The sequence below is a fragment of the Triturus cristatus genome, chromosome 11 (assembly GCF_964204655.1).
Source record: "Triturus cristatus chromosome 11, aTriCri1.1, whole genome shotgun sequence".
Lineage (NCBI taxonomy): Eukaryota > Metazoa > Chordata > Amphibia > Caudata > Salamandridae > Triturus > Triturus cristatus.
In genome coordinates this window covers 112,587,950-113,164,665 of record NC_140594.1, presented here as the reverse complement: position 1 = coordinate 113,164,665, position 576,716 = coordinate 112,587,950, and the positions used below count along the sequence as shown (strand labels likewise).

At 46.9% G+C, this 576,716-nt stretch overlaps 1 protein-coding gene across 8 annotated transcripts; it reads left to right on the top strand.

Moving 5' to 3' along the window:
- The first annotated feature begins 97,883 nt into the window (after positions 1-97,883).
- SMPD4 (sphingomyelin phosphodiesterase 4) lies at positions 97,884-529,746 on the top strand. 8 transcript variants are annotated; one of them, XM_085636344.1, is made up of 20 exons: positions 97,884-98,016; positions 107,771-107,852; positions 117,788-117,874; positions 135,320-135,462; positions 151,695-151,770; positions 151,871-151,979; positions 156,991-157,043; positions 161,758-161,909; positions 232,813-232,966; positions 236,824-236,895; positions 288,444-288,533; positions 292,588-292,733; positions 340,368-340,458; positions 342,422-342,522; positions 376,815-376,978; positions 396,527-396,732; positions 443,582-443,815; positions 444,752-444,883; positions 448,522-448,650; positions 526,824-529,746. In XM_085636344.1, exons 2-20 carry the CDS (start codon positions 107,814-107,816, stop codon positions 527,136-527,138), a joined length of 2,493 nt encoding a protein of 830 aa, XP_085492470.1. In that variant the 5' UTR covers positions 97,884-98,016; positions 107,771-107,813; the 3' UTR covers positions 527,139-529,746. The 8 variants fall into 8 exon arrangements, with proteins under 8 accessions (XP_085492470.1, XP_085492469.1, XP_085492471.1 ...); XM_085636343.1 differs by having other exon boundaries at positions 444,749-444,883; XM_085636347.1 differs by having other exon boundaries at positions 97,966-98,016; positions 135,317-135,462.
- The last annotated feature ends 46,970 nt before the right edge of the window (positions 529,747-576,716 follow it).

The following is a 576,716-nucleotide window of genomic DNA, read 5'->3' as shown; positions in this document are numbered from 1 at the left end:
GCCCACTTGGCACCAGAGATTGCTTTTTCCGAAGTTAGTGATGGAGGTGCCCAGAATGGGCATGTCAATGCTCCCACCCACCCCCAAAAAAGCCACAGTCTTTCGGCCCCCCGCCCCCCCAGGAGGCAGATGGGGGCACTAGCCCCTGATCTGCCCCTGAGGGGTCAAAACGCCCACTAGGCACCAGGGATTATTTAAGTTTTTGTTACGTAGGGGTGGGGGCTGCTCAGAATGGACATGTCTATGCCCCCACGCCCAAAAAATTGCCACAGGGCAGAACTAGGGGTAAAAATTCACAGCTAGGCACTTTGAAAAAATAGGGTCAGTTTTCACTATAAAAATGTGGTGTGTCCATATTGCGTTTTGTCACGGGCACTACACATACCCACACAAGTGAGGTACCGTTTTATCGAAAGACTCTGGCGAATACGCGGGGTGAAATATTGTAGATCCATGCAGATTTCAGAACTTTCCATCACAGAAATGTGAGGACAATGGGGTTATTTTTGTACAAAGTTCGAGGTTTGCAAGAGATTCTGGGTAACAGAACCTGGTGAGAGCCACTCAAGACACCCCTTCCTGGATTCCTCCAGGTGTCTAGTTGTCAAAAATGTATAGGTTTGCTAGGTTTTCCTAGGTACCGGCAGAGCTAGGGTTCAATATCCACAGATAGGCACTTTGAAAAAAAAGGTCTGTTTTCACTGTAAAAATGTGGTGGGTTTGAGTTTGAGTTTGAGTTTAAAAATTCTTATATAGCGCTCTTACACCAGCGGTTTCATGGCGCTGTAAACTGGCAGATCTCCTCTAGACAAGGAAGGGAGGTCGGGTAACAGGGATTAAATGAAGATTTTGCTAAAGAAGTAGGCTTTAAGTTTCTTTCGAAACTGGGAGTATAGGGTTAGGGATCTGAGATCCAGGGGCAATGAGTTCCAAAGGATTGGGGCAAGAGTCGAAAATTTTGAGACCCCCCACTTTTTCCGGCGAAACCGGGGAACTGTCAGGAGGGATTGGGAAGAGGATCGGAGCTCCCTAGTTGGCAAGTAGGGGATAATCTCCGAGGAAATGAATGCAGGGGCCGTACCCAATCGAGCCTGGTAAGTGATAGATGCAAGCTTGAATTGGATGCGTTCCCGAACTGGAAGCCAATGTAAAAGTTTCAGCAGGGGAGTGACATGTGAGGATTTAGGAAGGTTAAAGACCAGCCGAGCCGCCTGGTTTTGGATCATCTGCAACCGCCTGAGACTATATGCAGGTATACCTGCATAAAGGGCGTTGCCATAATCCAGGCGGGAGATGAACATCGCAAGGACGATCAACTTCAAGGCCTCAAAGGTGAAAAATCGAGAGACCCTGCGGATGGTACGAAGAGACAGAAAGGAGGAAGAAACCACAGAACTAACCTGGGAGTGAAGGGTAAGGTGAGAGTTGAGTTTAATACCAAGGGTTTTGACCGAAGTAGAGGGGGCCGGGGAGGGACCAAGGGAAGGGGGCCAAAAAAGTGAAGACCAGGGACTGGAACAACCACCCGTCAACACCAGCTCGGTCTTATCAGGGTTGAGTTTCAGGTGGTTGAAATCCATCCAGTCCCTGATGAAAATCATAGTAGACTGGAAATTAGAGATAGAATCAGAAGAAGAGGACAGATTGAAGACAAGTTGGAGGTCATCCGCATAATTATATACGGAGACCTCCATTTGTTGTAAAGAAAAAATGAGGGGAGAAATGTAAAGATTAAACAGAAGAGGTGAAAGGGAGGAGCCTTGGGGGACCCCGCACAGAACTTTCCGAGAGTCCGCAGTAAAGTCACCCAGGCGAACTGCCTGGGTGCGGTCCCTCAGGAAGGAGGACAACCAAATCAGGGCCGTACCCCCAATCCCCGCCGCCGCGACACGGGAGAGTAAGATGGTATGGTCCACCGTGTCGAAGGCGGCAGAGAGATCGAGGAGGACCAATGCCTGGAATTGATTGGTGTCCCTCCCCTCCCTGAGGTTGTCAAGGACCGAAAGAACTACGGACTCCGTAGAGTGTGCGGGGCGAAAACCAGCCTGGCGGGCAGCCAATACCCCATTTTCTTCCACAAAGGTGCTCAGAGACCTGGTGACATGGCGCTCGAGCACCTTAGCCAAAAATGGTAGGAGAGAAATGGGGCGAAAGTTGGCTGGGATCGAGGGGTCTGCGCCAGGTTTTTTTAAGATGGGTAAGATGATAGCCGATTTCAAGGGGTTGGGAACAACCCCCTGAGAAAGTGAACTGTTCAGTAAGTGAAGGGGAGGATCGGGGCAAGAGATGTAAATGTGACGTAGTATATGAGCGGGACAGATGTCAAGGGGAGAGCCAGATTTTACAAGGGGAATTAAGGATGTGAAGGATTCCTTAGTCAGAAGAGGGAGAGAGTTTAGTTGTCCTTGGGAATGAGGACACTGGGGATCAACAAAAGACGGGGAAGGTGCAGGGATATTAGCTTTAATGGCAGCAATTTTGTCAATGAAAAAGCTATTCAGAGAGTGACAGAGGGCAAGGGAAGGAGAGGGCTTAAGCGTGGTACGATCTGAAAAGGCTAGGTTCTGAACAATCGAGAAAATTTCCCTAGATTGGTTCTCGGCTGTGAGGATCTTGGAGGAGAAATAGGCCGTTTTAGCGGCCAAGATGGCATTCTTATATTGAGCTAAAAGGGTGGTAAAATCGGCTCTTAAGATGGGACAATAGTTTCTCCTCCAAGCCCTCTCAGCACGGCGTACCGATAACTTGATAGTTTTCAAGTCATCGGTAAACCATAGGTTGGCATCTTTCTCTCGCTTGGACGTCAGACGTTTCAAGGGGGCAATGGACTCGCTGGCTGAGGAAAGCCATTGTTCAATATTATTAACCTGAGCCGAAGTGGAAAGCCCGTGTAAGACGGGATAGGACGCACTTAAAAGAGCTGATAAGTTAGCCGGGTCAACTCTACTCCACGAGCGGACCCAGACATTATTAGGAAGGGGGGCCCTGACTGGAGAACTGATAGGAAGAACAAAAGAAATCAGGTGATGATCAGACCAAGTGCAAGGAGAAATAAGAAGGGAGTCGACAGGGCAGTTCAAGGACCAAATCTGGTCCAAGATATGCCCCTTGACGTGAGTTGGGGAAGATACGTGAGAAACAAAATTAAGGGATGACAGTGTGTCTGAAAACTCTCTAGAAGAAGAACACTCTGCTGGGTCGGAGGGCCAAAAATTAAAATTACCCAGTAATAACACTGAAGAGTTATTAACAGAGAGGGTGGCTAACACCTCCTGGAAATCCGAGAGAAATCGTAGGGGCAACTGGGGAGGACGATAAATGAGAATACAGGGGAGGGGGGGGGATGTAGACGTGGTTCGAATAGCGAGATACTCTGTGGTGGCAATATCGGGGAGAGAAAGTAGTTGAAATGGAAGATCGGAGCGGGCAATGACCGCAACGCCACCCCCCGTTCTGCCGGAAGAACGATCGGCACGAAGTGCATAGTAGGGGGCGGGCAATGTAGCTAGCAAGGTGGGTAGGGAGTCATCACAGAACCATGTCTCGGTTAAAAGGAGAAGATCTGGTGCATGGTGATCAAGCAACACTGAAAGTTCGTGTGAATGAGCCACCGCCGATCTGGTATTCAAATAATACGCCTTAAGGGTCTTAACTGGGGCAGTATTGACGGCTTCTGTGGAAAGGGGGACCGGGATAGGAGAAGTGAATGAACAGGAACAGTGAGAAGGAGGGGATAAATCTAGCTGGGATATCCGTGAGTGTGTGGAGGCAGATAGAACCCACGGACCCTGTAGCCTGTGAAGCTGGGAAGGAGTGTAAGAAATGATTTGAGCAGGGTATTGTGCCCCTGGCCCCGGTCGGCCGCGGACGGGCGCAGACGGGCTTAACTTAGGCGCAACTTCGGCGCGCCTTCGTCGCGCCCGCTGCGCCCGCCCGCTGCGCCGTCGGTGAGGGGAAGTGATGATATAGGGACACATGTGGGGGGAGTTTTGAGTGGGGCGTGGCAGGGGGTGGAGGAGCCAGAGTAGTGCACGCCCAGCCCAGACCCGCCCAAGGTGTACTGGCCGGCCGTCCCACTCCCCACGCGAGGCAAGGAGGGGGCGATCAGCGGAGGCGGTCTGGCTGTCGTGGAAGCAGGCGAAGGGGCAGGCAGGAAGTTGCTGGCGCTGTTTCCTGAGCGCTGGGCGCACAGGTCAGTTAAAAAAATAAAAGAAACACCGTTGCTCCCGGCGAAGCCTCGGGAGATCTGCAATCACTGCAGGTAGTCCACTGTCCGCCTTTTATGCCGATAGCCAGAGGGGGAGGAGCCAGAGTAGTGCACGCCCAGCCCAGACCCGCCCAAGGTGTACTGGCCGGCCGTCCCACTCCCCACGCGAGGCAAGGAGGGGGCGATCAGCGGAGGCGGTCTGGCTGTCGTGGAAGCAGGCGAAGGGGCAGGCAGGAAGTTGCTGGCGCTGTTTCCTGAGCGCTGGGCGCACAGGTCAGTTAAAAAAATAAAAGAAACACCGTTGCTCCCGGCGAAGCCTCGGGAGATCTGCAATCACTGCAGGTAGTCCACTGTCCGCCTTTTATGCCGATAGCCGGGGGGGAGGAGCCAGAGTAGTGCACGCCCAGCCCAGACCCGCCCAAGGTGTACTGGCCGGCCGTCCCACTCCCCACGCGAGACAAGGAGGGGGCGATCAGCGGAGGCGGTCTGACTGTCGTGGAAGCAGGCGAAGGGGCAGGCAGGCAGGAAGTTGCTGGCGCTGTTTCCTGAGCGCTGGGCGCACAGGTCAGTTAAAAAAATAAAAGAAACACCGTTGCTCCCGGCGAAGCCTCGGGAGACTTGCAATGTTTAACCTACTTTTAGCACGTTTCATTTCATGCAGATCCACCTAGGTGGGACGAGAGGAAGGGTTAATTTGCTTATAACATTGGCACTGTGCGATGTACTTGCACAAAATCTGGGAGAAGCTTGGCAGGTTTAGTTTTTGATTGGTCTGTTAAGTTTTGTGGCAACCTTTAACATGAGAGGAGATTTAATTGCATGTAACTAACACTGTTCCTTGAATCTGTATCAAATGGGGCACGCAGTCAGCAAGTAGCACCCAGTGCAGGTATTTCAGGTTTTGTGCAAATTCAATTGGGGGGTGAGGGGAAATCAGGGGAGGAGTTAGAGAGGGGGGCAAGTATTTTTGTTTTACTATTAACGTTGCTAAATTTCGTTTAGATCCATTTGACTGACCCAAAGTTATTAATAAATGTAGGAAGCTGGCTCTTTATAGGATATCCCAAAAAGGAGATATATTGTGCAAAGTCCAGCTATTTCCTTACAAGTGGACAGGGGCTTGCTTTCGCACTCCCAAGGTGCTCTTATAGAGCGTAGTGTGGTCAAGCAGCCTTAGGCTTATCAGAGGGGAGTGTTAAACATTCACAAATACACACAATAGTCAATAAATGACACACACAACTCAATAAGGAGATCCACACCAATTTATAAAAATAACTCGCATCTTTATATATATATTTAGGCACCAGAATCAATACTGTCAGGTAAGTCCTTCTGCAAGGATGGCTAGGGAGTCAGGCTAGTAAGGATTTTTAGGCCTCAGGCATGGGTTGCATGTGGGGGTAGAGATGAGCTTTAGGATTTTAGAATGAGTAGTATATAAGGATAGTGAGGGTTGTTTAGGGTTCAGGGATGGGTTGTAAATAAGAGCAGTAATGTGCCTTTTCGGCTTAAGTGATAGGCAGAGAGTATTAATAGTAAGGATTTTTTCGGGTTCAGGGCAAGGTTGTGTTTGGGGCTTGTAAAAGGTTTTCGGCCTCAGGCATGGGTAGTGAGAGGGGTAAATTAAGGAACATTTTGGATTCAGGGATGTAGGGTTGTTCACACTTTAACATGTAAGGGTTGTGTGGGAATTAATATGTGTTGGTATTATAAAATGTAGTTTCAAATAGTAAAATTCAATATTTTAAAATGCAATTATATGTAAAACAACATTTGGCATCTAATAACATTAAGTTAAATTAAAATTGTTAGCGAGCAGTTTCATATGCATGCGTGCATAAATATACAAGGGTTTAAATATATAAGCGTAAATAAAGATATTTTATATATATATGTTCAAAATTTATATTGTGAATAAATTAAATCGGGGTTAAAAATAATACTTGCCTATGAAGTAAAGGACTGCAGATGTAAAGTAATGCGATGTAAAGGTAGCCCCTGATGTACTGACATGCAATGTTAAGCCACTCCTAGTGTAAAAGCTGCAATGTAACGACTCCTGATGTAATCAACTGAGTAGTTAAAAAGGAAATTCAATCTTTGACATCATCCGCTGAAGGAAAATCAGAACATGAATGAGATAAACACGAGAGATTTATGCCGGATTTAGTGTTTGGCGGATGCGATATCCTAATGCACTTATAATAAGGCAGCCAGCGTATGCTTTACGTTTGTGACTCCTTAGTTCACAAACTTCCGTTTTTTTTGGTCCTTGCCTTTAGAAATTTTATTGAAGCCATATTTATTGAAACTAAATTGATGTCCTGAGATTTCAGAAGAATGGACAAATGGTAATAGAGGGAGTGAAACTTTGTTAGACCAATGTCACCATCTGCCAATCCTCTCCCTTGAAGTCACCAAGAGAGCTACTTTTTCACAGATGACAATTCAACAAGGACTCACAAACATATATAAAAGCAAGCCTCAGAGTATCCCACAACCAGCTGATGAAATGATTCACAGTTCAAAGTGCAAACAGTGCCACATATAAATGTACCGAAAAGAAAGATTCACTGCGTGTGTGCACCACGCCAGCGCAGCATTCCTCGAGTATGCAATACTCCATCGCACTCAGATAATTTAAACCTCCGACACAGACAGTATGATGTTATTCTAATCTGGTATTGAAAAGACCAGTGTATTCTTCATATGGGAGAGACCGCAAGGTTGGGAGGGATAAGTCCTTAAGAGATCTATAGACAGCACAGAGGGCGGAGCATTCATTAGATCTTTCTCTAATCAACAAAGAGTAAAAGGATTTAGCATCATGCGATCAATATGTGACAAGTCAATTAAAAGTCATATGGCATAGTGCAGTGCCCCTATACACAAGTGTACAAGGCTGCATAAATCCCTGAATTCACATTTTAAAATGGCTGCTTCAGACTAAAGTTGGGAAGCACTTCTGAAGCAGGACATATCTGGGATTCACATTAACATTTATGAATCCAATTAAATCCAGAGGTAAACTGTTCCAGTGGCCTCTGCTCCTCAGTCACCCCCTGCATGTGTCGAAGGTTGCTCCATTATGTTTCCGCAATGTTTCATAACTGCTCCATTCATTGTCTTGAGACCTTTTCTGCACATCTGAATGGTTACATATAGTGGCAGCATCGAACTATAAGCAGAAGAGATGGCACCAACAGAGATGCAAAGACTGCAGCAAGGATACCCCACCTCCTGAAAGACTGTGGCAGCCCGCCGTCAATCGGGAAATTGTAGACAGCGTGCTGCCAGCCCCTCTCACCACACATCACGCTGCACTGGACATTCCCGACGGCTTCTGCACTGGGAATCTGCAAGCTGTGGTTACCAGACAGCAATTTGGAGGATGGCACATTGTTCCCATTGTGGGACCAAACTACAGCGACAGCTTTTCCAGTGAAGTGGCAGTGCAGGAATACATAATTTTCAGACTGTGTAGCTACAACCGAAACGTTGCAGACAGGATCGAGAACGCGGATATAGTAGTAGGACTGGTGCTGAAGGTCCCGCGTCTGACAGTACCAGCCTCCATCTTGGTGACTGACGTTCATTAATAGGAACGTTCCATTGCAGGGATTCCATGTTGCATTTTGGCCTGTTTCCTGTCGCCGGCACTAGGCCTACCCACACAAGTGAGGTACCATTTTCATCAGAAGACTTTGGGGAATGCAGTATGGGTAGAATTTTGTGGATCCACACAGATTCTAGAACTTTCCATCACAGAAATGTGAGGAAAATGTATTATTTGTGACAAGGTTTGAGGTTTGCAAGGGATTCTGGGTAACAGAACCTGGTGAGAGCCACACATGTCACCACCTCCTGGATTCCCCTGGGTGTCAAGTCTTCAAAAATGTATAGGTTTGCTAGGTTTCCCTAGGTGCCAGCGGAGCTTGGGTTCAAAGTCCACAGCTAGGCACTTTGAAAAAATAGGGTCAGTTTTCACTGTAAAAATGTGGTGTGTCCATGTTGTGGTGTTTCCTGTCACGGGCACTAGGCCTACCCACACAAGTGAGGTACCATTTTTATTAACAGGAGACTTAGGGTAACACATAATTGTAGAGCAACTGTTATTACCTATTGACTTTCTATTGATTTCTGCCTTCTAGACAATGTGTAAAAAAGAAAATCACTTTGAAAAATGTCCTGTAATTCACATGCTAGTATGGGTACCCACAATTTCGGAGATGTGCAAATAGTTACTGCTTCTAAACTCTATATTGTGTTCCCATTTCAGAAATACATAGGTGTCCTTGATGCCTATTTTTCAGTCTTTATATTTTACCAAATGAATTGCTATATACCCGGTACCGAATGAAAAAACCATTTCAAGATGCAGCTCAGTTATTGGCTCTGGGTTCCTCTACAAGTCCTATATATCCCCACAACCAGAAGGGTCCAGCGGATGAAACGGTATATTGCTTTCAAACTTAGAAGAAGTTACAGGTGAAAACGTGGCACAAATTGTGTTTTTTTCAAATCATTTTCAATTTTTCTAATTTTCAACTGTTAGTTTCTATAAAAAAAGCCCTGAAGGATCTACACAAATTACCCCTTGCTGAATTCAGAATGTTATCTACTTCTTTGAAATGTATAGCTTTCCAGGATCCATTATTGCTTCCTTGCCCATTTCTACCACTAACTGGAAGGAGGTTGAAAGCACAAAAAATATCAAAAATAGGCTATGTCCCAGTAAAATGCCAAAATTGTGTAAACAATTTTGGTTTTCTGACAAAAGTCTGTCTATCCCTTGAAAGCTAGGAAGATTGTGATTTCAGCACCACAAACCCTTTGTTGATACCATTTGCAGGGAGAAACCAAATACTTTCTTCTTCTTCGGCACTTTTTCCCATTTAAAAAAAATAATATGAAAAGATGTAGCTGTATTTTGGCTAATTTCTGGGTCCCCTCCAGGAGAATCAGCAAACCCTGGGTACCTTTAAAATCCCCATCCATGATGTTGGGAAAAAAAAGGATGCAAATTTGGTGTGAATACCTTATGTGGACAAAATGTCACAGGGGCCTAAGGGCGAACTACCCTCAAATAGCTCAAAAAAGGTTTAGCACGGGGGGAAGGCCTAGCAGCGAAGGGGTTAAAATGCTTCGGGTGCTATGCCCCGGCAGGGTTTGAGTCACTGCAGTGCCTCCCGATCCCTAATACTAGTGCTGATGTACTGGTGCTGATGCTAGGGCTAAGGCGAGGGTCAGGGCAGCTGTGATTCATTGAGGGCAGTAGATAATTGTCAGAGAGTGATTGGTAGTGGTGTGGTGAGGGTAGTACAGGCAGTGGGGAGCATACGCTACAGATACATTTAGCTTTGCTCACCATGCTCTGGTTGTATTATTCTGGCTGCAATCTGGTCGTAATGGGCTCCACCTGTTTCCTGACTCCCCCTTGTCCTCCTTGTCCCTTGCTCTGAGGTCCGCCTCCGAGCATGCCAAAATCTTCTGTCGCTAGACTCCACCGGTCTCCACCATGCACCAACAGCCCGGTCCATGAAGGGCAAGCTGCAAGGGGCTGTGTGAGGACTGCACAAGGACTCTAAGGGCCAGAAGTACGACCAAGGAATTTGCGACTCGCAAATTGCGTCGCTATAGCGACTCGCAAATTGGTATGTACAACAGTGTCTAAGACACTGATTGCGATTCCTAATGGGGTTGCAAATTGCATCAAATCACAAGGGACACTGTTCCGAGATAGGGGTGCAAAGTGTCACCTACTCATCAAAAGAAAAGACTGAGAGTAGAATAGATAGTGAGAGGGAGAGGAAATAGAGAGAGGCAGAGGTACATCCCCAGTATCAAGGATCCGATCCTGAAGGGGAGGGCCAAGTCTTGCCTCATAATAGCCCTCACACACCCCAAGGCATGTCATGCTTCATCATCGGGCCTGTGCTCCTCGTCGGGCCGGCGCTGCAATGCCCCACGGGTCTCACGAAAGGTCACTTCTGCGGAGATCTTTTTAGAGAAAAGCCGTCAGATGAGTGCGGTGTGTGGGGTGGATCCGTGCGTGGAAGTGGTGAAGTGCGTGCAGTGAAAGATACTCAAAATTAAAACTGCCTAGGAGTATCCACAGGAAAAAAAATTAATAACGTGGTACCCATGGTAGACTAAAAAAAAAACAAAGGTTAGTGAGTTACTATAAGGCTTAATGTGCCTGAGTAACTATTAAAAGGTCGACATGTGGGGTGTGGCTATCCGCTGACGGAAATGGCTGCTCTGTAGTTTTACTCCGGAGCGCCACTCCCAAACTATCCTGGATAACTTCGCCCCGGCTGGCCCGATTCCTGCCCTGGTAGCGCCGGAATACATTAATAGTGCCCGCCTACTGCCTGTGTAATTTTGGACCGGATCGGAGACGTTGCCCTGCGAGAGCTCCGGAGACCGCGACCTCGCGGGTGACCCTGCCCGCGGGAGTGCGGTGCTGTGCCGATCGGGCGCCATGCGAGGCCGCTGCTGAGGCCTAAAATGACGGGGCCTCCGGCGGTGCACTGGTGGAGCTCCTGGTCGGAGCCAGCGTTGCCGGATCCCTGCGATGACTGAGGAGACCATCCTTAGCGGCCCGGTGAGTGACAGGGGGACAGGTGGATGGTGCGGTGCCCCCCGTCGTGAATACAAGAGCGGGACTTTGATGACACGGGCGTGTAGACCTGAGGCGGCCTTGATGACTGCGCGATCGTGTGGAGTGACCTGAAGACGGATACTAATGTCTTGAAGGTACGCGCTCAGGGCCCCCTGATCCGTTTGAACACAGCGTGCAGTGAAGCCCAGAGGGAGATGTAATTTACAGTAGGTCATCATTAAAGACACTGAGACTTGCCTGAAAGCCGCATGGGAGATAGTGGTGGCCCCCCGCGGTACCGGTGGAAGTGGACAATACCGAGCCAGAGTGAAAGGGCTGGAAGTGGCCCTTGGACTGCACTGCAATTTTCTGTGGTTCTGCCGCTGGGGGCCTAACAGAAACATTTTATTCAAGGTTCTACTGGAGGCACTTCCGACACTTGCCCATCTAGCGACCCCATAGACATAACATCTGGTCTCATTGGCAAGCTGGAGAGATCTGGTGTGGTTGCTGGAGGGAGGTTGGTTACCGCCAATCCGCTGATGCCTGGTGGGTACTGCTACGGGGCCCTGGAGTGTTGGGAACCCTTTTGCCTATCCGGGAGTGACATCTTGGCCCTGGAGCGGTGAACATGGTGGGGGCGTTGCTGCTCTGGTGCGCCTGATGTACCTGATGTAGATACTCTTGCCCCAGGGGACCCTGGGCATGCAGTCTCCCCGCGCAACCTACGTGCCACATGGTATAGGTGAAACGAACTGTGACTAAGAGGTGATTCCCACGACCGGGAGAATTAGGCCTGATCCTTGACCGGCCGTCCACGGCCTGGAACCTGGTGTGTGTTGACCTTCCGTCTACGGAAACTGAACAACGGCCTCAATTAGATACCCCTCTGTGTGGGGTGCTTCTTGCGAAAGCCGACAGGCCAGGTGAAGGACTTCACTGCAGGCGGCGGGGAGTAGCGGCAGTGCCTTGACCAGTTGTGGTGTCTCCGTGACAATAAACAATGGCGACCGGCCGTAATAGTCGGACGATGGCCCAGACCAAGCTAGAGAAGTTCGCCTGGCAGAAACAGCAGTCTGAAGGTCCTGCGGATGCAGTGATGCCGGGGGCACGCCGCGGAGCCATCGAAAAAGGATCTACTTGACACAATAACAGCGATAAGGACCTCCCTTGAGGTGCAGATCGACACAGTGGCCACGGATGTGGCACTGATTCGAGAGAAAATTGAGAAAATCACAGAAAGGGTCGGAAAAGTAGAGAACACTGCCAAGGAACTGGTTACTGACAACACCCTACTCAAGAAACAAATTACTGACCTCCGCGCTTCCCACGAGGCGATGGCCTTGCAACTGGACGACTCCGAAGGTCGAATGCGACGGAACAATGTCCGCATTATTGGCATGCCGGAGCGCGCGGAGGGGCAGGCGGTAGACCTTTTTGTGGAGGAACTGGTCCTTAAGCATCTTCAACCCAGAGGGCTCTCCAAATCCTTCACGATTGAAAGAGCTCACCGAGTGCCTGGAGGCCGCCCGAAACCTGGAGCGCCCCCTCGCCCACTGCTGGCGCAGGTGTTTAACTTTCGAGACCGCGATGTTATTCTACAGATGGCAAGGGCAGCCCCGCCACTGATCCTGGAGAACAGTAAGATCATGTTCTTTCCAGATTTTACATTGCGAGTACAGAGACAGCGCCGCAGTTTCCTGGAGGTGAAGCGGGCCCTCCGTGACCAGGAAGTCAAGTATGCAATGATGTTCCCGCCAAGCTTCGGGTGGAAGCAAATGGAAAATCGTGGTTCTTCACTCGACCTGAAGAGGCATGGGACTGGCTTGAGGGATGGCGCAAGGTCGAAAAGAAAGGGAAAAAGACGTTCTCAGCGACGACGACAACGCTGACTGGCGACAGCAGAGAAGATCTTCTCCGCATTCTGACTCTGACTCCCAGGGACTCATGGGAGAACACTGATTCAATGGTCGGTAAGGCTGTCTGGGATTGTAATGTCCTCCTGATGCCCTCACTAACTTTATGGAGCAGGGTCTTGGTGTCATGGCCACCCAAACTTGAGATTGCAGCAGTCTAGTGCTGAGAAGGGGATAATCGAGCAGAATTCTGATACGTGTGTTATGAGGATTGTCCACAATCTGGAGATTGCCCTAGTACTTGATTGAGTCGACTGTGCTGCTGTTTGAGGTGCTCGTTCATCATGGTGAGCTGTTATGGGAAGGACTGGTTTTCTTATGAAACTTGTTACTATACTACTATTGATAATGAGGGGGCCACAGGACATTTAACAAGGATTGTACTGCTCCTCTGAATCGTGTGCTATTTTTTTGAGAAATGTTTGTATGGAGTTATGCAAATTGGGAGTGGGGTTACTCGCGTTCTCTGAAATTGTTAATGGGTGGGCGACAGGCACTCTGCCTGTTGGGGGTAGTGGGCGGTTTTGGTCCCGTTAAGCAGGGAGGCAGGGAGGGGGGTACGTTTCTTGGGATGAGAATAATCTGGTGTTTACTTTGTTGGGGGGGTGTTATTGGGGGGTGTTATGCAGCAAGACAATGTGATTGCTTATGTATGCACGGCTTGGTTGGTTTCTATGTACGGTTAGCAACAGGAGATCTCCAACACTATAAGATGGTCACTGAAAGTCCGGGAGTCGCTCATTTGACGGTGGGGGAGAGCATGGGAGGCTACATGTCTTCCGTGGATTCCGTTCTTCCAATATTGGTGACGATATGGCTAAAGGTCAGGGACTTAAGCTTATAACCTGGAATGTCAACGGGTTAGGAGACAAAATTAAGAGAGGTATTGTGCTGCAGTATGTCCACCGCCATGCGCTTGACCTGGTGTTACTACAGGAAACTCACTTAATTGGTAACTCTTGCATAGCCCTCGACAGAAAGGGGTATCGAATGGTAGTCCACTCAGGTTTCACCACGGGGTCCAGGGGGGCGGGGGTTCTCCTTCAAAAAGGCTGTCCTTACAGAATACCTGGACGGATCCACAGGGCAGGTGTGCAGCTTGCACAGGTATGTGTGAGGGCAGAGTCCTAAATGTTGTTTCTGTGTATGCTCCGCCAGGCCTACAGCGACTGACATTGACAGATGTTGGGACACTTTTACTTCACCTGCCTGTGGGCGCAATGATAATGGGAGGTGACTTCAACCTGACGATTGATGGTCAACTAGATAAATCACCACCCAGAAGTGACTCAGTACGCTGCTCCCCATAATGGGACTTTATTGAAGCCTTAGGGAAGGGATAGTAGATATTTGGAGGTGGTCGCACCCCCATGACACACACTTTACGTTTCAGTTCGAGGTACACAGAAGTCAATCACGAATTGACTACTTATTCACACATGCACAATACATACTTGACTTCTCCAACTCTGGGTGTTTGGCGAGGGGGGTGTCGGATCATTCCCCAGTGCTGACTGTCTTTGGAGTGCAATGCCTGCCTCAACCTGGCCCGATACGGATTCAACCTTGGGCACTCAAGATCCTGCATATTAGAGACACCTTGCGGAAAGATACAGATTACTATTTTGAGGAAAATATAGGGTCGGTCCAATCAGCAATTACGCTTTGGGGAGCTTATGGCGCAGTGATCCAAGGTAGAGCACTATCGGCGATGGCCGGTCACAGGGCTGAACGCTGTCGTAGGGTGTTGGAGCTGGAAGCTGAGATCCTAAGTCTTGAAGTTGAAATATCTCGGGCTCCGGTCCCTGACACTCAACATCTGCTTAATGTAAAAAGGCAAGATTATAAGCAACCGCTTAAAGAAGACGCCAACAGACGTGCGCTGGCCACCCGGCATCGTATATATGAACAAGGGGAAAGCACTGGCAAATTGCTGGCGTGGCTCAAACGTAAAGAACAATCAGCGAGATGGGTGCGCGCGATCAAGGGATCTGAAGATGTTCTGATAACAGACCCACAGGGCATCGCTGAATCTTTTGCAAACCACTATAAGACTGTATATGGTATCCCGCAAGACTCGCATGCTTCGAGAGCAACCAAACTCCTTGCTACTATCGGAGTGACGTGCCTCTCAGAACAGGATAGAGAGGCGCTGGAAGTTGACTTGTCGGTTGAAGAGATTCATAAGGCAATTCAGGACATTCATGCGGGAAAAGCGATGGGCCCGAACGGGCTCTCGATCGAATTGTTCAAGCCTATGGCTTTCAAACTAGCAACTCATTTACTAAATCTATACAATGAAAGTTACGAGAACGCCCTCCTCCCGACTGATATTCGTGATGCCACTATTGTACTCATTCATAAACCCGGTGAGCCGGTAGACGAGTGCGCCTCGTATAGACCTATTTCTCTGATCACGGTGGAGGCTAAGATTCTCGCAAAACTCTTGGCGACTCGTCTGCTCCCCTATCTCACCGACTTGATTCATCCAGATCAGTCGGGATTCATGCCGGGTCGGAACACTGCGCGCAACCTGCATCGTCTGCATGGAGTATTGGGCCGTGTAGGCACTCTAGAAGAAGAAGCAACTCTGCTGGCACTTGACGCCAAAATGGCGTTCGACACCATAGCTTGGGATTACTTGTTCACAGTTCTTGGCCGCTTCGGGATCGGACCCAAATTTATGGGTTTGGTCAAACTATTATATGCACAACCCAAAGCTCATGTTTCAGTGAACAATCATCACTCTACTTCTTTTCCCCTGTGCCGAGGCACAAGACAAAGATGCCTGTTGTCACCGCTCCTTTTCGCCATGGTTTTGGAGCCACTGGCGGTGTGGATAAGGGGAGATCCGGACATTAGAGGCCTTAGATGGACGACTGAGCACGAAAACCGCATATCGTTATATGCGGACAATATCTTGCTTTATCTTGCCTCACCGACGCGCTCATTGCACCTTGTACTCCATATTTTTCATATTTTCGGGGCACACTCTGGGTATCAAATAAATTGGTTGAAATCCCAGATGTATCCCCTTTGGGGACAGCCACCGCGGAGTCCTCGGGGATATAATTTTCCGGTGGCCTCCCAAGACTTTCGGTACTTAGGGATTTTTATCACTATCGATACCACACTGTTTTTTGACCGTAACATGTTAGGACCGTTACAGAGGTTTCGCTCAGACGTCACGCATTGGAAAACACTCCCCCTTACCTTGTTGGGACGCGCATCCTTATTTAAAATGCTCGCTCTGCCACGCTTTTTATACACGTTACAACACACTCCCATTCCGGTGCCCGAATCTTACTTCTTGCAGATCAATGCTGCAATACGAGATTTATTATGGGACAACAGACCGCCTCGCATTGCCATGGCCAAGCTTACTAAGGGATGGTATGTTGGGGGTATGGGTCTACCGGATCTACATCTCTACTATCAGGCTTCGCAATTAACAGCCATCAATCAATGGGTGTTCGGGCGGCATGACGATCCCAGCTTTCGCACTGACCGTTGGTTGCTAGGGAAAGGAGGTTACAATAGAGCTCTGTACACGAACCACAAGAAATTAGGCTTGACCCTACAGCGCGTACGGTGGAAGTGTGGCACGGAGCGCAAAGGCGGATGGGCTGGCAGGGGCGCCTCACGAAAGCTACCCCTCTATGGGAACCTGATATCGTGGGACGGCTTAGCGCCTGTGCAGGATTTGATAAATGGGATATGATAGGGATCTCAACAGTAAGCGATTTGTGGGTCAAGGGCAAGAAGGCGTCGTTCGCAGACCTCCAAACTAAATACCAGCTAGCACCGACGGAGAAATTTCGCTACCTCCAAATCAGTCATGCCATTGACTCTGCCCTCCCTGGGGATACACCCCTTCCGGACTCTTCTACCCTGGAGGACCGGCTCTTGCTGGATCCTATGACCCGAAACGCCGTCTCTCTTACATATAGGAAATTGATCAATAATTGAGTCGATCCAATGTTGAAGCTGAGGGCGTCTTGGGAGCGTGACTTTGGAGAACTAGCTAATGAAGACTGGATAGCACCGTTATCCTCACCTCGAGAGGTCGCCATCCCGATGCGACTGAGCCTAGTGCAGCTTAAAATTCTCCATCGAGTATACTTTGATGCCACCCTACTACACCGATTGGGTAGGCGACCCGGTGCTTTCTGCTCCCGACACTGTAACCAAACGGGAACATTCCTGCATATCCTATGGGGCTGCCCTCACATACAGCAATACTGGACGGACCTGACCAGAGAGCTGACTAGGACATGTGACAAGTCAATCCTTCCATCTCCCACACTTTGTCTTCTCAATATCTGGGAGGCAACAGACCTTAGGCAAGCAGAGCAATCATGGGTCACGATGGGGTGGAGCATAGCGAAACGAAATATAGCTCAGAAGTGGGGTGTAGACACCTTACCGCTGCTGAGAGATAGTGCATAAGATATGAACCATGCCATGGTCGCCGAAAAAACTGTTTATAAAGGCAGGGGATGTCCACGTAAATAGGATCACAAGTAGGGACGCTGGAATAAGTATAGGGGGGGAGATTTGTGTCTCTCCGACAGTTGAACTGAGGAGGGAAAGACTACTGGTGTTGGAGGAGGATGTGGATGAGACCACGGCGCATGCTGTGGACAATCAGCACTAGTTATGCTTTGGTTTCCTGACCCGATAAGTGACCCAATTTGGATGGTCTTGTCATTGTTGAATTATGCTACCGTGGGCTTCTGCCGGATTAATGCTAAGTAAGATAATGCCGTGCTCTCTTGAAAATCTTCTTCTAAGCTGTCAATGTACTGTCTTTATTGCTGCTTTTGTTTCTAATAAAACCTGTTTTAAAAAAAAAAAAGGGCGACATGTTTCACGCCTAGTATTTCTTAGTGATCAGTGGCGTTTCTTCAGGACCTAACAGTTGAGATTGTAGATATAGTGCACATAAAATGGGGTTCCGAAGTGAGGATGGTAACCCGCATGAGTGAGAAGTATATCTGGGCAATCCACAAAACTGTGTTCCCTACAGTGTGGTAAGTATCTAGACTATAGATATGCCCAAAACAAAGGAGTACCCTCACATCTAGGGGGAGATTCTCCCAAGGCTAGCATGCGCTGGATGCCCGCACCTTATTGGGGTGGCGTCGGGTGCCAGCTCGTTAGCACCTACCCTCTACCAGCGACTGCCTGTAAATTGCATACCTCATGCATAATAATGAGGCACTCGCAATTTGCGACCCCATTGGGAATGGCTGGCCCTCTCAGGTATTGTGGCCTGCTGGGCTCAGCAGACCTCTATGTCTGGGACTGCTTTGAAATAAAGCATTTTTTTTAAATGCAGCCTGCTTTCCTTAAAGGAAAACGGGATGCTTTTTTTAAAAAAAATTAAATGTTTTTGTCTCATTTTTTAAGGGCTGGTAGTCGTCCCTGGGACCACAGCCTGCCCCTAAAAAATATATTCCCCTGCATTTGCAAAGGGGAAGGGGTCACCTGGGGACCCCTTCCCATTTGTGACTGCATTACCACCCTCTTGAAGAGGGCAGTAAATTGCGAGTGTTTCGCGACCACAATTGTGGCCGCAAAACATTCTTACATGGAGTAGTGAGTCACAATTAGGAAAGAACGCCCTTGGAACGCCCCTTCCTAATTACGAGTCACAAATCCTATTTAGCGAGTCGCAAATAAATTGCGACTCGCTAAATAGGGTTTGTACATGGCCCTAACAGTTTTTGCATGCGCAAGCGGGCCGCTAACCCGTTTGCGCATGCAAAAATGGGTCGTACATCTGGCCCCAAGACTCCAGGAGCAAACCAGCTGGCTCGCAGCAGACGTTGCTGTCGTCCTCGCAGTCACTTCTCTAGTGTTTCTCCTTTGGTTCAGGCAGCTCCGCCTGACTTGGATGCTCCAGAATGTGGCGCCGTGCTGGCAGCAGTGCAACCACACCACACCCTCCTGCCTTCGATCTGGGCTGTCGTTTGCAGGGATGCCACGATTCCAGTAGACCGCGGGACACATAGCACCAGGGCTTGCCGCAGACTCTTCCGCTTCAGGTACCCCGGCTCCCCGCTTTGTGGCGGTGCCTATGCTGATACCGCGGGTCATGAGCCAGGTGCAGTTAGCTCGCCACACCACAGAGTTCCGTAGGGTTCCGTAGAGTTTCCGCTTCCGGACCTGAGTGAGATGACGGGACAGAGTACCTGGTAGTGGATTAAAGAGGCATGCCTTGGTATTCGGTGCACTGATATTTGAAAGCACCAGCCGCAGGTTTCTGAGCTGAGCTTTTGGCACCAGCAATCATTCTTTTACAAATTAAGCACTGGGTTTAGGGGCAAGTGGAGGGAAGATGAAAGGTGGAAAAAAGTAATATACCGAAAAAGAAAGAAGAAAGGAGCATGAGCTACACAAGGAAGGGTGTACACATGCAGGGAGACTAGTAAGAGAAGAACAAGAGCTTAGAGATAAAGGAGAAGAGAAGAGAGAAAGGTTAAAGGTAACTAGATGTGGATGTAAGTAGAGATGCAGGGGAGAATGTAGTAAAGAAATGGGAAGTACAAATAACTTGAGTGCCGCAGGATAAAAAAGGAAAACGAGGGTTACATGTAGTGTAGAATTGGAACAACAGTGGAGAACACAGTGAGGGTAAGTGGAGGGTTATAGGTTGGAGTTTGGGGAAAGTAGAAGGTGAGATGTGGCCAGATGGATAAGAAGCAAGAGGAGGGGAACGTGGAGATAGAAATGGAAAAATGTAGACATATCAGAAGAATGAAGAATGGTGGAAAAATAGGCAATGTGAAAGACAAGAGAGGAGAAATGGGGGAGAAGGCTGGGGAGTCTGGGACTGGAGTCTGTGTACTCTAGATGAAGCCTCGCGTGGAACGGCGCTGCGCATGCCCACAGTGACGCAGGCACTCCTGCACAAGCGTCAGAGCACCTGTATGGCAATACTTCCAATACATTCTTTTATTTACGCATTGGATCCTGGAAAACAATTACTGACCACATTAGGAGTGATGTGTGTGAAAAACATAACATTAAAATTAACTGGTATCGCTAATTATTGTTTGACTTTGAAGTGCTGATGATAGACGACAAATTTACCCCAAAAAGCATATTTGTTTACCTCCCATCACTGATACTTTACAGATAATGTGTTTGTTTTAATTCAGACATATAATTAATATCTCCTGTTCCAGTCTGCCACAGGGTTGGATGCACAGGATATTAAAGTGTGTACTGGCGCTGGAGGTCACAATCTACAACCGCACTTCACACAGTACCTGGAGTGGCAGATTTTGAAACCCCTCCCTAAAACAAGGCTGTTAATCTGTAAAGCGAATTAAGCCCAATGCCGATCAGCAGTAGCCCAAGCCCAGAGGTGCAGCTCTCAAATAACACAAGCACAGCCTGTATTTTCCATACTAAGAATCAAATTGTAGAATCTGGAAAAATGTCACTTCTTCAAGGCGGTGCAAGCTGGAGAAATATGTTCTTCTATACATAGAATTGGCAAGCAGCGCTGCAAAACTACTTTAGTTTTAACACAATTCTGCCTGCTTGCTTTAATAATGATTAAGGGTTAGTTAAGACAGCTCTACGAAATTTTGAAACAATTGCTTATATTTCAACCGGGAAAAACATGCATAGAATGGATAGGTCCCAAGCCTTTCTTGTTCTTTACACATACAACACTATTCTATTTAGAAATATACTCTGGCAGTTGTCAGTGTGGAATATTCTTTTGAAACTTTTTAGAATGCAGTGGGGTGTGCATGCATACCAACATTTTGGAACAGATAAAAGGGAGAGACAGAAAAGGGTACCAGGCAGAGCTTAGCTCGCCGAACCACCACTGTCTCATCAGTGACCCCAAAACAGATCTTCACTAAAGCCTGTGCTAACTGGTGCACACGCCCTTGAGCGTAGTCCTCAGGTCAGTCACATCTGCTTGCTGCAAGGGTGGCGCCAGTACTTAATTTGAGGCAGTGGTTTCCGGTGATCGGCACCAGCACTTATGACAGTCTGCCAGATGATGGCGCTGTTGGTCAAATTTAGAGATGAGCACAACAACACTTGTTTAATACTCAATATACATTAAAAATAACTATAACCTGCCGCCCAAGCTATTGTTATAGCGTTGGGTGACCTGAAATATTCCGAATTGTCACACTTGTGGGAGTGTGATGGCTAGTAGTTTTGTTGGTATAGTCATTGGCATCACTGACAGTGGCAATGGGTGGTGCAAGCTTCAGTGGACTCCTGACGCGGGCCCTGGATCTTATGTTTTTTTTTAACAAATTAAGCACTGGGTGGCGCCCCCGGCTATGTCTGCGACTAACTCTTCAAAATGAATCCAGCAAGCATTGCATTCGCTTCTGTAAAGGAACACACACTAGAGAGGATCTCAAGGGTAATCATGTCTCAGGCTAGTGCTGCCGAAGGATAAAGACAACCGCTGCACACAACAAGACCTTTCGAAAACTGCACTGTAAAATTATTTCAATACAACCTTAGACACTGAAATTGTAAAGGAGGGTGACAATATTAATGATATCGCTAGCAATGTCAGCTGCTTCAAACATTGAAAATCAAAGTCTCACTAAGCAAACTTAACTGTGAAGGCTAAATCCAGATGATCAAAGCAAAACCAAAGGGGATGATGGACGGAGTGTTGAACATTGCAAGTACTCACCCCCAGTCAACTGATCTGGGTTTAATCCATCATCATTCTTTAGCTCTTTTATGGCGCGACTCACCGCAGAATACGATTTCAGAGCACTTAATATCACACACACAGCACAATTAGTCATACAAGTGTGTAAATCAATATACAGGAAATGTTACATAAGACAATGAGGGTTATATGGTGTAAGTATCACAAGCCATCCATTCTTGGACACCGTATATGTTAAGAATTGGAAACAGACTAACATAGCCACAGCTCAAACTACTTCATATTTCACTATACTAATTCACCACTAATCCTTTTTTGGGTTCCGTAGTAGTGTGCTACTCGCTGAAAAAGCGCTTCAACACCTCATCAGGGGTAGCAAACGCTATATAAATGCAAACCTTTTCCCTCTTCTATCCCTCCACTATCCTTCTCAATCCAAATAACTGACTAACATATCCACCGCTCAAGTTACTTCATATTTCACTATACTAATTCACCACTATTTCTTTATGGGTTCCCTTGTAGTGTGCTACTCTCTGAAAAGCGCTTTGATGCCTCGTCAGGGGTAGTAAATGCTATATAAATGCGATTACAATACAATACATGTAGGAGAGTAGGGTCTGCTATCCTATGGTCACCCCAAATTTTTGCTTTTTGCTTCACTGGTTTTTGACATATTGAGGCTGTGGGCCTGCCAATCAGACCCCCAGCCTGCTGTTCTCTCTACTAAATAAAAACTATGCACCCTAGGTGCATAACCAATTGGAAGTGGATCACCCTGTCAGCCCCTGTACCAGTGTACACTAGGTACCCAGGGCATTGGTGTACCCAAGGCCTGCCAGGGGCTGAAGCAGGTATTATGCCACCCCAGGCTTGGCCTAACAATTTGACACAACTGGCCGATCACTCAGCTGGGGTAAGTTGGTGTAACCACCTCTTACTTAGGTGTAGCATACCTATACCTAACCTTAAATGGGACACCTGGTAACCTATAAGTCACTCCTATGGCAGGCCTTAACAATCCTGAAGGCAGAGTGCTTGGTTCCATGTGAGATGGTGCTCTGGCATGAGCTGAGCCTGTCTGCAGTGGTCGGAACAACTTCCTTCTACTGTTTCCAGATATCGTCATACCATATACTCTTAAGTGCATTATGAACCTCGCGGTTAAATGCTAACTTTGGTTTGGCTTTATCAAAACATGTCGAGTAAGGTGTCATACGAATTGGAATACTAACCCCTCGCCAATTCTGGCGACGGGGTTAGTATTCCACCCTTCTAGAGGGACACGACATGTACAGTACCTGAAACCCGGGTAAAATCAGACATAGCCTCAGCTCCACAAAATGGATGCTGCCACCACAGACACAAGTCTGCCCTCCTGCTGCTGGGAGTCCTTCCAGCTTGGGAGGTGTGGACCAAGGGTTTCCTGCCAGGGGAGGTGCATGCACCACCCCAGACAGGATTTTGTGTATTGGTCAGGTAGGGCTTGAAAGAAACCAGACATGCCTGTGGCTCACAAGGAGCCTCGGTGCATATGCCAGTTCAAACCGGTCCTGGGGCACACCAGTCCCGGGCCTGGGGCGAGCTGGACAAAGGATTGGGGGTGTAACCACCCCCCTTCCTGGTCCCACCCATAGGGAGGGACCTAGCAGGTAGTCCGGCCCCTAGAATCCGCTTAAAGGTAGGAGCTGTGTCCTAAGACTTCAGACATCCTGGAATCAACTTGAAACTAAGAAGAAGACGGGAACTTCGACATTCTGCTGCACAGAAGACTGAAGGAAATCTCCCCTGTGGTCAGGGAGTGACCACCTTGCTAACGCAAGCACCATCCAGCGAATCAACGTCTGCTTTGCCGCCGCCTCCCGCCGGAGCCCGAGCCCAGAGACTGACAAGACCTAGACCTCCAGACCTCTCACCGCCCGATCCACAGTCCCGGAAAAGAAGAGACCCGTGGAGGCACCGAGACACGTGGAGCCAGCCATCTTGAAACGACCATGACAAGCTGACAAGTGCAACAACCGAGGCTCCCTCCAAGTTGTGCTTTGGGATCTGAGAAGCCCAACCCTCGAGCAGCACCTGCACCAAAGGTGAGCCCCCCAGCATCTCCACGATCTGCGTGGGGCCCTTCTGCATTTTGCCACTCGACGCGCCTTCCCGGTTGCTGGCCCGCTGGCTAGTAGCCATCTTGGCGATGAACTTCATGAAATACACTGCTGGTCTGGTTGCTCCAGACTGGCCCTTGCTCCCCTCCAAAGGAGCAGTCCTTCTGACCTTGCTGGTCAGAACCATCAGCTTATTTCATCTCCTACAACAATTGCTTTTGCCAAGGCTTGTTTTCTTCGATCAAGTCGCCGACACCGCCGACAGCGAGAGCCTGCGTGGGACAGCTCGTGAACCGACTCCTGGACGTCGTCGACCTCCAGGGACCACGTGGCTGCAGAGACAAGCTACACCTTTCTTCCTGTTTGCACCCGACATTGCCTGGTACCCACCTGGTGCCACGCTGGTCACTGGCTAGTGACTGTGAACACTGTCCCCTCTGCTTACAGGTCCTCAACATCTCCGATCCACTCTTGGATCCACTGCATCTCTCCCGGACCGACCGCCTGCAGCATCTTTGTCTTCAAGCTCCACGGAACAGATAGAAGAAACCTGACGCACTTCGAGGCCTATGCACCCGCTGCCTGTGGGTGAGGTAAAGCTGGCACACCTGTGCCCAAGTGTAGTATTACATCTCTAGTGCCTGTGTTCCAAATCTTGAGTTCCTAGTCCATCCGGAAGATCCTCTTTGCAGTAACTTTGTACTTTTTACGCACCCATTGAAACCTATGGGAGCACGCGTGTGACTATTTGCTCTGCACACGCGACCCGTGGACCTCCTGGTCACTAACTGAAGTTAGCTCCTTGTAGGCCCAGCGATTCTAGAGGCCCTAGGCCTTTTCCCTTTTCTGTTCGTGGTACTAATACCACTATTTTAGTATATGGTTTGAGCGGCCACCAGGGCCTATCCATATAAAGTGCAACTTCTGTGTATTCTACTGTAATCTTGTTTGACGATTTGTGCTCCTGTGCTCATAAAGAGACTAGGGGTAACTTTGAGAAATAAATACATATATATTTTGAATATATATCTGTGTGGTGTCCTTTCATTGGTATAAAAGGGGGTTGCATTTGGTAAAACAGCTGGCTTAACACGCTTCACGAGTTTAGCCTCAAAGACTGCTTAGCCTACGCTACCACTAGGGCAGCTAGTCCGAAAAGGTTGACTTACAACCACACCATAAGGGTTGCTTGGCATGGTACAAGGTGATCACTTTAACTAGTGAGCATCATATACCAGGCCAACTTCTCACAATACACAATACTTATAAAGAGCAAACGATGTCTCCTATTTTAATGACTCCAATACAGGTAGTGACGTGCAAGGGTAACTTTATGATATACTTCACACCAGAATGTGGAGATTCATCAGGAAGAAAGGGAGTCTCCTCACAGGCTACCCAAGATTCATCACCACATCAAATATAGTTTATACAAGGGAGAACCCAATTCACCATAGCACTGGGCTCTGATTGTCGCCAAAGATAGTGCGGTTAAAATGATAAAGACATTTCAAATAAGAAATTAATAAAAGCCTAAAATAACGTAAAAAAGGAAAAGAAAATGTTATTGCACTTGTTAGATCTCGCCTAGCGAACGCAGTGAATGCGCTGCATCGCCTTGGCGAGCCTCTATTGTCGTCGCTTTTGTTCGCGAAGGGAGACAAACCATGTGCGCGCTCGCCGCCGGACAGGCGATGTGGATGCGCACGGCGTCTCCCACCGCGCGCTTAATTTATTACGGCTCGGCCTCTCACTGCCTCCTTACGCGCACGTTGTTTGCCTCGCGGTTAACTTGTTTTTAACCCTGCTGCAGATACGTATTTTAGGTTTGGTCTATATCTTGAAAGGGAAAACAAGCAGCTTGACATAACTCATGCAGTATTGCTTGTTGAACGGAGCATTCGTTCACCCCCCCTGCTCTGGAGCCAGCACTTCCGCGTTCATTCTTTCTCTGCCTCAACATACATATTTTTTGCACGTGGACTGTGCCTTCTGTCGGTAATTAGTATGTGAACCTGCTTGTTTCGGCTGGCACGCCTCTAGAATGCAGTCATGCACTCTGCCTGCTTTCTATAGCCCTAAATCCGATTTTAAAAGGTGTGGATTGCATTGGAAGTTCGGGAACACCCCCAGGTGAACGTTTGTCAGTGTCCTGTAATCTTCACCCTCTCATGTTAGCTGGAGCAGTGGTAGGGTGTGGGGGGGGGTCTTTCTTCACGGGAAATTGTTTTTGTCCCTATATATGGAAAAATGCCCTTGCACACGGAGCCCTATTCCCACTGTGCTTAGTTTTCCACTATGGAGAACTCTTGTATGGTGGGAATTGGAGCTGCTTAGGGAGCCCCATTACCTTAACATGAATACACCTGGAAATCTGCACCTGGCACTGCCTTCCAGGAGTGCTCCTGTGGAATATTTTGTGCCTAGAAAAAAGGCGGGAACAATATGCTGAGATGGAGACATCTATCTGTGCCTTAACTTTTCCTACTTTTTCGTGAATCAGTCCGTTTGTTTGAGGTGGTTTTGTTTGCCCCTCTGTTTCTTAGGACATTGTTCACCCTCTTTCAGTGTTTTCCTGATATCTATTTTGGGGTGTTTCATTGTGGTGTTGTTTACTCAGCTGTGTTTGTGTTGTATTGTTTTGTTCTCAGAGTGTTTCAGTTTGTATTGTTTGTTGCCCGTGTTTCAGTATGGTATGCATTACTCCCTCTGCTTGTTCTTTTTAAGTCAGCACAGGGGTAACAGATCAAAGACTTGTCAGGAGTACTTAAGACATTTGTTATTAGATCAATAGATTACATCTCCGAATCCGAGACTAATATTCTCCACGGGGTCCCCACAAAGAGAGATTATTGAAAACATTTAGCACAAAGTCATCATTATCAAATTAATGTCTTAAAAGGTTCATTTTCGTTCATGCAGCACAAAAGTCCACATATTTCATGAAATACTTTCATGAAGCAACTGATGTCTATTACATGGATGGGTGTCTGGTGGGAATTGTCTGCGCCACATGTGTGCCCAGACATCCATAGATCAAAGAGAGAGCAATGTTTGAGGTCATTCGGATTTGTCGAAGGCTGTCCTAAGTGCTCATATGATGGATGCGCTACACAATTTTTTAATTCAGGGACTCCTCTTGAGAACTAGTCCATCCCCACAAAGGGCTGGTATTATGCATCGAGTAAATCAGGTGGATTATATGCGCTTAGCAGAAGTCGAACTTCTTAACTATGCAGATGTGACTAGACGGTAGTAAGCAGTTTCTTACCAACCTGCACTTTCTCTTTTTAGGATTAAACCGTGGATAACTCCAAGGGACCCAATATGTGTACAGGAAGGCTGCGTCCTTACCGCATTTTCAGGATAAATACTGACTATGTCGATAACTCCCTTTCAGACTAATTGTATGCACATTTTCCCATTTGGATTGCCAGTAAACCTGGCGCGCATTCTACCCTCTTATGCCAACTTTGTTCACCCCTGTGTTCGAGCATTCACCTACTCATGATCAGTTTGGGAGTAAAGAAATAAAAAGAAATAACTATAAGAAAACACATTGAACAAAAGGAAAAATGTTAAAAAATATCTGTTTATTTAGTAAATCATTTTAGTCTGTACACCCTTTTATAGTTGCAAGTCTTGGAGTCATTTTTATCAGTAGCTCAGAATGTGCATCTTGACAGGTAATATCAGTCCATATGATGCTTGTTCTTTCTGCCTCTACTTTCGCTTTGTTCCCTCACTGTCCCTCCTCACTGCCTCCTGTTCTCTTTTTAGGTCTCGGCTAGCGATGGCTGCACTTGCGCAGTCTCGCTCGCGAGAGATAATGACTTGGGAGAAGAGGGGCTTGAACCCGCCCCTCTTCTCCCCTGTTCTCCATTGGCTGGCCTAGTAAATGCTGGCCAGCCATTGGAGAAGAGGTCCCGTCACCCCAACCATGCCCCGTCCTTTTCGGATCGGGGGGCGTGTTTTTTGCGAAAAGTCTCAGGGAGGAGACAACAGCAAAACACGCCCCCGAATCCGAAAAGGACGCTCCCTTTCTCCGAGGCATTTCTGCTGTGCCTCGGAGAAAGGCGGTGGTGTCTTCCGGTGCCCTGTTCCTGTTTACTTGTTTGTATTTAATTGCGTGTGTTTGAATATGTGCAAAAAACGTTAATAAAGTACTGCCTCTGAAAGACATGTTTACTATTAAATATCACAGTTACACAATTGTTTTACGGTATGATCAGTTTATAAGGGCACTAGGTTAGGTTCCTTCCATTTAGATGCTCTGCAACAGTTTCAAGATCTTACTGTTTCTCGTTAGGTCAAATGGGTGTAATTTTTGAAATGTACGTTTTTCTCGCCTTCGCTTGATTTTGCTCTCGAGAAAGTGCCACTGATAGTAATTGAATGACACTCATAATTACACTGAAATTATGAGAATGTCACACATAAGCGATCTGAAACTTTGGCAATGTTTGCTGTTCCTCTACTCACGCTACCCAGAAAAGCTTCTTTACTGGCCACTTCAAGATGGCTGTTACGACCAGACAAAAGTTACGTAATTCGTCCCTTTTCCCTTTCTATCTTGGAACTGATCATGTGAAGCTCGGTCTCAATTCTATGTCTATTTCGGATTATTATCCTGTTAAATTTAAGAGCTTTTCTTCGTCAGTAGACTTCTAATGAGTAGGAATGACATAACTCGACGTCGGACAGCTCTTGCGGTAGCAACGTTTGATGTTGGTACCACCGTAGAAAAGGCACGACTACTTACTCAAATCACTCCTTAATTTCAATCGCACGGAGATTCGCACCGCCCATGCATGGCACGTGATGCGAGGAAGTAGGGTAGGAGGTGGGGGGGTAGATTGGTCTTGAAGCCTCGCGTAGCTTCCGGAGCTGTCAGCCCGCCTGGCTTTGAAAGGACGCACCGGCGTTGAGTTTTCACGTGTGTTGATGCGGTATGCGTTTGGTGCCTGAACCTTCCCTGTGCAAGACATAAGAGCCATGGCATTTCAACATCAGGGATACTCCGAGGCCGAGCTCCGAACATTGGAGGAGGCGGTTATATGTCGCGAGGCACAGGTGTCCTCCTTGCTCAGCATCTTCGAGGAGGTATTTAACCTCATCTTAAATCAAACTCAGCCGCTGTCACCCTTTTACTTTTCAGACCCTGTTCCTGAGCTCCCTACCGTGGTCCATGACATGGCCACTTTGGCCGTTTTTGCTCTGCACGGTGCAGACCTTTCCCCTTTACCTCCTCGCTCCCCAATGTCACAGTGCATGCAAAACACCAAGCGATTTTTGAACAATGAATGTGAAAAAATTTAAAGTAATCAGTGACAGCGATTTAATTCTAGTTTTCTTCACGTTTTTTACTTAATCTTAAATTTGCATTCTCTCCGCATGTTTGCTATTTCAAGTTTTGATGTTTCTATTTTTTGGGTGTAGGATATTGCTCTTGTATAACGCAAACTTTTATTGAGTCGCCTGTATGTGTTTTTCAGTGGTTCAGAAAGGTAGTCGGAATAGATGGTCTTCCAGACCTTGGCGCTTCTGTAGAGCGCACAGCGCAGTGATTATGTTTTCTAATTGCACTTTTGATTATGTGCAAGTGTATGTGAAGGAGGCATACTGTTGTCAAAATACTGATAAAGGAAAGTAAAAGAAAATGCGGCGCTAATAGGTGAGTGGGTACGCTGTTTGTTTGGGGACGGGGGGTGAAGTCAAGGAGAAGCGTGCATCTGCTTTCAGGAGAGAGGAGAAACAAGCATTTACAATGCAACGGTCTCGGCATTGGTAAAGTTAGAGCTATTGGCATTGCTCATGACAATGCCGTTTCTTTAAATGTTTTAAAAACAAACATAAACAAAAATAATGTCATGAGCAATGCCAATAGCTCTAACTTTACCAATGCCGAGACCATTGCATTGTAAATGCTTGTTTTCTTCTGCCATCGCTCTCTTTCTTTCGCTCGTCTCCATGAGCCACTGGTGCTCTCTTCTCCTCCTCTCCCTTTATCGCCCGTCTCTTTCCTTTTGTTTTTCCTTCTGTATTTCTTGCTCTCGTTTTCTCGCTCCCTCCTGCAAACTAAAGTATCAGCCCCTTGCACCAAATTCTTCCTTTCCCCCCCTCCCTCTGCGCCTCACCAGGTCATTATTTTACCACATTGCAAAATACCTTTTCATCGCATTTTCGAAACTTTGACCTATTGGTGTTGTAAATGACAAAGCCTTTTATTATTGCGGGTTTTTTTGAACATATAAATGAAAGGCATTGTCATTCACAATGCCAGTAGCTCAAAATCTCGCAAATGCGAGACCTATTCCATTGCAAATGCTTGTTTTTTACGAGTTACTGCACTTGTGGTTCATTAACCGACCCTGACTGTGAGTCCGGCTGAATTACATTAGTAACACAGCTAAGGCTCCAATCCATTATCAACAGCAAGTCAGAGCCTCGCAGCGCTGCTGGGCTCACCTTGCACACCTAACGCTGCTCACTGCTAGTGCAGAGACCCTACACCCTCAGCCGGGTCAGACCTGAACAGGTTCTCACTCTCCTGACCAGAGCTGGCCTTTGCTCGGAGAGCGCCCTGGGCGAAACCAAATGTGGCGCCCTCTCCCCTTCCTCCCAATCACCCGATGTATTAATTGTCTTTGTATTGAACATGTGGGAGGAGTGGGAGGAAGGTGAGGGGAGCAAGAATAAGGAGCGCCATAAAAAGATAAACAAACACAAAGCAGACAAGGACGCCAGCAGCCTTCAGAAAAAGTGCTTAAACGCACTTTTCTTTGTATTTAAGTCGTAGGGAGACGGTTGCAGGCAGTTCCTGCGCCCTCTGGAGGCCAGCGCCCTGGGCATGGGCCCATCTCACACATGTTAAAGGTGGTCCCAAAAAGAATGTGCCCATGTCACAGGCCTCAAAAAGCACAGGTCAGGGATGGCCAAAATATCCGACTCACGTCGACCAGAGCATTGGCTAAGGCGCACTTGAGGCAGACATGTAGTGTGAGGTAGAGCCCTGATAGGTAGCATGTTAATGCACTAGCATTGATTGATGGCACTGGGGACAGGGGGTCCCACACTCGACAGATTGCGGCTGCCACAGTGGGCCGTCAACGCCGCACCTGAAAATAATAGGTTGCCAGTTCATATGAAGGCCAACCTACCAGCAGAATTGTTTTCTCGCACAAATGGGAAAAATATCAATCGCCCACGGCCCAATCTGGCTACACTACACAATATATCCGTCCACTGGTCTCAAATGTGAGTGCTCCACCAATCAGTGTCAGAGGTGAGTCCGTCCACTAGTCTCAAATGCGAGTGCTTCACCAATCAGTGTCAGAGGTGAGTCCGTCTACTAGTCTCAAATGCGAGTGCTCCACCAATCAGTGTCAGAGGTGAGTCCGTCAACTAGTCTCAAATGTGAGTGCTCCACCAATCAGTGTCAGAGGTGAGTCCGTCCACTAGTCTCAAATGTGAGTGCTTCACCAATCAGTGTCAGAGGTGAGTCCGTCCACTAGTCTCAAATGTGAGTGCTCCACCAATCAGTGTCAGAGGTGAGTCCGTCCACTAGTCTCAAATGCGAGTGCTCCACCAATCAGTGTCAGAGGTGAGTCCGTCAACTAGTCTCAAATGCGAGTACTTCACCAATCAGTGTCAGAGGTGAGTCCGTCTACTAGTCTCAAATGCGAGTGCTCCACCAATCAGTGTCAGAGGTGAGTCCGTCCACTAGTCTCAAATGCGAGTGCTCCACCAATCAGTGTCAGAGGTGAGTCCGTCAACTAGTCTCAAATGTGAGTGCTCCACCAATCAGTGTCAGAGGTGAGTCCGTCCACTAGTCTCAAATGTGAGTGCTTCATCAATCAGTGTCAGAGGTGAGTCCGTCAACTAGTCTCAAATGTGAGTGCTCCACCAATCAGTGTCAGAGGTGAGTCCGTCCACTAGTCTCAAATGTGAGTGCTTCACCAATCAGTGTCAGAGGTGAATCCGTCAACTAGTCTCAAATGTGAGTGCTCCACCAATCAGTGTCAGAGGTGAGTCCGTCCACTGGTCTCAAATGTGAGTGCTCCACCAATCAGTGTCAGAGGTGAGTCCGTCAACTAGTCTCAAATGTGAGTGCTCCACCAATAAGTGTCAGAGGTGAGTCCGTCCACTAGTCTCAAATGTGAGTGCTTCACCAATCAGTGTCAGAGGTGAGTCCGTCCACTAGTCTCAAATGTGAGTGCTCCACCAATCAGTGTCAGAGGTGAGTCCGTCAACTAGTCTCAAATGTGAGTGCTCCACCAATCAGTGTCAGAGGTGAGTCCGTCCACTAGTCTCAAATGTGAGTGCTTCACCAATCATTGTCAGAGGTGAGTCCGTCAACTAGTCTCAAATGTGAGTGCTCCACCAATCAGTGTCAGAGGTGAGTCCGTCAACTAGTCTCAAATGTGAGTGCTCCACCAATCAGTGTCAGAGGTGAGTCCGTCCAATAGTCTCAAATGTGAGTGCTTCACCAATCAGTGTCAGAGGTGAGTCCGTCAACTAGTCTCAAATGTGAGTGCTCCACCAATCAGTGTCAGAGGTGAGTCCGTCAACTAGTCTCAAATGTGAGTGCTCCACCAATCAGTGTCAGAGGTGAGTCTGTCAACTAGTCTCAAATGTGAGTGCTCCACCAATCAGAGTCAGAGGTGAGTCCGTCCACTAGTCTCAAATGTGAGTGCTTCACCAATCAGTGTCAGAGGTGAGTCCGTCAACTAGTCTCAAATGTGAGTGCTCCACCAATCAGTGTCAGAGGTGAGTCCGTCCACTGGTCTCAAATGTGAGTGCTCCACCAATCAGTGTCAGAGGTGAGTCCGTCAACTAGTCTCAAATGTGAGTGCTCCACCAATCAGTGTCAGAGGTGAGTCCGTCCACTAGTCTCAAATGTCAGTGCTTCACCAATCAGTGTCAGAGGTGAGTCCGTCCACTAGTCTCAAATGTGAGTGCTCCACCAATCAGAGTCAGAGGTGAGTCCGTCCACTAGTCTCAAATGTGAGTGCTCCACCAATCAGTGTCAGAGGTGAGTCCGTCAACTAGTCTCAAATGTGAGTGCTCCACCAATCGGTGTCAGAGGTGAGTCCGTCCACTAGTCCCAAATGTGAGTGCTCCACCAATCGGTGTCAGAGGTGAGTCCGTCCACTAGTCTCAAATGTGAGTGCTCCACCAATCGGTGTCAGAGGTGAGTCCGTCCACTAGTCCCAAATGTGAGTGCTCCACCAATCGGTGTCAGAGGTGAGTCCGTCCACTAGTCCCAAATGTGAGTGCTCCACCAATCAGTGTTAGAGGTGAGTCCGTCAACTAGTCTCAAATGCGAGTGCTTCACCAATCGGTGTCAGAGGTGAGTCAATCCACTAGTCCCAAATGTGAGTGCTCCACCAATCAGAGTCAGAGGTGAGTCCGTACACTAGTCTCAAATGTGAGTGCTCCACCAATCAGAGTCAGAGGTGAGTCTGTTCACTAGTCTCAAATGTGAGTGCTCCACCAATCGGTGTCAGAGGTGAGTCCGTCCACTAGTCCCAAATGTGAGTGCTACACCAATCGGTGTCAGAGGTGAGTCCATCCACTAGTCTCAAATGTGAGTGCTCCACCAATCGGTGTCAGAGGTGAGTCCGTCCACTAGTCCCAAATGTGAGTGCTCCACCAATCGGTGTCAGAGGTGAGTCCATCCACTAGTCCCAAATGTGAGTGCTCCACCAATCAGTGTCAGAGGTGAGTCCGTCAACTAGTCTCAAATGCGAGTGCTTCACCAATCGGTGTCAGAGGTGAGTCCGTCCACTAGTCCCAAATGTGAGTGCTTCACCAATCAGTGTCAGAGGTGAGTCTGTCAACTAGTCTCAAATGTGAGTGCTCCACCAATCAGAGTCAGAGGTGAGTCCGTCCACTAGTCTCAAATGTGAGTGCTTCACCAATCAGTGTCAGAGGTGAGTCCGTCAACTAGTCTCAATTGTGAGTGCTCCACCAATCAGTGTCAGAGGTGAGTCCGTCCACTGGTCTCAAATGTGAGTGCTCCACCAATCAGTGTCAGAGGTGAGTCCGTCAACTAGTCTCAAATGTGAGTGCTCCACCAATCAGTGTCAGAGGTGAGTCCGTCAACTAGTCTCAAATGTGAGTGCTCCACCAATCAGTGTCAGAGGTGAGTCCGTCCACTAGTCTCAAATGTGAGTGCTTCACCAATCATTGTCAGAGGTGAGTCCGTCAACTAGTCTCAAATGTGAGTGCTCCACCAATCAGTGTCAGAGGTGAGTCCGTCCAATAGTCTCAAATGTGAGTCAATCAATCAATCAATCAGTGACATTTATAGAGCGCACTACATACCCGTAGGGTCTCAAGGCGCTGGGGGTGGGGGGGTGCCGCTACTGCTCGAACAGCCATGTCTTCAGCTTCTTCCTGAAGGAGAGGTGGTCTTGGGTCAGGCGCAGGTCGGTCGGGAGGGAGTTCCAGGTCTTGGCGGCCAGGTAGGAGAAGGACCTTCCTCCTGTGGTCGCTCTTCGGATGCGGGGGACGGCGGTGAGGGCGAGGTTGGCTGATCGGAGGTGGCGTTTGGGAGCGTAGAAGTTGACTCGGCTGTTGAGGTAGCTCGGGCCTTGGTCATGTAGCGCTTTGTGTGCGTGGGTGAGGAGGCGGAAGGTGATTCTTTTGTTGACGGGGAGCCAGTGAAGGTCTCTCAGATGTCCGGAGATGTGGCTGGTTCGTGGGATGTCGAGGATGAGTCTGGCTGAGGCGTTCTGGATCCGCTGGAGTCTCCTCTGGAGCTTGGCGGTGGTACCGGCGTAGAGGGCGTTGCCGTAGTCCAGTCGGCTGGTGACGAGGGCCTGGGTGACGGTCCTCCTGGTCTCGGTGGGGATCCACCAGAAGATCTTCCGTAGCATGCGTAGGATGTTGAAGCACGCCGAGGAGACGGCGTTGACTTGCCTGGTCATGGAGAGGGAGGAGTCCAGGATGAAGCCCAGGTTGCGTGCATGGTCTGTCGGTTTGAGTGCGGTGCCCAGGGCGGGAGGCCACCAGGAGTCGTCCCAGGCGGAGGGTGAGGAGCCCAGGATGAGGACCTCCGTCTTGTCCGAGTTCAGCTTCAGGCGGCTGGTCGTCATCCACTCGGCTACGTCCTTCATCCCTTCGTGTAGGTTGGCTCTGGCGGCGGCGGGGTCGTTGGTCAGGGAGAGGATCAGCTGGGTGTCGTCGGCGTAGGAGATTATGTTGAGGTGGTATTGCCGTGCGATGGCCGCGAGGGGGCTCATGTAGACGTTGAAGAGGGTGGGGCTCAGCGAGGATCCTTGAGGGACGCCGCAGATGACATCGGTGGCCTCTGACTTGTACGGTGGTAGACGGACTTTCTGTGTTCTTCCGTCGAGGAAGGAGATGATCCATTCCAGCGCCTTGTCCTGGATTCCGACGTTGCTGAGGCGCTGTACTAGGGTGCGGTGGCAGACAGTGTCGAATGCTGCGGAGAGGTCTAGGAGGATGAGGGCCGCTGTTTCTCCGTTGTCCATCAGGGCTCGAATGTCATCGGTGGCGGCGATGAGGGCGGTCTCGGTGCTGTGATTGGCTCGGAAGCCGGACTGTGAGGGGTCGAGGGATCCATTCGTTTCGAGGAAGGCGGCCATCTGCTTGTTGACGGTCTTCTCGATGACTTTGGCTGGAAACGGGAGGAGCGAGATGGGGCGGTAGTTCTTGAGTTCGGTGGGGTCCGCTGTGGGTTTCTTGAGTAGCGCGCTGAGTTCGGCGTGCTTCCAGCTCTCAGGGAAGGTGGCGGTGTCGAAGGATGTGTTGATGATGTCTCGCAGGTGGGGTGCGATGACAGCGTCAGCCTTGTTGAAGACGTGATGAGGGCAGGGGTCGGTCGGTGATCCGGAGTGGATGGAGTTCATCGTGCGGATGGTGTCTTCGGTGCTGATCGGAGTCCAGGCTTGGAGGGTGGTGGTGAGGGGTGGTTGTTCGGTCTTGGTGTGCGTTGGTTGGTTACTGAAGCTGTTGTGTATGTCCGCGATCTTGTTGTGGAAGTATGAGGCGAGGGAGTTGCAGAGGTCTTGCGATGGGGTGATGTCGTTGTTTTCTGCGCTGGGGTTGGAGAGCTCTTTCACGATGTTGAAGAGTTCCTTGCAGTTGTGTGCGTTGTTGTCCAGCCGGTCCTTGAAAGCAGTTTTCTTGGCGGCGCGGATCAGCTGGTGGTGTTTCCGGGTGGCCAGCTTGAAGGTGGTCCTGTTGTCTGGTGTGGGATCCCTTCTCCAGACTTTCTCGAGGGCTCGGCAGTTCTTCTTGGAGCTCTTGAGTTCGTCGGTGAACCACGGGGCTTTCTTGCTGCCGGGTCTACTGGGCGGGGTCCTCAGCGGGGCGAGTTCGTCCGCGCAGTTGCTGATCCACTGTGTGAGGTTGTTGGCGGCCTGGCTGGGGTTCGCTGAGCTGGCAGGGGGGTGCTGGCTCAGGGAGGTGGCGAGCTGGTCTGCTGTGATCTTGTTCCAGCTTCTGCGGGCGGCCTGTTGCTGGTGGTGGTGGGTCGTCGTTCTCTTGAAGGTGAAGTGGACGCAGCTGTGGTCCGTCCATTGGAGCTCTGTGGCGTGGCTGAAGACGATGTCTTTGCAGGATGAGAAGACGGCGTCGAGTGTGTGTCCGGCGAGGTGGGTGGGGGTGGATACCAGCTGCTTGAGTCCAAGATTGGCGAGGTTGTCGAGCAGGGTGCTGGTGTTGCAGTCGTTGTTGTTCTCCAGGTGGAAGTTAAGGTCCCCCAGGAGGATGTAGTCGGCGGAGGGGAGGGCATGCGGGCTGACGAAGTCGGCGATGTCCTCGCTGAATTGTGTGCGTGGTCCCGGGGGTCGGTAGATCAGGGTGCCTCTGAGGGTGGTGTTTGGGTCGGTGTGGATCTGGAAGTGCAGGTGTTCGGCGGTGGTCAGGGAGTTGTCGGTGCTGGTCGTGAGACGGATGGTGTTCCTGTGGATGATGGCGACGCCTCCTCCCATCTGGTTGGCGTTGCGGTCCCTCCGGACTATCTTGTAGCCCTCCGGGATGGCGATGGCGATGTCGGGAGCTGAAGAGGCGTTCATCCAGGTCTCCGTGAGGAAGGCAACGTCAGGGGCTGTGGCGTCTAGGAGGTTCCAGAGTTCCACGGCGTGTCTGTGGACGGAGCGGGTGTTGAGCAGGATGCACTTGAGGTGGGTGCTGCTGGTGTTTGGCTTGGCGGCTGCTGGTGCGGGGCAGGTCCGGATGCAGGAGAACTTGCAGGCGTGGCAGCTGAAAGGTCCGTGGGTGAGTCGTGGTGTGGCTTGGTGGCAGTCTGGGAGTGAGTGCTTCACCAATCAGTGTCAGAGGTGAGTCCGTCAACTAGTCTCAAATGTGAGTGCTCCACCAATCAGTGTCAGAGGTGAGTCCGTCAACTAGTCTCAAATGTGAGTGCTCCACCAATCAGTGTCAGAGGTGAGTCTGTCAACTAGTCTCAAATGTGAGTGCTCCACCAATCAGAGTCAGAGGTGAGTCCGTCCACTAGTCTCAAATGTGAGTGCTTTACCAATCAGTGTCAGAGGTGAGTCCGTCAACTAGTCTCAAATGTGAGTGCTCCACCAATCAGTGTCAGAGGTGAGTCCGTCCACTGGTCTCAAATGTGAGTGCTCCACCAATCAGTGTCAGAGGTGAGTCCGTCAACTAGTCTCAAATGTGAGTGCTCCACCAATCAGTGTCAGAGGTGAGTCCGTCCACTAGTCTCAAATGTGAGTGCTTCACCAATCAGTGTCAGAGGTGAGTCCGTCCACTAGTCTCAAATGTGAGTGCTCCACCAATCAGAGTCAGAGGTGAGTCCGTCCACTAGTCTCAAATGTGAGTGCTCCACCAATCAGTGTCAGAGGTGAGTCCGTCAACTAGTCTCAAATGTGAGTGCTCCACCAATCGGTGTCAGAGGTGAGTCCGTCCACTAGTCCCAAATGTGAGTGCTCCACCAATCGGTGTCAGAGGTGAGTCCGTCCACTAGTCTCAAATGTGAGTGCTCCACCAATCGGTGTCAGAGGTGAGTCCGTACACTAGTCTCAAATGTGAGTGCTCCACCAATCAGAGTCAGAGGTGAGTCTGTTCACTAGTCTCAAATGTGAGTGCTCCACCAATCGGTGTCAGAGGTGAGTCCGTCCACTAGTCCCAAATGTGAGTGCTCCACCAATCGGTGTCAGAGGTGAGTCCATCCACTAGTCTCAAATGTGAGTGCTCCACCAATCGGTGTCAGAGGTGAGTCCGTCCACTAGTCCCAAATGTGAGTGCTCCACCAATCGGTGTCAGAGGTGAGTCCATCCACTAGTCCCAAATGTGAGTGCTCCACCAATCAGTGTCAGAGGTGAGTCCGTCAACTAGTCTCAAATGCGAGTGCTTCACCAATCGGTGTCAGAGGTGAGTCCGTCCACTAGTCCCAAATGTGAGTGCTCCACCAATCAGAGTCAGAGGTGAGTCCGTCCACTAGTCTCAAATGTGAGTGCTTCACCAATCAGTGTCAGAGGTGAGTCTGTCAACTAGTCTCAAATGTGAGTGCTCCACCAATCAGAGTCAGAGGTGAGTCCGTCCACTAGTCTCAAATGTGAGTGCTTCACCAATCAGTGTCAGAGGTGAGTCCGTCAACTAGTCTCAAATGTGAGTGCTCCACCAATCAGTGTCAGAGGTGAGTCCGTCCACTGGTCTCAAATGTGAGTGCTCCACCAATCAGTGTCAGAGGTGAGTCCGTCAACTAGTCTCAAATGTGAGTGCTCCACCAATCAGTGTCAGAGGTGAGTCCGTCCACTAGTCTCAAATGTGAGTGCTTCACCAATCAGTGTCAGAGGTGAGTCCGTCCACTAGTCTCAAATGTGAGTGCTCCACCAATCAGAGTCAGAGGTGAGTCCATCCACTAGTCTTAAATGTGAGTGCTCCACCAATCGGTGTCAGAGGTGAGTCCGTCCACTAGTCCCAAATGTGAGTGCTCCACCAATCAGTGTCAGAGGTGAGTCCGTCAACTAGTCTCAAATGCGAGTGCTTCACCAATCGGTGTCAGAGGTGAGTCAATCCACTAGTCCCAAATGTGAGTGCTCCACCAATCAGAGTCAGAGGTGAGTCCGTACACTAGTCTCAAATGTGAGTGCTCCACCAATCAGAGTCAGAGGTGAGTCTGTTCACTAGTCTCAAATGTGAGTGCTCCACCAATCGGTGTCAGAGGTGAGTCCGTCCACTAGTCCCAAATGTGAGTGCTCCACCAATCGGTGTCAGAGGTGAGTCCATCCACTAGTCTCAAATGTGAGTGCTCCACCAATCGGTGTCAGAGGTGAGTCCGTCCACTAGTCCCAAATGTGAGTGCTCCACCAATCGGTGTCAGAGGTGAGTCCATCCACTAGTCCCAAATGTGAGTGCTCCACCAATCAGTGTCAGAGGTGAGTCCGTCAACTAGTCTCAAATGCGAGTGCTTCACCAATCGGTGTCAGAGGTGAGTCCGTCCACTAGTCCCAAATGTGAGTGCTCCACCAATCAGAGTCAGAGGTGAGTCCGTCCACTAGTCTCAAATGTGAGTGCTTCACCAATCAGTGTCAGAGGTGAGTCTGTCAACTAGTCTCAAATGTGAGTGCTCCACCAATCAGAGTCAGAGGTGAGTCCGTCCACTAGTCTCAAATGTGAGTGCTTCACCAATCAGTGTCAGAGGTGAGTCCGTCAACTAGTCTCAAATGTGAGTGCTCCACCAATCAGTGTCAGAGGTGAGTCCGTCCACTGGTCTCAAATGTGAGTGCTCCACCAATCAGTGTCAGAGGTGAGTCCGTCAACTAGTCTCAAATGTGAGTGCTCCACCAATCAGTGTCAGAGGTGAGTCCGTCCACTAGTCTCAAATGTGAGTGCTTCACCAATCAGTGTCAGAGGTGAGTCCGTCCACTAGTCTCAAATGTGAGTGCTCCACCAATCAGAGTCAGAGGTGAGTCCATCCACTAGTCTTAAATGTGAGTGCTCCACCAATCGGTGTCAGAGGTGAGTCCGTCCACTAGTCCCAAATGTGAGTGCTCCACCAATCAGTGTCAGAGGTGAGTCCGTCAACTAGTCTCAAATGCGAGTGCTTCACCAATCGGTGTCAGAGGTGAGTCAATCCACTAGTCCCAAATGTGAGTGCTCCACCAATCAGAGTCAGAGGTGAGTCCGTACACTAGTCTCAAATGTGAGTGCTCCACCAATCAGAGTCAGAGGTGAGTCTGTCCACTAGTCTCAAATGTGAGTGCTCCACCAATCGGTGTCAGAGGTGAGTCCGTCCACTAGTCCCAAATGTGAGTGCTCCACCAATCGGTGTCAGAGGTGAGTCCGTCCACTAGTCTCAAATGTGAGTGCTCCACCAATCGGTGTCAGAGGTGAGTCCGTCCACTAGTCCCAAATGTGAGTGCTCCACCAATCGGTGTCAGAGGTGAGTCCGTCCACTAGTCCCAAATGTGAGTGCTCCACCAATCAGTGTCAGAGGTGAGTCCGTCAACTAGTCTCAAATGCGAGTGCTTCACCAATCAGTGTCAGAGGTGAGTCTGTCAACTAGTCCCAAATGTGAGTGCTCCACCAATCAGAGTCAGAGGTGAGTCCGTCCACTAGTCTCAAATGTGAGTGCTTCACCAATCAGTGTCAGAGGTGAGTCTGTCAACTAGTCTCAAATGTGAGTGCTCCACCAATCAGAGTCAGAGGTGAGTCCGTCCACTAGTCTCAAATGTGAGTGCTTCACCAATCAGTGTCAGAGGTGAGTCCGTCCACTAGTCTCAAATGTGAGTGCTCCACCAATCAGTGTAAGAGGTGAGTCCGTCCACTAGTCTCAAATGTGAGTGCTTCACCAATCAGTGTCAGAGGTGAGGAGGAAATGCAGCTCTGCTGCTCGACCAGCACTACCAGGGGGCCTTGGCCATGGAGGCTTATCTGAGTCCTCCAAGATTATTGGCGAGAAGCGAATGAATGCGCATGCAATGCAAGGCCACGTGTTCGTTTTCACAACTGGTTATCTGCATGAGCAATCCCTGGCACTGCTGTCATGCCAGGAACTGTGCCACGTGGTGTTAGACTATTGGCAGGGCTGCCAGAACTCTCTGAAGTGGTCAATGTTAATAAGCAACACTTCTACCTACAATGAAGTATTTCAAACTCTCTTTGGAGTGGCGGCGATTAATTCAGTCCTATTATCTCTGAAAGTGTTGTAATGCTCTCGAATGAACCTATAACTAAACACAGTGGGAGTGAAGAATGTTCTTGAGAAGGGTTCAGTGATGTGCCCAAGCCAAGAGAGGTGGTAGCCGTGCTGGTTCCCTCACACACACAATAACGATAAGGGCACAGAACAGGTACACCTTGGGCAGTCACGAGCCCAGTAGTAAAGGGAGGGAGTACTCTGGGTTCCTATTTGTAGGAAGGTGGATATCTGACTATGGTTACCCCCAACTTTTTGCCTAGTGTCTAGCTGGTTTTTCAACTTAGTTGGCCTGAGATCCTGCCATTCAGGGTCTCAGGCTGTCTGCTCTCTCTTTAAAATGGACTCCATGTACCCTAGGTACATAACCAATTGGTAAGGATCACCTTATTGGACCCTGTACAGTGTACCCTAGGTACCCAGGGCATAGGTGTACCCTAGGCCTCCCAGGGGCTGCAGCATGTATTATGCCACCCCTGGTCTGGCCTTCCAATCAGACACAACTGGCTGATCACTCAGCTGGGGCAAGGTCGTGTAATCACCCCTTGCTTAGATATAGTATATCTATATCTACCTTATATATAGACACATGTGTACCTATCAGCCACTCCTATGGCAGGCCTTAACAATCCTGGAGGCAGAGTGCTTGGTAACATGTGAGATGGTGCTCTAGCATGAGCTGAGCCTGTCTGCAGCTTTTGGAACCATGTCCTTATAGCTGTTCTATGATATAGCCTACCATATACTCTTAAAGTGCCTTATAATCTTAAACGGTTATGGTAACTATGGTTTGGCTTTATCAAAACATGTTGTGTAAGGTGTCTAACACTTTGGAATAATACCCCCATACCATTTCTGGTGATGAGGATATTATTCCTCCCTTCTAGAGGGAGAGACATGTTAAAATCCTACTTTGCTGTTTAACTCTAACCAAAGCCTCAGCATCACAAAATGGATGCTGCTGCCACAGACACAAGTCTGACCTCCTGCTGCTGGGAGTGATCCCGGCAAGGGAGGCTTGGACAATAGGTTTCCTGCTTGGGGAGGTGCTAGCACCTCCCCAGACAGACTTTAGTGTATTGGGGCAGGGAGGGCTGAAAGGAATGAGACATGCCTGGGGAACACAAGGTGTCCCATGCATAGTCCAGTTCAAACCGGTGCTGGGGCACTCCAGCCCCAGTCCTGGCGCGAAACTGGACAAAGGGAAGGGGGTGTAACCACCCCCCTCCCAGGTCCCACCCATAAGGCATGACCTAGCAGGTATACCAGCCCCCCAGATTAGTATAAGAGTGGGAGTTGGGCCTCAAGACTTTGGATTATCCTGAACCTGCAACTTGAACAGAAACTCTGGACCTTCGACATTCGACGAAAGAAGAAGACTGAAGAATCTCCCTTGTGGCCAAGGAGTGGCTACCCTGTGCAAATAGGCACCATCAAGAGACTACCCTTTGCTTTGCTCCAGTTCTACGAGGGACCGACTGCAGAGCCCGACCAGAGCCTTGACTTCCAGACTTCTCCGACCCTGATCCACATCCACAGCCGTGCTGAGATCCATGGAGGCGACGAGAGACGTGGGACCGGCTACCTGGGAAAAGTGGCTAGTATCTTCAAGCGCAGCTTCTGAGGCACCCTCGAAGTTGTGCACCGGGGATTGAGAAGCCCCAACCCCAAGCACCATCTGCACCGAAGACCAGCCCCCCACACTCCACGAGTCCTGCGTGGGGCCCTTCTGCATTTTCCTGCTTGCCGCATCTGTCCGGTTGCTTGCCCGCCGGCTAGTGGCCTTTGAGACGACGCACCCTGAAATCTTCAGCACTGGTTTGGCTCCTCCAGACTGGCTCCCGCTTCTCTGCAAAGAAGAAGCACCCCAAACCTTCCTGGTCTGCACCAGAAGCAAGTCCTCCGTCCTTCGTGGGTTCCGCTTGCCAAGGCTTGGTGAGTCCTAGTCCAACTTCGACGCCGCCGACAGCAAGAGCCTTCGTGGGACAGCTCGCCTCCTGGTCCTGGTCGTCCTCGACGCTTCCTGGTCCTCGTGGCTGCAGCGACAAGCTTCACCTTCACCTGCAATCTTCACGACATCGCCTGGTTCCTTCCTGGTTCCACGTGGTCACTGGCTAGTGACCTTGACTCTGTCTCTTCTGCTTGCAGGTCTCCCCTCTTCTTGATCCCAGCCTTGGGATCCACCGGACACTCTTCACTGACCGCCTGTCAGCATCTTTCTTCAGGCATCCATAGGAGTCGACGACGAAACCCGACGCAACTTCACCCCTATGCACCCACAGCCTGTGGGCTAGGTAACTTGGGTACTCCGGTGCTCATCAGGATAGTGACTATCCTAGTGTCTAGTTTTCCAGTCTCGACTTCCTAGCTACTCCGGAAGTGTCCTAAATCTATCTATTTCTAAACTGTACTATTGCTAGTGACTTTTACGCATTACGCGTGAGTGTTTCCACTCTGCACCTGAATCCCGTGGGCCTCCCACTTCCTAACCTTTGGTAGTATAGTGTAGCCCTAGCGATTCCCTAGGCCTAGGCCTATCCTATTTCCATGACAGTGGTCCTTATACCACTTACTTAGTATATGGTTTGCGTGGCCCCTAGGGCCTAACTGTATTACTTACCTGTGTGACTTAATGTATGCATAAATAAGACTGTGTTGTACTTACCTCTAATCTCATAAAGAGTGCTGAGGGTTTGACTAGAATAAATACACTTTATTTTATATATATATCTGTTGTGGTGTCCTTTCATTTGGTATTCAAGGGATTATATATGGTATCACAGCTGGCTTCACATGCCATTCAGAGTTTAGCCTAAGACTACTCTTGTCCATGCTACCACTAGGATAGCTGGTCTATAAGGTTGACTTTACAACCAATCACCATAAGGGTATTTGGACTGATATAAGGTGTACACTAGAACTAGTGACATCATACATCAGGCCAACTTCTCACATTGGTGAGCAGCGGTTGGGATCTGAGCTTGCTGTTGTAATACCATTGTAATCTTGAGATACTAAATTGAAAGATCACACAGATATTGTCTAGGTACATATAACATAGATTATAATACTTAAGTCCTACTGGACTTAGTAGTTGTAGGTTGAAGGGAGTAACACACCCTGACTACAACTACCAGAGAGGTTTAGTAGAAACAACTAGTGTAGGCAGGTGCACACACCACACCCTCACTAGATCATGTCTCTGGGAGGAGATCAAGTAGATGCTCTCTCAGGAGGGTCAGGTCTGCAGAAGACCCCCTCTAGATATGATACCCTAACATTCCAGGAGATGAGACAATTGTGTACCTCCAGAGGAATAAAACAGGGTGCAAACCCTACCCTCCTTCAGTTAAGACAGCTCCTAGAGGAGTATGATGCTCTTAAAGCCTCACAGGCAGGTACCCTAGGTACAAAGGAGGGTCTACCCACCACAGATGAGTCAGATGGGACTTCAGATGAAGAGGTAGACAGCCAGGGCCAAGCAGGAAGACTTAGCCAGGCTAACCTAAGCTTACATGGGAGCTTGCATGGGGTCCCCCCATTCAGACCCCCAAGTGGGCTTACACAGAGAAGCAGGAGGGACAGACCCCCTCAAGGGATTTCATCCACTCCCATGTCTCTAGCATCTCTAATGCTTCCTCTCACAGGGGAATGACTTCCCCTGAGAGAAAGGAGCATGAAGCCAGAATGAGGGAAGCTAATCTGAGGATTCAGAGGGAAGAACTTGCCCTTGCCAAAGAGAAGCTTGCTCTGGCCAGAGAGCAAAAATTGTGTGGGTCAGAACCCACTGGTGGCAGCAACATTCCTAGAGATAGGGATAGGTCTTATGACCATAGAAACCTAAGCAAGATAGTCCCCCCATATCAGAATGGGGATGACATCCACAAGTGGATGACTGCTTTGGAGAGGGCCTGCAAAGTACAGCAGGTACCCCAGAGTCAGTGGGCAGCTATCTTGTGGCTCTCCTTTTCTGACAAAGGTAGAGACAAGCTCCTCACAGTCAGTGATGAGGACGCTAACAATTACAAAGTCCTGAAGAGTGCTCTGATAGATGGGTTTGGCTTAACCACTGAGCAATATAGGTTGTTGTTCAGAGACACCCAGAAGACACAGACACAGGACTGGTCTGATTTTGTGGATTGTGCCACTAAGGCTTTGGAAGGTTGGTTAACTGGCAGCAAGGTGCAGGACTATACAGGATTGTACAACTTGATTATGAGGGAGCAGATCCTTAGTAATTGTCAGAACCAGCTTCTCCATCAACACCTGGTAGACTCAGATTTGACCTCTCCCCAAGAATTGGGAAAGAGGGCAGATAAATGGGTCAGGACCAGGATTAGGCCTAAAAATCAGGGTGGTGACCAAAAGAAAGATACCACCAAGCCTCAAGAGAAGGGTGGGGATAAAACAAAAGAGAAAACTTCCTCAGGGCCCCAAAACTCCACACAGGGTGGTGGGTCCCAAGCTCCCTCTTCTACCACAGTTAAAAAGCCTTATTGCCATGAGTGTAAAACTCCTGGGCATTGGAAAACTGACAGCAGTTGCCCAAAGGCTAAAAACAAAACTGTTCCTCCAACTACTCCTGTCACACCACCTATTACTGTCAGCAGTAATCCCCCAGGTGGTGGGAGTGCCCCCAAAAATTTGGTTGGGTTTTCTTGGGGAACACAGGGGGACTCTGGCTTAGCCAATTCCCCTACAGCAGCTACTCTTGTCTGTGATGGTGGCATGGGGGTTGCCAACTTCACTGCCTGTCCCAACACTTTGGGTAGGTACAGACAGGAGCCCTACATCAATGGTAGAAAAGCTGAGGCCTACAGAGACACTGGAGCTAGCATCACTATGGTGGCCCATAGGCTAGTTCCCTCTGAGCAGCTTTTGCCTGGTTTCTCATACCAGGTAACTAACATTGATGGCAAACAGAACAGTCATCCCATGGCAGAGGTATGTCTCAGCTGGGGAGGTGTCACTGGCCCTAAAAGGGTGGCAGTGTCTCCAACCTTGCCTGTGGACTGCTTACTGGGGAATGACTTAGAACTCTCAGCTTGGGCTGGAGTTGAACAAGACACCCATTCTAAAATGGTAGGCCTTTCAAAAAAGGGTAGTGGGGTTGTGCCAGTCACAACCCCTGTCCAAGTAGATTTCCTCCCTGAAAAGTTTGGAAGGGCAGTGGTAGCCACAGCCCAGGCAAAGACAGACTTCCCTGTAGAGATTAGCAGAGCTGTGACAGTCACAGCTCAAACCCAAACTGAGTGCCTCCCTGAAAAGGTTGGCAAGGCTGTAATGGTCTCAGCCCATACTCAGACTGACATAGGTGTAGTAAAGCCTGAAACTATGGATCACTCCACACAAACAGAGAGTATTGGGGAGGAAGAAAAGTCTCCCTCTCCCCAGACATTAGGAAAAGGTCAGCCTCCTCAGGGATCTGACCTCACCCCTTGTGAAGGAACTGCCCCAGAGGTAGCCAGGCCTGGCCTGGCAGAGCCTCTGATGTCAGTGGCCCCTTCCAAGGTGGGACCCAGTCTGGTGCAGGTAGCCTGCCTCTCTCTACCCTGCCTCAGTCTTACCAGGGCTGCAGAGGTCAGGGAGGCCAGTGGACCCCAAGAGGGCCCCTGTCCACAAGAACCCCCCCATCAAAAGAATGAGGATTGCCTGGTTAGTTGCCCTAGCCAGGTGATGGGTAAAAACATTCCTGAGGGATCCCCTTTACAGGTAGTTAGGGACCTCCCCCAGAGGGATTCTGTTGGGCACAGGCAAACATGGGACCTTAGGGCCCCAAACCTGACCTGTCCCTCCAGTAAGCCCACAAAAGGGACCCAGCCTCCAGCTTTAGGTAGCCAGAGGCTGACCTTGAGAGCACAGTGCAACTCAGTTAAAGAAAGAAAGGCATCCATGGTGGAGGATGATTGGAGGAAGCTGAGGCCTCACTTTGAGGACACTCACTTCAGTACTCCATCTCAACACCAGCCTTTTACTTTGCAAAGACACACCCAAGGTAGAGATTCCCTGTGGTGGAGACCCTATGATACCTTTAGGATGAGGGATTGCTTAGTGGACCATGAGACAGGGGGTAACCATGCCAGTGCTGGTTCTTCCTTATATGGCCACTTAGGCGATAGAGGCTTACCTTGTCAAGGCCAGCCTTATCTCCTTTCGTTTGGGGGGGGGGGGGGGGTTGTGTAGGAAGGTGGATATCTGACTATGGTTACCCCCAACTTTTTGCCTAGTGGCTAGCTGGTTTTTCGACTTAGTTGGCCTGAGATCCTGCCATTCAGGGTCTCAGGCTGTCTGCTCTCTCTTTAAAATGGACTCCATGTACCCTAGGTACATAACCAATTGGTAAGGATCACCTTATTGGACCCTGTACAGTGTACCCTAGGTACCCAGGGCATAGGTGTACCCTAGGCCTCCCAGGGGCTGCAGCATGTATTATGCCACCCCTGGTCTGGCCTTCCAATCAGACACAACTGGCTGATCACTCAGCTAGGGCAAGGTCGTGTAATCACCCCTTGCTTAGATATAGTATACCTATATCTACCTTATATATAGACACATGTGTACCTATCAGCCACTCCTATGGCAGGCCTTAACAATCCTGGAGGCAGAGTGCTTGGTAACATGTGAGATGGTGCTCTAGCATGAGCTGAGCCTGTCTGCAGCTTTTGGAACCATGTCCTTATAGCTGTTCTATGATATAGCCTACCATATACTCTTAAAGTGCCTTATAATCTTAAACGGTTATGGTAACTATGGTTTGGCTTTATCAAAACATGTTGTGTAAGGTGTCTAACACTTTGGAATAATACCCCCATACCATTTCTGGTGATGAGGATATTATTCCTCCCTTCTAGAGGGAGAGACATGTTAAAATCCTACTTTGCTGTTTAACTCTAACCAAAGCCTCAGCATCACAAAATGGATGCTGCTGCCACAGACACAAGTCTGACCTCCTGCTGCTGGGAGTGATCCCGGCAAGGGAGGCTTGGACAATAGGTTTCCTGCTTGGGGAGGTGCTAGCACCTCCCCAGACAGACTTTAGTGTATTGGGGCAGGGAGGGCTGAAAGGAATGAGACATGCCTGGGGAACACAAGGTGTCCCATGCATAGTCCAGTTCAAACCGGTGCTGGGGCACTCCAGCCCCAGTCCTGGCGCGAAACTGGACAAAGGGAAGGGGGTGTAACCACCCCCCTCCCAGGTCCCACCCATAAGGCATGACCTAGTAGGTATCCCAGCCCCCCAGATTAGTATAAGAGTGGGAGTTGGGCCTCAAGACTTTGGATTATCCTGAACCTGCAACTTGAACAGAAACTCTGGACCTTCGACATTCGACGATAGAAGAAGACAGAAGAATCTCCCTTGTGGCCAAGGAGTGGCTACCCTGTGCAAACAGGCACCATCAAGAGACTACCCTTTGCTTTGCTCCAGTTCTACGAGGGACCGACTGCAGAGCCCGACCAGAGCCTTGACTTCCAGACTTCTCCGACCCTGATCCACATCCACAGCCGTGCTGAGATCCGTGGAGGCGACGAGAGACGTGGGACCGGCTACCTGGGAAAAGTGGCTAGTATCTTCAAGCGCAGCTTCTGAGGCACCCTCGAAGTTGTGCACCGGGAATTGAGAAGCCCCAACCCCAAGCACCATCTGCACCAAAGACCAGCCCCCCACACTCCACGAGTCCTGCGTGGGGCCCTTCTGCATTTTCCTGCTTGCCGCGTCTGTCCGGTTGCTTGCCCGCTGGCTAGTGGCCTTTGAGACGACGCACGCTGAAATCTTCAGCGCTGGTTTGGCTCCTCCAGACTGGCTCCCGCTTCTCTGCAAAGAAGAAGCACCCCAGACTTTCCTGGTCTGCACCAGAAGCAAGTCCTCCGTCCTTCGTGGGTTCCGCTTGCCAAGGCTTGGTGAGTCCTAGTCCAACTTCGACGCCGCCGACAGCAAGAGCCTTCGTGGGACAGCTCGCCTCCTGGTCCTGGTCGTCCTCGACGCTTCCTGGTCCTCGTGGCTGCAGCGACAAGCTTCACCTTCACCTGCAATCTTCACGACATCGCCTGGTTCCTTCCTGGTTCCACGTGGTCACTGGCTAGTGACCTTGACTCTGTCCCTTCTGCTTGCAGGTCTCCCCTCTTCTTGATCCCAGCCTTGGGATCCACCGGACACTCTTCACTGACCGCCTGTCAGCATCTTTCTTCAGGCATCCATAGGAGTCGACGACGAAACCCGACGCAACTTCACCCCTATGCACCCACAGCCTGTGGGCTAGGTAACTTGGGTACTCCGGTGCTCATCAGGATAGTGACTATCCTAGTGTCTAGTTTTCCAGTCTCGACTTCCTAGCTACTCCGGAAGTGTCCTAAATCTATCTATTTCTAAACTGTACTATTGCTAGTGACTTTTACGCATTACGCGTGAGTGTTTCCACTCTGCACCTGAATCCCGTGGGTCTCCCACTTCCTAACCTTTGGTAGTATAGTGTAGCCCCAGCGATTCCCTAGGCCTAGGCCTATCCTATTTCCGTGACAGTGGTCCTTATACCACTTACTTAGTATATGGTTTGCGTGGCCCCTAGGGCCTAACTGTATTACTTACCTGTGTGACTTAATGTATGCATAAATAAGACTGTGTTGTACTTACCTCTAATCTCATAAAGAGTGCTGAGGGTTTGACTAGAATAAATACACTTTATTTTATATATATATCTGTTGTGGTGTCCTTTCATTTGGTATTCAAGGGATTATATATGGTATCACAGCTGGCTTCACATGCCATTCAGAGTTTAGCCTAAGACTGCTCTTGTCCATGCTACCACTAGGATAGCTGGTCTATAAGGTTGACTTTACAACCAATCACCATAAGGGTATTTGGACTGATATAAGGTGTACACTAGAACTAGTGACATCATACATCAGGCCAACTTCTCACACTATTGACCTCAGAAGTGTAAGCTGGCCTGGGGGGTTAGAGACGTGCAATTCAGCCTCTTGGTCCCCGACTGTGTAAAGGCGGTGAGAGTAAGGTTCTACTCTGGGCCCCCTGCCCCCACCTTCCCTCCTGCACAATTGGCTGACCACCTGCCATCGAGGCCAATTCGGGGCATGGACTGTAAAAATTTATGACAAACGGTCACTTTTATGGACACATCTATGTAAGTCAAGCAATAATATAGTAGTACATAAATAGACTGCTGGCACCAGTACAATCAAAGTCGATTTATGGTCTTTTTCTTGTATTATACAGAGCAAACATTCATATGTCATGGATTTATATCTAGATTAAAAACTAGCAAATATTTGCAAAATTTGACAGCGGACGTAATTATTAGTTACAGGATCAATTTCTACCCCCACCAACTCAGCCTCGGGTTATGTAATAGATTAAATTGCATTACAGCATGATAGAACACAAACAAGCATTGGCAATAGGTTTGTCGCTCGCAATTGAGTGCTGACAAAAGCAATAGAAAAATTCCAGCTGCAGTGCAAAGCAATTAAAATAGGATTGATGTGTGCACACAATGCATGGATGACATTTAGAATTAAATGTGTACTGACAGTGTGCTACTTTCCCAAAGTAACATACTTCATTGTGCATTCCAAAGGAAGCAATATGTTTCAAACAGCCAATGAAAAGAAGGTGAGGCCAAAATACTTATGTGGACAGTTCAAATATGTGACTGATAATAACTCAAGCAAATGGCTGAAGGTTCTAAAGCCAAAGAAACCAATGGCTGAAGGAGGCTGCACCTAAGACTCTTTGGGTAAGCACAGAATACAATATGTTCGCCAAGAATGATGTAAGAACAATTATGCCTTCAAACTTAAAAACATGATTCAGAGACAGAAAAAGAGCAAAGACAACAACATGAAAAATCCCACACGTACATTTTCAATCATCATACCAGGGATTTGCCAAACTGTGCTCTGCATAGTGCACCATTAACCACTGCATAGTGCACCATTAACCACTGCATAGTGTACCTCCGCCAAAGCCGTAGTTCACCACCATGAAAAGGAAAGGGCACAATGATTCACAGTACAATCACCCTGACCCATAACACATTCAATAACAACCTGAAGTTCAGTGCAACACCACTTCCTGCGGCAAGGTCCACCAATACCCGCTGCGGCAAAGTTCACCATCCTCCACGGCATAATGTAGCCCTGCAAATGGCATAGTCCATAGTGCGCCGACACACAGTGCCAGTGCACTACTCACGAAACAGTGGACATTAGGCTTAGTTTACAGATAGTCCGCGTAATTAGCAGACAGTTGGTCACAATACCTCAGGAATACATTCTAGTGCGGTAAGAAGTGAACATTCTAGCAAGGTGATAGTCTGTTGAAGTCTTTCACTTCCTCTTTGATGATTTGAGATTAAAAAAAACAATTTCTGGCCTTAAAATGCCTATGGGGTCTTAATTAAATACCACCTGCTTATCCGTTGCAGCTGAGAAAACTGCTGAGCTGAGTTCAGGAGCCCTTTAAATGGAAGGAAAGTGGTCTATATTGCTTGTGTACAATACTGGAATTGGAAAAAATTTACTCCGGTGACCCACACATTGTGGGTCAAGGTGTGGCAGCAGAAACGGGGTGAAGTCACAAGAGGCTGAGTCTGACTGTGAACTTATAAAAAAAAAATTAACTCTGTGTGAGAAGTTGGCCTGATGTATGATGTCACTAGTTCTAGTGTACACCTTATATCAGTCCAAATACCCTTATGGTGATTAGTTGTAAAGTCAACCTTATAGACCAGCTATCCTAGTGGTAGCATGGACAAGAGCAGTCTTAGGCTAAACTCTGAATGGCATGTGAAGCCAGCTGTGATACCATATATAATCCCTTGAATACCAAATGAAAGGACACCACAACAGATATATATATAAAATAAAGTGTATTTATTCTAGTCAAACCCTCAGCACTCTTTATGAGATTAGAGGTAAGTACAACACAGTCTTATTTAAGCATACATTAAGTCACACAGGTAAGTAATACAGTTAGGCCCTAGGGGCCACGCAAACCATATACTAAGTAAGTGGTATAAGGACCACTGCCACGGAAATAGGGTAGGCCTAGGCCTAGGGAATCGCTGGGGCTACACTACACTAGCAACAGTTAGGAAGTGGTAGGCCCACGGGATTCAGGTGCAGAGTGGAAACACTCACGCGTAATGCGTAAAAGTCGATAGAAATAGTAGTTGTTAGCAATTAACAGTTTAAGGACACTTCTAAAGCAGCTAGAGAGTCGAGACTCGGAAACTAGACCCTAGGATAGTCACTACCCTTGTGAGCACCGAAGTACCCAAGTTACCTAGCCCACAGGCTGCGGGTGCATAGGTGTGAACTTGCGTCGGGTTTCGTCGTGGACTTCTATGGATGCCTGAAGGAAAGTTGCTGACAGGCAGTCAGTGAAGAGTGTCCGGTGGATCCCAAGGCTGGGATCAAGAAGAGAGGAGACCTGCAAGCAGAAGGGACAGAGTCAAGGTCACTAGCCAGTGACCACGTGGAACCAGGAAGGAACCAGGCGATGTCGTGAAGATTGCAGGTGAAGGTGAAGCTTGTCGCTGCAGCCACGAGGACCAGGGAACGTCGAGGACGACCAGGACCATGAGGCGAGCTGTCCCACGAAGGCTCTTGCTGTCGGCGGCGTCGAAGTTGGACTAGGACTCACCAAGCCTTGGCAAGCGGAACCCACGAAGAACGGAGGACTTGCTTCTGGTGCAGACCAGGAAGGTCTGGGGTGCTTCTCTTTTGCAAGGAAGCGGGAGCCAGTCTGGAGGAGCCAAACCAGCGGTGAAGATTTCTGGATGCGTCGTCACAAAGACCACTAGCCAACGGGCAAGCAACCGGACAGACGCGGCAAGCAGGAAAATGCAGAAGGGCCCCACGCAGGACTCGTGGAGTGTGGGGGGGCTGATCTTCGGTGCAGATGCTGCTTGGGGCTGGGGCTTCTCAATCCCCGATGCACAACTTCGAAGTTGCCTCAGAAGCAGCGCTTGAAGATACTAGCCACTTTTCCCAGGTAGCCGGTCCCATGTCTCTCGTCGCCTCCACGGATCTCAGCTCGGCTGTGGATGTGGATCAGGGTCGAAGAAGTCTGGAAGTCAAGGCTCTGGTCGGGCTCTGCAGTCGGTCCCTCGTAGAACTTTAGCAAAGCAAAGGGTAGTCTCTTGATGGTGCCTGTTTGCACAGGGTAGCCACTCCTTGGCCACAAGGGAGATTCTTCAGTCTTCTTCTTTCGTCGAATGTCGAAGGTCCAGAGTTTCTGTTCAAGTTGCAGGTTCAGGATAATCTAATCTCCTGGGGCCCAGCTACCACTCTTATACAAATCTGGGGGGCTGGGTTACCTGCTAGGTCACGCCTTATGGGTGGGACCTGGGAGGGGGGTGGTTACACCCCCTTCCCTTTGTCCAGTTTCGCGCCAGGACTGGGGCTGGAGTGCCCCTGCACCGGTTTGAACTGGACTATGCACGGGACACCTTGTGTGCCCCAGGCATGTCTCATTCTTTTCATCCCTCCCTGCCCCAATACACTAAGGCCTGTCTGGGGTGGTGCTCGCACCTCCCAAGGCAGGAAACCTATTGTCCAAGCCTCCCTTGCCGGGATCACTCCCAGCAGCAGGAGGTCAGACTCGTGTCTGTGGCAGCAGCATCCATTTTGTGATGCTGAGGCTTTGGTTAGAGTTAAACAGCAAAGTAGGATTTTAACATGTCTCTCCCTCTAGAAGGGAGGAATAATATCCTCATCACCAGAAATGGTATGGGGGTATTATTCCAAAGTGTTAGACACCTTACATGACATGTTTTGATACAGCCAAACCATAGTTACCATAACCGTTTAAGGTTATAAGGCACTTTAAGAGTATATGGTAGGCTATATCATAGAACAGCTATAAGGACATGGTTCCGAAAGCTGCAGACAGGCTCAGCTCATGCTAGAGCACCATCTCACATGTTACCAAGCACTCTCTCTCCAGGATTGTTAAGGCCTGCCATAGGAGTGGCTGATAGGTACACATGTGTCTATATATAAGGGTAGATATAGGCATACTATATCTAAGCAAGGGGTGATTACACGACCTTGCCCCAGCTGAGTGATCAGCCAGTTGTGTCTGATTGGAAGGCCAGACCAGGGGTGGCATAATACATGCTGCAGCCCCTGGGAGGCCTAGGGTACACCTATGCCCTGGGTACCTAGGGTACACTGCACAGGGTCCAATAAGGTGATCCTTACCAATTGGGAATGTACCTAGGGTACATGGACTCCATTTTAAAGAGAGAGCAGACAGCCTGAGACCCTGAATGGCAGGATGTCAGGCCAACTAAGTCGAAAAACCAGCTAGACACTAGGCAAAAAGTTGGGGGTAACCATAGTCAGATATCCACCTTCCTACACAACCCCCCCCCAAACGAAAGGAGATAAGGCTGGCCTTGACAAGGTAAGCCTCTATTGCCTAAGTGGCCATATAAGGAAGAACCAGCACTGGCATGGTTACCCCCTGTCTCATGGTCCACCAAGCAATTCCTCATCCTAAAGGTATCATGGGGTCTCCACCATAGGGAATCTCTACCTTTGGTGTGTCTTTGCAAAGTAAAAGGCTGGTGTTGAGATGGAGTACTGAAGTGAGTGTCCTCAAAGTGAGGCCTCAGCTTCCTCCAATCATCCTCCACCATGGATGCCTTTCTTTCTTTCACTGAGGTGCACTGTGCTCTCAGGGTCAGCCTCTGGCTACCTAAAGCTGGAGGCTGGGTCCCTTTTGTGGGCTTACTGGAGGGACAGGTCAGGTTTGGGGCCCTAAGGTCCCATGTTTGCCTGTGCCCAACAGAATCCCTCTTGGGGAGGTCCCTAACTACCTGTAAGGGGGATCCCTCAGGAATGTTTTTACCCATCACCTGGCTAGGGCTACTAGCCAGGCAATCCTCATTCTTTTGATGGGGGGGTTCTTGTGGACAGGGGCCCACTTGGGGTCCACTGGCCTCCCTGACCTCTGCAGCCCTGGGCTGACTGAGGCAGGGTAGAGAGAGGCAGGCTACCTGCACCAGACTGGGTCCCACCTTGGAAGGGGCCACTGACATCAGAGGCTCTGCCAGGCCAGGCCTGGCTACCTCTGGGGCAGTTCCTTCACAAGGGGTGAGGTCAGATCCCTGAGGAGGCTGACCTTTTCCTAATGTCTGGGGAGAGGGAGACTTTTCTTCCTCCCCACTACTCTCTGTTTGTGTGGAGTGATCCTTAGTTTCAGGCTTCACTACACCTATGTCAGTCTGAGTATGGGCTGAGACCATTACAGCCTTGCCAACCTTTTCAGGGAGGCAGTCTGTTTGGGTTTGAGCTGTGACTGTCACAGCTCTGCTAATCTCTACAGGGAAGTCTGTCTTTGCCTGGGCTGTGGCTACCACTGCCCTTCCAACCTTTTCAGGGAGGAAATCTACTTGTACAGGGGTTGTGACTGGCACAACCCCACTACCCTTTTGTGAAAGGCCTATCATTTTGGAATGGGTGTCTTGTTCAACTCCAGCCCAAGCTGAGAGTTCTAAGTCATTCCCCAGTAAGCAGTCCACAGGCAAGGTTGGAGACACTGCCACCCTTTTAGGGCCAGTGACACCTCCCCAGCTGAGGCATACCTCTGCCATGGGATGACTGTTCTGTTTGCCATCAATGTTAGTTACCTGGTATGAGAAACCAGGCAAAAGCTGCTCAGAGGGAACTAGCCTATGGGCCACCATAGTGATGCTAGCTCCAGTGTCTCTGTAGGCCTCAGCTTTTCTACCATTGGTGTAGGGCTCCTGTCTGTACCTACCCAAAGTGTTGGGACAGGCAGTGAAGTTGGCAAACCCCATGCCACCATCACAGACCAGAGTAGCTGCTGTAGGGGAATTGGCTAAGCCAGGGTCCCCCTGTGTTCCCCAAGAAAACCTAACCAAATTTTTGGGGGCACTCCCACCACCTGGGGGATTACTGCTGACAGTAATAGGTGGTGTGACAGGAGTAGTTGGAGGAACAATTTTGCTTTTAGCCTTTGGGCAACTGCTGTCAGTTTTCCAATGCCCAGGAGTTTTACACTCATGGCAGTAAGGCTTTTTAACTGTGGTAGAGGAGGGAGCTTGGGACCCACCACCCTGTGTGGAGTTTTGGGGCCCTGAGGAAGATTTCTCTTTTGTTTTGTCCCCACCCTTCTCTTGAGGCTTGGTGGTATCTTTCTTTTGGTTACCACCCTGATTTTTAGGCCTAATCCTGGTCCTGACCCATTTATCTGCCCTCTTTCCCAATTCTTGGGGAGAGGTCAAATCTGAGTCTACCAGGTGTTGATGGAGAAGCTGGTTCTGACAATTACTAAGGATCTGCTCCCTCATAATCAAGTTGTACAATCCTGTATAGTCCTGCACCTTGCTGCCAGTTAACCAACCTTCCAAAGCCTTAGTGGCACAATCCACAAAATCAGACCAGTCCTTTGTCTGTGTCTTCTGGGTGTCTCTGAACAACAACCTATATTGCTCAGTGGTTAAGCCAACCCCATCTATCAGAGCACTCTTCAGGACTTTGTAATTGTTATCATCCTCATCACTGACTGTGAGGAGCTTGTCTCTACCTTTGTCAGAAAAGGAGAGCCACAAGATAGCTGCCCACTACTCTGGGGTACCTGCTGTACTTTGCAGGCCCTCTCCAAAGCAGTCATCCACTTGTGGATGTCATCCCCATTCTGATATGGGGGGACTATCTTGCTTAGGTTTCTATGGTCATAAGACCTATCCCTATCTCTAGGAATGTTGCTGCCACCAGTGGGTTCTGACCCACACAATTGTTGTTCTCTAGTCAGAGCAAGCTTCTCCTTGGCAAGGGCAAGTTCTTCCCTCTGAATCCTTAGATTAGCTTCCCTCATTCTGGCTTCATGCTCCTTTCTCTCAGGGGAAGTCATTCCCCTGTGAGAGGAAGCACTAGAGATGCTAGAGATATGGGAGTGGATGGATTCCCTTGAAGGGGATCTGTCCCTCCTGCCTCTCTGTGTAAGCCCACTTGGGGGTCTGTATGGGGGGCCCCCATGCAAACTCCCATGTAAGCTTAGGTTAGCCTGGCTAAGTCTTCCTACTTGGCCCTGGCTGTCTACCTCTTCCTCTGAAGCCCCATCTGACTCCTCTGTGGTGGGTAGACCCTTATCTACAGCTATGGCACCATACTTGGCAGCTCTTTCAGCATCATAGGCCTCCAGAAGCTCCACTAGCTGTCTAAGGGTAGGGTTGGAACCCTGTTTTAATCTCCTGAAGGTACACAGTTGTCTCATCTCCTGGAAAGTGAATGCATCATATCTAGAGGGAATCTGTCTAGGATTCTCCTCTCCTGAGGGAGTATCAGTGTGATCTCCATTCAGGGACATGATTCTAGTGAGGGTGTGGTGTGTGCACCTACCTACACTAGTTGTATCTACTAAACCTCTCTAGTAGTTGTAGTCAGGGTGTGTTACTCCCTTCAACCTACAACCACTAAGTCCAGTAGGACTTAAGTATTATAATCTATGTTATATGTACCTAAACAATATCTGTGTGATCTTTCAATTTAGTATCTCAAGATTACAATGGTATTACAACAGCAAGCTCAGATCCCATCGCTGCCACCAATGTGAGAAGTTGGCCTGATGTATGATGTCACTAGTTCTAGTGTACACCTTATATCAGTCCAAATACCCTTATGGTGATTGGTTGTAAAGTCAACCTTATAGACCAGCTATCCTAGTGGTAGCATGGACAAGAGCAGTCTTAGGCTAAACTCTGAATGGCATGTGAAGCCAGCTGTGATACCATATATAATCCCTTGAATACCAAATGAAAGGACACCACAACAGATATATATATAAAATAAAGTGTATTTATTCTAGTCAAACCCTCAGCACTCTTTATGAGATTAGAGGTAAGTACAACACAGTCTTATTTAAGCATACATTCAGTCACACAGGTAAGTAATACAGTTAGGCCCTAGGGGCCACGCAAACCATATACTAAGTAAGTGGTATAAGGACCACTGCCACGGAAATAGGGTAGGCCTAGGCCTAGGGAATAGCTGGGGCTACACTACACTAGCAACAGTTAGGAAGTGGTAGGCCCACGGGATTCAGGTGCAGAGTGGAAACACTCACGCGTAATGCGTAAAAGTCGATAGAAATAGTAGTTGTTAGCAATTAACAGTTTAAGGACACTTCTAAAGCAGCTAGAGAGTCGAGAGTCGGAAACTAGACCCTAGGATAGTCACTACCCTTGTGAGCACCGAAGTCCCCAAGTTACCTAGCCCACAGGCTGCGGGTGCATAGGTGTGAACTTGCGTCGGGTTTCGTCGTGGACTTCTATGGATGCCTGAAGGAAAGTTGCTGACAGGCAGTCAGTGAAGAGTGTCCGGTGGATCCCAAGGCTGGGATCAAGAAGAGAGGAGACCTGCAAGCAGAAGGGACAGAGTCAAGGTCACTAGCCAGTGACCACGTGGAACCAGGAAGGAACCAGGCGATGTCGTGAAGATTGCAGGTGAAGGTGAAGCTTGTCGCTGCAGCCACGAGGACCAGGGAACGTCGAGGACAACCAGGACCAGGAGGCGAGCTGTCCCACGAAGGCTCTTGCTGTCGGCGGCGTCGAAGTTGGAATAGGACTCACCAAGCCTTGGCAAGCGGAACCCACGAAGAACGGAGGACTTGCTTCTGGTGCAGACCAGGAAGGTCTGGAGTGCTTCTCTTTTGCAAGGAAGCGGGAGCCAGTCTGGAGGAGCCAAACCAGCGGTGAAGATTTCTGGATGCGTCGTCACAAAGGCCACTAGCCAACGGGCAAGCAACCGGACAGACGCGGCAAGCAGGAAAATGCAGAAGGGCCCCACGCAGGACTCGTGGAGTGTGGGGGGGCTGATCTTCGGTGCAGATGGTGCTTGGGGTTGGGGCTTCTCAATCCCCGATGCACAACTTCGAGGGTGCCTCAGAAGCTGCGCTTGAAGATACTAGCCACTTTTCCCAGGTAGCCGGTCCCACGTCTCTCGTCGCCTCCATGGATCTCAGCTCGGCTGTGGATGTGGATCAGGGTCGGAGAAGTCTGGAAGTCAAGGCTCTGGTCGGGCTCTGCAGTCGGTCCCTAGTAGAACTTTAGCAAAGCAAAGGGTAGTCTCTTGATGGTGCCTGTTTGCACAGGGTAGCCACTCCTTGGCCACAAGGGAGATTCTTCAGTCTTCTTCTTTCGTCGAATGTCGAAGGTCCAGAGTTTCTGTTCAAGTTGCAGGTTCAGGATAATCTAATCTCCTGGGGCCCAGCTACCACTCTTATACTAATCTGGGGGGCTGGGTTACCTGCTAGGTCACGCCTTATGGGTGGGACCTGGGAGGGGGGTGGTTACACCCCCTTCCCTTTGTCCAGTTTCGCGCCAGGACTGGGGCTGGAGTGCCCCAGCACCGGTTTGAACTGGACTATGCACGGGACACCTTGTGTGCCCCAGGCATGTCTCATTCTTTTCATCCCTCCCTGCCCCAATACACTAAGGCCTGTCTGGGGTGGTGCTCGCACCTCCCAAGGCAGGAAACCAATTGTCCAAGCCTCCCTTGCCGGGATCACTCCCAGCAGCAGGAGGTCAGACTCGTGTCTGTGGCAGCAGCATCCATTTTGTGATGCTGAGGCTTTGGTTAGAGTTAAACAGCAAAGTAGGATTTTAACATGTCTCTCCCTCTAGAAGGGAGGAATAATATCCTCATCACCAGAAATGGTATGGGGGTATTATTCCAAAGTGTTAGACACCTTACACGACATGTTTTGATACAGCCAAACCATAGTTACCATAACCGTTTAAGGTTATAAGACACTTTAAGAGTATATGGTAGGCTATATCATAGAACAGCTATAAGGATATGGTTCCGAAAGCTGCAGACAGGCTCAGCTCATGCTAGAGCACCATCTCACATGTTACCAAGCACTCTGCCTCCAGGATTGTTAAGGCCTGCCATAGGAGTGGCTGATAGGTACACATGTGTCTATATATAAGGGTAGATATAGGCATACTATATCTAAGCAAGGGGTGATTACACGACCTTGCCCCAGCTGAGTGATCAGCCAGTTGTGTCTGATTGGAAGGCCAGACCAGGGGTGGCATAATACATGCTGCAGCCCCTGGGAGGCCTAGGGTACACCTATGCCCTGGGTGCCTAGGGTACACTGTACAGGGTCCAATAAGGTGATCCTTACCAATTGGGAATGTACCTAGGGTACATGGACTCCATTTTAAAGAGAGAGCAGACAGCCTGAGACCCTGAATGGCAGGATCTCAGGCCAACTAAGTCGAAAAACCAGCTAGACACTAGGCAAAAAGTTGGGGGTAACCATAGTCAGATATCCACCTTCCTACACTCTGCAGTAATGAAATGATCAACAAGGACAAACGTGACAGGAAATCTGGTTTGGCTTACTCAATTGGCCACAAAGAGGCTGCCTTTTAAAATATCTTATGGCGTTAAGGCACATACTGCAGAGATCTCTGTGTGCCCATCAATACTGGTAAAATAACTCTAGTGGTTAGTGCTCTTACTGGGTACATCTGTGTTTTGTCTAGTCACAGTTTTGACTCAATAGGTAGCATGGAGGATTAATGTGTGCGCTGCAAAACACATTGTGTAACATGCAGGTCACAGATTTGTATTTCAGGTAGATCGGTAAGTGGGTCGCTGCTTTTGATACAGAGATCTCTTTATTGCTTGCAGTTCATAAGTTGCAGTACTTATAACTAGGGCTCCCGGTTTTATGGTATTTTTTTTTTTTGACATTTCCGTCTGTATTTATCCATATTTATTTTTTGCTAATTTTATCTGTATTTATCCATATTTCTTTTGGGTTTTGTGGAAAAATGAAGCTGAAATTAGTATATTTCCACATTTATTTAACCAGTAAATATGCACTCATGCTTTAATGCCTCCTAGGTTTCAATGCTGTAAACACCCGCAGAAGATAAATGAATGCACTTTTAAGAAAATATGCAAATTTGTGCATATCTACTGCTGTTAAAGCCTCTTTACTAAAATTCCTTTCTTTTTTAGCCCCCTTATCTATCAATCCACACAGCTATTAGCCCGGTAGTCATGGCAGACAGTATTTAAAATTACTCAAAGAGTAACCCAATTTCTGTTTTTATCCACATTTAAAAATAAATACAGACAAGAAAATAAATGTTTTCTGTCTGTATTTATCTGTAAAAATCAGTAAAAACGGAAAACAGGGAGCCTTAGTTATAACATAGCACGGTGAGCTATGAACCAACATCAAGGAGATGCAAACTGCAAGGCATGGGTTTAGATCCTTATTTTTTTTATTCTCAATCTGTCTTTATTCTAAGGTTACAAAACAGGGTACCTTTGGGTAGTAATACAGTCTTACTAGTACCGACAAACCCAATCACTGCATAACATTTTAGTTCACGACTTTGTGCTTCTCCTGACCATGCACTCTTAAGATATAGTGTCTACCAATAAGAACGGTATATTACTCCTACACCTTGCAAAAACATATTTGTCTCAGGTAACAATTCCTCTACATTGATTTACACATGTGTATGGTTTATTGTCTCTGTATGATGTAGGCGTGTGATGTAAAGCACTCTGACACCATACATTGAGATGATTTGCACTGTAAAATAACTAAATAGAAAAAATTACTGAGTGCTATTTAAATTGATATTTGTGTAATCATTCAAACAAGTACATCTGACATTCTTACAGTGTATGCATATCTCTCATATATCGGACTTGAAAAAAGTCAGAAATATCACTCCAAATCATATCATTGCTTAGGTACCTAGGGAGTGATAACAAACTGTGTGCATTTTCCCTGCATTGCATCTGCATCTACGTGTTAGGGTCCAGATTGCTTCCAACTAGTATGATGCTGAAAAAAAGGAGAGGTGTTGGCCCTTTAAATCATGCCATTGTTTTGGGTTCAGCTTGAAGTGAAAATGAGAAAGCCCCTTCACCGCCTACAGGTTGCTGCTCTGAATGGAAAGCAGACTACGTATAGGCACTTTTTAATGTGTCCAGGTGTCAGCAGATTAAACATGGACGAACCCACCCTTGGACCCCAATGGCCGGGCTCCAGGAAGGCAGTAGGCACACCGGAAAGGCAGTACCCTGACCCCGGGACAGTACCTTCCAGGGCAGGGGGGCTGCGGAGCAAATCCCCTGGTACCTCACCTCCCCCGTCCGGGTGTGGGCCTAGAGAGCATATTGCACTAGGTTCAGCCTGGATCCTGCTTAATAATAGCGAGTTCATTTTCTGTACTGTAGGTGTAGCACTAGGCAAATTAACACCTATAAGAATGTAGTATCATGCTATTACCTCACCACTGACAGGATCCAAGGTTTTTCAGATGCTCAATTGAATTATATATATAAAAGCTGAGGAGAGGATGTAGCCTTTCGGCTAGAGATGCTGACTTTGGAGCTGGGGAACCAGGTTCGAGCCTTGGCTCAGCATCCTGTGATTCTGGGCAAATCACTTAATCTCCCGCACATACCAAAAAACGAATGTGTCCTTGTGTAACGTAACTGGTGCTCATGTAAAAGCGCTCCAATACCTTCGGGTCAAGTTCACGCTATATAAATCTGTAGTGACTTAGTCCAGACGTGTAGAGGATCTTTAGATGTTTATTAGTAGTAAGTTACAGGTAATCCAGTTCAATCCAATCATAGACCAGTCATAGACCGTGTAATGTTGGGCCTCAGGCCCCCATCATGGCAAGGAAGGACACAGACACCAGGATCGGTACTGTAGCAACTGGCCCCGAGCACGTGCACTCGAGCTCTTTTATTGACGGGGCCACGTCACTCGTGACGCCCGTGATGGATGGGTGTGGGGTGCAGTGTGACCAGCCCTCAAGGGAGTGGCTGGAAGTGCAACTTCCTGCACGACACTAGAACGTGTCTCGCAGGACACTACATACTTTATTGAAGGACAAACAAAGTGTCAGTCCAACCTGTGGGGAAGAAAACAAACGGTTACCTAAATACCACAGGGTCCATCAGCTTCTCGAGTCAGGTGGCAGGACGACCTCAGACATGGGCTGGTGAACTTGGCTAGCAGCAGGACCTTCTTTAGCAGACACCCGTACTTTAACCTGAAGGACTCAGGACACGACTGCTGACTTGGGGTCATCCGCTGCCTACCGTCCGTTCGCTGACAGTGACATGTCTGGCATGGCTTCCTCTTGGCTGACGTCGGTGACGGTCTGTGATGAGATCTGATAGTTCTTTTCGGGGCTTGCGTCGCGCCTGTGGATGGAGTCACACGTGAGAGTTCACGGAGGAGTTGCTGGACCGACTGTCCCTTTTGAACTAATTGGCTGTGACCGTACCCTGTCGGTTGGGCAATGTCTCTCCTCGCTCTTCCGCCTGGGGAGGCCCGTCGTCTGGGTTGCTGCGGGACTGTAGGAAGGCTGTGCTGGAGCCGCTGCTTGTGTGCCGTCTGGGGGGAGCTGCAGGACCGCCGAGGAGCCATTGCTTGGTCGCACGCACAACCCTCACGGGTGGATGAGTCGTGGTCAAGACTTGCACTCGCTGCCGCGGTTCCGATGTAGGCCAGGTTCACAGGTGGCTTCTGATTTCGTTTAGTCGGCTTGTGTGGCAACGGTTTCAGACTCCAGTCCATGGGTACTCAGGGAGTGGTGTTTGACGCTTGTGCTGATGGCTGGCGTGGTGATGGTTGCCAGCCATGTGGCGAGTCGGAATGACAGGTGGTGGTGACTTGCTGGTGTAGTTCGGATGTCAGGATGGATCTGGGCAGCCATGTGCCTCCGCCTTGCTGATGTTGAGTGTCCATGGCGGTTTAACACATAGAGTGTGTTGATCCACTCTTGCCTGGCTTGGGGCCACTGCCGACTCCATCTTGAGGCGGTGTGAGGACGGACACTCAGAGCAGACCTTCACCCGTGGCATCTGCGGACAGGAGCAGGGATGACACTTGACTTGGATTGCCGACACTTGGGGAGTGGCCGTTCACCCGGGGAAGCGTTGTGGAGAGACGCGGTTCGCGACTGCTGCGGCTTACATTCGGTTCTCCCGTGAGGCTATGTCCAGGGACGGTGGTCCGCCTTGGTGGCTGTCGGATGTGTCAGGGTGAGCTCTTGGCTTGCTGTGAGTCCCTGGTCTTCTCCTTTTGCTGGTCTGTTCAGCCCACCTATGTCTTCCGATTTTTCAGGGTGACAGACTGTCACTCTTCTTTCTTCGAGGGCGTTGCGCTTGGACCTCGAGGTGGTGCTGTCATGGCGCCGGCTTTTACCTTCGCTCCGGCGCGCTCCTTGCTTGCTGGGCGACGTGACGTCCCGTCGCGTGTCGCTGGTGTTGGAGCGCCTGTTGCTGTGGCGGCCCCCACGTGGAGTGTGCGACTCCTTCCTTGCCTGTCGTGGGTCACCGCCGACTCCATCTTGAGGCTGTGTTGAGGAGGACACTGTGTCACGGACACTCTGACGCTTTCGGGCCGCTGCGGGTGCGACTCCTTTCTTGCCTGTCGTGGGCCACCACCGACTCCATCTTGAGGCAGTGTTGAGGAGGACCCTGTGTTGCTTTCAGCCCACTGCGGGGCTTCGCTGGTGCAGTGGGGACGTGGTCGCTCTCTGTGCTGCGTTCAGTGGTGTTTCTTTGAGGAGATGTCTTGTTCTTGGACGCTGTCTTCTGGCACTTGGGGTGCCTGTGGTGTGGTTGGCAGTTGTGCCTGTTCCCATGTAGGGGTGGGTGACGCAACCTCTTCCCTGGCAGTGGCGTTGGGCAGCCACGTGTGGTGCGTGCCCTGTGCTAGTCGTCCTTGCGCTATTGCTGGGGCAGCTTCCCTTGAGATGTCGCTGTCTTGGCTGGCCGCCCACTCTTGTTGGTGGTTGTGTGTAGCTCCAAGCTACTTGCCTCTCTTGGCAGGGTTTGTCAATTTCTCTCTATACGTTGCGGAGGTTGCGGCAGTGTTCTTGCATATGTGATGCTGGTTTGTGCTGGTGCAGCTTGGGGCACCTTGGGGTTCTTGAATGCGGCAGAGGCCTAGGGGCTTTGCTGTCTTCACGGGCATCTTGGCTGTCCTTACTTGCAGGGTGCAGTGGTCCACTCCTCGAGCATTTTCCTCCGAGGGCGCATCTTGCTGTGCCTGGAACGGTCCATGTCAGCCACTGGGTGTGAGCAGGCCATCCTCCTGGGGGTGGCGGTGCGCACTCTTGGATCTGTTGGCTACTGTTGTTGGCTGGTTCGCTGGACGCCATGCTATGATACTGCTGACGTCTGTAGCGGTGAGCAGCCAGTGTGTTGGACCGCTCTTTGGACGCGCTGGTGTGGATCCCCATGCTGGGATCAGTTAGCAGACTCCTGTCGCTGATCTAGCCACCTCCCGCAGGGTAGTAGAGTGTCCGGGCCTCGCCTCCGGCGCAATTTGGGCTGACGGTCATGGAGCACGGCTGGTTGTCCGCTCTGCCCCGGCAACATGTCTGTCTTTCTGCACGTTGCACCTGGGGAGCCACCAGGTGGCGCTGCGGTCTTCTTGGTGGCTTGCTCTGGGTGCTGCCGATTTTGGGCTTCCTGGGAGCCTGTGGTGATGTGCAGCCCTTTTGGGGTGGCGCGCAATGCACTCCGTCTCTATGTGCTTCTTTTGGGGCTTGCCGTTCTGCTGGGTTTTGCTGTTCTTTGTTTTATTTTTTTGGCACTTTCTTGTGCTGAGGCCGCTGTGTTGAGGCAGTCCTGGGACCTTGGTATGCTCTTGCGAGGTGCGGGTTTGGAATCTCCCCTCCTCCAACTGTTGGCAGCAACACTTGGCCATGGATTTTGAAAACCCCTCCTGAGCCGTCGTCAGATGGCGTTGCAGCCACCTGTGCTATGGTTCCTTTGCTGCCTATGCGGTATCTCTCAGTGGCCCTTGGCAGCTTGAACTGAGGCTCTGGATTGGGCTGTCGCAGTATTAGGTACGTGCCACCTGGGCTTGACTTGTGTATGTGTCTGCTTCTTTTTTTGTGTGAAGACCTGGGCTGGGAGCTCCTGTCTGGGCCTGCTCAGCGTAGCTGCAGGGGAGTGTGTTTCCCTTACCTTCACCGGGTGGCAGCACCATGTCCCAGGCTCAGCCCTTCTCAACTGACATCTCTGGCTCCCAGCATTCTGTACTACATCATAGGATGAACATTCCACTGGCAAAGAAAGAGATGCAATGCATAACAACAAAGCCAGGATATTACATATCCCCTTTTCTTCCATATAAAACAATGAAGAAAGAAAAGAGAACAAAAAGATCGAAGAAGGGGCGTGGCTTCGACGCCGAAGCGAAATGGCGGACCTGGCGTAGGCTCCGCTGCGACGCGGGACTTCTGCCCTTCAAAGAACCTCTTACGGACGTTGTTCCTGTCCTCGGAGAGCGGACATGGTGGGATGACGATGCGGTGAGTCCCGATACCGCGTTTGAGTCGTCATTTTGCCGCATTCGAGCACCTGGGCTATAGCGGTGCTTTCACCTCAGTGACTCGCGGGCGCCCGCCATTTTGTATCGCGGCGCCCGCATTCTCCTTTCATCGACCGCTGAATCTAACCGGCTATAGCCCAACCTCTTCTACCGGCTCCAAAACGCCACAATGGTTATACCACACGGCCTAAGTGCTCACTCCAACGTCTTTTTGAGGTATTATTTGGATTAATATGCTTATACCACGCTTCGCATGTGACCTGATGGAGGCAAAGATTATTTCAGTGCGTTTTTCATGCATAAATTGATGGCATGGCAGTTGATATTGGAAAATATCTTACAGACACTTTTTCTTAGCTATTAAGTCTCAACGCGTCCCACATTTTTTGTCATGATAAAGTCATTTTTCAGTCAATACATCGCTTTATGTCCGGATTTTTATATTATATTTTCTTCATCTGGAATGTAATTTTTTCTTCAGTGCGTTTCTCTCTCCTCAGAGATGCGAGCGGCCGCCATTTGGATACATTTCCTCACGGCGCTCGCATCCCCCTCACGAATTGTTATCAACTTAGGCTGTCTTCTGCTATGTAACTATTCTTTGCCCCTAATATGAGCTACTCCAAATACGGGGCATGATTACTGGCATGTCAGCGTTCTCTGCTACAACAATGCATTGCCTTGTCATATGTTGCGGATTATGTGCTTCTCCTCTCCTGCGCTGGACAGCTTGACCTACTATCCCTAATTTCCTCTACTTCTGTGAGGTGATTTCTACATACCGCTGCTGGGCTACTTTCAAATTTGATATGGCTCTATTGGTTCCTATGACTGTGTCCATCCTGGGATAGATTTTACCTTGCTGGAATTGCGGACTACATCCATATTCAACTAGCTCTTCTTGATTTGGCGAAATATCCCGGTTGGTGTGGTGTATCCTCGTTGCTCCAGTTCTGTGCCGTCAAGCTCTCTCATCTCCTTGGTGATTTTTATACCCTTTGGTGTCCGCCTTTCTGTTTCTAAAAGATGGCTAGTGATCCCCATGTGTCCAGGCCATCGGTCTCTGGTACGAAACCGAAAAGGCACAAAAATGATCCACCTTCACCAATCCTTTCATCACAGAACCCTGTTCTGGACTCCATTCTGGATGAGGTCCGTGGCCTTCAGCCTTTCATGTCCGCTACCAACGACAGGCTCAAACAAATTGAGGAACGATGGATGGTTATGGAAAGTAAAGTATTAGACCTTGAGCAACGGGTTAGTAACATTCAAGATGTCTCTGTAAAGATTCCTTCCCTCGAGCAAGAAATTCTCAAACTAAAGCTCCACACAGAGGATCTTGAAAATCGAAATCGTAGAAATAACCTACGCCTTTTTGGCCTGCCGGAAAATGTTGAAGGGGCTGACCTTGTCTCATTCCTACAAAAATTTCTGCCTGAGCTTCTTGATCTTCAGTCCACATCCAATCCCCTCAACATTCAAAGAGCGCACCGGTTGGGTCGCCTTCAACCATCATCCAACAAACCTCGAGGGATCATAATGCTGTTCCTGGAATTCACAGAGGTTATGCAGGTTTTGAAGGCTGTGAGAATCAAGCGTCGTCTTATTTGGTCTGGCCATAACATTTATATATCTCAAGATGTCTCTACTGCTACTAACGCCAGACGCAAGGAATTCCTCGCTCTTCGACCTCAGCTTCGTCAGCTTAATATTCAATATGGAATTCTTCATCCCTGCCTTTGCAAGATAACTCATGAGGGTCGCACACGTTCCTTTGAGGATCCGGAGAAGCTCAAACTTTTTCTTCATAATTTCTCCTCACATGGCATGGCTACTGGTTCTTAAACATTGGTCATAATGTTGGAATTGTTTCTTCTTTTTTTTTTTTTTAACTGTTCTGGTTGACTTATTTGTTTCACCCCATTGAGTTTCTGTCTCTCTGTTTGCCTATTGGGCCCATCGCCCATTTATTATTCTCTGCGTCTGTTTTTCTATGTATCCGCGTCCTTCGGTGTCACTTCGTTCTCCGCTCTCAGGTTTTCCTTCCCTTTACAGGTCTGGATGTCTTTCCTTGATCTGTTTACTTTTCTCTATTTCTCCCTTTTACTTTTCTCTCCTCCTTCTCTCCTTCTCTCTTTCCTTTCTTTTCCTTCCCTCTATTTCCTCTCAGTCTCACCCTTGTTTTCATGTATAGACTTGTCTCTTAAGATTTGGTCATTTTTCTTACTCATTGTAAAATGTCCTTCCTATTTTTATCTTGTCCATTCTGCAGTTTTGTGGCCCTATTACTGTTCGTTCCCCTGCATCCAGAAGTATGGTTAATGTCGTCTCGTGGAATGTTCGTGGTCTGGGTCACCCCGTCAAGCGTCAGAAGGTACTGTCTCACCTTGCTAAACTTAACGCCCAAGTTGCTTTTTTACAGGAAACCCACTGCAATGATAAAGAATCGCTTAAGCTTAAACGCCAATGGGTAAATCAGATTGTCTTCTCTCCTGCTATTGATCGTCATGGTGGTGTCGCTATTTTATTTCACAGGTCTATTAATGCACAGATTATATCATCTGAGTGTGACCCAAATGGTCGGTGGGTACTTGTTGAGGTTCTCATTAATAAAAGACAAGTGACTTTCTTCAATATTTACGGGCCTGTCAAGCCAGACACTGAATTTTGGCAATCTATAAAATTGAAACTACTGTCAATTTCCACTTCTGACATTGTGGTTGGGGGTGATTTTAACAATTGGTTGGACCCGTTCACGGATAGGCAATCCAAGTGCAAATTCAAACCTGACAAAACCCACAAATCATTTCAAACAGCCATCTCTTCTCGCCCACTTTTTGATACCTGGAAAACATGTAACCCTGATTCCTCCGAATTTACTTTCTTCTCACCTGTACATCATACCAGGTCCCGTATTGATTATATTCTTGTATCCAAACCACTGTTACCATGTCTACAATCCTCTGACATTGGGTCTATCTTTATATCAGATCATGCCCCTGTCTCCACTCATATTGACTTATCTCTTACTACTTGCAAACAGGGCAGATGGCGGTTCAATAATTTCCTTTTATCAGACCCTGCTTTTATTTCAGAAGCGACCTCTTTTATTAAAGATTTTTTTTCTTTCAATCATTCTTCAGATACCTCCCTACATAACAACTGGGATGCTTTTAAAGCATCTTTCAGAGCCTTTACCATTGCCTACTCCTCCAAGAAGAAGAAGCTGCTACACATTAAATATAAAGACACTTTAGCCCACATAAAATCATTAGAACACACGTATTATTCCTCCAAATCTCCCTCATCACTTCAAGACTTAATCAATGCTAAATCCACCCTGAATAAAATAGTAACAAACGATGCTTGCAATGTTCTCCTCAAGATTAAGTCAAAATATCACGGGGGCCAAAATAAAGCTGGGAAATTGCTAGCAAATTATCTAAAAATCAAATCGGAACGTAAAGCCATTGGCCCCATTCACTCAGAAATGGATGATTCTCTCCTCTCGTCCGACGCTGACATTGCTGCCACATTTCAATCATATTACAATCTCTTATACACGGACACTACCAAGCCCTCTGAAGAGGATTTCGCCTCTTTTTTCCGAGATATACCTAAACCCAATCTTTCCCAAGATAATTTCCAATCCCTTGAAGAAGATATTTCCCTAGCAGAATTAATTGATGCTCTTAAAGCTCTGAAGAAAGCAAAAGCACCTGGCCCTGATGGCTTTTCAATTGAACTGTTTTCTGCTTTCTCTTCAATCTTTGCGCCTAAATTATTAGAACTTTTCAACTCTTTTATATCTAGCTCCCATGCTGAAGGTTCCTTTTTGGAAGCCCTTATCATTGTGATTCCCAAACCTGACAAAGATCCCTCCTATTGTAAAAATTTCCGTCCCATTTCACTCATTAATTACGATTGTAAAATTTTTGCAAAAATATTGGCCTCTCGCTTAGAAAAAATTGTCCCTTTGCTCATAAATCCAGACCAAGTTGGTTTTGTTAAAGGCCGCCTGGCCTCGGATAATGCCAGAATGTTTTCCAATGTCCTTGCTCTTAGCAAAAACTATCCTTCCCCTCTAGCTGCTGTATCCCTGGACGCTGAAAAGGCCTTTGACCGTGTTAATTGGGAATTTTTAATTCATACTTTGAGATGGTTTGGTTTTGGGCCGAAGTTTATTTCATATGTTAAATTGTTATACACCAACCCTAAAGCATGTATTTTTGTCAATGGTCTTTTTTCCCCTTATTTCTCCCTTCAAAGAGGTACTCGTCAGGGCTGCCCTCTCTCACCATTACTTTTCTTGTTTTGTTTGGAACCATTTCTGGAACGTATCAGAAATAACCCTCTCATTAATGGTTTTCATCTTAAATCTCACCAAATTAAGTTGTCTGCATATGCTGATGATGTTCTTATTTATATGTCTAACCCAGTTTCTTCCCTACCCCCCTTTCTGCAGGAAATCGCTTCATATGCTAAGGTTTCAGGCTACAAATTAAACTTCTCTAAAACGGAGATTTTACCCTTAAATCCCTCATGTTATCAATATATGTTTGAATCATCTAATTTCACATGGTGTCCTCAAAAAATTAAGTATCTCGGCATTTGGTTTTCCTCTAATATTCGTGATACATTATCTCATAATTTCTCTGCCTTAAAACTTAAAATCAGTAATTTGTTAAATCTCTGGTCCCCCTTGTTCCTTTCTTGGTGGGGTAGACTTGATACAATTAAAATGATGATTGTCCCTCAGATACTGTTTATTCTATCTATGTTACCTTTTAAAATTCCTAAATATTATTTCTCTCAGATTAATTCGTTGTGCTCCAAATTTATATGGAATAACAAACATGCACGTATCTCTTTGTCTAAATTGATTCGACCTAAGAATGAAGGGGGGGTACGATTTCCTGATTTTATTTTATACCATAATGCATTTTTGATTCGTCAATTTTTTGCCTTATCCAAAGACTATGGGGTCCTTCCTCAACCTCCGTGGGTTAAAGTTGAATGCTCATTGTTAAATGACTTTTCAATACGAGATGTTATTCACATGTCTAACTGTACTTTTATTTCCAAATATCCTATTTTGAAAAATTCTCAAGTTTTGTTAAACTCATTGTTTTGTAAGGAATTGAATCCCTATCAATCCTTTCTAGCGTCATCAATTTGGTTTAACAAGTTCATCAAATTTCGCCACAAATCTTTCTACTACAAACAATGGAAAGAAAAGGGCATTATTTATGTACATCAACTGATTGTTAATAATGTGCTTCTCTCTTTCCCTCAATTGCAAGAATCTTTTCACCTCCCTGACTCCTGTATCCAGCAATATGATACTTTAGCTCCAATACTTCAGGGGTGCCTCCAGAAATTCCTCCCGCTTCCACTGCCTTCTTCCCCTCCTCCTGTCCCCTCACTATTTCAAATTTCTCCTGATGTTACTCCTAGTGCTTCCTTTATCTACAAATCTTTATCTACTCCTATCTGTACACGGATTAAATCTAAGGTGGAACTGGAGTGGGAGCATGACCTCTCTGTGTCTCTATCGGTATCTCAATGGGATAAGTTTTGGCAGAACTTATTTAAGACCTCCAAAGCTGCTCATATCACACAGTCCTTATTTTTCATTTATAATAGAGTCGTTATCACTCCCCTTGTGTTACATAAATTTAACCACTCTGTTACATCAACTTGTTGGTCCTGTTCTAATGCTGAAGATTCTTTAGTACATTTACTATTCTACTGTCCTAAGGTTTTTACTTTTTGGAATAATATATGGTCAAAATGTTCTTTGATTTTTTCTTACAATGTACACCTTAATATTCAGAATGTATTTTTAGGTACTGTGGCACCGGACTTTGATCTAATGCCTCCTGTTTCACCATTACTGAATTTGTTTCTTGCTGCTGCTTTTAAAGTTATACTCTCTTGTTGGAAGGACAACTCAAAATTGTCCTTTTTTCATTGGTGGAATTACATATGTGATGAACACAGAATCGCCTCTATTCCTCAATCCTCTATTCATTTACAAATTAAATCTGACCTTCTTTGGCTACCTTTTACTTCTTTTCTGTCATCAACACCGTAATGTCTATCTTCTCCTAATATTTCTTTATTTTTCTTTACTTCTATGTCTTCTCCCCTTTCCTTTCCTTTCATCTCTCTCTTTTTCCTTCCTCTTCTTGTCTCTTTTTCCTCTTCCCTTTTATATGAAAATTATTTACCTACTTTAAATATACTTTCTTTCTTTTTTCTGCTTTCTCTATTTTCCTTATTCACCTAGATTATATTCATTGCGTTAATGTATATCACCCTTGTTTTTATCTCCTGTTTTATTGATTTTTGTAAAATTCTTTATTCCTTGCATTATTGTTATTACTTGGCTCAGTTCATTTTTCTGTAATTCTGTGCATTGCTATCTTCAATAAAAATTATTTAACAAAAAAAAAAAAAAAAAAAAAAAGATAGAAGAAACACAGAGTAAATCAGAAACATTGCAAACCATTGAGAAATAGAACAACCAAAAGGAGAAGCGAAAACATAAGTGAAGAAAACAGAGAAGAAAGACAAAAAGTGAGAATGCCATAAGAATGACAAAAAGAGACAATACCATCCCCTTTTCCTCACAACAACAACAAAAAGAGACAATACCAAACGACTACCTCCAGATATACCTACTGGCCAGGCAAGTATAAAAAGAGACGAGTCATACAAGACACTAACAAAGTGTGGGAGAAGAAAACCTCCAACGAACAAAAAATAACACCACAGTGAGAGAAAAACAAAGAAAAATAGAATCCAGAATTCACAGATGAAATCAATAAAAGATAACAAGAGGAAAACTGAGCTGTAAAGGGAAATGATGAGTCAAATTAAGATAAATCACACAAAATTCCCATTACATGAAAATTTCAATAAAATATCAAATACAACTTGTGTAGTGTAACCAAATGAGACGAGAGGTGTCTGTGTATGGACAACTAGTGTGGAGCTTCCACACCGTGCACTAAAAAAATTATCTTATCAGGTAGGAACCCGAGTACATGGGTAGGCACCCATGACAGTGTGCACTGAAAAGAAAGAAAAACCCTGGAGGTAAATTCTTGTGCACTGAGCAGATGGGAATGTGACCCATATGAGACACCTCATGAAGAGGCAAACATGATGTGCACTGTAAAAATGGGAATGTAACCCATATGAGACACCTCATGTAGAGGTCATAGTTGTGCACCAGTAGAAGAGCAAGAACCCTTACGTAACACCATGTGTGAAAGTAAGGAAAATGTGCACGATAATGTGGAAATATGGATTTTTATGGTCGGTTATGTCCCCTATCTTGGACCCCAACGGTTTCATGTATAAGTCACAAGTACATGTATGTTCCCTCCTGCTCCAGTTTTGAAGACGCAAATATATGTGCGTCCACCGTCAACATGTCCTCTTTCAGATCCACCATGAATGGGTCAGATATTCCTTTTCTAAGTATGAAAGGCCACCGGCTTTATATGGTTCATTTATCCCATTTTACAGTCCAGGCGAGTAGGCCCTGATTCTGTCATCAAGCCTTTTCCTGCCTTCTGCATCTGAAAGCTCCAGTCTGAGCCTGCATCTGTGACCATGAACTTTGTCTTACTCCCTGCGCGGCTAACGGTGCCTGATCCAGCCCGTAGCCTGCCAGAAAACTGTATTTCACCTTCAAGATTATCTCCTCCGCCCCTCATCCGATGCATTCCTGTCTAGCAGTTTAGGTAAACATTCCTCCAGCTACCGTGCAAAGGGGCCAGGCCTCGCTGTCCTCATGCAAGTAATTCATAAACCCTGTTACCATGGAATATTCCTACCCCCTCGCATCTAGTGTAGACACTTAGACGCTTGTACACGCACTAACAGTCAGTATAGTCAGTATAGAATAAGATTCTATCCTAAGAGACCTCTCTTTTTGGATAACACAGTTCTTTAAACATAGGATATTAGATATGATTTGGGATTAGGTTGACATAACCCCAGACTTCTGTCTCCACATGTAGAGCTAAATGTCAAGTCCCATTCTCCCCCTAGTTGCACGTCAAATCACACGTCATGCTGCTGCGCGCGCATCTCTGCCAAGTATTTTTGCTGACATTGCGAAATTCTTTCATGGAACCACCCATTTGTGACATCATACCTAATGACGTTCTTTAGTTACGCCTAGTTACACCCATTTTAGTTACGCATGTATGTCTTTATCTCTGTTATCAACTGTTACGCCTCCTGCATCTGTTTCACTGTAATGCCTCTTCTATAAAAATGATTACCTGTCAATAATGTATTGTCCTTCACTTCCTGAACCTCCGTGGTGATGGAATATGAAGCCCACAATTCGAATTGTTATTGGAATAAAGCCCGTTCCGAATCTCTAATACCACGGATTCTGCCTCTTATTTTACTGAGCTATTCTTATTAATTTTCCGCATCAAATTAAGTACCGGTAATTAAATTATTTACCACATATATGGCGCCCGAACAGGGACACTTTCTCATCTCACGCGCCGGAGGTGCGTTGCAGGCCCAGTCTCCTGCCACAGCTGGACGGACAACAACGCGTACCCACAGGATTTCCTGTATCTTCCTCCTGCCGAGCGGGGGTAACTGAGGCTGCGATCAACACCCAGACGAGGCGGTGAGAAGTGCGAAGTATCCCGACCAGAGCCTAGCTGAGAGAGCAAGATCCGAGGTATACAGAGGCCCACCAGGTTCCGAAGTTCCGAAGTTTCGAGTCGAGTCCAGTCCGGTCCAAGTCCAGTTCAGTTCAGTTCCGAGGCCTTCCGTTCCGAGCTACCCGGTGAGTACCATTGCCGGGGAGGCGTTCTGACGTGCACATAGGTTGTGCCGGTCAAGACGGGTTTGGGTACACAAATCCGGTCTGCACTGTTTCAGCAGTGTATCTGTACTGTTTAGCAGTATATCTAGTATGTCTAGTATATAATTCAGAATTACCTAGTTAGTGACGAGTATTTATGCTTAGTGACTAGTTCCCTAAATGGCCATCATCGTTGTTCATTAAATGTTAAATGTTAAATGTTTTAAATACGTTCTGCATATTGTGGTGTGAATGACTGTTCATTATTGTGTTTTGTTGTATTAAACGTGTTCAAAATTAGGTATCAGATCAGTTCTCAATATGCCGCTCTTTTCGAAATTAAGACAGATCAAAACTAGAAAAGGGGTACTCGAAGAAGCTGTTCCCATTCCTCCTAGGGACACTCCAGGGTACTTCATGTACCATAAACATGGCCTAGACGCCATATTATTTCTTGATTTATGGGTAGACTACACCAAGGAATTACCAGAAAGTCAGAGGTGGCCCGCAGCTGGGACCTGGGATGCAGATTGCATCATGAAAGTAGAGGAAGAATTATGGAAAAAGAAAGCTAGACAATCACAGAAAGATGCCATTGAATTATGGCGTAAAGAATCATATAGACGTACAGAAAAAGCACTCAGACAGGAAGAGAAAAGTAAGGAGAATTCAAATAAAGTCCGAGAAAATGTATTAATTGAAGAAGGTACCCGAGCGAAATCAGAACAAGTAGACAGACAAAGAAATGCCCTTATGAATGGTATGTATCCTCTTCTGGCCGAAGGGTTACCTAAGGCTACTCCGGAGATACCAAAAGACTTGCCACCTCCATTGTTTCCGATAAAAGCACATCCCAAAGGGCATCCCAGAACCGCAGAAGATGTTTTCCTTTCCTCTTATTTAGACGACGCAGCTCCCGAGTATGCTAATACTGCACCACATAGACCGCCTGCCGAGGGGGTTCAACGCCAAGACCCTCCGTCTGTACCTCCGCAACAACAAACTCCGACACAAGTTCCGGCAAGCACATCTGTTTCTACAGCTGTACCCACACCTATGGTTGCTATATCACGTTCAACGAATCCTTTCACATCCAGCACCCCAGGCGGTGCTACAGGAGGTACAACAACCATTTTTTCCACGCCACCCAGAGTAAATAAACTTTCCTTTCAAGAATTAGCCCACCAACGTACGCCCAAACTAGTAACTCCCGACATGCTTAAGGAACTTCTAGTAGATTGTAGATATGACCCTGTGCCCGGCAAAGAGGACGAAATGCTGCTGGCATCATTACGTATCCGACGAGCTGCAATATATTTAGGGAGGCTACCAGGAATGACTACACATTTAGAAAATATATATCACTTTGTCCAGTCAGGGCGAGATTCTGAGAGTATTAATAGAGCCATGGAGTACCAGAAAGTGGAGATACAGGGGGAACTGTTACGTTTCCTCATAAATTGTGTGATCAGAAATCAGGATCGACCAGGGGTAAATCCGGAAGAAATGCGAATTCTTACCACATGGAGTCGGAATATATCAGAGGGGAGACATGATAAACTATTAAGTATAGTAGCTATGTGTCGAAAGATCCGCAAAGAAGTAGAACGAATACACGAAGAAAGATTAGCGGTAGACCAGCCTGAACAAAACGAGGAGGAGGAAGAATTAGGACTGCCCACAGGACAGTTAGAAACCATGGCCTATGTAGGTAGAGGAAGATCTTGTAATAATACTAGATGCTTTACTGATCCGATACGTCCGATACGTCCAGATAATAACAGAAATTTCCAAACCCCTATAATAAATATAAGGTCCCCCGAACATTCGTTCCAAGCCGCTGACAAATTACTCCGAGAACGAAGGGGTTATCATATACTCGATTCTATGGACGAACAAGAATTAGCCAGGTCAGCCGTTCACTGGGTTGACAGTCCCGGAAAATATAGTGATGATACACTAGCGCACACGTTTTTGAACCTCACCTTAGATGAACAGCGTTTAGCTGGTATCTACATGATTCAACAACTCCTTATATTATATAAAAGCCAACACTCCGATCCTGGTCCCTTACCTGATATATTGACAGAATTACTCACGAATAAATGGAGAGGTTCAGGTACTGAGTTAATTAGAGAAATACTAGAATCCAGAAAGCAGTACATTCTTTTTGTATGCCCCGAACATGTCTCACTGCCCATCAAGGAAAGAACGACGTATTATATGGATAGACAGAATCCCTTACGCGAAGTGCACCCGATAAAAGGTGATGACAATCAGTTCAAACGTGTGTTTGTATACACACCCATATCTAAAATGGAACTATTAGAAATGAAGAAAGTGGTACCCAGTCATGACAAAGACCCAGCGGGTTTCCACCGTGAAATTAAAGACATGTTGCTCATGGGAGAGTATACCTATCCCGACATTATGAAAATATTAAAGGTATTAATGCCTGTGGGCATTTACGAAAAACTCAAAGAAAAGGATTGGGAGGTGGGAGACCAAAAGATAGATTGGACAGCATTAGAAAACAAAGAAACAGCTCGAGGTCCATGTTTAGGGCTTGGGGAAAAGACCAAAATACTACCTGGTTTATTAGTACAGGTACTGCCACGTTTATTAACTACGAAAAAGGAAGACTGGGGTGCAATCTCAGCCTGTAAACAAAAGCAAGATGAAGACACTAGTGATTTTTATGCCCGATTCGAAAAATGTTTTGGTATAAATAGTGGAATAAAAGCAAGTAGCGAATCGTATCCACATCTGTTTGTGACAAAATTAGTTGAAAATGCCTTGCCCCAAGTTAAGAATAGAGTATTGAAATTCGAGAGTACCTGGCAAGGTAACACTCCGTCACAAATGTTACAAATGCTACAGTACCATCACAATAGAATTAGAGAGGAACAAGTACATGAACAAAGACGCATGAAAGACACGAAAATGAAAATGCTAGTTTCCCAGACAGTTCCAGCTGACGGTCATAAAAAGGGTATGACACAGTCCAGTGTTTCAGCAGGTTCTGTAAAAGGGACATGCAACTATTGTAAACAGCCAGGTCATTATGTACACGATTGTCCAGTTTTAAAACATAATATCGCCATAGGTAATACAAAAGAAAGACCACGGCCACTTAGACAGGATCAGAACCAACAAGGAGCCCCGCAGCATGCACAGTCCATGCCAGCTCTGCAACAGTCTATGCCCGCTCCACCACCGCAGCCTATTGCTGCCACACAAACAACGACACAACAGATGTACCAGACCGCACAGTATGACTATCCTGATTATCAACGATACTCATGAAACAGCCTAGAGAGGGAAGTTGGCTTACCCCTTATCGAGGTCCCTGTAGATCAAGAAGGACCTTATGTACACAGTGAACTATTAGGCCAAGATAGAAAATTTTTACTTGATACAGGGGCAAGCCGAACAACCATAAAACGTAGTGAAGTTCCAGGGGCACCCCTCTCAGGCTCACAGAATATTTCCCTTGGTTTTTCAGGAAAACCTATCATTAACGAAGTATCACAGCCTCTTCCACTTACGATTGGTCCCTTGACACGAACTACAGATTTATTGCTTACTAAATCATGTCCAGAAAACCTGTTAGGTATAAAAACATTGAAAGCTCTAGGAGCTATAATATGTTGTTCTCCGGAAGGAGTAAGATTGTTTTTACGTGATTTCAAAGGGCACTATGTGTCCCGAGACATGGATCACCGACTGCAGACTTTACCCACACATTTATGGGCACAAGGCCCTACAGATGTTGGTTGCATGAACATTACACCATATCAAGTCACACTAAAGACAGGAGTGGTACTACCACGAATGCGACAATACAAGTTACCCCCAGATGCTGTAGTGGCTTTACTGCAAATCATTGACGAGCTTATTACCCAAGGAGTGGTTGTGGAAACCGACTCCAATGTATGTAATTCCCCGATAATTCCGATTCTTAAACGAACTGATCCAAAAGCCCCGCCAGTATATCGATTGGTTATTGATCTGCGCGAATTAAATAAATGTATTGTACCACAATACCCCGTAGTCCCAGACATTTCTTCATTACTGACAGCCATTGATTCCGAAGCAACATTCTTTACTGTAATTGATCTCAAGAATGCCTTTTTCAGCGTCCCAATAGATCCGGAAAGCCAATACTTGTTCGGATTTAGTTTAAATGGACGAAGCTTTAAATTCACACGCGCACCTCAAGGATTCACAGAAAGCCCCAGCATCTATAGCCAAGCACTGAAACGAGAACTTGACAGTATCCACATGCCAGTCAACACTGCCCTGCTTCAATATGTCGATGATCTGCTGATCACCGCTAGAAGCGAACCTGAATGTGAAAAAGCCTCACTGACGGTTTTACAATTTTTGGCCGAAAAGGGGCACAAGGTGTCCCCTTCTAAGCTGCAATTCTGTGTCCAGCGAGTTGTTTACCTTGGGCACTCGCTGACCAAGGAGGGAAGGCAGCTTACGTCAGATCGCATCCAGTTAATTGCTAACATGCCAATACCCAAGACACAAAAGGAGGTACGGGCTTTTATAGGCCTCACTTCATATTGTAGGCAGTGGATCCCTCAGTATGCATTTCTAGCAAAACCACTCATTCAGTTGACAACACAGGAGGCAGCCACATCGACTGTCCTCCCTTGGACTCAGGAACATACACAAGCTTTTGAAAGCCTAAAGAAAGCTTTATGTCAAGCACCTGTTTTAGCAACACCATGTTACAATAAACATTGTACGCTCTTTGTTACAGAACGCGAAGGTACTGCCTTGTCAGTACTCACACAGGAACAAGCAGGATCACACAAACCATGTGCTTATTTTTCTAGTACATTAGATCCCGTAGCTCAGGCTCTGCCTGCGTGCCTGAAATCAGTGGCAGCGACAGCTTTAGCAATCAGACAAAGCGATGCCATAGTGTTAGGACATCCATTGACAGTACAAGTACCACACGCAGTAGAGGTTCTTGTGAACCGAACGCAAACACAACACTTGACTATAGCAAGACTTACCGGTTACGAATTAACATTGTTCCAGCCACACATAGAAATCAGACGTTGTAATGTGTTAAATCCTGCCACACTGTTACCAGTAGACGGAACAGACCCACTAGCACATGATTGTATTGAAGTTATTACTATCACGACGAAACCCAGACAAGACTTGACAGACGTCCCATTGTCAGATCCAGACCTGACGTTGTATGTAGATGGTTCATGTATGAGAACAAGTACAGGAGAGCTAGTGGCCGCGTATGCAGTCACAACAGACACTGAAGTTATTGAAACAAATTGTATTAACACTTTGTCAGCTCAAGCAGCAGAGCTCATCGCTCTGACACAAGCCTGTATTCAAGCCACAAATAAGAAAGTCAACATATACACTGATTCACGTTATGCATTCGGAGTTGTACATGACTTCGGCGTGCTGTGGCGAGAGAGAGGTTATTTAACTTCTCACGGTGCCCACATTCAGCACGGACCCCTCATTCATGCCTTATTAGATGCAATACATCTACCCACTGCAATATCAATTATGAAATGTAAAGCTCATACGAAAGTTACTGATATCATTTCCCAAGGCAATGATCTAGCTGACAGAACAGCTAAACAGACTGCTCAAACTCACACATCTGACATGACAAAGACAATAGTTCTGACACCAACACATTGCATGACGGTTAAGGATCCCGCTCTTGACGTAATTGACATACAGACACATGCTACACCAGATGAAATAAAGAAATGGACTGAATTAGGAGGGATCCAAACGGATCAAGGATGGATGACGAAGGAAAAATCTGTATGGTTCCTTCCTGACTCTATGGTTCAAGTTATCATTAACACTATACATAGTCCAGCGCACCTAGGAGAAAAAGCTATGCTAGACAGCATTCAACACATTTGGTTCAACAAACATTTACGAGCAGCAGCTAAACAAAAAGTTCGTACCTGTATGATCTGTTGTCAGTTTAACCCAGGTAAAAGCATTCCCGTAGAACAGGGTGGATTTCAGCCTCCTGATCACCCTTTTGAAGTCCTCCAGATGGATTATATCCAGATGGAACGATGTCGAGGATTCAAATATGTTCTTGTAGTTGTCTGTGCTCTTTCCCGTTGGACAGAGGCATACCCGGTCTCAGATTACACTGCCCCGACTACTGCCAAACAGTTGGTTCGAGAATTCTTCCCACGGTACGGTTTGCCACGTGTTGTCTACTCAGATAACGGCCAGCCGTTCTCATCCGAACTAATGAAACACGTTTCACTTTTGTTAGGCTATCAATGGAAATTTCACTGTGTCCGACACCCCGAGGCAGCAGGTCTCGTGGAACGACATAATCAAACTCTGAAAATTAGATTGTCCAAAATATGTAGGGAGAAAGGTGTCGATTGGGTAGTAGCCTTACCAGTTGCACTCTTTTACATGAGAATGGTAGCGCACTCTCGAACAGGGCTATCCCCTTATGAGGTGATCTTTGGCAGACCACCAAATATGTGGGGGACGCCTATTCCACGCAAAATAACTGATGTTGACTGTAATATGCTGACAGATTACCTGGCTTCCTTGATGTCTGCACTACAATCTTGTCGTTCACAGGTAGCTGCAGCCTTTCCCGACAACACAGAGGTGAAACCCCATGACGTAGTTCCCGGGGACCTGGTGTTAGTGCGGAATTTTGACCGGAAGACTCAGCTGGATCCTAGGTGGAAATCGCCTCAACTTGTACTACTCACCACGAGGACAGCCGTGAAGATCGAAGGTCGCAAAGGATGGTTACATTCAAGTCATATCAAGAAATTTCATGGACTACCGTCTGATGTAAACGTTACACCTCGCGTGTCTTCACCGATTGACTCAAAGCTTCCTTTGGTTGAACAAAGCGATAAGGAACTATACAAACTAAAATTACGGTCTAATAAGTCAGACAATTTGATTGTTTAAGTCCTCTCCAAGGTGAATCGGTCGAATTTGTCTCTGACATGTATCCCCTAGACCTGAATAGAGAAAGAAACCAAAAGATGCAGTTGAAAAAGCATGCGTACTGTAAATCACTGCGTAGTCATTGCACAGTGACGTTATTAATTTTGTTTTTCTTAAGTCTTTTAATAATCGCTGCAAGTATATTGTTGCACATATATTATCCTATTTCTAAACATGTTTACAATGTTACTGCTGAACATTCTTTTAGTGAATTACCCCCGCATGAGTTGTCCTATAGATTTGCGCTGCGCAATAACACTTTTATTAGTATGTTACATCATTCCCATCAGACTAGCAATGCTACAAATTGTTGGATATGTGGCCGACTCCCTCCCTATCAGAACTATAAGGGAATTCTGCCTCTCTTTCCATATCCATTCACACACAATGGCTCCTGTGGAGCATGGTTTAGTTTAATTAATTCCTTAGATTCAAACTCAGTAGCTTATCAAGACAATTGGGTATGGGGAAACCTGAACCTAGTTTTACTCAAAGTCTGCTACCCTGACAAGGAGGGACTTCCCAAAAGAACAGGAACTGATCTAGAAAATGAAGTATATGGATTAGGGAATTTCACGCTTAATCTCATGATCCTGAATGTTGAATCCGAAGCTGCACCAATTTTGCCCGCTATGTCAGTATTTCCAGTTAAAGGTGAATTGTGTGTAAGAAAGAATGGTTCCATACATATGGGCCATAGTAGATGCACCACTGTAATAGAATTCAGTGATCAAGGCAAGTCTACATTTAGAGCTTCTCGCCATTCCTACTTCGTATGTGGTCAGACTGCATATATACGTTTGCCTCTAGATTGGGATGGTACCTGTTACATCGGATTCCTCCTACCACCTGTTTTCCTAGCTCCTCCTGATTATCATAGAAATACTCATTTAGTACACAATAGACAGCAGAGAGATCTCCCAATCGTCGATTACACTGAAACAGCATGGGAAAAATACACAGATTTCAATAAAGGTTTCTTCCCCTATATAGGTACAGTCACTAATAGTAAGTTGATACGTAGATTAACCAGAACCCTTGAAGCAGTAGTGAACGAAACTATTTCCGCCTTAGGCAATTTAACAGAAGAGCAGTCTGCTATGCGGATTGTTGTGCTTCAAAATCGTCTTGTCCTTGACGTCATCCTGGCCGATAGGGCGGAGCTTGTAGGGTCATCGGATCAAGTTGTTGCATTTTCATACCAGAAAATTCGCCGTCAGTATATAAAGCCATAACTCGCCTTCATAAGATTGTAAGCCAGATACACCAGAGTCCAGGCACCTGGACTTGGTCCGGTTGTTTCTGGGGCGTGTTGTCAGCCTGGGGATGGAGAATGCTCTCCTTCCTAGGTATTGGCTTTCTCATACTATTCAGTTGCTGCTTATGTCTACAATGTGGACCAGCGATTTGTGGTCTGTGTGCCACATCGTGTATTCCACCACCAAGATTTCATTCATCCCGGAAGAAGAAAGAAGAACAAATGATGCTATATGAACAGATCGACGGATTGATGAAGATTGATATCTCTTAAGGGCCAGTAGGGGACAAGGAGGGAATGTGGAAATATGGATTTTTATGGTCGGTTATGTCCCCTATCTTGGACCCCAACGGTTTCATGTATAAGTCACAAGTACATGTATGTTCCCTCCTGCTCCAGTTTTGAAGACGCAAATATATGTGCGTCCACCGTCAACATGTCCTCTTTCAGATCCACCATGAATGGGTCAGATATTCCTTTTCTAAGTATGAAAGGCCACCGGCTTTATATGGTTCATTTATCCCATTTTACAGTCCAGGCGAGTAGGCCCTGATTCTGTCATCAAGCCTTTTCCTGCCTTCTGCATCTGAAAGCTCCAGTCTGAGCCTGCATCTGTGACCATGAACTTTGTCTTACTCCCTGCGCGGCTAACGGTGCCTGATCCAGCCCGTAGCCTGCCAGAAAACTGTATTTCACCTTCAAGATTATCTCCTCCGCCCCTCATCCGATGCATTCCTGTCTAGCAGTTTAGGTAAACATTCCTCCAGCTACCGTGCAAAGGGGCCAGGCCTCGCTGTCCTCATGCAAGTAATTCATAAACCCTGTTACCATGGAATATTCCTACCCCCTCGCATCTAGTGTAGACACTTAGACGCTTGTACACGCACTAACAGTCAGTATAGTCAGTATAGAATAAGATTCTATCCTAAGAGACCTCTCTTTTTGGATAACACAGTTCTTTAAACATAGGATATTAGATATGATTTGGGATTAGGTTGACATAACCCCAGACTTCTGTCTCCACATGTAGAGCTAAATGTCAAGTCCCATTCTCCCCCTAGTTGCACGTCAAATCACACGTCATGCTGCTGCGCGCGCATCTCTGCCAAGTATTTTTGCTGACATTGCGAAATTCTTTCATGGAACCACCCATTTGTGACATCATACCTAATGACGTTCTTTAGTTACGCCTAGTTACACCCATTTTAGTTACGCATGTATGTCTTTATCTCTGTTATCAACTGTTACGCCGCCTGCATCTGTTTCACTGTAATGCCTCTTCTATAAAAATGATTACCTGTCAATAATGTATTGTCCTTCACTTCCTGAACCTCCGTGGTGATGGAATATGAAGCCCACAATTCGAATTGTTATTGGAATAAAGCCCGTTCCGAATCTCTAATACCACGGATCCTGCCTCTTATTTTACTGAGCTATTCTTATTAATTTTCCGCATCAAATTAAGTACCGGTAATTAAATTATTTACCACAATAATGACGGGACTCAGAACCCTTGTATGACACCCCTTGTGGAGGTAACAATGTGCACAGTAATGACGGGACTAAAAACCCCTGTGCACTGTAATAATGGGACTCAAAACCCCTGCGAGATACCTCGTGATGAGGAACAGATTGTGCACTGCGTGAATAAAAAAACCTTAGACACCCTGTGTAGGGTAAAATGCGCACTGTAACACATAGGACGAAACCACTAAATCTATAGTTGTGCACCGTAGAGAATGAGGATAACCCATGACACACCACGCATAGAGGCAAAGATCTTGTGAAAAATCAAATGATGTGCATTATCATAAACTAAGCAGAGAATAGCAATATGTTTAAACAAAACTATTATGAAAATGTCCCAAAAACAATAAATTAAAATAAAGAAGGTAGTCACCGTTGACAGTAAACCGCTGAAATCCAGAACATGTGACCCACAAACCAGGAAAAACGGAACCCTCGTTTCTTAAGGACACCGTAAACAGCATTGCACCAGAGTCTCACCAAGAGAGTAATGTTCTCGTTTGGAGTGAGGAAAAGAGAAATAGAAGGGTCTCACCAGAATTTGCTGCTACTCTTATCGAGTTCCCCACATGGAAGTAGAGACAACAAGGAGTATCCATAGAATCATGACGTGAAGACCGAAGAACTGGAACTTCAAATGCGCAACCGAGTATAATCCCGCAAAGAAGACGTGGTTGGCAGAGACTGTGTTGCAAAAGGGAACAAGCGTGCCAATCGCAAGATGGCGGCACGTTTTAAGACGTCCGGACGGGTGGCTCACGGCACATCTGTGTAGTCGGGTATCCAGGCGCAGCATTGAATTACGAAGGGTCGGTGCGTCATGGAGGTCGCGGAAAGAAGGCAGAACAAGGTATGTGCGCGCACTGAGGAGACACGCGCCGAATTTTCAAACTGTTAGGAGCGGTTTGAAATGCTCCGAAATGTGGCGCACTGACAACGCCAAAACTAAACTATGAAAATAAATAGTCACTCCACAAAAAAAATATACCATGCAGTGCACAACAAATAGCAGGAACGATCTTGAGTTGGCAGGCAGGAGGACAGCAAAACACTCCTAAAGAAGGCAATAAACAAGTAGTGAGCAAGCAAGCCGGACGGTTCACACTTCTTGGAAACTGTATATTGAAACGGAAAAACCCAAAAATAGTAGGAGAGGCACTCTTCCTCAGACAGGCAGGCAGCAGGACAGGAAAACACTTGCCTAAATGTAGCAATGCAGTAGTTACTGGGTACTTGACAACGGGCAGGCAGATCAAGACTAAAAGCAGGAGGCAAGTAAAGTGTTTGGCAATTAAAGTCTTTGGCAGTATTTAAAGTGGTGGAACTTTCCAAATGTAATTTGACAGAAACACAGGACGGTGCGCAGGCATCCAAATGAGGGCGCGTTGAAACAGTCATTAAGATCAATGGCTGGTGCACAGGTACAAAGGTACACATCTTCTCCACTCTCGCAGCAGAAGGAGTAGGAACTGGTACATACCTGAGCACGCACACTTCTTCACCAGACAGTGTGTAGACGTAGGCTTACCCTCACCGAAGGCTCAGCACCACTAGAAGAAGGCTTAGTCTGAAACTTAGAGATGTACTCAGGAAAGTAGACAGCCTTTAGAAGAAGAGCAGTTCTTTAAGTTGAACAGACTGTGCTGCGTAGACAAGAACTGGCACATTGCGTTGAGGGCGACCGATGGGAGGTCACTGCTGGGGTCAAGGATGCCAGTTGAGACAGGTGCCAGCTTGAGATACTGTTAAGTCTGTGGTTGTAGTTGATTGATGTTTGAAAAGGTGGAAGTAGCAGGTTCTTTAAAAGATCGACGCCAAAATTCTGTAGTGACTTAGTCCAGACGTGTAGAGGATCTTTAGATGTTTATTAGTAGTAAGTTACAGGTAATCCAGTTCAATCCAATACAAGACCAATCATAGACCAGTCATAGACCCCACCAGGAGCAGCCAGTGTAGTGCTCAGCCCTTCTCAACTGACATCTCTGGCTCCCAGCATTCTGTACTACATCATAGGATGAACATTCCACTGGCAAAGCAAGAGATGCAATGCATAACAACAAAGCCAGGATATTACAAAATCTGAAAAGCTCAGAGAGCACAGTGCTTATCTAAAAGGCTACAGGGCTTTCTTACTACTCCTATTGCTTCTCACAGACCTTCCTTTTATCTATGTGAGTAGCCCCAGCTTCTTTATATCAAAGTGCAAGCCAGAACACCTTTTGCTCTGCCAAATACAGCAAGCTGTGGTTCATGTAATGATGAGTCTCAGCAGCGAGGTTAACACTACATTGTTCAGAATTAGGACATTACGCATCAAGAGATTGTTCATATCTACCCATCTGAATGCCCAACTGCTGATTCATCCATACACCCACCAAGTACCATTCATTCATCAATGCACCTATCTTCCCACCCATGTGCTTATCAAGAGGAATCCATCTAACCATACAACCCAATCCATCCACTCATCGATCCAGCCACCCAGACACATCACTCACCCATCCAGCCATCTACAGCCATCCACACCCTCTTCATCCATTCATCTGCCCATCTACACATTTGTTTCTTCATCCCCACACTCTCCGCCCATTCACACCGTCTTCATTAATCCCAACACTGTGTAATCATCCACCATCTACACATTCATTGACTCTCACAATCTCCATCCACACATCTACACCCTCTTAATTTATCCCAAATGACATCCCTTCATCCTTGATGTACACCCTATTCGTTCATTCCCACACTCATCATCCATACATACCATCTTCCTTCATTTGCATACTCTCCAGCCATCCATCCACACCCTCTTCACTTATATCCACATTTTCCATCATGCATCCACCCATCTTCCCAAATAATTCAGCCATCCATTCATCCTTCTACATAGCTTTTGTCCACACTAAAATGTTTAGGGAACTGTTCTTGTTCACAGACCCTTTGTGGTATGACGGGTATCAAGCACTGTGAAATATTTCCCAGCTTTGCAATAAACAATGTGGTATCTCAATGCTAAAATAAGATAGTTTATTTTTGCTGAGTTACAAACCAAAGCATAGAGGAGCGTTGCTTTTTAAAAAAATGTATCACATAATACACCACAAAATCAGACATCAAAAGCCTAACCAAAATCAATTCAAAATAGGAGCCCTTATATAAAATGATAAGTAACTTCCAGGTGTTAGAGCACTGAAATAAAACGGGATGAAAAGAAAATAGTTTGCTTCTCTGTAAAAGTAAAGCTCTGTGAGATGTGGTGGATAAGCTTACGTCAATCAATCTAAATAACTTTATTCTGAATCTTTTTATGGATCCATAAAAGTGCATAAAAAGCATCATAGAATAAAATATTAGACATAATTCCATACATTATAATTTAGAAACTCATTCAATGAATTAATTGACAAAAATCCATCAGTAAAAAGCCTCTTACTATCTCAGAGTTAAAAAATCTTATCATCCTAAAACCATATTTCAATCTTTTTCATAAACCAGGTTATCCAAATATACATAGGATTTCCATCTTTTTACAGCCCGAGTAATATAACCTGCAACAGCACGACACTCGATTTCATTATCAAAAGTACATATAAAATTCATGGCATCCTTATAAAAGAAAAGTTTCTTAGTTATAAAAATTAGCTGCAGGAAAGTCCGCCTGATATCTTGATAAAACCTACAAAAGAGCACAGAGTGCATCGTAGACTGGATAGTTTTCCCATAGCATGGACATTTGAGAATTATTTTCTTCTATTTTTCATGTCTTTGGAATGACACCAGTTCATTGATTGTTCCTAACCATAGCCTGGACAAATAGAACCTATCTTGCATATTTGTAACTTTGACTAGGTATCCAGGTAGCCCAGATAAGGTTATACTAGTCATATCTCCTCTGCTAGCTCTTTCTTGACATTGTTTCTCCAGATAAATCATTTTAATTTCATTTTTGCCATATTGCAATATTCCTACAGGTTTTATCACTGATAGATCTTTATCAACATCTTTAAGTAGCTTATCCATATACGCTAACCATGAATTTTATTATAATATTCCAAGGCTAGACAATCCTCGATTAAATCCGTAGTAAAATGTGTTCCCTCCTTGCACCAGATGTTATACCAGGAACATAAAGCTCTAATTTGTATTAAATCAGCAATATACGGTGCTTCTAGTTCCTTATGTACGATGTACACAGAAGTAGACCTTGGTACAGCCAGCAAGCGGTTTGTAATGTAAGTGCTTTGACACTGCCCCCACACTATAGCACCATACGTTGCTAATGAAATGCATTTACTACTATATAATTTGAGCATGTCACATATGGGTCTGCTATCTATCTTGTTAGAAAATCTAAAGATAGCCTCCGCAGCTCGTATTAGTTTAAGTCTTGTCTGGTCTATATACGGGTCCCAATTACTGTTATGGGAGAACAGAATAACTAGATAGGAGAATCCTTGGACTTCAAACAACTTACATCCCCTCACACGATGATTCTATTTCTTGGCCCTCCCCCATCCACAGACCATCACAAACATCTTGGTAAAATTTAATTTTAGGTCTCTTTGCTCCATGTATGAGACAACAGCTTCAATCAGCTGTTGTAAACCATTTGCAGTTCTGGAAATTAAGACTGCTTCATCTGCATACAGGAGCAAAGGGGTTGGGCGAGGGCCTACTTTCGGGGAATCCGTGTTCAATTCTTGGAGGGTTTTATCTATCCCATTGATATAGAATGAGAAAAGAAAGGGTTGAAGGACACAGCCTTGTCTAATGCCCCTAGACCCCTTAAATCTTGGGTTGCACTCACCTTCCCTCCCATACCGTACTCTAGTTGTGACTGATACAATATCGTCTGGGGAGCTCATATCGGTCATTGTTTCCCATAGTTTGGCATGATTTACACAATCAAAAGCAGAACTTAGGTCTGCAGAACATAGATGGATATGTTCTTCCTTGGCCAAGTGTACTTGCCAATAAGTATATTCAAATTAATACATTGTTTTACCGTCCCGTTCTCCCCCCTGAAACCACATTGGGAGTCTGTCAAGATGAGAAGCTTATGTCATTTTGGAAACGTGAAACTCGCCCAGGACATCTTCTATAACCTCATAACCCAAACTGTAAGCGACTCACTTGCAATAGTGACACAGATAGGGGTAGTAAGCACTATATAAAGTTTGCAATGCAATACAATACAAAACATAGCGTTTGCAGAAAGGTGATAAAGAATACACACAGAAGCTCTACCTCAGACTGTCCAAGTGACCATACAAGAGGGGCCTGGACTGGAAACCTCAGGCCACATATGCCTTGCCAGATTGTGAGTTTATGCTCCGTAAGGATGCTGGATAAACTGAACCCATGTCCCTTAAGAAGTTCAGGTTAACAATTGGGCTGTCATGTGCAAAAGCACAGTAGCACTGCTGCTGGGGCAAGCTTGGGGTTTTGCAATGGCTGGTTCTTTTGCAGTATGGTATGTCTGTGATTGCTATATCCCTGTCCCCATCCAATGCACAACAGGTATGTCAAATGCTGGGCAACATTCCAAATCAGGATCACTCTCAGTGCCTGAAATGGTGATATAGAAGTGAAGGTAACCACTATCTCAGAGTACCTTTTGGCTACCGACATGTGCTGGTACTCTCCCATTAAAAGTACAGCTCCAATAGTAGAAAGGGGTACTGCTCCTTTCAAATTGAAGACGTGCAGGTCTCTGACAGTGTGTGTCCTTCGAATTCACAGAGGCTTCCAGGCTGAATGTAACATTTTCTAGCTATCGAGAAGGAAGGTTTCAGTTCTATTAAGGACACAGAGGAGAGGATTATGCATGTTTTTCATCACTTTATTATGATTAGAAGTTGTTACCAGGTGTATTCCTTTAACTTGTACAAACTACATTTCCCGGACACAGGGAAAAAACAACTAACAAAATACTAAGAGGGAGGAGAAGAAGAATGGCCCTCTGTGGTGCAAGTTCTGCCTGGGGAGATGCATAGCTCTATTTACTTGGTGGTTTCAGAGGCCCTTAGTCCAATAAATGACCAATTACAGAGATTGGCAATGAGACTAACCCTAATAGTGCAAATTCTGATAAAGGAATGGATTTGAATGATCAGTGGCGATGCGGAAGTGTGACGCAGGACACCTGGAATCTTTGATAGACTACTCAACGTCTTCCATAACAGTGTGCACACGCTCGAGAACTTACCCCTCTTGATAGGCAGTATTCCCGGAAAAGACAGTGACCTTGTCACCCCTGACAACAAATCCAGAACTGGTGCCCCTACATTAGGGGAGGGCAGTATTGATGAGGGTGACTACTCCTCATGCAAATAACCTGAGTCTAGCAGACCCAGCTGACCCAGTTCCACTCCCAGTGGGCATTGGAGGAGGAGGTGTCCCAATCAGATGTGTTCGAAAATATAGATAGTCGGAACGGGTTCCTGAGAAGAAAGTGGCGGACTAGGTCAAGAAGAAAATTAGACAGCATGTAAAAAGGAGGTTAGAGCGAGACTGAGGGTGGAATGTGACCATGTTTTGAGGGAAAAGTGACCATCCAGTGCAAAAATGTGTACTGTTTTCGACAAATATGTAAAGGATTCTAAAAAATTAAGACTGTCTATGGAGAGCGTGTCAGAGCAAGTTGCTTTATGTTTTTGCCCGTCTCATGAAGATCTTGAAGTTGGTAGAAGCAAAAACCTAGCGCAAACCCTTATTGGTGGAAGTGGTGTCAGGATGGGCACAAAGGGTGGTCTGCATGCTTGGAAACTGCCACTGCGCCTTATCAGCAAAAAGATGCAGATACCTCTTGATTAAGACTGACCACAAATTAGGGGATCTCCCTACTTCAGGAGCAGATGCCATTGCTCAGGGCAATTTATTTGGGGACCGCTTTATAAAAAAACGATGGAAATTTATCACCTCCTTCTCGGCCCTAGATAAGGCCCAAAAATCTATTAGGCAGATGTTTTCTAGGAAGGTGTGCCCTGATGCCAGAAGAGGCAGGGACCGCTCGTCTGGCATTACACTCCAACAAGGCTCCTTAGGAGGACAAGAAAGAAGGAAAAAAGGCAGTTATGATGGCTGCTAGTCAGGGACAGTCTTTGCTTCAACGGGATTCAATAGACGTAGAGGCCACACGGGGTGGAGCTAATACCCACGGAGAATTTTCCGGTAAGGTTTATCAGTTTTTCCCTTGTAGAACTAAGGGGATTATTGAGAGGGCTTGTGAACAAATGGAAGAAGACCATTTCCGGCTCATGGGTACTGGAAATGACTCAAAGGTTTCAAATATAATGTTATGGTTCTCCAATGCAAACCTTTCGACTCAGGCCTCTGAGGTTTTCTGTTCAGGAAATGCATCTTATAGACCAAGAACTGATAGAACTGGTGGCAAAAGGAGTGATTTACAGGTCAATGCTCCAACCAAGAATTTTCTTGAACAACCTTTTTCTGGTGAAGAAAAAGGACATAGGCTTCAGACCAGTAATAAAGCTGAAGGATTTCAACGAGAGGCTCATCTATTGCCATTTCAGATAGAGGGGATTAATCTCCTAAGAAATGCCCTGCTCTCAAACAATTGGATGATCAGGATCGACCTGAAAGATAATTAACAGTTATCAATCAATCAATCAAAACAAGCTTTAAAAACCATAAAAGCACAGTACAGCGGCAAAGACAATAAAAATGTGCAATGCATAGACAATTAACCATAAAATACATGTGTATAAAAAAAAATCATAGCTCATAAAAAGAATTCCATAATCAAACAGTAAAAAATCAATCACAGGTTTTCCTCAATCTCATGGCAGCTTTAAAAAAAATATACCACATTAAAAATAACTTCTTCAGGTAACGATTGCAAATACAGAAGCGCAGGATGAATCAGACGGAAATTCTATCTTTTAGCAGAGTTATGATAAACACCTTCCTTGGAACCTCATAAAATTTACAAAACATTAAAAAAGTCAAATTGTCTTGCGTAGACATACTGCCAGAGCCGCAGGACTCCAAAGGGTGATCCCAATTCCTCACCCAGGGATATGCCAGCAAGAAATGTAAAACACCAAACCTAAATCTAGTCAACAAGTATCGCTCTTATGTGCTTTTAACAATGACCAGATATAGCACATTAGACGGGGTGGACTTCAGTAAAAGATGGGCGCGTGCATACACAAGGTTTCAAAAGAGCACCCTCTTCTCTAACGGAGGACCTAGGCGACAAAAGTTTTCTTCAGCCCATTTACGATCAGACCTCATTATTCCCTCTGGTGAGCTATACAGCTCACTCCTGCCTAGCTCTGCAAAAGATCCTTAATGTATTTAAGCTAAAGAATTTGGGATGACCTATCCAAAGACATAGTCTTTTAAAATCTCCTTGTTTAATTTTGCCGTGGGTCTTGACGAAATATCTAACCACAGCGACAAAAGTAAGAAATACAGTTAAATCTGTTGTCTAGCCCACTCCCAGTTCTTCATGCACAGAAAGTGTCAGTGCAATGTGCGGGACACATAGGAGGCGTCTTAAAAATTAATTTTCCTTAGTCTTCAATTCAGCCTGATCAACAAACCCTCAGACCTCATTTCCATTAACTACTTTGGAGATATTCTTGCCCAATAAACTTGTGATAGGACCTGAATTGGTACTCTGCAACAGTTATCATTTACACCCCTCACAGAAAACTCCTACAATTTATCTGGAGGTAAGAGGTGTACAAATGTCTGATACTACTGCTCGGTCTGTCATTGGCCTTGTGGTGCTTTACTAAGCTGATATGACCAATGGTGGATAGGGTTGCCACCTTTTCCAGAGAACAATAGCCATTTGTTCATGTTTTAAGTTTCTGCAAAGGACCAGCCATTATATTTCAACAGAACTTCATATAGAATTGTCTATGGTCTTTTTAGGTCGAGCATAGCTGCAGCGCTTATGCGCTGCTAACTCTGCGAGGCATACTGTATTGGAGTATGCACTGGAAGCCCCGCGCAGTATCCGCCCACATTTGTCATTGGCTTGTGTCATTGTCCTTCGTAAATGCTGGCTTCTGATTCGTAAATAGGCTTGTTAGTCCCTCCTTGGTACCGCCTTGTCTGCATTTGTTACCTCCCATAATGACTGGACCTTTACTTGGCTTGTTACACGATCTGCGTTATAAGTGGGTGAGAACTATTTTGTTTATAAACACTGATGGAGACAAAGGCAGCTGCATTTTGTATTTGCAGCGCGCCCACATAGGACAATGGTGGCTGCATTTCTTATAGAGCGCTATACCACTCTAACTTGCATGCTGAGCGTGCTGCCCGCTTTAGGGACACGGCACTCGGTTTCATTTTTTTTGTTTTTATAATAGCACAGAGACAGCAGACCTCGCCCTTACATCTCGTGTGGTCTCCAGTGGCTTCTAGCTGTGTGCCACTCTGAAGAACACATTGTTGCTTTTTTGAGAGCGACTGGCAGGTGAGTCGCGCTTTAACACAGCCCCCGGCGCACAGATATGACAGACGGAAAGGTCTTCACTAATGAACTTGTGCGTGGCAAACTCTGTGCTACCAGCTGCTTCCTGTTATTGGAACACTCACACGAGTCCATGTGTGGCGTTGTACCTCTGTTTTGAAAATTAGACAGGCAGCCCAATGCACATTTCACCTTCATGCTGAAAATCAATTCCTTGCACAAGTGAAATATGTCATGTTATTTATATTATATAATGTTTCTTCATGTTATTGTATGGTAGCTTTTGTACAGAGCTTTATAGCACTAGTGTGGCGTTCTTTATGTTATGCTATGTCATGGTGTTGTGTTTTGGCATTTGAACTGCACTTCTTACTACTGGCATTGTCCACAAAGTACTATATTATGTTATCTGGCAGTTGGATAGCAGACAACTGCCACTGCTGTGAAACTTCTTTTCGCATGTGCTCATCCTGAGTTCTGAAGCTGCGGACTCCCGATTTGGGCACCACCGGGAATTGGCACGCGACACTAGATTCTGAATATTACAGGAAAAGAAGAAAATCTGAGATGTTCTTCCTATCGAGTTTCGCCAGGAAAAAAACACTTGTGAAATGTGAATGGAGAAAACTGGAAAGAAGTAAAACATGCAATAATTGATGTGCAGTGCTCCGGATGCTACACCGTGCCCCGGACAGGAAAAATGCCTGTGGTTTTAATAATGATGGGTGTGGTATTGCCCCATCGATTTACACTTGAACTGGAAATGAGCGCCACAGTCTGAGCCACTATAATTATGAAATCCTGCAGCTGTGCCGTTTTTAGCACACAGTTATGGGTTTGCCATATTTGCCACACAATCCACCATCTGCTGCACAATCTCCATATTTTAACAAAAGATTGTGTTTAGATCAAACGGATCACAAGTTACTCTAACACAGCAACGTGTTGCCATGTCGTGGAAGACCTTGGCAAAGTTGACCGGTCAACATTTCATTACTTAGAGCTGTAGAGGGGTCTTAAACTGTTACTAACTAAGTGAAGCATTTCCCCAGACAGTGTTAATATGTGTAAAAAATAAGACAAAACAATCAAGTTACACTTTTACAAAATGTGCCACATTACGCCATATAAATGTCTTGTTCTGGCCGCATAATTTATTCAAGACTGGCACGTAATTTTGTCTTCCCCTCCTGCATAATTCCAGTGGCCGCCCCCATGTTGTAGTTTTTAGTTCGAACCTAGCGGCAGCTCGCATGCGCTGTTGTTATTGTACGGCAGCTTTTGTACAGAGCTTTATAGCACTAGTGTGGCGTTCTTTATGTTATGCTATGTCATGGTGTTGTGTTTTGGCATTTGAACTGCACTTCTTACTACTGGCATTGTCCACAAAGTACTATATTATGTTATCTGGCAGTTGGATAGCACACAACTGCCACTGCTGTGAAACTTCTTTTCGCATGTGCTCATCCTGAGTTCTGAAGTTGCAGACTCCCGATTTGGGCACCAGGATTCCGAATTTTACAGGAAAAGAAGAAAATATGAGATGTTACCCTTATTGAGTTTCGCCAGGAAAAAAACACTTCTGAAATGTGAATAGAGTAAACTGGAAAGAAGTAAAACATGCAATAATTGATGTGCAGTGCTCCGGATGCTACACCTTGCCCTGGACAGGAAAAAGCCTCAATATTGATCGTGGGTATTACCGCACCTTGTGGTGTTAATAATGATGGGCGTGGTATTGCCCCATCGATTTACACTTAAACTAGAAAGGAGCCCCACAGTTTGAGCCACTATAATTATTAAATCCTGCAGCTGCGCCGTTATGAGCTTGCCATATTTGCCACACAATCCACCATCTGCTGCACAATCTGCATATTTTAACAAAAAATTGTGTTTAGATAAAACGGATCACAAGTTACTCTAACACAGCAATGTGTTGCCATGTAGTGGAAGATCCTTGGCAAAGTTGACTGGTCAACATTTCATTGCTTAGAGCTGTATCTGGGTCTTTAATTGTTACTAATGAAGTGAAACATTTGCCCACATAGTGTTAATATGTGTAAAGAATAAGACAAAACAATCAAGTTACACTTTTAAAAAATGTGCCACATTCCGCAAAATAACTTTCCTTTTCTGGCCGCATAATTTAGTCAATCCTGGTGCATAATTTTGTCTTCCTCTGCTGCATAATTCCAGTGGCGGCCCCCATAGTGTAGTTTTTAGGTCGAGCCTAGAGCCAGCACGCATCCGCTGCTCTGCGTGACTTGTTGTGGTGGACTAGCGAATAGAAGCCCCACCCACTCTCCTCCCATATTTGTCATTGGCTTGTGTCATTGTCCTTCGTAAATGATGGCTTCTAATTCGTAAATAGGCTTGTTGGTCCCTCCTGAGTACCGCCTTGTCTGCATTTGTTACCTCCAATATTGACTGGACCTTTTACTTGGCTTGCTACACGGGCTGTACCATAAGTCGGTGAGCACTATTTTGTTTATTGACACTGATGGGGATAATGGCGGCTGCTGTTTGTATTTGGATCGTGCCCAGACAGGACAATGGCGGCCGCTTTTCTTATAGAGCGCTATGCCGCTCTAACTTGCATTCAGAGCGCTGCGCCCGCTTTAGGGACACCGTGCTTAGTTTCAACTACTTTGTTTTTTAACTTGCATGCTGAGCGCGGTACCCGCTTTAGGAACACCGCGCTCAGTTTAAAATTTTTTTTTAGACTTTGATGTTGAGCGTAGCGCCCGCTTCAGGGACACCGCGCTCTTTTTTTCAAACGTTAATACTGAGCGCGACGCCCGCTTCAGTGACACCACACTCGGTTTGATTTTTTATTTCTAAATGTAATAGTGAGCTCGACACCTGCTTCAGGGACACCGCGCTGTGTTTTTTTTTTTTTTACTTTAATAGCCCGCTTCACGGACACCGCCCTCTGCAATACAAGAGGTATCGCTTTTGCAAAAGTTTGAACTATTGGTATTGTAAATGACAATGCCTTTTAACATTATAAAGGCATTGCCATTTACAAAAATCTCACAATTGCGAGACCTATTGCATTGTACATGCTTGTTTAAGATAGCCTTTCTGTCTTTGTTTATTTTGTCGGTCAGGGATCATTGAGACAGCACTTTTTTAAGTGCTTTCTTTTTCTATTTACTGTAAAGTATGCCCTGATAGGTGAAAATATTCCAGCTTAGGTGATTGTCCTATTTTTTGTACCTGCTGGGATATTAAAATACTGGTCACGCCGGGGACAAACAGGCCAAGTGGCTCCCCTAGCTGGTGGAACACCTAAGAACGATGGGAATCACTGGGCTTGAAACGGTAAAATAGAAATGCAGGTATCCACGAGCCCCGAGAAGCTATTGGTTACCGAGAAGTGCTAGTCCTCTCCCATTAACAGTATTGCACTTATGGTAAAAAGCGGAACTGCACTCTTTCAAATTAAAGAAGTGCTGGTCTCTAACTAAGCGTGGTGTTTTAAGGCACAGTCTTACAGGTTGAGCAACTGAAATCCTCAGCTTTAAAGTTCAGTTGGACAGAGCCTGTTTGAGTCAGAAAGACAACGCTGCAGTTCTAGAAACCATTTAGTTAATCCTTGCTGTTCCGTTGTACACAGGGTCCGAGCGGTTTAGTATTTATAGGTGAATCTTGAGCAGTCGTTCGGATTGAAAGAGAAAGCGCCCAATCTGAAATAGATGCCATCTTCAGACAAGTGCCGCAGTCTTTTTTTGGTTTCCATGACAGCTGTGACAGCGGGCGCTCGCGGCATGACGTCATTGGTGTGCGTCCCTGTGTTGAGCTATCGCTTTGGTTCTCACAGTCGCCGGGTGTTTGCGTCAGCGCGGCGGATTGAAAATCATAACCGGCGCTTGACGGGTAAGTGGGTAGTGGGAGAGCAGGTCCACATTGTGTAGTGCTATCACTTTTATCAGTGTGCTAGATGTGCCCGACTATTTCTGGCGTTCTACTTTCCTGCATCGCAAGGCGGGGGTAGCCTGTTGGTGTCATACATTTAAGACAGTGCTCTCTGTTTTTTTTATATATATATGATCAAAGGGTAATGATAATAGTGATAATCGTTTTCGTATGATATTTCATGCAGCACTTATGCCGCTTCTACCCGATATAAATAACAGTTGTTGCAATTAGTGCATTTCAGAGTTCTCAAGTTTCCCAGGTCCATGGGTCATCTAGTCCAGGCTTTTGTATTGCTTTGTTGGACTTGTGATGATCTTATGAGTGGCTACCAGGACTACAAGCCCCACAATGTGAAGCAAAAACTTGAACTGTATGAGCTACTAACACGTGCACCTGAGCAACTTGAGGGTCTGAAATGTAATGCCTTCTAGTCTCAGTAGGATGGAAGGTGGGAGTTGCCTTGCCGGGAGTTGCACTCTTGACCGTGAGGTGTTTGCGACAACCGTTAAACACAGACACACCTTACAGGGATACTCAAAGGATAATGTTGGAGCAATGCAAGAACCATGGGGATGCCTTAGCAGTTGTGGTTCACAGAAGCTGAAGGACACCAGGGGCCATCGCTGCCAAGATACACAGAACATTGACGATGGACATTTCGCGGGGAAGATTTCCACCGGACAAGGGTTAGAGGAGCTACTTCGGTGTCAGAATGTGATGATGGACATCTAGGTCAGCGAGTGTTTGAGTAGACAAACAAAAGGAAGGACACTTTTGAGAACCTAATGAGAGAAAGCAAGGGCCAGGAACAGAGGATGCCTAACTGGCCGCAGAGGCCCTCGGGGGCAACACATGCTTGAAAACACCCCTGCCCCCAAGGCTGAGGTTAACTATGTCAGGTTAAAAAGGGTGTGAAGTCCGTTCTGGGGCAGGTAAAGGACGTTTGAAAAAGTTTGCTCGAGGATTATGGTTGAAAGTGATACCTGAATTTTGTTTATGAATGAATATTACCTCCACACACAAAAATTGCATCAAGGCCACTTTCCTTACATTATAAGAATATAGCAAGTCACTGAGGAGTTACACGACCCTAGAGGAACGAGTCCGAAGGCAGAGTTCCTTTATAATGTCATAGAAGTATGAGATGACTTGTATTATCATAATGTATGTCAGGAGGGTATTTTATTCCTTAAACTGTATGATCATACCATCACTCGTCACACAAACTGCTTTAATTCTTGGTATCTTGAGCTTTCATGGTCATCGCAGACAAGAAGATTAAAAGCAGAATCTGTACTGTGAAATTAAACTCACAAAAAAGTGGTACTTTTTGCAAAAAGGATATTAGATTCACTTTAATGTGAGTCAAGTTGAAAATGCTGAAGCTAAGGTTAGAGTGAAACCTGTAGAGATTCTGCCTTTCCAGTAATGAACTATAGCATGGAAAAAATAAACATCCTGCCAATTTATGCTTCCTGCTGCTCAGTGTTCATTAACAAACAAAAAGCCAATTCCAGATTTTCTTGTTTAAATTGCAGCTGTAATGATGGTCCTTCGCCTGCATTTTACCCTGACTGCTGGCAGCAGGCATTGTCACTTCAGAAATTAATTGTAATTACTTATTACAGTTGCACATCTAGGTCATTTCTTTATTGTAGACGTCTAGAGATGTCACTAGTTATGTGTAATAAGAACGTTGGAGGTAGGCCTTTTTAAAGAGATTGCAGGCTCCCCCTTTTTATATATGGATATGTAATATATAGGCATAGAAAACAATTTGGTGAAGAATAGGGCATTACAATGGCGTCTCGTTACATGCACTCACAATTTTTTATGCAGGATTACATACAGTTTGCAGTAGGCAAGAGATGGAAAGGAGTGTGCGTCTTGCCAGGGTCAAGGCTTCAATGAGGGATTAGAAAGGACCTTCCAAATAGTATGAGCAAGGTGAGAGATATAAGGGAAGGAGGTACAAAAGGGCTCTAGAGCATGGTGCTCACATATATCAATGAGGGGTAGAGGGCTCAGCAGATATGGAAGTAGGGGATGCACATGGACATTGGAGCAATGGGCATATATTAGCTGATTGTGGTAGACAGTCCCAGCCTGACAGTTCCTTTGGGATGGCACCTGTAGTATACTCTGGTGGATCAACAGGCGCCTGAAGTGTATCAGACATAGGCTGCTGCAGAGTATGTAGAAGTAGAAGGATGCTAAAGGATATTGGTGCTTGGTCTGAGGACACATAATGCATACAGACTCCAGGCAGTGGTCAAGAGAGACCTAGAGTGCAGATTATATTGAAGATACAGGTAGTCCAAGGCACAAGGCAAAAGGTGCCACCTTCAGAAGGTAGACCATAGGCAAGAGTATTGGAAATACAGGGGACCTTAAGTTAAGAGATACACCAGAGAGATTTAGCAAGTTTTGAAGTTTACCATAATATATAGGGGTAAGAAAACCTCCTCTCACGTTTACAAATGAGGCGTTGAGGAGCATTTCCATGGAGGTTTTTTTTTTTAAGGCTCTATGTTTTTCTCCTGTGACCATACTAGCTTAGTTTAATTGGGATCAAGCCATTAGTCTACTAATAAACATGAATTGCTTAAATGTGGTATGTGCAGTAGGGAGATTCTTAATCGCAATAGGGGAGTCCCTAAAAGGGCTTCCAACCGAAATGCAAGACTTTAGTGGGGTAGTATGAGCTTTTATCTATTGATTCTGGAAAATGGCATGTATAATGATTGGGTATTTCTAATTATTTTTATGGGTAGATGCTTTAGGATATAGTTCTGTATGTACCTATGTTGACTGTTTATAGACCAAGGTCTAAATAACCAACATTTTAAATCTGAATCTGACCATAATAGCTTAGGATTTTTCATAAAAAATGAATTCACTCGCTGTCTTAACAGAAAATAGCAATGTTCTATGTTGGATACAACAAGCATGAACAACTGTGAACGTTATATAAATTCCTGGTGCGTTACTTTTTCAGTGTTTTTTATTAAGTATCAACATTTGCAACATATGTAGAAAAATAGTTATTATGCAGATCATTCACACCGGGAAAGAATGTAATAACAGAGCTCAATATTATGTCATCTCCTGGTGATCATAGCTGTAAAATGTCACTGTAAGTTTGATAGCTGATATTTAACCTAAGTGTGGCAAGCCGATCAAACAATGACATATTTCATTTTCATGCCTCTACTTCCATCTCATAACTTTATTGTAGTGTGAAATTTACCATGGGTGTTGAGTAGTTATCACTGTGCTGAAAAGTTGCTCTAAAGATATGGTGCTGCTTAGCAAAGCTAGTTTTTTCTATTCTACAGTACCATTTGGCATTTTCTGCATAAAAAATTCAGGCTCAGCTTTACCCTTTGTAAACATTCCAGATGAAATGCATGCATTGAAATCAACCTTACTTTGGTAACCTTATTGACCCAGCCTGTTCTGCCTGAAATAGAGTCAGACATCAGTTTGTGTCTCAATGATTTGAAATATATTTTAACTGCACTCTTCAACTTGAATGACACGTACAGCACACTCGGTTTGTTTAGCTGTTGCAGCCGTCTTTATGCATCGTAACAGTCACAGGATTGAACGTAAAAGGGTTAGCTCAATCTTTCATCCTATAGAAAGAAGCAAGTGTCCGGCACTGGTTGTGTGTGATGGTTATTGCATTTTGAAGCGTGTTACATTGGCCCTCCTGGCTTCATTGACTTAGTTACTTGCTGCTGCTGGCACTGGAACTCGAGAAACTCTTGCTTCCCAGCACAAATGCTGACAGTATACAACCAGAGCAACAACTGTAGTTTGTTTGATATGTGGCATTCCCGGGACTGCATCAAAAAGCGTGTGTTAAACAATGTCTATTGGTGGCAGGCTCCACTTCAATCCTGTGTAGTTTGATTAGTGGAGATTAATTGCCCCATGATCCGTCTCCCTCAATTTCAGTCCCCCTAGTACCGCAGTTGGAGAATAGAAGATCAAAAAAGCCTCAGACAGATATGATTGGAATCTCCAAGGTTGCTGACCTCCTGGAAGGGGGGGGGGACCTCATGTTTTACACATTACTTCAGAGAGAGTATCAGCTTCATCCAAATCAATATCTACAGAACTGACAAGTGAGGCATGCCTGGCAGGCAGAGATGCTGGGTTTTGTTGAGACCCCTGACTACGCACCTGTGGAGTTGAGGTTACTTATGGAGGAGCTTGGGAGCAGGGCCATTTCTCTGACTTATAAAACACTTAACAACATGCCGGGCACTCTCACTAGGCTCTGTAGGAGATGGATGAGAGATGTGGGTGAGATGGATGACACTGACTGAGAGGTGGCCCTAATGCACCTGCAGGCGGTAGCTATTAAATCCAAGGTGAGGCTGATACAGCTTAAAATATTTCACATGATTTACTATGACAGGGTGAGACTTCATGGGATGAGAAGAGGAGCATCCCATGAATGTCTGAGGTGTAGTAGGGAAAGGGGGACATTTTTGCACGTGGACATACCCAGCAATTCAGGTATATTGGGACAAAATAACACGCAAACCACATAATACTTGGGGTGGACATTCCACTAGAACCATAATACATTGTGCTGGGTCTACCAACTGATGTGGATGTCCCCTGGGCTAAGCTCCTTTTTTAGGTCTCGCCTAGCTATTGCTTTTACGCAATCGCTATGCGAGACTCTGGTAAGGGGCATTTCAAAGTGCTCCCAAAAGTGGATTGCATGGCGAGCACGCGCACAATCACGTGCATCGTGCCGCCATACAATCCGTTTGGGGAAGCGCTTCAGCCCACTGGCGTCCTCGGCATCATACTTCAAAGGGTCCGCTCCCCCGCCTGGAATGCGCTCCCCCGCCCCGCCAAGCGCGCGCCACGCTCCACGGCGCGAAAGTGAAAGTGTTTGCGAAATATCTTTTTCGCTCTTAAATTCCCTTCTATTCGTCACTTTCTCTCTTTAATTATTTGATTCGCTACTCCTCTTCCTCCTTCTTCGCGTTCTCCTCTCCTTCTTTTGTCTCCTGTATTTTTGTTTTTTTCTTCTCTTTAAACTGCCTGTCCTCAATCTGCGTCCTCTTGCTTATTTCTTGACCTGTTTTCCATCTTTTCTTCGTCCTTGGGTTTTCTTTCTTTGATGTCTAGGGTGTATTCATAGTCCCGCGTCCCAGTATTTTTTTCCAGACATCATTTCGCTTCTTCTCTTCTTCTTGCCCCTTTCCTGACTTTGATTCAGTTTCTCACAATGTAGATCAAAGCTCACCGTTTACCACACCCTGTGTGTTCGCATCTTTTTCTCAAGCCGCATTTTTTTCAATACATATTTACTAAAGAGATGCAAACATTTGATCACAGGGTTGTCTTGCATTACAATTTTGCATGATTTTAAACACATTTGGTAGCTCTCGGTAGGAGCACTGTGCAAGGTGCGCAAAATGTACTAATTACTCGTTCTATAGTTCGGTTTTGAAAGCTGGTCTTTTGAACGAACAAGTACAAAACCAATCTATATATCACATTCTTTCGAAAATATTGTGCAGTGTTTTAATGTCAACGGTAAACACATCACTATATTGTCTGAAAGTTCAAAAATAAAGAAATATGTTTACAGAAAGGACATGAGAAACAGACAGACACATAGATCGATAGAGGGAAGAACAGTTTGTGAAGGAAGGATAAGCGTGTTTCTAGTCCCCCAATTTTTGGCGCTTCCGTCATTTGAAATTTCTTGATAGGCATGTGTTTTGCCTCGATATTGAAACGTACTCATATCTTTTAAATAGGCGCGATTTCATGAAATGATTGACAGATAATGAAAGAGAGAAAATAAAACAAGCATTTGCAATGCAATAGGTCTCGCAATTACGCGAGTTTGAGCTATTGACATTGCAAATGACTGCCTTTTATTTAAGTTTTAAAAACAGATAAATGCATTGTCATTTGCAATGTCAATAGCTCAAACTCGCGTAAATGCGAGATCTATTGCATTGCAAATGCTTGTTGTAGTCTGGGGTTAGTGATGGCGAAGAGGGATATAGCTAGGCGATGGAGTAGTGGAGGTTCCCACCTTGAGAGAATGGAAAAGAGGGATGGATATGTACATGGCTGCAGAGGAAGTACATATATGAGAAAAGGGTGTCCTCGAAACTTCTACAGAGTTTGGGGGTCCTTGTAGACACTACTACAGACTGTACCTTGTTGCCGGGTGGAATGGTACCTGACTGATCCCAACTAGTTGTGATTGTTAGCATGTCAATGGCTGTAGTTATGATGATGTCAGAAAAAATTGTATCTAATATACAGACAGAGCTGCTGCACTGCTTCCCATCGCCCAATGTTTGTGATTGTGCAGAGTGTGTTTTGGCATCCTGCCGTGTTGTATGTGCACAAAAAAAACAAAAGTATTAAGGTAACTGGCTCAGTTAGGTGCTTCTATCACTCTGCGCTGAATGCAGTGGACAACAGGCGTGTGTAGAGACATTCTTGATATGTTAACCCCTTCGGTGCCACGCCCTTTCCCCCTCCTGTGCCGGGCGTTTCACACGCGGGTGGGGTTCATGACGAGATAGTCTCGTCATGGGCACAGCGCTACCGTGCTCCATGACGAGACTATCTCGTCATGGGCACAGAAGAGGTTAAAGAATGTCCCTCCATTCTAGTGGCATCATTGGTTCTTCCGTAAGTTAGAAGCATCTCCTAACGTGCTGCATGCCCTACTGAGGGGGCTACAGAACTTGGGGACCAAAGTGTAGACTCCAGTGTTTGCAGGAACACTTATGTATTTACATTTCCTCTCACTATCTTATTGTGCACTGTGAATCTCAAAGTAGGATGTAATGTCTTTCCTTGGTGTGTCACAATGCCATTACAGTCACCAACCCTCTACATTCTATAACGTTGTGGGAGAGGGGGGCTCATAGTTCAAGGAAATAGTTTTTTAATAAACAGTTTGGCTAGGTTTCTTGTACTAGACATGTTTATGAGTTAAATTACATATGACAGAGGATCTTGTCAAATATCATTAATGGTGTTTTAGTAGAAATATGTGGGGGGGGGCCGCTGTTTGGCAAACTTGGCCACTTGCTTTTTAGGTCGTACCTAGGCAGCGCTTACTCTGGCTCTTCAAGACTTGTTGTATATACCTTGTGGGCTTACAGCCCGCCCATTGCTATTCGCTTGTTTCTTCCAATGTTTTTAAAATCTCTGCTTCCAAGTGGTTAATCTTTCTTATTTGACCCTCGTTTTCATCAGTTGTTCACTTCCATGGAGCAGTTCCCCATTACTTGTAGCCTTACACCTGTCCCTTTTTTAGCAGCTGTAAAAGGCACTACTTTTTCCTTTGTCTAAGAGCACCTCACGAGCGCTCGTTGTTTTCAGTTGCTCAGAGCTTCGATGTCAGGAAGCTGCTTTTTTCTTGTTTTCGTTTGGAATTCATGTGTGCGGTCAATTTTCAGCTTCTCAAAATGAATACGTTCTGCGGTGGATGGGTTTAAATGTTTTTTTTGCATTTATGTAAGCGTTGTGTACTAAACACAATTGCATTCAGGCTGCCTCGCTGTATCGACGAGGGCAGTGGAAGACACAGAAAAGTGACAAGTGCTTGCACCCGGGTCCATAGTGCTGAAAACGTGGTGGTCATCTTAAAAATAAACTACCACCACCACTGTGAAAAGATCAATTTAAGGATTCTGCCAACCCCAAGCATATTTATCCTATCTGAATTTAGCCGCCTCCATAAAAAATACTCCATAAAAAAACACCATTGGGCTGCAGTAGCATTTTTTAACAGCTGGGAACTCTCCCTAAGTGCAGTACCATACGCCGTTACTAGAGGTCCCTCCAAAGTCAAACACCGACACAGGATGTACCAAAAACTATTACAGCATGTCCTATCAAGCAAAAGGCTTTATGGCCACTACTAAACATACAGGTATTGTCACAGCTTGGTAGTACACAGTAATCCTTCATGAGACAACTGTATAACTCGGTAGTGTAGCGATCTACGGTTCCGTCACTGCTGGTACTTCTTGCTTATATCTGGACTTTGGAGTATTGACGTGGGCTACCAGGTATTCTTCCTTGCACCACTAAACCTTTACTATTAGTACTATCGGGATTTGGCAGCCTTTTCTACCTTTTTAGTTTTCATCCGGCAGGATCACTTAGTTTTAATGAAGATTTTTAACGAAGTCAATAAACAAACTCTTTAGTATTTATTTATATTGTTGGAACAGAAAGTGACTTTCATTTTCAGTAGTAACTGTGTGGCACTGTTTAAGGAGCCAGTCCAGCTCTTGCTTACAATCCTTTTTTTTTGGTCAGCATTTGTCCGTATGCAACTGATAGTCATTTAGCCCTTTGATCACTAGCGTGTTTCGTGTTTTACTTCTGAAATCGTGTCGAAGGTTGTACACCCTATTAAATGATCTGCAACATCTCATCTTGTGCAGCACAATTTGATTTTCAGTTTGTGCTATACATGGTTATTTGGTTACTCTGTGGCAGGTTTTGTACCAAGGCCTGGAGAGCGAAGCACTAGCACTTCATGTATCTCAATGCAATACCGCAAGCTGCTACAAGAGGTCCCTAATGATCCATGCACCCGCACTGAATGGGCGCAGTAACGCAGGCTGATACCGGATGCCCCTACTGAGCAGGGCCACAGCCTAGCTTGTATCACGGAGCCGTACCTCAGGTTGTTGTTACCAGACTTCTTAAGAAGTGACAATGGAGCAAGGCTCTAATGCTAGTTAAAGCTATATGTGCTATTTACTGGGCACTATATTTGCAAGCCCGGCCTTCATTCCATAGCATACCATACCTTACCAGCAAAACAGAACCTTTTTAAGTTGAGCCTAGGCAGCGCTTGCGCAGTCTCTTCGAGGCATATTGTATATATGCACAGTCCATTATCGACCCGAAAAGATGAATGGCTGATGTGGCATTACCTACTCTGGAACTCATGACCTAGACAAAAGTTAAAGTATATTTCAGGATTAAGGGCTCAGCTCACTCAGCTGTCCTTCCAGGGTCACATTTCTCTCAAATAACTGCACTTCTGGACTTAAACTCCCAATCTTTCATTTATATCCACAATGAATGAAAAACAGCTAGTTTTCAGTTCTCTGGCAGAGCTCCACAGCTGCTTATTTCCCACCCAAATTTGCACAAAAAACATGTACTTTAAGAATGTAATTTGGCAGTGCAACATAGCTCTTCAATTCCTGGTGGCACAGCAATCAGGATAATGTGCTGCATGGCTACACACTTATAAGGTCCAAAAGGTGAGACCTATTGGCAAAACCAATGCTTGTTCTTGCAAGTCGCTGCTCTGGAAACGGCATAACTGTCAGTTGTTGCGGCAGGATTTAAAAGTCCCTAAAGTAACTTTTGGTCTCTAGTGTTGAACGTTTAAAGCTAGCACACTGCATCATGAGTTGGTCTATCTTCAGTGCTCCAAAGCACATAACGAAGCAGTTTTGAAGCAATCACTTTATTGTTATATTAGTTGGCAAGAATCTATTGCTAATATTTGAATTAAGGTTCTGTTTTTAACTTGTTGATTTTTGACTGTAGTTTCTTTGTGTTCAATTCATTTTGACTAACTTTAGATTTAAAAACAAAAAAAAAACAAATGTTTACACATGTGTAGTTTTAAGCTAAGATTTCTGTATGTTGTGTGTTTCCCTTTCGTTCACAGTAGTGTGCCGAAACTTGCGGCTCTGCCTGAGGGAGAACCCAATATGGCTGTTCCCTCTTTACATCAACCAAGCTTCCTGCTGGTAAGTGGGAGCATCACTTCTATATGTATTTGCGTATCTGTGTATTTGTAGAGTTGAGGAGAGTGAACTGAGAGCAGTGGAGTGTCGAATGTGAACAATAGCTATGAGTTGTCTTTTAGGATCTTATACACATTTATATAGCTTTCAGAGGTGGTGCATTCTCGTTTCTGAAGATGTAAGTCTTCAGATAATAATACATTGCATGAAGGTTGTTGCTGTCCATTCACTCCACAGCTGTTTTAAAAATGTTTTTTTAATATATTATTAGAAGCTGAATATAGCTTAGCAAAACCTACGTTTTGTCCATGTTTGTTGTGTAATGTCATATTACTATGCCAACTGTCAGCACACACAGCAAGTGCAATGCTTTATCTTTGTAAAGGTTGTGTACCAGATATTTTCAACCATTCTGTTGTTTATGTACTGGATCACATTAATTAATTTGTTAAATTAGTGTTGTATGATAGATACATGCTCCAAGGCCTAGCCATTGTACTTCTGAAAACAGGGTAGAGTTGGATAATTTAAATTCAGTTACTCATTTGGAAAGCACATTCATTTTTGTTCACCCACCTTTATATGTAAACTGTTATTCGAATCGCTGTCACTCGTAGCATTTAAAGGAATGAATATGGCATATTCTTTCATGTTTCTGCCATATTAATATTGCTCTCTGTTTTTATAATATTGGGCTGAATACTGTAAGCAAAAATCCTAGAGGGACACGTATGTGAATGAAGAATTTGTGCTATAACCTGAAGGAAATGGCCCAATTAGGGTCACTCGGGTCACTCATGACCACCTCTCAGCCTTCCATGCTAAATGAAGAGTCGGTCAGGCAGTAGAGAATACGAACCGATAACTGTTTATTCAGATACACTCAGAGTGGAGCCCAGTCTCTAGGAGGGCTGCAGAGGGACTGAAATCGACATGCATAAAGATGCATTATGTACATATCACAGCTGAGCTAAACACGGCCATTGTGCAATTTTCCCAGCAGGTGCAACTGAACAAAGAAATACAGGGAGTAAGTTTCGATTCTGAGGCTGGGCACACACTATCTACTATCCAAGGTCACTCTGGCCGTTCCTGCCACTAGGCAAGTTGGAGAAGGCCTCTATCTAGTGGGAAAGGTATGTGCTAATAAGAACAGTGCATTCATCAGTGTAGCAAAACTCAGCTTTGGAGAAACATAACCAAGAGGAGGCTATTTCTCGGAAATAGCATAGGATTAGTTTCAATCATGATACAAAATGGTGCCGCAAATGCTAACTTGCATAGAGCAATGCACAAACAAAATCATTTCTATTCTAACAGACCCTCCTTTTAGCATGAGCTAAACATTTTGTAGCAAAAGGAAAGAAAAAAAAATATATATATATTCTCATGGTTTAGACACATTCCATATTCTCAACATCAGGAAGGAAGGCTGTAAGGAGAGATGAAGTCTCAAAAGTATCATAATTGCAGCATTTGTGTCATGAATCGATATGCTCCTCTTTGGAGTGAGAAGGGTGGTGCAGTAGGAACAACAGAAGGGAAGGCATTGAACCTGAACACAACAAGAAATCAGAATCACGATGAAATAAATCACCTTTTCAAGAATCCAACCCCAGCCGCCAAAGAGAGACCAACTCCCGTTCCCACTTTGCATTCCCTTAACATTTTCCAGAATGTCCAAAATATGTTGGGTAATATTCTTTTCCATATTAGTGATCCCAACTACACACTGCTTGCCTACTACCGCGCATACAGCACCGCTCTTAGCTAAGATGAAGTCAACTGCATATCTTGTCTGCTCAGAATATATTCACATACTTTCCAATTGGGTGTTGATGTCACACAAAGCTGCTACTGTAGAGTTAGACAATATTTGCAGCTTACATCCAAAATATTCTCTAGCCTTTTCACCCCTGGCCATAGCAGTACCACCAAAAGTAATGATGGAAGAAAGAATATACCCGAAAGTAATACCGTTACTGTAATTATTGACTCTGAGATCTGTCACTCCCTCACAAAACTCTTTCGTTAATGTCCTTTTTAACCCATTTGACCTTAGGCTTTGGCCTCTTTGCAGGACACACCCAAAGGTAGCACCATCCCAAGTGCCACATCATTTGTACCATTATGCATATTAGAATAAGTCCCGTTAGAAAGGAAGAAAAAACCTGGGTGTGCATAAATTGGTCTATCATAATCCACAGCGCAATATAGAGTATTCATTCAGACAGTGCTTGGATCATCTGCTCTTACCAAAGGGATCGTCTCTTTATACATCGCTAATCCAGAACAATTTATGTACAATGACGTATCGGTACTATTGATAAAAGGACAGCAAGCAGGATAATAACCAGCTTTCCGGGGGATTGTCAATTATTTGTAATGCCAACCCATCAACATTATGTTCTGTTCTTCCATATAGAAATTATCGCAGTAGGTGTTATCACAACCAGGATAGCCCTCCCCGTGGCTTTCGATGATACATACATGGTCCTGAATAACCGGATCCAAACACTCCTTTTCTCTCCACAAAGTCAGGAGGTTCAGAATAACTGTAATTCACTAAAGATAATGGATATGCAGTCCATAAACTAGTGACAGAATCAGTGGGGTAACAAGCGGTACCTTTGACGAAAAATCTCTTGTGCGTATCTAGAAATATATTGCTTGGTGTCATTCTTTTCTCTCGGACTTGGTAAATAGTACGTGATTGTTCATTCTGATCACATTCCAAAACCCAGGACACACCACCCAATATCAACAAAATCACAGAGACAGCACATATGACTTTTTTCCTTGTGGACCAAGATACCGGTGTGTGAGCAGGAAAAATCATAGACTCCACTTCCTCAGCAACCATTCTGCCAAAGGGATGCATAGCAGTTGATGAAATGGGGGATGCAAAATGCAAGATATGTATATATATATATATATATATATATATATCATCAAAAACATTGGTGCTCAAGAGCACTGGTGGTGGAGCTTGCTCTCTGTCCTAAGCTTGGGTTTCCCATGTCGACCAGGATAATATAGCCCCTAGGGGATACTTTCTGTCTATCCTGTCCAATGTTCAAACTGTACAGAAATTTCTCAGCACCCTAAACTAACTCAGTTGGTACTATAGCAAAGTACACCCTGATTTACACAGTCCATCCCTGTCTAATCTTTCTTCTCCTTTGGTACACCGTCCCCCAGCCAAGGGCACAAATTGTACCTAGTAGCTCCAGGCGCAGAAGGATCAACGAAAAGATGTTCCTGGATAGCTCGTATTTCCGGTAGAACAGCTGCATCCAGCTCATTGTTATTCTCTTCATCCGTTTACGTCCAGGTCAGCTTAGCGTCTTTGAAGGGGACAAACTGAGGCACTTTTTCACAACCGGAGTCCCCTATTCCATCTTTCACCCATTGATTATAGGGCAGAGGCAGCGGGATTCTGCGACAGTGGGTCGCATCAATCCAGTTCTTGCAGCCAGCGACCTTCACTGCAGTGCGAGTATCAAGCAAGACCTGCTCCGGTCCCCTCCAATGCGGCTCCAAATCTTCTTCTGCTGAAAATCCCCAGGCTGAATGTCGTGTCCGGGACCCTCTGGTGTAGCTGGTAGGGCTTCCCGGACCTGTTGTTGAATAGAACGTAAACTTTCAGTTAACTGACAAAGATAGTCCATCAACAATGGATACTCAATATCTGAAAACCGCAGTGGGTGTGGGACACCCCAGACATTTGCCAGGCATCCAAACAGACAAAAGAGCTAACTGTAAAGCATCTGGCCCCTGTAACCCTGTCGTCTCCTGTATCTTCGCAAGTTTGAGTTTGAGAGTACCATTGTACTTTTCAACCAAACCCGCTGACTGTGGATGGTTAGCAGCATGAAACTTTTGCTTAATGCGTAAACCATCACAAATCAATTGAATCACTTTAGCATTAAAAATGACTTCCGCTATCACTCCAGATCAAACGAGGCAAGCCGAAATGAGGAAAGAACTTTGCAGCCTTAATGGCTGTACTGTCTTTAGTGGGATAAGCCTCAAACCATGTACTGAATTGAATACACGGCAACCACCAAAACATACTTCAAATTATTGCATCTGTCTAATTCTATATAATCCATTTGGAGGACCTCAAAGGGAAAAATGGGTGGTTCAAAATTTCCAGGTGGCGTGGGGGTACCCTTTCCAGGATTGTGCATCATGCACACCATACAGTATTTCACTTAATGTGAATCTGTCTTTGAAAATCTTGTCATTCTGCTATACAACTTGCAAATACTCTTAGCACTAATATGAGCTGAGCCATGGGCACTACAGGAAAAACTTATGCATCAGGCAACATCCATCTCTGCTTCCCTGACTTATCAATCCAACATCCCTCATCATTCGAATGTGCTGTACTTTCCTGCCACACTGCTAACTCTTCTATTGTGGCTTCGCTTTGTATCTCTTTTACATTTTCAAGTGTGTCTTTAAACATAGCAACTTCAGGCACCCACCTAGCCGGACCTGCTACAAAAATTCTTTTCATTTTAGTCCAAGCCGTTTCCTTAGCTGTCTGATCTGCAAAAGCATTTCCTCTTCCCACATCATTGGTAACTTTCCGATAGGCACTACATTTTACTATCGACAATTTCTTAGGGAGTGTCAAAGCAGACAAAAGCCTCAATATAAGGTGCCCATGCTGAATTTTGGTGCCATGTAAGGTAAGAAACCTTCTCTCAGCCCAGAGTCGCCCAAAATTATGCGCAACCCCAAAGACATACTGGCTGCCAGTATCAATATTGACAACCAGTCCCTCACTTAATTCGCAAGCTCATATAAGGGCAGCAAGTTCAGCGCGCACATCTTTCTGAGCCTGTGGGATGGGCATTTTAACAATGGTACTGATGCGCTCCGGGGTCAATCTCCTACCCTCCTTCGACAGTAGGTGGCCTAAATAGGTGACCTCCTTTGTACAATACTGAAATTTAGAAAGAGAAACTTTATGCCCATGGCAAGCCAAATGCAATACCAATTTAACAGTGCTATCCTTACAACCCTGCTCAGTATCAGAAGCGATAAGGAGGTCGTCCACATACTGCACCAATATATTACCTGGAGGGAGTGAAAGGGAATCCAACTGACTCTTTGAAGCCTGACTGTAAATACTTGGACTCTCAGTATAGCCCAGAGGAGCCCGACAGAACCTAAAGCTCCTGCCAGCTAGGGTAAACCCAAACAAATACCTACTGTCTGGATGTTTAGGAATAGTAAAGAATGCATTTTTCAAATCACTAACAGAAAAAAATTTAGCAGTGGAAAGAATCGTCATTAAAAGTGTAGTAATTTCTGGGACCACTGGGAACTGAGGAACCACTATCGTGTTAATCCTGCGCAAATCAATCACAAAATGATAAACATCTTCATGATCATCAGGGAAATCTGAGGGTTTCCTAATAAGAATGGGGCTGTTACAAATATTGAAAGACGTCTCCTCAACCACTCCCTTCTTAATCAACTCCTGAATAATTTGTAATAGAGCTCGTTCTCCTGCCTGCGGTATTTTATACTGAGGAATACGAGGCAGAATAGTATTGTCTTTGAGCTGTATCGAAACCGGTGGAATGTGCAACAGGCCTACATCTGCATCACCCATCGCCCACAAGATAGATGGCACATCAGCAAATTCAACCGGAAGGGGCGCATACCTGGACAAACACTTCTTAGCACTGACTACATCTGGACCCAATGTGAAATAAACACCAGCCGGGGAACAATAAATTGTTGCATGCAGTTTCTTCAATAAATCCAAACCTATTAAGTTCTCACCACAATTAGACGTCAGGAAAAAAGGCAAATCTACAGTGAAAGGGCCAATAGTCAATGCAAGGGGTCTTGAAATGGGGCTCACAACCGGTACACCAGAAAAACCTACCGAAACATTATTATGGCCAGACAGAGCCGCCCCAGGGACCATATTTCGAGAAACACAACTTTGTCGCACCTGTATCCACCAAGAATTCCTTAGTCGAACCTTGCAATTCCGCCGTTAGCTAAGGACCACGCTGAGCTACAGGTATCGAAACTGGTCCCTCACTCTGTCCCTGGCTGTCCTAGCCGTGAGACATTCCTGTCACGTCGTCCATATCATAATCCTCATGATAGCACTGTCCCTCACGAGGGTCGTCAAAATAATTACTATCGGAACGACCCTGTGAGGCGGCGCTCCGAGTCCTATCGCCCCACCAGCTCCACAACCCCGTCCACGAGAACCTCGCCCTCTAGGAGCTGCAACCTTCTGCAAAAGCACAGGACACTCCCACGCCAATGGCCCTCCTCCTTACAATATGCACACTGATTTAGCCCCCAACGGTTTCCTATTTTGATGTCTACTAGTGCGCTGAAGCTGTCTCGCAGAACCCCCCACGTCCTCTACTATTACCCCCATACTCTTGTTGCAACAACACCTTCGTCTTTAAATCCTTATTCTTTTTTATCTGTCTTGTCTTTCTCTTCCTGATCACGATGTTCATGGTATTGAGCCACATTTAAAATAACAGAGGGTGAAGAAGTAGTCCAAGTACTTTTAGATGCCTTTAAGCAAGTCGCTATTTTAGAGAGTAGGTTTGAAATAAATCTGTCAACAAGCAGCTGAACTCCTCCCTCAATAGACAAATCCTGTCCACTATAATTCAAAAATTTATCTTTAAACCGAGTAAAAAAAATCAGACACACTTTCATCTTTCTTTTGTTTACAAGGCGGCAACTTATCCCAACTTACAATATTTGCTGGAATAAGAGGATGCATATATATAATGATGCAACCGGACTAGGCAAGTATCTCAGCTCGATGCTTATCACCTGGCTTCCTTTCCTGGTCCCATCCTTTAATTACATCCCATGTACGCCCTAACTCCGCCATATGATCCTGTGTGTGCACCTGTCTCCATATATCAACCCGAACTAGAAGACCAAAAAACAATTCAATATCCGCAAGAGTCATTACAGTGGAGGAGGCAGCGTCAGTCAGTTCTTTATAATAAGCAGTAGGATTCCTCCTAGGGTCAGGCAAATGAGTCTTAAGAGACAAAACCTCATTTCTTTTCCACGGAGTATAGACCCATTGTTCTTGAGATCTGGCCGCTACTCCCGGTCTCGTAACAACACCAGACTGATTTGTTAACTACGGTATCTCAGGGTGATATAAGGGCTGAACCTTTCGCATAGGAAACTGAGATACCGTAGTAGGACTCTTCTTGTGCAACCGGCCCCTATAAGCGACCAGTGTAGCCACACCTGCGAAAACTTGGCGAGGCTCCATACCACTAACTTACACCCGATCTTTAATATCAAATAAAATCTGTGGCGCATCATCCCCCAATTGCTGTTGCCAAAGGCAAATCAACGTAGAAGACATATGTTTAAGAGCATGTTGCTGTACAAAAGGCTCATAATCTCTCATTACTTTCCAAATATCCTCCACATCATAAATAGGATTACGAGCCCACTGCACAGCCTGATTAGCCACTACGGTCTTTTCCCTGTCACCCACTCCAGATCAAATAAGCGGGCCTATACGCCCCCAAACATTGTCAAAGACTATCCTCAACTCCACGAACAGGTGTTTCACTACTCACAGATGTCGGGGTTGTAAAACCAATGTGGGAGAAGTGACAGAAGTGACAGGCACAATAGTCGCTGGGGGTTTTGCTGCAGGAGTAAGAGCAGGAGTAAGAGCAGGAGACAAGGATGCTGAAACAATAGGTGGGGCGGGAGTACTCAGTCACCGTTGCCACAGACGGCGAAGATACTGAGAGGAGGGGGAGCTGTCAAAATAACAACAGCAGATACAGGGATAGTAGAAACAGCCGTAACAGGTGGCTGCGATGGCCCTGGAATAGTAGGATGTATCCTCTGCGGGGGTGTACGGGGGCGGGGTTCGAAACTCTAATAATTCTTCCACAAAAGTATAATTTTCTTCTTGGGCCATATAAGACCGATCAATTTGCAACCGAAACCCTATATCTGCACATTCGATTACTGCCTCCTGTTTTTCCCTCTCATATGCTACAGCTTTCTGAGTTAATGTCTGCATCCTCCCTTTCCGTGCATCCTTTTCTGCCTTCAGTCGTCTTTGCCTAGCTACTTTCTGCCACGTTCTGAGGGAATCAAACATAGACTGTCTACTTCTTCTCTTAAACAATTGTTCCTGTAAAAACTCAATCTTTTTTTCATCAAAAGTGCCCGTCAACGGCCACTGCAACTCAGCATTGTCCCTCGTAAATTTGTGCCATAATGTACTAAACAGAATAGGGCCAATACCATGCTTCACATACATATCAAAATTTGGGGTGCCTTCTGCAGGCGCCGGCTGAGCTTCTTCCAATCGAGCATCTGCAGAACAACAGCGACAGCACAAGAAAAAACAATTTACTGAATCCAGACATTTTCAAAAGAAAACAAGTTCACTATTTATGCCTGGCAAAGCAATTTCAAATGCTTTTATCCCAAAAACGATCCTCCGACCCGTGCCAAATACAAACCAAAAGTGTACCATGTCCACAAAGAACCAAAACAAACTCACCTGATGGGTCACTCACACAAAGGAGTCCCTTTTCCTGCACCATCTGAAGGAAATGGCCCAATTAAGGTCACTCATGACCACCTCTCAGCCTTCCATACTAAATGAAGAGTCAGTCAGACAGTAGAGAATACAAACCAATAACTTTATTCAGATACACTCAGAGTGGATTCCGGTCTGCCCAGTCTCTGGAGTGCTGCAGGTGGACTGAAATAGACATGCATAAAGATACTTTATGTACATCTCACAACTGAGCTAAACACGCCCATTGTGGAATTTTCCAAGCAGGTGCAACTGAACAAAGAAATACAGGGAGTAAGTTTTGATTCTGAAGCCGGGCACACACTAACTATTATTCAAGGTCACTCTGGCCGTTCCTGCCACTAGACAAGAGGGAGAAGGCCTCTATCTAGTGAGAAAGGTATGTGCTAATAAGAAAAGTGCATTCATTAGTGTAGAAAAACTCCGTTATAGAGAAAAATAACCAAGAGGAGGCTATTTCTCAGAAATAGCAAAGGATTCGTTTTGATCATGATACAAAATGGTGCCGCGAATGCTAACTTGTATAGAGCCATGCACGAACAAAATAATTTCTATTCTAACAAACCGAAGGCGACTTGTTATCTAGTGTAATTAAGGTGTTAGGATTCATGGTTGCCGTCAAGGGGTGTGAATAATTGAATGGAATGGGGCCGATTATTGACGCGTTTTGTGATAATTGGAAAAGAGGCGCACATTATTTATGTTCTTATCTGTTGTTTCATATGAGGAATAAGATGTTTTTGTGTTGTGCATAATGTGACTGAAACCTAGTCAGTGGCAAAACAGAGCAGAGATCTGTTTGCCACCAGTCTAACAACGAAATGCTTCTTGGTGATAGTAGAACATGCATGAGGTTTCGGTGAAGCAATACTTCAGGAAGAGACTGTTCTGTGACAATTAAATATTCCACACAGGGTAAAAATCTGATGACACATAATTTAAACTAAAAATAATTTCATTAAAACTGCCTGACACTAACTGTTTTAAGCTCCTTGCCTTAGAAATTTGTAGTGATGGAGTCCATCTAACTCATCATCAATTTGTTTTCTGTTTCAACATTTTCTTAAATGGAATCTTACTTCAGAATAAAACCGGTGCTTTTGATAACTGCTGGTTTCATGCTGTCTTCTGTTGTCTCGTTCTTTAAAAATTTGGCCATCTGTGCTCTTCATAAACGTCTGTTAAACAAATAAACCACTTCAAGATACCATGTCTTTCTAACCGCTCAAACTCAATCCGCACCATCATAACTTTGGTATATGTTTCACCTTTGATGTTTAGTTATGTCCTGACTGAGGGGTTTGTCAGTGTTATAACACACTTTTCTCTCTTGTTGCAGGCAAGTCTTAAAGCAGACTGTGTGACCAAACCCTTTGTCCAAAGGTGTCAGGATTTGGTTAAAATCATTGATGAATTTCCTGCCAAGGTAGTGTTTTGTTTCGATAATGATTCAGTTAAGCCGATGAGAATTTCTCTAGCCTGGCTATGCAACCACTCTACATTATTTGTGTGGGGCCTTTCTTTTGACTGTGTCTGTGCATAATCCTTTCACATCTGTTTTGTCCTTCTTAGTGCTACATTGTATTGTGTAAAACCTATCCTAGCCTGTCTGGTTATTTATTAAATGTGATGACTGCCTTCTTCCTCTTACTGACCTGCTCTATTCCTGCTCCTCCTAATGGTGTATTATGCTGCTTTGTCATTTGCATATCACCACCATACTCCATACACCTGTAAGTACTGATCGGTTTCTCCTTAGGGTCGTGGTGGGTGTCCTCACTTAGTCATAAATCCACCTCTCATCTTCCAAGTGCTATAGCATTAACTCTAATCTGACCTTCGGACGTTTTCTGCGATCCATCCTCTTTTCACAAAGAACCCATTACATCTCCACTTTTCCCCTAGGCTACAGTTTACTGAAACTGTGCCCTTTATGGATTTACACACACTACAACCTGTTGCCTCGTCAAAAATCAAAATAATTTTTACAAATTTGATTGAGTCTGAGGTATACAAATACATAATTTAAAAATGTATTTATACTTTCGAACTTTCTTCAAAAACACGTAAACATGGTAATTTAAATTTACAGAGTACAAATACATAATCTGTGGTTATTAAAATTGTAACTTTTTTTTATAACTTTAAAAAAGTTTTAAAGAACTTGTACATTTAGAGGAGACTTACACAATGATTTGTTTAAATCATTTGTATGAACCTTTTCTGTTTGCGTTGCACATTATCAATAAAGCATACAGTCAGAACAGTGCTCATGTCATCGGTGGAAAAGAAGGAAAATTGATTGCCAGTAGCACAGTACACACCAACTATTAGCAACAGGAAAGCGGAGATACAGGGTATGGTGAGTACATCAAATCGTGTGGCAATTTCTCGAAAAGAACAGAGCAGTGCTGACAAATCACGGCACCAGGTAGCATGCGAATAATGCAGGTACAGTGCAGTTCAAACTCAACCGGGGTCATAGAGCACAACCAAATGAAGACAACTAAATTGAAGGAAGGTTAGGGGAGAGTCGCTCAAGACCTGCTGCCGCAGCCAATGTAACTGGGGGGTCAAAAACCGCCAAGACTTAGTGACAGTGGGGCTCTGAGACAGAGGGGTTGAAGCAGTGCGGATGTCGGCGTTAGACCGCATACACAATGATATTAAATCTTGAGATAAAATAGCATTATATCTGAGGCGAATAGGTTTTATGAAACGTTGCCGGGCTTCTACCAGGGTCGAATTTTGGCAAATTAAAAGTACATGGCAAAGGTCTTGCACTCCACCGTTACACAAGTCACAGATACCTGATGAAAATTCAGAGGAATTCCACCTGGAAAAGTATACTTTTAATGGAAGAATTCCTAATCGCAGGAGAAGGATACAACGCATATCTCTATGTTCAAGTTGAAACTTTAAGTAATGCTCAGGAGTTTTATATAATATTGTGTCAGCATATTTTTTGTAAAGTTTAATTGAGTACAATACTCCTTGTCTGCGTGAAAACTGATTCTCTGCATCATATGTTTTTAAAAGAGCTTCAAATGTGCTGGGGACCAATCCTGCAAAAGTACTATAGTGCATTGGGATGCCTCTAGGGCTGCTTTAAGATTGCTATTGAAAGTATGCGGTGACAAATCTACTCTGAAAGCCTCTAATTTTAAGATATGTGTTAGAGAGCCGGGATCCGCATGTAAAAGATTGAAAGCCCACCCTATGATATTCGAGATTGCTTGTGCATATGTACTTATTAAAGAGAGTTCAAGGCGTAGGGCTTGTGCAGGAACAGGTTGAGAGACTTCCAGCAGTTTCCTTAGGATAATCCCTTCTTTCACTTTTTTTTGTTTGCCTGGTTTTAATCTGTATATATTCCGGAGCATAAGATGGAATAGGTGGGATTTTCATGCTAAAAACCTCTAGCAGGGATTTAAAGTGTCTCTTCCCAGCCGAGGAATACAATATTTTTAAGGCCCCAACATGGGAGTCGGCCTTTCGCCTCGGTTGATGAAAGTGAGAAGCATTTTGGAGATTATATGAGAATATTCGGCCCAAGTAAACGTACTCTTTCACTGCCTCAATTGGTTTACCTCCCAAAAACCAATTAAATGGCTAAAATGTCCTTCTTCCTCTAGAAGGTAAAATTTTAGTTTTGGAGATATTAGGGACCAAGAAGTTTTCTTTTGTGTATCTATTTAATTCAGTTAGGTTTCTTTGTAATCCAATTGGGGTGCGATCAAATATAATGATATTGTCTGCGTACATTAGGCTATAGATGTCACTTTTTGCTAGTTTTGGGGGGAAATGATTAATTTGGAAAAAGTATCCCGGTAGGTCGCTTATATAAATGGAGAATAACAAGGGGGGTGAGCAAGCAGCCTTGTTCCAAACCATTCATCATGTGGATTGGTCTGGTTAAGCTCCTATCTCCCCCGATTTTCACTCTACACCATGTCGCTGTATGCAAAGATATAATTATTGTGAGTAAATCATGGGGGACCCCTAAACTCTCGAGCTTTTCCCATAGCCTTGGACTGTCCACGCTGTCAGTTGAAAAATCAATTAAGGCAGAGTAAGCTGTTTGTGATTTTTGCACTAAATACTTATCGAGAACAGTCTGTAGAATAGCAATGTTGTCCCTAATTGAATGTTTTGAACGAAAACCAGCATGTGTCATGGGGATCACATTGTTTGAAAATGCCCAGTCTTTTAGATGGTACAATACGCATGCTGCGAAGATCTTGCCAGTGGCGTCTAAAAGGGCAATTTGTCTGTAATTGATAGGATTAGGGAGATGGTGACCAGTATCCGACTTCCCTACGCCGCTGCTGCCTCTGCTACCGCCCCTGGACGACTCTGAGAAGCACCCCCCCACTCCATAGGTCGCTGGCAAAGCTGCTACAGCTAGAACCAGTTAGGTTGGGGGTGGAGCAAAAGCAGGGGGTGGGGGTGAGGCAGAGGGACAATATTTAAATGTTAAAAACTATTAAGTGTTGAGAGGTGTATTAAAAAGGATAGCAGGATCCTACCAGTCTAAGCGTAGAACGAAGAGCTGCTTCGAACACAGGTTTCAATGCCAGTCAAGTGCCTCTGAAAGCCTCCATGAGCTGAATTGCAGGACTACTGGAGCTCTCCTCATGTTAAGTTGAGAAATCCCCTGCCCCCCCTGATCGAGTGAGGGAGAGGGGGAGGACTCCAGGCGCTGAGGGGAGGATGGTCACGCTGCTGCTTGTAAACCTGGGCAGCGCCTGCATCGCCTCGCAGGCTGCACCAGACTAAATCGTGCTGCCTCTGTGAGTTTGGGCGGGTACGGGACACACACGGGTGCCTGCCCCAGCTGGCTGGCAGGTTTCTGCGTGGTGGAGGGGTGTGAGATATGAGACCTCGCTGGGCCGATATGAGCCCCCCGGGAGGTGAGGAAAAGGGCTTTCCGCCCGCTTTGCCTCGCTGTCTCACTCTTCTTGGTCGGCTTGCAGCTCGCAACTACGTCCTCAATCGTCAGGTGCAGTGGCTTCTGCGTTGGAGTGCTGCGTCTCGCTCAGCAAATCGAGGGTGTCTGCTCCGCTAAGTCCCCGATCCGAACCGAAAGCACGTCATGTTGTCTGAGGAGTGTGATCTGCCGGTGCACCTCAGTCGTGACGCACACCAGACATTCTGTTGCCGTTTCCACAGGGCTCAGTTACTGCTGATGCTGCAGCTGCGAAAGTATCCAATCACTTAAAAAAAAAAAAAAGAAATTGCCATATGTGCACCGTCCCTCCCGGTAGCAGCTTCAGTTCTCGATGCGCACTGCGTGAAGAAAGACAATCGCGGAGGCACCACGAAGGTCAACAAAAGCCCTGCATATTCAAGACACGGTTAGTGTTGCAGCCAGGTGGTTGAACCCAGGACAGGCTATTGCCCTGTTTTATGTTTCTTCTTTATTTAATCAAGATGCAATAATTCTAGGATTCACTAACATTTAGACTTTTATAGTTGGGTCATTACAAGTCAAGAAAGTCAGATGTCAGCAAATCAAAGATTTCTTGAAACCTTTTCAGTCAGTAATAGCATGGGGAATATACAGTACCATTTCTTGTTTCTAATGATAAATACACATGGGAAAACTGCAGCTTCACCCTTTATTCTAGTTAAAATAAGTGAGAAACTTAAACCAAAAATGAAATCTGTGTACAACACAAAATATGTCTGAGGCTAATACATGACCCCCACTCTAAAGGTAAGAAAAGCACATGCCACAATTTGCGTGCCCTGGCTCAGGTCAATGCATAACATAAACCCAAGTTACAAGTGATGGAAACAATAGATCTTGTGTGTTTGGAAATGTTTTTGCTATTTCATAGGATTGTACCTAAGAGATGTTATTAATTAACTCTGGTAATCAATGTATCATTCCTGTGGTGATAAAAAATCTGATTTGGCTATGCTGGATTTAGCTATCCGTCACTTAAGTCTCAGTTACAAGTGCCCTGTTAAATTACAACACCTGTGCAAACACCTATTTGCATGGATAATGGAGTTAGGAGGTAGTAAGATTTTTTTCCCTCAGACAGATTTTGGCCGGTCAAACCTGCCTACATGTATTGGGTGAAAAAGGCCTGGTTAATACGAACAGATGCATATTTTGGGGCAGTAAGCGCAAAATTCTGCTGCTTGTGGCTCATTGCTACGTAGTTGTCCAGGTTATCTGTAGGAAAGTAGGATCTGCTTCTTATGGTTACCCCCACTTTTTACTTCATGTGATACTGTTTTTGACTAGTCTGACTGGGATCCTGCTAATCAGGACCCCAGTCTATCTGCTTTCTCCCTAAACTGTTCTGTCATGTACTTGGGTACACTCCAGATTGCATACTGGGGTATCCCTTATAGGTTTACTATATCTAAGGGTCACTGCATTTAAAACCTATAAGTCACCCCTCTAGCAGGCCTTTAGGGCAGGGTGCTTGGTTCTAAGTGAGAGGGTGCCACTGCATGAGCAGAACATCCCTGCAGCCTACGGAGTCCATTCTCCCTGGTTATCAGTCTTTCAGCCATGTACAACATATAGCGTGGCATTACACAACTGCGTGAGGAACAACTCTAAAACGGCTGAAAGTAACCCTATCGTGTTTGGTATCAAACATTGTGGAATCATACCATGATTCCAGCCCTCAGAAGCGAGCTTCGTTGAGTCCCTGGTGTTCCCGGTACCAGCCTTCTGGTCTCGGGCAGTACAAAATCGTTGCTGGCGACTAGAGACACATTTCTGCCCTACTGCTGCTGAGCCAAGCTCGAGCAGAGGAAGGTGCAGCAATAGGCATCCTGCCACAGGGAGGTGTGACCTCCCAGACAGGATTTAGTGTATTAGGGCTGGGTGGGTGCGCTTGCCAGTGACAGAAAGTCTGCATGAGGGGCCCATTTGGTGTCTCTGTGCATAGTCCAGTTCAAACCAGTCCTGGGAGCAGTTGACTCCTGCTCTGGCGTGAAACTGGAAAAAAGGGCATGGGAGTAACCTCCCCACTGTCCTGACCCTCCCCTGGGAGGGTCCCCTGAATCTGTCCAACCCTCTCCCTTGGGTACTTAGAGTTACATGGCTGTAGGACCCTAGATTCAACCTGGACAAGACTCTGAAACAAGAAACCACTGAACTTCGACCACCTGGACATTTGGACTTAGCTGGACTTACTTTGGGCCTGACTTTATCTCTCCCACAGTCTGAAGCATCGTCTGTGCCCGTGCACCATACAGGCTCCATGTAGGACCTATGGAGCATCAAGGACAACGGAAGACATCTCCCACCACATCCCGAAGTACCGGTCTGCTGCTCCTGAGCTCCTACGGACTCCGAAGATCCCAGCAACACAAGAGGTGGGTCCCTCGAGGCCCGAGATTCCCTCTCACTGAGTTTGAGGTCAGAATCCCTCGTGGGGGCTGCGATATCCGAAACCCTGTGCACCGAGTACTTTTGCAAGTGCATATGCTTGTTGGCCGTTGCCAGACAAGTGCAATGGGCTTTTGATAGCCCCAACCTCTGGGCACATTTCGTACGAAGATCTTCGTCCTCCTTGCAGTAACTGCTACGTGGGCTGTCGTCTTGTGAATCCGCCCGAGTTTCTCTTGCGACTCCTGTGCCTTCGACCTGTGAGTCCCCTTGAGGGTAAACTTTGCTTTCCTTGGGCTTCCCTGGTTGCTCCAGGCTTGCCCCGACTCTCCTTGCTTTGATGAATCTCCTGGACCTTGCTGGTCCGAACCTTAACCCTTCTTGACCTTCTGCGTGGGTTGCCATTGCCAAGGTTTGTTGGTGTTCCCGCCGGACATTGACCCCTCAGCACTCGACATCCCTCGTGGGACAGCTCGCATCCGGCTCCTGGTCGTCCTCAATGTCTCCTGGTCCCTGTGGCTGCAGAGTCAAGAACCCCCTCAACGCACCTGAAGCACCCGACATCAGTAGGCATTCGACTACCGAGCCCCTGGTCACTCCTGAGTGACCCAGACTCTGTTCCCTCTGCATTCAGGTACTCTCCAACAATAATCCACCTTTGGATTCCATCGGACATTCTTCTTCCTTCCAGCAGTGACATTTCCTTGAAGTCCTCCATTCAGTTCAACAGCAGTTTCCGACACCACTTCAGTCCTATGCACCCGGGCCTTCCTCGGATAGGTAACTCTGGTACTACAGTATCCACGGGTGGGGTGGTTCTTCAACCTCCTATGATCCAAAGGGCTTCCTCGTAATCCACTGGGAAGGGTCCTTTAAAACTTCAAACGCAACGTCCCCATAGAATTGTACAGAGCATGCGTTCGGGTTCCCCCCACTGCACCCGTCCTCCATGGGGTCCCTACTTACTCACCATGGGTGGTTCCTTGAGGTCCCAAGGATTCTACGTGCTCTAGACTTTGTCTTGACTTGAGTCGTGGTTCTTATACCACTATTTTAGTATATGGTCTGGTCTTCCCCTGGAGCCCGCTGTGTATTAGTGCTACTTACGATTGGTTCTGTGCTACAGTGTTGTGTGCTTTATGTTTATCTGCGTGTAGCAGATACTGTGAGGTATTTAGAGTGTGTTGTAATAATAAATACATATTTTTATGACTACTTTGTGGTTCTCCTTTCATTTAACCAATACTATAAGGTTGCATTCTGGTAAAACAAGCTGCTTAACATTCCTTCAAGACTAAGCCTGAAGGCTGCTCTCCACAGCTACCACTTGGATAGCTTTCTAAGTTTATCTTTGACCTCTTAAATCACCATTAGGGTTGTTTGGACTGGTACAAGGTGCCCACTTTAATTAGTGGACAGCATATACCAGGCCAACTTCTCACATTGGTATGCAGCGGTTGGGATTCAAGCCTGCATTGTTTTACCATATAAATCTTTGTATTGATTAACTGAAAACCACTAAGTACTAGGTACATATAATACTAGCTTATAATAAGTAAGTTCTACTGAACTTAGGGTTGGGTAAGTCCGGGGTCTAGCACACCCTCTCTCCAACCTCAGAGAGTTTAGTTCCCACTAGGTTAGGTAGGTGCAACAACTCGCCACATTTAGTATGCCAACTAAAGGAGATGCCAGTGGCTCTCTGCCCTCTAGATACAGTGAGCTTTCATTCCAAGAATTGAAAGCCCTGTGTGCCTCTAGTTAGCTGAAGACTGGGAGAAGTGCCAACACTGAACGTCTAATTGAGATGTTACTGTTAGATGACCATAGGAAGACCCCTGGGTCAGGTGAACAGGATAGAGTGGGTGGAACAGGAAATGAAGACAGGTCAGGAGGTGACAGCTTTTATGACCTAGACTCTAACCCTGACCAAGGGGACCAAGATGGGTCCCACTTGGATAGCTCAGATCTTCCAAGAGTCAGTGGAGAAGGCCAGGATGGCCCCCTCTTCACCCCTCCTGGAAGAGTGCAGAGTTTATCAAGGAGATGTAGATCTCCCTCTGCAGAGTCAAATTACTCGGGACAGTCTGTAGGGACCTCTGTATCTAGCAAGAGGGGCCACCCTTATGATAGGGAGCACCAATTGCTTGAACTTGAGAAAGCTAGGCTTCGGCTCAGGCAAGACCAATTGGCCCTGGACAAAGAGTCCCTAGACATCCAGAGAGGGAGAAAAAAGTTGGGACTAGAGTCCCATGGTGGCAGCAACAGTGTCCCTAGAATTAAGCAACATTCCTTTGATAATAGGAAACTGAGCAAGATTGTCCCTCCTTACCATGTTGGGAATGACATCCATAAACTGATAACTGCTTTGGAGAGGGCCTGTAACGTTCAGAGGGTCCCTCAAGAGCAGTGGTCAGCTATCCTGTGGCTCTCCATTACTGACAAAGGTAGAGATAAGCTCCTCACTGTTGGATGCTGACAACTATTCAATCCTGAAGTGTGCTCCTATTGATGGGTTTGGCGTAACCACTGAACAGTACAGGATTAAGTTCAGAGATACCCAGAAGACACAGAATCAAGATTGGGTAGACTTTGTGGATAGTGCCATTAAGGCTCTGGAAGGCTGGTTGCTTGGCAGCAAAGTGAATGATTTCAAGGGATTGTACAATTTAGTTATGAGGGAGCAGATCCTTAATAATTGCCGAAATCAGTAATTGTATCAGTACCTCGTTGTCTCTGATCTGACTTCTCCCCAAGAATTGGGAAAGAAGGCAGATAAGTGGGTCAGAACCAGGGTGAAGCAGAAAAACCAGAACACTGGTGGTGACCAAAAGAAGCAAGATGCTAAAACTCCAGATAAGGGTGGGGAGGAGTGTAAAGATCAAAAGTCTTCCTCAGGGCTCCAAAATCCTGCATCTGGGGAGGATTCAGAATCCAACAAAGGTAAAGGCAAAAAGGAACCTTGGTGTTATCTCTTTAAACAGAAGACACATTGGACAAGAGATGCTGACTGTCCAAAAGCCAAGGAAAATCCTCCTACCACCACTGCGCCCCCTAGCACAAGTACAGGTGGTGGTACAGGGAACAAGGGATTAGTAGGGTTAACCTTGGGCTCTGAGATGGGTTCTGGCCTCGTCAGAACTCCAGCTCAGGCTGTGCTAGTCTGTGATGGTACTACGCTATCCACAGGTGGGGTGACTCTTCAACCTCTTATGATCCAAAGGGCTTCCTCGTAATCCACTGGGAAGGGTCCTTAAACTTTAAAACTTCAACTGCGATTTCTACGTAGAATTGTACGGAGCAAGTGGTCGTGTTCCCACACTGCACCCGTACTAAGTGGGGTCCCTACTTGCTCACCTTGGGTGGTTCCTTGGGGTCCCAGCGATTCTACATGCTCTAGACCTTATCTTGACTTGAGTCAAGTCGTGGTTCTTATACCTCTATTTTAGTATATGGTCTGGACATTATGTGCTTTATGTTTATCTGCGTGTAGCAGATACTGTGAGGTATTTAGAGTGTGTTATATTAATAAATACATATTTTTATAACTACTGTGTGGTTCTCCTTTCATTTAACCAATACTATAAGGTTTCCTTCTGGTAAAACCAGCTGCTTAACATTCCTTCAAGACTAAGCCAGAAGGCTGCTCTTCACAGCTACCACTTGGATAGCTTTCTAAGGTTATCTTAATTTTTTTTTTTAATAGAATTTTATTGAAACAACAAACAATCTGCATATACAGTTTTACATTCACGGTGCCATGCACATACAGTCAGTCAGTATACATTTTCCACAGGTACAGCAACACTTTTATATGACCGCGGTAATGTTATGTCATCTTCTGTGTCATGATCCAACACTGGAGGTGTACAGATTTTCCCCCTATATACGTTCCATTTGCCCCACACCCTTCCCCATTTCTTTGGGCATTTCCTGTGAATGAATGTGGCCTTCTCCGCTACCATGGCTATATCCATATCTCTACACCAGTCCAGTAAAGTCGGTATACTTCCTGCTTCCTATTTTTGTGCTATATTACGTTTGGCTATCATCATGCCTGTCGTTGCCCACTGACGTTCAGCGCGGTTGTCTGTTGGTCCCCAGATGTTAAGGAGGCAGCATTTAGGCTCAGGCGGGACTTGCTTCTCGTTGACCTCCGTGATGGTTTCCATGACTGCCGCCCAGTATGGTGTAAGCCTTGTACATTCCCACACGGTATGATAAAAGGTACCTATGGCGCCACAGAGGCGTAAACAGTATGGATCAGGAATTCTTCCCATCTTATGCAGTATTACCCGCGTGTAATAGGCCCGGAGTATTATTTTAAACTGTACCAACCGCATTCTAGAGGAGATTGCAATCGCGTCTCGCCAGTCTGGGTCGTCCATGTCTCCAACCGCCGTCTGCCAGAGCGCCCTGAGTCGGTCAAGTGGGTCTGTCCGGTTATTGATCATTTTTTTATAGTTGAGTGAGATAGTCAGTGAGCAGTCAGTCCTCTAAAGGGGATGATTCAGGAAGTATTTCTGCTGTTGGGAGGGCTGCATCTATCGCGTGTTTAATTTGCATATATCAAAATTGTTCTCTCGGGGCCATCATGTTTTGTTCTTGTGGGTAGGCAAAACTGACGACCTCTCCATTTTTCCAGATGCCCCCCATCCGGGAGATTCCTATTGGATCCCATTTTTGAAATCCTTTACTTTTTCCCAATGTTCCTAGTTTGCCTGTGTCCCACAGTGGAGTGTGTTGCGTTAGTCTGTCTGACCAGCCCAGATGCTTGGTTACTGTGTGCCATATACAAATTGTGTGTGCCATTGGGTCCATGAGGTCTCGGGTTTTCCGTTTGTTATAGAGCACCCTATTGACTCCACCTTTCCCCAGGGTCATTCTGTCTAGGCGGGGTCTGTGTCAGGTACATGAAGCCATTGATTGATGACTATGAGTTGTGAAGCCCAATAGTACGCCTTGATATCAGGTAGGGCAATCCCGCCATCATACCAACTTCTGACTAGTTTATTCGCTGCCATTCTTGCTGGTTTGCTATACCATAGGAGAACAGCGACCTCCGAGTTCACTGCTCTAAAATATGATTCAGGGACTGGATAGAGCGTGTTGTATAGGGCATATAATATAAAAATCTGGGCAGGGCCATCATTTTGAAAAGAGCCGCTCTACCCAGTAGGGTGAGTGGCAGTACTCTCCAGTGCTTGATGTCGCGCTTCAGTCTTTGCAGCGATGCTTCAAGTTAAGTGTTATGAATGTGTCCGGACGTGACGTGAATGCCAAGGTATTTGAAACTATCCTTCACTATCTGGACCGTGCATCCCTTTGGGAGACGTGGAGGTCGTTCATGTATTATGTAGAGTACGGACTTCTCCCAATTAATGGCATATTCGGACTCTAATCAAAAAACCGCGCTGATGTTGAGTAGTGCGTGGAGGGATCGCGTGGGTGAGGCTATATATAGTAAAACATCATCAGCGTAGAAGGAGATACGATCTTCCCATCCCTCCCTCCATTTTAGACCTCGGACCATGGGATCCCACCTAATCCAGGCCGCCAGCGGTTCCAGGACCAATGCGAACAATAAGGATAATAATGAGCAGCCCTGTCGGGTTCCTCTTCCCAGAGTGATCTCCTGTGATATGTGCCCATTGGCGACTACATGTGCCACAGGGTTTGTGTAGAGTAGGTGTACCCAGGAGCAGAACCTCGGCCCGAACCCTAAATGTTGAAGGACCGCAAACAGGAAAGCCCATTCCACCGAGTCAAAGGCCATTTTTGCGTCCAGCGAGAGGACCGCAGAGTCTTCCTGTACTGTGTGTTTGTGACCCAGTACGCCATGCAGGCGCCTGAGATTCACGGCTGTGTTTCTTCCAGGCATAAAATCCGATTGGTCCGGGTGGACCAGTTTGATGAGGTGGGATGTCAGCCTGAGTTCCAACGCTTTGGCTAGAATTTTTGCTTCTGCATTGATTAATGAGATCGGTCGATATGATGTGCATTCTGCTGCCGGCTTACCAGACTTGCGAATGGCCACAATGGTTGCCAGATGCTGATCTCTGGGGAGTGTTCCTGTGGCACGACTTGTTTCAAACATTTTCAGCATATACGGGGCTATCTTGTCCGCCGTGTGTTTATATAGTTCTATGGGGATGCCATTAGGACCGGTGGCTTTACCTGATTGTATCTTTGAGATGGCTGTCTTGAGTTCATCCATCGTAATGTCTGCTTCTAGACCCTCAGTTTATTGAGGCGCGAGCTTCGGCATGTGGATGTCTTTAAGGAATACGAGTGCTTCCTGGACACTGATGGTATTCGTGGATGTGTAAACTTGTTCGTAGTATTGCGCTAGTGCAGTCACTATTTCTTGTGGGTCTGATGTGACCTCCCCAGTATCCACTCTAATCTGCACTATCAATCTATTCGCCCGTTCCCTTTTGTCTAACCAGGCAAGAAGTTTGCCTGCTTTGTCCCCAGATTCATAGATCCAGTGTTGAACTGCTTGTAGATGGGATGTAGCATCTGCCCAAAGGTATTCTTTGTATTCCTGTCTGTTAACACGCAGTGTATGCGCAGTAGCGTCAGTGGGATCTACGGCATGTTGAGATTCTAATTGCTGTACCTCCTGCTCCAAGGTCTCTTTTGCATTTTTCTTTTCTTTTTTATGTCCCTCGATGAGGGAGATGGCCTGTCCACGAATCACTGGTTTGTATGCCTCCCAAAGCGTTAACGGGGAGGTGATTGATGGCTCATTTTCTTGAAAGTATTGTGTGGTTGCAGTGACTAAACTTTTCCAGATTTTTTGAGTTTAGGAGGTATTCTGGATATATGGGGTACATACGACCTTGAATAGCGCTGCGCGCCCGAATCACCGCCTTTACCGGGGAGTGATCAGAGATCCCTCTGTGTAAGTGTGATGTCGTCCCCATCCTCCCCATGTTATCTAGCGCCGCGAGTATGTAGTCTATGCGGGAGAGGCTAATATGAGCTCCTGAATGAAAGGTGTATTGGTTCTGAAGTGGGTTGGAATTGCCATATGTCCAATAGACCGTGAGCTTCTAAAAATTCGGCCAGCGGTGAGCTTAAACGATGATGGGGGCGGGCAGGCGTACGGTCCAGTGCATCGTTTATGGTCATGTTGAAGTCTCCCCCTAGTATTAAATCCCCTTCCGGTAATGTTAGGAGGAATTTGCCCAGATCTTGGAAGGCGGGGGAATGTCGGGTGGGCGGGAAGTAGACAGTCACTAAGTTAAGCAGACGTCCCTCCCATTGAATCGAGATTGCCGCAAATCGGCCCTGGTCATCTTTAAAAGTGCTGTGGACAATGAGAGGGAATCTCTTTCGAACCAAGATTCCCACCCCCCGGGATCCTGTGGTGATCTCTGAATGCACTACCAATTGGAACCCCCACCGGTCAAGGGCTTTACACATGGATCCCACCAGGTGCGTCTCCTGAATCAGTATAACTGCTGGGGCCGTGCGTTTCAGATATTGTTGCACCAGTCCACGTTTTATCTTGTCTCTCAGCCCATTGACATTCCAGGAAAGGAAGGATAACGTTGGCGTTGTGGTGCGTTGTGTCATTGGATCAAATGAGGCCATAAAAGGTATGTGTGTTCGTGACATGTTGGATAGCGAAGGTCAGTGTGAGCCTATTCCCGTAATGACTGTGTGTCAGTGTTTGCAGATCGGTAACTATCAAAACATTAACATCTTCGTATTGCAGATATACATTACTTACATCTGAATTCTTCACTCCTCCGCCCCTACTCAGTTGGAGTAATGACAGAGTCATAGGATCACATTTCCCATTCCTAAGGGGGCTAAGTGAGAGTTCCATCATTATGCCAATACATAATAATATTACCCTCCCTACTCTACCCATGAAGTCCCCCCTCCCTGCATCCCTGCCTAGTAGGTCCAAAACTACCCCCCACCCCAATAGCAGAGTGCCTATGATCCCAAGAATAAAGAACATTAAACGTAGGGTCGTGCGGTGTTAGCGCCCAATAGTCTCTCCCTCTCGGGCCCGCAACAATGCCCCAACATTTTCGAGGGTCAATATTACTTTAAAAAAAGTTCCATTGTTCATTCGGAGTTATGCCAGTCCAATATTGAGTTGGCAGAGAGGAACATATCGTGCCCAGAGGACTGGAGACTCCCCCACCCCCACAATATAAAGGGACAAAAAAGATAAATAACTACAGACCAGTAAAGTTCGTGCAGTCTTTCATTTTCCAGCACGTGCCATATCACTGCCAGGGCTGCCAGAGCGGGAACTTCTGGATCTTGATGGCGAGCGCATTTTGTCTCCACGCCAGTGTAGAGTCTTGAGGACGTTGGCCAGTGATCCCACGGTCTTTCTCCTCTCTCCGGCGATGCGTCTGGGAAGGGCCTTCGTCGAGCCAGCGTTGTGCCTCCTCCGGCATCAGGAAGAACTAGGATTTGTCACCGTCAACTACTTTCAACTTGGCTGGAAAGAACATCATGTACTTGAGTCCCTTGTCCCTAAGAGCCCGTTTGATCCCTTCGAAGGAGCGCCTTCCTCGCTGCACTTTCAGAGTGAAGTCCGGGAAGAAAAGGACCGTCGCATTATCGTAGGAGAGGTCGCCATTGACTCTAGCTGCTTGTAGGATTGCATCCCGGTCGCGAAAATTCAGAATGCGCGCGATGATAGTTCGAGGCGGCGCACCAGGTTTTGGCTTCGGGATCGGGGCTCTATGTGCCCTTTCTACAGAGAACAGTGGAGACAGTCTTTTGGGCTTGAGGTGATGCAGGATGAGGTCTTCAAGGAAGAGATCCATACTGGGGCCCTCAGGCACCCCCACCACCCGTATGTTGTTGCGGCGGGTTCGCCCTTCCTGATCATCCAGGTGTAGCGCCATTTCTTTATGTCGGTGGACTAATTTTTTGACCTTTTCCTCCAGTTTACGTGTCGCAGCCTGCAGCTCCCCTATATTTTCTTCCGTGGCAGTGACCCTTTCAGACTTTTTTTGCATATCAGCCCGCATAAGGTTCATCTCGATCGTGACCTGGTCGATTTTCGTTTCTAGATTAGTTCCAACTGTTTGTATCGCCGCCATTATTGAGCTGAGGGATGGTTCTTCAGCAGCTAGGGCATCGTCTCGCGCCCCTTTTTCCGCAGCGAGCTGTCGTGGTACCGCGTATTTGACCATCCTGTTGACCTGGACGGATGCCGTACCTCCCTTTGGCTTCGTCATGGTGTGGTGCGACACCGAGGCCAGGTGTCGTATAATGGACAGAGATTGTCGCCTCACCCCCAGCCAGTATTTGTTGCCATCCAAGGAGTCCGGTAACAAGAAGGATTCCGGCCTGCCTTAAGGCGGGGGCACAGTGACCTTCAAAGAACGTGGATCTGACAGTGCAATTGTCCACCCACTGGCAAGCATGGAGGGGGGGAGCCCCCCTAAGATCACCCATACGCTCTCTTCTTTTGGGTCCAGCAGGTTGCCACGTGCGTCACTCCTTCCCCATCTGTACCTTCCCTAGCCAACGTATTGTGTTTGTACTGCGCAATCCGATTATTGTACCAGGGCCAGTGGTCTGAGGCTGCCGTTCGTAGGTGGTGCTCTCTGGCTGCAGGCCAAGTTCTCGCCAGCGTTTGTTCTTTTTTAGAACGTTCTCATGGGTACACCCCGTTCAAGCACCGGTGATCCTACGATGCAGTGTTACCGCGTGAAGCGGGATCGGGTGTTTCTAGCGTGCCGGTGGGAGGGGGGGTGGAGGCTGAAGGTCTCACCTCATTTGGTGCGATGGGCAAATCAAGCACTCGGGAGGCCGCCACTCGCAGTAATAAGCGCTCCAGTGGTCCGAGGCTGCCACTCGTAGGCGGTAATATCTGGCTGCAGGCCAAGTTCTCACCAGCGTTTGTTCTTCGTGCCCATAGGTATCCTGTGTTCAGTCTCCGGTGCACCCACGGTGCAGCGCGAAGCGGGATCAGGCGTTAATCGTGCCGGGAAGGGGGGGGGGGGGGGGGTCAGAGTCCCACCGGATCCCACCTCATGAGATGCAATGGCCGAATAAAGCTCTCGGGAGGCCTCCACTCGCAGTGATGAGCGCTTCAGTCCCAGGCCACAAGCCATGGGTCTCGCGCAGTTCAAATCCCCAGCCTCACGATCGTGAGGTAGGCCGGCACTTTACGCAACTCCGCCTCCTTCTCGCTGGGGTCGCTGCGTCGCTGTCTGGTTGAGCGCCGGCTCAATGTAGCGGCTATTTTGCACCACCAAGGTTCAGAAGACGGTCTCTCCGCCGCAGCTCGATCTCGGGAACTTTGTGCTGTATTTCCCCCCCCCCCCCTCAGGTTGACGGAGTCATATCAGATTTTGCGGGCTGTGTCGCAGGCCCTGACGGAGCTCAAGAGCTACGCCGCCATCGCGGTCAGCGCCAAGCCACGCCCTTCTAGGGTTATCTTTTGACCTCTTAAATCACCATAAAGGTTGTTTGGACTGGTACAAGGTGCCCACTTTAATTAGTGGACAGCATATATCAGGCCAACTTCTCACAGTTTCTTTTTATTGGGTGTCATAAATAATGCAGCACTACTAATTGAGGCCTAAAAGACACTTTTGATCGGGCAGCTCTTAACTCGTTAAGCCATTTTCTTAAGGGTTTTCTAAATTAATAACTGCACATTTTAATTTGGCCACCAGGCTATAAGTACATGCAAGAAATGTTTTTGGAGTATATTGTGGTCTTGCAGCCAGAGCTGTCGTCTTTGGAACCTGGAAAGGTTTGAATCTTAGCCTCAGCTCTTGACTCAACATCATGTGATTCTAGGCAAATCGCTTAATCTCCATGTGCCTGAAAATGTGAAACTTATTTTTGTAATCCCCACTTGATGTCCACGATTGTTTATATGGTCTCCTAATCCCCCACATAATAGTGCTCCATTGCTTCAAAACTAGGTTTGCACTATAAAAATACCAATCGATACAATACATACATTTTGTCCACTACCTTGTGATTTGTAAGTCTAGACAGTGTCTGACAACTTGGTATTTTCCACCTTTTAAAAACATTTGCCAATCTTTACGTTTTAAGTCCATATGGATAATCTTTCTCACAGGCTGTGTTTAATCAAATAAAATCAATAAAAGTTCATCTATATTCATGAAGTTAGCAGCTGTATGTTGTACTTACTCATTTAATTGTTCACGTGTGGTCCGTCTACTGACTCTGAACACAGATTCTTGTTGTTGCATGTTTTCACTTTATCTGAGTGTTTTCTCTCCTAATTTGACTCTAAATCCTGCTTCTTTCTGTGCAGGTAACATGCCTATACGTCTCAGCAAATGAGCAAAATTCTTTCCTACTGCAGGCATTGTTCTTTCCCTATATGCAAGGCTGGTGTGGGGCATGCATATTTTAGATGTTTGTTTCATGGATGCTTCTTCCATTGCTGCATTTTCAGTTGACACAGAGTCGGCATGCTTGGCACCTACCGCATGCCCTACAACCTTCTTCCCTCATGGTGTATCTGTTTACCAGTAGGAACTACATCCTGTATTCCCATGGCTTGTGGAGATGGTTTTTGGTAGTCTGGATGGAAGCATCATCGGATGGAATCTTCGCTGCTTGCAGGGACGAGTGAATGCCACTGAATTCAATACTGCTGTAGAGTTTCTGCTTCCCAGGTAAGGCTTCCCAATGCAGTTGAGAAGAAGTACAATTCATGGTGCCACTATTACCTGTGGAGTTATGCATTGTTTAACAATTTGGTTGGTGCTGGAAAGTTTTCGATTTCGAATGTGGGATTTGCTGCTAAAGTTTGCTTCATAGTAAGAGATACTCTAGATCTGCTTTGCAAATTGGCTGTAGCTAGTTATTTCCAAGTTCCAGCTTGAACATTTGAACAGGCATTTGATGTTAGTAGGGAATAAACAGATGAGATGGTAAATGTAGAGAAATTGTCCGAAGATTCACTGTGCTGCTTTTTCCATGATCAAGTAGGAAAGATGCTGCAAATGTAGCAGCCATCCCAGAGTGAGTTCTTGCCTAAAAGGAGGGTTTTTAGCAGAGCTGTGATTTACAAAAATGTTAAACTTCATCCCCACCACTGACTGCTGTGGTAGCAGTGGCTGGTTGACCTTACTCGGTAGATGTCAATCCTGGGGCTCATGGGAGGGCTTCCGGACATTCATAACAATGGACTTTCTTCTGCCAAAAGACCTATGGAGAGACTGGTTATATGGTATAGACAATGCTTCCATTTTGAAGATGTGATTTGGAAGTCCGGAGGATGTCCCAAGAAGCATAATGAAATAAGGAGCCTTGGTGAGATACATTCCAAGGCATTAGATCTTGATTAGTTATTACTTGCGCTTTTAACCATCAATCAATGGGGAATTGTAAGCACGCTACTCACCTGTCAGGGTCTCAAGGCTCTAGGGGATTAGGGGGGGTATGCAGCTCCGTTCAGTCGAAGAGCCAGGTCTTGAGTGACTTTCTGAAGTTGTTCAGGGAGGGGGTGTGTTTGATGTCAATCGGGAGCTTGTTCCAGGTCTTGGCCGCGATGTAGGAGAAGGCTCTTCTATCTGTTCTGGCTCTGCGGAAGTGCGGGGTTTCGGCGAAGTCGGAGAATCAAAAGTTTCTCTTGGGTCGGTGGAAGGAGATTCTTTTTTTTAGGTATTGGGATCCAGTGTTGTGGAGGCATTTGTAGGCGTGAGTATCTTGAAAGTGACTCTCTTCTCAACGGGGAGCCAGTGGAGGTTCTGCAGGTGTTGGGTGATGTGCTCGTGTCGAGGAATGCCGAGGACGAGTCTGGCTGCGGTGTTCTGTATGGTCTGGAGCTTGCGGAGCAGCAATTTGTTGATCCCGGCATAGAGGGCGTTTCCATAGTCCAGTCTGCTGGTTATGAGTGCATGGGTAACTGTCTTTCTTGATTCGGGGGGATCCATTTGAAAGTCTTTCGGAGGATGTGAAGGGTGTTGAAGCAGCTGGAGGCGATGGCGTTGATCTGTCCGGTCATGGAGAGGGAGGAGTCTAGTACGATGCAGAGGTTCTGGGCGTGGTCCGTGGGTGTGGGAGGGCTGCCGAGGGCGGGGGGCCACCAGGTGTTGTCCCATGCCTAAGCGGAGGGTCCGAGGACGAGGACCTCTGTCTTCTCCGAACTGAGCTTCAGGCAGCTGCTGTTCATCCAGGATGCAACGTCCTTCATTCCTTCCTGGAAGTTGAGTCTGGTGGTGATGGGGTCCTTGGTGAGGGAGAGGATGAGCTGGGCGTCGTCGGCGTAGTATACCATGCTGAGTCCGTGCTGTCTGATGATGGCTGCGAGGGGGACCATGTAGCTGTTGAAGAGTGTGAGGCAGAGTGATGATCCTTGGGGTACTCTGCAGTTGATTTCCGTGGGTTTGGAGAGGAAGGGTGGTAGTCTGATTCTTTGGGTTCTGCCGGTGAGAAATGAGCGTATCCAGTCCATGAATACCTTTTAAGTTGAAAACCAAATGAAATGTGTACTATAAAAGCATCTCCATGTGTAGCAGATTAAGTTTGCAATTTCCATTTAGTCATCATTGTCATGGCACTCTCTTGTTCTTGCTGTCCTTTGTTATCATTCTGTTATGTTTGCAAACATCCGCTACACTGGTTTGTTGATAAAAGTGGGTGGTGTAGTGATTTTGGTTTTGGGGACTTTGGTTTAAAAAGGGAATGTTACCTAGATGGACCTGCAAAGAAAAAATGGTAGCCTAGTGACTTCAATCTAGGTCGAAGTGCAGAGAATTATCTATCTTGCTAGGATTTCTAGACCCACAAATACAGCATGACAATGAAAAAGACCTCCTTGACTTAATGCTCACCTTAGCATGCAAAATAATATTGGGCAACTGGAAGGACTTTAAACAAGTCAACTTTAAGATGTGGCAGGAATGCCTAATTTTCCTGAGAGGTGCAGATAACACTGTTCTACAGCTCTCCACACAGCGTTCAAGCCACAGAAAAATGTGGAATGCCATGAGTGCCTCCTCCTTCATCTATAGGCCTCCTTGATACCCCTCAAGAATCAACCTCCTCAAGGACACACACCGCCTATTACTACAAACTCAGCTTGAATATATACTACAGATGTGTCTCTCAACGCACCCATGAAGCCATTGGTTTTTATTTTACATTAATTAATCATTTTGTTATTGGTGTATAGCAGATCCGTCAATACGTAGAGGGGTCTGAGATACTCCCATCCTAAGGGTGAACCACTATGTTGAAATTCATGCTATTCAATATATCTTTATCATTGTCTTTATTGTACCCGGAATGCTTAACACACATTTTGATACCCTGTTACTACAGAACGACTAAGGACTTCGAGAATACCCGTATGCCTCTCTTACAAACTACTTTAATTACTTTCTGTTTAGCTTTTGTGTTACTTATGTACTTTGTGTTACTTATGTATTTTGTTTTCACTTTTTGTGTCACTGATCCAAAATGTATAATAAAAACTATTTGAAATGAAAAAAAGGAAATGTTAGCTAACCGAAACTCTAATTTTAGTCTATGAAAAATTGACCGTTCTAGTACTTCCTGCATGGATGCTATCTTGTTTTTAATTGTTTTTTGGCACATAGTTTAGAAGTTAATATAAAACAATGTCTTCTTACTACTTTTTATTAGGCTGTTTTACAGGGTATGGTCTGGGTTGCCAAGAGATACATTATGGGTCCGTAGACTGTACTACATCGAGTTGGATGTAGGTTGCTGAATTATAATGACCAATAACATAATATCCAAGTGCTATGAAACCTCACTCATGCACGGGGACTTGGAATACGGTTGTGGGTCATGTAGGACAGGAGTCCTTTCCTAAAAGTAAAATGCAAATGGAGGTCCATTGATATCTTCAGGTCTATTGAAGATTTGTGAAAATGTTTACCTGTGGTCATGTAGAGTTATAAATCTGTGCTTGTGTGTGAACACTTGTGCTAGGTGGTAGTTGCCAGATTTTTGTTAGGCTGTGCTAGGTGCAAGTTCCATTTCTGTACTGCTAACCTATGTGTTCCAATAGCAGTTTAGGTGTTTTGACATATGTGATGACATGGGTATGGCTTGGCAGTTCGGGCTGGACTGATCCCATGGGGCACAGGGTCAAGACTGATTTGCATATGGCTGGGTTCAAACTGGAATGGCATGGTGAGCAAAAAAACGATGGATTTAGGCCCAGATCACTGTACTGGGGTGAATGTATGACATTGTTCTGCATTCTGTCCATCAATTGTTGTTTTTGCATTTGTCACCCCGAGTGGGAAGGGTATGCTCAGACGTGAGTCCCTTGCTCTCCATGCCACTGGAATCAAGCTATCCTGGCTGACGAGGGCTGAAAGCCCGAAACCGGTCCTATTATGCTTGTTTCCAGTCCAGGGAGGACCTGGCTTGGCAGTTCGGGCTGGACTGTTCCCATGGGGCACAGGGTCAAGACTGATTTGCATATGGCTGGATTCAAACTGGAATGGCATGGTGAGCAAAAAAACGATGGATTTAGGCCCAGATCTCTGTACTGGGGTGAATGTATGACATTGTTCTGCATTCTGTCCATCAATTGTTGTTTTTGCATGGGTATTTTAGCAGCGTAAGTGTTTTGATCAATTAAATGAAATGGTATTTTTGTGGACTTCCTGCTGTGAGCCAAGCAGTGGAAATGAGGAGGAATGGTTTCATACCTGTAATCCCAGTTCTCTCTCAGGGGAATCTCCATTAAAGTCTTAAGCACTAAATAGTCCCGCCCTCTTTCTGCGATCCCAGAGCACTTTTCCATAGTGTATCTTCTTAAGTGTAGATGTTCACCTTTCTTCAGGAAGGCCAGTAGTAACTCTTAAGATAAGACCATTATGCGGCCTATAAGGAAGGCTGAAATGGCCAAATTCTTCAGATTATACTTCCAAAAGAGCAAAGAAACCCATATATATGTATATTCAAAGCCAAATGCTTTTATAGACAGCTTAGAAATCTCGTTCGCAAACCCTTTTTGTAAAAGGAGAGAGATGAAGGATAGTGTAGCCCTATAGGCTGCCTTTATGTGAGTGTAAAAACAGTGTATGTGTCTTTAAGGACCTATAGACCACCAGTATCCCGTCAAGCCAAGCAGGTGGTAGTTGCCTCAGTTCTTTTTGACAAGATGTGGCAATGATGATAGGACCAATTATCGCCTCTGTCCTGTCCTCCTGGGAGGGTTGCTTATGACTTCAGTGGAGATTCCCCTGAGAGAGAACTGGGATTACAGATAAGAAACTATTCCTTTTCTCTCAGGAAATCTTCATCGATAGTCATAAGCACTGAATAGAGTAGCAAACCCATCCCCACCAGCATCGGTGGAAAAGACAGAGGAATGATCAAATGACCTGCTTAAGCAAACAAATTCTCAGAGAGGCCTGTCTTGCTTGAGCGTCTATTCTCTCATCTGAGTCCAAACAATACTGTTTGGTAAACGTGTGAACAGACATTTCTCATCAAAGCAGCATTAGCCACTTTCCCCCTAGTAGAATGAACTTTAGGTCTAGAAGATAAATTCTCATTTGCTTTTTGGTAGCTTAATAGGATGCAAGCTACTATCCATTGGGAGATGGCTTCTTTGGAAGTGGCTAGACCTGTACGGACCGGTACCTAGTTAACAAACAATTGGTTTAATCTACGTAAGTCTTGTGTTTTGCCCAAATAAAACTTTAAGACTCCCCGTTTAGGGAATGGAGTGTTCTTTCAGGGGGTGTGGAAGGATGCTGACGGAGAGTTGGTAAGGAAAACATATGATAAACGTGAAAATCCGAAAGGACTTTAGTAAGTCCTCATCACTAACTTGTTGGAGTGAAAAATGGTGTATTGTTTGTGAAAACACAATGCCTGGATTTCACTAACCCTACGTGCTTATGTGATTGTTACAAGGAAGGCAGTTTTTCTTGAGAGATGTGTAGAGATTAACTTCAAGCAGGTTGTAGTATTTCAGGAGTATTTATTATAGTAGTTACAAGTACTGATGTCCAGGACTAGCCCCAGCAGGAGCAGCCAGCATGCTGCTCAGCCCTTCTCCAACTGTAGTCTCTGACCCCCAACATTCCACATTACATCATCCTTGGAGGAACTCACTGGCAGAGAATGAACACATTGAAACCAGGATACAATAAGATTCTGATTTGTGAATGGGTTCAAAAGGGTCCTGCATGAGGCGTGAGGCAACAATGTTGAGCTCCCAGGGAGGGAAAGGACATCTAATGGGAGGGAAGAACTTATTCAACCCTTCCTAAAATAAATCATTAATGATGGAAATTTTGAGAAAAGAGGTTTTTGAAGGACAGTTTCTGTAGGCAGTAGGGGCCGCCAAATGAACTGTTATAGAAGTGAATTGTAAGCCAGATTTTGCCAAATAAAGTAAGTATAAAAAAATTACAATTTCTTGGCAGGTTGTTGGGTCCACGTTCTTGTTAGAACACCCTATGCAAAATCTCTTCCATATGAATGAATAGGCTGAACGAGTGATGGTTGTTTAGCCTCCTTGAAAATGTTCGTGCATTCTTGCGGGAGGTTCAGGTGTTCATACTGAACCAGCTCAGAAGCAATGTTGCCAAATTAAAGTAAGAGAGAGATTGGGGTGAACCATCTGGCCCCTGAATTTCGTGAGAAGATCCGGTCTGCATGGCAGCTTGAGATGTGGACGCTCTGACTGGTGAAGAAGGTCTGTGAACCACCATTGATGTGGCCGCTCCAGAGCAATCAAAATCATTCTGGCTCTCAAGTAAGACCGTTTGATAAGGACTGACAGGATCAGGGGGATTCGGAGGAAAGGCGTAGAGAAATTTGCCGGACCAGTCAATCCTTAGGGCATTTTCCAGTGTCCCTGGTTGGAAGAACCTCGAAGCGAAGCCGGGGCATTTTCTGTTTTCTGCAGTGGCAAACAAGTCAATGTGCGGAGCGCTCCACAGGCTGAAGATGTTTTGCGCGATGTCGTTGTGAAGGACCCATTCATGATTTTTCTGCAGTACACTGCTTTGCCCCTTGGTTACCGAAGGGATGGGGATATGGCTGAAGCTTGGGCCTTAGTGGAGGCCACTCCCAGGAAGCAGAACCTGGACGGAGCAGGGGTAATGAGAGGGAGAGAGTTAGGCCAGGAAGTTACTGGGCAGTGGAGTGGACACTGGGCTGGTTTAGCCCAGTCGTAAATTTACTGATAGGAATTTGGCCTTGGGGTAGAAGGAATTTAACTGCAGGTGCCTGGCAAGGGGTCCTCTTTCTCCTGGGAATTTAGTTAGGTCGGAAGCGAATGGTCACCCAGCGGGCCGGAAGCAGATGCTTGCCTGGAAAGAAAAGGTTGGTTACGCTGGAAGTGAGAAGTCACCCGGCTGGGTTGGAAGCAGATGCTTACCCGGAAGGAAAGTGATTGCACCAGAAATGAATGGTCACCAGTTGAGATGGAAGTGGACGCTTGCCTGAACGGAAAGAGAGGGTTACTCCGGAAGGGTGAAGGTTCTCCGGCTGGGCTTGAAGCAAACGCTTGCTCACAACAGGAAGAAAGGGTTACACCCAAGGGGATAGGTCACTTGGGTTGACTGGTCAGCACTGAATGTAGGGCACAGTGCTGGTGGCTATGGAGAAAGAAGGCAGTGGTAGTTAAAGGATCGCTTGTAAATTAATAACTGCCTCATAAACTGCAGCCTTAATTCTTGCATAAATGTGAAACTGTGTGGTCGGTGTTTGTGGGATCTGGGTGGGCGACCAGGTGGAGGTGCAGCCACTAAGGGAGTCTGAACATTTTGAATACCTGGGAGATGGGTTTCAGTGATCCGCGGGTCTCTGGCTATCAACCACTTCTAACTTGTCTGGGCCTCATGGGATAATGGTCTGGACCTCGTTCCCCCTGCTTGTTGGGATAGTACATGTTTCTCGTGATGTCTGTCTGAACAATCAGCGAGTGAGTCTTGAAGAACGGGAGGAGATTTTTCAACGCCAAGTGAACTGCGCGTAGCTCGAGAAGATTGATGTGGTAGGTCATTTTCCTCAGAGACCATGTTCCCTGGATTTGGAGGGTATCCATTTGTGCTCCCCATCCTAGAGACATCTGTTACTTTTGTCTGGGAAGGGACATCTTGATAAAATTACATCCCTTGAAACTGATTCGTTTGAGAACACCAGCATTTCAGAGACTGTGTTGCATGGGGAAAGTATGAGGCTGTCCTCCTGATTGCCCACGAGCTGTTCCCACTGATCCTCAAGACATTCCTAGAGAGGACATATGTGGTGATGGGCTTTCAAAGTTAGAAAGGTACATGAAGCCATCAAGCTGAGGAGAGATGACACTGTCCTCACTGTGGAGTGAGAGGCTTTCATGAGAGTTTGACACTTCAGACAGCTTGATAACAGTCCCTCCTCCGAAGGGGACACACTTGCTTGACTGGTGTAGGTAGTGGCCCCCAAATAATACAATGTTTGAACAGTAGTAGATCTTGACTTGCTGTGATTAATATGCAGCCCTAATCGTTGGAGGAGATCGCTTGTCCACTGGTAATTTAGTTGGACTTCCTGAGGAGCCTTAATGAGCCAATCCTCTATGTAGGGGTAGATAAAAACTCTGTTCTTCTGAGGTGCAGAAACAAACTAACGGAAGGTCTTAAGTCCAAACATAACAGACAAAGAGTCACTAGATGCTGTAAACAAGGTGAGAGCCTCTTCAAATAGTCAGTGTATCACTACGCCAGAAGTTGAGAGTCCATCAGCCCACCCTTATTGGCGGAGCTTCGTCATCTGAGACTCTGAGGGATAGAGGTCTGGGCCCATAATATCGAGCCAGCCGGCCCTGTTGGGTGCCTGACCTAGTGATCCCAAGATAGAACAGTCTCCTGGCACAGTGTATAAATCAACTATTGAGGACTCAGAAAAATGTGAAGTGCTCTAACGTAAAAAGTGCATTAAAAATGACCACGTGGGCAAAACATATGTTTATTAGGGATTGCCCAGGTGTCATATCTAAAACCAAAATAGTCTTAAACAAAGATGACTATTTCCTGACTTGGTCTCGTGAGGTCGACATGTTTCAGCCGTAATGGTTGACTACCCCGGCTTTCTTCAGGACCTAAATTGATTGAAAACAAGGCTACTGCAGGATTAATCTATTCAGTGAGAGTAATGTGAAAAACAAAAAATCCTCTAAGATAATACGATGTTATTATCAAATAAACAGCCACCCTACCAGACTAGCAATCTTTTTGCTTGGGTACAAGAGCTTTATCTTCTTTCCTAAAAAGATTTAGGAGAAATCAAACCATAAGAAAGGTCTCTCACACACACGTACGCAGCATCAATGACGCCTATCATACAGTGCCCTTTATGCACTGTCATTGTTATCAAAAACCAAAACATTGTTACGAATCAATGAAGTTTTTAGAACATAAATTTGACTCACCCAGCTTTCTGTGGGAGGAAAGCCTCACCTCACCCGGCTGACTGCTCGGTGAAGGAAGCCCGCTCTGTTAAAATGTAAGGACAAGAGAGAACAAGTTGCATACAGATACTAGTCCCTCAATACTCCTTACAATATATTCAACACCTAGAGACCACTAAATCCCTGACTCTGAAAAGCATGCCCCTCATGTGTGACATGCCAGGTATGCCGAAAAAGATGCTCAGTTCATAAACCTACTCTACCTGTGAATCTTCATACTACTGCATAGGCATGAACCTTTACTAGCCAACTTGGTATATTAAAAACAGAGGGGCCTGTCTCCCTTCATAAGGTTGAAGAAGTATCACCCTCTTTCTATGGGCTGATGGCTTCGGGTCCCTAAGGAAAGGCAGTGCTACCCGCTGTATTGATTCGCATTGGGAAGGTCCTATTGCATGATATTCTCCCCAAAACAGCCAAACCAATTAGTCTACTAATAGCGGAACCAAGGATTTCCCTCTCCTTACCTGTCCGTCGGTACTTCGAGCCAGACTGCGAGCAGTCTGGGAGGTGACGGCAGGAAGGAGGGGAATCCTTAAATACCCGCTCTGATTGGATCATTAAGACATTACGACAAACAGGTGCTGAGGTTAATCTTCTGTCCAAACCCGAATATTCGGATGCGTGGGAGTGGCGACACTTGACTTCATGCGCAGTCTGGAAAATTTCAGAAAGGATAGTGTCTCTCACCTGCTTGTGCGCGCGCTGAATTACTAACACACATGGGCTGCCGGTGTCAGAATGTATCAGTTAAACACCAGGATTGCCCGCGACCAAACCGCCGGGCGTTAGGCGTTTCTTGATACTAGAGTGTGGGGCCAACGGCTACCATCCCTCTACGTTGTGTAGTGTGACACTCTTCGTAAAAGCGTCCGCGCAGAGACACTAGTCTCTGCGAGTGCGCCCTACTCGGATTAGTCGCAACACTGGCAGTAACCACGCATATTCTGTAGAAGGCGCCTGCATCACATGGAGCCCCAGAGGTGCGCTGCACCTAAATTGTCATGCACCGGAAGGCCAGGCATATAGATAGTGATTGTAATTTTTAACACCATTTTAGATTAATGGGCACTCATACTAATCTGACTACAGACAACCCCCATATGACGGATGCTATAACAGCTCAAGTGCTAAGTTGCTTACTCTCGTTACTCGGGCCTAGTAATATAGGGCATGCCTCGATGGGTGAGTTAAAGTCAAGGAACCCAAAGAAGTTTATTGATAAAAGTCAGATATGATGTCTATTTAGATAAACTGGCTCAATTCTTAGGATCCACTCCCATCATTGGGGTATTGGTATCTCTGAGTTGTGATTCAAAGATGTTAAATAGTGACCAACCTAGACGTTCTTCGTCACATGTGTCTTGCGTGAAAGGTATTAATAGAATTTATGGGCATGGGCAATATGTAGAGGAGATGACAGTCCTTATCGACTTTCTGCCTGGGATACCTATAATCTTAAGATCCCTCACCAGTAAGACCAGGGTATATGGTACTGTCCGTCATCCTTCTAGTTCTAAAGTGAAGTATGTTAACTTCACCTAGATCTATCGGGGGTTCCTCTGGTTGGGTCTTCATCACTGAGGTTCCCTAGATGTTAATACTGATCAAGGTCATAGCTATCATGATACAAAATTACTCATTTGTGATGGAATCCTTGATGGAATACAGAGATGATGGTGAGCTGCACAGATCATCATACAGTTCAGATCGAAGTCCATGGAATGTAGTCATTCAGACCATGTGTATCCGTTTTCATTTTGAAAATCCACCTTTGCTCTCTTGAAAACAGAAACCTTGAAGTGTCCGTTACATGTTGGGGAATCAAAGGTCGTTCAAGCACGATCCACCTCAGATCGTCGGCTTTATGTCGTTTAGCCAAAAAATGATCTGTGAGGCAAGTGGACTGTTTCTTACATCGAATCGTGCGCTTATGCTCACTGATGCGGAGCTTGATTTTACGTGTAGTGTGCCCAATGTACTTCAGAGAGCAAGGGCATGTGATCATGTATATCACGCAATCAGAGTTACAGTTAGTATGACTGTTTAATATCCAAGGGTGACTTGTGACTACATCAACTGATATAGTCTTGGTCGTCTGAGGACAAACGCTACAAGAGCCACAGGGGTAGTGGCCTCGTACTGGTGGTAATGACCATAGAGTGTTAATGGTACGTACGGACTGCGTTAGTGGCCGTGTGTGCACCAGGCTGTTACGTAAACTGGGACCCTTTTTGAATGCAAATAAGGGAGATGGAATATTATCTGAGGCCACATTCAAAATGTGCCAGTGTTTCCGTATCGTTTTCTGTAATCTGTTGGAGAGGGTGCAGAAGGTAGTTACAAAAGTCCTAGGAGTGCTGTTGTCCAGTAACGCATCCCTGTTGTTGTTGGATGCTCTCTTCCAAGCCTGACGCACTAATAGTTTGGGATACCGACGTGACCGAAGTTGAAGTGCCAGTTCACTGGCATGTTTGTTAAAGAGATCCTTAGTTGAACAGTTCCTCCTGACACGTAGGAACTGGCCCACAGGGAGATTTTCTCTAAGGGCCCTCGGGTGGTGACTGTCAAACGGTAGGAGAGAGTTTCTTGACATCGGTTTCTTGAAAAGTTCACAGTGTAGTGTGTCCCCAACGGGAAAGATGGAGATGTCGAGAAAAGACAACAGTTGTTGATTATACTCGACGGTGAACTTCAAAAAAGCATTTTGCTGGTTGAGCCAAGTGTGAAAAGCCTGGATCTCTGGGCTCGTGCCTCGCCAAACCACTAGTATATCATCTATGTACCTCTTCCACAGCACCAGATGTTTACGAAAAGGGTTGCTGTGGTTCAGTACATGATGTTGTTCGAATAGATGAACATAGAGGTTGGCGAGGCTTGGCGCAAAAACACTCCCCATAGAGGTGCCAGAGATTTGTAAGAAGATCTGATCTTCGAATCTAAAGAAATTTTCCGTCATTGCTATCCTGGCACACTCCATAATGAAGTGAATGGGAGTCATGCTGTTCAAATCACGTGCTTCCAAGAGTCTTTTAATGGAATCCAGAGTCTCTAGTTGCGGGATACACGTGTAAAGTGACTCTACATCAAAGCTGGGCAGAATATCGGTACTGGTGTTAAACTCGATATCTGGCAACATCCGTAAGACATCAGAGGTGTCTTTGAGATAGGTGAGCATCTCTGACACCATTGGTCGTAAAAAGACATCCACGAACTTGGATAGAGGCTCTAACAGTGAACCGATCCCAGAAATGATGGGACGTCCCGGGGGTGGTTGTTTGTTTTTATGAATCTTGGGGAGGCAGTAGAAATAAGGCATCACTGGATTTGAGGTCCCCAGGAATTGAGCCTCTTGTGGTGTAATCCATCCTTCTGCCTCCTCTTCCTCAACCAGATGTTTTATCTCCAGGGTGAGCCTTGGTGTCGGATCTATTTCTAAGATCCGATAGGATTTATTGTCCATAAGTTGCCGAAGGCATTCCGTTCGGTAAGTGACAGTATCTTGCAGGACAGTGGCACCCCCCTTGTCCGCTGGCTTGATAGTAATGGACGTATCTGTAGTTTAATTCTGGAGGGCCAATCTGTCTTTTCTGGAAAAGTTACAGAAATTCGTGAGTCGTGTGTCACATAGCGCCATCACATCAATGGTCACTGCCTTTTCGAAAGTGTGCACCTGAGAAGGAACCTGATGTGCCATGGGTGTAAAGTTACTTTTAGGGCGTAATCCAGTGTTAACAATGTTGGTATCTTCACTGGAAGAGATGTTATCATATAGCTCTCTGTTCTTGAAGAAAAAATGGAGTCGGATTTTCCTGAAGAAATTTTCCAACTCACATCTCATAGTAAAGGGGTCCCCCGAATAGGTGGGCACAAAACCCAGCCCTCTATTGAGAACACTAAGTTCACTATCTGTAAGAAACCTAGAGCTCAAGATGACTACGAGATCGTTCATTCGTTGGTCGAGCTGGGGGTTTGTTGAAGATTGCCCCTCCTGCTCCGAGTATTCGGGAATGTCGGGTCTGGTTGCCAATGGACGGTTGCAGTGCCTCTCCGTTTGCCCCTTGTTCGCCCTTGGCCCTGGTCTAAAAAAGACTGATTAGGATAGAATTGTTGTGATGGTGGAAATGGTGGTAAATGTGGTGGAAAAGGTGGTGGTTGGTAGCCCCAGGGGCCTGGTGGCCACCATTGGCCTTGACGTGGGTAAAAACCTTGTGTTCCACGCCTCTTGTTGTATCTCCGAGATTGTCCTCTCCCTCGCCCTTGCGGAAACCCACTGACATGCACTTAGAGAAAGTTCTGGTGGCTGATTCGAGGCCAAACAGAACCACTTTGTACAGGTAATGAGATTGACCCACGACGAACTTCAAGAATTTGCAATGTTTCTTGGCTATTGGTATATGGAGGTACGCATCTTGGAGTTGTATCGAGCAGAGCCAGTCTCCCTGGTATAACTGAGGATAGATCTGATGGAGTGCCACCATTTGAAACTTTTCTTGTCGAATCCACTTTTTGGCCAGTTTCAAGTTGAGAATAGGTCTTAACTAGTTTCTGGGACCTTTCTGTTTTTTACCAGAAGATATCAGGAATACATGCCAGTCATTGTTAGTTGGGAGGGACAGTTTCCACTGTCTGCGTCTGAAGAAGGATATTGAATTCCTAGTGCAGCATCTGTAGATGGTTATTGAATGATTTTGGTGGTATATTTATGGGAGAACTGGTGGACCTAAGGCAATACCCATTCCTAACCATATTTATTAACCAGGTGTCTTTTGTGATGGATTGCCACACTGCCAGAAAATGTGAAATACTTCCCCCCCCCCCCCTACCGGAATGGTTAACGGAAGAGGGGGAAGAAAAGATTCATGGCTTGGAGCCTGCTGTATGCTGTCCCCCCTGAGCATGCTGTTGAGTGGCTCTACCTCTAGGCTGTCGCCGCTGATGTTGCTGGCAAGGCCTCTGCTGTTGGGATTGCTGGTGACCTTGGTACCAGTGAGGGGTTTGAACCCTCTGAGGAAAAAAACCCACAGTTGGTAAGGCTTGTAGGGCTTTCGTCTTTCTTTTTGTTTTTCGAGTCCAACTGCCTTGAGGGTCTCCATTTCTGACTTCATCCAGGCCATCTTGCCGTCCATGTGACTCCCAAAGAGTGATGACCCTGAGAATGGCAGATTAAGGATCCTTTACTGTGATTCATGTTTGAGGGCTGTGAGGTGGAACTTTGAATGTCTGTGTAAGGCTTCCCTGTGACAGTACTTGTGTGCTGCTAGCAAGGATGAATCTGCTGCAGCACTGATCATCTGACTGGAGACCATCATCCCTACGTTGAGAACCTCAAGGAAGTCCTTTCTTTTGACTCTGTGGAGGTCGTTGGCAAATTTTATAAGGAGTCCCCTAAGACCCTGTCGTAGCTACCCAGAATAGCAGAAGCACTCACTGCCTTCATGGTGGTTGCAGCCGTACCACATACTTACCGTTCCACTGAATTCAGCTTCTTACTCTCCTTGTCTGGAGTTATAGAATGGTGTTTCTTGCTCACTAGGATGACCACCAAATCAGGGGTGGGTCGGAGCAGAGAAAGAGCGGATCCTGCTCCGGAGGTCTGTATTTCTTCTGTAGCCTCGACAGAGCAGATTTAGCTGGAGTGAGGAAAAAATCCATTGCAGGTTCGAACAGACCTGGACCCACTGAAAGGAGTGGCCTTGACGCTGATCGGTGATTTAACTTCAAAGCCCCTCTCACCAGTACCTCCTGGAAGGTAGTGACATCAACCACTGGTGAAACCCATGGTTGAGGAGAGTCCGACAGCATTGAAGAATATCTTCCTGCGCTGGAAGAGGAGTTGGAGTGGGAAGAATGTTGTCTAGACCTTGCGCCTGATCTTGATTTAGCCTTAGACGCATGATGAGGGTTAGAGCATCTGGAAGATGGTCAAGACTAACAAGGCCTGAACCTGTGGCGATGTCTGGAGTGGTGTGAATGATGGCAAGATCTTGAACGTGATCGTGGCAGAGAAGCTCTAGGCCTTATAAGAGGGGCTTCCACAGGTGGAGGAGGATGAATTGGCACCGGTTGAAGGGGTGCCGGAGGAGGAGGCGGTGGAGGCAGAGGAGGTGGTGGTGGTGGTGAAGTCAGAGAAGCAGGATAGTCTGGCAGCACTATTGGAGAAGCAGGAAAATACACTCTGGAGTAATCAGTCAGGAGATGTTAAAATACAACTGTTTCCTTCTTTTTGCATGCCTAGATGTTCTCGGCATTGACATTTTTCTTAATGTCGAACTTCTGCTACATCTCGTTGGTGACTTTCTACTGTGTCCCGACGTTGACACACTCCTTGACGGCTAACTCCAGCTGTGTCTATCTTTGCCTCCTCTTCGACCTCGTCCCAGCCCTTGACTGAGAACATGTAGCTGCTGTACCTTGTCGCAACGTTGATCCTCTCCCCGTCGACCAGGAACGATATGAAAGGGCTGTACTCCTCTTTTTAGACCTTCCACGCCTGGGTCCTCAGAGGAAGGAGGAAGAGCCCTGGTAGAGGACTGACACTCTCCAAGATCTCCTGATGTCCCACCTTCAGACTGCGCCTGTTGCCTGCGTCACTCTTCTGTGCCATGGAGGCAGGTTTTTTTTCCTTTCTCTCTGGGTATGCCTGGAAAGCTGCCTGCAGTGTTGGCATTTGCCAGAAACATGACTTTTAGGAAGGCAGATGATGTAGACATCCTATGGGTCTAATTTGGCCTCCTTTCTCCCACAGGCAGGACACTTTTCAAATAAAGATGGCATTTTATTTGATTAAATAGCACACATTTCTGTCAGGAAAAGACCGAAAATGAAAGGGACACATGAAAACCTTTTGAGTGAAGTACTTGCCACTTGAGAGTTTTTTAAGAGAAAAAACCTAAAAAGCTAAGGTTCAGTGCTCAAAGATCCTATTACCAGGAGCTGGAAAAGAAGATCTGAAGCAACTGCCACCTGCTGGGCATGATGGGATACTGGTGGTCTCTAGATCCTTAAAGACACAGCACTGTTTATACACTCGCATAGTGGCAGCCAATAGGGCTACACTATCCTTCTATCCTTCATCTCTCTACTTTTACAAAAAGGATTTTTGAAAGAAATTTAAGCTGTCTACAAAAGTATTTGGCTTTAAATAGAAAAGGGTAAAGAAACCAATATATATGTAATCTGAAGAATTTGGCCATTGTAGCCTTCTGTATAGGCTGCAGAATTTTCTTATCTTAAGTGTTTCTACAGGCCTTCCTGAAAAAAGACAAACATCAACACGTAAGAAGACCCTCTATGGAAAAGTGCTCTGGGATCCTCACACGTGGGCTTGACTATTCAGTGCTTCTGACTATCAATGGAGATCCTTTTAGAGAGAAGGTTGATTTATGATTATAATGCCTCTTTTCATCTGTATAACTTTGGAATTATGTTTCTTTCCTTGTTCTGCAGTGGCCCAATGATGAAGATGGTTTACAAACTGCAGGCTGAGGAGTACAGATTTGACTTCCCAGTCTCATACCTTCCAGTGAGTTGTGGTCCAATGGAACACTGAGTGATCTATATGTTGTGATGTTTGTGACATTGATCTAACGGTTCCACCTCACTGTTCTGCGGTTTCTTTTCAGGGTCCTGTAAAGGCTTCTATACAAGAACGAGTTCTGCCAGAGTGTCCCCTATACCACAACAAGATCCAGTTCACCTCTTCTGGAGGTCTAACCCTAAACTTGGCACTCAGTATCCTTTCAGTGGGTGTCCTGGCAGTTAGTCATGGGGGGGTAAAAAGAAGTACAAGTGGCTAGATTCAGTCATGTGTCATTGTTTAGGTGTGCAGTTCTGGTGAAATATTTTTATTCTCTGCTACAGTTTTGAGCTGTACAAGTCAGACTTAAAATGTAGAGCACACTGTTCTCTTTGAGGATGTACAGCAACTTTTTGCCTGACCTTTGATGTCACTTGTGTTATCTATGGTTAGATTTTAAGACTTCCCACATTAACATAAGGCATTTATCTTCCAGCGTTAATGCCTGATGGTGTTTTTTGGTAGCGTCATGCCACAACTTAAAAACAGCCTTTTGCTGGTAAGAAATGGCTGCTGTTGAAGGCACACGTTTCAAAATCTAATTGCTCTTGTCTTAATTTTTTTATGTGATGTCTTTGATATTATAACAGTTTGATGGCTGTGTTTGGCCAAAGTGTTTTAAAGATGTTTCCTAGCTAAAATGAAATGCAGTTGTGAGCTTTTGGTCTGCTTTCATTATTGTTGGGTAAATATGCTCTCCACTACTCGACAAGTTGGTGCAATATACAGGGTATGCCAAATTACTGTAAAACATGTTCTAAAAAGGCCTCCCTAACAGGATTGAATGACATTTTATTTTATGGCCTAACTGAACTACTGTAATTCACTTTTCTTTGAGCTCTAAAAAGCAGACTAGCTACAAAAGACACAAAATCAGGCTACAATTATGCAAGCCCAAGCATAAAGACACACAACATTATGAGGAAACCAGACGTCCCGTGTTTCATTGGACAGTCCTGGTTTTTAGGTCTCGCCTAGTGACGCAGCGCATGCACGCTGCTCGCCTGGCAAGATCTATTGTTGTCGGTTTCTTGGCCGAAGGGGGACGGGACATGTGCGCGCCTGCACAGGCGATGTGCACGCGCACGTCGTCTCGCCGCGTCTCATCCTCCAGCCAAATACAAATCATTTAGCTTTTACATTGTCCATAAAAGGGCAGTCCAAAACTTTACATTGTGTCATAAACATGGTCGTTGCAGCTCGTGTTCTAAGGGTGTATCCCCAGTGCAGATTTGCATGTGTTTGTTTGCACCTGATCCCGGTACGCTGAGTTTTCCAACATATTTCATGTGGACTCTCCCCCTCGCATATTTTGCAAGGTAATACTTTAGATTTACACTGGGAACTCGTGTGGAATTGTGGAGGGGACTCCAAACAAGTGCGCTGCCTCCCATTCCGAGCTTAACAAGTGCAACAAACGCACCATATTATATTATTTCTCCCTAAAAACTGCAGTTTTAGAATGAGAGCTTGATTTCGTAGGTTATTTGTATCCTTCTTTTAATTTCCAGTTTGCGGTCAATATTATGGCGAATCCCCTTTGTTTATTCATTGCAGAGGTGAGGTAGTCCGCAGGGCCGTGGTTCTGGCGTCAGACTTTAGGCATTGCAGTGCTGTTGTCACGACTTGCCCCTCACTGAGGGAGAATTATTAGCTCCATAGTAAGGCGTTTCGTTACTTGAACCAAGGTTTATTGTGGGCTCTCTTGATCTAAACCCTTCCTTTGCTGCACTCCCATAATGTTTCCCTGAGTCATCATCCCGATCTCTACTTTACCTCACGCGTCGATACCTTGATATCATCCGTCCCTTTCAGTTCCTCCCTCACCATCTCGCTTTTCCTCACTTCCCCTCCTTTCTCCTCCCAAACAAACCCTTTTCTCTCGCATTTACCTCCCGTCTCCATTCTACCACCTCGTTTCTCATCCTACGAAACCCCGTCTTTGCCTTTTCCTTTTATTATCCCTCCCATCAAAGTGCCCTACATCCGACTCGTCCCTATTTCCGCCTCACAGTGTCCGAGCACCAGTCTTCTTTCTCTCTGTTCTCACGTTCCCTCCACCCCTTTTCCAAGTGCCCTCTTTTCGCCCAAACCAGTGCCTTCTATATCGCTGTCCTTTTCCTTTTGTCAAAGCCAATAGGTAGAGAACTATTTATTGTGATAAGCCTGGTTTACATTGCTTATTTTCTCCATGTGAATTTATATAATCATGTGTATAATTTAGCTGTGTGTAGAATAAAGTGCTTTACCCTTTAAAGTAAAACCGCTCATTGACCTAATAGCACTATTGAATGTTACTACCTCTGCTGAGTTCAGAGTTTCTAGCTTAAAAGGGGTGCTCGGTGCTCAGATTTGAGCCCATTAGGTCTCATTAGGAACCCAGCTGTAGTCTTAGCAAAGTTATGAAAATATCTCTCTCATAACTTAAAAATAATTGGGCAACTTCAAAAAAGCACTCTAGAAATGTAAGCGTGTCCGCCATTTCATACTGCACGTAAATAAAGGTCCAATGAGAAAGAGGACTCCTCTCCCGTAAAGAAGGGAAAAAAAACGAAAACACGCCGCTCTCTAAAATCATGAAACACTTTATTTTTGGGTAACAACAATCAGTGACTGAAGTAATACTTTATTGGTCGTATGATAAACCCCAGTTGGACAAGAATTGTACACCCGTTTCGTAACTGTACAATTTTGCCAACTAATGCATTACTTCATCTATAAAAATTAAATGTCTGCATTTATAAATGACAATCGGATATATTTGAAAAATATACATGAATCATTTAAAGGCACATTAAATATGAGCAGGCTCAACATACTGCCTTCTATCTGCATTATTACTAAGAGGGCAAAGGAGCTGCAGTCTCTCTGTGTTCCCAGCAGTGACTTCTGAGGACATCCAGTGCCCATTATTCATCTCTGCATGCACGAGTTCAGTGGGGATGGGACCGAAATGGAGGGTTGTCTGGAGAGGAGGGGCCAAGCCGTACTGAACCGAATCAAAAAGTGTATAAGAGTCAGGGTTCCTTTTAGACTTGGTAAGTGCTGAGAGAGGAAGCCTGAAATAAAAGGAACAAGAGGAGGTGAGAGATAGAGAGAAAAGACTGCTGGTGGCTATGATGCTAAAGTTATTTTCATTGTGGGGGTGCTGGTCAATGACTCCATCTCACTAAAGCAATCGTTTTCTTTTAAAATTGTGGTGCATTGAAAAAGAGAATGTAGAAACAGCCAAACACTACCAGGGTGTGACTTCCTTGATACATGTCCCCCCCCCCCCCCCCCCCCCCCCCCCAGACCCCTGGATGGTTCTCCTGCCATTTTAAGGTCGAGCCTGGGCAGCGCATGCGCTGCCCTGCGAGGCATGCTGTATTAGAGTATGGACTTGAAGCTCTGCCCACTCTTCACCCATATCTTTCATTGGCTTCTGTCATTGTCCTTTGTAAATGCTGGCTTTTGATTTGTTAATAGGGTTGTTAGTCCCTCCTTAGTACCGCCTTGTCTTCATTTGTAACCTCCCATGAGGACTGGCCCTTTTACTTCTGTTGGTACACAGTATGTCTTTCTAAGTCTGTAAGCACTATTTTCTTTAATGTGTGTCTCCTACTGCAGGCACGACATGCTTTCCTGCAACATTCAGTGCGTCATGCGTGCTTTCACTTTCCAAGCAGGCCGGGACAATGGCGGCTGCTTCTTTAACCCCTTGTTTGCTGGTTTATTTCTCCCGCTGTGCGGGAGAAATAAACGGATGCGCGATTACGGCGGCTCCCGGCTGTCGTGCGCACACGCCCACTGTAATGCACGACGGCCAGGAGCCGTCGTGCGCACACAAGGGGTTAAAGTGAAATAGGTCTTGCATTTACAAGAGTTTGAGCTATTGGCATTGTATATGACAATGCCTTTTATATATGTGTTAATTATCAAAATAGATAAAATGAATTATCCTTTATAATGTCAAAAGCTTAACCTCTCGCAAATGCGAGACCTATTGCATTGCAAATGCTTGTTCAATACTGTCCCAACGTTTGTCAGCAAATTTAGTACATTACTTTTTTTGTTTTTGCAGAGTTGATTAGGTGATCATGGATATCTGTTATATCGTGCATTCTCACATTCCACCGACACTTTCTTGATACATCTCACAAAGGACAGAAGTTGGTTTGCTTAATGTACTGGCTCTCCTTGTTCTTGCACCACAAGAGGTATTTAAGAGGGATGAATCACTATAATCGGAGCAAGAGCCAAAACCCTTTCTTCCTCTGGCCACCTTCAAGGCACGGAGGTGCAACAACGAGAGGAGTTGTTTAAAAAAATATAGTTTGTTGTGAGTTAATCTAGTAGCTGTTAGTAGTAATTTTTACTCTCTACTCAGATATATTGAGGTGATTGAATTTTTAGCCAACAAATGAAATTCCTTGTTGCCACTATCCGTGGAGCAAAAATCTCTAAGTTGTGCATTTTCTTTGTGAATAACCGTACTTTTTTTTGCCATATTGTAAATATTTATGTACATCCTATCCCTCCTTCTGTAGTAAAAATAATTATTGTATCCTATTCTTATATGGAATTGGGTGAGTTAGAAAATAAAACAATACAAGTAGGAATTATTTGTGGCTGGAGAGATACTTCGTTAGGATTCCTTTTTTTTTTTTTTTAATTATTCACTTTTTGCCATACCATCAGCACCATTACTTTGTCCTGAATTTGAGCAATTGCCTACACCAAAAGGTGAAAGTCGTGGATGCATAAATTATAAATTCCCAGCAGTATTTCCATGTTATTGGATGTTTGTGTGCCATCAGTATAAATATCAGAATTACATGTGTTTTCTTTAACTTTTAGTATACCTCTGAAATCGTTTATTTGTTTTGCACCATTGTAAGTTTAAAATTCTAACCTGGCTCGATTACATGACAGGTGGGAAAGTGTTCAGTCCGTCTCCTGTCATAACTGGAGAAAGCAAGAATCATTCTTTCTAGAGTTTACCTCCATTTGCAAGTCCCTCGCTCATTCTTTTTTGTCCCTGCTAATTCCACACTGTGAAAGAGCTGATTATCAACCGATTTGATTTAGATTTGGACATTAGTTGTAGAAGGACTGAGTTGAGCTCTACATACTTTATTATCATGAGTTCATAGATTGCTTAAAATTCCTTAGCACCCATCCCAGATGCGTTTGAATACTTCATGTTTCACTTTGCCATCAGCTTGATCACACAGAGGGTGAGTACAATGGCATTTTCCTAATTCTGCATGACATGGATATTCTTGTTTGTCTCACTGCCTCCATAGAGCATATACCTGCCAACACTCAATGTAAGTAACTCCATGTTGAATCATACAATGAACATTGAATACATTTGACGAGATTGTCTCCCCCCCCCCCCCCCCCCCCCCCAGCCCCCACCCTCCAACCGGCTTTGGATCGGTAACTCTCCTCTCTATTTTCGCGCCTCTTTGGCGTCCTCTCTCTTCTCAAGTTGTCAGGATCTGCTTCTCTGGTGCCAGGGACTTCCCTAAATACTGGATTTAGGGTGTTTAATGGAGTGTAGTGTAGTAGCCAATCGGCAACTGACTCTTGAGGTCACTATGCCCCCTGAATGACCACTTCCTGTGGGAAATGGGCATAACCCTGTCCCAGAATTCCTAAGTACGCCATCACAAAGATGGCGACTTCTGACAAATTGCGGCCACCTCAGTGTAGCCCACCTCAAGGGTGGTACTAGCTTGGAGGTCACATGCCTACCTGACTAGCTAATTTTCCCACCTGTCCAGTTGCCAAGGGCGTCCTGGACAAAGGGGGCGGCTTCCTCTCCTGTCAGGGGAGCCAGATTCACATTCCAAAGGCTGCAGCTCTTTGAAGCTTGCCGGCCTAGGCAGGTTAATCAGCAGGTCATCCTGTAGGAGGTGGCTTCCCTGTCCACTTGCACTGGCAGTAATGGAACTGACCAGCCCAGGGGCATATCTGTCCATGCAGGTATGCCTTCTCATGTAATATTCAGCACCCTGCCTTAGAGCTGTCAGGCCTGCGGTAGGGGTGACGTACAAATATCACATGCGGTGTTGGGTAACATGGCACACAGGGATGTGTGACATGTCCATGTTTTGTTTTCACTTTTGTCTGCACCAAGACACGCAGCCTGCAATGGAAGCCTTGCATGTGCTTGGTGAGGGGTCCCTTAGGGTGGCACAATTCGTGCGGCTGCCCTTAGCGACTGTCTTTGATACGTCAGACCTTAGGTACCATGGGTACCTTTTCCTAGGGACTTACAGAGGGTGCTAAAGGTTTTGCCAATTGTAGAATCAATCAATCAATCAATGACATTTATAGAGCGCACTACATACCCGTAGGGTCTCAAGGCGCTGGGGGTGGGGGGGTGCCGCTACTGCTCGAACAGCCAGGTCTTCAGCTTTTTCCTGAAGGAGAGGTGGTCTTGGGTCAGGCGCAGGTCGGTCGGGAGGGAGTTCCAGGTCTTGGCGGCCAGGTAGGAGAAGGACCTTCCTCCTGTAGTCGCTCTTCGGATGCGGGGGACGGCGGCGAGGGCGTGGTTGGCTGATCGGAGGTGGCGTTTGGGAGCGTAGAAGTTGATTCGGCTGTTGAGGTAGCTCGGGCCTTGGTCGTGTAGGGCTTTGTGTGCGTGGGTGAGGAGGCGGAAGGTGATTCTTTTGTTGACGGGGAGCCAGTGCAGGTCTCTCAGATGTCCGGAGATGTGGCTGGTTCGTGGGATGTCGAGGATGAGTCTGGCTGAGGCGTTCTGGATCCGCTGGAGTCTCTTCTGGAGCTTGGCGGTGGTACCGGCGTAGAGGGTGTTGCCGTAGTCCAGTCGGCTGGTGACGAGGGCCTGGGTGACGGTCTTCCTGGTCTCGGTGGGGATCCACCAGAAGATCTTCCGTAGCATGCGTAGGATGTTGAAGCACGCCGAGGAGACGTTGTTGACTTGCCTGGTCATGGAGAGGGAGGAGTCCAGGATGAAGCCCAGGTTGCGTGCATGGTCTGTCGGTTTGGGTGCGGTGCTCAGGGCGGGAGGCCACCAGGAGTCGTCCCAGGCGGAGGGTGAGGAGCCCAGGATGAGGACCTCCGTCTTGTCCGAGTTCAGTTTCAGGCGGCTGGTCGTCATCCACTTGGCTACCTCTTTCATCCCTTCGTGCAGGTTGGCTCTGGCGGCGGCGGGGTCGTTGGTCAGGGAGAGGATCAGCTGGGTGTCGTCGGCGTAGGAGATTATGTTGAGGTTGTGTTGGCGTGCGATGGCCGCGAGGGGGCTCATGTAGACGTTGAAGAGGGTGGGGCTCAGTGAGGATCCTTGAGGGACGCCGCAGATTACTTCGGTGGCCTCTGACTTGTACGGTGGTAGACGGACTCTCTGTGTTCTTCCGTCGAGGAAGGAGATGATCCATTCCAGCGCCTTGTCCTGGATTCCGACGTTGCTGAGGCGCTGTACTAGGGTGCGGTGGCAGACAGTGTCGAATGCTGCGGAGAGGTCTAGGAGGATGAGGGCCGCTGTTTCTCCGTTGTCCATCAGGGCTCGAATGTCATCGGTGGCGGCGATGAGGGCGGTCTCGGTGCTGTGATTGGCTCGGAAGCCGGACTGTGAGGGGTCGAGGGATCCATTCGTCTCGAGGAAGGCGGCCATCTGCTTGTTGACGGTCTTCTCGATGACTTTGGCTGGGAACGGGAGGAGCGAGATGGGGCGGTAGTTCTTGAGTTCGGTGGGGTCCGCTGTGGGTTTCTTGAGTAGAGCGCTGAGTTCGGCGTGCTTCCAGCTCTCAGGGAAGGTGGCGGTGTCGAAGGATGTGTTGATGATGTCTCGCAGGTGGGGTGCGATGACAGCGTCAGCCTTGTTGAAGACGTGGTGAGGGCAGGGGTCGGTCGGTGATCCGGAGTGGATGGAGTTCATCGTGCGGATGGTGTCTTCGGTGCTGATCGGGGTCCAGGCGTGGAGGGTGGTGGTGAGGGGTGGTTGTTCGGGCTTGGTGTGCGTTGGTTGGTTGTTGAAGCTGTTGTGTATGTCCGCGATCTTGTTGTGGAAGTATGAAGCGAGGGAGTTGCAGAGGTCTTGCGATGGGGTGATGTCGTTGTTTCCTGCGCTGGGGTTGGATAGCTCTTTCACGATGTTGAAGAGTTCCTTGTAGTTGTGTGCGTTGTTGTCCAGCCGGTCCTTGAAAGCAGTTTTCTTGGTGGCGCGGATCAGCTGGTGGTGCTTCCGGGTGGCCAGCTTGAAGGTGGTCCTGTTGTCCGGTGTAGGATCCCTTCTCCAGACTTTCTCGAGGGCTCGGCAGTTCTTCTTGGAGCTCTTGAGTTCGTCGGTGAACCACGGGGCTTTCTTGCTGCCGGGTCTGCTGGGCGGGGTCCTCAGCGGGGCGAGTTCGTCCGCGCAGTTGCTGATCCACTTCGTGAGGTTGTCGGCGGCCTGGCTGGGGTTCGCTGAGCTGGCAGGAGGGTGCTGGCTCAGGGAGGTGGCGAGCTGGTCTGCTGTGATCTTGTTCCAGCTTCTGCGGGCGGCCTGTTGCTGGTGGTGGTGGGTCGTCGTTCTCTTGAAGGTGAAGTGGACGCAGCTGTGGTCCGTCCATTGTAGCTCTGTGGCGTGGCTGAAGTCGATGTCTGTGCAGGACGAGAAGACTGCGTCGAGTGTGTGTCCGGCGAGGTGGGTGGGGGTGGACACCAGCTGCTTGAGTCCAAGATTGGCGAGGTTGTCGAGCAGGGTGCTGGTGTTGCGGTCGTTGTTGTTCTCCAGGTGGAAGTTGAGGTCCCCCAGGAGGATGTAGTCGGCGGAGGGGAGGGCATGCGGGCTGACGAAGTCGGCGATGTCCTCGCTGAATTGTGTGCGTGGTCCCGGGGGTCGGTAGATCAGGGTGCCTCTGAGGGTGGTGTTCGGGTCGGTGTGGATCTGGAAATGCAGGTGTTCGGCGGTGGTCAGGGTGTCGTCTGTGCTGGTCGTGATGCGGATGGTGTTCCTGTGGATGAGGGCGATGCCTCCTCCCATCTGGTTGGCGTTGCGGTCCCTCCGGACGATCTTGTAGCCCTCCGGGATAGCGATGGCGATGTCGGGAGCTGAAGAGGCGTTCATCCAGGTCTCTGTGAGGAAGGCAACGTCAGGGGCTGTGGCGTCTAGGAGGTTCCAGAGTTCGATGGCGTGTCTGTGGACGGAGCGGGTGTTGAGCAGGATGCACTTGAGGTGGGTGCTGCTGGTGTTCGACTTGGCGGCTGCTGGTGCGAGGCAGGTCCGGATGCAGGTGAATTTGCAGGCGTGGCAGCTGAAAGGTCCGTGGGTGCGTCGTGGTGTAGCTTGATGGCAATCTGGGAGTCGGCCGGTGTTGAGTGCGATGAGGGTGGCGGCGGAGTACGTCTGGCGGGTCGGCCGGGGTCTTCGAGGTCCAGGGGTCCTGGCACTGGGCGCGGTCCAGGCGCGGACGGGCGTAGACGGGCTTGCCTTTGGCGCGCCTTCGGCGCACAATCGGCGCGCCCGCTGCGCGTGACCGCTGCGCGTACGCACGGTCGCCATATAAGGCGAAGTGCGCGGGTGGGCGGAGCAGCTGGGAGCGGGGAGGGAACAGAAGGAAAAAAGGGGCGGGGTCAGCGGTGGTGGCGGGAAGCGGGGAGCGGGGAGGGAAGACGGAGGGCGGCGAGGTAGGCGGGCAAACAGGAAGGAAAACGCTGACACTGGCACAAAACAACAATAAAATACAGCAGGCACAAATGGAGATCAGTACGTTAACAATTATACAGTTTTTGGAACAAGCTCTGGCACTGGGGACCTGGTTAGCAGGAACCCAGTGCACTTCCAGTCGAAATCACCATCAGTTACCAGGCAAAAGGTTGGGGGTGACCATGTCAAAAAGGGCTACTTTTCTACATCTTGTTTTAATAAAATTCTTACCTCAACGGCAAAACATTTTTTTCTGTGTTTTCAGTTCACTTACTCCAATTGTTACTTTTCAGAACTACCCTGTCGGACAGTACTTCAGCACCTCGGACAGCGCATACTTCATCTTGGTGGACAAATATTTGAATTGGTTCCTGCCAACAGAAGGAACTGTCCCTCCTCCTCCAACTTTCAATCTTGGATGCACCCTGCCTTCACCAATTCCCAGGTAACACAACAACAACTTTCCCAGCCCTTAAGAGTTCTGGCTGGATGCCGCCATTTAATTTGTTTTACAGTAATTGTTCTCGTCACATATTTAGATACGCTTTGTCCACACTTTGTTTAGAGAGACCCCCACCCCTCCCCGTTTGCCGCACCAAAACACTATTTTATTGATTTCAAAATATCACCTTCTAAAAAAAAAGAAACTCAAATTACCAAAGGTTCATGTTTGTAATTTTAGTAACAGTCATCAAATTGGACTTCAGACCAAAGTGAAGTCTGAGCAAAACACATATGTTTACATCATATTATCAATACTTGAGTAGTATGTGGGATTTGAATGTGACTGATTCACATTATTCATAACGGTTTCAAAACATTCCTAGAAACTGCTGAATGCAGTACATCTGTTGTCTGCCAATCAACATGGTGCGCTTATCTGAAGCCTGAGTTACGTAAAATATTGTCTTTAATCTATACCAGAAAGGTATAGGATACTGGCAGTGGAGGAGGGAGCAGTGGGGCCAAAGTGGCCTCCTCTGCCTGCCCTTTTGTTCCTGCTGCGCCCCTTCACCTGCTCCATCAACTGCCTGCAATTTACTGTCTTTATTCTTTTAGGTCTGGTGGTAGCTAAGACAATTTAATTTTACTAAAAATATGTATGTTATTCTTTTTTTATGAGGGTTTTAAGCGTGTTTTCTTCATCCATTGAGCTATTACTGTGTCATTCCCATGTTTCTACTGCCCACTGCAGCATACCGAATAGGTCAATGGTAAACCAACTTCAGCCATTCGATAACTTCAGTCAGTGATGACATTCTACCCATTCACAAGGAACACCTCCACACCCAAAGCCGTTCTTGTCAGTGCCAGGGACCTGTATGGTAACATGTGCTTTTTGAGACCAAATAATGTGTGCTGTTAGCCATTTGTTTTTTTAAATTAAATTGACAAGGACCATCCAGTTGCTTCTACAACAATAAAGTTTACCAAAAACAAACAAAATTGACAAAGCAAAACAGCCTGTTGGCTTTGTCAGTGGGTGTGTACTTTTTGTGTTTGTTTTTAGTGGTGCTTCTAATAGGCCTGGCCTCAGCCGTACTCACTGATTCAGAGTGTTTAACAGCACAAAAGAGGTGCCAAATTAAAAAAAGATGGCTAATCATACCATAGCTTCAGGCTTTGGCCACAACTATCATTTACACACAGATTGTGTAGTCGGTACAGGACTTCCTGTACTTAGGCACCCAGCCCTAGAAAGGCAGTGGAAGTTGCAACCCAGTAAAGCCATTCATGCAAAAATAGGTAAAATGTAAGCTAATTTTTGTTCCGTGTGTGTGTGATCAATCCAGAAATACATTCTAGTTTTGAAATAAGGAGTAGCCCTGTAACATGAGTTTAGGTGCGTACAGATAAGGAGGAGATTTGCCATTTTTTTTATCTTGACAGATTGGACAGTGATGTTCTGTAGTAGTTTATTGTAAGGCAGATTGCCTGTTGTGAGCTTAAATTCTTCAGACTTAACATGGTGCTTTTTTCTGTGCCCTGCACTGAAAAGCATTTGCATGAACCTTGTGAATAAGCACATTGGAGTTGATAAGGCTTCAGTGGCAAGATCTTCACCCACTCCAATGCCTTCTCGAAGCCATGTCTTTCGAGGGAGCCTCACTACAATGTATTATTTGCCAGGAGGGCCTTGACTGGGGAAACATAACTTCAAGCAGAACTACAGCCAAGGTTTTAGAGGGCTACAATTGTTGCGTGGCCTGGTGGTGAAGTAAGCTCATATTTGCTGTGTGTTTCCTTTGTATTGTGGTACTTGAAGTTCTGTGCGTACAAAGGTAAAAAAAGAACTACAAGTACCACAAAGCAAAGAAAAACGCACAACTGAGTGAGCTATGCCCCTGATGTCAGAAATAAGTTCATCAAGATATGTTTTTTCTTTACATTCTGTCAAATGTAGTTTTGCAAGTCTGAATCTAAACCTAAAATAGATAAAGTAACAAAAGACGAAAAAATGTTTTGCTGAACTACTCACATTTGACATGGGTCTGCTGGACATCTTTAGCCTGGCTCGATGCACAATTCTTTGAATGTTTATAGAGTATGTCTAGCTGAGAAGCAGCCTTGAGTTATGTGACCCCTTCAACTACCCTGTTTTTTTGTTTTCTTTTTAGCCAAATGAACCTAGCATCCTCTGATTTTTTTTCTTTTTCTTCTTTTTAAACCCATTTAGAGGTTAGGGCTTATAAGTCTTGGAATGCAAAGTGTTGTTGGCTATAAAGCTAATAATTGCTAAGAGTGCCATATATAATGAGGGTCACTTTTCAGCTCTGCTGTAAGCAATAGAAATACCATGCCCATATGCAGTGCGAGTTCTGGACGTGCACATTTTACATGGTCTCCAGCTTCAGTTTTCTTACTTTCCACTAATGTGAAGGTGTTTTTAAGATTCTGTAGGTGTAGCATTTCTCGTGTGAGTTCGACCATTTTTTACACAATGCCTCTTCAAAACCCTCAACCACATTGTCGCAGCCAACAGTGTATATTATCTCCATTGGAGTGACTTAGTAGATAGTGTCATCATCGGGTCTTCTCACTTGTGTTCAGTTCTCCAAGTCAGTCGTACATCCGCCAGGAGGGAGATTGTCTGGGCGAAGACAGTGGTGGTATCTATTTGATACACTTAAAATTACAGCCTATAGTTGTGAAAATAATTTAATAAAAAGGTGGGATGGGGACGAGTTATCGATCCTAAACATCTAATGGTCAGGTCGACATGTTTCAGCCTTGTATTGCTCCTGTGGGTCCGTGGCCTTTATCAGGTAGATTCCCGTTATTGTCGTGTAGGAAAGTAGGATCTGCTTTTATGGTTACCCCCACTTTTTGCTTGATGTAATGCTGTTTCTGACTAGGATCCTGCTAATCAGGACCCCAGTCTGTGTGCTTTCTCCTATAAATTGGTTTGGTAAGTACTTGGGTACATCCCAGATTTGACACTGGTGCAACCTTATCAGTCCCTACTATATGGTACTAAGATACCCAGGACATAATTACACCAGGGGTCCCCCATGGGCTGAAGCATGTATTATGCCTCCCATGGGAAACCACTCAATTTGTAACTACAGGACTGCCATTACAGCCTGTGTAAGATGGTGCTAGCACCACTTACGAAAGATATAGGTTTTCCTGTATCTAAGGTCACTGCACTTAAAACCTATAAGTCACCCCTACAGCAGGCCTTTCAATCCTGAAGACAGGGTGCTTGATTCTAAGTGTGAGGGTGCCCCTTCATGAGCAGGACACCCCTATGACCTACGGAGTCCATTCTTCCGGGTTCTAAGTGAGGCAGCCATATGACATATAGAGGGGCACCACGTCATTAGGCGGTGACCATCTCAAAACTGATTGCAACGAATCCTATCATGTTTGGTATTCCACATGTTGGAATCATACCGCCACACCGTAAATGGTGTGAGAGATATGATTCCATCCACCGTAAAGCTCCTTTGGGAGGCCCTTGGTGCTCCCAGTACCAGTCTTCCAGACCCGGACAGAAATCCAGGGCTGCTGCCGGCCAGAGACACGTTACTCCCCACCTGCTGCTGAGCCAAGCTCGGGCAGGGGAAGGCAGAGCAATAGGTATCCTTTTACGGGGAGGTGTGACCACCTCCCAGACAGGATTTAGTGTGTGTGGCAGGGTGGGAGCGCTTGCCATTGCCACATAGTCTGCGTGCAGGGCACACTTGGTGCCCTCCATGCATAGTCCAGTTCAGGGAGCCGCAGGCTCCCGCTCTGGTGCGAAACTGGACAAAGGACAGGGGAGTATCCTACCCTTGTCCAGCCCCTCCTTTGTGAGGGACCCCTGAATCATCCCAACCCTTTCCTTAGGGTATTTAAGGGCTTACCTGTGAGTGGGTCCCTAGATTCGTTGTGGGATAAAATTCATTTCAGACACCACTTCTTCCACCGTCTGGGCACTCTGGACTTTGCTGGACTTTGCTCTGGGCATCAAGGCTGCAACTAGGAAGACTCCTGCTGCTTCTGATCTCGTCGCTCTGCTCGTCTGCTGCAACGTCCGTGCCTGTGCACCATACAGGAACCTTCCAAGGCCTGTGGGCATCTAAGACACCTGAAGGAATCTCCCTTGAAGTGAAGAAGTCACTTCCCTGCATCTGCAGGCATCGCAACTAAGCTGACCAGTCTGCTGATCCTGAGCTCCCGGGGACTCCGAAAGGCTCAGCAACACAGGAGGTGGTTCTTCACATCCCTTGAAGCCTGCCCTCTCCCCAAGTTTGAGGCCAGTATCCCTCGTCGGAGCCGCTGAAACTGAACCCCTGATATTGATTACACACAACGGGGGAGTGATTCAGTTCCGGAATTCGCAGGCTGGAATCATTACAGTCAATTTTAAACCAAAAAGTGCCTCAGAAACCATATTCAATTTTGCTTTGTACTACAGATGTCTTTTTAATTAACTCTGGGCTACCTTTTTTTCTTCTTTTTTGTACTTTTTTACATTCAATCTTCCAGTTACCAATTATCTTTAAACATACCCTTGGTATTTTCTTTGCAGCAAAAAAAGCAGTATCTACAATATTTACATTACTTACATATATGAGGCCATTAACATAACAATAAACATTCTTTCCCATGGATACACATAGGTCTTTAGAGTCAAAATACATTACAAGAACCAAGAATAGAAATGCCGGCTATGAACACTCAGCCGTAAATGCCAGAAGCATGGAAGATGCCACATTAGAAATTGGAACGAGTTGAAGACTGCAAATAAACCAAGGATAAGAACGAGAATGCCAGGAAACTGAAGGGAACTAATTAAAGAGACAAGAAAAAGGTGGCTACAGACACTAGAAGCTTTCACTTCATTAAGACTCGGTTGCGAACAACCGCACCTAAGTGAGAAACGAGTACATGGTATTAGACATCCTACCAGAAAACAGTCAAGCCCTGATGAAGACCTTCACATAAATAAAATGTTCTGGTCCAACCATCACGAAGGTCGAAACGCGTTGGCAACCATAAAATAGGAAGTCAAGAGCAAACAAGGACCATAAATATGCCAACTGATTAGGCATCTTGAGCTGGAAAATATAAGCTCAAACCAGAAGTGTGTAAACAGTCTCTGACCCCCGCAGGACCTAGGGATTATTGAGGACGAAAAAATAAATGTCCCAATAACAGACCAAAATAAGTAGGACTATAAGAGTTCTAAAAGAAAACACTCTTCAGCTGCAAAGTGATTGTACTTGTAATGTATTTTGACTGTAAATACATATGTGTATCCATGTGAAAGAATGTTGATTGTGATGTTAATGTCCTTAAATATGTAAGTAATGTAAATATTGTAGATACTGCTTTTTTTGCTACAAAGAAAATACCAAGGGTATGTTTAAAGATAATTGGCAACTGGAACCTTGAATGTAAAAAAGTACAAAAAAGAAGAAAAAATAAGGTAACCCAGAGTTAATTAAAAAGACATCTGTGGTACAAAGCAAAATTAAATTTATGGTTTCTGAGGCACTTTTTTGTTTAAGAAGGGACTGAACCCTTGTGCACAGCGTCTACTTGCAGTTGCAAAGGCTTGTTAGCTTCCTTCCACCAAGATCTTCGAGCTCCAAGTATCCCCAACCTCAAGCATCTCCAGTAACCAAGATCTTCACCCTCACCGCATCTCCTGCATCGTGGGCTTGCATCTTTGGTGAGCTGCTCGAGGTTCTCTTGCAACCTCAGTGCCTCTGGCCTGCGGGTCCTCTTGAGGGTCATCTTTGTATTCTTTGGGCTCCCCTGATTGCTTGGGCCTGCCCTGACTCACCTGCTTGTGGTGAGTCTCCTGGACCCACCGGACACCTACCCCTCAACTCTCGTCATCTGACGTGGGACAGTCCGTGTACGGCTCCTGGTCTTCCACAGCATTGTCAGGTCCATACAGCTGTAGTTCTGTGGTCACCGTCCACTCTCCTGCAACCCCCGACATCGGTGGGCATTTGTCTACCGCGCCTCCTGGTCACTCCTGAGAGGCACAGACTCTGTCCCCTCTGCTTGTAGGTTCTTCACATCTTGAATCTATCTTTGGGTTCCACCGAACACTTTCACCTTCTCCAGCAGCAGAATCCTTCTGAAGTCCTCCATTGGACTCGACAACGGTTTCCGATGCCACTTCACACTTATGCACCCGGATTCCCTTGGGCAGGTATCCTGGTTCCTAAGGTCTCCACGGGTGGGGTGGCTCCCCAACCTTCTGTCTTCCACGGGGTTTCTTCAGGGTCCGCTGGGAAGGGTCCTTCTTTAAAATTGCGACGCAACTTTCCTATTGACTTGTATTGATCACGCGGTCGTGTTCCCACTTAGCACACAACCTCTGTGGGGCTCTTAGTTCCTTACCTCGGGTGAGTCCTTGAGTCCCCGACACTTCAATGTTTTCTGGGTACAGTCTTGATTCGCATTTTACTAATTTAATGTATGATTTATCCAGAGCACTCTTGTAAAGTTGTACCATGTCAATATGGTGCATGTTAATTTTTAAAAACCATTGTCTAATATGTTTTGCGATGGCATGTAGTCTAGGTTTTTCAGGTATCAGTTTAACTGATGGTGGTGCTTGTGCATGTGCGCCCATTTTAGTAATTGGAGGTGCCCAGTTGGATATTTATTGGGGAAAGAGTAGGTGATAGATTGTTATAAATGGTGTAATGAAAAGGCACAAAGAGAGTTCTAACAATGGAGTTGATGCCCATGCGCACTATCACCGAAAGGAGGAGTCAACTTACCCTGTGGCTAGGAAACACTTTGAAGAAAAACAACTTGCAAACATCCAGACCCAAAACTAGATGGCAGGAGTATGGAAAGCTTGTGAATATATAGCTCTACATGCCAGGAACAGATGCATACTGGCTAAGTAGCATAATCCTTACCTCTGTGGGGTTTAAATCGCCCTGTGAGATGTGGGTAGAGCTGGGGGTCCCGTCTTTATCTACTGGTTAACGAGTTTTGGTGCGGTGTCTGTCCTGAAAATTAATACGGAAAAATCCACCCTATTTCCGCTTACCACACTAGCACGATTGGACGCAACGGAACTCCCCTCCACGGAATTCAAATGGGAGTGCAAGCATTTCCACTATCTGGGCATCCAGGAGGCACGAACAGCAGAGGAGCAACATGCACTGAATGTAGGGGTGGAGATCATGGGTTTACAATCCTCCATTAACTTCTGGAACCGCCTTCCTCTCTCTGTCAAGGGCCGGGTGGCCCTGGCACAAATGTTGCTCCTACCGAGATGCCTGTACATCTTGCAGAACTCATTTTGCATTATCCCTAGTTCCACTTTTAAGGCACTAGTCTCTTGATCTCACTGGTCTGGGCTGGAAAACGCAATATGGTTACGTTGGAAATATTGAAACTAGACACCGAACAGGGGGGACTAGGCCTACCGGACCTGCAACTTTACCACATGGCCGTCTCCTCCAATACGCGGCACTCTGGTGTGCAGAAGGCCCAAACTTGGAGAAGGAGCTCCTGGCAGAATGGGGATGGTAAAATAACTTACAGTGACGTCTCATGATGGGGCCACAAATGCTGTCACCGTACGCATTTGTGGTGCGTTGGGTGACGAGAGTTTGGGAACAGGCAGTCACATTGGTACCGCGTAGAGCACCTAATGCACGTGTGCTACCGTTGCAATGGTTGTGTAATTTTTGCCATATCCAAAATGTTATGGATTTAGCAAGATGGTTTGAGGGAAGATGCCTCTCTGCAGGTGACCTATACTGTACTGGAACATTTCTTACACTTGGTGAGGCACAGGAATGTTTCGGTCTCCCAGACAGGTAATTTTTGCAATATGCAAAGCTCTCCCGCACTACGCGGGAGATATGGATTACATTCCCCCCAGGAACCAACGGAATCTCACACATTGATGGCGATTCTAGGTCCAGGTATGCAAAGGGGCTTGATCTCCCTTCTGTATCGGGCACTTAAAGCCGACCACGATGTCGACGTCTCTCGGGATAGATGGTTGCCAGATCTGCCGACGCCACTCACAGATAGTGACTGGAAGAGAGCGTTCGCGCAGTTGCGAGACGTGGCCAGCAACACCCGCTTCAAGCTCATACTGTTTTTTTATTATTTTATTTTTTTGTCCATCCAGCAGCATGTCATCACAAACACATAACATTTTACATATTAGTAGCTTAAAGGTCACATGGCATTGCTCACATGTAATACATATAGCACTTTTTACATTACAACTATGCATAGGTGAATAAATGACCTCTGTAGCCATGTCTCGTACAGTTGTTTTGCCGGGGTCTATCACAATACATTATATCCATAGCTCAACTCTTTAGTGTCCCTGCCTTCCCTGGTGAGTTCTGGGTATTGTAGGGCTTGGTTCGCCATTATGGTGTATCAGTCGCCTCCTTGCAGGAACTGTACTAGTGGGTCCCAGAAGTCTCTGGGTCGTGAGGCCCTCCGCATTCACCTCCAGTGTTTCTCTGCAATAGGTCATGTCAGTGATCCATTCTTTGAGCCTTGGGGGTCTCATGCCCCCCCAGCGCATTGCTATGCCCCGTTTGGCAAGTAGGAGTGCAACTGCCAGAAATTTCCTTCGTCTAGCTAACTTGAGTTTGCGTACACCCAATGTTCGAGGCATGTGGGCTGCTGAATTCATATCTGTGCATAGATCGCCGCCTAGTGTTGGGTCCGGATGTTTGCACGTTGTTGTCCTGGAAGAGTCTTCGAAGTATCCTTGGATAGGTGACTCCTCCCCTGGACTACAGTGCGCATGGGCATCCCCTCCATCCTCAGATTGTTTTTTTCCGCCATTGGGTTCGGATGTGCTATCTTAGCTCAAGTTAGGAAAAACTTTTGTCGAGGCCACAAGGCCTTTAGTTCGCGTCGGTACTGTTTATCGATCGGGTTTCGATACTATCTGTTAGTTTACTGACTTTCAGCACCGACTTTGTTCGCATTTACCTGTCCATCGACTACTTCGACGATGGAATCGAGGACGCCATTCAAAAGGTGTCCGGTATGTAATGCGAAGTACCCACACATCGACGTCCATCCGGTGTGCAACAAATGCCTTTCGCCGGACCACGACGAATCGACATGCATGGCCTGTGCCCGATTCCGTTCCAGGAAGACTCTGCGGAAGCGGCGAGGCTCGAGGCGCAGCACGCGGCACCGGCCCCAGCTGACATCTTCGACGAAGCCGACGACGTCGAAGAAGTAGAAGTCTTACCCTCCGGTCCCGTTTCCGACCACGACCCCGGATCGGACGAGGCCGACGAGTCACTCTTCCACAGAGGTGAAGACGACACCGAGGTAGGAGACGACGAGGAGGCCTTAGGGGCCGAAGAGAGTAGCGCCGATGATGAACAAGGCCTACCTGTTCAAACCGAAAACTCACCAGTGCCACAGACTATGGCTCCGGTCGAGGGATCGCCTTCGGGCCTTACCCGAGACCTATCACACAGTCCTTCGGCCCCGCCCTCGGGCCCGGCCTCGGATGTTCAGCGGCAGCCATTACCGCTTAAATCAGCTGGTTTCCCTTCCACGAAACCGAAACCGAAAGCTGCTCAAGCTCCTACGAAATCGAAACTGAAAGTGGCGCAAGTCGGATCGAAGCCTTCAACACCTTCGACGCCAGCGCACCGTGTCGGCACCGACCGCACCAAGAGAGACTTCGGTGCCGAACTCGAAAGGGGCGACGTGGGAGTCGACAAACGGAAGAAGGTCATCGGCGCCGACAAACCTGCTCGGTTACCGGCTTCGACGCCGCCGACGCCTCGCATCACTCCCTCGACGACACCAAAACCTCACGTGTCGAAGACGTCGACGGTGGTCTCCGCACCTCGACTCGATGCACCACTGGCGCCGAAGATATCTACAGCCGCGACCCAGACCGGGGCCACATCCTCTAAGGCGCCCCGAGTACGACCTGGTGCACAGCCAGGCTGCAAAACCACGGCTGCCCTCCAGGACCCGTCGGGTTCCGGTTCGATCGGGGCTCCAGCGGTTTCGTCGGTGCCGACCAACATTACCTTCGGCTTGCCTCCATCCACAATCCCGAAGGTGTTTCAACTCAGGACACGGGTCACCAAGACTACGGTTACACCTGTTGAGACGCCTCCGTCACACGTCATCGACGCCAACACTGGCAGGATGATTCTCCACGACCGAAGGATAACTTCGGAACCGCCATTGGAACCTTTCAGGATCCCGCTAAAGAGGAAGCTGCCGGTGGACTCAGAACCTCTCCTGTATGAACCTTTCCATTCACCCTACCAGGATCCACACCAGGCCTCCCCCACACGCTCCGACACGGATGCATTGGGGGACTACATGGATGAACAAGTCCCCTACCATGTGGACACGGACCCTGATGACCAGCAGGACCCTGACCAAACTTGGGGCGACCCTGCAGACCCCAGTGCACCTCTGGATGCACAGGACCCACAGCTATATGGGGCAAAAACATCACCCACAGAGGATACTGCAGCGTTCAACGCTCTAATTGAACGTGCAGCAAACAACCACGATGTGCAGCTTCACTCTGATATCATCGAAGATGACTTTCTAATGGACACCTTTGCATCCTCAGAAAGACATGTAACAACTCTGCCAATGTTGAAGGGAGTCCTCAAGCCAGCCACTGACATTTTCAAGGAACCCACCAGGGCACGAGTGATAAACCCCAGGATCGACAAAAAATACAGATCAGCACCTGGGGATCCTACTTACATCAGAGGCCAATTACCACTCGACTCCATCGTTGTGGCGAATGCCCGCAAGAGGGCACACTCGCAGACAACGGGTGACGCTCCTCCCCCGGACAAAGAGTCCAAGGTGCTAGAGACCTCCGGCAAGCGAGTTGCCGCACAAGCTGCAAACATATGGCGCATAGCTAACACTCAAGCGCTCCTCGCTCGCTACGATAGAGCGCACTATGACACGCTGGAACAACTTCTTCAACACCTCCCTGACCCCTACAAAGAAGGTGCAGAAATCCTTATCAGAGAGGGACAGCTACTCACAAATGCTGCCATCAAATGTGCACTAGACGCTGCAGACACGGCTGCCAGAGCCATCAACACTAGCGTCATCCTACGACGTCACGCCTGGCTACGTATCTCAGGATTCAAGCCTGAGGTACAAAACAATATACTTAACCAGCCCGTCAACCCCGACTATTTGTTCGGGCCTGAGGTTGACACCACCCTCGAGAAGATAAAAAAGGACACGGACACTGCAAAGTCCATGGGCGCCCTACAAACTCAGTCCTTTCGGAGCGGCTCCTTTCGTCGCCCCGGAAACAAGGGAGCAGGCAGAGGACAGGGGTCACAACAAACATATAACAAGGGCAATACGCAGACCACCTACGATAAGAACACCCGAGGTGGCTATCGTGGCTCCAGTACCAAGGGCAGAGGACGTGGCTACGGCAACACCAGGTCCTCCCCCAAGAACAAGCAGTGACGCCCTCTCCCTTCCTCCCGACCACATAACACCTGTCGGGGGAAGGCTACAACGGTTCCTGTCCATGTGGAACTCCATCACCACGGACAGGTGGGTCAAAGATATTATAAAATACGGTTACTGTCTGGAGTTGACCTCCACTCCACCCACAATACCACCAAGAAACCGTCCTATGTCCTCAGAGCACTTAACGCTCTTACAGCAAGAGGTAGAAAGTATGCTTCTAAAAGGCGCTATCGAGGTCGTACCCATCCACGAGCAGGGCACGGGGGTTTACTCCCTCTACTTCTTAATCCCAAAAAAGGACGGGTCGCTCAGGCCTATATTAGACCTGAGACCCCTGAACCAGTACATTCTTTCAGAGCACTTTCACATGCTCACTCTACAGCAAGTTCTTCCGCTTCTCAAGCAGGGAGACTTCCTAGCATCACTGGACCTCAAGGATGCGTATTTTCACATACCCATCCACCCCTCACACAAAAGGTACCTCAGGTTCACTGTTCAGGGGCAGCACTATCAGTTCAAAGTCCTTCCCTTCGGCGTGACAACAGCGCCCAGGGTTTTCACGAAGTGCCTAGCTACGGTGGCAGCACATTTACGGAGACAGCATATACACGTCTACCCCTACCTAGACGACTGGCTCGTTCAAGCGAGGTCAGCCCAGCAATGTGCAAGCCACGTGTCCCGTACCATTCACCTTCTTCACAGTCTGGGATTCTCACTAAATTACCCAAAGTCCCATCTCCAGCCCGCACACGTACAACAGTACCTAGGTGCGACTATAGACACTCTGGCGGCCACAGCTCAGCCAAATTTAGTGAGGATCAACAGCATACAACTGCTGATCTCCAAGTTCAAACCCAATCACTCACTTCCAGCGCGAGTGTTTATGCAGTTGATAGGCATGATGGCCTCCTGCATCTTCATAGTCCCGCACGCGAGGTTACATATGCGCCCACTTCAGGAGTGCCTAGCACGTCAGTGGAATCAGGCTCAAGGACAGTTGAAAGACCTAGTGTTGGTGAGCGGTCGGGCGTACAACTCTCTGCATTGGTGGAATCCACAAAACCTTTGCAAGGGCCGACCGTTCCAAGAGCCTGTCCCACAGATAGTACTGACAGCGGACGCGTCTCTCCAGGGTTGGGGAGCTCATGTACTCCACTACACAGTGCAGGGACTATGGACGACACAACAGAAGAAGATGCACATCAACCTTCTGGAACTGATGGCAATCTTCCTGGCCATGAAGGCTTTCAAAGTACACCTGTGCAACAAGGTCGTGTTGATCCGGACGGACAACATGACCGCAATGTACTACATACAGAAGCAGGGAGGAACACACTCTCCACAGTTGTCTCATCTGGCTCAGAGCATGTGGAAGTGGGCCATTCAGAGGAACATGTTCCTCATGGCAGAACACCTCCCTGGCAAGGACAACCAGATGGCGGATCTGCTCAGCAGACACAGCCACCAGATGCACGAGTGGGAGTTACACCCATCGGTACTCAAACCGTACTTCCAGCAGTGGGGTCACCCAGAGATAGACCTATTCGCGACAAGCGAAAACGCAAAATGCCAAAGCTTCGCCGCCAGATTCCCACATCCGCAGTCGCAGGGCAATGCGATATGGATGAACTGGTCAGGCAGATTTGCGTACGCTTTTCCCCCAGCACCGTTGATACCGCTGGTGGCTCGCAAACTCCGACAACACTCCCTGACACTCGTCCTAGTTGCTCCCACGTGGGCACGCCAGCCGTGGTACACCACCTTCCTCGAACTTTCCGTGGTGCCGCATCAAAGGCTGCGGATCAAACCCGCGCATTTGACGCAGAACCATGGAGAGATTCAGCACCCAGATCCGCAACAGCTGAACCTGGCGATCTGGCTCCTGAAGTCCTAGAGTTTGGCTATCTCAACCTGCCACCTGACTGTATGGACATCATCAAGGAGGCCAGGAGACCCACTACCAGAGCTTGCTATGCAGCCAAATGGAAACGGTTCGTCATTTATTGCGGTAATAATGACGTTAACCCGCTGGACGCATCCATCCAAAACATCATCTGTTACCTCTTACACCTATACCGATGCAATCTGGCGTACACCTCTATACGTGTCCATTTGACCGCGATCTCAGCCTATCTGCAAACCAGGCAGCACCTCTCTCTATTCAGAGTACCTGCCATCAAAGCATTCTTGGAAGGGCTCAAACGAGTCATTCCACCTAGTCACCCACCGGCTCCAATGTGGAACCTCAACTTGGTCCTCACACGCCTGATGGGTCCACCTTTTGAACCTCTACACTAATGCGAGATTCAATTCCTTACCTGGAAAGTGGCCTTCCTTGTAGCGATCACTTCCCTACGAAGAGTTAGTGAACTCCAGGCACTAACCATTCAAGAGCCATTTATACAGGTTCACGCCAACAGGGTCGTGCTACGTACCAACCCCAAATTCATGCCCAAAGTAATATCGCAGTTCCACATGAATCAAACTATTGAACTGCCCGTTTTCGTCCAAAACCCACAAACTGTTGCAGAAAGGGCACTACATACACTAGATGTACGGAGGGCCCTCATGTACTACATCGACAGGACTAAACCCTTCAGGAAGACAAAACAACTGTTCGTTGCCTTTGCCCCACAACACAAAGGTAACGCCATCTCCAAAGCAGGGATAGCCAGATGGATAGTTAAGTGTATTCAAATCTGTTATCAAAAGGCAAAACGCACATTAACTATTCCACCACGAGCCCACTCAACCCGCAAGTTGGGGGCTTCAATGGCCTTCCTAGGAAATATTCCCCTGCATGATATATGCAGAGCAGCCACATGGTCCACTACACACACATTTACAAAACACTATTGCGTAGATGTGCAGTCAAAACAGCAGGCAGCTGTAGGACAGGCTGTTCTCAAAACACTTTTTCAGACCGCTGCAGCTGGCACGGGTAGCCGCCGCCAATAGAGGGCACTGCTATGTATTCTATGCACAGATATGAATTCAGCAGCCCACATGCCTCGAACTGAATATGCTACTTACCAGTATGCATCTGTTCTTGGCATGTAGGGCTGCTGACATTCATATCGCCCTCCCTCCTCCCCGGCGCCTGTCGCAGCTGCAGCTCTCAGAATTACTGCAAGCATGGTCATCACTTTCTGTATCTACTCCATCACTGCCACAATGGCGAAAAACAATCTGAGGATGGAGGGGATGCCCATGCGCACTGTAGTCCAGGGGAGGAGTCACCTATCCAAGGATACTTCGAAGACTCTTCCAGGACAACAACGTGCAAACATCCGGACCCAACACTAGGCGGCGATCTATGCACAGATATGAATGTCAGCAGCCCTACATGCCAAGAACAGATGCATACTGGTAAGTAGCATATTCAATACATACCAGGGGCGTGTTTGAAATCTGCTCTGATAGCATGACAGTGAGTGTGTTTGTGATGTCTTGTCAGTACATATAGAGTTGCGGGCATGCCCATGACGTATGTAAAAAATCTGCATTTGGCATGTTACATATCTGACATCTATCGTGGTCGCTAAGCCCGAATTTGTGTAACTTGACCGGGGTGTAGTACATTTGGTGCAAGAACTTAAAGTGAATGATACACAAGTTACAGTTTGATGTTAGCAGCCAGATTTGTGTGCAGCTATATTGCCAATCTTGTTCGTCTACTGGTTCGCCAATGGCTAATTCCCACCTGTGAGCTGCAGTGTTTGGTTCTCTTGACTGTTCCCCTTGTGCTGCATTGTAAAGTCACGTCACTAAATTCTTATTTGTAGGTCCTGTCAAGAGTATTTGTAATGCGTTCAGTTGTGTGGGTTCGTCCGGAAATGATTTATATAGCAACCTAATTGTTATGCTTAGTCGCAGATAAGCAAACTTCTTTAGTGGCGATTGATGTGCACAAAGAGATGGGTCCTCTAATAAAATAAATGTATTGTGTGGGAACACATCGCCCATAGTATTCAGCCCCATTTCCACTAGTAATGTTGACATTTTCTTTTCTTGAGTCACTGTGAGTTTGGGGTGTTGAGCCATTGGAAGCGCCTTAGCGTATATCGGGAGCTTGCGTGCTCTATGTGCCAGTGTGTGCCATGCCCGAGAGGTGCAGTAGACCGTTTGTATCGGTTCCCGCGGCGTAAATCTCTTCGGGTCCGTTGTAAATGCCATCAGTGGCAAGGGTACACACTGTCGTGTTCTACTGCTATGTGTGGAATATGTGCATGAGGTCTCATCCAATAGTGCGCATGTGGTGCTTGCGCACTATAAAAGTATAGTTGGAGGTCCTGTGCCCCAAAACCTCCCTGGTGATATGCTTGTGTTAGGATTTTCCAGCTAGTTCTGGCTTGTTTTCCTGCCCATGTTAAACGTTGTAAGACCGACTTTAATCTGGTAAATAATGCTTACGTTAGCCATATCGGTATGTTCCAAAACAAATAGGAACCTAGGCAGTACTATCATTTTCTGCAGTGCTATTCTGTCCGCTAAGGAGAGGGGAATTTTGATCCACTTATCTACCTGGTCTTCAAGTTTTGTCAGAGCTGTACCATAGTTTTCCCTAATTACCCTGTCTGCGTTGCGTTGTAACCATATACTGAGGTATTTTACCGGATCCGTCTGCCATTTCAGGGGGGTATACTAAATTTGGTTGTGGGGTTGCAGCCGTGAGAGGAATAACTACTGATTTATCCCAATTAATTCGGAGTCCTGAGTGGTGTTCAAATCTAATATATTCTCTGATTAATGGATTTATGTTAGTGTCGGGTGGCTTGTATATAGGACCATAGGACATTGTAAGGCTGACCTGTAGTGCTTTTGACAAACTTTGCAAGCTAAGGGTTCCAAGATTACTGCAAAGAGCATTGGAGACAGTGGACAGCCCTGTCTAGTACCCTGTGTTACATCAATTGGGTCTGAGGTCAATCTGTTTATTCTGACCCGTGCCTTAGGTTCGGTGTACAACAGTGACATCCATCGCAAAAACCGCTCAGGACACCCCATTCTGCGCAGCACTGTAAACATGAAAACCCATTCCACCGAATCAAAGGCCTTCGCTGCGTCCAGGAGGGCCGCGGCTGCCGGCGTGTCCGGGTCTAAATGATGGTATAGTGCGACTATTGTACGTATGTTATTTGTAGTAGACCGTGTTGGCATAAATCAGGCTTGATCTGATTGCACAAGAGCGGTTGTATTCGTGTTGCTATAATTTTGGCTAATATTTTAGCGTCTATATTACTTAAGGATAACTGCCTAAACGAGTCGCATCTAGTTAAATCCTTGTCCTGTTTAGGAAGTGCTATAAAAAGTGCTTTCCGTAGGGATGCTGGGAGTGTCCCTTCCTCGTAGGTTTCTTCATACATTTCTGCTAAATGGGGAATCAATAGATCCCAGAATTCTTTATAGAACTCTCCTAGGAGTCCATCAAGGCCGGGAGCTTTGTTATTTGGGAGGGAATTATTCACTTCTCTTATTTTGTCCTCCGTAATATGGTGGCAGAAGTACTCACGGTGTGCATTAAATAGCCATGCCAGTGCTATATCATCCAGATATTCGTTTATTTCAGATGTGGATGCCGTCGACTGAGTGGTATATAAGCTGGCAAAGTATTTGGTAAAGCAGTCTAGTTTAGCAGGAGTGTCATATAATGTCTGACGGTGCTCATTGATGAGCTGAGTTATGTACGTTGTGGTATGCGCAGGTTTGATTCTGTAAGATAACGCGCGACGAGGTCTCCCACCCTCCCCATAGCATCTTGCTGTGTATTTACGCGAGATATATTTTATCTCGTCATCCGCAAACTCGTGATATTTATATGTCAGTCGTCTTATGTTGGGCAGTGTGGAATTATTTTGAGTTGTAGTGTAGTCCTCTTCAAGTCTTCTAATGTCTGCTCCCGTCATCTTTAGTTGTTGTTGAATATCATGCAGTATGCCTGCGTGTTTGCTAATGCAGTGCCCCCTGATAGTGACCTTAAAGGCCTCCTACAGTACTTTTGCGCTGCTAACCGAACCAGAATTATGATCGAAGTAATCCACGATCGCCTTATGCAATTCACTATGGAATACCTGGTCCAGAAGGGCATTTTGTTGTAGTCTCCATGTAAATTGTCTTGGAGTGTGTGTGAGGATAGCTAATGTGAGGCGTACCGGGGCACGATCTGACAATGTTTTGGGTAAATGTTCAACTGCAGTGGTCCACATGCACACGTCCTGTGTTAAAAGCCAGTAGTCAATTCTGGACCATGTTTTGTGTGTTAGTGACAGGCAGTTTCCTTCCTTATGGCCAGGGTGTCTAAGTCTCCATATATCGACAATGTCCCTTTCCTCCATCCCCTCCCTGACGGCCTTAGCTGATTGTTTACCTTATCTATCGTTACCAGTCGATCTATCCAGCGCAGGGTCTAAGCATGTGTTAAAATCCCCTCCCCATATAATGGCTGCGGGTTGTAGATCACTTAGTTGTGTCCAAATCTCTGTATAAAAAATCGGGTCATCATATTGGGGCCATATACAGTGACAATTAATTGTGAGGGCAGTGCCCCCGAAGTTTCCCTGTACTATAACATATCTACCCTGGTCGTCTTTGATAGATTTAATGAGTGTGAATGGGATATTTCGCTTGACCAGCAACATTACTCCTCTGGCGTAGGAAGAATAGGAGCTTGTATGTAGCCCATCTAGCACCTATCTTATGCTCTCTGATATCTGTCAAATGTGTTTCCTGTATACAGGCAATATCTACCTTATATCTGTCTAGGTAAGCAAGGACTTTACGTATTTTCTGTGGGTTATGGAGTTCCCGAACATTCCAGGTCATTAACGTTCTATAATGCTTCGGAGTGTTAGCCATGTCTCTTCCTATTGTCATCTACTAATTGCTGATATTTGTAAAAACCTATATTGCCATATACACATGTATCTTCATCGCTACCACTGGACGGATTTTTCAGTTTGACCCCCCCCCCCCCCCCCCGCCCCCCCACCCTCCCACTCCACCATACCCCTGTCAGTGTAGACAATCCCAGAAAATATATTGCATACCCTTTACCCGCGGCATCCCCCCTCCCAAGAAAGAAAAAGAAACTAACTTAGCGGTGTGGTACGCACTAGAGCTCTGGTACCTATGCAATAGTTACGAGGGGGACGCCATTATGCAATTCTAATGCACGTCCGAGCAACCGGCTATATTTGGTGATAGTAATATAGAGCATCACTTGCGTCCGTGATGGCATCGTCTGGAGGCTAATAAGCAGTGCCACCAGCGTGCCTGGGACCAATACTGGTGTATGTGCAACAGTCGACCATCTCCGCAATCTCAACACACGGCCTCTTTTCAATTGAGTGTGTTTCCGACAGTAACCCCTGCCTCCCCATAGGAGGCACTGATAAATACTAGATCAGTCTGTTTGGGAAGTTCAGGTCGCGTGTACCCGCTCTATCTTATAATAGCATTTAAGTATCACATTTGACCAACATTTATCTGAGTACTTGAGGGTGACACTAAGGTCCTATTATGAGAACAGCATCTGTTACATTCATGAGGACATGTGTGTCACTTCACGTCCGATGTAGCTGCTTGGTCCTCCTGACGTTCTCTTCTTGCACTCTGCGATCCTTTCTGCTGAAGATACTTCAGAATGTCTTTAGGTTCATTGTAGATTTTTGATTTTCCATCTACTATTACTTTGAGTCTGGCGAGGTACAACATTGCGTACTTAAGCACATACTGTTAGAAGGTGGTTCTGACCATCTGAGCCGCCTGGATTTTTCGCTTTTTGAGCACCTAATTGTTGAGCTTTTACTGTGGGAGAGCATCGCAAGTTGGGACTCACCCACAGTGAACTCATGATGAAAGAGACTGCATGTGGATTTTACTGGTGTCCCCCTAGCTTGACTAGGCCGCTGCGCTGCAGCTGGAGTAAGGGGCACTGGGCTGGTTCCATACAGACACATGTGTACATGCGTGTGCACACGTGTAGGGGCTGCGTAGGGGAGATTCCTGGCTGGCGCAGCCAAGGAGCAGTTCAGATAGACTGGTGTGGCAGGACTTATGCAGAATTGGGTGGTGACATGGAATAGACTTTATACACTGGGAAGAAACATGCCAGGGAAAGGGAAAAGGGAAAGGGAAAGTCAGTGTGTTTTACTGTTTTTCACTTCATTATTCTCCTATGGGGATGTGGAGCCCATGGGCTAGTTTCACTTTTCTAAGGCCTGCGAATTCCAGACACGCACTAAAGTCCACTGTAACTTGTGTGAGATTAAGTATTCTGCAGAGTCCAAAGCCATATCTGTACTGCTTTTGGGTCATCCAGAACTGTCGTATTGATCTGACTCGGCTCATAACCAGGGCCTGGCTGGGCTGACCCTGACAGGCTGGATTAATGACCTTCCTTCCAAGGGCGAAGGCCTCATCTCCAAGAAGTGAAGATGGGTGGAGCTACAGGCTAATCCAATAGCAGCTGTCACCTGGTGCCAGGCACTAAGCTGCACAAGGGAGAAGGCAGCACGGTGTGGGGAGCAGGGGCTTTCAAAGTCCATGTAGCAGGAGACCCCTGGATGACGCTATCTTGAACCAACCCAGAGGCCTGGGCAAGAAGGAGGGAGCAGGGGCAGTGAAGTGATGTGTCGCTGTTTGATAGGACAAACAGAGACTTCCTGCCAGCCCCCTCCCCATTCTTTAAAAAGTGTTTGCACACGAAGAGAAGCTCTCTCTGGGATGTGGTCTGCTGAGGATGACTGGTGCTGGAGCCTGGCAACATGGGCAGCTGGAAGGTAGAACCTCCAGACTGGCCCAGGACTCTGACTAGCGCCACAAAGGTAGACCATGACCAGTGAAGAGAAGCCTGGGCCTCGGCGCAAGGAGAAGAGAGGCCCAGGAGAAGAGCCAGGTGAGAGGCTGGCGCAGGGAGCCAGTGAAGACAGCTCCCTGCTGAATCCAACCTCTGTGAGACCCAGAGGGCGAAGGAGAGTGCTCCCAGTGGCTGGGGAGCGCCACCAGGAGCATGAGGAGGCGAAATGGTGCAGATCGGTACCCTGCGGGCTGAGATACGCCCCCCAGAAGGTAGGCGACCTTTGACCTCCAAGAAGACCGTCGACTAAGCGCATGGGGCTCCGCTGCCGTTCTTGAATGTGCCCCCGGGGTGGGTTAGGTCTCGGGGGCTGCCCCCAACTGAAGCTAAGATGGTGAAAAGGGGCCCGGGATCCCAACTTCGGGCCCCGCTGGAGGTGGTGGCGTGCCATCGCACTATCTGCACCGCACTTGTATGTTCCCCCTCAGGCTGGCAGGTATCAACACAGTATGTTCTGCAGAAGGACCCACTGCAGCATGGAACCGGCTGCTTCCGCACATATGACATGGGATTGCCCCAGACTTTAGCAGTATTGGTTGGGGGTATTGAAGACACTTAGAGAGGCGACTGGCCTCCAGGTTGAGAGAACAATTATACACAGTCTCCTAGGGGTCCTTCCGACCCCAAAGACGAATAACAAACTGCAAAAGACACACAATTGATGGACGGAATGCAGAACAAATCAAAACATTCACCGCCAGTCGAGATCTGGGAAAAATCTATCATTCTTTTGCTCACCATGCCACCCCAGTTTAGACCTGGCCTTATGCAAATCAGTCTTGAACCTGTGCCTCATGGGAACAGTCCAGCCCGAACTGTTAAGCCAGGTCCTCCCTGGACCTGAAACAAGCATCCTAGGACCGGTTTCGGGGTTTCACCCCTCTTCAACCAGGATAGCTTGAATCCAGTGGCACAGTGAGCCCTGGACCCACCATAGGACCGGTTTCGGGCTGGACTGTTCCCATGAGGCACTGGGTCAAGACTGATTTGCATATGGCTGGGTTCAAACTGAAATGGCATGGTGTGCAAAAAAAGATGGATTTAGGCCCAGATCTCTGTACTGGGCTGAATGTATGACATTGTTATGCTTTCTGTCCAACTATTGTTTTTGCATTTGTCACCCTGAGTGGTACGGGTATGCCCAGATGTGGGTCCCATGCTCTCCATGCCACTGGAATCAAGCTATCCTGGCTGAAGAGGGGTGAAACCCCGAAACTGGTCCTAGGATGCTTGAGCGTGTTGGGGAATCTGAAGTAGGAAAAGAGCTGACAGGAATGCAATGAGGTAAAGTCAAATACCTAAACAAAGTGAGGAGTAGAGGAAGTAGGTGAGCAGAAAAGAAAGGTCATGAGTAAGCATGTTAGCAAATGGAGGGGTGAAGAAGAATGCGCATTGACCTTAGTGGTGAAGCGAGTAGGTGTGTGGTACTCTCCCCATCAATTTTTCTTTTTGGAGGTTGTCTAGATTGTAGACTTGAGAGGAAGTCACAAGGAGCTGAAGAGTCTTCACAATCAGCTGTAAGCTGGTATTAAGGTAAAGCAGCCCATTGGGGTGGCCCGTCACATGGGCCAGCGGGAAGTGACAGAATGGTTTGTTGCTGCAAATGCATTTGCAGTAGCCCACTAGGCTTGTTACATTGAGTGCCTTTTGGGTGTGGCACATATATCTGTCAAGAAGCATCTGAACATGAGAGAGCAGAGAGGAAAACAGAATTTCTCATGTGCTGCCTATATTTTGTATACTTTAGATAGTCTGAGGTAATGTAGCAGTCTTGGAAAGGTGAGATCGGTTACACTGGGCTATAGACCATGACAGCACAAGAGCAACCACTATTCACCAGATGGGATTATTATAAGTATCTGTGTGAGGTCGCAATAAAAAAGGTCAGAAGGCCATTGACAAAATTGAGTGTTATGTCTTGGTCATCCAGGCAAATGGAAGAGAGGGTGAAATTCGTAAAAAGAGAATTGGTATTGGGTGGTGCCCTAGCAAGAATATGTATCATGGCCAAGCAAAGCATTGTATTGGAGTGGAAATGGTGTACATTTGTTAATGAGGAAGTTGCTCAGTAGTGCTCACCTCCATTACAGGTTGCACCACATGCATGACACAGAGGTGGGCAACAAAGGGGACAGAAAGTGATCATAACCTACTCCCTCCATGAAATCATGAATATGTCCTTATGTGCCAACAAGATCACAACGCAGAGAGCATGATAAAAATGAGTTGAGATGAGACTAAATGAGCCATGATAAGTTGAAACGGTTTTAAAGAATTTGCAGTCCAAACCACACCGCCCGGTTTCATGTTCTGTTCTGAGATTTAGCATCTACTTTTGTGTGAACAAATGGAACTGATTAATACTCTGGGTTAACTCAACCCCAATAGTCCACCAAACGGAATAGTAGCTTACTGATGCTCCTCTCTTATTCATGTAGCAGACCTACGCAACCTTGGGAGTGATCAATTCACATGTTTAATGCTCCCACCCATGAACCCCCATCAGTGATGCTGATGCCCCCACTCATACCAAGTACCCCAACCCTTCCACTCATTTGGTAATAACCCCCAAACAAAGCTGGATACCACTTACCATGGGTGTCCTGTATGGGCATGCACCTATGCCTCTACGGAGTAGCAGAGGGGTGTCCTCTGTGGATGGACTAGGTCAAAATCTACAGTGATACCCTGACTCGTGTGCAAGAATTGTTTATTTTAGCTTATACTACTGTAACACTTTACTTGAGCAAATTAAACTGTATTCAATTTGAAACTTATTCTTGCTCTTTGAACTCATTTTTCTTCAATAATGATTCATTTAACTTTTTATCCTCAAAAGTGCTTAATTTTCTTTCCTTACTCACAAATTCATTTAACCCGATAGGTATTCAAACTGGGAGAAGAGAGACTAGACCTATTCTCTACTAGTGTCGTTGCTAAGTCAATGGAGTACTTCTTGTACACAGTTGTGTTTCGAAATCATTGTGTTTATTGAAGATTTTTGTTCTCACTTGATAGATTTATGTTGCTCTTCATATGCAAACAATTAACCAGCATTGCCTTTTAAACAAACAATCCATCCATTAAAGATAGCTGTGTCGTAGTTCAAAAGCATTTCAGATTTTTATTTTTAATCGTGATCAAACCTCTTTTTGTGTTGGCACCTTTGCTCAACAAAAATACACAGTCTTCGTGCACTCACCAACAACCAATACATACCTGCTGTTTCTACTGTTCATATTGTAAGAATTTGTGGCTTGTCTGTACATCAACTGCAAGTATAATTTGTAAAGCATCACAATACTAAAAATATTTATATCATTATTACATCAACTATTTTGAGTATCTTATATAAAGCCCTGCTAAGAGGGTGCACCAGTTTCTGGATGAATCTTTACCAGCACCATCAGTGATCGCAGACTAGTTCATCCCATAACTGTTCATTTAAACAAGGTCAAAACACACAAAGTACAGAGGGGTGAGAGGAAAAACCCTCTTCGACCTCCCGCTCAATAATTAAATATCACAAAAAGAAGAGGGCTAGAAGAAAACTATGTGGAGATGAATAAGTGTGTGGGAATGCACCAATTTTATAAAACTGCCCTCACACACAGCAAGCTGTGTCGTGCTTCATCATAGGGCTGCTAACACACCTCCACGCCAGCCAAATGTTGGAGGTGGAGCAATAGGGAAGGGAAGACAATACAACACACAATGTGAAGTGGAACCAAGGGTGAGCTAATGGTGCAGAACAAGTGATAGAGCGTGATATAAAAATGGTACCGGGAAATAATTCTTCCAATTTTAATATTAGGTGTCCAGTCCAAAATTTATAAAACAAAAACGTGGGTGGCAGGTTGGAGATCTTATAATGAGATTCCAACCCCCCCACTCTGCATAAATGTCGACATGTTTCAGCCAGCACTACATAAAAACCCGGCTTTCCTCCGGACTTCTCACCACTATAATTCCTAGGTGCAGAACCTTCCTCCTCCCAATTTAGAGGATAAAAGGAAAAATCACCTCAAGTGGAGCCCCTCACCTTTTGAGAGGAACCTGTAATAATTAAAAACAAAAAAAGTGTCATGAAATATGGTGAAAACATGCCCAAACACACGTTAAAAAGTCTCCACTGAAGTATACTCACACCTCCCTTCCAAAAAGTATGAGGGTGGTTACTTCCAATACTAGTGCCCTATAGTTATTATAACTATCGGCAATGCCCTCCCTTTGATACATTTTCAAATCAGGAGGTGTAGTTATATACATTAAACTACCAAATAAATGCTCAAGAACACCACAGGTATACCCGGCACCGTTCACTGCGCCAAACTTACCGAGTTTATTAAATTCGTAAACTCTAAATGGCGGGGGAGAGAGAACAGCTGCCCACGCGCACTCTCTGTAAAGGAAGGGAATGCGAAGAAAAAGATTTTAGAGGAATTTATTACACAGTAGTAGGACTTCTGTTAAGAAGAGCCTAGCGACCTCTTGCACAGCCGCTAAATTAGGATTTGTATGTACTTGCCCTTACCAAGTGCTCCCTGTCTCTCACTCGAAGAGGAGCCCCCTAGTTAAATAAAGTTTTGGAACACAGGTCGTCTACAGTATTGAGAATAGCCCCGAATCTTCCAACACCCTTGATCATCTCATTCTAGGGTGAAATGCTCCCAAACTACCGTCATTAATGGAGGTGCAACACCCCGTATAGATTGGGTACTCAGGACCTGAATATCATGCCCCTCCATTAGCACGATGCGGTTATAACTGTAGGAACTAAAAAACAACTGCACTGTGCTTCCTAATGCCCCCTGAGTCCCGCTTACTGCTTTCAAGGTCTGCTGTTCGTCACCATATTTCGTTGCTCCTGCTCCGCCGTGTAGAACACTACACTGGGGTTCCCTCTGTACTTTTGAGGGCGTCCAAACCCCGCCCCTCACGGAGCGTCATCCCACGTGATCTATTCAGGACACAGACGTCACAGAGAAACACTAGAGCGCACAAGATTAGAGCGCTCCTTCTCAAGCATGAAGGACACCGATTCGAATCCCCAGTCCTTCCACTGCAGAACAAGTTTAAAGCAACTCGTGTGTATATTCTGAGATAAAAATTCTCTCTTGTATATATACATTCATTAGTAGTATAAATGTATATATATCATAAGTCAAGAATATACTTCAACACCTCCTCAATAGTCAGGCACAACTTTATTATTGAAACGGAGCTAAACTAAGTAAATTGGTTTCAAATGCCTCCCTAATTTCCCACGTAACCAAATCGGAGTGGTATGGACTAATGGGGATAACTCAAGTACTAAATACTAAGTATATAATTGTTAGACCACACACGGAACTTGGACAACTAGGGGGAAAAAATCGAAAATAGAGAGACCCAATCCGGGTAGATGGAGCTGTCACCACAAAGGGCCCTGGATGTAAACAGGACTGCTAACTATCACACTAGAAGGTTCAAAATGTCTTTTATTTTATTAAAAACAAGCCCAAAACAAAGGAAAGTAAAACCGGAGATATTCCATATTCAACAATCTAGTGTCTCTGGTGATCCCAAGGGAGTACTACTTGATGTTAATCAGAGATGCTATCCAGTACAGCTTAAGGATTATAGAGACTATTCCAGGGAATGTCATCATTTAATCCTCTGATGGAACTCTGAACTCTATAAATCAATTTCTGTTCACGTAAGAAAAGTGCTCTTTCTGGATTACCGCTACTCAAGTTGATGTTAGGTTTATCTATCACAGTCCAGAAGAAGTCCTCAGCCGAGTGCTTCTTCTCTTTGAAGTGATTAGTCAATCTACTTGTTGTCCGTTGGCATCTGAAGGTCGACCTATGCTCCATGATCCTAATCTTGACCCGTCTAGTCGTCATGCCAAGGTATAGTAGGTCACAGGAGCATTTCATCAAGCAAATCACGTAAGCAGAATTGCAATTCGTGTGACTCCTTTGTTCCCAAGGGTGGAGCAGCCCGAAGTCTATACTTTTAGTGTTTGCTGTTAAATGACAAACATCGCACATCCCACATCTAGTGTGCCCTGAGACTGGGGGAAGAAAACCTCTTCGATTCTCTCCAACTGTTTCCTCTTGCCTGTGTGTCGTTTTTCTAGGTCTTGTATGGACCAGAATATCTTGGATATTCTGGCTCCTCTTGAATGAAAACAGGGGCTTCTCGAAGGCAAGTTCCTTAGAGTTTAAAATTCTCCAGTTTCGCAAAATGATTTTTTGAATGTCATTTGAGGCTGTGTTGAATGTAGTCACGCAGACCGTTCTTTCAGTAGGTGTTTTTTCATTTGACTCCAGAAGTGCTTCACGGTGGCAGTTTGACGCTCTTTTCTTAGCCCTCTCTGTGCAGGAATTTCTTTTCTAAGGTTTCAGCTTCCAACTTAAAATCTATGCGGCTTGAACAATTACGCCGGAGCCGCAAAAATTGTCCCACAGGGAGATTTTCCCATAGGGATTTTGGGTAGAAGCTTTTGAATGACAATAAACTGTTTGTCTGTGGGCTTGTGGAACATTCTTGTATGTAGGCAGCCGCCTTCACAAAAAATGGTCAAGTCCAATAAAGGGAGACTGTCCTTCGAAATGGTAGACGTGAAGAGAAGTAAGGGATTCCTACTATTCAACCACGTCATAAAATTGTCCAAAGACTCCCTATCACCCTTCCATATCAGAAGGACATCATCAATAAACCGCCTCCAGACCTTGATCTGATTGAACCAAGGCCCTCCATGGGAGTAAATGTACTCGTCCTCAAAGGTCGACATATACATCCCTGCTAAGCTGGGAGCAAAAACACTTCCCATGGAGGTCCCATGGGTCTGGAGGTAGTAAGTCCCCTGAAATTCAAAAAAGTTTCTGGTCAAAGCAATTTCTGCCAAGTGTAGAATGAAGGGTCTGGGCGTGCTATACTCCCAGTCCAAAGTATAAAAGATGTCTTCAACCACCCTTAATGTTTCCATCTGTGGTATGTTTGTATATAAGGACTCCACGTCCAGACCTACCAAGAAAACCTCTGTGGGATCAAATTCCAAAATTTTCAATAATTTTAAAACCTCCGTGGTGTCTTTCAGATACGCTGGTCTAGATTGAACAATAGGTTTAAAAAAGAAGTCACAAAACTGTGACCATGGCTCCAAGAGTGACCCTAAACCCGAGACAATCGGCTAAACAAGGTCACATGTAAAAGTGGTTGTGACATACCCTGCGTGATATGCAGTTCCAGGAATTCTCCACGACCTCCTTGCATATCCCCAGCAGCCAGATGGTCAGAAAACACTAGTAGCAATGAAGAAAAACAACCGCAATAGAGAATTGGCCCAAGATGCAAATCTCAGAATAAGATGTGGCAACTATCCCTTTAAAGGGTACTCGCCCAAGAATGCATTATCACAGGCAAGAAGACAAACGCCAGGTACGCATCAAGAACTTCGCTAAGCTTCCGCACTTTAAAACCACTAGAAGGATGAGACGCTCTTAAACATCTAGTAAGGACTTAGAAAATCTGGTAAGTACTCTCAGTGTTTAAATGTATGTAATGGATTTGTAAAGCGCTGGAATCGCCCCCGAAGGGGTATCTCCGCGCTGCAGAAGATAAGAATGCCAGGTCAGAGTGATTAGTAACAGAACAGTTCTGTCTTCAGGAGTTTCCTAAAGAGAAGGAGATTGGTGCACTTGCGTAGCTCAATGGGCAAAGAGTTCCAATATTTTGGTCCCAAGTAGGCAAAAGTTTTACCCCCAGTTCGAATTTTTCTAAAGCGGAGGACAACAAGCAGCCCTTTTCCCTCTGAACGCAGAATCTGCCAGGTAGAGCTTAAGTTTTTCCGCCAGATAGCTTGGGCTTCCGCCATGAAGTGCCTTGTGGGCTAAGCAGCAAATTTCGAACTTAATTCTCTGGCGAATTGGAAGCCAGTGAAGCTGCTTCAGCAATGACCTAGATGTTCTGGGAGGCATATTGAGAGCGAGGCGAGCTGCTGTATTGTAAATCACCTGCAATCTATTCAGAAGCGATTCATTGGCCGAAGCAAGGAGAGCGTTGCAGTAATCGAGATGACTTGTAACCAAGAGCTGAATCAGGGTTCTGCGGACTGATAAAGGAAGCATCTGTAACACACTACGGAGCAGACTCAGCATGTGGTAGCAGATGCCTGAGGCGGTCATGACTTGGTCTCTCATAGATAGTGATCCAGTCGGACACCCAGGTTTTTAGCCATAAGCTTTGGGATGGGAGCTGTGCCCTGCACAGCGGGCCACCAGTCAGGGGCCCAGTTCTCCTGAGCTGTGCAAAATAGCAAAATCTTGGTTTTTTCCTCTGTGCCCCCGTGATCTGTGCACGTTTTTTCTTCCTGTGCCCCCGTGATTCTGTGCCCTTGCCCCCGTGCCGTCCACCGTTCCCGCCGCTATATCCCCTGTGACCCCGCCCCCCTGACTGTCCATTCGCTGCCCCTCCCTCCCGCCTCCCTGCTGCTCCTCCCTCTCTCCTCCCAGCTGCTCCTCACTCCCTCCTCTCCATATATGGCGGCCGCGCAGCGGGCGCCGCTGGCGCGCCTAAGGCAGGCCCGTCTGCGCCCAGCGCCAGGACCCTTGGCCCCCGCGAACTCCACGACGCCCGCCTCTGCTACGACTCCAGCACCCTCCACGCACTCAACGCCGGCCAATTACGCACCTGCTGCCTGTCCGCCCCGAAGCGCACCCAAGGACCCTTCTGCCGCAACTGCAGCTTCACCAGCATCCGGCCCACCAACCCACCTACCAAAGAACCCAAACACCTCCGATACATCCTTCTCAACACCCGCTCCGCACGCAAACACGCCGTGGAACTCTGGGACCTACTGGACTCCCAACACCCCAGACGTCGCCTTCCTGACAGAGACCTGTCTGAACCCCTCCTCGGCACCTGACATCGCCATAGCCAAACCCGGAAGGCTATAAGATCACCCGCAGGGACCGCACCAATGGAGTAGGAGGAGGAATCGCCATCGTCCACAGGAACACTCTTAAAGTCTCAACCAACACAGACGACACCATCAGCACCGCCGAACACCTGCACTTCCAGATCCACACCGATCCCAACACCACCCTCAGAGGAACCCTCATCTACAGACCCCCAAACCACGAGCACAGTTCAGCAACTCCATCACCGACCTCGTCCGCACACTCTCCCTCGCCTCCACGGACTACATCCTCCTCGGGGACCTGAACTTCCACCTCGAAAACAACGACACCAACTCCTCCACCCTGATCGCCAACCTCGGATTTAGACAACTTGTCACTACACCCATCCACTCCGCCGCCCACACGCTTGACCCCATCTTCCCCGCATACTCCCATGTCTCCTTCAACCACGCCACCGAGCTCCACTGGACCGATCACCGCTGCATCCACTTCACCTTCCGGAAACCCACCACGCACCACCGCACCCAACAGATGCCGCGCCGCTGCTGGAGCAAAGTCACTGAAGACCAGCTTTCCACCTCCCTCGCCCGGAACCCACCCACAGATCCGACCGACCCCCGACACCGCCACTCGCAACCTCAAATAGTGGATCACCGACTGCACCAACACCCTCGCCCCCCTCAAGAAGCCCTCCAACACCCACACTAGCAAGAAAGCCAGCTGGTTCACCAAAGACCTCCAGGACTCCAAGCAAACCTGCCGAAGACTCAAAAAAACCTAGATCCGTGAACGAACACCGGAAAGCTACACCGCCCACAAGAACGCCACCCGCAGACACCACCACCTCATCAGATCCGCCAAGAGGACCTCCTTCAAAGACCGCCTAGACAACAACGCACACAACAGCAAAGAGCTCTTTAACATCGTGAAGGAACTCTCCAACCCCAGCTCCAACACCAACGACATCCCACCTTCACAAGACCTGTGCGACTCGCTGGCCACCTTCTTCCATCGCAAGATCACAGAATCCACGACAACTTCAACACCGTCACCACCCCGGCAACCACTGAGACCCCCGCTCACACGACCACCACCGCACCAACCGCCTGATCTCCTGGACCAACATAAACGACGACACCATCAAGATCATGAACACCGTCCACTCCGGATCCCATGCCCACACCACATCTTCAACAAAGCCGGCAGCACCATCGCACCCCATCTCCGGAAAACCATCAACCTCTCCTTCGAGACAGCGACCTTCCCGGAGAGCTGGAAGCACGCAGAGATCAACGCCTTACTCAAGAAACCCAAGGCGGACCCCAAGGACCTCAAGAACTTCCGACCTATCTCCCTGCTCCCGTTCCCGGCGAAGATCATCGAAAAGGCCGTCAACAAACAACTGACCAGCTTCCTCGAGGAGAACAGCATCCTGGACCCGTCCCAGTCCGGGTTCCGCAGCAACCACAGCACCGAAACTGCCCTCATCGCCGCCACCGATGACATCAGGTATCTGCTAGACAACGGAGAAACCGCGGCCCTCATCCTCCTGGACCTGTCAGCTGCCTTCGACACGGTCTGCCACCGCACCCTACGAACACGCCTCTACGACGCCGGAATCCAAGAGAAAGCCCTGGACTGACCTCCTCCTTCATCTCCGGCAGAACACAGAGCGTCCGCCTTCCGCTCCGAAGCCACCGAGATCATCTGCGGCGTACCCCAAGGCTCATCCCTCAGCCCAACGTTGTTCAACGTCTACATGGCAGCACTCGCCCACATCGCATGACGGCACGACCTCAACATCATCTCGCCAAGGACCCCACACCGCCAAAACCACCCTCCATGAAGGAATGAAGGCCGTCGCCAACTGGATGAGGAACAGCCGACTGAAGCTGAACTCGGACAAGACTGAGGTCCTCATCCTTGGATCCACCCCCTCGGCCTGGGACGACTCCTGGTGGCCGACTGCACTAGGAATACCCCCAACACCCACTGACCACGCACGCAACCTAGGGGTCGTCCTCGACTCTACCCTCTCCGTGACGAAGCAGGTCAACGCCGTCTCCTCCTCCTGCTTCAACACCCTCTGCATGCTTCGCAGGATGTTTAAGTGGCTCCCCGCAGAAACAAGGACGGTCACCCAGGCCCTCATCAGCAGTAGACTGGACTACGGAAACGCACTCTACGCAGGAGCCCCGGCCAAAATCCTGAAACGGCTTCAACGCATCCAGAATGCCTCCTCACGCCTGATCCTCGACATCCCTCGCCGCAGCCACATCAAACCCCACCTGAGAGACCTACACTGGCTCCCTGTCAACAAGAGGATAACTTTCAAACTCCTCACCCACGCACACAAGGCACTCCACAACACCGGACCAACGTACCTCAACAGCCGACTCAGCCTCTACACCCCCACCTGCCTGCTCTGCTCTGCCGATCGCGCCCTCGCCTCCGCATCCGAAGAGTGACCGCCGGCGGCAGATCATTCTCCCACCTCGCCGCCAAGACATGGAACACCCTCCCCATCCGCCTGCGGCCGACCGAAGACCTTCTGACCTTCAAGACCTGGCTCTTCGAACACTAGCAGCTTCCCCCCTAGCGCCTTGAGACCCTTGCAGGTATGTAGTGCGCTTTACAAATGCCATGATTCATTGGTTGGTTTTGGCAGCATTCATCTGGAGGAAATTATCTGTCATCCAACCACCTATTGCTAGCATGCCCTCAGTAAAGAGACGTTTGGTTGAGTCTTTGTCATTATCGAAAGATAAAGAGCAGTTTGGTATCGTCTGCATAGGAATAGGGAGTAAACCCATGTTCTCTGATAATTTTTGCAAGGGGGGGAGGCCACATACACATTAAACAGGGTGGGGCTAAGGCCGGAGCCCTGGGGTACCCCTTTGGTGAGCTTCAGGGTGCGAGAACGAAAGGGACCCAGGTTAACAGTTTGAGTGCGCTGGTCCAAAAAGTTTGCAAGCCACTTTAGGGCCTGGCCCTGTATACCAGTCTCTCTTAGTCTGTGAATTAGCTTCTGGTGAGAGACCGCATCAAAGGCAGTTATCAAATCCAGCAAAACAAGCAACATTTTCTTGTTCTACAGGGCCAATTTGATGTTGCCTGTGACACCTAGAAGGGTGATTTCAGAAGAATGGTTAGGTCTGAAACACGACTTGGAGGGATCAAGATAGCCTTGAGATTCAAGATATCCCATAAGCTTAGTATTTATATACCCTTTATAGCAGTTTACTCATGAGTGGGAGGAGTAAAATAGGACGGTAATTAGCCAACATTTCAGCGGGTCCATGTGCTTTTTTCCGGATCGCTATCACTTGTGCCGCCTTCCATTCACGTGGAAAAGCCACTCATAGAGGCATTTAAGATGGAGGGGGATCGTAGCGCTGCAAGTGAGGTAAACAGATAGGCTGGCATGATGTCAAGGAGTGAAGCAGATTTAGCTGTTCTCAGCATTGTTCCAACTTGAGGTATCTGTAGAGCAGGAAAATGCCCACGGCAGACCTCCTCCGTTCTCGGGGATAATGGCGGTCAGGCAGGTAAATCCTTTAACGCTGTCTTTTAATCCATCCTCTCAAGTATTAGATAACACTGTGATTGAAACACTTCCCCTTGAGCGCATGTTTCTAAATACAAAATTGCTAAATAGAGACTCCATTAAATAACTTTGGTAATGTTCCTTATCTTACTGTCAAAGTCTTACATACAGGAGTATCTGAAATCCCTTCAGCAAGCACATCCCTTGAGGCTATGTTTGACTCAAAGGGAAATATGCTTAGAATTTACATAGGGAGTCACAAAGAAATACCAGTACCCCAACTACCAGCTTTGGTAACCCCCCAGAAGATAGTGTATACATCAGGTTTCTCCAACAAGCAGTTCGAGAGCTAGAGGTAGCTCTCCAGCTACTTCTGTGTGCAGTCCGGCCTACTAAGTTAAAAGCTTTCGCTTGGTTGAAATTAATATTTGTATACCAAAATTGCAAAGTGTGTATACAAGATGAAAATGTCTGTATTTTCAGAACTCATAAGCTAAAGTTTTGAGAAAACTGTTTGAATTTCTAAAATATATTTAAAGCTTATAATTGAACAATTAATAATAGAATAATAAATCATATAGCATTTAGGAGACTTTTTACCAATATTTATACCTTGGTGCAAGAGGAATTGCAGCTGTGGCTTATAGAGGAATTAATAATTGACAAAGCCTGTTATGCATTACTGCTGGCAAACCTGCTAATCTTGCATATGGTGGCCAATAATTAAATATTGTCTGATGTGGTCACTTTTAAGGCACTAATAATAGTAGTTCAGGATGATTTTAATTAACCACGAGTTGCTCTTGTAGCAGAAACGGTTGGAGACCCCTGATATACATCTTGCGCTGGTCTCTCATCATCTAATGATGATAATTTACACTTCACACCTCAGTATACCTCTCTTGGGCCACAATACATACTAAGAAGTAATATTTTGAAGTTACTATACAACATAAAAGATGTATCTCCTCTTAAATCTAATGACAAGCTATCAATTACATTTAATCTAATTAGTGGTACACTGCTAAGAGAACAAACCTTAGTCACTCTGACACACAAAATAGCAGGGTTAGTATTGAATATTCGATTAAATCGGAAATTCCTATTTCTAGAGTCCTTACTTACGGCTACTACCCCTCCTGGAGCATAGGCTGTCAACCAGGACTTTCCAGCCACATCTGTCCTGGGCATTTCTTTCAATCTAACTCCACGTGAAACCTATCTCCTTTCAGTCAGCCTCGATGCCTCGGCACCAGGTGTTTCTTGGCCTTCCTCTTTTCCTTTTCCCTTGAGGGTTCCAGATAAGGGCTCACCTGGTGGTGTTTGATGCGGGCGTGCAGACCGTGTCCTATCCAGCCCCAGCGTATTTTAATGATTTTTTCACGAGCAGGGAGTTGGAAAGTCTGCTGCCATAGGTTGTTGTTGCTGATGGTATTTGGCCAGCAGATTTGGAGGATTTTCCTCAGGCATGTGTTGATGAAGGCCTGGACTTTGTTGGTGGTGTTCAGTGTTGTCCTCCAAGGTTCTGCTCCATACAGAAGGACCGATTTTACTTTGGTGTTAAAAAGCCTGATCTTGGTTTGGAGGATTAGATCCTAGCAGCTCCAGATCTTCTTTAGCTGAATAAACGCAGCCCTTACTTTGCCGATTGTTGCCTTGACGTCGGCGTCTGTGCCGCTCTGCTTGTCTATGATACTACTGAAGGTACGTGAAAGCCTCACCTCTTCCAGTGCATTGCAATAGTGACTGCAGTTGTGCTGGCCGTGCTAGCCTTCAGGATCTTGGTTTTTCCTATGTGAATGTTGAATCTATGTTTTACTGATATGGCTGCCACCTTGTCTGTCTTCTCTTGCATCTGCAGATGGGTATGGGAAAGTGTGGCCATGTCGTCTGCAAAGTCCAGGTCTTAAAGCTGCATCCAAGGTGTCTACTGTATCCCATTTCTTCTCCTTGCTGTGGATTTCTTCATGATCCAGGAAAATAAAAGCCGAGAGCAAACAACCCTGGCAGACTCCAGCCTTCACTTTGAAGGCTTCTGTGAGTTGGCCATAGAGTAGTTGAAGGAAAATACTTCACCATTTTCTCAGCAAATATTGTTTAAAACGTGCCAATGCGCACTATGCTAATGGGTGCACATGGCCCATAAACAGTATGCACTGTACAGTAATTACGTTACTATCACATACTCATCCAAGAGAGAATGATACTGTTCAGTGAAAAAAATAATAAAAGCATGTTTGAAGATATTTAGCATCAGGACTGGTGTTGGCTTTCAATTGCCTTATTCAAGGAAATAAAAGACCATATATCTAGCACAAGGTCAAAACTATTTTTACCTATATAAGGAACGATCTAAAATATGCCGACTCTAAATTAATTTCTTGGAAAATCACTGGTTTAGAGAAAATATTAATCTACTAATGCAGAGAGCTTTCTAATAGACACACAATTAGTGATTTTCAGGAAACCCATGCCTTGACCCCTTTGCAGTTCCAGGATTGAAAGTTTTTCTGGCGGTGGCAAAGACATTTTAATGTGTTGTAGCAGACCTTGCGATATATATATTTCTACAGCTATAAATAAAAAGGTCCCATCCTTTCCTCAGGTTAATTCAAGTGTACAATGTGTTTTTATAGATGACTAAATGGGGAGTAATGAGTGCCCCTCCACTCTTCAACATTTACCTAAACAGTTGCAAAGGCAACAAATTAACCATCGTTTTTGTTTTCAGTTGGCAATAGGAGACATAATGATTACACACAGAGCTATAAAGGTTTTTAATTTAACTCTCATTAATTGTAATAAAGATCTTGAGCACCTTGAACTGCTCAGTATGTGTTGGAGCATTAATGAATTACAAGCTTTACCTCAAAAAAGTGACACGAAATGGGAGGTAGTTGTTGATCCCTTACATGCATTTAAAAAAAGAGCTGCCAATGGCCTTATGTTGTCTGACACTCTTGGCCACCATACTCTTCTATCCATATCCAGTTGTAGATCAAATGTTGAATACATCTTCTTGTCTATACCTTTGTTCAAATATTGTATGGATTTAGAACTCCGCGCCAGATTAAATAGCAAGCATATCCCTCTGGTAGCATATTTAGAGCATCAAGGTTCACTCAAAGCAAATTTGATATTGTGTGGCATTGAAATAGGATAAGTAAAATTCAAATAAAATTACCAAGTATATCAAAGGTAAAAGCCTGGCTGCTTCTCAGTCCCTGTGTAGCCGTAGAACAGCATGATACAATGACTATTCGGGTAAGCTTAATTACATGATTAACTTTCCACAATGCCTCAACCAGAAAAGGCAGTTTCCAAAAAGACTTGAGTGGCAGTTACTCTCCATGAGAAGTATTCATTCAGCTAAGAAAGGTGTTAGGAGTCTGCTGAGACTTTAGGGTGATAAATACAAAGGAAAATATCTTAGAAGAAACAGTGGGAGGAGAAAACGCCATATATAGTATCATAGTGGCAATGTTTCTGTAGGTTAAGCCCTTGCAAAGATCAAAATAAATTTTGGGCCTATGTCAGTGCTCTAACTGGAGGTTGGAGGTAATAACCTTGACTCGACAACTTGGGCCTAGTATGTTCATTCTCTCTCTGTTTACTCCATGCGTAAATAAAACAAAAACAAAAAAAGCATAAACAAGAGCACTCCTCTTATTTGAATATAGTCAGGTAACCCGTCCGAAGTATAACATCATTGGCTGTCACTGAGAGCCTTCATAAGATCAGTGTATGATGATCCAAGCCTAAATGGTCTTCCTGCCACAGTTTTTAAATCCGGTATACCTTCTTGGGTGTCATGGTTGACCTTTTCGCCCCTTATAAAGCTGTAAATCTTTCCCCAACTCTTGGAAGGGTTTACATTTTCATCCTCTTTTTTAAGAATGACGATCAGACTAGTTAATCAAACTAACTACTTGACCGTATTATTGGATATAAGCGCAAAAATATTTGCAAAATTGTTAATAAAAGAATTAGATGACCAATAATGGTATTATCGCTTTTTACTAGACTGGTTTCAGGCCCCCCTGTGGTAAACTAGATATTATTTTAAGTATTTTCCTTTTGTCACCTCAAATCAAGCATGTTCCTAACCAGGGATGTGGAATTCCTATAGCCCGACGCCCAGGAAATATTGTTTGGGGTCAAGGGCAACAAGTTTTCATGTGTTTTGTCATTGGGACAAGTAGGCCCAACCCCCTACAGCACAAACCCTTTGGCTGCCAGTTTGCAGCACCACATTATAGATCAGGGAAAGGCATTGCCTGCAGTTAAGGTAATATTTGTGTCCATGTGTTAATGCTGTTCAAACTTGAATTTATGATTCATTAATGCAAAGCCTTTATTATTAGGGTGAGTGCTCTAAGTAAATGTTGTAAGCTTATATTGCACTACTAACAGTGGTTCCAGTATAAAAACTTGTACACATATTTTTAATGTTTAGCAACATGAGGCTATGTATACTGCTCCCAGAATGCTCTGATATTTGCAGAAGCTTGAAAGCAAGATTTGATGATTCGTGCTTTCAAAATAAAATGTTCACAAAAAAATGCAAAAACATTTAGCTAAACTACTGTAAAATGTTATGTACCATTTCTTTGCAACATTATTTAGTAAAATGTGTTGATGTATGCTAGAATTTCCCAAAAATATTTTATAATGGAAAATCAGTGTAACCAGTTTCAATAAGAATATGGGAAACATAAAAATAAACTAGCATTGGTAAAGCCAGTAGGTCTGAAATTGTTGGTCAGTCTTTTGGTTTTGTCAATGTGAGGCTTGTTTTCGCATGGTTTTTGTAAAACCTTATTGGTGTGGGAACTGCCGGGCCCTCACCATTATAACAAACATTGGCAAAAGCTAAAATAGTTTTTGTCTCAAAAATCACACATGGCCACAGTAGTTCCTTTTACTGAACAAAACGACTGTGTGTCGATATGCTCCTTGTTAAAGAACAGAATGTATCACTCAATAGACGGGGAGAGAGAGAGAGAGACAAGCTTGTAATAAACACAAAAGGTCATGGTTAACTCCAGGCCTAATCATGGGCCCAATTATTAAATAAGGTCTCAAAAGTGCGCCCATGTCCTTGCATTAAGTGCAGATATACTACTAATCTGAATTCACAAGACTTTATACAAGTAGGCCAAGAAATAGTACTCCTAGAAAATATTTGTGAACTGCATTTCAGCATGAGCAAATATCCAGATGTAGATTTGCTAATGTAAAGGTTTTTGCAAGTTCACTTTCCCCCCTACCACTTTTTTTCGAACCCCGTGAGAAGTTTTATGTCTGCCATTGTCAGGAATAAATTTCCAACCTTTCTCAGTATGTGAAAAGATTAGGGAAGTGTTGGTGAAAACCCTTAAAACATGCAAGTTAGTAGGTTTGCACAGACTCAAAAGGGCATTCCAACCCTGGAACTATTGCTTACCATTACCTTCAACCCCAGTATGTAGATCTGCATAACCGTGGCAACATAAGGGAAATGCTAGTATTCAAACCCTACTATGGAAGGAGCCCTGGCATAATCAGAGAGGCTATTTCAGAGCTCTTATATATAACAAGAGTGCTGCCATAATTTGTCACCGCATTACATGCCACAAAAGGGACAAGTGGATTTTGTTACAGGACAAGTAGATTTATGAAGCAACCTGCCCCATGGACAAGTAGATATTTTATTAAATTCCACACCCCTGGGTCCTAATTCATACCTCTGTGTGCTTCGTAGATTCTGGGTCAGGGAGCATCTCTGTACTGATCACACAGTCATACGCCTAAAACCAGGTTGTATACTTGCCACTCTGCTTTTCTTCCTGTACGTGGCCAACCCTGGTTTGTGTCTGGAATCTGCAAGTGCTTTCTCCCTTAGATTGAGGAAAATGGCTGTAGAGGCTCTACCTTATGCAGATTACCTCATTTTTAGGTCTCTCCTAGCGACTCAGCGCATGCGCTGCTTGCTTGCGAGATCTACTGTCATCGGTTTTGCTTCGGAAGCGAGGTGGAAGCTCCACCCATGATTTCCATTGGCGCGCATCAAAAAATGCTCTCTTTTGATTGCAAGGGAGGCATGTTTGTTACCTCCCTGTCTCCTGTTTGCCGTGCCTGCTCGGCCAGGAGAATGTGCACGCGCACAGCGTCTCTTTTCACATGTATCGCTTTCACTTTCAGCGATCGAGGGCCTCTTGTTCCTTCTCGTCAGTGGCGTTTTTTTCAAATATGGTGTACGTTTTTTGGCAAATATGTTGACATCTTTCTTTCAATTCCACTTTCACAAAGTGCGGCGCTGCGACTTCACACGAGGCACAGATATGCCGTGCAGCACTTAGTTTACTGCCCCTTTCACAAACTGCGGCGAAGTTGGCAGAGGAAACAGGAGCCTGCTCATTCCTCCTCACATCCTGCCCCCTTTCTCTCCGCCGCTCGTACATTGCACCTCCCGCTCCACCCCTCCCGGTTTTATTTAATTTTTTTACCAGTTCATGGAAGTGCGGGTTTCATTGTCTCTCGTGCCCACTTTTCGCCCACTACTATAACTACACGCTCCTCCCTTTCACTCGCGTCATCCGTTGCTGCCGCACCCCTCCCTGGTTCCAATTGTATTTTTTAATTTTCCTTTTTTTAAATGGTTGGCCAGAGAAACGGATTTCCAGGACCCCGAGGTAAGTATGATGGTGGTGCCAAGCAGCTCTCCCCCATTGTTTTTTTTTTTTTGTTGTTGCCACCTTTCTTTGTCTGCCTCCCGCCCTTTGCCTCCTCCGTTTTTGTTCTCTCCCTCTCCTTTAACCTATTTTCCCCTCTCTTTCTTTCGCTTTCTCTCTTTGTTTGTCTCCCCCGTTTCCCTTTCTTAGTAGCTGTTGCTTTATTTCCCTTCAGCACCTGTCTCCCCCATTGCGCCCCTCGGCTGCTGTGAGTATGCTGCGTGTGCGGGTCCGAGATGCCTGCGGTGTTCGCTCTCCCCACAATTGCCCCCTTCTGTCCTCCCCGGTGATGGACGTTTCTAATCTCTCCCAGTAGCACAGGCGGCTATTCTTAGCGTCCCAGCACCACAAAAGGCTGTAGACAGTGTCCCTAGGGGGGCCAGGAAGGCGGGGCTACTTCATCACTAAGGACATTAGGCCAGCATTAGACAGACGTCCTTTTGTACTTGGTAGCATCCAAGTCGCCCTTTCTTCCTTCTGTTGCGACCATAGTCCTCCTCTTTCTGTATTCACCATCTTTCTCTATCCTTCCCAACTTTCTCTATCCTTTTTACTCTTGCCTTGCCCCCTACTTCCTTTCTCCCCCTCACCATCTTTTGCTATCCCTTCCCAACTTTCTCTATCCTTTTTACTCTTGCCTTGGCCCCTACTTCCTTCCTCCCCTTCACCATCTTTTGCTATCCCTTCCCAACTTTCTCTATCCTTTTTACTCTTGCTTTTCCCCCTACTTCCTTCCTCTCCCTCACAATCTTTTGCTATCCCTACCCACCAAACAGATGTGCACTCCTGGCTGCTCGGGCAAATCTATGGGCATCTCATCCAGACCACATCGGGAAAAATAGCAAGGAGAAATAGGGGATGGGCAGTCACTTTTGTTTTTTAGTGGCTAGCATTCATCCCTCATTTTGGATTAATATTCACACAAAAAGGATGTTTGCACTTGTCTGTGGGCAATCCAAAACATAATCCCAAGTAGTAAATGAAATCCAATTTATAAAGCGCTACTAAGCCCAATGGGCGTCAAGGCGCCTAACCCAAAAATGCTAGTTGAAACAGATGAACGTGCTTACGGGTAGGCCTTAATGAAACACCACGTTTTGAGCGCTTTTTTAAAAAGGGCTAATGAAGGTTGGGCCTTAATCTCCGAGGGAAGGGCATTCCATAAACGAGGGGCCACATTGGAAAAAGCCCTGCTGCCCCATCTGACTTTCTTGAAGCGGGGACTACAAGAAGATTCATCTCAGAGGAGCGGAGACACCTGCCTGGGATATAGCAGGTTAGTAATGAACCTAAGGCATCCGAGGAGCCAGCCAAAAGGGCTCTATACACCAAGCACAGAAGTTTGAACGAGATCATGTGCTGGATTGGAAGCCAATGCAAACTTTTCCTAGCCAAAGTAGCCGAGGAGGTGTTAGGTGCAGCTAGAACAAATCTTGCTGCCGCATTCTGCACAACCTGAAGGCGATAGATGAGACCCTTGTTAATATCTGCATACAGTGCATTACAATAGTCAAACCTTGAACCCACTAGCGCAACCACTGTCTGCCTACTGGCCTGGGGGGAAAGATAATGAACAATTCTCCTAAGAATCTTAATAACCCCCCAGCAAGTGGCCACCGTTCTATTAACCTGGAGAGTCATGGTCAGTGAGGTGTCAAATATAACGCCGAGGTTCCTAGCAGAGTGGGACGGAATGGGGCAGGTTCCCAAAGATGGGGGCCACCACTCACTGGACCAGATATCCTGATTATTACCAAAAATCAGGACCTCTGTTTTATCGCCGTTCAACTTTAGGGAGTTTTGGATCATCCATTCAGAAACTGCTTGCATGCAGTTTCTAAAGTTGAACGCGGATGTACTAAACGAGTGAGTCAAGGACACCATGATCTGGGTGTCATCGGCGTATGACACAACCTCCATCCCCTTAGATTTCACCAGCCTTGCAAGTGGGGCCACGTAAATGTTAAACAGAGTCGGACTCCAGGCCGACCCCTGAGGGACCCCACATTGCAAGGATTTGGCAGGGGAGAGGAACTCTCCAAGCTTGACCCTCTGCTCTCTTAGATCTAAAAAAGAGGATAGAAGGCTCAAGGCCGGGCCCGCTACTCCTGCCTCCCTCAGACGAGATGTTAAAGTCGAGGGAGACAGGGTGTCAAATGCTGCCGTTAGATCAAGAAGGACCAAGAGAGTCGTCTGACCTTGATCCACCTTCGCTCGAATATTATTCACCACCATAGTAAGTGCAGATTCCGTACTATGGAATTTCCTGAATCCATGCTGGGAGCTGTCCAAATACCCAGAGGAATCCAGGAAGGCAGGCAGATGGAAATTGAGGTGGGATTTGAGCATTTTGGCTGGGGCCGGCAGCAAAGATATAGGTCGAAAGTTTTTGAGCATTGCTGGGTCCAGAGTAGACTTTTTGAGCAAGGGCTTCACTATAGCCTTTTTCCAGGCTGCTGGAAAAGTACCCTGAATCATAGCACCATTCATCACCTCCAACAGAGGTGGTAACAGTGTATCCCGACATGTTTTCAACACTTTCAGGGGACAGGGATCCAAGGGAGAGGCTGACTTAGTCCTGTCCAACAGAAGATCCAACTGAGTAAGGGAAAGCGGCGGGAAATGGGTGAAGGTCTTAGAGGGATCTCTGGTCCAGGACTCCAATTGAACAAGGGCCAAGGGGGAATAGGTCCCCAAGGTACTTCTCTGTGTTTCCAGAGCAAGATAGTTATCCTCGATTTTATGGTGGAAGAACTCTGAGATGATATTACACAGCTCCTGCGAACCTACCACAGGATCAGGCACTTGTAGGGAACAAAGGGAGTCCACAATCTTAAAAAGTTCCTTGGATGAAGTAAGGGATGTGGTAAGGTTAGAAAAGAACTCCTGCTTTTCCTTTATCGCCCTGACCTTGTATTCTCGCAACAGACGTTTGTGTGCCTCTCCTTCAATGGGGTTCCAGAATTTACGCCATCTTCTCTCCTGTCTCCTACAGCTCTGCCTCAAGAGCCTTAACGGCTCGGTGAACCAGGGAGCTGAAGGTTTGCGCCTTGCTGAATACCGGAGGGAAGCAGGGGCTAGCACATCTACAGCTCTAGTGATAGAAATAGCGAGCTCTTGTGCCGCTTCACCAGCTTCCCTGGTAGAAGAGTACAAGGTTCCCCTTATAAAAGGAGCGAGGACTTCGTTGGTAATATTCCTATAGCTCCTTTTAGGTTCTCTATTAGTGGAATTCAGCTTAGGCGCCCCTAAGGGGGAAGATGCCAATTCTAGAGGCACAGCCAGGTGGTCAGACCAGACCAGAGGCAGGGGGGGAGCAACCGAGAGTCTCGGATCGTTGGTAAACACCCCGTCTAATATATGACCGGCTCGGTGGGTTGGACTATTCACCAATTGAGTGAAGCCACACGCATCTAGCGAGTCTACCAGGGAAAGCGTATCCTTAGACCCCCGGTCATCCAAATGAAAGTTTAGGTCCCCAAGTATGGTGAGATGGGATTTGCCAAAATAGGGTTCCAAAATTCTAAAAAGCTCACAGCTAAAGTTGGATCTAGGTCCAGGAGGTCTATAAAGAAGAATGCCTGTGAAGGATACCGATGGAGAACAGGAGATAGAAAAGTACATGGCCTCGAAGGAATCCGAGGACTCGGACAGGGCTCTAGTACTACAGGCAAAATAAACTTTATAAAGAATTGCCAGCCCGCCCCCCCCTACACCTAGTTCTATCAAGTCTATGTAGTGCATATCCTTCAGGAATTGCCATCACTAGATCATGACCGGATGAGTCCGAGGCCCAGGTTTCTGTCACAAACACCCAGGAGGGATTCCTAGCAGTCACAAAATCATGAAAGGCGACATTATTTTTAATAAGTGATAGTAGTGGGCACTTATTAAAAATAATGTCGCCTTTCATGATTTTGTGACTGCTAGGAATCCCTCCTGGGTGTTTGTGACAGAAACCTGGGCCTCGGACTCATCCGGTCATGATCTAGTGATGGCAATTCCTGAAGGATATGCACTACATAGACTTGACTAGGAAGCCCTTACTGAATTGGGTATGATTCAGTGGAACTGACAAGGAGAGTGTTGACCTAATAATAGAGCAGGAGGGCCGTGGAACCTCGTAACAGGAATGGCATATAGAGGAACGTAAAATGTACTTGTAATGATTCATTATCAATATTTAGTCCGGTCTAAATAATAATAATGAATTATTACAATTACTACTTGGGATTACGTTTTGAGCCATAGATCATCCATCACTTGCTGTTGTTGATAGGAGTCTTACAGTTCCTAAAACCTTGGTAGAACAGTGAAACAAAGCAAACAGGCTACCTCACCAGGCTCCGGCCCTCACAAGTTAAAGGTGGGAGTTACCTCTTTTTGGCCTTTTTAGGTGCATGCGCTGCTCTCGGTACGAGAGCTTCTTGGAATCAATACAGATTCCAAAGCTCTCAGAGGCGTAGTTGAAGCCCCGCCCATCTTCCTCATTGGCTGGCATCATCCTGCATGCAAAACACAGGCTTACGATTGAAAAGGAGGCTTCTTAGTCCCTCCTTGTTGCCGCCTTGTCTCCTTTTGACCCCACCCACCGGGATTGGATCATTTACTGGCGGCGTGTTACCATCCTCTTTAATTACAGGGTGAGGAATTTTTTGGTCATTCCAGCTGCTTAACTTTAAACTGAGTGCGGCGGCGCTTCACGGACACCACGCATAGATTATTTATATATTTCGTAACTTTAGCACTGAGGGCAGCGCCCACTTCAAGGACACCGCACTCCGTGTTAAAGTGAAGAAATATATAAAGAAACCGAGCGCGGTGTCCGTGAAGCGGCGCCACGCTCCGTTTTAAACTTAAGCATTTGCAATGCAATCGGACTGATTACATTGCAAATGCTTGTTTATACCTTGCCAGCGCACACATGTGGTCACTTTCAATGTTGAACGTTTTGGTAGGTGTATTTCACACCCCACTTTCACAGGGAAGCATATCTGTAAACGTCCGCTGCAGCAGCAGAATAAATGCCTCTGCTGGAATCGCCTGCACATAACAAACCGAACATTATGAAAAAGCGTGTTTTAATTACACAATAGGCGTATATTGCATCGAGCGCATAAGTACCCCCTCGAACCCCCCCCCCCCCCCCCCCCCCCCCCCCCAAGGGCGTGCATCATTTAAAACAACAACTGGCGTGCAGAGGTGTTATTCCGGGAGCGCGTTACCGGCACTGCTTCACTGGTGACATCTTTGTAAAATAGCAACACATGAAACGTGTAGGTGTTTAAGACTTATAGTGTTAGGATGTGGCACGTTATGTACATAAGGAGGGCCGGCGAACAACTACACCTGAGCACACACTCACAGCTATTGAATACCCCTGCGGACCTGTCTGAATGCACCAAACCTTCCTGTCAAGTGCGTGCACCCCAGATCCATTTACCGCACCGGAGAAGCGTTTGTGCATTAACCCAGCCTACAATGCACGGGCCGTGGGTGTGGCTGAATTCAGGCCTGTGCGGAGCAGCTTCTTAGCATCGGCGACTGGAATGGTGAACTTAAAATAGGACAAAACGGCAATTCATGCATATGACATTTTGGCAAATGCTTTTGAATATGTATTATTTCAGTCTGTTTTGCAGACATGTATCCTGTAATGTGTAAACCCACAGCTTTTTGCACACGTGTGCAGTGCACATCGTGTGCACCACCACAGAACACTCGTGGTGATCCCCAGTACAGAACATCCTTCTCCCACAAGATGGCTGGTCTGTACTGGGCACATCAGCCGGGCTGAGTACATTCCCACAAGCACGAGAGCTATGTATGATTCACGAGCTTAAGTGGCACACTGCACGCCTTGGACAAATTCACACGGCAACCGTGCACCCGTCTGGGCGAAACAAGCAGGTCTGTAGCTAGACACCGGTGACAAACAGACCTTCACATGAAAAACAAGGCTCGGTTAGGCTGAAAACACGCTTAAGACGATCTGCCTGCCTCCCGCTCCTCACCGAGGGCGCTGCAATGTGTATTTGGGAGTTTCACTTTCTTCTGCTCTTTTCGGACTTTAAAGCACTTCCCAGACAAGCCGCCGGAAGTGACATACGAGCCAAAACATGGCGCTTCTAGCGGCTCACACCCCACCTGTGAATGCTGCCTGAGGTACCCATCAGACCCCTCATGCACCAAAACGTGGGAGTGCACGAGTAATCCCGCCGCGTCTGCCTCACGTTAATCCACTGAACTCGGAGGCAGTAATTTGTTAACGAGTGCCAAGGATGCTCGCGTCGGCACAGGTAAGGGGCATCTGGGTCAGCGCGTGCGCTCAGATGGGCTCTGCAGGGGTAGTGGTGTGTTTCAGCTGTAGCCCCTTCTCCCAGGAGCTGATCGCGTGGGGCTCCCTCTGCAGTCAGAGTGTGGCCTCACACTGCTCAGGCTGCATCTGCCAGTTAGTGCCAACGCAGTCCAAGCACACCCACTCACCGGCGCGCCAGAGCCACTCTCTCACAGGCCGGGGACAGGCACACAAAGCCCTGACAGCTCCCGGATTCATGCAGTGTCTGCGTATTAGGCGCACTCGTCAGGCAATCGATGGGGAAAACCAGGGCCACAAACACTGCGATCAGAGGGGCGCGGGTCTTTCATTCATTTCATAAGGCTTTATTCGGAGCATAAAAAAAAAATGTCCATATAAGCACATACATAACATAACAAAATAACATAACAAATTGCCACAATGGTCAACAAATAGTTTAAAAACAAGAGAATATTACAAACAGGGGAGAATAAAATATTTAAAAGCACATACTTTTCCTGATATTAATTGCTTTGAGTAAGAAAGTTGCAGTAAAAAAGCAAATATCGGGATGATGCAGGTTAAAAAGCAATTTAAAAGAGTCATGTACTGTTCTAACACCGAATTTTATAAAAATAGGTTTTAAAAAAGCTACACGGAGATTCCCATACAGTGGGCACATCAAAAGAAAGTGCATCGTGCTTTGTGCAGACAAATTGTCGCAAGGACAAAAACCAATGGGCTGCTTGTTTACAGTTGGAAAAGCGACCAATTTATGCACAATCCCCATTCTGAGTCTAGTTAAAACAAACTTGTGGGAGACTCTGTTCACCATGGTAAGATATGGCTGAAATCCTTTCAATTCATTCAAGGAGTTATATTGCACACAGGTAGAGAGAGATTTACATTTATCATTCCGACCCTCGGATTTACACAGCAGAAAGATATACTTCATTTCAGCCTTAGAAATTGCAGCGGCCCCATATCTATCGGATTTAATGTTAATCCCGTAGAATTCTTGAAAACTGTTGGCAATATACTTAATCCATGGTATCTTAAAATGATTATCAGCGGAGAGACAGTCATCAATGATGGCTCTATTTAGTGACGTCTCTTCTTTGAGCCAAATTGACCGCCATAACAATAGTGGCCTTAAGAGAAGCAAATCATTTAGAAAGGGGATACCAAGTTCGCTGTGGACTAAGTCATTAGAGGCAGAACTGGGTAAGTTCAACAGTTTTTTCAAAAAGGCGTTCTCCTCCACCTGTAAACCCCCTGCCTGGGTAAAGCCCCAGATCCCAGCTCCATAAAGCGCAGTTGAAAGGCATCGTGACTGGAAAATCTTAAGCATGTCACTTATTCGCTTATCCCCTAGTTTGGTGGCAAAGGTGAACACCCCATTAGAGCTTCTGACCATCTTGGCTCTAACACTTGTAAGTTCACTAGCCCATGTACAGTTCTTTGAGAAGTTAATTCCAAGATAACAGAAGTTGTCCACCACTTTGACCCTATGTTGATCAATGTAATAAGCGTGAGGCTTATTCTTTCCGGTGCCACATTCCATGGTATAGGTTTTGGTTTTGTTGATCACAAGCTTTCTCGATGTAATAAATTGTGAAAACCTATCCATCAGACGTTGGAGGCCTATCGGGGTCCTAGATAATAATACGGCGTCGTCCGCATAGAGTAGGACCGGGACAGTCATATTATTGACTCTAGGGGCATCGGCCACGACTGACTGTAGCACAGTGTCCACTTCGTTAATAAAAAGGGTGAAAAGCAGGGGGGCTAAAACACACCCCTGCCTTATTCCCCGCCCAATCCTGAATTTAGTGGTGCACTCCCCATTAGAACCATATCTAACACTAGTTCGGAGTTTTTCATACAATCTGGCTAAGAAGAAAATAATGCCCTCTGGAGCCCCCATATCGATCAGCTTGACCCAGAGAATAGCGTGATCCACCAGATCAAAGGCACTACTTAAATCTGCAAAGCAGAGATAAATAGAACCCTTTCTGGCCTGGGTATATTTCCCTATCAAAAGTTTGAGATTCAGGCATTGCTCAATCGTCCCACGGCCTTTTCTGAACCCATACTGGCAATTAGCCAAAATGCCATTGGTCTCTGCCCATTCTTCCAACCTAACCAGGAGAATCCTACTCATGATTTTAACTGAGGAGTCCAACAGGGAAATGGGGCGATAGTTCTTCACATCCCCCTTGTCTCCTTTCTTATGAATAGGTACAATAATAGATTCCTCCCAGGTTGGGGGTATCCCGTAACTGACTGCTGCATTAAATACTTTAACCAGAACAGGACCCCAAATCTCCGGGGCTACCTTGTAGACATCAATGGGTACTCCATCAGGGCCCTGGGCCTTACCACCTTTACTTGTGGCAATGCTACCCAAGACCTCAGAGAGACTAATATTAAGGGGCACTATAGGCCAGCTGTCACTTAAATTTAGCAAAGAGTTAGCTGAATCAAAAATAATAGAAAAATGGGAAATCCAAGTATCCATGCCAACCATAGAGGTGAGCTCCGGAGCCTTCTCATCTTTCAAGAAAGGGCAGTTAACCGTGGCCCAGAAAAGCGAACAATCTTTCAGTTCGGCGGCCTGCGTCAATTTGTCCCAAGCCTCGTGTTGTAATTCTGTCTTCCTGCGCTTAACTATATTCTTATAGTTAGATCTAAGCTGACACACCTGCTTCTTGTCTCTAGGTTTGGTAGCCAGAGCATCTTTAAGCTCTTTTAGTGCGCAGGTACCGGCACGATCAAACCATCCTCTTTGCCGTATTGGCTTGCCATCACTTAATTTGGTAAATGTTTGGTCAATAATGGTATTGATTCTTACAAAATGTTGGACAAGATCGGCATTGACGTCATCCTTTTCAAGGATCTCAGTAATTTCAGGAAGACAACTATTAATGATACTATCAGACGTCATTACTGATTTGTCACCTTTCCATCTCAACCTAGTACCATTGGGTCTATGTGGTTCAATACTGTCAATAACCCCAGATGATACTACAGATATTTTGTTCCAGAAAACAACCTCTAAAACTATACAATTATGATCGCTAAGCACGATGTCCACAACCTTAGGAGCCAGACTCCATGGGACTAGGCTTGAAGACAAACATATAAAATCAATGACAGTGTTAGCCCCCCTCCCTGTAAATGTCGGGATACTTTCTGCAGAGTCATTATTTTTGGTATCCAAAATTTCCATGTCGAAAGCCGCTAAAAGGTGGTTTAAAGAGTCCCCATATTTATTATGAGGAAAATGGAGATCCACATCCCCAAATCGGTTAGTAATTCCGCACGGACAATGACTAGAGAGGGGGCAAACTGTAATATTAAAATCCCCTGCGAAAATAATTTCCAAAACAATTTTAGAACCATTAATAATATCTTCTAGAGCACTGAACAAAGAATCTACCACCGCATACCTGGTACTATCAAAAATATTATTATAGAAATTAATTAAAAGAATATTTCTACCATCCTTCTCGTACAGCCACAAGATTTGTGCATGGGTCCCCACTAAGACATGCTTCTTAACAATAATGGGAATTTTGATAGAAATCAGGACCAAAAGCCCTCCCTTGGCTCTACCAGAAATGGATGCAGTTGCAGGTAGCTGGTAAGAGATATATCCATTGTACCCCAAAAAATTTTTACACCAAGTTTCCTGAAAACAGCAGATATCAAAAAGATTAATAAACTCTGGCCAACCCAAGCTCGCTTCTTTTGAAGTTAAGCCAGCAATATTCCAACTAACAAAATGACTTCTAGTTGATAATTCTGTGCCTTCGTCCGGGGGGGAAACACTTGAACACTTGCTATGGTTATTGGTTATATAAGATACTCCTTTAGCCCCCTCAAAAGCAGTACCAGAATCAATTAGCGGGCAGTGATCATGGGGGGAACTAACGTTTCTTATCAGCCCCGGAGTAACACTTACTGGTGCTGTGTCACAGTGAACAACCCGGTCTTCACGGTATACTACATCAGAGATCAGTCAGTCATTACAATCTAAACCGCTCAAGCACTGGAACCGATTGGAGTTAACTAACTCAAACCTATTAGGCACATTTGAGGCACTGCCCCCACCCCTGCTAGGAACATTAAGGGGTCTGCTAATAACGTGTTGGTTAAAAAAACCAAGTGGTCTAAGAGAAATGCCCTGTTCATTTGTAGGTCGTGAGGTGGCTCTAAGCAAAGTTGTAGTAGCTAATTGTGGGTCGCTAAAATTAATGATCACACAATCGCCACTAATGCTTTTAGGAGAGTTCCCAATCCAATTGGCTCTGGTAGTAGTTAAAATTTCGTGAGACAGGGCCACTGGGTAGCCACACTCACGATTTAACCAGGCCACTGTTTTATTATTAAGGGACTCGTGGCTTTCAAGATTGCCCCGAGACCCCTTGTCCGGAAGTGGGGGAACGTTAGTTAAAACTGCCACGTAAGGGGCACATTCCGGGGGTAAATTGGGGCAGGGATAACGATAATTTTGGGCTTATTGACGATCTTCCAAGGGTTATCCACTACCATAGATAAAGGTGGAATATTAGAACCAGCCGCTAAATTCGGTTCAACTGTGGAGTTAGGACAAAGGCTCTCATTAGGGATGTTAAGAGTTTCCGGTTCTGATACCATAGCTGTTACTAGATCTAATGGATCTAGTAGATCTACTCTATTAACCTTAGTCCCTAAATGGGAGTCTAGAAGCCCCCCCAGTCTCTTAATTTCTAATGATAGAGTATCAAGTTTGTCCATTAAAGGCAAGATAATTTTATCAAACTTAGTATCTATCAGACTAACTAGAAACTCTAATTGCTTGGGGTCTAATGTTACTTGAGTATTTTCAACAACAGTAGGTGGGTTACTCACTGCACACTTAGATGGGGGATCCGATCTTTTTTTATTATGGTTCCCTCCTCGTTTTGGAATTGTTGACCTAACAACACCCTTCCCCGATCTTAGCACTCTCTGCACTCTCGGAGCCGGAGAGCATAAAGCTAATGATGAGTCTGACGATTCTGGCATGATCAGGATAGGATCAGGATCAGGTACGGGGATCACTACGGGACGTTGCGAGCATTCAGTATTGACACCACCGTCTACTGTGGATATTGGTGAAACAATAGCTAAATCTGGAATATTAGGTAGGGAGTCTGAAGGGCACCCCCGGCCCAAAGAAAGTCGTCGCTCTTTGTTGATTTTATCAACGACTTTCACAAGATAACTATCAAGGGTGGCACAATTAGAACGGACAGTCTCCTTATTAAGTGTAGACATCTTAACTTATTAAATAATGAAACCACAAATATAAAACTAAACTAAACACTCTGAAACGCCTTAATCAGACATAATCAATTTGTTATAACAGTAAATCACTTAAGATATTACCATACAAACTAGATATATCAGCAACACAATTAATAACCATTAAAAATCAGGTGCAAAAGTGCATTATGGCCCGGGTACATACAGATGCAACCCTTTAAATGATCGATTGCACAGCGTCCGGCCCAGCCCAGCCGCGGCCAGCCCCGGACGGCCACAGACGGTCCCGCCCTTGTCCCGGGCTTCTCCCGGCGCCGACCCGCGCGCGATCCCGCGACGCGGAGGGAGCCTCTGAAGATATAGCGCCTCCGGGCGCGTCGTCCAGCGTGAGTGGGCGGGGCTGAGGGGAATGCTGGGGCTTGCGGTCCTACCCTGCGGCAGCCTCAGGTGGCGCGAGGCAGCAGCGGCAGGGGAACCGAGCGTCCGTTCAAAGCCGAAGGAAGGTTCAGAGCAGCCCCCAGAAGCCTGTCAGGTACTGTGTTTTTCCTCGTTAGAAGCGTTTTCCCCCCGCTCCACCGAGGGAGCCTCTGAAGATATAGCGCCTCCGGGCGCGTCGTCCAGCGTGAGTGGGCGGGGCTGAGGGGAATGCTGGGGCTTGCGGTCCTACCCTGCGGCAGCCTCAGGTGGCGCGAGGCAGCAGCGGCAGGGGAACCGAGCGTCTGTTCAAAGCCGAAGGAAGGTTCAGAGCAGCCCCCAGAAGCCTGTCAGGTACTGTGTTTTTCCTCGTTAGAAGCGTTTTCCCCCCGCTCCACCGAGGGAGCCTCTGAAGATATAGCGCCTCCGGGCGCGTCGTCCAGCGTGAGTGGGCGGGGCTGAGGGGAATGCTGGGGCTTGCGGTCCTACCCTGCGGCAGCCTCAGGTGGCGCGAGGCAGCAGCGGCAGGGGAACCGAGCGTCCGTTCAAAGCCGAAGGAAGGTTCAGAGCAGCCCCCAGAAGCCTGTCAGGTACTGTGTTTTTCCTCGTTAGAAGCGTTTTCCCCCCGCTCCACCGAGGGAGCCTCTGAAGATATAGCGCCGCCGGGCGCGTCGTCCAGCGTGAGTGGGCGGGGCTGAGGGGAATGCTGGGGCTTGCGGTCCTACCCTGCGGCAGCCTCAGGTGGCGCGAGGCAGCAGCGGCAGGGGAACCGAGCGTCCGTTCAAAGCCGAAGGAAGGTTCAGAGCAGCCCCCAGAAGCCTGTCAGGTACTGTGTTTTTCCTCGTTAGAAGCGTTTTCCCCCCCCTCCACCGAGGGAGCCTCTGAAGATATAGCGCCTCCGGGCGCGTCGTCCAGCGTGAGTGGGCGGGGCTGAGGGGAATGCTGGGGCTTGCGGTCCTACCCTGCGGCAGCCTCAGGTGGCGCGAGGCAGCAGCGGCAGGGGAACCGAGCGTCCGTTCAAAGCCGAAGGAAGGTTCAGAGCAGCCCCCAGAAGCCTGTCAGGTACTGTGTTTTTCCTCGTTAGAAGCGTTTTTCATGCGCAATCAATCTTCATGGGGGCAAGACCGGCGCGGCCCGGGGGTCCTGCTCTCCCTGAGCTCATCACCACTCACGCACCAAGTATCCCTCTCCCCTGCCCGAGGGGAATTAGCAAGTAATCTGGAGGCGAAATAACCTTTTTTTCAATCAGGCTCCGACATTCAATTACAGAGGGCTGGCATCTGTGTGGGCCTGGGACCCCCCTGACAATTCACACTCCATTCCCAGTCGCATCACTTTATTAGCCTCATGCATTGTATCCACTTCCCCATTCTTCCTTCCACCCATCTCCATCCTGCTCTCCATGCCTTCTCCACTCGCCCTCCCATCCTTCTTCGAGTCCACCCACCCTTCTCTCCATCCCGTCTCCCTAGTCTTTCCTTTCATGCGCCCATGCCCCATGTCTCGCCCACTTCCAAGCTCCATTATGCCATTCTCTCGCAGTGGTTCCAAACAGCTTTTGTTCGGATGCCCTCGGTGGTTGCATACTTTGCTGTTGGGGCTAAATAGGGATTATTATGCATCAAGGCAAGAGTTTCATGTTCGTGCTTAATTTCTCTACACGTGGGTGCTTAATTTGAGCTGGTGGTTGCTGACGGGACCCACCAGCACTCGTTTTTGGGGACTAACACTTATTTCCTTCCACAAAGTTTGATCCAGAGCAAAAGAGAGACGAGCATTGGCATAGCCAATAGGTCTCGCCTTTGGGACCTTATAATTAGCAAAGCAAATGGCTTTCACTTAATTAAAGGCGAGACCTATTGCATTTTCAATGCTTGTTTTGAATACTATTGTGGACCTCGTTTGTCTTCGTATTTAGGCATGGTCTGGCCATACCCCTGTCCTTCATCCTCACACTTTAATGCAAGTTTGCCAATACGTTTCTTTGTCTGAAATGTGATTATGGTTGTCTGTTGGATCGCCTGTTTGGGTCATCATCTTTTGCTGGCTTTGCCTGTTTCAGAAAGCCATTCCATGCTTAGTCTGGTCAGGACAAGGCTCTGCCAGAGTCCTTCAGTCAGGTAAGTGGAGGCTAGTTGAATGTGCCAACGGTTTGAGATATGAGGCGTGGAGGGAACATTTAGGTATAGATGATTGGCGGGCTTCCTTTACCAGTGTATAACTACCAACCCCCACCAACAGCCCCCCATCATTATTGTGCTTTAAAAAAACAGAACATTTCAAAACCTCAATATAGGACACATATTGTAGATTTGTATATCTGTGAATGCCTGTAAGACTAGCTGGCATGGCATGATTGTTGTTTTACACAAAGAGTTGTTCTACTATACAATAAGAAAACCAGCATTTGCTATGCAATAGGTGTCGCATTTGCGAGAGTTTGAGCTATTGGCATTATAAATACCAATGCCTTTTATTTCTGTATTTTAAAAACCTGCAAGCCGTGCGTAAACAGGCACTTTGTACTTGCAGTCATTGCTTACGAGAAGCAACGCTGGCAGTAACTATGCCTCTTTTACTGCCAGCCTTCCTTTTCGTAAGCAAGGACTAGAAGTACAAAGGGCGTGTTTATGCACCGCATACAGCTTATCGAAACACATAAATAAAAAGCATTGTCGTTTACAATGGCAATAGCACAAACTCTTGCAAATGCGCGACCTATTGCATTGCAAATGCTTGTTTTTTTATAGAACCCGTATTGGTCTTTTCTTGCTCGCTCAGAGCTTTGTATCTGTATAATAATCAAAATAAACTTTTGGGGAACCTGCACAATTCAAACATGATTATATTCAGAAAAGGCTGTAGAAAAACACCAGTTGGTACATGGGTAGTTATTTATTGTCTTATGCCTAGTCCTACAGTTATTTTTGGGGTATGATTTAATTATTAAAGTCTACCCTTTATATCTTTCCAAATGAAGAAAAAAACCGCTTTAAGTAGGCTGGATACACAATTTGAACATTGTTCTGGAGCATCTTTTTGAAGGTTGGCAAAATGACTCCTTGATTCACTTTGGACTTGAGGCTTTTTTAGATTGGACTTCTCGATCCTTAGATCTAGTTCAGTGCACTGCATTTAGAAAGGAGTTCATTTTACAGAAGAACTTAAATGAGACCCAAATTTGGCTAGAGTTTAGATTGATACGGCAAGACCAGACAAATGTGACTTCACTTGTAGAGCAATGCTATCTAATTCCCCCAGCTGACTTGGGCTACCCAAAAGATGTTCTGAGGTCATTTCTCTCAACGGTGGTTCTGTAAACCCTTGGAAAAAGTGGCGGCTAATCTCACCAAACAAATCAGATGATGCGGAGGTCTGGCAACAAATGACTTTTCTTACAGCTTTAACTCAGAACTCAAGAATAAAACCTTGGAATGTTCGATTTGGGGTACTTAAGGCAAAATAAATAATCTCTTTGACATTGACAAGTGATTTGGTAAACAGAAATACCTTTGCCAGTCTGAATCAAGCCATTAGATCCAACATAAATGAACATCTGTTCTATTGAAGTCCCAAAATATGAGCTGCGATATAGTTGGAATAGTTTCAGCTTCCATAGTTGCAAGTGTTGTTTGTGCATTTATACATATGAATCTCTGGTCTATATCTTAAATCGCTATCCCTCCCTCCTGGAGGAAAAGAGGGCATTTTTTATTCTGCCCCTCTTAAAAGCAGGAGTAAGCCACTGCTCAGAGGCTGTCTATTGCATTTTGAATAATAGGGACCTAGTCACTTTTAGAAGCGCTGCACAAGTTTTTAATTATGCCTGCGTAAGACTCAACAAAATACATTTTAAAAGTGTACATATGTATTGAGCCGGTTTTTATTTCAACAAACAAACTTACAAGAACAGTGGGCTCTTACACCTGAATTATGGTCCTATATTCCTGCTTTACTTACACTCTTTTCATGACCCAAGACTGTCTTTGTGTTCTAGCTGTGTTGCAATGAACCCGTTCCCCTAGCAATATGATACTCTGTTTTTGTTTTCTATTGCTTGCCATCATAAGGGTAAAAACTGATGTCATCCTAGTGACTTTAGCAATAGTATCTTCATTTCCACTGCTATTCAAAATCTATGCTCTGTGTTTCCACGTTCACATCTGCTTTTCGTGTTTTGTAGATCTTGATATGAAACATTTAAATATGCCTCCCTTATGTGAAACAATTTAAAACATTTGCTACACTTCAGGTGCCAGTTTCACCTCTACATGTTAGTGTTCTTGTATGTTTTTGTTGCCATGACCACAAGCCTACAGTCAGAGGTGATCTTTTGTTAGTCCAGAAGTGGAATCCCACTGATCCATTTTTTTTATTTTTTAAATAAAAATTGGTTGTTGATGTCAATAATCAGTTTTTCTTTTGGGAAACATTACATATATATTTTCATTCTTTATTAACTTTGCTGAACAGTGTTTTTTTGTTTTTTTTTTAAACAAAAAATGTTCATTTTTCTGTTTCCTTCGACATCTTACTGTTTAAACCTCCTCGCTCTGTCTCGTGCCTTTAGGAGTGTTGGGGTTTAATCTATAACCTAAAATCTTGCTCATGACCTAGTGCAATACAATTTGGTCCAACATCTGACTAGTAGTGATGCACTATAACACTGGGGAAAATAAAAAGTAAAGTTTTCAAGGTTCTATCCAACATTGCTCCCAATCCAAAGTAGGAATTCAAGTGATGCAGCTGCCAGGGAAACCAGAGAAAGACTTGTAGTTCCAATTTGAGCAAAACTGTATGGGTCCAGATCCTGTGTCTGAGCTCCTGTGATGTCAATAAAAGTTGATTGCCTGTAACATCTTACGCAGCACATAATAATACGAGATCAAGGCCTAGAAAAAACATTGCAATCCCTAAAATGCTGGCCTGAAAATTATTCCACAGTATAGCTGAACCAGCTACTTCTGAAACACACACTTGCAAAACATTTGTATTATTACACATACAAAATGGGGTGCACAGGCAGGAGGAGGAGGTACTGAAGTTGTTTCACACTACTTTAACCTCAACCCAGCCTCCAAAATAAACACAAAGGTCAAATTGTAGGAAAGTGCCCCTTTTTGCATGATGCTCCCCACTTTTTGCCTGATGTTGATGCTCTTTGATTAAGTGTGCCCAGAGTTCCTGCCAACCAGGTACCCAGGGCCTATGTTATTTCCCTAAAACAGTACGGTTGCAGACCCAATTGGCAACTCTCTGGCCACATGTAAGTCCCTTGTAAAAGGTACAATGAATACCAAGGGCACTGTGACCAGGAACGTCCTCTAAGGACTGTAGCACATATTGTACCACCCTTAGAGGCCCTATACCTCAACACACACGCACTGTCATTGCAGGCTGTGTGTTTTGGTGCAAAGCAAAGTGAAGAGTCGACATGGCACACATCACAGTGTGTACTGCCATGGCATCGGTAAGCCACCCCTCCAGCTGGGTGCTCTATAACACTGGTAAGGGTACAGGTGCATGAACCCTGTACCCCTACACTGTCTAGGTCCATTCTTAAACATTGTAAGAGCAGTTTAGCCATAAAGAATATATGGTCTGGGAGTTTGTCAGTACGAACTCCACCGCACCATAATGGCTTTACTGAAATCTGGGAAGTTTGATATCAAACTTATCAGCGCATTAAACCGACACTGATGCCAGTGTGGGATTTGATGCCAGATGCACTCAGAGGGCACCTTGGAGATGCCCCTTGAAAAACGACCTAAGTCGAGTGTCCTGGCTGCTCGCTACTCCCAGACATGTTTCTGGACCCCTGGGTCGAGAGCCACCCGCTCTCGGGGTCCTGAAATGAAGTTCATCCTGGGCAGAGGTGCCAATCCTCCTCCCCCAGGATAGGCAGGGTCCATGAAGGGGAAGCTTCAAAGGCATACCAACCTTTGTGAGTTGACCCAGCCATTTGTTGCTCCCAGCAACTGGCCCCCACTGGTTCTGACCCTCTAATTGGGCGGGAGATTTGGTGGGAAAACCAAGATAGGAGGAGAGGTGTGCCCACTTTTGCCAACCCCACCCCTCAGGTGGGGGAGACGAGGCAAAGCACAACTTTCAGTCCCCGCCATCTTGAAGATGGAGGAACCCAGCCAACCAGAGTGAGGCTTATGCCCCCCTCCCACTGGAAGATGGTATAATAGGGGGTGTACCCATCCCAAGGAAGGGACCCATTGGTCCCGACCTGTACCTGCCTGAAATGCCCAAAAATGTAGTATTTAGGGGCTACCCTGAACCTTGCCTCAGAAAAGAAAGAAGAAGGATAAAAGACTGTGTTAAATGAAGGAAGAAGAGGACATCAACTACCAACCTGTCCCGACCTCGACCTGCTCCAGCAGAATCCCGGTGCGGCCTGCAGCCAGCAGCACCCCAGAACCAGGAGGACTTGCCCTGCCTTCTGTAAAAAGACTTTTCCTGTGAGCACCGGATTTGCTCACCAACAGACTCTGGCTCCGGTCAAATCCACGAGTGTGCACCGAATGCCCACAACCCGAGTTTGAGTGGCCCAGCAAAATGAGGAGTTCTCCCCGGCAATTCTGACCTGGGATTTAGTGATCCCTGACCTACCTAAAGTCTCCCGACGATGCCTGTAGTCTCTGTCTGCAGAATCCCCCCCGACTGTGACCGGCACCGGTAAGGAAAACCGACGCCAAAAGACACCTTTGCACCCGACGCCCCACGGCCTTAGTTGGGCCAACCGATCGTGTCCCAGCATCCCTCGACATCCCAACTTACCTCTCCAGCCGCTGGTCGCCTCCATAAGATCTTCGTGCCCGAGCCTGCAGTGTTTGTTCTGACCGGAGCTTCCCCATCAAAACCAACAGGGTTCCCGACGTCGATCCTGCACCCAGCCTCAGCTAAACCCTAGGAGCTGTGCTCCCACATCCAAGTGGCGTGCTAGTGAGCAGTCACCAACTGGAGGCCCGCTATCCCCCATTGGATAACATTGAGCCTCTGCACCTGGCGGCCCTAGTGACGCTGAGAGTACTCCTTGAGTGCATCCTTGACCCTAGAGGAGCCATGGTTCTAACCCCAGACACCCAACTCCCAAGACCAATTACTCGCCTTTAAACCAATAACCTGATTTTCTCTCTTAGAACTGCATTGACAGTTTTTCTGTGGAAAAAGTTCCAAGTGTAGAGTTGAAAATTGTATGCAAACCTAAGAAACTGTGCTTTGGGTAAAACTGACTTACTTACCTTTTATGCAGGAAATATTCCAGTGTGATAGCTAGGCATATCAAACTGAGTAGAAAATGTAATCCTGAAAAAGTAATCAAAAGTAATTACAACTGTATTTCCACATTTTTACAAACCTGTAAGAAAAGTTATTATTCATCCAGCTTGCTTTTTAACTATCTGTATTGAAAAATACAATCATATTTACCTGTACCAAGTCCTGCTTGGTTCTATAAATAAAATAGAAGACAGAAATATGAGTTCAGTCTTTGAGTGTGTGATATCATTTCTTGCCTGAGTGTGTGCAATAAATGCTTAACACTACCCTCTGATTAAGCCTTACTGCTCGCCCACACTACCACAAATAGAGAGTAAGATATTGTCTACTTTTACCTCTGGAAGCCTTTGGGAATCCACTGGACTCTGTCCACACTATACCTTACCCGGGTATAGTATATACAGAGCCAGCTTCCTAAACAAATATAAACAGAGATAGAAATAGTCATTTTGAAATTGGTTACTAACCTGAACTTTTCTTTTTAATCCTTTATTTCAGGCAATATACTGCTTTAAGCCACTCTTGATTTTAATGGGTACTTGATGGGATCTTTCATTCATAACTCCCCCTAATGCCCAGGGTTAAAGTAGCTTCTCTGCTCCTCTTCTTCCTTATCATTTTTCCCAGTATTGTCCAAATGACATTGTAGTTAATTATTTTAACTGGCTTTCAGACATACCAACAGTGGCTGTGTCGTTCGGTTCCTATTTGCAAGTCTCCTTTTTTAGAGCATGGAAATCACCACTTGCTGTAGAGGAGCTCAGTTTTTCTCTCTAAACCTGGAATATGGATGCAGTCTTTTTTCTCCTGTATATTTAAGGTAAGTACCAAAGTTTTCACACTGCCATCTTACTTTGAACTTTGCCTCTATTGGTATTTGTGTTTTTACGTTTTCCTGACACCCACTCAATTATGAATAGTAATATGTTACAGCAAGACTCAAGTGCCTTGTGAAATGCTGTGCCAAATGTTATTGATATGACAGAAAGATGACACAGAAGAATGTCTATGCGTGTTAAGATTCAAATAAGTATGAAACAGCTGGTACTCCCTGCTTTAACATAGAAAACACCAACCTCACGATTACAAATTAAACAACCTTGTTTCCTCTCTAGGATGACCACCTTAAAAGTGTATTCTCTACGTAAAAACCAATCTGAAAGAAACACGTTAGTTAGATTCCTCACCTTAGAATATCCCCAGGCGTCAGACTGGATCCGGAAGATTATTGTAGCAATACTCCTTGCGTGTCGCTAGGTGTCGTCTGCGGCTCCGCGTCCGTCGTTGGCGTCGTGCGCCGGAATGATGTCGTCGGAGTACTTAGACGCCGCCCTCGCGCGCTGACGTCAGTTCTTCTTTTTTCCGCGCCAGTAAGCGCCGATCCGGGAGAGCTACCCCTTTAGTAATTTTTTGACTAAATATTTTGACTCTTTTTGGTCACTTTCTCGACTCTGGTGCCGGTAGGATGCCTGGTTTCAAGGCCTGCGATAACTGTCACCGACTGATGTCGGTGACCGATCATCACCGCCGGTGCCTGTACTGTTTGGGGCTCGACCACGACGCGGAGTCGTGTTCCGATTGTATGGCCCTGACCTCGAAAGCTAGGCGGGAGCGGTCCCGTAAGCTTCTCGAGCTTCACCACTCGGCTCCGCGCCCCTCTCGATCCCGGTCCAGGAGGAGGTCCAAGGATCGGTCGCGGAGCCGCACTCGACATCATCGCTCGTTTGGCTCGAAGTCTTCGGGTAAGTCGAAGCGCTCCAAGAAGTCCACCGCTCTTCGGACTCCCCTCGCCGGTCGCGCGACTCAGCCGAGGGTCAGGGTGGTTCCACCCCCGCCGGAGCCGCAGGCGCCGCGCACGTCCCCATACCCGCCGGTCCCTGGGACTGACACGACGCCGGCAGAGGTCAGTGCCTTCCTCTCGGCCATGAGGAGCCTGGCCCCGCCGTCGACTCCCGCTGGCGTGCCTACGGGCCCCGCGTACTCGACTGGGTGACCTTGCGCGCCGGCGGCTCCGGCGCCGTTGGAGGTTCCGGCCCCGACGCCGCAGGTCCCCGAGGGGCCCAGGCCTGGGCCCCCGTCGACGCCGGTCGACCTCGTCACGCCTCCTCCGCCGGCGTCAACACCGGTGCCACCTCCGACTCCGGTCAACGTCGATCCCCGGTTCAGCCCCTGTCCGGACCCGACGCCGCTAGAGACACATTTTGTCTATCGTCCGGCTTCGATCATTCCTCCTGTTTACCAGGAATCTGATGACGGGTGCGACTGGGAGTGGACCCTTTGGCCCTTCAGGGCCAACTTTCGCAGGACTGGGCAGATGAACTGGGGGAGGACAGTGGTTTGGATACCTCACCGGACACTGGATTCATCTATCCTCCGACTGTGGCTTCGGAGGAGGGTGCAGCATTTTCTGTGGTGCTGCGCAAGGCGGCCGCGGCCCTTGGGCTTGAGCTGCCTGCCGTGGCTGTGAGGACTAACATCCTCACTGAGGTGCTTCAGTCTGCAGCCAGTTCCACTGAGCCTCTGCTGCAATTCAATGAGGCCCTCATTGACGTTCTGCAGGGCACCTGGTCCAAGCCCTCCACAGTCCCTCCTGTGGATAGGAACGTTGCCAGGCGCCACCGCCCTGCTCCGGGCGACCCCGGTTTTCTGTCCCAACATCCCACCCCGAGAGTCTGGTTATCCAGGCCTCTACCTCCCAATCCTCCTTCCCGTCCGCTCCTCCGGACCGGGATTCCAAGAGACTGGAACAGTTTGGTAAGAAGCTGTTCTCCTCGCTCAGTTTGGGCCTGCGGTCTTAGAACACCGCCTGTCTCTTGGACCGTTATTCCCACTCTCTGTGGGATACAGTGGAGGACGTGCTGCCCCTGTGCCCGGAGGAGGCCCGGGCGCGGCTTTCCTCGGCTCTGGCCGATGGGAGAGATGCAGCGCGCCATGCAATCCGATGTGGACTCGACACTACGGACTCGCTGGGTAGGGCGATTTCTACCACGGTGGCGCTTCGACGTCACGCCTGGCTGCGGTCCACGTCCTTTTCAGGGGATGTCCAGAGCACTCTCATGGACATGCCTTTTGATGGCACTCGCCTTTTTGGTGAGAAAGCGGACAGTGCGCTGGCTCGCTTCAAGGACTCCCGGGCTACGGCCAAGTCCTTGGGCCTTTCGGCCCCGCGGCCACGACCTTCCGCTTTTCGTTCCTTTCGTGGCCAATGAAGGGGCACCTCCTCATGTCCGCCTAGCCACCGGCCGCAGAACCAGCCTGCACGCGGTCGCAGACGTGGTTTCCGCCGAGGCGGTACTGGAGGACAACGCGGTCAGTCCACATCCACCCCGGCAGCATCCGGCTCAAAGCCTTCCTAGTCCGAGCTTTCAGGCCCATTCCTCGCCAGTGGGAGGCAGGGTTCGCCATCACCTGCTCCACTGGCGTACCATTACTTCGGACAGGTGGGTGCTGCAAATCGTCCGAAGGGGCTACTCCCCCCCCCCCTTCGAGACGACCCCTCCAGCCATGCCACCGCAGCACCACCGTATCTCAGAGAATCATTTGAATCATCTGCAAGAGGAAGTTTCGGCCCTTTTGGCCAAAGAGGCCGTCGAGCGCGTTCCAAGCCCAGAAGTAGGTCGTGGTTGTTATTCCCACTACTTTCTGGTTCCCAAGAAGGGCAAAGGGGGCCTACGCCCTATCTTGGACCTCAGGAACGTCAATGCCTTCCTCCGGAAGGAACGGTTCAAAATGTTGACTTTGGCTCAGGTTCTAGCTGCCCTCGACCCTGGAGACGGGATGGTAGCGTTGGACTTGCAGGACGCATATTTCCACATCCCCGTCTTGCCGGCCCACCGGCGTTACCTGCGGTTCACGGTGGGTCAGGAGCACTTTCAGTTCACCATGCTCCCCTTCGGCCTTACCAGTGCCCCTCGGGTGTTCACGAAAGTGATGGCGGTGGTCGCAGCTCATCTGCGCAGATCAGGGGTTCCAGTCTTCCCCTATCTCGACGACTGGTTGTTGAAGGCGGGCTCGCCCCAGGCTGTCGTCTCCAACCTCCAGACTACGGCGGATCTCCTGCATTTGCTGGGGTTTTCCTTCAACGTGCCAAAGTCACACCTGAGCCCCTCTCAGAAGCTCCTCTTCATCGGAGCGGTTCTCGATTCGGCGCAGTTCCGGGTTTATCCACCGGAACAGCGGGTCCGGGATATACAGGCCCTGATTCCCATCTTTCGGCCTCTATCCTGGGTTTCGGTCAGGCTAGTGTTGCGGCTTCTGGGGCTGATGGCCTCCTGCATCCTACTAGTGCATCACGCCAGGCGGCGCATGCGGGCTCTGCAGTGGGACCAGAAGTTTCAGTGGGCCCAACATCACGGCAACCTGTCCGACCATGTCTTGATCTCGGAGGGCACTGCACAGCAGTTGCAGTGGTGGCTCATGGACCGCGATTGGGTCACGGGCAAGAGCCTCTCCCTACCCCTACCGGAGCATGTCGTAGTGACGGATGCGTCCCTCCTGGGATGGGGTGGCCATATGGGAGAGGCGGAGATCAGAGGCCTCTGGTCTCCGGCGGAGTCTCGCCTCCACATCAACTTGTTGGAGCTGAGAGCGATCCGATTGCACTGAAAGCCTTCCTTCCCTCTGTCCGGGGAAGTGTCGTGCAGGTGTTCACGGACAACACCACCGCCATGTGGTATTGCAACAAACAGGACGGGGTGGGGTCGTGGACCCTTTGTCAGGAGGCCCTGCGCCTCTGGACATGGCTGGAACACCAGGGCATCACCCTAGTGGTTCAACATCTGGCGGGCTCTCTGAATGCCAGAGCACACGAACTCAGCCGCCGGTGCATGATGGATCACGAATGGCATCTGAACTCAGAGGTGGCGCAAGGTCTCTTTCAGCAGTGGGGAGAGCCTTGGTTAGATCTATTCGCCACCGAAGAGAACGCGCAATGTCAGCAGTTCTGCGCGTTGGAATTTCCAAGGCGGCACTCGCTCGGCGACGCTTTTCGTCGCGAGTAAAGTTGCGGTCTGTTGTACGCCTTTCCGCCTATACCACTTCTGCCCAGAGTGCTGAAGAAGATCGGGCACGACCGGGCCCAAGTCATCTTGGTGGCTCCGGATTGGGCACGAAGGTACTGGTATCCCGAGCTACTCAGTATGTTGACCGATCCTCCGATACGTCTGCCCCTTCGGGAGGATCTTCTGTCGCAGCAGCAGGGGACGGTCCTCCACCCGAACCTGTCCAGCCTCCACCTCCATGCGTGGAGATTGAGCGGCGGCAGTTGATGCCATTTGACTTGCCTCCTGAAGTCTGTGATATCATTCTGGCAGCCAGGCGTCCCTCCACAAAGACGGTATATGCCTGCCAGTGGAACAAATTTGTGGCATGGTGCACAGCAAAGTCTGGGGATCCCCTTTCCGCCCCTCTTTCTGAGATTCTCCTCTTTCTTCTTTCTTTGGCCCAGCAGGGCTCTGCCTTGGGCACCTTGAAAGGTTATCTTGCTGCCATCTCTGCCTTCTTACGGCTTCCTGATCAGCCTTCTCTTTTCAAGTCCCCTGTAGTTTCACGCTTTCTTAAAGGCATTACTCACACGTTCCCTCCTGTCCCTTTCGTAATGCCTCAGTGGGACTTGAATCTTGTCTTAACATTTCTGATGTGCGCTCCCTTTGAGCCTCTTCACAATTGTCCTCTTCGTCTTCTGACTCTTAAGACTGCTTTCCTGGTAGCCATCACCTCGGCTAGACGGATGAGTGAGCTCCAGGCTCTATCGTCCAAGCCTCCTTTGCTATCTGTTCATCCGGACAAGGTTGTCCTTCGGCCTCGTCCTTCCTTCCTACCGAAAGTGGTGACCCCCTTTCATCTTGTAGTAACAAAAACAATGTCTCAACAGGGAAAGTAAGTCGGGGGACCGATCGATACACAATTTAATTCAAAAGAACAAGGAGGGACAAGAGAGACCAAGAGATTGAAAAAGGAGACAAATTTTATGATTAAATACACAGTTGGTATGTACAATTTAGAATAACCATAACGAACATATGTGCACTGACAGTGAAGTGAACAAGTGAACGACGCAGTGACATAAGTGTTAAGATGACAACAAGGTGCGGCAAAATAATTCGAATAAATTCAGGGTTGAGGAGGAATATATACAATGAACAATTTGCAAATAATCTTTAAGGTCACAAAAGACCCTTTAGCTAGCCGCAAATAATGCTGTCCAGTCGACGGCATTTCAACCTCCTTGCGTTGAGGTCATCAGACTATGGTTATCAAATTATTTAAAAATACCTATGTGTAAAAGAAGAAAAAAGGACTAATGAATAGTGAAGCCCAGAAAAGCCAATGACGTAGAGCACAAGGAATAAAAAAGTAATGAATAAATCAAAAAGAAGGAATGAAAAGGGAAAAACAAGAACAAAACTAATCGTACCTGTGTACGGGGTTAATTCACCACCTCATGGCTGAATACAGGAAGGTATAGGACAAATGAATATGGTCCGTCAAATTAGGAGGGTATCTTTAGGTGTCTGAAACAATAAAATGAAAAAGGGAACTAAAAAGGTGACCAACTATTGAAGAACACGTAGCTAAATCAAACGAGGCGAAGGGCGCTTACCTATAAAAGACACAGGAGGAACGAAGGCCCACAAAAAATCACCTTGAAGGATATGAGTTGCTCTATTGTAATCGGCAATCTATCGAGAAATAATTAAATTACGGGAGTTGCATAGAACGTGCTATGATACATGACAGAAATGTGTTGTGGTAAAAATAAAAGCAGGGGCGCTTACCGGGGTTCTAATTGTAAATCTGGAAATCAAGTATGGGAAAGGTACGAAGCATCCAGCGGTGGAAATCCGCGGCTTGGAGTGAATCAGCAATCTGGGGAGAACAAGGGAACGGATGTATGAAAGGCGTGTAATTACTACGCCAGACGTAATGGGAGTGAATTGCCATATCAAGGGGGAAGGAAAGGGAAAAACTTACTAGGATGGGCTTGTCAAATAGCCGAAAAACGGGATCAGTCCAGGAAGGGCCAAACAGTCAAACCGAGCAAAACGTCTGGCGTGTCTGAGACGTGGACCCCGGAAATAGACTATCCGGGTCATGTGACAGCGTCGACAACACAAGGAAAGGACTACAAAAGTCAGGACGTAGAAGGGAAGGAAGGGAAAGAGGACAGCAGGGGTAAAGGTAAAGAAGGGCACCCGATAAGTGAAGGAATGAATAACATGATAAAATACATTTACAATAAAAAATCGTAAGTAAATGCATATATTCCCAACAACATTCGTAAATTCTACATGGGCATTTAGTTGAAAGGCGAATACTTTACAGGGCTACAAAAATATGTGATATTTGGCAAAAATTGATTGTTAATATAATGAATCGCATGGACAATCACAATACACCTATCACAATTTAGCATAAACTCAGATGGACAAAAAGGTCAGAACAAGGTCAATACATGAACATTAATTATTAAAATACAGTAAAAAAGGGGGTAACAAATCAAATTTGGCAATATACAGAGCGATACAGCAAACAATCATGGAAGGACCAAAATTGTTAGAAATTTTCACATGCTGACAATTTATACTGCAGTCTTCATATCAATACGGCATCTTGGGTAAATATGAACAGAGAAATGGAACAACACTATGTAACAGGAATACTAGCCGCTCGTGATGACCGTGTTCCATTCATCTAAGGAGTTCAATCCATGTGATACAGAGTTACAGCGTGCAATCCAACGACATTCGCATTTATTTAGTAAAGTCTGTAGATTGCCGCCACGGATCGAAAGTTGTGGACAGTCTATGACTTGCCAAGTCATATCAGTTTCAGAGTGATTATGCTCCTTAAAGTGCATCACCAGCGGAGCAGTAATAACGTTACATCTAATGCGACTTTTGTGTTGGGAGATGCGCTGTTTAACCATCTGTGTAGTCTGTCCGATGTAAAATAAATTACACGGACAGCGTATCACATAAATAAGGTTGGTAGTACGACAATTGGAGAAATGTTTCAATTGATAGGTTTGTGAAGGAGTAACAAAGACTTTGGTATTGGTAGTCAACTCACACACATTACAGTTTTGACACTTAAAGTGGCCTATCACAGGTGGAAGATTCCATAAAGTAGTATTTTCATGTTTTACCTTGATAGGCCAGGTGATACCATGGACAAGTTTGTCAGACAAATTATTACCCCTCTTATATGATAAAAGGGGAGGATCTGTGAAGTGTGGAAAAGAGCGTAGCAGTTTCCAATTGTTCTTAATTATCTTAGAAACCTTATTGCTACTGGGGCTGTAGGTAGAGACAAAAGGGATACGTGTATTGACACGTTTAGTAGAAGGTGCCAAAATAATTTCCCTATGGTTATACCATGCTCTTTTTTGAGATCTTCTAACCAAGTGTTTGGGGTAGCCCCTATCGATCAGTTTTGCCGAGAGGATAGCTGCCTCTCGAAAATAGTCCTTTCTCCACTTACAATTCCGCCGTATCCGGAGGAACTGTCCATAAGGCAAGCCATCTCTGAGCCCCCGAGGATGGTAACTGGAGTAGGCCAAGAGGGTATTACGCTCTGTAGGTTTACGATATAGGGATGTCCCAATTAAACCATCTTCTGCATGTAATGTGAGATCCAAGAAAGGAAGATCATTGTTACGCACATCCGAGGTAAATTTTAAATGGTTTTGGATGGAATTCAACCAAGTAATAAACGACAAAAGGTTCTCATGTGTGCCATGCCACAACAGCAAAATGTCGTCTATGTACCTGCGCCACAGGGTAATATTGGTCAAAAAAGGATTACTACTGTTCAGAAAAATGGTAGACTCTAAATGGTGAACATAGAGTACTGCAAAATTCGGTGCAAAACAAGCACCCATTGACACGCCTTTGACTTGAAGGTAATATGTATCTTTATACAAAAAATAGTTGTTGGTCAAAGCTATGTGTAACAGTTGAACTACAAATTCTGTAGGAATGCGTATCGGACGGGGGCGAGAATTCAATAAGAGCTCCATGACCATAAGTCCATCAGCCTGGGGAATATTCGTATATAAAGCCTCGATGTCTAAACCCACCATGAAATCAGATTCAGGGTTGAAAGGGAGGTCATCTATGATATTGATAAGATGTGTGCTATCCTTGACAAAGGTGTCAGTCAAGGGAACAAAAACCTTAAGGATAGAGTCAATATTTTTTCCCAGGGGTTCCAACACGGATCCACACCTAGATACTATCGGGCGCCCCGGAGGAGTCGATGAATTCTTATGGACTTTCGGTAAGGTGTAAATTACCGGTGTTCTAGGGAATGGGCTATTCAAAAATTCATATTCTTTTTTGTTAATAATACCACTCGAAAGTGCCTGGGATGTAGCAGTGGCGATCTTGTCTTGGATGGAACGCAAAGGGTCTGAATTCAATTTGCGATAATGCATAGAGTTGTCAAGTTGTCGGAGGATCTCTGAATCATAATCCTCACGATCCATCACAACAATCCCGCCCCCCTTGTCAGCTGGTTTTATTATCAAATTTTGATTACTGCTAAGACTGTCAATAGCCAGTGGGCTTCACTATTCATTAGTCCTTTTTTCTTCTTTTACACATAGGTATTTTTAAATAATTTGATAACCATAGTCCTGATGATGACCTCAACGCAAGGAGGTTGAAACGTCGTCGACTGGACAGCATTATTTGCGGCTAGCTAAAGGGTCTTTTGTGACCTTAAAGATTATTTGCAAATTGTTCATTGTATATATTCCTCCTCGACCCTGAATTTATTCGAATTATTTTGCCGCACCTTGTTGTCATCTTAACACTTATGTCACTGCGTCGTTCACTTGTTCACTTCACTGTCAGTGCACATATGTTCGTTATGGTTATTCTAAATTGTACATACCAACTGTGTATTTAATCATAAAATTTGTCTCCTTTTTCAATCTCTTGGTCTCTCTTTTCCCTCCTTGTTCTTTTGAATTAAATTGTGTATCGATCGGTCCCCCGACTTACTTTCCCTGTTGAGACATTGTTTTTGTTACTACATTTACCCGGTCTCAGCTGGGTTAACGGGCTTGCTCCTGTTTTTCTTGTTTCCCCTTTCATCTCGGGCAATCTGTCACCTTGCCCACCTTCTTTCCGCCTCCGCATCCTTCCAAAGAGGAAGAGCGGCTCCACCGTCTGGACCCAAAACGTGCGCTCTCCTTTTATTTGGACTGCACGAAACAGTTCCGGGTGGACGACCAGCTTTTCGTTGGCTACGTGGGTGCTAAGAAGGGGAAAGCTGTGCACAAACGGACCATCTCCCGGTGGGTCGTTTTGTGTATAAAAACCTGTTATTCCTTTGCGAAAAAGGACCCTCCTGTTGGGCTGCGAGCCCATTCTACTCTGGCCACAGCGGCTACTACTGCTTTGGGACGGGGAGTCCCTTTGCAGGACATCTGTCAGGCGGCGACGTGGGCTTCGCTGCACACTTTTGCCAGGCATTATTGCCTAGACAGCCAAGTCCGGAGGGATGGCTTCTTTGGCCGTTCTGTCCTCCAGGACTTTCTGGTGTGATCTTGGTTCGCAGACCCGCCATCGGGGTTGGTATTGCTTGGGTATCTATTCTAAGGTGAGGAATCTAACTAACGTGTTTCTTTCAGATGAACAAGTTACTTACCTTCGGTAACGATGTATCTGTAAGAAACATTAGTTAGTTAGATTCCTCACCGACCCACCCATCCTCCCCGTTCTGCGAACTGACATCTAGGGTTAAGGCTATCCTTTTCAGGGCCCTAGATTTTTTGGCACCAGTGTCGGTCTCTTGCATGGCTCTGCGTTCCTGGCGCGGAAAGCTATGTACAAGAACTGACGTCAGCGCGCGAGGGCGGCGTCTAAGTACTCCGACGTCATTCCGGCGCACGACGCCAACGACGGACGCGGAGCCGCAGACGACGCCTAGCAACGCGCAAGGGGCATTGCTACAAAAATCTTCCGGATCCTGTCTGATGCCTGGGGATATTCTAAGGTGAGGAATCTAACTAACTAATGTTTCTTACAGATACATCATTACCGAAGGTAAGTAACTTGTTCTTTATTTATGTAATAAATTCACAAAACTTAAAACTGGATAGTCTTTTATATAGATTGTGACCAATAAGTGTGTGGTAACTTTTAGCAGCAGTAGTTCTCTTCCAAAATCCATGGACTATCTCTGTAAGACTAAAGCTCCGACAGTTGAAAATCCAACTCTGGAGCACTTTCAGAATCATGTAGCAACGCTCAAGCTTTGCTGGGCTCACCAGCGATTTCAGTTGGAATCTTATGTATTGATTCTGCTCCAGACCCACTGCCGCATCAAAGAAAAACTGGCAGGATCTTCAAACTGTAATAACTGCTAGGACAGGGAAAAGGCGATGGATGCAAATGGTTGAATTAATCTGTTCCACAGGTAATTAGTGTGCACACTCCATCCATAATTTTTAGCCAGTCAGTGCCCATACAGTTAGAGATCAGCTATAAGCAAATCAGTTTTGGGTCTGCCTCGAAGGGGCAATTCCAGCCTGTAACCGGAAAACAGCCAATTCCAGGCCATTTTGGACTGGCTGAGATTTGTCTGTAAAGTGCAGCTGGAATCCCATGCCTCCGTGAACTTGAGCCAGTCTGTCTCTGTTAGGGGGCTCACTTCGGGAGCAAAAAGTGATTGATGAACAGGCATGAATTGCTGGTCCTTGTGCAGTTGCTACTACCCACTGTGATTTTTTCCTACTTTCTCCCTTTCCAGTCAGTTGTCTATGCACTGCTGGCCATTTTCTATGGTTGTCTGCAGTTCCAAAGCACTGTATGTGCACCCTGCTGCCAGATACATTTTCCAGCTTGGCAGTTGATGCAGGTACAGAGTGATGAGAGTAAGCATCACATGAGAAGAATGGATGGCAGTCCATAAGTGTTGTAAAATTCACATTTTGTGTTATTTGTTAAGCATGCTATAGGTGCGTTTACATCCCATGTAGGAAAGCTAAGCATAACTGAGCAAAGATGCTGGAGCTTAGGCGATTTTATAGCCAGCTCTTTTTATATTTGTATATCTCCATTTTTCTATCCTGTAGCTCTTCGTTCCAAAGATCCCCCCCTGTGCCGTTTACCTCATATGGAATTCATTCAAGCAGTAGCAGCCTGCTGAAGCGACAGGTCTCGCATCAACCTATGGTCAATGCTGACCCTGCTGCCCAGGAGATCTGGAGATCAGAGACTATGCTGCAGGTGAGTCTCGCTGAGTCCATGTTATAGATAGAGGCCATGTGTTTATCAATCTTTTTTGCACCTTATAGAGGTGTCCAGTGTCAGTGATCCGTAGTCTCTTCGTCCTTCTGCCATTAGATTGATGAAATTGAAGGACTGTCAATCACCAAGACTTCTGGAGGGAAATAGTGGCGTGGTGAACAAAAGAGAAAAGTGCAGCTTTAGCTTTTCACCCTTCTATCCTCTGTTATACATCATGTACACAGAGATACAAACAATAATTTGGAGCAATATAGACAGATTTGAATTTCACCTAGGATCAACACACTGTAAATGCCTGTTAACCACTCCTGGCTTATACCAATAACTTATTTGCTCTATTTCCGAAAGATATAAGCTGCGCAATGCAGATGTAGGGCACTATGTAGAGCACTTTTAAACACCAGAGGAGTATATAAGCAGGGCTAGCATCTCAGAGTGGGTGTACATTATGCTATGCATTTATCCTTTGCCCAAGGACCTTCTTGGGCTTGCTTTTTAAGATAATTCATAAGTCATGTCCTTTATTTAGTGCCCAGTGAACTCACTGAGCCTCTGCAATAACACTGAATATAGGAATGTACATTACTGAAAATGGTTTATTGGTACTGTGCAAAAACTAATTGCAAATATGTACCAAAGAACAGTTGGCAAAAAAAATATAAAATCCCTTGTAAAACAGCCTAATACGCATTCTCATAGCGCACATCTTCCTATCATTTGTTTGGGTAGCTTACCGCAGTCAGCACCCTTGCCTACTACAGTAATCTATGCGATTCAATGCAGCAAAAGACCTGCCTATAGGCTTTAGCACAAGGCAATAACAATCCACCATTTAAAGCCTATTGCCTTTTAGACCTGCTTTTCTCAGTAAGTTAGGCCTTCTGGCTTCATCATAAGATTTCCTAATAAACATATCAACCCCATGCAATCTGGCACATCTTTCCCCAGTGAAGTGATAAGACCTATAACCTTTACCATTGGCCTGACACTATAACCAACACCGGCCTATGTAGTACACATGAACTGGCAATCATCATTCATAGTTATACAATTACAATATTTAGAAAAATACAGTTTTTAAAACGGTATACAACTCCTCTCAATAGGGCATAATAAGAATCCTTTCAGTGAAAACCTTCAAGGTTTGTCGGAGTGAGTGGGCGACCCCAAAACTCTTGACTACTAAAGCAATCTGTGAAATTACAGGTAACAAAATACATATCTATACCCACTCCAAAACCCTTGTCTAATATGGCAATCTGTGAGATTACAGGTAACAAAATACTTATCTATACCCTTGTAGCACTGGGTGATCACTACCCACTTTATAAGGCATGCTGGCTTTAACAAATGCCTTTGCAATAAATAAGGTAGGCCTACTGTCTTTGTCATAGCTTTTCGGAAAGCATGTCAGACTTTGGCTTCGGATGGAATTTATCTAAGTACACAATTCAGGCTTATTGCTCATACCTGTAACCAACTCGGGCCTGGTGTTTTGAGCACCTTTACTACAGGGCAGCCATTTTCCATACAGTCATAACATTTAAAAGATTTGCAAAATTACTGCTGGCTAAGCAAAATAGTATATCTTCTAAGAATGCCTAGCAAGATTTCTCAAAATACTATGTTCTAAATCCATACTTTGCCAAGGTGACACCATCATCAAAACCCTTGCCTTCTGCAGTTATCTGTGAGATTCCATGTAACAAAATCATGGTCTGTGTCTCAACCCAAACAGGTGTTATCAGCATTGGAACATTCTAGAAAGCTTATTGTTAGTGATTCAGGACCTCTCTTCACTGGATGTCCCTTTTAAACGCGTTTTTTTTCTTGTTATTGACCAAGGGAGGTTCCATGAGCCTTTCACTTGTTCTTGGATTGCACAGCTGTATGTGGTTCTACTGCATGTTAATATGATCATTTGAAGCCTGTCCAGATTGTGGGGAAACTCCTAATAACTACAGGTACTTGAATTATAGAGGCCTTTTCCAGCCATGTTTGGAAAGCTTCATATGGAGGGTCATTTCTCCAGGTTAATCTAGGATAAGGTTGCTTGTAAACAAGGTTTTAAAAAAGCTCCTGAGTGGTAGGTAGGCAGCAATCTTTCAAGCACAGTGAAACATGATTTTGATGCAGATAATTCAACTGATGTCTCTTTTTACTACTTCTTCTTTCTTTGCAGGACCTGCTTTTAAAACGGGACATAAAGTTAGCTTTCGGCTGTACTTTTTTTTTTCTTTTTCAAAAGCATGAATTGCACACAATAGAAATGTGATTGCATACCAAAAATATATACTCAGTTGCATATCTTCAGACTTAATTGAAAAACAATTTGGGTATAGTTTAGGTCTATGGCACTTGCTTCATGTACCCAGTGCCTTCGTTTGATTTTTGAAAGTATTGGCATAGAAGAGATTTTTCGTACAGCTAGGACATTTCTGTTATGTGAAAGATATGCATTTGAAACCAGCATTGGCAGAGCCAGTAGGGGTCACCTACAAGAAAGCAATTTATCAAGGTTGTGTTTCTTTTGAAAAATATTTTTATTGTAAGCTGCTGGCAGGCTGGGAAAAAACACAGAGGTATGGCTCTTTGGGGTGCATCATGGACAGAGGGCATGGCGGTGAAGCACTATGACACGCCCAGCGCTGACTTATGTCATATACCTTTTTGTATTTTTTTTTATTGTCCAGGCTAGTCAGAGGGGCAGCATAGACTATGGAGTTGGGGGAGGTGGTGTGGACAAGCTGACAACAACGGAAGCTGTAATGGAATGACAACAACGGAAGCTGTAATGGAATGCCTAGGTGAAAGCCGATCGCACTCGTGGTGACTTAGATTGGGCCCATAGACACTTTACCATAGCCTTCTACAGTTGGACTTGCACAACACCTGACAGTCTTTTTGTGTGCTTTGCGATGTGTAGATCAGTACTATCAGCCATTTGCATATGAAAAAGTGATCCTTTTGCATTACTTTTTTCACATAGCGGGTTTGGACACTGCCATGCAGGTGCAGAATTGTATACAATATACTTTAGGAAAGACTGAATACATTCCTACTGGAAATTACATTCTCCTCCCATAACATAACTTTGCCTTACTGCATCCTAACCATCTGCTCACTTCAAACTGCTCTTTTACTTCTTGCGCAAAAGTAGGTAATCATCCACACTCATCTCCTACCTAACTAAACTGAACTACTTCCACCAATAAAAACCTCAACTAATGCAAATAGTGGATCATTTTAAGAAAGCAAGACTAAAAATGATTACCTTCAATCATGTGTGAAAGTATTAATGAACTAAATCAGTTAACCAACCACTAATCCGTGGGTTCCCGGTTTAGCATGCCTAGCTCACTAAAATAAACTCTTCAACACCTTGTCAGGGGTTGTAAGCTCCATATAAATGCTGTTACATACAGTACAAAATCTGTCTTTGACTACATTTAAATGTGACGGTATGCAATATAAAATACAAAGTTATATCCTTTGTATGCACATAGGCTAATACAGGTCTCTGTGATCATGCCAATAAAGTTCCTATTGAGTGTTGGACTATTTATGGTTCTGAGATCATGTAAGAAACACTGCACAAGAGATTCAGAGGTAAGCCATCCATTTGAAATATTGACTCATCGGTGTTTTCAGTTCTAAGAAAACTAGAAAACAATGCTGCCAATCAGTCTCAAAACATCACCTAAAAACATGAAGCGACGGTGTTGTGTGGCTGTGTCATTAGGATGGTATGAAACAACATGCCTGGTTTTGAAGCCAGGAATAAATATGTATAATTTTACAAAGATGTAACTTAAAGTGCTGTTGCTTTCTTGAAGGTCTTTGTTGAAATGTGGCTGCACCATTACTCGCTGGAGATGTACCAGAAGATGCAGCTGCCTCAAACCAAGGTAACCTGTATAACTACTCCAGCATTGAATCACCTACTGTGAGGTTTTACACCTAGCATGGTACATTGGCAGTAACCCTTGGTAAACCATTCACAGCACATTGATAACAGCAAATACTGGTATAATCTGCAAGGAACCACATGTTCAAGTTGGTCAGAATTTCCTCAATTGGTCCTTCTGGCAATATGTTTAACAAGCGTACAGAAACTATCCAGTATTTTCATTTGGACCTTGGCACAGAACCTAGTAGACTCAGCACACAGTTGCTTTGTAGCCTTTTGGTTCAGAAGTGCAGGTTAATCTATGTGTTACATATTACTTGTAGAGCTTTTGGAAATATTCGTAGCTCTCAATGGTTTACCATCTTCAAACAATGCAGTTTCTTAGCAAGGGCTTAAGTGTTAAGAAGCATAGTGTGAAGATGCTGGAGTTTTCTGCCCCTTCTACTTGATTAGGCCAGCCTTTATTTTACTTTTAGTATGTTCCATATTTTGACGTGTTTCTCTTCATCTCCCAACTTAGTAGTCCAGTTTGGGGCTGAGGTCTGGTCCAGGGCCACCTCTTGGAACACCTTGAGGCTCCACCAAACATCATCCTGCTGACCCTTCCAAGTAAAACTGCTGCACTTTTGTGCACCATGGGAATTGATTAGTTTATGCTGCAGAGAGTGGATCTGTAGCACGTTCCTCTCTACCAGTGGACTGCCGGTTGTGCACTACTACCTGTGTACCGAATCCACTTTCTTTTTCCTCCATTTCAGAGTGTTTTTAATGCTTTGTGGCAAAGCTAGAATTAAAAGTTATGCTATGTAATAGTTCAAACACCATTGTGCACTTGTTTGTCCTTTATAGACTAGAGATAAGGGTCCAAAGCGTCAAAAGTAGCTAATCATTCTTACACTAACCTCCCTGGATTAACATATTCTGCTTCTGGCCTGAGTTTTCAGAAAACGGCAATTTCGCATTTATCAGAAGAAAACATGCTTACAGCTGTAGAATTATGCAGTAATAACGCAGAGGCATATGCTATGGGAGACACAAGTTTATTTGGTTTCCAACTCAACAGCTCCCTGGAGAATTATCGTCCCAACCTCCACTCTACAGTTGAACATGAACATTCCACAGTAGAATAGCTGATGTCACAATGAGTGACTTGGAGCTAACCTTAACCATAGAGTATAACATACGTCATTCCTTTATATACAATACAAGAAATATACATATATGCATAATACACAAAAACTGTTCTGAAGAAATCTAAAAGGAATGAAAAATAAATCTATCTAAACCATAAGCAGCTAAGCAGTAAACTATGTAAATATACACACGCTAAAAGGAAAAACACAAAGAGTAAAAGAGTAAAAAATACTACAATTTAATGCTAAACATGTTATTCAGCAGAGGCTGAGCAGAAACACAATGCCTGAGAGAAGAAAGCTTTCTCCCAAAACCTACTACCATCCAAAGCGTTTTGGAGGATTCGCCTTTTTGTTACTTCTGCATGGTTCATCCATTTGACCAACATCTTTGACGCTAGTCTTCTCTTAGCTGTTCATCTTCAAAACTACTTGCTTAGGCAATTTATAGACTCTGGGTATATTCCACCAATGCTTTTTGTTAACTCTCACGGCTTAGAGTGATACAGCATCCACCCTTACCGAATTCAGACAACCCCTTGGCAACCTTATGGGGTTGACGGATTCTAACCCAATCACCTATTTGCAGTTTAGGTGCTTTCTCCTGAATTCCTGTACCTTTTTGTTCCACTCTTTTTTATCATCCACCATACCTTTGGTATCGATTTTTGATTCATTCTCAATAGCAGGTAACATATGTCACCCCACTTCCTCATTCAAGCAGAGCACATTTCAAATGTAGCTACTCTCCCCCGCAAAATTTCTAACGCACAATTTGGTGTAGTGCGATGTGCCCATAACTTACTTTGTATTGCTTTTAAAAGATCCATCCTGTTACAGCCCACTGTATACATTCCACTAAAATGTGGTTCATGCGCTATATAAACCTGTTCGCCTGAGGGTGCAAAGAGCTACTCTACGATGCAGGATTTTGGATTGTTTCAAAAATTCACTCATTTCGTTTGATACAAACTGTACTCCATTGACCGATACGATTTCTTTTGGAAATCGTTCTCTTGCAAAAATACTCTGAAAATGTATTATAACACCCTCGGTGTTGGGATCTTTCATGAACTTTACTGCAACCACAACAGCATATTTATACTTGTTGGGCAATATGTAAAACGGTCCAATAAAATCCACTGCAAGTTTCATTCATGGACCTTCTGGTAACTCCAAAACTCGACATCTGATTATCCATTGAGGGCCACCAAAATACATTTTCAATCCTCCTCTAAGTGTTGGTTTGTCCCAGGTAATCTACATGTCCTAAACCAACAACCATTCTATATCATGTGTCTTCCAGACTCCTGTCTTCATTGCCAGAAACTGTCCAGGTGAATCCGGCAGGTCAGAGAGAAAATAAGGATGCATGGTCTCCAGGAGAGAGGAATTGCAGGATCTTCAAGAAGCCTTGGGGAGTCTCAATCTACTTTCAAAGAGCCCTATTCTCATCCTAAAACGGTCCACAGAGCAGGATCTCAGGAGAGACCTCAAAAGCAGCAAACCTGATCGACATCGAGAGGTAGGACGTCTAAATTGGAGAAAATACCTGTTAGTTCTCCATCAAAAGTGGCATCGGAGCATACTCAATGTCGAGGCACAGATCACCCTCAAAGGACTCTGACGATGTCCAAGCCTCATCGCCAATCAACGTCAAGACCTACATTGCCATCAAAGCGCTCGTTGGCTGCAAGGTCACCGTTGAGGCACTCACCATCTGTGACGCACAGACATTACCCATCGACGTCAAAGCCAAAATTGCAGTCGACACCCTCGCTGTCTACTAGACACTGGTCTGGGGATTTTACGCCATCAAAGGATACACAGCCTTCATCGACTTTGAGAACACACCGGTCGAAGTCAAAAAGTTGAAAAGAGACACTCTACATCTCAAGTGCAATTGACGTCAAGAGGTCGTTTGACGTCGTCAGAGTTACAACTTTTACCATCTGATTGAGTGGAAACAAGTTCTTGTTCACCAGCTAGACCTCCTCCTGAATCACCACTGAATTTCTCTCCACTTTGGCTGGAAAGCCTGTGCAAGAAACATGTGCCTCATAGCTCGGACCCAGATTACTCGCGGACGTACTCCCCATCCAGGGTTACCACACTACACCATCACCTCAACATAGTCCCCGCCTGCATTCTCCCCGTACTCTCCATCAACACTTCCAGAGAGACGTTGGGCTGCGCCAAGGACCCTGTGAAGATCTAGGTGTCCTCTTAGGGGTGGGTCAAGGTCAGAGTCTACCACAACCAGATCTACTTCCAGTTCTAGAAGATCTCATCGTTCCAAGTCACAACATAGGAGGCCTAGAACACCCTCCTGGTCCATCACCTCTCGATGCTCCGTAAGTAATTACTCTCCTTCCTTAATGGACACACCTCCAGCAAGTGTATCCCCGATAGATTACATTTCAACGTTTAATGACGTTCTGATTAGACGCACATCTAAACTAAATATTGATATCCCTGCGCTTACCACCTCATCTTCAGTCATCTTTGAAACTCTACATCATAGAGCTGTATCAAGACCTTAATTACCTCTGGTTCCGAGACTTTTAGCATCAGCAATGCACCTTTTCTTAACCCCAGCAGCCCTAAGAGCAGCTCCATCGTGAATTTTGAAAAAGTGTTCAGCTCCAGACCAAGACCCTCTGTTCCTGAGGACTGATCCCTCTCTGGATTCAGTTATAATAGCTGCTGCACACTAGACGCATTCTGTAGCATCTTAGTCCTGAGTCCCTCCAGATAAAGACAGTAAACAAATGTACTCCTTTGTAAAGATGATGTGTGGGACATCTGCTTCTTTCATGGAAGTTGCGAGTGCCTCTGCCTTACTGGGTTGATATGACAGGTTGTTGTGGGACTTGCTCAATAGATTAATCAAAAAGCTCCCTAGGAAGAAAGACCAGACTTCCAGGAAGTTCTGCATGAAGAGGGATTAGTCTCTAACCAAATAATAAGTGCAGCTGTGGATGCTTCAGACCTCCATGCTCATGGATACTCGCATGGCATCTGTGCGTGAAAATCTTCCTGGCTCCATCTCACAGGCCTGAAACCTGAAGTCCAATACAGAATCATAAATTTACCATTCACAAGGGATTCATTATTCGGTACTCCTGGATGAGGAAATGTACAACTGGACACTCTCAGAGCTCTAGGCCTGGAGAAGAAAAAAATACATCAGAAGCATATATAAGCCTTATGATAGGCGGTTTTATAAGCAGTGGGTTTAAAACCCCTCACTGGGCTCAACAACAACAATTCTGTTCACTACCATTCTCGTGGTCCTGCCAGAGGAAGAGGATCTAAACATCAACTGTGTTAGACCTGTCAGCCCTTTGGGTGGTCCCTCCTCATCATTATTTATTTTGTCCCACTTTTGCCTCAAACCCTGTTATAATTTTTCCTTTTTGGGAACCACCAGACTTTTTAGTGTTGATGCAGGGTCAGGGAGCCATTTTCCCTACCCCTGGAACTTCTGTCTGAGGGCCTGAGACACAAAATGGTGGCCACCCATTGTCACCTGTGACATCATCAGAACCCACTGGAGATTTCTAGAACCTTCCGTAACATTCTGGAACCCTGTGACAGTGAGAGGCAGTTTGGAATGTTGGGAGGCCATCTCAGAGTGGCAGTTGGCATCTGACTAGAGAGGAGAGAGGACCAGTTCAGAAGGAGGTCGGAGTAAGGCAGCAGGGGTGGAAACCAGTGCTTGGAGTGGGGTCCAGAAACCCACCCTTGATGCTAGTCCCTACTGACCAAGCCCAGCCTAGAGCCCTGTGTGGGACCAAGACCAGAAAAACCATCTTAAGGACCTAAATATTGTGAAGAGGCCTTAAAGAAGATGACCAGCAAGCTCCTGACCTGTTTAGCGGTGTCCTCCTGGAGTCCTGACGTCGAGAAGCCTGGAGACCTGAGGCCTGAGGTGGAGAAGCGGCGCTGACAGAAAGCAGACGTCGTACCCGGAGCCGTCAGAGGTCGAGAGAGGGCGCCGACGGAGGTCGTGCAGAGGCACCGGAGGTCGAGTAAGGAGTCACCTGAGGTCGAGGTGAAGCGCACCGGAGGTCGGGAGTGGAGATCGCACTCCGGAGTCGCTGGAGATCGAGGTGAAGCGCGCCGGAGGTCGGGAGTGGAGATCGCACTCCGGAGACGCCGGAATCTGAGGTGAAGCGCGCCGGAGGTCGGGAGTGGAGGTCGCACTCCGGAGACACCCGGAAGCGGGGAGACCGTGACCCTGCGACGCCGGAAGGCGACATCGAGCCGGAGCAGCCCAGCAACACCGAGCCGAGGCCGCCCAGCGACATCGATCCGGAACCGCCAGCGACATCGATCCGAAGCCGCCCAGCGACACCGAACCGAGGCCGCCCAGCGACATCGAACCGGAGCCGCCCAGCGATGTCGACCCGGCGCCGAGCGGAGCCGATCATCGTGAAAAGGGCAGTAAGTGGTAGAAAGGGCATCTGAGGCCCTGTGGAGCCCTAAAAGACCATTCTAGGGGCTAGAGGGGTGTTAGAACCGGCCTGGGGGTGCCAGGGGTGAACTGAGACTGGTGCAGTGACCTCTGTGAGGGGTTGTGTATTTTGGGAGAACCAGATCCTTAGGTTACCCTTATTCTACCTCAGTTCAGGCCCAGCCTTGACCAATCTAGGTGGGACACCCCCTATGTCATCCAAATGACCACAAGCTGTACTTGGGCATAGTAAAACCAAACTACCTCAGGAAAGTGATGTGAACTGTAATTGTCATTAATTGTGTTAAGTTATTGAAGGTGCTTTATTTATTGTCATCCACCAATTTATTCCTGCACTATATTTATTGTCTGACTGTATTTATTTGCCATCTGTATTTATTGCACCCTATTTATTCCTTGCTTATTTATGACCTGATCCTATTTATTGAAACCCCACTGTGGTATTATTTATTTGACCTGCCCTTTTAAAGGAGAATCTTATGGTACTGTATTTATTTTATGAACCCTTCAACTAAGAGAAAATAAGATAAAGACAAACTACTTTCTTTCATAATTTTTACGGTGTAGTGTCGTTTTTGGAACGGATGAACGCATGGTTATTGTGAGGGTGTGACGTACGCTTAACACGGTGCCTGACCCCCAACCGCTCGAGCCAAGCTACCATTGTGCTGGGAACCTGGTGACTGCTAACCCGGTTGCCCGGTTTCCAACATAAAATTGGTGTTCAGCGGTGGGATTGAGCTGTGCTTGCGTCCACTCGACAATAACTGTGGGTAGTCCATAGGCCTACACCGGGAGTTTTCTCTAAGCGGACTTCCTAATTTTGAGTTTTGTTTTTTTCAAATTTACTTCTGGTGGTGGGAGGAGGTATTACAAAAGGTACCCCCCTGCATAGCTTCTGTAAGCAACTGTCTTCAATCCTGAGTGGGAAAAATGGAGTTTGTATTGGAAGATGTGGAAACTTACACTGTGGCCCAACTCAGAGAGTTTTGTGAGCGAGAGGGGGTGTATTGTCCCCAAGGTGCAAAGAAGGGTGAGCTCCAGACCAGCTTAAGGGCTTGGGGGGAGGCACGACGAGAAAGTAAGGTTGAGAAGGAGGACAGGGATGGAGAGCCTGACAGCGAGGGGGCTGGTCTGTACCAACCTGAGGTGGGGAACCTAGCAGCGGGGCCCAGAACACTTTCAAGGAAGGGCAGCAGTGTCTCTAGCAACGGCTTATTAGAAGCAGAATTCACTGACCGGAGGGAGAAAAGACAGCTCACATGGGATTTGGCGAAGCTGGAGAACGAAAAGGAGGAACGGAGGATGGCTCACGAGTTGAGGCTCAGGGAGATAGATCTCCAGATCCTACGGGTCGGGGCACACCCTGTTCCTAGTGGTGGCAGCGAAGAAAGAGAAATCACCAGGGAATCCAAACCCTATTTGCCAAAAGACATAGTAGCTAGCTATAGTGCAGGTGATGATATCGCCAAGTGAGATCTCATTAAGAGTCCATGGGGTTCCAGAGAAGTATTGGGGAGGGGAAAAGAAAATGGAGTTCTCTAAAGGCCCCCAAAATAGTTTCCAAGGGAAGGGAACGGGATTCACCCCTAGGGCTAACCCCCCCAGAAACCCTAATCCTGGCCAGAGTCAGCAGCCAAGGGTTGTCCATTGCTACGAGTGCGGTGGTGTCGGACACTATAAGGGAGATGTGAAGTGCCCGAAAAGACCACCCCCTCCCATCGGAGGAAAGGCCCCCGGAGTAGCTAGTGTAGTGCTCGGGGAGGAGATGCCCTTAGGTAAGGGAAGGGAGTGGGTGGGTGTCACTTTAGTGTCCCTGGGAGAAAGGGAGATGGTTCCTAAGATCCAGGTGCCCGCAAATACCACAAAGTATGGGCAGTGGGTCACCATCAACGGCCAAAGAGGGGAGGCTCTGAGAGACACAGGAGCCAGTATGACTATGGTACGTAGCCAACAGGTGTCTCCAGAGCAGGTGATTCCCCATGTACTCCACCCTGCCGCGATGGCTGACGGCAGAATGGGTCACTATCCAGTGGCCGAGGTTCCCTTTGAATGGGAAGGGGTTGCAGGTTTACTTCGAGTTGCCGTAAGCCCTGCCGTGCCAGTCGATTGTCTGCTGGGGAATGACATGGAGCATAATGCTTGGAAGGAGGTGGAATACCGGACTCATGCTGAGATGCTGGGTACACCTGACTGGGCCTGTGTCAGCACAAGGTCTGCGACTACCCGGAGAGGGAGTTCGTTTAGGCGGGAGCCTGGAACAAAGGCACCGCCGGCTGCCTATCAAGGGAAGAACCGAGGACAGGAGGAGCCTGCCTCGGCATCTGCGCCCCGTGTGACGGATAGGCCACCGGAGGTGGTGGACCAGGAGTCCGCGGAGGGGGATGTTACCAAACTGGAGAACCTACCCATCCCGGCCGAGTGGCACGTGGAGGGAGGGCCGACCAGGGAGGAATTCTGCAAGGGCCAGAGGGAGTGTCCTACCCTTGAGGGACTGAGGCGACAGGCCGAAGCCCAGGCAGCAGGGAACGTTGAGGGGAACTACAATATTTACTGGGAGGATGGCCTCCTCTACAGTGAACCCAAGGCACCCATGCACGGATCGTCACGGGCCTTGGTTGTCCCTCAACGTTACCGAGCCTTCCTTCTGGAATTGGCTCATGAAATCCCCTTGGCAGGACACCTGGGGCAAGACAAGACCTTTGCCCGGCTTGTCCCACACTTTTATTGGCCTCAGATGAAAGTGTCGTCCGACACCTACCGGACGTGTGTGTCTTGCCAAGCCAGTGGGAAAACAGGGGTGAAGCTGAAAGCTCCCCTGGAACCACTTCCTGTCGTTAGCACCCCCTTTGAAAGGGTGGGCATCGACATTGTGGGTCCGTTAGATCTGCCTACTACAGCTGGTCACAGGTTTATCCTGGTTTTGGTGGATCATGCCACACGGTACCCAGAGGCTATACCTCTGAGGACCATTACTGCACCTGTTGTGGCTAGGGCCCTGATGGGAATCTTTACCCGAGTGGGTTTTCCCAAGGAAGTTGTGTCCGACAGGGGGACCAACTTCATGTCAGCATATATGCGGGCGATGTAGAAGGAGTGTGGAGTGACCTACCGGTTCACCACTCCTTACCACCCCCAGACCAATGGTCTGGTGGAGAGGTTCAATAAGACCTTGAAAGGCATGATCAGAAGTCTGCCTGAAAGCCTGCGGAGGAAATGGGACGTCCTCCTACCCTGTCTATTGTTTTCCTACAGGGAAGTGCCACAGAAGGGAGTGGGCTTCAGCCCCTTCGAGCTTTTGTATGGGCACCCTGTGCGTGGACCTCTCAGCCTGGTGAGAGACGGATGGGAAAGAACTCCCAGAAAGCTTCCCCAGGACGTGGTGAGCTACATGCTGGCCTTCCGGAGCCAAATGGCTAAGCTGTGGAAGCAAGCTTCTGACAACTTGGAAGCCAGCCAAGCAGTGATGAAGGCGTGGTATGACCACAATGCTCACCCGGTGGAGTTGGAGCCTGGCCAGAAGTGTCAGAAGCTGTGTCGGAATTCCCACGGAGGCAGAACGCTGCTAGCTCCCAATGCCCACCTCCCGGAACGCACCGTAGAATACAATGGCTCCAGGCAGGGGGAAAGGGGAATGGGACAAGAAGAGACACTCGAGCTTTTCTGGACTCCTTTTTCTATTCTTGATATTGTTGTCTGGAGTACCTAATGCACAGAGGGAGAAATCACTTAACTCTTATTTACTCTAAATACCTGACTGCTTCGGTTCTCTCTTGTTGTTACCTTCCCTACCCAGGTTTGCTGGAGTTTGAGCTCCTCTTCGGATTCAGCTGACTACTTCTGGCATGTGTTTCTATCAACCTAATGCACAAAGAGATATTATTCAGTCAGGTGATTACCTATTCTCTCCTCAGGTCTCTTTACTCCTTCGCCTCCCCTTCTATTCTCTTACCTTGTGTAGTCTGACTGAAAGATTATCAAGGGGGTTCTACTGCTAGCGAGGACTGCACTGCTCTTGGTGAATGGTGGGATGACCACTGAGTCTTAATGGACTAGAGTTCTGCTTCTGGTGATGTGATCCACAGGCAATTCTTGGCTTTCAACGGGAAGCGCGCAAAAAGGTAAGTAAAGGAAAGTTAGGAAGGAGAGAATAGGGAAGAACGCAAGCGGGGAGATTCGAAGGGGGGGGAATACGCCAGGCAGCGTGGTCTCTTTACATTCAGCAAATGAGTACAAGAAGTTCTAGTCTTTAACGGTTGATCTTACTTGTTTCTGGAAGTCTGGACACGAATTCTTAAGCTCCCTAAAACTCGACGATTTCCCACCGGAGCAGGAAGGCTGCTAAGTTCTTCTTGGAGTATTACTGCTCCTATCACTCCTGGAAATTATTTATCTCTTCTCTCACTGAAGGCTCTCAGACGGACTGTGAAGGAATATTCCCATAATACTAGAACTCGGAATTTCACTCTTCACAATCCCTCTTCCGCAGCTTACGGAAGAATTCGCCACCGCATGTGACGCACACTTGAATTACTCAAATTCTACGGAGTGCACCCAAAACACAACTTCTCTCACAAAGGACTAAATTGAAGTGCGCATTAGAACGCTCTTCGCTGACGCACGAAACCTCGTATCTCGCGAGATCCCGTGCGTCAAACAGTACTTAGATAGTTCTGATGAGTCAAGCGGCCATCTTGAAATGGTGCGCTTAATCTCTAATAGGCATTTGTCCAAACGTTACAGCAGGAGGGTTTAACCGTCACTCGAGATCTTTTCTGATGCAAATTGAGGGTAGCGACGGTTTTTGCTTCCCTGACAAGAAGGTGTGGGTGATCGAACCAGGAGAGCTTAGCGCCCTCCAGGATCGCTGGTCAGGACCCTTTGAGGTGTTGGAGAAGAAGGGTAAGGCTACCTACTTGGTGGACCTGAAGACCCCTCGCCAGCCCCTACGAGTGCTGCACGCCAACCGCCTCAAACCCCACCATGAGAGGCCCGAAGTCATATTGTTAATGGTGACTGACGGAGCAGAGGACGTGGAAAGCGAGCCTCTCCCCGACTTATTTGCGTCTCAAGAAAAGGATGGGTTGGTGGAGGGAGTGATTCTCTCCCCGTCCCTAACTCCTGAACAGCAGGAGGACTGCCGCCAGGTCCTGGGGCAGTACTCTTCGTTGTTCTCCCTTGTCCCGGGTAGGACTCACCTGTACGTCCATGACGTGGACACAGGAGACAGCCCACCTGTGAAGTCAAAGATCTACCGGATGACAGACAAGGTGAAGGCCAGTATTCACAGTGAAGTCACTAAGATGCTGGAGCTAGGAGTGATTGAACCTTCTAGCAGCCCCTGGTCCAGTCCGGTGGTACTAGTACCAAAAGCTGCACCACCGGGTGCCCAACCAGAACTGAGGTTCTGTGTGGACTACCGGGGACTGAACTCAGTAACGAAGACTGATGCTCATCCGATCCCGAGGGCGGATGAACTGATTGACCGGCTGGGAGCTGCCCAATATTTGAGTACCTTTGACCTTACATCCGGGTACTGGCAGATCTCTCTGACTGATGGAGCTAAGGAAAGGTCAGCCTTCTCCACGCCCAAGGGCCACTACCAGTTCTGCGTGATGCCCTTTGGGCTCAAGAACGCCCCTGCCACGTTTCAGCGTCTGGTGAACCAGATCCTCGCCGGAATGGAGAGTTTCTCTGCTGCTTATCTGGACGACATTGCCGTCTTCAGTAACAGCTGGGAGGATCACTTGCGTCACCTGCAAACTGTTCTCCAGGCCCTGAAACAAGCTGGGTTAACGATCAAGGCCAGTAAATGCCAGATCGGGCAGGGGTCGGTAGTGTACCTTGGACACTTGGTGGGTAGGGGAGCGGTGCAACCCCTCCAGGCGAAAATCGAGGCTATTATGGCCTGGGAACCCCCCAAGACTCAGACTGAGGTCCGAGCTTTTCTGGGCCTCACCAGATATTACCGCCGCTTCGTGAAGGGGTACGGGACCATTGTGGCCCCCCTCACGGAGCTTACGTCCAAGAAGCAACCTCGACGGGTAGTCTGGACGGAGGCTTGTCAGCAGGCCTTTGTGAAACTGAAGCAAGCCATGTGCGAGGCCCCGGTCTTAAGGGCCCCAGATTTTTCCAAGGAGTTCATTGTCCAGACGGATGCATCGGAACATGGCATTGGGGCAGTGTTATCGCAACTCAATGAAGAGGGTCTGGATCAACCCGTGGTCTTCCTATCCCGGAGAATACTTCCCAGGGAACAGAAGTGGAGTGCAATAGAGCGTGAAGCCTTTGCCGTGGTATGGGCTCTGAAGAAGTTGCGGCCATACCTGTTTGGCTCGCACTTCCTAGTTCAGACCGACCACAGACCCCTTCGTTGGCTGATGCAGATGAAGGTGGAGAATCCCAAGTTACTAAGGTGGTCTATCTCCCTACAGGGAATGGACTTTCAGGTGGAACATCGGCCTGGAGTGGACCACGCCAATGCAGACGGTCTCTCAAGGTATTTCTGCCTTAGTGATGAGAACTCCCAAGGGGTTGGGTAGCTCTCCCCACTTTCAGCTGGGGGGGACGCGTGTTAGACCTGTCAGCCCTTTGGGTGGTCCCTCCTCATCATTATTTATTTTGTCCCACTTTTGCCTCAAACCCTGTTATAATTTTTCCTTTTTGGGAACCACCAGACTTTTTAGTGTTGATGCAGGGTCAGGGAGCCATTTTCCCTACCCCTGGAACTTCTGTCTGAGGGCCTGAGACACAAAATGGTGGCCACCCATTGTCACCTGTGACATCATCAGAACCCACTGGAGATTTCTAGAACCTTCCGTAAAAATTCTGGAACCCTGTGACAGTGAGAGGCAGTTTGGAATGTTGGGAGGCCATCTCAGAGTGGCAGTTGGCATCTGACTAGAGAGGAGAGAGGACCAGTTCAGAAGGAGGTCGGAGTAAGGCAGCAGGGGTGGAAACCAGTGCTTGGAGTGGGGTCCAGAAACCCACCCTTGATGCTAGTCCCTACTGACCAAGCCCAGCCTAGAGCCCTGTGTGGGACCAAGACCAGAAAAACCATCTTAAGGACCTAAATATTGTGAAGAGGCCTTAAAGAAGAAGACCAGCAAGCTCCTGACCTGTTTAGCGGTGTCCTCCTGGAGTCCTGACGTCGAGAAGCCTGGAGACCTGAGGCCTGAGGTGGAGAAGCTGCGCTGACAGAAAGCAGACGTCGTACCCGGAGCCGTCAGAGGTCGAGAGAGGGCGCCGACGGAGGTCGTGCAGAGGCACCGGAGGTCGAGTAAGGAGTCACCTGAGGTCGAGGTGAAGCGCACCGGAGGTCGGGAGTGGAGATCGCACTCCGGAGTCGCTGGAGATCGAGGTGAAGCGCGCCGGAGGACGGGAGTGGAGGTCGCACTCCGGAGACACCCGGAAGCGGGGAGACCGTGACCCTGCGACGCCGGAAGGCGACATCGAGCCGGAGCAGCCCAGCGACACCGAGCCGAGGCCGCCCAGCGACACCGAGCCGAGGCCGCCCAGCGACATCGATCCGAAGCCGCCCAGCGACACCGAACCGAGGCCACCCAGCGACATCGAACCGGAGCCGCCCAGCGACGTCGACCCGGCGCCGAGCGGAGCCGATCATCGTGAAACGGGCAGTAAGTGGTAGAAAGGGCATCTGAGGCCCTGTGGAGCCCTAAAAGACCATTCTAGGGGCTAGAGGGGTGTTAGAACCGGCCTGGGAGTGCCAGGGGTGAACTGAGACTGGTGCAGTGAACTCTGTGAGGGGTTGTGTATTTTGGGAGAACCAGATCCTTAGGTTACCCTTATTCTACCTCAGTTCAGGCCCAGCCTTGACCAATCTAGGTGGGGCACCCCCCATGTCATCCAAATGACCACAAGCTGTACTTGGGCATAGTAAAACCAAACTACCTCAGGAAAGTGATGTGAACTGTAATTGTCATTAATTGTGTTATTTAAGTTATTGAAGGTGCTTTATTTATTGTCATCCACCAATTTATTCCTGCACTATATTTATTGTCTGACTGTATTTATTTGCCATCTGTATTTATTGCACCCTATTTATTCCTTGCTTATTTATGACCTGATCCTATTTATTGAAACCCCACTGTGGTATTATTTATTTGACCTGCCCTTTTAAAGGAGAATCTTATGGTACTGTATTTATTTTATGAACCCTGCAACTAAGAGAAAATAAGATAAAGACAAACTACTTTCTTTCATAATTTTTACGGTGTAGTGTCGTTTTTGGAACGGATGAACGCATGGTTATTGTGAGGGTGTGACGTACGCTTAACACGGTGCCTGACCCCCAACCGCTCGAGCCAAGCTACCATTGTGCTGGGAACCTGGTGACTGCTAACCCGGTTGCCCGGTTTCCAACAAACTGGCATTCTCTACAAAACCTCCTTCAAAGCAATGAGTCCATATTCCCCCCCTTCTCCATTACCAACTACCTAAAAGATTGGCACTCAATCACAAGAGACAAGTGTGTCTTAAATATTGTTCAAAATGGTTACTCACTTCACTTCAAATCCCCTCCTCCTGCTGTCCCACCTACAAAACATATCATCAGGGAGACCTCTTACAGAAAAAAGGAAGAAGAAAAAAGATCAGAAACAAGAATTCAGATCCATCCTGGACTTGAGTGTACTGAACAAATGTATACACAAAGAAAATTTCAGGATGCTAGCTCTTCACCAGATCTGCCCACAGCTACATCAGGTGGAATGAATGTGCTCTATATATCCCCCAGGATGCTTATTTCCACATCCTGATTGCCACAAGACACCAGATGTTCCTACACTTCAAAGTAGCATTGAAACACTATCAGTACAAAGTGCTATAGTTCGGCCTGAAATCGGCTCCTCGAACATTCTCAAAATGTATTGCCGTGGTCACAGCATCCTTAAGGAGAAAGAAAATATTCGTCTACCCCTACTTAGATGATTTGCCTATGAAGGGTTCCTCCCCACCACGAACAAAAGAGCATTATCAAATTTGTATTGAGACACTGCAAAATCTAGTTCTCCAGATCATCAGAAAATCTATACAGTGTCCAGTCCAAAACCTTCATTCCTTTGGAGGCTACTCTAGAAACAGTAGCCTCAAAAATGTATCCTTCATAGGAGAGACTATCCTCAGTCAGTTTGAAAGCTTCGCAATCTCCTGCACACTCTTCATCTATCTGCCAGACAGATTGCATCTCTACTAGGATCGAGGCCCTCTTGCATTTTCATAGTTCCCCATGCAAGATTGCACATGAGACCTCTACAACAATGTCTGATTAATATTTTTCAAATCACTGCGAAGACAAACTGATCCTGTCACAACCTGCGATCTAGTTGCTACCATGGTGGTCTCAGAGACAGAACCTACTAGTAGGGGTTCAATTTCACCAGGACCCTCCTACACAGACACTATTCACAGATGCCGCTCTCCAGGAATGGGGCTACGCAAACAAATGATGGACGGAATGCTTAATAAATCATACATTCACCCCCAGTCAAGAGATCTGGGTTAAATCCATTGTTCTTTTACTCACCATGCCACCCCAGTTTAGACCCAGCCATATACAAATCAGTCTTGACCCTGTGCCTCATGGGAACAGTCCAGACCGAACTGCCAAGCCAGGTCCTCCCTGGACCGGAAACAAGCATCCTGGGACTCGTTTCTGGGTATTACCCTTCATCAGCCAGGCTAGCTTGAATCCAGTGGCACAGTGAACAAGGGACCCCATCTGGGTTTACCCATCACACTTAAGGTGAAAAGTGCTACGCAAACATTCTGTCCATCAATTATTCTTTTTGCTCTCCAGGAATGGGGCACTCATACGGGTTCCCTTCAGACTCCGGGAGTGTGGTCCGACAAGGAACAGAAGTATCAACATGCTAGAAATGAGTGCAGTTCATCTAGCCCTAAAGTCCTTTTATACATCGATAACAAGACGCTCTCTGTTTGTCCAAACTGACAACACGACCACCCTGTGCTATTTCAACAAGCAAAGAGGAGCTCATTCTTGTCCCCTGTCTCTGGAAGTGCTGGTTATTTGTAAGCAGTAATAGCCATGAACTTGACAATATCAGCCATTCACCTGCCAGTAGTCAAGAACATTCAAGTGGACTCTCTGTCACTATTTAAGCAAAAATCATGACCCAGTACACAAAGCCTCTTTACAGTATCTCACGTGGAAAGTGGCTTTTCTAGTTGCCATTACTTCAGCACATACAGTCAGTGCGATTCAGTCTCAGAGTGAAAAACTGTATACAGTTCTGTTGCACGCTAATAGGGTGGTGGTCATAAGGACGCATCCTAGTTTTCTCCCCAAGGTGGTTTCGAACTTTCACATTAACCAAACTATATCACTGCCAACTTTCTTTCCTGATCCTCTTCCATCCCAGCAGAAAGTGCCTTGCATTCTTTAGACATTAAAAGAGTACTAAAGTTTTACTTAGATAAAACAAAGGATATCAGACAGTCTGACCCCCCACCCCTTTGTCAGCTATGGTCCAATGAGAACAGGCATAGCTTCCTCCAAGCAAACAATATCTAGGTGGATAGTTTCCTTTATGGAGTTTTCCTACCAGTTAGCCAAAAAACTCTTACCTGCCAGACCTAAATCCATTGTACTAGGGTTAAAGTGGCAACTGCTGCTCTACTAAGAAATGTGCCTATTTCCGAAATATGTAAAGCTGCAACGTGTAGTTTGGTACATACTTTTACTAGGCATAACTGTCTTGACTCGGGCACTCTGACAGATACTCAAGTAGGACGGGCTTCTTTAAGGAATCTTTTTGGATAAATGTGACCGCTGATAATGGCTTACCTGTAGTCCTAGTTCTTTCAGGGGAATCCTCATCAAAGTCATAAGCAACCCTCCCACCTCTCCGGATGCATATCCTTTTTGCTATGGAATCTTTATCACTGTAAAAAGACCTGACCTAACTATCACCTGTGAACCATGATGGGATACATGGGGTCCTGTGAGGTCTTGATGGCATGGTTCCAGTTTTCTCGGTTATATTTTTAATGCAGACGATTGGCTAAAAGTGTCTCATTCCCTTTCATTTTCCTTTTAAATAAAGGTTGCAAAATCATTTCATGGTCTTTTTTCTGTATATGACAGAAACATCTTGGTGATTTAAATTGAAAACTCAATGTAATTTGGGCATTTTTAGCCTTTGTTACAGGCTGCAGATATATAGTTAAAAGTACTACGTGCATTAATTTTGTTTCCATACATATATTTAATATGTGTCCGGGTTTCCGCACGTGGCCAGGAGTATTCAGTGCTTATTACTTTGATTCCCCTGGAAGAGAACTAGGATTACGGGAAATTAATCTCCACTGCTGGGTTATGCTGTCTCTGCAGTGGCGACTCCTCCGCAATGGCGGAGGAGCGTTGCCCCACTGACTGTCTCAGAGCCAGCAAATGTAAAATAAAATGATGCTCTTGCATCGTTTTATTTTACATTTGCTGGCTTTTAGCCAGCGGTGTTGGGAGGGGGTATGAGGAGTGCTATGTGTACTCCACTCCCTAAGTGTGCATATGTGTTTTGGCCAGCCATTTCAGGCCGACCAAAACACACATGCGCCCTTAGGTTTTCTCCAGCCCAGCTGCATTGAACAGCTGGGCTGGAGAAACCCTTCAGACTCACTTGTCTGACCAGGGTGTCTTTCTTGGCTGCTCAGACAGCGCGGGGATCTGATGGGAGTCTGGGTTCCAGGGGCTGCTGGGACACAGAAGTGGAGAGGCGGCAAGCGCGACGCTGGAGACGCGCGGCAGTAAGAGGTAAGTTTAAAACAAAATTAAATATTGTAATCCCCTTCCCATCCATGCAAGGCCTTCCGCACAACCCCACCCACCCCGCCCCTCTCTGTTTATGGCAGCCGCCGCTGTGTCTCTGCTTTAGACTCGGGTTCTGTATGGTAGTACTTGCCGTCCTGTATGGTCATCTCCATTTATTGCTTTTCAAAGCTGATTTTCTGCCCGCCTTACACAAGTCTTAGAAGCATGTCTGGGGCTTTTGCAAACTGCCCATAAGGTATACATAAAGCATGCTTCACATAAAGATAAAGCTTAATGATACTTGCTCCAGTGCCTTGTGTTCGCCTTGTTCACAAGCAATGATACCATATATGACTAGTGCTTCTCAACTCCAGTCCTGCACTTTCTGCAGTGACTAAGGCAAAGACGTCTGTTCCAAAACTGTCTATGCTTGTAGAATCATAAAACATATCTGCTAAGTTTTTATTTTAATTTCCCTTTGGTAGTTTTTAGGTCTCGCCTGGCTCAGGCTGCGCGCATGCGCAGTCTCGCTGGCGAGATTTAATGAGATGTGGTATTTTCTGTAAGGGGCATTAAGCCCCGCCCCTCTTTTCCATTGGTTGGCGTCACCGTTTATGCTAAACGGTGGCCAGCCATTGGAAAAGAGGTGTCGGTGACGTATTTGCTTGGCTTTCTAAGCCGTCCCATTTAGACGGCCGCGCCTGCTTTGCGTTTGTCGCAAAAGGTTTCTTATCTTTATGGGGCCAAACACATGGCCCCATAAAGACAAGAAACCTTTTAGCAGGCGAGAGCCGTCCAAGTGGGACGGCAGAAAAAGCAGAGCAAATACGTCATGGCGAGCGAGCTACAACAAATATGTAAGTTCTGCCGTTACCTCAACTTTTTTACATCACGAACCCTCCCTCATCTCTGTCCAGGTGCTTTGTAAACTATAAACTATACTTCTAGAACAGCCTCCCCTAGAAGGAGTATTTACTTTGTATGGAGTGCTGTGAATAACCTCGGAAGGATGAAAGCAGCGTTGGTCTTGCCGGGATTCTAATTTGGGACCAGCAGGTTATTTTATACCACTTCCGCATCGTGCCGGAAGTCTCAATGAACTGTGCTGTCTGCTTGTGCACCGTACATACCGTTCATTATTGTGATCGTCTGTTGTTTTATGCACTGGTTGTAGCTCCCTATGCCGTGCTCTTTTCAGCAGATATGAATTAATAGCGCTTTGAAGTGGCCCACTGACTGCACGAGAGCTTACAGGAAATGGAAAAAATCTGCATTATTACACACACATCTACGAGAAGTATATTAAGAAGGTACTGTCACCGACAGTACGGGCTGGATTTAATTTTATTGTGTGCTGGGCAGTGGATCCTGCAGAGTCAAGATGAGGAGGGACCCTGGGATTAGGAAACCCATAAGGGGGGATCTCCGGTCTAGCGCTCACAGGGAGCCAGACTGTGCTGAAATCTAGCCTCAAGCTACACATTCAGAAGCATGGGAGCCGTGCTGGAAATTTAAGCGCACGCATAACGGAGCCCAATCAAGACACCCCCCCCCCCACCGGGAATCGGATCACACGGATATCTACATAGTAATGAATATATTTTTTAATAATTTCAGTTACCCCTGAAGAAGAGCGTGCAGCGCTCTAAATGCATTGGGTGTTTTAATAAAGGAAACTGCCATGGACAATCATGTGTTTCCATTGTGTTCGTGACAGAGGCCTGGATGGGCACATCGTGAGCATATAAGTTGGGAGAGAGCATGATTCCTACCTGTGGAGGAGACGGAAAAAGTTGGTTAAAATTAAGGATAAAATGAAAAAACAGAACAAGAAAAATGGATTAACATAATACATATATATTTTTTGAAGAGTGGAGGAATTCCACCAATTGGCTGTGCTGCTGGAGTGGGGGAAATGTTCCCTCACACAGTCTGGTGATTTGTACAGGTGCCATTGGGGCAAGGCACCATTCGAGCATGCACGCACACTAAAATGATTCGAAAAAAGGAGATAAAGATAATTGAAAAGTCAAAATAAGGAGCGCATCCCGCTATTACTTGATGTTTTGAATGAATATTGCCCTTCGGACGGCTTGCACCCACGGAATAAAATGAACTAATTAGACATTGGTTGAATCCACAAGTATGGAGATATCATCGTTTCATCGAGCAGTTTTTCAACAAGAGACTTCGATTTAAATATTCTTCGTGAAAGCAAAGCAAAAGAGGAAGGTGCACCAGTAAAAAGTCCAAGTTCAAACAAATATTTTTGAAGTATTCTTTTAATTTTCTTGTTAAAGGGACTCGCAGCCAACGCGTTTCGTTCCACACTGGAACTTCTTCAAGGCTGAAAACATGCAACATAACCACATTTAAATAACAGCAACACCACAGAACATCACACAACACAACGGTATATTCTATCTGGTAATTGGTTAGTTCAGATCTACCAGAAACGAAAAGAGTACATCAATTGATAAAAGTTGCTTAGAAAGGAGAGGACAAAAAACGGAAAAAAAAAAATCCAATTTAACAAAAATAACAACATCACAACATTTATATCATAACAAAATATACAGTACAAAACAGTATTAATTTCACATATATCATATACCATAAACATACTGCATACACGTATATATACAAAAAGTTGGGACATCGTCAGCACCGGTATTAGGGTACCTATCCCTAGTGTATAACTGTGAGGAATTGATTTATATATAAGGCAAGAAATCATTCCCCAAAAAGTGACCACGAACTAATATACAAGTAGTGAGATGGAAGTCGATCTACGGCGTGCTCCTGGAAGATTTGTGCACAGGAACTGAATTTTTAATTAAAAATTTTGGATTTAAAGTGCTTAACTTATGGTCAGCCGTAGTTTGTTCTTTTGCATAAAATTCTTCGTGAAAGCAGTTGTAACATTTTTACATGTTAACACAATGATTAACGTTATTTGTAGTAAGTGGCGGTTTGGATTTAGTCACGGAACACTTTTCGAAATGTGAGCGAAATGCCTTATGGGAAACACAGTCATCGACAATGCCGGTAGTAGTTTTATTAAGGAGCACCAATGAGGGAACGTTGTGTGAGCGGTTTTTGGTTTAAATATGCATGGTTGAAAGGGAAAAGGAAGTTTGTCCGAACAATGAATGCTGGGGAGGCAGTGTAACAGTTGAAGCAGGTATGTGAAGTGGTTTGGTTGATACGGTTGTAAAAACTTCAAGAAGGAACTAATAGTTGAGTGGTTTCAGCGCGAAAGTAGTTTGAATAGTTTAAATAGAAAGGCGTGAGAGGGAAGGAACGTGAAGTAGAAAGAAGGTTAGCTCGAAATCTTTCAGTTTAAAGTATGGAGGAAAAGAAAGAACACAGCGCGAATGAATGGTGTTACTTTAGGGTTAGTGTTTTGTAACACTTGTAGAAAAGGTTTTTGTGGGTTTCATGTCGAGAAGGTCACAGGAGTTGTGTAAAGTTTAAATTAAAACATGCGGTTATTGGGGGATGTATTCGATGACGGAACAACATTGATATGAAGTCTTATGTGATTTACAAGTAAGGGATATACAATGATCAATGTATAGCGTTAATCTTGGTGAATTGAGATCTACATAGTAATGAATATATTTTTTAATAATTTCAATTACCCCTGAAGAATAGCGTGCAGCGCTCGAAATGCATTGGGTGTTTTAATAAAGGAAGCTGCCATGGACAATCATGTGTTTCCATTGTGTTCGTGACAGAGGCCTGGATGGGCACATCGTGAGCATATAAGTTGGGAGAGAGCATGATTCCTATCTGTGGAGGAGACGGAAAAAGTTGGTTAAAATTAAGGATAAAATGAAAAAACAGAACAAGAAAAATGGATTAACATAATACATATATATTTTTTGAAGAGTGGAGGCATTCCACCAATTGGCTGTGCTGCTGGAGTGGGGGAAATGTTCCCCCTCACAGTCTGGTGACTAATAGCGTTACCACATCTAAAAAATGTATTTTCTTGCTGCATAATTCAGCCACTATGCCACATAATTTGATCCTAATTTACCACATAATTCCAGTGGGCCAGCCCAGAGTTGGCTCTAAAACATTATAAACATATGCTCAAAATACCCCAGCATGCTAAATGCTATTGGCTACAATGCCGAAGCAGGATGCAGGTATGGTACATGATACCTAGGTACGATGTGAAAAAAAGAAACCTACATTTTTATCAAATCTTCATCGCCCTCTAAATAGAATTGTTTTTCTTCATCTTTTTGTGCACTGCAGAAAAATAGAGGGAACCCTTTTTTCCTGCATTCCCTTTCTTTTTTTTCTGATTCACGTGTTTCTTGGTGTTCACGTTGAACTAGGAAGGGTGGACAGCCATTTCAACCATGCAAAATCTTCACTGGGCAGACCATTTGCACAAAAAAACACAGGGTATTTCTTCCGTAGGCTGATATTTTTTGTTCATCCCACTTTTTTGGCAGTTTCGTATACCCACTGCTGCATCTTACATCCCTAATTCGTTTTCGCTCATTTGCTACAATATACTTTTCTTATCAAGTATGGGATACATTCTAAGAAAAAAACGAGCGTTTGCAATGCAATAGGTCTCGCATTTGCTAGAGTTTATGCTATTGGCATTGTAAATAACAATGCCTTTCATTTATGTTTTAAAAACCAACACGTAAATAAAAGGCATTGCCATTTACAATGCCAATAGCTCAAACTCTCACAACTGCGAGACCTATTGCATTGCAAATGCTTGTTCTATTACTCTGCAAGCACTGATGAGGGTGAAAGTCAGTTATGTAGGCTGGATTATTCTATCAGGATTTTGTTTACTGTGAAGAAAAGTATACCTCGCTCAAACTATACCAGAATATTGAAGATATGTATATTCTTTAGAAAAAATATTGTTTGAAACACAATAGTTGCAGGCTTTTATTAACATATAGTCCATCACGAACATAAGATTTTACAGATGAAAATGGTGTAATGGTGGCGCTAGGTGCAGAAAGTGTGAAAAATCAATTTTAGAGATGGAAGAACTGAAAAGTGAAAAGAAAAAAAGTCAGGGTGGGCCAGATTTCATTATAAGAAGTAAATAGTATGTCCTGTTTGTCGTTGTGCCGCCACCCATTTGGAAAGGAGTGCACTAGCACTTCAGTTACTTTAGTTGTGGAGCACTTTGTGTAAAATATTAGTCTTTTAAGGTATTTCAGAAGATCTATTTCAGATAGTCTAGGCTGAATTTTATACTTGGTGTTTTTATGAGTGTAGTATGTTAGTAACTCAAAAGTATCTTCCCCTTTCCACACCATTTATTTTTTCATATTAAAAATAGGTCGGTAGATTCAGAGATATTCGGCTACAAGAGAATGTGTGTATGTATGGTGAACAATTTTTACCCAAATCCAAAGTATCCATATTTTTGTGGCTCTTGGAGTTCCTGAAATAGTTGCTCTATCAAACATGGAAGTTAGCAACAATTGCAGCATACTCAAAGTTTCTAGAGCCATGAAATGAAAAGATTGGAGCGTTCCTGCCTCCAGGTTTTCATAACTCACACAGCTAATTGCTTGTAGCTGCGTAAACAGTGCTTCTGAGGTAGAAGGCTAAATAAATCATTTATTTTCTGAACCCAAAATGTATTTTGCAAACGTTACTGCAGATAATTGTGTCTTCGACCTCTTTTCATAGCTTTCAAGTATCCTACATCATTTGTCACACCTTATCAATATCAGATATTTCACAATACTTAGCACTGTGAAACTTAACATTTTGCATTCACCATTAAAGTTTGGACTCCATAATCACAGCATACCCGTGCTTTTGGCTGCAGAGCCGGCACTAATTGAGTGTGCCAGATATGGCATAGAAGCCACTCTGAAGGCTGATCTGCAATCTGCTTAATATTGGTCAGTTAGCTGGAGAGCCTTGAATTGGAGGTATCATTTTTTTCAATTGTTTTCACACCGTAAGCGTAACATTGCACAAATCTCTGTTTCTCTCCAAATTGTATCAGTGTGATGAAAGATTATTTGGAAATAAGTCATAACAGATATGGTTAAATGGAACACATAACCAATGCTACATGTACCTTCAGTGTCTGGTCAGCACAATGTGCCGTATTTCTGCTGCTTCATTACCAGATGAGTACAGTCTGTCCTCTCACTGCAAAGTAGTGTTGCGGCTGCTTCAATAGAAGCAAAACATGTTGTATAACTGCTGCTCCAAACATTCACGTTATCGAACATTACTGCAGCATCAGTTCTGGACCAGGACAATGTGTCTTGTTACTGCTGCCTTGGTACCAGATCATGGTAATGCTGTTCAATACAACTCAGCAGAGCGTGTTACTACTACTTTGTTACCAGCAAACATATCCTATTGCTGATGTTTGAGTTCTAGAAAAGCACAGTGCACTGCATTACTGCTGCATCAGTACTGAACCAGAGCAGTATGTTCTGTTACCAAAGCCTCTGATCTGAAAGAAACACGTTATTTAGATTCCTCACCTTAGAATATCCCCAGGCGTCAGACTGGATCCGGAAGATTTTTGTAGCAATACCCCTTGCGTGTCGCTAGGCGTCGTCTGCGGCTCCGCGTCCGTCGTTGGCGTCGTGCGCCGGGATGACGTCGTCGGAGTACTTAGACGCCGCCCTCGCGCGCTGACGTCAGTTCTTCTTTTTTCCGCGCCAGTAAGCGCCGATCCGGGAGAGCTACCCTTTTAGTCATTTTTTGACTAACTTTTTTTGACTCTTTTTGGTCACTATCTCGACTCTGGTGCCGGTAGGATGCCTGGTTTCAAGGCCTGCGACGACTGTCACCAACTGATGTCGGTGACCGATCATCACCGCCGGTGCCTGTACTGCTTGGGCCTCGACCACGACACGGAGTCGTGCTCCGATTGTAAGGCCCTGACCTCGAAAGCTAGGCGGGAGCGGTCCCGCAAGCTTCTCGAGCTTCGCCACTCGGCTCCGCGCCCCTCTCGATCCCGGTCCAGGAGGAGGTCCAAGGATCGGTCGCGAGGCCGCACTCAACATCGTCGCTCGTCTGGCTTGAAGTCTTCGGGTAAGTCGAAGCGCTCCAAGAAGTCCAAGAGGCGACACCGCTCTTCGGACTCCCCTCGCCGGTCGCTCGACTCCGCCGAGGGTCAGGGTGGTTCCACCCCCGCGGCTCTGCCGGAGCCGCAGGCGCCGCGCACGTCCCCATACCCGCCGGTCCCTGGGACTGACACGACGCCGGCGGAGGTCAGCGCCTTCCTCTCGGCCATGAGGAGCCTGGCCCCGCATCTCGACGCCCGCCGGCGCGCCTTCGGGCCCCGCGGACTCGTCTGGGCGACCTTGCGTGCTGGCGGCTCCGGCCCCGGCGCCGTAGGAAGCTCCAGCCCCGACGCCGCAGGTCCCCGAGGGTGGTTCCACCCCCGCGGCTCTGCCGGAGCCGCAGGCGCCGCGCACGTCCCCATACCCGCCGGTCCCTGGGACTGACACGACGCCGGCGGAGGTCAGCGCCTTCCTCTCGGCCATGAGGAGCCTGGCCCCGCATCTCGACGCCCGCCGGCGCGCCTTCGGGCCCCGCGGACTCGTCTGGGCGACCTTGCGTGCTGGCGGCTCCGGCGCCGTAGGAAGCTCCAGCCCCGACGCCGCAGGTCCCCGAGGGGCCCGAGCCTGGGCCCCCGTCGACGCCGGTCGACCTAGTCACGCCTCCTCCGCCGGCGTCGACTCCGGTGCCACCTCCGATGCCGACTCCGGTCGACGTCGATCCCCGGTTCAGCCCCTGTCCGGTCCCAACGCCGATGCGGCGCCGCCCCACGCCGCATCCGACGCCGCTAGAGACACATTTTGTCTATCGACCGGCTCTGATCATTCCTCCTGTTTACCAGGAATCGGATGACGGGGGCGACTGGGAGGGGTCCGTGGACCCTTTGGCCCTTCAGGGCCAACTTGCACAGGACTGGGCAGATGAACTGGGGGAGGCCAGTGGTTTGGATACCTCGCCGGACACTGGATTCATCTCTCCTCCGACTGTGGCTTCGGAGGAGGGTGCAGCTTTTTCTGTGGTGCTGCGCAAGGCGGCCGTGGCCCTTGGGCTTGAGCTGCCTGCCGTGGCTGTGAGGACTAACATCCTCACTGAGGTGCTTCAGTCTGCCGCATGCTCCACTGAGCCTCTGCTGCATTTCAATGAGGCCCTCATTGACGTTCTACAGGGCACCTGGTCCAAGCCCTCCACAGTCCCTCCTGTGGATAGGAACGTTGCCAGGCGCCACCGCCCTGCTCCGGGCGACCCCAGTTTTCTGTCCCAATACCCCACCCCCGAGAGTCTGGTTATCCAGGCCTCTACCTCCCAATCCTCCTTCCCATCCGCTCCACCGGACCGGGATTCCAAGAGACTGGAACAGTTCGGCAAAAAGCTGTTCTCCTCGCTCAGTTTGGGCCTGCGGTCTTTGAACACCGTCTGTCTCTTGGACCGTTATTCCCACTCTCTGTGGGATACGGTGGAGGACGTGCTGCCCCTGTGCCCGGAGGAGGCCCGGGCACGGCTTTCCTCGGCTCTGGCCGATGGGAGAGATGCAGCGCGCCATGCCATCCAATGTGGACTCGACACTACGGACTCGCTGGGTAGGGCGATTTCTACCACGGTGGCGCTTCGACGTCACGCCTGGCTGCGGTCCACGTCCTTTTCAGGGAATGTCCAGAGCACTCTCATGGACATGCCTTTTGATGGCGCTCGCCTTTTTGGTGAGAAAGCGGACAGTGCGCTGGCTTGCTTCAAGGACTCCCGGGCGACGGCCAAGTCCTTGGGCCTCTCAGCCCCGTGGCCACAAACTTCCGCTTTTCGCTCCTTTCGTGGCCAAGGAAGGGGCACCTCCTCACGTCCGCCTAGCCACCGGTCGCAGAACCAGCCTGCTCGCGGACGTGGTTTCCGCCGAGGCGGTACTGGACGACAACGCGGTCAGTCCACATCCACCCCGGCAGCATCCGCCTCTAAGCCTTCCTAGTCCGAGCTTTCAGGCCCATTCCTCGCCAGTGGGAGGCCGGGTTTGCCATCACCTGCTCCACTGGCGTACCATTACTTCGGACAGGTGGGTGCTGCAAATCGTCCGAAGGGGCTACTCCCTCCCCTTCGAGACGACCCCTCCAGCCATGCCACCGCAGCACCACCGTATCTCGGAGGATCATTTGAATCTTCTGCGGGAGGAAGTTTCGGCCCTCTCAGCCAAAGAGGCCGTCGAGCGCGTTCCGAGCCCAGAAGTAGGTCATGGTTGTTATTCCCACTACTTTCTGGTTCCCAAGAAGGGCAAAGGGGGCCTACGCCCTATCTTGGACCTCCGGAACGTCAATGCCTTCCTCCGGAAGGAACGGTTCAAAATGTTGACTTTGGCTCAGGTTCTAGCTGCCCTAGACCCTGGAGACTGGTTGGTAGCGTTGGACTTGCAGGACGCTTATTTCCACATCCCCGTCCTGCCGGCCCACCGGCGTTACCTGCGGTTCACGGTGGGTCAGGAGCACTTTCAGTTCACCGTGCTCCCCTTCGGCCTTGCCAGTGCCCCTCGGGTGTTCACGAAAGTGATGGCGGTGGTCGCAGCTCATCTGCGCAGATCAGGGGTTCCAGTCTTCCCCTATCTCGACGACTGGTTGTTGAAGGCGGCCTCGCCCCAGACAGTCGTCTCTCACCTCCAGACTACGGCGGATCTCCTGCATTTGCTGGGGTTTTCCATCAACGTGCCGAAGTCACACCTGAGCCCCTCTCCAAAGCTCCTCTTCATCGGAGCGGTTCTCGATTCGGCGCAGTTCCGGGTTCATCCACCGGAACAGCGGGTCCGGGATATACAGGCCCTGATTCCCATCTTTCGGCCTCTATCCTGGGTTTCGGTCAGGCTAGTGTTGCGGCTTCTGGGGCTAATGGCCTCCTGCATCCTACTAGTGCATCACGCCAGGCGGCGCATGCGGGCTCTGCAGTGGGACCTGAAGTTTCAGTGGGCCCAGCATCACGGCAACCTGTCCGACCATGTCTTGATCTCGGAGGGCACTGCACAGCAGTTGCAGTGGTGGCTCACGGACCGCCATTGGGTCACGGGCAAGAGCCTCTCCCTACCCCTACCGGAGCATGTCGTAGTTACGGATGCCTCCCTCCTGGGATGGGGTGGCCATATGGGAGAGGCGGAGATCAGAGGCCTCTGGTCTCCGGCGGAGTCTCACCTCCACATCAACTTGTTGGGAGCTGAGAGCGATCCGACTTGCACTGAAAGCCTTCCTTCCCTCTGTCCGGGGAAGTGTTGTGCAGGTGTTCACGGACAACACCACCGCCATGTGGTATTGCAACAAACAGGGCGGGGTGGGGTCGTGGACCCTTTGTCAGGAGGCACTGCGCCTCTGGACGTGGCTGGAACACCAGGCATCACCCTGGTGGTTCAACATCTGGCGGGCTCTCTGAACGCCAGAGTAGACGAACTCAGCCGCCGGTGCATGATGGATCACGAATGGCGTCTGAACTCCGAGGTGGCGCAAGGTTTCTTTCAGCAGTGGGGAGAGCCTTGGTTAGATCTATTCGCCACCGACGAGAACGCGCAATGTCAGCAGTTCTGCACGTTGGAATTTCCAAGGCGGCACTCGCTCTGCGACGCTTTTCGTCGCGAGTGGAGTTGTGATCTGTTGTACGCCTTTCCGCCTATACCACTTCTGCCCAGAGTGCTGAAGAAGATCAGGCACGACCGGGCCCAAGTCATCTTGGTGGCTCCGGATTGGGCACGAAGGTACTGGTATCCCGAGCTACTCAGTATGTTGACCGATCCTCCGATACGTCTGCCCCTTCGGGAGGATCTTCTGTCGCAGCAGCAGGGGACGGTCCTCCACCCGAACCTGTCCAGCCTCCACCTCCATGCGTGGAGATTGAGCGGCGGCAGTTGATGCCATTTGACTTGCCTCCTGAAGTCTGTGATATCATTCTGGCAGCCAGGCGTCCCTCCACAAAGACGGTATACGCCTGCCGGTGGAACAAATTTGTGGCATGGTGCACAGCAAAGGCTGTGGATCCCCTTTCCGCCCCTCTCTCTGAGGTTCTCCTCTTTCTTCTTTCTTTGGCCCAGCAGGGCTCTGCCTTGGGCACCTTGAAAGGTTATCTTGCTGCCATCTCTGCCTTCTTACGGCTTCCTGATCAGCCTTCTCTTTTCAAGTCCCCTGTAGTTTCACGCTTTCTTAAAGGCATTACTCACACGTTCCCTCCTGTCCCTTTCGTAATGCCTCGGTGGGACTTGAACCTTGTCTTAACATTTCTGATTTGCGCTCCCTTTGAGCCTCTTCACAATTGTCCTCTTAGTCTTCTGACTCTTAAGACTGCTTTCCTGGTAGCCATCACCTCAGCTAGACGGGTGAGTGAGCTCCAGGCTCTATCGTCCAAGCCTCCTTTTCTATCTGTTCATCCGGACAAGGTTGTCCTTCGGCCTCGTCCTTCCTTTCTACCGAAAGTGGTGACCCCCTTTCATCTTGGGCAATCTGTCACCTTGCCCACCTTCTTTCCGCCTCCGCATCCTTCCAAAGAGGAAGAGAGGCTCAAAACGTGCGCTCTCCTTTTATTTGGACCGCACAAAACAGTTCCGGGTGGACGACCAACTTTTCGTTGGATACGTGGGTGCTAAGAAGGGGAAAGCTGTGCACAAACGGACCATCTCCCGGTGGGTCGTTTTGTGTATAAAAATCTGTTATTACCTGGCAAAAAAGGACCCTGCTGTTGGGCTGCGAGCCCATTCTACTCGGGCCACAGCGGCTACTACTGCTTTGGGATGGGGAGTCCCTTTGCAGGACATCTGTCAGGCGGCGACGTGGGCTTCGCTACTTATGTTTGCCAGGCATTATTGCCTAGACAGCCAAGTCCGGAGGGATGGCTTCTTTGGCCGTTCTGTCCTCCAGGACTTTCTGGTGTGATCTTGGTTCGCAGACCCACTACCGGGGTTGGTATTGCTTGGGTATCTATTCTAAGGTGAGGAATCTAACTAACGTGTTTCTTTCAGATGAACAAGTTACTTACCTTCGGTAACGATGTATCTGTAAGAAACATTAGTTGGATTCCCATCCTCCCCGTTCTGCGAACTGACATCTAGGGTTAAGGCTATCCTTTTCAGGGCCCTAGACTTTTTGGCACCAGTGTCGGTCTCTTGCATGGCTCTGCGTTCCTGGCGCGGAAAGCTATGTACAAGAACTGACGTCAGCGCGCGAGGGTGGCGTCTAAGTACTCCGACGTCATTCCGGCGCACGACGCCAACGACTGACGCGGAGCCGCAGACGACGCCTAGCGACGCGCAAGGGGTATTGCTACAAAAATCTTCCAGAACCAGTCTGACGCCTGGGGATATTCTAAGGTGAGGAATCTAACTAACTAATGTTTCTTACAGATACATCGAAGGTAAGGAACTTGTTCTACAGGACTAGCGGAGTTACCTATTGTTTGATGCTTTATTGCAAGATCTGGTAGTGTATTCTTTGCATAACATGGTATTAACAGTAGTAAGACTTTACTGGCTAGGAGGTGCCATATCCATAGTCTGAAAATAGATGATTCACAGTAACCTACGTAGGCTGCAACTACCTTTATAATGCAAAGAAACAAATTGATTGTGCTTGCACGTCAACAGGATAAAGATTTTTCCAAATTGTCAAAAACAAACTAGTTTATTTTAATGAAACACAAATAATAAATTCCAGGTAATGTTTCCACTTGGAAGTACCATATTTCTGACTGATGACTTGGTCCCTCTAGTGCAAATGTTAATTACAAGTCTAGTGATCCAAGGACAGCTGTGTGACCCTAGGTAGGTCTCTTTAATAATCATATGAATATGTGAGCTAAAGACAAGTTTAAAAGCAAAGCTTTTTAATATTTATAAATGTTTCATGTTGATGAAATGTGAATCCACAATCTGGGTTTGGATAGTTTGACTTCTGACCTTATTTTTTATTTTAATAACCTTGTTTATGCAGCATGAATCTTTTCTGGAATCAAATGCTGGGCATTATTCCACCATCTAATGTTTAGGTCTGGAATTGTTTTTCTTTTTTCTTGTGAACGTTGGTGGTATGTCCGTCCCCTTGTGATATCAGAGGTACACCCTGGAATTTCCTTTACTTGGTTGTCCACCTTACATTCTTTTTTCAACCATTTAGTCTGGATGCAAGATGTAGGAGCTCTGGAAGAATCACAAGTGAAAATTGACAAAAAGTTAAGGATATGTTGAGGAAGTGAACTGAGCAGTGCCAGAGAATCGGGGGGATACCAAGAAACTGGGATTGGCAATACAGGTTTACTCTGAAAAGCACGACTGGAAGAAAGAACATGTGGTCAGAGAATGTGCAAACATGGGGCCACGGGGGGATAGAGAACACACCCTTTGAATCCTGCATCAAGTTCCACCACAGAGTTGCCCTAAAAATTATCCCCATGGGGTCTGCTACCTCCGCTTTCCGAAGGAACTCAATGCTGAGGGCTATGAGGTTTGTTTGTAATACCAGCCAAAGACTCTAAAGGCGAAAGAGAAGCAGAGGTGGGCGCATTACAAGAGGAAACAACTCACTCAAAGACATTGGCCTGACCCTCAACAAGGAGGTAACACCAAGGAAATCAGGCTTCTCAGGGAGTCGGATCAGGCTTAGAGAAAAGGTCATCAACTTTGAAAGACTGGAGAGACCACAAGGAGGGTGTTGAGGGAAGCCAACCCTAGGAGCAGTAAAAGGTACCACCACAGCCAAAGAGCTTGGACTCGAAGTCCAGTAAAACCACCTCCAGGTTGAAGCACTTAGCGATCGTAGAACAGCAGAGGCGTAGAGAACCGCACAGGTCCAGACCCAGGGACTCAGGTGGAGGAAATAACTTGGACCCTCTTCGTTGCCTGTAGGCGATTGGGACATGGCAAAGGAGAAGGAGTTTAAGAATGGGAGTCACCAATTGTGAAAAGAAAACACCACTGACACCTAATGCCGAGCAGTGAGCTTGTGAGGTTGAACGCGTGAAGCAATGGCTAAGAGCCAACATGACGACACTCCTTCAGAAGAAGGGTTTCTTTGAGGGTCTGTAGGGGTTTGGGAACCAAACAAGGCCATCGGAGCCAAAAATGCTCGAAGAGAAGGCAGACATCAAGCCTCTCACCACGCCAGAGCTGCATGGAAGAAAACGTGAGTAGTTATTCAACTACGATGAGGGCAGCACTACAACCCTTAAGGACCAGGAGCCACAGGCAAGACCTCAACTCAGACTCCTCAGAGGAAGGCATAGACATGTACCCTTTGCCACTGGATGGTCTGGCAGTGTACAATGCCAACTCCTCGAAGAGGAGCAGGTCAGGTCCTCATGCCATCACAGAAGAGGAAGCTCTGCTTGCCAATCCTCCCAAGCATTCTCGACCAAAAGAGACCAGCTTTTCCAAAACTAGACTCCATGAATCAAGAAAAAGTCACTTGCATGTCCCCATCTTCATCAAGGGTAATGCAGCAGTAGACTCGATTACAGTCACCACAGCCAGAAAGCGTGTTAATGCACCCACATCAACAGGACCAACCCTCGAGAAGGAGAACACATATGTGGAGATGGTGAGCAGAAAGATAGAGAGAGTGAATGACACCCAATGGAGAATACCTAACTTTTTAACCACTGTGGCCACCTGCAATGGAAGGTGGTCAAGGGACTCATGCAGCACCTCCCTGAAGAATAACAGAACAAAAGCAATCAGACAGTAGGGAGAAACCATCACCAACACCTGCTTCATGAAGGCTCTCAACACAGCGGATACAGTAAGCAGGCAAATGTGTACAAGAATAACCCTGAGAAGCCCCGCCTGGCTGCTAGTCTCTGGGTTCAAACCTGAGGTTCAAGCCTCTGTCGTTAACATGCTTTTCATAGGCACATACGTTTTTGGGGTAGCAGTGGACAAGGCTTTACAGCAAATAAAGAGGACAACCAAATGGCAAGGCAATGGGTGTCCTTCTGTTGTGGGGTCCTTCAAGAGGGGCTTGAGAACGGCCAGGAGGGCAGCGAGCAAAGATGATTTTAACACAGTGCCCCACTGTTGTCGTTTAGCCAGCTATCAAGCCCACAAAGCTCACCACTGCAAAAAACACACCAGTTAATTCGCTGCAAGGTGAAGTGTTCAAGCCCTGAAGGCCATGGTGTGCACATCAAAGGGACTCACCACACACACCCCCAGCACTAAACACCAGCAGTGGGCTGGATAGGGGGATTCCTCCGCAAATGGAGATCAGTCATCTTAGTCAAATGGATACTGAACATAGCAGAACCATGGGTATTGCATCGAGCTGCTCAAGAAACTGCACACAATACCACCAAGGGCAAAGACTCACTCAGGGAGGAGTTACTCCATCAGCAACAGGAAGTAAAAGAACTTCTATTGCTAAGGGAAATAAAAAGTGTCGCCAAAAACAAATACCAACAGGGGTCTGCTTAGATTACAACCTCATACCGAAGCCAAATCACTCCTTAAGGGCAACACTAGATCTCAGACAACTTACCAAGAGTATAAGAACTCAGCGTTTCAAAATGAAAGCACTCAATGTCAGTTGTTACCTAGTATGTATTTACCATGCATGTATTTACCACTCATGTAATATAGTTCATTGAATCTTTGCAACACGTTTTATTACATCATCGGTCTTTAATTTGCAATGTTTATGGTAACAACTGATATATGTGTGTGTATATATTTTTTTTTTTATTGTGTGTGTCTGTGTGTGTGTGTGTGTGTGTGTGTGTGCGTGTGTGTGTGTGTGTATATCTATATCCTGTCCTCTCTCTATGGAAACACCTACGATCCAATGGGACTCTGTTCTTTGCTATTTAAACAACACCCGACGAAAACTGAATTTTCGGAAGATGCAGCACAACACTGGCATGGAGGAAGGTAACTGTCGAAACGCGTCTGCCAGGTGCTGTAATTGAAGACAACGCATTATTTTGTTGTGCTAATTGGAGGGAATAAACCTTGCTGCGAAGCAACCCAAGCATGTGTCAGACCCGTTTTTGAAACCGAAGCGGGATTGGTGTCTCATAGGTGGCGGATGTCGGCTCCGCATTCTGGTACGCCTCTCGATTTGGAGCTCTGCGTATTGCTGACAAAAGGTAGTATATGTGCATGAGGTGCACAACGCGGCGCCCCCCTGGCCGGAACTGTCAAGGCAATGGGGAGAGAGCAGCAGATTGTCTGCTGATGAGTTGCTCCGCAGCGAGGGAAACCACCAGTGATCCCACAGGAGAGAGGAGCAAGCAACACAAAGGGATGACGAAGTCAGGGCATTTTTGGCTGCACGGGCGAGTCATTGTACTCAGCCCGCGAATTTGGATTGTTTTGCGTCCTTGGCGTGGATCGGTGCACGGTGCCGAATGGAGTAATGATTGAGGGAAAAGGGAGAGAGGAAAGTACTTACTTGTGGAACTTTCCCTGTCCTCTCTCTATGGAAACACCTACGATCCGATGGGACTATGTTCTTTGCTATTTAAACAACACCCGGCGAAAACTGAATTTTCGGAACATTCAGCACAACACTGGCATGGAGGAAGGCAACAGCCGAAACGCGTCTGCCAGGTGCTGTAATTTAAGACAACGCGTTATTTTGTTGTGCTAATTGGAGGGAATAAACCTTGCTGCGAAGCAACCCAAGCATGTGTCAGACCCGTTTTTGAAACGGGATTGAGATATTACCCATACCCACCAGCTGGTAAGTTTAAAAACTTCTCTTTAATGTGCAGAGGGTTTTTGCATTGCGTGTTTCGACCGCACTCTGTCTTAATCATATGCATCATGTGATTAGGGCAGTTGTTCACCTTTTAAATCCATAGTTGTAGACCGTGAAGATGGACTGTAGAAAGCTACTCAGCACATATATATCGATTTACACTATAGTAGTCCTTAATTGGGTAAACTGCGGTCTAGTAGCATTATTTGAATTGTATAATTGCACAGTATTTCCATTAGTTGGCATCACAGATGTTGTTTTGATATTTTTGTATTTATTTTGATTGCTTGGACCGCAATACCCATAATGCATCATTTACGCTTCAACATGTCCATCATGGATTCTTGTCACAGATATTCACCTTTAGCAATTTCATGGTACCTCCAGCCACTTTCAAATTATCGATATATCATGTTGCCTCAAAAAGAACCAATTCCATGTTGGGCAGTACTGTAATATTTCTGCAACGCAGTTCTGTGGCGCTTACTTGAGGTACCTGGTGGGCTAGTTGGACCCCAGGGACCCTCAGGATTCAAGGGAACTTAATCCCCAACTGAAAACGTGCCACGGGGCGTGTTCACACAGTGGTGAAGGGAGGGGGCAGGGCATGAGGTGACATGTGCAAACACGCCCTGTGGCGCATTTTAAGTTGGGGAATTAATTCCCCTTCAATCCTGAGTGGCCCTGGGGGCCAACAAGCCCACCAGGTACCTCCAGTAACCGCCACAGGTCTGCGTTACAGAGAGGTGGCCCAGGCTACACCCCTTTTTACACCTCTCGGCAACGCAGCTCTGTGGCGCTTACTGGAGGTACCTGGAGGGCTAGTTGGACCCCAGGGACCCACAGGATTCAAGGGGACTTAATCCCCCAACTTACAACGCGCCAGGGGGCGTGTTTGCAGACTGGTGGAGAAAGGGGGCATGGCCTTTGTCTACCGCTAACCAATCCCACTGTGTGGGGCTTACTGGAGGTAAAAGGTAGGCTAGTTGGCCCCTAAAGGACCCCCAGCAGTGAAGGGGACTTCAATCCCCATCCAAGAGCGTGCCAGGGAGTGCGTTTGTAGAGTGGTGGGCAAAGTGGGCTTGGCCTGGTATGAGTACTTAACAATGCTGCTGTGTGGGACTGACTGGAGGTAATAGTTTGGGAAGTTGGCCCCTAAGGATGTCCTTGGGGGCCAACTACCTCTCTTGTTACCTACAGTAAGTCCCACACAGTGGGTTTGCTAAGACGTCTTCAGAGGCCATGGCCCCCTTTCTCTACCATTCGGCAAATGTGCCCCGTGGCAGACTACGGATGGGGGATGAAGTCCAATTTAGTCCTGTGGGAGTTTGGGGGCCAAGAATCCCTCCTGGTACCTCCTGTAAGTCCTACGCAGCGGAATTCCTGAGCGTTGGTTGGACGCCCAGCACCCTTTCTCCACCACTCTGCAAACGCGACTACTAGTTAAAGGAGCATATTTCTGCTCCTCTTACTTAGAGGTAATTTTAATCCCCCTGCCCTATTATGTACTAGGGGCTTACAGAGGAGGTCATGCTAATCACAGGGGTAGCCCAACGCATAGTGTTCCATAGTATATGTAGGTGTTTTCACTGTATTCTAAGTGTCTTTTAGCATAGCACTGGCTGTAGGCCTGGTTAGTCAGTCAGTTACCACCAGTACCCGTCAGAAAAAGTTGTGCGCACAGAATGAATTTGCAACAAGGCCTCTTTCTGCTCCTCTGTTGGTTCTTTCCGCACATGTCTTGCTTCTTCCTGCACTTTTCTTCGTCTTTGTGGACTTCTGTTGCTTTTTTTTGCATTTCTTTTGCTTCTTTCTGTGCGTTTTTTCTTCTTTCTTCACATGTTCTGCCTCTGTAGGCATAGTTAGAAACTAGCATTTAAAAAACCTTTGAAATTCACTTTAAAAAAACCATAGGTTTCAGGCACGTTATAGTTGGAAATTAGCATTTAAAAAACCTTTGAAATTCAAAGAATAAACCATAGGTTTCAGGCACATTATAGTTAGAAATTAGCATTTAAAAAAACCTTAGAAATTCACTGAAAAAACCATAGGTTTCAGGGGCGGTATAGTTAGTTGGACATTTCACTCGTACAAAACCATAGAAATTCCCCTGTTATAGTTAGTTCAGCTAACTATAACTTGTGCCCCTGCAATGGACTGCTGATGATGTCACATATTACATCATCCATGACATGGTCAGTGTCATCACTGATGACATCTCAAATTGCATCACTGATGACATCATCCTTGTGATAGTGGCAGACCTCCTCTCACCCTAATTTAACCTTTGATACACACACTGTAAAATAGAAAATACCATTTTCAAAACAATGGACACACTAATACCAGTTACAACATACCCATTCACTAATTCCAAGATCTACACACACATCCACTCATTCACCAAAAGTCCTATACAGTCACTTATACATGCACTCACTCATCATATGTACTCATACACCTATACATACACTTACACACCGCCACTCATCCATAGTTACTCACACACATAGTCACACATGCAAAGAAAGTATCAAACATCCATTTACTTGCGTACACAGTTATACACACACCACCGCACCTACTTCTACAGAAACTAACACATACTTACTCTCTTAAACAATCACTTATGGAAACACATACTCATTTATACAGGTACTCTTCCAGTCTCTCACTCTCACATATACTCACTTGCACATACACCAATACTCACATATACTAGTTTAAAACATATGTAGTTACTCATAAAGACACTACTGAGACAGTCATTCACTCACCAACACACCCATACACACACTCATCCACCCATACAGTCCTGCACACATGCTGTCTTCAACACATACAAACAGTGACTCACTCATTCATACATCTATGCACAAAGTGATACCCCCAACAAACCACCCAGACACTCATACTGATACTCAAAAACCAACTAATAACCCATATAGACACTCATGTAGCTACTCACCAACCCATGCTGCCACTTATACACAAAGTGAGAGACTGATACAGATATTTACACATTTAAAGATTTCTCACTAACCCATGTATTCACTGAAAAACACTTAGTCAGTTATACAATCAGTTTCACACAAACAAAATCATCCATTTACACACTTATATACCCACTTATTCTTCCATCGACCTCGACATATACATATATAAAACATATTTAAATTTCACAAAAATACACATTCACTGGATGATGTTATCAGTGATGTTATCAGTGATGTCATCAGTGGTGTCATGAGTGATGTCACTGACCATGTCATGAGTGATGTAATATGTGACATCATCAGCAGTGCCTTGCGGGTGCGCGAGTAATAGTTAGCTGAACTAACTATAACATAAAATGTAAAAGCTTCGCACCCATTTAACTACGCCACAGATCCAAGGGGCATGCCCTATTGATAGACGGGTCAGGGAAATTTGTGTACACCTTTCCCTCAATACCGTTGATTCCTATAGTAATAAACAAATACAGGCCTTCACCCATGAACCTTATTCTAGTGGCTGCACAATGGGCAAGGCCAACGTGATTCTCTGCCCTTGTGGAGATGTCTCATGGAGCAGTGATGAAGCTCCCAGCTGTTCAGGACTTACAGGACAGGTACTTAGAATTTGGACACCTTGACAACTCACAAAGAACAATAGAGGTCATTGGGGAGTACAGGAGACAAATAGGCATAGTGCTACCCCACAAAGTATAAATGGTATATCCACTGGTGAGATCAGCAGAGAATCGTGGACATTAGAAATAGCACTCCACGGTTATCACATACCTAGCCCACTTTGCTGGATGAGAGAACCTAACGCATCACTCAAGGTTCCCATGGTCAATATTGTGTACGCTAGGGGACTCACTGGCAAAAGCTTCTTTTGCACACTGGTCCTAGACGGTGCAAAGAAGCGTGGTGCTGCAAAGGTCAGCTCCCACACCCATGTGGAACCTAAACATAGTGCTCACTCAGCTAATGAAGGAACCATTCGAACCAGTGCACAAAGGATAGCTAACATTTCTAACTCCAAAGACAGCCTTTCTAGCAGACATCATATCACTGTGCAGAGTCAGCGAGCTGCAAGCAGTCACTAACCAGTAACCATACTTTCAAGTAGATAAGGACAGGGTGGCTATGACAACAAAACCACAATTCTTTCCTTAGTTCGTGTCACAATTTCACATTAATTAAACTCTACAGCTACCAGCATTGTTCCAACAGCCAAAGGCACACTCTAGAAGAGCCCTGTACATGCTAGATTTCGTGAACGAGTCATGTACTACCTCCAGAAAATAAAGCATATAAGAAACAAACAAATTCTATGTTTGTTTTGCACCAGAAGGCGAGGGAACACTAGTTTCCAGGGGGACCATTGCATGATGGATGGTGCATGCAATTCAGACATGCTATATGAAGGCAGGTGCGACACTAGAGGAGAAACCAAGGGCCCACTCCACAAGAAAGAAGGGAGCCATGCTATCCTTTCTGACCAATGTCTCTATCAATGATATAGCAGTTCCCTTGTGACCCATGCATTCATTCCTGTGAGTTACAGCATATGTAAGGTTTCACACCTCTGCTTTTTCAAAATAAAAAATTGACAGCAGTTTTCATTTTCGCTCAACATCTGTTACATCATATTGTCAAGTGCAGTCATTTTTTTGGCTGCTACCTGACAAAATGCTTTTTGCGAAGTGCCCTTTTCTGGGAAAATGAAGTAGGTTCTCTTCCCCTCAAATGTGTGTGTGGTGTGTCTTTCAGTCTCACTCTCTGTCAAGGACTGTGCCATCTGTAACAAAAAATGTCCAAAAGAACTTTGAAAGACTGAGTAGGCATCAGGCTCAGGAATGATGCAGGACATGAAAGTGAACTGAAAGGAAGAAAAGAAGACCAGAAAGATAATCCTCTTACATTTTGTCTGTAAAACACCCTGCTCTTGAAAAGGACTGCCACAGAGGAAAAACCAGAGAAATTAGAATTTGAGGGAAACCTTATCTGAAAGAGACTGTTAGTAATAGATTCCTTACCTTAGAATTATCCCCAGGCATCAGACTGGATCCGGAGATTTTTCTTTAGCAGTACCCCTGTGTGTCGGTCAACTCTGTGTCCGCTGTTGGTGTTGTGATCGACGGAATAACGTCACAGTGTCAACTTAGACGCCACCCCTGCACTCTGACATCAGTTTTATCTTTCTCCGTGCCAGACTTGTGCACATCTGGAGAGAGCTACCACTTTAGTCATTTTTTGACAAAGTTTTTTCTCGACTTTTGTCGACTTCTGTTGTTGAGTCTTCCGACTACTGGTGTACAAGGGATGTCCCATCGACGGACTGGGTTTAAGCCGTGCGAGGCTTGTAACCACCTGATGTCAGTTACAGACCCCCACCTCGTGTGCCTCTGGTGGCTGGACCGTGACCATGACCCGACTGCCGGGCCTTGAATCCGAAGTCTTTGCGGGAATGGTCCCTAAAGCTGTTGGGAGGCCCAGTAGTCGGCTCTGCGTCGTTCGAGGTCCCGGTTGAGAGGAAGGTCTCGGGACCAGTTGCAGGGCCATCACCATCATTCGTCTTCCAAGTCTTCGAAATCTTCGGGTAAGTCGAAGCACAAGAAGAAGGCGAAGAAGCAGCATAGCTCTTCACCTTCTCCCCGTCCGTCGGTCGATGCGACGCAGGACCCGGAGTGTTGTCGCTCTCCTGCTTCATCTTCAGAGCCTGCTCCTGTGATGGTTGCGCAATTCCCTCCTTTTCCCGGTCCTGGAGCATCCCCTGCCCAGCTTCGAGCTTTCTACGAAGCGCTTCACAGCATTTTTGGGCAGCCCGACTCCGCTGGTGAACCTTCGGGCCCTGCGTACTTGGTTGAGGGCCCTGGGATTTCATGCCGGCAGCTCCGGCCCTGGTGCGGGAGGGCCCTCGAGGATCCAGGCCTGGATCCAGATCAATGCAGGTCGACCTCATGGTACCTTCCCGGCGCCGATCCCAACGACGCCCCTGGTGCCCCTGACCGGCGCCTACCTCAGCCTCACCCCCGACTTGGACACGGCGCCGGACCTACGTCGGCACCGGCGGGCACTTATGTGCCACTGTTCATCCTTGGTGTTCATTTTCAGCCTGAGGAGTGTAAGGAGGGCAGGGAAGGGTCTGTGGATCCTTTAGCTGATCAACTTGTCGAGCCGGACTGGCAAGAGGAACTGGGTGACGCCAGTGGTCTGGATACCTCCCCAGACCTTGGCATGCTTTCTCCCCTACCGTGGCTACGGAGGAGGGAGCGTCATATGCTATGGTGTTGTGTAGGGCGGCTGAACCTTGGGCCTTGAGCTTCTTACGGTGGCAGTCAGGACTAACGTCCTGACAGAGGTGCTTCAACCTGCGCAGCTTCTTCGGAACCCCTTCTGCCCTTCAATGAAGCCCTCACGGATGTCCTTCTGGGCACCTGGTCTATGCCCAGCACAGGGACCCCTGTAGACATGATGATTGTACGACGCCACCGCCCGGCCCCGGGCGACCCACTTTTCCTCTCCCAAAATCCGACCCAGAGAGCTTGGTGGACCTTCTTGGAAAGAAGATGTTTTCTTCCGCAGGATTGGCGCTGCGGTCTGTGAATACCGCATGCCTCTTGGACCGTTCTACCGATACAGTGTGGGATACGGTTGCGCAAGTGCTGCGTCAGTGCCCGGAGGAGCCTCAGTTGTTCTCACCTGCGCAGTGGCGGAGGGTAGAGACGCAGCCAAATTCACAATCAGATGTGGGCTGGATACCGCCGACTCACTGTGAAGAAGGGTCTCCATGTTAGTAGCCATGAGGCGCTACGCCTGGTTGAGGACGTCTGGTTTTTCTGGGGATGTCCAAACTACCTTACTGGACATGCCCGTTGCCTTTTCAGTGACAAGGCAGACTAAGCGCTCGAGCGCTTTAAGGATTCCAGGGCTACGGCCAGATCCTAGGGCCTCGCGTCAACCTCTCGCCCCACGCAGTCTGCTATTCGCCCCTTTTGTGGCTACGGAAGGGGTGCCCCACTACGTTTGTCCCAGTCTAGCCACTGCTTCACGCAAGCTGCCCAGCCTGTGCATGACCACGGATGTGGGACCCAGCGACGGGGAGGAGTAGGGGCCAGCAGGCGGGCCAGTCATCACATAACCCCCCTCCAGCAGCCTCCAAACCCTCCTAGTCTGACCTTTCAGGGCCACCAGAGGCCAGTGGGCATCAGGATTCGCCATCACTTCTCCCACTGGCCCATCATCAGGTCAGACACGTGGGTTTTACAGATAGTCCGAAGGGGCTACTCCCTCCCCTTCAAGACTATCCCTCCCTCCATGCCACCGTCCTTCCATGGCATGCCGGAGGATCATTTGGCCCTTCTCCACCAGGAAGTTGCAGCTCTCTTGGCCTAGGGATCTATCGAAAGGTTCCCAGTGCCAGAAGTAGGTCGTGGTTGCTACTCCCACTACTTTCTGGTACCCAAGAAGGACAAAGGCCTGCGTCCTATCTTAGACCTCAGGACCCTCAACTGCTTCCTCCGGAAGGAGAAGTTCAAGATGATCACGTTGGCTCAGGTCCTGTCTGCCCTCGCCCCCTTAAGACTGGATAGTAGCGTTGGACTTGCAGTATGCATATTTCCATACCCCAGTCCTGCCGGCCCACAGGTATTACCTACGATTCACCGTGGGCCACGAGCATTTTCAGTTCACCGTGCTCCATTTTGACCTTACCAGCGCTCCTCGGGTGTTCACGAAAGGATGGCGGTGGTCGCAGCTCATCTGTGCAGATCAGGGGTTCCACTCTATCCCTATCTCGACGATTGGCTGTTGAAGGCAAGCTCGCCCCAGGCTGTCGTCTCCCACCTCCAGACTACAGCAGACCTCCTGCATTCGATGGGGTTCACTATCAACGTGCTGAAGTCACACCTGATTACCTCTCAGAAGCTCCTTTTCATCGGAGCGGTTCTGGATACGGCGCAGTTTCGGGGTTATCCTCCCAAACAGCGAGTCTGGGATATTCAGGCTATGATACCAATGTTTCAGCCTCTATCCCGGTTTTCGATGAGAATGACCCTGAAGCTGCTGGGGTCGCCTGTCCTCCTGCATCCTGCTGGTGGATCATGCCAGGTGGCTTATGCGGGCTCTGCAGTGGAACCTGAAGTTCCAGAGATCGCGAGATGGATTGTCCGAGGCATTAAAATCTGCTACTCCCTAGCGAAAAGGGAAGCTCCAGTGGGACTGCGTGCCCACTCCACCAGGGCTACGCCAGCTACTACTGCATTGGGGCGTGGAGTCCCACTCCATGACATCTGTCAGGCAGCCACGTGGGCATCCCTGCAGATGTTCACCAAACATTATTGCCTAGACAGCCAAGTCCAGAGAGATGGCTACTTTAGCCGTTCTGTTCTCCAAGATTTTCTGGTGTGAACTTGGTTTGCAGACCCACCTCTGAGGTTGGCATTCCTGGGGTATCTATTCTAAGGTGAGGAATCTATAACCAACAGTCTCTTTCAGATGAACAAGTTACTTGCCTTCAGTAATGATTTATCTGTAAGAGACATTTGTTACTTATAGATTCCTTACCGCCCCACCCATCCTCCCCATTTTGCGAACTGACTTCTAGGGATAGGGACTCCCTTCCTGGGCCATAGTTATGTGCACCAGTGGTCAGTGTCTTGCATGGCTCTGCGCTTCTGGTCATGTCCGAATTGACGTCAGCGCGCAGGGGCGGCGTCTAAGTAGACACCGCGATGTCATTCTGGCTTCCCTCGACGCCAACTACTGACGCGGAGTCGACCGACGCCACCTACCGACACGCAGAGGTACTGCTAAAGAAAAATCTCCAGATCCAGTCTGACGCCTGGGGGTAATTCTAAGATAAGGAATCTATAACTAACATATGTCTCTTACAGATGCATTGTTACCGAAGGTAAAAGTAACTTATTCATCAACGTCATTACATATCGCTGTCAAATATGTTGGTGTCAAGAGCGTCAGCTTTTACTTACTTTCCGATGAAGGCGGGTTCGACCTCTACCTCCCATCGACTTCATGAACAGCGTGCCAAACACCCAAGCCCTGAAAGGTCGACGTCGAAAATAGCCCATCATTCGATGACAAAGACTACCCACGGTTTAAGATCCAAAATGCTGGTGATTTCAATGTCTAAACTGGAGTTGCTATCGACATTGGTAGGCCTTCATCTACAACGCTGTAAACTGAACACTGTTCGACATTGCTCCTTTCTGTGTCATAGAAGAGCCGCCATAGGTATCCTTCTAAGTCTCTGACTACAAAAAGATTACTTGTATCACCGTCACCTACGACATCAATACCTATGACAGACACTCCATCCCTGTCAATTATGACTTTGGCCTCAACATCGCTCTACATTTAACAAGACTGTTATCGCTTTATCAGCAATGTGTATCTTCTAATATGACACCTTGTTTTTCAACTTTGACCTTTACTCCAAGAAGAGATTTGAGTACTTATCGAAACCTCTTCCATCGGTGTCTCATCCAGTTACACCGGATCCTCATCCACTGCCTTTCAGGCCAATAAATCGAATTATGCCTTTTACGGACCCTGTTCAGGTTCTCTCACAAACCTTGCAGCTGTCTCTTCCCAGAATGGTGTTGAGACCAACTTCAGTGTCTTCACTATGGAAGAGAAAACCATCTCTGAATTCTCATAGATCTCCAGCCTCCTCTCTTCGTACTCCAGGGAAAAGAAGACTCCGATCTTCTTCACGGGCTGGATCTCCTTTCTCAGAAGACACATCACAGTCTCATATCTCCTCCTTTGACTACCTCAAGACCTTTGACAAGGTCCTGGCCAAAGAACAACTAAACTAAATATTCCTCTGGAGGTACCACAGCCAACTATTTGTTATTCTAGCAACTCTACAGCAGAGAGCACCTCCGAAGCATTGCTACCTTTAGTGCCAGGACTACTTGACATTGCACAGGAAAAGTTCCTTACTCATACCTCTATCAAAGCTGACACACTGAGCCTCTTTAAGAAGTACAAAGTACCGAAATAGGATTCAGACTTCTTAAAAACAGAACTGAAACTGGATTTGGTCATTGTAACTGGTTAGAAGTAGGAAACTGCAGCTCCAGTACAGTGGGAAAGCAAATTTCTAATAGAGACATTAGGCTTCAGATAAGCCACCTTCTCAATATTCTTCAGGTGTCAGACTGGGTCTGGAAACCTTTCAGGGTACCGTGGCTGATGGCGTTCCTCTCCGGAAATTAAGTGCAGAGCCTATATAGGCACCATCCTTCCTGGCTAATGTCTGTTCCTGTTTTTTCATTGCCACCAGACGTGAATCTGGAGCTAACTTCATGTCTCTCTGAGACATTCACCTCCATAAAAAAAACAAAAAAACAATTGTGCACGGTTGTGACCTCTAAAAAACAAATGGTTCTAATCCCTGTAGGGACAGTCACAAACAAATGTCTGTGACAGTTCCCCAACAGGTGTGCCTGAGGTGTCTGGGGTCAAGTCATGACTCCATGGACTGCAGCGACTGCGTGTCGATGAACTGGAGGCCATCAGGGACTACTTGGAAAAACTTTACATCGCCAAGAATAAGAAGACCCCTCGCCGGGACGGCTCCAAGTTGCAGTCCATATCAAAAAAGAAGCACAAGAAATAAAAGCGGGATTCCGCCCCCTCATGGTAGAAGGCAAAATCCACCAATTGTTCCTGGGTTGGCAGGGAATAACTACAGACAGGTGGGTTCTGCAGATCATTCTCAGAGGATAAGCCTTACCCTTCCTCTCTCCTCCACCACACCTGCCCCCCTCCCCAGTGGCCCCCCTTTTTTGCTGAAATACAAGGCTACTTTGCAGCATCTTTCCTGGAAGACTGTTTTCCTAGTTGCCATCACCTCCACTCGGACTGTGAAGGAGTTGCAAGTTTTATCTGTGGTAGAGCTCTACCCTGTTTTCCACTTAATAGGGTGGCGATGAGAACACAACCATCTTTGCTTCGAAAAGTAGTTTCATATTACTTTGCTTACTTTCTTACCCAATTCTTCCTCACCTGCCTATTTACTAGCTTAGTAGAGATCTTCCGTTCTATGTAGATAAAAGAAAAGGCACGAGAAAAGCGAATCAATTTTTTGTTAACTACAGGCAAATCAGACATGGTCAAGTCCCATCTAAGCAATTGATAGCTAGATGGATAGCATCCTGTATCACGGTATGCTACCATCTAGCGAACAAAACTCTGCTTTGAAAGCCTAGCGCACTTTCTACTTGAGGAAAAGCAGCCATAACAGGTTGCATCGAGAATATATCAATTGCTGACATATGTAAAGGAGCTACATGGAAATCAGTCCTTACATTCACCAGATACTATTGCTTGGATTCAGATTTTCAAGGCTAGAATGGCCCAGAAAAACCCTGATAAATTTCTTTACATAGGGAATCTATTGTTGCCAAACCATTCTTAAGACTAATGGTGTTTCTATTTTCTTACTTCTGCACAGCAGCCAAAGTCTGGTTGATAAAATTAGCTTGCTACTCTTTTTAAAGTTTATGACTATCAATGAAGATCCTATTATGCAGAATAAAAGGTTGCTTTACTTGTAGTCCTAGTTCTGCATCATAGGAGTCCTCATTACAGTCCGAAACGACTCAAAAACCTCCCCCCTCCTAGTATGGTTGGGTCCTGGAAAACAAATTTGAAATGAAATCTATCACTGATGTATCCTTTAAAAAAGAAAACTGGCTCTGTGAGGAAATTGCTTGTGCAGTGCAACATGCTTAAAGATACAGTACCCGTTTCTCACCTTTCAATGTAAGCCTATCCGGCTGCATTTTCTTCCTTCTCTCTTATATATTTTCACACCCTCTTTCAACATTAGATTTTTTTTGTGCAAACTTGAAACTGTTCTTTAAGGTTCAGCTAAGGATGTACAGGAAATAATTGAGCCACTGATAGGAAGTTACAGAGTTTGTTCGTTATTATGAAGACAGATGGACACTAACACCCTGTGGTATTTCAATGGGCAAAACATCGATGAGAAATTCTCTGGTGTCCATGCATGCAGTGGGGAGTTATTCTAGTGTTTGACTTCCATGAAGATTCTTATGACGCAGAACTAGGACTTAAACGTAAGTAATCTTTCTTTTATACCACGATGAAACTGAATTCCAACTACTTCACCAATTTATCAAAACCTCAAGGATTTCATTAACATCGCAACCACTTTTGTGATATAGAGGACACCGTGATTTTAGACTACAAAGCATCATCTGTTGTATTAATACATGTTAGTGCACTTTGTGGTACTTCTGCTGATACACACCTTCCTTTTTTCTGTTATGCAATTTCCTTTATATATTAATTTATACTAGTCTGTGGCTTCATTTTGGTGGATAGATTGCATTTTAATAGCCTAAATTTTGTTCTCTGTGACTTGTTTCTCATTTCATGTGGTCCCTGATAATTTATGTGGGTGATGAAGACAAAACCACAAAAAAGAAATTCAGGATCTCTGAAATTGGAGGTGGTGGAAACGTGGGCTGTAAGAACCAACAAAATTTGTAATATACATGGGCGTTCTTGCTCCCAGTTGAGTCACCTGTTTCTGTAATTGCCAGAGAGAAGTTATTCCTTGTTGAATCATCTCCGCCTTCGGCAGAGCTTAAGTAGAACTCAACATTGCTCTTTCTCAAAATACTTCAGTTAGTTAAACAAATACATTGTTGTCCCTAGCACAGCACGCACACAAGGACTTGTGGTGGCACTGCTACTCAAAAAATGAGAGCTGAAGCCCTTTTACTTCAGTTGCACATGTACACAGACCTAGCACCAGAATATAGCAGCTCTTCCCTATGAAAGAAACATGCCCCTAACTGAGCATAGGACTGCAGGAGAGAATGAAATCATATAGACTAACCTGGGACCTAACCTGTGGTCCAGAGATCCCTGTGGTCTGCGACGCATACTCAGGATTCCATGACTGCCAACAAAACAAAATCATTTTAACAAATTAATAACGTATATAAAGAAGCAAAATGTAAAACTGACATTTTTAAAACGTTCTGTAAATATGAAGGAATTTGAAATTGGAGACTAAAAATTGAGTTGGCATCCTCAGGACACCTCTCTCCTGGTAGGTGTTTGAGGCCTTCCTCCTCCCACAGGCTCCTGTCTGCGCCTCATCCCCGGTGGTCCAGTGGGAGAGCCTTGCTCTTCTGCTGCTCCACTTCTGTCTGCCTTTGTTGAGCCCGTTTTCTGTTGTGATGTCTTTTCCTGTCTTTACTGCTTTTTTTACTGTCTTACTGTTTTTTCACTGTAATTTATGTGCCTGATTTTGTCTGTATTCTCCTCTTTCTGCCCTTGGTTGTTTTTTGCGCCTGTGCCCTCCTTGTCATCCCTGCCTGTTCTCGCTGTCCTTTTTCCCACCGCTGCCCCCCCTCTTCCCTGCCGTTCTCGCGCCCACCTCCCAGCTGTGCTTCCCTCCCCCTGCCCTATTTAATGCTGGCCACTACGTGGGCGCACCGCTTGCGCGCCTAAGGCAAGTCCGTCAGCTCCCGACCACAGCCAGCGCCAGGAACCCTCCCATCTCCCACCATCCATCACTACGACGCAGCCACCCTCCTCGCACTCGATCCCGGAAGGAACAACTGCCAGCGGGCCATGCCGAGCACCACCCACGGACAGGTCTCTTGCCGTCACTGCCGCCATACCTGCACCACCACATGCACCCCCATTGCTACACCCCCCACCGAATGCCAACACCACCGAAGCCCTGAATTGATCCTCAACGTGCGCTCCCCGCACAGACACGCCGTAGAGATCTGGAACCTCCTCGACACCCTCTCACCAGACGTCGCCTTCTTCACAGAAACCTGGACAAACGCCTCCTCATCCCCCGACATCTCCATCGCTGACAGACACAAGATCCAGAAGAAGAACCGCCCCAACCGCCTAGGGGGAGGACTCGCCATCACACACAAGAGCTCCCTCCGACTCTCCACCACCACCACCAGCGACTCCTTCTCCACCACTGAACACCTGCACTTCCAGATCCAGACCAGCCCTAGAACCACACTTCGCAGCACCCTCGCCTACAGACCCCCCGGACCTCGTGCTCCGTTCACCACCACCATTGCCGACCTCATTGCCCCTCAGGCCATCACCTCCATGCATTACATACTCATCAGAGACCTGAACTTCCACCTCGACAACTCCAGCGACCCCCAACTCCGCCACTCTCCTGAACAACCTCTCCAACATCGGACTGAAACAGCTCGTCACCATACCTACCCACAAGGAAGGAAACACACCCTGGACCCCATCTTCGCAGGAGGTAACATCCTTTTCAGCCACACCACGCAACCCCTATGGTCAGACCACCACTGCGTACATTTCCACATTGACAAACCTACGCCGCCTAAACCTGCACCGCGCCCCCCATGAAGATACTGGAGCAACTCAACACCACCACCACCCCCCCGACCAACACCAACCTCACAGCCAAGGAACTCCACAAATGGATCTCCAACTGCGCAGACAAGCTTGCACCCCTACGTAACCCTGACAGACAGCGCCCCAAGAAGACCACATGGTTCACCGCCGATCTCCAAGAATACAGACGCACCTGCAGGCGCCTCGAGAAGAACTGGAGAAACAGCAAACATCTGAAGATCGCATTTCCAGTTCAAAGTGTTCTCATTCGGGGTCATCAAAACAGATAACATAACAGCCATGTATTATTTCCAATACCAAGGGGGCAACAAGTCCTCACAGCTTTCCAATTTAGCACACCATTTGTAAGTGGGCTCTCTGATACAACATTCACCTGTTAGTGGAGTATCTCCTGGCAGTCGACAATGACTCTGTGGCTGTGCTCAGCAGGAGGCACCAACAATTCCACTAGTGGGAACTGCACACACAAGTCCTCCTCTAATACTTCAACGTTGGGGACAACCACAAATAGCCCTCTTCACCACAGCAGAAAATGCCAAATGCCCAAACTTCGCCTCCAGGTCCCCACACCCACAATCCAAGGGCAACGCACTATGGTGACTCGAAATACTTTCTTCAAAGGAAAACATCTTGCACACATCCGAGCCAACCACTACATGGCGGACTTATGCTAAGCATGTGAATTTACAGCACTACATGCAACGAATAGATGCTTAATGGGTAAGTAACGTTTTCCTTCTCTTTCCAGCCTCAAGGATTAATGTTTGCTACTGTCTATTTACGTTTTTATTATGTTCTTATTAATGTAAAGTTAGGAAACAGAAAATGGTATTCTATTGGAATTTTTGAAGTCATGTTACCTTTTGTATTAAATTGTGTTGTTTGCTGTCTTGAACACTAAATTGATCACGTATTAGCCATTTTGTCACAGTTTTTAGTGTTCATTCTTTCTTACTGCATACATCTTTAATCAATGATCAGTTTGTATATTTTTGTATTATTTTGTAATCAATTTGGTTTTTAGTTCGCTAGACTGGAATTAATTTTGTTCTTTCTATTCTCTTTGGAGGTTCAGATAATTGTATATGTTGTTTATTTGTTTAAATACGCAATGTTTTCCTACTACTCTTACTAACAATATTTGGAAAGCATATTTAATTCATACCTTTGTTTTAAATATTCCAGTAGCGGTTCCTACTTCTGACCTGTAAGGTGTCCTAAAATATGTTGCCTATTTTCGCATTCAGTGGTTCTACTCCAGTAACCCTAGCGCAGTCACATCGGACCAATAGTACTGAGAGAGGGAATAAACCTGTCAACTTTGTCCAGTAGTCAAGGAAAGAAAGCATGCTGGCTGGTTTTACGTTCGTTTCATGCCTTCAAATCATTCAATTTCTGAGCATTCTGTGCGCTGCCTAAACAGTACATTATTATTCTACCTGTTTTGAGTTTCAAACAACTGTACTTTGGTGCTTCCCTGTTGTTTACTTACCCCTTCTAGAAAGATTATTCATTGGTGGAGTTGTAAACTGAGCAAATAGGTGCTGCTATATTTACAGTTTCAGAAAATGAGTTAAAAATTACTTGATAGGATGTAGCTAGAACGGTCGACCTCGAAGCTGGGGAACCAGGTTCGAGTCTTGTCAACGACGCTTAACATCCTGTGATTCTGGGCAAATCACTTCATCTCCCTGTGCCTAACAAAAAAAAATTAATATGCCCTTGTGTAACGAAACTGGTGCTCATGTAAAGCCCTCTGATCCCTAATATCTTCGGGTCTAGTTTGCGCTATATAAAACTCTTTAAAAAAAAATGACAAAATTGCCTATATTGTGGAGGGGTGGAGGAGTAAGTTATTGTGATAGGAGAGGCAGGCAGTCTAAAGAGAAATGTTTGGAGTAACTGTTTTATAGTCAGGTGGCCCAACCACACACCTAGGGGAAACCAGGCCCCAGAAATGGACCAGTGAGCATAAGGAGCCCATCCTCTTCCCTCTTTTATTAGCAGCACAGACATCATTCTGTGCTTCAGAGAACAGTCCTCGCAAAGTTTGTGGCAAGGAAAATGTATGTTAATACCACCCCTCTTCTCATTTGAAGCGTGCCAGACCCAAGAAAATTAACAGACCATGCCAGAAATGTGTTCGCATTGATTGTGCTGATTGGATGAGTCATCAGTACCAGTTGGAGACCGACAGAAGTAGTGTCAAAATGGTTTTGGGGTGGGGGAGGTTGCTAAGGAAACTGGCATTGGTGTTGTGGGTTTAGTTAGGGACTTGGACGTGCTGGACTGTGTGTTGGTTCTCCAACAAGGAGATTGGTCTGAAAGTCCCTATACTGTAGGTTGACCCTGACTATAGCACAAAGCTTGTGAACTGTTTCATTCCTAGGCCTACAGTTTATTCCTTTTCACAGCTGTAGCTATTACATTTCAAGCCAAGCCCCACAGCATTTGATACAAATATCCATTAACGGAGCCGTTAGGACTTCAGTTTCCGATGTGTCTTGGGGTGTGTGTATGTGTGTGTTTATCCATCCTAGAACGACACACCTTATTGGAATCCTATTTACTAAATTTAAATGTTAAACCATGGAGTAAAGCACTTCACTCGAGGGAGCCAATATCGTCCCAATATCAGATCCTGGAGAGAAAAGCCTGCAGGGTTTCTTCAGGCTTTTTTCTCCAGCTGAAACCCTTTCTCTCTAGGAAAAGAAACCTTTTAACATGAAACTTCACAGCAAATGGATTGACAGGTTCCAGCCAAATGCAGAGCTGTCCGGATCATCCTAGTTAAAGACGTCCGAAGTGGGGAGCATATATGTATGTGTGTCGGCCAGTGGATATGACTTCTATCTTATGTTGCCATATGTTGTCATTGTTCTTTTGTTTTTCTCCCATCCGTAGCCTCATTCTCAATATCTTTTTCTCTTTTGCTCTTTTTTTTTCTCCCCATTTCCTTCTCTCCCCACCCTTCCCCTGGTTTCTGTTTGTCTCTCAGCTGGAGATTCTTCACTACCGCCTCAGTGTCTCCAATGTACACCATGGTAGTCTTGGCCAGCCTGGCTACCCAGCCCTCCGTGCATACCAAGTATTACATCATTCCATTTGTGTTTTCATTTTGTTTTGTCCCATCGCTCCATCCCATGGCCTGCAGTGTGTGTACGCTCTGATCCAAACCTGCATGCAAAAGGCTTAGTCCTTTCAGAGTACTTTGGGTCTTCTTCATTACAGACATAGGAGGAAATTTGAGGGTGTTGGGGTGGCAGTGGCATTGAAGGACCCTATTTCAGGATGTGCTGTAGACAAGAATATAGGTGTGGATCAGAGATTGCTTTGTCAAGAAAACTCAGCATAAAGAGAAGTGCAGGGTCAATGGTATATCATTGAAACAAGGGAGAGCAGAACCTGTGCTGTGATCTGCATTGCGCTTAATGGTAGCTGGTCTACCTGTGCTGTGATCTGCATTGCGCTTAATGGTAGCTGGTCTGTCAAAAAGGACTTTTGCTGTTCAATCAAACTTGATGCATGAACTCTGGAATTGCAGCTGTTAGACGCAAGGCTGGTAGGTTTTTTCATACAGCTATGTGTGAATGAGATTAATTTTCCATGGCGCTTTGCACAAATCAGTGAACTTACCAGAGAGGTTCTGTCCACTTGGCACATTGATTACCATTTCATTAAGCCCTCTGTCTCAGGTCTGCACATTTGTACAAACTGATGGCTGTTGCTTAGCCTAGAAGCCGCTGAGAAAAATGGTTAGTAACCTCAAACTGGGCTTTAGGTCACCACTTTTAAAGGCGATGCAGCAACAGATTCTGTGTAATTGTCATAATTGTCATTTTATTTATGTCTGCTACTGAACGCTATTATGCTGTTGGCTGGGGTTGAAATTATTGTAACATCTGTTCTTCTGTCTTAGCTCGTACCACACACCTGTAAGGCATTGCATTGCAAGTTTGTGCTTACATAGATTCTTCTGTCACATTTATTCTCGGTTGCCACAAATGCATGAGAAGGAGAACAAAATTGTCTGCCTTTTTTCAGATTTTGGGGGAGAGGTAGCCTGCATGGTGATAATGTCAGCAGTTGCCTAAATATTTGTGCATGGTGGATGTTACTTTATGCTTGTGTGTGTTAAGGTTTTGTTCTTGTATTATTTGGCACAATGCCTAATAATATGTGAGTTGTTGTTTACAGTTTGTTTTCTGGTATGGAATAGATTAACCTTGGAAGAAGAGTAATCATTTTCCAAATCTTTTGCCAGTTATAAAGAGCAAAGGTAATGACTAACAAGATGCATAGGTTCATGTCCGTATGAGCCACTTACTGGTGGAGAAGGTATCAGTGCTGCAAGGCAGCCACAATAGCATGCACCAGTGAAACCCTCTGCCGGTACCACACTGCAGGCCAGTACTTCTTTGCCAGTTGCATAGCACCACTGTTCCTTTGGCACAACATTAGCCAGCCTATTGAGTTGAACAGTTGTGTTTTTGTGACTCTTGCATGTGAAATTAATCCATCCCTGGATCCTGTTGTCCTTTTTTTTTTTCTGCTTGCTGCTCTCGGATTGTTCTCTTCTACTGAACCATCTGGCTGTTTTACTATGGACCTCTGCTTGGCTATGCGATGCAAGCACTCATGACTGCTATAGTGCTGTATGTTCCTGATTCTCTAATGACTGCAGAATCTTATTGCCTTGGTTTGCTTTAGCTTTGCTTTGCTAGTGACTACATGATCTCAATTTTCCAGTGACTGTTATGAGCTTTGCATCTCTTTGCATCGACCTAGTGCAGCTCTTATACTGTTCTCTATTGCAATAGACCACACAATTCTAACACTGCTGTATTGTTTATCAGTGGTTCCAACGCTGGTGCAGATTGCCATAAGTTTCTGTCAGTTTTCAGTCCTTCCTCTTGAAATCTATGGATATGGCTTTGATGGCTCCTGAAAATACTTGTGGGTGGATTAGATGAATTGGTATTGAACTGCCTGCTTTAAAGTGCTTTCTGGATATGAGTTGAGCCTGCTTCACTTCTGCCTAGACCTTTTGTCTACCTTTTCCTTATGCTTGCTTCCAATGAAATTTTAATGATTGTTTTGCATTTTTACATTTACTGAAATTGTTGCAGATTTTTCAGACTTTGCTCTATCTGCTTGTGGAATAGGACCTACTACCGCCTTTCTTGCTCGGTTTGAATTTAAAGCGTCAGGATTGCCCTGTGTCTGTCATTTACAAAGCCCATGGCTGAGCCTATGCCTTAGATTGCCCAGATTAAAGTTATTGACCAACACACTGCTCGCTTGGATAGTACGTATTGTAAACTCACACCTTTTGAAAACAGAGTTTTCTCCTGATATTAATCCGCTATTTCCACGAGTTACATATTTTGTAGGCCCCCAGTGTTTAGAAGAGAACTATCCTTTCGGAGATGCAGTGTAGGCTCACAGCTTTAACTGGGTCAGTAAGAAAAGTTCAAACCGCCTCACACCTTGGACAAAGGAGATTGGCTTCACATTATACCGACTGGACATTCATGCACCATACTCATTGACGGAAACAGATTTGATATATCTGGTGGTTTGGAGTACCAGTCCCTTTTTTAATTTTTTTATCCAGTCCTTGTTCTCAGCTAGCTCAATCTACATACTTTAGCTTTTTTTAAATCATGATTCCAATATCTAATAAGATTTCTGTTCCCTGTAACTCAACTTTACCTACATTGCACTTTAATTTGTACATCCGTGGGTGTAAACCACACAAACACAAAACTGCTATCAATCCCTGCTATTCAGTTTCCTTCCTCCATCCACCGCTTTTTCAAATCAACTTTCAACTTCTTCAGAAATTGTTTTTTTTTTTTGCTACCTTTATAAGTTTCTCCTTCCCAGCACTTTTGGAGGTAATCAGACCTGCATACTCTAAAGTATTCAATTATTTGATACCATTAACACTTTGTAGAACTAGAAGAGGTTTAATTTTAAAGAAGTATTCAGTCTGTCTGAATAACATGCATAGCCATACTAATGGTTCTGCTGTTTGAGGCCCGTTTCTGATAACTTACTTGAGCTTTTTGACTATGTACCCATAGAGGGTTTTCTCCTTAACAGATGGTAAAAGTATTATTCAGCTTATGCTTATATTATAGTCTGTACCGTTGCTGATTTCTGTTAAGAACAAAGATTGCGTAGGCTCGTCCATTAAAAGTAAACTGTCATGAAATTTTTAACTAATTACTTCTACATATAAACTATTTCTCAGATTGCACCGATCCTTCATAATCCAATAGTAGATCGGTCTATTTGGTTGTAGAGATCTTTTAGACTTAACTCTCTAGCCACAAACTGACTTCTATCTCGTTTCTTCCCAACGCTTTAAACCCACAATATAGGCAGCAGCCCTATATCTAGTCTCTAACCCTCCATCTTACACAATTGTTTCTGTACACTAACCGTAGACAGGACTATGTCTCGGGATGCACATATTTTACTGGCCCACACCACAGACAATTCAGTTGTGTCTTGTTTCAGATATTTTACATGCTTACAATTCAGACGGCATCAGCGCAACTTAGCATGCAAAGTTTTTTAATTTTCTTACTTTGGGTAGTAGTGCCCCACAGGATACACTGACCTTACATGCCTCCATGTTTGATAGTAGAGGTCCCAATCACGTTGTACAAATTTAACAGACCAGCACCCTAGAGGTAAGAGCTGTTCTTTTGCTAACAAAGATGCTTTTAACAGGTGTCTTAGGCAACAGAGTTATCCCTTGTATTGATTTTTGTTTTTGTTAATGAAATAGATGCAGTACACGCAGACATAGGTTGTTGTTCAGAAGGCTGCTCAAATCCATTTAATTACACTAGCAACGAGTGTGGAAACTCTACTCTGTACTTCTTCACTGTAATGTTGTAATTAGAGTGTATGTAAGAAAAACAGAGTAGTTATTTGAACATTATCCCACATATTTACTACACTGACAATTCCCATTACCTACGTCAAATTTACTTTAATTACCGCTAATTTTTCCTCTTTGCTTTGCTGACCTCGAAGACTAAAGAGCTACTTTAGTATGGTGCAGAGATACTAATAACTCTAACTGAGAAATATGTATTCTCCCCGTTTTCCAACTCTACCACCAGGAATCCTTCAACCCTACTGAGGAGCATGTGTTGGTTGTGCGCCTGCTTGTGAAGCATCTTCACGCCTTCACTAACAGCTTGAAACCAGAGCCAGTTTCGCCATCAGCTCATTCTCAAACAACCAGCCCTCTTGAAGAGTTTAAGAGGTAAATATTAGGAAGTGGAGTGGCATAGAAGGAAAATAAGTTTAACACAGATAAATATAGTTTACCTGTTTCAAGTGCATGCATGTTAAGTATATTTGTATTTGAGAATTGGAGCCTGTCAGGTGATTATATGGACAATTGAAGGAGTGCATTTCTAAATGAAAAAAAGAAATTAAATTGGGTGCTTTTGAGAAAATGAACGTTTAGAGCTCACAAGAAGAATTATGCATATGGAGTGGAACCATTGAAAATTGAATTATCGAACTGTTGCTTTTGGAAAGTGCTGCAAAGGATAGTGATGGTCAACAGAAAATAAGTTAGCGTACAAATACTTAAAACAAAATATATACATATTACTTTTATTAAATTATACAAAAAAGCCAAATCTACTGATATCGATTGGAAACAAACATTGACACTACCTTTGGGTTACAGAGGTCCCTCTCAAACATAGGAAAGATAAGTTAAATAGGTCGATAGTCATATTGCACCTTTCGAAGTATAAACTCGATGTATTTAGCATAAATGAATGAATGAATGAAATAGGTATTTATAGAGCGCAGCGTTCACTCCAAGGAGCATCTTGGCGCTATGTGACAGAGACTGAGGGGAAGATAGGAGGGAAAAAGGGGAAAGTGCAGAAAGGATGAATGCAGAGGGATCAGATTAGTGCTAAGATTTCCTGATCTGAGGTGCTGAAGATCCAAGATTTTAATAGCTTTCTGAACATGGGCTCGTTGTTGGTGTGTCTTAGCTGGGTGGGCAGGTGATTCCAAGCTTTTGCTCCTAGTGTGGCTATGGTTTTTCCTCCTCAGGGTTTCAGTTTGAAGTGGGGGTTGATGAGCAAGCTCTCATTGGAAGACCGCAAAGTTCGTTTAGTTTTGTACGGTCTAAGATGATTTCTCATATAGTGTGGCCCACTACCAGTGGTGGCTTTATAGGTGATGGTTAGGATCTTGAATAAGATCCTTTTATGAATTGGTAGCCAGTGGAGGGTTTTTAGGGCATCAGTCGAGGATGACCGTTTGGGGAGACCTAGTACCAGCCTGGCGGCGGCATTTTGAATCACCTGTAATCGTTTTATCACCATTTTAAAGGGGGTAATGTGCTTTTTTGAGTGACATAGGAAAATTGCCCTGTATGAGTCTCATTCAGTCATGAATGTAGAATAGTCCCGCAGCAGGGACCCCAGAACACTTCTTTATATGAATATATATATATTTTTTTTTATAAATCTTTTTATTAACAAAGGCTCAAGAAATCACATCACATAAATACTGTGTCATGAGTGCATTAACTGTCATGTATGGAGAATCATAACCAATACATTCTCGGTACAGGCAGGCCCGCCCGCCCGCCCGTTGACCCTCATCATTGTACTATTCCACCTCCCACAACCCTCTGTATCGCCTCCACGGCATCCACACCCTTTCCCATTTCTTAACACACCCCCTACTCTTATACACAGTTTCTTCTGCTCTCTGGCACCAATCAAGATCACGTTTCCATTCCTCAATCTGTGGGGGTACCGGGGTCCCCCAGTTCCTGGCAATATTACGCTTTGCCACCCCGCTGACAATTCCATCCATATACCCACATATCTGGACCAAGTTGCACCGCCTCAGATCATCAGGAGGAGCCATTTTGGATCTAGTGGAACAGGCTCGCCCACCACTTCTGACATGACTTCCGTCACCTTTAGCCAGGATATGAAAACCTCAGGACATTCCCATTGTATGTGTATGAAGGTACCTTCCTCGCTGCACCCCCTAGCGCACTGCGCGGAAGCTGCCCGACCCCAGGAGTACAGCTGAGTACGAGGGTAGTAAGTGCGTTGAAGGATCTTGAGCTGCACCAATCTAAATCTAATGTGCATGGCCACCTCCCTAGGGCTTTTGAGCGCCTCCTGCCAATCCTCATCATCCAGAGCCCCCAAGTCGCCAGCACAGGCCTCCCTAAGAGCGACTAAGGGATCCGGGAGATTGTTAATTAGTTTGCGGTAAATCGTGGAGGTGGGTTTCCCCCGTATGGGGTCCAGCAGTAGCCTGTCTTCAAGGGGAGAGTAGTCTGGGATGGAAACCCCCTGTTTTATGTGAGTGCGTAGGGCGTGTAGAAGCCGTAGATGTGTGTATCGCTGCGAGTCATGCATATCATACTCCTTCTGCAGATAATCAAACAAGCGGGGAGAGTCCCCCTTCCACACATCTCCCAAATATTCAATCCCAATCATATGCCAGCCCCTGAACCTCGACAGAGTTGCCACCTCCTTGAGGGGATCACCCGTCCAAAGCGAGGTTTTGCCCATCAACCTCCCAGCCCAGTAATTTGTTTGCGTCCATCCAACATTGGACCACCACTTTAGTATGCTCCGGCCAGTCCGGGCATGTTTGCAGGGAGTACAAAAGGGATTCACAATTGCCCTGCAGCATCGTTGCTCTATCCACTCTGTAGGCTGGCTCATCCATCCCTACGTATACCCAGTCGTTTATCACCTGCAGCTGGGAGGCCCAATAGTACAACCTCACATCCGGAACTGCAATCCCTCCATCAAAGGCTCCCCTATGTAGCTTACGTAATGCTACTCCCGGCGCCCCACCCGCCCACAGCAAAGTCCGCACTTCTGTGCTATGCGTTTGAAAATAGTCTGTGGTATCCGAAAGGGAGTGTTCTGTAGTATATAGAGAAGCCGTGGTAGCATCAACATCTTAAATAGAGCCGCCTGTCCCATTAGAGAGAGTGGGAGCGAGCGCCAGTAGCTCACATCGGCAGTTAGATGACTCATCTGGGGCCCCAAGTTTCGTGTCAGGAATTCTTTCTGGTCCCTGGTAATGTAGATCCCCAAGTACATAAAACCCCCCACCACCACCGGGGCCGCGCACCGCCGCGGGACCCTAGGGGGGGACCCGAGAGATGAAAGATCACTGACTTTGACCAATTAATATTGTAACCCGAATAGCTACAGAACAACTAAAAAATATGAAGAACTCACGCTATGGAATAGTACTGCCGTGCCAGATATAGTACAATATCGTCCGCGTACAGGGAAATACGCTCCTCCCAATCTTCCAGCGCCCTCAGTCCCCAAATCTCAGGATCTCTCCTGACCTAATGATCCAGAGGCTCCAAAGCCAGGGCAAACAGGAGCGGGGAAAGGGGGCACCCCTGTCGAGTGCCCCTCCGAAGCTTAAAAGATCTAGATATGGCCCCATTAACCCGCACTCGCGCCGTAGGCCCTTCTTATAGGAATCTGACCCAGCTACAAAAGGAAGGACCAAATGCCAGCCACTGCAGGACCATAAATAGATATGGCCCCTTAATACTATCGAAAGCCATGGCGGCGTCCAACGACATCAGTGCCGTCTGCTGAGAAATGTTACCACTGGTCATATGCAGCACCCCATAAAGCCTCCGCAGATTGTGTCTAGTGCTCCTCCCTGGCATAAACCCTGACTGGTCCACATGCACCAGGTCCTTAATTACCGACGGCACCCTGTCCGCCAGCACCTTTGCCAGGACCTTGGCTTCAACATTGATAAGGGAGATGTATGTATGTATGTATGTATGTATAAAATATTTATAGAGCGCACTGCAACCCTACGGGCATCCTGGCGCTAAAGACATCATGAAGGGGAGAGAAAGGAGGGGGGGGGGGGGCAGGGGATTATATTCTGGGAAACAGCCAGGTTTTAAGCTGCCCACGGAAAAGTGTCAGATCCTGAGCCTGTCGTAGCTCCAAAGGGAGACTATTCCATAGTCGAGCAGGATAGGAACTAAATGGATCGTCCGGCTTACTATCGTGGCTGCAATTTGGTCCGCTGGTAGATGCCCCTCCTCTCGCGCTTCCAGTAACATGTCTAAGAGCGGGGAGAGTATGATTGCTGCCTGCTTCTTCTAGATTTCTACCGAGAGCCCATTAGGCCCGGACGCCGTGCCCGACCGTAGCGAACCCAATGCTTTCCCCAGCTCTTCTACCGCAGGGTCCGCCTCCAGAACGTCATAGGCCTCGGAGGGCACCATTGGCAAGTTGAAGTCCTTGAGAAATTCCTCACAGTCTGTTTCTGACCTTGTGCTAACCGGGGCATAGGCGCGTTCGAAGTGTGTCGCAAAGGCCTCCGCAATGTCGGCACTGGTGGACTACAGCACTCCGTCAGCATCTCTTGATACCCACCACCAAAGACCTGTCTGTCACACCTCTCCAGTCACGCTAGGAGTTTAAGGGCCTTATCCCTGACATCATATAGACGGTGTTGGGTGGATAGCGTGTATGCCGTGCCTCACCTTCCACAAGGGCCCGCAGATCCAGCGCCTCTGCACAGGATGTCAGCTCAGCTGTGCTTTCCATCTGACTGATCTCTTGCTCAATTTGTCTGCACTGCAAGGTCTCTTCCTTTATTTGTGCCCCAATTAACGCCTGTGCCTGGCCCCTCAGTACCGTCTTGTACGCTTCCCAGAGCATGACCTGCGATTGTACCATCTCCTTATGTTCTTTAAAGCACAGCTCGGAGCCCTCCAGAAGCTTATCGCCAATCTCGCAGTCTCCATTGGTCTATCCGTGGGAAGGCTGCCCTGTCGATAATCGGGCCGTTAAGAGTGACGCATACCGGTGCATGGTCCGAGATCCCCCGCGCCATGTGATGGGCATTAGAGAAGTCCCCCACTCTGTTCGTGTGAGTGAACAGATGGTCCAGTCTAGAGTAGGATCCGTGTCTGGCCGAGTAAAAGGCGCATAGTGCCTCAGTGAAGGGTTATGGGCCCGCCATAGGTCCATCAGGCCCAGCGCCCCAATGAAGTCTGCAAGGCCACATTCCCCTTGTGTGCCCGATCGAGAGCCTGACCTATCCATTTACGGGTTCATTACTGCATTTATGTCACCCCCAAGAAGAAGGGTGCCCAAGGGAAGGTACATTATTAATTAACTAAGCTGTGGAAGGACCACCGAGTGAAGTCCCGGCAGCACGTAGCAGGAGCCAAAGACCAACAAGTGCCCCTCCCACCTTCCCGCTGCCGCAGCAGATCACCCTACAGAGTCCGTCCAAGTGCCCTAATCACCAGGGACAGCGTTTTACGTACTAGGATACCCACTCCCCGGGCCCCTGACGTAAACCCAGAGTGTACTACCATTTTATAGCCGAATCGATCTAGAGCTCTACATCTGCTTCCCTGCAGGTGCGACTCCTGTATAAGGACGACATCCGGGGAGTGCCTCGTAAGGTACTTCAGCACCAGCTTACGCTTGATCTTGTTGCCCAGCCCGTTCACGTTCCAGGACCAGAACTTCACAGTGGCCGGATCACCCATCAGTACTGTATCGCGCTGTTAGCAAAGGGGCCCCCCCGTTTTCTACCATATTCTCCGCGACCACCCTCATTCTCTGTTGGATATAGAAGTCTCAAGCATTAATACCCCCCCTGTAAACAGAAACAAACAACAATCCAAACTCCCCCCTCCTTACATCCCTGCTTGGTGAGTCCCCAACCTCCCACTACCCAGATTCGCAGAGTGCCTGTCGCCCACAGAAAACCCAAACACCCATTCATGTGGGGGCCGTGGTCTAGCCTCCAGCGTGAAGAGAAAACTGTCTGCTGACCGGAGTTTTCAGCCTCATAACTATGCCCCGCCAAGCCTACTCATACGGACTTCTCCCCGCGTCTGCGCCTACCCACTAAACAGGTTAACAGACACTTATGCCGTGCTTATGTCCCACCAGCAAGAGTCCAAAGTTCATGCTCCAGAGTCCGGGTGCCACCGTGGATTTCCCCCTGTCTATGGAGGCATCGCCCTCCCCCACCCAGAGCCATGACTCCGTCTTAGCTCCCAAGAGGGTGCCACAAAGATTACTCATCTGTCCATAGTTGACGATTCTAGCCGTTGGGCGTGATCCCAGCTTCCTGGCCCAACTCCTGTCCATCCCTGTCCGTCGTAGATCGCCTGTGCCCTCCTTTGTGGCTCACGGTGCGCCAGCTCTCCAGCCAGTCGCTTGCCTCCTCCGGCCTGTCGAAGAAGTACGCCTTTCCATTGTCCAGGATTTTTAGTTGGGCCAGGAAGAGCATCATGTATTTCACACCCTGGTCTCTAAGGGCTCGTTTCACCCCATTGAACGAGCACCGCTGGAGTTGCACATGCAGCGTGAAGTCGGGAAAGAACCGGATCGTAGCATTCTCATGCCTGAGGTCGCCATGCATCCGCGCTGCCTGCAGTATGGCGTCCCGGTCCCTGAAGTTCAGGATCAGGGCAATGATGGTGCGCGGGGGGCCCCCGGCCAGGGCTTATACCCCAGCGCCATGTGGGCCCGCTTTATCGAGAAAAACTGCGAGAGACGTTTCGCCTTTAGATGATTCAGGATTAGATCTTCCAGAAAGAGGTCCACAGCTGGCCCCTCCACGCCTTCTGGCACCCCCACCGCCCGGATATTGTTGCGCTTGGCACTTCCCGCTTGGTCTTCGAGCTGGGTGTAGATGTCCGCCTGATTCTTAGTGAGAGTTATCACCTGCTCCTCCAGACATTTCATTTTGGCTTGGACGCACCCTATGTCCGCCTCTGCCGTGGCCACCTTTTCAGACATCTTGCGGAAGTCAGCCCGCAGGAGATTCACTTCTTTGGTGACCGAGTCGAGTTTCGGCTCCAGTGTGCCTTTCAATTCACAAATTGCCCTCATGATGTCTTTGAGGGTCGGATCCAGGCCCTGATCACCTCCATCTTCATGTAATTCCCTTCCGACCACTCCCTCGTCGCGCCCCATGGCAACCGTATATTTATCTATGTGGTTAGCCTGCCCGGGCCCCTGCCCCTTGGTGCGGCCCGTGACACAGGTTGTAGAGAAGAGGGCGCGCTCCCCCCATACCCCCACCCCCCCCCCTCCCCCCCCCGGGCATGGCTAGCTCCGCTGCGCCTGACCCCCATCTAGGGATGAGGAGGGGGTCCTTGACTGGGCCTTCCCACTGGTGCTGACAGTATTCAGGTGGGACTGCGGCTCGGCCTCCCAAGGTACATCGCCGGTGCAACTGCGCAGAGCTGGGGCCAACCACTCTAATGGGACGGCTGTGTGCTCCTACACCAACAGTCTTACAATCTGGCCGATGCACTGCCAGCCGCCGCACTCTGCCGAGAGCCGAGGTCTCACAACAGCAGGGGGCACTTCTCCAAACACCAAACGAAAGGACGGGAGGGACGGGACACGGTCCACCTCCCCAGTATGCACCAACACCTCCGGGCCGACTCAGACTCCCCCGCATTGGCCTCCGCTCCAGCGGACGGGCGGCCTATTGCACTGGAAATGACTCCGGGTGCGAGTGGCAATCTACCCTCATTCTCTCCATCAGAATTGCAGTGGCAGCTCCGCCAGCGGCCTCTGTGGGGTTGCCATCTTGCCGGCACTCGTCTCCGTCGTTCGATCGGTCCGCAGCTCCACAACCACCGATCGCCACCAGATTTGTAGCGATTTCCAGACCGCTTACCACTCAGAGACAGCTTTCAAAGGCAGGATTATGTCAGATTTTAGGGGCTATTTCGCAGATTGCTAGCTCAGCTCGCTCAGCCTGCGGCCATCTTCCGCAGCTGCTAGCCACGCCCCCCTATATGAATATTTTTGACATTGGAGGTAGCCACCTCAACGTAGAACTGTCTGGTGATACCTCCATAAATCCAGGACAGGCAAGCTTTAACTGAATTTTCTCTGTAGAAAGCAGCAGTGATATAACTATAATTATGAATTGTATTGCAGCATTTAATGTGGGAAATGCCTTACAATAACAACACTGACCTAAAAGCCCTACAATGAAGGGAAAGCTCCCTGTCCGGTCCAAAGTGCATCAGCTGCACTTAACATACACTGTTTCTTTGAGTACTGGCAGTTTGTCTCACAGGCTCAGTTCTATTTTCCGGCTCGTACTGACTGCATCTCAGAGCACTTCAGAGCTGTTGTACCTCTAATTTTCTAATGGCTTTTCTTCAGTAATTCATTATTAAAAACAAACTTCACTCACCGTTTTCTCAAGGTTTAAAGACTTTCCCTGTAATTTTGTCAACTTGGGGGTTTTTTGTTTCCCTTCATTATGTCTTCACTATTTGTGAAGTGTCCCAAATGTGGGAGAAAGAAGGCTTTTTCAGACTCCCATAATGTGTGCACGGTCTGTCTGCCATCCTACCACATTGTAAAAGACCCTCATCATTGCCAAACAATGCTTAAAAGAGCTCTGAAGAATGGGGAAGAAATTCGCCCTTGTGGAAAATTGGAAAAATTCAGAGCTGGAAAAAAAGAAAAAACTGAGGAAAAAGGACTAGGCCAAAAGCTTCCAGGGAGATGTTGCTTTGGTATCTATTCTAAGATCAGAAATCTGCGGCTGAAAGTCTCTATCAAATGAAAAAGTAACTTACCTCCAGTAACGCCCTATGTGGTAAAGCCTCTATTTAGTTGCAGATTCCTTACCAGCCCACCCACCCTCCCTACTCTGCGAACTGATTTCCAAGCACAGAGCTGTTCGCTTTTCAGGAACCTAGTTCCACACACCGTTGTCCGTGTTCTTTGTGGCTCCACGCTTCTGGAGTAGAAAGTAGCGAAAAGCGCGGTGGGGTGGCGCCTATATAGGCACAGCCCATGTCACTTCTGGCGTGGACAACGCCACGTGGAGCCGAACTACATCACTTACCTGCGCGCAGGGGGACTTTTCACAAAACATTTCTGGATCCAGTCTGATGCCTGGGGAATATTTTAAGGTTAGGAATCTGTGGCTAGATTGAGTCTTTACCAGATAAGACATTACCGAAGACAAGTAACTTGTTCTTTTAGTAACACAGACTTCAATATCAGTAATTATGGAGGCGCTGCAACCCTGATCATCACCTAAGCCAATACTGTCATTGTCCCAGGTTTCATGGAACTCAAAGGAAAAAAACAGCTAATTTAAAATTGGCTATACCACGTCTCCTGAAGAAGTACAAATCTGCTCAACAATATCCTGTCTATCTCCGACAAGAACCAAAGCCAGATTCTGTGATTGTTTCTGCAGTCTGGAAGAAACATCTGTCTGCACCAGAAACATTGGTCCCTCCAAAGACAGAGAGTAAGAGAATAAATGCTCTGCATAGAAAGGTTGGGGTTCTGCAAATGTTACACTGAGATCAAAAAGTGATTAGCTCTTCTGGGCATATATGATAGGGCCTAATGGAAATATCTACTCGCCTATGCTGATAATCTTTCAAGGGATATAATGGTCATTCTCATTCTGTAGAATAACGAGACTTTTTAGAAGTTCTAAACAAGGGATAAATAGTCTCCAATCAGGTCATCAGTGCTACCATAGATACTGCAGGTTTAGTGGCAACAACATACTGTCAATGCATTTCATTAAGGCACTCATCTTGACTTTGAGTATCTGTCCTTACAGATGAAAATCAATTAAAAATTATAAATCTCACTTTCTCAGGACCTGTTCTCGTCCGTCCTCACACTGACAAAGAAATGGAAAAGATGAAAAAGGAGTCTGAGACGTTAAAATCAGAGAGTTTGAATGAAAAGAAACTGTTTTACTGTTCCCAACATAGATGCAGAGATTCTGGACAAAATCTAAGACCGAGGGTTCTATCCCTTCAGTGGTCCTACTATCATCCGTGTTGGAAACAATAAGTACAATGCCAACAGTCCCATCATATGCGAAGGTCTGTTCGCGGCAGATGTCAACAGACACAACAATCTTACCAAGATTCCACTACAGGAAAATCAAGACCCTTAGACAATAATAACAGGCAATTAACAGAAAAACTCCATCCTCTCTGTTCACCTCTCCAGTGGAAGGAAGTGCACTAAGACACCTGGAAGATTGGAAGCAGATTACCGCAGACAAATGGGTCTTAAAAATTATTCATAAAGGCTAGAACATTCAATTCAAGTCTTCGCCTCCCACTATTCCACTGAAAAAAGCCCCTCACCATCAACTACTTCACCTTCTGGTGGAAATGACCTCTTTTCTCCAAAAACAAGCAATGGAGCCGCTTCCTTTCCCACATCAAGAGAAAAGGTATTTAGTCAAGATATTTTTTGGTCTCCTAAAAAAGGCACAACGAAAGAGTTTAGACCCATCCTCGCTGTGGGACAAGTCAGCAAAAACATTAAAAAAAAAAAAATGCTCTCTTTGCATCATATTTATCCACAACTATTCAAGGGAGACTGGATGTGCTCTGTCGATCTTTGGGATGCTTACTTCCACATCCTAATAGTAAAAAAGCACAGAAAATGTTTGTTTCCTTGTTGGAAAAACACATTACTAATAAAAAGGTACTGCCATTCAGCCTCAAATCTGCACCAAAAACTTTCTCCAAATACATGGTAGTAGTTGAAGCTTTCCTTCACAGAAATGTTTTTGTCTACCCAAACTTGATTGATTGATAAAGGCTCACACTGCAAATCACGTACAAAAAGACTTCAAATTCACTATAGATTTGTTAGGCCTTCTAGGTCTTTGTGGAATCCTGGAAAATTCATGACATCTCCAGTACAAATTATTGATTATCTAATCTACTCTAAATACCACCAAAGGAGAAGTGTGTACTGTTTCTCAGAAATGGCACCAATTACTACTCAAAACAAATCCATCGGTAAGGTAGATTTTTTTTCTCTACTGGGATCAATGGCCTTGTGCCTCTTTCTGGCCCCCAATGCTTGTCTCAACATGAGACCACTACAGCAGTGCTTAAAAGACCCATGTTCTCGACACAAAGGGGATTTGGAGGACAAACTGATCTTAATGCAAGTAGCTCGTCGGTCACTTCAGTGGTAGCTCAACAAACACAATCCGCTCAAAGAAGTCTCCTTTCATTAAGTTCTACCTACTCAGACCATTGTGACCGACACCTCTCTGACCGGAAGGGGAGCGCATCTGAATGATCTAACGATTCAAGATCAGTGGTCTCCAAAACAACAGCTATATCACATTAACATCATCAAGCTAAAAGCAGTGCACTTAGCTCTCAGGGCATTTCTCCCAGCTCTAACTTCAGAGTACTAGTACAGATGCAAAACACTGCCTTTGTGTACTATTTAAACGGAAAGGGAGGAACGAGATCAGACTCTATAATTGCAAGCACAGACGATTTGGCGTGGACTCGTAGCCAGCAGTTTCTTTCCCCAAACGATTTATCTGCCAGGTCTTCAAAAACTAGCAAGCCGTTTTACTCAGCCGATGTTTCTACAAAAAAAACGAGTGAGAACTCAATAACACTTTCTCTCACCTCATCTTCAAAGGTTGAGGTTATCCAGAAATAGATTTTATTTGCCTTGCCACTGCACAAAAGGCAACCCACCAAGGCTACGGATCTAGAATCTGGGATCTCCATTCAAAGGGCAATGCTCCTTTGATGTGGCCCAACAAATTTCTGTACACATGTCCTCCAATACCACTTTGTCTGTCGGTGATCATAAAACTCAAACAATAGTACTCAACCATGATCCTGATAGCTCCAGAGTGGCAATGGTGGTATCTAGAGCTAATTCATCTATCCCTCACACCTCCCAGGAGACTGCCATGCAACCACAACCTTCTGTCCAGAATGGGAGGCAAAGTTTTCCATCCCAAAGCATAATTCCAGAATTTGGCAGCACGGCTCCTGAGGTCAATTAATTTTTTTATTTTATTTAGTATGGGCATTTATGTTTGCCTGAGAACTATATGCAGATACTCAAAGAAGCTAACAGACCATCCACCAGAAGTTCTAATGATTTCAAATGGACGGGATTTGTAATTTGGGATCTTGCTAAGAAGTACGAACCACTCTTATGTCAAGAAATTGCCAGTCTTTCTAATTTAGTACAGTTATCAAACTCGAAACTGCACTTTTCATCAATAAAAGTGCTTTTGGTTGCTATAACAGCTTATTATCAAGTCACACACCAAAGGTCTTACTTCTTCACCCCAGTCATCAAAGACTCCCTGGAAAGACTAAAGAAGGTTTATCCACCAACCAAAAGACCTGCTTTTTCATGGGAGTTAAATCTTGTTCTTTCCAAACTTAGGACTCCTCCTTTTGAGCCTATTCATAAAGCCACATTGCTGCACCTCTGGTGGACGTTGTCTATTTAGTTGCAGTTACATCCGCTAGAAGGGTTAGTGAGTTGCAGGCCTCATCTTCCTTAACAGAACCATATTTGACATTCCATCACAACACAGTAGTTCTGAGAAGACAGCCAGGTTTCTTGCCTAAAGTAGTGCCATATTTCATTATAATGCACAAATTAAAGAGCCCTACTCTATCACGTGGACTGTCTAGGCCACTTTCTTTTGAACAAAGCAAAAACAATGTTTTTTATAGAACCCTCGTCCACCAGGTTTCCCTTGGGTGGCCTGCTTCATTATTGGGTTCCTGCACCTTCCTCTGCAGAACGGGGCGTGCTGCGACCTATGAGGCTACATGGGGCTCTGAATAATATCAGAGTATATGGAAGAATATAGGAGTTGCGGAGTGTTCTGTTAAAAATACCTGGGCGGTAGCAGCAGTTACTTTAATATATGCCCCAGTCGGTATGGTTAAAATCTTGGAAAGAAAAAGTGGGAAGTTCAGAGGGGTACTGTGGCCCTAACTTCCTCCTTTGATCTGGTCTACATGTTTCTGTCACCCTTCCCTGTAGCTTTTGTCTGGACCGGAAATCTCATTCCCCGAGTCCAACTACTTACACACTTATACAAAATGTCAGTTGCATTCCAGTCACGCACCATGCATACCAATAAATATTTTCAACTACTTGGTGTCTGAGCCACTGTATTTAAAATTATAAAACAAAAGTTAGCCTGAATGGTCCCAGGACACTGTGAAGATCTGTGTGCCCAAACCTCCGGCATAGTGCTAACACACCTTAATGATGCTGTTAATTCTAGCCATTAGCTTGATCTCTATGCCGAGTCGAGCCCGTGAGAATATGAGTTTAATGTTGGGTTCGTCTGGTTGGGGCTGTGTTCTGTAATTGAGTGAACACCTCTAAAATTCACACATGATGTTGCCCTTGTGATCATCCACTCACATATATCACACAATGTGCATGCAACACAGAACATACATGTAGTGGCACTTAATAGTGCTCCAGAGGTCCATAGATGCGAGGCGTGCCTGTAGTCACACACTGCATCTGTATATAAAAAATGGAGAGGAAAGCTTTTAGCGGGAGGGTCCTTTTATGTCCTCCTAGAATCAGAACCTGTGCAGCCGTGTCATACTTACGTCTTCAAGGTCCCCGCCTGGCCCATTGATTTATAATACCGTCATCCGTGCCTGCATCTTAGTATACTAGCTCATTCTCTGAGCTTTTAAATGATTAGCCCGGGGTCTGTGGTGCCTACCTGTTGAAGTGTGACACGAGGGATGCTGGGTACCAGACAGCTGGACTGCGTGCCCAGCAAAATGGAGGATCTATGTGGAACCACTTCCTGGAGTGTGTTCTTGTCTTTAACGTTTACTGGTTTTGTCAACCTTTCATTAGTTTCAATTACTAATAGAGGAGTTTATCACAGAACTCTGCGCCTCCCACTTGGCCTTAGGTGAATCACCGAAAATTGATATGATAATTACAGATCAGGTCGAAACCTGATCCGCTGTTTTCAAAAGGCTATGAATCAATTAAAGAAAAAGGTACTTTAACTTGATTGAATATAGAGGATATTGTGAAAAATTAAAAAATGTAATATAACAAATTTAAAATAGTCAACTAAACCTTAAACACTGTACTGGAGGATTGGTGGAGGGTTGCCTCAGGTGTCCAGTGTAACCGACGGTGTACATTGTAGCCCAAGGTGTAAATTGCCCCAAGGTATGTTATCGTTGAGACCCACTACATTTTCCAGGAGTCTTCTTTTGCAGTTCATGGTCTCCGGTACATGTTCCAGGGCCAGCACTGGTAATCTGTCACCTTGTGTCCCATCTCAGTGAAGTGTGTGGACATCTTACTTGTGTTTCTCCCACATCTAAGATTACTCCTGTGTTCTTCGATCCATATCTTAACTTTACGGGTCGTCATGCCTATGTATCTGGGTATTGTTCCCCAGATTGATTGTTTTTGTGGTCTTTGTCAGGGGTTAGACATTGCATCTACTACATGGGTGGTGTCCCACTTCTCGCTTGCGTTCCCCTGGTGTCTGTCTACTCTCAGATACCTTCTTAAGTGGTCTTGTATGGACCAACAAGTCCCTTAGGCTTCTTCCCCTCCTATGTCAGAACATTGATTTGGGCAAGTTTAGGGGGCCACTATTCAAGATGCCCCAACTCTTGTTGATTATTTTGCTGACCTTGTCAGATGCGATGTTAAATGTTGTGATGCAGATCAGGCGTTCCTCTGTCTGTTTCTGTGGAATATGATCCAGAAGGGCATCCCTGTTTACATTGTTCCGTGCTCTCTTCATAGCTTTTTGAACCACTTTATACAGATATTTCCTAGCTTTGAACTTGGCATCCAGACTTGCTGCTTATGTCTTCTAATCGCTGGTGTCAATGCAATTGCACCTAATCCTTAAAATCGACCAAAAGGGAGACTCTCCCTCAGGTGACGAGGGTGGAAGCTGTCGTATTGTAGCAAGCAGTTACGTGCTGTTGGTTTTTCATGAATTATCGTTTTGATTTTACCTTGTTCTACCCTAATTTTCGGGTCTAATACCACCATCTCTGTGGGACCCATGGAGTAGGTGAACTTCCGAAACTCATTCTGGGTATTAAGCCAAGTAATGAAGCGGACTGCTTTGGTGTCTTTACTCTCCCTTATGATCAGAATATCGTCAATGTACCTCCTTAAAATTTGTATGTTATGGGGAAATAGATTTGTGGGACTTAGGATTTTCTGTGTCTCCAGAAGGTGGACGTACAACCTCGCTACACTGGGAGCGAAGGTACTCCCCATACTGGTCCCAAGTTTTTGTAAAAATAGGGTTGCCTCGAATTCAAAAAAGTTCTGCATTAATGCCCATTTGTAACATTCCATTACAAAGGTTCTAGGAATATGATACTCCCAGTCTGTTTCGAAGAGTACTTCCTCTATTACCTCCAGTGTCTCAGCCCGGGATAAGCTAGTATATAGTTTTTTATTTTGTCGAACCCTATCAGTAGATTTGATGCCGGGTTGAAATCAATGTTACGGAGGAGGCAAAGGACATCATTCATGTCCTTCAGGTACATGTTGGTTCCCTGTACTATCGGTCTTAAAAAGACATCTGCAAATTTCGACAGTGGCTCTAAAATAGAGCAATTGCCCAAAACAATGGGGCACAATGGAGGACTGGTCGGGTTCTTGTGAACTTTAAGGATGGTATAAAAGTATGGGCTGACTGTCATTTCACAAGAAATCTGCCTCTTTCTTGGTTATCCAATCATCGGACAGAGCTTGCTCCATCATACTGTCAATCTTTGTCTTCGGTGGGGCCCCCCTTTAAACGTCCATATTTTCTCTGGTCACACAGAAGGCGGAGCCAGTCCGTATGTTAATTTTCAGTTGACTGGATTACGATCGCCTCACCCCGGTCTGCTGGCTTGATAGTGTTCTCCCTCCTCAGCTCATCTATTTCTAGGCTTTCTTCTTTTATTGTGGTAGGTTTGTTTCAAGATCGGATTAATCTCCCGCATCTCTTTCATTACAGCCTTTTCATTCAGAAAGTTTATACCTCAAGGGGGACAGCTGTGATTGAGGGGGTGAAGGGAGATTTTATTTTCAGGCCCGTCTCTCCCTGGTCATTCTCATTCTGTGGTTTTTCTTCAAAGATTTTTCTTATGCATTAGGTCCAGGAACTTCAAACTAACCTGGATCCTGTTATTCTGGGAAGTTATTCGCTTTGGCGGCTACTCGGGCACCCACATAAATTGGGACGAATCCATCCTCTTCCACCTCACTGACAGCACGCAGCCATTTGAAACCTCTGGCGCGCCAACTGCGGCAAAGCTATGGCGTAGCTGGAGGAAAGAATCCCTACTTGGAATCAACTGCCCCAGACAGACCTCCACGTGCGGAGATGAACACGGTAAAATTTGTCCAATGCCTGGGATGGCATGCGGCATTGTGCCCCATCTATTCCACTTGTGTGCAACCGACCGCTGCCAGCGTTGCAGGACAATGGTGCTAGAGTGCGAGCCCGCAAAATAAATCTCCTCACATTCGCTGATATCTACCCGGGCGACCAGTTCATACTTCCATTCGAAGCGCTAGTCGTTCTGCTCTACCATCAGATTTGATCTACTCTCTGTGTGACACATTACAAGTTCCCGGCGCCCCCACCCACACTATATGAGCTCGAGCACATGTTATCACATCCACCCCCCCCAAATTAGTGACCGCCTCTCCACGATAATGCAAGATAGAGCACCAGTGCGTTTCCCTTGCTGCTTGGGACCTAGATCTTGATCCCCCTCTCACAGATGAGCAATGGTCATACTGTTGCGGACAGACTGCTGCTCTATCACCCAACTGTAGACTGCAGCTCATACATTTTACATTTCTGTACAAACTGTACCACACACCAAAACAACTGCTACACATGGGGCTGGTGGCTGAGGCGTGTTGTCTGTAGTGTTCGGCACCCCAGGCTTTGTTCCTTCACCTTGCATGGGCATGCCCACAGGTGGTGAAATACTGATCAGAGGTGCAGTTAATCCTGCAGCAAATAACAGGACATTCCACCGCCGACCCCACTGGTAAGCATCCTGGGGTATGTCAAAGATTTTCCTGGAGTACGACGCTTTACTGTTATGCTCATACTTCTGAGCAAGAAATTGGTCGCAGTGCATTGGGGCAGGAGACAGCACCCAAGGCAGCCTATTGGCTGCAGGACGCGACCTATTGCCAGGAAAAGCTTACCATGTATTGGGACTTGCTGCCACTGACATCCCGCCCAAAAGACATCTGGGAGCCATTACTGTTGTATCTTGGACTGAGAGATCCACCCCAGCTGATAAGAGAGGCGGCTCAGCTCACAGGCGCCCCCTTTCCCAGTCGACGCCTCAGTTCACACTCGTACTGCTCTTCCGCAGACCTAATACCCGGAGAAAGGTCAGAACTGCAGGCTCATGGCCGGCCCTCTCCAGGCATCGCCCCTGAGATGTTGTGCAAACCCCCTGAATCATTACACTTAGATTCCCATTGTTGATGTAATTGTCTTGCTGATTGAGTGATGATGCCACAATATATTTCTAATTGTAACTCTTTGATGATACTGTGTAGGTGCCGCTGTGCCTTGCCTCTCCTCTTCTCTCCCCCTTCCTCGACCATACCTCCCCTGCCCTTTCCCTTCCTTCCCTCTTGATTGTTGGAGGCAGCTGACTTTTAATTGTTCTTTATTTGAAATGCCAATTACCTGGTCATATTAATACAATGAATCATGGTTTTATTCTAGATAATTGTTTCTGGTCCTGTAGCTCCCCGGAGAGTGCTGCTAGCACTCTCTGACTAGCTGCTGATGCTAATATCCTCGTGACTTCCTCTGCCGCAAAAGTTAGACCCGTAATTTTCAACATTCTTCCAGCTAGTCTCTTACACCTGGGCTAGAGACGTATGTAAAATGGAAATATACCACAACAGGATTTTTCATTAAACATTGCTTTAAACTCCCACAGCTGTGTGCTGTCCAAAATTATACTACAAATTAGGGGTAGAGAAGAGAGAGAACAGAGGGGGGCTACCCCTCAAACTATAGCAATGCAAAAATTAGAGAGCCCTACTGTATTATGTGGACTGTCCAGGCCACTATCTTGTGAAAAAAAGCAAAAATAGTCAAAATGGTTATTGTTGGAACCCGACTCTTTAAATGGTATACCAAAAAGAGGTATACTGTGCAAAGAGACCAGTTATTCCCTTACTAGTGGACAGTGACTTGCTCTAGCAATCCCAAGGTGCTCTTTTAGGGGGTAGTGTGTTCGAGCAGCATTAGGCTTATCAGGGAGGAGTGTTAGACACCCGCAATACACACACAGTAAATAAAGGATACACACGACTCAATAAGGCTATCCACACCAATTTATGAAAATAACACTTATCTTTATATAACTTTAGACACCAAAATCATCAAGATCAGGTAAGTACTTTTCAAAATAGCAGGTTTGAAGAAAAGATGTTTTTGATATGTCGATATGTTCGCTTAGGAAGAAAACATATGTGGCATATGATCACTTAATGATTTATAGTTGCTTGCGGCCCGGCGTCAGGCACTTCAGAGAGCTCCTCAGAGGTCTCGCTCCCGGTCGAGAGGAAGGTTTGAGCACAACTCCGGGGGCTCCAAGTCTTCGTCCTCCCACTCCAAGGGGTCAGGTAAGAAGCACAAGAAGTCGAATTGTGCTTCTACTTCAACCCATCCATCACCCGACGGATTAGTCTCTGCATGCGACTCCATGGACCGAGTACCAAGGTTGGCTCCACGTTTCTCTCCCTTTCTGGGGCCGGGAGTGACCCCAGCCCAAAGGAAGGAGTTTTAGGACGTCATGTGCACCATTTTTGGGTGAACTGACTCCGCTGGTGCACCTTCAGGCCCCGTGGGCTCAGCGGAAGGAGAGCCATTGTTTTCCCCGCCGGCGGCTCTGGACCTGGCATCCATGGCTCCTCTTGGGTCCGTACCCAGACCGGCGGCAGTCATACCTCCTCGACCTTCCCTGACGCCGCATCCAACACCCACCGGCGGCACCAGCCCCATTCTTATCCCCAATTACATACAGCCGGTTGGGCATCCACTGATGCAGAGACCGGCGCTGATGAAGCCTTGGGGGTCTGTCATTTCGTCAGCCCTATTCCGAGGAGCTTGGATTGGCGGAAGATTGGGTGGGGACGCAGAATCCCTTAGAAATCCCTCTTTATAATAAGGAAATGGTATGAGAAACTGGGTGTTGCCAGTGGCTTGGACACCTCTCCAGAGCCTAGCATGCCTTCCCCTCCTAATCTGGCTACAGAGGAGGGAGCTTACTTTGCCAGGGTGGTGCGTAGAGCTGCGGAAGTCTTGGGCCTGCTGCTTCCTACCGTGGTGGTCAAGACCAATGCCTTGATGGAGGTCTTGCAGCCTGGCATCTCCACCTTGGAACCCTTGCTGCCTTTTAATGCCGCCTTAACAGACGTTCTTCTGGGGACTTGGTCCACAACCAGCACAGGGGCTCCTGTGAATAGAACGAACGGCCACCACCATCCTGCTTCGGGCGACCCAGCCTTCATCTCATTGCATCCAACCTCCCAAGAGCTTGATAATCCAGCCTCCTCCTTCCGTGGCTCGTGCCTTTCTGCACCCCCGGATAGGGAATCCAAAAGGCTGGATAACTTCAGAAATAATTTTGTTTCTTCCACCAGCCTGGCACTGCGATTAATAAACACTGCGTGCCTGTTGGGCTGTTACTCCCATTCCCTATGGGAGACGGTTGCGCAAGTGCTGCAACAAGTCCCGGAGGAGGCCCGGGCTGACCTCTCCCAAGCTGCTGCTGGAGCAAAGTTTACTATTCGTTGTGGCCTTGAAACTACAGACTCGCTAGGCAGAGCGATTAACTCGACGGTGGCCGTTAGGCACCACACCTGACTGAGATCATCTGGCTTCTCTGGGATGTCCAAGCCAAACTGATGGACATGAGGCGTTTGAGCGCTTAAAGGAGTTGTGGGCTAGGGCGAAGTCCTTTGGCCTCTCTATGTAATTCCAGCCTGCGTCCTCCTTTCACGGCTATGGAAGGGGCTTCCAGCCGCACCAGCCCTATCCTAGCCATAGGACCACGCAAGTAACGCAACCTCTATGCGGCTGTGGGTGCTGCTCAACTGTCCCCGTGGATCAGGCGTCCTGAAGTCGGATGAGGCCACCAACTCCCCTCGCTCCTCTGCCTTCTAGCCTGATCCTACAGGATCATGGACATCCAGTTGGTGGCAGGATACACTATCACCTCCTTCACTGGCGGGACATCACCTTGGACAGATGGGTTCTCCAGATAGTCCAAAGAGGCTACTCCCTACCCTTCGAGACTACCTCTCCCTCCATGCCTCCTACATACAGTCGGCTGACAGAGGATCACCTTACTTTTCTTCGAGAGGATGTTACGATTCTCTTGGCCAAGGGAGCTATTGAGAGGGTTCCGATGCCAGAGGTTGGCTGTTGTTGCTATTCCTATTACTTTCAGGTCCCCAAAAAGCACGCAGCCCTTCAGCCTATCTGCAACCTCGGAGCCCTCAACTACTTTCACAAAAAAGAGAAGTTCAAAATGCTCAGATCTGCCCTTGACCCAGAAGACTGGATGGTAACACTGGACTTGCAGGACGCTTACTTCCATATCCCCAATCTGCCTGCCCATTGTTACTACCTGTGGTTCATAGTGGGTCACAAGCATTTTCAGTTTGCTATTCTCCCCTTCTTCCTCACCAGCACCCCCTGGGTGTTCACTGGTGGTCGCAGCTCATCTGCGATGATCAGGGGTTCCAGTCTTCCCCTGTCTCGACGACTGGCTGTTGAAGGCAGGCTCGCCCCAAAAGGTTATCTCCCACCTCCAGACTAAAGCTAACCCCCTGCATTCGCTGGGATTCACTATCAACATGCCAAAGTCACACCTGACTCCCTCCTAGACGCTCCATTTCATCAGGGCCGTTTTGGACACAGTGCAGTTTCAGGCATATCCTCCCGAACGGCACGTCCAAGATATTCAGGCTATGATACCGATGTTCCAGCCTCTATCCTGGATTTTGGTGAGAATGACTCTGAGGCTGCAGGGCCTCATGGCCTCCTGCTAGTGACTCATGCCAGATGGCACATGCGGGCTCTGCAGTGGCACCTGAAGTTCCAGTTGGAGCAGCATCTGGGAAATCTCACCGACTTGGTCCAGATCTCGGATGAATCTGTGCGAGATCTGCAGTGGTGGCTGACAAACCACAAATGGGTTACGGCCAGAACCCTCTTCCTTTCCCAACCAGATATCACAGTAGCGACAGATGCATCACTCCTGGGATGGGGAGGTCATCTGGAGGAGGTGGAGATCAGAGGACTCTGGTCTCCGGCAGAAGCCCGGCTCCGCAACAACCTGTTGGAGGTTTGTGCAATTCGACTGGCACTGAAAGCCTTCTTACCACTGTCAAGGGAAGGCTGGTTCAAGTGTTCACAGACAACACCACCGCCATGTGGTACTGCAACAAACAGGGCAGAGTGGCATCGTGGACACTGTCAGGCGGCCCTACGCCTCTAGACTTGGTTGGAACAACAGGGCATATCCCTGGTGGTTCAACACCTGGCCGGTTCCCTGATCGCCAGGGCGGACATACTCAGCCCTCTGTGCCTAGCGGATTACGAGTGGCATCTCCATCCGGAGGTGGTCCAAGGACTCTTTCAGCAGTGGGGAGACCCTTGGTTAGATCTGTTCGCACCATCGAGACCGTGCAATGTCAGCAGTTTTACTGGGCACGGAGAGTTTTGGATCCAGATCTTCTACAAATGAGCATCGATCCTCCGAGCAGGCTGCCCCTTCGGGAGGATCTTCTGTCGCAGCAGCAGGGGAGAGTACTTCACCTGAACCTGTCCACTTTCCGCCTCCTTGCTTGGAGATTGAGTGGCAACAGTCGACAGCATTCGAAATTCCTCCCAAGTATGCAAAGTTATTCTGGAAGCTAGGCGTCCCTCCAGTAAGTCAGAATACGCTTGCCGATGGCAAAAAAATGTAAATCTTTTACAGAATGGTCTATCGACCCTTTGTCTGCCTCTCTTTCGTACATTCTCCTTTTCATCTTCTCTTGCCCAGCAGGGCTCCGCTCTGGGTACTCTGAAGGGTTACGTTTCTGCCCTTTCTGCTTTTCTACGGTTGCCAAATCAACCATCACTTTTCAAATTACCAATTGTACCTAGATTCCTAAAGGGGCTTACACATTTGTTTCCCCCTTCTCCTTTCATCATGCCCCAATGGGATCTTAACTTGGTCCTCGCTTATCTGATGTGTACCCCATTTGAGCCGCTGCACGATTGCCCTCTCGGGCTGCTCACGATCAAGACAGCCTTTTTAATGGCAATAACTTCTGCCAGGAACTTGAGCGAGCTGCAGGCTCTCTCTTCTCAGCCTCCTTACCTCACTGTCATCCTAGGCAAGGTAGTGCTCCGCACCAGGGTTTCTTTTTTGCCCAAAGTTGGGACACCTTTCCATCTAGGGCAATCTGTTACCTTCCCCACCTTCTATGCTTTTCCGTATCTTTCTAAGGAGTAGGAACGTCTCCACAGTCTGGACCCAAAAAGAGCGTTATCATTCTACCTTAACTGCATTAAAAACTTCTGGGTGGCTGACTGTAGGAAAGTGGCTCTGTATATAATGTTCCCAAATAGGTACAGTGTGTACAGAGTCCACAGTTACCAGAGGTTTGGCAGAGGCTAAAGTTAGATATAACCTTACTCTCTAAACTGGAAGCTTGGTCGAGCAGTAAGGCAGTATCAGAGGACAGTGTAAAGCATTTGTTGTACACACTCAGTCAGCAAATGGTCTCACTCACTCAAGAACTGAACTCTAGGCCAATGGTTTGTATATAAAAATATATGGTTGTTTTATTTTAGATCCAACAATAGGTATCAAAATGTTCGAGGCATGTGGGCTGCTGAATTCATATCTGTGCATAGATCGCCGCCTAGTGTTGGGTCCGTATGTTTGCACGTTGTTGTCCTGGAAGAGTCTTCGAAGTATCCTGGGATAGGTGACTCCTCCCCTGGACTACAGTGCGCATGGGCATCCTCTCCATCCTCCGATGGTTTTTTTCCGCCATTGGGTTCGGATGTGCTTATCTTGACTCAAGTTAGGAAAAACTTTTTTCAGGCCAAAAGGCCTTTAGTTCGCGTCGGTACTGTTCCCGATCGGTATCGATAGTTATTTGTTAGTTTACTAACTTCACGACCAACTCTTTTCGCATCATATCCGACCATCGACCCGACTTCGACGATGGAATCGAGGACACCATTCAAGCGGTGTCCTGTATGCAATGCGAAATATCCCCATGTCGACGTCCACCCGGTGTGCAACAAATGCCTTTCACCGGATCACGACGAGTCCACATGCATGGCCTGTGCCCGATTCCGATCCAAAAAGACTCTCTGGAATCGACGAGCAGCGAGACTTGAAGCGCAGCAAGCGGCACCGGCCCCGACCAACATCTTCAGCGCCGAGGACGAAGATGTGGAAGACGTGGAGAACCTACCCTCCAGCCCCGCTTCCGAACACGACTCCGGATCGGAATACATCGAAGAACGACTCTTTCACAGGGACGAAGCCGACACCGAGGTAGGAGACTACAATGAGGCCTTAGGGGCCGAAGAGAGTAGCTCCGGTGACGAGCAAGGCCTACCCGTACAGACGGAGGATATCCCAATGCGTCAGTCTATGGCTCCGGTCGAGGGATCGCCTTCGGGCCTTACCCAAGACCTATCCCGCAGTTCTTCGGCCCCGCCCTCTGTCCCGGCCTCGGACATTCAGCGGCAGCCATTACTACCCAAAACGACTGGTTTCCCTTCATCAAAACCGAAAGCCGTATCGGTTCCACAGAAACCGAAACTGAAAGTAACACTGGTCTGATCGAGTCCCACCACACCTTCGACACCAGCCAAACCCGTCGGCACCGACCGCACCAAACAGTGCCGAGCTCGCAGCAGCCGACGTCGGCGCCGACACACGGAAAAAGGCCATCGGTGCCGCCAAACCGCCTCGGCTCCCGGCACCGAAACAATCGGCTCCAGCCACAAAGGTCAAAATAGCTGCTGCGTCTCACACTACTTCGAAAGCAGCACCAAAGGCACAATCATCGACGCCGTCGACAGCTATTACCTCTCCTCGACTCGATGACCCCGTGGCGCCGAAAAAGTCCACGCCTGCCTCTACAGAACCGGTCGGCGCCAAAGAACCGTCGGCGCTACAGGTGCGGCAAGTTGCAGCGTCCTTGCAACGCATCAAAGAAAAGGCAGCCCTACAGGACCCTTCAGGCTCCGAGCCGAAAAAAGCTCAAAAGGCTTCTCCGGCACCGGCCAACATCACTTTTGGCCTGCCGCCGTCCACGGCACCCAAACTGTTCGAAATCAGAACACGTGTCACCCACACTAGGATCACGCCTGCCGAACGCTCTCCTACGGAGACGTCACCATCCCACGTCATCGATGCCGACACCGGCAGAATGATGCTCCACAAGCGGAGGATAACTTCCGAGCCAGCTCTGGACTCCTACCGGATCCCTCTAAAGAAAAAGCTGCCAGTGGATTCGGAACCAGTTCTTTACGAACCTCTCCATACCTCTTACCAAGATCCACAGTCCTTCTCTCCGACACACTCCGAAACCGACGTTTTGGAGGACTACATGGGTGACCACGTCCCCTACCCCGGAGAGATGGACCCTGACGGCCAACAGGACCCTGATCAGTCTTGGGATGACCCTGCAGACCCGGGTGCACATATGGATACACAGGACACGCAGCTATATGGTGCGAAAACGTCTCCCACAGAGGACACTGCCACATTCAACGCCCTTATTGAACGTGCTGCGGCCAATCATGGTGTGCAACTCCACTCCGACACAATCGAGGACGATTTTCTAATGGATACTTTCGCATCCTCAGAACGGAATATCAAAACTCTACCCATGTTGAAAGGTGTCCTCAAACCAGCAAAGGACATTTTCAAAGAACCCACCAGGGCACGAGTAATAAACCCCAGGATCGACAAGAAATATAGGTTGGCGCCTGGGGACCCTACCTACATTAGAGGCCAGTTGCCTCTGGATTCCATCGTAGTCGCCAATGCTCGCAAACGGGCGCACTCACAGACAACTGGGGATGCTCCTCCCCCGGACAAAGAGTCCAAGGTGCTAGAGACCTCCGGCAAGTGGGTTGCAGCCCAGGCAGCTAACATATGGCGTATTGCCAATACTCAGGCGCTCCTAGCTCGCTACGATCGCGCACACTATGACACATTAGAAACATTACTCCAACATCTCCCTGACCAATACAAAGAGGGAGCAGAGATCCTCATCAGGGAGGGACAACTCCTCACTAACGCATCCATTAAGTGTGCACTGGATGCCGCAGACACAGCTGCCAGAGCAATAAACACTAGCGTCATGTTACGACGACACGCCTGGTTACGAATCTCCGGATTCAAACCGGAGGTTCAAAATAACATCCTCAATCAGCCGGTCAACCCCGACTACTTCTTCGGACCAGAGGTTGACACCACCCTAGAAAAAATAAAAAAGGACACAGACACTGCAAAGTCCATGGGGGCTCTCCAAACGCAGACCTTTCGGAGTGGCTCCTTTCGTCGCCCCGGAAATAGAGGAGCAGGTAGAGGACAGGGGTCACAGCAAACCTACAACAAGGGCAACACCCAAAGTACCTACGATAAAAACACCCGGGGTGGATATCGTGGTTCAAGCACAAAGGGCAGAGGACGCGGATACGGCAATACCAGATCCTCTCCCAAGAACAAACAGTGACGCCCTCTCCCTTCCTCCCGACCACATAACACCTGTCGGGGGAAGGCTACAAAGGTTCCTGTCCACGTGGAACTCCATCACCATGGACAGGTGGGTCAAAGATATTATCAAACACGGTTACTGCCTAGAATTAACCTCCACTCCACCCACAATACCGCCAAGACACCGTCCTATGTCCTCAGAGCACTTAACGCTATTACAGCAGGAAGTGCTAAGTATGCTGCAAAAAGGCGCAATAGAGGCCGTACCCGTTCACGAGCACGGTACGGGGGTGTACTCCCTGTACGTTTTAATACCAAAGGAGGACGGGTCACTCAGACCCATACTAGACCTGAGACCCCTCAACCGCTACATTCTCTCAGAGCATTTCCACATGCTCACCCTCCAACAAGTCCTCCCACTGCTCAAACAGGGAGACTTCCTAGCCACACTGGACCTCAAAGATGCGTATTTCCGCATACCCATTCACCCATCACACAGAAAATATCTCAGGTTCACTATTCAGGGGCAGCACTACCAATTCAAGGTTCTTCCCTTCGGCGTGACAACAGTGCCCAGGGTCTTCACAAAGTGCCTAGCTACAGTGGCTGCACATTTACGGAGGCAACACATTCATGTCTACCCTTACCTCGACGACTGACTTGTTCAGGCAAAGTCAGCCCAGCAATGCGCCAGCCACATGTCCCGCACCATTCACCTCCTTCACAGCCTGGGGTTCTCACTAAATTACCCAAAATCACATCTCCAACCCGCACACGTACAACAGTACCTGGGTGCGACCATAGACACTCTGGCAGCCACAGCTCAGCCAAATTTAGTGAGGATCAACAGCATGCAAATGCTGATTTCCAAGTTCAAACCCCAACACTCCCTTCCCGCGCGAGTGTTCATGCAGTTGATAGGCATGATGGCCTCCTGCATTTTCATAGTCCCACATGCGAGACTACATATGCGCCCGCTTCAGGAGTGCTTAGCACGTCAATGGACTCAGGCTCACGGGCAACTAAAAGACCTAGTGTTGGTGAGCGGTCGGGCATACAACTCTCTGCATTGGTGGAATCCACAAAACCTTTGCAAGGGCCGACCGTTCCGAGAGCCTGTTCCACAAATAATACTGACAGCGGACGCGTCTCTCCAGGGATGGGGAGCTCATGTACTCAATTACACAGTGCAGGGACTATGGACAACACAACAAAAGAAGATGCACATCAACCTTCTAGAACTGATGGCAATCTTCCTAGCCATGAAGGCATTCAACGTACACTTGTGCAACAAAGTCGTGTTGATCCGGACGGACAACATGACTGCCATGTACTACATACAGAAGCAGGGAGGAACACACTCTCCACAGTTGTCTCATCTGGCTCAGAGCATGTGGAAGTGGGCCATTCAGAGGAACATGTTCCTCATGGCGGAACATCTCCCCGGCAAAGACAACCAGATGGCGGATCTGCTCAGCAGACACAGTCACCAGATGCACGAGTGGGAGTTACACCCATCAGTACTCCAACCGTACTTCCAGCAGTGGGGTCACCCAGAGATAGACCTATTCGCCACAAGCGAAAACGCAAAATGCCAAAGCTTTGCCGCCAGGTTCCCACATCCGCAGTCGCAGGGCAATGCGATATGGATGAACTGGTCCGGCAGATTTGCGTACGCTTTTCCCCCAGCACCATTGATACCGCTGGTGGCTCGCAAACTCAGACAACACTCACTCACACTCGTCCTGGTTGCTCCAACGTGGGCACGCCAGCCATGGTACACCACCTTTCTCGAACTTTCCGTGGTGCCCCATCAAAGACTGCGGATCAAACCCGCGCATTTGACGCAGAACCATGGAGAGATTCAGCACCCAGATCCGCAACAGCTGAACCTGGCAATCTGGCTCCTGAAGTCCTAGAGTTTGGCTACCTAAACCTGCCACCTGACTGTATGGACATCATTAAGGAGGCCAGGAGACCCACTACCAGGGCTTGCTATGCAGCCAAATGGAAAAGGTTCGTCATTTATTGCAATAATACTGACATTAACCCGCTAGACGCATCCATCCAAAACATAATTTGTTACCTCCTACACCTGTACTGATGCAATCTGGCATACACCTCAATACGTGTCCATTTGACCGCAATATCAGCCTATCTCCAAAACAGGCAGCACCTCTCTTTATTCAAAGTGCCTGCCATCAAAGCCTTCTTGGAGGGACTTAAACGAGTAATTCCCCCAAGACACCCACCAGCACCGGTGTGGAACCTCAACCTGGTCCTCACCCGACTGATGGGTCCACCCTTCGAACCTCTCCACTCATGTGAGATTCAATTCCTCACCTGGAAAGTAGCTTTCCTAGTGGCAATCACTTCGTTAAGAAGAGTTAGTGAACTCCAGGCACTAACCATTCAAGAGCCATTCATACAGGTTCACGCCAACAGGGTCGTACTACGTACCAACCCCAAATTCATGCCCAAAGTAATATCGCAGTTCCACATGAATCAAACTATTGAACTGCCTGTTTTCTTTCAAAACCCACAAACTGTCGCAGAAAGAGCACTCCATACACTGGATGTAAAGAGAGCCCTCATGTACTATATCGACAGGACTAAAGTCTTTAGGAAAACAAAACAACTTTTCGTTGCCTTTGCCCCACACCACAAAGGTAACGCCATCTCCAAAGCAGGTATAGCCAGGTGGATCGTTAAATGTATTCAAATTTGCTATCAAAAGGCTAAACGCACATTAACGATTCCCCCACGAGCCCACTCAACACGTAAGTTAGGGGCCTCCATGGCTTTCCTTGGAAACATTCCTTTGCATGATATATGTAGAGCAGCCACCTGGTCCACTACACACACATTTACCAAACACTATTGTGTAGATGTGCAATCAAAACAGCAGGCAGCTGTAGGACAGGCTGTTCTCAAAACTCTTTTTCAGACCGCTGCAGCTGGCATTGGTAGCCGCCGCTAATAGAGGGTACTGCTATATATTCTATGCACAGATATGAATTCAGCAGCCCACATGCCTCGAACTGAATATGCTACTTACCAGTATGCATCTGTTCTTGGCATGTAGGGCTGCTGACATTCATATCGCCCTCCCTCCTCCCCGGCGCCTGTAGCAGCTGCAGCTCTCAGAATTACTGTAAGCATGGTCATCACTTTCTGTATCTACTCCATCACTGCCACAATGGCGAAAAACAATCTGAGGATGGAGAGGATGCCCATGCGCACTGTAGTCCAGGGGAGGAGTCACCTATCCCAGGATACTTCGAAGACTCTTCCAGGACAACAACGTGCAAACATCCGGACCCAACACTAGGCGGCGATCTATGCACAGATATGAATGTCAGCAGCCCTACATGCCAAGAACAGATGCATACTGGTAAGTAGCATATTCAATACTTTCTCAGAATGAGAAGCTTTAGTTAAATACTTTTCAATAGGCAATAGTCTCTTGAATGCAATAGTTACAGTTTGTTGTAATTGGCAACACAATTCAAACACAATTATACATTGAGTTCAATGGGAAATTCTAAGTAAATGCAATTGATTACTGTTTAGGATTACTTTTCTAACTCCAGGACTGGATCCTAGATTCAGTGCTGGGAAAGTTCCTCGAAACAGATGAGTAAATATGTTTGTTATTGTTGTGATTTTTAAGCAATATTTGGGAATTTTAAAAGTTGACAAACTTTTTCTAATAAAATCACCAATGTTTTCCTATGGGAGGAAATTCACTTAGCAGGTAAGTCGGGTTATTGTTACTTTTTCTAGCTCAGTGCTGGATCCTGGATCCTGGATCCAGCACTAGTATACCACCTGTAAGCAGTTGAGAGAATGCGTTTAGTTTATACAGGCGAATTTTAACGAATATTTCGAAGTTTTCAAAATCGACACTTAGAAACTTTTTCAGCAAAAACCAGGCAATGTTATCCTATTGAAGGAAATTCAAGTTGCAGGTAAAGTATGTTCTCGTTACTTTTGTAATCCAGTGCTGGGCTCCTAGGCTCAGTACTGGGACATCTATCTAAAACAGGCAAGTAATTACGTTTTCACAGTTGGTACGATTTTTAAAGAATATTTGTAGTTTGCAAAAATCGACACTTAGTAAGTATGGTTGTAATTACTTTTCAGGGTCAGTGCTGGGCACCAATATCCAGCACTCGGATCTCTCCTAATATCAGGTGAGTATTTTCGTTTTCGTTACTCGGTTGATTTTAGGTGAATATTTTAAAGTTTAGAAACTCCACACTTAGAAGAATTTTCAGGTGAAACCAGTCAATGTTACCCTATAGGAGGAAAGTGAGTTATCAGCTTTTGGGTAAGTACTCGACTGGCAGAGTTAAGGTTCTGGGCATAGACACGGGGGTCTCCCAGGATCAGGTAAGTACAGTTGTTAAACCCTCAGCGGCACAGGGGCAGCCGGGTGCAGAGTGAGTTAGGCCCAATGTTATCCTATGGAAGGCAGGGGGCCCTTGGTTGGTGGCTGCTGGCTAGCAGTCCGCGAGGCTGTGGGAGCTGGGCTCCTGGTCACTTGCTCAGGGCAAATGGGGAAGTAGATTAGGGCAGAGGTTGCACTCCCAGGGACACTCGGGTGGCTGGGTGCAGGGTGCTTTTGAGCCTTCGGGCGCTCAATGGATTGCAATGGAAAAGCTCAAGAACCAACAAAGGCTGCAAGCTCGGGGACGAAGATTCTTCAGGTGCGACCACCATTTCAAGAGGTAAGTTGGTTAGTTGGAGGATAGGTAGGTACCCGGGAGTTGGGCACAGGGGGGCCGCAGGGCGCCGGGTGCAGGGGTGCCTTTTGGTGTCGGGAAATCTTACCCTCTGTTGATCGCGGTTGGGGGGTCCCTAGTTCTGAGGCTGCAGGTGTCGTCAGGGGCGTCGAGGTGGGTCCTTGGGTGCTGGATTCGGGGTCACAGTTGCCGGGGGGACGTCCTCGTGGTCTTTGTCCACTCCAGCACAGGCCAGGCTTGGCGGGTGTAGAGTGTGCAGTTCCTGGCTGAGGGGTCAGTTACTTGCTTTGAGCAGTACCACTGCTCGTGGGAGTCCCAGATGCTTAGAGTCACAAGGTAGCCAGGTCCTCCGCGGTTTGTGAGGTTGCTGGCCACGGGAGATGCCGGGATTTAGCAGGACTAGGTTCTAGGGTCGACAGGCCGGTAGGGCTGGGGCCAAAGCAGTTGGTGTCTTCCTCTTGTTAGCAGCTGCACAGCAGGTCTTCTTGATCTTCTTTGCTGTTTCGTAATCTGGATTTAAGGAAGGAAGGTTCAGGGTGCCAATAAATACTACCACTGCGTCCCTGCCCTGGGGTGGGTACACCCCCTATTCTGCCACTCTCCTGTGGGAGGGGGGCAGTGGCCTAGTCCTGATTGGGCAGGGCTCCCCATCTTCAAGATGGCGAGAGCCCGGAGATGTGCTTCACCTCGCCTCCCCCACCTGAGGGGTGGGGTTGGCAGAGGCTTGCACACCCCCTGTCATTCCTTGGAGTTTCCGGCCAGTCTTCCCGCCAGAGTGGGGGTTTAGAACCGGTAGGGGCCAGTTGCTGAATACAGCAAGTGGCCTGGAGAAGCTCACAAAGGCGGCATGCCTTTGAAGCTTCCCCTGCCCATCCTGGGGGAGGAGACCTAGCACCTCACCCAGGATGTGCATTGTTGCAGACCCAGGAGAGCGGATGACTCTCTACCCAGGGGTCCAGCAACATGTCTCTTGTGTGGCAGCCTAGGCAGCCCCTCAGACAAGACGTGGATTGTAGGTTAGGTTCAGGGGGCATCTCTAAGATGCCCTCTGTCGTGCATTGTACATTAAATCCTGCACTGGCATCAGTGCGGGTTTAATGTGCTGAGAAGTTTGATACCAAACTTCTCAGTCTTCAGTGGGGCCATCATGGTGCTGTGGTGTTCGAGTTGACGATCTCCCAGCACCATATACTCTTAAATGGCAGCACTGCACTTACAGTGCCCAGGAATGGACCTGGGTACTGTAGAGGCACAGGGCTCATGCACCTGTACCCACACCACTGGCTCAGGGCACCCAGCTAGAGGGGTGGCTGATGTATGCCAGGGAAGTGTGTGTGATGGGCATGGCACACAGGGATGTGTGCTATGTCGACTCTGTTTTGTTCTGTACCCAGACACTCAGCCTGCAAGGGCAGACTGTGGGTGTCAGGGTACAGGGCCTCTAAGGGTGGCACAATAAGTGCTGCAGCCCTTAGAGGCCTTCCCTGGTCACAAGGCCCTGGGTTCCTAGTGTGCCCTTTACCAGGGGCTGACATGTGGCCAGGGTTTGCCAATTTGGGTTTAGGTTTCAGCACAGTTTTTAGGGAAGGAACTTAGGCCCTGGGCACCTGATTGGCAGGAGCCGAGGGCACACTCAGTCAAAGTACATTCAGCAATTCAGCAAAAAGTGGGGGCATACCTATGCAAGAAAGATGGCACTTTCTCACAATGACCAGCTCTTTGTGGGGTGCTTTGGAGTAAAGAGGGGACGTGCTATGCAGAAAAGGACAATCTCCCTATGGGTGATCCTTTGGAAAAAAGTCTGTTTCGCTCTAGCAAAGAAGGATCCTCCTGAAGGCCTCAGAACTCATTCCACCAGGGCAAAAGCGGCCACCACAGCTCTCCAGAGTTGTGTCCTGGTTCTCGACATATGCCAGGCGGCTGCGTGGGCATCCTTGCACACGTTTGCCAAGCATTATTGCCTGGACAATCCGGTCCGTAAGAAGGGCCTCTTTGGTCTTTCGGTCCTACAGGACTTTCTGGTTTTACATTTTTCACAGTCCCTCCTCTGGGGATCTATTGCTTGGGTATCTGTTCAAAGGTAAGGAATCTGCAGCTAGATGTCTCTATCAGATGGACCAGTTACTTACCTTCAGTAATGACTTATTTGGTAGCGACGTGATCTAGCCGCAGATTCCTCACCCACCCATCCGTTCTCCCCCGCACTGCGGATCAGTTTTTAGTTTCAGGGCTATTCCTCTTCAGAGCCATAGTGTTTAAATACACCACTGTTGGTTACCTTCATGGCTCTGCGGTTATGGAGTGGAAAGTCATGGAAAGTACTGACATCATTGCTCCGAGGTGGCGCCTATATAAACTACGCAGAGGTCATAACAACTAACTCGACGTCACGCGAAGTTGACTGGCGCCACCTCCAGTGCGCAGGGTTACTGCTCAAGAAAAATCTTCCGGATCCTGTCTGACGCCTGGTTAGTTCAAAAGTAAGAAATCTGCGACTAGATCATGTCTCTACCAGATAAGGCGTTAGCAAAGGAAAATAACTTGTTCATTGCATTCGGGCACTCAACAGCGACTTACGGTACCAATCTTCTGTACTTAAATGTGAGTATGGGGCAAGGTCCAAGGCAGCACCAACAGTTCACTTAGGGCAGCACTGGAGCGGCTGGGTGCAGAGGTCCCTTACAGTGTCGGTTGCCCCATTCAAGTCTATGGAGATCGATCAGTCGGAAAAGAGGCTGCATGCTCGGACTGGGGGACTAGCTGGGCTGAAACAGCAAGGGGACTGAACTCTTGCGATGCCTTTGGACACCTTTGGTCCTCTACTCCATGGGCCGGGGCGACAGGTGCAGAGGTGTCTTTAGGTGTTGGATTTTCGTCAACAGGAGCACTCCTGGATTTTCGTCAACAGGAGCACTCCCTGTAGAGGGGGCCTGCAAATAGAGGCTGCAGGTGGCTTCGGAAAGTCCACAGTGGGCAAGTCCAAGGTGGGTTCTGGTTCTTGTGGGCCAGGGGACCGCAGTGTCACCATTGCCACTTCAGCTGTAGAGGGGGCCTGAAAACAGAGGCTGCAGGTGGCTTCGGAAAGTCTACAGTGGGCAAGTACAAGGTGGGTTCTGGTTCTTGAGGGCCAGGGGACCTCAGTGGCACCATTGCTACTTCAGCTCGGACTTGAAAGTGCGGGTGCAGTGATGCCTTGTGGTGTCGGGTTTTTGCGGTTCCGGAGTCCCACAGTCTCTATTGCGTGTCTGCAGGGAAACAGCTCTTCCGGTCTCCTGGGAGTCCCCGAATCTTTGAAGAAGTGCGGGCAGTCCTCCCAGGCTTTGGAGGATCAGCAGCTTGCAGGACGAGACCACTTTGGGGCAAATGTCGAGAATAGGCAAACAGACCTGTAGGGCTCGTGCTAAGTCAGTTGCTTCTTCTGCAGTTCTTGCTTTCGCAGCTCTTCAACCCTTCTTCTTTTGGTCAGCAGGATATGATTTCCTGGTGCCAGGGCTCCCCTATTTGCTGAATTTATGGTTGTTAGGGGAGTGTAGGGTAGTAGCCAATAGTCTACTTACCCCTGGGATCACTACACCCCCTATATGATAACTTCCTGGGGTAAGCGTTCATAACCCCATCCCAGAGATCCAAAATTTGTCATCACCAAGATGGTCGCTTCTGTAAAGTCACATCCAATTCAGGTAGCCCAGTTCGGGGTGGTGCTCACCTGAGGGCGGACACGCCTGTCTAGCCTAGCTAATTTGGACCTGACAGGCGCCTTTTTCTCTGCAGCTGAAGCAGCATTTTAAGGTCAGTTTTTTTTATTGTATAGCACTTCCCACATTAAATGTTGCAATACGGTTCACAATTATAATTATACTGCTGTAGCTTTCTACAGAAAAAATGTAGTTACAGCTGGCCCGTCCTGGACTTATGGAGGTATCACCAGATAGTTCTGCATTGAAATGGCTACCTCCATTGTCAGAAATATATATAAAGAAGTGCTCTGGGGTCCCCATAGGTGGATTTATTTTATGTTCATGACTTCAGTGAGAATACCTACGAAGCAGGATTAGAATTTCAAGTCAGTAATATTTCCTTTTGCAGGATCACCCGTACTTTTTGCTCGCTGTTGCTGCTTATTTTTTTTTTTTTTTTTACTCAGAAGTGTACTGGGTCCTGCTGACCAGGCCGCAGTGCATGTGCTCTGACCCCTAAATAGGTATATGCAATTGGCATATTTAACTTACCTACAAGTCCCTAGTGTATGGAACAAAGTGTACCCAAGGCTTGTAAGTTAAATGTCACTAGTGGACTGCAGCACTTATTGTACCACCACTTATGACAAAGTGAAAACATGGCTTTAGATCTGTCATTACAGGCTAGTCGGCAGCTTTTAAACTGCCAATTCAACATGGCAAAGCAGCCCTTTTGCCATGTCCAAACCTTCCTTTTTATTAATATTTGTAAGTCACCCCAGGACAAGCCTTAGTAGCCCATCAGGCAGTGCGCCAGATATTGAAAAGAACATGTCATATTTAACCTTTACATGTCAGTGAAAACTCGAAATTCTAGTTTTCACTGTATTAAGGCTTTGGCTTACATAGAGTTTCACTAGCCCATGCTCCAGGTGCTAACTTTCATTTGGGGCCACAGAATATTGTACTCCAAGTTATCAAATTACTTGTTACATTAAATCCGGCTTAATGCTGAAGTCAGATTTAAAGTAATTTCTAATGCTAGAGTGACTTTCTTGCTCCAAAGTTCCAGTCACCTTTTTTGATTAAATACAGCAGTTGTCACCTGAGACAGCCTGCTTCCCTTCTGCCAAGAGGTGTGAAACGCTCTCAGAAACAGGAAACAAAAGGATTGTTGGTGGGAGGAGGTGTGACTTCCTCTAGCAGGATGGCCAGAGGGTTGTGGTCACAGATAACCCAGCTTCAAAGAGGCTGCTGCTTCTGATAGGTAAATGCGAATCACACTGCAGACTGCCCTTCGCTTTGTGCAGGTAGATGGGCTGGCATCGCTTCCAAAATGGGAAAACCCGTTGCAGAACTGGTTTTCAAGGAGGGATGGCTCATTATACTGGACACGCTTCAGGGGTGTGCCCATTTCTCTGTTTTGGGGGAGAATGGTCCAGACGTCTTGGATTTGGGCAGCGATGCAATGTGAGATTGTTTACTGCCAACCCAACAGGAAATTATGTAAAAGTAGATTGGTTTAAGCAGTGGGAATAGTAGCCCAGTTGACTCGTGAGTAGTCCCCACCCACAAACTCAAAATTGGCATAAAAGTGCCACCCCTGGCTTCCAGTCTTAGAACAGTGCTGTACTCAGACAGGACAGAAGGACTGCACCTGCTGAACCATATACCCAGAGAAAAAAAGGCTGCACCAAGGAACGTTGCACCTGAGGAAAAGGGCTTCTCCTGCCATTTAACCGAAGTAGAGAGACTCCAAGGACTCGACTTGCTCACACTCCTACCAAGGACCACTGTGTGGAATCCAAGGGGTAGGTGGTTATCCTCCTGTTGAGCTTCAGGTACACAAAAGCTAAAGAAGCCCAGAACCTGCAAAGTGCCCAGCTGACCAGCTCACACTAGACTCACCTTGGCCTCACATGGTGTAGCCGAAAGATCGGGTCCTAGCCCCCAGAAGGGCCCTCTCAGGTTCTGGACCCTTTGCTAGTGCTAAAGTGGACACTTTCTCGCCACACACCTGCCGCTTGCCAACTTAAAGCCAAAGATAACTGATTCTGAGGCTAATCTACTACCACTACTGGCTGGTTTTTAGGTAGCCTTGAATGCTGCCAACAACTGAGGCTGTCACCGGACCCCTGGACTTCGCCAATCTGTCAGTGTCAAGTTCAAGACCGGACTTAAGCTACAGAGGACCTCGCTGACCTAACTATCAATGAAAAAAAGACCAGAAAAGTTTCTAAGTGCGACGGTGAAATCTTGACTGTGACCAATCTGGTGTCCGCATCACAGTCTGCCTGAAACTTTGACTTTGCCCCGGCCCGTCATGTTCAAGGCTCATAGACTACTGCTAAGAGTGAAAAGCAGTGATTAACATACTTTTGAAAACTTTTACTAACTTTTTGGAGTGAAAAGCGGTGGTTAAAAAAATAAAATCTTGCAAAAATCATATCTTTGGTTCCCTTCATCTGATTTTGTTGTTTTGTTTAATCTTTGTTGGAGTGGGGTTTTTCTTGCTTCTTACTTATTGGCTATCTGGTAATGATAAATGCTTTACACTTGTTTTCCTTTGAGTTAAGCCAGACTGATTTGTGCCACAGGTACCCAGGGCCTAGCTAAAGGTTTGATTTAAAGAACACTAGCTGGACCTGATACAGATTAGTGACATTGTTACTTTCCATTAACAAAAACCAGCAACAAATGTAAACGTTTAGTGAGTCTTATTGCATATTACTGACTGTAGGCTGGTAGTGCCCAGCACTACAGAGGCTTTCCTCAGACCCAGCAAGTCTTTCCTCCATAGCGATAGTCGCTGGAATAATGCCTGAATACTAGATCGGATGCTATCATGGGGAAATTGCTTCCTTTTTCTTTGTTCGTCCATCACAGAAGTCTGCATGTACCATGGCACTTCTTTTTTTGATTTTACCTTTTGTGGGTAACCTCACTGCCTTCATCAGAACTACGATGTGGAGGTCTCCTCAAAGGTATATCTATTTTCTCTAGAAGCTTTCTAAAGAATCGTTCTAGTCACTGTCATACTCATCTCCTACCCTTTTGAAAAATGTTTATTTCTCAAGCCTATCCTACAGGTAAAATGGCTAGCTACAGTGGTATTTTAGTCGTAGGTGTTATGGCGCCGCTAAGCCTATCCTACAGGTAGTTGATCCATGTAACAGGGCAGTGTTGCTTATGTTTCTTGTTGTTAAGCTACAAAAGACCCTACGCTCTTGGTCTTTCTCTGTGCAGTTGAACTAGTACCCACTTTCTTAGACATGCTGTCTAACCTGTGTTCAGTTGCTGTCATTTTGGTTACCACAATATCCGCATTGTTCCACCAGCATTTCTCACACGCCTGTCATTTCCTACTCAAGAGACCTCAGGTAGTGCTGGCACCTGATTGGTCTGGAATTTAGGACGAGGGTATATATCTGAAGACTGTGACTTTTTATGTCTTTGCCTCTCATTAGTCTATTATCTAAGGATAGTAGATTTGAAGAATAAGCAAATCCCATTGAAAGCCGGGATATTTTATTCTGGTGTCAGCAACTGAAACGTTTCTTGTAGAGACAATTAAAGGATGCCAAGCACTGTATCCTTCGTCCTGGGTAAATAAGAAAAGTGACAAATGGAACATAAGAGGGCTTCGGGGAGCACCCCTGACCCCAGGAACGATGTGTAGATCATGCAAGACTCCCCAGAGGGGCAAAAAAAAAAGAAGGAAAAAGCGGCACTTGTTAGCTAGCAGATGTAACGTGTATATATATATATATATATATATATATATATCACTTTCAAAGAAATATATCATACTTCTAACACACATTTATACTTACGCACCACCCTAACATTCAGATCACTTGTGAACCTCTTTGCACAGTCCTCTCACTTCACTCGCAGTACTACATTAACTCGCCACTGTGCCATGCAGTGTGTTCAGGCAAATCATGTAATTTCAGATGTCATAAGTGTTGTTATTAATGCAGTGATTTCACGTTCTTTAATGTCTGTAATATGCAAGGGTATAGGTAGTGCATGGAGAAGTAGCGAGTTACAGTTAATGTAGTGTGGCGAGTGAGGTGAGAAGACTGTACGGATGTTTCTGAGTTAGCTGAAGGTTAAGGTGGTGTGTAAGTATAAATATGAGTTATAAGTATAACTTGTACTCCTTTGAAATTGGAATGGCATACCATAAATATCGTACAGTGCAATGGTGTAAAGTCAACCCTTATACACTGGAGTGGCGTAAAGTGGAGTGTGTAATTAAAAGATAAGGTAGCATAAAATTATGTGAAAATATGTGAATGTTATGTCTCAAAAATTTGAATTTTAATATCTAAATGTTAAATTGCTGTCTGTATATATGACTAGTGTAATTGTTAACGTATATATATTGTGCTATTGAATACTATGCAAAGTTAACGATATACGACAGTACATGGGGCTTAGAATTGGTGATGCGATTGTTTAATGGCTGTGTTTACCAAAGGTAGATCAGCTATATAGTTTTTATGACAATTTTGCATTATTACACGGTCAGGGTTTCACTGACTTCTGGGTTAGGGTGTAGGAAAGATAATTATTACGTTTTATTAATGTGAACAACCTATTACCCTATTTACAAAATAGTAATAGGTGAACGTTTTTGGTTTGAAAATTCTATTTAATGTCAACCTATCTAAAAAAAAATATATATATCTATATCTATCTCAAAAGAGTTGCCTCCAAATAAGAAGCCGTACCACGGCAAGTTTGACCTTTTATTTGTAGAATGCAGGATACACAAACCAGCTGCTCCTTCGCAAAATGTCTGTAGCCAAACGCGTTTCGGGCTTTCTGTCGCCCTTGTTCACTGGCAAAGGGAGAAGGCAGCGAACGCACCACCTGCGCAAATTTAAATCTCCCGCCCCAGTGGGCGTAAGCGCAACTTGCATGCTGGTAATTATAGTGCGTTTTTCAATGTACACCCCAGTGGGTCGCATGCCTTGCCCCTAAAATGTACATAGTTCTACCCAAATGGGCTGCTTGAAGCTGTCAGGGTTGTCATCCTGCCCATACTCCTTCCACAAAGAGGACTCGCCGTCCCCGCAGCGTCTATTATTGCTGTCGCTGAAGGCCCGCCATGGTAGCAGTGGGGCTTCCTCGCGGCGAGGCTCGGCTGTATGTCACTGGTTGGATGGCCCAGTGGTTGGTGCAGGACCTGGCTGAAGGGCAGGCCCTTCTCTCAGAGCATGAAGGGCACTTCTGTTTTAGTGTTACAGGGCATGCACCCAAAGACTGCTATGAATAGCCGTGTGCACACACACATTTGTTCCAAAGCGCAAAGCAGGTTGGGTGCCTAAGGCCCTCCTCACTGTGCATAGGTGCAGTGAGATTGGGCGCAGGGCCAGGTCAAAAACCAAGCACTTCTGCCAAACCCTGCTGAACATGGCCAAAGGCAAGCCGCAACCGGGGGTGGGTGCTCTAGCGGTCGGGGATAGAGCTTATTTGATGAAGCCCCAAAAGCTTGAGAATAGTGTATCCTGTGTGATGTGTGTTCTCCAAAACGTATAACTGCTTCAGATAGTACTGAGCACAAGAATACTTGAAAACAGAATACAGTTTTTGGGGCTGCATCCAAATTTATAATTCTATCACTCTTGTTTGCGTATTTTCAATTTTTTTTATTATGGATATGATCTCATTATATTCAATCATTTATTTTCTATTCAAAGCTGTTTCAGATGAGAGGCAACTAAGTTCTTCCCGTCAACACCTGAATGCTTTTCATAAAAAGCAGCGAACATGTTTTTTACTAGATTAATTGCTTCTTCAGGGCTGCTAAACACAACAACAGTTTAATGAATTTATCGATCCCATAATTATTATTTCATTCTTGAACATATCCTCAAATGTTCTACAATACTTGTGCAGATAATGTGATGGTGAACCGAAAAAACAATATTATGTTTTCCAGTACTCTTGGTTGTAGGGCCCTGACAAGCCCATAAGGCTAACCTCTGCTGTGCGCTGCTAAAGACATTTCACATCTGTACTTGGAAGAGCAAGAGATTTGCCCAGGCCAAAGGCCATCACAGCCTGCATTGGGTGCCCAGGTAGCTAGGCCTAAGGCTTGCCCAAATACAGACCCTTGGTCAACACCGGGCGCACACAACCAAAGACTATGTGCTGTAGGATCTGTACAGGCAGACTCTTGGGTGCAGAGTCTGCAGTTGATCCGTTTGCACACAGCCATAGGCCAGACAGTTATGGTTTCTTCTGAGAGAGAGAGAGAGACATTTCTATAGAAAACAAATCAGCAGTTTTAAAAGCAAATGAATACTTCAGCCTATTAAAGCATGTATTTCCAGCTTTTTCCCCAAGAATGTTTTAATATAAGACAAATAAAATCCATACCTTTGCTTCTAGAATCATAAGAGAAACTGGGGGTACACAGAACTTCCCTTTGCAGTTGATCCGTTTGCACACAGCCATAGGCCAGACAGTTATGGTTTCTTCTGAGAGAGAGAGAGAGACATTTCTATAGAAAACAAATCAGCAGTTTTAAAAGCAAATGAATACTTCAGCCTATTAAAGCATGTATTTCCAGCTTTTTCCCCAAGAATGTTTTAATATAAGACAAATAAAATCCATACCTTTGCTTCTAGAATCATAAGAGAAACTGGGGGTACACAGAACTTCCCTATGCCTCATGCCTTGTATAGGCAGTTACTTTTGCTCTTTTTTCTGGTTCATGTGAAAAGGCTCTCTGAAAAATTTCTGGAGGTTTTTCACTCGCTTCAAAGATACTTCTATTGCAATCTGATTTAATTTTGATTTACCTTTGACATCTTTCAAGGGTTCAGTATTTTCACGTTTCAGTAACAAAAATCAGCATTTTTTAAATGTTGGTTTGTTTTATCTCTAAAAGGCAAGAATATGCCATCAGTTTTGGTTAAGTGCCCCTGGTGTGGCAGAAAGAAGGCTGCAAATGGGGATGGAAATTGAATTTAGCTGATCTTTGCGTATATTGTTCCGAGGAAGGTTATCCGATGGTTCTCATCTACACTTAATAATCTAAGTGATAAGTGTATAGAAAGTGTTCTTGTGAAAGTTTAGAGGTGAGATCCTTCTACTCACCACAGGCCTCATAAATCTTTACAGTTAACTAAACAAATGGACCTTTGTACACACAAGTGTTGTCTGTGGCTAAGAAGCTATGTGTTCGAGGCATGTGGGCTGCTGAATTCATATCTGTGCATAGATCGCCGCCTAGTGTTGGGTCCGGATGTTTGCACGTTGTTGTCCTGGAAGAGTCTTCGAAGTATCCTTGGATAGGTGACTCCTCCCCTGGACTACAGTGCGCATGGGCATCCCCTCCATCCTCAGATTGTTTTTTTCCGCCATTGGGTTCGGATGTGCTATCTTAGCTCAAGTTAGGAAAAACTTTTGTCGAGGCCACAAGGCCTTTAGTTCGCGTCGGTACTGTTTATCGATCGGGTTTCGATACTATCTGTTAGTTTACTGACTTTCAGCACCGACTTTGTTCGCATTTACCTGTCCATCGACTACTTCGACGATGGAATCGAGGACGCCATTCAAAAGGTGTCCGGTATGTAATGCGAAGTACCCACACATCGACGTCCATCCGGTGTGCAACAAATGCCTTTCGCCGGACCACGACGAATCGACATGCATGGCCTGTGCCCGATTCCGTTCCAAGAAGACTCTGCGGAATCGTCGAGCGGCGAGGCTCGAGGCGCAGCACGCGGCACCGGCCCCAGCTGACATCTTCGACGAAGCCGACGACGTCGAAGAAGTAGAAGTCTTACCCTCCGGTCCCGTTTCCGACCACGACCCCGGATCGGACGAGGCCGACGAGTCACTCTTCCACAGAGGTGAAGACGACACCGAGGTAGGAGACGACGAGGAGGCCTTAGGGGCCGAAGAGAGTAGCGCCGATGATGAACAAGGCCTACCTGTTCAAACCGAAAACTCACCAGTGCCACAGACTATGGCTCCGGTCGAGGGATCGCCTTCGGGCCTTACCCGAGACCTATCACACAGTCCTTCGGCCCCGCCCTCGGGCCCGGCCTCGGATGTTCAGCGGCAGCCATTACCGCTTAAATCAGCTGGTTTCCCTTCCACGAAACCGAAACCGAAAGCTGCTCAAGCTCCTACGAAATCGAAACTGAAAGTGGCGCAAGTCGGATCGAAGCCTTCAACACCTTCGACGCCAGCGCACCGTGTCGGCACCGACCGCACCAAGAGAGACTTCGGTGCCGAACTCGAAAGGGGCGACGTGGGAGTCGACAAACGGAAGAAGGTCATCGGCGCCGACAAACCTGCTCGGTTACCGGCTTCGACGCCGCCGACGCCTCGCATCACTCCCTCGACGACACCAAAACCTCACGTGTCGAAGACGTCGACGGTGGTCTCCGCACCTCGACTCGATGCACCACTGGCGCCGAAGATATCTACAGCCGCGACCCAGACCGGGGCCACGTCCTCTAAGGCGCCCCGAGTACGACCTGGTGCACAGCCAGGCTGCAAAACCACGGCTGCCCTCCAGGACCCGTCGGGTTCCGGTTCGATCGGGGCTCCAGCGGTTTCGTCGGTGCCGACCAACATTACCTTCGGCTTGCCTCCATCCACAATCCCGAAGGTGTTTCAACTCAGGACACGGGTCACCAAGACTACGGTTACACCTGTTGAGACGCCTCCGTCACACGTCATCGACGCCAACACTGGCAGGATGATTCTCCACGACCGAAGGATAACTTCGGAACCGCCATTGGAACCTTTCAGGATCCCGCTAAAGAGGAAGCTGCCAGTGGACTCAGAACCTCTCCTGTATGAACCTTTCCATTCACCCTACCAGGATCCACACCAGGCCTCCCCCACACGCTCCGACACGGATGCATTGGGGGACTACATGGATGAACAAGTCCCCTACCATGTGGACACGGACCCTGATGACCAGCAGGACCCTGACCAAACTTGGGGCGACCCTGCAGACCCCAGTGCACCTCTGGATGCACAGGACCCACAGCTATATGGGGCAAAAACATCACCCACAGAGGATACTGCAGCGTTCAACGCTCTAATTGAACGTGCAGCAAACAACCACGATGTGCAGCTTCACTCTGATATCATCGAAGATGACTTTCTAATGGACACCTTTGCATCCTCAGAAAGACATGTAAAAACTCTGCCAATGTTGAAGGGAGTCCTCAAGCCAGCCACTGACATTTTCAAGGAACCCACCAGGGCACGAGTGATAAACCCCAGGATCGACAAAAAATACAGATCAGCACCTGGGGATCCTACTTACATCAGAGGCCAATTTCCACTCGACTCCATCGTTGTGGCGAATGCCCGCAAGAGGGCACACTCGCAGACAACGGGTGACGCTCCTCCCCCGGACAAAGAGTCCAAGGTGCTAGAGACCTCCGGCAAGCGAGTTGCCGCACAAGCTGCAAACATATGGCGCATAGCTAACACTCAAGCGCTCCTCGCTCGCTACGATAGAGCGCACTATGACACGCTGGAACAACTTCTTCAACACCTCCCTGACCCCTACAAAGAAGGTGCAGAAATCCTTATCAGAGAGGGACAGCTACTCACAAATGCTGCCATCAAATGTGCACTAGACGCTGCAGACACGGCTGCCAGAGCCATCAACACTAGCGTCATCCTACGACGTCACGCCTGGCTACGTATCTCAGGATTCAAGCCTGAGGTACAAAACAATATACTTAACCAGCCCGTCAACCCCGACTATTTGTTCGGGCCTGAGGTTGACACCACCCTCGAGAAGATAAAAAAGGACACGGACACTGCAAAGTCCATGGGCGCCCTACAAACTCAGTCCTTTCGGAGCGGCTCCTTTCGTCGCCCCGGAAACAAGGGAGCAGGCAGAGGACAGGGGTCACAACAAACATATAACAAGGGCAATACGCAGACCACCTACGATAAGAACACCCGAGGTGGCTATCGTGGCTCCAGTACCAAGGGCAGAGGACGTGGCTACGGCAACACCAGGTCCTCCCCCAAGAACAAGCAGTGACGCCCTCTCCCTTCCTCCCGACCACATAACACCTGTCGGGGGAAGGCTACAACGGTTCCTGTCCATGTGGAACTCCATCACCACGGACAGGTGGGTCAAAGATATTATAAAATACGGTTACTGTCTGGAGTTGACCTCCACTCCACCCACAATACCACCAAGAAACCGTCCTATGTCCTCAGAGCACTTAACGCTCTTACAGCAAGAGGTAGAAAGTATGCTTCTAAAAGACGCTATCGAGGTCGTACCCATCCACGAGCAGGGCACGGGGGTTTACTCCCTCTACTTCTTAATCCCAAAAAAGGACGGGTCGCTCAGGCCTATATTAGACCTGAGACCCCTGAACCAGTACATTCTTTCAGAGCACTTTCACATGCTCACTCTACAGCAAGTTCTTCCGCTTCTCAAGCAGGGAGACTTCCTAGCATCACTGGACCTCAAGGATGCGTATTTTCACATACCCATCCACCCCTCACACAAAAGGTACCTCAGGTTCACTGTTCAGGGGCAGCACTATCAGTTCAAAGTCCTTCCCTTCGGCGTGACAACAGCGCCCAGGGTTTTCACGAAGTGCCTAGCTACGGTGGCAGCACATTTACGGAGACAGCATATACACGTCTACCCCTACCTAGACGACTGGCTCGTTCAAGCGAGGTCAGCCCAGCAATGTGCAAGCCACGTGTCCCGTACCATTCACCTTCTTCACAGTCTGGGATTCTCACTAAATTACCCAAAGTCCCATCTCCAGCCCGCACACGTACAACAGTACCTAGGTGCGACTATAGACACTCTGGCGGCCACAGCTCAGCCAAATTTAGTGAGGATCAACAGCATACAACTGCTGATCTCCAAGTTCAAACCCAATCACTCACTTCCAGCGCGAGTGTTTATGCAGTTGATAGGCATGATGGCCTCCTGCATCTTCATAGTCCCGCACGCGAGGTTACATATGCGCCCACTTCAGGAGTGCCTAGCACGTCAGTGGAATCAGGCTCAAGGACAGTTGAAAGACCTAGTGTTGGTGAGCGGTCGGGCGTACAACTCTCTGCATTGGTGGAATCCACAAAACCTTTGCAAGGGCCGACCGTTCCAAGAGCCTGTCCCACAGATAGTACTGACAGCGGACGCGTCTCTCCAGGGTTGGGGAGCTCATGTACCCCACTACACAGTGCAGGGACTATGGACGACACAACAGAAGAAGATGCACATCAACCTTCTGGAACTGATGGCAATCTTCCTGGCCATGAAGGCTTTCAAAGTACACCTGTGCAACAAGGTCGTGTTGATCCGGACGGACAACATGACCGCAATGTACTACATACAGAAGCAGGGAGGAACACACTCTCCACAGTTGTCTCATCTGGCTCAGAGCATGTGGAAGTGGGCCATTCAGAGGAACATGTTCCTCATGGCAGAACACCTCCCTGGCAAGGACAACCAGATGGCGGATCTGCTCAGCAGACACAGCCACCAGATGCACGAGTGGGAGTTACACCCATCGGTACTCAAACCGTACTTCCAGCAGTGGGGTCACCCAGAGATAGACCTATTCGCGACAAGCGAAAACGCAAAATGGCAAAGCTTCGCCGCCAGATTCCCACATCCGCAGTCGCAGGGCAATGCGATATGGATGAACTGGTCAGGCAGATTTGCGTACGCTTTTCCCCCAGCACCGTTGATACCGCTGGTGGCTCGCAAACTCCGACAACACTCCCTGACACTCGTCCTAGTTGCTCCCACGTGGGCACGCCAGCCGTGGTACACCACCTTCCTCGAACTTTCCGTGGTGCCGCATCAAAGGCTGCGGATCAAACCCGCGCATTTGACGCAGAACCATGGAGAGATTCAGCACCCAGATCCGCAACAGCTGAACCTGGCGATCTGGCTCCTGAAGTCCTAGAGTTTGGCTATCTCAACCTGCCACCTGACTGTATGGACATCATCAAGGAGGCCAGGAGACCCACTACCAGAGCTTGCTATGCAGCCAAATGGAAACGGTTCGTCATTTATTGCGGTAATAATGACGTTAACCCGCTGGACGCATCCATCCAAAACATCATCTGTTACCTCTTACACCTATACCGATGCAATCTGGCGTACACCTCTATACGTGTCCATTTGACCGCGATCTCAGCCTATCTGCAAACCAGGCAGCACCTCTCTCTATTCAGAGTACCTGCCATCAAAGCATTCTTGGAAGGGCTCAAACGAGTCATTCCACCTAGTCACCCACCGGCTCCAATGTGGAACCTCAACTTGGTCCTCACACGCCTGATGGGTCCACCTTTTGAACCTCTACACTCATGCGAGATTCAATTCCTTACCTGGAAAGTGGCCTTCCTTGTAGCGATCACTTCCCTACGAAGAGTTAGTGAACTCCAGGCACTAACCATTCAAGAGCCATTTATACAGGTTCACGCCAACAGGGTCGTGCTACGTACCAACCCCAAATTCATGCCCAAAGTAATATCGCAGTTCCACATGAATCAAACTATTGAACTGCCCGTTTTCTTCCAAAACCCACAAACTGTTGCAGAAAGGGCACTACATACACTAGATGTACGGAGGGCCCTCATGTACTACATCGACAGGACTAAACCCTTCAGGAAGACAAAACAACTGTTCGTTGCCTTTGCCCCACAACACAAAGGTAACGCCATCTCCAAAGCAGGGATAGCCAGATGGATAGTTAAGTGTATTCAAATCTGTTATCAAAAGGCAAAACGCACATTAACTATTCCACCACGAGCCCACTCAACCCGCAAGTTGGGGGCTTCAATGGCCTTCCTAGGAAATATTCCCCTGCATGATATATGCAGAGCAGCCACATGGTCCACTACACACACATTTACAAAACACTATTGCGTAGATGTGCAGTCAAAACAGCAGGCAGCTGTAGGACAGGCTGTTCTCAAAACACTTTTTCAGACCGCTGCAGCTGGCACGGGTAGCCGCCGCCAATAGAGGGCACTGCTATGTATTCTATGCACAGATATGAATTCAGCAGCCCACATGCCTCGAACTGAATATGCTACTTACCAGTATGCATCTGTTCTTGGCATGTAGGGCTGCTGACATTCATATCGCCCTCCCTCCTCCCCGGCGCCTGTCGCAGCTGCAGCTCTCAGAATTACTGCAAGCATGGTCATCACTTTCTGTATCTACTCCATCACTGCCACAATGGCGAAAAACAATCTGAGGATGGAGGGGATGCCCATGCGCACTGTAGTCCAGGGGAGGAGTCACCTATCCAAGGATACTTCGAAGACTCTTCCAGGACAACAACGTGCAAACATCCGGACCCAACACTAGGCGGCGATCTATGCACAGATATGAATGTCAGCAGCCCTACATGCCAAGAACAGATGCATACTGGTAAGTAGCATATTCAATACAAATGTACAGAACTTACCCTATGTTATCTGTTTATCACCTGATTTCCCCTCTGGCTCCCACCCTCTTGAAAGACTCCGGATATATAAATAACTTTGATGGTTAATGTGTCCTGAAGAACTGCACATGAATGTCACTCCTTTGTACTATACTTACAATACTATTTATGTACTAATATGGAAATAGTGTCCCTTGTAACCTGTTGAGATGCTGTTGCTTTGTGTGTTAAAAATCAATAAAAATATTTCACAAAAGTCACTGGTGATCAAGCAGGCATGTAAAAGGGTTTGGGTGTAGGAGAAATTGTGCGTAGCCATTAATGTTGTACTTCCAGCCTGCAATCTGAAACAGTCCATGAAGTGTTTATTACCTTCATTTGTATTCTCAGGGTTGTTATACCACGTTTTGTTCAGCAGAAGCTTTACATATTCCTCCAGCACTGCTTTGGTCATTGGCCTCTGGATGCATCTTTCCGTGCAGTAAGTACCACTTTGGGGAGGTTAAATGGAGTCACACTGCCCAATAAGTTTGTTAACTGCAGACTAAGGCATGATAATGTGAAGACTTAGCAGAGGATTGAGTGAGTGACGGGATGCAGATGCAACTGGATGCCATTATGCAGTTTGTGTTCTTAGGTATTTCTAGGTCTGAAGTGTTTCATATAAATCCGTCTACATTGTTTGGGGTGCAAGCTCCTTGTTCGTACTGTGATGTTTGTGATCGATTCTTCACTTTTCCTGTGATGTTTGCCTATCTTTAAATCGTGTTTATCACCGTGTGTGTTTTAGTCTGCGAGTTACATGTCTGTTCTGCACCATCTGCGATGTGAGTCATGTGACTAACTGGTAGTGTTTGAGGTCATTCCACATGTTTTTCCTGAAGTGTGGTGCTTCTAGGTTGGATGTCCATGCTTCTGTTTTTGGACTGAAGTTGTGTGCTCTCCTTTACTGTTGATATTATTTAGCGAGTTTTTCCTGAAGATCTTGTGGTGTTAGTTACATGCCTTTTATGTGGTATTTAAGCTGCAAGTCATGTCTGTCCTCCAGTGTTTTTACCTTTGCATGTCTGCCATTCAGGGTTTGTAGTGTATTGATTCTATTTTTCTGAATTTTTTATGATCTCATGCTGATCAGCAGCAGTGTGTAGTCTACAGATGAAATTCGTGTAAAGCAGCATTAGGAATGTGTAAACAGTGAACTTTAGTTCTTAAAATTTAGGCCAGGGTTCTGGGAGTAAGAGCTGGGACTAAGAGCTGGGGTGCATGGCCGCAGTTTGCACCAATCTATGCACGCTCATTTGGTGTGCCTGGTGCAGACTAGGGTGGTACGTCTTATTAACAAAGAACTAGCACTCTCTTCAACACAAGCGCTAAAGCTAAGGGTTATCACGTGCTGGAAAAAGTGCTGCAGGGAAACACAGAGCAGAAGTTCAAAATGCTGCAGGATCCTTCAGGGCAGAGCTGAAGGCCTCCAGGAGGATTGATGCAGTACTGGGGTGCACCCATCCTGGGGGCCTTCAGGGGCTAGGTGTGCTTGCAGACAAGTGTTGCTCCTATTGACTTGTCCATACTTTGCAGGCCAAACCTTAGCCTCCCTGTCGGAGGAGGACCACCTCACAGGGTGCAACACGAATGCAGGTACATCAGTCTGTGGGAAGGTAGAATGGGTTACTGCAGCTCCAAGGGTTCCTCTCTGCTGACTCCTAGATGGCACCCTTAGAGGGGTACTTCCTACCGTAAGCTAGATCTCCATGCAAATGAATGAGCAACCTCTCTGCACTGTGGAGGGGCATAATGTGCACCTGCTACTACATAGCGTCCCCTTCTGTAACCCTGAAAAGTGAGTGTAACCTTCTACTGCATTCCTGGGGCATTTGTTAATTCAGATCCTTATTTGTCTCAGTGGTTTGATGCCCACGCCCACAATATCTAGTTTAGCGTTTTTGTTTTTCATGTCTGTTCTACACCATTCGCCGTTTGATTTGACCAGTTGTGCAGCATTTCTTTAGTTTTGTTCTCTATTTACATTTTGAGTCACCTGCCTTTACTGTGTAGAATTTTACATACAATACTTGGGGTGTGCCCCTTCCGTTCTGCAAGGTTTGTGGCAACTGCAGTTGAGTTGCCTGCTGGGTCGGGACTCTGGATACACTTGCAAGCAAGACGTGAGACTCAAAAGTTTCACTTACAGTCTGTATGGTATGTATCTGATATGATTTAATCTATCCTTGTGTGTGTACATGTCTCTATTTGATCTGCCCTGCAGTGTTTTTTTCATTGAGTTTTGTCTGTCCTACAGTGTGAGCCTTTATAGGTAATATCTACGGTGCAGTCTTGCTCAAAGTCTTGAAAACTTCAATGCAACCTCTTTAATTGCTTTTCCTTCATGATATTTTATTTAAAAAATAGCATGACTTACCAACCATTATTTGTTCTGCTTGAAGGTACTGGAGATGTGGCTGAGTTACCTGCAACCGTGGCGATATTCTTTAGAGAAGCAGCCACCAGGCACAGATCCTCTGAACCGAAGTATTCCAGATAAATGGTAAACAATGGAACAATCTACATAGGCTTGGAGGAAGGTGATATATGAGGTGGGGGTAAAGAACCAGATTTGGCCTTGTAAATCTCTCTGATTACTGGGGGTGTTCTGTATCTAAGGCACACTAAGCATATTTGTGACTTGGTGGAATCTTGCAAAACAGATGCATGGTGCACAAAAGACCAATCTGATTAACCTGCCCATGCTTGGTTTTCCATGACGTTATGTATTTCATGTTCCTAGTCTCAATGATCCTTAACACGGCCAGTGTATTTGTTGGAATGCCATTTACGTTTCTTAATAGTTAGCTGATTTTTTTTTTTTTTTTTTTTTTTTTGAAATCGTTTATTACAAGACTCAAAAAATATACAAATATGGGCCTACAACCTTCCGGCCGGCCGCTAGCAATAAAAGGAGCATACGATATACATTTATAAAACACATGGTGCTGCGGCCGACAATGCACAGGAGGTAACATCGTTGCGAGCCACACTATCCAGACCCCACTATACGGTTCCATTTTAAACTTAAAGAACAACAAATACAAACAAACCCACAAGGCAATCCTCAAGCAGAAATAGCAACACGTGCTCCCCTAGAGGGGGGATCCTAGCCATCCATAGGAATCTATGGGGGGGGAGAGATCAGAACTAGGGCTGGGTACACCTAATGCCCAGGTACCGGGGGGATGAGTTGGCTAAGGGGACGGGGCCGGCGACGGATCGGGCAATAACGGTGGAGCACAGATTCCCCCGCGGTAGGCGTTCTAGGGGCCCCATACTTTCACCCATGTCGCAGGCTTACCTCTCGCCACATACACCACCTTTTCCCGCAACATGCACCAATCCATATGTTCCTTCCAGGCCGAGACAGTCGGGGGCCTCTGGGATCCCCACAGTTGGGCAATATCACGCTTGGCAACCATATACCCCAGAGTCACCCACCACGTCTGCGGCACCGAGTAATCGGTAGGCTCCCACACATTCAACAGGCATCTCCTCGCTTCGGGCAACAGCGCCACATGCGTGACCACTCGCAGCACCTCATGCACACCACGCCAGAACCCCTCCACCTCCGGGCACTCCCACAAGATATGCAGAAAAGTCCCCAGCGCACCACACCCACGCTTACACAAACCGTCCTCAGCATAGCCCATACGCAGAAGCTTTGGCCCCGTCATGTAGACCCTGTGGAGTATCTTGAGCTGGACGAAACGAAGGCGAGCCGGTATGGCCACCTCTTTCGGGGAGGCCACCGCGGAGATCCAGTCCTCGTCGTCCAGCTCCAGCCCATCGGCTACCCAAGCCTCACGAAGGGCAGTCAACAAGTCTGAGCGGTCGTTGATCAGTTTTTTGTAGATCAGTGAGATCGTGCTGTCAGGGACGTGTCCATCCAGCACTCTATCCTCCAGGGGGGAACACTCCGGGATGGAGGCAACGTCCGGAAAGACGGAGCCCAGCGCATGCCGGACCTGCAAATACCGAAAGTACTCGCTGCCCTGCAACTGAAATTCCGTCTGCAGCATCTCGAACGTTTTAAATCCTCCCCTCGTCCAGAGATCCCCCACTTTGCTAATGCCTATTAAATCCCACTTCTCAAAGCCCTTCGAGGTCCACAAGGAGCCCAACCGCTCAGATGCGTATAGTGGTGACGCCCGGGTCAAACGGTCCTTCCACCCCATTGCAGCATTGGCCGCGTGCCACACTCGCACCATGACACGCGTGGGGCCCGTTAGGCGAGTGTCGGGCGCGCTAGAGTAGAGCGCTCGATTATGGTCACCACCTGGAAGTAGCATCCTATCCATTTCAAACGCCGGGTTTAAGGCGGGCCCATATAGGCCCTGATTAATCGCAGCTAGCTGGGAGGCCCAATAATACCGTTTAATATCCGGGAGGGCAATCCCCCCGTCATACCAGGGGAGCGTCAGTTTAGCCAGGGCAATACGTGGCCTCCCGTCCCAGAACAGGCGGCGCTGCAAACTCTCCACTTCGCGGAAGTAGCGCGTTGGGACGAGGTCCATAGTGTTCTGCAACGCGTATAGGAAACGCGGCAGCGACATCATTTTAAACAATGCCGCCCGGCCGAGCGGCGAAAGCGGCAAACGCCGCCAGCGCGCGACATCCTCTTTCAGACGCTGGAGGGGGGGAAGCAAGTTCCGATCATACCGAGCCTCCGGGTCCAGAGTAATGAAGACACCCAGGTACCTAAATCCCTGCGGGGCGACCTGGATCGGACAGCCCCGCGGGAGGATAGGAGCCTCCCCAGAGAGAACATACACACACGATTTAGCCCAGTTGATGACCAGACCGGAGTTACGACCGAATGAATGCAAAACATCAACCAGTACTATGAGTGATTTACGTGGGGAAGCTAGGTACAAGAGGATGTCATCAGCGTATAGGGATACGCGGTCTTCATACTCAGGGGTCCAGCGGAGACCACGGATGGAAGGCTCCCACCGCAGCCACTCCGCCAGGGGCTCCAAGGCAAGTGCAAAGAGGAGCGGCGATAAGGGGCAGCCCTGCCGTGTGCCCCGGCCCAGCTCGAACGGAGCCGACACTCTTCCGTTCACCACCACCTGCGCCAATGGGCCTGAATACAGCAATTTGACCCAACTGATGAACCCTGGGCCAAATCCAAAATTCGCAAGCATCGCCCAGATATATGGCCACTCAAGCGTGTCAAACGCCATGGTGGCGTCTAAGGACGCCAAAATGGCCGGCTCCCGTATGAACGGGGCACGTGCGAGCACACCGTGCAAACGCCGCAGATTAAGGGCTGTGTTGCGATGGGGAATAAAGCCAGATTGGTCCTGATGAACCAAATCGCCCACCACGCCGACCAGCCGATTGGCCAGTACCTTGGCGAGAATCTTGGGCTCCGCATTCAGTAGCGAAATGGGCCGATAGGATGTAACCCGGTCCCGAGGTCTCCCTTCCTTGTGAATGACCACGATTGTAGCCAGACGCTGGTCCGGCGGGAGGGAGCCCACCGAGTGTGCCGCCAGGAACATAGCCCGGAGGTGGGGTGCCAGCGTATCCGGTCGCAACTTGTACAACTCGATAGGGAGACCATTCGGACCCATGGCCTTGCCGGAAGCGACCGAGCTATTGGCGAGGGCGATCTCGTCGGAGGTGGGAGCGGCGTCCAACGACACCCTGTCCTCCCCGGAAAGGGACGGCAGCGCGATATCACTGAGCAGGGCACGGGAATCCTCTTCCGAGCAGGGAGACACCGGGGAATACACCCCATGGAAATAATCCGCGAAGCAGGAGACAATTTCTTCTGGCTCAGTTACACACACACCATCCGTTTTCTCAATCAGCGGGACCACCCGATTCGCTCTCTCTTTTTTGTCCAACCACGCTATAAGTTTACCAGCCTTATCACCCACATCATACAGTCGCCCCTGTTGCTCTCTACTGAGGCCCCTGGCCGCCTCCGTGACGAGGGCCCTGTAGGCCGCTTGCTTGAGTTGGAGGACATGTAATGCAGCATCCGTCACCCCACCTTCTAAATTCCCTCCAACTCGGCTATTTCAGCCTCCATCCGGGTCACCTCCTCCCGCTCGCGCCTCCGGGCTGTGGGAAATAAGGGATAGGGCCTCCCCTCGGAGTACTGTCTTGAAGGCCTCCCATAGCGGTACGGCCGAAGGCACAGACCCCACATTCTCATCAAAATATCGCTGAAGGGATTTAATCAATTCAGCGCGAATGGTGGGGTCGCGCAGGTACCAAGGATTGATTGGGACCACCCTACCCTCACCCCTCGGAAAGACATCAAAGTGCAGTAGGAGCGGGGAGTGGTCCAAAATACCCCGTGGCAAATGGCGCACCTCTCCAACCCTCCCAACATAGGCCGCCGGGACAAGGACATAGTCTAGTCGTGAGAGACTACCATGGGCTCCCGAGTGGAAAGTGTACTGCAGCTGCGTGGGGTGTTTTAAACGCCAGCAGTCCACTAATCCAAATGTATCCAAGAGGCCGGGTAGCCACGCCTGTGCCCGGGGGAGGTCCCTAGGGGGGTGACGATCCAAAGACCCAGATACCACCGCATTAAAATCCCCCCCCCACAACTAAAAGCCCCCCCGGAAGGCCGAGGAGAAGGCGCCCAAGGTCCGCAAAGGTGGTCGACTGCAGCCCCGGTGGGATGTATACTGATACAAAGACAACCACTTTGCCCTCCAGTCTTCCCACCAAGACCGTATAACGTCCCCTGTCATCGTGGAGCACCTCATCAATCTCCAACGGGAGCGAGTTCTTCACCATGATGCCCACCCCCTGTGAGCCGGACGTGAAGCCCGAGTGAGCCACTAGGCGATAGCCACGCCGATTCATGGCGCAGAAGGAGTTGCCAATGAGGTGTGTCTCCTGCAGAAAGACTACATCTGGCGAGATTCGCTTCAAAAACTGCAGGACCACACCCCGTTTGATCCTGTCCCCCAGTCCATTCACATTCCAAGACAACAAAGTTAGTTCCCTACCCCCCATCATATACAGAAGCCATCATTCGTCCCCCGGAGAGCACTTTAGAACTAACACAAAAGTACGTTTGCCTTGTGATAAAAACGAACAACACCCCATCCCTACCCACCCACCCCAACAGAACTCCCCCCTCCCTGCACCCCTGCATGAGCCTAAACAGCCCCCCCAACGTGCAGTGTGCCTGTCGCCCCATATATAGTTAGACTAACTAAACCCCCTAGAGGAGGAGGGAGAACCCCCAATAGACCCAACACAACCTCCATAGGAGGGGAACTTACAAAAACTGACGCAGAATCAAAAGTGGCATCATTTTCGTCCAGAGTGAGGCCCAATATTAGACCCTCAGTCCTGATCCAGCGTGCCGTCTCCCCCCGCCGCCCCCCGCCCCCCGATCACGATCCCCGGGCAGAGTATCCAGCCAGTCCCCGGCCGCTTCGGGACGATCAAAGAAGTGCGTGCGACCATCCACCTCCACACGCAGCTTGGCCGGGAAAAGCATGGCGTATTTGAGGTTTAGGTCCCGAAGACGGCGTTTGACGCCTAGGAAGCTCAGTCTCTGCTTCTGGACCGCTGGGGTGAAATCAGGATAAAAATTAACCTCCATATTGTCAAGCTTGACCGGTCCATGCAGTCTGGAGGTTTGCAGGATAGCGTCTCTATCCCGAAAATTGAAAATCCGGGCGATGAGAGGTCTCGGAGGGGCTCTGACCTTCGGCCTTCCCCCGGGAACCCTGTGGGCCCTCTCCACAGCGAAGATTTTGCTCAGCCCCCGTGGCTGGAGATGGGTAGCAATCAGGTCCTCCACAAAGAGATCCGCCGCCGCCTCCTCGCGTCCCTCGGGCACCCCGATAATGCGGATGTTATTCCTCCGTGCCCGACTCTCGGAGTCCTCCAGGCGTCGATCCATAAGCGCAGTCGCCTGACTAAGCCGGCGCACCTCTGTTTGCAAGGCCGCCACATCTGTCGTTAGGCCCGATGCGGTATGGGCCAAAGACTCTACTCGGTCGTTGGTTTTGGAAAGATCGGCCCTCACCAGGCCAACATCCACGAGGACCGAGTCAATCTTCTGCGCCAGTGTATCAAACCGCTGGCCCACCGAGGCCTTCATCTCGGCAATGGCGCCCATAACATCTCGCAGAGTCAGATCTGCGGGCAGGTCTGGGGCATCAGGAGGGCTCTCAGGGGACTTGCGCAGTCCATCGGGAGATCCCTTCTGGAGGGTATAGCGGTCCATACTGTTGGCCTGATGGACGGCGCCACGCCGGGTCGATTTGGTCTTTGCCCCGTCTCCATCTTGTTTCGTGGCCATGGCCACCAGTCTCCCAGTCGCACCAGCCACGTCGTGTAGGGCAGGAAAGCAGGGCCACGAGCTCCGGGGGGGCCCCCTCAGAGCAGCGGGGTGGATCACAGCCTGCAGGCAGGCAGGGTCTCCCAGCAAGGCCACACCACACCAACACCAAGGGCTCCGCGACCCAACCTCGCAGAGACGACAAGGTGGTGCGAAAGCGAAAGTGCGGGGTACGCGAGTCGCCAGGCCCTGCCTGCCGCTGTTGTTCACTTTGTCACTGGATCACCCCACAGCGCAAATCCGGGGTCCGGCGAGGGGAAGGGCCGCACACCTCAATCGGTGCTCACTCCGGTGTCCGAGGTCCGATTCGGAAGCGGGAAACGAGTGCCACCTCAGCTCAGGTTCACCAACATAGTCCCCTCATCCAGGGCAGGATAATTTCAGGATAATCGTAGGAGGTTGCGGAGGTCCTCGGGAGCCTCGCACCTACGCGGTCATCTTGGTTGCGCGCTAGGCTCCTCCTCCAGTTAGCTGATTTTTAACACTTATCTCTTTTGTCAAAGTTTTTTCTTATTTTTGTATTATCTGTTTAGTTTCTATTCAAGTGTTCTTAACAGTTTAGTGGTTTTCTTGACTACTAAAAGGGTTGTTCACTTTTCTGTGAATAAATATTAGAAAAACACAAGAATGCGGCATACAGTGCTGATGCTAAAAGAGGGGGTCCATCCAAGCAAATTATTCAGGTGCACAATGCATTTCAACAGGCTGAAAAAGCCTGAATATCTCTCTAAGTTGCAGTTTCAATGGCCCCTTGGTTCAAAGATAGTAAGTCCATTCAACTGTATCGGATGAGTCCAAGGCATATCATTTACATCAGGAGCAGCCAGATTTTACTGACTTCCCCAATGAAATGATGGATAGTTCATATGTGACTTGATTGGTATCAAGGGTTCCACAGACTCGCATCCTGTTGTAAGAATGCCTAGCTACCCACATGATTTGTTTGGATCGAGAGAGCCATCTTTAGGCCTATTAGATTGACTTTTCATCAAACTGTGGGCCCTTTCCGAAGAAGTCCTACGAGCAATAGAAAATGCTTCTAATTCCACTATTTTTTTATCACTGAAATTCAAAAAGATCTCCTACCACATTTCACCCCTTTGGTAGGTAATGTATATTGTATGCTGGCCGAGACAAAAAAGGGTGAAATGCAGAAGCCGCTGTTATTCCTGGCCACAAATTAAGAGATTTGCTCTAACCCAAACAGCAAGATTTTGGGGGAAGAGGCATACACATTAAGAAAAATGACACATGCAGTATTTGGGAGTGGGTAGATAATTAGTGTGTGGAGATTGCATTGCAGGACATACACCAGTTTAGAGCATTTTGTTGACTTTCGGATGGTGAAAATTCCTATAGTCATCCTATCATCCATTCCTATAATCATAAAATAGCCCTTTATGGTTGTGTGCACTAAGTTTCCAGCTGACTCTTTAACCCCTTCGCTGCGGCGTGAATTCTGCCGCAGCGCTGGGGGGGTTTGGGGTGAGCGCGGCGCCGCCATGCTCATGACGGAACCACGCCGTCATGAGTCACGGGCGAGCTGTGCTCATGACGGCGTGGTTCCGTCATGACTCCACCCACTTTCGCTGATCGCCCGCACAGGCGGGGAAACAGCGCCACGTGGACGGAGCGGCCGCCAACGGCCGCAGCATGACGGAACCACTCCGTCATGAGCACACGGCGCCCGTGGCTCATGATCGAGTGGTTCCGTCAGAAGCATGCAAGGGGTTAAGGATGTGTGCTGGTGAAAACGTTACTTACCTTCTGTGATGTTTTTTCTGGTGGATACTCTAACTACTGATTCCTCACCTCTAGAATATCCTCAGATGCTAGACTGGAACTAGAGAATTTTAGCAACAGTGCTGCTGTGCACCTGTAGTTGACACCACCTGGTTCAGCTGCAACTCCGTACCGTTCCAGAAGTGGCGGAGCTGATCAGCATATAAGGGCCACCTCTGTGTCAGTTTCTTGTGCCTTTCTCCTTCTGGGCGCTGAGACACAGACCGTAGAACAAATTGTCTGAAACAGTGTGCTCATTCCTACTTTGGGGCCCTTTTAGCAGGCCAGTCAACAGAATCGGAAAGTGGGAGGGCAGTGAGAAATCTACAGTTAGGGTTACTTAAGGTAATTAACTTGTTCTTCTGATGGATGATTCTAACCACAGATCCCTAAGTATTAGAATCAATACCATAGCAGTACCTCCCAAGGGTGGGTAATCTGAGGAGTGCACTCAAACCAAATAGTCCTCTAGAACTGAGCGTGCGAAGTAACATTTCCTTCAGACCTGACTGTCAAGGCAGTAGTGTTTCTTGAACTTATGTATCGATGCCAACCTCTTAGCCTGGCAGATACCTAGAACAGGTACCCCTCTCGGAAAAGCCATTGTAGTGCCCTTTTGGAATGAGCTTGCATGCCTTCAGGGACCTGCTTCTTGGAGAGCGCATAGTAACTCTTAATGCAGAGGACCATTCACCTTGACAGGGTCGTCTTGTACATCACCCTGGCTTCCTTTGCACCGCAAAACCCCTCAGAGAGCTGGTCATCCACACAGTGGTCTTTTAGTCGATGTAAACACTCGGGGGCCCTTTTAGGGTCATGACGATGAAGACTCTATTCCTTTTTTGAAGGCCCAGTTGGTGTAAAAAATGCTGCCAGAGTAATCCATTGTCCACAGTGGAAAGGAACCTCAACCCTTGGTAGGAAAGCAGCCTTTGTTCCTCAGTAACAGTTTGTCCGGAAAGAAAGTAGTGTAGGGCAGTTGAACCCAAAGTGCCTGCATTGCAGTTGACTCGTATGCCGTACTGATGTAATGGCAATGAAGAAAATGCATTCTATTGTTGAGAGCCTTAAAAACAGTTCTGCATAAACTCGAAGAGCTTGCACATGAGAAATGTCATGACCAAGTTCAGATCCCCTTGGGACATACCAAATTGTTTGGGGGAAATATGCGAGTCAAACCTTTTATATAAAACACATTACAACCATTGACTTAAAGACAGATGGGTAGGTAAGGTAAAAAAAAAACGGCATAGAACCGTTCACTATGCCATGCACGTACTTGTGTGTATATCTAAAGAACACACAAAAGAACGTCAGAATGTTTCCCTTGCAAGGGGTCAGTGTTTTGGGCGCCATTCCAGACAACAAATTGATCACAGCGCCCAATGTAGATCAACTTCGTTCGAAGGGCGTTTGGCAGCAAGGATAACATCCACTACCTGGATGTGTAAGTTGTGGAGATTCTGATGCATAACCTTGCCCTATTGTACAGACAGGAGTTCCTCCCAAAGCGAGAGCCTGATCGGAGGACAAATGCTCAGGAGCTTTGTGTACCGCTCTCTCCTGGACCAGTCCAGCGTGATCAGAATGACTTGATCTTCCTAAACTCTAAGTAGGAGAGATAGCAGTGGGAATGCGTTCAGGAGGCCTTCCTTCCATTGCAGCCGGCCTTGGAGGAATCTCCAGCGTGTAGAATTGTTTGAACTGTGCATTCTTGACAATGACAAATATATCTAGCCAAGGCACACTCCACTGCTCAAAGACACCCTGTGGCACCTCTGGAATAAGACATCACTCTGGTTCTGCCAGATGATGCCTGCTTAGTTTGTCCGCTCTTGCATTTGGAAACCATTTCTTTTGGAGATGCTGGGCCCACTGGAATCTGAGGCTCAACTTCAGGGCCTACCTATACCACCAAAGCAAAGCCGCAAGCAAGCCCTTGGCCCCGGCTCACGACTCGCGCTGCTCAGACCCTCTCACCTCTTAACCCGGAACTTGGACTCCTTTCCGTGGTTAGAGAGGAGTCTGTACCTATGCCACCAGGTATGATCGATCCTGGGACTCGGTGAGGATGATTCTGATTCTTCTTGGTCTTCTGCCCTCGTGCATCCTTCTTATCTCGATCCAAAAACATTAGGGTCATATCCTGAATGCCCCATCTCGCTGCAGTAGGGAAAAGGTCTAGAGTTGCTCCAGTGAATGAAAGTCTTTGCAGGGGACTCGGTGGGACTTTGGCTCATTGATTGTGAAACCCAATGATGTCAGAAGTGAGGCCGTCACCTGGAGATAGTCTACAACTGACTGCGATGAGCTCACCTTTAGCAGCCAGGCATTGAGGTACAGGTATGTGCCCCTAACCTTCGAAGACGGGCAGCGACCACCACCATCGCTTTTGTGCACACTCGAGTGACAAATGTACGGTCATAGGGGGGCTGTGTAAATTGAAAGTGGTTATGGCCCACCTTGAATTGTAGGTAAAGCTTGTGTGACTGCAGAACGGGTATATGGAAATATAACCACCCCGCAAGTCTAAGGACACTAGCCACTTCTGAGTCTAGAGCTAACAGGATTAGAGTCAAATAGACTATTTTGAATCTGTCCTCCTCCAGAAAGATGTTCTGTGGATGAATGTTCAAATATAGGCCAGAAGCCTCCATCCTTCAGAATGAGGAACCAATGTGAGTTGCATTATCCTCCTCTCTGAGTCCAGTACTTATTCTTTGGCAACTTTAGCCTGCAAAAGGCTGCTTGCCTGCAAAAGGTGGACTTCCTGCCTCAGAGTTGCTGAAAGCTCATCTGAAAGTCACTTCGGTGTGGGAGGATGGTGAGTTAGGGAAGAAATCAAGGCGCATGTCCCTTTGAAACAATGTTTAAGACCCATTTGTCTGAAGTGATGGATATTGAGATAGTGAGGAAATCCTATATTCTGCCTCCAAACAAGGGGGCAAACTAAAGGGTTTTGATAGCCTTAGCATCAAGGGAAGAAGAATTGGAGGATTGTTGTGCCTGCTGGATGGAGCGATGTGTGTTGGAGCCACATCCACAGACTCGAAAGGACTGGTTTGGTTGCTGCAGTACAGGTTAGGAGGGCTAACGCAGTCTGTAACCCAGCACCCTGAAACAGCCTCTGAATTGCATGTATTGGTAGGGAAATTGAGTGGTTGGCGACAGCAGCTCCAAAAATCGTACTGTTGGGCGACTATCCGTGAATCGTTCTAGCCCTGAGTCAACCGTTGAATGCCATGTCAATTAAGGACGGTTGCACCTCTCCTGAAGACTCGTTTGATTGTACCCAGGTGTACCTCCTGGGCATGGTGATGGTGCCAGTAGCTCTGCCAATGCACCCTGTAGGATTCATATTCAATCTGAGTAAATACTTGGCTGCCTTCTGACCAGCTGATAAGATTTGGGCTAGTGACGTCCTAAGGCACGGGTACTCATAGTATGGCCCGCGGGCCGCCAGTAGGCCGGCAAGCCTTCCTTGGCGGCCCGCGGACCTTGCAGGCAACATACCTCTGTTTTTTTATATCGCCCGTTGCAGTAGCACGGAGCTATGGGGGCCGGGCGATTCTTTTAAAAACCATTCACTTGTTAATTAGGCTTTGTTGTATTTCACCTCTTCTTAGCACCCCTGCATCTCCACTCTGATTGAGTGGAGATGCAGGGGTGCTTTTCAGTGGAAATGCAATGGCGCTAAGAAGAGGTGAAATTCAACAAAGCCTCATTAACAAGTGAATGGTCTTTAAAAGACCTGTGAAGTACTTGGGTGCGGCGGCTGTGTGTGTTCCAGGGAAGCCGTCTCCGTGCGGGGTGAGGTGACAGGGACAGCAGGGTGAGGTGAAGGGGGGGCAGCAGCTAGTGAGAGCAGCGGGTGAGTTTACGGCGGAAGGAAGACAGTGCGACAGAGGGAGGGAGAGGGATAGAGAGAGGGAGAGGGGGAAGACAGAGAGCGGGAGACAGAGAGGGAGAGACAGAGAGAGAGGGAGACAGACAAGGAGGCAGAGGGAGAGGAAGGGTTGAGGGAGGGAGAACAGAGGGAGAGGGAGGGAGGGAGACACAGAGAGGGAGACAAACAGAGTGAGTGAGAGAGGGAGAGAGAGACAGAGGGAGGGAGACAGAGAGGGACGGAGACAGAGAGAAAGGGAGACAAACTGATTGAGAGAGAGAGAGAGAGAGAGGGAGGGAGAGGGAGGGAGACGGAGAGAGGGAGACAGAGGGAGGGAGACACAGAGGGAAGGGGAGACAGAGGGAGGGAGACAGGGAGGGAGACAGAGAGAAAGAGAGAGGGAGGGAGACGGAGAGAGGGAAGGGGAGAGAGAGGGAGACAGAGGGAGGGAGACCGAGAGGGACAGAGACAGAGAGGGACAGAGACAGAGAGGGACGGAGACAGAGAGAAAGGGAGACAAACTGATTGAGAGAGAGAGATAGAGAGAGGGAGGGAGACGGGGAGAGGGAGGGAGACAGAGAGAAAGAGAGAGGGAGGGAGACGGAGAGAAAGAGAGGGGGAGGGAGACAGGGAGAGGGAAGGAGAGAGAGGGAGGGAGACAGAGAGGGAGGGAGACAGAGAGGGAGGGAGACAGAGAGGGACAGAGAGGGAGGGAGACAGAGAGGGACAGAGACAGAGAGGGACGGAGACAGAGAGGGACGGAGACAGAGAGGGACGGAGACAGAGAGGGACGGAGACAGAGAGGGACGGAGACAGAGAGGGACGGAGACAGAGAGGGACGGAGACAGAGAGGGACGGAGACAGAGAGGGACGGAGACAGAGAGGGACGGAGACAGAGAGGGACGGAGACAGACTGATTGAGAGAGAGAGATAGAGAGAGGGAGGGAGACGGGGAGAGGGAGGGAGACAGAGAGGGACGGAGACAGAGAGGGACGGAGACAGAGAGGGACGGAGACAAACTGATTGAGAGAGAGAGATAGAGAGAGGGAGGGAGACGGGGAGAGGGAGGGAGACGGGGAGAGGGAGGGAGACGGGGAGAGGGAGGGAGACAGAGGGAGGGAGACGGGGAGAGGGAGGGAGACGGGGAGAGGGAGGGAGACAGAGGGAGGGAGACAGAGAGGGAGGGGGACAAACACAGTGAGTGAGACAGAGGGAGAGAGAAATAGAGGGAGGGGGAGGGAGACAGGGAGAGGGAAGGAGAGGGAGGGAGGGAGACAGAGAGGGAGGGAGAGAGAGAGAGAGGGAGAGAGAGGGAGGGAGAGAGAGGGAGAGGGAGGGAGAGGGAGGGAGAGAGAGGGAGAGGGAGGGAGAGGGAGGGAGAGAGAGAGAGAGGGAGAGAGAGAGAGGGAGGGAGAGGGAGGGAGAGGGAGGGAGAGGGAGGGAGAGAGAGGGAGAGGGAGGGAGAGGGAGGGAGAGAGAGGGAGGGAGGGAGAGGGAGGGAGAGAGAGAGAGAGGGGGGAGACAGAGGGAGGGAGACAGATGGAGGGAGACAGAGGGAGGGAGACAGAGGGAGGGAGACAGGGAGAGAGACGGAGGGGGACAAACACAGTGAGTGAGACAGAGGGAGAGAGAAATAGAGGGAGGGGGAGGGAGACAGGGAGAGGGAGGGAGGGAGACAGGGAGGGAGAAGGAGAGAGGGAGGGAGGGAGAGAGGGAGGGAGAGAGAGGGAGGGAGAGAGAGGGAGGGAGAGAGAGGGAGGGAGAGAGAAGGAGGGAGAGAGAGGGAGGGCGAGAGAGGGAGGGCGAGCGAGAGAGGAGGGAGAGAGAGGGAGGGAGGGAGAGAGAGGAAGGGAGAGGGAGGGAGACAGAGGGAGGGAGGGAGACAGAGGGAGGGAGGGAGACAGAGGGAGGGAGGGAGACAGAGTGAGGGAGGGAGACAGAGGGAGGGAGGGAGACAGAGGGAGGGAGGGAGACAGAGGGAGGGAGGGAGACAGAGGGAGGGAGGGAGACAGAGGGAGGGAGGGAGACAGAGGGAGGGAGGGAGACAGAGGGAGGGAGGGAGACAGAGTGAGGGAGGGAGACAGAGGGAGGGAGGGAGACAGAGGGAGGGAGGGAGGGAGACAGAGGGAGGGAGGGAGACAGAGGGAGGGAGGGAGACAGAGTGAGGGAGGGGGAGGGAGACTCGCAGAGGGAGGGAGACTCGCAGAGGAAGGGAGACTCGCAGAGGGAGGGAGACTCACAGAGGGAGGGAGACTCGCAGAGGGAGGGAGGGAAACAGGGAGGGAGGGAGACAGACAGAGAGAGAGAGAGGGAGGGAGGAAGAGAGAAAGGGAGACAGAGGGAGAGAGAGAGGGAGGAAGAGAGAAAGGGAGACAGAGGGAGAGAGAGAGGGAGGAAGAGAGAAAGGGAGACCGAGGGAGAGAGAGTGATAGAGAGTGAGAGAGTGATAGAGGGAGGGAGGGAGACGGAGCAAGAGATAGATAGATAGAGGTGTGTGAATGCCGGGTCTGGTGGCTCAGTGGACGAAGGCGTCCGCTGCAGGGGCCTGTGTTCAACCTCATGGTCACAGTTTTTTATTTTGCTCTAGCCCCGCCCCCTCCCCCACTGCCCCCGCCCGCACCGGTGCAGCCCTCGGCCACAAACCACACTGTAAATTTGGCCCCCGAGAGAAAGTTTGTGAGTACCCATGTCCTAAGGGAAGGCTGCTGCTCAGTGACTGGGTGTACCACTACAGAAGGAAAACCGCATTAGTTGAGTGCTAGGCTAGTCAAAGAAAAACTACTTTTTCTGACAGCATCAATTCTTTTTGATTCCCTGTCCGGAGGGTTGCTCGGGAAGGAATTAGGATTACCTTTGCTTGTCAAGGCTTGAATGGTAAGTCTCTGTTGTAGGATGCTTAGTTAGGGCATCCAGTGCACTGAGGGTCAGTCCGTGTCTCCTAATCACAGGTCGACTGGCTGGCGGACATGCATAGCTTTGACTGTGTAACAAGAAGGGCATTAGTAAGGGCTTCATGAAATGGCATTAATGAATCTGATCGTTTTGAGGTGTTTTGTTCCGAACATGAACTAATGGTGAACGTGGACAAGAACAAATTTATGGTGCTCCATAACCATAAAGTTATAAAGTCAAGAGTTCTAATGAATAATGAACCCCTCGAACAAACTGACATATTCACGTACTTAGGAGTAACCATTAATCGAATAAAGGATTGGAAGCCCCAAATAAAACTAATGGCACTTAAACACTCACAAATAGCAGGGGTGATTGTGAAAGAACATAGGCTTTCCCAAACAAAGCCAATAGGCCCCGCACTTCAGATCGATCAGGCCAAAGCCATGGCATCTATCTTATATGGGGCAGAATTGTGGGGGATTGAAAACTTGTCTGTATTAGCCCAGGCCCAAAATAATTTTTGGAGGGGTCTGACAGGCCTCCCTCAGAGTACCCCCCTAATTCCCTTATTCTCTGATTTGGGGTGCCACCAGCTTACAGAGGTTGCAAGATTTAAACCATTGGCTTACTGGAGAAGGCTATGGTCCACTCCGGAACTAGCCCATTATGCTACAGCCCTTTTGGACATAAAAGGTAATGATAATTCCCATAAGATTAGCTGGTTACAGCAGGTTAAAAGATCCCTGGTGGACATGGGTATGAGACAGCTATGGGATGATCTGGCCCGCAATCTATTTCCGTCAAAAAATGAATATAAGGATGCGTACTGGTCTATGATTAGAACAGGTATACTGAGATATTCTGGGGCTATATCATTGACCAGTGCCTTCCTGGAACATAAGCTGGATCCACATTACGAAGAATTCTGGGATATTCTAGCTAAGCCACTGGATAGGAAATGCTATTTCCAGTTAAGAGTAGGATCATTACCCACCAAAGCTTTTACAAAATCATGGTACTCGACCCTAGACAGTAAATGTTTATTTTGTAAAAACACGGATGAAACTATTTCCCACATACTTTTTGTGTGCCCAGCATATTGTTCTCCTAGAAGGACATGGCTAAAACCAGTCTGTCAGAAGCTTGGAACCAGGTCTAGTATGACTGCCCTAAGAATACTAAAGTCTAGTACCCAAGAGGTAATCGTAATAGCCATAGCGAAATTCCTGGGATGGGCATGGAGAATAAGACAACAGCTGGAAAAAAACAAGCAGACTGTGACAGTAAACCCTAGCGCTCTGTCTTCTGCTTAGTTTCCTTCACCTGGTATTTGTTAAAACTGTGATTATATATATATTCATAAATGGTTTATATTTGTATAATTGCACAGGGGCATCTTGGTATTTTCTACTTCAAGAAAAGCTCCCTTTGGCACGGGTTTTATTTTAATTTTATTTTTTCTCGGGGTTTACTTCGGAGTGGATCCTGACTGATTTTAATATGTTTTTAATATATGTGTTATTACATTTTTGTAAAAGTCCCTAAGGAATAACGGATTTTATCTTGTGATGTTGTAAATATTTGTGTCTTTTATGATCAATTTGGTCGAAATAAAGACTAATAAATGAAAATGAAATGAATCAGATAATGCTACAGATAGTGTTTCCTTGTAACCTGTTGAGATGCTGTTATTGTGTTGTTTGTTAAAAATCAATAAAAATATTTGACAAAAGTAACAGGTGATCAAGCGGTCATGTAAAAGGGTTTGGGTGTAAGAGAAACTGTGTAGCCGTTAATGTTGTACTTCGAACCTGGGCCTGGTTGAAGAATCTCAGTCAATGAATTTCTTTTCATCTCTACAGTGGGCAACTGCACTTCTAGTATCTCAGTTGCCCTTCAAACCATCACTTCAAATAATATGCTTCCTTTGTTTGGTGGCCCAGGTGGCAAGCTCTGTATTAGGCTATGTATCTAGCCCGTGGGCATTATCTAAATCCACATACAATGAATCCTCAATATAATGTGGAGGGAGCAACCTATTCCCTTCATCATTATAAGTGTCATGAGGGACATTGAGTGCCTCTTGCAGTCTGTCTGAATAGAAACCAAACAAAAACAGTGTCCATTCTCTGCTGTTACCGGCATTGGGGAAGAGGTAGTCAATTGGATTCGAGCTGTATAACCACAGGTTGCACTTTTAATATTTTCATAGTGAAACATAGGCCTGGATCAGGCTGACATTGGTTTATGGTTAGATTGGCATCTGGATTGGATCATTGATCAGTGCAGATGGAAACGGTGCCAGTGTAGAAGAAGAACCCAGCATGGAACTTGGTTTTGAGGTAGAAGTTCAGAAAATTCATAGCATGCCTGGATCAACTGAGGGATTTGTTCAAATTCAGGCGACATTGGGAGAGTGCGATCTTTATAATGATGCCTGCGAACCTTCCTGCTGTGAGACTTCATCCCCTAGAACATTGCAAAAAAGGAAATGGGGAGTGGTGCCCCGTATCGTCGCCTAAGTGTGCAGAAAGAAAGGAACTGAGGTTAGCACACAGGGGTGGCGCTTGCATGCAGATACGCTCCATCACTTCTCGGGCAGTGTGGAGTACTGTTGAGCCGCCGTGCACCACCTAGTGGTGCACAAGAGTACTGCTGGATAAATAATTTGGATCCAGTCTGGCACTTAAAGGTGAGGAATCTGCGATTAGAAGTATTCATCAGAAATCAATGCCTATTTAATTACACCAAACATAAATGCCTAAAATTGTTAAGGTTTACTATAGTCCTGCGAGACAATGGCAGATGGGCAGGGCAGAACATCCTCCGATCCTCCAAAGGAGACACTCTACCACATGATCTGAAAATGCCAATCCATTGTGGTATATAGTCAATATATACATAACACCTAAGCAACTGTCCTACACACGCCTATTATATTGGGGGGCAGATTAAAAATCCTACTTTGACCCGGAGAGAGGCTGCTGGGCTTCGTGGTGGGGCTCGGACGCTGCGAGGCTCCTGGAGGTCGTTGGAGCCCAGAACTACACTACCCAGAATCCCGAGCGGGCATTTCCGCCCGACATCGCGCCCGGAGGCGCAGAAATACCGCAAGGCTCCCTTGTGGAGCGGGGGCAGATTAAAAATCCTACTTTGACCCGGAGAGAGGCTGCTGGGCTTCGTGGTGGGGCTCGGACGCTGCGAGGCTCCTGGAGGTCGCTGGAGCCCAGAACTACACTACCCAGAATCCCGAGCGGGCATTTCCGCCCGACATCGCGCCCGGAGGCGCAGAAATACCGCAAGGCTCCCTTGTGGAGCGGGGGCAGATTAAAAATCCTACTTTGACCCGGAGAGAGGCTGCTGGGCTTCGTGGTGGGGCTCGGACGCTGCGAGGCTCCTGGAGGTCGTTGGAGCCCAGAACTACACTACCCAGAATCCCGAGCGGGCATTTCCGCCCGACATCGCGCCCGGAGGCGCAGAAATACCGCAAGGCTCCCTTGTGGAGCGGGGGCAGATTAAAAATCCTACTTTGACCCGGAGAGAGGCTGCTGGGCTTCGTGGTGGGGCTCGGACGCTGCGAGGCTCCTGGAGGTCGTTGGAGCCCAGAACTACACTACCCAGAATCCCGAGCGGGCATTTCCGCCCGACATCGCGCCCGGAGGCGCAGAAATACCGCAAGGCTACCCCCGCGTCGCGGGACGCGCGCGGGCGGCGCCGGGCTGAGCCCGGGCAGAGGGCGGGCCGTCTGTGGCCGTCCGAGGACGTTGGAGGTCGGGTTGGGCCACCCCCCCAAATCCGAGTGCACTGATGACATCGTATTGACTGAGACCTGAGGTACTGTGCTACGTTAAAAGGCTTTATTACAGTTTTGGTGGGGGCTTGTGACATTTACGCTCCATTACTATTAAGACTTCCATAAACTAGTGTGTGTTTCCTCTGTGTTTGTGGTAACTCCTCCGGCCGTGGATCGTGTACCATGGGTAAAAGGAAAGCTGTAGAAGGAGGATCCATGGCCAGTAGTAAAAAGGGTAAAAAACCGAAGAAAAGTATTCACTCTGCCATGAATTGCGTCCTGACAAGAATTGAGGGGATAGTTAATGATTGTGAGGATTCGCTAGTTGATGGGCAGGTGGAGGATCAGTTAACTAAAACACCTTCTAACTCAACTCGCACGATCCCATCTATGTTCCATACTCAGTGCTCGATTAAACAGCAAAGTATTATCTCACCCCCCGATACAATCACCTCTGACCCTCAAATATCATCTAAACAGACTGTGGGCACTATGAATGGTATAGAAGGAGATTTAGACACTCCTCATTGTGCCCCCCAATCCATCTTATGCTCTAACAGGTTTGCCCCCCTTGATCCTGATTTATTCCAAGTAACTAGCTCTGTCACAATACTTGCTGACGATTCCGAGGCCCCAGTTACACCTGATGCTTACTCCTTAGCGACTCTTTTGGAGAGAATCAAGAAATTAGAGGAGTTAGTGGGGGCCCTTACCAAGAGGGTCGAGAGTCTTAGTTTAGGTCAAGCACCCCCCACGATTTCTCCTCTACCTCAACCATCTTCCGGGGCAGTTCCCTGCAGGATGAAGCCTGTTCCCCCAAAGCCAATTCCTGCCAAAACTAATGCCGGTCATGTACAGGAGGGGGCTCATAATGCGGATATTACATCTAGAATAAACGGCCAGATTAACTCATATGCGGACATGACAAGATGCCCTGACCCAGCAAGCACGCCGAATGTTAAGACCTTTAACAGACGCCCCCCTCGTTTTTTTCCATCTCATAGACAGGGCAATAACAACCAATCACTCCACTCCCCAGCCAATTCGGCAAATTTCCAACCTGTGCACGCCAACTCCTCTGTCTTTATGACCCATGTTCCAAAATTGTCACCAAGGTCCACCTTTGAAAACAGTGTATCTCTTCATAACAAAGCCATACACTGGTTGAGACATGTTCGAGGGTGTAGATCAATCATTAGAGAGGACATCATAAGGGCAAAAAGGCTATCACGGGCGGATGCTTCTTCAGATTGTATCGAGATCGTGTTTGGGGACCCTGTCTTAGCAGAAAATTTATTACTCCTGGAGTTTAGGTCATCTCCTCCCGCTCTCTCTTCAATCCAGGTTCGTAGGTTCCCCGCATGGTCTGAACAGAGGGGGGGACAGGACTCAGGCTTAGGACAGGTGGATTGACTAACCAATCTCCACATGACTTCCCCTGCACATATTTCCACATCTCATTCCATTGGGGGGCTGGATTCGAACACTATCCCCATTTCCAACCTGTCCTCAAACGATTTGGGTGAAACAATTGATACTCTGGTAATCAATGAGGGATGCCAAGATAGTCAGGTGGTGGACTTGAGGACCCCCCTAACTCCTGCTCCCACAAGCGTTATCAATTTTTTATCATGGAACATTGCGGGGCTCGGGAAGAATCTCGCAGATCCTGTTTGTAGCGATTTCATCGACAAGTTTGATGTTATCCTCTTCCAGGAAACCTGGAGTTTGGTACCCCTGCATAGATCAGGGTTCATCACTCATTTTGTCCCCGCAATCAGATCCATAAGAGGACGTCCATCGGGGGGTCTCCTAATTTGGATTAACATCAACTTGAACTGGGCAATCAAGAGGCACGTAATTATATCTCACGACCTCCTCCATTTATCCATCAACGGGGTCGACGACCAACCCCCGCTTGAAATATTCAATATCTATGCTAGGGGGACCCCTGGAGCACGGGAAAGCCCTGCTGTATCGGCTCTTGAGTCCGAATTAACAGCATTCACTTTCAAGGTGGATGTCGTCGTTGCCGGGGACTTTAATTGCACTTTTGAGCCCCTGAGCAGCGACGACATCCTGGGCATTGGAGATGCCGACTCTAAGCAGGGCATACCCCAACTTACTCTTCCGCCAATAAAGAAATGGTCTAAGAGGGCTCTGCAACTTAATGCGCTAACATTGGAGTTCAATCTGAGGGCCACAAATGGACGAACTTGCTCAGATGGCCAGGGAGCCCCTACTTTCACAAGGACTAGAGCTCCCTCGCGCATTGATTACATTCTGTTGGGCATCGAGCTTTGGCCAGATCTTATTGACATGGAAGTAATCAACAGGTGTGAGAGCGATCACAGCCCCCTGTTCATGAAGCTCAAGCGTGAGTCTGTTACTACTTCCATCGAGTATTCCAACAAACAGAGGCCTGGGGCAAGAGAGGTTGTCCCGACCAATTGTAATAGGCGTCTTAAGTGGCCAAGGGTGGTAAAACGCGAATTGGACCTGGGAAAAATAAAAAGGATAGTGGAAGAAGGTTCTATAGCCCTGGATATGCCCAGGGGCTGTCTTTCACAGGCCCCTTCTCCCCAACACTTCTTAGAGGTATATCATCAAACAGTGACAAGGGTGGGGAACTTTTTTGTGTTACAGGAAAAGGGGGACCATAAGTGCCCTCCCCCCAAATCAGAAAACCTTTGGTTCTCACAGGACTGCAGGGAAAAAAGACAGATTCTATCTGAAGCCATTAAACATAAGGTTCAACCGGCCATTGTTAAAGCCCGAAAAATTTATTACGAAACTATCAGGAAGGCAAAGAGACTGTGGGAGGAAAGCCATTGGCAGGATTTAAAGGCCGCAGCTTTACAAAAAGACTCAACTCCCTTCTGGAGTCTCATTAATGTCCGGTCCAAGGGAAGAGCTGACCCAATCCCCAATCATATAACGGGGAGTCAATGGCACCAGCACTTCTCTGATCTTTACTCTTTTGGGGAAAAAATGGCTCCAGAGAATCTGACCCCGGTAATTGAGAACTTGGTACCCCTGGAGATAGAGGCCGCGTTTGGCCTATCAGAGGTCCTCTCTGCAATTAATATGATTGCCCCAGGAAAAGCAGCAGGACCTGATGGCCTCCCTGGCGACCTCTTGCTACACGACAAAGACCTATGGGCAGAATTTATTCTACGCATTTTAAATAACTTAGCTTTGGGATGCCCGGTTCCGGATTCTTGGAAGGGGGCGGAGGTGGTGGCCATTTATAAGAAAGGGGACAGGGGGGACCCTGCCAACTACAGACCGATTAGTTTAATCGATGTCCTACAAAAAGTGGTTGGCAGAGTCCTCCTCACTAGAATCAAGACCTGGATAGATGAGGAGGGTATCCTGAGCCATTTTCAAGCCGGTTTTAGGGAAGGGGTTGGCACCATTGACCAGGTCTTCAGATTCTGTACCATACATTGGAAATCTGTAATTATCGAAAAAGGCAGCCTGTATTTGGCTTTTATTGATTTAAAAACGGCCTTTGACCTGGTCCCACGATTACAGCTGTGGCAGGTCTTGTATGACTTGGGCATCCCCCCCCTAATCTTGGACCTCCTCAAACGCCTTCACGAAGGGAATTTTGCTAAAGTCCGTTGGGGGCATCAGGGACAGCTCACAGAGAGGATCACCGTCGAGAAAGGAGTACGCCAGGGCTGTGTTTTAGCCCCGACCCTGTTCTCTCTCTTTATAAATGGGGTGGCAGACCACTTGAGAGAGGACACGGTCGATGCACCAACCCTGTGCGGGGAAAAAACACCCACCCTGCTCTTTGCTGACGACACTCTGTTGATATCTAAAAGCCCTATGGGCCTACAAAGATTGCTCTCCCGCTTCTCCCATTTTTGTGACACCAGGGGCTTGAAAATAAACACTTCTAAAATCAAGCTAATGGCACTATCACCCTCTAGAAATTTTAGGAATAACATTAAGCTTAACGACACTACTCTTGAGCTAGTTGAGGCTTTTGATTACCTTGGAGTCAGGGTAAACAATAAGCTAAAATGGGCTCCCCATCTATCGAAAATGCTTCTTGCCCATAAGAGAGCCTCAGGGGCAATAGCGAAACACCAGAGACTCTCCTACACCAGGCCCATTGCCGCGGCAGTTAAGGTCTATGAGGGGAAGGCAATGCCAGCGGCCCTATACGGGGCAGAACTGTGGGGGTTCGAAAACCTAACAGAGCTGCTTAGATCTGAGAATAAGTTCTTCAGAGACTTATTGTCGCTCCCTCTGTCTACCCCACTAGTTCCTCTCCGTTATGATCTTGGCAGACAAAACTTTAGCAATGTAGCCAGGCTGCGCCCATTACTATACTGGGCAAGGCTCCGGAGAACCCCTGAACTCCTCCACTATGCATCTGCCCTCGACGAGCTAATAAAACTCGGAGCTGAGCGTAAGATCCCCTGGGTATCAAATTTGAAAAAGGAGCTCCAGAAGATAGGTCTGGAAGAGGCCTGGGTAACCCAGCTCCCCCCACCCAAACCTGTGATAAAGAAGGCTTACTGGGAATGGGTTATGATTAATACCCTAAGAAATCAGGGAGGTGAGCTAACTTTAAATTTCCTGGATGTGAAACCTGCACCTAGCATGGAACCCTTTCTGGACATTATTGAATCTCCTGAAGATAGGTCCCTTTATCTCAAGATGAGATATGGTACACTCCCACTCTTCGAGGTTCAATCTAGATGGAGCACGGCACCCGTAAGTTCGAAAGGCTGTCCCGGTTGTGCCTCGCCCTTGGAGTCTATTGGTCATTTTCTGTTTGCATGCAAAGCATACCGGCAACCAAGAGCGAGATGGTTGACACCGGTTTGTAAAAATATGGGGACCAGGTCTGCCAGGGTGGCATTGCGTATCTTGATCTATGACACATCAGTCCCTAGTGTCATCTGTGGGACTGCTAAATACCTGGGCTGGGCCTGGAGGATCAGACGCAAGCTCCTTAAGGTGCAATAAATTTAAGATATAAACTTATCCCTGTTGCCCATAAAGAATATCATTGCCAAAGGTACTGACAAATGGGGGTCTTTGTTTACACTGTACATGCATATTTATTGCCATTTTTATTGTTTTTAATTGTATAAGGTTCAAAGCATATAGTTGTAGTGGGTTTTTAAAACTGTTTTTATATTTATTGTACCAAACTTTTATGATATGTTTTTAATATATCGAATAAAGTAACTACAACAATTATATTGTTTCCAAGGTGGTACTTCTGGGGGTTACGAATGGTCTGACTCAAGGCAACACACAAAGCATTGCTATCAGTCATGTTAGACTCATTAGTTTAATGGGGGTATACGAAAAATACAGTACCCGGAATGCCTTTAAGTGAAAGTCTGTAAACTATCTGTGATAACTTGTAATTTGTGAAGTTTATTGTGAAAAGAGAAGTGGTGTTCGTTCAGTTGGATATCAGAAGAGAGACCGTCAGAGTTGCAGAGCAAGGGATAAATTGTTATCCGTTTGTAGGTCTGATTTTTTGACAGCACAGTTATCAAACTGACTTAGTGCTAACATTACACATACAGTGGGCTTTCCATCCACCCCATTCAACCCTTTACTTTCTCAATGAACCTCTTTTCTCCACTGCCTTGAGACTTTGTCGAGTCCATTTCTATGAAAGTCGACCAATCTCACAACCATATCTTCCTTGGGGACTTTAACTTGCAATGGAACAATGAAAATGATCCATTAGTAAAAACCTTCAAGACCTTCCTATTCGACTTGAATCTTACCCAATTTTGCAACAAGCCTGCTCATATCAAAGGTTCCACCCTAGACCTTATCATAGCCAAAGATAACATCATTCAACTTGACGATATAGCACCTCCTAATCTCATTTCGCATCATGGAAGAAATATTGATCAGACAAGGTCAAGCTCGAAAAAAAATAACAGTGGTCTAGAGATCTAAATAACATCAATGCAAATGATCTTACCACTGTGAGCAATATTCTTCAACCGCATCACAACGTGACAAACCTGGATGAGCTCACTGACCACTAAACTCATTCCATGACCGATATCTTTAATGCACTCGCACCTCTACAGCTCAAAAGAATCCCTAACAAGCATTCTCAGCCTTGGTTCAACAGCTCCAAAGAACGACGTAATCTTAGGCTTGCTGAAAGATCTTGGAGAACATCTCCTTCTCTTGCTAACCTCAAATGACTAAGGAAGACTCGAAATGCTTACAACAAACATATCAACCTCCAAAGCTGACCACTTTAAATCGCAACTTGACATGGCCAAAAATAGACCCAAAAAACAACAATCAAACCAACCCTTTATTCAATTCTAGACACTTAAAGACTCAATCCCAAGCAGTGAGGAATTCTCACCCACTTCATTGAAAAAACAAAAAAGATCGAATTTGATCTGCAACTCTCCTTACCAAACTTACCGAATCAAGCTCTCCACTCGCCGTTCTCTGGTTCACCATGGTTGAGCTCTCCTATGATCGCTCCAGCAGCCTTCACTCCAAAAAATGATGCTTTGTGGAATACCTTCAGACTTCCGGACGATCTTGAGCTGTTTAACATATTAACTACTGTAAAACCATCAAATCACCACAACCATCCTCTGCCCCCCCCACCAACTCCTTAAAGAGCTAACCTCATCCATTTTCCCTCTCTGGTCGAAGATCGTACATGAATCCCTCACACAAGGCCTCATTCCAGACTGCCTCAAGATAGGTCAAGTCATCCCCATACCTAAGAAACCTTAGGCTGATTTATCTGAACCTAACAACTACAGACCTATTTCTACTATCATGACTCTATCCAAACTTCTCGAGAAATATGTTCATACTCAACTCTGTAATCACCTTGATCATTTTCAACTCCTCGACCAATTCCAGTCTGGCTTCAGATCAGATCACAGTACAGAAACCGCCTTGACTCACATTGTAAACAATGCACTTAGACTTCTAGATCAGAATGAACCATGCATTCTTATTCTATTGGATCTCCCCTCAGCATTTGGTACTGTCAAACATGACAAACTAATTGACCTACTTGAAACAAGGATGAGGTTATCAGGTACAGTGCTAAATTGGTTCATCTTGTTCCTTCAAGGAAGAACCCAAAGATTCAAAGTAAACAATGACCTATCCAACAGTACTCCCGTCTCAGTTGGAGTACCACAAGGTTCCGCTCTATCTCCCACTCTCTTCAACCTATATTTGGAGCCCCTCACTGAAATTCTGAAAAGATCTAACATTCATTACCATATGTATGTGGAAGATACCCAAGTGTATATGAAAATGTCTTCTCCGGAAAACATTGCTACTCTCAACCTTGCTCTCTTGAAAACCCAACAATGGTTATTGCTCAATCACCTTCTACTATATTCACTCTAAACAGAATTCCTGGCGGAGCCAAGATGGCGGAGTGAGCAGACGTCCTGCTCCGGAGCTCCCGCCGCTGATCTGCAAAGCATCGGCCGGAGGGCCGTCATTGGCACCATCGGTACTCGCGCAGCAGCTGACAAAGCCCCTGGGCCGGGGGAATGCGAGGAGGCGGCGAGAACGGCGTCTGAAAGCTGGTTTCGGCACCAGTGAAGAGCGGGAGGCGCGCGGCGACGTCAGGGCCGCGCGGGAGTGGCCGGTACTGGAGGTGGCGACGGCAGCCTGCAGAGCCGGAACCGCGAACTAGCACACACGGAGACAGCGGCGATCCATGGAGACCCTCCAGGTGTTAAGACTGCAGAGAAGGTGAGCGACGGCAGGCGAGAACAGCGTGAAGCCGCGACTTTGTCCGGCCCGCCATATTGAAGTGCTCAGATCTACGCCGGGGCCGAAGCAGCGTAGCCTGGGGGCCGGTGGTGGGCCGATTGGACATCTCCAGGGCCCGAAATAGTAGCGAGAGCCTGCAGGACGGAGTGCTGAGCGCCCCCCCATGATGTAGCACCGAGAGAGGAAATGTGGAGCGACGGTGGAGGTCGGAGCGGGGCAGCGCTAGGGAGTGGTTCGCCACCTAGCAGGTCCCGAACGGGGGCGGGAGTTGCGGTGGGTGGGGGATGTCGCGTGGGGAGAGAGGAACCTTGCACGCAATTCGTCGGACCCCTTGAGGAGCGCTATGACCCCCTCCGGGAAGCAGCAGGACAAGACCCTTAAGGACCTGTTCTCCAGGCCTCTAACCGGACAGATGGCCTCGGGTGCGGAAGCGGAGGCCCCGGGGCAGGGGATGTCGGGGGCTGAGGGATCAGAACCCATCAACAAGGCCTTTCTGGAGTCTATGTTCGTTGCGTTGAGGAGCGACATTCAGACTCTCAAGCAAGAGTTTACGTCCGAGCTCAAGGAGGTCCCGCGTGACATGGATGGCATCGGGGAACGGGTTGCGGACCTGGAGGGCAAGAGCGACGGAAGGGACATGGAGATTGAGGCCTTACAGTAGGAAATCGTCAGACTTCACGATCAACAGGTCGATCTCCAGGGCCACCTCGAGGACCTGGAAAATCGCTCGTGACGCCACAACATCAGGGGGATGAAAGTGGATGACACCTCGAGGGACCTTTTCACTTACACGAGGGAGCTCTTTAATCACATTCTGGGCCGGCCTCTGGACACGGACCTGTGTATAGACCGGGCGCATAGGGTGGGTCCTCCTAGGGCGTCGACGGCTTCCCCGGCGGACATTTTAGTGTGCGTGCAGGACTTCTGCACTAAAGAATCGATACTGCAAAAAGCGCGTCAATTGCACCCCCTGCAGTTCCGTGATCAGAGACCGGTGTTGTACCAAGATTTATCTGCTCTCACGTTGCAAAAGAGGCGCCTTTTACTGCGCTCCTCCAGCAACACAACATCCCTTATAGTTGGGGCCATCCCTTTCGTTTGGTGTTTCGCAAGGATGATAAACTGTCCCAGTTGCGCTCACTGTCCGAGGCCAGCAAACTGTTGGGGGGTGGACCTCCCGGAGGGGGAGGGGGGGCGGAGAGGGGGACTCCCAGCATGAACCGGAGAACACTAAGCCTCGTTGGCGTCATCAGGGATGTAAGCGCCGTCCTAGGAAACCACCGGCTGCTGAGATTACGAAGGGCCGACAATCGGCGCTGGAGGCTGTGTCCGCTGACCTTTCTGGCCCCAAGCTTGGCTGAACTTGATCGATATACTGTATCCGAGGGATTTCTTTCCAATTGTACGGATCAGCGGCGGGAGGGGGGCTTAAAATATTGACCCTAAATGTGCAGGGTCTTAATAACCCAGTCAAGCGCAGCGCCGTTCTATCATATTTAGAAAATTCACAAGCAGATCTCTGCCTTTTGCAGGAGACCCCACCTCCTGCTACGCGATTGTCACCGTCTTAGATCCCGAAGGTTCCCCACCCAGCTCTTCTCCTCTGGGCCTACTAAAACAGCGGGGGTGGCGATTCTGGTAGCTCAAAGGTTTCGGGGGGGAGGTCCTGCACAAGGTGGCGGAGATTAAGGGACGACTATTGACATATCGCTTTGCACTAGGGGGACTGACGTTCACTATTAGTTCCATATACGCTCCGAATGAGGGGCCCGAACGGTTCTTACACGCCGCTCTTACAGAGGCCACAGCTACGCCTGATCGTAATATTATTTTAGGTGGTGATCTCAACCTGGTCTTCGATAATGTTCAGGACAGATCCAGTCAGCGCACTCACCAGGCGGGGGCAATGTCGGTGGAAGGGCTGGCGCGTTTGCAGGACTCGGGGCTATGTGACCTCTGGCGTAGCATTCACCCTCAGGACCGGGAATACTCCTTTTACTCCAACGCACACAAGACCTATGCCAGACTAGACCATTTCCTGGTGTCCACCCCGGTGCGGGCACTCACGACTGTGGTCGACATAGGGGTGGCCTCTCTATCAGATTATGCTCCGGTACTGGCAACCCTCACTCTCCCACCCATGTCACAACCGGCCAGGGTTTGGTGCCTTCGGGACACCCTGCTGCACCGGGAGGATGTGGTTCAACGCATCCAATGTTCCATTCGCGATTATCTCACGCACAACACTAATTCGGACACCACGCAATGGGCAGCGTTGAAGGCAGTCCTTAGGGGGGAGTTTATCTCGATTTCAGTGGCGGATAACAGGGAACGAGGGCGCAAAAGGGAAGAGCTCACGCAGCAGGTCCGGGAGTTGGAGCGGATGCACCAGCGGACCGGGGCTCCGAGAGTGTGGAGGCAACTTAAAGCAGCTCGCTGACAGCACTCGACCAAGATAGGGCAGAATTTGCAGCACTGAGGCAACGGCATGCTTATTATGCGGGTGGGGACAGATGTGGGTGCCTCTTGGCTCATAAACTTATAGAAGTACGCCAGAGACACGGAGTCAAAACGATCAATATGGAGGACGGTACATGCGCTACGGATGATAGTGCTATAGCAGAGACATTCCGAGACTTCTACGCCGCTCTTTACGCGGGGCTCCCTTGGAACGTTCTGCTGGGACGGCTCTTTTGGAGTCTGTCTGCTTACCGGTTTTGACTGCGGCACAGGCCGAACATCTCGACAGACGTATCCAACTGGAGGAGGTAGTATCCGCAATATCTCTTCTCAAACTGGGGAAGGCCCCCGGTCCGGACGGCTTTCCCCGCTACTTTTTACAAGAAGTTTTGCTCCCTGCTCGCTCCGATTCTTACCCGGTTGTTTAACTCCTTTGCTGAGCAGGGAGCGATCCCGAGTGATCTCCTAGAGGCCTCTATAAGAGTCATTCCCAAACCTGGGAAGGATAGGTCACAGTGCGGATCTTACCGCCCAATATCCCTCCTTAACATAGATTTTAAGTTATACGCTGGGATCTTGGCCGCCCGTCTTAGCCCCCATATGCCCTGCCTCATTGACCTGGACCAAGCGGGTTTCATTCCTGAACGCCAAACTTCGGACAGTACAAAACGGATTCTGCATCTTATTGAGAGGGGTGCCCGGGGAATTTATGATGCTGGCCATCGATGCCGAAAAGGCGTTTGACCGCGTGCACTGGCCCTATTTGGAGCAGGTGCTGGAGAAGGTCAGGATGGGAGAACGGTTCCGCACATACATCCTCAATTGTTACCAGTTTCCTACAGCTACGGTCCGGGTGAACGGCTATACATCCTCTCGCTTTCGCATTCAGAGGGGCACGAGGCAGGGGTGTCCTCTGTCCCCCCTTCTCTTTGCCCTGTACATGGAACCTTTAGCTCAGAGGATGAGGCAAAACCCGGAGATCACAGGGATACGATTCGGGGGCTTTGTCCACACGATTAGTCTGAATGCAGATGACGTGTTATTATCGTTGTCTGACCCGACATCCGCTCTCCCGGCCTGCTGGGCAGAGTTGGATGCCTTCGCTCGGGCTGCCGGGTTCAAGGTAAATGCAGAGAAGTCCTTAGCCCTGGACCTATCATTGTCCCGCTCCACCCGGGACTATTTGCAAACCAAGCTTCCCCTTCGTTGGGCAACAGACACGATACCGTATCTGGGGATTCAACTGGCCCCATCTCTTCCTAAAGTGGTTCACACGAATTATACACTACTGCACGGCAGAATCCGGCGGGAACTTGATCGGTGGCGGCACTGCCCCCTTTCCTGGTTGTTTCATAAACAATGGGGTGACCCTGTGTCCCTCAGAACCTGGGTATGAGTTATATGAAATACAGTGGCTCTGTCGGGTGAGACCACACAATTACTTTGCTTAACAAACACTTTTAACAGAGAACTAAATATATAAATTGCCCAAAAAATATAATAAATTATATTTAGACAGAACACATAAAAAACAAACAAACGCATAAACTTGCGTGGAGTCAGATATGTCGGGTGGTAAGATATTCTTTATATATAAATTGCATCATTTATATTCACACCCATATATTTCTTTTTTAGCAAAGAAAGGCTGCCAAGAATGTAAGCATTAAAGTGAATTCGTGAAAAAGTGACATAGTGACATATGTGACACAAATAGTGCGTAATATATACACAGTGAATAGAGAAAATATATGTACATAGTAAAACAGGCCAGTATAAGGATAAACAAATGACAATGTTTTCAAAGGTGAATTCAATTCGTTATGAAACAAGGTCTTGGACTGGGCCTCAGAAAAGTCGACGTTTCAACCCTATAAAAGTGATCCTAGATCATCATGCGGGTCTTCATCAGGACTAAAGCTACACAATGGCAACCTAACGGGCAGTTTAGGTCGGCCTTGAATTGGCACAGTGTGGAAGTAATCGCTCGTCCAATCGAATTCTTAAAGGTAAATATCAGGGACTGGCTAAAAAGCTCAGTTGGGAGCGAAGTCAGCGTCAAACTGGATTTTAAAGAGGACTCCTCCTGTAGGCGTCTTAATTTATGACAGCCATACATCAGCGTTAAACTTGATATAAGGAATTTTGTTTAGGTCCTCTGGTCAGCGTCTTACTAGAATGGCAACCGGAATGAATAACGGTCAACACGAGAGAGCAGTAATGAATCCTGCCGTAGATCTCCCTTTCCTGAGGAAAGGGAGATCTACGGCAGGATTCATTACTGCTCTCTCGTGTTGACCGTTATATCAAGTTTAACGCTGATGTATGGCTGTCATAAATTAAGACGCCTACAGGAGCAGTAGAGTAAAAATACTCTACTGCTGAAACCCCCAAAGTTCAAAAAGGAAAGAACTTACAACCGCGCTTTCTCCGGACTTGCACCGAGAATATGGAACGCTCTCCTGCCAGAAATCAGAACAATCTCTTTGTCCTCCTCCTTCAAAAAAGAAGTCAAACGCCTGGTCCTCAACAGCCACCTGTGACAATAGTTCTGTAACTTTTTAAACCTTTGAAATGACCTTTCATTGTCCTCCCCTACCGTGTTGCTATCCACTTACTGCTCATTATGCAGATGTTCCCATCCATTTGCCTTTTATGCTGGTTTTGTTTTTATACAGTTTTGTAGGGATTTTCTACCTGCTAACGTCCAACCAGCAGACGTTGTCGTACATTGCCCTCGTACCGACCGGGTCAGTAACTTTAGGCTCAATCATGAATAGAATTGTGTGTCAATAGCTGGTAACATCACTTACATTTTGAAATACTGCTCACATCTTATGTGCTACCTGTCCTTCGTTGCAAGCTACCTTGTGCGCAATACAATGATGTCGATCTACCTTTGTTTGTAATCTGCTTTTACTGTTGTTACGTTGATTTCGACTAGATCTTCCCGCTCTAGCCTTACAAGCGGGCGACTATGTACAGCGCTCTGATTCGGATCATGTTCATGCTTTATAAAACTTTTCAAATAAATGACTTGGCTCAGCTCAGTAGAGTATTTATCTCTTACCTACTGCTACTGGCTGTGTGTGTGCATCATTTTGCCTCCACTCAAGTGCTTCCACTGAAATGCACAAGGGACTGTAGGCATCTCTGTCTGCTCCTGTGGACTCCTAACTCCCTCATGTGTCTCGCTCTGATATGCTTACGCTGCATGCATTAGCAGTACATTAACAGTGTGTATGCAGATAGTCCCAGTGGAAGAGCCAGTTAGTGTAAATGATTCCAAGTAAAAATTCAGAATGTGTGTGGACAAGTAGGATGATTGGTGGCTTAGGTCAGACATTTTCCATTCATTTTAGTGACATAATGGTAATGTATACCTCTCCTGGTTCAGGGTTATCTGTGTGTTGTAATTGATTGCTTTAAACATCCAGAATAAAAGGGAAAATAAATCAAGACCTGGAAGGAAGACAAACGAGAATTGTTTTGCGAAAATGTAGAAAGTCGGTATATACAGTAACTTTTAGGGAGATGTACAGATCCTCAACCTGGCTGCAGCATTGAGTGACTTTTACCAAACTACATTTCCAGCTCTTAATCTTAACCGTTATTTCTCTGCTACCATACTTAACCAATGTCAAGGTCACCCGGGTCAGTTTAGGCAGATAACAGGCAGCCTATTGAATAACGTCCTTTCTATTAAAAATAGAATTTACTGTCCAGCGGCAGGAGTTTCCAAGGAAGAAGGTGGAAGTATGAGATGTGAAAGTAGTGGATGTCCATTGATGCTACTCAGGTTCCCTAATGAATTAAATAAATGACTAATTTGTATCGCACAGAGTGCCCGCACTCTGCAGTATTCAATGTTATGGTGATAAATTACTTGGGACATAGTAGTAAACAGGATGGGTTTTAGTTTTTTTTCCAGAGGTAGTATGTTGGATAGAATTGATTGATCAAGAGAGAATTTATTCCAGAAGGTGGTTCCAAGGTAGAGTAAAAGATTTGCCACCTGTCCTGGAAAGGTGAACTTTGGATATTTCCAGAAATGCCTAGGAGGAGGAGCTAGGTTTCGGATTTGGAAGATTGGGTATAATGCAAAAGCAGAAATACCTGCGGCCCAATCCAGAGAACACCTTGTAAGCAATGCACAATTAATTGAAAAAGACTAGATTGTGGACCAGGAGTCAGCAGAGTTCTTCCAGATGGTTTCTAATAGTGTGATGCCGCAGGAGGTTAACAGACGGGTGACAGAATTCTGAATGATCTGCAGTTGAGAAGGAAAATATTTTAGTAGGCCCAACTGTGTTCTATTGCCATAGAGCATGTGAAATGAGATGGATGACTGAACCATAAGCTGTTTACCTTCCATCGAAAGAAGAGGAAGAATCTTCCTGATGTATTTCACGAGCCCAAAACAAGTGGCATGAAGCTTATTAACCTGGGTACTGAAGGAAAAATACTCCTCTATGTTTACCCCAAAATGTTGTACTGTCTTTGCAGGGACAAGAGCAGGTTGCAAAAAAATTGGGCCACCGTACCATGGGCTACAAAGAGGGGTATTTCTCCTAGATAAGGACTTCAGTCTTGTCAGAGTTAAGTTTCAGAAGGTTTTATTTCACCCAGGAGGATATTTCTGAGAGGCAGACACAAAGCATCAAAGCACTGTGCACAGTTTCTGGAAGTGCCAAGATTATGGAATTGAATAGGGACATTGAACGGTTTTTGGGGCCATCAGCTCATCACAGGAAAGCTTAATTGTCCATGTTTTTAGGGCAGTGAGACTGCTCCTTGTCTGTAATCTTACTCTTGCAGTTGTACTTCATTTGGGAGGAGTGCCCATTTCCTGCGGAGTGCTTCTTTATAAATGAGTTCTCTCTCAGGGGATCTCCATTGATGGTCATAATCACTGAATAGTCCCGCCCACGTACAGGGATTCCAGAGCACCTTTCCATAATATATCTTCTTAAGTGTAGATGTTTGTCTTTCTTCAGGAAGATTTTTGACGGAAAGAAGGCTGCGCTCAGTGCTTGAAGATCCTGTCACCAGGAGCCGGAAAAAGGAACTGAAGCAACTGACACTTGCTGAGCATGATCGGATAGTGCTGCTGGTCTCTGGGTCTTTAAAGGAGTAGAAGCTGTTTTTACATGCACATAATGGAAGTCTATTGGGCTATACTGTCCTTTTTTTCCTTCATCTTTCTCTTTTAAAAAAAAAAAGGGTTTGTGAAAGAGATTTAAGCTTTCTAACAAAGTATTTGACCTTAAATATACAGATACAGGGATATTCATTGCCCTTTTTAAAGGCACTGTGAAGAAATTGGCCAGAATAGCCTTCCTTATAAGTGATACAATGTTCTTAAGAGTTTCTACAGGCCTTCCTGAAGAAAGGCGAACTTCTATACTTAAGAAGATACATTAGAAAAAGTGCTCTGGGATCACTGCATGTGGTCAGGACTTTTCAGTACTCATGTCTTCAATGGAGATTCCCCTGAGAGAGAACTGGGATTACAGGTAAGAAACCTTTCATTCTTCCACAGTTAGAATAGTTTAGCATGTACTCTTCTCAAAATTGCATTTCAATTTTTAGCAAATCGTAGACATCCATTTCCAGATGGTAAGTGTGAAAGTGTACAATTTGGGATTCATGTGGATTTGCTTACAGTACGTAATTGTGAGGGTATTTTGTTTTAGTGGTGTAGGTGTAGTTAGGGAGCACAAAAGACTTCAGCAGGGATGAGATACATATTGAGATGATCCAAACTGGACCAAAAGTCCAAAGGGTTAGGAAAGTTGCATTTGCGCTCCCATCTCACATATCATGTCCACCCTTCTGAATGAACTTCAGTAATTAGTGTCCCTTGCCTGTTTCCAGGGCTCCGTTCGTGCAGGAGAATCTGCTCATGTACACAAAGCTTTTCCAAGGCTACCTGAATCGGGCTCTTCGTACAGACTTGGTCAGCCCAAAAAACGCACTAATGATTTTCAGAGTGTCCAAGGTCTTCGCACAGCCGAACTTGGCAGAAATGATCCAAAAAGGTAAGTGGACCAACAATCTATGTTGAAACTGATGGTACACAATATCCTTCTTGCCCTCCAGTTTGTATTGTGCTGTTAAAACTGAATCTCAGCTTAAATTAGGCTATGCTAATGCACTACACAACTGCTTCTCAAGAGCTTTTCACATTGCTGACCATGTTCACTTGGACATAAGCCTGCAGTCAAGTTTGATGATAATTCGTCTGATATGGGCATGGGACCCTTTCTGGGACTGCTGATTAAAAACAGTGGTGTAAAATGCGATGGATTAATTGTGCGCAAATCAACTTGACTGTCCTGCCCTGCGCCCAACATAACAGGCGTCAGATCTTGAAGAAAGTACCTGGCAGGAAAGAGAAACCACCATGAAGCAACAGAAACAAAGGGCTTTGATTGTGATAGCATGCAGTGTGTTTTGAAAAACATGGTTTCCTTCTACAGCTCCCTCAAACCCAATGCAAGCTCTTACAATAAACTAGTTTTCCAGCAGAAATTTGGGACTTTTTATGACATGATATTGGATGGTGATCTACTCAAGTAGCACTCAGCCATCATTGCTGAAGAACGTCGTGGTATCGCGCTCACCAAGTGGAAGGAAACAGGCTTTTTGCAGGTTTACCCAGAATGTTTACCCCCATTTTACTACTAGGTGCTGGTGTATTGCCCTAAGCCCTGCTAAACAGAACTCAGTGCATGTGCTCTGTACCTTAACATGGTGCATGGTTAATTGGCTTCTCCTCAATTGGTATAGCCTAACTTACGTGTACATCCCTACTATGGTACATGGGGTACCCAGGGCCTGTAAGTTAGTGTCACACAGGAACTGCAGCACTTTGTGTACCTTCCTGAGTGGGACAAGGTAAAACATGGCTCCCAGTCTACCACTGAGGTCAGCTTTTAGCTGCTAACTAGACTTTCACCATTTAAGGGAATGGCAAAGCCTAAACATGGCTGGCCAAACAAACTCTAAGGCAGGTTGCTGTATGTTAAAAAGTCGAACCTGTACTTTTATATGTTCTGGCAGTAAAAACCCTGAATTGTCTTTTTAATGTGGAAAGGCTAGTAGCCACATTGGCAAGTACAGAGTTACAGGCTCGCACCCCAGCCCTGCTAACTTCTGAATTGGACTACTAAGGTTGGTACTGATTGGTATCATAAGAATCAGTGCAATAAATACAATTTAAAGGTTAAATCAAATATAATGTCACTGGTGGGCAAAGGGCAACTTTAGAAGTTGCCACTCTAGGTGCTTAAGGGTTCCAGTGGCCGTATAATGAGGTACACAAGGCTTGTCCTGCAGACCGCTTTCTGCATGACTTCCATGAAAATGACACCATAGGGGGCTGCATAGGAGAGAAGTGTTCTTTTCCCAGGCGGGGAGCCACACAGGTGTTGCGCTAAAAGGTGACCATCAAAGGGGAAGCTGCCTTTGGAGGGAAAATAAGGAATATTTGGGAGAGAGGCTGCTCTATTGTTTAGGCAGGCTGGCACTGGGGACAGGAGAGGAGAAGCCAGTTGTCAAGCTGTTTTTTTCAGGGATATGTACACCCCCGGTAGCCACACCTCTGGGAGTGGGCTAAGGAGCTCTGAGTATCGAGAGAAGGCATCTTGCCATGTTGATAGTGGGCAAACTGGTGCATCCTTAGATAGTCAGATGCCACACTTCCAGGAAGTGGTCATCAGGAGGAAGGGAACCTGGTAGCCCGTTGGCTACCAACCGCATCCTACACTAAGGGTGTTTTCTGAAGATTAATATGGCCACCCAGACCTAAGATTTTGACCAACTTGGAAGAAGGACTGCCCTGATGCACCAAGAGCCCAGCTAAGAGAGGCTGCTCCGTCGAAGACTGCACCTGAGGGCTAGTGAAGGAATTTACTGTGCCTACAGTGTCTTGCTCAAGGAGAAGCTGTCTCCAGAGCCCAGTGAAACCATGATACCCATGATACTCCATGGGCCAGCTGACTGGCCTCCTGTTTGCAGGACGGGGACACAACCAGCTGAAGAAGCCTGATGTGGAAAGCTAGTAGCCTAAAGGCTTCAAGTCGCTACTACCACCGCCGTGCATCACCGACAACCAAGATCCAATGCACAGAGTTGTTCCCGGGAGCGCTCTCTGAGACTTGCTGGGACCCTCAGAAGGCAAGTTATCAATCCAGGAAGGATTGGCCTGTGACCGCGTCAACAAGCGACTGGACTTTGGCCAGACCGTAGAAGACTTTGTGGGACATCGACCCTACAACCAGTAGCCCATCACCATCTTTGGGGGCAGAGGAATCAAAATTTGCCTAGCATAGTAACGGTAAGTTTCAATTCTATTAAGGACACGGAGGTGAGGATTATGCCTTTCTTTGAACACTTTATTTTATAGAACCAAAACACATCAGCCAGAAAAGCGCTAAAAACGTTTTTTGTCCCAACAGCATAGGAAAAACGTATGGAGAAAACCAACAAAGGCCGTCAATAGACTACAAATCCCATCAGTCCATAGGGGGATGAGGTAACATAGTCCTTCCATAGTGTAAGTACTGGATAGAAAGGTCGTCCCTCTTGTGTAATCCCCCTCTTTCTTCGCTCGAGAACGCCATCCGATCACTGGTCCTGTTTTGAACCGCCATTCCCTAAAAGAGAGACACCACGTAAGAATCCACAAGACCAATGTTACTATTACTACATTGTCTATAACAACCTTGAACCAAAACTAGTCCACAGTCAACAGCAAAGGATTATCGAAACTGATTACTTACTCAGATACGGGTGGGTTCATACCAGGCAGGTGCTCCGGGTGGGATAATCCTTGCCTCCGTGTCCTTAATAGAATTGAATCTTACCGTTACTATTCTAGGCAAATTTCGATTCTATGTCCGGACCGGAGGTGCAGATTATGCTAGTTCAAAGCTTACTTACCACCAACTGAGATACATCCACCACTGGCTTGAAGTAAAACCGTTTAAAGGGGGAATCAGAGGACCAGTCCGCTGCTCGCATAAGGTCCTCTAACCTGGCTCCTGGGGAAAAAGCCTTAGAGGCCATTGCGCCCCTGACCGAATGAGCTCCAAATAGCTTTGTGTCAATTCCTGCCTCCTGCATGACCCATCGCACCCACCTGGCTATAGTGGGGGAGGAGACTGCTCTGTGCGGTTTCCTCAGTGCGATAAGAAGTTGCAGTTCGCCCGGAGGGCAAAATTCAAGAGTCATGTCCTCATATGTTTTAAGGCAATTCACTACACAAAGCTTAGGGACATCTGTAAAGGCTGGGTACGAAATCGTCCTGGATGCCGACTTGGTACGGCGGCCCACTGAAAAAGTAACCCCGTCCAGGGAGAAGACTCATGCTGTAATGTTCAAAGCCCTGACGTCAGAAACCCTGCGACAGGAAACCAGACATAAAAGCATGGCCAATTTCATTGAAAGCTCCTTCAAGGAAAGATACTTGTTGGGTTGCCAAGACAGAAATAAGTTTAAAACCAAATTGACGTCCCACAGAGCAGAATATCATGGTTCTGAGGGCAAAGATAGGCAAATGCCCCTCAAAAGCTGACAGACGAACGGGTGCTCCCCAACAGGGGCCCCATCCACTGGACAATGAGCCGCTGAAATAGCAGAACGTACTGCATTAATAGACCGGTACGCCAGACCATCCGTTGCCAATTCTGCAGGGAAGTTTAGAATGGGAACGACGCCTGCGACCACGGGATCCAAGTCCCGTCGAAGACACCAATGCACCCACTTAGTCCATGTGGACCGATCGCGTTTTGAGGTACTGTCCGCCCAGGCCTTAGACCAGAGTGTCTGAGCAGGTCCCGAAAGATCTGGGAGCGACCAACGTCTCCTGAAAGCCTCCATGCCATGAGGCGGAGAGAGCCTTGGAGGATGAGGTGATGCTGCTCCCGTCCGGATTGAGAAGGAGATGAGGGAGCTGGGGGAGTAGGATTGGAAAATCACAAGAAAGTTCCAGAAGAACTGGAAACCAAACTTGTGACCTCCAACACGGCATCACCATCACCAACTCTGCCCCCAGATGCCGGACCCGGGCTGCCTTCCTCAACACCATCGAGAAAGGTGGAAATGCATACCCCTGTTCCTGGCTCCAGTCCTGGAGGAATGCGTCCGTGGCCTCCACTAGGGGATCAGGCCTCCAACTGAAGAAATGCAGAAGTTGTTGATCAAGGCGGGACGCAAAAAGTTCTGCCGAGAATGGTCCCCAGAGGTCGTTCAACCACCTGAAGACCTGAACATCCAGCTTCCACAGGCTGGAATCCATCAGATATCTGGAGTGCCAATCCGCCACCTGATTGGCCTGGCCTGGGAGATACTCCGCTGTCAAGGAGACGTGCGGAGTCAGGCAATATTCCGAAAACTCCTTTGCAAGGTCCGCCAGGGCTCGGGAACGAGGACCCCCCAGGCAATTCACGTAACGGACCGCAGAGACGTTGTCCATCTTTAGCAAGACACATGAGCTCGCCTAGTCCTTGGTCCAGCAACGAACTGCAAACGATCCCGCCAGGAGCTCTAAGCAGTTGATATGCAACTTCTGCTCCTCTGACGACCAAACATTGCCTGTGGAGAATTCTCCGCAACGGGCGCCCCATCCTGACCTGCTGGCGTCCGACTCTATAACCAAATCCGGCGTTGACCCGAAGATTGCTCGGCCATTCCAGGCCTCCATGTGGGTCAGCCACCATGACATCTCCTCTTTACCTCCGCCGAAAGAAGAACTGTTTGATCGTATGAATGACCTCTCCTGAGATGATGCGCTTTTAGGCGCTGCAAGGCACGATAGTGAAGGGGCCCCGGAAAGATTGCCTGAATTGATGAGGAAAGGAGTCCTACCACTCGGGCAATCTGTCAGAGAGAAGTATGGGTCTTGGCGATGGTCTGCCTCAACACGTGCCGAATTATGGCCATCTTCCGAGAAGACAGACTCAAGGAGGAGTGGATAGAGTCCATCGACAAAGCCGAGGAAAACCAGACTGAGTCGGTGGAAGGACCGACTTGTCCCCATTGATGACAAACCCTAGACCCTCCAAGAGGGCAACCGTCTGTTGCAGCTGAGCTGTCAACTTCTGGGGACACTGAGCCATGAGCAGGACGTCGTCTAAGTACACTATCATCCGCACACCCTGACTCCTTAAAAACTCTACCACTGGGTGAAGCACCTTTGTGAAGCACCATGGTGCTGAAGAAAGCCCGAATGGAAGGGCGGTGAATTTGTAAATTTGACTCCTACCGCGAAACTGGATGAACCGTCGATGCGGAGGATGGATGGAAACCACCAGATAGGCGTCTTTTAGATCCAACCTGACCATCCAATCGATCGAAAGGAGAACGTCCCGGAGGAGATGAATTCCTTCCATTTTAAAATGCCAGTAGATCAACCAGCCGTTGAACTCTTTGACGTTGATTACCGGGCGTCTCTCCCCATCGGTTTTGTCCACCAGAAAAATGTTGCTGAGGAAGCCATTTGGGTGCAGAGCTAATCGACAAATGGACCCTTTCCTGAGCAGCGCGGATACCTCCTCATCGACCAGCTGGGCATCGGCAACGGAGAAGGAAATGGGGTGCAGAAGCCCTTACTGCCGCAGCAGATCGTAAAACTCTATGTGAAAACCTTTGATGGTCTGTAAGACCCAAGCATCTGACGTAAGCTCCACCCAAGCATCCTGAAAGGCCACCAGGCGACCCCCAATGCGCACTTGCTCTGCAGGCATAACACTTACCGTTTGTCTGGCCGCCACCAGAGTTGTTCTTGAAGCCGCTCCGGCCGTGGAAGCGTTGTCCCCTGGTGGGGCAAAAGTTGGTGTAATTGGCTGAGGAGTTGTACTGCCCTCGCCCAGAGCCTTGTCCCTTGTTACCGTTCTGTTGTCTGCCACTGCAGGTCGTGCGGCCCCCCTTGGAGAAACGTGTCTGGAAGACCCTTTTTATGTTGGACTGGGCCTTATCCAATGAAGTAAAAGTGGCTACAAATTTGCCCAACTCTTTTACGAAGGGGTCCCCGAACAGGCCCCCCTGAGCCAATGCGCCCGCCTCCGATGAGGCCAAGTCGCCCAGTTTCGGGTCCAGCTTAATTAGAAGGGAACGCCGGCGTTCCGTCGCTAGGGTGCAGTTGGTATTACCCATAAAGACTATCGCCCTCTGCGCCCAGTTCCACAGGACGTCAGGGGATATGGTGGAGCCTGTCACTTTAGTTTCCTCCGCCATATCTAGAATTTTCTTTATCGGACCTATGGCGTGCAGGAGTTTATCCTGACAGGAGCGCCAGGAACGATCGATTCCCTTGCAGGGATCCTTCATATATTTGGCCAGGAAGGTAGCCATCTTCGAATCTAGTTCCGGGGTAAGGGCTACCTTCCCCTCCAATGTGGGGCGCGGACACTCAGCCCTGAGGCACCCCGTGCCTCCTTCTCGAGTGGCTTGCGGAGACGGCCCGCCACAAACTTGGCCACCTTATCCCCAGGTGCCCAGGCTGCGGAAAGCGGATGCATGATCTCATCCGGATCCAGCATACCTGTGGCATCCTGCGGCATCGTCCGAATCCATCGGGGAACCTCCGTCGTTAGATGGGGAACCAGGTGCTGTAGAACCTTGGGGCTCTGGCTTCGGAAGCGGCGCAGGGGAAGGTAGGACAGTTTTAGCCAAGAAAGCGTTCCTCAGGCGCTCAGAGGCGTCTGTCCACCCCCTACGCCACTTCCGAAACACCCTCGTCACATACCTTCTCAGGAGGTTGGGGACCTCCTACTGCCAGCGGGGTCGGCGTGGGGTTAGGTGCTCCTAGCTGGGCCTGCGCCAAATTGGCGCACTCTGCCACAATGCGGTTGGAAAGGCGCTCCTCCATGGGGCCTACCACCTCATAGACATATCTGTAGATGGAACTATCCACAGCCTCAAAGATGTCATCATCCAAAGGGAGGTACTGGGCAGACTCCTCCTCTTCATAATAAGTGCCCTGCTCCATCTTGCCACTGCTAAAGTGAACCTAATCTAAAAGAGGGAGTGGAACCCTGACAGGCACCTAGGCAGGCTGAGCCTGTACCGTATTCGGGCAGACCTGTGGACTGCAAAGCTCTTGGGCGCGGGGCAAAACCGCTAGGGACTGCACCTGGCCCGAGCGCGCTGGCCTTCAGAGACTGACGAGGCCGATCCGCCAACCGGTGCGCTCAAAAACGAACACTGAAGCTGAACGTGTGCAATTCTGCCCTCAGGCGATTCCGCTGTCGAACTGCCAATAACGACCCCAGCGGGCGTTCAAGAGTCTTTCAGGGTGGAAATACAGACCCCAGAGGGCATAAGTGGTGTGGCGGCAGGGAGACAGGCTCCGGCACTATGGAAGGACTATGTTACCTCATCCCCCTATGGACTGATGGGTTTGTAGTCTATTGACGGTCTTTGTTGGTTTTCTTCTTACGTTTTTCCTATGCTGTTGGGACAAAAAACGTTTTTAGTGCTTTTCTGGCTGCTGTGTTTTGGTTCTATAAAATAAGGCATGGAAAGAAAAGCATAATCTGAGCCTCCGGTCCTGACATAGAATCCCAGCAGGAAGACCCTCTTCGGCTGTGTCGCATCCACAGCATCTGTGGTGCATCCTTCATCCCTTGGACCAGCACCACTCCATAGGAATCCATTGGAACGCAGATACAGTGCCTGGAACTGCTGAAGAACTGCTTCTTCTGTGAAGGTAACCACCCTTGAGGACCTTGCTGGTCTCCTGGACTAGCCCCCAGACAGAGTTGGTCACCCTAAGTACTTTTAACCGACAGCAGTGACACTCACCTAAGTTTTCCTTGAAAAAGTTTTTTAAGTGTCCCATTCCTTTACTTTGCCAAGGCTTGTTCAGTGTTGAGTGAAATTGCTTTGTTTAATTATTGCTTGTAAAATCTATGTTTCCAGAACCTTCCAGTGAATGTTTTTCATTCTAGTGTCTAAATTCTTGTAAAATTACAGTCTATTTTTTATAAATTGGTGTCTGATTTCTTGAGTGTCATGTCGACTTCAGTTGTTTTGGTGCTGTTTAAATGCTTAACACTTGTTCCTCTGTGTAAGTCTTGATGCTCAGTGCCACAGCTACCCAGAATTGAGCTGAGGGTTTGACAGACGAAACCCTAGTGTTCTAAAGGTGTTAGTAAGTGTAGTACATGGTGAGGTTGCACAAAGAAACCTTGATAGAAAAATGTTCAAGGAATGTGTGGCTGTAGATGCCCATGCTGTGCATACTCCTGCCATCTAGTGTTGGGCCCGGATGTGTGCAAGTTGTTTTTCTTCGAAGAATACTTCTCGAGTCCCGAGTTAGTGACTCCACCTTTTGCTGGTAAGGCGCATGGTCATCGACTCCATTGTTAGATTGTTTTCTTTCCATTGTCTGATTTGGATGTGTGTTCCTGTGCTCTGGATCTATGCCGTCACAGTGTTCTTTTTGGCCTTCATGGTTCCTCGCCCTCCTTCAGTATTGTCTTCGATCGCGTTCCCCTTTTTTTATATCTAGTCAAACATCTGCAGTTTCTTCTGGGGCAGACCTCCGGTCGACTTCAGCTCCCATGGAGCCTCGCCCTTTGCGGCATTTTTTTCCCTTCTACTTGCTCCTCTGTCACCATGCCCTGACTGTGATCGAACAGGTGCCCTTTCCATACTCCCCTCAGTGTTGTGCAAAATACCCCTGGACTGACCTCTACCATGTCTTAATCTTTGCCTCTCACCCGAGCACGACGAGGCCTCCTGCAACACCTGCCAATTCTTCAAGACCACCCATCCCCGTGAACTCGAAATGTCTGTCACACTGGAGTGGCAAAGACACCCCAGACCTCTTCAGCACCCAGGATCTCTAGAGGGACCATTATCTTTAGCCCTCAGACGCTGATGAGGAGGCTTTCTCGCCCGACACCCACTCTGGCCTCAAGTTCGAAGACCTTCATCCTGCTCAACAGGTGTGAGTACAGTTCCCACTACTCTTCCCCCTTGACACTGCTCCTGCAATGAGCTTCCACTCCGTGAGGGGCGTTCACCCGCTCTGGACTCACAGATGCAGGCTTCTGGGCTGCCACAGCCTTCGGGCCATGGTCAGCACCAACTATCCACTTCAGATCTACGTACAGCTTCAGCTCAGCACTGAAGAAGATCCTGAAGCCATACCATTTGGCGGCGCTTGCTCCTGGCTCGGCGCTGATCCGACCTTTGGATCCAAAACCATTGCGTCAAAACCAAAATCATTGCTCAAGCATTTGATGCTGACAGAAAAATTGTCCATTGGGCCCGTTGACCGGACCTCTAAAAACTGCAGGACGAACTTTATGCTCACCAGAAGCATCTTGTCATCCAGACCCAGACAGGCTGAATTCTCACACAGCCTTCAGCATCAGGCACTCAGCCGTCAAAGAGGCAACTAAGCTGCGAGGAAACCCTGTAGCCTACGCTACCACCCAAACAGTAGAAGAAGCAAGACAGGCCCACCAGTCCTCTTCCTTGAGTTTCTTCTACCTGCTTCCTCCACCACTGTACTCTCTCCTCCACCATCTACATCCCTACCTGCTTCTCTACTTGACCCACTTTTCTATATACCTCAGGGGTCACCGCATTCCGACCTGGGAGAACATGGCGGTGGGAACCATATGGCATGCCCCCACAAGAAGATCCATGTGATTATTATGATGTGGATGCCCCTGAGGGTATGGATTCTGACGTATACCCTGCACTCCAGACAACGCTACCACAAGGTCCTAGGTAGGGCTGCATCTTAGCTATTGCCTGTGTAATTATGCGACACCGGAAGGACAAATTATGCAGCAGGTTTGAGTAAATTATGCGGCAAGAAAAGGCAAATTATGCAGCATAATTCGGCACATTTTGTGATAGTATTACTTCATTTGGTTTTGTAATTTTTACACCTGTTAACTCTGGCCATTGGTTGCAACTTGCTAGTACCAGTTTAGCACCCAAATATTGCAATAAGCAACAGAACGGTGACTAGTTAACCTTTGCAAAGGGCCTTCCAATGAGCAGCAACACGCGTTGCTGCATTTTTTATTACTTTAATGACAATTTATTCTTCAGTAAAGTTTTCAGATTGTGCAGCAGATGATGGATTGGGTGGAGAGTACTGCAGATGGATAATTATACGAAAAATGCCACAGATCCAGATCATACTATAGGGTGGACAAGCACAAAGAACCCACTAAAAAGAACTTCCTCTTCTAAACCCTTCCCTCTGCCCACCGTTATAAGCAGTACCTGCCGATTTTAAAAGGAATGCTGAAACACGCGCCTGAAATTTTCAAGGAGCTGGTTAAGACTTGAGTAATCACCCCCCCCGAGTCGATAAGAAATGCTCAAGGTTTCACTATGAATAACCCCTTTACATTAGAGGCCAACTCCCTCCCGATTCCCTGATAGTGCATACTGTCCGCAAACGGGCCAATGCACCAGGTACCAGCAACGTCCCTCCACCGGATAAAGAAAGGAAGCACATAGAGGCTGCCGGCAAGCACTTTGCAGCGCCGTCCGCCAATCATTGGTGTATCACCAACTCCATTGGCCTGCTTTCCAGGTTCAACCGGGCCACCTGGGTCGAGATGGAGTAGCTCCTCCAACATCTCCCAGCACCATAAGAGGGCATCAGCTGGTCTCGGAGGGTAAGCTCATCTCAAACAGCACTAATCGATGCTCCTTAGATGCTGCTGACATGGCTGTTTGGGACATCAACTCCAGCGTGCTCCTCGGTAGACACGCCTGGCTCCATGTCTCTGGCTTCACGTCGGACGTTCAACAACATCTCCGCAACCTACCCTTTGATGGGGAACATCTTTTTGAGCCCCAGGTTGATGAGAAGATAAAGAAAGACACGGGGACGGTGTAGGCCATGGGCGCTTTACAAACAACCCCCCTTGCTGGTCCTTTCGCCGCTTAGCTTATCGTGGAGGCTCCAAAACCACTTCTCCTGAAACCTCCACATCCTTTCAGCTTCCGCCATCACAGCAAACCTCCACAAGAGCCTACTGCAGAGGGACCTACTGTGGTAACTGCTCCAAAGGTAGAGACAAAGGTGACTCGCCCAAATGAGCAGTCCCAACCGGTCAATGACTTGCTACTCCACACAACCCCCCCCCCCCCCCCCCCCCCCCAAAGTGGCTAAGGAGACTGTTTCACAAAACCTGCAGAGTTCAGGGGTGTATTCCCTCTCCTTCCTCATTCCCAAGAAAGATGGGTTCCTCAACCCCTCAACGACTACATCCTGTCAGAACATTTTCGCGTGGTCACTCTACAAGGATGTCATTCTGCTGCTACAGCAAGGCGATTTCATGGCTGCACTTGACTTCAAAGGTGCCTACGTTCACAACCCGATTCATCCAGGGCATCGGCACTAACTCTGGTTTGTGGTAAATGGCCAGCACGATCCGTTCAAAATGATGTTGTTCGGGGTCACACCTGCAACTCAAGTGTTTACAAAATTCCTTGCAATAGTGGCTGCGCACCCGCGAGGACAAGGCATCCATGTATTCACATATCTGGATGATGGGCTGACAAAGAGCGCAATGCAACAGCAGTGTCGCCTACATACACAAGCTACTACAAACCTGCTGCACGAACTGGGCTTTACCATCAACGCTGTTTAGTCCCCTCTCCAACTTCTTCATATCCAACCCCATTTAGGGGCCATCCTCAATGCGTAGGTCGGCAAAGCCGGTCCCAGTCAGGAAAGAATCTAGTCCTTCCATACGTTGCTCCCTCTTTTTTCAGTCAGATCAACAGATCACAGTCTGAAAAGTCATGCACCTCCTCGGCATGAAGGCCTCCTGCATTTACAAAACAGGACTGTCCAATATCAGTGGGATCCCATTCACATGGTCCTCCATCTTAACTATCTGGAACTGTTTGCTATCCATCTAGCACTTATGGCCTTACTTCCCAGCATAGTGGGCAAGGTGGTCCTCTCCCCGACAGACAACATGACAGCCTTGTATTTCATACAGAAGAAGGGAGGCACTCACTCTCCCCAGCTTTCTCAGCTAGCCCAATCCATCTAGTGGTGGGCTGTCCTCCACAGGATCCACTTGCTTGTGGAGTTCCTTCTGGGAACGACTTTGCCTACCTCCTCAGCAGGATGTAGCAACAAGTCCATGAGGGGGAACTCCACCCAAGCGTCCTCCCCAGTACTTCAGGCGATGGGGGGTTTCCACACATGGTCCTCTTTGTCACTGCTTTCAGTGGTTCGCCACTAGAAGCTCCTCAACAGGTCAGACCTTCTCACATAGAATCATGGAGAATCCAGACACCCCAACCCCAGGAGTCGGAATCTGGCAATATGGCTCCTGAAGTCTCAGTTTGGTTACCTCAATCTATTCTAATCATGGAAATATGTAGAGTGCATGGCTACCCATTATGGCTTCCCAGCACTAAGATAGCTTGCAAAAAACATTTTTGTCTGTCCAGTTAATTAAAAAGGATGATATTTTTGCCATTTTCTAAATTATGATTCTGTTTTCCTTATTTGAAGAGGGAGGGAGTTCCAGACTTTTGAGGCTAAAAATGCAAAGGATCAACCTCCACTCCTAACTCTCTTTATTCTAGCAATTTTAAGAAGTTGCTGGTTGGTGGGGCACAGCGTTCTTATGGGGTCATCGGCAGTTAGTAATCTTTTGGTCAGCTTAGAACCCTCAATGTACATAACTCTGTGCGCAATGCATAGAGCCTTGAAGCGAATCCTCTTGACTATTGGGAGCCAGTGCCGTTTTACCAAAGTGTTGTATACTGACTGATGTTTGGGTATTTTCAGTAGTATGCATGCTGCAGCATTCTGAATGATTTGAAGTCTTTTTGTAACAGCCTTGGGTCTACCCAGAAATAGGGAGTTCCCATTATCAAGTTGTGAAAGGACTAAATCTTGCACTACCACTCTACGAGATGTCAAGTGAAAAAGCTTTCCAAAAGATCTTAGTAGGCCGTTTCTGTTAATCTTTTCACTGATGTTATCATTGTGAGCTTGTTGTCTAGCCAGAAGCCTACATTCTTGACCTCCAATTTAGGCATAGGTTGCTCCCTCGTGAGATTTGGCCAATTGAGCTCCATCCTCTTGGCTGGGTTGTTGCCTACCACCATGATCTCTGTTTTCTGCCCATTTACTTTAAAACTTCTAGATGCCAGCCAGTCAAAAAAACATTTTTAAGACAGTTATTGATTGGGTTGGAAGAGTGTTTAGTTTGGTGGGAGAGGGAGAAAATAATCTGAGTGTTGTTAGTCTAAGATATTGCAGACATGTCATGGGTTTTTATAATCTCTGCCAGTGGATGGACATACATGTTGAACAAGGTGGGGCTTAAAGAGGACCGCTGTGGTACCTCACAACCCCGAGAGTAACTTTCAGAACATGTATGCAGACTTGAAAGCTTCTATTCTTGAAGGAGGTGAGCCATTTTAGGGCTCTACCTCCTATACCCGCCTCTTCCAGCCATTTTACTAGTATTGGGTGGGAGAAGGTTGCAAAAGCCACACTCCTATCCAATAGTATCAGGGCCGTGACGCACCTTCAACCCAAATGGCTCTAAGTTCTTCTGTGGCGACCAGCAGTGCTGTTTTCATTGAGCCGCCTGATATAAAGCCAGTTTGCAATGAATGTAACATGTCATAAGTTTCTAGATATAACGAGAGGTTTCTATTGACAAATTTTTCTAGAATATTAGTTGGACCTGGGAGGAGAGAAATCAGGCGATAGTTTTCACACTTCAGGGGGTCTGCCGTGGGGGCTTTTTAGCATCGGCTTCACAATGGCATGTTTCCATGCTGATGAAATTGATTTGGATTTAAGAGAAAAGTTGAACATATCTATTAGCAGAGTTATCATTGCCACCTTTGAGCATACTGTCTGGAGGGGCAGGGTCTAATAGACAGCTTGATTTTAAGGATTTAAGAATCTCAAAGTTATCTTCTTGTGTGATTTCTGGTAATGTACTTAATTGACCCGTACTTTGTTGGAGGGCCTTAGCTATCTCTCTCACCCCACTAAGGTTGAGTACTATATTCCTCCCCCCCCCCCCCCAAAAGTCGGCTAGTATGTTACATCTTGAGTCTGTGGGAAGAAAGCCAGCAGTGCTTTTTACAGGGTTCTTTAAAATGCTCACAAGATTGAATAATTCTAGATGAGTTTGTGGCAAAAAATTCAACTTTTGCTTCCTGGATGGCGTAATGATATTTTTTACAGCCTTCTCATAGATGTCTTTACTAATTTCGTCAAACCTTTTCTCTAGAGCTTTCAAGATTTTTTAAATTCTTTTTTCAGTAGTACAATCTCTGGTGAGAACCAAGGGGCCCTTTCTCCCGGGTGTTTGATTTTTTGTTGTCTAAGAGGAGCCAAGGCATTAGAAGCACTCACCATATAAGTTTCAAATTTACTGTATCTGCTGGCCAAATCTCCCACTATTTCAGGGGTGCAAAAGATGAGCACATTTTCCCACTACCCGGTATCAATTTTTAACCAATTCCGTTTAAGTTTGGACTGGTGAGGTGCCAGGCTTGTAGTACTTGGGAAGCATATCAGAAAGGGAGTTATTTTATGTTCAGATGATAGGATCTCCCTTGGGTCACTTAATGATAATTCAGTCATGCTGAAAAAAAATGGTCAAGTAAATGGCCATGCTTGTGAGTAGTAGAAGTTCTTTGTGGTTTCACAGTTGAACTTTTTAGGTGCATATTTAGGTCTCCTAGGACGGTGAAATTAGCGGATATTAACTGTATTCTGCCACAATGTCAGGAAGAATCTGTATGAACTGGGTAACATTATCCAGTGGGTGATATAGGAGTAGAGACGAAAAGGTCAAGTGCAAACAGCAGGCTTTCACATGCAGGCAGAGCTATGGAGTTTGAATTTATTTGTATATCCCTGAGGTAAAATCATTGCGATATCTGGCGAGGAGTCTTCGTGAAGCCATGTTTCCTTGAGGAACATAACAAACTGTTGGTTATCTTCAAGGAAAGAGAATAATTCAAGATAATGTTTGGACAGTGATCTATAGTTAAGTAGGTAGAACGGACCCTGCTGACTCTTTTCCCCTTCTCACTCTAGACTAGTATAGTCAGCATTGTAATTGATTATAATCTTATTGCATTTCACACATGTAGTATCCCTCTTGCAAATATTAATGTAGTTCTTACATGCCTCATATTTCGCAATCTTTCTCCTGAATGCATTAATATACCCAAGGAGGCATACAGACCAACTACTCGTGCCTGTTATGCTGCCAAATGGAAAAGGTTTGTCTGCTGTTGCCTCTAAAACCACATTGACACCTTAGCATCTCACATCCAAAACATTGTTACCTACTGCACATACAAACCTGTGGACTAGCCTTCACCTCCCTTCGGCTTTACTTGGCTGCTGTGGCCACGTATCTCTGTAACAGGCTACACGTTTCCCTCTTTAGGATCCCAGTCATGACAGCTTTTTTGGGGGGACTCCAGGGTCATTTCCTCTTCAGATGTCCCCAGCCCCAGTGTCGAATCTCAACATTGTCCTTAGGAGACTCATGGATCCTCTGTTTGAGCCCTTCCGGAATGCTCCCTTCAATTCTTCTCTTGGAAGGTGGCGTTTCTTGTGGCTTTCACCTCACTCAGACCTTTTAGTGAGCTCCAAGCTCTAACTTTGAAAGAACCCTTCTTTCAGATAGGGTTGTCCTTCACAGTACCCTACATTTCTTCCTAAAGTGCTTTCTCCTTTCCACCTTAACCAATCTATTTAATTCCCAGTTTTCTTTCCTCCCCCCTAACTCAGTTGCAGAACAGGTCTTTCATACCCTAGATATTAAACAGGCCTTAATGTATTATGTGGACAGGATGGAATTCATTCAAAATATTTAACATCCTTTTGTTGCTTTTTAAGTCTCGGCTTGAAGCAGTCTCGATCCGAGATTTAATGATTTGGAGAAGAGGGGCTTGAACCTGCCCCTCTTCTCCCCTGTTCTCCATTGGCTGGCCTCTTGAATGCTGGCCAGCCATTGGAGAAGAGGTCCGTCACTCCGAACAGGGCCCGTCCTTTTCGGATTCGGGGGCGTGTTTTTTTCAAGAAGTCTAATTATCTCCTCCAGCCAATGGCAAGAGGAGAGTAAAGGAAAACACGCCCCCGAATTCGAAACCGCCACTGCGTTTCTCCAAGGCATTTCTGCTTCGCCTCGGAGAAAGGCAGTGGTGTGCTTGTTCCCTCTTGTCTTGGTTTCCTCCTCAAACCCCCCAGAAGTTGGCCGCCTCGTTGTTTTAGTGCTTTCTTGTCCAGCAAAATGTGACCTTAACGGCGTAATATCGGTATATGACATCGAGGGGACTTCTTTGGAGGAAAAAAGTTACATGCGATTAACGAAAGTGCTGCTTTGTCGAAAGAATGCCTCTCGACACCTCTGCAAAACACTCACCCTTTGGCGTGGCTGAGGTGGACACTCAGAAGGGAAGCAGAAAGATGACGACTAGAAGAAACAGGTCGAATAAGAGAAAGATCCACATGTCGAACCAGAACGAATGCTGAGAGAGCTCACGCAAACAGGAGCGAGCCTCATCCCTCCGCGACTCTCGCTGTCTTTTATCAGCTTCGCCGGCATCCATCCCCAAAACCTGAAGATATTAATCCTCTGCACTCTACAGACGCCAGAAATTCAAGGGCCACTTCCGTACAAGACGTGACACCTACCACACGTAGTACAGAGAGGGAAAGAGGACAATGCGTTCAAGTGGAAATTTGCAGGGCGTGGTTTCGATAGTTTTAATCGGCATTTTAAATAGGAATAATCATACATACGTGTATAGGCTAACGTTCATAAATAGTGATAGCAACCTCGCACTTTTAAGAAATAGGTGAAAATAGATATGTTTACACCGACATGTGCTTCTTTTTTCCCAGAACATTTAAATTATGTATAATTGTAGAAAGCAATACAGTTTGACACATTCTGTTATATATTTTGCCTGTTTTTCGAAATTCTGAAGAATTCATTACTACGTCATTTTGGGGTGAATAGCTTTATGTTAATCGAACGTTCTATTTGTTGGGTTTAATGTGTCCACTTTCATTTTAGAATGGCGTCCGGGCGAGTTAAGCGTCGGCCTAGAGTGTAAATAGGGGATAGTCTTTCCTCTCTTTTCATTCTTAGTTGGTTCAACAGTCCGTCACTGTTTACGTGCAGCAACCCACGTACTACACGGGAGTGGGACTGATAACGCCCAATGATAAGAGAGTGCATGTCATCGAATCAAATGTAACAATAACACATACGTTTTAATGCACGGAGACATGGCTTTTGCCACGCCACACCAGAGTTAGTCAGTGAACTGGTTCTGTTGTGCCTGAGTTTAAAATGGCCTCGTCCGCGTGCGCAATAAAAACATGGTTACCCTGCGCGAATGGACGCGGTCGCCATGGTTACCATGGTGTGTGCATATGGTGACCACTTCACTGCGTTTGGGAGTACACGAGATTGTGTGACTATGCCATGCCTTTGGAATGAAGTGATGTTGCAGCGAGAGCTCTTTTCAAGACGGATGTGATTCAGTCTCCTCTGAAATAACCATGCAGGAGCAGGGCCAGTACAAACAACAACCATGGTGAGTTCCCCGACGAATGCCCGCAGAGACCGGTGCACGAATTTTCTGGAGGGTGTACTTTTAAAAAGTCTATAATCATTATGACTACATAGCTTCATCACCTCCTGAACAAAGACTTTTAAATGCTTAATTTTTAGTGATAAATGCAAAGATCTAGAAACAACGGTGCCACTTCTGCTTTGGCTCCCAAGATCAATGTGTATGTGTCTAGATGTATGTGTGTGTGTGTGGTTCTGTATGTGTGAGTGGTTCTGTGTGTGTGAGTGGTTCTGTGTGTGTGTATGTGGCTCTGTGTGTGTGTGGCTTTGTGTGTGTGGCTTTGTGTGTGTGGCTTTGTGTGTGTGGCTTTGTGTGTGTGGCTTTGTGTTTGTGGCTTTGTGTGTGTGGCTCTGTGTGTGTGGCTCTGTAAGTGTGGGTGGCTCTGTGTGTGTGGGAGGCTCTATGTGTGTGTGTGTATATGTGTGTGCCTCTGTGTGTGTGGCTCTGTGTGGGTGGCTTTTTTTGTAGGTGGCTCTATGCGTGGGTGGCTCTGTCTGTGTGTGGGTAACAGTGTGTGCGTAGGTGGCTCTGTGTGGGTGGCTCTATTTGTGTGTGGGTTGCTCTATGTGAATAGCTCTGTGTAGGTGGCTCTGTGTGTGTGGGTGGCTTTGTGTGTGTGGCTCTGTGTGGGTGCAAATGCAATAGGTCTCGCATTTGAGAGAGATTAAGCTATTGACATTGTAAATAACAATGCCGTTTCTTTAAATGTTTTAAAAACATAAACAAAAAAAATGTCATGAGCAATGCCAATAGCTCTAACTTTAACAATGCCGAGACCATTGCATTGTAAATGCTTGTTCTAAACTGCATAAGGGGAAAGCTTCATCAAAGTTAGATGGATAGTTTAATGTATCCAAACCAGTGCGTAATTTGAGCTGGTGGTTTCCAGTGTTCCGCACAGAAACTTAATCATCAACCCCAGCACCTATGACAGTCAGTTACATGGTGGCGCTGTTTCTCTTATTTCAAGATGAACACAACAGTTATTTATTAATTCAATATACACTAAAATTAGTAATACCTAAACCATTCCTATACCTTTGGGGGCCTGGAACAGTCTGAGTTATCACACTTGTACGAGTGTGATGGTTAGTAGTGGTGTTTATATTGTTATTGACACTGCTAGCAGAAACCATGAGTGATGCGAGCTCAAGTAGCCTCCTGACGAAGACCCTGGCAATTATTAATTTTATTTTTTTACACATTAAGCACTGATCCAAACCTGTTATGCAAAATCTTAAAGGGTTTTGATTGTTCCTCCAAGAGCCCACTCTACTAGAAAGAAAGGAGCCTCTACGGCTTTTCTGGGAAACATCCCCATAGCTGACATTTGTAAAGCCGCTGCTTGATCTACCCCACTCACCTTCACTAAACACTATTGTGTGGACGTACTAGCACATCAACAAACCCAGGTTGGTCCAGCTGTATTCCGTACCTTTTTCAGTCTTCAGCAACAACCACAGGCTAGCCACCGCTTATGGAAGGACTGCTTTACAGTCTATGCACAGTATGTGTATCTATAGCCACACATGCTTCAAAGAGAAAATGTCATGTAGTGCTGTAGATTCACATGCTCCCACCCTCCTTCCCCGAAGCCTTTGGCAGTGATTACTCCCTCTTCTTTAATTGCATGGTCATTTCTCTTTCCTGTATTGCTTTGCTCCAGCTCCGTCACCTGCTGTGCGGAAAACAATCTAACAATGGAGCTGAAGACCATTACCAGCAAGAGCTGGAGTCGCACTAACTTGTCACTCAAGAAGAATTATTTGGATGAAAACAAATTGCACACATCCGGGCCCAACACTAGATGGCAGGAGTATGCGCTGCATGTGAATCTACAGCACTACATGACACAAACCGGTGCTTACAGGACGAGTAACATTTTCTTTTTATGCCATACGTCATTCATGTTTTTTTCCTGCTTTCTGCACACTGTTGCTTTTCAGCGGAGCAGCTGTTTTTAGAGATGGAGCATGTCCTCCCTCACCGCCCACAGCGGATTTACCTGAGCCCCACATTTGGAGGGAGCTACTTGTCTTCCAGGCAGCCAGCGATCACTGACAGCTGCTACAAGGTGAAGAGCCATGTGTACAGCCTTGAAGGGCAGGACTGCCAGTACAGACAAATGTTTGGCACTGACGTGCGAAATCTGGTAAGCTAAGCCTAGGGAAGTAAAATAACTAAGGAGAGTGGCAGGGTTGCAATGCCTGGTGTGTTAACTGAAGATATTGGTGCTAAGTTAGAAATGAGATTGGAAGCTGTGGGACAAAAGTGCAAGCACAGGCTGAGTTTTCTATCACTTGATCATACGTGTGGTGTTCCAGGAAGGCAGTTTGTTTGCATCTTCTGTGTGGGAACTCTAACTAGTGCACTGTCCACGGAAGGGGAAAGCATTCATATGAGCTTGAATTCTCAAAAACAGAAACACTCTAACACTGCAGGTAACTTCTAGAGATGCACGTTTAACCCCAATGCCGCCAGGTTTCCGTGGTATTGTGATTCGGGTTCCCAGTACATTTGGCAGCAAGGCGAATACCTGTGACCAGTAGTGTGTTATGACCGGGCATCCCCAATTTAAATGGTAGAAATCCCCTTCGCGTTCTGGGCATATGAATGAGATGGTTGCAGACAATCTGTTTGCCCTCCACAGCTGCTGGAATGTGAGATAAGTATGATGGAGTTATTTGATTTGAACAAGCTGCATGTGTGCAGAGATTGTTAGAGTATGAGGCACACCTCCCTCCAGTCGTCCTACTCCAGGGCACCCAGTCAACCTTCTCACCTCATTCTCAGGCTCAACATAAGGTTAGGGGAGTGGGTCACAAGTGATCTATAAATTTGGGATGTGCTTCCCCTCCACAGGGGACCATAGGCAGATGCACCTTCAGCGGGTTATACTCTGGAACCCCAGCCAGAGCCTCCCAGTGCCCTAACAGGACATGTCGTAGACGCAAGTATTGGTAGAAATGAGGTCTATGTAGATTGAATTCAATCCGGAGGGTGGGGTCTCAAGTGTTACTTGGCGGTCCCACCCAGTCCTCTGCAGCACCGCTCTCCATGACTGTACCACCACCCTGGTCATCTCGAGAGGCGTCCCAGGGATGGATGTGCCATATAGAAGGCTGTTATCTTGTCCAGGCCGATCATTGCTATCTCTCCCTTGAATGCAGGGTCTTCCCATCCTCCATGCAGCCAACCATTTACCACCAAAGTTTGTGCTGCCCAATAATAGACACGTATATCTGCCACCTTATGTAGACCAGACATATTTAAACCAAAGGGGATGATGGACGGAGTGTTGAACACTTTGCCACTGGATTTAAGCTAGCCTGGCTGATGACGGCTTATTAGCCAGAAACCGGTCCCAGGATGCTTGTTTCCGGTCCAGGGAAGACATGGCTTGGCAGTTCGGGCTGGACTGTTCCCATGAGGCACAGGGTCAGACTGATTTGTATATGGCCATGTCTGATCTGGGGTGGCGGAGTGAGCTAAAGAATGATGGATTAAACCCAGATCAGTTGACTGGGGGTGAGTGCTTGCAATGTTCAACACTCTGTCCATCATTCTCTTTGGACAAGACATATTTACCAAAGGCAATTCTGGGAGGTTTATTTGCCCCCAAGATCCTAATTACTTTGGCTGCCAGTGTGTGGAACCAGCTTTGTGGGATGAGAAGGGGAAAGTTCTGGAGCACATGCGCGGGACAATCATCATCTTAATAGTGGCACTCTGCCCAACAGGTTGAGGAGCAAATTAGTCCATCTGTCGATGTCTCCCTGGGCTCTACATAGGAGCGGCCGGAGGGTCAGGTTCCAGGTTAATTTGGTGTACCAGGTTTTGAAAACTTGAGTGGTGTATTGGGAGGCCTGGCATGCGAGGTCTTGTCTCCTTGGTTTCCCCTCAGAGGTAGCAGGAGGGACTTGGCTGAGTTCACACACAGGTCAGACGCTGACCCGAAATACTGCAGAATATTGATTAAACGGGGGCCTGCGGCAGTGGGCTGGGCCAAGAACATCAAGACATCATCCGCGTATAGGCAATCCTGTCTTCTGTCGCCAATCCCCAATCAAACCCCCAAACCTGAGCCTCATTGCACACCCATACTGCCAGCGTCTTTATGGCCAAATTGAAGAGAAATGGGGACATTCCTGCCTGGTCCTTTGATGAATCTGGAACCTGGAGGATAGTGCTCCAGTCACCCATTTTTAGACCTGTGGCGCTGCATACAAAATACAGACATATCTAAATTTTGGTCCAAATCCCATTTTGAAAAGCCCTCCTCTAAGAATGCCCATCTAGCGAATCAAAGGCTTTTTCGAAGTCAATGAGCATGAGTGCCACCGAAGTGGTCCAAAAGCCAGATGAATCCCTCTTATGCAGTATTGCCGACTCAGATTTGTGATAGAGCTGCATTGGTCTGGATGGACTAGGCAAGTCAGTACGCGGAGGAGATGCTTGGCCACAGCTTTGGTAAAGAATTTTACATCTGTGTATATGAGGAAAATCGGGTGGTAAGAGGCACACCAGTCCAGATGCCGGCCGGACTTCAGCCGCACCACAATGGTTGCCAGGTACATCCCTGAAGGGAAACAACCCTTATCTATTGCTTCGTGTACATTTCCATGATAGGCCGTAGGATCATTGAACAGAGTTTATGGTAGTATTGTCCTGGAAAACCATCTGGCCCAGCGTCCTACCAAAGCAGAGGTTAGTGAGAGTCTCACCCACTTCCTCCAGGGTGAGAGGTTGGTTGAGATCCTCTTGTTTGGAAGCGGTCAGGCGAGGCATTGGTAGGTCAGGGATCAACGGGGATTCTCCCTCTGGTGTGTCGAACGGCTGCATAAATAGATCCGTAATAGTCAACAAAGGCCAAGGCTATGTCAGAGGCTGTTTTTACCACCATTCCAGGTCCTTCTGTGATGCGTAGAACTACTTTGGATTCTGTATCTATGGTGGTTAACCAATAGAGAAGTTTGCTTGATTTGTCTCACCATTCGTATATCCGCCAGATGAATGCCACCCAACGTAGATGGGCCTAATCAAGGCAGAGCTGGCGCAGTGAGGCTGTGTCTAGCTCCAGGCAACATATAACCCCCTCTGTCTCATGACCCAGGTCACTGCGTTTTAGTTTTAAAATGGTCATCTCAAGGGATCACTGACATAATATTGATGACCAAAATATCCCCATACACAAATATCGCCACAAAAATATCGATTGCAAAAATATCAACATCCTATCTTTATAATGAAAATGACTAAAATATTGAAAAAATAATATAGATGTAAAAAAATATCGATGTACAAAATATCGTTTTTTAATGTATATAAAAAATAAAGATGCATTAAATAATAAAATTAACTTGGAAAAAAATATTTAGATGTAGTGTACATTTTAACAAATCTAATAAGTCATTTAAGGTTTTTAAACATAGCCATATAAAAAGTAATTTATAAAGTATATTTACTTGAAAATAATTAATAAACTAATGATTTTAAAATGTTATGAATATATAAAAAATTTGTGTATATATATATATATATATATATATATATATATATATATTCACTGAAAAAACCATAGGTTTCACACACGTTATAGTTAGGAATTAGCATTTTAAAAACCTTGCAAATTCACTGAAAAAAACATAGGTTTCACAAATGTTCTAGTTAGGTGGATATTTCACTTGTAAAAAACCAATGAAATTCCCCCGTTATAGTTACTTCAGATAACTATAACTCGCGCGACCGCCACTCTATCACAAGGATGATGTCATCAGTGATGTCAAGAGTGATGCCACTGACCATGTCATGAGTGATGTAATATGTGACGTCATGAGCAGAGGATTGCGGGCGCGCGAGTTATAGTTATCTGAAGTAACTATAACGGGGGAATTTCATTGGTTTTTTACGAGTGAAATATCTACCTAACTAGAACATGTGTGAAACCTATGGTTTTTAAGCACGTTAGGGTGCTCGCACGGTGCGCGCACGGTACGCGCTTATAGATATTTATATGCTTTTAAATGCTATTTTTTCAGGAACTACTGAACAGATTGACACCAGACCTGCAAAAGCCACTTCCCTGACCTGAGGACTACCTCTCTGCCAAATTGCAAGTAATTCTGTTCAGCCGTTCGGGCTGTACCGTCGACTAAAGGTCCTATGGGAAAATACATGGGGAAAACGCGTTTTGGGACCCCCCCTTTTTTCTCGGCCCCCACTTGACGAATCGCCCCAAGAGTTTCAGGGTAGGAGCTGAGCGGAGCGCCCCATTAGTCTTGAAAATTTCGCGAGGATTCGTCAACCGGCGCTAAAGTTATTCAAAATAGAATTTTCAGATTTCCTATGGAAACACGGTCCTAACTATAACTATCCTAAATATTTAATAATTTTTAAACTTACATTTTGCACTCAATTGAGTGCAACAGTAGGGAAAGTGTTGGATAGCGGAGTGGTAAAAATTACAATTCCCACTCCAGTGAGTGCAACAGTAGGGAAAGTGTTGGATAGCGTAGGGGTAAAAATTACTATTCCCTGTCCAGTGAGTGCAACAGTAGTGCAAGTGTTGGATAGCGGAGGGGTACAAATTACTATTCCCACTCCAGTGAGTGCAACCGTAGGGAAAGTGTTGGATAGCGGGGAGGTGAAAATTACTATTCCCACTCCAGTGAGTGCAACAGTAGGGAAAGTGTTGGATAGCAGCGGGGTAACAATTACTATTCCCACCCCAGTGAATGCAATATTAGGGAAAATGTTCGACAGCGGAGGGTACAAATGTACTGTTCCCACTCCAGTGAGTGCAACAGTAGGGAAAATGTTGGACAGCGAAGATGTAAAAATTACTATTCACACTCCAGTGAGTGCAACAGTAGGGAAAGTGTTGGATAGCGAAGATGTAAAAATTACTATTGCCAATCCAGTGAGTGCAACAGTAGGGAAAATGTTGGATAGCGAAGATGTAAAAATTACTACTACCACTGGAGTGAGTGCAACAGTAGGGAAAGTGTTGGATAACGGAGAGGTAAAAATTACTATTCGCACTCCAGTGAATGCAATAGTAGGGAAAATGTTGTTGGATAGCGGATGGTAAAAATTTTCTGTTCTCAATCCAGTGACTGCAACAGTAGGGAAAATGTTGGATAGCGGAGGGGTACAAATTACTATTCCCACTCTAGTAAGTGCAACAGTAGGGAAAGTGTTGGATAGCAGAGGAGTAAAAATTAATATTCCCACTGAAGTCAATGCAAAATTAAAAACAAACAAAATATCAACTACAATACAAAAAATGTTAAAAACCAAAAAATCAAATAACTATATTTAATAGAAATAATTATAATCAAAAACATTAATTGTTTCATAAAATTAACAATTTTTATTTCCTACCCTATAACACCACACAATTCACAACACAAATCTAAATTTCTAAAAAGTGTTTCTCCGTAATTAACATAATTATTGATGAAATAAATATTAATTAAAAAAACATATTAAGACAATTAAAAATACATTTTCTCACCAAACATTACCCCTATAAAACTAAAATCCACACACAAAATAAAAGTAAGCAATTACCATAAATATTTATCAATTAATAAATGAATAATAATGAGCAACTAATTATTAATTAATAAAACCTAAAATACTTTCCACCCTCTACCCCAATAAATACCACAACACACACCTAAAAAGCATTACACAATTTCCATAACTAATTTGACATTATTAAATTATTATCAATTAACAATTTATTAATGGAAAATAATTTACTTCCCATCTTTTACCTCTATAAACCCCACAACTCCTATCTGAAATTAATTACCCAATTGCCATATTTAATTTTTAATTAATTACCATTATTTAACAATTATTTATTAATTTGAAATAAATTACTCCCCACCCAATACCATATAAACGCCACCACCCATTCCTAGTAAATGACACAATTTACATAATTACCAATTAATTAATCACTATTAATTAACAAACCATTGATAAATAATTATTAATAAATTAATTCCCACAATTAACGCTATAAATTAAATAAATATTAATATATAAAAATTATAATTGAATGTATTAAAATTAAATTACTTCCCAATCTATTCCCCTATAATCCCACAACCCGCTCCTAAAAAAATTAAACAATTAACATAATTAGCAATTGATTAATAAAAATGAACAGCCAATTAATACATAAATAATAATAAATTAATTCCCACAGTTGACACTATAAAATCTAAATTTAATAAATAATAATAAGTAATAAAATTGAATTAATTTATTATAATTAAATTACTTCCCACCCTATTTCCCTATAAACTCACAACCAGCTACGGAGCGCAAAATTTAATTGACATAAAATTAATCACTACTAAAAATGTAACACATATATTCAAAAACTAAAGCACTACTTATACAAAAAATAGATCACATACTTTCTAAATACATACTAAAATACATTACACTAATTTAAACGTTGATATTTTAAACAATATTTTTGCAACCGATATTACTAACTTCGTTTTTTTTGCTTTTCAAAATCGATATTTCTGACCTTAAAGTCGATATTCTTGACAACTATATTCTTGCTGTCGATATTTGTGTATGTCCATATTTAAAACTCGATATTCTGTCTGTGCACCCATCTCAAGGTCTGTGATCTGTGTGTTGTTTTCTCGCTCCCTGTCCCTACGATAAGAACAGGCAATCCCTCTCATGACTGCTTTACAAGCTGCCCATAGCATCAAAGGCAATCCCACTGTCCCCTGGTTGGTCTGTAAGAATGGAAAACACAAGAGTTGATGGAGGTATGCCTGCAATATGTCTAACCACAGGTAATCTCACAGGGTAGCATCCCGACCTATCATTCTTGTTCCTGACCATACCATTTCAGATTGGACCCAGCCATATGCAAATCAGCGTTTACCCTCCTCCTCATGGGAACAGTCAAGCCCGGACTGCCAGGCCAGGTTCTCACCGAACCAGAACACAAGCTCCCTACCCTAGGACCAGTTTCATCCTGATCAGGGCTCATCAGCCAGGTATCGCCTGGTTCCAGTGGCACAGTGAGCACGGACCCATGTCTAGGCGTACCCTTGCCACTTAAGCCGGTACCTGAATGCCTGCAACTCACAGCACAGGAATGGGGGAAATGGACTTTGGTTAAGAACCAGGCGATAAAATGCCATAGTGGCCTCTCGCCGGGCTCTCGGTAGCCAAAGTCAAGCGTGGCAGGCACGTGGAGTTCGTTATATGTAAGAAATCCGGGTCTGGGAGCAACAAAAGGTCGATACAAGAGAGCGACCTGTGAGCTACTGATGCAGGAGTGTAGCCATAACATGTGTATTTGTAAAGCGCACGTTCACCCAGAGGTCTCTTGGCGCTGAATAACAGATGTTCATTGTTACCCAACTCAATGGTACTCATTTTATCGACCTCAGATGGATGAAAGGATGAGTGGATCCACCGGGATTTGAACCTGAGACCATGAGGTCGAACACAAGCTCCTGCAATGGACGCATTAGTCCACTGAGCCACCAGACCCTTGAGGGCCACCCCCTCCATGCGTCACACAGTTCCAGGCCATTCACCCAGTCGGCCAACTCTTTCCATGTCTACTGCATTGCCCCTATGGGTCTGGATGAGTCAGTTGGGTCTGAGATGTTATTGAAGTCCCCTTCAATAATCATCGCAATATGGGACAATTTTAGTATGAGTTCATCTGATAGAGACTTCTACCCTCAGATTCCTTACCTTATAATTATCGTCAAGCATAACACTGGATCTGGAAATTCTTGAGCAGTACTCCAGTGTGCTGGTAGGTGGTGTCTTTCGGCTCAGCGCTGGAAGGGACAAGAGCCATACCTATATAGGCTTCACACCAGTGTGCTGACATCAGTTCTTCTCTTTCCGCGCCAGTCAGCACAGATCAGGAGAAAGCTAACCCCAATCAATTTTAGACTGACTTTTTTCAATGTTTTATTTAGGTATCTTTGAGATTTTTTTTCTCCTAGTGTGCTAAGGATTTCCCATTAAAAATCATTTGGTTTCAAAACTCTTATGGTGCCTGTCAGAGGTACATGTCTGTGACAGACCCACACTTGGTCTGGTGCTTGGAGCTGGACCACGACTCCAATGCCTTTTGAGGATTGCCACACCATGAATTCGAAGGCACTGCAGGAACGTTCTCTGAAGCTCCTCGCCATCAGGCCACCATGCGACTTTTTCAATCCCAGTCACACGGAAGGGCCTGGGACCACTCACAGAGCCACTCTCGCCAATCGTCATCCAAGTCAGTCGGGCAAGTCCCACAAGCGTTAAGAAGTCAAAGTGCTCTTGAATTTCACTGTCCTCAGACGAGGATCGAGAACGAGAAGCGAGAACGATGACACCACTCAAAGCCTTGCTCCTTCACGGAGCCTGTACCTGGGTCACCGCCACACCACTGCCCAAGTCAAAGTTTTATGAGGCCATGCACCTCATATTTGGGGACTACCAATGGCATAGTCTTTTTGAGTAGGATCGCACCCCCCTAGGTCATCAGGAGTACCCCGTATGGTATACCCTGTCATACCCATCCCTGGTAGGAATGCGCACTTGGTGCCCCGGTAGATGAATCACCTGTAGCGCCAAAATTGCTAATGAATGGCGATGCACCAACTGCATGACCGCACCTCCTTTGATGTGGTCGAGTAGGCCATTTACGTTACAAGTCATTAGCATAGATTCACACAAATTGGTTGGGATAATAGCTACTGCTGTAGGGCATGGAGGACCACCCGTGTCCTGTTGGTGCTGGCTAGCCTCCGGTAGAGCTTCATTCCCAAAACCACAGTCAAGGCGCAATAATTTCATTGTGGGAATGCAAAATACCTGGTCGGTGCCAAACCTGAAAGAAAGAAACAAAACAGCAAAACAAACCAAACAAAACCTCCCCTCCCTTTGTATACTTCACTCCTCTCCATACTTCCGCCCCTGAAGAAGCATCTGCCGCCCTAAATCACAACCCTCCCCAAAGAAACTAGGCAGTAAATATGACCCCTCTTCACCTCCACTGCATGCTCCCCCTGCATTGAAAGAACTACATATAGGATACTATAGTGCTGGCGTGCTACAATTTATACAATCAGGGTGAATTGCCCCCCTGCTGTACCCGCCTCTCAGTTCAGTGTCATTTAATGTTGAGGATTCCCAAGGAGCCTCCAGTCCCATGTTATTGCTCAAGGTCTCGCAGGGCCACTCGTCTTGGACCAAGAGGCTTCCCCTTCCTTTTGACCCCGCAATTTCTTTGAAGAGGGACTGGGACACTGTTGAACCTGGTTCATTGTAAGTGGTTGCGGCCCTGTAAGCCAGTACCAAGCCACCTCATGTGTTTTTAGAAAGTGTGATTACACCAGTATTGGAACTTTCATAGATTCACATGCTTGAATCATTCCCCGTTGTCGAGATGGGAGTCCCTGGTATTATAAAAAATAATAGTCTCCATAGACATTAACACATAAGGCTTAGGCCTAATAATTGTTGTTGTACATGGCGTGTGTAATCCAGAAAATTCATGATGCTTCCAGATTGCAACAGTTACAGTTGCAATAGTTGCCTCTTTGCCCATGCCCTGCATAGGATGGCATCTGTCTCGGTAATTCAGTACTTTGGAAATCACATGGCAGGTTGGGGAGCCCGATGGGAGCTTCTGTGTCTGTGATCTTTATGCACCTTTGATGATGAAACTCCAAGACCGATTGTCGGCATCCATCCATGACCTAATCCACTGTTCCAGAAATATTTCAAGTATAATGCCCATCGCCCCTTCGGAAAACCCAATGAAGTGAAGGTTGTTTCTGCAGGCTCTGTTCTCTGTGTCCTCTGCCCAGACTTTGAGTGTCTTGGATGCCGTAGCCAGTCGGGAGACTGCCGTTTTGAGAACTCACACTGTTTCCACTTGCTCAGAGATCCTCCCCTCCACAACCGACACTCTTATCAGCTGTGTTCCTGAGGTCCTGCTTCAATAAGGCCATGTCTACACGTTCTCTGCCTATCTTGGATTCTAGCGCTGATTTGTAGTCTTGTGTACGACACATTGGCCCAGAAGCATCCTTCGGAAGAACTGCGAGCTCATTCCACCAGGGCTAAAGCTACTACCACTGCCTTGGTACGCAAAGTTCCTGTCCTAGACATCTGTCAGGCAGCTTCGTGAGCATCACTCTATACATTCAGGAAGCACTACTGTCTAGACAACCATGTTCACTGAGAGGGGCATTTCACCCTCTCGGTACAACAGGACTTTTTAGTTTGAGTCCATTCCAGTGGTACAGCTGGAAAAGTTTCCGAATCCAGTCTGATGCCTAGGGAGTATTCAAATGTGAGGAGTCTGCCTTACCTAAAGTCTCTACCAAACTTACTTAAAGTCTCTACTAGAAAGAGCATTACCTGAGAACTTGTACAGTGAGAACTTGTACAGTGAGAACTTGTACAGTGGAAACTTGTATGCATTTTCATTTTGATAGCGTTGGTATGAGAACCTTTGTCTACCCAAAGTTAGGTCAGAATTTCACTTGAATCAATCCATTTATTTTCCGTTATCCTTCTGCTCTGGCATAGAGGTCTTTACATCCTCTAGATGTTAGGAAAGTTCTTATAATCTGTTTAAACAGGATAAATGCATCAAGAAAATCCAATTGTTTGTCAATTATCAAACTCTGCATACAGAGTTGGCCACATCAAAGCAATCTTTATTCAAAGATGGATAATGGGCAATATCCTGTGTTACTAGCTGAGAAAAAGAGTTTGAGAGGCAAACCAAAGGCCCATTTAACTAGAAGAAATGTTCAGTTATCTGACAAATGTAGTGCTTCTACATGAAAATCAATTCATACTTTCAGTTGCCAGTATTGTTTATACTCCAGTGCTAAGGCAGACACTCTTGCAGGACATGCTACCCTGAAAAACCACTACGGTTGATTATAGTTTACTCCTGGTGCCTAGAGTTAACTTGCCTGTGTGTTTGTCACGTGGAATATCCCCTTAAGTGCTCCCGTCGGCCAACGGCCGTCGCGTGCACTAGCTCCGTAGTGCTGCGCACGTCCGTTGGCCGACGCGCCCCGCCCACTGATTAAAACCGCGGCGGAATTCGAATCGCGGATAGGAGACCACGATGGAGTATAAGCTTGTTACTATATTGCAACGTTTATGACTATCAGTGAAGATCCTACAATGCAAAATAAATCCTGTTTCTGCATTGTAGGAATCTTCTTTGAAGTCATAAACATCCCTGCAATCTCCGCTGTCGCTGTTTCTCACATGACACTACTCCGTGTAATGCTATCTTAGCCCATGAAAAATAACTGTGTGTGAGGCAACTTCCCGTACAAGGCATGATGAAATCCTCTGACTTTCTTAAAGGTACAATGTGTCTTTTGTATTTAAAAGCTTACAGACTTTATCAATTTACAAATTGGTTTCGGATAGGTCTTTCCCTAGGCAGCAATGCTATGGTTTATACAAGAATGTAGTTTTAAGGATTATGTATTGATTCAGAAAGTTTAGCTTTTGGGCGGCTATTTGTGGGATTTCTGCTAAAACTATGGTTTCCCATTAAGAACAAGCATTGGCATAGCCAATAGGTCTAGCTTTTGGGACCTTATAAGTATTTAGTTATGCAGCACAATATCCTTGGTGCAACAACATCAACTGTTGCATGGCTAAACACTTATAAGGTCCCAAAGGCGAGTCCTATTGGCTATGCCAATGCTTGTTTAATTTGCACCCTCGCTGGACTCCCATGAGATTCTCGCTGAACCAACCATCCAGATATACAATTATTTTTTAAACTTCAGTTCTCAAAAACTACTGAATAGATTTATACCTAGTTACAAAAAGGGTTCACAAAGGACTCCACATGATTTCACCATGGCTCCTTCACCAAAGCACAGTTCTTCATGGTCTGTGCCATCAAAGACAAATAGTGTGAAGTACTACCAAGTCATCTCCTCCTACAGCCACTCCACCTCCGGACCATATCAAAGATGTTTATGAATAGTGGGGTTTGAAAAAAATGCTGGCAGCTCAATTATTAATCTTTGTTTCAACGCAAACGCTTAACACACACACATCATAACATATTCTAAAAATACAGGCATCATTAAAACCTACCATCTTTAAAACAAGGATCTGGATATGACTAGATTAGAAACTATTGCCCAAGAAACCTACACTCACCCTGTTGATCCTAACAACCTTTGGCCCAGCCCGCTCCTCCCTTTTCTGGCTAAAGTGTTAGAGAAACTCTTGCCTAGCCAACTTCAGGAATATGCAGAGGAAAATAGTCTGGTACATCCCCTACAGGTGGGATTTCGAAGAGTTTGTAGCATTGATAGGACTCTCTCTCTCTTAGGCAATCTACGGAGTAGAATATGAAATATGACGAGGTAAATCGGGGGTTTTAGGACATATTTGCAGCTTTTGACCCACTAACAATGATATACTTCTGATCCATCTTGAATCTATTGGCTGTGACCATCTGACATTCAGTGGTTCCTCTTTTTGCCTGTGAATTTTAACAGCATTCATCAACGAATATGAACAATTGTTTTTAAAACTCAATTCATCCAAAATGGAATTTATGATCATAAGAAATATTGATGCCAACACATTTCTCTTTGCCTGGCCTCCTATTATGGAGGCATCCCCTGAACCTGCTGACCAGATTAAAAATCTGGCTGCACTGCTAGACTTGCAGGACATAATGGATCCTCAGGCCACCAGCACAGCCAGTACTCTTCTGGCAATTGAAGATGTTGAAGAAAGTTTTACATTTTCTGAATTCCTCCCATTAAAGACCTATATTCACAGCCCTAATCTTATCCCATCTTGACTACAGGACAGCTATTACTGGAGGGGCCTCTACAAATAATTTCAGATGCCTACAAAGAGCAGAGAACTGTGCCGCACGCATGATTGCCAACATTTCTCAACAGTATTAAGAAAACATCACTAGGTGCTGGTGTAGCTGCATATACATTTCAAAGGCCAGCCCATTATGCACCACATTACACATGGCAACGTTCTGCAGTTCTGGAAAAATACGTTCTCTCTTCCACCACAGCATCTAAAATCTAAAGGCACATTTATCATCACCATTCAGGGAACATATAAGACGACCGCTGGTGAGAAAGCTTTTTCATACTCGGCTGCCAAACTGTGAAATAATCTACCTAAGTTTCTCAGATAATCTGATAACGCTCCACTTCCCAACATAATGGCCTTTCTACATCTTTTTCCTTTCACACTTCTGGCTTTTATCTCTTTTGTTATTTTTCCAGCACCATGAAGCTTATGCATATGTGCATTAAATAAATAAATAATGCAAATACAAATTTAAAACTGTCTTTACATTAACTGTTGCTAAGCAATGGTTCTTAAAATGCATGTTTGTCTGTAGGGAATTCATCCAGGCAAGCAAACGAGGTTCAAGTCCAAATTGGTAACACCTATTCTGGTATGCAGAAGATTCAATAAAATGTCTTCTCATTTCTAAATCTTGTGATTTTCTTGTGGCTTTCTGTGCTTAGTTGTTGACTTGAAAATCTTACATTCCTCCGTCAGCAAGAGCACATGGGCAAGATCACCAGCTGTAGCTTCACTGTGAATATATCATATGTGAAGCTGAATACTCACCATGCTACAGAAACACTTTGTTGATCATGACTAACTTTCTACATCTGCTTCTGGTCTTGAGCAAAACTCCTTCTTGCCAGGCATTGCCCTCTCTCTAAATTATCCTGAAAAAAGTGGTGGGATTTTCAGAGTTGCTGAAAACGTCACCACATTGACCCACATTCAGATTGAATCTGGCTCCATAGGTAATGGCCCATAGTGTGACAATCAGAGGAGTGTGGGTCAAAACAAATTAACTATTTTTTTCTCTCCAAGTTAAGGATTCTTTACCATGAAAATCACATCACTAACACACAATGGGAAAGGCTGCTGAGTGACTAAAAATATCTTGGCAAGAGATCTTCACCTGGAACCATCATTGCACTGAGGAAGACAGTTGTAATCAGTGTTGTGTGTCTAGTGGCACACCCAAAAGCTTCAAATAGTGGGCATAAAACTGGGTAGTTTATTTAATCAGAAAGGAGAAGTGTTGGGGAGAATTGGGTGACTGTTGGAACTACAATGAAACAAATAGGTTAGGGGTTGTGGGTAGCTAGACGATTGTGTTATATTACATCTTTGTTTGAGAGAAGGCATACCTGTATTGTGCCAACCGAAGTCCCAACTTCCTGAGGCTGGAGATTGCTGAGGCAATGTGAGACTCCCTAATTGCAAAGCGTTTATCTCAATATAGGTCCCATTCTTTCTGTGCCAAAAGTCGCAAGTTGTACCTCAATGATGAATATAGTGTCGCTTCTGTGACCTAACAAGAGCACATGGATGGGTCTATGTTTACCCGGATTCAGGGGTGGTTATGTAAACCTCCCCTGTGGGAGGTATTATCATGGATAGTTCAGTACCACGTGGTGGTGTTCAATAAAGGCGCCCGGAGCCGGAAGGAGTGCATGGCAGATGCCGGCGGAGCTAAGCCAGCAGTATGTTGTCTGTGCAATGATTATTACGGCGACGCAAGTGGGCCCGGACTAATTAATTACCTTACGTTGTATGTCCTGCCACTTGGACCCTCATTGAGAGGTCCAGACATTACATTGGCGACGAACGGTGGTGGCAGAAAGTCAACCCGGAGAGTCTGCAGTGGCCGCATGTGCAGGTCTGACACATGCGGTGCTCGTGCCACAGTCTAGGGGCGGCTGTAGGAAATCCCGGTGTGCGGAAGATGCGATCAAGAAGTGCCCGATGAGCAGCACCAGGAGGAGAAAAAGGTGATGTGCACGAGGCCATCTCCGGTGGCATTGATATCCAGCAAGAGAGCACAGCAAGGTACTTAGCACCCTTTGCTGGCCTGCTAGCAGAGACGGATTCCAAGGAATTCTCCAGTACCTCGGAGCAAGGCTGTTTTCTTCATTGCACCGGGCACATCAGCACACACGGCAGAAAGGAACATTTTGGCCTGCCCACAAGTTAAAATGGTGTCAACCCAGTATCCTCAGGGTCAGAGGAGGCCTGCTGCAGGGAGCACGTGAGTAAAAAAAACAGCATTGGCCGCGCGGCTGTAAAAGTAACGCGGCCATGAAAGCAGAGTGACGCGATCTGTGGTGGGGGAGGGAGGGAGGGTATTGAAGCGCGGAGAGAGGCAAGGCTTAATGAGCCTTGACAGATACCCACATAGCGGCTGCACGCCCACGTGCACGCAAGCTTGAGGCCAAGAAAAGCCTGTGGTAGCATTTTCAAAAGCCACTCACTAAATTTCTCGCAGAGCAGCGCATGCATGCGCTGGCTCAGCGAGACCTAAAAATGATTTACCATATAATGGGAGTGCTCCAGGATCCCTGCACTGAACCAGGATTAGTCTAACAACCATGACTTTAAAGAGGCTTCTTACAACACGGAAGTAGGGTTGCAAGTAAGTAACTTTTCAGATCTTTGCATTCAACCTGCCTATGGCTCAGCCTAAGAAGCATTTGTGAGGAATATGCATCATTTGCGAGTACTTGAACCACTGAAGTACTGCTTGGTGATGAGACTTGACTGCCCTTTCACCAGCGTTGACATCTTTGAACCAATATCAATCACCCTATCTCCGACCAAAAACAGCAAGATCATTCTGCAGTGTGAGCTTATTCTAAATTCACATGCTGTGCATTATTCCCCTTTACTTTTAGATGTCTACTGTACAACGTGCACCCCTGCGATTCACTCCTTTTTGCCTCACATATGATATCACTGGTGACATATGAAATCTGCGACTGGTCAAGTTACACTTACGTCAGTTATGTATAACTGGTGAATTTTAGTGGTTTTTTATTTTATTTAGTTTTAAAATTGTCGTTTTTTATTATTAGAAGACCTACTTATAACTCTACTTTGGGGTGTGTGTGTATATATAGACAGATATATAATATATATAACACTTCATAGGAAGAGCATTTTTTTGCCTTGCTAATAAGACTGGTGTTTGACGAATCTTCATGAAATTTTCCAAAAACATTATTCATCCACTTCCAATCCTTCCTATAAAGTTTCGGGGTGAACCGTCAGACAGGGGCAAAGAAAAAGAGTGAAGGTCCCAAAACACTTTCCATAGGGAAAATTAGACAAAGTTACAGCAAAAATGGCTGAATAGAATTACACCAGTTTTTCCAGAAAGTTAGATCTTTACCCAGAAAACACATTTTTTGTGATTTGGTGAAAATTTGGTCAGTGGTTTTTAAGAAATGAAGGTACAAAATGAATAGATCCCTTATGCAGAGGGAATCTTGAGGGGCCGGCAGATCAAAAGATTGCAACTGATTGGCTTCTGACAACATCAACAAAGGTATTTGGCATCCAGTTTAGGACTCGTATAGAAGGCAGGGTAGGGATACCCTGATCCCCTAGAATCGTGGTTTGGGGGGGTCGCAGAGAGACCCCTGGGAACAAAATAAAAAAGTCTGGTACCGCAGGATTTTTTTTTAAATAATTGCTGGACTACCCTTTTTCACTAAAACCCCCTAAAAGTGGGCCAGGGAGGTGCGGCACATTAATTATTTTATTTAATATGAGCCCCCCCTCGAGTCAGCCAGGTATTGCCCTGAGAACGTCATCCCTCTTTATATCAAGGAGGGGGTCTGTGTGTGGCCCCTCTCCTCGAGCCTGGTATTGACCCCGGGGACCCCCTCTGCCAGGGCTCAGAACCATGATTGCTCCCATCTCGTGCGGCAGCACAAATCTGCTTTCCTGCCTGCGAAAGAGCAAGCAAGGAACAGTGATTGCATCTGCTGCTGGAGCAGAAATTAAGGCTGCTCCTACAGGGCAGGAGCTTTTTTATTGTTTCCAGCTCCTCTAGTAATGTAGTCCAAAATGCAGTCTCTGATTTGTATATTCATTTATTTGGAACAGATCCAAAGAACTCAAATGAAATAAAGAGACAACAGCCATTGTCATTTGAGTTCTTTGGGTCTGTTCCAAATAAATGAATATACAAATCAGAGAATGCATTTTGGACTACATTACTACAGGATATTGTGATTGAATTATTGGGCTCAATTTTCCCCGTCTTTACTTCTATTAAGCTGCTCAATATAGTAGTTCTTGGGTGTAACCACTTGAGGGAGAAGTGCCAGTCATAGATTTGGGTCTTGTCAGTTTATTGCCGGAAATTCCGAACAGTGTCCACCCATTCATTGACTATAAAGATGCTCCTGTTGACCCGGTTTCCTTCTGCTGTTGGACCTGCAGTACATCTATTTTCGGATCCCTGTCATGCAGGCCCACAAGTACTACTTTAGTGTGGGCCACGAGCATTTTCATGTTGTAGTGCTCCCTTTCATGCTCACCAGTGACACTCGGGTGTTCACAAAAGTGATGGGTTTCGTCGCTGTCCATCTTTGAAGACCGGTGGTACCAGTCTTTTCCTACCTTGGCTGACTAGCTGTTGAAAGTGGGCTCACTGCAGTTTGTCGAGGACCGCTTCCAGACGATGGTGAACCTCTTGACATTGATGGAGTTCTCACTCTGCTTGCCAAAGACACATCTGACTCCTTCGTAGGCTCGACCCTTCATCTGAGCAATCCTGGATATGGTGTGCTTTCAGGCCTTTCCCTCAGGACAGCGAGTCCAGCACAGTCTGGCTATGGTCTTTATGTTTCAGCCTTTGTTCTGGGTCTTAGTGAGACTTCTTGGTCCAGTAACCTTCTGCATCCTGCTAACTAACCATGCCAGATGGCTTATGCAGGCTCTGCAGTGTTACCTGAAATCTCAGTAAGCCCAGCAGCAAGGGAACATGTCAGATCACATGCAAGTGTCGGAGGAGGCTGCATAAAAGCTGCATTTGTGATTGCTAGAGTGCAGTTGAATAAGCAGCAGAATCCTTTCCCATCCAGTGTTGAGGGTGGTGATGGATAAATCATTACTGGGTTGGTTAGGTCATGTGGAAGAAGTGGCGATCAGAGGACTTTGGTCCTGTGGAGACCCACCTCCTCATCAGTTTGCTGCAGTTGTAGGTGATTTACTTGCTGTTGAAGGTCTTCCTCCTGTCTTCAAGCAGAGGGTAGTGCAGGTTCTCGCCATGTGGTACTACAACAAGGTTGGTAGGGTCCTGGATTCTGTGCCAGGAGGCACTACGCCTCTGGAATTTGATGAATCAGGGCATTTCCCTGGTGGTACCCCATCTGGCAGTATCTTCAAACACCAGGGCAGACAACCTCAGGCAACAATGCTTGGCGTGGCACAATTGGCAGTTACACCCAGAGGTGGTGCATGACGTCTTGCAGCAGTGGGGAGAATCTTGGCTGGACCTCTTCACCACCACAAGAATATACAATGTCAACACTCTATTGCATTCTGGAGATCCCAAAAAAAGCTCTCCATGACTCAACCTGTCTAGAATGGAGCTCAGGACTCCTTTACACCTTCCCACTGCTACTTCTCCTGCCTTGAGTTCCGAAGAAGATCAAGACAGACCAGTCACAAGTCATTCTAGTGGCCCTACATTGGGCCAGAAGACTATGGTATCCGGAACTTCTGAGCCTGAGCATCTATACCCCCAACCAGTCTACCGCTTCACAAGGAACGTCTGTCACAGCAACAGAGCAGCGTCTTGCACCCAGGCCTGCACAATCTGCACCTACGTGCATGGAGATTGAGTGCCAACAGTTAATCTCTTTTGACCTCCCTTCCAAAGTTGTTATCCTAGCAGCCAGGCACACTTCCACAAAATCTGTGTATGCCAGGTGCTGGGATACGTTTGTGGCTTGGTGTAGCACCCATCAGATGGACTTGTTGCAGGCCAAACTTTCAAATATATTGTTACCCAGTACTAGGGGTACCAACCATGATGTATCCTTTCCAACCACAGGGACCTTTGGTCGTCATAACTAAATCTTTTTTCCGTATATAAGTGTACAGAGTGAGTAGCAATTTCCAATCCTGACAAAAGCCTAAATCTCATAGTTTGAGGCATATGAGCTGTAGATCACACACTTATGCATAGATTGCCATCTGGTGTTCGGCCCGGATGTTTGCACTTTGTTGTTGTCCTGGAAAGTCTTTGGAAGAAACGGGATAGGTGGCTCCTCCTTTGGACAATAGTGCGCATGGGCATCAACTCCATCATCAGATTTTTTCCCGCCATCGGGCTTGGATGTGTTTATCACGCTCCAGTTCGGTGCCGTTACCGATCCAACTTTAGACACGCAATCCTTCACCCTTTTCTCCGGTATTGTTCCGATCGCGTTCCCTACTTGACGCACATCTCTACAAGCTCGAAGTCTTCGATTCCGGGCGTCGAAGAAGGCCTTCGGGCCTACCTACGCCATTTGACCTGGCTCATGGAAAGGACTCCTTTTAAAAAGTGTCCTCAATGTGGATCCAAGTTTCCACACACAGATCTGCATGAGGTGTGTAACCTCTGCCTTTTACCAGAGCACGAGGCCAGAGACTGCCCAGCTTGTGCCTCTTTCCGTTCCAAGAAAACTATCCGGGATCGTCGAGCTCGAAGAAGCATGGCTCGATTGTCGACATTCATTCCCGACGACATCTTCCAGGAGCAGATCGAAGAAAGCGCCTCCGAAGACAACGTCTCCGACATCAAAGACATTCCCCCAGGGCAGCGGGTCGTAAGTAGTGACGTCGACCCCGACCCCCTCCGCCAACCCCTAAAAAAGGCTTCGGTAACACCTTCACGCCTAGGTGCACACTGGGACAAGACTTCCCACGTCCCGCCTTCGGGCCCGACAAAGAAGTCGACACATAGGCCTTCAGGCCACTTGGGATCGAGTCAGCCTGCCGTCGGTGCCGAAACCCAATCCCGGCACCCAAAAAGAAACTGTCTTCCCCCACCGTGCCGACCACTGGCTCCGAAAAAGTCATTGGAACCGAGTAAAAAGCCACTTCCGAAGAGTACCGGTTCTCAACCTACGGAACCGAAAAAACCCTCTGAACCGAAAAAACAACCGGTTCCACAGGCTCCTTTAGAAATCAAAAAATCTCAAGTTTCCAAGCCTAAACAGCATAAATCGGCTCCAGATTCGGAACCACACAAACCTTCGGAACCGAAAAAATGGGCACCAAAAGACTAACCTCCACAAGAAGAGCTTTTTCGGCCGAATCCAACACAAAAAACTCTTCTTAAAGACCCAAAAACAAGTCAACTAACTCTCAGCTCCAAAAGAATAATGGACATGCTTGTACCGGCTCCATCTCCACCAAAGAAGAGGGACATTGCAACATCTCATCTTAGACTTCCTTCTCCACCTCCTCCTCCACCTCCACACCACTCCCCTACTCTATCTCCACTCCCCTCACCATCTCCTCCACCTCAGGACGATGATGACACTTCTGAGGACGGGGAGGAGGGTGCAGACGATGAACCATTAGGGGATTCTAGTCAGCCTTACATCCCAGGCGACCCATGGGGCAATTATGGCACGCCAGATGTCCCTGATGTGCCACAAGACATCTATGCCTCTAGACCTTCCCCTCCAGAGGACACTATGGGTTTCACCCAGCTCGTTCACAGAGCTGCACAATACCACGGGGTAGCTCTACATACAGACCCTGTGGAGGTGTTCAAAGATACTGTTAGGGCTAGGGTTATTAACCCCAGATTAGAGAAAAAATAAAAACCTGCCCCAGCAGACCCTGTTTGCATCAAGGGACAAATACCATTGGATTTCTTTGTAGTGTCCAACGCCAGAAAGAGGGCTAACTCACAAACATCAGGCGATGCTCCGCCTCCCGACAAGGAGTCAAAACTCCTGGACGCTTCTGGTAAACGAACAGCGTCACAAGCAGCCAACATATGGCGTATCACCAACGCACAAGCTGTGCTGGCTAGATACGATAGGGCACACTACGATGAGTTGGAAACCCTATTACAACACCTCCCAGACAAATACAAGGCAAAAGCCAACAACCTCATACAAGAGGGTAAATTTATAACAAACACCACCATTCATTGTGCTCTAGATGTGGCAGACACCGCCTCCCGAGCCATCAACACAAGTGTCCTTTTACGTAGACATGCATGGCTACACATTTCAGGGTTTAAACCAGAAGTTCAAAATACCATACTTAACCAACCATTTGATCAAGAACATCTATTTGGCCTTGCCGTGGATTCATCTCTAGAAAAGATGAAAAAAGACACCAACACTGCTAAATCAATGGGAGCCTTGCAGTCGCAACTCCAGAGGATACTCCTCTGACAACCCCTCCACATCCTACAAAAGTCCCACCCAAACAACCTTTACCAGAGGTTATCATAGAGAAGGCTACAGAGGCAATAATAAAAAAGGCAGAGGCAAAACTAACAATATTCGCTCTGCCTCCACCCCCACCCAGTGACTTCCCTCCACTCCCCCCGGACCATTCCATTCCATTCCGGTCGGGGGAAGACTGCTACGATTCCTACCTGTCTGGAGCAACATCACTACCAACAGGTGGGTGAGACAAATCATTCAAACCGGTTACTGTCTAGAACTCACCTCTACTCCCCCGAACATACCACCCAGACAGCGCCCAATGTCAACAGAACATATATCGCTGCTAAAGCAAGAAGTGCTTTCCCTTCTACAAAAACATGCAATAGAACAAGTTCCCCTGCATCAGCAAAACACGGGAGTTTACTCCCTGTACTTCCTCATTCCAAAGAAGGACGGAACCCTGAGACCCATCCTGGACCTCAGACCCCTAAACCTTTACATACAATCACACCATTTTCATATGGTCACACTTCAACAGGTTCTTCCTCTGCTCACACAAGGCGATTTTCCTTGCCAACCTAGATCTCAAGGACGCCTACTTCCATATTCCCATTCACCCCGCTCACAAGAAATATCTCAGATTTGTAGTGGACGATCAGCATTACCAATTCAAGGTTCTCTCATTCGGAGTCACCACAGCACCCAGTCTTCACAAAATGTCTAGCAGTAGTTGCAGCTCACCTAAGAAGACAACAAATTCACGTCTTCTCGTACTTAGACAACTGGCTCATAAAAGCCAAGTCATACAGCCAGTGTGTAAATGACACACATGCCACAATCCAACTACTTTACGACGTAGGATTCCCCAAAATCCTCACAAAGTCTCACCTACAACCGTCCCACATCCAACAGTATCTCAGTGCCACAATAAACACCTCAAAAAGCCTTGCATTTCCCAGTCCACCGAGGATAGCAAGCATACAAAGTCTCATTACAAAATTCCAACCACAACTCTCGCTTCCAGCTCGAGTGTTCATGCAGCTCATAGGGATGATGGACTCTTGCATATTCATAGTACCTCATGCCAGACTCCACATGCGTCCCCTACAGCAATGCTTAGCACATCAATGGAACCAGGCTCAAGGTCAGCTGACAGATCTGGTGTTGGTAGACGGCTGCACACATCGCTCTCTGCAGTGGTGGAACACACAAAACCTTTCCAAGCGGCGACCGTTTATAGAGCCGGTTCCACAGATTGTACTAACAGCAGAAGCATCACTCACCGGCTGGGGAGCTCATCTATTACATCATACCATACAAGGCAAATGGACACCTCAGCAAAAATTACTCCACATCAATCACCTAGAGTTATCAGCAATTTATCTGGCATTAAAATCATTCTAGAAACAAATATCAGGCAAAGCTGTCCTAGTCCGCACCGACAATATGACAGCAATGTACTATATACAAAAACAAGGCGGGACACACTCCCTACAGCTCTCTCAATTAGCGCAGCGCATATGGAGGTGGGCTATTCCTCAAAACATTTTTTTCTAGCCCAACACGTTCCAGGAGTCCAAAACAGCATAGCGGATCTGTTAAGTCATCAGACACAAATTCACGAGTGGGAACTTCATCCACAAGTTCTTCATCCGTATTTCCAAATGTGTGGGCAGCCAGATATAAATCTCTTCGCCACACATTACAACACAAAATGCCCAAGCCTCGCCGCCAGATATCCACACCCATTGTCCAATGGCAACGCGATATGGATGAGTTGGTCAGGCAAATTTGCCTATGCTTTTCCGCCTCTCCCACTCTGTCACGTTCCTCTGTTGTTCCGTTGAGTCGAGTGAAGCACAAGGGGTCCACCTCCCGACGTCCCCGGCTCTGAATAGGTGAACAGAGTACCAGGGCAATCAGGCGAGGGAAAGGGATTTAGGCTGGGGACAGCTGGGATTGGGATACCTGTAACATAACAAAATCATAACACACATTACAGTAAACATAAGGCATCCTACTCTCATTCGGTCTCACTAGGTATGCCTCAACAATGTGTCTCTCCAAAACATACTCGGGCAACAATAACCATGCCTTCAAAACCAATGTGTTTCAACAGAGGGTCGCTCCCCCTCCAAGCAATTTACAACAGGCAGGAGACATTGCTACTTGAAAGCCCCCTTATGTTCCCTGCAAAGTAACGGATAGCGCGAAGTGCGCGGGGAGTATAGTTAAAGTCACGCTCTCCCCTCGAATCCTACACTCGTGGTATCTTCCAACCACTGACTATTGTCCCACACAGTGCAGCCCCTCCTTCCTGGTGAGCTACCTGAACGTTGCTGTACTGGCTGTGGCTCCGGTGGTCCCACCGCACAGGTCCACAATCGGAGTAGGGAGCGTCCGCTCCTACTTCCTCTTCGGTCCGGGGCTTTGACAACGCGGCAACGCTCGTTCAGCGTTCCGCGAGTAGGGAGTGTTCTCTTCCCTTTCCGCTGCACCCAGAACCTTCAAACGCGGTGACGCTTACGTCAGCGTCCCGCGAACCAAGTCGTTTGGAGACCGTTTACCTCTGGCCTCTCGTACCCCCCGACGAATCCCGTGTCCAGCGGGGCACACTGGTGTTTCTCTCCCGCTCGTGTGAGCTCCGGCGTTTCTTTCTCTTCCGCTTTCAGCCTCCACCAAATCAAATCCAACTAGGCAGTATTACGCGCACCGATTGGTTCTCGGCGGCCGTACTTAACAGCTGTGGCCACTTCTCCTTCCCGCCGAGATGTCTGGGAGCTGTGGTCCAACTGCATTTTCGGTAGGTGCCTTGGCTCAGCGCCTGACACACTCATTCCATTGGTGGTGCGCAAACTGCAGCAACACTCACTGACACTCATCCTAGTTGCTCCAACATGGGCCGGACAACTATGGTACACAACACTGCTGGAACTATCAGTAGTCCCACACCACAAACTACACCTCTCCCCACGCCTCTTAACACAGAACCATGGAGAGATCAGACACCCAAACCCAGCACAGCTCAACCTAGCGATCTGGCTCCGAAAGTCGTAGAATTTGGTTACCTTAACCTTACCCCCTGACTGCATGGATGTTATCAAAGAGTCTAGACGCCCCACCACTAGAACCTGCTATGCAGCCAAGTGGAAAAGATTTTATACTGTAATAACAACAGCATCAATTCTTTACATGTGTCTGTTCAACACATCATATGTTACCTACTACATCTTCAAAGGTGTAATCTAGCATACACATCTATTAGGTTACACCTCGCTGCCATAGCAGCTTACTTACAAAATAGACAACACTTGTCATTATTCAGGGTACCTGCCGTTAAAGCATTTATGGAAGGCCTTAAAAGAACCATTCCTCCTAGGGTACCACCCTCACCAGTGTGGAATTTAAACATTGTCCTCACAAGACTAATGGGCCCTCTATTCGAACCTCTGCATAAATGCGAGCTACAATTTCTTACATGGAAAGTCGCTTTCCTTGTGGCCATTACTTCTCTTAGAAGAGTCAGCGAGCTACAAGCACTAACTATTCAAGAACCATTTTTACAACTCCAAAGTGGTTCTCAGGACAAATCCCAAATTCCTTCCTAAAGTTATCTCTCCTTTTCATCTCAATCAGTCTGTTGAGTTGCCAGTATTCTTGTCGCAACCACAAACAGTCGCAGAAAGAGCTCTTCATACTCTAGACGTAAAAAGAGCACTTCTTTATTATATTGACAGGACAAAACCTTTTCACAAAACAACTCTTTGTAGCCTTCTCACCACCACATAAAGTCAATCCCATATCAAAATCTGGGATCGCAAGGTGGATTGTCAAATGTATACAAATTTGCTATCACAAAGCTATACGTACGTTATCTATTCCCCCTAAAGCCCACTCTACCCGAAAGATAGGGGCTTCAATGGCATTTTTAGGGAACATTCCCTTAGATGATATCTGCAGAGCAGCTCCATGGTCTACACCGCACACATTCACAAAACACTATTGTGTAGATGTGCAGGCAAAACAACAAGCTAGTGTGGGCCAAGCTGTACTTAAAACACTATTTCAAACTACTGCAGCAAACACTGGTAATTGCTGCTAAGGAGGAGTACTGCTATGCAATCTATGCATAAGTGTGTGATCTACAGCTCATATGCCTCAAACAGAAAATGCTACTTACCAATATGCATCTGTTTTTGGCATTTAGAGCTGTAGATCCACACACGCCCACCCACCTCCCCAGCTGCCTTGATCTGTTCCAGTATTATCTTATTTAGATACAACATACATGGACATCTTTTCTGTTTCTTACAAAACTCCATCGTTTCCCTTCTTGACGCAAAAAACAACCTGACGATGGAGTCGATGTTCATGCACACTATTGTCCAAAGGAGGAGCCACCTATCCTGTGACTTCCAAAGACTTTCCAGGACAACAACAAAGTGCAAACATCCAGGCCCAACACCAGATGGCAATCTATGCATAAGTGTGTGGATATACAGTTCTACATGCCAAGAACAGATGCATACTGGTAAGTAGAATTTTCCTCATAGGGACAATAGTGGCTGAAACAGGTTGACCTATCATGCAGGCTAATACATGCATCACATTAGGGTAGAAAAGGTTTCCCCTTCATTTTTAATCCTACCCCTTGGGGACACTAATAAAGATGGGCAGTGCTTCCAAGCGTAGTTTTATTGTAAATTCTTCACATTTTCATTCCTCTGCACTCTGCCTCTCACCTGACCATTCTCAAGAGCCCCTAACCCTGCGAGGAAGTTGTAGCTCACACCTTATTATAAACAATTTATGGTGTGAGCAGGAACCCTGTAATAAAGCAAGCCACCTAAGAATGAGTGAGGGTTCTCGTCCTAAAAACGACCATGTCTTAGTAGTGCATGAAGACAGCTCTCTTTAAAACCACAAGTATTTTTTGTGTTTGTCATCATCAGTGCACACGTTCATGATGCATTACTTTCTTGATAGTCTGGTCTTCCAGGTTGGGCATTTTGCCCTTTCAGTCCTGCAGGACTTTAAGTCTGAGCCATTCCAAAGACCTATTGCCTTGGAAGGTACTGCTATGACATCTATTCACAAGGTGAGGAATCTGTGGTTAGAAGTATCCATCAGATGAACAGGTTACTTACCAGGTCTAGTCTGGCACCTGGGGATATTCACAAGTTGAGGAATCCTCAGTTTGATAGAGTAGCCACAAGACAGAGTGATAATGATGGTAAGTAACTGGTTCATTTACTTCTTAGTAGTAAATGTGTGAACGACTGGGGGAGTGGCTGGAAAAAGGGGACTACTAACTACTAACTAGGAGAGCTTTGGGGGGGGGTAAGGAGGGTTTAATGTGGGTGTGCACCCACACACTAAAGACTATACCCATTGCTATACATCAACTTCACTTCTAAAGTTATTACAGCCAAAAAAGAACCCCAAACAGTAGTAAATGTACTTCAGCTCAGACCTGGAGAAAGTCCAGTTCCACACTTGGCCAACCACTGGTATCACAACTCACTTCCCACGTAAAGCTATTTTTCATTTCCAGAACAAATCCAGTCTGTAATAGCCTGCTACATGGTGCTACTCACATAATGGACAGATGAGGGAGGGGGAGGGGGGGCGCTAGAGGGCGCACGGCAAGATGGCCGCACCATAGTGAGGCTCTGCCCAGCTGAGCATATATCAGACCATTGTCCGCCTGACAAAACACCACCGATAACATGGCGGCAGCCACGAGGCTCTGACATCGGCATTCGATTACTGCCGCACGCCCCTCCCGGGGCCGGAGGTAACTGGCCCGCAGCTCACGGGGCTGAGGAGGTGTGTGGCAAGCTACCTGGCGCTTCCTGGCAGATTGGTCCCCGGGGCTGCCGTTGGTGTGGAGCAGTGCCGGGCCCCTGCTGAGGAACGAGGGGCCGCAGCCGAGCGCTGCAGAGGGCGTGGCCTGACAAACCTGACGGGCCTGGCGTAAGACGAGGAGAAAACTGATGGAGGCACTGGGTCGCCTGGCGCTGGCGGTGGTAAGTGGGGTGCGGCCCTGCGAGGGCCAGTAGCTGCTGAGGCGGGTGCAGGCCTAGGCGTGGGTCACGGCCTGCAAGCTATTGCTGGGGGCCGGTGCGCGTTGGCGCCGAGGGCCGCTGCCGCCTGAGGCTTCACTGTCCAGCGGCACGGGACACATCGATATAGGCCGCGCCTGAGTGATAATGTGCCCGTTGTAATCTGCCGACACGGGCTTGTTTCCTTTCTAGTGCCTGCATACATGTGGTGCCCCTACACGACCGTGCAGCTCCTGAAAAGCCGCAGGCTGCCCAAAAGCATCCTGCTGCACGTGGATACAAACTCTCCCTGCCTGGATCCATACTGTGTTTCTCCCCCTTCACATGCTGGCACGGGGGGGGTGTTGAGAGGGCCAACGAGCTTTGCTACTTGATTCCTCACCATTTCAGTGTTGGACGCCCTCCTAATGATATCCTGGGGTTGCGGGGCCTGGACCCTTGCCAGTTGAAGTGTCCTGGGGATTACGCTGCTTTTACTACCACCACTGGGACTGGGCGTGTCTTGGCCTTGCTGAACATCTGGAGGAAGTACTGCCCTTAGTCGTGTGCCCTTGGTGTGCTGAAGGTCCGTGGGCTGCAAAAACTGCTGTGGGTTTTTTCTTCTGCGCGGCTGTACATTCTGCGGAGGGCATCGCAGGGGTCCTGCAACACTTGCGCTTTATTTCAGTGGGCCTCTGACTCTACCTTGAACTAGGGAGTGACCTCCTTCCTCTGGTTCATCTGCCTGGTAGGGAAGGGAGGGTAATTTTCAACTTACGGGCCAGAGGAGGCTTCTGAGCGGATCGCTGACAGCACCCTCACCAGACAGGTCTCTAAGCCTACATTTAGCACAATGGAGGTGCGTGGCGTGGTGTGCGACGAATCTACGCTCACAGGTATGGTGTGCCCACTGATTGGATATCTGCTACACCCGATATAGCTTATTCCCAGGTTTAAACTGTGTGCAGCTGTAGGTGTTTGTTTGTGCATATCATAACTGTGGGTCAGGCCTGACCTCTACTGCGGCTACCATGGGGAGGGCTGATAAATCCCAACCTCGCCTCACGTTTGAGGCGCGCAAATCCACAAAAGCTCCGCGGAGGTCGGCCTTTGCACTCGGAGGCTGATGCCCAGAGTGATGCCCCCTCCACACTGGAAATGACGCTGTTTACCATGCAGCGCAGTCTCCAATCCATTGAAGGCACAATGGCGGCAGTGAACCACATGTTGGCACAGCTAGAAAAGCAAAATCTCTGCATGGGGGAAGTCGAGCAGCGGGAATCCGCGACAGAGGATGGTCTGAGTGAGGGAGCTGGGAAAACACTCAACATGGAAAAAGTCCTAGCGCACATTCAGGCCAAGAATGAGGACCTAGAGACGCGGTCCTGGCGCAACAACATTAGACTCACGAGACTGTCGGAGTCCACCAATGCAGGCAAGATGGAGACTTTCGGGAGAATCTCATAAAGGAAATTTTTGGCACTGAAAATCTGTCTGCAATGTTTATTATCGAGCGTGCCCATCGATCCCTCGCGGCCAGGCCAGTGCCGGGTGCTTCCCCCCCCCCCCCCCCCCCCCCCGTCCGTCCGTCCAATAATTGCGAGACTCTTAAATTATGGAGCTCGAGACACCATTTTGCGCATGGCCAGGGACAAGGGCAATACTGTCCACCAGGGTAACTCCCTTGCATTTTTCCCCGACTTTACGGTCACTCTGCAGGCTGCTAGACAGGAGCCTGCACAGTGCTAGAACTAGACAGGCTGCTTGCGGATTTGCCCTGATGGAGACTCTAAAATCTTCTCTAACCCTAAAGCGGCCCTGGAGCATGCCAAACAACTGAAGCGGAGACGGCGTGAGTCAAGCGCTACACAGGATGATGAGGAGCAGTGGGGAGGGAGGGGGGGGGGGTTGGGGGGGGGGAACGATCTCCTGCCCTATCACAATTTAACCCTGTTATACATGGGCATTTTGCGCAATGTTGATATTCTGTTATCTGTCTGCCTTTTTTTATTTACAGGTGGGACTTGGTGCACTCCACAGTGGCTGAGGGCCTTATTCTCCTGATCTCCGCTAGTGCGGCTGTGGGTATTTCTGTTGGCACATGTAATAGACCTGCTCAGCCACCTCCTTCTTGATAGGAGGCTAGTAGAGAAGGGATGGCTTGGGCAAGTTGGGGATGCTTAAGTGGGCGGGGGGATGTGGGGTGGAGGTTGAGGGGGGGAGGTGGAGGTTTACAGTGACGTTGAAACCAACTTTTACTCCAGTATTGGAACTTTCATAGATTCCCATGCTTGTATCAATCCCCGTCTTCAGAATGGGAGTCCCCGGTATACTTAAAATAGCAATAGAAACCATTACCAAATCAGAACCTAGGCCTAGGCCCATTCTTGTTTTGCAACCTATCAACCTCTTTTTGTAAAAGAGACCGAAAAAATGAACAACCAATCCGATTAGCCTCACCCCTTAGAGCCCTCCTGAGAGAAGCTCAGAACCTCAGATTTTCTACCGCACGTTGTGCTAGAGAGTCTCCACTGACCTCTGCTCAGTTTTTTCCTTAAATCTACAGTTTTTTTCTCCAGTTTTTCTTCAAGACTTGCTTGGACTTTGCATCAAAATGTCTGACAAGGAAAAGAAAGCTCTTTTTAAAGCCTGTGCAACTTGTGCTAAGAAGAGTTTGTATGTGGAGGACAAACATAAGGATTGTATTTACTGTTTGTACCCGGACCACAAGGCAGCAGACTGTAAAATATGCCGCACTTTTTCCACAAAAACTCTACAAGACCGTGAGAGAAGTCTGTTGACTTGGCTCCAGAAGCTTAAGTCAAGGGACGAACCAGTTTCCAGTGATAGTGACGACACAGCCTCTGCAACATCTTCCAGAAGGTCTTCAAAAAGGGGTAGAGCCTCCCCTTCACCTTCTGTGAAATGTCCTGTTAAGGCCCTAAAAAAGACCTCTCATAGGTCTGAAGGGCATAGTCCTGGCGAATCTCCTCACCGAGGTGTAGAGGAGAGGAAAGGACTTTCTAAGGAAGTGATGTCTGAGAGGAAGTCCAGCTCTGTTCCTCCATCTTCTCCTCCTGTGGCTCCAAAGACTTTTAAAAAGCCCTCCTCACTCTCTTCTGAGGTGAAATCAATGAAAAAGGCTTCCTCGTCGTCGGCGACGCTGTCAGCGCTCCGTCGTCGAAAGCATCAAAGGTACAGTCCCAGTCTTCTCGTTCATCTATGGCTCCGTCGACTGTGAGTTCATAGTCACCGAGGCTATTGCAGAGTTCGGCGTCGATGACTTCGACGTAGGTGGTGCCTGCGTCGATGTGGTCGTCTTCAACATCCTCGTCGACGTCATCCGTACCATCGACGACGACGGCTGGGGAGTCGACGGTCTCGATGACGACTGCATTGACGATGTCCCTTGATTCGTCGACAGTGGAAAAAATTACTATTTCTCTTAAAAAGCGCCAAATTTCGCCTGAAATGACATCTCCCAGGAGGGTGACTCGTCTACCTCCCACACTCCTTCTGGAAGAAGAGGGATCTGAAGAGGATGATGGCCCTTTCGCCTATGCGAATAGCCCTTCTCAATTGCATGTCAAATGTCAGGACTCGGAGGGGGATTATGGAGAGGAGCAACAACATGATCCTTCCTCAGATTATCAAGAGGACTACCAGCAGGAGATGGTCTCTATGCTTTCCTCCTTACTAGCGGACTTGCAATCTATGCTTGTGGACTTTAGAAGGAGATTTGCGACGCAACCTCCAGTTCCAGTGGTGGTACCAGGTACGGCTGTTCCTCCTGCTAATCCCCAATTGCCAACACCTCAACCAACACTGATGGCTCAATACACATCACCTGTCGTGTCTCTCGTTCACGATGACACCTCTGATGAAGACCAGGGCGCTGGGGCAATACCAGATCCTGACGCAGAGTGTGATGATTATGTCATTCCTGATCCGGCTTCTCCTACACCAGCACCGGTTGATTCACCCCCTGCAGACATAGGGGGTTTCCATAATTTCATGGAGAGAGCCTAAAGGAGGTTTGAGCTAACCATGCACACGGAGCAGTCAGAATGCTTCCTCTATGATTTCAAGGAACCTTACAGGAAAACGGTTCGCTGTATTCCCATTGTTGGTTACGTCTGGGATGAGGGACTGAAAGTGATGAAGAATCCTGCTACAGTAATTCCAGTTTTACCTCGCCTTGAAAAGAAGTATAAGGCTCCAGATAATAGTCCGGCCTGCTTGGTCGGTGAGCCTAAGCCAGACTGTCATATTTCAGGCGGCCCAAAGAAAATCAAGAAATCTTTCAGCTCCTCTCACAACACCTCCAGATAAAGAGGGAAGGCGCCTAGATAATGCGGCAAAAGGTTTTCTTCCATGTCCAGTCTGTTGGTCAGAGCCATACCGCCTTAGCGATACTTGGGCGCTATGATTGCCAGATGTGGTGCGATCTTTCCCCATATCTGGACCAATTGCCTGAAGATGCAAAAAAAGAGGCTAAGAAGATTCTTCAGGAGGAAGAGGTAACATCAACTGAAGTGCTTGACTGTGCAATGGACATTGCAACAACTGTGTTCCACTCCCTGGCGGGCGCTGCTGTCCTTCAGCGTCAAGGCTGGCTGCGGGCTACATGGTTCTGCCCGGACGTCCAGAACAAGATCCTGGATCTTATCTTTGATGGGGAGGCTCTTTTTGGGAAACATATTAATGATGCACTCCAGGACATCAAAAAAGACACGGAGGCTGCAAGATCCTTAGGGACTCTGCAGTACCGCAAGGTCCCCTTCCGTGGAGCCAGAGGGAGAGGCAATGCCATTTATAGAGGAGGGTCCCAGCAACAACTGTATTCCTCATATGCATCGAATTCACAATCTTACCGGCAGAGTTATAACCAGCGGCAGAATCAATCCTCTTCTTTCTCTCCATCGTCTAACAGAGGAAAACAGGGACGCCTTGAAGTGTCAATAGCGGCTTGCTGGCTCTGAGTACTGTCCCTTCTCCTCTTGTAACATCAGTGGGAGGCAGAATCTCACATTACCTCCACAACTGGCAACGAATAACATCGAACCGTTGGGTGCTGAAGATCATTCAATGCGGCCATACTCTAGAGTTCGTCCAAGCACCACCTTCCAAGCCCCCTCGCGCCACTGTATCAAAACATCTCCTCCGTCTTCTACGATTGGAAGTCCATCAAATGCTCCTCAAAGGAGCGATAGAACCGGTCACCATCTCTCAGCGGGGAGATGGTTTCTATTCCCGGTTCTTCCTGGTCCAGAAGACCTTAGAAAAGTGGCGCCCTATTCTAGATCTGAGGGAGCTCAACACCCATCTCATCAAACAATAATTTCAGATGGTTTCTCTGCAGGACATTCTTCGTCTTCTCAACTCAGGGGAGTACATGGCCACATTGGATCTAGAGGACGCTTATTTTCACGTACCTATACATCCAGCTCACAGGAGGTTTCTTCGCTTCACAGTAGCCAAGAGCCACTTCCAGTTCAGGGTTCTGCCCTTTGGAATCCGATCTGCTCCGTGGATCTTTACAAAGGTGTTAGCTCCGGTAGCAGCTTTTCTTCGAAAATGTCAACATCAGGTCTTCCCTTACCTGGACGACTGGTTGCTGAAAGCTCCTACCAGACACGCAGCAAAAGAATCAGTCATAGCATGCACACGCCTTTTCGACAATCTCAGACTGATCCTCAACAGAGAAAAATCTGCTCTCTGTCCATCTAGAGAAACCAGATTTCTGGGAACCATTCTGGACATGTCCATGAACACGGTTTTTCTGACCCTGGAAAGGCAAGAAAAGCTGATGGACATGGCCTCTCGGCAGTTAAAAAGACAGTTACTTTCAGTTCTCCTCTACAAGTCCCTCCTAGGGTCCGTTTCCTCCAGCATACCTCTGATCCCTCACTGCAGGTTGCAAATGCGTCCTCTCCAGGAAGAGTTGGACTTGCAGTGGCGCCAAGTCAACAGATCTTTCGACGACAAGGTATCAGTTACCGTGGCCATGAGAGAGGCCACATCATGTTGGACGAGCAAGGAAAACATTTCTCAGGGCCTTTCCTTCAGGATCGCCCCTGCTCCTCACATAATAACTACAGATGCCTTGCTGGAAGGCTGGGGATCAGTGTTGCAAGACCTTCTTGTGAGCGGCCATTGGCTACCCCAGCATCGTCTTTTACATATAAATCTGCTGGGGCTCAGAGCAATTCACCTGGCCTTGCAGGCTTTTCTTCCAGGGATTCAGCAGTCTGCAGTCCTAATACGTACAGAAAATACGACGGCCATGCATTATATAAACAAGGAAGGCAGCACCAGATCTCGGCTGTTGTCACAAGAAGCCCAGACAATCTGGGAATGGGCAAACCAGCACAAGATATCACTCCAGGCGGAACACCTTCCTGGTGTTCTCAACAAGGCAGCGGACACGCTGAGCAGACTGAAGTCGGTCAGTCACAAATGGGAACTGCGCCACTCCATTCTACAGAAGGTCTTTCGCAGATGGGGCAGACATTCCATAGATCTCTTTGACACGCCGGAGAACAAGAAATGCCGATTTTATGCAAGCAGGCTACACCATCCGGGATCATTGGGAAAGGCGCTTTCGATGTCCTGGTCAGGCACATATGTTTATGCTTTCCCCCCCCCCCCTCCATTCCTCTGATCCCCACACTTCTCGGAAAGCTCAAGGCGAAACCCTGCAAGATGATTCTGATAGCTTCTGCATGGCCCGACAGTTTTGGTTCACAGAACTGCACCTTCTCTCCCTGGACCTTCCTCTTCTGTTGCAGCCGATTCCTTCGCTGCTGACGATGTCCCAGGGCCAAGTCTGGCATCCTGATCCGCAGTCTCTGCAGCTCTTGGCATGACTCCTGAGCAGCGAGAATTTCTTGGTTTAACCCTATCAACAGAATGTAGAGAGGTTCTCTCTCAGGCTAGAGCTCCAAGTACCAACAAGACCTACAGGTTGAAGTGGAAGCGTTTCTGCATTTGGTGCCAGCAGCAGAGTGTCCATCCTTTTAAGTCTGAACCGCATGAAGTTCTTCAATATATTCTTTCATTGGCAAAATCAGGACTGGCTCACTCTTCCATTAAGGTGCATCTTGCAGCCATCTCTCGCTTCAGACGCACATCTTCAGGTCCTTCCCTCTAGTCAGCAAGGATAATCAAACAGTTTCTCAAGGGCCTTTTCAGAGCTTTCCCTCCAGTCAAGCCTCCTCCTCCTCTTTTTACATCTTAACTTGGTTCTCGCCCAAGTTGCCTCCCTGGACATAGAAAAGGCATTCGATACTTTACGTTGGGATTACCTTGAGGCGACACTGGCAGGGTTTGGCGTAGGCCCTAATTTCCTGAAATGGATCAGACTACTGTATTCTAGACTGCAGGCAAGGGTAAACACGGGATGTACTTCCTCGCCGCTTTTGTCGATAGTGAGGGGCACACGCCAGGGCTGCCCCCTGTCACCGCTCCTGTTTGCTCTGGCTATGGAGCCCCTGGCGTGGAAGCTGCGGCAGCGGGTCAGGGACTGGGGTCTGTGGTCAGACCATCGATGGCACATCGTCTCCTTATACGCCGATGATGCGTTAAATTATCTACGTGGTGAGACCGAGATATTACACTCGATTATGGCTCTTTTAAATACGCACGCAGGAGTCTCCGACCTCCAAGTTAATTGGACTAAGTCGGTGGTGTTTCCCATGACCCCTATGACATCGACTCAACGACAGTTGGGACCAACCACCCCGTTGCAGTGGGCATTCAATACTTTTAAATACTTGGGGGTTCAGATTTACCACCTAGAATCAGACACAATTGATGGGAACATAGGCCAGGCCATAACACGTGCTCGATCGACTCTCCCGTTTTGGACGGATCTTCCTTTGTCTCCAATGGGCCGAGTTGCAATATCCAAGATGTTAATTCTTCCTTGTCTCTTATACTTTTTCTGCATGCTCCCCTACCGCCTACCCCAGAGACTCTTCCGAGACCTGGAGTCTCTACTTATATGGGGGGGGGGGCCTCGCGAGCCAGGGTTGCGCTCCATAAACTATATCTGCCACTGTCAGAGGGCGGCCTGGGTGCGCCGAACTATGAGCAATATTATGCAGCGGCACAGCTGCAGTGGCCGATGCGGTGGATTGCCAAGAGCAACCTTGCTGAGGTCACCACTGGTGCCGTGGGCTGGGATTCTCCAACGCTCCTGGAGTGGCTGTCGGTAACGGTTACACCGACCCACAGACGGCGGGTTAATTTACTAATGACGGCAGCCAGGCAGCATTGGTCTATGTATGTGAGACCCAGGGGTCGCCCACCCCCTTACGCTCCCAGTTTACCCTTGGAATTGCTCCCAGGCACGTACTCATGTCATGGACGCCCAGAGTTGGGGGGTGTGGAGGGAGAATGGGCTGGACACATGGGGTGACATGTACGCAGACTCACAGCTGCTGACGTTTGAAGGCTTGGTGGACACGTATGGTGTACCGCAGGGTTCCTTTTTTATTACATGCCTTACTATCTTGCTCATCCCTGCGGGCATGGACGGCTGACCGGAAGGAACCTGTTACCTCACAGTTACTACACGCACTACCCACACATGGCCGCAGCCGGCGAGCCATAACGAGCACATACACCTCCATTAGACTTGATGATTCCCCTGCGTTGATGACACTGCGTTCATATTGGGACAATGAACTTTCCATTACCCTATCAGACAAACAATGTCAGCAGTGCTTTTGTCAACCCAAAATGATTTCAGTTAACGCCAGAGTGAAATACACACAATGTAACTACCTTCACCATACCTACCTCACCCCCAACAGACTGGCGCGCATGTACCTTACTGCCACAGACGTGTCCCAGATGCAGAGCCCAGGGAGCTACCTTTACCCACATGGTCTGGACCTGCGCCACCGTACAAGTATTCAGGTTAGAGGTGGCTACCGAGCTTACAGCGGCGACGGATGCATTGGTGGAGGTGACCCCCTCCACTGTCTTCTGGGAGTCACGAGGCGTAATTCGGCTCGTGAGAACGTGAATAAATTCTTGGATCTTGCTCTGGGCTTGGCCAAGCGAAAGATAGCCATGACCTGGAAGGCGCAAACAGGCCCCATGATTGACGCATGGCTGTTAGACTTGCGGAGAGCACTGATCTCAGAATTCGCAAATCAGCAGGAGGCTGAGGCAAGAACGTCGGCTCCTTCGAAACAAATCCCTGCGCGATGGCAGGAATATCTTAACAGTAGTCGAAACAAAAATTGCTACGGGTGTCCTCCCTGTCTGAACCCCTCTACATGGATGGTGTCTCGGAGGTGTTACCCTCTCCTCCTGTCTGATTGCCCCCCCTCCTCACTTCACCCCACCCTTCACGCTCGCCCTTTCTCTCTCTCCCCCCCCCCTCGTAATAGCATTTATATTTACACATATACATATGTTTGTTACATTTATACATGCTCTTTTCCTTGTGGTACACAACAGCACATGGCTCATCACACCCTTATGCCCAGACACAAGTTGCTTCCTATTGCACCAGACCGGTTTATTTATTTATCTTTTCTTACATTTTAATATTTGTTGTGTTTCTTCTGTACGGACTCATACTTTATTACGCATATGTATGCAATGTGTCGTAGAACTCGATTTATGGAGCGTTAACCGATTCCCCTGCTGTCAGGCTAATTATAAACTGTTTACGTTTAATGGTGGGGCACTGCGGAGTGAAGCAGTGATCCACGCCAACACAGTGGACATGGAAATGTTATTTGGCTGTATGCTTCCTTGCGCCCCTACCTATGCCATTCGGTTACATCACAAATCTCCAATGTCAAAAATCTACCTTGGTTGTCCTGCAAATGTTTTGGATGATATTACATTGAAAAATGTAATAAACATCATTTCTGAAGAAAATAAAACATGGTTCTCGCCCAACTCATGAAGCCTTCCTTCGAACCTATTCACCGGGTGGAGCTGAAATTCCTCTCCTGGAAGGTAGCTCTTCTGCTAGCCTTGACCTCGGCTAGACGAGAGGGTGAATTACAGGCCCTCACCATTCAGGAACCTTTTCTCCAGTTCAAAAAAGGGACAGTGATACTACGTACCAACCCAAAGTTCATACTGAAAGTGCCTTCAGACTTTCATTTGAATGAACCGGTTTTACTTAAAACTTTTTTCCCCTCAACCGGCTACTCTGACAGAAAAGACACTTCACCCTCTCGACATTCAGAGGTGCTTAAAATTCTATCTCCAATGTACTAAGGTTTTCAGGCAGTCTTCTCAACTATTTGTGTCCTTCAGTGACCCTCGTAAGGGTTTTCCCCTTTCCAAGCAGGGGATGGCTAGTTGGATTACCAGCGTTATCCAATATTGTCACAGAGCAGCGGGCAAGCCCCTGGAAGGGCGGGTCCGTGCTCATTCCACGAGGGCGATCTCTTCTTCGACAGCTCTCTTTGCCGGAGTTCCTATCCAGGACATATGCATGGCGGCGACCTGGAGCAGTACCCATGCGATTACAAGCATTACTGCATGGATTCGGCTACGCAGAGCGACACAGCAGTCGGCCAGGCAGTCCTGAGGAACCTCTTTCAGTAGTGGTGAGCTTTCCCTTTCATCCCTCCTTCCATGTTACTGTTTTTGCAGCTCTTGCACATTTTTGACCCTTATTTGTTTATATTGCCTAAGGTTTTTCTAAGTATGTTATTGACCATTGATATTGTGGTTATAGTGCATATGCTATTGCTTTGTTCTTGGTTTTATAATGGTCATGGTTAAAAAAATGTGCTGCCAACTGCTAGCTACTCTGATAGAAGCATGGGAAACTATGAGAGTTCCAATACTGGAGTAAGAAAACAAGTTACTTACCTGTAACTTTGGTTCTCCAGTATTGGAAACTTTCATAGATTCCCATGCGACCCACCCTCCTCCCCTGGGAAAGCTCAGCCTCTACCATCATCAGTGGTGGGGTTACACAACGGCTACGAAAATCTGAGGTTCTGAGCTTCTCTCAGGTGGGTTCTAAGGGGTGAGGCTAATCTGATTGGTTGTTCATTTTTTTTGGTCTCTTTTACAAAAAGAGGTTGATAGGTTGCAAAACAAGAAGGGGCCTAGGCTCTGTTTTGGTAATGGTTTCTATTGCTATTTTATGTATACCGGGGACTCCCATTCCAACGATGGGGAATGATACAAGCATGGGAATCTATGAAAGTTTCCAATACTGGAGAACCAAAGTTACAGGTAAGTAACTTGTTTTCGTATCATGCAACTACGGGCACACTCTGTAGTTTCTATTGTACTTGTTTTTATCTTCACATGGCTCCGTCTAAATGAGTGGTAAAGTAAAGTTCTTGACCTGGAACGTACGGGGACTGAACACTCCAAAGAAAATCCAATCTGTATTGGCATATTTGGATAGGATGGATGTGCAAATTGCCTTTTTACAATGGACACACCTCACTAAAGCCTCAGAATAACCAGTGGGTGCACGATGGGCATGTGTCAGAATAGCATCCTCTTATTCTACTTATTCAAGGGGGGGTTTGATCCTCGTTAAAAAATGGGTTCCATTCACTGTTATTCGTGCAGAAACGGACGAGCACAGCAGAATGGCACTGGTGCATGGCCAGGTGGGTGGAAAGAGTGTGTTGTTGGTCAATGTATATGGACCGAATGTTGACGATCTGACCTTCTTTGTGGACGTGTGACGCCGCATCTTGGGGTTTCCCCCGGTGGAGCTCCTCTGGGGCGGTTATTTTAATGTTTGTCTGGATGTGGCTATGGATCGATAGGGCAGTGGTACAGTGCAGCCCAAGCAGGCCTCTGAGGTACTGTTAGGGCTATTGGACTCGGGAGGTCTGCATGTTGTATGGCGTGTGCAACATCCTGGAGAGCGGGAGAGCACCTTTATATCCTCAGTGCATGGGAGGTGGTCACGCATAGGGTGGTGAAGGTCAGACATATGGCTAGAACGCTCTCGGATCACTCCCCGGTGGTCCTTGAGCTACAGGTGCCCACATGAGAGACCCCCCTTTGCATGGGGTCTGCAGCAGGCCTTCCTCACGGACCCTGTTTTTAAACTTGCCATTGGGGGGGCAATACGTAACTATTTCAGGAAGAATGACGGTTCCTTTGAGAGTGCTGGTGTATTGTGGGAGGCCTTTAAGGTGACCATCAGGGGGGTCTGCTTGGGGGCGCAAGCCGGGGTATTGCGGGACCTAAGACGCAGAATCCATAAATTGGCTGCTGAACTCTCTATGCTAGAGTGTGAGTATGACAAGAACCCTTCTCCGATGACGTTGTCAGCAATACAGGACCTCGTGACTTAGCTTAATGATACAGTGGACCAAGAGTTGGTGCACAGATCCAGACAATGCACATCTCGATATTATGGGGAGGGGGGGGGGTAGACCAAGTCCCTCTCTGGCACAAAAATTAGCGTCTCCACGCAGTCAGGAATGCATCACGGAGATGTTGGATGATGAGGGGGTTGCGCATTACGCTACACCCAAGATTAGTGAGATAGTCGTTAGCTTTTATTCCAAACTATGCTAAACAGGCTGCGGCGCAGATGGCAAACATACATTCTTATCTGGACGACATCGCACTTGGGTGGCTGTCCCAGGGGCACAGGGAATATATTACACAGCCATTTGATGTTGAGGGTGTCAAACTTGCCATAATGTCTCTTCCCACATGCAAGGCTTCGGGCATTGACGGACTCCCCAGTGAGTTCTACAAGGCTTATGTGGACGATCTGGCCCCCAGGCTCTTGTAGGTTTACGCGGAGGCATATGAAACGGGGCGTCTCCCACCCACTCTCAGAGAAGCACTCCTGGTGACTCTCCTGAAGCCCAACAAGGCTGCCAATCGGTGCGATTCCTACAGGCCCCTTTTGATCATCAATATCGACGCTAAGATCTTCCCAAAGATGATTGCCAATAGGCCCCAGCCGCTGGTCCCTCTCCTTCCTGACTAATCTGGATTTGTAGCCGCCAGATCAACCACGCACAACCTGTGTACGGTGTTCGCCACCCTTCACTACTTTTACCCAGACTTTCAGGCAGTGGCAGTGCTGCTTGATGCTGCAAAAGCATTAGATTCCCTTCAGTGGGATTACAAGTTTACTGTGCTTACTAGGATGGGCCTTCCCCAGTTCTTCCTTCAGTGGATCAGGGTGCTATACACAGAGCCTGTTGCTTGAGTGCGCGTGAATGGCCGGGTGTCTTCGGCTTTTCCCATTGAAAGAGGTACGTGCCTATGTTATTTGGGTTGGCACTGGAGCCTCTTGCCTGTAAGTTACGACATGCTACTGTATGTACGTGATCCTGCTACTTTCCTACCAGAACAGCTTCGCGAGTATGTCAAATTTGAAAGATACTCCGGCCTAGGGATTAATTTGGCGAAATAGAGTTCCTGTTGACAGCTGGTACGCGGGAGGTGTAGCTGGACTTCCCGCTGATGTGGACTCGGGACCCAGTGAAATACCTACGTATATGGTTGCCTAGAGATCCTGATCAGTTCATCTCGATGAACTATGGCCAAGTTATTGCATGGATCACTGACCAGGCAGAGCGGTGGGCTCGGTTGCCTCTTTCGCTTGCTGATCGGATTGCGGTGCTCAAAATGTCTATCTTGGCCAAACTTCTCTATCTGTTTGTGAATATCCCCATTCAGTTAAACACCTCGCTGTTTAAGACGCTTCAGTCGGCTTTGCTCACATTTGTTTGGGGTGGTAAGAAGCCCAGATGCAGTTGGGATGTTCTTGTGCAGCCATTTGATTGGGGGAGGGGGGGGGGGGGTTTGGGGGTTGAGGCCCCTGATTTGCAACTATACTACCTGTGCGCACAGGCCCAATTTGCGCACTATTGGCTCTTTCCACAGCGATTCCAACCCCACACAGCTATAGAGTCAGATGCAGTTCTCCCAATGTCACTCGTGGCGGAGACACTCTCGGAAGGTGGGGAAGGCCCCAGAACCAAAATCAATCCTGTGCAGTGCACCGCATGGGCCTGGAGGGCTCTAGCAAAACGAGCACAGCTTCCCTACCTCTATGCCCCGACACTGCCGCTGGCTGCGCACCCGGACATTTCGGCGGCACGTGAGTGGTCCGCACTGAGCACGCTGAATGCTCCTGAGATTACACAGATGGGGGACCTGTACAAGCAGGCCCAGTTTAGCTCGCTGCAGGATTTACAGGGCGGTCAGACCACTGGCTTGATGTTGGGGTTCACATATGTACGAGTGCGGCAGGCGGTTAGAGCCATCTACCCTGACTTTCCGACTGAACCTAAAACACTGCTGGCACTGAAGTCGGTGCTGACAGGGGAAGAGCGCAGGGGCCTGAAGGCCAAGCTCTATGATGCGTCACTGCGGGAGAGGGAGCCGGGGGAACACCCATCATATCTTAAATGGAATGCTGTGCTGAGGTCCACACATTGGCTTGAACAATGGAAATTCTGCTGTGAGTTAACAGTTCGCCTCGCGGCGAATTGTAATCTTCGCATAATCCACTTTAAGTATTTGCACCAGTTATACTATACCCCACTGCAGCTGCGGAGGTTTGGTTTGCGTGATAATGCCTGCTGCATGAGATGTGGACAGGCTTATGCTGATTTTCTACATCTGGCGTGGCTGTGTGCAGGGATACTTGCAATTTGGTCTAGAGTGGGGAGCGTCCTTACAGATGTTGTGATGGAACCTGTGCGATGTGCTCCGGAGGTCTGCCTGTTGGGCAGTGTGAAGAGTCTTAAGCCTTGCAACCGGCGACTTGTCGCGGTCTCGACTCTGCTAGCTAAAAGGGCGGTGGGGCAGTGCTGGGGGGCAAAAACCACTCCTACTGTTAAACAAGCATTGGCATAGCCAATAGGTCTCGCCTTTGGGACCTTATAAGTGTTTAGCCATGCAGCTCATTATCACCCACTGGGCAGATTTCTGTAATGGAACTAGTACTTATGTTAAGTGCTTTGATACCTTCATTCGCGCTACATAATGCAAAAAATAAAAAGGAAAGAAAGGAGAAGTGCTTGCAGATTTCTGAGGTGGGGGAGCGAAAAGATGAACTCTGTAGAGTTACGCTGTGTCTACCTGCTGTAGATGTTTGTTTTTTCTCCGCAACAGTTAGGGTAAAATGCTGATTGCTAACGTTCTTCTGTTTTGTTTAACCGGAAGCATGATCATCCGGTCAACAAATGGTTAAGCATCACAATGTAGCTAGTTACTGAAACCCCACAAAGATCGTTCCCTTCTTCCCCAAGACATGAGTGGTCTTTAAGGAGCTTTAACTACTGTAGCAGCTGCTTGTTGCCTTCCAGGGTAGGCTTGTTGGCCAAGGCCCGCTCATTAGACGGTGCTGACGAGTCCGCTGAAAAGTAAGATGTCACCGTAATTGATTTTGCTTCTGTTCCTTTGTGTTTTAGAGAAAATGAAAGCGTACTCTTGTTGAGGTGGGGTGGAGGGGACGCGACTTCTAACGAATGTGGCAAGGTCTTCAAATGAAACCTGACCCAAAACAGATGGCAGCCTGTGCGCTGCTGGCTCCTATTATATATTGCCAGTGCCGAATCAATACCAAATCAGAAAGCGAGCACAGTATAGAAAATCAGGAGCCGAATTGAAAGGAGGCGAAAGTGAGTTATCCCAGTGTGCAAGTGAAGGCGGGGCTGGAGTATGCTGCATCTTGGTGTCGAGTAACAGATGTTTATTGCCAACTAAATGAATGTTAATTACTTCGGCGGCTTCTAGTAGGATGAAAGGCTGAGCAGACGTGCTGGGGTTCGAACCTGCGGTTGTGAGGTGAAACATAAGATTAATAGGGTGCTTACCTTACAGTTAAGATTGCATTATATAATGCCAGTTCCAAATCAGAAAGCGAGCACAGTAGAGAAAATCAGGGGCCAAATTGAATGGAGGCGAAAGTGAGTTATCCCAGTGTGCAAGTGAAGGTGGGGCTGAAGTATGCTACATCTTGGTGTAGAATAATAGATGTTTATTACTACCCAAATGAATTTTAGTTAATCCGTCGGCCTCCAGTAGGATGAAAGGCTAAGCAGACATACTGGGGTTCGAACCTGCGGTTGTGAGGTCAAACATTAGATTAATAGGGTGCTTGCCTTAAAGTTAAGATTGCATTATATAATGCCAGTACCAAATCAGAAAGCGAGCACAGTAGAGAAAATCAAGAGCCGTGTGTGTGAGCAGAGGCCTCGCTACCTCTGCCTTGGCCGCCACTGTCAAAACACGATTCTGCTGCCTTCCTCCTTCTACCAAGTCAACAGCAGTGGGCCTAGCATGACAGCAAATGCACAAGTTTCTCATTGCAAACAGAGCATTGGCAGGGCTGTGCGTGTACATGTGAAGGGAAGGTTGGTTAAAAAGAATGGCGTGCGAGAGAAGCGGGGGCGAGTGAGCACGGCTGCGCGGCGAACGCGCTAATTAAAAACAGATGGTGACATGACCCCGAACAGATGGCGCCCCTGCTCGTAACCGCAGGCCGTGGACAAATACATTTACTGGGATAAATGGTACATGCAGCTGCCTTTGCCCAATTGCGTGCTGTCTTTTTAGAAAGACACACGCAAAGCCCAATTGAAATAATGCAGAAAATAAAACACACGCTCAAGCCTGTGAAAAGTCCAGAGTGATTCCAAGAGGTAATTTTCCTAGGCAGCGCATGTGCTAGGCTAGACCTAAAAATGGATTTGCGACTTCATATATCGCAGAGATCAGCTCAATACCTATGTGGAGGAGCGTTTCTCGGCCTAAAGATTTTTGGGCCCCACTCACTGTATATTTGCTGAGCCAACCTGACTTTTTTATATTTATGTGCTGATTTGTGCCTTGACAGTGCTTGCCGGAATTGGGACTTCATATATGTTGTACCACTCGTGTGTTTGTGATGCCTAGGATTCAACCACTGAATAATGTAATGTCATCTACTGTCCCGGAAGGGGTGATGCTTCTCTGCGGGTTTTTTTCTGAGTTTTGTATTTTTATTGTGGAGTTGCCACGGTCCACACATCAAAAAGAAAACATGCTTGCAACATTATGTGCTACGATGATATTGTCGGTCCCAGATTTGGGTCTCTATGTATTGTTGCTGCAAGTTACCCAATACATACATTTAAAAAAAAAAAAAGAATTAATGACTAAAATAAAGAGTCTTGCGATGCAGAACTATGGCTACAAGAAAGTAAGCTGATCTTATCCACCTCTTTGGTAATAGAGCAGTGCCTTGAAGGATTGACAAGTGTTTTGTGGTGTCAATTCTTACGATGCAGAACTAGGGCTACAAGAAAGTAAGCTGATCTTGTCCACCGCTTTGGTAATAGAGCAGTGCTTTCAAGGATTGGCAAGAGTTTTCTGGTGCCTGGGCGTGTGCCCATATGGAAGGTTGAATACATGATGGTCCTATCAAGACTTGTTCTATCCATTGGAGCCACTACACAAATGCAGTTGTACACAATTGTCCTTGAAGACTTTCTTGCAGCCTGCTCTTAAACTCAGTTAACTAAAGCTATAAAGCTTTCTGTTCTTAAGAACAGTTCAAAGAATGTTTAAAAGATAAAATATTGTAGATAACACTTCCATGCTTTATTCCTAGGGTCCCCCCCAACTTCCATATTAACCAGAGTATCCTTACCCATAAGCTTTCACAAGGTAAATAGCCTTTAGTGCGCTGTTGCTAGTGCGCATACCATTACTTCGCATGCGTTACTACGCTTGCGATGTTACAACGCGTACCATTAGTATGCAAGTTGTTACATCGCAAGCATTGTTACAACGCATGCGTTGTAATGGTGTGCGCTATCCACATCGTTGTTTGGAAGGAGCTTCCATTTCCAAACGACTTGCAGATCTGACATCGCTGGAAGCTGGAGAAGAGATGAACCATGGAGGAGAGAGAGATGAGTGTAGTTTTTTTGTATCATGCAGGGGTAGTCTTTTAGGTTGTGGGGTTGTGTTTGAGTAGTGTAGGGTCGTGCTGGGGCTAGTGTTTTAGGGTTTAGGGTAGTGTCGGGGGGTCAAGCAGGGTAGTGTTTTAGTGTAGTGAACGGACTGGGGGTAGGGGCAGGGTCGTGCTGGGGCAGTGTTTTAGGGTTTAGGGTAGTGTAGTGGTGTTAGTGTAGGGTAATGTATTAGGGTTTAGGGTAGTGTCGGGGTGTAGTGCAGGGTAGTGTTTGGGTGTAGGAACAGGCCTGGGGGTCGGGGGAGGGTTGTACAGGGGGTAGTGATTTAAGGTTTAGGGTAGTGTTGTGGTGTTTGTGTAGTGTATGGTAGTGTTTTAGGGTTTAGGGTAGTGTTGGGGTGTCGTGCAGCGTAGTGTTGTAGTGTAGGGAGCGGACTGGGGGAAGGATGAGGGTCGTGCACAGAGTAGTGTTTTAGGGTTTAGGGTAGTGGTGTGGTGTTTGTGTAGGGTAGTGTTATAAGGTTTAGGGTAGTGTCGGGGGTGGTGAAGTGTAGTGTTAGAGTGTAGGGTCCAGGAAGGGGGAAGGTCGTGTAGGGGTAGTGTATTAGGGTTTCGGGTAGTGTAGTGATGTTTAAGTAGTGTAAGGTAGTGTAGGGTAAGCATGATATAGTGCGCTGTTTTTAATTAGCATGAACTATAGTACATTTATAACCATTTGCATTATAAATACATGCGCAGTTAAATCTTGCCAAGTAATGGTTTATGCTAAATAAAAACATGCAAAGTAATGGTTTATGCGAAGTAAAAACATTGCTCTAAAATCATGCGAATAAATGTATGCGAAGTATCAACATACATCCCTTTCACAAACCTACTATTATAGCCAACGGGCTTTACTTTTTCTATTGATAGTCTCGTTTGTTGGTGTGTTTTTTGAGAACTAAAATGTTTTGGTCTTCTACTCAGCTGTCTTTTGCATTTTATTCTTCAGTTAAGCAATAGCCCTTGTTCAAGCAGAGACACACAGAATGTATGGGGATGTTCATAAAATTACTACCTGAATGGAGAACACGCCTCTTTGTGTGTGGTCTTTAAGAAAGTGATATGGAGGACACCTATATAGTTTGTATAAACTCTCATGCCAGAACTGGAGCATGAACTGAAGAGACAAGCCTGAGGGATTTGTTCTACTGAAGGCAAATGCTCATCATCTCACCGTCCATGGTAAACCTGCTTATTGTTCTATTTCGAAAGCATGTGAGACTATGAGAAAATCCAATGATGGCGAAGAAGTGGTTACATAGTCTGTAGCCAAAGCTTAAAATGTTTCCCTTAATACTTCTGTGTTCAGTATACTAGGGAAAATTAGGTTGAGAAATTAAACTCATTCAAAAGCATGTGAACGTATGAACTATATCCCCATTCAAAAACAGTAGTAAGAGCCAAGTAATTCTTCCATCCTGTGTTTATCAGCAGCTAGAGAGCGGTCTGGTATCAGGTACCTCGAGAATTCTGTGCATGAGTGGCAAAAGAGAAAAATGTTGCTGTATAGTCAGTAGGAGGGTGTGTGAGAGGCACACATGCAGCAGTAGAGACGGGGAAGAGTTTATGCATGGTAGTGGTGTTGAATCGAATGAGAGGTATTAGGCAACCTAGAGTTATAGGTGAAAATGCTGAATGTGCCCGGTAAGTGTAGTTAAAACATACATCAGGACCTCCGCAGCACTGTCCTACAAAGTCTTATTTCTTAATATGGATTTTTGTTTCCAGGTGTTAAGGCTTGCCCAGCTCATTGGTCAGGCAAAGCAGACAGCAAAGTCGTTAACCGAGCACTCTATGGAGGCATGTTCCAGTAGTTCTTTCTTGTCCTGGTTTGGGTTCGGCACCTCTGATGTGAACGGCTCCTACAATGGGAATGACCTGGATGAGGTGGGGCATGACAGTATTCGGAAGACTGATGAGTACCTGGAGAAGGCGCTGGAGTACCTATGCCAGATCTTTAGGGTAAGATAATGTTCTCCACAGGGTGCATCTGCACAGTTACCCTCATCAAAACAAAATTTCATTCCATAAGGTATATCAACTAATTTAGTATTAGAGGTGCTTTGTTTAATTTAAAGCTAATACATCTCCCAATTTAAGCATCTTCAAGTTTTATTATGAGACAATACCAGTCCACTAACATAGTAACTAAGTGTATCTGGGACTGATGTAAGATTGGGTCCTTAAATAGATCTGGCAAACAACCCCCATCTGTCCTGTGGCTCATTGTGCTATTGAAATGTAAGTCTTACTTTACAAATGCATCTCACTGTGGCTTTTGTGCGGCTGAACTCCACATTATGCTGTTCCAAAGCACCTCATTTGTGGCCCTAAATAAACCCTACAGTTGCAGAATTGAATAAACTCAAGCAACTCATTCCTGCCTGTCCTACACTATTCTACTGCGAGACAGAGATCTATGCCAGTTTCATTAGCCTTCTGTACTAACTTGCATCTTAACCTACACCATAAGATCTTGTTAAATGTTTCAACAGCACCATATAAATCAGTTTTTATACTTCACAATACTAAAACTACTACTATGCGACTTATTCCTGACCTCTCAGGCCACTGCAAGGGGTTTTACTTTGGCTACCGAGAGTCCCCAGCAGAAGCACCCTGTATGTTGTGAAAAGAAATGAGAAGCAAACTTACTATCTGGTTTGCACAGACCTTTATGCAGTGAGATAGCTTAGTGCTTTAATTACTGTTCTTCGAAATCTCTCTGCAATGTATAGGTCACTGGTGTGAGTCTGTGAGATCCTGGTTACCCTTTAATTTTTCCAAAGTACATAGGAGCAGTAGAATTTAGATGGATTGTAACTTCATGGCTTTCAGTGTTATAATGCTGTACAGCTTTGCATGATATTTCTCCTTTCTCTTGAATGTTGTAAGCAGCTCAACACTGCACAGCTGACACAGTTAATGGCAAACTGTGAGACAGTGCGCAATGAGAATGGAAAGAAACAGCTCCCAGACTGTATAATGAGTGACAACAGGTTACTTCTCTCTCCCTTGGGCAGGTATCAGGTAAGAACACACTTCTTTTTACATTGCCCCAAGAGAGCATTGCTTCTAGCCTGGTCACTAGACGCACTCTAATTAAATATGTGTTCCTCTAGAATCCAGCAGGGCTGGACAGGCAAACGTGTTGGTTCCTACAAAATGAATTCCATATATCTCTATAACAACTAGGTTCAGTCTATAAAATTCAGCCTAAATATGACTAATTCATGAACTACCACCATGTCTACATTACGCTTCATCCTAGTTCCCTGGGTAAGCTCAGCAGTAACAGTGAAGGGCTGAAAAGGGTAAGACGTTAGAGGCTCTGACAAACAGAGAGCCATGTCCATACTATTCTACCAGTTATGTTCCTTGATGTGATTTCCTGCCTAGTTATCTCAGGTGCATTCCCCTCATGCCCCTGTCCTAGTCACTCTTTGATGCTGCCCTGACAATGCACCAGCATTCAACGGTACTGACACTCCAACTTGGTACTGCATTGTAATATTGAACAGTTAGCGTGCTTGCCATAGATTCCATGGTCAATGTGTTGCGTTGTAGAATTGTGTATTCATTATCATTGGTTGTGGCTTAAATACATTTTTCTTTGAGGAAAAGATGTGATCAGTTGGGTAATTTGCCGATTGTAGTTTGTCCTGGATCACATATAGCTTCCTCTTCATTCAGTAATTGTGTATACTTCTTATGATTAGACAATTGCATTCTAATGATTCAAGATTTCCAGTGCTTAAATTGGTGGTTACACCAAATTTTCCCCACCCCCTTACTTTCTGGTTGGTATCCCCATGATTTACAAAGGCCTGTCTTGTGTCTGACCTATGTAAATAATTTCCATATTTGGATGGAACTTGCAATGGTTGGTACTGCTCCTCTTTGACTTACAAAACTAGCATTGAAGATATAGTGACAATTATTCAAATTACTATTGTGTCTTTAGTCAACGATAGGTCTTACTTACTAATTGCCTATCTGGCAGTCTTTTTGGTATTTCCAAGATGGCAGCAGTGTTTCAGTGGCATTCTTCCATATCAAATCCAGTTTAGTGAGGTAACTTTAACTGTCTAGTTCTGTCCAAATAAACAAAACAACCACAATACAATAATCAGCACTCCCATTTTTAGTGTATTTTTAGACCACAAATCAGCCCAATATTATTTTTTATTTTATTTATTTTTATTTTGAAGGTTTTGTATCGCGCGAACAAGACCCTTACGGGTATCAGAGCGCTTTACAGGGCAGATATAGGTAACATACAGTGCGCTTTACAGGTCCTATATAGGTAGAATATACGTGCATAGAAGTAAAAATACTATAGGTCAAGTAAATAGATTAGTGGTAGCTATTACATAATGGCAGGTTTCTAAAGGAATGTATGAAACCGTTCAAGTAAATTTAGCCAAGATAATCGATTTCACTTCTTTTTTGAACGATGCCGTGGATGGGTTCAGTCTTGTTTCTGGGGGCAGGGCATTCCAGATCCTTGGAGCCATTCCTGAGAAGGTACGGTTATATGTTTTCTTCTTGGTAAAACGTGGAGGTTTCAGTAAAAGATTGTGGGAGCTTCTAGTGGTTCTGTTCCCACCCAATAGGATCAATTTCTCCGCTAAGCATCTTGGGGTTTTGTGATGTAATGCCTTGTGTGTCATACACGCAATTTTCAGATGGATTCTGGCCTCAAAAGGAAGCCAGTTGAGTGCACGAAGGTCAGGGGAGATATGATTGGTTTTTTTGGAGCCTGTGATGAGTCTCGCTGCTGCATTAATTGACGCTCTAAGAGGGGCTATCTATGCTCTGGGCAGGCCGCAGAGAGCGACATTCCCGTATTCCACTTAGGGGGTTCTAAGAGGCTGAACTGCCTGTTATAGTCATTTGCGGGTATGAAGGGTTTCAGTCGTCTTAAGGTGTTCATGTGAAAATGTGCTCATGTGAAAATGTGCTCATTTAGTTGCAGCGCTGATGTGCTTCTTCATATTTAGTTTATAGTCAAGAGTAATTCCTAGTGATTTAGCAGAATCAATGATGAGGGGTTGACCATCGATTGTGTGCTCAATTCTGTCCCTTCAGACCATTTTGGTGTAGTTCTTTTATGGTGGTGCACTGCGTGTGCTGTTTGCAGAGATCACAAGTGACTTACACAAAATGGCTTTAAATTCAAAGCCTCTGATAAACCATGGCATCTACACCACAAGAAGAAAGCTGTGTAGTATTGAGTATAAACAAACCGGGTTCAATTCAGTTTCTCATTGAGTGATTGATGACTTTATTATATGAATGCGTTCTCTATTTCAACGGGTGACCGAGCCGAATGCTGCAATGTCCCAATCTGGGTGCAGCTATTTCTGTACACTTTTTCCCTTCTTCATCCATGCACAGTTAGAGACACAACCCCTTACTGGGTTGGGTTAGAATAGAAGTAGGGTAGGAAACAGTTATGATGAAAGCCGCTGACCTGGATAGGCCATAATCAGGGGGGGCAGAAACATGTTGACTTTAGACTAAGGGTTTGCATTGCACAGACTCTACGTTACACAGTTTTTAGTTAGCGACAGGGAGTGAATGATTAAAGGATTTACACCATACTTGACCCCTCATGCATTTTTAAACTGAACAGGTCCCTATGGCCTCACTGACAGAGAGGCATACTAATTCTTGAACCCAAGTATAAATTCCAGGGAGAGCCACCCGTAACCCCCCTTCTACCCCACCATCGAACTCCTCCCACCTACCCAAACGAGATTGGGATGACTAAATTGCACCAACCACTTCTGAGACTACTCTGCCCCAAGCAGCTGTTCCCCCTGGACATTGCTCTTTTCCTTTCTCTGGTAGAGAGGGCTTCAAGAAGTTTCAGTTGCCTATGACATTTACAGAAACTGACCATTTCCCATACCAGTTCAAGAGGGCACCAATGAAATATGTAAAATCAATCCCCATCATTGACTGTATTTGGCAAGATGGAGTAAAAATAATGCAAGCATCTGCATCAGTCCCAACCATGATCCCTCGCCTGGATAAAAACCTCCATGATTGAGGAAGCATTGATGGTCAAGGAAAAGGAGAGAGCAGTTTCCACATGAGGTAAGGCCTGTGGCGACTGGATTCTGTGGGCCTAAACTGTACAGGGAGGGTGCATAAGTCTTGTTCTGGGATCAAAATAGCATTCCTTGGAAGTGTAGGAACATTTGGGGCACTTGCAAAGATGCTACAGTCTTCATGAGCTGGACTTACATCCACTATGATTAAAACTAGGACATTTGCTGCTGCAAGTGAATGAAACTGCTTTAGAAGGAAGACAAATATGTCTTCTTAAAACCTGTTCTGTCTGGGTTCATTGCTAAAATTTAATGTACTGCTTTCTCCTACAGATGTTTTTGATTTACTTCTGAAGGCTGCCTATCTCCTGACCCCAACATCATATTTATTTCTTTGTTGTGTCTTTCTAATCATGAAATTGTTTTATTTTTTACTAAACTGGGTTGGGAATTGTACTTCTTTATTTCTCAACTGTAATGTAGCATACCTCAGATACAGTATGACCAACTATATTTTTCACATTCTTCAGACGCCACAGAGAAATTGGTAAAAACTTGCAGTGTCAAACACCAAACATTAACTACTATTGTATCCATGTTCATATCCAGATCATCAATGGTTTGAGACGGTTTGATATCCAGTACCAAGGCGACCCTGAGCTCCAGCCAATCCGAAGCTTTGAAAATGCTACCCTAGTACGCTTGTTGTTCCGGCTCTCAACTACATTAAATGAAAGGGTAGGTGTTTTGGAGTAAAATACACATAGAATCTTGAAAGTCTACTGCTTTCTGTATGATCTGTATTTGTTTGCATTATCTGCATGAAGTGACAATGCAGTTTAACGGTTGCATTCTTAGGCCTACCTTCTGAACTGTGTGGCTAGCTTTGCAAGCAACAGTATTGTGGTTAATACCCCGAGCTGTTAAGCATTTAGCTATTGTGACCTGGATATGAATATCAACCAATAGAATTGGTCTCAGATGATCCTCTGACACTGCAATTATACCTTTTGCCACACAGTTAACCCATCATTCACTGTCAAAAGGTGGCATTGTCATTATTGATGATTCTACAGTGTGCTATGAAACAGTTCAGCACATTGAAAACATTATTTTAATTTTTTCTGTTCTTAGTAAGTTATCAAGTGTTTTTCTGCCTGTCCTTTTGTTTATATTTACTGTAACTCTTTTGCAGTGTTAACGATTATTACTAATGAGAACAAGCAAGTCCTCATTATCTCTCACCCACTTTGTATTTTAAGGCAATTTAATTGCCCTACAAACTGTTTTATTGTTACTTGTTTTTTTTTACCCTTTTCGCTCACTTCTGCTTATTCGACATACATAGGATAGGAGAGTCCTTCCTAAAGTACTCAGGACTATTGCGGGCTTCTAGATCTCGCTTCACTCACCTTCTCCTTTAGCTCTCCGGTCTGCCGCGTATTACACCGTTTGTGAGGAGGGAGCTAAAGGCATTACTTTAACATTGGGTTGGACTACAGCAGCTGCCATTTTAGGTCGGTTAGCTCTCCAGTGTCTCTGATCTCGGTATCAGTTCCCTATTTAACGCGAGCCTTGCACGGACAGGCAAGTCCTCATTACTCTCTCACCCCCTCTGTATTTTAAGTTGTTTTAATTGTCCTACATTCTGTTTTATTGTTACTTGTTTTTTACCCTTTTCATGTTCTTTTTGCGCACTTTTCCATTGTCAGGCTAATTTCACGTACATCGCAGTACTTTCAAGTAGGATTGGGAAGGATAGGACAGGCCTTCCTAAGGTACTCAGGACTATTGTGAGCTTCTAGATCACGCTTCACTCACCTTCTCCTTTGGCTCCCAGGTCTGCCCCAGTTGACACCGTTTGTGCGGAGGGAGCTAAAGTCATTACTTTTACACTAGGTTGGACTGCATCGGCCGCCATTTTAGGTTGGTTAGCAGTCCAGAGTTTCTTAACTCATTATCGGCTCCCTATTTGACGAGAGCCTGGTGCCAAGAATCCTACATCGTCCACCATAGAGGCAAGTCTTCCCCTATGATCTGCTGTACTAATGACGAGCTCAAAGAGCTTAAAGATTTGACAGTGACGCATAAGGCTGCCTGCTTCCAGTGTGCCCTCTTGTTTAGTTGACCTGTTCTCATGCTATGAATGTGGTTTTTCTTGCATTAATAACCCTTGGACTTGGGTATACAGTGACAGGGGAGGCCCTAACGTACACTCGCTGCAGTTATGTGGACTAAAGACCTCTCTTACCAATGCTAAAAATACTCGTAAGAGGATAACATTTAGAACTCCCAAATGAATTCCCTATGCTAAATGGTCTCTATTTCAACGTAAGGTCTATTCCTAAATGCGCAACAGAGATATGGGATTTGCTATCTCCCCTACAACGTGTTATTTGCTTTATCACTGAAACTTGGCTGCACCCACTTGGCCTTCATTGTATTCCTATTGCACTTCCTGATAATTATAGGTTGGTTATATTGGATAGAGAAACTAAGATAGGAGGCAGGTTGACTATAGCTTTCCTGGACTCCTTGTAGGTTGAGATTGACTCTCTTCTCTCTGACTGGATGGAGTTATGTATCTTTACGTTAGTAACTACTCACAGGGGTTTCTGGAAGGGTGCACTAGTCTGTAGCCCTCCTAGGTCCAAGAATGTGTTTAGCCATAAACTGATGGAACGTCTAGCACCAAATGTCCTTGCCACGGACAATTTATCCTTGGTAGGTAAGTTTAACTATAATGCTGAAATTGTCTCGGATGTATCCTTCCTACTTACTGACCTTGAAATGTTAGGTCTACATCAGAAAGTTGTTGACCCTGCCCACATAGCTGGCTGCACCCTGAATCTTGTATTCACTAACTCCCAGCACTTCTACATCGATTTCCCCAAGTCCCTAGCATGGACTGATCATTATTCTATTAGTTTTCAGGTCCCGGTTTTGGTTATTTACCTAAAGTCAAAAAAGGCTGGCCTTAGAATGATGATACTCTGGAAGCAGGTCACTCCAGAGTCTTTTGAGCCAGTCTTTTGTGCTCCAAATATAGAATATATTCAGGACGTAAACTCTGCCTTAGCCATGCTCCAGGATTCTTCTCTCCGTCTTTAGAAATAGTTGCCCTTTTAAACAGGGTTCTCTCAAGGCCATTAGACACAGTGCCCCATGGTACTCAGATGAATTGAAGCTTGAAAAATCTAGCTGTAGAAGACTAGAAATGAGATGGCGTGCTTTGAAATCCACCTCTGACAAAAAGATATAAACTAGCCTTAGGGGCTTATCATAGGACAATCAGAGACATGCGTAGACTACACACGATTAGCATAATTGACCAGGCTGGAAATTCTGCTAAAGAACTGTTTAAGTTGCTAACTCAATTCACAAAGCCTCTAGCCTGCCCCTTAGTTATTCCAGCTTCTCAAGCACTGTGCCTTACTTTTGCAGACCATTTTGAGGCGAAAATCTATCAGACTTTTTGTACGACTGCTTCCTCTTTCTCTGACCTGCCAACAATGAATCCTGTTCCTAGGAATTCTTTAGCTGTACTTGAAAGGTTTTTTTTTTTTTTTTTTTTTTTTTTTTAAAAACCTTTATTGACATTTCAACCAATAACAAGTATGGGCCTACAACCCCCGGGGCCGGCCGCTAAGCAGTCAGAGTAGTCAGAAATCAATATTTATCACAGGCAGCACCTCGGGGAGCGGAATCTCCATGCTATTAAACTGTCGGCCACTGAACAGCCCAAGTAGGTGACCAGGATACAAAAGGTTTTCATTTTATAATAAGGGAGGATGGAAGGATCAGGTGCCAAACAGTTTCCCAGCAGCAAGAAATGGCAGGCAGAATAATAAACGTCAACAATAAAGCAATTTATCTAGTCAATGGCGCTGAAACAGGAAAGTCAGGATGTGGAGGAATATCACGGCCATTTGCGCCTGCAGTCCCCTGCCCTAAAACCCAGAAAACACCACGGAAATTGTGGCACACATGAAAACGCAGCGATTAACAACGAAGGACTTTTACCATGCTGATCCCAGAAAAGAAGGACAAAGAAGAATAAGAGAAGAAAAAGGAGGCCATGGAAAAATAGGGTTAAAGACTAAAGGATCCCCTCCCCCAACCCCCCACCCTGCACCTCTGCAGATGAGTACGCCCCCCCCCCCCCCCCCCAGCAGTGTGCCTGTCGCCCCGGAACCAGACCCGAAATATAGAAGAAACAGAGAAAGAGGAGTAAGAAAAGAAACCCCACCAGACGAAGGGGTAGCGAGAATATTAATAAACTGGAGGAGGGCCTTCAAAACATGCCCCCGGCTTCTCCCTCCCGCACAGTATGTTTTCCCCCAAAGCAAACAATAAGCAACACAGAATCGACCATGTCAAAGAAGAATGGGGAGCATTATGCGCCTATTACACTACCAGTTATGCCGTGAGAGCACGCAACCCCTGAGCCCGCCCGCCTATTAGATGACCACCTCTGAAGGATCAACCTTATCCTTGGCCACTCTTTGCGAATCTACCCATGCATACCCATCGACCCAGTACCATGTCCAATGTTACAAAGAAGAGGAGCGTCCAAAAAAGAGCAGGAAGCGACACACACAGGCAGGGTGGAAGTCTCTGAATACCAACACAGTCAGCAGTATGGAGAGTCGTCTTTCCCAGTGCTGCCCCAGGATCTGCACTGCACACAAGGTCCAAGAAGGCGAGATCAGCCAGAACAGGCGACCGTTGCTTGAATATTGCCTGGGTCGCCGGAGGCCGCGCACGGGACAAGGCCACCACCCCCCACTCAGGTCCAAGACCTCCGGAACAGACCAGACCCACAGCCTGCCGATCACACGTTAATATACTGTCCGGAGTTTCCAGCTGGTCACTATCCACAGGGCCGGCCACGACACTGTCCTCCTGTGTGCAGTGTAGGAAGTCCCCGTGTACCTGGGGACAGGCAGGCAGCAACTGTTTCGATGCTGATGCCACCCCATCAAGCTTACTCCCCAATACCCAGGCGCCGTGAACCAAGGCGGAATGAAGGGCACCGAGAGCCTCGAGAAGATCACCATACCCCAGCACAGCTCTCGGCGCTCGCTCCGCTACGCTCCTCATAGTCGCACACTTCCAATCGTGCTGCGACCCAGTGTACAGGATGGTAGACTTCGTCCTGTCAAGATGGCCGCCGGGTAAGTCCAACCCAGATTGGGACCAGGACTCAGGGACAAGCGCCGCAGGTTCCATGTCACTGGAATCAGGGTTTCGGGGGCAGGCAAAAAATATATCCGATATGTGGTCACAGGCAACAGTCATCCCCACCACGGACCTGCGCCCGCGAAAATCCGGGAGCAGGCCGCAAGAATCAAGGCGAGTTACGGGCGGCGGCCGGGCAGCTCACCGGCGAAGGCTGAGGCAATCACCGGGGAATCTTGGATTAGCCACCTCGGGCCTGCACTCGTTCCGCTACGCTTAGTGGTAGGAACGGTCACGGCGAAATGTAGGCCGATATTCGCACCGCTTCGGTTAGTCCGACTCCACCCAGTCACCAAAGGCCGCTGTTGTTTAACTGCCGCCCGGCCATGTTATCCACTCGAGGTCCCGGTTCCAGGGTTGCACAGGCCGCAATCTTCAAACGGACATTTCTCCGGCGATACCGCCGCCAGAAACTTCAGAGTCACACGATCGGTTGCCGCTCTCATTCACCAACACGGGCATATAGCGCAGGCGAAGGATCTCATACAGGATATCTGTGCGGGATGCGGAGGTTCACGGAGCCGGGAGCCTACGCTGCCGTCCCGGTCGCCATCTTGGCTCCTCCCCCTACTTGAAAGGTTTAAGCCCATTACTCATGCACAGGTGTCAGAGTTGTTGATCAAAGTCAAATTGGGATCACCTTTCTATCCTCTCCTCCTTCTGTAATGACTGTTCTGTCTCCCATACTCACTCTCACCATCACATCTCTATTTAACTTATCGCTAACCTCAGCTGGAGTGGAAGTCTGCACAGGTCTCACCTATTCTAAAGACACCTAACGCTGACCCAAAGGAGCCTGCCAACTATCGGCCCATTTTGCTCCTTTCTTTTTCAGGCAAGAATCTGGAATATTTTGTGAATAATATTTTTTTGTTTGTTTTTTATAGAGTTTTATATAGCGCAAACTTGACCCGAATCGGGTATCAGAGCACTCTGGATACCAGATTTCCAACTATGCTAGTCCTTCTTGACCTGTCCGCTGTGCTTTACAGCATGTCGCATTCCATCTTGGCTCAAAGACACTATGAGATAGGCATCCATGGAAAGGGCCTAGATTGGCTTAGTGATTCTTTGAAAAAGGTCTCCTTTGACACCTTTCATTCTAGGATTGTGCCTCTGGCCAAGTGGGTCCCTCTAGGGTCATCTTTGAGCCCCACTCTTTATAGTATCTATGGGGCGTCCCTTGCCCAGATAGCCAAGCTCTGTGCTTTTGTAATAATATCCTACGCAGATGTTACCCAACTAATTATCTCTTCTGGGCAAAACTCAGAAAGCTACGGACGTAGGTGAGAGGTTACTCTGTATTATTGTTTCATAAAAAAAGAAAAAAAAAGATTTAAACCTAAAAATAAGTGTTCAAGGCATATGAGCTGCAGATTGTACACTTAGCATAGATCGCCATCTGGTGTTGGGCTCGGATGTTTGCAGTTTGTTTTTGTTCTTTGGACAGTCTTTGGAAGTCACGAGTTCGGTGACTCCTCCTTCGGTCCGTACTGCGCATGGGCTTCGGCTCCATCCTCAGATTGTTTTTTTCCGCCATCGGGCTCGGATGTGATACTTCGTGCTCCGGCTTCGAACTTCTACGGTTCCAGCCTCGACGGAAAATCCTCGTTCTTCGAGTTTCTTCATCAATCTTCATCTCTTGAAGTGGCACTTTTCTCCATTCCGCACATCGGCATCGGCCTTCGGGCCCTCCTCGACTCCGGTCCCGGCCGATGGAAAGGACTCCGTTCAAAAAGTGCCCAAAATGTGGGTCTAAATTTCCCCACACCGACCTCCATCAGGTGTGTAACCTTTGCCTCTCCCCAGAACACGAGGCTAGAGACTGCCCCGCCTGTAAGTCTTTTCGATCAAAAAAGACCATCCGGGATTGAAGAGCTCGACGCACCATGGCGCACTCATCGACCGCGGCTCCACCGGACATCTTCGGAGACGACACCGGAGCTTCGGGGCAACAACACACCGAGCAGGAGGAAGACGTCGTCAGCACTTCCGAGGCCGACGACTCCGACGTGGAGGACATCACACCGGCGCAGAGGGTCGTGAGTACTTTACCCCCTCCCACCCCCGCGCCCAAAACCAAAGAGACTCCGGTTACACCCTCGCCGGCAGGCCTGGGTAAAACCAAGCCCGCAGCTTCTATCACCCCACCTTCGGGCCCGGTGTCGATGCCTCACAAGTCTCACGGCAGCTCGGGCTCGAGCCAGCCGACGCCTGGTGCCGATAAACACCGTTCGGCACCGAAGAAAGTAACGCCCAGCTCGACTCCGAAGCCACCGGTGCCGAAGCCTGGACTCTCGGTGCCGACAAAACACAAACACAAATCCCTCGGCACCGACGCTCCGGCGCCGAAGACTACCTCGACGCCGAAAAAAACGGAGGTTCCAAAAAGGCATGGCGCAGAGAAACCACCAAAATCCTCGGCTCCGAAAACATCGGCGCCAGCGGACGATTCGGCGCCACTGGACCTTTTTACACCAGATCCTTATCAAAAGACCTTATCTAAGGATCCAAAGACTGGGCTATTGACTTTAGCTGTCAAGAAAAGACGCCTTGACACGCCAGCTCCTCCTCCACCGCCTAAGCGGAAGGACTCTGCCACATCTCCTCTCAGAGTGCCCTCCCCACTACCTCCTCCTCCTCCTCTTCCACCTCCTCCCCCTCCCAGGTCTCCGCCACCCTTGCCTCATCATTCCCCGACCCCGTCCCCAGATCCGGATTACGGGGATCCAGATTATGACCCGGCGGACGCCCCAATGGACCCCACTCCACCGGGGACCCCAGACCCATGGGAAGATTACCAAAACCCTGACATACCGGATGTGCCTCAGGACGACCTCTACCCATCCAGGCCATCTCCTCCAGAGGACTCACTAGGGTTTCACCACTTAGTGCAGAGAGCAGCACACTACCATGAGGTGGAAATGCATAGTGAACCAGTGGAAGACGACTTCTTACTGGATACATTTGATATTCAGGACAAGTCCACAGCTATCTTGCCCATGCTTAAGGGTGTCACCAAGCATGCTGCAGAGGTGTTAAAAGACCCTGTCAGGGCCAGGGTCTTAAACCCTAGAATAGAAAAAAAGTACAAGGCGGCACCCACAGACCCTACATACATTAAGGGCCCTGCTCCCTTAGATTCCCTAGTTGTGTCCACAGCTAGAAAGCGGTCTAACTCCCAGTCCTCAGGCGAGGCCCCACCGCCAGATAAGGAATCCAAACTTCTAGATGCGTCTGGTAAACGCACCGCCTCGCAAGCCGCGAACATCTGGCGCATTGCGAATACACAAGCGCTGCTTGCGCGTTATGACAGAGCACACTACGATGAGCTTGAGGCTCTTATGCAGCACCTCCCGGAAAAACACAAACGTAAAGCTCATGACCTGATACAGGAGGGAAAGCTAATTACTAACACCTCCATCAAATGTGCCCTCGATGCAGCCGACACTGCTTCTAGAGCCATAAATACTAGTGTCCTGCTTCGTCGTCATGCCTGGCTCAGGATCTCAGGGTTCAAGCCAGAAGTCCAGGCATCCATACTAAATCACCCCTTTGACCAACATAATCTCTTCAGGCCAAAGGTAGACGAAGCATTAGAAAAAATGAAAAAGGACACAGACACAGCAAAGTCTATGGGGGCATTACAATCACAAACCCCTAAACGCTCCTTTTGACGCTCATCCTTACGTGGCACAGGCAGAGGCTACTCCACCGATAGCGCCTCTACCTCCTACAAGTCCCCTCCTCAAAATACCTTCTCAAAGGGCTACCAAAGGGGTGGATACAGAGGCAACAACAATAAGGGCAGGGGCAAAACTAACACCATCCGTTCTGCGACCCCGCCCGCACAATGACTTCCCTCCGCTCCCCCCAGACCATCCCACTCCGGTCGGGGGCAGACTACAAAACTTTATCCACGCATGGGAATCCATAACATCGGACAAATGGGTGACCCAAATTATTCGGTCAGGGTACTGTCTCGAGCTAACATCTACCCCACGCAATATCCCACCAAGGCACCGTCCAATGTCTCAAGAACATTCCACACTGCTCAAACAGGAGGTGCTCTCCCTCCTCCAAAAACACGCTATAGAGCAGGTCCCTGGCAATCAGCAAAATCTAGGGGTCTACTCTCTGTATTTCCTGATACCAAAGAAAGACGGGACCCTGAGGCCCATTCTGGACCTCCGGCCTCTAAATGCATACATACATTCAGACCATTTTCACATGGTCACCCTACAACAAGTCCTCCCGCTCCTCTCTCAAGGAGACTTTCTCACTACCTTGGATCTGAAAGACGCATACTTTCACATTCCAATACACCCTTCTCACAGGAAGTACCTCAGGTTTGTGGTGGACGGTCAACATTACCAGTTCACAGTTCTCCCCTTCGGGGTCACCACCGCACCACGGGTGTTTACCAAATGCCTGGCAGTTGTAGCAGCACACCTCAGACGTCAACGTATTCACGTCTTCCCTTACTTAGACGACTGGCTCATAAAAGCCGCGTCCTACAACCAATGCGTGCAACATACCAACAGCACCATCCAACTGCTCCACCAGCTAGGCTTCACGGTGAACTACCAAAAGTCCCACCTCCTACCATCTCACACAAAGCAATATCTCGGGGCCACTATAGACACCTCCAAAGCTATTGCGTATCCAAACTCAGCCAGAATCGCAAGCATACAAGCCTTGCGCCAAACGTTCCTTCCTCAGCACTCTCTTCCAGCAAGAGTGTTTATGAAGCTCATAGGGATGATGGCATCTTGCATCTTCATAGTGCCCCATGCAAGACTCCACATGCGTCCACTTCAAGAGTGCCTAGCACAACAGTGGAACCAGGCCCAAGGACAGCTGACGGATCTGGTGTTGGTGGACGGCCGCACCCATCACTCTGTGCAGTGGTGGAACACCACAAACCTTTCCAAAGGGCGGCCGTTCCTGGACCCGGTTCCTCAGGTGATTCTAACAGCGGACGCATCGCTCTCCGGCTGGGGAGCGCACCTCTTACACCTCACAATGCAAGGTCTATGGACGCCACAGCAAAAGTCGCTCCACATCAACCATCTGGAGCTCTTGGCGATCTTTCTAGCCCTAAAATCCTTTCAAAAACAGATTTCAGCCAAAGCAGTCCTCATTCGCACAGACAATATGACTGCAATGTATTATATTCAAAAACAGGGGGGGGGACACACTCTCCCCAGCTCTCCCGCTTAGCCCAGAGCATATGGAGATGGGCAATTCCTCAAAACATCTTTCTCCTGGCACAGCACGTTCCAGGCGTACAAAAGACCATGGCAGATCTGCTCAGCAGACAAACGCAACAACTACACGAATGGGAACTGCATCCACAAGTTCTTCGCCCATTCTTCCACAAGTGGGGGCATCCTCAGATAGACCTCTTCGCCACTCACGAAAACAAAAAATGCCCAAGCTTCGCCGCCAGATACCCACACCCATTGTCCAAAGGCAATGCGATATGGATGAACTGGTCAGGCAAATTTGCATACGCCTTTCCACCTCTCCCGCTAATTCCATTAGTGGTAAGGAACTCCAACAGCACTCCCTCACACTCGTTCCGGTAGCTCCAACATGGGCCAGGCAGCCGTGGTACACCACACTACTACAGCTCTCGGTGGTACCACATCAAAAACTGCACCTGTCCCCATGCCTCCTAACTCAGAACCATGGAGAAATCAGGCACCCGGACCCAGCTCAGCTCAACCTTGCGATCTGGCTCCTGAAATCTTAGAATTTGGGTACCTTAACCTTCCCCCTGATTGCATGAACATTATCAAGGAAGCCAGACGTCCTACTACTCGAGCATGCTATGCCGCAAAGTGGAAGAGATTTGTTGTTTACTGCCGTAACAATACAATCCACCCTTTAGATGCATCCATACAGCACATCATATGCTATCTACTCCATCTCCAAAGGTGTAACCTGGCATATTCATCCATACGCCTACACCTAGCAGCGATTGCTGCTTACCTACAAAACAGACAGCATTTATCACTGTTCAGAGTGCCCGCTATTAAAGCCTTTATGGAAGGCCTTAAACGAGTAATTCCTCCCAGGGCACCACCTTCCCCTGTATGGAATCTAAATGTAGTTCTTACAAGGCTAATGGGTCCGCCCTTCGAACCAATGCATAAATGTGAGCTACAGTTCCTCACCTGGAAAACAGCTTTCCTCGTAGCTATCACTTCCCTTAGAAGGGTTGGTGAAATACAAGCGTTCACTATACAGGAACCCATCTTACAAATACATCACAGCAAAGTGATACTTCGTACAAATCCAAAGTTTCTGCCCAAGGTCATTTCCCCCTTCCATCTCAATCAATCGGTGGAATTACCTGTTTTTTTCTCGCAACCTCAATCTGTTGCGGAAAGGGCTCTACATACACTTGATGTTAAGAGGGCTTTACTGTACTACATACAGAGAACACAACCCTTCAGGAAAACTAAACAATTGTTTGTTTCCTTCTCTCCACCACATAAAGGCAACCCCATCTCTAAATCAGGGATAGCTAGGTGGATTGTAAAGTGCATACAAATTTGCTATCAAAAGGCAAAAAGAACATTATCTGTTCCACCTAAAGCCCACTCTACTAGAAAGTTAGGGGCTTCTATGGCTTTTCTAGGGAACATACCCTTAGATGACATCTGCAAAGCAGCCACATGGTCAACACCGCACACCTTCACAAAACATTACTGTGTAGACGTGCATTCCAAGCAACAAGCTAGTGTGGGCCAGGCTGTACTAAAGACACTTTTTCAAACCGCTGCAACGGATACCGGTGGTCGCCGCTAAGGTTGGGTACTGCTATATATTCTATGCTAAGTGTACAATCTGCAGCTCATATGCCTCGAACGGAATATGCTACTTACTAGTATGCATCTGTTCTTGGCATGTAGAGCTGCAGAGTTGTACACGCCCACCCGCCTCCCCGGCTACCTCTATCCGTTCCAGTCCATCTTATTTAGATACAACACACATGGGTTTCTCACTGTTATTACTACGCTCCATCATTTCCCTGTTGGCGAAAAACAATCTGAGGATGGAGCCGAAGCCCATGCGCAGTACGGACCGAAGGAGGAGTCACCGAACTCGTGACTTCCAAAGACTGTCCAAAGAACAAAAACAAACTGCAAACATCCGGGCCCAACACCAGATGGCGATCTATGCTAAGTGTACAACTCTGCAGCTCTACATGCCAAGAACAGATGCATACTGGTAAGTAGCATATTCCTTTACGACTGCATGAGGAAAATTGTAACATGGATGTCTCAGAACTGCCTACAGCTCAATATAGAGACTACACCAAGATTTTGATGTTTGGAAAGGCTCAGGCATATTGGTCAGACAATTGGTGACTCTGACTCAGAATCAGCACCTTGTGCCAGGAGGACGGCTAAAAACCTGGGTGTTCTTCTTAGCGAGACCCTGTCCATGAAAGATCTGGTTATGTCCATCTGCGGTGCCTTTTTCGGCACTATGGGCGTGCTTAGGAAAGTATTTCAATGGCTTCCGTTAAAGTCCAAGAGAACTCTTACTCAAGCTCTTGTAATTAGTCTTGACTACGGGAATGCCTTCCTGTTAGCTGCCAATGAGTCGCTCCTCTCCAAACTTCAGGTCATTCAGAATAAGGCCGCCTGCCTGGTCAGTAGGCATCTCCCAGGATCTGCATCTGTTCCGTCTCTCATAGATCTTTACTGGTTTCCAGTCAGAAAAAGATCCCAGTCTTTACAAATCTTTGCCCGTCAAAGGCCCGCTTTACCTACGGGAGAAACTCACTTATTGCTGCCCTACTAGAAATCTAAGGTCCAGAGACAAACTTCTATTGCTTCCCCTCCGTATTCTTACTTCTATATACATCAGCAGATCCTTTTCTTACCTTGCCCCTTATCACTGAAACAAGCTTCTCCTTCACATTCGAACCTGTTCGGACTTCAAAAGTTTGAAAAACATTTGAAAACCTGGCTATTCAGACTTAATGCCCTGCCTTGGCCTTGCTGAGCACTGACATACTCCTTCGGGACTGAGTAGTTGCATTATACTAAATGGCCTAAACATAACATTATTCATTCTCTTTTCCATTATAAGATTGTACTTATTTTGGGCGTTTTGTCAAGAATGCATCAAAGGCACTAGAATTGTGGTGGCTATGTGTGCACTGTATTCACCAATTACCACTCAGGAGTAACATGTACCCGACTGCAACAGTTCTTTCAGCCCATCTGTGTGTTTTTTAAAGCTCCATTCGCATAGATATGAGCCACCATGTTTGTTCAATGTAGATTTCCTATTACAATAGACATGGCAGTAAAGGAGATACCTTTTACATTGGCTCCCTGTGGAATTTGTACATTAAACCATCTTTTCACACTCCTGGTTTTAATCTCCAACCTCCAGTGACAATCTCCATCTTCTCTTCAAGGGGATTTCCATTGATAATCTTAAACACTGTATAGTTCTACCCATGTGCAGGGGCCTGGGAGTACTTTCAAAGTCAAATTTTTTACAGTAGCTTTGCCTTACTTCGGATAAGCCAGGTGACGAAGGTACATGTGTCAAAAATGAAAATTTGCAGTCTTAAAACAGGTTATATTGCTAATCATATTAATTTACTGTAAAAGAAAAATGGAAGAAAAAAATAAATAAAAGCCTTTAAAAAGTCACCAAGAATAATTGAATGTGACTTTTTAAAAACGTCCTTCATAAACTTTTTACTTTTTTTTAAAGGAAATTATAGGGAAAAATAAGGCAAAGTAACTGTAAAGGCAACCGCAATGAAACAATGAGAATAGAACACTCAACCTTTTGGGCACCTTGACCTCCAGTGTCCCATCATGCCCTGCAGGTGGCATTTTGCCCAGTTTTTTTTCCGTCTCCTGATGACAGGAACTGAGCAGAGCTAAGGTTTTATCACTCAAACTGTTCCTTCCTTTTTTTAATTATTATTATTATTTTTTAAGCAAAAGTGATTTACTCAATGGGCTTTAGGGCGAGGAGTATTCTATGATATTTTCCTGCACAGGATCAGTATCCGCTGTTTACCAGAGTAGATCTGCCTGCATCACCAAGTGGAGCACCAGAGAAGGCAAGATTTCCTGGCTTGCGAGACATCTGAGGGGCAAGGAGAGAATGTTCTCTCTACCAGTGCCCCTATCGCACTCTCTCAGGATTCTTATAGAGTGAGGTCCAGAAGGAGGAGATCAGGTGAAAAACAACATCCCAGTTTGAGGACACAGACGTCAAGAAGAGGTACAACACCTACCTGCTCTCCGTCAAGGGTTTGTTCAATGTCTAGGTAGAGGGCGCAGTCAACATCGAGAGTTACTTCAACGTCAAGACACCATTCAACATCAAATATTTCAACGTGGAGACATGGTTCGATATCGAGACATACCACTCTCTGATTAAGATGGCAAAATGGTTTTCATGCATAAAAACTTGCAGACTTCCATCTGAATCAGACTCCGAGTACTTAAGAGCCTAATTGCCATCCAGACTGGGTTCTCCAGTCACCATTCAGGATTCACCAATGCCTCCACAAGTTCCGACGTAGCCTTCTTCTCCAACTCCTCCTCCTTTGCAACTGATGCTTCCAGCGGTAATTCTGCAATCAATTCTGCTAGTCATTACTTCTCATCTACCACAGTCTCCTATACTAATAGCATCTCCACCAAGGTGTCATAAACCTCACTCCTATCGTACCAGACCTCGTAGCAACAGGATAAGTTCAAAGACCAGGTCATCTTCACTTTAAGATCTCCCAGGCGAAGAAGGTATTCTTCCTCCAGATCAAGAGCCTCACTGTCTCATCACACAATGTCATCTTCGGATCTGTATACACCTTTCCAGCTAGAATATCTCCAATCGATGATATCAACACCTTCGAGGAGTTTACCAGGGGCGCCAACAAATAAAAGAATTAAGTCACCAACTGCCACGGCACCTTGTCGGCAATATTTTAAGCGCTTCATCCTAATTGGCAGTCAACTTACATCGTTGACTGGGACTGCCTTATGCGAATGCTCTAAACTGCTGTAGCTTCCCAAGAGGGTCATGTACGTGTGGCCTAAGGAAGTTCTGGCCTAAGGAAGTTCTGACCTCTGTGAGGACTGGAAACAGTGATGAGAGCACCTGGCTTTCTACAGCATCGTCATTTTTCACAGCTTCCCGTCTTCACTGGAGGGCACAAAATAAATGCAGTGTGCTGTACTTACAAGTCTCCCAACCTCTGCACGAGAGTCTCAACCCGTTGCTTTCAGCAAATGAGAAGATATGAGAAAACTGAAAATCTGGGAGGGCCATCCATGGCACACTCATGACTAGCAGAGAGCGAGCAGCCTGGTCGGTCGGTTGGCGCTGCTCAGATAGAGATGAGACTGAAGTCACCAAGCCAGGTACAAAGAACGAGCATAGAAATGAATAGAAAAACACATCACAACTGCATCGCAGCAGGCATCCCTAAGTGGAGTGGGGGAGATATTTCTGTTGCTGCCTACCCACGTTTCATCTGCTCTACATCCCTCACTAAGTTACTGTCTCGTGACAGCAGTAAACAAGGGTTTTGTGGGGCAACAATTTGAAAGCAGTACCAAGCTTGTGTTTTGCGGGCTGGGACTAGTGGTGGCCAAAAGGCACATGGTCATACTATTTGGGGGGGGGGGCGGTGGCAGAGCTTCCTACTCTGTGGGAGTGGAGACACGGAATGGATAATTATGTGGCAGCAGAGAAAGTAACTCCGATCCAAGGGCCAACTTTCATTTGTGAGGTGGAAAGTACAACGGTTGTTGAAATATCTGTTTCATTTCAATGTATCATTCCCTCCCACGAAATACAGTTCCACATGTTGAGATGCTGTAGCTGGGTACTTTCTAATTCTAACACTTCAAAAAAATCCCATCCTGCCATGTGCACTTCTGTACTTCGGAATCCTGTACCTTGCAAAAAACCCATATAGTGTAACTGGCTTGATCTACAAATGTGAGCCACTTTTTTAGCTAATGGGGCCACATTTATTTTGGTGCCCAGGCCTATTTTTTGGGCCAGTCCAACCCTGGCTGTAGCAACTATTTTTATTTTTGTAAAAATGTAATACTTGCTGCCAACTAAAGCGCCTGTAGGCGCTGAAGAGAATGTAGGGCCTAAATGTAGTGCTTGTGATACTTACATAATTGAGGGCACCTAGTCTGAGACCCTTTACATAGACCTTCCGGGGAAGGGCACCACAAACTGTAACTAGCACACAGACCATGGGGACAGGAAGAAACCCAGCAAAGGACAGGGACCTGTCCAGTGCCCTAAACAAAGGGCAACACAATGCACTGTTATCCCGATAAACCACTTAATAAAAGTATTTTGGTACCTTTAAGGTAGGAAATGTTCTCCGTTGATCCCCGTTAGAACCCTCTAGCAAGCGAGCACGTTTGTAGTGCTTAACCTAATGCTCACCCTCTTCCTCATCACTTTAGAGTCCCTAGTCGAGAAAGGTCTCTATGTGCTGCACAGATGGGCCTCTGCTTTCACAGGCCTCTTTGCTGTCCTCTGTGTTAAATCCAACATTTTTACGATGACCTAGAAGCACAGCAGGTTCTTGAATTACTCCTAATCCATGAGGACACTAGTCAGATGTTTTGGTCCCAGTGTCACTCGTAGAAATTATTTCTCACTATGGTGTGCAAACAGAGGAACCAGTTGATCACAGCATGGAAAACCAAATATTACAATAAGTTATTAGACTATTGTTAAAAACATTGATCACTTAAAACCAGAATTCACACAGTGCCATATCATCTTTGTGAAAGGAGACTTCCCTCATTCCCTGTGAGAAAGTTAATAGGATCCCATCTAAATACCTAAAGACGCAGTTGTAAGGACCAGGTAGCTACTTTCCCCTCACAGGAGTTTCATAGGAGTAGCTGGATTTACTCCTTCACAGATATGGATAAGAACGAGATGTAGGGACCTGGTGCACAGACACTTGATTACGGACCTGGGGAGCCTTAATCTCAGTGCCATGTGGATGTGCATGTATCTGTGACTGGGTTTACTTGCTCTGCAGCACTCTTACTTTAAGTGCTTCGAAGCACACAGTGTCAGGGCATCACTATGTGTGGCACATAATGAGTAAAACAATATCCCACGGGTTGCCCGATTATCACTAAGTGATCATAATTGTATTATGTAATTTCAAACGTGGGGCCTAAAAAGGTCAATGCATCAAGGTACAGTAGTAAACATTGCCCCACATAGACCCAATGGGACCCGTATTAGATGGGATGGTGTGGAACCCCAAAAAGTTATAAATGAAATTGTTCTAAAATGTAACAAAGAGATTATCTATTGTTTAAAAGTAGATGTAGACCCTAGGGAGCTGATTGTTAACTTCATAAAGATGAATACCCTTATCGACAGGATTTTAACGGCACCCATTAGGGTGGGAAGGTAAAAAAAGAAGGGGTGGTTTGACCATACTTGCACCAAAGCATTAAAACAACTTAAACAAGCCCTACAATCCAAAAAAAGAGACAACATATTAATTAAAAACTTAAGATCTGGGGGCGTGGCTTGATCGGCCACCATGGCGGACGCAGCTTAGCAAAGCTCCGGTTACCCACGCCATAATCCGTTAGTTATCCTACATCATCCTGCTTGGAGACGACTCACCTCGCTTCACTGCTTCTCCGAACTGACCTGGAGCATTGCGGTGCCATTGGCTTGGTGCTCGGCTGGGCGGTTGCGGAGTTCTGCTTTGCTCGCTCCTTCTGATCGCTGAACGCTGCTCCTGCCACTGCGGCCCGTCCGAGGCCTGCTGGACGAGACTGTGGCGGGGGGCCCGTTTCCAACGCCCTGAGGCCCGGACCGCGGGGCGGAGATGCCCGGCGCTCCTGGTGTGCCGCCCTTGAGGAGTAGAACTGCACGGACTGCGGAGCAGAACTGCGAGGATCCTGGCCGGCTTGACCCCGCGGCCGCCATCTTGCTGGCGGGGTCTGGGACGCATTGGCGCCGGCCCTTCAGTGCGGCCCGGATCGTTGCGGGCGCTCCTCGGCGCCGTGGTGTGGCCGGTAGCGTTGTGCTACTGTGGGGTGGCCGCCGCTGATTCCTCCGCACTCGTTGCACAGCCACCATTTTGCTGAGGGTCAAGCTGGGACCCTGCTTTCCTGCTGTGAGCCGCGCTGAGACGGCGACACTGCTGCTGACATTGGCTCATACACCCGGAACTGCCAAGCGGCTGCCCTGGTGGAGCTGCTCGCACACGGGGCGCCGATTGGAGTTTCCAGACGGTAAGTGGCCCGCCGACCTCCTTCTTTCTCCCATGACCCACAACCTCAGCGCATTGGGGACAATCCTGCACACTGTGGGGCTCATCAGGTGGAGACGGCCCTTGACTGGTATACGAGGGCCCTGAGGAGGCTTTGATTATGCGTGGGGCGAGCGCGTGCGGCCCTCCGCCCTCTGGCATGCGCCACCTGCGATCCTCCGCATACTGCCCGGAGGCCTGTGGGGGCCCCCCAGATCCGGGGTGCTTGCTTGGTGCGTCGGACTGTGGTGGATGCCTCCCCACCTGTGGACCCATATTCCCCCCCCCCAGCCAGATCCCTTGGTTATGCCACGCGCATTCTTCATGACTGTATCTCCCTGTCCTCTGTCATCCTAATTCCATCTGGAGAGGTGGCCTCCTGCTCGGTGGGGCGAGCTCCTCATCCCCTGTCCTCTGCACAGCCCACGGTCGCACATCGAGATGGGCAAAGGCGGGGCCGGCTCCTAGCAGGGCGCCATAGACCAGTTCACCACAGCCACCGGGGGTGCTATGGGCGGGGATGGGAGCAGCTCTGCTCCAGATAGCACTGCCCTTCTGGCAGCCATCAACAATGCCCGGGATATATTGGACGCAAAAATTGGCGTGGTGGGCTCTGAAGTTTCCTTTCTCCGCCAAGATCGCCGCAAAGCAGTAGACCAGATCACCGAGGTGGAAACAAGGGTCTCAACGGTGGAAGATTCAGTAACCTCACTCCAAAAGAAAGTCAATAAGTTGGCTGTTGTCACACAGGAACAGGCTTCTAGGGTGGAGGATGCGGAGGGCCGCACCCGGAGGAAAAACCTGCTCTTCGTGGGCCTGGCCGAGGGCTGCAAAGGGGTATCTATGACCAACTTTATCACTAAGTGGCTTAAAGGTATCCTGCCTCCTGATCGCCTATCCACTGCCTTCATAGTAGAGCGGGCGCACAGAGCCCTGACGCAGAAGCTCCCTCCGGGTGAGGCCCCGAGGCCTGTTATCGCTAAAATCATGAACTACGCCGACAGGTATGCTATTCTGTGATGCGCCAGGACACATAAAGACAGCTTCGTATATGAATCCAGCTCTATCTTGGTCTTCCCAGACTACACGCGCTTAGTCCAGCAACAACGCCAATCTTTTATGGCCGCAAAGCGCAGACTTAGAGAACTGAATGTACAATATATGCTGCTGTATCCGTCTCGCATGCCCGTAATCTATAATTCCAAGTCCAATTTCTTTGATACCCCAGAGGCGGTCTTTGCATGGTCTGATGAGCGCCCACGGCTCTGAGCGAACTCCCCATCAGCCTTGGATTCGGACTCCTCACGCAGTTCCAGAACTCCGCGGCCACGACGCAATTAAGTCCTAGAAGCGGCGAGGCCCGGGGTCGGATAGAGTTTCGCCGAGCCCTGAGCGACCGCCTTGATGGCTTCAGACTGCTACACTTCCCAAATGGTGTTTCGTAAGACAATGTGTATCTTGAATTTTGCTTTAGAGATTTCGTCCTCTGAGTGGGCGTGGGACCCGCTTTGCGGGCTGCTAGGCCATGATTGTTTTGCTCTCCCCGTTTTCTTAGGTTGATTGGGTGGGATGGGAACCTTTGGTGTGGTATCGAAGGGTCCCCAGTTGGGGTTCTCTGTTCTCTACACCGCGACAGATGCTCCTTGTTTCTGGCAGTGGGGGATGGTGGGGGGCCGTTTTTCGGAAAGGTTGGTTTATTTTGTTTATGTATGGTTAATACATACAGACAGTGCGTTATGTTACATATTGTCTCCTATACAGATCCCCTTGCTTTATACAACTTCTTCCTAGATCCCAATGACGTCCAGTGAGGTACATCCCCTGGGAGACTTAACAGTGGTCTCCTGGAATGTTTGGGGATTACTGAATAAGGTAAAACGGGGGGCTGTCTTGCGACAGGCAAAGAGGTATGGGGCAGACATCCTACTCCTGCAGGAAACCCATTTGCTGGGCACGAAAGCCCCTTGCCTTGCTCGTTTTGGCTTCTATTACATCTACCATGCGGGGTTCACGAGGGGCTCCAGGGGGGTGGCAGTTCTTATACACTGCAGAGTCCAGTTCCAATATATAGCACATAGAGCAGACCCCGGGTGACGGTTCCTTTTCGTCTCTGGCAATGTGCATGGCGAGCAGATCACCATTGGGAGTATTTATGCCCCTCCACCTTTGGGCGCCACTTTTATTGAAAACTTATTGGGGGTCTGGGGATCCCTTCCGGCTGGTTTGACCCTGAAGGGGGTCGATTGGAATGACACGATGGGGCCTTCTGATAGACAGCGCACCTTGGACCAAACTGTATACCTTGGCGTCGACATTAGACTGGGCAGACATATGGCACAAATTCCACCCTACTAAACATGACTACACAGATCTGTCTGCGGTCCATGGGTCACAGTCCCGACTTGATTACTTTTTTTTTTCCTCAGGTATTTCTTCATAGATTTTCCCAGGTGCAACACCGGCCACGCGGTCTGTCCGACCACTCCCCGGTCACGATGTGCTTTCACACGTGCTCACGCGGGCCCCCATTCCACTGGCGTATGTCCCCCTGGCACCTCCGTAGCTCGGCCTATCAGGACATGCTCAATGCAGCGATCACTACATATCTAGCTGACAATGGCCCCTCCGCCCCCTCGAACACTACCCTCTGGGAGGCTCTCAAGCCGACCGTCAGGGGCTCCAACATTAGCTATCGCACACAGGAGAAACGAAAGCACCGCGAACAACTCGATACCCTAGAAAAGCACCAGGCGACCCTGTCTGCCCAACTCAGTGCCAATCCTTGCCCCGTCAGTCGCCGTAATTTGCTCCTAGCGCAACAAGAACTGCATCAACACCTCCTGGGTGAAGCCAAGGATATCTGGGAGGCATCTCAACATCGGATATATCAGTGGGGGGACAAGTCAAGTGAAACGCTCCATAGACTGTGCCAAACAGACGGCACCCCAGCTGTCACGCCTACGATCCAAGGCTCAGACGAGTCCCTGTACATGTCGCCGGCGGAGGTAGCGGATTAATTTGCGAGACACTTCACATCTCTGTATGCCCGCAAGAAGCAAATCTCTGCCGAACTTATAGCGGAGTTCCTCAGGGACATCCCGCCTCGCCGGCTCCCCGATTCAGTGCAGGAGAACCTGGAGGCACCAATTACATTAGAGGAGCTGTCTGGTGCCCTCGGTGCGATCCAGCCGGGTCGCGCCCCGGGTCCCAATGGGTTCCCCATGGAATTCCTTTGGTCCCACATCACCTTATTGGGGCCTCACTTCTTGGCGATCAAAGCGGATGCAACCGATCGGTTAAGTCTGCCTAGGGACTGGCGACACGTGGAAATAGTGTAATTTCCTAAACCTGGCAAACCCCCCCCCCCCCCCCCCCCCCCCCCCGAGGACCCGTCTTCCTACCGCCCCATCTCTCTTATTAATTTTGAACCCAAATTACTGGGGAAGGTCTTGGCCGACCGCCTTCGGGGCTGCGTCACTGATCTGATCCACCCCGACCAGTCGGGCTTTATGCCACAGAGGTCTACAAGACACAACATCAGACGCGTTCCCAATGCTATTGCTGCGGCCCCTATCTTAGGCCGTCCTGCTGCCCTGTTATTGGCCGATATTGACAAGGCATTCGACTCCTTAAGTTGGGTCTATCTTTTTCAACTACTTGAAGCAGTCAACTTTGGGCCCCGTTTTCTGACTTATATACGCCTGTTGTATATGAATTTGATGGCGTCCGTTCGTATTGCTGGACACCCCTCTAGCCCTTTTCCGATCCAGAGAGGTACCCGCCAGGGCTGCCCGCTTTCTCCATTGTTGTTCGCCCTGGCAGTCGAGCCCCTGGCGGCCTGGGTAAGAAGCGACCCGGTGCTCAGGGGGTTCGATTGGTCCCGCTTACGATCAGATCGTATAGCGTTATACGCTGACGATCCCCTTTCTTTTTATGACGGACCCATGGTACTCTGGACCCCGAATCCTGGCGATCCTTAGGGTGTTTAGTAGCACCACCGTTCTCCACACTAATCCTGCTAAATCCATTCTCTTCCCGGTATGTGGACATCAAGGCCGTGAATCGTGGGCTGCGCAGCTGTCCCGGGCCACAGATGGGTTCAAATATCTGGGGATTTACATCTCCCCATGCCCCAAAATCTCCTGGGCACATAATATTTCCCCGTTAATGGTTAGCCTCAAGAACGAGACGGCGGTATGGTCTGCTCTCCCATTGTCCCTTTATGGACGATCTGCCATTTTTAAGATGGTGTCCCTGCCTCGGATTTTATATTGCCTCCATAATTTCCCATACCCTATCCCTTGCGCCTGGTTTGCACAGGTGAACGCAATACAAAATAACTTCCTATAGGGAGCTGGGGCTGTTCGGGTGGCGCTCCGCACCTGTTCACAGTCCTCGTATTGTGGAGGGATCGCGGCAGCTGGCATCTATTCCTATTATGTTCCATCTCACATCCTTGTAATCAATGAACTATGGTACAATTCTCCCACAGACCCAGCGTATGCTATTGAACATGCCTCTACGGAGCAGGTCCCCCTACTCCACCTATTATACAGTTCTACGAGGCTAGATCATTTACCACTGGCTGGCAGACAAGCCATACAGCTGTGGCGGGCTAAGACCAGGCAGATGGGATGGAAAGGGAGACTAACTCGACAAACCCTACTGTGGCAGGGTTCATGCCTCAGGACTGCTACCGCACTGAGGGGATTTCGGGGATGGGACCTGGTGGGGATCTCGACCCTAGGAGATGTTATGAGAGGTGCCACACTAAAATCATTTCAACAATTACAAACTGATTTCAGCCTCCACAAGTCACAATTTTAAAACTATCTACAGCTCCGACATGCGCTCTCCCCTCAGATCCGCAATTTGGAAACCCTCCCTGAGTTTCAGCCCTTGGAGGGCCGTCTGTTAATGGGGGACCTCGGATTACATAAAATTAGGCAAATTTATAAAAAACACTGACGACCCACACCCTCACTACTTTGGACAAGATCCGACTGGCCTGGCAGGCTGATATCCCTGAGTTAACAGATGACTACTGGGCCGAAGCGATAGCCAGCCCTGTCTCCACACGCTACAAACTCATCCAGTTCAAATATTTGCATTGAGTTTATTATACCAGGGTATGTCTGTGGCGAATGGGGGTCATTCAGTCCCCAGTATGCTTGCGGTGTGTCTGTGAGGAGGGGTTCTTTTTCCATACCGTGTGGACCTGCACGGCCCTGCAGCCCTTTTGGAACAGGGTTCGATCATGCCTCAATGAGGTGTTGGGGTGGGTGCTTCCATTGGACCCACGGCTGTTTCTATTACATTCCATAGACGACATTGGGGGGGAATCGTTACAAACAACATCTAATGTTCCTTGCCCTTACTATTGCTAAGAGAGACATAGCGCAGTGTTGGAAGGCATCCTCTCCTCCGACTATAGGCAAATGGAAGGCCGCACTAGATAAGTGTATGGGAGCTGAGATCGCTGTCTTTGCAGCTTGGGGCTGCCCCCCGGAAACACCGTAAGATATGGACACGATGAGTGACTTATCGGGGAATTGGCTTGCCCCCCCTGCCTGAGGAAGACCCATAAAAGTTACCCTTCGCTCCTTGCCCGGCATCACTATGTCGTTTGATTGTATCACTGTCTTATTGGAATGAATATTGGGAATCTGTTGCATCATGTACTGTATCTCGGGATCTGACCACTGTCTGCATATTGTTTTTATTTTTGGTTTACCTGCATGTTTGGCAGGGGCTGTTTATTTTGGTGGTAATGGTTATTACTGTATATGCTGTTCAAATGATCATATATGCCTCTGTGGAGCTTCAGCCCGATATATTGCAAAATGACCAAATAAAATTTGTTGTTAAAAAAGAAAAAAAAAACTTAAGATATAATTATAAACTTGTTCTTAATACAAAGAAAAGGGAGCTACAAGAGATAGCATGGGACAAACTCTCCATGGCCGCAAATACGGCAAATACTAAGTAGTTTTGAGATACTGTAAAAATGCAGTTTTTGAAGGATGATTTACTCCCGGAATATTATCCCACGTTACATGCGAAGCTTGGGTAACACATTTTAGGGGTATTTTTAATCCAACGGGTGTTGATACATCCATGGCACTTAATCTAAAACAGAGTGAGTGGCATGCAATACCATTAAATATTTCAGTGGAAGAAGTCCAGGAAGGGGAGGGAAAGCTCCGGGCCATGATGGAGTGCCTGTTAATGTATATAAAGCTGAGCCTGATTTGTGGGTGCCAATTCTCACACAGGTTTTTAATCAAGCGGTGACAGAGTGTATACCTCCATTATGGGGTCAGTCAGTTGTTGTCCCCATCTATAAAAAAGGAGATTGTTCAGAAACTAAAAACTATTGTCCCATTTCACTGCTAGATTCATCCGTCAAAGTGATGAGTAAAGTTTTATTATTGCGACTGGAGGAATGGGCAAATGACAATGGTGTACTTTCTCCAGCGCAGTATGGTTTTAGAAGAGGATTAGGGACTATAGAACAATGTATTAATCTGGCGTTGCTAATAGGCAAATATACCCGTGCTAATGAGCGGAGAATATACCTATGCTTTGCCGATCTAAGTAGTGCCTTTGACCTAGTTGACCATACAATTTTGTGGCCTACTTTACTTAAACTGGTGGCACCCAAAGGCATAATTCATTTTTTTGCAAGACTTTATGAAACTTTATCTTGCAGAGTGAGATATGGACAACAGGGCGAGTGTACTCGAACTTTTGAAGTAAAACGTGGCATTTGCCAAGGCTGCATCCTTGCCCCCCTACTTATCTCACTTTTTATTATTGAAATTGATAAAGCGTTGCAGCTGGAGAATGTAGACGCACCGTTAATATCTGGCAATCCCATACCGATTCTATTATACGCAGACAATGTGGTACTATTGTCTAGGACCCCGGTTGGTCAACAACGACTCATGGACAAATTTAGCATGTTTATAGGGGAAAGAAAACTGCCAATTAATAAAACTTAAACTTTTACCATGATATGTGGCACCAAAACTACGAAATGTAAAACCTTCTATATTGATAACACCCCAGTTCGAACTGTTAAAACATTTTGCTATCTAGGGGTAACCTATACCAGCAATGGTAATTGGAATCCGGAATTATTTAATGTTCGTTCTAAGATGGCTAAGAATGCACATTGGGTTTTTAGATTTGCATCTAAATTAGGTAATTACCCTGTAAAGGAAATGCTGACAATATATAAGGTGAGATGTGTTACTACAGCCTTATATGGTGCCGGGGTATGGGGATATCATTGCAGCCAAGGCCCTACAACAAAAAGAAAATGCTTTTTTAAAGCGTCTCCTAAATCTACCTCCATCAGCATCAACTGAATTAATACATCGGGAGGTCGAATTGACATACCTAGCAGATTTGACCTCTATGCGGCCACTGCTGGTATGGAGATCGATATGGGCTAAAGATGAGTTCTTACTAGATCTATTATTAATGATAGTTTACTCCTTGAGAAAAAATCACGTATTCCGTGATTAAAATATATTATGGATACATACAGCAAATTATTTAACATCCAGATTCTTGAAAACCCGGGTATAGTGGTCTCCTTAAATAAAAAGGAAATTAAGGATTCAATTTTGCTATACAAAAAAGAAACACGTAAGAATACTATAGAGAAACAATCAAGCTTTAAATGTTCTCAATCAATTGAATCCAAAAAAGTAATTGAAGATTATTTGATTACAGTGAACAAAACCTCGCATAGCTATGTGCTGACTAGACTGAGATTAGGCATAGTACATCACCTAGTTGCATTTCCAGTTTTGAAAATATGCCCTTTGGATTCTACTCCTTGCGATGAATCTTCTTAACAAAGTACTGTGCATTTTATGCTTTTTTGTAAATTTTATTTGCATTTTAGATGTTTTTATCTGAAACCGTTTTTCATAAAAAACTATGCAAGATCACATCATGCTGCTATGAATTTGCTCCTTGCACTGAATGACCCGGAAACTTGCTATCAAGTAGCATTATATATTTTAAAAGCAATTAATGTCAGGAAAGGTATTGTTACTATTAATTGATCAAAGATAAGATATATGTGAGACTGTACAATGTTGATATGACCAGCTCTTGTTTTTGAATGGTTATGAAACTAGGCATCACGCTGTGGTATTAATTTTTCAAGATATGTCCTCTATGGCAATGGAACCTGTGACCAAATCATATAATGGATTTTAAATGCGTATTTTAACTCATGTTACGCTTTTATGGTTGTTCTAACAAACCAAATAAAGTATATTGAATCGAATCGAGAACAACTGCAAGGGTAGAAATATTAAGTGTACGATAGCACCGTTTGGAAGTTCTATTCCCTGGCTCACCTTCCCTCTTTCTTTGCCTTTTGGACTGTCTGTGGCAGTTGATATGGAGATTAAAGTAAATGGAATGGGGTTCATTTCAAATTTAAGCCCACTTAGTGCTTGAACTGAGAGGGGTGTTAATGATCAGGCTAATCATGCAAACAAGGTATTAAATCGGTCAAAGTGCCTTGTCCTGTGTTTTTAAACCAATTCAAACTCTATATGATACATAACGTGAATAGCGCCAAAAGGTGCAATAGTAAATTCACAAAAAAAGAAAACTAATGTATTAGTATTTAATAATTCAAAGGTGTAATAACTCCTCTCAGATGTGTCACAGCTATTTGTCAAAGATGTCACAGTTGCTGCATCGTCCTATAATTTTTTTATTTATTTAACAGCTTGCAGCACACAATTACAAAGTTTCAAATACTGAACCCAGCTAGTATACAATGTCTATATAGTATTCAAGCATTTTTTTAAAAGATACAGAAAACAAGCATAAAGTAATCCCCCCTCCCTCCATCACCCAGTCTACAATCACCTTTGTTGGACATATTGCAACTTACACATCACAGTCTAGGCACCGATCTGAGTAATATCAAGGCATACAGTCTATATAACGTTCACCGTTATGCATTATGTCAGCTGCAAGTCAGGGTTTCCAAGTAAGGACATGGATAGCGGAGCCCAGAAGTCCTTAGGCCTCGAAGCCTTAGGCAGTTCTTCTGAACAGTTAGGGTGGCTCTGGCGCCCCAGCATTGCGCCACCGCCGACTTGGCAAACAGGCTTGAGATTGCGACAATTTGTCTATTGCATGGCTTAAGATTCTTAAGCAAACCCAACAAACATAATTGAGGAGTGCATGCCGCCTTTTCTAGAACAACCTCAGTAAGCACCCCCGTAACGCGCTTCCAGAAGCCATATATTTTAGCGCAACTCCATGCGAGGTGTATAAGTCCACATCATCCTGCCCACATCTTATACATCTCGCAGTTTCCCTCAAGCTGAATTTCTGCAATTGACTTGGCGTATAGTTGGTGCAGATACTTAAAGTGAATAATGCAGAGATTACAATTTCCGTCAGTCTACTAGTCAGTTCACAGCAGAACGTCCACTGTTCCAATGTACTGGGGAACCAAGCACTGCATTCCATTTTTTAAGCGAAGGAGGTTCAGGTCCTTCTCTCTCATAGAAGCATTATACAGTTTTGTTATCAACCCTCTACTTTCTTCCCCCACCAGTACCGCCTGCAGTGCTTTCAGTGCTTTTGGCTCGGCTAGAAAGTCAGGGAAAATAGACCTGGCCGCCTGCCGCACCCTGATAAATGTGAAGCCCAGCATCATACTATATTCCTGCCCGACTTGCACTTCCTCTAGCTATCTGAACTTACCATTCTTGTATAGATCTCCAAGCTGCCTAATACCAGCCGCCCGCAGCACCCTCAAGGCCGCCTGCTCCTGTGTCGCAGATATATCCGGATGTGTAGCAATCTGCAACGCCGGGACGTATAAATAGTCCAGCCGTGCCCGCTTAGCCAAAGTCTTCTATGCCCAAGCAGTGCATTTAACAGAGTTAATTTTGTTCCTCGGCCCAATGGGACTGGGTGCACAGTGTCTGTTTCAATCGAAACGTGCGGCAAATACCGCTGTGGGAAGTCCCAATAATACACAAACTGCGCCTGTGCACATAGATTATATAATCATTAATCAGGCGCCTTAAAGCCGCCCCGGTCAAATGGCTGCGTTAGCGTGTCCCAGCTACATCTCAATCTCTTACCGCCCCAGACTCGATTAAGTAGAGCTGTCTGGAGTGTATCAAATAGTGAAATGTTGAGTCGGATAGGGATATTTACAAATAGATAAAGAAGTTAGGGCGTTATCGTTATTTTCACCACTGCGATCCCATCCGCCAGTGAGAGAAGCAGTGTAGCCCAACGCATGGTTTGCTCGGTGATTTGCCTGATGACTCGACCGTAGTTCATGGAGAGTATCATGTCGGGATCCCTGTGAAGTAATATATGCCTAAATATTTTACCTGGTCAGTGGGAAATCCAGCACTACCTCTTGAGTGTCAGCGGCAAGACTGTTGACTTCGCCAAGTTGATCCCTAATCCAGAATATCTCTAAAATTTCACATATTCTCTTAATAGCGCTGAGAGATACTTAGCGGGTTCACGCACATAAAGCAACATATCGTCTGCATATAATGTGACCACAAGGGGTCTCTGCCAAAATTGCAACGCTGCGTATGCATGTTTTGGGCGAATTTTACAGGCCAAGGGTTTCAGCGAAAGAGAAAAGCGCATCGGAGACAAGGGGCACCCTTGCCTAGTGTCCTGCTTTATTGGAAATGCATTCGATACTCAACCATTGACTCGCACACGAGCCACTGGCTCAGCATATAACCATTTCACCCATTTAAGGAAAAACGGTGGCGTACCCATTCTTAGAATGACAGTGAACATATATTCCAACTGCAGGGAGTCAAATTTATTGCTGCGTCAAGCAGCACTGCCATTCCCTGAAAATCTGACTCCAAGTAATATAAAGCTGCAAAGATGGTGATCAGGTTATGTGTCGTGGATCTCTTGGGCACAAACCCGGACTGGTCTGGGAGAATTAATTTGGGCACTAAAGGCTGTAGCCTATTAGCGATTATTTTCGCTAGAATCTTCGCGTCTATATTGATAAGAGACAGAGGTCTGTATGATTCACACCTATTTGCCGCTTTGTCTGGTTTTAACAACGTAATAATCAGCGCTTCTCTTAACGTGGGAGGTAGCTTCCCAGTTTCGTATGCCTCTGCAAAGACATCTAATAGCCTAGGTGCTAGCTCTTCTAAATACGCCTTGTAAAACTCACTTGGAAACCTGTCATGGCCAGCTGACTTGCATGTGGGAAGGGACATTATAGCTACTTTTACATCCTCCACATCAATAGATTGTGTTAAGTATTCCCGTTGGCCTTCTGAGAGCCACCCAGGTGCAATATCATCCAGATATGTACAAATATCAGCCTCAGGCACTTGTGCCCTGCCTCCATAAAGTTCAGAGTAGAAATCCAACACTACACTACTTATCTCTGGCGTAGTATGTCGCGCCACCCTATCTCTGTCTAGCAAATCAGTGATGTTTTCGTGACTCCTTAGCATAGTTATCTTCTGGGCCAATGATCTGCTAGGTCTGCCTCCCTCCCCATAATACCTCACTTTGCTCCTCCGCGATCTATGCACCAATTCCTGATCTACAGTTTGGTTGTGCTCGTCACAAGGTCCCTGATGATGGCAAGTTTTTCTGATGTAGGGTTTTGGTCATACTCTCGCTCCAGAGTCAAAATCTGTGTCGCAAGCTGGCTTATTCTAAGCCTTCAGTCCTTCAAAACACCTGCCTGTGAACTTATAAATACCCCGCGAACCGTAACTTTAAATGCCTCCCAGAGTGTCCCTGCACTGTTCACAGAACCCTCATTTTCCATGAAATAGTTTCTGATCACATTTCCAATTGTGCTCTTGAACACTGGGTCTGCCAACGAAGACTGATGCAGTCTCCCCCTTTACAGGTGTTCAGCGCATTCAGGGATTTGCAGCTCAAGGAGTACCGGGGAGTGGTCCGAGAGCGTCTTAGCCAAATCTGGACTGACCATGTGCATGCCACCTCAGATCCGAGCCAATAGTCCAGCCGGGACCATGACCTGTGCACTGATTAAATATAGGTACTGTCCCGTGACTCCGGGTGGCTTGATCTCCATACATCTTTTATACCCCCTGTGCCCATCAATCCAAGCAAGGTATCTGATGCCTGGTTCCCTCGTAACCCTACACTGTCCGACCGATCCATGCTCACATCTAGGCAAATGTTCAAGTCTCCTCCCCATAATATCTCCACAGGTGGATACATAGAGATAAGACGCTAAACGTCATTAAAAAAGGCGGGGTTATCCACGTTGGGGCCATATATGTTGACCAACAGAACCGTCTCAACACCCAGTTTACCTAGGATTATCACCACCCTGCCCTGCTCATCCGTCTCAGAGCTAATTATAGTGAATGGCGCACCTTTCTTAATGAGAAAAGGAATAGGAGGCAGCCACCCTTAACCCGGCCCAGTGGACCCCTAAATTTTTATCTGAGATCTTAGTTACGTGGGTTTCCTGTAGGAAACCAACTTGCACATCAAACCTGTCTAAATACGCTAAAACAGAGCGGATTTTCTCGGGACCACTGAGCCAGCGTACGTTCCATGTAAGAAATTTTATGTTACTGCCCATTCCTACTACACAATTTAAAATTTCCAATGCCCACTCCCCCAGCCCCCCCACCCATTTCAGCACCCCAACTTGCTAAAGCCATCACTTTTAGAAAGAACATCCCCCCCCCCCAAATACAACTTAGCATGTGAAACATACGGGGTACTCCCATGGGGGAGCGCCAGAGTTCTACTAGCCTACCACAAAGGCAGCAAGTGGCTGATCAGCCCTATATCAAATGCTATAGTATGTCAATCATATTCAAGGACGCCTGTGCGCCAAGCCTAATACCATTTCCTTGCGCTCCCAAACAGCCCAGACAAGTGATGAAAAAAGTCTAAGCAATAGTCGACTGCCTCAAGCTGTATCATCTTGTCCGTACAGGTCACTGTGCCCTGCCAAGCATGGAACTTATGTATCACTGCTCTTCATCATCTGGGTCATTGGAGCATTCACGCCGCCGCTGTTTCAACTTTTTAGCATGGTCGATTGCAGCCTTCGGGTTAGTGCAAATCTTAAAGTCCCCTTCCTGGCCAATTCTGAGGCGACGGGATGCAGCATGGCATATGGAATACCCTCCGATTGCAATAGTTTCTTCACGGTACCAAATTCCCTTCTTGCTGTCTGTACTGTTACCGAAGTGAAGTCCGGATAGAAGGCCAGTGTGTTCCCCTGGAAGTCTATAAGAGCCTTTTTTCTTGCCATCCGCAAAATGGCGTCACTGTCCCTATACTTTAACAGTCTAGCAATAATGGGGCATGGCCTTGCCCCAAGGACCAGTCGTGCCGCCAGGGAGTGATGCGCACCCTCAACAATCAGTATAGGGGACGGATTCTCAGGGCCAAAAATATCTTTAACCAATGTCTCCACAAATGTCTCCATTTTGCTTGTGTTGGTCGACTCATGAAGGCCAGTAATTCTTATGTTATTCCGTCTAGACCTAGCTTCTAAATCTTCATTTTTCGCCTGTATGAGCGCCAACACTTTTTCCATATTTAGAGCTTTACGCGAAACCTCACTAAGTCCATCCTCCGTGTTAGAAACTCTCTGCTCAACCTCCCCAATTCTGGTGGATTGTTTCTTTAGCTCTGCAGACATGTGGTCCATTCTTTGGTTTAACGCATCCATCTTCCCATCTATGGATTGTAAACTGCGCTGCATCACCAGGAGTGTTGTTTCGATTGAGGGGGCAGCATCCCCCTGCACGTCAGCCTCTGAGTCTGATGCAGCCTTAGATTGTGTCCTACTAGGTTTCCGCATCTCAAAAGTAAGGCGAGGTTGAGATTTGTCAGCTTTCCCCATGGTTTATGCCAGCTACGAAGGCGCCGCAGCCTGGAAATACTGCCATTTCCAATGCTTCAATGATTCTACACTCTCCAAGCTTCTACCGCATAACTTATTGTATTCGGCAGCGTGAGTACAGGCCTTTGATTGTTCACCCCGCCTCTCTTGGAGCAATGTCTCATTGAGCAGCGTTTACACCATGCCAACGCCGCTCACTCCCACATCACAGCAGCTTCAGCCTGGTGTAATAATCGTGAGAGGGTGCCCTCTATGCATGCATGCCAAGTGCTGCCGGGATTATCAAGTCCTTAATCCATATTTATATATGCATACACCGTGCCTCTGTAGCAATTACTTCATCCCCTTGAGGCTGCTTTTAACAGTTACGTGCTCTACGGCCCGGGCCTTCCCGCTGCAGGAAACAGCGCTCTGTAACAAGCGGATTTTGCTCGAGGGCCGCCCTCAGCACAGCACGTCAATGTAAGCATGCAGAGACTGCAGCGTATGCACACCGCAAGCTGCCTTCTGCCCCAGCCGGTCGCAGGGCCCGCCTTACCGTCCACACCTATTGGCGGTTCGTAGGCGGCAGCCTTACGCCCAGGCCCGCACTCGCCTTCGCAGCCGCAGGCATAGGCCAGGCCACACTCCCACTGACCGCCCTAGTCCCTCGCAGCACCATTCATTCTCTGGATCCTGTAGGGGCCTGCAGCAGGTCGGTTCTTCCGTCGTTGAACTCCGCCCTCCGCAGCGACACCAGTTCACGCATAGCAGGCCACCCGCGCCCTCTCCTCACAAGTTCTGGCCAGCCCGCTCCAGGCAGCACACTTCGCAGCGGCACCGATGGATGGATCACGGATCGTTCTTGGTCGTCCGGTGTGTATTTACGGCTGGTTCCGCATACGCTTTGCCGCTCTTACCAGTGGCTCATTCCCCTCGCACAGTCCGTCAGCCACTCAGAGACTCTTTCACCCGGGCAGGTACGGCCGCCATTTTACCGCCTCTTGCTCTGTGGTAAATAAAATTCCTTTACCTGGACTGAATTTGATACAGAATCATAATAAAATAGCTCAGTAAAATGAGAGGCAGAATCCGTGATATTAGAGTTTCGGAATGGGCTTTATTCCAATAATCGATTATAATCGGATGCTTCAAGTTCCATCACCACGGGGGTTCAGGAAGTGAAGTACATACTTTATTGACAAGAAGTAACTTTTATAGTACATACATTATAATGAAATGAATACAGTAGGCGTAACAATTGATAAGGACATTGACGTTTGGGCTGCGTAACCGAAAATGGGTGTAATAATGAGTAAAAAGGAACATGATTGGTTATGATGTCATGTATAGGTGGATCTATAAGATAATACTTGGCATAGATGCGCGCGCAGCAGTATGACGTGTAATTGACGTGTAACTAGGGGGTGACGGGGACTTGACATTTAGCTCTATATGTGGAGACGAGAAGTCTGGGGGGTCAAGTCAACCTAATCCCAAATCATATCTAACATCCTATGTTTAAAGAACTATGTTATCCACAAAAGAAGGACTCTCGGACAGAATCTATTCTATACTGACTGTGCGTGCGTGTACAAGCGTCTAAGTGTCTACACTGAATGCGAGGGGGTAGGAATATTCCATGGTGACAGGGCTATGAATTACTTGCATGAGGACAGAGAAGCCGAGTCTTTTGCTCGGTAACTGGAAGAATGTTTACTTAAACTACTAGGCAGGAATGCATCGGCTGAGGGGGAAGCAGATAATTCGAAGGTGAAATACAGTTCTTGGCAGAGAATAGGCTGATGTCAGGCTTCGTGAGCCGCGCAGAGAATGAGACAAAGTTCATGGTCACAGGTGCAGGCTCAGACTGGAGTTTTCAGAGGCAGAAAGCAAGAGGAGTTTGATGACAGAATCAGGGCCTACTTGCCTGGACTGTAAAATGGCATAAGTGAACCATATAAAGCCAGTGGCCTTTCATATTTAGGAATGGAATATCCAGCCTATTCATGGCGGATCTGACAGAGGACATGTTGACGGTGGACGCACATGTGTTTGCGTCTTCATAACTGGAACTGGAGGAAACATACATGTACTAGTGACATGCACATAGAACCGTTGGGGTCCAAGATAGGGGACATAACTGACCAGAAAAATCCACATTTCCACATTCCCTCCTTGTCCCCTCCTTGCCCTTCAAGAGATATCAATCTTCATCAATCCATTGATCTGTTCATATAGCATCATTTGTTCTTCTTTCTTCTTCCGGGATCTTGAATGAAAATCTTGATGTGGAATGCACGATGTGGCACACAGACCACAAATCGCTGGTCCACATTGTAGACATAGACAGCAACTGAATAGTATGAGAAGGCCAATACCTAGGAAGGATAAAACTCTCCATCCCCAGGCTGATACCGCATTCCAAAACCAACTGGACCAAGTCCAAGTGCCTGGGTTCTGGTGTATCTGGCTTACAATCTTATGAAGGCGAGTGATGGCTTTATATACAGATGGCGAATTTTCTGGTATGAATACGCAGCAGCTTGATCCGATGACCCTACAAGCTCCGCCCCTATCAGCCAGGATGACGTCAAGGACAAGACGATTTTGAAGCACAACAATCCGCATAGCAGACTGCTCTTCCGTTAAATTGCCTAAGGCGGAAATAGTCTCATTCACTACTGCTTCAAGGGTTCTAGTTAATCTACGTATTAGCTTACTATTAGTAACAGTACCTATATAGGGAAAGATGCCTTTATTAAAATCTACATACTTGTCCCATGCCGTCTCAGTGTAATCGACAATGGGGAGATCTCTCCGTTCTCTGTTGTGTACTAAATGAATATTTCTGTAATAATCAGGAGGAGCTAGGAAAACAGGTGGTAGAAGGAATGCAATGTAGCAGGTACCATCCCAATCTAGAGGTAAACGCATATATGCAGTCTGACCACATATGAAGTAGGAGTGGCGAGAAGCTCTAAATGAAGATTTTCCTTGATCACTGAATTCTACTATAGTAGTGCATTTACTATGGCCCATATGTATGGAACCAACCTTTCTTACACACAATTCACCTTTCGCTGGGAATACTGACATGGTGGGTAAGACTAGTTCAACTTCGGATACGACATTTAGAATCATGAGATTAGGTGTAAAATTACCTAATCCATATACTTCATTTTCTAGATCAGTTCCTGTTCTTCTGGGGCGACCCTCCTTGTCAGGATAGCAGACCTTGAGTAAAGCTAGGTTCAGGTTTCCCCATACCCAATGATCTTGGTAAACTGCTGTGTCTGAGTCTATGGAATTGATTAAACTAAACCATGCTCCACAGGAGCCATTATGTGTAAATGGATGTGGAAAGAAAGGCAGGACTCCTTCATAATTCTGATAGGGAGGGAGTCGGCCACACACCCAACAATTGGTGGCATTACTAGTCTGATGGGAATGATGTAACATACTGATGAAAGTGTTATTGCGCAGCGCAAGTCTATAAGACAATTCATGCGGAGGTAAGTCACTAAAAGAATGTTCAGCAGCAACATTATAAACATGTCTAGAAATAGGGTAATATATGTGCAACAACATACTTGTAATAATTATTAAAAGACTTAATAAAAACAAAATTAATAATGTCACTATACAGTGGCTACGCAGTGATTTACAATACGCCTGTCGTTTCAACATTTTACGGGTATTTTCTCTACTCAGGTCCAAGGGATACATGTCAGAGACAATTCAACCGCTTCACCTTGAAGAGGACTTAAACAATCAAATTGCTCGACTGGTTGGGCCTAAGCTTTAGTTTGTACTTTTCAGAATTGTTCGGTTCAACAAAAGGAAGCTTTGTATCAGTCTGTGAGGTAGTGCAGGGCACAGTGTCTATATCCGAGGATAGTCCGTGAAATTTCTTAATATGGCTTGAATGAATCCAGCCCTTGCGGCCCTCGATCTTCACGGCTGTTCTTGTGGTCAACAGGACCAACTTGGGTGCTTTCCACCTGGGCTCCAGCTGAGTCTTTCGGTCGAAATTCCTCACAAAGACAAGATTACCCGGAACAACGTCATGGGGTTTCACCTCAGTGTTGTCGGGAAAGGCTGCAGCTACCTGTGAACGAGAAGATTGTAGTGCAGACATCAAGGAAGCCAAGTAATCTGTCAGCATATTACAGTCAATATCAGTTATTTTGCGTGGTATAGGCGTCCCCCACATATTTGGTGGTCTACCGAAGATCACCTCATACGGGGATAGCCCTGTTCGAGAGTGTGCTACCATTCTCATGTAAAAGAGTGCAACTGGTAACGCTACTACCCAGTCGACACCTTTCTCTCTGCATATTTTGGACATTCTGATTTTCAGTATCTGGTTATGTCTTTCTACGAGACCTGCTGCCTCGGGGTGTCGGACACAGTGGAATTTCCACTGATATCCTAACAGAAGTGAAACGTGTTTCATTAATTCGGATGAGAACGGCTGGCCGTTATCTGAGTAAACAGCACGTGGTAAACCGTATCGTGGGAAGAATTCTCGAACCAACTGTTTGGCAGTAGTCGGGGCAGTGTAATCTGAAACCGGGTATGCCTCCGTCCAACGGGACAGAGCGCAAACAACTACGAGAACATATTTGAATCCTCGACATCGTTCCATCTGGATATAGTCCATCTGGAGTACTTCAAAAGGATGATTAGGAGTATGAAATCCACCCTGTTCTACGGGGACGCTTTTTCCTGGGTTGAACTGACAACAGATCATACAGGTACGGACCTTTTGTTTTGCTGCTGCTCGTAAATGTTTATTGAACCAAATGTGTTGAATGCTGTCTAGCATAGCTTTTTCTCCTAGATGTGCTGGACTATGTATAGTGTTAATTATAACTTGGACCATTGAATCAGGAAGGAACCATACAGACTTTTCCTTCATCATCCATCCTTGGTCCGTTTGGATCCCTCCTAATTCAGTCCATTTCTTTATTTCGTCTGGTGTAGCATGTGTCTGTATGTCAATTACGTCAAGAGTAGGATCTTTAACTGTCATACAATGTGTCGGTGTCGGGACTATTGTCTTTGTCATGTCGGGGGTTTGAGTTTGAGCAGTCAGTTTAGCTGTTCTGTCGGCTAGATCATTGCCTTGGGAAATGATATCAGTAACCTTCGTATGAGCCTTACATTTCATAATTGATATTTCAGTGGGTAGATGTATTGCATCTAATAATGCATGAATGAGGGGTCCGTGCTGAATGTGGGCACCGTGGGAAGTTAAATAACCTCTCTCTCGCCACAGCACGCCGAAGTCGTGTACAACTCCGAATGCATAACGTGAGTCAGTGTATATGTTGACTTTTTTATTCATGGCTTGAATACAGGCTTGTGTCAGAGCGATAAGTTCTGCGGCTTGAGCTGACAAAGTGTTTATACGATTAGTTTCAATGACTTCAGTATCTGTTGTGACTGCGTAAGCGGCTACTAACTCTCCTGTACTTGTTCTCATGCATGAACCATCTACATACAAGGTCAGGTCTGGATCTGACAATGGGACATCGGTTAAGTCTTGTCTGGGTTTTGTTGTTATTGTAATAACTTCAATACAGTCGTGAGCTAGTGGGTCTGTTCCGATTACAGGTAAAAGTGTGGCAGGATTCAAGGTGTTACAGCGTCTGATTTCTATATGCGGCTGAAACAATGTAAGCTCGTATCCTGTAAGTCGCGCTATAGTCAAGTGTTGTGTTTGCGTTCTATTTACAAGAACCTCTACTGCGTGTGGTACTTGAACTGTCAATGGATGTCCTAACACTATGGCATCGCTTTGTCTGATTGCTAAAGCTGTCGCTGCTACTGATTTCAGGCACGCAGGCAAAGCCTGGGCTACGGGATCTAATGTACTAGAAAAATAAGCACATGGTTTGTGTGCTCCTGCTTGTTCCTGTGTGAGTACTGACAAGGCAGTACCTTCGCGTTCTGTAACAAAGAGTGTAAACTGTTTTCTGTAACATGGCGTTGCTAAAACGGGTGCTTGACATAAAGCTTTCTTTAAGCTTTCAAAAGCTTGTGTGTGTTCCTGAGTCCAAGGGAGAACAGTCGATGTGGCTGCCTCCTGTGTGGTTAACTGAATGAGTGGTTTTGCTAGAAATGCATACTGAGGGATCCACTGCCTACAATATGAAGTGAGGCCTATGAAAGCTCGTACTTCCTTTTGTGTCTTGGGTATTGGCATGTTAGCTATTAACTGAATGCGGTCGGGTGTAAGCTGCCTTCCCTCCTTGGACAGCGAGTGTCCAAGATAAACAACTCGCTGGACACAGAATTGCAGCTTAGAAGGGGACACCTTGTGCCCCTTTTCGGCTAGAAATTGTAAAACCGTCAGTGAGGCTTTTTCACATTCCGGTTCGCTTCTCGCGGTGATCAGCAGATCATCGACGTATTGAAGCAAGACAGTGTTAACTGGCATGTGGATGCTGTCAAGTTCTCGTTTCAGTGCTTGGCTATAGATGCTGGGGCTTTCTGTAAATCCTTGAGGTGCGCGGGAGAATTTAAAGCTACGCCCATTTAAACTAAATCCGAACAAATATTGGCTTTCCGGATCTATTGGGACGCTGAAAAAGGCATTCTTGAGGTCAATTACAGTAAAGAATGTTGCTTCGGAATCAATAGCTGTCAATAATGACGAGATATCTGGAACCACAGGAAATTGTGGCACAATGCATTTGTTTAACTCGCGCAGATCAATAACCAATCGATATACTGGCGGAGCTGTAGGATCTGTTCGTTTAAGAATCGGAATTATCGGTGAATTACATACATTGGAGTCTGTTTCTACAACTACTCCTTGGGCAATTAGCTCGTCAATGATTTGTAGTAAAGCCACTACAGCATCTGGTGGTAACTTGTATTGTCGCATTCGTGGTAGCACCACTCCTGCCTTGAGTGTGACTCGATATGGTGTAATATTCATGCAACCAACATCAGTAGGGCCTTGTGCCCATAGATGTGTAGGTAAAGTCTGCAGTCGGGGATCCATGTCTCTAGATACATAGTGACCTTTAAAATCACGTAAAAACAACCTTACTCCTTCCGGAGAACAACATATTATGGCTCCTAGGGCTTTCAGAGTTTTTATCCCTAGCAAGTTTTCTGGACATGATTTAGTAAGCAATAAATCTGTAGTTCGGGTCAAAGGTCCGATCGTAAGTGGAAGAGGCTGTGATACTTCATTAACAATAGGTTTTCCTGAAAAACCCAGGGAAATATTCTGAGAGCCTGAGAGGGGTGCCCCTGGAACTTCACTACGTTTTATAGTTGTTCGACTTGCCCCTGTATCGAGTAAAAATTTTCTATCTTGACCTAATAATTCACTATGTACATAAGGTCCTTCTTGATCTACAGGAATCTCGATAAGGGGTAAGTCAACTTCCCTCTCTAGGCTAGTTCATGCGTAACGCTGATACTCAGGATATTCATACTGTGCGGTCTGATACATTTGTCGTGTTGTTGTCTGTGTGGCAGCAGCAGGCAACGGTGGTGCAGCTGGCACAAACTGTATTGGCTGTTGTGCGGCTGGCATGGCCTGGGCATGCTGCATAGCTCCTTGTTCATTCTGATCTTGTCTGAGTGGCCGTGATCTTTCTTGTGTTTTACCTATGGCGATATTATGTTTTAAAACTGGACAATCGTGTACGTAATGACCTGGCTTTTTACAATAATTGCATGTCCCTTTTACAGGTCCTGCTGAATCGGAATGTGTCATACCCTTTTTATGTCCTTCAGCTGGAACTGTCTGGGAAACTAGCATTTTCATTTTCGTGTCTTTCATGCGTCTGTGTTCATGTTCTTGTTCCTCTCTAATTCTATTGTGATGGTACTGTAACATTTGTAACATTTGTGATGGAGTGTTACCTTGCCAGGTACTCTCGAATTTTAATACTCTATTCTTTACTGGGGGCAGGGCATTTTCCACTAATTTTGTTACAAACAGATGCGGGTATGATTCACTACTTGCTTTTATGCCACTATTTATACCAAAACATTTCTCGAATCGGGCATAGTAATCGCTAGTGTCTTCATCTTGCTTCTGTTTACAGGCTGAAATTGTACCCCAATCTTCCTTTTTCGTAGTTAATAAACGTGGCAGTACCTGTACTAGTAGACCTGGTAGTGCTTTAGTTTTATCCCCAAGCCCCGAACCTGGACCTCGGGCCCTTTCTTCTGCTTCTAATGCTGACCATTCTATCTTTTGATCTCCTACCTCCCACTCTTTTTCCTTGAGTTTCTCATAAATGCCAGCAGGCATCAACACCTTTAATATTGTCATAATGTCGGGGTAGGTATACTCTCCCATGAGTAACATGTCTTTAATTTCTCGGTGAAAACCCGCTGGGTCTTTGTCATGACTGGGTACCACTTTCTTCATTTCTAACAATTCTATTTTCGATATGGGCGTATATACAAATACACGTTTAAATTGATCGTCCTCGCCTTTTATTGGGTGCACTTCTCGTAAGGGATTCTGTCTATCCATGTGATACGTTGTTCTTTCCTTGACAGGCAATGAGACATGCTCTGAGCATACAAAAAGAATATACTGCTTTCTTGATACTAGAATTTCTTTAATTAATTTAGTACTTGGACCTCTCCATTTATTCATAAGCAATTCAGTCAATATGTCAGGTAAGGGACCAGGGTCCGAATGCTGACTCTGATATAGTATAATGAGTTGTTGAATCATATAAATCCCAGCTAACCTCTGCTCATCTGGGGTGAGATTCAAAAATGTGCGTACTACTGTCTCATCACTATATTTTCCGGGACTGTCCACCCAATGGACAGCTGCCCTTGCTAAATCTTGTTCATCCATAGAATCGAGAAAATGATAACCCCTTCGTTCTCGGAGTAGCTTGTCGGCGGTTTGGAACGAATGCTCGTTAGACCTTATGTTAATTATAGGTATTTGGAAATTCCTGTCATTATCTAGACATATTGGACGTATTGAGTCAGTATGACATCTAGTCTGATTCCTATTACAAGATCTTCCTCTACCTACATAGGCTATGGTGTCCGGCTGTCCTGCGGGCAGTCCTGACCCTTCTTCCTCGCTTTGTTCGAACTCGTCTGTCTCTAATCTCTCCTCGTGTAGGCGTTCTATTTCTTTACGGATCTTTCGGCACATGGCTATTATACAATTTTGCTTATCGTGTCTCCCTTCTGATATATTCTGGCTCCATTTTGTAAGAATTTTCATTGCTTCCGGATCTACCCCCGGTCGGTCTTGATTTCTGATCACACAGTTTATGAGGAAACGTAACAGTTCCCCCTGTATCTCTACTTTCTGGTATTCCATAGCTCTGTTAATACATTCTGGATCTCGCCCTGTTTGAACAAAATGGTATATTTTATCTAGATGCGTAGTCATTCCTGGTAGCTTCGCTAAATACCCTGCGGCTCGTCTGATACGTAATGATGCCAGGATCATTTCGTCCTCTTTACCGAGCACCGGGTCATATCTACAATCTATAAGAAGTTCCTTAAGCGTACGATCACTTACGAATTTGGGTGTACGTGAATGCGCTGACTCTTGAAAAATAAGTTTACTTATTCTAGGTGGCGTAGAAAAAATATTGGTAGCACCTCCCGTGGCCCCGTCTGGGGCGTCGGGTGTGAAAGGATTCGTCGAACGTGACACAGCAACTATAGGTGTGGACTCAGCTATGGAAGCACCTGTAGGAACAGATGCAGAAACAGATGTGCTTGCCGGAACTTGTGACTCGATTTGTTGCTGTAGGGATACGGGTGCTGGATCTTGGCGTTGGACCTCCCTGGTATGTGGTCTATGTGGGGCGGAATTAGCATACTCGGGAGCTGCGTCATCTAAATATGAGGAAAGAAAAACATCTTCTGCTGTTCTAGGATGCCCCTTAGGATGTACCTTGATTGGGAATAATGGGGGTGGCAAGTCTTTCGGTATCTCTGGAGTAGCCTTAGGTAATCCTTCGGCCAGAAGGGGATACATACCATTCATAAGGGCATTTCTTTGTCTATCTACTTGTTCTGATTTCACTCGGATACCTTCCTCAATTAATACATTTTCTTGAACTTTGCTTGAACTTTCTTTACTCTTCTCTTCCTGTCTACGTGCTTTTTCCGTACGTCTATGAGATTCTTTACGCCATAACTCAACGGCGTCTTTCTGTGACTGTCTGACTTTCCTTTTCCATAACTCTTCCTCGACTTTCATGATGCACTCTGCATCCCAGGTTCCCGCTGCGGGCCACCTCTGACTTTCTGGTAATCCCTTGGTGTAGTCTACCCATAAATCAAGAAATAATATGGCGTCTAAGCCATGTTTGTGATACATGAAGTGCCCTGGAGTATCCCTAGGAGGAATAGGGACGGCTTCTTCAAGTACCCCTTTCCTAGTAGTGATCTGCCTTAATTTCGAAAAGAGCGGCATATTGACAACTGATCCGATACTTAATCTTGAACACGCTTAATACAAAAGCACAATAATGAACAACCATTCATACCACAATATGCAGGACGTTTAACACATTAAACATTAAACATTTTCTTAACCTTTAAAATAACCAACGATGATGATCGTCTGCTTAACTAATCACCAAGCATAATTCTTGACAATAACTAGATACTTCGGAATACTTGATATACTGCTAAACAGTACAGATACACTGCTAAAACAGTGCAGACCGGATTTGTGTACCCAAACCCGTCTTGACCGGCACAACCTATGTGCACGTCAGAAATGCCTCCCCAGTAATGGTACTCACCGGGTAGCTTCGGAAACGGAAGGCCTCGGTAACTTGAACTTGAACCGGACTGGACTCGACTCGCCTCGTCGGGAACTGGGCTTGACTTCGAACTGGTGGGTCTCTGTATACCTCGGATCTTGCTCTCTCAGCTAGGCTCTGGTCGGGATACTTCGCACTTCTCACCGCCTCGTCTGGGTGTTGATCGCAGTCTCAGTCGCCCCCGCTTGACCGGAGGGAGATACAGGAAATCCTGCTGGTACGCGTAATTGTCCGTCCAGCTGTGGCAGGAGACCGGGCCTGCAACTCACCGCCGGCGCGTGAGATGAGAAAGTGTCCCTATTCGGGCGCCATCATGTGGTAAATAAAATTCCTTTACCTGGACTGAATTTGATACAGAATCATAATAAAATAGCTCAGTAAAATGAGAGGCAGAATCCGTGATATTAGAGTTTCGGAATGGGCTTTATTCCAATAATCGATTATAATCGGATGCTTCAAGTTCCATCACCACGGGGGTTCAGGAAGTGAAGTACATACTTTATTGACAAGAAGTAACTTTTATAGTACATACATTATAATGAAATGAATACAGTAGGCGTAACAATTGATAAGGACATTGACGTTTGGGCTGCGTAACCGAAAATGGGTGTAATAATGAGTAAAAAGGAACATGATTGGTTATGATGTCATGTATAGGTGGATCTATAAGATAATACTTGGCATAGATGCGCGCGCAGCAGTATGACGTGTAATTGACGTGTAACTAGGGGGTGACGGGGACTTGACATTTAGCTCTATATGTGGAGACGAGAAGTCTGGGGGGTCAAGTCAACCTAATCCCAAATCATATCTAACATCCTATGTTTAAAGAACTATGTTATCCACAAAAGAAGGACTCTCGGACAGAATCTATTCTATACTGACTGTGCGTGCGTGTACAAGCGTCTAAGTGTCTACACTGAATGCGAGGGGGTAGGAATATTCCATGGTGACAGGGCTATGAATTACTTGCATGAGGACAGAGAAGCCGAGTCTTTTGCTCGGTAACTGGAAGAATGTTTACTTAAACTACTAGGCAGGAATGCATCGGCTGAGGGGGAAGCAGATAATTCGAAGGTGAAATACAGTTCTTGGCAGAGAATAGGCTGATGTCAGGCTTCGTGAGCCGCGCAGAGAATGAGACAAAGTTCATGGTCACAGGTGCAGGCTCAGACTGGAGTTTTCAGAGGCAGAAAGCAAGAGGAGTTTGATGACAGAATCAGGGCCTACTTGCCTGGACTGTAAAATGGCATAAGTGAACCATATAAAGCCAGTGGCCTTTCATATTTAGGAATGGAATATCCAGCCTATTCATGGCGGATCTGACAGAGGACATGTTGACGGTGGACGCACATGTGTTTGCGTCTTCATAACTGGAACTGGAGGAAACATACATGTACTAGTGACATGCACATAGAACCGTTGGGGTCCAAGATAGGGGACATAACTGACCAGAAAAATCCACATTTCCACAGCTCGGGAACCGACACCTCCAATTTTCACGTTTTTGCCTTAGCCCTGCAGTTGTTCAGTGTGCTCTAGGCTGCCTGGCGGCTCAGTATGTCCCCTTTTTTAACATCGATGCAGCATCTTACAAGCAGATAATGGATGGATTGCAGATCAGCCAGGCAGAGCCGCACTACAGCACAGCAATCTTGCCGTGCGCTCTCTGGCGCCCCCCCCCTGCAAAGTCCTATAATTCCTGCCCACTCCTGCTTGGCCTGAAAGGTTACTAACTTTGCTGTTTGATGCATGATGAGATTTGTATCGGTCTATTTATGTTAGCAAGTTCTACTAGTGAAAGCGTCACTTAAATTGTGACACAAGGCAATGAAATGACTCTCCTATCCACGCTGAAAATATGGAAATGTCACACATAAGCAGTACCAAACATTTGTCAGTTACTCCATTTTAAAGACCAGGAGAGTATAAAGTACAGGAATACTTAAACAGCATGCCCGATTCTGGACAAATCCTCCCTGTGCCTAAAATCATGAATGTGACATTGTGTTGTGTAACTGGTGCTCTTTTAAATAGCTCCAAATCCTTTGGGTTGAGTTCACAGTATTTAAAACTGAAAAAAATTACCAGGGGTGACATCGTCAGCATATTTTAAATATAGTCATGAAAACTACTCCCATATTCCCCAGAAATGCAACATGTTTGTGAGCTAAACAAATAAAGAAAAAGTGTTGTCTGGAAATATAGTGGGGCTAGTGTTGGAAAGTAGGCAGGATTGCAGGTAATCTGACTTGTTAATTGTTGCTGCTGGACAGGCAGTGGTCAACATCATAGAAAGTTTAATCTCTTAAGGAAACATGTGTGGTGGACATGGCCTGTCCTTGGATTGTGCTAAGAAAGGATAACTAATTCAGCACAGCATGATACACTGAACATTACAAGTTTAAATAATTGTCAAAAATAAATAAATGGAAAAAGATGCGTTTTTTAAATTCCATTGGTCTGAGGATGGGGAACATCATTCATCTGAAATACATGAATATAAATAATGTTGTTATAGTAGGGGAGTGATCAGAGATTGGTGTGGTGAAGCCTTGAAATTGCTTCCAAGTGGCTGTTTGTTGAGTGATTGGCACCTTTGGTCTACCTGGCGTTTTGTGCATTCTATCAGTTGTTTGTACCACTTCACTCCTAATTTACAGAATGCAAGAGGGACAATCATGTTAAAAAATGGGACATGGGTTATTTATCTTACATAAGTACTTTTGGAGCATCGCAGTGGTTCGAATTTCATTTGTAGACCGCAGTACTGCTAATGAGGTAGTAGTAACTCGAATGTTCGAGGCATGTGTTCTGTAAATACACATGCTTTGCATACTCCTATCTAGTGTTGGGTCTGTTTGTTTGCAAGTTGTTTTTCATTCGAAGACGTCTTTCCAGTCACAAGGTAAGGTGACTCCTCCTTTTGGTGATAGTGCGCATGGGCATCCACTCCATTGTTAGATTGGTTTTTGTCCACCATCGGGTTCGGACTTGTATTGCTGCGCTCCGGTTCACAAAATCTCCATTTTGATCAGAAAAATTCATGGGCGGCCCTCGGGCCTAACTGCGTCAGTCCAGCTCTTCGTCAATGGAACAGACTCCATTCAAATTCTGTCCTCGGTGCTGCGTTAAGTATCTGCGCACCGAATCACACCAGGTTTGTACTTGTGCTTGTCTCCAGAGCACAAAGAAGACTGCGACGCTTGCAGTTCGGTTGAAGAAAACCCTTCGCGATAGTCGAGTTTGATGTTGAGAAATGCAGCATCAAAAGATCAAGTACACGTTGGATATCTTTGGTGAGGAGTCTGAGGCATCCGCGGCAGAGGAGCAAGTTGGTTTTTCTGTGTCGGAGTTAGAGCTCGAGATAGACCTCGACGTCGAAGAAATCCCACAGGGACAGGGTGACGCGAGAACTGACGACCCCTCATCCCTTCAACCCACACCCAAAAAACCCTAAGGCTTTGGCACCACCTCTGGCCAAGGTCGGCACCGAGACAATGTTTCCCACACCCCGCCTTTGGGCTTAGCTACGAAACACCCAGTCAAGCCTTCCGGCTCAGGACTAAATCGACCCAAATCCTATTCATAACTCGGAGCCGAAACCTTCCACGCCGAAGAAGAAAAAGCCTTCGGAGCTGAAACTTTCCGCATCCTAAGGTCATTCCATCTCGGCACCGAAACAGTCAACGCCGAAACTAAAAGATGTCCCTTCGGATCCAAATTTAAACATTGTCCCTCTCAAATTGGACCCAAACAAAACAGACGTTCTATTAACCCAGATACAGGACATATTCACACTAAACTGCCTCTTAAACACAAGCTTCCTGATGATAACGGTCATTACAAGATTCCTATAAAGAAAAAGAATGTTGGTACCAGTCCTTCTCATCCACTACCACCCTCTTCTCCAACTTTAGATCCTTTGCACATCCCACCTCAGGATTCTCCACAATCTCAGCCAGACAGGGACATGCATTTACCAGTAGATTCATGGAGAGATTACACAATTGACCCTCCTTTAAACAATGATCCAGACCTTTACCCGTTAAGGGGAGGACAGTGGCAGTGTCTCCCAACCCCGCTTGGTGTGAGGTAATGCTTGGATAGAGCGGAGCTCACAGCGCAAAGCACAATTTATAATTTCATTTAAATGTTGTGGATTTGACCTTTTTTAACTCACTTACGGCGTAATTTTAAAAATATCACCTGTTCCTTTTAAACGTATGTTGTGCTGTCTGTCTGCACTGACTGCCTAAAAACGTGACATTAAGCACAGGATCTGTAGTATCACATCCCAGCACTGTTAGGGGCTTCAGGGAGTTGGTATCAGTCTCTGCTCAATACTACAGTCTACCCGCCCTGGTCCGACTCGGTATCCAATACCGTTGAGCGGAGGGCGGGGTTGACAAGAGCGAGACACGCCCAGCAGCCCCGGGACAGGCGAGCGGTTAGCGCTCTAGTAGCAATCTTAACGGGGCTATTTAGCCACCCGTCGGCCCTAGCGCGCAGCGGTTGCGCGCAGGGGGCGCCATTGACTGCGCCGAAGACAAGCCAAAGACCTGCCCGTCTGCGCCCGTCCGCGACAGGACGAGGCCAGGGGCCATGGGGACTGCGACACCAAATACGCAAAGATCGCCTCCTGGGCGGCTCACCTATAATTCTCAGGTATTGCGGGATTTCAACCCAGGAGTATCAGAGGGTTGCGAGGGTGGTTACGTCCCCGAGGTAGAGGGGCCTTTCTCGTGTCGACAATGCAATTTCCAATGCACCATTCGAATGCGAGTCATGAATAGGTGTCAGTATTGTAAACCATCGGAACTTGCTACAAAGAAAATTGCTGCCGGAAGCAATCGGACATCTGTAGAGCTAAAAAGCTTCCTGTGCAACATTAGATCGTTGCCCAAACATACTGCTGAGGTGTGGGACTTAATTTCCTCCCAACAACCGGATATATGCTATTTTACTGAAACGTGGTTAAAACCACATACTACTCCTGCCATAACTTTAGGAATTCCAAATAATTATAAAATTGTAACACTTGATCGTCCTACGAAAATAGGTGGTGGTATTGCCATAGTGTACAAACAAGAAATTGGCATTCGGGTCTTAGAAGAACTAAGTACCCCTGAACTCGAACTACTAATTTTTCAAATAAAACTGTCTTCTAAAGAAAATATAAAGGGTGCTTTAGTATATCGTCCTCCGGGACCCTGTAACAATTTTTCAAGCACACTGATGGAGCTACTTGCCCCATATGTTGACAATAACAATGATTTTATTTTGGTCGGGGATTTTAATGTCCACAGTGACAAGTCGGACTGTAATGAAGCACAATCATTACTGCTTGACATGGCCACCTTAGGACTGTTGAAACGTAACTGTGGCCCTACACACCAGGCAGGTCACACCCTGGACTTGATTTTATCTAATTTTTCACTGATTTCCTGTTCACCTGCCAAACAGGTTAGTTGGACTGACCACTTCCTGGTTGAATTTTGTACTCAGCATCTGAGGTATATTTCCTCCCGCCCAGCTCCACTACCTAGGATATATAGACAATGGCATAAAGTTAATGACAGCAGTTTTAGGAAAAACTTTATCTTTTCTTCCTATCCTACACAAACATGTATTGAATCTGCCCTTATAAAATTTAATAGAGCCATTACACAAACTATAGATAAAATTGCTCCTCTGAAGCAATTTAAATCCAGACCGACCAAGAAACAGGAAATTTGGTTTTCGGATATCCTAAGGACATTAAAACTCAATGCTAGAAAATTAGAAAAAAAGTGGAGACTTTCTCACTTGGCGGAAGATAAAACAAAATACTGGGACTCACTACGCACATATCATAAAGCTATCCGCACTGCTCGCAAAAACCACATCACAGCCCAAATCACAGCTGCAGGAAACTCTTCTAGGGTTCTATATCAAATCCTACAAACCTTTACCAAACCTGCAGCATGTGAATCTGTTGAACTAGGTTCTAAACAGCTATGCGATGAAATTTCATGGTTTTTTGCGAAAAAAATTGATCTCATTTATGATAAAATAATATGCGCCAATAAAAGTGTTTCCATGGATAGAGTGTTACCTGAAATGGATGATGAACTTAAGCAGGAAAAACATATGTTAACCTGCTTTCCATCTATTTCTCTACAAGAAACACTTCTATTCACTTCTCAGATTAAAAGTGGCAGTCCTGATGATAACATTCCAGCCAGGATTATACCTGGCCTGAGCGAACATCTTTGTCCTATATTTGAAGGATTGGTGAATCTTTCACTTAGCTCAGGTACTGTGCCAAGAGATTGGAAACGAGCTTTGGTTAGACCCATTAGGAAAAACACCTCTATTCCATGGACTGATCTAACCAACCTTAGGCCTATATCCCTATTACCATTCTTAGGGAAACTGGCTGAGAAACATGTCAATCACCACTTGTCCAATTACATCGAACTTGTGGGGGCTCTGGACTACTCTCAGTCAGGGTTTAGGCCTAAACACAGTACGGAGTCTACTCTTCTGTCTGTCACAGATGACCTACAGATGTATCAGGACAGGGGCTTTTCAGTAATCCTGGTGCTCTTAGATCTTTCAGCAGCGTTCGATACCGTTTCACATGCCATTCTTATTGAACGGTTATCGAACGCTGGCATCAAGGATAGGGCCATCGAATGGCTGAAAAGCTTTCGCCTTAATCGTTCCCAGAGAGTTATCATGGACTCCTACCGCTCAGCGGAGATTGAGATCTCTAAGGGGGTGCCCCAGGGCTCTTGTTTGAGCCCAACCCTTTTTAATATATACGTGGCACCATTGGCTAGAGTGATGCGAAGATATGGTTTTATTCCAGTATCGTACGCTGATGACACCCAGCTCCTCTTTCCTTTCAAAACTCTCTCCGCTGAAGTGAAAAATTCCTTTTCTGCTGGCATGAAGGCAGTGGCTCGCTGGATGTCTTCCAACTTTCTCCAGTGTAATGTCAGTAAAACGGAAGTAATGTTGTTTGGTGAGGCAAAAATGTTGTGGACCCCTGACTGGTGGCCGCCTGATCTGGGAATAGTTCCTGAACCTAAACAGGTTGTGAAGAACCTTGGGATTCGTTTGGATCAAGACTTGCTTTTTAAACAACATGTCAATTACACTTCAGGAATCTGTTTTCACACCATTAGTTTGTTACGGAAAATCTTTCCCCTCCTGCCAGATTCCTGTAAGAGAACCTTGGTCCAGACCTTGGTTTTAAGTAGGATTGACTACTGTAATGGCCTGCTTCTTTCTGCCAACTAAAGTGTTTTGAATAAACTGCAGGTCATTCAAAACACGGCAGCTCGCCTTGTCCTTAATGTTCCCCCCAGAACTGCTTCTAAGCCCCTCCTGGAACAGCTACACTGGCTGTCGATCCGTCAGAGGATAACATTTAAGATATGTTGCCTTATCCACAAATGCATAAATGGCCAAGGGCCCGTTTACCTACAAAATACATTTGTTCCCTACATTCCGCTCCGATCACTAAGATCTAGCAATAACCTCCTCCTGGTGATCCCTCGTGCAAAAAAAGCCAGACATGGGAATAAAGCTTTATCCATTACAGGCCCCACATTGTGGAATAAACTCCCTCTATCATTAAGACAATGCAAGGAACATCTTACCTACAGGAAACTTCTTAAAACTGTGCTGTTTAGGAATGAGATCTAGCCCCTCTTTCATCTTGTCCTTGCTTTACCGATTACTGAAAAGCGCAGAGATACTCCATTGGAGTCGATTCTAGCGCTATATAAACTAATAAATAAATAAATAAATACCCTGCCAAACCGTCTCCACCTGATGACAATGTATCTTATCAAGAACTCATTGCCAGAGCTGCAGAATACCATGGGGTGGAACTACACAAAGAATCCTTAAAGGAGGATTTTTTATTTGAGCCAAACACTCCCTATGCTTACTGGTATGATGAGGGCACGCTGACGAAATTGTTAAAGATCCCGTGCATGCACGCATCTTGACTCCTAGAGTTGATTAAAAAAATATAAACCTTCCCCAACAGATCCTATGTTTATTAAAGGCCAGTTACCACTAGACTCCCTGGTGGTGTCCAATGCTCGTAAGCGAGCTAATTCCCAAACCTCTGGGGATGCTCCTCCCCAGATAACGAATTGAAGCTAATAGATGCTTCTGGCAAACACATAGCTGCTCAAGCTGCCAATCACTGGTGCATTGCAAATAAGCAAGGCCTTTTACCCAGATACGACAGGGCACACTGGGATGAAATGGAGCAATTGCTCCAATATCTCCCAGATGAGCATAAAGCAAAAGCGGTAGATTTGGTACAGGAAGGAAAGCTAATTTCCATTTCTTCAATAAGCTGCACTCTTGATGCTGCTGACACCGCAGCTGTAGAGGTCAACACTCGCGTCCTACTCAGAAGGCATGCTTGGTTAAGGATTTCCGGGTTTAAGCCCAAAGTCCAACAGTTTATTTTAAATACCCCCTTTGATAAAGAACCTCTTTTTGGTCTCGAGGTAGATCAGGCACTTGAAAAAATGAAAAAGGACACCAAAGTGGCAAAGTCCATCGGTGCACTCCAGTCTTCTTCAAATAGAGGCTCCTTTTGTTGCTCCTTTTATTGGGGAGGGGCCAAAACCACACCCTCAGGCCAGAATACTTCCTCTTACAAAGGTAACAACCAGTCCTATTTCTCAGGAGGTTTTTATAGAGGAGGGTATAGAGGAAACAACACCAAGGGCAGGGGTATGGGCACCACACCCCGTAACTCCCCTTCCCCTAACAAGCATTGACTTCCCCTTGCTTCCATCCGACTATTCCACACCTGTCGGGGGAAGACTTCAACAGTCTCTCCCCATTTGGCAATCTATAACAACCGATAAATGGATGATTGGAATTATCCAACATGGTTATTGCCTGGAGCTTACCACCAATCCTCCAAACATTCCACCTCGCTCTCACAAATTGTCACCAGACCACTTGCAGTTGCTCCAACAAGAACTGCAATCTCTCTTACTAAAGGGAGCCATAGAACCAGTTCCACTACAGTACCAAAGCTCAGGGGTTTACTCTCTCTACTTTCTGATCCCCAAAAAGGACCGCTCCTTAAGACCTATTCTGGATCTCAGAAAGTTAAAACATTTCATACATTCAGAGCACTTTCACACGATAACCCTTCAACAGGTACTTCCACTTTTACAGCAGGGCGATTTTATGTCTTCTCAAGACTTAAAAGACGCATATTTTCACATTCCAATTCATCCCGCTCATCGCAAATACCTCAGATTTGTGATAGCAGGCAAACATTACCAGTTCAAAGTACTCCCGTTCAGAGTGACCACTGCTCCCAGAGTATTTACCAAATGTCTGGCAGTTGTTGCAGCTCAGAAGACAACATATTCATGTATTCCCCTACCTTGATGACTGGCTCATCAAAGCCAGCACTGTTTACTACACACTCAGACCACAATAGACCTACTTCATCAATTAGGCTTCACAGTCAATGCACAGAAATCTCACCGCCATCCTTCACAGATGCAGTCTTATTTAGGGGCCACTATCGAGACACGCAAAGCTCTAGCCTCTCCCAATGTAGCCAGAATTCACAACATTCAGTTGATGATGCTACAGTTTTAACCCAACCAAACCTTACCAGCCAGAGTATTCATGCAACTGCTGGGAATGATGGTGTCTTGCATCACAATTGTACCCCTTGCAAGACTTCATATGCTTCCCCTACAAGAGTGCTTATCACGTCAGTGGAATCAGTCACAGGGTCAATGAAAGGGGCGGGGGGGGGGACACTTTCCAACTGTCGCGCCTCTCTCAAGACATTTGGAATTAGGCAATCCATCACAAAATTTATCTTTTTGCAGAACACCTTCCAGGTGTAAACAATCAGATTGCCGACCTCCTCAGCAGAAAGTGGCAGCAAATTCACGAGTGGGAAATTCATACCCAAGTTCTTCTTCCCTACTTCCAACAATGGGGATTCCCACAATTGGACCTGTTCGCCACAGTCGCCAATGCAAAATGCCCAAACTTCGCCTCCAGGTTCCCACACCCACTCTCCAAAGGCAATGCCTTATGGATGAACTGATAACAAAACTGGGTTTAGACTGAAAGCACTAAACTGGGTTTAGACTGAAAGCACTAAAGCCAAGCCTCTATATGATAAATAACAACAAAATTGCCAATACTGCAACTACTCTTTGTGCTCAAATTCAATTATGAGAGGACATCTTGAGTACAACAAAATGAACCTTAGACCTTTCTTTTCATCGAATTAATCAATACATTCTTTTATTTAATTTTTATTTTTACACCTTCCATTTTCGAAATTAATCAAAACCTCAACAGTCTCTTAATGCATCATCCTATAGTAAATTTCATATCACAAAATTAATTTGTTCACTCCATACATCCTATTCATACATCTCAATCATTGTGCACATTCAAACATTCTGAACATACATAAACTTAATTCTACAAGACCATATTCAAAAAATCATAATGTTCTTATCATATAAGCCACAGAAACAATGCGGAACAAAGTTGTGCCTATGTTCCACACTTTTTTAATGAATTAATAGTTCATATGGCCAAATATCAAGGTCTACGCGTTTCGAGACCCCTTCAATCATGGGGCTCTCATCAGGACCTGTGGACTAAAAACAGAAACACTTTTTCAGTATAGCTAGACGCCCAATTCGTCTTAATGCATTAAAACGTCTTAATGACTACTTAAGTTACCTCAGTAAAATGATGGATAGATCAGCCGATCTAACAACCAGTGGAAATCTGAATTTTTTGGAAACAAAACAGATAGTGGGGGAAGAGTCAGCGTTGAGTGTGTGTCAAACTTTAATCTCACATTCATTCTTTTATAATCTTCTGTTACTTACATGGTGAATTCGTTTTCTTGCTTTAAATCGAGATGTATCTTTGGTTATTTGCAAACCTGAAGTGAAGCGAGAAAACTTTTTTACTAACACATCTAGCAGATGTTCTGAAAAGGAGTCATTCCAAATTGCTTAGAACGTGACTTACTTGAAAAAAAACGTCGTTTGAAAACCGTTAGTGAAAGGTGATCATTCCGATTTAATTTACCAGCTGTGGAGAATGTATATAAACAATCTTTAAGTAAAGTTGTTTGTGATAGCAAAACGGAACTTTTTAAGGGATATAGCAGAAATGAATTACCTTAGTTCTTTAAACGGTAGATGCTAGTCCTTTTTATAGGATTCAGCAGGATGGCTAGTCTTCGGTTTTATTTACGTTCTTTGTAGTTGACTATAAAGGAATTGAATTCAAAGAGTTGTGGTTTTTCCGTCGTTACGACTTTGTGTAAGTTGCTCTAAATAGAAATGAATAGAATGGACGTACCTGGATCCTTCCGTTATATGGTAATGTTCTTTCCTGGTACATCCGGCACACAGTTCCTGCCGGTTGTTTTTACGTCGCTTTACGTGGCGGAACTGGTTGTATTTACGAAAGTTTGTGATTTGAAGGAAATGGAAGAAAGACTTCCTCATGTTTTGAACTTGTTTCAGCCAAACGACTAACTGAATACAGAATTTGGAAAATCACCATAATTATGACAACCTTTTGATGCCAGTTGCGTTTTTGAACTTTCAGTGGTTGATCTAATATTACCAGTTGAGGTCGCATGGTTCTAACCTTAAACCGTGTAACAGTGTAATCACAGGAGTTGTGGTTTTATAGCGTGTAGGAAGAAACCTTCTGGGCTCGATCATTATAACCACGAAATTTCTAATTTATTTATTTGGTTTTTAATTTCGAATTGGTGAAGAATGTAAAAATTGTAGATCAATTGATTTGTGAAAGTTATTGAAATCACCAAAACTTTATTGACACCAGTATATGAAAACACCTCATTGGTTAAACGGGATTAGTTGGATTGTGTTATAAAAGAACAACACTTATCAAAGTTGTCACAATAGAACGTAAGGAAATTATTAGCCCAATTTATAAAGTTCTGAAAACTCATTTAGTCCATTGATGGCTGTATTGAACTTAACTATCAACATAGCTTCTCTTCTTGACAATTTTAGTTCAAGGTCACCTCCTCTTTCATCTTGTTCGACTTTCGGACATTTTTGTTGATCCGTGATTTATGTTGAGACACTCTTATTCGAATCTCCTTATTCGTTTTGCCTATATATAATAGGTTGCAGGGACAACGTATCCCATAGATGACAGACTTACTTTTACAATTAGTAAAAGATTCATGTTTCCAATAAGTGGAATTGTGTTCAAACAAGACCCCTTCTTCTGTGGAATCGCAGCAAATACAGGTACCAAATTTTTTGGTGACCCCGTACTGGTGGGAGTCCAACATAGGTATTTTGTATTATTTTTGGCATTGCTGCTCGCACTATTTGATTGGCTATGTTGCGATCCTTTTTAAAAGCAAAGAGTGGATTAAGCCTTAATGAATGATCTAGGTTTTTTAACAAATGCCAATTTTGATTAATGACTTTTTTCAAGGTGTTTGAATTCGGACAAAATGTAGAGACACAGACGATCCTTTCTAGTGGTGGTTCTTCATTTTTTTCGAGTAAAACTTCTCTTGGGGTCCACCATGCTCTTTTCATCGCCCTTTTTAGTAGTTTTTTAGGGTAACCTCTTTTTTTCAAATTTTCAAGTAATTTTGTAGCATGTGCCATATATTCATCTTCGAAGAAACAATTGCATCTCACTCGTGGGAATTGCCCATAGGGTAATTTCTCTTTTAAATTCCTAGGGTGGTTACTTGTGAAATGTAACGCCTTATTGCGATCAGTTGGCTTTTTAAATAAGGTGGTCACTAGTCCATTTTCAGCTGGGTAAACCTCCACGTCTAGGAATGGAATCTTTTATTTTGGAATGATTCAGACTGAATTTTATGTCTTCAGTGCGGTTATTTAGCCAACAATGGAATTTTTTTAGATTATCTTCTGTGCTGATCCATGTCATAAACACGTCATCAATATAGCGAGTCCATTTTCCAATGAATTGGTAAAAAGGATTGTCGTTATAGATACATTTCTCTTCGAATTTGACCATAAAGAGTACCGCTAGCTCTGGAGCAAAATGACAACCCATTGTTACTCCTTTGACTTGGAAATAAAAGTCTCCATTGAAGTAGAAGTAGTTTTTCTTTAAAGCAAAACTTGTTAGTTCCATGATAAACTCTGTCGGAACTTTAGTAGGTCTTGGTCTACTTTCCAAATATGAACAAATCACTGCCAGGCCATCATCCTGGGGTATCTGTGTTATATAAGGAGACCACATCTAGTGTGACCAAATGGTGGATGTCTTGTTCAAAATTTATTGGAACCAATTTATTGATAAAATCTGTCGTGTCATGTAGAAACGATGGAACTTCATAAATGAATGGTTTTAAAAAATGATCAACAAATTTTGAAATTGGTTCCATCAGGGATTCACAACCTGATATAAAAGGTCTTCCTGGTGGTGCTGTTTCGTTTTTATGGATCTTTGGAAGAACGTAGAATAGAGGTATCCTTGCAAAAACTCATATTCTTTTTTTAGTAAGGAAACCCTGTTGGAGTCCCTTTTCAAGTATTGGAAATAGTAAGTTTTGTAGTTCAAACGTTGGGTCCTTATTGATTTTTTAGTAGCATTCTATGTCTCCCAACTGTCTCATTACTTCCGATGTATAGTCGACCGAGTCCCATACAACAATCGATCCACCTTTGTCCGCTTGTTTGATTATAATAGAGCTGTCGTTTTGAAGATTAGATAAAGCATCTATTTGGGATTTTGACGTGTTGAATTTGACCCATCTTTTTTTATTTTCCATTTCTGCAATTGCTGACAAAACTGTTTTTTCAAAGATCACTACTTCTTTGGGAATTTTATTAGTAGGAGGACAAAAACAAGATTTTTTCTTTAGACCAGTATTCTCTATGGTTTCTATAGATGGATTCATGGCAAAGAAAGATTTAAGTCTGATTTTTCTGCGAAATTCAATAGTCTCCGTTTTGAGTCTAACAAAATCTGTGTTTTTTGCAGGGACAAATGATAAGCCTTTTTCGAGTATACTTTGTTCATCTTTAGTCAATGATCTTTTTGATAAATTATGAACTAGTGATATCTCTAGTTCTTGTAATTTTGCCGGCGGCTGGACATCTCCCATGGTTGAGTATTGAATCTTACTCTCCCTCGTGATCGTTGTTGGCCTCTCCCTAAAAAAGGGATTTGTTGTTGTAGTTGTTGAAAATTACCGCTTCGATTATTGTTTTTGTAGCCTTCGGTTGTTTCTGCTTCACTGCCACTTGAAGAGGATGATGTTTCTGAAAAAGTAATAAAGTTCTTTGACGATCTTCCTTGATATTCAGGGAGAAATCTGCTTGACTCTGCCCGTATATAGAAATCAGCTTGTAAATAAGGATAAACTTTTTCTAGGGAAAAGTTTCTTTTATCTTTTTCAAATTTGTTGCTTTTTTGGTTGACAGTATAATCTTTGAATTCGGATATTTCTTTTTAAACTTTCTCCAAAAGTGCTTTTGCATCCGTAATGATTTGATTTGTTTTAATCTCAGATTCTAATATCTCAATTTCTTCAAGTTGTTGTTTGGAAATTCGTTGTTCGGTTTCCACTGTCAAAACCAAACTGTAACCTTTCTTATATAAAGGATCTTCTGTGAAAATTATGGATGAACTGGTCAGGGATATTTGCCTATGCTTTTCCTCCTCTCACGCTCATTCCATTTCTGGTTTGGAGGCTCAGGCAAACATCCCTCTCAATGATTCTAGTAGCTCCCACATGGGCCCATCGACCATGGTACACCACCCAGTTGAAGCGGTCAGTAGTTCCAAATCAAAAGCTTCATCTCACCTCCAGGCTCCTCACTCAGAACCATGGAGAAATAAGGCATCCAAATCCCAAAGAACGAAACCTAGCAATCTGGCTCCTGAAGTCATAGAGTTTGGTTATTTAAATCTACCACCAGATTTTATGACTATTCTGAAAGAAGCAAGAAAGCCTAATACCAGAGCATGTTATGCAGCAAAGTGAAAAAGATTTGTTGTCTATATCCTCTAGATCAGAGGTCTTCAAACTTTTGGGTGCCGAGACCCCCCTGTCAACATTTTCAGTCGTAAGGACCCCCTCCTGATCAACATTTCTAAACCTGTAGGCAGGGCTTCTGGAATTACGAGGCAGGTGAGGACCAAATTACACGACAGGCTTGACTAAATTGTGTGGGAAGAAAATTTAAATATTGTTATGTGATGCAGCGTTATTTTGGGATAGAATTGCTTCATTATTTTGAATTTGTTTGCACACAGTAACACTGAGGAAAGATTTCACCCCATCAGTACCAGTTTATAACTGGTACTGATGGGGTGTCTAGTCAACCTTTGTGATGGGCCTTCCACTCCGCAGGAATACGTGCTGCCACATTAGAAGCTCACCTGGCCCTGGCCGGGAGTAGCAGGGGTCCCTTAAAACCCTGGCGGTCTTGTGCAGAGTTGAGCAATTTACCCATGCCACTTTCCTCTCACCCCTCCCCTTCCATCCCTCTCTCCGCTCCCAATCCTGGATCCCTCTCTCACTTTGCAGGCCATTTTCTTTCACCCCTTCTTACAACTTCTAAACTCTCCCCATTCAACTTCTCACTTCACCCTTAATCACCTCTTGCCATTCTGCCTTTTCACGGCCCTCATCTCTAACAGTTTCTCGTATTTATCTCATGGCCTCTCTGGCCCTGTCACCTCCCATGTCCATCTGCACTTCTCATTCATCTCAAGTCTCTCCGTTCAAATTGTTGTCTATTTGTATCTTACACCTCTCCAGTCCCCCATTCATCTTTCACATCTATCCTTTGTTTTTTCACACTTTCTTGAACCAATGTCCCTCTCCCCTGTTACCTCAGCACCAGTGCTTAATTTGAGCAGGTGGTTTCCGTTGCTCTGCACTGGCACCTAATTGTGCACACCGGCAATATGACTGTCTGCCACATGCCACTTGATGGCTCTGTCTGTGTAATTTAGAGATGAGCAGAACAGCTGTTTATTAATTCAATATACATTAAAAACGATAAACTCCTGACATCCATGCCATTCTTATAGCTTTGGGGGCTTGAAATAGTCACACTTGTACAGTGTTATGGTTGGTAGTTGCATAGGTATTGTCATTGGCTCTTCCACCACCACGTCAACTCGGTAGTCTCCACCTCCTTCTCCACCCTGAAGAAAATCAAGAAGCTTCTTCCCTACCTCCCCACTTCAGCTGGTAAAACTCTGATCAGCACCCTCGTTTTTGCCAGAATGGACTATTGTAATGCCCTCCTTCTCAATGCACAGGAAAAAGTTCTCAATAGGCTTCAGTTGGTGCAGAATGCCTCAGCCAGAATCTTATTGGGCATTCCCAAGTTCACCTCCATCACTCCTCACATCCGACAGCTTCATTGGCTTCCTGTCAGGAGCCGTACACAATTTAAGGCTCTGTGTATTGCCTACAAAGCCATCAGCAAATCAGGCCCGCAGTTTCTTAAAGATGCCCTTCGTCCCCTCGAAAACCCCAGAACTCTTCGCTCATCCTCAGCTCATCTGCTCAATGTCCAACGCACGAGGAAAGCCTACTGGGGTGACAGATGCTTTGTGATTTCCACAGCTAGACTATGGAATTCACTCCCTTTTACCATCAAAACTGCCCCCACTCTCCTTAGTTTTAGGAAGAAATTAAAAACCTGGCTTTTCCTACATTAAGATCTGCTATTGCCATCATCTGATCAGTTAAGCGCCGAGACACCCCTGGGTATTTGCGCGCTATAAAAATTGCTAAAACATAAACATAAACATGCAAGGCAATGGGTGGGTGGTTAAAGTTGCAGTGGCCTACTGGTGAGGTTCCTGGCACATGTTTAATTACAAATTAATCACTGCTCAGCACCCACCCCAGTACTCCCTCTCTTCCCCTATCGCTGCTGTCCCTCACCAATGTCTCATCAAATTACTTTTTAGGTCACAGATCATCTCTCAGCTATCTTCTCTCACAGTTTGACAGTAGCCCTCCTCTGTGCCCTCAACTTTCCCTCACACTCACTTCTTGCGTGTCCGCACTTCCCTTCGGCACTTCACATTTCTCCTCATCCCTGACCTCTTCAATCAAATTCCCTCACTCCCTTGCTGTCCTTTCTCATCCTCTCATCTCTCCTCACCGAGCACACGGGTTGGACCCGTATGCTCCTCTTGGCCTGTGCCACTCTGCTTATTGTTCCCTAATTCAGGATGGCACGAATTTTCTGTCTTGCTGTTTTGGTGCAGGCCACACAGTTATGGAACGTCCACCCTCCTTTGCTTCGCTCCACCAAGAATCTTTTATCCTTTAGGAAGATATAAAAACCTGGCTGTATGCTCTGTAGGTCACCCCATTTGGCTGGTTCTCCTTCCCCTTCTGTATGTTTCTCATTTGCCTTCAGGCAGCAGATGGCTATTAGCCCCAGGACACCTTTTGGTAATAGCAGCACACTACAAATGTAAATAATAATAGTAGTAGGCAGAAGCATGGGAGTGACTAGACCCAAACTTCGCGAGGGGGCCTACACTCCCAGGCAGGGCTGGCCATAGCACTGGCCACACACGACGCAACAGTCTTTTTTGGTGCCCCATCCCCGTTTCCTCCTTCTCCATAAATTCCCTTACTACCACTCACCAACAAAGCACCTCATCTCTCTGTAGCACATTTCTGACAAAATGTTTTTTTTTTTATAGTGCTACTCAATTTACTCACAGTTCTGTGATCTGCATAGTACATGTTCTTTGTAGCAGGCACATTAACCTTCTGCATTCTGCAGTGAGGGGACAGGTGAATGAGGTGTCACATGAGTGCAGATGAGTGGTGTGACTGCAGGCTGAGGTACAGGGTGAACAACGCAAGTGCATTGTGAGTGCAGAGTGATCACTGTGAGTGCAGGGTGAGCGGGTGCATGGTGATCAGTGTGAGTGCATTGTGATTGCTGTGAGTGCAGGGTGAGCGTGAAAGTGAAGTGCGTGAATGAGAAGTGAGTTCTCTGAATGCAGGGTGCATTCCCAAACACTTGAAGTAACTCAGCATATTATTGACGGCAGTGTAGGGTTTAAGATATAAGTTAAACTATTGCTATTATGGCATTAATCGGGGATCGAGGGTGGAGGAAATAAATAATATGCTGATCCGGCAACACACTTCCAGTCCTATGGTTAGGGTTGCCTGCTCATTATTTTGATGTCCCAGACGGTACAAAAATAAGCAGTCACCTAAAGCTGTATATTTCAGCACTCATCTGTGCGTACTTGGAACAGCAAATATAAATAGAAAGCACTTTCAATTGTGTTCTAGGGCTGCCTCAATGATCCATGACTGATAATTAAAGGGAACAAAGACAGAAAAGTCACATTACGAATGAATGCATATGATTTTATTTACAATCCCATTTAGTGTCAAGAGGAGGCCTTTGCAGGCTCTTTAAACATCAAATGGCTGGTATTTTTCTTCTTGCAACCCTACTTGACATTTATTTTCATGAAATGCATTCTCACACTACTGCAGTAACTGTAAAATACAAATGTAAGGAAAAGGCAGAGTTGGGGCCCAGGGGGTACTGGAACTAGAAAAAAAACCTAAGCCTCAGTAACCACTTTACAAAAGGTATATAAATCTGCAAATGGTCCTTAACGACCTGTGAAAAATTCAGGAGATAAGACTGCAGACAGCCCAGCGGAGCCCACAGCAGCTCGAGCTGAGACACACTACGGGGGAGGAGGGGGGCTGAATCCCTTGTTGTGCCTGGGCAGAAGTGTGACCGGGAATGCGCGACCCCCTTTCCATCACTTCACGGCCCCCCTGGGGGTCGCGCCCCACACTTTGAAGACCCCTGCTCTAGATGCTTCTGTACAAAACATTATATGTTAACTGTTGCACTTACAACAAACTGTACTAGCTTATACATCTATTTGTTTGCACCTTGCAACGGTAGCTGCGTATTTGCAGAACAGACTGCATTTATCCCAATTCAAAGTTCCAGTAATCAAAGCCTTCATGGAAGGCTTGAAAAGGATAATACCACCAAGATTTCCCCCTGCACCAGTGTGGAATCTTAACATTGTCCTTACAAGGCTTATGGGTCCATCTTTTGAACCTTTGCATAATTGTCCTTCTCAGTTTCTTTCATGGAAGGTTGCTTTCCTCATTGCAATCACTTCATTGAGGAGAGATGGTGAGCTACAGGCATTAACCTTAGAGAAGCCTTTCTTTCAACTCTTTAAAGACAGGGTAGTTCTTCGCACCAATCCCAAATTCCTTCCCAAAGTAGTTCCTGCTTTTCATATTAACCAATCAGTTGAGTTACCTGATTCAGTAGCAGAACAAGCTCTTCACTCTCTTGATGTTAAAAAAGCCTTATTGTATTCTGTAGAAAGGACCAAAGATTTTCGCAAAACAATGCAACTGTTTGTTGCATTTGTTCCACATCACAAAGGCAATCCCATCTCTAAATCTGGCATTTCAAGATGGATAGTTAAATGCAATCAAACACGCAATGCAAAGGCTAAAATAACTTTATCTATACCCCCTAGAGTGCATTCCACTCGCAAAATAGGGGCTACTATGGCTTTTTATAGGTAACATCCCTCTAGCTAACATATGTAAAGCAGCAACATGGTTGGTCTACACCACACACATTTACCAAACACTATTGTGTAGATGTGTAAGCACGCCAACAAGCTAATTTAGGCCAAGCAGTGCTTAAGACACTTTTTCAGACAACTGCAACATCTACAGGTTAGCCACCGCTTGGGGAGTATACTGCTTTATAGTCTATGCAAAGCATATATCTACAGCACACATGCCTCGAAACTGATTATGTAACGTACCCAGTAAGCATCTGTTCTTGGCATGTAGAGCTGTAGATTTACATGCGCCCACCCGCCTCCCCGGATACCTATAGTTGTTGCAGTTCTTAGTATTTACATTCATACGCATGGACATCTATATTATACACTTACTTACTCCATTCTTGCGGGATAACAATCTAACAATGGAGTCGATGCCCATGCGCACTCTCACCTAAAGGAGGAGTCGCCTTAACTTGTGAATGGAAAGACTTCTTAGAAGAAAATCAACTTGCAGATGCTTACTCGGTAAGTAACATAATCCGTATAGCATGACCTGAACTTGACTGCTTTGTGCAACCTGTGATAAGGTGTCACACAAAGTGCATTGAAATGAGACAAATAACCACACTGAATCCATGTAAATGTAACACATAAACCGAAAATGTGAAAGCTATGAACAGATCCAAAATGCATCCCCACGGATCCATCTTCATATGAAATAAAGAATAGTTTTAGCTACATTCTTTCCAAATCTGACGTTAGAGTCGGAAAGATTCTTACATTCTTTGGATGTGGTTAGATGTCTTAACTTTTAAGTGCTGCAAATGACTTCAGAAAAGCACACTTGTTGCTTTTGGCCCACTCAACAAGGGCAGTCCAATCACCAAACTGACTCTGGCAAGATTGATTGTTTCATATATTACAAAGTCATATTAACTTTTGAACAAAACGTCAACAAGATCAGTTAAAGCACACTCCACAAGAGTGATGACTGAAGACAATTACAGAGCAGCGACGTGGAAAGCAACACATGTTTTACTGAGCATTACTGCAGTGATATGGATGCCAACAAAAATGTAGCAGTGGGAAAGGCGGTGCTCAGAAATCTTTTTCCATAAGGTAAGCCTAGTGCCTGCCAGACACTTTTCTGATAAACTGCTCTAATAATCTTAAATCAGTCCACTGCTGGAGAAGAAAAATCGTTACTTTCCTGTAACTCCGGTTCTCCATCATTGACCCCTTTAATAGATTCACATATGACCCACCCTCCTCCCCTTGTCATAAAGCTTTGAGAAATTGTGGTACAAACGTGTTACAAGTTAGAAACTCTGACTGTTGGAAGCGGGGTGAGCGGGCTTGTCTCTGATTGGCTGTGGTTTAGATCCTCTGTAAAGATGTCGGTGCGTTACAAAAGGCTATTGAGTGTAGGATTTTCACTGCTATACTAATATTGTTATCAGGGGTACCTAGTCTGGCAATGGGGAATAATTAAAGCATCTGAATCTATGAAACATGCCAATGCTGGAGAACCAGAAACTTGTTTCCTTCCTCCCTCCAAGACTGCTTCACATCACCTTTCTCCAGGCTTACCCCTTCTGCCCCTCCTAAATCTGCTTTGGGCAAAGAGGTATTTATTATGAGGCAATATTTTGGTCTGGTTTAGACTTCATTGAGAGATCGACAATTAAAAAGCCTCAAATACTAAATGTTAGACATTGAGGAGTGACCCTTTCTTGTTATGGGAAACGTGCTGCACAGTGACTTGTTGGAGTGGTATGGTACCTTTTCTGTTAGTCTACATGCAGATATGCTTGTTTACACACCACCTCTCTTAATTCATATTTCCAAGGCTGTGTAATGGATTTGTTCTTCCAAGGAAAACTTAATTTTTCTCTATCTTATAATGATGTTTTGACAGTGAAACAAATGTCTTGTGATGCCTAAGACCTCGTGCATCCACCTCCTCTTCATTGACAGCGCTTGTCAACCCTCACAGGCTTTAAAAGCCAATCTGTCAGACAGTCTGCAGGATGGAAGGAGTGAAGAAAAAGACACCAGGTGCCTACTGTGATCTATCTGAACAAGAAGGGTCACAGGTTTACACATTCTGACTCTTTCCACTGTAGCCAAAGCCAAAAGTGACAGACCCATATAATACATTGCCTTCATACTGATTGTGACATGCAACTCCCAAATGAGGGCAGTGGACACGTAACCTGTGCCTTAACTTGTGATGAGTTGCCATGTGGGCGGGAGGGGTGTGATGGACACCCAGGAGACACAGCTGGAGTTGACAGCAGCGGAGATCGAGGAAAGGACACACAAGGGGAGTAGGCTGAGATCGAGGCTACACTATCATGAAGGCCGCGAGAACTACTCTTAGTCCCAGGCAATGGCGGCATGGCTCAGAATGTTTGCTTCCATTCTCACCAAATTGGTAACAGTTTACACACTGGTACTGATAAATGAGAGCATCAAGGGGGGTGGGGAGGGAGTTAGATTTTTGTTATTAACACTGCCCTACTCCGGAGATTTGTGGGTGGCTTCAAATATTGCTGACATGGACAAGGGCTGAGGCACTCACTCTAAGATTATTCCATATGAGAGGCCATTCCCGCATAAGGGCTGAGGAATGGGAGATGTTCTTGTTGGAAGTAGAAGCTAAGATTGATAAACGCCCACCTTGAAATCATAACGTAACACACACTCTCCTTTTTAGGTCTCAGCTAGTGTAGGCTGCGCAGACATGCGCAGTCTCGCTGGCGAGATTTTATGTTTTTGGGTAGCTTTCACTAGCGGGGTTTAAGCCCTGCCCCTCTTTTCCATTGGCTGGCGTCACCGTTTATGCTAAACGGTGGCCAGCCATTGGAAAAGAGCTTCCAGTGACGTACACTTTTCTCTTTTAGAGCCATGCCAGTTGGACTGGCTCGTCTGACTTCCTGCTGGCTTAAAAGGTTTCTTATCTTTATGGGGCCAAACACATGGCCCCATAAAGATAAGAAACCTTTTAACAGGCGAGGCTTTCAAACTTTCAAAGGCAACAATTGCGCTTGTTTTTCTCCTTGTTACTGTGGATCCCGCTTCTCATTTCCACGTTGTTGTAGTCTGCTGTTAGCGGCAAGCGGTACACAAGCGTGGTACATACACACTGAAACTGGGTGCAGTACAAATCCTTGTGTCGTGCTCCTTCTCCTGATACACACAGGTTGACTTTTATTTACACTTGGTGTGACGCCACAATAAGGTGTGGCGGATCAAACCAAAAACCTCATTACATACACCCTCCTTCTGATGGATACATCTGCCAGTGGATTCCTCACCTTGTGAATATCCCCTGCGCCAGCATTCCATGGAACTTTTCTTTCCCAGCACTCCACGTCGACGTGGGCGACGTCACAATGCATCGGCTCCGCTCGCGACTCTGTACGACGTCACCGGAGCCATAAGAGGCCCACGTCGGCGTGATGACGTCAGTTCCCTTTTTTCCGCGCCTTCGACGCGCAACGTTTTTTTCCAGTGCTCTCTAGCTACTTTGTAGTTTAGCTGTGTTACTGTGTAAAATACAGTATGTCTTCGACGAGGAAGTCTGGCTTTAAGCCCTGTAGGGAATGTGGAGGCCTGATGTCCATGACTGATCCGCATCAGGACTGCTTATGGTGCCTTTCTTCAGAACACGATATGGAAGAATGCGGGTGCTGTAGGAGCATGAATCCTAAAGCGCTGAAGGAGAGGAAGACTAAGCTCTTCATGAAGAAGATCGGTGAGGAGAAAAGAGGGAGAAAAAAGGAGAAGTCGAGGCAGGAGTCATCGAAGTCGAAGAAACACCACAAGAAGAGGAAGCATTCTTCTCGGCGTCGGTCCTCGAAGTCCAGGAAGTCGAGGTCGGCTTCGCCCCGTTGACGTCGGAGCAAGGACTTGTCACCTTCTCCTTCTAAGTCTCCCTCGCCGAAGCGGGCTCCAGCTCGTTCCCCGACGCCGTCACCGGCTCCGTCTAAGGCTTCGACTCCGGGTCAAGTGGAGTCTGATGTTCCCTTGGATGAGCAAGAACAGGAAGAGGCTGCTCCGGTGCCTGATGACTCTGCGGCTCCGGTGGATGATACTGTGGAGCCGACGCCTGTGACTCCACAAAGGGATACAGGGTCGGTCCCTTATCCCCAATTCCTGGCTCCAGGTACAGATTCCTCAAACTTTCTGAATGCCATGTATGGTATTTTTAATAGGGCAGCCTTCCCATCCGGAGCACCAACTGGTCCCGTGGGTCCGATGGCGTTTACGCTAGGGGTGCCGCAGCATTCTGCTCAGGCCCCCTTTCTGCCCTTTATGCCGATGGCGCCTTCTTGGCAGTTTCCGGCGCCGCCTGGGGATCCGACCCGACCTCGGATGGACCATCAGTCTTCGGAACCTTCCTCGACGCCGAGGCCGACTCCATCGGCGCCGCGTCCGGCGCTGCCGACTCCACCTATGGCACCGCCAGCTCCGGTACCTCTAGCTCCACCGATGCCGCGTACGACGACGCCGGCTCCCCGGATCCGGTCGAGACGGGAGGCCCAAAGGGTATTGGAGGAAAGGAGATATCGAGCAGAGGTGGAAGAAGGTGAAGTCGAATCTTCTTCGGATGAGTTTGAGGGGATTGAAGAAGCAAGTGGGTTGGATACAACCCCAGAGTGGGAGCATACATCTGCTAGATCTTCTCCGCCTCAGGAATTGGCGCCCTATCATGTGGTGGTTAAGAAGGCCGCAGAACTTTTAGATTTGCAGCTGCCCTCTGTGGAGTACAAATCAAACTTGCTTACAGAGGTGTTGCATTCTCCGTCATCAGCTTCGGAGCCTTTGTTGCCTTTCAATGAGGCCATCTTGGAGCCGGTCTTGGAGGTGTGGAAGAAACCTCTTTCATCTCTGGCGGTTTGCAGACAGGTGGCAAGAAGGTACAGAGTTGCACCAGGAGATCTGGATTTTTTGTCTACGCATCTATCTCCGGAGAGCCTAGTTGTGCAGGCTTCATGTTCAAAACATGCTTCAGGTGCTTTCCCTCAGTCTCCGGCTGATAGGGAATCAAAGAAAATTGATCAGGCGGCCAAGAAGTCCTTCTCCTCAGGAAGTATGGCGCTGAAATCATCTAATGCCACATGCTTACTGGGGCGTTATGTTCATGCCTTGATGGACTCTATTAAATCTTTGGCCCCTAAGTTGCCTGAGGGGGATAAGTCGTCCTTCATGGAGGTTGTTGCGGACACTCAGGCAGCTACCAGGCAGGTGATCCAGTCTGGGCTGGATACGGCGGACTCGGTGGCGAGGATTATGGGGTCGTCTATAGCCGCAAGGAGGCAGGCTTGGCTCCGTTCCTCTGGATTCTCAGCAGATGTTCAGGCCACGTTGGTTGATCTGCCATTCGACGGACAAACTGTTTGGGGAGAAAGCAGACTCTGCCCTTCAACGATTTAAGGACAGCAGATTGACGGCAAAGTCCTTGGGTCTGCAGGCTCCTGCTAGGGGTACAGCTTTTCGAAAGTTTAGGGGGTTCGGAAGAACATCCTTTCGCTCCTTCCGACAGCCCCAACAGCAGCAGCAACAACACCAGCAGAATCCCCTCTATAGGTCCTATAGAGGGAAGCAAAGGGGTCGGAGAGGTTCTGGACGCAACCCTTCTTCTTCTTCCTCCTCCTCCTCTGCTCCAAATGAGGCTTCAGGGAAGCAGCCCTAGATCCCCCATCCCGGATCATGTAAGACCTGTGGGGGGTCGGGTGTCCTACTTTCTACGGGGTTGGAAATCTGTTACAACCGACCTTTGGGTTTTGAACCTCGTAGAGACTGGGTACGCCCTTCCCTTTTGGGAGTTTTCCCCCCCCCCTTACCCTCCTTGCCAAGGTTATTGCTCGGAAGACCATCTGCTTCTCCTGCAGAAAGAAGTTCTAGCCTTGCTTCAGAAGGGTGCAATAGAGGTGGTTCCGGAGCAGGAAAGGGGTCAGGGATGCTACTCCCGGTATTTTCTGATTCCCAAAAAGGACGGCAGATTGCGTCCGATTCTGGACCTCAGAATCTTGAATTTTTACCTGAGACAGGAGAAATTCAAGATGCTGACCCTTGCGCAGGTTCTTCAAGCAATGCAGCAAGGAGACTGGATGGTGTCGCTCGACTTGCAGGACGCGTACTTCCATGTCCCAATCCTGAAGTCGCACAGGAAGTATCTCCGTTTTACGGTTGGGTCGCAACATTACCAGTTTGCGGTCCTCCCGTTTGGTCTTACTACTGCACCTCGAGTCTTCACAAAGGTGATGGCAATGGTGGCTGCTCATCTCAGGAGGTCGGGGATCCCGGTTTTCCCTTACCTGGACGACTGGCTTCTGAAGGCAGAGTCCCCAGAGATAGTGCAGCGTCATCTGCAGGTGACATCTCAGCTGTTATTCGACTTGGGTTTTTCGATCAATGTGCCCAAATCTCACCTGGTGCCCTCTCAACGCAACCTGTTTATAGGGGCAGTACTGGACACTACTGTGTGTCGAGCATTCCCTCCTCCTCAAAGGATTCTCGACATTCAGGAGATGGTCCCTTTATTCCACAGTGGAGCGGTTGTTCCAGTTCTGAAGGTCATTCGCCTGCTCGGTCTGTTTGCCTCCTGCATTCTGTTGGTCAACCACGCACGCTGGCACATGAGGGCGCTCCAGTGGTGCCTCCGCAAGCAGTGGTATCAGCACAACGGGGATCTCAGGGAGTCAATCAAGATCTCCAGAGAAGCTGCAGCGGATCTGTCTTGGTGGAGCGTAAAAGGCAATCTGTCACAAGGAAAGCCCTTCCATTTACCTCCATCGGTGGCCACAGTGATAACCTTAGGGTGGGGTGCGCATCTGGAGCACCTGGAGATCAAGGGTCTGTGGTCTCCAGAGGAAAGGTTGCTTCACATCAACCTTTTGGAATTGCGGGCGATTCGTTTGGCGCTCAAGGCCTTCCTCCCTTCCCTTCGCGGTCAGTCGATTCAAGTCCTGACAGACAACACGACTGCGATGTGGTATGTCAACAAGCAGGGAGGAGTGGGGTCTCTTTGTCTATGCAGAGAGGCCTTACGTCTATGGTCCTGGGTTCAGGACCATCGGATTTGTCTGATGGCAAATCATCTGGCCGGGGTGTTGAACGTGCATGCGGACAGTCTCAGTCGGAAGTTCTCCGCCGACCACGAGTGGAGGCTCCATCCGGAGGTAGTTCTTCACGTCTTTCGGACGTGGGGGTCTCCTCGGGTGGACCTGTTTGCCACTTTCGAGAATGCGCACTGCCCGTCATTCTGCAGTCTCCAGTATCCGATGCAGGGGGCGTTGGGGGACGCGTTTCAGTTGAATTGGGGCTCACAACTCCTTTACGCGTTTCCTCCCATACCCTTGATTCCTCGGGTTCTGAGGAAGATTCGCCAATACCGGGCCCAAGTCATATTGGTCGCCCCGGATTGGCCAAGAAGGGTGTGGTATACAGATCTTCTCCACCTCTCCTCGTGCCCTCCGCTCCGTCTCCCTCTGAGGGCAGACCTCCTCTCGCAGTCGGAGGGGCAGGTTCTACACCCCCACCTCCAGAGCTTACACCTTCATGCCTGGAGATTGAACGGGGCAACCTGAGTTCATTCTCTCTCCCGCCTGACGTGGTGGACGTTAATTTAATCGGCCAGGCGACACTCCACCAAGTCCATTTACTCCTACAGGTGGTCTAAGTTTGTTAAATGGTGTGGAGAGAGAACCATTGACCCTTTAAAAGCCCATCTTTCTAATGTTCTCCAGTTTGCTCTTTCCTTGGTTCAGCAGGGCTGTGCTGTGGCCACGGTCAAGTGCTATCTTTCGGCCTTATCGGCTTTTCTATGCCTTCCAGATCAACCATCACTTTTTAAATCTCCGGTTGTTCTGAGGTTTATCAAGGGCCTTACAAACATGTTTCCTCCCACTCCATTTGTAATGCCTCAGTGGGACCTTAATCTTGTTTTAACCTTTCTGATGGGGTCCCCATTTGAGCCTCTACATAGCTGTCCTTTGAGGCTGTTGTCCTTTAAGGTGGTTTTTCTTGTAGCCATAACCTCGGCAAGGAGGGTGAGTGAGCTTCAAGCTCTTAGTTCTAAACCCCCGTTTTTAACCTTGCATGCTGAAAGGATGGTTCTCAGGACCAGGGCTGCTTTCCTGCCAAAAGTTGTCACTCCGTTTCATTTGGGGCAGTCCATTACTCTCCCTGTTTTCTATCCTCCTCCTCCTCATCCTCCCAAAGAGGAGAAAAGGCTCCATCGCCTGGACCCAAAGAGAGCTGTAAGCTTTTACTTGGACAGAACGAAGGACTTTCGTCTGGACGATCAGCTCTTCGTGGGTTATGTTGGTCATTCCAAAGGAAGAGCGGTGCACAAGCGCACGTTGTCGAGATGGATTATCCTTGCCATCAAGATCTGCTACGCCCTGGCTGGTAAGACCCCTCCTGATGGCATTAGAGCTCATTCAACTAGAGCGAAGTCATCTACATCTGCTTTGGCCCAGGGTGTTCCTGTGGCGGATATTTGTAAGGCCGTGACTTGGGCCTCCCTCCATACCTTCGCAAAGCATTATTGCTTGGACTCAGAGATGAGGAGGGAGGGCCACTTCGCGCGCTCGGTCTTGCAAGACTTTCTGGTATAGGAAGGTGGACACCCTCCTCCGGGAGTGGGGACTGCTGTGGGAATCTATTCACAAGGTGAGGAATCCACTGGCAGATGTATCCATCAGAAGAACAAGTTACTTACCTTCGGTAACGCTTTTTCTGGTGGATACAGTATCTGCCTGTGGATTCCTCACTGACCCACCCGCCTCCCCGTTGTCCACCTTTGTATACCATGAAAGAGGTCTTGTGGGAATGTTTTGATATTTTCTTGTACATTTGTAGGCAATGCTGGTTTGTTTAGCATTCCTTTTATTTGTATGCTGTGTATATATGTTGGTATACTGTATACTGTGTATACTTGGAGTTGTCGTTGGTTCACCTGTTCGCCTCGAAGGCACGGAACAAATGGGTGGAACTGACGTCATCATGCCGACGTGGGCTTCTTATGGCTCCGGTGACGTCGCACGGAGTCGCGAGCGGAGCCGATGCATTGTGACGTCGCCCACGTCGACGTGGAGTGCTGGGAAAGAAAAGTTCCGTGGAATGCTGGCGCAGGGGATATTCACAAGGTGAGGAATCCACTGGCAGATACTGTATCCACCAGAAAAAGCGTTACCGAAGGTAAGTAACTTGTTCTTTAGAGAGATTCCTTTCCATTGTTGCTAGTTTGCACCATGACCGCATATATGCCAGCAGACCCGAGTCAGGCTGCCTGAAACTGCCTCTGCTTCAATAGAGGTCAATGTGACAAATACGGTATTTTCTCAGAATCTCTCACTTTCCTGTTCCAAAATGTTGCTGTGTATGTGACGAGGTTGAAAAGGGCTGCAGCCTTGCATTTGTATTTCATTTGGTATACATTGCGAGAGCTAGATAAGATAAAAAAAATTGCTTTCACTTTAGCGAGTCAATATTTTATTGTTTGAATAATTCCTAATACCGCTCTAACATCTGGGGTGCCAACGGTACCAAGCGTAAACACGGTGCGTCATTTTACCTCGGGGAAATCCCTGGCCTTTCCTGGCCGTCGTTTTGCCGAGACAGACACCTTCTAATGAAGGAGGGACTGATGAGCTAATAGTTTCTCCTGGGAACGTGTGCTCGGGGCTGTGAGAGCTCAGGTGAGCCACTCCCTCCCAGGCAGATGCGGATGCTGGCCTAGTGTAAGACACTGGAGGTGAGACGGGCAGGTTCCTCCCCGTGACTCACCTTGGAGTTTCACCCGGGACTGTAGCTATGCGCTTCACCTCCCACTACCAATATACAACCCCCCGGTCTGTGGGGAAGGGTTGTTTGGCGTGGTTGATTTTACTGAGAAGGAGGTCGCTGTGTGAGCAGGTGTAACCCGAGCTTAAGGCGCAACTGCGAGTTTTATCGCCCCTCCCCTGCACAGCTCGCCTTGTTTTCCGAGGGCCGAGAAACCTGTTGGGCTAGTTTCACCTGAGAGCCAGAGAGGAAGGAAGGAAGGCTCCTTCACGCCTGAGAGCCGACCGGAAAAGCCGTCGGACCTTCTAGCCTTATCCCAAGCGAGACCTCATTATCCTCGGGGAAATGAAGGTCCATCTGGGAACTGTGCTTCAGCTGTTCATCGCGGTCGCCTGCGCGCAGTATGGTGAGTACTCTCCTTTGGTGTTTCAGGACTTTAAAAAAAAAATCATTCAGTTAATGTTAACCATGTGTAGTGTTCTTGTGTGAGTTGAGTTTATTTCTGTGGAGCCCAGGACGCTTTTGCAACTCCTTATTTATGTTTCTTTATCGGCCGCAGAGGGCATGTATCCCATGCCCTCCCGCTCACAAAATGGCGCTCGGGGTCTGGACCACCGCCCACACACAGGCCTCCAGAGTGCGGGTTTATTTTAACTGTGCACCGTCTGGGGGACATCTTATGTTGCTGCGCAAACGGGCTGGGTATAGTTTCAGTGCCTAATGGAAGACCGGGACCCTTTCTTCCCGTTAAACTAAGATCCAAACTCAGTTTAAGAAAGTGGCCAAACCTCGAATGAAATGCGCACGCTATGTTGTATATCGGACAACCCTAAAAGAAAACCTAGCGTGGTGAATTGTCGCAAGTATGCTCATTTCCGTGTGGATACGGCGAAAGTGGTTTCAGTGTATAAACTTAAAAGGTGGGTTATTTATTGGAGAATTCTCTTTCAAGGGAAGTGACCGTACAACTATTTTAGGAAAGGGGAGATAAAAGATTTAACTTGATAACGACGAGTCTCAAAACATATTTGCCCTCACTAACGTTTTTTTTGACTAGCACGTATTTGTGAGCCTAATTTGAACTTACTAAGGGGCATATTATCAAGACGGGCGATAAAATTATCGCTCGCTAAAACGGCGATAATGGGCTTGATAATATGCTCTATGGAGTTCCAATTGCAGCTCAGGTTAGATATCCTTCACATCTAACATGGGCTTCAATTTGAATTCCATAGAGCATATTATCAAGCCCATTATCGCCGTTTTAGCAGCAGTTTTCAGCCGCTAAAGCGGCGATAATTTTATCGCCAGTCTTGATAATATGCCCCCAAATTTTCCTCTTAAAGCACGTAGGTGAGGAGTGGAAAACATTTCTGTAGATCTGATTTTGCCAATTCTTACTGACCTTGTAGTCGCCTCCAAAAACAAATCAATTAACTTTGACCTCCTGCACACCACCCTAGATTCTAAGCTCAATGTGAGTGACTTGCTGTTTAAAATGGGCTCCACCCTAGTGTGCTGGGGTGGATGCAATCTGTTTACCTGCCTTTGTTCTGTAAATGGCGGCGCTGTCACATGATTACAGCTGAGGCCATCAGATTTTCCCCGACCTAGGGGCTCCTTGGAAAAGAGCAATTCTGATAAATTACCTTTGGCTGATGTCCTTTATTAGCTTTCCTTCTTACATGTTCTGTTTAGTGGGCAGCCACCTGTAAACTCACCATCAGTATCTTTGATAAATGGTTGTGATTGACTGTGCAGGGGAGGGTCTGTCCCTTATCAAGGATTGTTTCTCCAGACCTCAGGATACATTTGTGTGTCGTGAAAGGGCCGCCTTACCTTACTTTCTCAGCCTGATCAAGCGATAACTTAACCACTTTTCGTACTTGTGTTTGAGCCCCAGTAAAGTGAATGTATCCAGCTAATAAGGTCGCTAGAGATTGGGTGGTTAGTGGCTTTATTTATTGGTAGTTGCAGTGTAGAGTGGACACAGCTTCACTCTGTTTCGTGACAATACAAACGTTGTTGGTTTTGTGAGTGGACTTGAAGCGAGACTAACAAATGATAGGTTTGTGTATAATAAATGGCTTGTTTCAGTTCCAACTTTTATTTAACGGGAAACCTCTGTCCTGAGAAGACTCGGTGACTATTGAATGTGGAGCAGCAAGTGCTGGTTTATGGTTACAATAACTAATTTAAACCACGATATCTCTGGAATTGTATGCTGTAGACTGATATTTCTTCCAGGCTGGTGAAGAAACGGCTCGATTAGCCATAGCGAATTAAATGCACCCAGGTAGAGGGGTTTTGTGCACTCCTCCATCTGGGCGGAAATGTATGCTTCCGTAGTCAGGGTACAATGCAGTATTCCGTAGCTGGTCCTTCAGTCATCTTCCACAGTTGTGGTCCAGTTTGGGTGTTTTGGCTCTAGTGCAGTAATCCTCCGCGCGGGTCCTAGTCAGCTGCGCTTTCTGCCTGGTAGATAAAATGACATCATTAGATAGGGTGCTGTGGCTTCTAGCAATTTGACCTTGACATTGGGAGGTCGTTTGTGCCAAACATGAGTTTATGCAGCAGAGCTTCTTCTAACCTCCTGGTGTCTAAACTATCCCTTGACGCAGTCCTTGGCCAATTCAGGGCGACACTGAAAGGTATAGTAACGAGACACGTATAAAATGCACGATTTCTCACAGGGCAACACTTCCGAGGTGCGTACAATGGGAAAGACGAACATGTTCATTGTATTATCTGTCACAAGTTTCGCACAGAAATGTTGGAGAGTTGTCATTAGTCGTCTGGTGAGCGATTAAGCACAAAGAATCAATGGACATTCAAGGCTTGTGTGGCAGCGGCTAAAAAATAGAACAAAGACACTTTCTTTAAGATACCGGCACCTTTATTTAGATAAAAGCGACATAATCTATCTCCTTAAGAGATTAGCAGTTCTTCCATTCTCTCAAAACCTTATCTTTTTATTGCACGATATACAGTTCTGGTATAACTACATTTGAAGCGATATAAATCTAATAAAGTGGGAACTGATCACCTGGAGTGCTACACGTCACATTCGGAGTGCTGAAGGCAATCATTAGTCCTATAAAAGATTCTGATGGTACCGTTTTTAGGTCTCGCCTGGCGAAAGCAGAGCATGCGCTGCTCTCGTCTTAGAGACCTTTTGCAATCGATTCTGCCAAAGCCTTACGTGCACGCGCAGGGATGGACAAAGGTGGCTGCTCTCGCCATATGTCAAAACAGCATGCACGTGTATGTGAGGACAGTGGACAGCCCGCCGCCATCTTGATAAACACGCGTGCTTTCACTTTAAACACAGTTTAAAGTGAAAGCACGCCGTTCGCGTGCACTGCGCACCAGCCCGGCCGACCTCCCTTGTCAGTGAAAAGATGTCTCTCCCTAGTAAACTGCGGGGGGGCAGCTGATTGGTCCCCTCGCTGCTGCCTGAGCGCTGCGCCTGCGTGGCTCTCGCAACGCAGCGGCGCGGTCAGCTTTCGCCTTCGCCGACTATTGACGACAGAATGAATTTGATCAGCATTTATTTTGCCTCGGGTGTGTTTTGCAGCGACTGTGTTATTACTTCGGCATATTTGCTTACGGTTGTTTTGGAACGAGCGATGCCGTATCATTCAAAATAATTGCCCTGCCCATTCAGGCGTTTGATCTTGTTGACAAAATTATCTTTATTTTGTATGTTTTTCTGTTGTTGTTGGTTCAAATGAAAAAGCGCTGCAGAGGAATTACCGCGTGATTAGCAGCTGAAACAATGCGCCTGATTAGCCACGGCTCATCAGCTCCCATTACCGCCATGAATAGCACCGATGAGGGAACCTGCGAAGCGACGCATTTATCACCTGGCTTTGTGCGCTCCAGGCAGCGGCCAGACGCAGTAGGTACCTCGGCGGGCCAGCCACGGGCTCACTGCACAGCTAGGGGCTCACTAGCTAAGGGCTCCCTGCACACCTGGGGGCTCACTAAGGGTGGTGGCTGCAGGACCGCCATGAATGGTGCCGATGAGGGAACCTGCAAAACGGCGCTTTTATCACCAGGCTTTGTGCGCCCCAGGCAGCGGTCAGAGGAGGCAGGTACTGCAGCGGGCTAGCCAAGGGGTCCGGCACAGCTGGGCTCACTAGCCAAGGGGTCCGGCACAGCTGTGCTCACTAGCCAAGGGCTCTCGCCGGACCACAGTGCTTTGACTCCGTTTTTTAGGCTCTTAGTTTCTCAGTGAGTGCACTTCCGGCAGCAGACTCTGCATCACAAGAAGTTGCAAATACACCTATTTCCGGTACTGAGGTCCTTGTCGTCAAGTGAGGGAGCTTGGACAGTGTTCTGTGTTTTTAGAAAGAAAACCGTGTCAACTGCAGGTTCGCTATAACCCCGTGAAAGCAGTTTTATTATCCCAGGCTAATGATTGTCTCATTGAATCCCTTCTCTATCCCAGGCCATACCATCCGTTTGATTCCAGGCACGGCTGACCTCTGCTTCAAACAAAATCGGTAGTTTGACCCCCGCCTGTGTGAAAGTGACACTCCTTTTCCACAAGAGTTGCATACCGCAGCCTAGACGTTTAGTAGCATTTTTAAGGCGGTACACTGGATTCAGGCACCTGCTGCAGAGATCTGTGTATGTCCAGGAACTCCCAGGGTGTAGCGCTGACAGGCTAGCTTACATGTTTAGGGCACCTAATGTAGAGATCCGCGTGTAATGTGCTAGTCAAAGGGCCAAATCATCACAAAACATCTTAGGGAGTTAATGTGCCTGCTGCAAAGCACTGTGTGTAACATGCAGGTCACATGTTAACTTATTAGCAAAACAGCACAGTGGGTTTCAGCTCATGCTGCAAAACTACTTGGGTTCCCTACAGGTTGCAAAGTTCGAGCCTGGGGAAAGTTTAGTGGAGTATTTGCTGGATTCAAACATCTTTAAGTAGCCAGGAAGGGTCAAGACTAAATCTACCATAAATGGTCAGCACCACCTCGCCATCAGCACAGCACTATCTCCGCATCAGCACAGTACTACATCTGCATTAGTGCACCATCACCAACACAGCCCCACCTCAGCAGCACCAGCTCAGAACCACAGAGCACCAGCTCACTACCACAGAGGACCACCTCAGCTTGACTCAGCACCACAGTATAAATCAGTATCACCGCAGTATCACTCAGCATCATCTCCGCATCAGCACACCACCACCTCAGAATCACTCAGAACCACCTTGGTCTCCCTACAGAATCTGGCATTTGTTGATTCTCCCCTAATCTCCGTCCGCTGCAAGTGTTGCAGTTCCGGTACCTTTTCACAACCTCCACCCTCTCTGTTGTTTATGCCCCCCCCCTAAAAATAAAGCATTAAAAATGCAATAGGTATCGCCTTTCATTAAGTTAAAGCCATTTGCACTGCTATACAATACCATTAGCAAAGCAAATGGCTTTAACTTAATCAAAGGCGAGACCTATTGCATTTTTAATGCTTGTTAATAAAGTATTGGACGATACCCTGTGGACCGAATCATCATTTTTCCTCACACCCTCCATGGCTTCGCCCCTACTCCACTCCTATATAGCTTAAGCGTAACTTCCCTCCAATGCGCGTCTGCCTGCTCCCACAGATCTTCTTTGGGGACTCAGTCCCTTACTCTCATACTCATGGCACGCCTGACCGCCAAAGGACCGGCCCATCCAACACCACCATGCAGTGCCATCCACACACACCGGACGATAGTGATTTTCTGATGCAACTGGAACAAGCAGGCATGTGGACCTTGCATGTCATATTGTGAACTTCATTGTTTGCTGAGCTCTTAAAATGTTGTATTGCTCTTTCCCTATTCTCCCCCTTTCAGTCTTTCGATGTGTCAGTGGGCCATTCTTATAATCGTTTGTACTGCATGTGGATCCTGTTTGCTGAACATCTAATGTGTAATCTGTTTACTATATGCACATACCAGCACCGTGCTGTGAGCTCCACTGTTCATCGTTGCTCAGTATAATCTAAGTTGTTCATAAAAACATTTGTGGAAAACAAAACACTGTCCTGCTCATAGATCAGATGTGTATTGGACTACTGATGGTCCAAAGTGATATGTTTCTATCCTGTGAAAATCAATAAAGAGTACATAACAAAAGCAATGCAACTCCCAAATGAGCTACTTCAGACAGTATCCACCTTCAATGTGGGTTTTCCTGTTGATGCCATTGTTTTCACTTTTTGTGTTTTTTTGTAGTTTGCAGACAGAATGGATGCATTGTGCTCTCAGGACAACTTTGTCGGACGGTTCTGCCGCTTCCATCTGACCATCCCCATGCCAGCAGAGTATAGTCCTGCAACGAGCCGGATGACTGACACGCAGAGTCCCCACATCCGACTGAGATTTCTGGCCAGCTATCGGACTTTGCTCTCATTACTCCTCCTCTTCATTGTTGCTTCTTTTTTCTCCATCGGCCCTGTATTCTGTGCCTTAATCCTTCTCCTCTGCTATCTCATCTATGCGGCCATAATGACTCTGCTTACTGTCAGCCCAAAGCCCCATCAGCATTGACAGGCAGACTTGCTTTTACACTTTTGATAGATGATGTGCACTGTAAAATTATTTTATATGAAAAAGATAAATTGATATGAAACATTTCAGTATTCTTCCTAAAGTATTTTTGTACATGACACTATCATCGATGTGTTTGGAAAATTGCCACTGTTTAGTTTACTAAATCTGTACGGAGATATTCTATTCAGACTCCATATCTGAATGGCTTATAAAAGCAAAACAGACATGATAACTCTTTGCATTGTAAGGTATGAGAATTCAATGCAGAGAAATACTGTGGTGATGTCATTACAATTATCTTTATGGCAAAAGTCATTCAGAGAAACCAGGACCCAGTAGAGTTGGTGAGCCATGCTAAAATATAATTTTTCTGCTACCCGCAGCAGATTTGCAGTTTTTTATTGCTACATTGCTGATTCACATTTCAGCAGTAAGGGAAAACCACAAATTTCAGAGCTTTAAAACATGCTGTGCTACTCGTCATCTGTATCTACATTGGTGGTATTGCTCTCTCAGGGAACGTCTCCATTCGAAAAGTGCTGAATATGAACTTCTACTGTAGATGTTTAAATCAAAGGTTGTAGATCTTCACCTGGTCTCCTTTTTTCTTTTAGACTGATAAGACTGATATTACTGTTGGGCAGGACTACTTTTTTTAATTTCCTGTCTGATTCGTGCTCATGTAATTGGGTTTCGAAGAGTGTGCTTGTTTTATATATATCTCCCTGCCTGTCTTTAGGTTCAACAAATCTCGGTTTTCTGCAAGACATCTGGTTGTATCCTGAGAGCAATGAGTAACAATAGCTGCATAGTCTGTTATTTGGCATTGATGAAAGTAAGTCACGAACTTACTTTGGGGTGTTTGCTGTAAAAAATTCAGAAAACTACCAGCAGCATGATTGATTTGAAGAAATAGTAGGCTAGCCTTTGTACAGGAAAACCTTTCTTATTGGCTGAAGTGCACTATACTTTCATTGGTACAAGAAGTGATCTTTTTAAAAATAATCGCAGAAAGTGATTCAAAAATGTGACGGTGAAGTGAACATAATTTCAGTACAGCTCCTTAAAGCATCACTCTGGGGTGATTGCTGTGATGGAAGACAAGAGTAAATGGAACCATCTCCCATTAGAATATCTTAAGTTATGTGCCTGGAATAAATTGCTGATGGCAACATGACTGTGCATTTTTCAGTTACATTTTTGCCAAGTCGTATTGCATAAAGCACAAAGTTGAAAATTAGATTTAGTAAATTAAGGCGAGATGGGGAAAAAGAATGGGGTTAAGGAATTTCGTTGCTCCTATACATAAATTGCAACTTCAAGTGGTGGAGCTGCACTGTCTCTATGGATCTGGAGCTGTGCCTTCCTTGTGGATATGGATTTGCACATTCTGAATAGAGACCAAGGTTCATTTTCATCTCCGATGTACTCCATTGGATGCAAGCCTGATGCGACGATTGGTGTTGAGTGCTCAATTAACGTCTTACACAGTTCATGAGACTACTTCAGATCACTGGTCTTGGAGAGAGATTTGTATTCAGTGATGTGTTTGTGTTTTATTTAATTAACTTTTACTTTTACGAAAGATTCCAGTGTAGGCGGGAGGTCCATGACACTGATACTCCAACAGAGATAGAGCACTTGACTGTGGCACCTAACTGACATCTAGATGTCCATGTTGATCTGTTTACCCTATTTAAATATATATTAAACATTGTCTGTTTCTGGTAGCTTGATCTGTCTCCTAAAAAGTTCAACAATTAATGAAATCCTTCATGGCAGTGGGAGTGCACAGCAAAAGATCTTCCTAGGTGTTTTTATCGGTGCATACCAACACTGAAGGAGATCAAATCCACCCCCTTTCCACTGGTATGTTATCACAGTTATTGATAGGGATACCGGATGACTGTCACTGGTAACACAAAGTGCTCTAATCTTTGGCTAATTGTAAACTGGTACATTACTCCAGTTGATTCAACTGGCCTTAGCCCAAACATCGACTTAAAGAATGTATTTGTTTGTCACATCATGAAATTCCAGAACATCGCCACTGTATCCATAGTAACAGAGAGTTATATGTAAGCCTAATTGCTTCAGGAGCTTTTGACTACCTGTAAATTCCCTGGTGGAGTGAGCGGGCTGGACCCATGCTTTCTGTAAATATTTGATGCTCATCTTTTAATCAAGGTCTGCTATGTAGGCTGAGAGGGACTACCTAGGTGGAGATTTGGTTATTTCCCATTTGTTCCCTTTGGTACATTTCTCAGCAATTTGTGCTTGAACTTCAAAACCTTAAATGCAGCTTTAAACTCTCTATTTCGGAAGACATACTGTTCTGTATTTTCCAATGTCTGTTGTATCAATCTTTATGCTGTTTTATAAAAACAATTCTTATTGCAATTACATGTGATCCAAAACAACAAAGTTGTCTCATGGTTTTCAAATATATAACAGTTAATTGTAAGTTTGATTGATTACATACATCTTTTTTTGTCTCTACTATTTCAAGTGTCTTTTTTACTGCCTGCAAGTCAAAGAACTTGGTAAACTCTGAGTAAAGAGTTACTTTTGATCTTGTAAATAAACTGACACAGATGTTTTTAAAGTGACTTGTGTGTTTAATCATAGACTTTAATGAAATATGAATTATTGGATGAACATGATTTCATTGAGGAGCAGATCACTGTAGTACCCAGTAGAAAGCTGATGGAAACCCGTCCAATACGCTGGAGGGTGGAGGGTGGCAATCCTGAGCCCTGCAACCAAAGATCATACCTAGTCCTGAGCACTCTTATTTGAAACCCATAGTTTCTCACATCTTGATTTCTTGTTGGACTTAACTAGCAGCCTTCAGATTCTATTACTAACCCTGTCCTAAATTATATGATTATTGTCCTGCAGTAAGCGTGGATCAGTAAAAAATCAATTTCTCCCAGGTGTGAGATCTCTGAATTTCCTGTAGTAAGAGACCGTGTTTTCATTGCGGGAGTTTACTGATAGAAATACTGTTAAGCTGTGGAGGGACTGTCTATAGGATAACCGGCCACAATAAGAATATAAATGTCATCAAGTATTATTTCATCATAAGTCTCCATGTCAACATAAAGCCATGTTCTGATGGATACTTCTAACCAAAGATTTCGCACCTTTAGAATATTCCCGGCAGCAGACTGGATCCAGAAACTTTTCATAGCTGTGCTTCTGCATCCCATTCAAAAAAGCCCTAGCTTACACTTTGATGGGCACTTGATCTACACGTCGCCCTTGCCCACTTTTGAACAGTTGCCTGCTTCTGTAAAAAAAAGAAAAGAAAATCACACTACATCATACTCCTGAGAGTTAGGTGGTGCAAGCTTCGATCAGTACAGTGTATTTTAAATCTGATAGTGACTTCTAGCCACAGATTCCTTACCTTAGAATTATTCCAAGGCTTCAGAATGGATATGGAAATTTTTCGTGAGCAGTACCCCTGCACGGTGGTTTGTGACGTCATTCAGCTCTGCGTGGCGTCGTCCATGCTGGTAGTGATCTGTGCAGTGCCTTTATAGGCACCACCCCAGCGCGCTGACATCAGTTCTTTTCTTTCCACACCAGTCAGCGCAGACGAGAGAGCGCTACCTCTAGTAATTTTTCAACGGAGTCTTTTTTTGCTTTTTGTCAAAGTTTTTGGGAGATATTTTCTCCTGGTGTGGCAGGTATATCAGTTTAGAAAGCCAGCATCAAGCCCTGCAGCGCCTGTCACTGACCGATGTCTGTGACTGACCCATATCTTCTTTGCCGCTGGTGCTCGGGCGCGACAACTACGCGAAGACCTGTGTTGACTTCCGCATCATGCACCACAAAGCCTTGAGGGAGCAGTCCCTGAAGCTCCTTTCCGCTCGACTTGTCGATGGTCTTGATCCCGGTGGAGAGGAAGGTCCCGGGAGCGGTCATGGAACCCTAAATCCTCGTCGCACTGTACCGTCTTCCAGTAAGTGACACAAAAAAAGTAAATTCAAGAAGGCGAAGAGGTCTTGAACTTTACCCTGTTGGTCAAAGTCATCCGACAAAATGAGGGAGTGTTGACATTCAAAGCCTGGCTCCATGGTCGAGCCTGTGCCTGGTCTGGCTCTGAACCTCCCTGAGTATCCAGGAGCTGGAGCGACACTCCCCTTCCCCCTTCCCCCCCCAACTTCGCAAATTCGGTTCGGTAGGAGCCCCTACTGGTTCCCAGCCAGAGGTTCCGTCCCAAATGTCCATGCTCTCGGCGGCACCATCCCCATTCTTGTCACTGACACAGTCACGGAGCTGGAGGGACGTCGTCTGGCGCAGACTGGAGCCATGCTCTGCAGGCCAGAACCTGAGCCCTATTCCTATGGGCTAGGACTTGGGGAAGATTAGGAGTGGCCAATGGACCCTGAATAAAAAAGAAGCCACTAGAGCATTGGCGGACGCAGGACTGGACACCTCCCCAGGTACTGGTATGCTATCTCCTACCGTGGCTTTGAGGAGGGAGCGTCTTTTGCTATTGTGGTGAGAAGGGCAGCTGAGGTCCTAGACCTAAGCCTGCCTCAGTGGCAGTCCAAACTAACATCTTGACAGAGGTACTCCAAACCTCTACTCCAATTTCCAATTTAATGAAGCCGTGATGGACGTCCTGCTTGGGACCTGCTCCAAACTCTGCAGAGGGGCTCCTGTGAACAGGACAATTGCCCGCTGCCATCACCCCACCCCAGGATACCTCAGTTTCCTCACACACAACACCCTACCCCGAAGAGCTTGGTGGTCCAAGCCTCCACTTCCCACAGATGGGAATCCAAGAGGCTGGATACCTTAGGCAAGAAAATGTTTTCTTCCACCAGCCTGGCACTGCGGTCCATGAACACCGCGTGCCTTTTGGGCCATTACTACCATGCACTGTGGGATTCAGTTGCGCAGGTGCACCATGGTCCCAAAGGAGGCCCAGGCCATACTCTCACATGCTATGGCAGACAGGAGGAATGCAGCAAAGTTCACGATCCAATTTGGACTGGACATGATTAACTCGCTAGGCAAAGCAGTTTCTTCGTCAGTGTCCTTACGGCGCCATGCCTGGCTGAGGACGACTAGCATTACAGGGGATGTCCAACCTTTGCTTATGGCTCCCATGTCTTCGAAGACAAGGTGGACTCAGCGCTCTTGTGCTTTAAAGACAGCCAGGCCTCAGTCAGGTCCTTGGGCCTTTCCATGGCCCCCCACCAACCCCAGTCTGCCTTTTGTGGCCACGGAAGGGGCTTACAGCTGCATTCTTACCTCACCCCCCCCCCCTCCAGCCACCACAGCAAATAACCTTTCCAGCCTCTGTGTGGCAGAGGATGCGGTACCCACAGATCCCGTGAGTTGTGCAGCCATAGGTCGGGCCAGTTAACACCCTGACAGCCGCAGCCTACAAACCTCTTTAGTTTGCCATCATGGGAAACCAGTGGAAAGCAGAATATGCCATTACCTGCATCACTAGCGGTTAATTACATCACACCATTGGGTTCTCCAGATTGTTAGAAGGGGATACTCCCTCCCCTTTGTGACTGCCCTTCCACCCATACTACCTGCTTATGCCAGGCTGACGGAGGACCATCTCTCCTTACTCCTTACTCTGCCAGGAAGTGGTGGCTCTTTTGCACTCTCTCAAATGCTTTCCCAAGAAAGAGAAATTCAAAATGCTCACGCTCGCTCAAGTCCTGTCTAAGCTGGACCTGGGAAACAGGATGGAAGCACTGGACTTGCAGGACGCATATTTTCACTTCCCCGTCCTGCCTGCCCACAGATGTTACCTGCGGTTCATGGTAGGCCACAAGCACTTTCAGTTCACCATGCTACCTTTTGGCCTTGCCAGTGCCCCTTTGGAGTTTCCCAAGGTGATGGCGGTGGCTGCAGCTCATCTGCAGTGATCAGGGGAACCAGCCTTCCCCTATCATGACAACTGGCTGTTGAAGGTGGGCTTGCCCCAGACAGTCGTCGCCCACCTCCAGAATACAGTGCATCTCCTGCACTCGCTGGGGTTCACTATCAAAGTGCCGTAGTCACACCTGACTCCCTCTGAGACGCTTCCTTTTATCTGGGCTGTTCTGGACAGTGCCATTTTTGGCTTATCCTCCTGAACTTCGAATCCAAGATATTCAAGCTATGATAATGATGTTTCAGCCTCTATCCAGGGTTTCAGTGAGAATGACTCCGAGACTGCTGGACCTCATGGCCTCCTGCATCCTGCGTGTAACACATTCCCACTGGCATATGCAGCTCTGCAGTATGACTTGATGTTCAAGTAGGCGCAGCATCAGGGGAATCTCTCCAGTATGGTCCAGATCTCAGTGGGAACTTCTAAAAACCTGCAGAAATGGTTAACGAACAGCGATTGGATCCGCGGCATACCCCTATCCCTTCCCCAACCAGATCTGACACTAGTGACAGATGCGTCACTCCTGGGATGGGACAGCCATCTGGGAGCGGTGGAAAGCAGAGATCTCCTGCGGTGTCCGGATTCCACATCATCCCACTGGAGGTCTTGACAATCCGGACAAGACAAGCCTGTCTCTGCAGACTTCCTTTTATAGGAGCTGTCTTGGACACCGTGCTTTCAGGGCCTTTCCTCTGTCGCCATGAGTCCAGCACATCTGGACTACGATCCCGATGTTTCAATACCAGTCCTAGATCTCAGGGAGAGCAGCTCTGATGCTTCTTGAACTGTTGGCCGCATGCTTCTTGCTTGTCCACTTCACCAGGTGGCATATGCAGGCTCTGCAGTGGGATCTGAAGTATCAGTGGGCCCAGCTACATAGAAACCTGGCGGTTGTCAATCAGGTCTCAGAGGAGACGGCACAAGATCTGCATTAGTGGCCGCTTGACTGCAACTCAACCAACAACAGTCTCCTCTCCCTTCCCCACCCACAGCTGACTGTGGTGACGGCTGCTTCACTGCTGGGTAGGGGAGATCATCTGGAGAGGTAGCGATCAGAGGACTCTGGTCTTCAGAAGAAACCCGGCTCCATATTCGTTTGTTGGAGTTGCAGGGCATTGGGCAGGTGTGGCAGACCTTCCTACCGTCCATCAAGGCGAAACTGGCACAGTGTCTCATTAACACCACTGCCATGTGGTAATGCAACAAGCATGGTGAGGTGGGGTCCTGGGTTCTGTGCCAGGAGACTTTGCCCCTTTAGGGGTAATTGGAATGTCAGGTTGTAAAGCATCCAGCACGATCATCGAACGTCAGGACGAACAAGCTCAGCCAGCAATACCTGCCATAATATGAATGCTGGCTGCTTCCTGAAGTGGCATAGGGTATCTTCTGTTAATGGAGAAAAACCTGACTAGATCTCTTAGCCCCTGATGAGAACGTGCAGTGTCCAACCTTTTGCATGTTGCATGTTCCACAGAGGCTTTCTCTAGGTGAAACATTTCGGCTGGAGTGCACCACAGGAATCTATGCCTTCGGAACTGTGCCTCCCCTGCATAGAGCACTGGAAAAAATCTGGAACGACCGGGCCAAAGCCATCCTAGTTGCCGCAAATTGGACTAGGAAAGTGTGGTGCCCAGACCTTCTGAGCAGGTGTGTCTACCATCTGACCAGGCTAGTACTTTGGGAGGTTCTTCTGTCACAGCAACAGGGCAGGGCTCTCCACCCGAATGTGTGCACTTTCACCGTCATTCGCGGCACCATTTTGTATTCAGCCGCCATTTTGTACCATGATCGAAAATAAGCTCCTATCTCATAATGTCTGCCTCAGCAGAAAAAGCAGCTTCGATTGTTTTCCTTCAGTATTATCCAAGGTTGAGTTCCACCGCCTTAATGAATAGATCGTTCTGTCTCTGCATACCTTTCCTCTCGAGTAAGCCCTGCTCCCACCCTAGAGAGACGACCACAGACAAAGTAACTTTGAAACTAAGACAGCATGTACCCGTTCTCAAAATGGTAGCTGGCCTTTCTGTTCTCCCTTTGTTCGTTAGTGCCCAGGCTGGAAAATTCAAGTCTGGGCGGGGTTTTAGAGGTGTTGGAAATGTATATTGTGTGTGGACTGGGGTCAGTCCTTCGGCAGCTATCTAAGGAGGCTGGTCGGACTGGACTCGGCTCAAGCGAATTCTTATTAAATAACTTGGTTTGTATTCTCTACTGCCTGACCGACTCTTCATTTGGATGGAAGGCTGAGAGGTGGTCGCGAGAGACCCGGTGGCCCTAATCGGGTCACTTCAATTTTCAGACTCTAATGACTGTCTTACTTGTTACAATCACTTCTGCTTGTCAGTGAGTACGTTCCAGTCTCTTCACCACCTTTTTTTCCAGACAAACTAGTTATAAGGACCAGGACGGCCTTCTTGCCAAAGTCGTGACTCTTTTTCACGTCGGGCAACCTTCCATCGTTCTTTGCCCCACCTCACCCCTCAAAAGAGGAGGAGAGATTCTATCAGTTGGACACCAGGAGAGTCTTAAGCTATTACATCGATCATACCAAAGACCATCCGGTGGACGATCAGCTTTTTGTGGGGTGTTTTCTGGGGCAGAGAAAGGTAAAGGGGTGCAGAAAAGGAATCTGTAAATGTGTATAGTCCTTTGCATTTTCATCTGCTAATCATTGGCCATAATTCACCCCCGGGAAGGACTGAGGGCCCACTCCACCAGGGCCAAGACTGCCACCACTGGGTTGACACAGGCGCCTGTCCTTGACATCGGTCAGGGCGCGATGAGGGCCTCAGTGCACATGTTCACGTAGCACTGCTACCTTGACAGCCAGGTCCAGTGGGAAGGGCATTTCACCCATTCAATCTTGCAGGGCTTTTTGGTCTGAGCCCATTCCACAGAACCTCAACATTTGTGGGGTGCTGCTTTGGTATCTATTCTAAACCTAAGAAATCTGTGATTAGAAATATCCATCAGAAGAACAAGTTACTTACCTTCGGTAACACTCTTTCTGGTGGATATTCTTAACGGCTGTCCTCACTACTCTCTTAGATTGTCGATCTTACCATCTAAAAAGGTCCTAAATTCGAGATCTGCACACTAGTACCTCCAATTATTTTGAGCTCCATATCCAAGGGCAGGGAAAGAGTCGAGCAAGAAGCTGACATCTGTGCGCAGGGGTGGTGCTTATATGTGGCTACTCTCTTTCATGGAACAAAGCCAATGGAGAGTTGCTTGGCACTATCCAGCGGCGCGCAGGAGCACTGCTATGAGAAGTTTCCAAATCTAGTCTGGTGCCTGGGAAATATTCTAAAGGGGAGTAATCTGCAGTTAGGGTGTCCTCCAGAAAAAGCATTACCAAAGGTAAGAAGCTTGATCCTTTTGATTATTTACTATCCCTAGGGAAGGTGAAGGAAGTTGTTTCCCGAGGAATGTTCAGTAGACTGGCTAAGTGAATTACTATTTAACGCAATGAGGGTTGCTTTTTTGAAGTTCAGGAATCCATGGTCACTGATGGGGATGTTTAGGAGGTACAGTGTAGCCTTATTTGCATTTTTTATGAAACCGGAACTGGATACCAGGGAAATTGGATTAATTGGCACTCTGGATTATTTAATATTGTTAATTTGGAGCAGTCAATAAGAGCAACCAGCCAGGCAAAAATATTAGGGCCATTTGCTAGTGCAAGTTGCTACTATTACATTTCTGTTTTTTATGATAAAACATTTTTTTTTTAGCTATTCAACACTGTGATTATTAGAGGTGGGCAGAATTTGCGTAGTCGCGCTATGCAAAGCTCCGCGAAACGGTAAAAAATCTCCGCGAACGCACGGAATTGCTTGTTCCGCCCATTCGCGATACTTTTTTCTTGTTCATGAACGCTGTTTGCTTGCTCTGGGCTAAATATCTCGTGAACACGCATTTTGAAAGCGCGAACAAGCAAAAAAATTCCGCAAAGCAGCAGATCGCTGAATTTTGGGCAATTCCGCATTCTCTGCGGAACACGAAATTACCCAAATGCCACAAATTCCACGAGCGGAACGGAATTTACCTCCCAGGCCTAGTGATCATCTCCCAGTACTCTGTCATCTGGAGTATAGCCATCTGGTGAACCATATCACAGTATGTCCCAAAACCTAATCCGGCATCATTCAACAAAGAAGCTTTCAAGAAAATCTGTTGATTGTTGGAGAATGGTTAAAGAGAACAGTTTTTTTTCTATACCTGATGGCCCATTGTGGAATGAAATATAATATATCTTTAGAAAGATCTGGACAGTGTTAGATAATGGCCAAACGCACATGAGATCTTCCTATCCAAATTATTAAAAGATGTACTCCTAAGGGTTGCTGAAATCACACGCTGGATGTAGATTAGATTAAAAATGTCTCCACTCCTTTGACAGAGGATCCTTTATGCTCATTCGGGGCTTCAAAGCTTTTAAGGCTAGACAAGCTTCAAAATGAAAAAAGGCCTTCATCCTGTAAAACCGCATAATTCTCATCTCCTATCAATACCTGCTATGACATACTGCTTCTTTCCAAAACTCCAGAATGACATCCATCTGTTTTCCTTCCAGGGGTGCAGCTAGAGCATGACCCTCATTTGTTGAAAGGTTCTTTCTTTCTTAAGTGGATCTTAATTAGAGTTGCCACTTTCTTAATTGTTTATGGACACTACCAGTACTTCCAGTGCTAAGGCCTTTACCAGTATTTCTTTAATACAGCAAATACATTTGCTTAGTATTGTATTTTGTCACATGAGATTAGCAACATTTAAACACCACTCGCTGTAGCCTGGCCTTGTTTCTACGAGCACATCTACATTTTACGCATTTCAGTGTGAAGAATAAAAGCACTTCAGGGTTTCCGGGCACTGGCCTTTTGTTGAGAGGGAGTCAGCCAGACGATTCTGATGGATACATCCAACTGCTGATCCCTCACATTTAGAATATCCCCGGGCACCAGACTGGATACTGAAGATTGTTCAGCATAACCCCTGCAAGCCAATAGCTATTCTCATGCAGCTCCACATTGACTACACTCCGCCGTGGAAGTGACGATAGGAGTGTATATAGTCACAACCCAAGCGCACTAATGTCAGTTCCTTTCTTTCCACACCTTCGTATGTGGATCTCGACCTAGCTCCTCTTTTTTTTTTTTTTTTTTTTTTAAACATAGTTTATTGGTTTTTGCACATCCACATAGAAAACCTTACACAATTTGTTTCACCATACTTTCTGTAAAATAAGCGCACGCCTCCCTCCCAATTATACAACACCTCAGACAGGTTCGTAGAATCCCTCCCGGACTATACAACGCATAAAACCAATTATCTACATAACAAAACTCTACCCTTAACCCCTAAGCAAGACACTTCTAGATTCCCTCCCCCTCCCTCAATCCTCCTCACCAACGCATGCGACAATCCCTGCCCTCTAATGTCGTACAGCCCAAGGAATACCAATGTGTCAAGTTATGTGATGTGCCCAGTTTGCTCCGGGGGCACTCCCTCAGCCCCGGGGCGGTCATCTCCCTCCGCGCCAGGTTCATAATCTCGCAGCGCCTGCACTAGCGCCTCCCACGCAGCTGCTGCCTCTAGCGCCTTTTCATCGCTGCGTCTATGAGCTCATTGATACCGCAGCGCACCCTCGCTGGTGGCCCATTTAATAAGCTCCCCCTTCCACCGCTTGCTAGTGGGCCCCACTGTTGCCTTCCACCGCTTCGTAATTTCTCGTTTCGCTAATATAAGGCCCATGTCTACGAATTTGCTCGTGATTTTAGTTTTGGGCGTGTGCGGGAACCAGTGCAGTATACTAGCGGACATATCAAACTCCAGTCCCCTCTCTGTTACCTCATTCAGGGTATCTCCCACCTCCGTCCAGTAGGGCCCCAGCGCTGGGCAAGACCACAGCATATGATCCAGTTCCACCCCCGTTCTCAGGCATCTGGGACATGCCGCCTCCTCAACTTTAAAATATTTCTGGATTTTTCCCGGCGTCAGGTATGCTCTGTGGAGTATGTAGAAGTGCACCAGTTGGAATCTTGCGTTTCTCGTGCTCTTCCAAGCCTGTCTCACTAACTGTGCCCAGGTCGTCTCAGGGATAGCTCTGCCTAGGTCACCCTCCCATTTCCCCCGAAGGTCAGCTAGTGGCTGTAGGTTTTCAAGGAGCATTCTAGAATATAGGCACGTGACCGCCTTAACAGTTCCTGCTGCCATCATAGCATACTGGCAGGCCATCGACGTCTTAGGCTCCATCAGCCCTTCCCTCCAATGTGCCTGCATCGCTCTGGTAATCGCTGCGTGCAGCAGGGAGCCTCCCCTAGGCAATTCAAACCGCTCTTGGAGAGTCTGGTAGGGCAGCAAAACCCCGTTTTCATAAAGGTCTCCTACCACCTGTAGTCCCGCTTCTTCCCAAAGTTGTAATTGCGACCAGTCTCCACCGTGTGGTAACGCAGTCAGCATCCCCAGTGGCATCTCCGGCGCGTACGGATGTACCACCCCCGCACGTCTCTGGGAGCGATTCCAGCAGAGCCTAAAGGTTAACTCCTCCGTGAGGAGGTCCCGGGCGTCCAGCCTCTGCTGCAGGGTGATGTAAGAAAGGACGTGGCGTGGCGTTCCCCCCCTCTCGTCCGGCCTCTGGACCGCGGAACACCCGCGCCACATTTTGGGTGAAGATCTGCAATTGCGCCGCTAAGTAATATAGCTCAAAATCGGGGACCGCCAGCCCTCCTTCGCTCTTGGGCCGTATAAGCGTTGCATGCGCCACTCTACGCCTGCCCGTACCCCACAGAAAAGACACCACCATCGATTTCAGCAACCGGAAAGTGGAGTTGGGTATCCACACCGGAAGCGTCCTAAAATAGTATAATAAGCGAGGGAGTGCCACCATTTTCAGAAGGGAGATGCGGCCTGTCACCAATAACGGGAGGGTGGCCCAAAAGGCCATACTCCCCTTCAAGGCCCGTACGCTGCGGCCCACATTCCCCTCCAGAATAGCTGCCATCGTATGATAAATATGTACCCCTAGGTAGTTCAGGCAGGTGGGTTCCCAGCGGACCGCTCGAGCCACCTCCGGCCTAGTCTCCCCATGTCGCACCGGGAACAGGCACGTCTTAGCCCAGTTAACTCGTAGACCTGATACGTCCCCAAACTCCGACAGTAAGCTCTCCGCCCCCGTCAATGCTCCGCCAGCGTCTTCGAGGAATAACAAAAGGTCGTCCGCATAAAGCAAGATATGCTGTCGCCCGTCTCTGCCATCTAAGACCCCGTAGTATCGGCCCGTCCGACACTTAGCCGCAAGGGGCTCCACCGCCAAGGCAAACAGTAGCGGGGAGAGCGGGCAACCCTGCCTCGTCCCGCGCTCAACTAGATATCTCTGTGAGACCAAGGACCCCGCTCGTACTCTAGCCACTGCCGAAGTATATAATACTTTTGTCCATTGGAGGTAGCCCTCCCCTAATCCAAACCTGCGCAATACCTTATACAAATATCCCCATTCTTGGCTATCAAAAGCCTTCTCGAGATCCACCGAGAGTACCATAGGCTGCGAGGCTTCTGGGTGACCATCGTCCAGCAACCGCACCAGTCTCCGGATGTTCGCAGTCGTGTTGCGCTGTGGTATGAAACCAGTTTGGTCCTCATGGACCAGGGTGGGCATATATTGTAGTAATCGGGCCGCCAGTACACTACTCAATATTTTATAGTCGGTGGATAACATCGACAAAGGCCTATATGAGGCCACATTCTCACTTCCCCTACCCGGCTTCAATAACGGGATCACCAGCGCTTCGCGCATCGATTGGGGTAGCCGTCCTAGTGCTCTGGCCTCCCTATAGACCTCCTGGAGCCTCGGAACCAGCAAGTCAGTGTATTTCCCATAGAATTCTATGGGCAATCCGTCTAGCCCCGGTGTCTTGTTGCGGTCTATGCGTTTGATGGCTGCTTGTATTTCACCCGGCTCTACGTCCTTACCCAAGTCCAAAGCCTGCTCCCGGTCCAGTCCCGGCAGCGCAACCTCAGCCAAGAAAGTGTCACCGGCAGGGTCCCCATCCTCGAGTCTGCTCTTATAGAGCGTCTCATAATAGCGCTTAAAACACTGCATGATTTCAGTTTGGGTGTAAACCACCTCCCCCTCCGCTCTCTCCAAAGCCAGGATAGGGGAACTCCGTCTGGTTGGGTTGGCTAACCAAGCCAATAGTGTCCCCGCTTTATCTCCCTCCGCGTGGGCCCTCAGCATGTACCGTTTATGATCAAAGCAGCGCAAACGTTCCACCTCAACCGCCACCGCCTCCTTAGCTATGGCAACCCTCTGGACCTAGCTCCTCTTATTTACTTTTTTCATTAGTTGACAAACGTTTGCTCCAAAATTTTCCAGTGTGCTAAGGAATTGGTCCCCTCCTAAGACTACAGGTTTTAAATCTTGAAGGAACTGTTGCAAACAAATGCCTATGACTGATGACGATGAAGTGTGTCTCTGTTGTTTGGGGTCAAGCCTAAACTCTAAGCCATGTGGGAAATTTGTCCTAATTAACCGGAAGATGATCCGGTACGACAACATCAACCTGTACTTTCACCAAGCGCCAACAGAAGTCTCGTAAGGGACACTCCTGTTCAAAGTTAAGGACACTGACCTGTTCCCGCTACCAGGCCCGTCCCATGACAGATCTTTGTTGCGCTCCAAGTCTTTGGTGAAGTCAAAGTGACAAAAAGAAGTCAATGCTGACCTTGTCACAGCCTTGCCACTCTCCGTTTGGGAAGGCACAGGGATGTCAAGGTGCCCTGTAGTCTTGCTTCTAGTCTCGCACGAGGAGCTGTTTCTGATGCACCCAGAGTTTCTGGGTTCATTGGTGACACCACAACAAATTGAGGTGTTTAAGGAGACCAGGCAACAAATGTTCAGCACCTTACCAGCGCCTGGATCTACAGAGGCCTCTAGCTGGGTTGCTGCTGGTAGGTCCACCCTCAGTGACCGCTATACCGCATGAACCTGCCTTGGTTTAATCTCTGACTCTCGAGCCGATTGGCCACCCGGCAACAAAATCTATGCCAGTTCCTACCATGTTGAGGTTGGCACCGATGCTTCTGATGCCAGAGGCTGACATCAAACCCATAGTTTTGTCTGACTCCAAGCCAAATCCGTCTTAACCTCTGCCAAAGCTGCACATGGTGCTTGGTTCCTATGTGCCTAGCCCTCATTCCTTCTGACTCAGACAAGACACTACCTTTATCTACAGTCTATCCTCCATTACTTCAACAAACCCTTTGAGTCGGCCTCCAATTAGAGCCAACCAGCTTTCGTGATGATGGCAATGATGATGGGAAAGAATTTTCCCCAGAATATAACGATTTTTGTATGTACCCACATAAAACCTGAGGGTTGGATACTTTCCCAGATACTGGGTTGGTTCTGCCCATGTCCTGCCATAGAAGAATCAGCTTCCTTCGCCATGATGATTAGAAGGGCAGCTGAAGTCCTAGACTGACAATTGCCTTTTGTAGACTTAAAGTCCCACTGGACAATCCTCATCAGAACCCACATAATTCTCATAAGAACCTCTGCAGCCATTTAATGTGACACCCTCATGGGCAGTTGGTCCAAACCCAGCTCTTGTCTGCCAGTGAACAGACAAGAGGCATGTCACCATGGGCCAGCTACAGATGACCCTGCCTTTCTCAAGCAGCACCGTACTCCGGAGAGCCTGGTGGTACATGCTTTCACAAGCCAAGTTAACCCCAATTCCTTCCCTACAACCCTGCCGGACATGGAGTTGAAGAGCATGGAGGCATTTGGGAAGAGGATGTTTTCCTCTGCTAGCCTTGCTTTTAGCTCAGTCAATGCCAGCTGCTTGCTGGGATAATACTCTTACATATTATGGGACTCAGTTGCTGAGATTTTACTGACTCTCCCAGAAGAATACAGACCCAATCCGGCACAATCCTTTCGGAATGGCCAGGATGCGGCCAAATAAGTCATCCGCTCAGGACTGGACAGGACAGACTGCTTAGGTAGAGTGGTTCGCACTAGAGTGCTGCTTCAGCAAGTCATGTGGATAAGAACCTCTGGTGTTTTGGGTGATGTGCAAGCATCACTCATGGATATGCCTTTTGACATGTCTGATCTCTTTGGTCAGAAGACAGACTCTTCTCTCGAATGCTTTAAAGAAAGCAGAGCAGCTGTGTGCTCCCTCGGTTTTTACACACACTTTTTTTTACCTTTTTGAGGCATTCCTAAAGGCTTTGCCTTCAGGCAGCTTCAAGCTCCGCCACCCCAACAACAGGAACCACAGGTTTGGTGTAGGGTATCTGCTCCGGGGCAACAACTGGGCAATAAACCTCCCAGTTCTCAGCCCCTCTAGCAGCAGCCTCAAAGATACTTTAGTTTACCCTTAGTGGCACACAACCACCCTTTGGTAGGTGCAATCACTCATTTTCTCATCATGTGGCCAACAATAACATCCGACAGGTAGTTTCTGCAGATGGTCCCAAGGGGCGATGCCCTGACATTCCTTTCCACCCTGCTACATATTCCATCCACATCAGAGCAGCTTTTGGAGGACCCACTTGTCAATTTTACTGCAGAATGTCCAGGCTGTTCTGGAGAAAGGAACCATAGAAAGGGTCCCGGGCTCCAAAATCGGAAGTGGGTGTTACTCCTTCTATTTCCTAGTGCTGACCTTATTTAAATCTACAACACCTCAACTACTTCTTGCTGAAAGGACAGATTCAAGATGCTTACATTGGCCCAGGTTCTCTCTGCCCTGGTTCCAGAAGACTGGATTGTGGTGTTGGACTTGCAGGATATCTATTTCCATGTCTGCGTCCCGTAGGCCCACAGATCCTCTCTGCGGTTCAATGTGGGCCACAAGCATTTTCAGTTTGTGGTTTCCCTTTTGGCCTCACTAGTGCCCCTCAGGTGTTCACAAAGGTGATCACAACGTACATTTGGAGGTCAGGAGTACCAGTCTACCTTTACCTCGACAACTGGCTGAAGTCTGGCTTGCCTCAGTCAGTCATAGACCACCTCCAGACGACGGCGAACCTCGTTAAATCCTTGGGGATACAGTCAATGATGCCTTCGCACTGGCTCCCTTTCAACAGACCCATCTTGTATATGGTGCACTTTCAAGACTTCCCTCCTGAATAGCGAGTCCAGGATATTTAGGTGATGATCCCAATGTTTCATCCACAGTCCTGGGTCTCAGTGAGATTACAAATGGCAATTGCATTGGTGTCATGCAGGAAGTCTTTCACCAATGGGGAGAGCCCTGGCTCAATCTGTTTGCCACCTACGAGAACGCACAGTGTCAACACTTTTGGAGTTACCAAGAAGGCTCTCTCTAGGAGACACATTCCACTTTGAGTGGAGCTAGGGACTCCTGCATGCATTCAAGCCGCTGCCCTGAGTTGTGAGGAGGATCAAGATCCAAGTCATCCTAGTGTTTGATTGGGCCAGTAGAGTGTGGTACCCAGGTCTTCTGGACATGAACATCTGTCCTCTAATCAGGCGTTCACTTCAGTAAGAACTGGACTTGAGTAATCTGCAACTCCATGCGTTGGGATTAAGCTGTGGTGGTTGACTCCATTCAATCTACTTCCCAAAGTAGTGGATGTCATCTTGGCGTCCAGGCATCTCTTCGCACAATCCATTTACGCAGGACTCTGGGACAAGTATGTGGCTTGGTGTGGCACCTGTGACATGGACCTGTTGCAAGCCAGACTGCCAGATGCGGTATTTGTTCTGTCTCTGGCCCTGCTGGGATTTGCAGTGAACACTGTTAAAGATTACTTATCAGCCCTTTTGGCCTTGTTGTATGTATCATAGCGTCTCACGAGGTTTGCCCCCCCCACAACCCTATCAAGAATTCAACAGACCAATAACCCCCCCCCCCCCCTCCCCTCCCACCCCTGAACTGGTGTGCTTAGGGCCTATCTCAATTTTGCCCAATATGGGGAACGCTAAACTTAAAGCCAATCAGGTAGCCGTACCGGTCCCACCTGACTCTGTGAGGCGAAGAAGGCAAAGATACTTCAGGCAGGTTACTTCTAAAGCCCTCCACTGAATTGATGAGGGAAGCATGGATTCTCTCCATCCCCAAGATGTACCACAACCTATGTAACCATCCCATGTAAGTAGGTAGAATCTGCGTTCCCCCAATGTGATAAAATGTGTTTAGTTGCTGCCCCCAAGGCATGCCCCATCTGTTTCCCCCTTCTAGATTTCAAAGGATAAGTCAACAAATTAGGCAGTCCCAGCACCACATAAGCCGGAAGCCGCAGTATCTCAGTCTCACACTGTCAATCGATATCATCTGATATCTTGGTCCAGTAACCCGTCAGTTCCTTACAGTCCCATAGCAGGTGTACCAGTGTGCCCTCCTCTTCACATCCTCGCCAACAAGTCAGGCTGCGGTCCGGATTCCTCTTATTCAAACGGACTGGCGTCAAGTACCAGTAGGTGGCTATCTTGACTGCAGATTCCTTGCTGGCGTTGTTGCGCACCATATGATTGGCCCTATAATATATGTCCCTCCACTCCTTCTCTGTAAGCTCACTCCCCAACTCTCTCCCCATCGTTTCTGACTAGCCGTGGGTTGAGAAGGGGCTGGTGGATGCAACATGTCATACAATTCAGAGATCATTTGCTTGTCTGTATGTTTCGTCACCAGCCACTTTTTGTATAGTGTCCTGCTCACATTTTGGCCGTACCTCTGGCTGGAGCAGCCAGTATGAGATTTGGAAGTACTGGAACCGATCTGATTCTGGAATAGCATAAATTTGTCGCACCTCTGAAAACTGAAGAATCCCATCCGGATCAGATAAATGCCCGGCCGCTTTGCAGTCCGACCCACGCCATGCCGAGAACGCTTGTTCGTCCATCCTCGGGGTGAACTCTCGATTATCGAATAAAGAAGTCATGGGGGAGGGGAAGGACGTCAACCCTCGTCTGGTTGCCACTCCATCCCACACTCGCAGCAAAGAGTTTGTTATGGGCGAGCCCCTGATGTTCGATGGTTTATCTACCTTCTTCAAGAAGGGGACTTTCCATAGGGAAAGTTTTATCAGCACCCTGTCCTGAAAGCGCCACCTTTTCTCGGATTCCGGTCGACTCTACTCTACTAAATACCTTAGCTGCACCGCTCCAAAATATTCCAGCATGTTCGGAATGCCCAGCCCTCCCTCCTCCGGCAACCTATGACTAAGATCCCTCGTAGGCAACGTCTCAATCCAGCCCATACGAACTGCTGTATCGCCTGTTGTAACTTGTGGAGAGTCCCGGATGGGGGCAACCCGGCAGCGTCTAGAATAAGTACAGTGCCCTGGGGAGAATGGACATCTTGAGCACTGCGACTTGCCCCAGCAGCGACAATTGATGATGTTTCCAGTGTTGAAGGTCTAATCTGAGCGAGTAATTTGGAATAGTTGAGCGTGCCTGTCTGTGATGGACGGGGCTAGATCCAACCCCAAATATGGGACCGAATCCCAAGCCTCTATCCCCCCAAAGGGCATCATTCCCATCCCCGACGACTCCCCCCGCTGGCCCATTCAGAGGATCATGGACTTCCCTACATTTACTCGAAAACCAGAGACCTGACCAAAGGCCTCCAATTCCTGTAAAAATGCCCGCACCGATTGCTCCGGCTTCTCCAGGGTCGCAAGGATATCATCGGCGTAGAGGCTCACCGAGTGTCTCTCCCCGCCAACGGGGTTGCCCAGTATATCCGGGTTGTCCCTTATCTTCTGCGCCAGTGGTTCAATATAAAATGCGAAGAGGAGCGGTGATAGCGGGCACCCTTGCCTCGTACCCCGTTGAATCTCAAACAGACTAGATGTGATACCATTAACCCTAATTGTCACTGTGGGCGCACTGTAACAGCTCGCCACCCAGGCCCTGAAGCGGTCCCCGATACCAAAGTGAGCTAGAGTCTTAGCTAGAAAATCCCAGTCCACCCTGTCAAATGCCTTCTCGGCATCGACTGACAGCAAGAGGGCATCCATCTTTGTACGGTGGGCTTTATCCACCAGATGAAGAATGCGTTTGGTGTTGTCACTACTCTGCCGATTATAAATGAAACCGGACTAGTCCGGCTCAATGAAGTTCTGCATCAGCGGGTGTAGCCTGGCCGCCAAAACCCCAGTGAACAGCTTCAGGTCGATATTGAGGAGGGACACCGGGCAATAGGAGCCGCATTGGGTTTTATCCTCCCCAGGCTTGGAAAGCACCACTATAGCGGGCGCTAGCATATCCGCGATTTCAAAAGCTTGAGGTGAGAAATCGCCCCTATCACTTCCTCTATGCTGATCGGTGCCTCTAAGGCATCCGTCCCCTCCTTATTTAGTGCAGTCGTATGTACTCCTTGTAAATACGAGTCCATATTGGGGCTGGAGTGCAATTCCCTCTGATAGAGGGCAGAGTAGAATTCTTGGAAGGCCCCTGCAATCTCGGCATCTCCTTCACCACCCCCCCTCGAACATTCCGGAGAGACTGGACCTTCATCTGCTGGGTGCAGGCCCTAAGCTTACTCGCCAACATACTTGTCCCACCCGATATAGTAGGAGTACTTGAGCCGGAGGGCCGCATATTCGGTCCTGTCGAGATCGAGCCCCTCCAGTTGGGCCCTGGCCGCCTTCAGTTGGGGCCAAACCAGAGGCGTGCCTGTCCTGCCGTGCACTCTTTCCAGTTCCATCATTTGAGCCATGAGAAGTTCCCGCTTGTCTTTGCACTCCCTATTTTCCGCTGCAGAGATGGCTATCAGTTTCCCCCCTCACCACCGCCTTGAGTGCCCCCCACAAAGTAGGTAGGGAAGTGTCAGGGGTGTTGTTCAACACCAAGTAGTCAGTAATACATTTATGAATCTGTTGTCTAACACCCTCCCTGCACAACATGCTTTCCCGAAGTCTTTCTGTCTGTGTATTGGGGGTACCTTAATAGTCACCGTCACTGCGTCTTGATCCGATAATGCTGTCGGAATGCTGTTCACCACGTCCACTAACTCATTCAATTCGGTGGTGGCTAATAGGTAGTCAAGTCGGGCATAAGTGTGGTGTGCATGTGAATAGAAGGAAAATTGAGAAGAGTGTGGGTGAGCTACCCGCCACATGTCCACCAACCCCCTTGACTGCAGCCATTCCTTCCCTGCATTGGACAGTGCTCCTGTTTTGGCAGACCTGTCTAACGCAGTGTCCAAGACCAGATTCAGATCCCCGCCTACCAACAGACGCTGGTCTTGTGAGCCCAGAACCTCAGAGAGAGCTGCTGTCAGGAACTTCTTCTGGCCCGAATTGGGCGCGTATATAGACCCCACCACTAGGGGCGAAACCCCAATCCACAACCTATAAGCTAAGAGGCGACCTTTAACTCCCGCCACTTTGTCCCCTACTTTCCCTGCAAACCGCTTGGCGACTATTATGGCCACTCCCGCTTTTTAGGTCTCGCCTGAGCCAGCGCATGCGCTGCTCTGGTGAGACATTTAGTTAGTGGGCTTTAAAAAGCAGACCACAGCTTTTTGGGTGGCATAGAGTGTGCGGTTACGCGCACAATGACGAGCAGAGGCGCCATCTGGCTTTCCTCTCGTCATGGTGCGCGCACATCGCACACCACTCGGCAGACGTGCCTCCTTTTTTTTTTTTTTTACTTGCAGCGCGAGGCGTGCGAGCTTGTTTAGTTCGGGGTGCGTTAGCGGGGCCTGTGCTGGGGACTTGGGTGACTGGTTGTAACGAAAACAGCCTGCGGTATTTCTCACACACACACCACTCTACGCTCCTATCCCGTTCACTCACTTCTCCGGATGAACTGCGCCATTGATATCTTCTGCGGCTGTCACTGTCCCGAACTTTGCGGCTGTCACTGTCCCGAACTTTGCCCCACTGTTGCTGCCTACTTGCATGTCACTTCGCTTGATCTTCAGAAAGGTTAAATCGACCGCCATCTTGGGATGGGTGTATTGCCGCATACATACCTTCGGAACCCTCACTTTTTGATGAACAACAGTACTATCATCTTTTATACAGGGGCAGATTCATATGTATTATTTCGAGCATAACTGGGGTCTTTTGTGCGATATTACACAGCCAATGTTTAACTATGTTCAGGGCTTTAAGTGGGATGAAAAAACTGGGGGGGATCTCTCAAAGGGGCGCAGCCAATGTATTTAAGGGCGTGGCTTAAAAACATGCAAGCCTAAAATCTTTGCTTACCTCAGTGTGCTGCCCAACTTGAATTTTGTTTTCCTGTCATTGCATCCAGATATGATACAACAAGTAATATCATACCTTCAAGAAGTCAGGACTACTGGTTTTGCCAATGGTTGTTAGTTGCATACGATAAATAAGTAGGTATCTTTTTATATTTGCAAAGCAGGGATAGTTAGCAGCTGTAATAAGTTTTTTTTTTTAATTAACAGGTATGCAAATGGCTTTAAAAATTGCATTTTAATAAAAATTGCATTTTGTGTATGTTCTTACTGCCTCCTCTGTTATTCTCTGCTAAGGAGCACTGTCATTCTGTGCCCTGAGTTGAAGTAAAATTGCAGTCCTTCTTTTAATTTTGGGAAATGTCTCGGTTTTTGGCTTTGAAATTCTGGTCAGCCTATAAATAAGCAGCAACTGTGGCTTGTTGTTCATAATATTGAAAAAACTTCTTCTTAAAGCCCTTGTGACACCGCAACGATGTTGCTGCTACTGAGTTTGAAAAAGAGAAGGGAAATCCAAAGAGAAAATGACTCTCTTTAAAGGATTTCCCTTCCCCTACAATGCTCACCCGCCATGACGTCATGCCGTAACTTCTCCACTAGTGAGAAGTGAGCAGTGTGAGCACGTGAACATCAATGTGCCTTCTGTCACTGAAGTATGGAAAAAAACGGACCACATGTGCCAGGGCACAAAACAGAGCACAATAGAGACCCGTTTCGGGCCCCTCTTTAAACCAGCATTGGTATAGCCAATAGGTCTCGCCTTTGGGACCTTATAAGTATTTAGTTATGCAGCACAATATCATTGGTACAACAGCATCAACTGTTGCATGGCTAAACACTTATAAGGTCCCAAAGGCGAGACCTATTGGATATGCCAATGCTTGTTTATCTGCTGTGGAAGAAAATAATTGTTGGGGAAAAGCCTGGGACTTCATCCAATGCCAATCTTTGGGGAGGAGGTGGATCTCCTGGATGAGACACACATCAGCCCCCAGTTTCTCCAAATAGGACAATATGGATTTACGTTTAATAGGGTTGTTAAGCCCCTTCACATTGAGGCTGACTACCTGAAGGGTGGAATGTGACATGGGACCATTGTGGAGCCTGCCTGCTTCGTCCGTGTGCCCCTGATCTTCGCATGTGCGTGCGTGTCCCCTGTTGCCGCTGCGCTAAGTGATCCTGGCCCTAACCCCTTCTGCCTCGCCCATTTTCTTAGCACACCAGTTCCCCCCAACCTAGAAACCCCAACCCCCAAAATTGTCCATTGCTCGCTAACCGTAAACGTGAGCATGTGGAGAATGAAGAGAAAGGGAGCATTTGTGGTCCAAGTTAACCCGGCCCCCAGCAGCCCCCCCCTGGCCAACACAACTACCATGTGTATGATTGCCACTTGGGATGGCTTGTCTTTGAGGACCGTTTCCAAAGCTGCCTGGCGCTCCTGCGCTATAGTATTAGGATTCGGCCCCAACCCATGAGCAGGCGAACGTCTCCATCCAACTCTCCTCCACCGCTCCGCCGATGGCCTCTGCTCCCGGCTGTCCGCTTCCTCCGGGCTGTGGTGCTCCAAACATAGGAGCTTGCATGCTTCTTGGAGAGACAGGATCTGGTAGAGTTTACTGTTCCATTTGAAAATCAGGCGGAAAGGATGACCCCAAGAGAAAGCCACCCCTTGTTCTCTCAGGTGTGTGGTCACCCCTTTAAACTCTCTCCTTTTCTGCAAAGTTATGGAGGCCAGATCTTGGTATAGAGCAACGGAGTGCCCTTGGTATTTGACCGGATGCTTCACCCTGGCCTCTCGTAAGATGCGCTCCTTGAGGGGAAAATCAGGAAGGAAGGCTAAGATATCCCGTGGGGGCGCGGGAGCCTGTCTTCTCAAGCACACTCTGTGTGCCCGGTCGATGTGGATATCAAAGTCCGGCGGAACTCCCAAGATGTCTCTGAACATCCCTTGCAGGTAATGAACCATATCGGCTCCCTCTTCGTCCGAAGGAACTCCCCGCACTCGGATGTTATTCCACCTAGAGCGGTTTTCGAGGTCCTGTGTGTGCATCTGGAGGTCAATCAGTTGATCACTTAAGCAAATCACCTCCAGTTCAAGCTGCGCCACTTCCTTGTCCCTGGTCTGCTCGTGATCCTCTATAGTGGCTACTCTTTCGCCAATCGCATCAACATCGTGGCGTATCTCCTTCACCTCCCCTGCGACCTCGCTTTTGACCGTCTGGAAATCCTCTCTCAAAGTATTAGAGTGACTCCAGGAAAGAGTGAGTAATCGGGACATCCGCCCCCTCCGGTTCCAGCTGCGGTGTTGTGCTGGGGGTGACCGGCCCCTCTTCTCCACCTCTAGGGCGCCTTTAGAAAGCATCTCCTTCAGAGTCCGGTCCTTCTTCCCCTGTACCGAGGACATATCTGTGTTCTGGGCCAGAGATCCGGGAGAGGGCTACCCTTCCTTGCCTCCTGAGATATCACAGGCCCTCATCACTCCTCGGCATCCCCGGTCTCCTGTCTGCCCGTGGCCGCCAGCCAATGTATCTGGCCGGAGGGTTGTATCCCCCATCGAGTCGCTATTGGCCCCCAGAGCCTGTCTGTTCCGTGCTAGGACCGTAGGCCCCAGCCTCTCTCACCAGCGCCGTCCGAAGCGACACCTGGGTCTTTAGCCTCAAGGGCAGGACTGACTCCTCAATGCAGCGCAACCTCAGTCTTCTACCAATGAGGTGGGATCACACCCAACTATGTGGCTGCCCCCCTTCACTCCACAGATCCCCGTGCGCCAGTCGATTACCCTGGCCGACAGCTGTTCGTAGGGCCTCTAGCAATGCGGGATGCCCCGCTGGTCTTCAGAGCCCCCTTGTCTGTTTGTGCCAACGGGCTTCACCCAGCCCCCTTCACCCAGCCCCCTTCACCCTGCTGGTCGTTCTGGGCTCGGGCCCCGTATCTCAAGCCTCCCCACGAGCTATTGGCTTAGAGGCTCGGGCTCTGAAACACGAAGTAGAGTCATGCAAGTAGACGTTGTGGTTAGATGCAGAAGTAGTTTATTTGTCATCCATCCACCCGTTACACGGAGCGTCCAGCCATACTGCCGTCCGGATCAACATAACAGTCTCCCCGAACCCCACTGACAGCGGCGCTCCATACTAGAGCACAGAGGGCATTCAAAGATATACATATAGCAGACAGAATGGCCGCACCAAAATCACGCGCTGGTCGCGAGAGGGACGCCACCAGCGCGTGAGAAAGTCCGAGCATCACAACACCTTCCCCCCTTAAAAGAAAACAAAAAGAAAATTAATCGAAAGCAAATACAAAGGTTACAAATCACAAGGTAAAGCAACATACAAAAGTAATGATGAACACAATTAATATCTGATGTAATCCTCAAACCTTTTTGGGACATTTATAACGCGGCCCCTGGAAGAACTAGCGCTCCCTTTAACATTCACAGGTAAAGAGGAAGAGCCAGCCGCTAACTGGCTGTCACTCCCCACCTGAGAAGAGTGAACCATATTGTAGGGACCGATAGAACCTCCAGAAACCAACCAGTGACCCCAATCGAGGTCATCACCACAATTCCTTTGTCTCCCTTGTAATATCCTAACTTGATCAGGAGAAACTTTAACAAGTTGTCTTTTGTTCCACCGTCCCCTATTTTTAACAAAAGCAGCTCCTTTGCTGACCTTGAATACCTGTTCTGGAAACGAGAACTTTGACTCCCCTTTTTTTTTACCATGGTAGGTTTTTTAATAAGGACCCAGTCTCCAACCATCACGTCCTCACCATTCAAACGGCATTTCCTGTCAAAACTCTCTTTCATAAGTAACTGCTTGGCATGCACTCTATGACAAACGTCCTCAAAATTGACACTAGACTTGATCGACCTATCCTTTAACCAAGATGGACACAACGTTGTTTTGACCTCCCTACCCCTCAACAAAGTAAACGGTGGTATTCCAGTCGTGCAGTGAGGCGATGTGTTATAACTCCAAACCTTTTGAACCATGAATTCCCTAACATCCAACCCTGTAGCTAGAGCAGTTTGGATCCCTTCTTTCACTACTTTATTGACTCGCTCAACTAATCCGTTTGAAGTGGGAGAATATAGGGCCACTTTAAGGTGTTTTATGTCTAGCTCATTGAGAAATTTACACATTCTATCAGAAACAAAATGTGTGCCGTTATCAGTTACAATAGTCTTAGGAGAACCTTCTAACGAAAATATTTTTCTTAAAAATGAAACTGTAGAATCGGTATCAGGGGACCGAACAAAACAGTGGTATATCCATTTAGAAAAATAATCGATTGCTAGTATAACATATTTCTTTTCATGGTCTAAGATAGAATAAGGGCCAGAAAAATCCAATCCTATTTTTTCCCCATGGCCCTTTCGGAAACACTGTAGGATGCAAAGGTGTTTTAAGTGTCTGCCAATGCTTGTCCGACAGAAGACATTCCGGGCAACTATCAATGACACTCTTGACTTGTGAGTCCAAGGAAGGCCACCAATAGTGAAGCTTAATTTTCATTATAGTCTTAGTGGACCCTAGGTGTCCGATGTGTGCCTTGTTGATGATTAAAGGCCGTACCCCTGCCGTTGGAACAAACTTATCCCCCCGACGAACAATACCATTTTCCACGGACAGTTAGTTTGATACTTGTACGAAAACGCGCAAATCACCATTCAGACACCTAGATCCAGGCCAAACCTGAGTTGAGTACTCAATTACCTTTTTCAAAATTCCATCTTTCTCACAAGCTGCTTTCCAATCATTCTCAGTTAATACAGAATCATATTCATGAACTGCGTCAATTACCGCCACACATTCAATATCCTCCAATGCAAAATCCTCCTCATCGTCCTTGTCCATAAGCAACCTGGACATACAGTCCGCCCTGAAATTCCTTCCACCTTGTATATGTTTAACCACAAAGTTATACTCTTGTAGCTTAGATACAAGTCTCATCAATCTTGCAGACATACTAGTAGAGTTAACTTTGTTGAAAATATATACCAGGGGTTTATGGTCCGTTACTAATTCAAATTTGCGTCCCCAGATGTACATTTTAAATTTCTGAACAGCCCATGCGCACGCTAAAGCTTCACGCTCGATCGTGCTGTATTGCTGTTCGAAATGTTTAAGAGCTCTAGAAGCGAATGCCACAGTGAGCTCCCGTCCGTCCACCCTTTGGCTGAGAACCGCACCAAGACCAAGCACGCTTGCATCTACAGTAATCATGGACATACAGTCATCCCTAAACGCATGAAGTGCTTGAGCTGAAACAATCAATTTTTTTACATTCTTAAAAGCAGTTTCCAAATCCTCGGACCATACAAAATTCTGACCTTTTCTAAGTAACACCCTCAGGGGTTCCACGGCTTGAGCGTAACACGGCACAAATCTCGCATAATATTCCGCTAAGCTGAGGAAAGAGCGTAAGGTGTCTTTATCCTTAGGTGCTTTTGCATCTTCGATAGCTCTTATCACAGAATATTTAGGCTTAATCCCTTGACTAGAGACATTATGGCCTAGATATTCCAGTTCTTGCACTGCAAATTTACATTTGTCTGGTCTCACAGTCATTTCTTTAGATTTTAAAATTGTTAGAACTTGTTTGAGTATATCATTGTGTTCTTTAAATGATTTAGCAAATATTAGGATATCATCCAAATACGCTTGGACCCCCTTAACATCATGAAACAGCGTATCCATCAGTTTTTGAAACACACTACCGGCTGACGCCAACCCAAAAGGAAGACGTAGGAACTTGTACGCTCCAAAATGGGTGACAAATGTAGACAACTCTTGAGATTCTTTGGAAAGGGAAACTTGGTGATATGCTGATCTCAAATCAATTAAAGAGAACCACTTAGCCCCTCCTATATTTGCTAGTAGTTCATGGATTCTTGGCAGTGGGTGGCAATCCACCAAAATATTTTTATTAAGGGACCGCAAGTCCGCGCAAAGTCTGACCTCGCCAGACTTTTCCGCACGACTACGATGGGAGCCACCCACTGTGACGAATCTGTGGCTTCGATTATACCTTGTTCGCTTAAGTTTTTTAAAGTAAGCTTGAGCTCTTCCCTTACACTCATAGGGATCGAGCGTACTTTATGCAAAACGGGCTGTGCATCCGGAACTAATTTGATACGGTGTTCCACACCTTTAACTCTACCTACTTTGTCACTAAACACAGGTTTAAATTCAGCAATTATTTCATCGACCATTTTTACATTGGTAACAGAATCGGCACAATCAACATTGCAAACAGGTAGATCCCCCACTTTTATCGGGTTCTCGTCCCCTGGAACTAAATATAGGCACATACGTGCTTAAGTCCTTCCAACCAATAATGTTTTTCCCTTTTTCTGCTACGTAAATTTTAGTTGAAGTCTCTCTACCAAGAAATTGTACAACCCCAATCATATTAATGTCTTTCTCGCCAAAGGCTTTAGGATATACATCTGAATGCAGTAATTGTTTGTCCTTCCACAAATCGTAGAATGTGGAATCCCGAAGAATAGTAATCGGCGAGCCGGAATCTGCCATGACCTGTAAATTGATGTTATCAACGATTGCTTGACACAGAGGACCTTTTATTGATATAGCGTCCCCTTCGCAGTCTAAAGTGACTACAATATTATTTAAAGAGTCAGAACAAGATTCCACCTCAGTCTCAATGTATCAAACGTTGACTGCCTTCCTAGCGTTTCTGCATACTCCTTGAAAATGACAGATTTTCTTACAAATAACACAGCGTTTGTTTAGAGCTGGGCAACTAGGGTGATTCCCAATATGATTCTTTGAGCCACATCTGTAGCAGAAAAGGGGTTGTTTCTTTTGAGGAAACCTGGGTGGTCTACTTTTAACGCTTACCGCTGCCAGAGAGTTCTCGTGGTCGCTGTCGAATGAAGACACTGAATTAACTGCGGATTTATCCTCTTGCATGACTTTACTTGAAATTGTAGAGCGTTCGATACTCAACGCTAAGTCAATCACCTCAGACAAAGGCGGATTTTTGCAACTTAAGATTCTCTGTCTGATCTTCTTGGATGCACAGTTAAACACAAACTGGTCTCTAATATAATTATCCGTAAGTGGACCGAATCCGCACGTAGTCGCCAGAACTCTAAGAGCAGAAATATATTCTTCTACTTTTTCATCTTCTTTTTGCTTTCTTTTGTAGAAGTTGTAGCGCTCAAGCATGATGTTTGGTTCATCTGAAAAGTGCTTTTTAAGGTGAGCAACGGCTTCTAGATACACATTCCATTGACTGTCACCAGATTGGGAAGCTGGAGGAGGAATTGGAACCACACTGTCCAATTCTCTGGGCAGCTTGCCCCAGGCAACCAAATAATAAAGCGAACTTGCGGGCTGCTGAATAGTCTACAGCGTCTACTGCTACTAAATGGTTCTCGAAAAGTCTGAACCATTCATTCGAGATGATAGGTGGACTGCCTGGTTTGCTCAAGAAGGGAGGAGGTTGAGTGATAGGGTTGATATTAGAGGCCATAGTTAATTAATCGAAGAAAATTGCTGACTGTAACTCCGTAGTAGAAATCTTGCATAAATATGCAAACCGATGAATAAATAATGAAAGGTGATCAGAAGCGTGTGCGTCGCTGAAACTTTGAACGCGCTTCACTTTCATTTAAATTTGAAGGTAAATAATTTTTTTAATTTTTTTTTAATTATTATTATGTCCAAAAATAACCTGTAACCATATCTCTGTAGAAGTAACACTGAAAGAGAATGATATTGTTTAGTTATACACTTGCAATAATAACCATAATAAATGTAAAGTTACAATAAGTAGCCAGGTACACACTAAAAAGCAAATGTCATTTAAAATTTAAATAAAACAAGTTGGCGTGCGTATCGTCGTGACCTATGGCTGGCAACACGCGTATGAAATTGACCAAGACGTGCGTGTCGTCGAGTAATGTGGTTTGCGCATGTACTAGAAATTGATGTACGGGTTTAAATCCAAAGCGAGGTTAAAATGTTGGAAAGTCAATTGTGTTACCCGTACGCGAGCCCAATCCAAGATGGCGTCGCGTACTGTAACGTGATGACGTCCGTAGTAGGGGTGTATTTTACACAGGCTTTGGCTCCGATGAAAATTTAACGCACGCAAATGCGAAATATGCGCTGGATACCACGGACAAATCCGGAAGCTCCGATAGGCAACTGGTACACGTACCTTAGAGGAGAAGACCTACTTGCAGGTAAAGTTCTTTCGATCTGAATCTCTGCTTTTCCGCGGTCCGCTCCAAAGTTGTTGCGAGGCGTAGGCGTGGGCATGCGGGTGGAGGACTCCCAGTCGTCGCCAGATGAAACACGAAGTAGAGTCATGCGAGTAGACGTTGTGGTTAGATGCAGAAGTAGTTTATTTGTCATCCATCCACCCGTTACACGGAGCGTCCAGCCATACTGCCGTCCGGATCAACATAACAGTCTCCCCGAACCCTACCGACAGCGGCGCTCCATACTAGAGCACAGAGGGCATTCAAAGATATACATATAGCCGACAGAATGGCCGCACCAATATCACGCGCTGGTCGCGATGAGGAAATATGAATTTTGTGATCAGTTATGTCCCCTATCGTAGACCCCAACGGCTCCATGTGCATGCTATAAGTACATGTATGTTCCCTCCTGCTCCAGTTCTGAAGACGCAAATATATGTGCGTCCACCGTCAACATGTCCTCTTTCAGATCCGCCATGAATGGGTCAGATATTCCATTCCTAAGTATGAAAGGCCACCGACTTTATGTGGTTCACTTTCCACATCTCACAGATTCAGGCGAGTAGGCCCGAATTCTGTCATCAAGCCTTTTCCTGCCTTCTGCCTCTGAAAGCTCCAGTCTGAGCCTGCATCCGTGACCATGAACTTTGTCCTACTCCCTGCGCGGCTAACGGTGCCCGATCCACCATATTGCCTGCCAAAAACTGTATTTCACCTTCGAGATTATCTCCTTCGCTCCTCATCCGATGCATTCCTGTCTAGCAGTTTAGGTAAACATTCCTCCAGCTACCGTGCAAAGGGCCAGGCCTCGCTGTCCTCATGCAAGTAATTCATAGCCCCGTTACCATGGAATATTCCTACCCCCTCGCATCTAGTGTAGACACTTAGACGCTTGTACACGCACTAACAGTATAGTCAGTATAGTCAGTATAGAATAAGATTCTATCCTAAGAGACCTTTCCTTTTGGATAACACAGTTCTTTAAACATAGGATATTAGATATGATTTGGAATTAGGTTGACATAACCCCAGACTTCTGTCTCCACATGTAGAGCTAAATGTCAAGTCTCCTTCACCCTCTAGTTGCACGTCAATCACACGTCATGCAGCTGCGCGCGCATCTCTGCCACATATTTCTGCTGACATTGCAGGATTCTTTTATGGATCCACCCACTTGTAACATCATGTTTAAATGACGTATTTTAGTTACACCCATGTTTAGTTACGTATGTACAGTTTATCTGAGTTATCAGCTGTCACGCCTCTTGCATCTGTTTCACTGTAATGCATTTTCTATAAAACCGCTTAACTGTCAATAATATATGCCCCCTTCCTTCCTGAACTTTCGTGGTGATGGAACAGAAGGCCCACAATTCGAATTGTCTTCCTTTGTATAGGAATAAAGCATTTTTAAACCTCGAATACCACGGATTCTGCCTCTTATATTTACTGAGTTATTCTTGATAGATTTTACCGCATAAAAATAGTACCGGTAACGAAATATTTACCACATAAATTGGCGCCCGAACAGGGACACTTTCTCATCTCACGCGCCGGCGGTGCGTTGCAGGCCCGGTCTCCTGCCACAGCTGAACGGACAAAAACGCGTACCCGCAGGATTTCCTGTATCTCCCTCCGGCCAAGCGGGGACGACTGAGGCTGCGATCAACACCCAGACGAGGCGGTGAGAAGTGCGAAGTATCCCGACCAGAGCCTAGCTGAGAGAGCAAGATCCGAGGTATACAGAGTCCCACCGAGTTCCGAAGTTCCGAGTCCAGTCGAGTCGAGTCCAGTCCGGTCCAGTTTCAGTTCCGTTCCGAGGCCTTCCGTTCCGAGTTACCCGGTGAGTACCATTATCGGGGAGGCATTTTACGTGCACATAGTCTGTGCCGGTCAAGACGGGTTTGGGTACACAAATCCGGTCTGCACTGTTTTAGCAGTGTATCTGTACTGTTTAGCAGTATATATAGTAATATAGTATGTCTTGCATATAAATAAGTATTATCTAGTGTCAGTATAATGTCAATAACTAGTTTTCTATTAGTTATCATTGTTCGTTAAAACTGTTAAGCGTTAAATGTTTTAAATACGTTCTATATATATTGTGGTATGAATGACTGTTCATTATTGTGTTTTCTCGTATAAAGTGTGTTCTAGAAACCAGATCTAAAAATGCCGCTCTTTTCGAAACTAAGACAGATCAAAACTAGAAAAGGTGTACTTGAAGAAGCCGTTCCCATTCCACCTAGGGATACTCCAGGGTACTTTATGTATCATAAGCATGGTCTAGATGCCGTATTATTTCTTGATTTATGGGTAGATTACACCAAAGAATTACCAGAGAGTCAGAGATGGCCCGCAGCGGGGACCTGGGATGCAGATTGCATCATGAGAGTAGAAGAAGAATTATGGAAAAAGAAAGCCAGACAGTCACAGAAAGATGCCATTGAATTATGGCGTAAAGAATCATATCGACGTACAGAAAAAGCACTCAGACAGGAAAATAAGGGTAAGGAGAATTCGAATAAAGTCCGAGAAAATCTATTACTTGAGGAAAGTACCCGAGTAAAATCAGAACAAGTAGATAGACAAAGAAACGCTCTTATGAATGGTATGTATCCACTTCTGGCCGAAGGGTTACCTAAGGCTACTCCGGAAATACCAAAAGACTTGCCACCCCCATTGTTTCCGATAAAAGCACATCCCAAGGGGCATCCCAGAACCGCAGAAGATGTTTTCCTTTCCCGCTATTTAGATGACGCAGCTCCCGAGTATGCTAATACCGCACCACATAGACCGCTTGCCGATGATGCTCATCGCCAAGAACATTCGTCTGTACCTCCGCAACAACACGCTTCGCCACACATTCCGACAAGCACATCTGTTTCCACCGCTTTTCCCGCAACGACGGTTGCTGTCTCACCCTCAACAAATCCTTTCACGTCCAGCACCCCAGACGGTGCTACAGGAGGTACGACAGACATTTTTTCTACGCCACCCAGAGGAAATAAATTTTCCCTTAGAGATTTAGCCCTCCAACGTACGCCCAAACTAGCCACTCCTGACATGCTTAAGGAACTTCTAGTAGATTGTAGATATGATCCTGTGCCCGGTAAACGGGACGAAATGCTGCTGTCATCATTACGTATCCGACGAGCTGCAATATATTTAACGAAGTTACCAGGAATGGATACACATTTAGAAAATATATATCACTTTGTCCAGTCAGGGCGAGGTCCTGAAAGTATTAGTAGAGCCATGGAGTACCAGAAAGCGGAGGTACAGGGACAACTGTTACGTTTCCTCATAAACTGTGTAATTAGAAATCAAGACCGGCCTGGGGTAAATCCGGAAGAAATGCAAACACTTGTCACTTGGGGTCGGAATATATCAGAAGGAAGACATGATAAACAGTTATGTATAGTAGCTATGTACCGAAAGATCCGCAAAGAGGTAGAACGAATACACGAAGAAAGATTAGAGGTAGACGCCGCTGATCTAAACAGAGAGGAGGAGGAGCAAGAATCAGAGCAAGTAGACACGATAGCTTATGTAGGTAAAGGAAGACCCCATAATAATACCAGAGGTTTTAACGACCCAATACGTCCAATACGTCCAAAATATAATAGACATTGTCCAAACCCTATGCTAAATACAAAATCCCCTGAACACTTATTCCAAGCCGCTGATAAATTACTCCGAGATCGAAGGGGGTACCACGTGCCCGATTCCATGGACGAACAAGAATTAGTCAGGTCAGCAGTACAATGGGCTGACAGTCCCGGCGAATACAATGATGATGTACTTGCACACACGTTTCTGAATCTAGACCCATATGAACAGCGTTTAGCTAGTATATACATGATTCAACACCTCCTTATATTATATAAAAGCCAACACTCCGATCCAGGACCCTTACCTGACATATTGACAGAACTACTCACGAACATATGGAAAGGGTCAGGTACTGATTTGATTAAGGAAATACTAGAATCCCGAAACCAATATTTAAATTTCGTATGCCCAGAACACGTTCCAGTTCCCATAATGGGAAGAAAAATGTATCACATAGATAGACAGAACCCGTTACGCGAAGTGCACCCGATCAGAAGTGCCGGCGATAATTTCACACGCGTGTTTGTGTACACGCCTATAACTAAACTGGAATTATTAGAAATGAAGAAAGTAGTACCCAGTCATGACAAAGATCCAGCAGGTTTCCACCGTGAGATAAAAGACATGTTACTCATGGGAGAGTATACCTACCCCGACATTATGAAAATATTAAAAGTCCTATTACCCGCCGGTGTTTATGAAAAACTCAAAGAAAAAGAATGGGAGGTGGGAGACCAAAAGATAGATTGGACAGCGTTAGAAAACGAAGAAAAGGCCCGAGCTGCAGGAGCAGGGCTTGGGGAAAAGACTACAGCACTAGCAGGATTACTAATACAGGTACTTCCACGTTTATTAACTACGAAAAAGGAAGACTGGGGTGCAATCTCAGCCTGTAAACAAAAGCCAGACGAAGATACAAGTGATTTCTATTCCCGATTTGAAAAATGTTTTAGTATAAATAGTGGTATAAAAGCCAGTAGTGAGTCATACCCACATCTGTTTGTGACAAAATTAGTTGAAAATTCTCTGATACAAGTTAAGAATAGAGTATTGAAATTCGAAAGTACCTGGCAAGGTAATACCCCATCACAGATGCTACAGATGTTACAATATCATCACAATAGAATTAGAGAAGAACAAGAACACGAACAAAGACGTATGAAAGATACAAAAATGAAAATGCTTGTTGCACAGTCAGTTCCAGCCGATAGTCATCAAAAGGGTGATTCCGCAGGCCCTGCGAAAGGGACATGCAACTATTGTAAACAACCAGGTCATTATATACACGATTGTCCAGTCCTGAAACATAATATTGCTACAGGTAGAACACATGAGAGACCACGTCCACCTAGACAGGATCAGAATCAACAACAAATACCTCAGCATGCACAACCTAGGTTAGCTCCGCAACAGCTAGCTCCGCAACAACTAGCTCCGCAACAGGCAGCTCCACAACAAATTGTAGCACCACCACAAGCGCAGCCTATTGCTGCAACACAAGCAACGACACAACAGATGTATCAGTATGCACAAGCAGATTATCCCGATTATCAGCGATACACATGAAATAGCCTAGAGAGGGAAGTTGGCTTACCCCTTATTGAGGTTCCTGTAGACCAAGAGGGACCTTATGTACATAGTGAACTATTAGGGGAAGACAGAAAGTTTTTACTTGATACAGGGGCAAGCAGAACAACTATAAGACGTAGTGAAGTTCCAGGGGCACCCCTCTCAGGCTCACAGAATATTTTCCTTGGATTCTCAGGAAAACCTATAATTAATGATGTAACACAACCTCTTCCACTTACGATTGGTCCATTGACACGTACTACAGATTTATTGCTTACTAAATCATGTCCAGAAAACTTGTTAGGCATAAAAACATTGAAAGCTCTAGGAGCTATAATATGTTGTTCTCCGGAAGGAGTACGACTATTTTTACGTGACTTTAAAGGTCACTACGTATCCAGAGACATGGATCACCGACTGCAGAATTTACCTACACATTTATGGGCACAAGGCCCCACTGATGTTGGTTGCATGAATATTACACCATATCGAGTTACACTGAAATCAGGAATAGTACTACCACGAATACGACAATACAAGTTACCCCCCGATGCTGTTGTGGCTTTGCTGCAAATCAATAGACGAGCTCATTGCACAAGGAGTGGTTGTCGAAACAGACTCCAATGTATGTAATTCTCCGATAATTCCGATTCTTAAAAGAACGGATCCAAAAGCTCCACCAGTATATCGATTAGTTATTGATCTGCGCGAATTAAATAAATGTATTGTGCCACAATACCCCGTGGTCCCAGATATCTCTTCATTACTCACAGCTATTGACTCAGAAGCAACGTTCTTCACTGTAATTGATCTCAAGAATGCTTTCTTTAGTGTCCCAATTGATCCGGAAAGTCAATATTTATTCGGATTTAGTTTAAATGGACGAAGTTTTAAATTCACGCGCGCACCTCAAGGATTTACAGAAAGCCCCAGCATCTATAGCCAAGCACTGAAACGAGAACTTGACAGTATCCACATGCCAGTTAACACTGCCTTGCTTCAATATGTCGATGATCTGCTGATCAACGCTCGAAGTGAACCTGAATGTGAAAAAGCGTCACTGACGGTTCTGAAATTTTTGGCTGACAAGGGGCACAAGGTGTCCCCTTCTAAGCTGCAATTCTGTGTCCAGCGAGTTGTTTACCTTGGGCACTCGCTGTCCAAGGAGGGAAGGCAGCTTACATCCGACCGCATCCAGTTAATCGCTAACATGCCACCACCCAAGACACAAAAGGAGGTACGGGCTTTTATAGGCCTCACTTCATACTGTAGGCAGTGGATCCCTCAATATGCATTTCTAGCAAAACCACTCATCCAGTTGACAACACAGGAGGCAGCCACATCGACTGTCCTCCCTTGGACTCAAGAACATACACACGCCTTTGAAAGCTTAAAGAAAGCTTTATGCCAAGCACCTGTCCTAGCAACACCATGTTACAGTAAACAGTTTACACTCTTCGTTACAGAACGCGAAGGTACTGCCTTGTCAGTACTCACTCAGGAACAAGCAGGATCACACAAACCATGTGCTTATTTCTCTAGTACATTAGATCCAGTAGCTCAGGCTCTTCCTGCGTGCCTGAAATTGGTGGCAGCAACAGCTTTAGCAATCAGACAAAGCGATGCCATAGTGTTAGGACATCAATTGACAGTACAAGTACCACACGCAGTAGAGGTTCTTTTGAATCGCACACAAACACAACACTTGACTATAGCGAGACTCACCGGTTACGAATTAACACTGTTTCAGCCACATATAGAAATCAGACGTTGTAATACGTTAAATCCTGCCACACTGTTACCAGTGAGCGGAACAGATCCATTGGCACATGATTGTGTCGAAGTTATCACTATCACGACGAAACCCAGACAAGACTTGACAGATATCCCTTTGTCAGATCCAGACTTGACATTGTATGTAGATGGGTCATGTATGAGAGCAAGTACAGGAGAGCTAGTGGCCGCTTACGCAGTCACAACAGACACTGAAGTCATTGAAACAAATTGTATTAACACTTTGTCAGCTCAAGCAGCAGAGCTCACCGCTCTGACACAAGCCTGTATTCAAGCCACAAATAAAAAAGTCAACATATACACAGATTCACGTTATGCATTCGGAGTCGTCCATGACTTCGGCGTACTGTGGCGAGAGAGAGGTTATTTAACTTCTCACGGTGCCCACATTCAACACGGACCCCTCATTCAAGCCCTATTAGATGCGATTCATCTACCTACTGCAATATCGATTATGAAATGCAAAGCCCATACAAAAGTTACCGATATCATTTCTCAGGGTAATGACCTAGCTGACAGAACAGCTAAACAGACTGCTCAGAATCAGACTCTCACAACTGACATGACAAAGACAATAGTTCCGACACCAACACATTGCATGACAGTTAAGGATCCCGCCCTTGATGTAATTGACATACAGACACACGCTACACCAGAAGAAATAAAGAAATTGACTGAATTAGGAGGGATCCAAACAGATCAAGGATGGATGACGAAGGAAAAATCTATATGGTTTCTTCCCGACTCAATGGTCCAAGTCATCATTAACACTATACATAGTCCAGCGCACCTAGGAGAAAAAGCTATGCTAGACAGCATTCAACACATTTGGTTCAACAAACATTTGCGAGCCGCAGCTAAACAAAAAGTTCGTACCTGTATGATATGTTGTCAGTTTAATCCAGGTAAAAGCATCCCCGTAGAGCAGGGTGGATTTCAACCTCCTAATCATGCTTTTGAAGTCCTCCAGATGGATTATATCCAGATGGAACGATGTCGAGGATTCAAATATGTTCTCGTAGTTGTCTGTGCTCTTTCCCGTTGGACAGAAGCATACCCGGTTTCAGATTACACTGCCCCGACTACTGCCAAACAGTTAGTTCGAGAATTCTTCCCACGGTACGGTTTACCACGTGTTGTCTACTCAGATAACGGCCAGCCGTTCTCATCCGAACTAATGAAACACGTTTCCCTTCTATTAGGCTATCAATGGAAATTTCACTGTGTCCGACATCCCGAGGCAGCAGGTCTCGTAGAACGCCATAATCAAACTTTGAAAATTAGATTGTCCAAAATATGTAGAGAAAAAGGAGTCGATTGGATAGTAGCCTTACCAGTTGCGCTCTTTTACATGAGAATGGTAGCACATTCTCGAACAGGGCTATCCCCGTATGAGGTGATCTTCGGTAGACCACCAAATATGTGGGGGACGCCTATACCTCGTAAAATCACTGACGTTGACTGTAATATGCTGACAGATTACCTGGCTTCCTTGATGTCTGCACTACAATCTTGTCGTTCACAGGTATCCGCAGCTTTTCCCGATAATACTGAGGTGAAGCCCCATGACGTGGTTCCTGGGGATCTGGTGCTGGTCAGGAACTTTGACCGGAAGACCCAACTGGATCCTAGGTGGAAGTCACCGAAGTTAGTTTTACTCACCACAAGGACAGCCGTGAAAATCGAAGGAAGAAAAGGGTGGTTGCACTCGAGTCATATCAAGAAATTTTATGGACTACCACCCAGTATAGAGACTCATCCCTGTATTCCTTCACAGACAGACTCAAAGCTCCCTTTGGTTGAGCAATCGAACTCAGAACTATATAAACTAAAATTGAGGTCCAGTAAGTCAGACAATTTGATTGTTTAAGTCCTCTCCAAGGTGAATCGGTTGAATTTGTCTCTGACATGTATCCTCTGGACCGGAATAGAGAAAGAAATAATCAAATGCTGCTCGAGAAGCAAGCGTATTGTAAATCATTTCGTAGTCATTGTACAGTAACATTATTAATTTTGTTTTTTCTAAAGTCTTTTGATCATCATTGTCAGCATCCTATTGCACATGTATTACCCTATTCCTAAGCATGCTTATAATATAACTGCAGAACATTCTTTTAGCGAATTTCCTCCGCATGAGTTGTCCTATAGATTTGCGCTGCGCAACAACACTTTTATTAGTATGTTACATCATTCCCATCAAACCAGCAATGCCACAAATTGTTGGATATGTGGCCGACTCCCTCCCTATCAGAACTATAAGGGAGTCTTGCCCCTCTTTCCCTATCCGTTCACACACAATGGCTCCTGTGGAGCATGGTTTAGTTTGATTAATACCCTAGATTCAAATTCCGCAGTTTATCAAGACAACTGGGTATGGGGAAACCTGAACCTAGCTTTACTTAAAGTCTGCTACCCTAACAAGGAGGGACTTCCCAAAAGAACAGGAACTGATCTAGAAAATGAAGTATATGGATTAGGTAATTTTACACTTAACCTCATGATCCTGAACGTTGAATCTGAAGCTACACCAATCTTGCCCGCCATGTCAGTGTTCCCAGTAAAAGGGGAATTATGTATAAGAAAGAATGGTTCCATACATATGGGCCATAGTAAATGCACCACTGTAATAAAATTCAGTGATCAAGGCAAGTCTACATTTAGAGCTTCCCATCATTCCTACTTCATATGTGGCCAGACCGCATATATATGTCTACCTTTAGATTGGGATGGTACCTGTTACATAGCATTCCTTCTGCCACCTGTTTTCCTAGCTCCTCCTGATTATCACAGAAATACCCATTTAGTACACAATAGACGGCAGAGAGATCTCCCAATTGTCGATTACACTGAAACAGCATGGGAGAAATACACAGATTTCAATAAAGGTTTCTTTCCCTATATAGGTACAGTCACTAATAGTAAGCTGATACGTAGATTAACCAGAACCCTTGAAGCAGTAGTGAACGAAACTATTTCCGCCTTAGGCAATTTAACAGAAGAGCAGTCTGCTATGCGGATTGTTGTGCTTCAAAATCGTCTTGTCCTTGACGTCATCCTGGCCGATAGGGGCGGAGCTTGTAGGGTCATCGGATCAAGTTGTTGCATTTTCATACCAGAAAATTCACCGTCAGTATATAAAGCCATAACCCGCCTTCATAAGATTGTAAGCCAGATACACCAGAGTCCAGGCACCTGGACTTGGTCCGGTTGGTTCTGGGGCGTGTTGTCAGCCTGGGGATGGAGAATACTATCCTTCCTAGGTATTGGCTTTCTCATACTATTCAGTTGCTGCTTATGTCTACATTGTGGGCCAGCGATTTGTGGTCTGTGTGCCACCTCGTGTATCCCACATCCAAGTTTTCGTTCGAGATCCCGGAAGAAGAAAGAAGAACAAATGATGCTATATGAACAGATCGATGGATTGATGAAGATCGATATCTCCTAAGGGTCCGAAGGGGACAAGGAGGGAATGAGGAAATATGAATTTTGTGATCAGTTATGTCCCCTATCGTAGACCCCAACGGCTCCATGTGCATGCTATAAGTACATGTATGTTCCCTCCTGCTCCAGTTCTGAAGACGCAAATATATGTGCGTCCACCGTCAACATGTCCTCTTTCAGATCCGCCATGAATGGGTCAGATATTCCATTCCTAAGTATGAAAGGCCACCGACTTTATGTGGTTCACTTTCCACATCTCACAGATTCAGGCGAGTAGGCCCGAATTCTGTCATCAAGCCTTTTCCTGCCTTCTGCCTCTGAAAGCTCCAGTCTGAGCCTGCATCCGTGACCATGAACTTTGTCCTACTCCCTGCGCGGCTAACGGTGCCCGATCCACCATATTGCCTGCCAAAAACTGTATTTCACCTTCGAGATTATCTCCTTCGCTCCTCATCCGATGCATTCCTGTCTAGCAGTTTAGGTAAACATTCCTCCAGCTACCGTGCAAAGGGCCAGGCCTCGCTGTCCTCATGCAAGTAATTCATAGCCCCGTTACCATGGAATATTCCTACCCCCTCGCATCTAGTGTAGACACTTAGACGCTTGTACACGCACTAACAGTCAGTATAGTCAGTATAGTCAGTATAGAATAAGATTCTATCCTAAGAGACCTTTCCTTTTGGATAACACAGTTCTTTAAACATAGGATATTAGATATGATTTGGAATTAGGTTGACATAACCCCAGACTTCTGTCTCCACATGTAGAGCTAAATGTCAAGTCTCCTTCACCCTCTAGTTGCACGTCAATCACACGTCATGCAGCTGCGCGCGCATCTCTGCCACATATTTCTGCTGACATTGCAGGATTCTTTTATGGATCCACCCACTTGTAACATCATGTTTAAATGACGTATTTTAGTTACACCCATGTTTAGTTACGTATGTACAGTTTATCTGAGTTATCAGCTGTCACGCCTCTTGCATCTGTTTCACTGTAATGCATTTTCTATAAAACCGCTTAACTGTCAATAATATATGCCCCCTTCCTTCCTGAACTTTCGTGGTGATGGAACAGAAGGCCCACAATTCGAATTGTCTTCCTTTGTATAGGAATAAAGCATTTTTAAACCTCTAATACCACGGATTCTGCCTCTTATATTTACTGAGTTATTCTTGATAGATTTTACCGCATAAAAATAGTACCGGTAACGAAATATTTACCACAGCGAGAGGGACGCCACCAGCGCGTGAGAAAGTCCGACCATCACAGGCTCTCTTCTCAGCCCGCCCCAGCACTCCACCTCGGCCAGGCCATCGCCGCGGTGCCCCCTCCCTGACGGGTGAGTAAAAGGATGTCACGGGGACCCGGGTGGGGATGTTGGGCCCCGATGATGTGTTCTGCCCTGGCTATGGTAGGCGGTGTCAGGCCCCATCCACTTTATGGCCACTCCAAGTGCAATGCGTGCCCCCCCGTCTATGGGCGGAGCCGGGCCAAAGGACCCAGCAAGATCCCCCAGCCCAAGTCTCATCCCACTCAGCGAGCCTCTCTGCCGCTCCCAGGCCCCGGTGTCAAAGAAGCTCCCCGCTGTGCCCGGGTGCAGGACCACCTCCTCGTTGTAGCGCCTGGTGACTCTTAAGGACGCTCTGGGGTTATGTCACTGCTCCTGTCCGCTGCTCCCGCCGAAGCAAGGCCCCTCAGCTTGCCACCTGAAAGCACCCCTTAACTTCCGCAAGGCGATCTCGCTGGCCGAATTCCGGTCGCCGCTAACCTCCGCGCGGTTGCTCCGCTCCCCCGCGGCCTCACCTCGGAACTCGTTGCTGCTAGACTCGGCTCCTCTGTCTCCGGCGGCTGCCGAAGTCGCGAGGCCCTCTGCCTGTTCCGCCAGCCTCTGGGGTGCCGCCGGACCCTCAGGCACGCCCGGTCGCCATCCCGCTTTATTGGTTCCGCGCCGACCTCGTGGCTGGCTGTCTGCATGGAAGGCTGGACAACTTCACCTCTGGAAACTACGATCTGCGTCAGCAGGCCGCCCGACCGGAGCCGATTGCCATTTTCTCGACCTGCTGCTCCCTAACTCCGGGCCCTCCAAATCCGCTGACCGGGCACCCCGCCCCGTAATTCACTCCTCCGCGGGTGCTCACAGGCATACGCCTACGTTTCCTCCAGCTATGTTAGCGCCCCCGGGGTCTCAGGCGCAAAAGTGACCGGGCGAAGCAGCCAGGAGCGGGGAGCCGCAGGGAGATGCGTCTCACCAGCCCGCCATCTTGGCCACGCCCCCTGGCCCTCATATGTTTTTTTTAGGTCTGGGCTATTTTTTATTTAAATGCCTTCTGAATATTTGCACATCTATTCTTTGAGGATGCTGATCATAAAAACTGTTTTCCTCACTGCAATTATTTCTATGTGTCAGGTTGGTGAGCAGCAGGCACTGGCAGTACAGCCACCATATGCTATTTTCCCCACTGATGGTTTGATATTTAGGACTCTGGCATCTTTCCTACTAAAGGTGCAATAGCTCTTCCAGGCGGGGCAGTCCCTCATGCACCCTGCTTTTTGTTCCCCACCAGATCTCTTTAAGGAGGAAAAAAGGCTTAATGGTGGATCCAAAGAGGGCCCTTGGTTTTTACATAGAGACTAACGTGTATCCAGTAAACAACCAGCTATTTGTTGGCTTCAGATGGATTGCCCTGTGCATAAAAATATCATGCTCTGGAATGAGTATCCTGAGGGACCTGTTGGCGAGAACTGCTCCTATGCTGGACATCTGCAGGCTGCCACAAGGGCATCCGCCAATAGCCTCACAAGTCTTAACTCTCTTGAGGCTCAAGTCACCAAGGACATCCATGTCCTGCAGGACTTCTGGTGTAAGTACACTCATCCTCCCCTCCTCCTTTTGGGAGTGACTACTTTGGTATCCGTTTAAGAGGTGAAGGGTCTGCAGTTAGAGGTTATCCATCTGAATAATACATTATTTACCATCAGTAACACTGTTTCTGGTGAATGCGCTGTATAACCGCAGATTCCTCACTGCCCTCCCTTCTCCTCATTCTATGGATTAGACGTTATGAATCTAAAGAGGTCCTGCATCAGGTTTAGCACAACCTCATTGTACGATCTGCGACAACTGATCCACTTGAGGGAATGCAAGTGTTTTGAAAGAAAACTGACGTCAGGGCCAGTGTGCCCTTTATGGGTTTTTTTTTCTTTGTGTGCATGTGAGAAGTTGGCCTGGTATATGATGCTCACTAGTTAAAGTGATCACCTTGTACCATGCCAAGCAACCCTTATGGTGTGGTTGTAAGTCAACCTTGTCGGACTAGCTGCCCTAGTGGTAGCGTAGGCTAAGCAGTCTTTGAGGCTAAACTCGTGAAGCGTGTTAAGCCAGCTGTTTTACCAAATGCAACCCCCTTTTATACCAATGAAAGGACACCACACAGATATATATTCAAAATATATATATATTTATTTCTCAAAGTAACCCCTAGTCTCTTTATGAGCACAGGAGCACAAATCGTCAAACAAGATTGTCACAGAATACACAGAAGTTGCACGTTATATGGATAGGCCCTGGTGGCCACTCAAACCATATACTAAAATAGTGGTATAAGTACCACGAACAGAAAAGGGAAAAGGCCTAGGGCCTCTAGAATCACTGGGCCTACAAGGAGCTAACGTCAGTTAGTGACCAGGAGGTCCACGGGTGGCGTGTGCAGAGCAAATAGTCACACGCGTGCTCCCATAGGTTTCAATGGGTGCGTAAAAAGTACAAAGTTACTGCAAAGAGGATCTTCCGGATGGACTAGGAACTCAAGATTTGGAACACAGGCACTAGAGATGTAATACTACACTTGGGCACAGGTGTGCCAGCTTTACCTCACCCACAGGAAGCGGGTGCATAGGCCTCGAAGTGCGTTGGGTTTCTTCTATCTGTTCCGTGGAGCTTGAAGACAAAGATGCTGCAGGCGGTCGGTCCGGGAGAGATGCAGTGGATCCAAGAGTGGATCGGAGATGTTGAAGACCTGTAAGCAGAGGGGACAGTGTTCACAGTCACTAGCCAGTGACCAGCGTGGCACCAGGTGGGTACCAGGCAATGTCGGGTGCAGACAGGAAGAAAGGTGTAGCTTGTCTCTACAGCCACGTGGTCCCTGGAGGTCGACGACGTCCAGGAGTCGAGTCACGAGCTGTCCCACGCAGGCTCTCGCTGTCGGCGGTGTCGGCGACTTGATCGAAGCCAACAAGCCTTGGCAAAAGCAATTGTTGTAGGAAAAGGAAATAAGCTGATGGTTCTGACCAGCAAGGTCAGAAGGACTGCTCCTTTGGAGGGGAGCAAGGGCCAGTCTGGAGCAACCAGACCAGCGGTGTATTTCTTGAAGTTCGTCGCCAAGATGGCTACTAGCCAGCGGGCCAGCAACCGGTTAGGCGCGTCGAGTGGCAAAATGCAGAAGGGCCCCACGCAGATCGTGGAGATGCTGGAGGGCTCACCTTTGGTTCAGATGCTGCTCGGTTGTTGGGCTTCTCAGATCCCAAAGCACAACTTGGAGGGAGCCTCGGTTGTTGCACTTGTCAGCTTGTCGTAGTCGTTCCAAGATGGCTGGCTCCACGTGTCTCGGTGCCTCCACGGGTCTCCTCTTTTCAGGGACTGTGGATCGGGCGGTGAGAGGTCTGGAGGTCCAGGTCTTGTCAGTCTCTGGGCTCGGGCTCCGGCGGGAGGCGGCGGCAAAGCAGACGTTGATTCGCTGGATGGTGCTTGCGTTAGCAAGGTGGTCACTCCCTGACCACAGGGGAGATTGGCTTCAGTCCTCTGTGCAGCAGAGCGTCGAAGTTCCCGTCTTCTTCTTAGTATTAAGTTGATTCCAGGATGTCTGAAGTCTTAGGACACAGCTCCTACCTTTAAGCGGTTTCTAGGGGCCGGACTACCTGCTAGGTCCCTCCCTATGGGTGGGACCAGGAAGGGGGGTGGTTACACCCCCAATCCTTTGTCCAGCTCGCCCCAGGCCCGGGACTGGTGTGCCCCAGGACCGGTTTGAACTGGCATATGCACCGAGGCTCCTTGTGAGCCACAGGCATGTCTGGTTTCTTTCAAGCCCTACCTGACCAATACACAAAATCCTGTCTGGGGTGGTGCACGCACCTCCCCTGGCAGGAAACCCTTTGTCCACACCTCCCAAGCTGGAAGGACTCCCAGCAGCAGGAGGGCAGACTTGTGTCTGTGGTGGCAGCATCCATTTTGTGGAGCTGAGGCTATGTCTGATTTTACCCGGGTTTCAGGTACTGTACATGTCGTGTCCCTCTAGAAGGGTGGAATGCTAACCCCGTCGCCAGAATTGGCGAGGGGTTAGTATTCCAATTCGTATGACACCTTACTCGACATGTTTTGATAAAGCCAAACCAAAGATAGCATTTAACCGCGAGGTTCATAATGCACTTAAGAGTATATGGTATGACGATATCTGGAAACAGTAGAAGGAAGTTGTTCCGACCACTGCAGACAGGCTCAGCTCATGCCAGAGCACCATCTCACATGGAACCAAGCACTCTGCCTTCAGGATTGTTAAGGCCTGCCATAGGAGTGACTTATAGGTTACCAGGTGTCCCATTTAAGGTTAGGTATAGGTATACTACACCTAAGTAAGAGGTGATTACACCAACTTACCCCAGCTGAGTGATCAGCCAGTTGTGTCAAATTGTTAGGCCAAGCCTGGGGTGGCATAATACATGCTTCAGCCCCTGGCAGGCCTTGGGTATACCAATGCCCTGGGTACCTAGTGTACACTGGTACAGGGGCTGACAGGGTGATCCAACCAATTGGGTATGTACCTAGGGTACATGGAGTCCATTTTAAAGAGAGAACAGATAGCCTGAGAGCCTGAATGGCAGGATCTCAGGCCAACTAAGTCGAAAAACCAGCTAGACACTAGGCAAAAATTTGGGGGTAACCATAGTCAGATATCCACCTTCCTACACAACCCCCCCCAAACGAAGGGAGATAAGGCTGACCTTGACCAGGTAAGCCTATATTGCCCAAGTGGCCATATAAGGAGGAACCAGCACTGGCATGGTTACCCCCTGTCTCATGGTCCACTAAGCAATCCCTCACCCTAAGGGTATCAGAGGGTCTCCACCATAGGGAATCTCTACCTTTGGTGTGTCTTGGCAAAGTAAAAGGCTGGTGTTGAGATGGAGTACTGAAGTGAGTGTCCTCAAAGTGAGGCCTCACCTTCCTCCAATCCCCCTCCACCATGGATGCCTTTCTTTCCTTAACTGAGTTGCACTGTGCTCTCAGGGTCAGCCTCTGGCTACCTAAAGCTGGAGGCTGGGTCCCTTTTGTGGGCTTACTGGAGGGACAGGTCAGGTCTGGGGCCCTAAGGTCCCATGTTTGCCTGTACCCAACAGAATCCCTCTGGGGGAGGTCCCTAACTACCTGTAAAGGAGATCCCTCAGGAATGTTTTTACCCACCACCTGACTAGGGCTACTAGCCAGGCAATCCTCATTCTTTTGATGGGGGGGTTCTTGTGGACAGGGGCCCTCTTGGGGTCCACTGGCCTCCCTGACCTCTGCAGCCCTGGGCTGACTGAGGCAGGGTAGAGAGAGGCAGGCTATCTGCACCAGACTGGGTCCCACCTTGGAAGGGGCCACTGACATCAGAGGCTCTGCCAGGCCAGGCCTGGCTACCTCTGGGGCAGTTCCTTCACAAGGGGTGAGGTCAGCTCCCTGAGGAGGCTGACTTTTTCCTAATGTCTGGGGAGAGGGAGACTTTTCTTCCTCCCCACTACTCTCTGTTTGTGTGGAGTGATCCATAGTTTCAGGCTTCACTACACCTATGTCAGTCTGAGTATAGGCTGAGACCATTACAGCCTTGCCAACCTTTTCAGGGGGGCACTCAGTTTGTGTTTGAGCTGTGACTGTCACAGCTCTGCCAGTCTCTACAGGGAAGTCTGTCTGTGCCTGGGCTGTGGCTACCACTGCCCTTCCAACCTTTCCAGGGAGGAAATCTATTTGGACAGGGGTTGTGAATGGCACAACCCCACTACCCTTTTGTGAAAGGCCTACCATTTTAGAATGGGTGTCTTGTTCAACTCCAGCCCAAGCTGAGAGTTCTAAGTCATTCCCCAGTAAGCAGTCTACAGGCAAGGTTGGGGACACTGCCACCCTTTTAGGGCCAGTGACACCTCCCCAGCTGAGACATACCTCTGCCATGGGATGACTGTTCTGTTTGCCATCAATGTTGGTCACCTGGTAGGAGAAACCAGGCAAACGCTGCTCAGAGGGAACTAGCCAATGGGCCACCATTGTGATGCTAGCTCCAGTGTCTCTGTAGGCCTCAGCTTTTGTACCATTGATGTAGGGCTCCTGTCTGTACCTACCCAAAGTGTTGGGACAGGCAGTGAAGTTGGCAAACCCCATGCCACCATCACAGACAAGAGTAGCTGCTGTAGGGGAATTGGCTAAGCCAGGGTCCCCCTGTGTTCCCCAAGTAAACCCACCCAAATTTTTGGGGGCACTCCCACCACCTGGGGGATTACTGCTGACAGTAATAGGTGGTGTGACAGGAGTAATTGGAGGAACAGTTTTGTTTGTAGCCCTTGGGCAACTGCTGTCAGTTTTCCAATGCCCAGGAGTTTTACACTCATGGCAGTAAGGCTTTTTACCTGTGGTAGAGGAGGGAGCTTGGGACCCACCACCCTGTGTGGAGTTTTGGGGCCCTGAGGAAGATTTCTCTTTTGCCTTATCCCCTCCCTTCTCTTGAGGTTTGGTGGTATCTTTCTTTTGGTCACCACCCTGATTCTTAGGCCTGATCCTGGTCCTGACCCATTTATCTGCCCTCTTTCCCAATTCTTGGGGAGAGGTCAAATCTGAGTCTACCAGGTGTTGATGGAGGAGCTGGTTTTGACAGTTACTTAAAATCTGTTCTCTCATCATCAAATTGTACAATCCTGTATAATCAGATACCTTACTTCCCAGCAACCAACCCTCCAAAGCCTTAGTGGCACATTCAACATATTCAGACCAGTCCTGAGTCTGTGTCTTTTGGGTGTCTCTGAACATTAACCTGTACTGTTCAGTGGTTAAGCCTAACCCATCAACCAGAACACTCTTCAGGACTCTGTAGTTTCTGACATCCTCTTCTCTAACAGTGAGGAGTCTGTCTCTGCCTCTTCCTTCAAAGGAGAGCCAGAGGATTGCTGCCCACTGGTCTTCAGGAACCTGCTGTACTTTGCAGGCTCTCTCAAGAGCAGTTATCCATTTGTGGATGTCATCCCCACTTTTGTAGGGGGGCACAACCTTAGACAGGTTCCTATTATCAAAGACCCTATCTTTATCCTTAGGGACAATGCTGCCACCAGTGGGTATAGACCCACTCTCTCTAGGTTGCCTAGCCTTGTTCAGTTTTTCTTCCATCAGGGCTACTTCTAGCTCCTGCTTCCTGATCCTCAGCTGGGCTTCCTGCATTCTGGCCTCATGTTCCCTCCTCTGAGGGGTGGTCAGTCTCCTTCTGGAGTGACCTTGAGAGCCTCTAGAGCCATGGGAAGCATTGGAGTCACCTGAGCGATTCCTTTGCCTTCCAAGCCCTGTGTTAAGTCCACTGGGGAGATCCAATGGGGTGAACCCACTGTCAGTCCCCAATAGCCTTAGTTTAGCTGGGCCAAGTATAACACTTGGCACTGGGCTAGTTCTCCCTTCATCCCCACTCACATCTGTATCCCCATCACTTTCTTCCTCTGTGGTAGGCATCCCATCTAAGGGGTGACTATTGGAAGGGGGTACCTCTGTGGCATCTTCAGAAGGGGGGCCTCCTGTTCCTGTCCCTAAGGGG

Excerpts from the sequence above, each read along its gene's own strand:
- SMPD4 (XM_085636343.1), top strand. The coding sequence starts at position 107,814 with ATGGCTGTTCCCTCTTTACATCAACCAAGCTTCCTGCTG. Across the intron at positions 117,875-135,319 it reads TTGATGAATTTCCTGCCAAG|GAACTACATCCTGTATTCCC; the intron begins GTAGTGTTTTGT and ends GTTTACCAGTAG. Across the intron at positions 376,979-396,526 it reads GGCAGAAATGATCCAAAAAG|CGGAGCAGCTGTTTTTAGAG; the intron begins GTAAGTGGACCA and ends GTTGCTTTTCAG.